At 51.9% G+C, this 492,751-nt stretch overlaps 16 protein-coding genes, 5 long non-coding RNA genes, 1 other non-coding gene and 2 pseudogenes across 40 annotated transcripts; 14 read left to right on the top strand and 10 right to left on the bottom strand.

The window, feature by feature from the left end:
• The first annotated feature begins 6,295 nt into the window (after nt 1-6,295).
• Nucleotides 6,296-12,110, top strand: LOC113594521 (mucin-3B). The gene is given in 7 exon segments (XM_053213604.1): nt 6,296-6,532; nt 7,753-7,868; nt 8,670-8,794; nt 9,404-9,469; nt 9,818-9,989; nt 10,404-10,482; nt 10,810-12,110. Coding segments are annotated over 7 exon segments (771 nt in total). The 5' UTR covers nt 6,296-6,370; the 3' UTR covers nt 10,861-12,110.
• A 1,081-nt stretch (nt 12,111-13,191) lies between these two features.
• On the top strand, nt 13,192-39,204 carry LOC106974602 (mucin-12). Of its 2 annotated transcripts, XM_053213601.1 has the most exons (11): nt 13,235-13,371; nt 30,791-30,892; nt 31,362-31,489; nt 31,826-31,890; nt 34,630-34,781; nt 35,091-35,165; nt 35,280-35,442; nt 36,151-36,312; nt 36,902-36,969; nt 38,614-38,702; nt 38,863-39,204. In XM_053213601.1, the coding sequence occupies exons 1-11, from the start codon at nt 13,308-13,310 to the stop codon at nt 38,902-38,904; spliced, it is 1,110 nt and encodes a 369-aa protein (XP_053069576.1). In that variant the 5' UTR covers nt 13,235-13,307; the 3' UTR covers nt 38,905-39,204. The 2 variants fall into 2 exon arrangements, with proteins under 2 accessions (XP_053069575.1, XP_053069576.1); XM_053213600.1 differs by lacking the exons at nt 36,902-36,969; nt 38,614-38,702; nt 38,863-39,204 and adding an exon at nt 23,862-30,224 and having other exon boundaries at nt 13,192-13,371; nt 36,151-36,600.
• A 133-nt stretch (nt 39,205-39,337) lies between these two features.
• On the top strand, nt 39,338-49,319 carry LOC128313705 (uncharacterized). The gene is made up of 4 exons (XM_053213833.1): nt 39,338-40,231; nt 48,183-48,284; nt 48,665-49,220; nt 49,292-49,319. The coding sequence occupies exons 1-4, from the start codon at nt 40,150-40,152 to the stop codon at nt 49,317-49,319; spliced, it is 768 nt and encodes a 255-aa protein (XP_053069808.1). The 5' UTR covers nt 39,338-40,149.
• Nucleotides 44,620-48,286, bottom strand: LOC113594518 (dynein light chain Tctex-type 3-like; annotated as a pseudogene).
• A 7,468-nt stretch (nt 49,320-56,787) lies between the features above and the next one.
• LOC128313704 (spore coat protein SP96-like) lies at nt 56,788-58,998 on the top strand (the record flags this gene model as incomplete). Its single annotated transcript, XM_053213832.1, has 2 exons — nt 56,788-56,956; nt 58,922-58,998. Coding segments are annotated over exons 1-2 (246 nt in total), but the record flags the coding sequence as incomplete, so codon positions are not given.
• A 9,956-nt stretch (nt 58,999-68,954) lies between these two features.
• Nucleotides 68,955-85,726, top strand: MUC17 (mucin 17, cell surface associated). The gene is made up of 11 exons (XM_053213602.1): nt 68,955-71,691; nt 73,967-74,155; nt 74,650-74,780; nt 75,156-75,214; nt 78,105-78,256; nt 78,662-78,730; nt 78,820-78,982; nt 79,915-80,076; nt 80,263-80,360; nt 83,529-83,608; nt 85,171-85,726. The coding sequence occupies exons 1-11, from the start codon at nt 70,524-70,526 to the stop codon at nt 85,210-85,212; spliced, it is 2,313 nt and encodes a 770-aa protein (XP_053069577.1). The 5' UTR covers nt 68,955-70,523; the 3' UTR covers nt 85,213-85,726.
• Nucleotides 85,727-108,140: 22,414 nt separating this feature from the next.
• On the bottom strand, nt 108,141-108,213 carry TRNAR-CCU (transfer RNA arginine (anticodon CCU)). Its single transcript has one exon. It is a non-coding gene; the product is annotated as a tRNA-Arg (tRNA).
• A 9,772-nt stretch (nt 108,214-117,985) lies between these two features.
• On the top strand, nt 117,986-126,547 carry TRIM56 (tripartite motif containing 56). Of its 3 annotated transcripts, none has more exons than XM_027042045.2 (4): nt 117,986-118,198; nt 118,312-118,386; nt 119,205-119,346; nt 119,457-126,547. In XM_027042045.2, exon 4 carries the CDS (start codon nt 119,458-119,460, stop codon nt 121,768-121,770), a length of 2,313 nt encoding a protein of 770 aa, XP_026897846.1. In that variant the 5' UTR covers nt 117,986-118,198; nt 118,312-118,386; nt 119,205-119,346; nt 119,457; the 3' UTR covers nt 121,771-126,547. The 3 variants fall into 3 exon arrangements, with proteins under 3 accessions (XP_026897846.1, XP_053069578.1, XP_026897845.1); XM_053213603.1 differs by having other exon boundaries at nt 117,986-118,210; nt 118,312-118,371; XM_027042044.2 differs by having other exon boundaries at nt 117,986-118,210.
• A 17,658-nt stretch (nt 126,548-144,205) lies between these two features.
• SERPINE1 (serpin family E member 1) lies at nt 144,206-151,959 on the top strand. Its single transcript, XM_015086513.3, has 9 exons — nt 144,206-144,366; nt 145,154-145,425; nt 146,033-146,266; nt 146,774-146,968; nt 147,757-147,955; nt 148,960-149,060; nt 149,181-149,267; nt 149,827-149,910; nt 150,223-151,959. The coding sequence occupies exons 2-9, from the start codon at nt 145,155-145,157 to the stop codon at nt 150,258-150,260; spliced, it is 1,209 nt and encodes a 402-aa protein (XP_014941999.1). The 5' UTR covers nt 144,206-144,366; nt 145,154; the 3' UTR covers nt 150,261-151,959.
• A 6,628-nt stretch (nt 151,960-158,587) lies between these two features.
• Nucleotides 158,588-164,853, top strand: AP1S1 (adaptor related protein complex 1 subunit sigma 1). The gene is made up of 5 exons (XM_015086510.3): nt 158,588-158,715; nt 160,549-160,727; nt 161,361-161,469; nt 162,630-162,767; nt 164,081-164,853. Exons 1-5 carry the CDS (start codon nt 158,713-158,715, stop codon nt 164,126-164,128), a joined length of 477 nt encoding a protein of 158 aa, XP_014941996.1. The 5' UTR covers nt 158,588-158,712; the 3' UTR covers nt 164,129-164,853.
• Nucleotides 164,854-165,948: 1,095 nt separating this feature from the next.
• VGF (VGF nerve growth factor inducible) lies at nt 165,949-173,759 on the bottom strand. 2 transcript variants are annotated; one of them, XM_027042035.2, is made up of 3 exons: nt 173,621-173,759; nt 168,846-169,065; nt 165,949-168,337 (listed from the first exon to the last, which is right to left on the bottom strand). In XM_027042035.2, the coding sequence occupies exon 3, from the start codon at nt 168,315-168,317 to the stop codon at nt 166,461-166,463; it is 1,857 nt and encodes a 618-aa protein (XP_026897836.1). In that variant the 5' UTR covers nt 168,318-168,337; nt 168,846-169,065; nt 173,621-173,759; the 3' UTR covers nt 165,949-166,460. The 2 variants fall into 2 exon arrangements, with proteins under 2 accessions (XP_026897836.1, XP_026897837.1); XM_027042036.2 differs by lacking the exons at nt 168,846-169,065; nt 173,621-173,759 and adding an exon at nt 168,466-168,621.
• A 12,060-nt stretch (nt 173,760-185,819) lies between these two features.
• Nucleotides 185,820-190,478, top strand: LOC113594515 (uncharacterized). The gene is made up of 4 exons (XR_008294748.1): nt 185,820-186,916; nt 187,032-187,141; nt 189,312-189,423; nt 190,207-190,478. It is a non-coding gene; the product is annotated as an uncharacterized LOC113594515 (long non-coding RNA).
• A 3,586-nt stretch (nt 190,479-194,064) lies between these two features.
• On the bottom strand, nt 194,065-197,943 carry MOGAT3 (monoacylglycerol O-acyltransferase 3). Its single transcript, XM_027042037.2, has 7 exons — nt 197,449-197,943; nt 197,138-197,245; nt 196,982-197,052; nt 196,497-196,701; nt 195,935-196,109; nt 194,396-194,598; nt 194,065-194,309 (listed from the first exon to the last, which is right to left on the bottom strand). The coding sequence occupies exons 1-7, from the start codon at nt 197,519-197,521 to the stop codon at nt 194,155-194,157; spliced, it is 990 nt and encodes a 329-aa protein (XP_026897838.1). The 5' UTR covers nt 197,522-197,943; the 3' UTR covers nt 194,065-194,154.
• A 3,508-nt stretch (nt 197,944-201,451) lies between these two features.
• PLOD3 (procollagen-lysine,2-oxoglutarate 5-dioxygenase 3) lies at nt 201,452-208,367 on the bottom strand. Its single transcript, XM_027042034.2, has 19 exons — nt 208,232-208,367; nt 207,711-207,802; nt 207,417-207,553; nt 207,144-207,307; nt 206,888-207,000; nt 206,677-206,740; nt 206,173-206,270; nt 205,839-205,940; nt 205,550-205,675; nt 205,263-205,384; nt 204,930-205,034; nt 204,708-204,833; nt 204,322-204,463; nt 204,123-204,236; nt 203,840-203,908; nt 203,274-203,378; nt 202,585-202,731; nt 202,184-202,309; nt 201,452-201,902 (listed from the first exon to the last, which is right to left on the bottom strand). The coding sequence occupies exons 1-19, from the start codon at nt 208,344-208,346 to the stop codon at nt 201,747-201,749; spliced, it is 2,223 nt and encodes a 740-aa protein (XP_026897835.1). The 5' UTR covers nt 208,347-208,367; the 3' UTR covers nt 201,452-201,746.
• Nucleotides 208,368-208,597: 230 nt separating this feature from the next.
• Nucleotides 208,598-215,060, top strand: ZNHIT1 (zinc finger HIT-type containing 1). 3 transcript variants are annotated; one of them, XM_053213771.1, is made up of 6 exons: nt 208,598-208,737; nt 208,976-209,087; nt 213,098-213,268; nt 214,330-214,409; nt 214,544-214,713; nt 214,809-215,060. In XM_053213771.1, the coding sequence occupies exons 2-6, from the start codon at nt 209,030-209,032 to the stop codon at nt 214,828-214,830; spliced, it is 501 nt and encodes a 166-aa protein (XP_053069746.1). In that variant the 5' UTR covers nt 208,598-208,737; nt 208,976-209,029; the 3' UTR covers nt 214,831-215,060. The 3 variants fall into 3 exon arrangements, with proteins under 3 accessions (XP_053069746.1, XP_014941994.1, XP_014941995.1); XM_015086508.3 differs by lacking the exon at nt 208,598-208,737 and having other exon boundaries at nt 208,946-209,087; XM_015086509.3 differs by lacking the exons at nt 208,598-208,737; nt 208,976-209,087 and adding an exon at nt 209,299-209,380.
• A 3,584-nt stretch (nt 215,061-218,644) lies between these two features.
• LOC128313695 (uncharacterized) lies at nt 218,645-227,687 on the top strand. Of its 3 annotated transcripts, none has more exons than XR_008294746.1 (2): nt 218,645-218,990; nt 220,562-227,687. It is a non-coding gene; the product is annotated as an uncharacterized LOC128313695 (long non-coding RNA). The 3 variants fall into 3 exon arrangements; XR_008294747.1 differs by lacking the exon at nt 218,645-218,990 and adding an exon at nt 219,986-220,105 and having other exon boundaries at nt 220,673-227,687; XR_008294745.1 differs by lacking the exon at nt 218,645-218,990 and adding an exon at nt 219,986-220,105.
• Nucleotides 218,869-223,578, bottom strand: CLDN15 (claudin 15). 2 transcript variants are annotated; one of them, XM_027042038.2, is made up of 5 exons: nt 223,362-223,578; nt 220,593-220,757; nt 219,542-219,623; nt 219,358-219,474; nt 218,869-219,275 (listed from the first exon to the last, which is right to left on the bottom strand). In XM_027042038.2, the coding sequence occupies exons 1-5, from the start codon at nt 223,576-223,578 to the stop codon at nt 219,155-219,157; spliced, it is 702 nt and encodes a 233-aa protein (XP_026897839.1). In that variant the 3' UTR covers nt 218,869-219,154. The 2 variants fall into 2 exon arrangements, with proteins under 2 accessions (XP_026897839.1, XP_053069745.1); XM_053213770.1 differs by having other exon boundaries at nt 220,593-220,688.
• Nucleotides 225,660-229,668, bottom strand: FIS1 (fission, mitochondrial 1). 2 transcript variants are annotated; one of them, XM_053213772.1, is made up of 5 exons: nt 229,509-229,668; nt 228,493-228,625; nt 227,113-227,189; nt 226,569-226,632; nt 225,660-225,974 (listed from the first exon to the last, which is right to left on the bottom strand). In XM_053213772.1, the coding sequence occupies exons 1-5, from the start codon at nt 229,551-229,553 to the stop codon at nt 225,877-225,879; spliced, it is 417 nt and encodes a 138-aa protein (XP_053069747.1). In that variant the 5' UTR covers nt 229,554-229,668; the 3' UTR covers nt 225,660-225,876. The 2 variants fall into 2 exon arrangements, with proteins under 2 accessions (XP_053069747.1, XP_026897841.1); XM_027042040.2 differs by having other exon boundaries at nt 226,569-226,674; nt 229,509-229,665.
• A 14,170-nt stretch (nt 229,669-243,838) lies between these two features.
• On the top strand, nt 243,839-249,961 carry LOC113594482 (transmembrane 9 superfamily member 1-like; annotated as a pseudogene).
• Nucleotides 249,962-256,648: 6,687 nt separating this feature from the next.
• LOC106988110 (uncharacterized) lies at nt 256,649-271,563 on the bottom strand. Its single transcript, XR_001432294.3, has 4 exons — nt 271,043-271,563; nt 270,095-270,311; nt 266,714-266,971; nt 256,649-262,350 (listed from the first exon to the last, which is right to left on the bottom strand). It is a non-coding gene; the product is annotated as an uncharacterized LOC106988110 (long non-coding RNA).
• On the top strand, nt 262,269-266,314 carry LOC128313618 (uncharacterized). Its single transcript, XR_008294568.1, has 2 exons — nt 262,269-262,398; nt 265,255-266,314. It is a non-coding gene; the product is annotated as an uncharacterized LOC128313618 (long non-coding RNA).
• Nucleotides 271,564-272,675: 1,112 nt separating the features above from the next.
• IFT22 (intraflagellar transport 22) lies at nt 272,676-281,742 on the bottom strand. 7 transcript variants are annotated; one of them, XR_008294471.1, is made up of 7 exons: nt 281,589-281,742; nt 277,858-277,934; nt 277,653-277,742; nt 276,942-277,204; nt 276,003-276,283; nt 273,207-273,379; nt 272,676-273,111 (listed from the first exon to the last, which is right to left on the bottom strand). XR_008294471.1 is itself a non-coding variant. In XM_053212898.1 (6 exons), exons 5-6 carry the CDS (start codon nt 277,117-277,119, stop codon nt 276,135-276,137), a joined length of 327 nt encoding a protein of 108 aa, XP_053068873.1. In that variant the 5' UTR covers nt 277,120-277,196; nt 277,653-277,742; nt 277,858-277,934; nt 280,760-280,959; nt 281,589-281,735; the 3' UTR covers nt 275,805-276,134. The 7 variants fall into 7 exon arrangements, 5 of the variants coding, with proteins under 5 accessions (XP_053068873.1, XP_026897832.1, XP_026897830.1 ...); XR_008294470.1 differs by having other exon boundaries at nt 272,676-273,379; XM_053212898.1 differs by lacking the exons at nt 272,676-273,111; nt 273,207-273,379 and adding an exon at nt 280,760-280,959 and having other exon boundaries at nt 275,805-276,283; nt 276,942-277,196; nt 281,589-281,735.
• On the top strand, nt 281,740-482,124 carry COL26A1 (collagen type XXVI alpha 1 chain). 3 transcript variants are annotated; one of them, XM_027042028.2, is made up of 14 exons: nt 281,740-282,293; nt 313,454-313,608; nt 363,736-363,858; nt 389,970-390,073; nt 459,345-459,406; nt 466,045-466,201; nt 468,271-468,369; nt 468,986-469,138; nt 471,094-471,177; nt 472,361-472,413; nt 475,822-475,857; nt 477,144-477,191; nt 478,804-478,888; nt 479,628-482,124. In XM_027042028.2, the coding sequence occupies exons 2-14, from the start codon at nt 313,556-313,558 to the stop codon at nt 479,789-479,791; spliced, it is 1,221 nt and encodes a 406-aa protein (XP_026897829.1). In that variant the 5' UTR covers nt 281,740-282,293; nt 313,454-313,555; the 3' UTR covers nt 479,792-482,124. The 3 variants fall into 3 exon arrangements, with proteins under 3 accessions (XP_026897829.1, XP_026897827.1, XP_026897828.1); XM_027042026.2 differs by lacking the exons at nt 281,740-282,293; nt 313,454-313,608 and adding an exon at nt 315,798-316,272; XM_027042027.2 differs by lacking the exons at nt 281,740-282,293; nt 313,454-313,608 and adding an exon at nt 315,798-316,272 and having other exon boundaries at nt 389,976-390,073; nt 479,628-482,123.
• LOC128313574 (uncharacterized) lies at nt 301,684-303,524 on the bottom strand. The gene is made up of 3 exons (XR_008294472.1): nt 303,368-303,524; nt 302,988-303,098; nt 301,684-302,816 (listed from the first exon to the last, which is right to left on the bottom strand). It is a non-coding gene; the product is annotated as an uncharacterized LOC128313574 (long non-coding RNA).
• Nucleotides 482,125-492,751: the final 10,627 nt, after the last annotated feature.

Raw genomic sequence — 492,751 nt, 5'->3', positions numbered from 1 at the left:
TTGGATCGCGAGTCTCTTGTAGACACAGTTGGAGCGTGAGTTTTTACCCATTCTGCTCATTTCTGTCTCTTGACTTTAATTTCACCTTGGAGGACTCCTTGAAACATTTCTTGAAGGACAAGTCAGTGGTCATGAACTCTCTCAGCTTTTGTTTATCTGGAAATGTCTCTTTTTTTAAATGTTTGTTTGTTTTTGAGACAGAGAGGGAGAGAGGGAGAGAGGAGGGAATGGGCAGAGAAAGAGGGAGACACAGAATCCAAAGCAGGCTCCAGGCTCTGAGCTGTCATCACAGAGCCTGATGTGGGGCTCGAACTCAAGAGCTTTGGTTGTAGGCTTTCAGTCCAAGTCGTGGTAAGGGCAGGATGGAGACAGGGAAGAGAAAGGGGCAGAGGGAGTGAGGGGAACAAGTTTTCACCTCTCTCTCCTGCAGCTGGGACTGAAAATAAGGAAAGGCTGTGAGAGTCAGCCCCAGACTCCAGAGTCCAAGGTCTTGACCAAGTGTATTCCCCATCCAGTTTTGCTGCTTCTTCGGAGGGGGGTGGTGCTGGGGAGGGGAAAGGTAGGGTCCAAGGAACTGCTCTGAGGGGCCCAGGTAGGCTGGGGGTTGGGCTCCCAGCAGCTCTCCCCATCTGACACCTCCTGGGCTAGTCTTGTCTCCTTGATGTCTTCCCTTCCCACAGCAGTGAGGTCAGATACCTGGAGGAGGGGGAGAGAGGAGTGAGGTGGGCGGTGCAGAGGTGAACCTGTGCTTGGCCCCCACGTCCAGCAGGGTAGCTAACCGTGCCTTTCAGTTCCTGCTGGGTGCTGCTCTGTGCGAAGGGCTGCTTCCCGTAGCCGCCCCCGGTTCTGGCTCCTGCTCCGCCACTGCACCAGACCCATAAAGCTGCTCAGGCTCCTTGACTTCCTCAGGGTGCTCAGGGCCTCCACGGGGGCCAGAGGTGAGGGGGGCGGGTGAGAAAAGGGCTGCAGCGACCCTCTGGATATTCCAGGGCAGAGGCGTGTGTGGGGGAAAGTGACTCTGAAGCCTAAGGGGAGGCTCAGGAGGGATTCCTCAGAGCTTTGTGTGCAGGGGGCACTGAGAGGGGGGAGGAGGAAGGAAGCCGGGTCCAGCTGGTGCCGCTCTCCATCCAGGACCAGGCAGGTGGCAGGTGCATGCATCTGGAGGGTGGGCATAACCTCTTTCCGGAAGAGTGCTCTTCCCACTTTGATTTGGTTTCCTGAGCCCCACATCTCTTCTGTCCTTCCCCCCACCAGCCCCAGGGCTCCCTCCTCTCTGGACTCTTCCTTTACTTCTGGTGGTGCTTTCTCCATGATAGCCTTGACTCTGCCCCTGGAGACGTCTCCTCTTTCTGGAGACGTCTCTGCCTTTGATCTGTGTCCCCTCCTCCAGCTCTGTCCCTATCTCTCCCATCCCCCACCCAGCCCATGTTTCTGGGCACAGCTGTCATTGGCAGGGCTGGGTTGGGGAGGGATACTGATTGCTTCCAAAAGGTTGGGTGTGTACCATCCAGTGTGAGGTCCAGGGCCTTCTCTCTTCTATTCCTTAGGAACCCCACAATTCCTCTGTATTTCCCTTTCCTCTGTCTCTTGGGGTCTGCTCCTGAACCCCAATCCTAGACCTTCCTAACCTAGGAGCCCACAGGCCATCCTCTCACTTACCTCTAAGGCTACCTTCTGGCTCTAGAAGCTCCAACCCAGGGATCTTCATAATCCTCACCCCCATCTCCCTGACACACCCAGCTAGGCTGAGAAATGAAACCCCAGCTCTCAGAACAAAGATGTATTGAGTCCAAGGTGAAGAGGAGGCTGATGCTGAGGAGGTCTGGGCACTTCCTGCTTGCAACCACTGTGGCTGCAGGAGTCACCCCGCCACTCAGCCCCAGCATTATGAGATCTCTGACCCTCACTCTTACCCCCTGTAAAATGGGGTTGATGATTATCTATGGAGTGAGGAGTTTATGTTTGTAAACTAATTAACCCAGTGGTCAAAATAAAGTGGGTGATAGAAAATATGTCTGTTTTCGTTAACACTTACTGCAAAACCTTCAGATTTTTGGGACCCATGCCTATCTGTTCAGTCATCATTTTCTGGAAGCTTCATTCTCTGTCCAGTCTCTTGGCCTACTAGTGTGGTCCTCTCTCCCTGTCCTTCAATCTCAATAAAGTCTGAGCCTCAGTCTCTGGTTTTCCCTTTGCAGCTCTCCGTGCAGATTTCCCCTCTCTGACCCAATGGCCCCTGTGTCTATGATGTGTTCCCACCCCCAGCCTGGGCTTGGCTGGGCTCCCTTGGAAGAGGAAAGTTAGCCCAGACAGCAGTGTGTCATAGGGAGAAGGACAGCGGAGAGCCAAAGGGTGGGACTATGGGCAGCAGGTGGTGGAAGAGGAAGGAACAGAGTAAGGGAAACATGCATGTGTGGAGAAAGGGGTGGGGTGGAAGGACCCTCAGCTGAGCCTGCATGTTCAGCACAGCCATCCCAGGGCTAGAAAGTTCCCACTCAGAAGAGGAGGGCAAGGGGCCGAGGGCACCCTCTTCAGAACCTCAAAGGCCCTAGCCCCAAGCTGCCTCTGATGGAGGGACAAGCAATGGTACTTCCTACCTTCTGCGAAACATATCTGGAAAATGGCATGGTAGTAAAAAGCTTACATGGTGTTTAGAGTAATGAAACAACCTGCAAATGAATCCCTCTGTTCTCTCGTCAATACAGGCACTTTCCCCACGGCCGCATCCACTTCCGCTGAGCTTCTCCCCGGAGCAGGAGTGGCTCACACCGCTCTCAGCAACTCCCCACGCTCCAAAGGCACAGCAAGGTGGCCACTCACCGTCCCCAGCAGGGCCTCTCCAGCTGCCAACAGTAGGGAACGCACACTTAAAATTTCCACCACTTCCCCTACTTTAAACCTATTTCTGAAGCAGTGCTCAAAACTACAGTCAAGACCAACACCTCAACCATCCCGATGTCCAAGTTTGTCATCAAGGCTGAAACCACTCCACCCACCCTCATTGTCTACACGAGCACCATAAAGTGTATCAATCCCACGAGCCTTATAATCACTGCCGCTTACCCTGCCACCACCTGCATGACCCCAACTACCACCAAGAGACTCACCTCTGCCGTGATCTCTCCTCCCATGACCATTACCACTCTGGGGAAGACTCTCACAGCCATGGCCCTACTCTCTTCCTCTGTCCCAACCACGCACACAACCTTCCATATGCCCACATCCTCTACAACGGGTAACACAAACAGGATTAGCCTGACCACAGCAAGCATTCATACAACCAGGTCTCTTACCCCAATAATCGCTTCTACCTCCATTGCCCCTTCTCTAACTGCCACGAACATCTTGGCAACAGTAACTGATCACAACTCTTCACCCATCGCCAGTACCGTCTTGATTATGACCACCACTTCACTTCCTAACACCACCGTTACATTTAAAACAGCGACTGCCACCACTCATGATCCCACATCAACAAGTGTATCAACAACACCTACAACACAAAGTGTATCTGCTTCCACTGAAGTGACTGCCACGCTAAGTACACCAACAACAATCGCTTTGAAAACAATGAGCTCCATGGAAATGAAGCTTACATGACAGAAACTCCTTCAACTTCTCCAGGCATGTCATCAATCACCCCAACAAATACAACTGTTTCTGCCACATCTACCACCTCTGAAACCGCCCTGGAACCCACTACACCCACATGACATTCACAACCACAGAACCACACTTCTCCACTGCAGCCACTACACACATGGGGAAGACAACCATCACACCTCATGCCACACCCCCTGGAAAACCACACTTATTCCTACACAGGACATTTCCACAGTGTCTTTCATGACAGAAATTACTTCTGCTCCCACAACTGCATCATTAATTACTCCCAGGAATACAGTCAATTCTCTGACATCAACCTCTTCTACCCCAGTGACCGCCAATCCCTTGACATCAGCCACGAGTATGTGTCTGTCTTCTCCACCTGCCCCATCCACAAAACCAGTCTCCAGTTGGATCATAAACATTACCCCTATATCTACCTTGATTATTACTCCCTATAACCCACACCATGTCCACCCCTACATCTCCCACTAGTACTGCCACCATAGCTGCAACTGAAATCACCACTCCTATCAACACTTCCACCATTGCCACCTTGAACACAGCCTCTTTGCCCACTTCCTCCACTCTAGAAACTGCTTCCGCTGCTACTACAATCTTGGTAACAACAACCACCCCTAAAATACCACACAGTCCTCCAGGAGTCACTTCTTCAAATATCTACTCTACAGGAAGCACGACCACATCAGCAATAACCCCATCTCCCACCACTGGTACCCTGAGGTTAGCCGTCACCATAAACTCATCCTCTGTTAGTACAGGCATGCCTGCCTCAACACTGACAACCATCACCCCCACATCCAGGGGTACCAATGGTTCATTCATTACCATTCCTGACCTCACCTCTACAAGCACTATTTTCAAAATGTCCACAATCCCCACATGTATCATCCCATCTCCCCCAGCCGCCCAAAATACAGACACAACATGCAGTGTCATCACAACCTCTTCCACAAGGCTTACTATGGCGCCCATGCTCACAAGTACCCACAGCACTCCCCCTCCCACCCTTGCTACACACACTCCAGTTACATATGCAGGCTCATCTTCCACGTCTACCAGCAGCAATGGGACCATTCGGACAGAGAGTGCTACCTCAACTGCAACGAGCACAAATACATCACACACAAATGCTAAATCCACCCTGGCACCCACTACCACTGACACACACACAGCATCCCCGACCACAGGACGACCCTCTTCTACTAGATTTACTACATACACAGGCAAGGTGACTGTCACACCCTCTCATGCCACATCCACCTGGAAAACCACACTTACTCATACTGGGGATGTTTGGACACAGTCTCTCACCATGGAGATTACTTCTCCTCTTGCAACTGCATCATCAATCACTCCCATAAATATGGTCAATTCTCTGACATTTATCACCTCTACTCCAGTCACCACCAATACTGTGACATCAGCCATGAGTATGAGTCTATCTTCTCCACCTGCCCCAACCGCAGTCAGTCTCCTCTTTGACAACAAACACTACCCCTTTATCCACCTTGATTACTACCTTCCCTAGTACCCATGCTGCATTCACCCCTACAGTCACCATGGCCACAACTGAAATCACCACTCCCACAAACACTTCTATCTCTGCTACCTCGAGCACAGCCACTTCACCCACTTTCTCTGCTCCAGAAACAGCCATGACTGTTACTAGAATGTTGGTAACACCCACCCCCACAATATCACACAGTACATCTTGTGTTTCTCCTACACTTTCTTTCCCTACTCTGAGTACATCTACAAATGCGCTAAATACTTCTTTCGGTACTATTATTTCCTTTTCAATATCCACAACAATAATGTCCTCTTCCTTATCCTCCGCCAGTGTAAATTCAATGCTCACGACCACCCCTAACTCTTTTCCTACATTCTCACCTCTCTCTGGTATGGAAAATACAGGGACTTCTGTCACTGCTTTCACTACTCTTTTTTCATCCAAAACTACAAGAACTTCTCCAACCATGTCTTCTCTAAAAGACCTTTGCGACTGAAACAACCACCACTTGTTTTATTTCTTCTACTACCCCATGTCCAGAATCTATATCAGTTACGATAGTGCCTGCCTCTCTCACTACTTCATGTATGGAAATGGGTCCAAGTAGTGAAGTTACTTCGATGCCTAACATCCCAATGTCAGTGTTCGCCTCTACTACTAAGATGGCTACCTCCCCTAGTTCCACCAGTATGACAACTGTGTTTCCTAGGCATACGGACACTTCTGCTTCCGTTCTGGAAACTCATCCTACCAACAGCAAAATGGATGTTCCTAGTTCTATCAGCACTGGGACTGTCCCCAGTTACACGGTTTTGATAAGCACTCAAAGACCCACCAGTGGAAGCTGGATGAGCACCAATTCTGTAACCGTCCCACATATGCCTGGCTTCATGAGCCTCCCACTGACCATGAAACCAAGCAGCAGGTTTCCAACTGCCATGGTGACTTCAATCAAGTTGACTCACTCCACCCCACCCACCATCAAGATTCCAGAAACACCGGTAGTCATCTCTCAGACTACCACCACCCTTATGTCACCCAGGGCAACTTCAACCACTACTCAGATGACCACACAGTCTAGACTGACTACACCTCAGGTTGGACCTACTGCTTCCCTGTTCCGTCTTCTCTCTCCCCTAATAAATTTCTGTGTCACCAAGGGCAAACCCTATCCTGAACTTCCCTTTCTTACTGTGTTGCCCAGGCACCTGTGACCATGGTGGCACCTGGATGCTAGGCCTATGCCACTGCCCTTTGGGGTTCTCTGGGGACCACTGTGAGCTCCAGGAGATCAGGTGCCAGAATGGAGGTAAATGGGATGGCCTCAAGTGCCACTTCCCTAGCATCTTCCATGGCTACTGTTGGAGTTTGTGGTGGAAGAGGTGGATCTGGGTGAGTTGTCAGAGCCCTGCCTTTTGCACTTTCTCCTGGGAGGTGCCACTGGCTCTCTCTGGGCCCAGCCCTGCGGTTACCTGTTAGTATTCATGCCATTTTGCCTAATTCTGCCATTCTTGCCTTCTCTCTCATGCTTTCCTCTACCTCATCTCATGCCTCTTTTTCACCCTCACCTCCAGGAGGTGGTTGGACCACACTCCTTCCTGTGGTCTCCTCCCAGTCTGGGCTGCTCGGAGCTGTATTAACTTCTAATTGCCACTGTAACAAATTATTACAAACTTAGCGGCTGAGATAATGCAAATTTATTATCTTACAATTCTGTAGAGTAGGAGTCTAACGTGAGTCTTACTGGGCTAACATCAAGGTGTCGGCAGGGCTGTGTTCTTCTCTGAAGGCTTTAGGGGAGAATCCATTTCTTTGCCCGTTTCAGGTTCTGAAGCCTCTCACATTCCTGGTCTCAAGGCTCCCTCTCTCCATCTTCAAAGCCAGCAACATTTCATCTCTGTGTCTTTCTTTTTTTTTTTTCAAAAATTTTTTTAAAGTTTATTTATTTTTGACAGAGAGAGAGGCAGAGAATGAGCAGGGGAGAGGCAGAGAGAGATGGAGACACAGACTCGGAAGCAGGCTCCAGGCTCTGAGTTGTCAGCACAGAGCCTGACGCGGGGCTCGAACTCACAAACTGCGAGATCGTGACCTGAGCTGAAGTCAGATGTTCAACCAACTGAGCCACCCAGGCGCCCCATCTGTGTCTTTCTTCTGTAGTCACATTTTCTTGTGACTGATTCTGACCTCCTGTCTTTCTCTTCCACTGTTAAGGACTCTTGTGATTATGTTGAGCCCACCCAATAATCCATGTTAATTTTCCCATTTTAGTCAGATGATTAGCAATTTTAATCTACATACAATCTTGATTCCTCCTTGCCATGCAGCATAACATATCCAGAGGTTCTGGGGACTAAGACATAGGCATCTTTGGGAGCCATCATTCTGTCTCCCACTGAGGCAGACAAGGGAGAGACCACGGGTCTGACTGCTGTGCCTCCTTACCTCTAACCTTTCCCTCACCTTGGCACAACTTATCCTAGAAGTCCTATCTCCTTTCCTCCTACCATTCATTCAGTCTTCAGGGAACATGGAGAGGAGTGATGGGATGAACCTCTGGATTGTGGTGGTGGCAATGGTGGTGAAGTGACCAGAACAGGGCATATTGTGCGCAGACACTGTGGGTGCTGAAGGGGATATGGAGGTGTCTGTTGACCAGGAGATCTCCCCTGACCTCAATGACAACACTTCCAAGGCCTACGAGGATTTCAGCGACACCTTCTGGGATCAGGTGACGGGGAAGGGGAGGGAACTCAAGGGTCTTTCCTTGAAGTTGAGCTTGGGCATCTGGGTGCACTCAGGTCACGAGGTTCAGGTGCAAGTGGAAGTGCAAGGATCCTGGCATTTCGGATGCAGAAGATTTACCAAAATGTGCAAGGATTCAAGGATGTGGAGATCCTGTCCCTGAGGCAGGAGACCCTTTTGGGGCTATGGAGGTAGTGTTGGGTGGGGGAAGGAGAATGAAGGGTGGGGGAATGGAGAAGCCATCCTTTCCTTTTGGAATCAATCAGATTTCAAAAAGAGAGAGGTGGAGGTAAGACATAGGGGAACTAATAACTCCATGGGGAATTTTTTGGATCATTTTCTGTAGTCATTTCTCTGTAGGAGAGATGCCACCTTCCTTTTGAAGCATGGTTGGAAAGAGAGAGATTACATGGGACATGCAGGGAGGTGGCGCATAAAGGCTTATGGGAAGCCTGGTGTCTGGACAGTAGCTGGTTTCTCTCTGGCTGGCACCTGGCCTGCTGAGTGGTCAGCCCGAGTGAGGCAAAGTGCCCAGGAGGGCCTGGTTTGATAATGGCTTGATGCAAGGCAGGAGAATGTCAATCATTCCTTGTCCTGCCTTCCAGGCTGACCAAGTCAGGGATGCTGGTGGGTCCTGAAAATAATGTGTCTGGAATCCCAACTCATTGCCTCTGCCTTCCTCTCACACCAGCGCACTTGTGGTTGGTCCTGGAGGTGACCTTCTAAAGACCTATGTGCCCCAGGCTTGGGCACCCTGTAAGACACCCAACCTTCTCGATCCCCTCAGGAATGGCAGCATTGTGGTGCCCTTTAGCCTCCAGCTGGAGAGCGAGTATGAGAAGGTGAAGACAGTCTTGAAGGAGGAGCTCCAGAATGTCAGCCACAATGGGGACAGCTGCCAGAGTGACTAGAGTAAGCCAAGACCGGAGGGAGGGGTTGGGGCAGAGCCACCAGCTTGGAGAGGAGCCTCTGGGCTCCGGTGCCAGCCCTGGGGTAGGCCTACAGCCAACTGGGCCAAGGATGGGGTTAAGGAGGGGCTAGTCTGAACCTGGGTGCTGGGGAAGACTCCTTGAAAGTTCTGCTCCAAATTTTCAGGATGGCTGAGGATGCTTGCTTATTCGGGGGAGATGAGAGAGGCAAGAGTCACCTTCCCTTGCAGCCCCTCCACATGTCCCCCACAGTGGCAGAGCCCTCTCTGCCCCTCCCCAGGCTTCCCTGCTCTGCTTCCCTGTCCCTGACCCTCTATTTATTTTTTAAAGGTGTGTGTGTGTGTGTGTGTGTGTGTGTGTGTGAGAGAGAGAGAGAGAGAGAGAATGAGCAAGCAGGGGAGGCGCAGAAAGAGGGAGACCGGGAATCCCAAGCAGGCTCTGCACTGACAGTGCAGCTCAATGTCATGAACTATGAGATCATGACCTGAGCCCAGTTCAAGAGTCCAAGGCTTAACTGACTGAGCCACCCAGTCGCCCCTGTCCCTGACCCTTTAACCTCCCTCAGTTCCACCTGTGCCTGTGTCCTCCCCAGCCCTGTGTTTTAGGCCTGACTCCATCAAGGTGACCAACGACACCAGGAAGGAGCTGACCCTGGAAGGTAAGGGTGGGCAAAGGGCTGAGTGGCCCCCGGAGGTCGTGACTTTCCCACCGTGGACATCTGCCCATGGACATTCTTGGGGAGGAGGGAAGACCTTTCAGGAGGCAAGTGGTGTGGCCCCGGCAGGGCTGTCCTTCCTGGAGCTTATTAGCTTCTCACCTGAGGACCAGCAGGGAAGGTGAGGGTCTTAGGGGCCGACCCTCCCCTCATCTAATCTCAGGGTCCACTCCACGACGCCCCACCCTCGGAAACGTAGTTTCTCCCATCTGTTTTCAGCGTGATTATAACCAGGCCCCTGAATAGAGCGGATGAGGTCCTTGTCTCTCTGCACCCCCCTCCCACCTCCAGCCATCTGTCGCCGCGCCACTGCCAAAGGCTATGAGGATTTCTTCTTCCCCTCGGTGGGGGAGAAGGGGGAGAACCGGCTCCACTGCGTCACCAAATGCACGTCGGGCGTGGATGGCGCCATCGACTGTCACGAAGGCCAGTGCCTTGTGGAGAGGAGCGGTCCCGCTCGCCGGTGAGACCCTGAGCACCCGCTGGAGCCCCGCCCCCTCGCCTCCCACCCCGGCCCCCCCCCCACCCCCCGCCCCGGTCCACCTGCCGGCGCCCGCGGAGTCCAAGTATGTTAGCCGACCCACCCAGATGGTGGTGAGGGTCTGTGACATGTGACCCCCTGCTCCAGCTGCTTCTCCACGGACACGCGCTGGTTTTCGGGCCCGCGCTGCGAGGTGGCTGTCGCCTGGAGGGCACTGGTCGGGGGCCTGACGGAGGTCGTGGCTCTGCGGCTGCTGGCGCTGAGCATCTTCGTTGCCCGCTACAGCACAGCCGGGCCGAGGCGGAGGCAGGGGAGCGCGTTGGGGGTGGGCGTGAGGGCGGCAAAGGGGTCCCTGCTGGGGCGGTCCTGCTCTGCCAGCGCGTCGCCCCAACTCAGGTCCTGGGGCGGCGACGGATGTGCGATGAGGACACTGTGGGGACGTTTTCGGACTTGGGCTTGGAGGACGAGCGAACAGGTGAGTCCTGCCTCACGGGGAGGGGGGCAGAGGCTTCCCTGGGCGCCACTGCAGGCCTGGGGAGGACCCAACTACCTCCCTTGCCCGAGGCAGACACGGACCTCCTGCCGGGAAGCTTGAGTAGCCACTTCCCTGGGCACCCCCCGAAGGAGGCGCGGGTCCTGCACGCGCCATCCCTACAGGGCAGGCACTGGGCACAGGAGCCCCCCTCCCAGGCCTTGCTTTCCCCACCCTTCCTTCCCTTCTCTTTTCCTGCCCCTTTCTCCTCTCTTTCCTCCTGTTCTCCCCCCCCCCCCACCCCCCGCCCGCCCTTTTCTCTCTCTCTAGTCAAGGATGAAAACTTCCAGGTGGCCTTGGAGGACGTGGACATCAATGTGAGCGTGAGGGTGCCAAGGGGGGATGGTGAGGAGCTCTCCCAGATCCAGGTCCAGAAGCCCTCCCGCCAGCCACCAGGGCAGGGGCCAGGCTAGGACCAGGAGGCAGTGGCTTTCCAGCCAGTCTGAGCAGGGTGGCTCCCTGTTCCCACTCCCTCTTTCACACATATTCTGTGGCGGGTGCGCATCCAGAGACCTGAGGTGGCCTCGTCCTTGCTGTGGGCCCTGCGCCTCCCCCTCCCCCCCTGCCCCCTGCCCCCAACGGTAGGAAGGAACCATACGCACCGCATCCGTTTTGAGAGATGGCCCGAGGACTCATGCAGCGCCGTCTCCCGGTTACCTTGGGCAAAATCCGACCAGCCCCCCGATCCTCATCCTTCTCCCAGCTTGGGTGAAACCCACCTGGAGACCCAGTTCAAACCCAGGCTCCTCCACTGTGGGACCTCGGGCAAGTCAGTAACTTCTCAGAACCTGTAAAATGAGTATAGCATACTCGTGCTGATACCTTGAACGATTGTTGTGAAAACTAGATGTGCTCCGGCAGATCTCTGTCCCAGTGCACCTTCCTGTGTCCCCACATGCTTCAGGGGTCTCGGACCTCAGTCTCTATTCTCCTATGCGCCTCCCTATGCCTGTTCCCCACCCGCAGCTGGAACCACCCTCCCTCCTGCTCCCTATGGAACTCCTTGCCACGTCCCTTGCCCCCACCCTTAAATCTCCCCCTCTGTGAACCCACTGCTTGACTCACTCCATGCCCCAGGCCCCAGCCCCAAGTCTCCCCCAGTTTGTCCCTTCCGCTGTCTTTATGACTTCAGCCCTAAATTCTTACCCCTATCCCAGTGCCCCCATCCTAAATCCTCCCTCCTCCCCTGACACCCGGTTTCCAGTTATGTACAGATGTCCCTTGCCTCTCAGGTCCCCCGCTGCTGCTTCCCAGGCCCTGGTCTCCTGTTCTGAGGCTCCATTCCTTCTCCCTCCCAAGGACACTGGATCCGGGGCCTCAAGAATGAGCAGAAGTGGAGCCCTGAGATGGAGAAGCCCTCTCAGCTCCTTGGCCTCATTCCTCTGTCTCCCCTGTCCCCTCCCACCCTTCCTCACCGCTCCCCTCTCCCTAGCCTCGCCCCCATCCCTGCAGTAACCTCAGGGGCCAGAAGTCCCCAGCCTTCTCTGCAGGAACATCTCATGTGCAGACAGGAAGCCTGCCAGCCTCCAGTTCTCCCGTGTGAACACAATATGGCATTTCTTGTAAAAGAAGTTGCTCTGTGTCTTTCTGCTTCTTATCTCATGGCACCTCCACTTGGAGAACAGGGACTTCCAGAGGATATGTGGGAGGGCCTGGGAACACCAGTTTCTCCCAGCAAGCAAGGAAGGCATCTGTGGGCTGTCCTCAGGGCCATGACTTTCCTCCTAGAGCTCGGGACCTGTTTTCTTAGAGAGTAGGTGGCTGGGGGAGCCACCAGTTCAGCAGCAGGTGGGGGCCTGTTGGGTTTATCCTCTGTGCCCTTCCTCCCTTGACATAGGAAGGTCAGGGCTGGGTCGGGGGGGGGGTGGGGGGTGGGAGGCCCAGGCTACGTCAGCTGCCATTTGCACTGGTGGGTAAATCTGGTCTCCCCAAAGATCTTGGGCCTCCCCAAGCTTGGGTGGCACATACACTCACGCCAGAGTCTGCCATGCTTTGGCGTGGGCCCTCCCATTCCCACGACTGTGGGTAGGTGGACTGGAGCTGAGGGTGCTTGGGGCTGACAGAATGAGGTTCTTTGGGTAGGGGTTTGGAAAAAGCCCCTGAGATCTTTGCCCTGGACAGGAGAGGGACTGGCGTGGCTGGGGGTGGAGACCAGGACCATAAAGCCTCAGGTGTGAATGGGAGCCCCACCCAGGAGAAGGGTTGGTGGTTGCGAGCCTGGGGGGGGGGGGAGGCACTGGAAGTTTGGAAGGGGCCAGCTTGAGGTGGATGTTGGAGAAGGAAGGCTGGAAGAAAGAGGGGTTTCTCAGGGGTGGGGTGCAGGGTCCTTCACTCAGCCTGGCCTGTGGCTGGCCGATCCTGGAAGGGCCGTCACTCCTCCCTCCATAGTTACCCTCTCCCTGCCATTTCTTCGCCCCCGCCCCTTGGTAACCGTCAGACACTCTTTGCGCCTCTGGTCTCCGGTCCCTCCCTCTCACTCTGCCCCACCCATGACTCTGGCTTCCACTGGAGAGACCCTGGCTGTGGGCGGTCAGCTTTCCTGGAGTTAGACGGGAAGGTTGATAGGCTGCCCTTTGGCCAACTCCCTGTGGTCACCACACACCATCCACCCAGCCCCATCACCGCGCCCCTACTCTGGGCCAGGCGCTGACCTTCCCCAAGGCAAAGATCTCCGGGGTCCTTTAAATAGGTGGATCCCTCCCTGGGAGCTCTCATTTCTTGGTCCCTCCTCATGAGGGAAGACCTTGCGTCCAGGGCCCCATCGGGAGATGCTGGTGATCTGGATCCTGACACTGGGTCTCTGGCTCTGGGCACCTGCCCCAGTGACACGGGGTGAGTGAGACCGGGGCTGGCATTCCCTGGGGGGCCAATGCATGCTGGCCTCAGGCAGGGTTCAGGTGGCTGGCTTCCTCTTTTTCCCTCACTCCCTTTGCAGGGGACAGGGCTGCCAAAGAGCTGGACCTGGGCTGTGACCTCATCTTACCTTTGGGGGTGCTAAAGGGGTCACTCTGGAGACGTGTGGGTCCAGAGCAAGGGGCATGGCCTGTGTTGTGCAGTTGATGACCTATGCCAAGCCGTGACCCAGGGGCTGAAAGGGGGCTGGCCTCCCCCCGTCTCCCCTCTCCAGCCTTCCCCCTGCGGGGAACGGGGACTTTTTCTTCACTTGGATGGTGGCCTCTGCCTGCCTTCGTCCTGTGGCCTGCATCTGCCCAGGAGGCCGGGTCTTTCCAAAGAGGCACCGAACGGGCTGCCAGCCCTGGGGGAAGGAAGGATCCAGCATTTAGCAGCTTCTCCCTTGCATGGGGAGAGCTCAGGAGACCCTGGGAAAGCCCCTCTAGTTACAAATGGTTGGAGGGCTGGGGGGGAGACACAGGCTCTGGGTCCTTGTTGAGCCTGTCATGGCCATTTCTCTGGGAAGCAACTGGTTTCAAGCTGATTTCCCGTGGGGTCCCTCACCAGAGCAGACTTTCTGAGCCCCCACCCCAGAGACCAGGAAGAACCGGAGGGAAGGGGTGGGCAGGACAGATGCTGGGGTGAGGAGTGTTAGGGGGAGTGAGCCCAAGGCCCCAGGTAGAAGAGGGGGCTTTTGAGTTGAAGGTCCTGTAGGGTTGTGGGAAGGGGTGGCGAGTGGGCAGGGGGAGATGGGGAAGGGAGTCTTTGGTGCCCTGCAGGGCAATAGTGAGATAACCCACGCAGGGAGTCCTGAGACGTCCCCCACACGAACACGGGCCCTTAGGCACCACCATACCCTCAAGTACCTGCTTCTCCCCTGCCCGGACACCTTTGAGGCCCAGAAGCGCAGCCCTTGGGAGTTGCTAATGGGCAAGGATGAGAGGCTGGGAGTGTGAACTTTGTGAATTTCAGGACACCAAGAAAGTACATTAATGATAGCTATATTAGCTTTTAAAAAAATGTTTAGTTTTGAGAGACACAGAGAGAAAGATAGAGTGTGAGCAGAGCTGGGGCAGAGAGGGGGACACAGAATCCGAAGCAGGCTCCAGGCTCGGAGGTGTCAGCACAGAGCCCTATGCGGGGCTCAAACCCATGAACTGTGAGATCATGACAGGAGCTGAAGTCAGATGCCTAACTGACTGAGCCACCCAGGTGCCCCAATATTAGCTTTTTAAAAAGAAAGTTTATTTATTTATTTTGAGAGACAGCGTGTGCATGCGTGTGCACACGCGTGCACACACACACACACACACACACACACACAAAGAGCAGGGCACAGAGAGAGGGAGAGAGAGAATCCCAAAGCAGGCTCCGTGTTGTCAGTGTGGAGGCTGATGCCGGGCTTAATCCCATGAGCCATGAGATCATGACCTGAGCTGAAATCAAGAGTCAGATGCTCAACCGATCGAGCCACCCAGGCGCCCCATAGAGATATTAGCTTTAAGGCAAAATCCAGAGAATAGGAAGCTATGAGTGGGGTCACCGTCAGGAGGGGTCCTCCCTGTCCCTGCTCCCCAGGCAGCCCCCAGGTCTCTCTCTGGTCAGGCTTTTGGGGGAGAGGGGTGGCGGTGGTGATGATGACAGTGATGTTTAAGGGTCCAACAATCAGCAGGTGCATTGCCTCTGTGTACCTTACGGTGAGTTAGAGATAATCCGCACCAGCGGAGACCCCCTGTTCCTAAGGCGCTCAGTGTTGTGTCGACTCGAGTGAGCCCATTGGCATGCAAGAGTCAGAAAGCATCTCTCTCTAAGTGCAGAGAGCTGTCAGGAGTGGAGAGGTCAGGCAAGTAGAGCCATTCCAGAAGACTCCAGAAGGTCTGATGATACCCAGAGCACCCCCCCTTGCCTCCCACCCACAGAGGGCTGTTCACAATGTCATTTCACAGCATATAGCACATATGACTCTCACAAGGAAGATTGTGTAAGGAAGTGGAGGCACACAGGTGACTGAGGCTCAGAGAGTGATCTATCTGGGGCCGCACAGCAAATAATTAACAAGGTGCCACCCATTTGACAGAAGGTTTGTACTGCCCCATCCCTGAACTGGAGGACCTCAGCCCTCTGCGCCCCCCACCCCCACCCCACCCCCTGCTTGTATTCTGGGAGGGGTTCAGATGTCAGGTCAGAGACTCTGGCTGGCACCTATAGTTTTCTTTCTTTTTCCTTTTATTTATTTTGGGGAGAGCGCAAGCTGGGGAGGGGCAGACAGAGGGGGACAGATGATTGGAAGAGGGTTCTGCACCGACAGGCTGACAGCAGCAAGCTTGATGTGAGGCTTGAACTCACGAATCGCAAGATCGTGACCTGAGCTGAAGTCAAACGCTCAACCGACTGAGCCACTCAGGGGCCCCTATAGTTTTCTTTCTAATTTGTGCCCTCCTCTGGGTACTCCAGTTCACTGTGAGAACTGATGAGGTTTTGGACAAGCAAACAGTAGGGAGAAGGAATGCCAACCTGAGAAGGTAGGAAAAACACCGGGACAGGGCTGTGCAGGGGACATGTGCGTAGGAATGCCCCAAAAATAGGGGCGCCTGTGCGGGATGGCGCGTTGGGAAAGTGAGGGAGCGCCCCTGGGCGACCAAGGCATTAAAGCCTGATGGAGGCTTTTGGACACCAGAAGACCTCTGTGGCCTGAGCAGGGGTGGATTGCCCTGCCAGGGAACACTCTTGTCTTGCCCTGAGAGCCCCCCTTCGCCGGATGATGGGCTGTGGGGGCCCCGGGAGAGGCTGCCCTAGAGCCTGTGTGAGTGAGAGGGCAGGAGCCTCTTTCTGGTGCTTGACGGAGGTGACCATGGAGATTCTGGGGGTAGCTGTCCTCCAGACCCGGGGCTCGGGGGCGGATGTGAATAGGGCACAGTCTAGAATTCTCCATTCTCTATGAGCTACAGGGACCACAAAGACCACACAATGCTGTGGATCGACATGAGGATTGGAAGCCCGTGTCCTGTTTCGTGTACACGAAGTTCTAAAGTGTTCACGGGAAGGGTATGGGAGGGAAGCTCCTCGGGCTGGCTGGGGACAGGGTAGAAGTGTGTGTCGTGGAGGGGCTGGGGCCGGGCCCGAGGGGTCAGAGCTCTGTGGCCTAGAAAGATGAAGGCGGAAGTAGAAACGCCCAAGCACAAAATCGAGAAGAGTGTGGTGAAGCTGACAACAGATTTGTCCACAATAGACAAAGGGACAACCTTTGAAACTTGCCTGAAATAAATTTCGAGCAATTAAAAGGAAGTGTTTTACAGGGACGGTAATAAACTTACTGAGCAAACACAAGAGGCTTGCTCTGCCTGGGCAGGTGCTCGGTGCTCGGGATGAGGGAGGATGAATAAGCCAGTTTATAGTCAGGTTTATTAGATGGCACCATGGAAACAGTACAGAAAGGACCGCCACCCAAGCCCGGTGGTGCTGGAGCTCAGAGAGGGGCTCGCCTCCAGGGAGGGATCCTGTCTTGCCTCCTCCAGCTTCTGGTGGCCCCGGCGTTCCTTGGCCGTGGTGGCATAACTCTGATCTCTGCTCTCATCTTTGAGCGACCTCCTTCCCTGTGTGTACAATCTTCTTCTCCCTTCTCTCCTAAGGATATGAGTATTTGGATTTAGGGTCAGCCTTAAGTTCAGGAGGATCCAATCCTGAGATGCTTAACTTGATCACATCTGCCAAGACCTTCTTTCTTTTTATTTTTTATTATTTTTTAAGGTTTACTTATTTTTGAGAGAGAAAGACAGTGCAAGTGGGGGAGGGGCAGAGAGAGAGGGAGCCCCTCCAAAGACCTTCTTTGCAAATTAGGTCACATTCCCAGGGGGCTCTGGGGTTAGGACTGCCACATATCTTTTGGGGGCAGCGGGGGATACAATTCAATCTGTTCCACCAACCTTCCATGGCAACCAGAGCAGCTGTCCTGTTTTCAGGGAGGCTGTGGGCAGGGGGAGGGGAGAGAGCTGGGGCGGCTTGGCCTGGCCTCAGCCCTACTGCCACTCTGCCAGGTGGGATCGGCCTTAGAGAAAAGGAGACAGGCCCAAGCCACTGAGCTCATGCATGGCAGGGCTGAAAGTGCTCCCGGGGCTGGGTGACCAAAGCACATCCCAGTGGCTCCACACTCTTTCTCTTGTAGAATCTTCTAGAGGGAGCAGTGTGGTCAGGGCAGGCATCATTCATCTCCCTTTTCCAGGGGGAAATGGACGTTTGGAGAGGGTAACTGCACGAGCTCCTACAGCTGTGTAGTGGCTGATCCTGGAGGCACTCATGGGCCCCGCTCGCACCCCAGCCTTCGGGGCTGCTCCTGTGGGCCCCATTGACTGAGTCCACCTCAGGCACCAATGTATTTTGGAGGTGGCAGGAGGAAACAGTCTCACGTCTTGGTGGCGGTCTTCAGACTTGCTTTCTAGGGCTTTTCCCCAAGAAGGCCACCAAGTGAAAGACTTGGCCAGCTACCTGGCTGCCTTATTCCACTGCTTAGCTTTTTAAGAAAATCTAAACACCCGTAATGCAAAGAAGTAAAAACTATCAATAGGGCAGGAAAGCAGCAAATTTTGCTTGTTTGGTAGGAGAGCTAGTGTCTTTGATGGTGAGTTAATGCAACTGCAACATGGGCAAATACGGTTGACCCCTGAACGACACAGGGGTTGGGGCGCTGACCGCTGTGTAGTCGAAAATCCCCATGTTACTCTTGACTCCCTCAAAACGTAACTACTCACAGCCTTACTGTTGACCAGAAGCCTAACCGATAACATAAACAGTCAGTTGACACATATTTTGGGTGTTCTGTGTATTATATACCGCATTTCTACGATAAAGTGAGCTAGAGAAAAGAAAGTATTAGATTACAAAAATCATAAAGAAGAGAAAATACATTTACAGTGCTGTCCTGGAAAAGATCTGTGGGCAAGTGGACCCGCGCAGTTCAAAGCCGTGCTATTCAAGGGTCAGCTGTAGACCATTTTTGTTAAGCATTTTGATCACGAGAGTGTGAGGAATCCCAGCTTGGGAATCATTAACCATGAGTGATTTTCCTGCATTTTCCAAGGTGTTGGATACATCTAACCTTTTATTTTTATGGCACATAGGTTTTAAACATGATACCATGAGTGCATATTTGTTGTATAACATAGGGAAAATATAGGCAAACAAAAGGAAGAAAATTTTGCTTAACCTTACCACTCAGAGAAACATTGTGAACATTTTCGTATATTTCTGAGTATGTGTTTAGATTTATTCTATTGGCAGTATGTGTTTTTTTTTTAATGTTTATTTATTTTTGAGACAGAGAGAGACAGAGCATGAACGGGGGAGGGGCAGAGAGAGAGGGAGACACAGAACCGGAAGCAGGCTCCAGGATCTGAGCCATCAGCCCAGAGCCTGACGCGGGGCTCGAACTCACGGACCTTGAGATAGTGACCTGAGCTGAAGTCGGACGCTTAATCGACTGAGCCACCCAGGCTCCCCGGCAGTACATGTTTTAATGGCCATCAATATTCCATTCTTTTTTTACACATATAAATTTTTTAATGTTTATTTATTTTTGAAAGAGAGAGCCGTCAGCACAGAGCCTGACGCGGGGCTCGAACTCATGAACCGTGAGATCATGACCTGAGCTGAAGTCAGATGCTTAACTGACTGAACCACCCAGGGGCCCCTCAATATTCCATTCTATGGAAGATTATAGTTCTCCAACCAGTCTCTTCTTCCTCTATTCCTGGACACTTTTAGCCTATTCATCATTATAATAAATAATGATGTAATAAACATTCTTGTAAGAAAAAATTTAAAAATCTGCATCAAGTTACTTTGTTTATTTTTTAAGGAAGTTATCCTCTTTTTTTAAAAAATTATTTATTTATTTTGAGAGAGAAAGCTTTGGTGGGGAGGGGCAGATGGGGGGGGGATATCAAGCAGGCTCTGCACTGTCAGCACAGAGTCTGATGTGGGGATGGGGAGCTCGAACTCATGAACTGTGAGATCATGACCTGAGCCGAAGTCAGATGCTTAACGTACTGAGCCACCCAGACATCCCAGGTGACTTTATTTTAGAATCAACGTCTAAAAGTGGGGTCACTAAGAATGGTACAAGTCTGCCGATGGTCCCTGGTGCATATTTTCAAATTATTCTTTGGGGACACCTGGTTGGCTCAGTCAGTTTAGTGTCCAACTCTTGATTTCAGCTCAGGTCATGATCCCATGGTTGTGGGATTAAGCCCCTGTCAGGCTCCGTGCTGAGCACGGAGCCTGCTTGGGATCCTTTCTCTCTCTCTCTCTCTCTCTCTCTCTCTCTCTCATTTCTTCTGCTCCTCCCCACTCTCTAAAATAAAAAAAAAATTCTCCTTTGGAAGTATAATACCAAGTGAAGTCCATGGACACCCAACACCTGCTGTCATTATCATTTAATATCACAATTAAATGGGGGTGCAATTTGATAGGTAAAAATAAGTAGCATCTTGCTTTGTTTTGAATTTCTTTGCTCACTGGTGAAGTTTATTTACTTTTTTCTTCTTGTAGGCTGGTTGACCATTTGAAATTCTTTCCTTGGAGAATGGCTGTGCTTCTCCTTTGTCCAGCTTCCTAGGGGAGCATCCCTGACCCTGGAGGTTGCCTTTGGGAAGGACAACTTCACCTGCTCTGCCGCATCCTTTGGGGGCACCATTGCCACCAGAATCCTGGGCTGGGAGGGATCTGATGCTCTTCAGCCAGGGCACCGTGTCCTTGTCCCTCCCAGGAGTGAGTGAAAGCCTTGAGCACTGAAGGAGTTGCCCGCCAGGAGGTGGGAGGTGCAGCAGAGCCTATACCTTGGGGGTCCGTCTTAGTGAACAGGAAGAGGAGGAGCGAGGAGAAGGATAATAAGGGTGTGGTGGTGTCTCAGAACCTGAAGGATATGAGAGATTCCAGAAGGTGGGAGGGCAGCTAGGTGAGATGGACAGGGATTCAGGCACTCAGAGCTCATCAGTGTGCCCTGAGAGGCAGCTGTAGTAGAGATGTGGCTATTTTAAGGACAGATTGAATGGCAACTAGAGTAAACGGTATGAATCCAGGAATAAGAATGAAAGACAGCAGGATGTCCGAAGTCCATTTCGATGAGTGTCCTGGCCATAGTTGGGGTCCCTGGTGGCCCTCCATGTCCCTGCCATGGCCTCACCAATCTCTGTGCCTCTACCCTTGTTGCCCCTTCACTCCAGGGCTCTCTTCTTCTAAGGTACAGTTGGGACCATGGCCTTTTCGCGGGGCGTTCTTCACTCACTGTTGCTCCGCCAAGTCCAGAGCTGGCCTCACCCCTGCTTTACTAGCCTTTGCCCTGCCCCACTTCTCTCTCTTGGATGCTATCCTGCCAGCTGGGTGAGCTTGGAGAGAATTTAACCTTTGGAACTCTAGTTAATATTTGAGATCGAAATAGTAATGCCTGCCTCACAGAATAGTATTATGTAACATTAAAACATTAGGAAGAAGGGTCCAGTGGACTTTCCAGTAATCATTTACTCATTTACTTCAGAAATGCTCATTGAACACCCGCTGTGGGTCAGGCTGAACAGGACAGAAGTGCTCTCTGTGACTGGGGAGATTCTGCTCTGGGGAGGGATGAGGGTCAGTGGAGTGTGCAGGCAGTTCCCTACACAACCACTGAGTTCCAGTTGTGATAAGGCTAGTATGGGACTCTGATAGGCGGCCAATATATGCCAGCCCTCCCCACCTCTATTCATTCTTTGTGATTCAGTTAGAGACACCACCATAAACTGCCTTTATGTGCCTTTTCATTGTTTGACTTGTCACAACAAACACAGTCTACTTTTATAACTTAAAGAGTCCAATAAAATTTATAATGCCTAAATCCATGAAACTCTTTTAAAGAATGGGAAAATAGCAGCCCAGATATTACTTTCTTTTTGAAGTCTTTCTTGATAAGAAAGGCATAGGGGCTGTTCTCTCCCTCCTCACGCCCCCCGCCATGGTCGCTCCCACCTCCCTTACATGTGGACCTCCACTACCCCCACATTGCCCTGGGGGGCCAGGAGCCCCAGCGAGGACTGGTTTGGGGGGGCTGAGTGGCTGGCTATCCCCAGCATCCAGCATGGTTCTGGCAGTCACAAGGAACTTCTCTTTGGATGAGAGCCTGGACAAGGGTGGGGCAGAGCTGAGAAGTGGCTTTCCCAGGGGCACACAAGGTAGAGAGATTGAGGACTGCAGTAGCCTCTAGGTCAGATACAAAGAGGGCTTCAGAGGGGCAAGTGGATGAGGTGCCCTCAGAGGCAGGAGGACAGAGTGGCCAAGGCTCAAGGGAAGGGTGAGAGGAAAGAGAAAGCGGCTCTGAGGTCCTATAGCCATGCCTGGGTTTACTCTGAGCCTTGCCACACTCTGCTGTGTGTTGACCAGAGCCCCTGTGTGCTGCCTCTCTCTCTGATCCTCCTTATACCCATGACTCAAGGATGACCCCCCACCTTGGCAGCTTCCCCAGCTCAGGCCCTCTGCTCCCATCATGCTGAATTAGGCAAAGTCTAACTTGGAGGCAAGAGGATTGGGCAAAACAAACATATCTATTGTCTTAAAAATAGCCAAGCAATCTTTTCAATCTTTCTCATTAATGTCAAATTCTAAAAGTCTTAGCCATTATTACACCTTTGACCTGAACTCATCCACCAGTGATTTGGTAGTGCTCTTCCCGAGATGATGGTCTGCAAAACCAAGGATCCAGAACTGTTGATGTGAATGACCCAACCTGACTAATTGTCCACTCCCCACTTACCCTGGATTCCAGTCCTTGTTCAGTTCCTGGCCCCTCCCTATAACAGGGAGTGAAAATGTGGTATCTGGAATGGCAGAGGGTGGCCCTGCCCTGAAGGTTTCCATGGTCATTTCTGCCAGTGGCAAAGGTCCATCCTCACGAGAGGTGAGAAAGGCACAGTTCCCAGGCATCTTTGGGGAGGGAGGAGGTACTGACAGGAGGGACAAGAGGCTGCTTCTCCTGCCCTTTTGAGGAAGTCCCCTTATACCATCTTGTAGAATTCCTAAGACTCCCTAGCTTTATGGCACTATTGTCACAAAGATTCCTTCCATATTTGATCCTACTCATTTCATAGGCAGGACAAAGAGGAGACAGGATTATAGTCCCCCTTTATGTAGGAGAATAGAGTCTTACACGTGTAATCACATGTTCTAAGTGGCGAAGAGATGTCAGAATGAGACCTCCAGTCCCAGGAGGCATTCCCAGCACTCTTACTATTAGACAACTATAGTTTATTGCATGGGCTGTGGGGCCAGGGAGGAGGAATAGCTCACCTGGGCTACAGGGTGGCCAGGTAAAAGTGATAGAGTGGCTAGCCCTTGAGTAAGTGTGTCTGGAGAGAAAGGACAGGCAGTGGGTGAATTATCCATGGCAATGTGCTTTAGCTCTCCTATTCTTCTTGGGTCTGTGAGAATTGTTAGGATAGAGTAGGGGGAGTCTCACATGTAAGAGATGGGGAAGAGATTTGTCAGACTAAGTATCAGCCAGATGACTTAAGGTGACTATGTGGTTTGCAAATCACAGAATGCGAGGAGCAAAAGAATGTGCATGGGGCATTTGTGTGCATACAACTGTCCTTTCAAATTGATGCCAGAGTGCCCAACTAAATAAACATGTCCCAGAGTGCTTAGGGGAGAATATGTAGGCAATTTTGGGCAGAATATACATATTTTTGGAGGGCAAACAGATTTGTCAAAATCCACACCCATACAACTACTAATCCAAGTCATAAATCACAATCAACATCCAGATCCTTATCTAGTGATACCTTTCCCTCTAGACAAACTAGTATATTTCAGAAAAGACAAAAGTTCTAGATCACCTTTGGTAAGGTGTCCAAATATATAGGCTCCCTGATACTTCTTATAAGTTGTCCTTCAGTATCGTAGGTTGACCAGCTATCTGGAACAGATTGTCACTAAGATCGATTAGTGACAATTGTGAACAGATTGTCACACTCCTGCTGCCTCAGCATAGACAGATTTAGGCCTCACAGAAGGATCTACTCTGCACACAGGTACCCCTGATTTGTCCAAGAGTGCAGTTATCTCAGACAGAACAGTTACTAAAGAGGATGGACTTTCTGCTTCCACATCAAGGACCACTGAACCCTTTACTACAAAGGATGATCATGTACAAACAACCACATCCTTTGCGGAGGGGTCCACTTCCTACACCTCCCCATCAGAGCTATCCACGTCAACATTTTTCACTAACACCTCCTACAGCACAGATAATGCAAGTCCTGCCTCTGAATCCCGCATCAGTGAGCTCTCTACCCTCACTGTGGTCACTGAACGAACAGACCCAACTCTCACAGGTGACACAACCGTCCACACCTCTGTGTCAGATTCATCTGAGACCACAGTATCACCTGAGGTTTCTCATGCCACAGGCGCTGCGAGTTCTGTAGCTCCATGGAGTCCTGGAGAGGCATCCATCAGCCCAGCTGTCTCGGGACCAACCGCCACTGGTGTCACCCAGATATCCACAGACCACAGCACCATCTCTGATTCCTCTAAACCCACGGACTCATCTGTAACCACCTTTACCAGAGAATATGGAAGTCCTGAGCCCACCTCAAGTCCCAGTGATGCCTTTTCTACTTCCAGTAGTTTTGGCCAAACCACCATGTTCTTTCCAGTGGCTTCCACAGTCTCCTCGACCCTCTCTGATTCATCAAATCCTACATTTTCACCAGACACCCCCCATACCACTGACAAGGAAAGTCCTTCATCCTCTCTGGGTCCAGGTCCATCACCCACCAGCACTCAGGTCTCTGGACAAACAGCCACGCCTTTCACTAAAGAGACAACTGCCTACACACACATTTCAGATTTGTCAACAACACCGACTTCTGGTGAAACGTCCTACACCCAGGATGATGAAGGGACCACGTCCCCTTCGAGTCCTGGCCTGCTGTCTTCCAACCCTGGGATTTCAGGACAGACAAACACAGGCCTGACCGAGGGGCCTTCTGTCTATACAGACACACCTAATGGGTCCAAACCTACCAGTACCTCGGACAGCACAGTTACCAAGGAGGATGGAAGTTCTGCTTCCACATCTGGGCCTGCTGAATCATTTACCACTTCTGGTGTTGATCCACACACAGGCACAACTTTACCTCCAAGATCCCCTCCTTACACCACCACCTCAGAGGTGTCTGCACCCACAGTTTCAACTCACTCTTCCTACAGCACGGACGAGGCAAGTGCTACTTCTCAGTCAAGTCCTAGTGATTTATTTACCACCAGTGTGCTCTCTGAACAATCAGCCAGGACTCTCACAGAGAAGCCAACTGTCCACACCATTTCTGATTCATCTGAATCAACAGCTTCTTCCTACAGCCTCAGAACCCCAGGCCTTGGCAGTTCTGCAGCACCCTCGAGTCCTGGAGAATTCTCTTCCAGCCCAGTTGGCTCACGACTGACTGCATCTACAGTCACCCAGCCATCCACAGAGCACAGCACCGTGTCTGATTCTTCTCAACCTCCAGACTCATCAGCAACCACTTATACCAAGGATGATGAAAGTCGTGTGCCTACATCAGGTCCCACTGAATCTTTAACCACCTCTCCTGGTTCTGGACCACCAGCCTCACCCACAGCTATGGAGTCTACTTTCTCCACAAGCATCTCAGAGTCGTCAGAATACACAGTGTCTTCCTATAGTACAGATTCTTCAACTCCATCAGACCATGAAGGATTTCCCACCGCTTCCCTGACCACTGGACACAGCGCTATAACTTTTACTGGATTGCTCTCTGTCTTTACAACTATGCCTGATTTGTCCAAAACAACCATTTCTTCTGAAACCTTCTATACCAGTGGCGATGGAAGTGCTGTGTCCCCTTCCAGTCCTGCCCAGCCTTCTAGCACCCTCTCTGCCTCAGCACACACAACCACAGGCCTCGTGAAAGGATCCAGCATGGTTACAGGTACCACTCATTCATCAGAACCTACAGTTATCTCAGAAAGCACTGTTACCAAAGAGGATGGGCTTTCTGCTTCCACATCAAAAACCACTGAATCCTTTACTACAAAGGATGATCACCAACAAACAACCACATCCATTGCTGGGGGGTCTACTTTCTACCCCCCCTCAGAGCTGTCCACACCAACATTTTCAACAACTCACACCTCCTACAGCACAGATAATGCAAGTCCTGCCTCCGAATCTAGCATCAGTGAGCTCTCTACCCTCACTGTGGTCACTGAACGAACAGACCCAACTCTCACAGGTGACACAACCGTCCACACCTCTGTGTCAGATTCATCTGAGACCACAGTATCACCTGAGGTTTCTCATGCCACAGGCGCTGCGAGTTCTGTAGCTCCATGGAGTCCTGGAGAGGCATCCATCAGCCCAGCTGTCTCGGGACCAACCGCCACTGGTGTCACCCAGATATCCACAGACCACAGCACCATCTCTGATTCCTCTAAACCCACGGACTCATCTGTAACCACCTTTACCAGAGAATATGGAAGTCCTGAGCCCACCTCAAGTCCCAGTGATGCCTTTTCTACTTCCAGTAGTTTTGGCCAAACCACCATGTTCTTTCCAGTGGCTTCCACAGTCTCCTCGACCCTCTCTGATTCATCAAATCCTACATTTTCACCAGACACCCCCCATACCACTGACAAGGAAAGTCCTTCATCCTCTCTGGGTCCAGGTCCATCACCCACCAGCACTCAGGTCTCTGGACAAACAGCCACGCCTTTCACTAAAGAGACAACTGCCTACACACACATTTCAGATTTGTCAACAACACCGACTTCTGGTGAAACGTCCTACACCCAGGATGATGAAGGGACCACGTCCCCTTCGAGTCCTGGCCTGCTGTCTTCCAACCCTGGGATTTCAGGACAGACAAACACAGGCCTGACCGAGGGGCCTTCTGTCTATACAGACACACCTAATGGGTCCAAACCTACCAGTACCTCGGACAGCACAGTTACCAAGGAGGATGGAAGTTCTGCTTCCACATCTGGGCCTGCTGAATCATTTACCACTTCTGGTGTTGATCCACACACAGGCACAACTTTACCTCCAAGATCCCCTCCTTACACCACCACCTCAGAGGTGTCTGCACCCACAGTTTCAACTCACTCTTCCTACAGCACGGACGAGGCAAGTGCTACTTCTCAGTCAAGTCCTAGTGATTTATTTACCACCAGTGTGCTCTCTGAACAATCAGCCAGGACTCTCACAGAGAAGCCAACTGTCCACACCATTTCTGATTCATCTGAATCAACAGCTTCTTCCTACAGCCTCAGAACCCCAGGCCTTGGCAGTTCTGCAGCACCCTCGAGTCCTGGAGAATTCTCTTCCAGCCCAGTTGGCTCACGACTGACTGCATCTACAGTCACCCAGCCATCCACAGAGCACAGCACCGTGTCTGATTCTTCTCAACCTCCAGACTCATCAGCAACCACTTATACCAAGGATGATGAAAGTCGTGTGCCTACATCAGGTCCCACTGAATCTTTAACCACCTCTCCTGGTTCTGGACCACCAGCCTCACCCACAGCTATGGAGTCTACTTTCTCCACAAGCATCTCAGAGTCGTCAGAATACACAGTGTCTTCCTATAGTACAGATTCTTCAACTCCATCAGACCATGAAGGATTTCCCACCGCTTCCCTGACCACTGGACACAGCGCTATAACTTTTACTGGATTGCCCTCTGTCTTTACAACTATGCCTGATTTGTCCAAAACAACCATTTCTTCTGAAACCTTCTATACCAGTGGTGATGGAAGTGCTGTGTCCCCTTCCAGTCCTGCCCAGCCTTCTAGCACCCTCTCTGCCTCAGCACACACAACCACAGGCCTCATGGAGGGATCCAGCATGTATACAGGCACCCCTCATTCATCAAAATCTACAGTTATCTCAGACAGCACTGTTAGCAAGGAGGAAGGACTTTCTGCTTCCACATCAAGAACTGCTGAATCCTTTACTACAAATGCTGATCACGGACAAATAACAACATCCTTTGTTATGGGGTCCACTTTCTCCACCTCCCCCTCAGAGCTATCCACAACAATAGTTTCCACCCACTCTTCCTATCTCACAGATTCCGTTATACCCACAGATCCATTAACAACCATATTTACCAAGGATGATGGAAGTACTAGATCAACACTGAGCTCTAGTGAATCGTTTACCAGTTCTCAAAGTGATGTACAAACAACAGAGTCTTTTACTATGGAATCTGCCGTCTCCACAACTGTCTCCAATATGTCACACCCTACCGTTTCCCTCAGTACCTTCTTGACTACTGGAAAGGGAAGTTCTTCATCTCCTTCTGGTCCTAGTGTATCCTCTACATCTAGTCAGTCATCTGGACCAACAGCCACAACAGTCTCCTTTACAGAAGAGAGAACTCTCTACACAAACATTTCTGATATGTCCACATCAACCATTTCCTCTGAGACTACCTCTGTCCACGATGAAGGAAGTTCTACATCCTCCTCAAGTTCTAACATATCGTCTACCACCCCCACTGTCTCAGCAGAGACAACCACAGGCATCAAAGTGAAATCCACTCTCTCTACAGGCACCCCCAATTTATCCAAATCTACAGATACTTTGGCGACTGTTGTTACCAAAGACAATGGTATTTCTTTTTCCTCATTAAATGTCATTGAATCCTCTACGACTTCTGGTGGTGATGCACACTCAAGCACATCTTTTCCTCAAGGATCCACCTTGTATACAATCACCTCAGAGCTGCCCACACCATTATTTTCTACCCATTATTCTTACAGCACAGACAATGCAAGTCCTGCTTCTCCATCAATCCCCAGTGAACTCTCTACTCCCACTTGGATCTCTGAACAAACTACTACAACTCTCACAGAGGAGCCAACAATCCATGCCACCATTTCAGAATCATCTGAATCAACGGTTTCTTTCTACAGCCCCCATCCCACAGGCACTAGGAGTTCTGCTACCCCATGGAACCTTGGAGAGGCATCTACTAATCTAGCTGTCTCAGGAACAACTGCCAGTATGGTCCCCTTGAAATCCACAGGGCATAGCACAATCTTTGATTTTTCTCAACCCACAGACTCATCTGCAACCACTTTCACCAAAGAGGATAGAAGTTCTATGTCCACATCTATCCCCGGCAAATCTTTTACCACCTCTGGTGGTGATGGACAAACAACTTTTCCTCCAGGATCCACATTCTATACAATAACCTCAAAGGTGTTGACACCAACATTTTCTTCCCACTCTTCCTATAGCACAGACAAAGCAAGTTCTGCTTCCCCATCAAGCCCCAGTGACCTCTCTAACCAGACTGTACTCTCTGAACAAACCACCATGACTCTTACAGAGGAGTCAACTGTCTACACCAGTGCTTCTGATTTGTCCCAATCTACTGTTTCCTCTGAAACCTCTTTTACCAGATTTGAAGGAAGTTCCTCTTCAGGTCCTGGCCAGCTCTCTACCACCTCTGGTGTCTCACAAGAGACATCCTCAAGCCTAAGTGATGGGTCTACTGTCTATACAGACACCCCTGATTTGTCCAAAACTACAGTAACCTCAGACACCACCCTTTCTAACGAGAACATAAGTTCTGCTGCTACTTCAAATTCAGGCGAAACTTTTCTCACTACAGGTGGATATCAAGAAACACCCACATCCTTTACTATGGAATCAACTGTCTCCACAATCCTCTCAGATTTATCAAATCCAACAGTTCCACATGGTACCGTCTATACTACTGAGAATGCAAGTTCTTCTTCCCCATCTGGTCCTGGTGAATTAATTTCCAGTACTCTAGTCTCTGGGCAAACACCCACATCCCTTCCTGAAGCACCCACTGTCCACACAACCATAACTGATTTGTCTTACTCCGCTGGTTCAGTGGTTGCCTCCTCCACCAATGTCAATGGAAGTTTTACTTCCACACCAAGCCCCGGTGAATTATCCACTACCACCTTGGTCTCTGGACAAACAACCACACTTTTCACAGAAAAGCCAACCATCTACACCATTTCTGATTTGTTCAGTTCTACAGTTTCTGTTGACACCTCCTCTACCACTCCTAGTGGGGGTCCTGCACCCTCATCAGGTTCTGGCTTGTTGTCCTCCACTACCATCACAACCATCACTGAGGAATCGAGTGTCTTCACCACTACCACTTATTCCTCTAATACAATGGATTCATCTGATGCCCCCAATACCACTGAAGATCTTAGTGCATTATCTTCATCAAGGCCCATCCATTCCTTTTCACCCCCAGTCTCTGGACAAATGCCCACCACCTTGGGTGAGAATTTCACTCTTTTCATCACCAGCAGTGATTCTGCCAAACCAACGATTTCTACTTCAATCCCCTCTTCCACAGACAGCTCTAGTCCTGCATCCCCATCAGCTCTCACTTTCTCTTCTACAACTAGAGACATCTCCAGACCAACAGCCACCACCCTCAGAGGAGGATCTACTATTTTCCAAAGCAGCGCAGGGTCACCAAACACAACAATATCATCTGACAGCTCCCAAACCACTACCTCTCATACTTCTTCTTTAGCCTCAGCTCTTCCTAGCTTGTCCTCAAGGCCAGTCTCTGACTCTTCCTCAGCCGTTACAGATTCCTCTGGTTTTTCTCCTCCTCTGTCCTCCACTTCACATGGCTCTACCCATGCTCCAGTCCTTGGGTTCAGTACGTCTTCAACTCTCCATCCTCTGTTCACTAGCACCCATACAACTGTGATGACGACCCAGTCTTCAGCTATGACACCAAGTAAGTCTTTTTGTACGTCACTCTGTGAACCTCTCCTGTCCACCTTCTCTCATCAACTAATCAGTTTTGACCTCGTTGTGGTCTTGTTTCATCTTTCCTGGACCTTCTTGTTGTCAAAGCATGTCATCCACATGGGTGGATGTTGTCTTTTCTTTTTTCTTTTCTTTTCTTTTCTTTTCTTTTCTTTTCTTTTCTTTTCTTTTCTTTTCTTTTCTTTTCTTTTCTTTCCTTTCCTTTCCTTTCCTTTCCTTTCCTTTCCTTTCTTTTCCTTTTCTTTTCTTTTCTTTTCTTTTCTTTTCTTTTCTTTTCTTTTCTTTTCTTTTCTTTTCCTTGTAGGGCTCTTGCTTTCTTTGCTCATCTTTTTTCATTTCTTGTTTCCATCTTCCCCATTGTCCCTCCTCATTTCCCTCCCCCCCCCCCACCTCCCCCGGAGCTTAAGATGGTGGCAGTGGTTCTCATCCTCCTCTTTCAGTACAATGCCTAAATGATGGGACCTGGAATGGGAGATAGTATTTTTTGTCCCTTGGGCTTCCATGGTGACCGCTGTGAATTCTACCCCTTCACAGGCCAGTGCCAGAATGGGACCATCTGGAATGGAAAAGAGTGTGTCTGTGCCCAAGGCTTCTTCGGTTACCAATGCAAGTCCCTTGTGGACTCCTTCTTCCTAGGTAATAAACTTTTCTGAGACCTTCAGATTGTCCCCATATTCCTTAACCACTTAAATAGGAGGGTAACATTGAAAGGACTATCTGCTACCACTGCCTCATTGTGCAGATAGAGGAGAAAAATTAACCTTTGCTTGGGTCTAAATGCAGGTAGAGCATGGGCCTTCTGACTCCTCCTCCCGGGCTCTTTTCACTGGCCCATCTGCCCCTCTCATCGGGATGTTTCTATTCCAACCCTTTCTGGAGACTTCCACTTAGCTCTCTCTCTCTGGGTCATGATCCTGGCCACTAGTTCCTTGTAGTGTTCAGAGATAAGGGGCAAAAGTTTCAGTGACTCCTACTTGTCTCTTGAATTTCCATCCACCTGCCTACCCACTTTCTTTGCCTCCATGAGACCAGCAGGAGGAGATTAATCCCAGAAGACATTACTGAGAGGTTGCTGTCTCATGTATAATCTGATCTGTTCCCACAGAAATCCCAGAAATAATCAATGCCACTTTAGGTGTGACAGTAAAAGTGACTAACAAGAATTTCACAAAAGATCTGAATAACATATCCTCCCCAGAATACTGGAATTTCACTCAACTATTCAAGAGTCAGGTAAGAGTAGGGAAATCTCAGATCCCCTAAAGTGGATGTCCAATGTTATTGGGGATACAGGGGCTCATTCTGACTGACTTTGGAGTTTCTCAGCTCATAGATCCCTTCAGTCTTCCCAAGTCCTGAGAGGGGGGCCTCTGAGAGCCCCTTTCTTGAACACCACCTCACCCATATCCCGGAGGAGGTAGCATCCTTATGCCTTCCTTTCCTTCTTTCTTATGGGTTAATCCATGGGTTCCCTGTGGGAAGGGGGCCCTGGAGCTGCCTCTGAGACAGGGAACAGGGGCTGCTGCATCCCCCATTCGTGTATGAACTTGGCTGCCTCATTTCTTTCAGATGGATAAAGCTTACATGGGCAAAGACTTTCCCCAGTACAGAGGCGTGATCATTAGGAGACTGTTGTGAGTATGTGAGGGGTGCAGGAAGCCCCTTCTCTCTGCTCTCTTGTCTTCTCCTGTCTTGAATGAGTATCAGTACCTGGCTGGACCAGAGGGGCCCCCAGACCACGGGCAACACCAGAAGGCTCTGAGCCATTCATTTATACATTCATTCAGCCTTCATCAATTCTGCAAACTTGTATTGAAAGCCTACGCTGTGTTAGGTGCAGGGAATACACCTGCACCAGTGGTCCTGGTCTTCATGGAGTAAAGAGTGGCAGAACACAGCAAAATGGCTGTGCGATCTGGTTAGAGTTAATGGTAAGAGACACACAGGGTGCAATGGGAGAGGTCTCAAATGCAAGCTGGGTGAGGTGGAGGGAAATCTTTCTGGAAGAAGTGACAGCTTTAAGCTGAGGCTTAAAGCATGAAGAGGAATGAGCCAGGGAAAGGCAACTGATGAAGGATGGCTCAGTCTCACCCAGAAGTGAGAAAGAGGAGGGCAGATTCCAGGAACATAAAGAATAGTTACTGCTTGAGGGCAAAAGGGTCATGGTGGGAGAGGAGGTGGAAAGATGACCCATACCAAGTTAGTCTTTAAGTATCAGCAGTTTGGGCCCACGTGGGAAAATATCTGATCGGCACTGCAGACAGCTCAGTTTGACTGCAGGACTGAGAATGGGTGGACAGGGGATGGAGATTAGAGTGGCCTGGATCAGAGAGGTGACAGTGCAGAAGAAAAATTGTCTAGTGTGATAGATCTTTAAGAAGCAGGACCAGCAGATCATGAGGATTTGATGGGTGTTTGGAGAGGAGGAATGACACCAGATTTCTTGGCTGCTGGCAATGTAGAGTGCCCTTTGATGAGATGAGGAAGGTAAGGAGGAGGAGGATGGGGAAGAAGATGAAGAGTGGGCTATGTGGAGTCTCAAGTGCCTGGGACCCAGCCACATTGAGTGGTTGAGTAATGGAACAGTGTGTGGTGGATAGAAAGTGTCTGCAGCGGAGACACTGGTGTTGGTTTTCCTGGATAGAAGTTGCTGGAAGCCCTGGGAGTAGACCAGATGGTCTGGGAATCATTAGAGCATAGGAGTGAACATTTCCCTGGAAAGAATCTTGAGAAGCACCAGCATCTAAGGGATAGACAGGAGAAGCAGAGCCCCCAAAGGAAAGTGGAAAGAAGGAGACAGAAGGGAAGGTGGGAAGGGAGCCTGGAAGGTGTCTTCTCCCAGCAAGGAAAGAGGGAAATCTATACTGTCAAATGCCCATGGGGTTCCATGCCTCAGCATCCTCTACTCCATCTTGACCTCCTGCCCAGTACCAGTGTTTGTTTCAGTCTCCATTTTGGCACAAGTTTTTGTTGTTTTAAGTACTCCTGGCTCCTGCTCCTGACTTCTCTGTCACAATGTCTGTGACTGGTGACAGACCTTGTCTCAAGATCTCTCAGTGCCCCGTTGGCCTTCTAATGAGGAGCTTCTGGGTTGGAATCTTATATTTCTAAAGTGACCTCATGTTTCTTCATTTTAAAAGCATGCTTGTTTGGTTTTCAAAATAAAATCCAACAGCCTCCATTTAAAAATTTTTTAATTTTAAGTATTTTTTACTGTGGTGAAATGCGCATAACAAAAGGTGGCCATTAATCATTAAATTAATCATTTTAAGTGTATGGTGTCATTAAGTACATTCACATTGTTGTGCAACCAGCATCATGGTCCATCTCCAGAACTTTTCCGTCTTTCCAAACTGAAACTCTGTACCCTTTATTTTATTTTTCTTAAGTTTGTTTGTTTGTTTGTTTTGAAGGGGGGTAGAGAGAGAGAGAGAGAGAGAGAGAGAGAATCCCAAGCTGGCTCCACGCTATCAGCGCAGAGCCTGACTTGGGGCTGCATCCCACAAACCAAACCATGAGATCATGACCTGAGCCAAAATCAAGAGCCAGATGTCCAACTGACTGAGCCACACAAACACCCAGCTCTGTACCTTTTAAACAATAACTCTCAATTCTCCCTCATCCCACCTCGGGCAATCCCCATTCTACTTTCTGTCTCTATGAATTGGATTACTCTAGGGACTTCATATTAGTACTCATGTAAATACTCATACACTATTTGTCCTTTTGTGACTGGCTATTTCACTTAGCACAATGTACTCAAGGTTCATCCATGTTGCAGCAGGTGTCAAAAATTTCTTCTTTTGTAAGATTGAAAAACATTTCATAGTACTGTGTGCCACATCTTGTTTATCCATTCACCCATCAATGGACACTTCTTAGTTTGCTTCTTTTTAGCTATTGTGAATAATGCTGCTACAAACATGGGTGTATGAATATATCTTCAAATCCCTGCTTTCAATTTTTTGGGATAAATACCCAGAAGTGGAATTGCTGGGTCATATGGTAATTCCATTTTTAATTTTTTGAGGAGCTGCCATACTATTTTCCACAATGGCTGCACCATTTGATCCTCCCTCCAACAGTCACAATGGTTCAATTCCACCATGTCTTCACCCAAGAGCTTCCAGTTTTAAGAATGGATTTCACCCAATGGCATTTATTGTGATCACTGATATTTTGGCATCTTAGGTCATTTTACTCTGCAGCTTCCCTCTGGAATGCTAACTGTTGGAGGGAACAGTCTCTAGTCTGTCCTGCCTCTAGGTCACATAGTTAATTGTGTTTCATCACCCTTCTGGCTTTGTGGGCCCCACTTTCTGGGAGGGTGGGCGACATAGGGTGACTGATGAATCACCAATTCCTGGTTTTAGTAATGGCAGTGTTGTGGTGGAACATGACGTCATCATGGAGGCAAACTACACTTCAGAGTTTGACGAACTATTTGCAAACCTCTCTAAACTCATAAAGGTCAAGATTATGAATGAGACCAAAAGGCTATCTGGTGATTCTGAAGAGTGCAGAGGTAGGCTCTCCTAAAACCCCTTGACGTTGGTGGGGAAAGGGTAGGAATGCCTCAGCCTCCCCTCACCCCATATCTCTCCTCCTTTCTGGAACTCCAGAGACCTCCCTATAGGGATCCAGAAGCCAGGCCCCATTTCCCCAGACTCCAAAGTGCCCCCAACATCTCCCTGTCGCGGGCTCAGATTGTCATCAGCCCTAATGTTCCCATCTGAGCCTGCTTACAGGCCCAGCTGCATCTAGGGATGGGCCATGACCCTAGTAGGGCAGAGGGAAGTGTTTTTGTTTTGTTCTTTCCCACCATGCTTGGCAGCCTCCTCACATCTGTGCTTCAGTGAGGAAGCCACCATCGTGAGCGAGAACGTGATGCTGGGGTTTGACTTGAAGGGTAAGCATCTCTGCAGAGTGGTAGGTGTTGGGGGGACAGGGTGTGGGCAGTAAACATGAGGGCTGGTGGCGCTTTAACCAGGCTGTCTACCCTTCCCCACCCCCCACCCCCCAGAGCAATGCACTCAGAAGGCTGCGAAGGACTATGCCCAGTTCTACTTTGTGGATGAGCTGGATGGGAAGCTGGCCTGTGTGACCAAATGCACCTCAGGGACAAAGTTGCAACTGAACTGTAATGAGGGAGAATGCCAGCTGCAACGCAGTGGCCCCCACTGCCTGTGAGTGTCCAGCCCCTCTAAGGCCAGTGCCCACTCTCTCTAGTGGTAGGACCACACCCTCCACCATAGTTATGGGGCAGGGGTCAGGGTAGGGGGGGACGCAGAAGGAGTTGGGCACAGCTGACAAGACATGTCCTTCCCCACCCATCCCTCTTTCTTCTACCCAGGTGTCCCTTCACCCCCCCCACCCCCACCAGAGGTGGGGGAGGTGCAGGTTATAGATGTGGGCATTCTAGGAGTGAGCAAGCCCCCTCCTGAGAAAGTTTTAGTCACCAATTCCCAAATCTATATCCATAGATCTCTATCTTTCACTTTCCTTTCAATATCCCAGCTACAGTGCCATTATATCACTCCTAGCTATATATAGCTGGGGCATTAAGCTCAGGAGAGCATACATTAAAGCATAAAATATAAAAATGGTAACAGGTCAGTCAAGGTGCCAGCTAGAGATTAGATGAGTGGGCACGATGTGTCTGGGACAAGGCATCTGACACTCAGATTCTGAATCCTGTTCTGCAATACTGAATCCCCACCTCCTCTCTGCCCCTTAGTCTTGGGGAGCCTCCTAACCTGGGTCCCTCCTAACCAGTGCCTGCCCTTCCTTGGAGGGAGAGCCGGCTTCCTGTGCTTTGGCATTGATTTTTTTCTTTTGCAAGATTGGGTGTGAGGGATGTTGGTGGACTGGCCTGAGCTTGTGTGTGTCTCCAGATGCCCAACCTCGGACACACACTGGTACTGGGGAGAGACGTGTGCATTGAGCACCAGCAAGAGCCTGGTGTATGGGAGTGTGGGGGCCGTGGGAGCACTGCTGGTGGTCATGGTGGTGATCCTGACTGTCTTCCTTGGCCGATCCCAGAGAAAACTGCACAGGTGAGCTTATGGATTCGGGCCCAGGGAAAGGGGGCCACAAGACCCCAAGGCTCTCCTCCTTGCCCTCAGCGTTTGGAAGTCTGCTGGGGACCCAGCCCCACTCAGTTCTGGTTAACAGCACAGGGCAGCCCGCTGATCTGATCTGTTTGGCAGAGAGATGCGACCAAACACTTGTGTCCTGAAATTGGATTATGTGATGACATTACCTGGTGTTATCACTTTGGCTGCCACAGGGCACCCCTGGGGATGAGCTCTCCAGCATTGCTTTCCCAGCAGTAAAATGGGGGGGGGGGGAATCAACCCTGAGATGGTTGAGAAGCACAGGGCAGAGCACCTCCAGCAGCCAGAGGGGGGTTCCTCTGATTCTGGTCCATTGCTCCCATCTCACCGATAATGGAACTCCTGTGGAAGGGAGGAGGGGGAAGGGCAGTCCTTGGAGATGTTTTGTTTTCTGCCACCACCCTGGGGGCAGGCCCCTCCCTGACCCAGGGCTTGGCAGTGACAGCCCTTTCCAGAAGCCAAAGGTCAGGGCCCTCTAAGCTCCCTCCACCTCCCTGCTGCCAGCTGGTCAGGGTGTTTCTGTTGGCAGGCAAGAATACAATTTGTGGCAAGGAGAAGATCTTCCTGGCGGCTTCCAGAACACAGGCATCTGGGAAGGTACTTCTCACCAGAGGCAAGGGTGGGGGCAAAGCTGGTGGGTGGAGATAGGCCGAGAAGGCATCACAGCCAGACACGATGTGGCTATGGGGGCTGCGTGGGTCCTGCCAGCTGGTTTTACAGGTCCTGCCAGCTGCGCCCCTGGGCTAGGCCAGTTTCTCTGCAGCCTCCTGACCCGAGCCCCCACGTGGTCCTTGCCGACCCTCGTCTTTTCTCTGCTCCTCCCCATGCCCACCCTTTCCCTCCCCCATGCCTTTGCAAGTACTGCACCTCTGTCTGGAAGGTTCCCCTTGCTGGGGGCTCTGCAAGTCCCAATCCCACTCTGTCTCCCACTCTGGTTCAAACACTGCCTCTCCAAGGAGCATCCCGTGTGTTCGGGCTCTTCTGATTCCCAGTTGCCGTGGAAAGCCACCATGTCCCACAAGCCACCATGTCCCGTGGTGCAGGGAGATGAAGAATCTCTAGCCACCACCATCCCTGCCCCTGGGCAAGTCCTGCCCTCCCAGTTCCTCCAGACAAACAATGGGGAGGGGCTACAGGTGGCGGAGAGCAGCCGGATCCTGCCCCCAGAGACCACCCCCTGTGAGAGTCTCAGATGTACTCACAGTTGGTGGGAGGACAGGGCCATGCCGAGGGCTCCATGGGCACAGAAATCTGCCCGGTCCAGCCAGGGCAGGGCGGGATCAGAAGACTGCAGAAGCACCCTCACCTGAGCCAGTCTGCAGGCCAGGCAGTGCTGTGGGCTGGTGCATAAGCCGTGTGCTTCCTGCTTCCAGGAACACAGATACCAGTGAGGTCATGGAGATCTCTGTGGGCCGTGATGGAGGGACCCACTGGAGGGGCTTTAAGGGCAGGGAGCCAGACATGCATTTCGAGCAGCTCACTCAGGGTGAATTGAGGGGGGCAGCCCTAAAGTGGGGAGACCAAGGGGATGGCTCTGCTGTAATGTAGGTGAAGGATGATGAGGCTGGGTGGGGACAGGGGGATGGGAGGAGTGGATAGCAGAAGTAATTTAGATGCCAGTGAGCTGGGCCAGGCTTGTTGTTCACAGGCTGGGGAAGGGAGAAGGCCTGGATGGGGGGAGGGACACTGCCTGGTCGGGGCAGAGGCAGCAGGTGGGGGCGCACTGAGTACGGGGGCTGGTGAATAGGGGTACAGAGGCATCACCAGCTCTGGCCTATCTGAAGCCTGGGGAGAAGTCTTGGCCAGTGGGCGGCTGGGAGGCGGCAGGAAGAATACAGGTGCGGAAAAGAGCAGAGTGAAGGGCAGGGTCCCTGGGATGACCTTGAAGGAGGCAGAAAGAAGAAATGGTCGTGGAGAGCCTGGAGCCTGCGGCTTGGAGGCCGAGGAGTGGGGGATGTGCAGGACTGGGAAAATGGCGGCTGAAAGCCCACTCCAAGAGAAGATTCTGGGCACTGCTGGTTTCTGCTTGCTGTGGTTCCCGTGGCCGTGAGGCAGTGTGTGCCGGTGACCCTCGAGCAGGGCCTTCCTCCTGTTCCACCCTCGCCCAGGTCACCCCTGAGCCTGCCCGTGGCCATGACTTTTGACCCTAGGCGTGTCAGGGGGCTGTGTTTCTCTCTTGTCTTCCTGTCACATGGGGCCAGCCCCCCAGGCTCACTCTCAGCCCGGCCCCTTTTTCTGCAGATGAGAATCTGAAGGAAGACAGATTCGCCCTTGAAAACATCTACAGCCATTTCCAGCCCTCTCTGGAGAACGTTGACCCTACTACAGAGGTGACTCAGGGGTCTGTCCCCAGCTAGTAGCTGTTCCATTCCCCCCAGCCCTGCCATCCACCACCCTGGGCTGCCTGGGGGGTGGTGGGCACCCTTGGTCTAGAGGCAGGTAACTTCCATTGGAGCCTCCTGGGCCTCACCTCCTCTCTCCCGCCCCCAGCTCCACATCCAGAGGCCCAGGGTCCTGACAACTGCTCAGTGAGTGAGACAAGAGGCTCCCACCGCTCATCCAGATTTGGACAAGACAGCAGATAGAGCCCACGACAGCGCTACTCCCCACCTCCCCTGGTGGTCCAAAGGAAACTGACATCGGGGCCTGAGGTGGCCCGACTCAGAGCTGGTGGGCTTGGTCTGGGCCCTGCTGTGAGCCCCCCTCTGCTTTCTCACACTCTGTCCAGGAGCCCAAGGGCTGCCCAGACATCCTGACATCATTGTTTGCTCCAGAGACGCCCCACTCTGGAATTCCCCCTCCCCCCAATAAAAGAGCTAGGCTTAAAGTAGAGAGCTGTGAGTGGTTTCTTTCCCTCCCCTGCAGGGGCCTGGAGCTCAGGAAGCCCTTCTTGGGGACAGCACTCCTCCCAAGATTAGATGCCAAATCTGGACATGGGACACCCAGCACTCTCAGCCCCTTCTTGTGACCACATGTAGAACATGGAGCACAGAGCTCCTCGCCTGTCTAGGCCAGGGCAGAATCGGGCCCACCTCTGCCTGAGGTCACTGTGGCAGACGAGCCTGGGGTCAGACCTTGGGGGCCTCAGGCCCAGGGAGTGATGGGTGGGAGCCCACAAAAGGCAAGGAAAGGAGTGAGGACTTGGCTCTGTTGACCTTGGGGTAGGGCAAGGTCACTCTGCACGGCCGTGGAAACTTGTGCTCACCTGGGAGCTCACAGATAGATCTCAGGGCCCACAGATCCAAGAATGCAGCCATCCTGGAGCTGGGCACTGGCCTAGGTGTGGCCATGACTTACACCCCATGTCCTGGTGGGGTCATCAGGGTCAGTAATGAGAGCTCGAGAAGAAGAGAGGGGGAGTCACCTTACCAGGGGGCTGGAGGGGAATGACGGGCACCCTTCTCCTTTCAGGTTCAGGCCCAGCCTCTTCTCCAAGGGTGGGAACCTCCCTCCAAGGGTCTTCTCAGTTCTCCCAGGCTGCTTCAGGGCCCTGTGCCTGCCCCTCTACCTGGGTGACAAACCTGGTGGCCTGTGTACCTGCGTACTGCCTGGCAAGGGAGGGGCTCCCCTCCCTCTGCCCTTTGGCCTGAAATAAAATCCGCACCCCCAGTCAGGATAGAAGCTCACACACTGACTCAGGTGGGCTGGCCTCAGCTTTCCAGTGTCTCAGGGATCAAAGGGCTCTGGGGCCCATTTATTACTGGGGTTCTTTGGCTGACACTCATTTTGCACATTCCTGAGAGGGTGAATGGCAGGTGCGCTGCCCTCCGAGCTCCAATGTCAAGACTGGTGACCATGATGCTCTGCCTGCTGCCCCTTGTCCTTCAGCTCCTGTCTTGCCATGCTGCTGCTGGGCAGGGTGAGTGAACCCCCACCTCGCCTCTTCTCCCCGGTCTGCCCAGGCTCGAGGGAGGGCTGCTTCCGGGGGCGGGCACAGGTTGGGGTATCCTCTGCCTGGAGCTCAGCTCATGTCCCTCACCCTCTCTTCTCCCCAGCTACATTCAGGAGAAGAGCCAGGGCTTTGGGGTGCGTCCAAGTTAGCTTTTCTGAGCTTGCTTCCTTTCCAGAAAGAGAATAAGAACTCGGACTTGTCAGGGCTGGAGGGTTAGACTGAAACCGCCCCCCCTGCCCTGCGGTCCCTGGCATATAGCAGATGCTCAACACCCCCTCCCCCCCGCCACAGTCCCTGACATATAGCAGATGCTCAACCGATATTAGGGTCTGTCCTTACCCTGTGGATGTGCCCCTCCACCCCCCTGGCCACCTCCCCCCAAACATCCAGGCCTTCCTTTCATAAGAGACAAAAGCCTGAAGTCTCTGCTCTGACTCTTGTTCTGGCCATTTCTGTATCACCCCACCCCTGCCTTGTGCCCCGAGCATGTCCCAGGGCTGTCGGGCATCCCAGAACCAGGAAAGGGGCCACTGCTCTAGCCAAATGGGCACAAGCTGGGGTTTTGGGAGCCCCAGATTCTAAAAATGCAGTGAAACAGCTGTGTGCTGTGGGACAGCTCAGTTCATCTCTGGCTTCAGTGTCTTCCCTTAAAGGACAAGGGTTGGGCCCACTAAGGATTCCATGGCCATGGGGACTGGGCTCAGGTTGGCAGAGAATGACAGGGGTTCCTGGTCACACTTTTCAGGGGTTCCCTCTGCCACTCGCCTGTCCCCAGAGAAAGAGGGAGGGGAAAAGCCAGAAACGAAACTGCAGGCCTCAGATTTGCACTCCCTTGAGACGTGCAAATCAGGAATGGCCTGGGTGGGGTGGGAAGGGGTCTTAGACGCAAAAGTGGGGGCTCATGCTGGGCCCTGTGGATGTCATTCAGACTGCCATGTCCTGGACTGTGTTTTGCCCTGAGCTCAAAACACCAGGAGGAGCGGGGGCTCCTGGTTCCCTGGACCCAGACCTTGGGCAACTCTTCTCCAAAGAGGAAATGGAGTGGGGGCTGGGAAGAAAGTACCTGTAAATGTAATCCTGGGGCTGGGGCCTCCTTGGCCCAAACCCACCCAAAGGAGACAGGGTCTTCTCTGGAGGCCTACCTGAGGGCTGACTGGCAAATGAAGAGAATGGAGGGAGGCAGGGGGGCCGAAGTCTGGGACAGGGTGGGGCAGTGGCTTGGCATGGTCTAAAGGGCTGGTTCACTGACCTGAACCCTGCCATCACTTGGCATGGACTCCCAATGTGATGACACCCAGAGCTTCCACCTTATTAGTACTGAGAATGACACCCTCTTCCCAGGCACTGTGTGTGCTGTTCAGATTCTTAGTGACTTATCTCTAATAGTGGCATTTTAGGCACTAAAATGGGCCTTAGTTGGGGAAGATGTTTCCAGCTCCTTCTCATTCCTCCACTCCCCTGCTCTCCCCTTTCTGCTCTCTGTTCCTTCTTTCTGGCCCCTCCCTCCACTCCCTCTCCCTCTCTCCCCCTTCTTCTTTTTCTCCTCCTCCCACCCCTTGGTCTCTCCCACATTCTGCACGCTGTGGCTCATCGCATCTCCACTCCCAGTCTTCCCCCCTCAGCGAAATGGAGCCTTGAAGACTCTCTGGGATTCTGTGGTCCCCTCTCTGGGCCTGGCATCAGCTGGTCTGTAGAGCCCTGGCCAGCCTTGAATGGCACCTGACTCTCCCATGTGTCCTTTTGGGGACCCAGAGCCACATCCCTTCTCAGGCTACTGGGCTGGGGATGCCTGAGTGGGGCGTGGGCCTTGAGGAAGAATCTGGTGGCCTTCACCTGGCTCTTCCCAGCAGGCACACCCTCTTCTGGCCGTCTGGCCCCTCCTTCCAGCACACCCTGGTTATATTGCTTGTCAACGAAACACAACATTCTGGGCCCAGTCGAGCCCTGTCCAGCCCTGGCAAGTGCCTCTTACCTCCCATATCCAGCACAGATGTGTCCAAGGCCTGGGTGCTCAGTCATCTCCTTCTGCTCACTTCCCCCCCTTCCCTTCCCCAACCTGAGTGCTTTTGCCCACCCATGTCCTCACCACCCTCCTACTGTCATCCTCCTCTTCAGGGAGTCACTCCAGTGGCTATCCCCCCAACCTCACCTCCATCAACAAGGTCCTTCTCCTCTGAGGAGCCTTCCTAGGGGTCACCACTGACCTCTCTCTCCTTGAATCCACTGCTGCAACCACAGGTGACCAGAAAGAATTTCCCTTCCAGGGCCACCATAACAAATTAGCACAACCTGAGTGGCTTAGAACAACGGAATTTCTTGTCTCACAATTCTGGAGGTCAGAAGTCCAAGACTAAAGTGTCAGCAGGCCATGCTCTCTCTGAAGGCAGTAGGGAAGGAAAGATCTATGCCAGGCCTCTCCCCTGGCATCTGGTAGCTGCTGGCAATAGACATTCCTTGGCTTGCAGGCACGTCACCCCGATCTCTGCCTTCATCTTTCCCTGAGGGGTTCTCCCTATGTGCACGTCTCCGTGTCCAAACTTCTCTTCTTTTTTTTTTAGTTAAGTTTATTTTTTTATTTTGAGAGAGAGAGAGAGAGCAGGGGACAGGTAGAAAGAGAGGGAGAGAGAGATTCCTAAACAGGCTCTGCGCGGTCAGTGTAGAGCCTGATGTGGGACTCGAACCTATGAACTGTGAGATCATGACCTGAAACCAAGAGTGTGGCATTTAACCGACTGAGCCACCCAGGGGCTCCCAAACTTCCCTTCTTGTGTTTTTGATTTTGGCTATTCTGACAGTGTGAGGTGATACCTCATTGTAGTTTTGATTTGCATTTCCCTTTTGATGAGTGATGTTGAGCATCTTTTCATATGTCTGTTGACCATCTGGATGTATTCTTTGGAGAAATGTCTGTTCACATCTGTCCATTTTTAAATTGGATTATTTGATTTTTGAGTGTTGAGTTGTATAAGTTCTTTTTTTTAAATGTTTATTTATTCGGAGAGATAGAGCTCGCAGGGGAGGGGCAGAGAGAGAGAGGGAGAAAGAGAATCCCAATCCTAGTCTGACAGTGCAGAGCCCAACACAGGGCTTGATTTCATGAACCATGAGATCATGACCTGAGCCAAAATCAAGATGTTTAACCCACCTAGACACCCAGGCACCCCTGTATAAGTTCTTTATATATTTAAGATACTAACCCCTTATAGGATATGTTGTTGCAAATATCTTCTCCCATTTAGCAGGTTGTCTTCTAGGTTTGTTGATTTTTTCCTTTGCTGTGCAGAAGCATTTTATTTTGATATACTCTCTGAATTTCCCTTCTTTTAAAAAATGTATTTAAATTCATGTCAGAATTTCCCCTTTTTATAAGGACACCAGTCATAATGGTCATAAGCCCACCCTAGTGGCCTCATTTTCACTTGATTTCCTCTGTAAAGACCTATATCCCAATAAAGACATGTTCTGAGGTCCTGAGGGTTAGGAATTCAGTATAATTTTTTGAGGGATGGATAAATTCAACCCATGAAAATTGCCAAGAATCAAAAAAGCTAGATAGCATACTGGTTGTTGAGAATGTGGGAAAGAGACACTGCCAGCCACAGAAAGGGAGTGTGATTGGTACAGTTCTATAGAAGGTCTTTTTTTTTTTTTTTTTTTTTAGAAGGTCTTTGAGAAAAAAGGAACACAATATCCAGGGCACATGCTCTTTTGCCTGGCAATTTCCATGTGTAGGAATTTGCCCAATGGATACACTCATATACCAATGCAAAGTCGCAAATACAGGGATATCCATATTCACCTTAGCAAATGACGTGGCGTCTCTCTGTTGCTCTTCTCTGAGTTCTCTTCTGTTCTTTTCCCTGCTTTTAAGGGCTCATGTGATAACATCGGTCCTGCCTTGAAAATCCAGGATAATCTACCTATTTGACCTGATCAGTCAATTGATTAGCAATGTCATACTTGCCAAGTTCCTTCTGCCACGTAACATAACATACTCTTGGAATTAACACCAGGGGGCAGAGACCATGAGGACCAAAATTCTGCCTACCACACAGCCCAAACACCCATCTCTAAGAGGTAAATTAAATAAATCTATACATCTATATCATGGAGCACTATGTAGTCATTACAAAGAAGGAGGTAGCTTAATATGCTTGAGACAATGAAAAAAAGCGAGACACAGAACCATGTATACAGTATGCAACCATACCTCTTTTAAGCGCTTGTTGATGTATATAATATCTGAAAGGTCTCACAAGAAACCAGTAATAGTTGAGTCTGAAAAGGACAATTTGGATATAAGGTGGGAGAAAGGCTTATTTTGTAAGTTTTGTATCATATGTATACATTAATTATTCCAAAATCAAACCCTGTTTCCTTTTTCTTCCTCCTTTTCTTCTTCCGCCTCCTCTTGCTTTTTTTTTTTTTCTTTTACAGCACAGGAAGATAATCTTTACTATATTTTAAATAAAAACAGAGCAGATATCAAGTCCCTAGGTATTTTGATTATTATTCTTTTAAAATAAGGTTTCAGTAACAATAATCAGGAGCAAGACTTAACTGCACAGATATTTTGGTCATTATAATCATCCAGGACACAAAAGCCAGCAACACGAAGTAAAATAAAGGTCATGGCTGTGAGAATTTTTGACTTGCCAAAAATATAGACCGCTATATGAAACTCTATCTTTGTATTATCTCAATATTCTTCTTTTTCTAAAAAAAATTTTTTAAACATTTATTCATTTTTTAAGAGACATAAAGAGACAGTGCCAGTAGGGGAGGGACAGAGAGAGGGAGACACAGAATCCAAAGCAGGCTACAGGCTCTGAGTTGTCAGCGCAGAGCCTGATGTGGGGCTCGAACTCACAAACTGTGAGATCATGACCTGACCTAAGCCAAAGTTCAGTGCTTAACCAACTGAGCCAGCCAGGCACCCCTTTTTTAATTTTTTAAATGCTTATTTATTTATTTTTGAGAGAGAGAGAGAAAGAGAGCGGGAAAGGGGCAGAGAGGGAGATAGAGAATCCCAAGCAGGCTCCAGGCTATCAACACAGAGCCTGATGCGGGGCTCTAACTCACAAACTGTGAGATCATGACCTGAGCTGAAACCAAGAGTTGGACACTTAACCGACTGAGCCACCAGGTGCCCCTAAAATCTTTTCCTACATAAATGATGCTGCACACAATAAGAGATAATCTGCCAGTTTACCATGAGATTGTTGATAGCTTTGAAGAGTCTTTCACATTTGTCATCCAGCACATTAATAAGTAACAATTACTTTTTTAAGGAAGGACACACTGGAAGGGCGCCTGGGTGGCTCAGTCGGCTGAGCATCAGACTTCGGCTCAGATCATGATCTCATGGTTCGTGGGTTCGAGCCTCGCGTCCAGCTCCGTGCCAACAGCTCAGAGCCTGGAGCCTGCTGAGGATTCTGTGTCTCCCTCTCTCCATGCTCCTCCCCTGCTCACACCCTGTCTCTCTCTCAAGAACAAATAAAGATAAAAATTTTTTTTTTTTAATAAAAAGAAAGGACACACTGGCAAATTGTTAAGTTAACGGCTTTGGCTGAACACTTTTAGTCTGTCACAGGTCAATAGCAATGGTAGAAACATTGACTACACAGTTCATGGTTTGGTCCTCCCATCTTACACTACAGGTTCCATCAGAGGTGGCAACCCCTCAAAACAGCAACTGGCTGTGTGAAAGCCATATACGCTCCTCTGGACCACTGCACAGGTCACAACATATTTATAAGCATTTCCCAACATAACCAAATGTGTTAAGGTTTGCTCTACTATGCTTGCAGTCCGTTGGTTGATGTTCTTCTGGTTATAATCTTCACCACTGAAGGTCCTATTCATATGCTCTTTAAGGATATTGTTGGCTTCATCAGCATTGAAGCCAGCCTTGTGGCAGTGGCAGTGGTACTCCTCCATGGTGGCACTAACCCCCACAAGATGGAGTCTTCTCTTGTTTTTTGTTTTAAGTATAATTCCTTACATGAATCCTGAGAATCTCAGTGTAGGGCTGTATTTCCTAGGACTGACGCAAGATCTTCCTGAGTTCTCTCTCTGCCCAACGCCCTGTGAATTATAGGCTTTTCCAGTTTGGCTGGTGGAAAGAGCATTGTTCCCATGCCTACATGAGAGCCAGGTCTCTTTCCTTCTAATCTTTTCCAGTGGCATTTCCTGGATCTTGGGTAGTTTCTTGAGAAGCATGCTCTGATCAGCCTAGGGCTGATCAGGGACCCCTCTGTGCTAGTCTGCCTCCCAGTAATTCTGTCCTGTGAACTCTAGCTGCCTCATTCTTTCAAGACACTGGTCTACATCTCCTCAACCCAAGAGATCTTGCTGGAAACCCTCTCAAGTCAATCAGCTAGGGTGATCACAGGCACATCCAGTGTATTGAAAATCATTGCTTCCTGTCTTTGCTATGGTTATCAGGTTATTTGGGGGTGGGTGTTGTTTCCGGTAGGAGGTCGAATCCAGTCTCTGATGCTCCATCTTGGCCAGAAGCAGAGCATAATGTTTTTATAAGGGCCTTTGATGAGTGTTTAATCTATTTTACATACTTGGCCAATTAAATTACTTTAAACATTTTAAGTTACATTTATAAAATTAATACATTACATTTCCTATTTAAAGACTTCAATTGTTTGATTCATAAACAACATCTTTTCAAGTACTCAAGAAACTCCATAAACCTAATACATTAAAATGTTTACTTTTAAAACTTCCTTCAAACCTTCAAGCCTAATACATTATATATATGGTGGATCTTAAGTACTCTTAAATGTTCTAATACTGTTTATAATCTTGGCAAGATTTTGATGTAAAATGACAAGTCTAAATTGATCACTCAATTATATACTTTATTTTTTTAATGTTTATTTATTTATTTTTAGAGAGAGAGGGAGAGAGTGAGGGAGGAGCAGAGAGAGAGAGAGACAGAGAATCCCAAGCAGGCTCCACACTGTCAGTGCAGAACCCAACACGGGGCTCGAACTCACAAACTGTGAGATCATGACCTAAGCAGAAACCAAGAGTTGGACACTTAACCAACAGAGACACCCAGGCATCCCTCAATTACGTATTTTAAATTGAAACTACAAGGTTGCCACATTAAGCCAAATTCTCTTGAATATTACAAATATATTAAATCTCAAGTGGGAAAAGGTTATTTGATACAGAAGGTTTGAGTTTCTTGAAGATGATTAGAGTAAGTGTATCTGTTCCTAGGGTTAAATGAAGCTCTTTACTGTATTAGGATATTTTTGTATATGCTATAACAAATATGCCCCAAATGTGTCATCGCTCAACCGCGGTAGAAGGTTTTTTCCCTGCTCATGTAACGATAGGAGAGCAGATGTTCCCGGTCGGCAGGTAGGTTTTCTTCATGTCGTGATCCAGGGACCTGACCTCCTTCTTCCTAGGCTTCACTATCTTCTTGGGCCTCCGTGCTATCTGACTCCAACTGGCAGAGAGATCAGGACCACCAATCAGGACCACCGGGGAAGTTTCTGGGCTGGCCTGGAAATGGCATGCTCAGTTGTGCTCACATTCCATTGGAAAGAACTTAGTCGCATGTAAATGCTTCCTCGAAATCTGACTCCCGAACTGAGCAAGAGCTCCCTTTCCCACAGCTGCAAAACCTGAGGTTTGCCCCAATCTCTCAAGATCTTCAAGACCTTATCCCTCAAACCCTGGTCTTCTCGCTTCACCTCTGTGTGAATGAGGTCCTGATGCTTGATTTCTAGACCGTGAAACAAACACTGTGGCCCTTTCCAGGGGAGGCAAGGGGTGGGGGTGGGGAGATGAGGTTGGGCAATCACAGAGACTTGGGGAGAATAAAGGACTCGCAAAAGAGAAGAAATGTTATAGCGCCAGGAGACTAACCTCCCTTTCTCTTTTTCAGACATCCCAGAGGACAGGGCTGTATGGGATGGAGGAGGGTGTGTGTCTCAGGGGAACCCCCGGGACCCTCAGTGCAAGGAGATGAAAGAGATCCATGATACAGGTGAGGCCTCTGAGCAAAAGGACTGGAAAACTCATAAACCCCAATCCCCGCAACATTTTACAGTCCATGACTACATGGTTTTTAGGGCCTTGAAGATTATTAAAAGTGGAGGGAACCAGCCAGGATATATGGAAAGGGGTTCAGGCTCTGCTCAACTCAAATAGCCTAGAGGAGGGAAAGAGAGACACGGATGTACCTGCAATAAATATTTCTGGTTCATTCAGACAATGGATTTTGAAACCAGATTTTTTTTTCTAAAAAAGGTACAATAAACACCCCACTTAGTAACCATTACTCACACAGACCTCTGTGGACGCTAGAGGGCTTAAAATATTTTCAAAAGCACTGAAAAAAGTGACACAATCTGACAACTTTTACAGGAACTGCAAAGGAAGAATCATATCTGACTGACAGTAACAAAATGCTGATAAATTTTAAAAGGAGTAGAAAATCTGGAAGAAATCCCACCATAAGCACCTCCAAGTTGTCTGAAGAGGAAACTGTGGTTCTAGCTACCAAAATCAATACCAGCAAATTGACTTCTTATAAAGACGCCATTTCCAATCCAACATCCAATGAAGGTGCCATCACAAAGTCTTCTTCTTCAGAGGCCAGTTCGTCTCCATCTTCCGCTGACAGCTCGACCACAGTGATCTCTTCTACAACAGCCACTTCCCCTCCAACCCCCAATGAGAGTGCCACCACAGTGCCTACATCTACAGATCTCAGTTCCTCTCCTACTCCCACTGACAAGGACACACCAGTGCCTTCTTCAACAGAGGCCACTTCCTCTCCAACATCCACTGAAGGTGCCACCACAACGTCTTCCTCTACAGAGGCCAGTTCGTCTGCAACTTCCAATGAGAGCACGACCACAGTGATTTCTTCTTCAACAGCCACTTCCTCTCCAACGCCCACTGAGAGTCCCACCAAAGTGCCTACATCTACAGATCTCAGTTCCTCTCCTACTCCCACTGACAATGCCACTAGAGTGCCTTCTTCTACAGAGGCCACTTCCTCTCCGACATCCACTGAAGGTGCCACCACAACGTCTTCTTCTGCAGAGGCCAGTACATCTCAACATTCCGCTGACAGCACGACTACAGTAATCTCTTCTACAACAGCCACTTCCCCTCCAACCCCCAATGAGAGTGCCAACACAGGGCCTACATCTACAGATCTCAGTTCGTCTCCTACTACCACTGACAATGACACAACAGGGCCCTCTTCTACAGAGGCCACTTCCTCTCCAACATTCACAGAAGGTGCCACCACAACGTCTTCCTCTACAGAAGCCAGTTCATCTCCAACACCCACTGACAGAACGACCACAGTGATTTCTTCTACAGCAGTCACTTCCTCTCCAACCCCCACTGAGAGTGCCACCACAGGGCCTACATCTACAGATCTCAGTTCCTCTCCTACTCCCACTGACAAGGACACAACAGTGCCCTCTTCTACAGAGCCCATTTCCTCTCCAACATCCAATGAGGGTGCCACCACACCGTCTTCTTCTTCAGAGGCCAGTACGTCTGCATCTTCCACTGACAGCACTACCACAGTGATTTCTTCCACAGCAGCCACCTCCTCTCCAACCCCCACTGAGAGTGCCACCAAAGTGCCTACATCTACAGATCTCAGTTCCTCTCCTACTCCCACTGACATTGCCACAACAGTGCCTTCTTCTACAGAGCCCATTTCCTCTCCAACATCCACTGAGGGTGCCACCACAACGTCTTCTTCTTCAGAGGCCAGTACGTCTCCATCTTCCACTGACAGCACTACCACAGTGATTTCTTCCACAGCAGCCACGTCCTCTCCAACCCCCACTGAGAGTGTCACCAAAGTGCCTACATCTACAGATCTCAGTACCTCTCCTACTCCCACTGACAATGCCACCACAGTGCCTACTTCTACACAGGCCACTTCCTCTCCAACATCCATTGAGAGTGCCACCACAAAGTCTTCTTCTTCAGAGGCCAGTTCGTCTCCATCTTCCACTGACAGCACTACCACAGTGTCTTCCTCTACAGAAGCCAGTTCATCTCCAACACCCACTGACAGCACGAACACAGTGATTTCTTCTACAGCAGCCACTTCCTCTCCAACTCCCACTGAGAGTGCCACCAAAGTGCCTACATCTACAGATCTCAGTTCCTCTCCTACTCCCACTGACAAGGACACAACAGGGCCCTCTTCTACAGAGGCCACTTCCTCTCCAACATCCACAGAAGGTGCCACCACAAAGTCTTCCTCTACGGAAGCCAGTTCATCTCCAACACGCACTGACAGCACGACCACAGTGATTTCTTCTACAGCAGCCACTTCCTCTCCAACCCCCACTGAGAGTGCCACCACAGCGCCTATATCTACAGATCTCAGTTCCTCTCCTACTCCCACTGACAATGCCACAACAGTATCTTCTGCTACAGAGGCCACATCCTCTCCAAAATCCACTGAGAGTGCCACCACAACATCTTCTTCTTCAGAGGCCAGTTCGTCTCCACCTTCCACCGACAGCACTACCACAGTGTCTTCCTCTACAGAAGCCAGTTCATCTCCAACACCCACTGACAGCACCACCACAGTGATTTCTTCTACAGCAGCCATTTCCTCTCCAACCGCCACTGAGAGTCCCAGCACAGTGCCTACATCTACAGATCTCAGTTCCTATCCTACTCCGACTGACAAGGGCACAGCAGTGCCATCTTCTACAGAGGCAACTTCATCTCGAACATCCACCGAAGGTGCCACCACAACGTCTTCCTCTTCAGAGGCCAGTTCGTCTTCACCTTCCACTGACAGCACTACCAGAGCGATTTCCTCTACAGTAGCCACGTCCTCTCCAACACCCAATGAGAGTGCCACCACAGTGCCTACATCTACAGATCTCAGTACCTCTCCTACTCCCACTGACAATGCCACCACAGTGCCTTCTTCTACACAGGCCACATCCTCTCCAACATCCACTGAGAGTGCCACCACAACGTCTTCTTCTTCAGAGGCCAGTTCGTCTCCACCTTCCACCGACAGCACTACCACATTCTCTTCCTCTACAGAAGCCAGTTCATCTCCAACACCCATTGACAGCACGACCACAGTGATTTCTTCTACAGCAGCCACTTCCTCTCTAACCCCCACTGAGAATGCCACCACAGTGCCTACATCTACAGATCTCAGTTCCTCTCATACTCCCGCTGACAATGCCACAAGAGTGCCTTCTTCTACAGAGGCCACTTCCTCTCCGACATCCACTGAAGGTGCCACCACAACGTCTTCTTCTGCAGAGGCCAGTACATCTCAACATTCCGCTGACAGCACGACTACAGTAATCTCTTCTACAACAGCCACTTCCCCTCCAACCCCCAATGAGAGTGCCAACACAGAGCCTACATCTACAGATCTCAGTTCGTCTCCTACTAACACTGACAAGGACACAACAGGGCCCTCTTCTACAGAGGCCACTTCCTCTCCAACATTCACAGAAGGTGCCACCACAACGTCTTCCTCTACAGAAGCCAGTTCATCTCCAACACCCACTGAGAGTGCCACCACAGTGCCTATATCTACAGATCTCAGTTCCTCTCCTACTCCCACTGACATTGCCACAACGGTGCCTTCTTCTACAGAGCCCATTTCCTCTCCAACATCCAATGAGGTTGCCACCACAAAGCCTTCTTCTTCAGAGGCCAGTACATCTGCATCTTCCACTGACAGCACTACCACAGTGATTTCTTCTACAGCAGCCACGTCCTCTCCAACCCACACTGAGAGTGCCACCACAGTGCCTATATCTACAGATCTCAGTTCCTGTCCTACTCCCACTGACATTGCCACAACAGTGCCTTCTTCTACAGAGCCCATTTCCTCTCCAACATCCAATGAGGGTGCCACCACAACGTCTTCTTCTTCAGAGGCCAGTTCGTCTCCATCTTCCAGTGACAGCACTACCACAGTGTCTTCCTCTACAGAAGCCAGTTCATCTCCAACTCCCACTGAGAGTGCCACCACAGGGCCTACATCTACAGATCTCAGTTCCTCTCCTACTCCCACTGACAAGGACACAACAGGGCCCTCTTCTACAGAGGCCACTTCCTCTCCAACATCCACTGAAGGTGCCACCACAACGTCATCTTCTTCAGAGGCCAGTACGTCTCCACATTCCGCTGACAGCACGACTGCAGTGATCTCTTCTACAGCAGCCACTTCCCCTCCAACCCCCAATGAGACTGCCACCACAGTGCCTACATCTACAGATCTCAGTTCCTCTCTTACTCCCACTGACAAGGACACAACAGGGCCCTCTTCTACAGTGGCCAATTCCTCTCCAACATCCACAGAAGGTGCCACCACAAAGTCATCCTCTACGGAATCCAGTGCATCTCCAACCCGCACTGACAGCACGACCACAGTGATTTTTTCTACAGCAGCCACTTCCACTCCAACCCCCACTGAGAGTGCCACCACACTGCTTACATCTACAGATCTCAGTTCCTCTCCTACTCCCACTGACATTGCCACAACAGTGCCTTCTTCTACAGAACCCACTTCCTCTCCAACATCTACTGAGGGTGCCACCACGTCTTCTTCTTCAGAGGCCAGTATGTCTCCATCTTCCACTGACAGCACTACCACAGTGATTACTTTCACAGCAGCCACGTCCTCTCCAACCACCACTGAGAGTGCCACCATAGTGCCTACATCTACAGATCTCATTTCCTCTCCTACTCCCACTGACAAAGCCACAACAGTGCCATCGTATACAGAGCCCACTTCCTCTGCAACATCCACTGAAGGTGCCACCACAACGTCTTCTTCTTCAGAGGCCAGTTCGTCTCCACCTTCCACCGACAGCACTACCACATTGTCGTCCTCTACAGAAGCAAGTTCATCTCCAACACCCATTGACAGCACGACCACAGCGATTTCCTCCACAGCAGCGACTTCCTCTCCAACCCCCAGTGAGAGTGCCACCAGGGTGCCTATATCTACAGATCTAAGTTCCTCTCCTACTCCCACTGACAGTGCCACAACAGTACCTTATTCTACAGAGCGCACTTCCTCTCCAACATCCCCTGAAGGTGCCACCACAACGTCTTCTTCTTCAGAGGCCAGTTCGTCTCCACCTTCCGCTGACAGCACTACCACAGTGATTTCTTCTACAGGAACCACTTCCTCTCCAACCCCCACTGAGAGTGCCACCACAGTGCCTACATCTACAGATCTCAGTTCCTCTCCCACACCTACTGACATTGCCACAACAGTGTCTTCTTCTACAGAGCCCACTTCCTCTCCAACATCCACTGAAGGTGCGACCACAACGTCTTCTTCTTCAGAGGCCAGTTCGTCTCCACATTCCACCGACAGCACTACCAGAGTGTCTTCCTCTACAGAAGCCAGTTCATCTCCAACACCCACTGACAGCACGACCACAGCGATTTCTTCTACAGCAGCCACTTCATCTCCAACACCCACTGAGAGTGCCACCACAGTGCCTACATCTACAGATCTCAGTACCTCTCCTACTGCCACTGACAATGCCACCACCGTGCCTCCTACTACAGAGGCCACTCCCTCTCCAACATCCCCAGAAGGTGCCACCACAACGTCTTCTTCTTCAGAGGCCAGTTCATCTCCACCTTCCGCTGACAGCATGACCACAGTGATTTCTTCTACAGCAGCCACTTCCTCTCCAACCCCCACTGAGAGTGCCACCACAGTGCTTACATCTACAGATCTCAGTTCCTCTACTACTCCCACTGTCATTGCCACAACAATGCCTGCTTCTACAGAGCCCTCTTCCTCTCCAACATCCCCTGAAGGTGCCACCACAACGTCTTCTTCTTCAGAAGCCAGTACGTCTGCACCTGACACTGACAGCACTACCAAAGTGATATCTTCTACAGCAGCCACTTCCTCTCCAACCCACACTGAGAGTGCCACCACAGTGCTTACATCTACAGATCTCAGTTCCTCTACTACTCCCACTGTCATTGCCACAACAATGCCTGCTTCTACAGAGCCCTTTTCCTCTCCAACATCCCCTGAAGGTGCCACCACAACGTCCTCTTCTTCAGAGGCCAGTTCGTCTCCACCTTCCACTGACAGCATGACCACAGCGATTTCTTCTATAGCAGCCACTTCCTCTCCAACCCACACTGAGAGTGCCACCACAGTGCCTACATCTACAGATCTCAGTTCCTCTCCCACTCCTACTGACATTGCCACAACAGTGTCTTCTTCTACAGAGCCCACTTCCTCTCCAACATCCACTGAGAGTGCCACCACAACTTATTCTACTTCAGAGGCCAGTTCGTCTCCACCTTCCACCGACAGCACTACCACAGTGTCTTCCTCTACAGAAGCCAGTTCATCTCCAACACCTACTGACAACACGACCACAGCGATTTCTTCTACAGCAGCCACTTCATCTCCAACACCCACTGAGAGTGCCACCACAGTTCCTACATCTACAGATCTCAGTAACTCTCCTACTGCCACTGACAATGCCAGAACAGTGCCTCCTTCTACAGAGGCCACTCCCTCTCCAACATCCCCTGAAGGTGCCACCACAATGTCGTCTTCTTCAGAGGCCAGTTCGTCTCCACCTTCCACTGACAGCATGACCACAGTGATTTCTTCTACAGCAGCCACGTCCTCTCCAACCCCCACTGAGAGTGCCACCACAGTGCTTACATCTACAGATCTCAGTTCCTCTCCTATTCCCACTGACATTGCCACAACAATGCCTGCTTCTACAGAGCCCTCTTCCTCTCCAACATCCACTGAAGGTGCCATCACAACGTCTTCTTCTTCAGAAGCCAGTAGGTCTCCACCTGCCACGGACAGCACTACCAAAGTGATATCTTCTACAGCAGCCCCTTCCTCTCCAACCCCCACTGAGAGTGCCACCACAGGGCCTACATCTACAGATCTCAGTTCCTCCCCCACTCCCGCTGACATTGCCACAACAGTGCCTTCTTCTACAGAGCCCACTTCCTCTCCAACATCCCCTGAAGGTGCCACCACAACGTCCTCTTCTTCAGAGGCCAGTTCGTCTCCACCTTCCACTGACAGCATAACCACAGTGATTTCTTCTATAGCAGCCACTTCCTCTCCAACCCACACTGAGAGTGCCACCACAGTGCTTACATCTACAGATCTCAGTTCGTCTCCTACTCCCACTGTCATTGCCACCACAATGCCTGCTTCTACAGAGCCCTCTTCCTCTCCAACGTCCACTGAAGGTGCCACCACAACGTCTTCTTCTTCAGAAGCCAGTACGTCTGCACCTGCCTCTGACAGCACGACCACAGCGATTTCTTCTACAGCAGCCACTTCACCTCCAACCCCCACTGAGAGTGCCACCACAGTGCCTACATCTACAGATCTCAGTTCCTCTCCTACTCCCACTGACAATACCACAACAGTGCCTCCTTCTACAGAGGCCACTTCCTCTCCAACATCCCCAGAAGGTGCCACCACAACGTCTTCTTCTTCAGAGGACAGTTCGTCTCCACCTTCCAGTGACAGCACTACCACAGTGATTTCTTCTACAGCAGCCACTTCCCCTCCAACCCTCAGTGAGAGTGCCACCACAGTGCCTACATCTACAGATCTCAGTTCCTCTCCCACTCCCACTGACATTGCCACAACAGTGTCTTCTTCTGCAGAGACCACTTCCTCTCCAACATCCACTGAGAGTGCCACCACAACGTCTTCTTCTTCAGAGGGCAGTTCGTCTCCACCTTCCACCGACAGCACTACCACAGTGTCTTCCTCTACAGAAGCCAGTTCATCTCCAACACCCACTGACAGCACGACCACAGCGATTTCTTCTACAGCAGCCACTTCATCTCCAACACCCAGTGAGAGTGCCACCACAGTGCCTACATCTACAGATCTCAGTACCTCTCCTACTGCCACTGACAATGCCACCACCGTGCCTCCTACTACAGAGGCCACTCCCTCTCCAACATCCCCAGAAGGTGCCACCACAACGTCTTCTTCTTCAGAGGCCAGTTCATCTCCACCTTCCGCTGACAGCATGACCACAGTGATTTCTTCTACAGCAGCCACTTCCTCTCCAACCCCCACTGAGAGTGCCACCACAGTGCTTACATCTACAGATCTCAGTTCCTCTACTACTCCCACTGTCATTGCCACAACAATGCCTGCTTCTACAGAGCCCTCTTCCTCTCCAACATCCCCTGAAGGTGCCACCACAACGTCTTCTTCTTCAGAAGCCAGTACGTCTGCACCTGACACTGACAGCACTACCAAAGTCATATCTTCTACAGCAGCCACTTCCTCTCCAACCCACACTGAGAGTGCCACCACAGTGCTTACATCTACAGATCTCAGTTCCTCTACTACTCCCACTGTCATTGCCACAACAATGCCTGCTTCTACAGAGCCCTTTTCCTCTCCAACATCCCCTGAAGGTGCCACCACAACGTCCTCTTCTTCAGAGGCCAGTTCGTCTCCACCTTCCACTGACAGCATGACCACAGCGATTTCTTCTATAGCAGCCACTTCCTCTCCAACCCACACTGAGAGTGCCACCACAGTGCCTACATCTACAGATCTCAGTTCCTCTCCCACTCCTACTGACATTGCCACAACAGTGTCTTCTTCTACAGAGCCCACTTCCTCTCCAACATCCACTGAGAGTGCCACCACAACTTATTCTACTTCAGAGGCCAGTTCGTCTCCACCTTCCACCGACAGCACTACCACAGTGTCTTCCTCTACAGAAGCCAGTTCATCTCCAACACCTACTGACAACACGACCACAGCGATTTCTTCTACAGCAGCCACTTCACCTCCAACACCCACTGAGAGTGCCACGACAGTTCCTACATCTACAGATCTCAGTAACTCTCCTACTGCCACTGACAATGCCAGAACAGTGCCTCCTTCTACAGAGGCCACTCCCTCTCCAACATCCCCAGAAGGTGCCACCACAATGTCGTCTTCTTCAGAGGCCAGTTCGTCTCCACCTTCCACTGACAGCATGACCACAGTGATTTCTTCTACAGCAGCCACGTCCTCTCCAACCCCCACTGAGAGTGCCACCACAGTGCTTACATCTACAGATCTCAGTTCCTCTACTACTCCCACTGTCATTGCCACAACAATGCCTGCTTCTACAGAGCCCTCTTCCTCTCCAACATCCCCTGAAGGTGCCACCACAACGTCTTCTTCTTCAGAGGCCAGTTCATCTCCACCTTCCGCTGACAGCATGACCACAGTGATTTCTTCTACAGCAGCCACTTCCTCTCCAACCCCCACTGAGAGTGCCACCACAGTGCTTACATCTACAGATCTCAGTTCCTCTACTACTCCCACTGTCATTGCCACAACAATGCCTGCTTCTACAGAGCCCTCTTCCTCTCCAACATCCCCTGAAGGTGCCACCACAACGTCTTCTTCTTCAGAAGCCAGTACGTCTGCACCTGACACTGACAGCACTACCAAAGTGATATCTTCTACAGCAGCCACTTCCTCTCCAACCCACACTGAGAGTGCCACCACAGTGCTTACATCTACAGATCTCAGTTCCTCTACTACTCCCACTGTCATTGCCACAACAATGCCTGCTTCTACAGAGCCCTTTTCCTCTCCAACATCCCCTGAAGGTGCCACCACAACGTCCTCTTCTTCAGAGGCCAGTTCGTCTCCACCTTCCACTGACAGCATGACCACAGCGATTTCTTCTATAGCAGCCACTTCCTCTCCAACCCACACTGAGAGTGCCACCACAGTGCCTACATCTACAGATCTCAATTCCTCTCCTACTCCCACTGACATTGCCACAACAGTGCCTTCTTCTACAGAGGCCACTTCCTCTCCAACATCCCTGAAGGTGCCACCACAACGTCTTCTTCTTCAGAGGACAGTTCGTCTCCACCTTCCACTGACAGCACTACCACAGTGATTTCTTCTACAGCAGCCACTTCCCCTCCAACCCTCACTGAGAGTGCCACCACAGTGCCTACATCTACAGATCTCAGTTCCTCTCCCACTCCCACTGACATTGCCACAACAGTGTCTTCTTCTGCAGAGACCACTTCCTCTCCAACATCCACTGAGAGTGCCACCACAACGTCTTCTTCTTCAGAGGCCAGTTCGTCTCCACCTTCCACCGACAGCACTACCACAGTGTCTTCTTCTACAGAAGCCAGTACATCTCCAACACCCACTGACAGCACGACCACAGCGATTTCTTCTACAGCAGCCACTTCATCTCCAACACCCACTGAGAGTGCCACCACAGTGCCTACATCTACAGATCTCAGTACCTCTCCTACTGCCACTGACAATGCCACCACCGTGCCTCCTACTACAGAGGCCACTCCCTCTCCAACATCCCCAGAAGGTGCCACCACAACGTCTTCTTCTTCAGAGGCCAGTTCATCTCCACCTTCCGCTGACAGCATGACCACAGTGATTTCTTCTACAGCAGCCACTTCCTCTCCAACCCCCACTGAGAGTGCCACCACAGTGCTTACATCTACAGATCTCAGTTCCTCTACTACTCCCACTGTCATTGCCACAACAATGCCTGCTTCTACAGAGCCCTCTTCCTCTCCAACATCCCCTGAAGGTGCCACCACAACGTCCTTCTTCTTCAGAAGCCAGTTCGTCTCCACCTTCCACTGACAGCACTACCACAGTGATTTCTTCTATAGCAGCCACTTCCTCTCCAACCCACACTGAGAGTGCCACCACAGTGCCTACATCTACAGATCTCAGTTCCTCTCCCACTCCTACTGACATTGCCACAACAGTGTCTTCTTCTACAGAGCCCACTTCCTCTCCAACATCCACTGAGAGTGCCACCACAACTTATTCTACTTCAGAGGCCAGTTCGTCTCCACCTTCCACCGACAGCACTACCACAGTGTCTTCCTCTAGAGAAGCCAGTTCATCTCCAACACCTACTGACAGCATGACCACAGTGATTTCTTCTACAGCAGCCACGTCCTCTCCAACCCCCACTGAGAGTGCCACCACAGTGCTTACATCTACAGATCTCAGTTCCTCTCCTACTCCCACTGACATTGCCACAACAATGCCTGCTTCTACAGAGCCCTCTTCCTCTCCAACATCCACTGAAGGTGCCATCACAACGTCTTCTTCTTCAGAAGCCAGTAGGTCTCCACCTGCCACTGACAGCACTACCAAAGTGATATCTTCTACAGCAGCCCTTCCTCTCCAACCCCCACTGAGAGTGCCACCACAGTGCCTACATCTACAGATCTCAGTTCCTCCCCCACTCCCGCTGACATTGCCACAACAGTGCCTTCTTCTACAGAGCCCACTTCCTCTCCAACATCCCCTGAAGGTGCCACCACAACGTCCTCTTCTTCAGAGGCCAGTTCGTCTCCACCTTCCACTGACAGCATAACCACAGTGATTTCTTCTATAGCAGCCACTTCCTCTCCAACCCCCACTGAGAGTGCCACCACAGTGCTTACATCTACAGATCTCAGTTCGTCTCCTACTCCCACTGACATTGCCACAACAATGCCTTCTTCTACAGACGCCACTTCTTCTCCAACATCCACTGAGAGTGCCACCACAACGTCTTCTTCTTCAGAGGTCAGTACAACTCCACCTTCCACTGACAGCAGTACCACCTTGATTTCTTCTACAGCAGCCACTTCCTCTCCAACCTCCACTGAGAGTGCCACCACAGTGCCTACATCTACAGATCTCAGTTCGTCTCCTACTCCCACTGTCATTGCCACAACAGTGCCTGCTTCTACAGAGCCCTCTTCCTCTCCAACGTCCACTGAAGGTGCCACCACAACGTCTTCTTCTTCAGAGGGCAGTTCGTCTCCACCTTCCACCGACAGCACTACCACAGTGTCTTCCTCTACAGAAGCCAGTTCATCTCCAACACCCACTGACAGCACGACCACAGCGATTTCTTCTACAGCAGCCACTTCATCTCCAACACCCACTGAGAGTGCCACCACAGTGCCTACATCTACAGATCTCAGTACCTCTCCTACTGCCACTGACAATGCCAGCACCGTGCCTCCTACTACAGAGGCCACTCCCTCTCCAACATCCCCAGAAGGTGCCACCACAACGTCTTCTTCTTCAGAGGCCAGTTCATCTCCACCTTCCGCTGACAGCATGACCACAGTGATTTCTTCTACAGCAGCCACTTCCTCTCCAACCCCCACTGAGAGTGCCACCACAGTGCTTACATCTACAGATCTCAGTTCCTCTACTACTCCCACTGTCATTGCCACAACAATGCCTGCTTCTACAGAGCCCTCTTCCTCTCCAACATCCACTGAAGGTGCCACCACAACGTCTTCTTCTTCAGAAGCCAGTTCGTCTCCACCTTCCACTGACAGCACTACCACAGTGATTTCTTCTACAGCAGCCCACTTCCTCTCCAACCCCCACTGAGAGTGCCACCACAGTGCCTACATCTACAGATCTCAGTTCCTCTCCCACTCCCACTGACAATACCACAACAGTGCCTCCTTCTACAGAGGCCACTTCCTCTCCAACATCCCCTGAAGGTGCCACCACAACGTCTTCTTCTTCAGAGGACAGTTCGTCTCCACCTTCCACTGACAGCACTACCACAGTGATTTCTTCTACAGCAGCCACTTCCCCTCCAACCCTCAGTGAGAGTGCCACCACAGTGCCTACATCTACAGATCTCAGTTCCTCTCCCACTCCCACTGACATTGCCACAACAGTGTCTTCTTCTGCAGAGACCACTTCCTCTCCAACATCCACTGAAGGTGCCACCACAACGTCTTCTTCTTCAGAGGGCAGTTCGTCTCCACCTTCCACCGACAGCACTACCACAGTGTCTTCCTCTACAGAAGCCAGTTCATCTCCAACACCCACTGACAGCACGACCACAGCGATTTCTTCTACAGCAGCCACTTCATCTCCAACACCCACTGAGAGTGCCACCACAGTGCCTACATCTACAGATCTCAGTACCTCTCCTACTGCCACTGACAATGCCACCACCGTGCCTCCTACTACAGAGGCCACTCCCTCTCCAACATCCCCAGAAGGTGCCACCACAACGTCTTCTTCTTCAGAGGCCAGTTCATCTCCACCTTCCGCTGACAGCATGACCACAGTGATTTCTTCTACAGCAGCCACTTCCTCTCCAACACCCACTGAGAGTGCCACCACAGTGCCTACATCTACAGATCTCAGTACCTCTCCTACTGCCACTGACAATGCCACCACCGTGCCTCCTACTACAGAGGCCACTCCCTCTCCAACATCCCCTGAAGGTGCCACCACAACGTCTTCTTCTTCAGAAGCCAGTACGTCTGCACCTGACACTGACAGCACTACCAAAGTGATATCTTCTACAGCAGCCACTTCCTCTCCAACCCACACTGAGAGTGCCACCACAGTGCTTACATCTACAGATCTCAGTTCCTCTACTACTCCCACTGTCATTGCCACAACAATGCCTGCTTCTACAGAGCCCTTTTCCTCTCCAACATCCCCTGAAGGTGCCACCACAACGTCCTCTTCTTCAGAGGCCAGTTCGTCTCCACCTTCCACTGACAGCATGACCACAGTGATTTCTTCTATAGCAGCCACTTCCTCTCCAACCCACACTGAGAGTGCCACCACAGTGCCTACATCTACAGATCTCAGTTCCTCTCCCACTCCTACTGACATTGCCACAACAGTGTCTTCTTCTACAGAGCCCACTTCCTCTCCAACATCCACTGAGAGTGCCACCACAACTTATTCTACTTCAGAGGCCAGTTCGTCTCCACCTTCCACCGACAGCACTACCACAGTGTCTTCCTCTACAGAAGCCAGTTCATCTCCAACACCTACTGACAACACGACCACAGCGATTTCTTCTACAGCAGCCACGTCCTCTCCAACCCCCACTGAGAGTGCCACCACAGTGCTTACATCTACAGATCTCAGTTCCTCTCCTACTCCCACTGACAATGCCACAACAGTGCCTGCTTCTACAGAGGCCACTTCCTCTCCAACATCCATGAAGGTGCCACCACAACGTCTTCCTCTTCAGAGGCCAGTTCGTCTCCACCTTCCACGACAGCACTCCCACAGTGTCTTCTCTACAGAAGCCAGTACATCTCCACCCCTGACAGCACGACCACAGCGATTTCTTCTACAGCAGCCACTTCCCTCCAACCCCCACTGAGAGTGCCACCACAGTGCCTACATCTACAGATCTCAGTTCCTCTCCTACTCCCACTGACATTGCCACAACAGTGCCTCCTTCTACAGAGGCCACTTCCTCTCCAACATCCACTGAAGGTGCCACCACAACGTCTTCTTCTTCAGAGGACAGTTCGTCTCCACCTTCCACTGACAGCACTACCACAGTGATTTCTTCTACAGCAGCCACTTCCCCTCCAACCCTCAGTGAGAGTGCCACCACAGTGCCTACATCTACAGATCTCAGTTCCTCCCCCACTCCCGCTGACATTGCCACAACAGTGCCTTCTTCTACAGAGCCCACTTCCTCTCCAACATCCCCTGAAGGTGCCACCACAACGTCCTCTTCTTCAGAGGCCAGTTCGTCTCCACCTTCCACTGACAGCATAACCACAGTGATTTCTTCTATAGCAGCCACTTTCCTCTCCAACCCCCACTGAGAGTGCCACCACAGTGCCTACATCTACAGATCTCAGTTCCTCTCCTACTCCCATTGACAATGCCACAACAGTGCCTTCTTCTACAGAGGCCACTTCCTCTCCAACATCCATTGAAGGTGCCACCACAACGTCTTCCTCTTCAGAGGCCAGTTCATCTCCACCATCCACCGACAGCACTACCACAGTGTCTTCTTCTACAGAAGCCAGTACATCTCCAACACCCACTGACAGCACGACCACAGCGATTTCTTCCACAGCAGCCACTTCCCCTCCAACCCCCACTGAGAGTGCCACCACAGTGCCTACATCTACAGATCTCAGTACCTCTCGTACTCCCACTGACAATGCCACAATAGTACCTCCTTCTACAGAGGCCACTTCCTCTCCAACATCTAATGAAGGTGCGACCACAACTTCTTCTTCAGAGGCCAGTTCGTTTCCACCTTCAACCGACAGCACTACCACAGTGTCTTCCTCTACAGAAGCCAGTTCATCTCCAACACCCATTGACAGCAAGACCACAGTGATTTCTTCTACAGCAGCCACTTCCTCTCTAACCCCCACTGAGAGTGCCACCACAGTGCCTACATCTACAGGTCTCAGTTCCTCTCCCACTCCCATTGACAATGCCACAACAGTGCCTCCTTCTACAGAGGCCACTTCCTCTCCAACATCCACAGAAAGTGCCACCACAACGTCTTCCTCCTCAGAGGCCAGTTCGTCTCCAACTTCAACAGACAGCACTACCACAGCGATTTCTTCTACAGCAGCCACGTCCTCTCCAACCCCCACTGAGAGTGCCACCACAGTGCCTAAATCTACAGATCTCAGTACCTCTCCTACTCCCACTGACAATGCCACAACAGTGCCTTCTTCTACAGAGGCCACTTCCTCTCCAACATCCACTGAGAGTGCCACCACAACGTCTTCTTCTTCAGAGGCCAGTTCGTCTCCCCCTTCCACTGACAGCACGACCACAGTGATTTCTTCTACAGCAGCCACATCCTCTCCAACCCCCACTGAGAGTGCCACCATAGTGCCTACATCTACAGATCTCAGTTCGTCTCCTTCTCCCACTGACAATACCACAACAGCGCCTTCTTCTGCAGAGGCCACTTCCTCTCCAACCTCCACTGAAGGTGCCACCACAACATCCTCTTCTTCAGAGGCTAGTTCGTCTCCACCTTCCACCGACAGCACTACTACAGTGTCTTCCTCTACAGAAGCCAGTTCATCTCCAACACCCACTGAGAGCACGACCATAGCGATTTCTTCTACAGCAGCCACTTCACCTCCAGCCCCCGCTGAGAGTGCCACCACAGTGCCTACATCTACTGATCTCAGTACCTCTCCTACTGCCACTGGCAATGCCACAACAGTGCCTACTTCTACAGAGGCCACTTCCTCTCCAACATCCCCAGAAGGTGCCACCACAACGTCTTCTTCTTCAGAGGCCAGTTCGTCTCCACCTTCCACTGACAGCATGACCACACTGATTTCTTCTACTGCAGCCACTTCCTCTCAAACCCCCACTGAGAGTGCCACCACAGTGCTTACATCTACAGATCTCAGTTCGTCTCCTACTCCCACTGACATTGCCACAACAATGCCTACTTCTGCAGAGCCCTCTTCCTCTCCAACATCCACTGAAGGTGCCACCACAACGTCTTCTTCTTCAGAAGCCAGTTCGTCTCCACCTTCCGCTGACAGCACTACCACAGTGATTTCTTCTACAGGACCCACTTCCTCTCCAACCCCGACTGAGAGTGCCACCACAGTGCCAACATCTACAGATCTCAGTTCCTCTCCTACTCCTACTGACATTGCCACAACAATGCCTTCTTGTACAGAGCCCACTTCCTCTCCAACATCTACTGAAGGTGCGACCACAACCCCTTCTTCTTCGGAGGGTAGTTCCACCGACAGCAGTACCACAGATTCTTCCTCTACAGAAGCCAGTTCATTACCAACCCCCAATGAGAGTGCCACCACAGTGATTTCTTCTACAGCAACCACTTCGTCTCCAACCCCCACTGAGAGTGTCACCACAGGGCCTACATCTACAGATCTCATTTCCTCTCCTACTCCCCCTGACATTGCCACAACAGTGCCTTCTTCTACAGAGCCCACTTCCTCTCCAACATCCCCTGAAGGTGCGACCACAACCTCTTCTTTTTCAGAGGGTAGTTCCACCGACAGCAGTACCACAGATTCTTCCTCTACAGAAGCCAGTTCATTACCAACCCCCAATGAGAGTGCCACCACAGTGATTTCTTCTACAGCAGCCACTTCCTCTCCAACCCCCACTTTGAGTGCCACCACAGGGCCTACATCTACAGATCTCAGTTCCTCTCCTACTCCTACTGACAAGACCACAACAGTGCCTTCTTCTACAGAGGCCACTTCCTCTCCATCATCCATTGAAGGTGCCACCACAACGTCTTCCTCTTCAGAGGCCAGTTCGTCTCCACCTTCCACCGACAGTAGTACCACAGAGTCTTCCTCTACAGAAGCCAGTTCGTCTCCAACACCTACTGACAGCACGACCACAGCGATTTCTTCTACAGCAGCCACTTCACCTCCAACCCCCATTGAGAGTGCCACCACAGTGCCTACATCTACAGATCTCAGTACCTCTCGTACTCCCACTGACAATGTCACAACAGTGCCTCCTTCTACAGAGGCCACTTCCTCTCCAACGTCCCCAGAAGGTGACAGCACAACGTCTTCTTCAGAGGCCAGTTCGTCTCCACCTTCCACTGACAGCATGACCACAGTGATTTCTTCTACAGCAGCCACTTCCTCTCCAACCCCCACTGAGAGTGCCACCACAGTGCCACCATCTACAGATCTCAGTTCCTCTCCTACTACTACTGACATTGCCACAACAATGCCTTCTTCTACAGAGCCCACTTCCTCTCCAACATCTACTGAAGGTGCGACCACAACGTCTTCTTCTTCAGAGGCCAGTTCGTTTCCACCTTCCACCGACAGCACTACCACAGTGTCTTCCTCTACAGAAGCCAGTTCATCTCCAACACCCATTGACAGCACGACCACAGTGATTTCTTCTACAGCAGCCACTTCCTCTCTAACCCCCACTGAGAGTGCCACCACAGTGCCTACATCTACAGATCTCAGTTCCTCTCCTACTCCCACTGACAATGCCACAGCAGTGCCTCCTTCTACAGAGGCCACTTCCTCTCCAACATCCACAGAAAGTGCCACCACAACGTCTTCCTCCTCAGAGGCCAGTTCGTCTCCAACTTCAACAGACAGCACTACCACAGCGATTTCTTCTACTGCAGCCACATCCTCTCCAACCCCCACTGAGAGTGCCACCACAGTGCCTACATCTACAGATCTCAGTACCTCTCCTACTCCCACTGACAATGCCACAACAGTGCCTTCTTCTATAGAGGCCACTTCCTCTCCAACATCCACTGAGTGTGCCACCACAACGTCTTCTTCTTCAGAGGCCAGTTCGTCTCCCCCTTCCACTGACAGCACGACCAAAGTGATTTCTTCTACAGCAGCCACATCCTCTCCAACCCCCACTGAGAGTGCCACCATAGTGCCTACATCTACAGATCTCATTTCCTCTCCTTCTCCCACTGACAATACCACAACAGCGCCTTCTTCTGCAGAGGCCACTTCCTCTCCAACATCCACTGAAGGTGCCACCACAACGTCCTCTTCTTCAGAGGCCACTTCGTCTCCACCTTTCACCGACAGCACTACCACAGTGTCTTCCTCTACAGAAGCCAGTTCATCTCCAACACCCACTGAGAGCACGACCACAGCGATTTCTTCTACAGCAGCCACTTCACCTCCAGCCCCCACTGAGAGTGCCACCACAGTGCCTACATCTACTGATCTCAGTACCTCTCCTACTCCCACTGAAAATGCCACAACAATGTCTTCTTCTACAGAGCCCACTTCCTCTCCAACATCTACTGAAGGTGCGACCACAACCTCTTCTTCTTCAGAGGCTAGGTCGTCTCCACCTTCCACCGACAGCAGTACCACAGAGTCTTCCTCTACAGAAGCCAGTTCATTACCAACCCCCACTGAGAGTGCCACCACAGTGATTTATTCTACAGCAACCACTTTGTCTCCAACCCCCACTGAGAGTGTCACCACAGTGCCTACATCTACAGATATCAGTTCCTCTGCTACTCCCACTGATAATGCCACAGCAGTGCCTTCTTCTACAGAGGCCAGTTCCTCTCCAACATCCCCAGAAGGTGCCACCACAACGTCTTCTTCTTCAGAGGCCATCTCGTCTCCACCTTCCAGCGACAGCACTACCACACAGTCTTCCTCTATAGAAGCCAGTTCATCACCAACACCCACTGAGAGTGCCACCACAGTGATTTCTTCTACAGCAGCCACTTCCTCCCCAATCCCCCATGAGAGTGCCACCACAGTGCCTACATCTACAGATCTCAGTTCCTCTCGTACTCCCACTGACATTCCCACAATAGGGCCTTTTTCTACAGAGGCCACTTCCTCTCCAACATCCACTAAAGGTACCACCACAACGTCTTCTTCTTCAGAGGTCAGTTCGTCACCACCTTCCCCTGACAGCACTACCACAGTGATTTCTTCTATGGCACCTACTTCCTCCCCAACCCCCACTGAGAGTGCCACCACTGTGCCTACATCTACAGATCTCAGTTCCTCTCCTACTCCCACTGACATTCCCACAAGAGTGCCTTATTCTACAGAGGCCACTTCCTCTCCAAAATCCACAGAAGGTGCCACCACTACGTCTTCTTCAGAGGCCAGTTCGTCTCCACCTTCCACTGACAGCAGTACCACAGCGATTTCTTCTATAGCAGCCAGGTCCTCTCCAACCCCCACTGAGAGTGCCACCACAGTGCCTACATTTACAGATGTCAGTTCCTCTCCTACTCCCACTGACAATGCCACAACAGTGCCTTCTTCCACAGCGTTCACTTCCTCTGCAACATCCCCTGACAGTGCCACTACAGTGATTTATTCCACAGAAGACAGTTCCTCTCCCACCCCCACTGAGAGTGTCACGACCGTGCCTATATCTCCACAGGCCAGTTCCTCTCCAACTCCCACTTCCAATGCCACCACTGTGAGTTCTTCGACAGGAACCAGTTCCTCTCCATCCTCTTCTGACACTGCCACAACAGTGCCTTCTTCTACAGATGCCACTTCGTCTCCAACATTCACTGAGAGTGCCACCACAGTGATTTCTTCTACAGTAGCCACTTCCTCTCCAACCCCCACTGAGAGTGCCACCACAGTGCCTATATCTACAGAGCTCAGTTCCTCTCCTGCTCTCACTGGCAGTGCCACCACTCTGCCGGTATTTACAGAGGCCAGTTGCTCTCCAACTTCCACTGAAGTTGCCGCCACAACGTCTTCTTCTTCAGAGGCCAGTTCGTCTCCACCTTCCACTGACAGCACGACCACAGTGCCTTCGTCTACAGAAGCCAGTTCGTCTCCAACACCCACTGAGAGTGCGACCACAGTGCCTTCGTCTACAGAAGCCAGTTCGTCTCCAACACCCACTGAGAGTGCGACCACAGTGACTTCTTCTACAGAGTCCAATTCTTCTCCAACCCTCACTGATAGTGCCACCACCGTGCCTGTATCTACAGGTCCCAGTTCCTCTCCTACTTCTACTGACATTGCCACAACAGTGCCTTCTTCTACAGAGGCCACTTCCTCTCCAACATCCACTGATGGTGCCACCACAATGTCTTCTTCGTCAGAAGCCAGTTCATCTCCACCTTCCACTGACAGTGCTACCACCATGCCTTCCTCTATAGAAGTCAGTTCATCTCCATCATCCACTGAGAGTGCCACCACAGTTGTTTCTTCTACAGAGATCAGTTCCTCTCCAACTCCCACTGACAGTGCCAGCACAGTGACTTCTTCAACAGAGTCCAGTTCTTCTCCAACCCCCACTGAGCCTGCCACCCTTGTGCCGACATCTACAGAGCCCAGTTCCTCTTCAACTTCGACTGATAGTGCCACAACAGTGTCTTCTTCTACAGAGGCCACTTTCTCTCCAACATCCACTGACGGTGCCACCACAACGTCTTCTTCTTCAGAGGCCAGTTCGTCTCCATCTTCCACCGACAGCGCTACCACAGTGCCTTCCTCTACATTAGCCAGTTTGTCTCCAACATCCACTGAGAGTTCGACCACAGTGATATCTTCTATAGAGGCCACTTACTCTCCAACCCCCACTGGCAGTGCTACCACAGCGACTTCTTTGACAGAGTCCAGTTCTTCTCCAACCCTTACTGAGAGTGCCACCACTGTGCCTACATCTACAGAGCCCAATTCCTCCTCAACTCCCACTGACAGTGCCACCACAAGGTCTTCATTCACAGGAACGAGTCCCTCTCCATCTTCTCCTGAGCCTAGTTCCTCTCCTACTCCTACTCCTACCCCAGTTCCTGAGCCCAGCTCTTCTCCAGAGCCCAGTTCCTCTCCTACTCCCACTGACAGTGCCATCACAGGATCTTCATCAACAGGGGCCAGTTCCTCTCCAACTTCCACCAACGGTGCCACCACAGTTCCTACATTTTCACAGCCCATTTCCTTTCCCACTTCCACTGACAGTGTCACCGCAGTGCCTTCCTCTACAGAAGCCAGTTCATCTCCAACATCCACTGAGAGAACCACCACAGTGATTTCTTCTACAGAAGATACTTCCTCCGCAATCCCCACTGGCAGTGCCACCACAGTGACTTCTTTGACAGAGTCCAGTTCTTCTCCAACTTCCACTGAGAGTGCCACCATAGTGCCTACATCTACAGAGCCCAGTTCCTCTCTTACTCCCAGTGACAGTGCCACTACTGTCCTGATTTCTACAGAGGCCAATTCCTCTCCAGCTTCCACTGATGGTGCCACCACAACGTCTTCCTCTTCAGAGGCCAGTTCGTCTCCACCTTCCACTGACAGCGCTACCTTAGTGCCTTCCTCTACAGAAGCCAGTTCGTCTCCAACATCCACTGATAGTGCCACCACAGTCATTTCTTCTACAGCAGCCACTTCCTCTCCAACCCACATTGAGAGTGCCACCACAGTGCCTACATCTACAGAGCCCAGTTCCTCTCCAACTACCACTGGCAGTGCCACCACAGTGATTTCTTTGACAGAGTCCAGTTCTTCTCCAACCCCCACTGAGAGTGCTACACCAGTGCCTACTTCTACAGATCCCAGTTCCTCTCCAACTCCCACTGAAACTGCCACTGCAACAGCTCCTTCACCAGAGGCCAGTTCCTCTCCAACATCTAGTGACAGAACCCCCACAGTGTCCTCTTCAACAGAGGCCACTTCCTCTCCAACATCCACTGACAGTGTCACCACATTGCCTTCCTCAACGGAGGCCAGTTTCTCTCCAACTGCCACTGACAGTGACACCAGTGTGCCTATATCTACAGCAGCCACTTCATCTCCAACTTCCACCGACAGTGCCACCACAGTGACTTCTGCAACAGAGTCCAGTTCCTCTCCAACTCCAACAGAGAGTGCCACCACACTGCCTTCCTCAACACAGCTAAGTTCCTCTCTAACTCCCACTCACACTGCCACCACAATGCCTACATCTACAGAGGCCACTTCATCTCCAGCTTCCCCTGATAGTGCCACCACAGTGTCTTCTTCGACAGAGAGTAGTTCCTCTCCAACTTCCACTATCAATGACACCCCAGTGCCTCCTTCTACACAGGCCACTTCCTCTCCAACTCCCACTCACAGTGCCACCCCAGTGCCTTCTTCTACAGAGGTCACTTCCTCTCCAGCTCCCACTGAGAATGCCACCACACTGCCTTCCTCAACAGAGCGAAGTTCTTCTCCAACTCCCACTGACGGTGCCACCACAGTGCCTACATCTACAGAGGTCACTTCATCTCCAGCTTCCACTGATAGCGCCACCACAGTATCTTCTTCGACAGACGCCACTTCCTCTCCAACTTTCCCTGTCAGTGCCACCACAGAGTCTTCTTCTGCAGAGGCCAGTTCCTCTCCATCTCCCACTGACAGTGCCATGACTGTGCCTTCTTCTACTGAGGCCACTTCATATCCAACTTCCACTGACAGTGCCACCACAATGCCTTATTCTACAGAGGCCACTTCTTCTACAACTTCCAGTGAAATTGCCACCACAGTGCCTTCCTCTACAGAAGTCAGTTCCTCTCCAACTTCTGCTGACAGTGCCACCACAGTGCCTTCTTCTCCAGAAGCCAGCATGTCACCAACTTCTGTTGACAGTGCTATCACATTACCTTCTTCTACAGAAGCCAGTGTGTCACCAACTTTTGCTGAAAGTGCCACCACTCCTCCCTCTTCCACAGTGGCTACACCGTCTCCAACTCCTCCTGACAGTGCCTCCACAGTGCCAGCTTCCACAGGGGCTCATACATCCCCAACACCCTCCCCTGGCAATATCACTATATCAGCAACTTCCATAGGGGGCCACACTTCCCCAACATCTTCTGTAGGCAGCACACTTTCAACAAGTGCTTCTCACACCACCTTACCTGTATCCATTCCTGGTCACTCCAGTTCTGCAACAACTTCTGCCTCCTTTACATCTGTGACTCCTGAGGTTGTTACTACCACTGCTCTGTCCACCTCAATCTCTGGGACAACACCCAGCACACAGAGGAGTACCTACACTACAGTCACGGTTGTCTCCACTAGCTCGACCACTGTTACAAGCAGCACCCCTACCCCAACATCTACTGCTCCAGAAACCACACCAAGTAAGCAATTTCTTGAGTTTCCCTTTTGAAGTTTACATTTCTTTTCAATCTGCCCGCATGGGTGGTTTTCTTCTTAAAGTTTTACCCCTCATACTCTTCTTTTGCTCTTACTGGTTTCCCATGAGATCAAACATCCTCAGTGTTGTCACCCTGTCTCTGACCTCTCTGTCCTGCCCGCTGTTTCTTGAGCTAGGTCTGCTCTTTCGTACAACACACTTTACCTCTCTGCCTGGACACCTTCAATCCCCAACAAAGTGTCTGTACACCCCATTCCTTCCTTTTGTACTCTGCAAGCCTCTGTCCCCCTGCATTTTATATTCTATAATCTCGTGAACTTCATATTTTTCATTTGGATTTCATATCTTTTTAGTGGTTTTTTTTCCCATTGATTTTGCTTATGCTTAAGTGCAAAGGTTTTTTGTTTCTGTGTTGGAGGAAGGTGTTGCCAAAAGTATTCACATAAGCCTTTGGCAACTATCTCTCTGCTACCATTCACTTATTTGGTTTTCTCTTATTCTCTGAGCATCCACCATAGAAGCCAAAGAGGGTTCGCTTTTATCAGCTCTGAACTCTGCCTCTATCCCCTCAAATGTTTTCATATCCTTATGCCTCCCTGTCTGTTCTCTGTCTCTAGCTTCCACTCAGTTCTCTTCATTCTGGGTAGTATGATACCTGCCCCACTCCACACCTACTGTTATAATAAGCTGTCATTATATGATACGTAACATATAATATATATTATACAATATACTGTTATACTTGTGAGATTTATTATCACAGTGAGAGAGGATATTTGGCATACATTAAGAAAAATATACAAGTTAAAATACTTGAAGACATTTCATGGTTTAGATGAACTATAGATAAGCCCAGAGACATATGGTCTGTGTCTGCCTGGAGCACTGCCCAATCCTGTCCTGAATTCAGGAAAATGAAGGGCAGCTGTTCAGCGTTTGGCTACTGCATTTTCTCAGTGCTTTGTGAATTCTTCCTCTGGTGAGTTCTTTGCCTGGCTTTGATTTTATGTGGCTTTGTTCTTTGGTTTCTCTCCAATGTGGCATTGTCTTGTTGAGCTCTCTGGTTCTCCAAGAGAGGTGCTGAGCATCTTCAGAGACAAGGTCTGGACCTTGCATCTCCAGGAAGTCCCACAGGTGTCTCACGGTGAATGCACAACCAACAGGCCCATAGCTGGTGCTGATCACCTTTCTGAAGGCAGATGGTCTCCCTTCCTCTTCCTCCTATTCCCTGGAGGTTGGCTTCCCTGTTGACTCTTGGGCAACAGGTGACAGACCCCAGTAACTGTTTTCGCTGCTACACACAAGCTTGTGCTCAGCACTTGGATTAGGTCTAGACATCTTCAGTAACACACAAGAGAGACAGACAGACAGACAGACTTAGGATTTATGGATCTTTATTGTGCCCAGGACACCACTCTTGACTCAACTCTTCCATTCTTCCTGAATTTCTTGGACCAAACACCTGTAACCAGAAGCTGTGTGCTATCATGGCCATGGTGTGGCCCATGCACTCTGAGTCTAGTGGGGGAGGTGAGGAGTAGACCAGGAGGTAGAGGTGGGGCAGGTCTTCATAAAGTATGTGCATACCTTATGTGCCTTCCTTCACATAACACACCTGGAATACTAGTCTATGCAGGTACAGCTTTTTTCAAGAAAAGCCAAAGAGAACAGAGCTGTCACCTTTCCAGGTTGGTAGATATTGAGAGTTGTCTGTAACAACCTCTTTTCTATTTAAATGAAGTCTACACTCCTCCCTCAAACTATACATCCCAGAAAAATAAAAAGGAACCATGAATAGTCATAATGGTCACAATTTCCACTATGAGCTCTTTTGAAGCAGGTATTGAAGAGACAATGACATACTCGTTCCCAGGCTTGCTGGAATCCTAGATGGGTCAAGTTCCTCTGGGTTCTCTCAGTTTCTAGTTCCTCTTTTCTTTTCCTCAGCCTTGACTGTCCTGTCCCTCATTCCATGACAACACCAGGTTTCCTGTTCCTTGCTTTTTGGTGCTAAAGTAATTCATACTGAAATGCTCCAAGACCAGGTCAAGTCTGGCCTCCACATGGACCCTTGAGCAGGTCTCTTATTCTCTCTCCAGCTCACTTGCCCCATCTGTAAAGTGGGCATGACACTAACTGTTCTGCCCACCTCAGGGTCTCATAAGAATATCAAATTAGATGCTGTCTGTGAAAATGTGCTGCAAGCTGTAAAATGTTCTGCAAGTATGTGTGGGTAAACAGGGTCTTGTCCCTTTCAGTGATCTGCTTAAATGGAGGGACATGGGATGGGAAGACCTGTATTTGCCCCATCGGTTTCCAAGGAGACCAGTGCCAGCAAGAGATCATGCTCTGCCAGAATGGAGGCTACTGGGATGGAATCAAGTGCGTGTGCCCTGGCCTCTTCCAGGGGCCAAAGTGCGAGGACGTAGTCCCGAGCATTGAGATGGGTGAGTAAGACAGCAGGGCCCTGTTGTCCCCAACCCTGGGCCCAGCCTCCACACTGGGCCCCCATTCCTGCCCCTCTGCATGCCCAGGAATGTGGTCTCTTTGGGGGCAACCATTTTACTCAGTAGTAAGAAAGTTGAAACATTAAAAAATGAATAAAGCAAGAAGGTACAGTTTGGAACAAAACACAAATTTGGTGCGGAATTTTACCCTAAAGTACACTTCAAATAAGTGAGTGTGTGATTAAGCAGAATAGAAAAAAAAAATGTGTGGAATTCTCTAAAAGAATCTAAGACTTGAGAGCCCCTCAGCTCCATCCCAAAGCCATGAGAAGTGCAGTGTACTCCCCACCCTACAGGGGCACTCTAGTGAGACCTGAGTGGGGGTCAGGGTGATGGTCCAGGGAGGAATTGCTGGAGGTGTGGGTCTCTTTGGGAAGGAGACCCTCAGGGGGGCTCTGTCCTCAGTAAATGGTGCTACTGTCTGACTCTTTCAGAGCCTCCGCCGGAGACCGTCTCTGCCCAGGTAGACATGACCGTGACAGTGACCAGTATGGAGTTTACCAAAGACCTAGAAGACCGGACTTCTGAAGCATTCAAAAACTTCAGTGACATATTCGAAGAAGAGGTGAGTCTGGGAGAGCAAGTCCCTGTGCGCCACTCAGCTCTCCCCAGGGAGGAGTTTTTAGAGATGAAGAAAGCAGTTGAGGGCTTTTCTCATGTTAGGGGTCTGTGTTTCTCTGCTCACCCTTTTCCTCAGGGCTTGCCAGAGAGAGGGGAAAGACAAAGCAAGATTCCATGTAAGGGCTACCAGGGGCCCCAGGGGTGGGGATGGTGTCTGAGAAAGGACTGCTCCATCTGGACAGTGTGCTACTGCCAGCTTCTGGTGGGGGATGCGGGATGCAGCCAGTCCATCCTCTGCCCTCCTGAGATTCTATGGAAAGGCCTGGCAGGCTCCAAGTTGGGGCCTCTGGGATGACACAGTGACCTCCTTGCCTTTCAGATGAAAACTGTTTATAAAGGAATCCCTGAGTATGACGGAGTCAACATCACAAAGCTGTCGTGAGTATCTGTGACTCCTGGGAAAAAGTCTTGGGGTGGAAACAATAGTCATAATTATTACAAAGACGATTGTAACTGTGCCTCCTGTATTAGTTTGCTAGGGCTGTCATAACAAAATACCCTGGAAATTTATTTCTCACAGTTCTGGAGGCTGGAAGTCCAAGATCAAGTGTCCAGTAGGTTTGGTTTCTTCTGAGTCTCTCTTTGGCTTGCAGACAACCATCTTCTTGCTGGGCCCTCACACAATTTTCCTCTGTTCATGCATATCCCTGTTATGTTTTTGTGTGACCAGACTTCCTCTTCTTTTTGTTTTCTTTTTAAGTTTTTATTTACTTATTTATTTAGCAATCTCTACACTCAACATGAGGCTCAAACTCATGACCCCGAGAACAAGAGTCACACCCTCTTTCCAACTGAGCCAGCTAGGCACCCCCCCAAATTTCCTCTTCTTTTTTTAAAATATATTTTTATTTTATTTTATTTTTTATGTTTTTATTTTATTTTTGAGACAGAGAGAGACAGAGGATGAGCAGGGGAGGGGCAGAGAGAGAGGGAGACACAGAATCCAAAGCAGGTTCCAGGCTCTGAGCTGTCAGCACAGAGCCTGATGCGGGTCTTGAACTCACAGACTGTGAGATCATGACCTGAGCTGAAGTCAGATGCTCAACTGACTGAGCCACGCAGGCACCCCTTTAAAATATATTTTTTAATGTTTATTTATTTATTTTGAGAGAGAGAGAGGGAGAGTAAGAATTCCAAGCAGGCTCTGCACTGTCAGTGTAAAGTCTGATGTGGGGCTCAAACTCATGAACTGCGAGATCATGACCTGAGCTGAAGTCAAGAGTTGACCTCATTTTAACTTAATCATATCTGTAAAGGCCCTGTTCTCAAATACAGATATGTTCTGAGGTGCTGGGGGTTAGGGCTTCAACACATGAATTTTGGGGGAACACAATTCAGCCCATAACATCCTCCAACAGTTATAGTTTCACACATATTTTCCAATTTGGAAGGTCATAACCATCCTGTGAGTGAAGCCAGCAGGACTCTTCCCATTGCACAGATGAAGACTGAGGCCTAGAGAGAGGCAGTGAGTTGCCTGAGGGATCGTTTTTGGAGTGGTAGAGCCAAGACTCAAACAGAAGTCCTCTTATGCTGGAGATACTGACACACAAGAACACCTGGAGGTTACTCGTGGGATGGACACCCCATTTGCCTTCAGGGATGAGGCCAAATAACTTAGCTTGAGAGGGAACCACAGGGACATGGTATCCATGTCCACAGTTGTCCAGTATTCACTTCCACTCACCTTGCACAGGATTCCAGCCCTGTTATTGACCTCAACTCCTTGAAACCCTGCAGGTATCTTGGGTTTTCTACTCTACTTCCTTGGGCCAGATATGAGGAGACAGCTGGGCTCTGAAGGCTCCAGAGAGGTCTGGGAGTGGGTGTTATAAGTGAGAAAAATTCACCTCAGAATCTTGGAAAGAAGAATCTCTCTTTCCATCTCTGGTGGGGGAACCATCTCTCTGGTGTGACCCTCATGTTACAGATGAGGGAACAAAGGTCCCATGGTGCCAACTAGCTGGTCAAAGATTACCCTGATACTCAGGGCCAGTGCCAGGATTTCATCCTGCACCTCCTCACTCCACTACACCTGCAAGGCCTTGATAAAGCCATGTTTCTCCACGGGAACTTCCAGAACAGGGACTGAGGACAGTGATGGAGCCTGGGAGATGCCTGAGGCCATCACCACATCATGTCCTTATTGAGAAAGATGCCATTGAGCTAGAAGATCCCCTGCTCCCCTCTAACTTGTTATTCTATGGGTTATTCTAATTCTACTATTCTATATAAGTTTAATTATTATATCATATAACTCTATTATTTTATATTATATTATATTATTCTTTATGTTGTTCAGGAGTATCACCACTCCTCATCTTTTTTGTGTGTTTAAGTCTCTAAATATAGCGGTAAGGAAAAAACAATGGAAAAAGAGTGCTTTTGGCTTCTAGTATTTAAGAATCCTGAATTGTGAGCATGGGAAGGCTGGACTTGTTGCTGTATTTTTAAACCCAGAAAGCACTCAGTCCTGGAGTGCAAATAATCCCTAATCTATGTGAGACAGAAGTAATGCATGTTCTAGAATAAGAGCTTGTTGACCTCCAAGCATTTCTGATTCTGTTTTGCACACACACAAGATGGAAAGCTTTGGGGATTCGGAATTAGGGAAGAGGAATGGACTCAAATGGAAGCTGTGAGTGTGTCTGAAACCAGTCTCTTGGTGGCTTTGCCCCTGGTTTCTCCTAGCTCCTAAGCAAAGAGTAGGGAGAGATTTTTGGCTAGAATTTTAAGCTTTTAGGTGTCAGAGATTCACTTTAGAATTGACAGAAGTGTATGTGAGTAGAAAATATGTACATATGCACTTTCAAATCTTTGCATTCTCTTAAGAGACTCACAGACCTGCAGCCTGCCACCCAGCAACTCATGAATCCCTTAAGAGTCCCTGTGTGACCTCTTACCTCTTAAGGACACCTTGCCAGCAGCTGCCCAGTCTCTTGCTAGAATGTATCTAATGATACCTTGATCTTCCACAGTCCCATCTCTCTATCCATCTTTGCCCTCAAGCTTTCCCACAGGGCTGCCCAGAACCTAACCTTTGAGACAGTCCTCTTAGGTACAGGTTGTGGTATGAGCCCTAGGGGGAGGTGCTTAGCACAATGCCTGGAATGAGCCTTCACCCAGTGAACACTGTGTCATCATTTCAACCATCCTCCTCCAGCTCTGCCTTCCCATGGGGGCAAAGAGGGCATGGGAAAGGGGGTGGAGAAGTAAGCACCTATTATGACCTAGGAGGATGCTCATAGACATCTTTTTCTCTCCTCAGTGCTGGCAGTGTGGTGGTGGAACATGAAGTCCGCCTGAAGGCCAAGTTCACCCCAGAATACAAGGAAGTTTTGGATAAGGTCACCCAGGAGGTGACAGAAAAAATCCAGAATGTAACCAAAGAACAAATAAGCATAAATAATATCTGCAAAAGTAAATTCCTAGGCTTCTGGGAGGGGCATGAAGGGGTCCTCAAGGAATCCTTAAGCTTTGTCATCCCTGGGGTGGTGGAGGGGGAAAAGGCAGGTGTACATGCAGGCTAAATTCTGTGGGCACCAGCTTGTGGGAAAATGAGAACAAGCATGGCTTGTTATGTACAGCAGATTTTTCTGAATGTAATGAGTCATGTGGGAATCTTAGCAAAGGTGTGTGTGGGAGAAGAAGGACATGGGGAAGGCACGGGGCACTTGGAGGGTCATTGTTCTGGAGAGCTGGGAGTGAGGCTGGCATTCCCAATCGTCAGGGATGGGTTTCCCACCGCTCCCTATCGCACCCCCACTCCCCCACCCCCTACTAAGCAAGTTTGTTGTAAGGGGCTCTATGTGTCTCCTTTCACAGGCAAACTGTGTTTCAACACGACTGCCACTAAGGTGCAAAACATCACAGTTACCCAATACGACCCTGAAAGTAAGCGACTGGGGGGGCTCCAGGGAGGGCGGGGGAGGTGGGCAGTGTGCCTGGCTTCCTGGTCACGGCAACTCCTCCGTGCCCCACAGAGGAATGCCAGAAGAAGGCTGGGGAAGAATATGCTGCCTACTTCTTCGTGGAGTACAAGAATCAGAAACCAAACTGCATCAACCGCTGCATGCCAGGCTTCAACAACTCCATGGACTGCCACTCTGGGAAGTGCCTGCTAGAGACGAATGGTCCTCGGTGTTAGTGAGTGTCCCACCACCCCACTCTAGCTTGGTTTTCCTCCTTCCCCCCTGGGGACCCCACCCTTCAAGACTCTGCCTAAAGGCCAAGGTCATGTAGTGGGTCCTGGCCTCTCTTGAATGCAGCCAGCCACAAAGGACATGCATAGGCAGAGCCCCAAGGCCAGGTCTCAGTAATCTCAGTAGCACCCCTCCCCTTGGGTTTATGCAAGGATTGTGTCAAGCTCTGAAGAAGCAGAAGGAAAGCTCCAGCCTTGGGAAATTCCCAGTCAGTTGGGGAAGACAGGGTCTGGCTTCCAGGGGGAGACCAGCATACCCTGCTGATGAAATAAGGGGACGCACCCACATGGGGAAGGCGGAAAGCCCATAAACGCTGAGTCACAGGAGTATGCGAGCAAAGAAAGGCATTGCCTACTGAAACTAAAGCAAAAAGAGACCAGGGGGAAGGAGTCACAAATATGCAAAGGCCTGAGAATATGTCCTGGGAAGGTTTCCTGAAAGAAGATTTTGCAAGCTGGTGTGGGGAGGAGAGGAAAAAGTGTATCTCCAGGGAAGAGAGGGAGCTACAGAGGCAGAGTGCATGCTGGGGATCCAGGAGGGGGAGTTGCTTTTCCTGATGGAAAGAGTGGCTGATAACATGATGGTTAGTGTGTGGATAAAAGGGTTGATGTTGGGGTCTCAAGTTCCTGGGTACAGCCCAGGGCAGTGCCAGAGTCAGGCCAACTGTTCTAGATCCTGGGCTGCAAAACCTGAAAGTATTGGACTGAGTATCGGGCTTCCATGGTGTGGGAAGCTGGACTTTGCTTCTGTCCATCCCCTCGGGGCTCCTTGTTCACCCGTGGGGTTGGCCAGCTCTGAGGCAGGGAGGCTGCAGGTGTTAGCTGACCCTGACTCAGGATGCTCCCTCTCCCTACTTTCCCCCTCTGTCCATCTCAGCTGCCTGAACACAGACACTCACTGGTACAGTGGAGAAACCTGTGAGTTCAGCACCAAGAAGAACCTGGTGTTTGGGTTGGTGGGGGCAGCTTTCGCCGTGGTGTTAGTCGCCCTTGCTGTTCTCTTGCTGTTCATGTTCCGTTCCAAGAAAGAGGTGAACAGGTGAGTCACTGCTGCCACCTTTTCCACTTGCCTCCAACTCTTCCTTTTTTAGTCCCTCTGCCTTCAATCGTTCATCCTCAGGGTGGACAGTGGGGGAGCTGAAAGCAGGAACATAGCCAGTCCCCAAATCTGCATGCTTGTCCTCTGCTCATAATGGAATCTCTCTGGGGCTATTTCTATCAATAGGCAAAAGTATAAAGTGACTCAGTTGTACAAGTGGCATGAAGAAGATGGAGGACCGGAACCTGGGACCTTCCAAAACATTGGCTTTGACATCTATGAAGGTATCGGAGATCCTCAGTGGACTCAAAATGTCTCCATGTGTGGACACACACATGAGAGGCACGTGGGAGGACTTAAAAGAGCAAAGGGAAGAGTATTTCCATCTCTAAAACATTTGGTTACACATCTGTACCCCTATTTCCACCACTGGCTCCTGCAAGGCCCTGAATGAGGTGTAAGCATTTGCACAGCATAACTAGACCATTGGGGGAAGCACAGGTTACTTGATGATTATAGATTTCTCCAGAACCTAAAACTGCCTATATGGACACCAATAGACACCTAGGAGTAGGTGAGCTCACCGATAGGTGAGTTCTAGCTCAGCCACGTGAATAATTGTGGATTTTGTCAGGTTAAATGTACTTGTTCAAATTTTGAGAAATCAAGTCTTTACATTCTAGAGAAGAGAAAAATAGAGTGGGGAAAGCATTTTTGCCAAGCCACAAATAGATAAGAAAAGAGGAACAGATGATAAGGAAAGGGATGACAAATAGGAACACAAAACAAGATGGCAGGAAATAATCTACCATATCAACAACAACAAATATAAGTGGATTAAACACTCCAGCTAAAAGAGGGAATTTTTTTTAAATCTAGCTATTTCCAGTGAATGAAAGGCAAAGAAAGGACAAAGGCAAAAGTATGGAAAAGGACAAAAAGGAGAAATACTAATACTATACTAATATTAATATTATAGCTATATTTGCTGCAGGCAAATAAACTCTAAAACAAAAAGAATTATTAGGGATCAAAATGATCAATATCTACTAGGAAATAGTCTTACTCTGTTAAGAAGATATAACAAGTCCAACTCATGTGCCCTATAAAGGTCAAAAATTGACAAAACTATAAGGAAAAGTTGATGAATCTAACAACATAATGGGAGGGTTTTTATTTTATTTTTTTAATGTTTATTTATTTTTGAGAGAAAGAGGGAGAAAGAGGATGAATGGGGGAGGGGCAGAGAGAGAAATAGAGGAGATACAGAATCTGAAGCAGGCTCCAGGCTCTGAGCTGTCAGCACAGAGCCCAGTGAGAGGTTCAAACTCTGGAACCATGACAGCACGACCTGCCAAAGTCGGAAGCTTTACCAACTGAGCCACCCAGCTGCTCCACATGATGGAGGATTTTTAAAACATCTCTGTTAGCAGTTAATTAATCAAACAGATGAAAAATCATCACGGATATAGGACTTTCATACAAAATAATGAATAGCCTTAACATAATTACCATAGATTGAATTCAATGACTGGAACGTATGTATTCATTACAAGAACATACAGAAAATTTGTAAGACTCACCGTACACAAAGCCATAAAAAGTCTCAAGAAATTTCAAAAAAAGCTATTTAAATCAGACTATATTATCCAACCAGAATGCATATAATTAGAAATTAATAACAAATATTTCTGGAAAACAAAACTAAAAATCCTGTACCTTTGGAAATTAAATTATTTTTTCATTTTATTTATTTTAGCGAGAGAGAGAGCACAATCAGGGCAAAGGGACAGTGGGGAGAAAGAAAGAGAGAGAGGAGAGGGGGTGAAAGAGAGACAATCTTTAAAAAATTTTTTTTTAACATTTATTCAGTTTTTGAGAGACAGAAAGAGAGCATGAATGGGGAAGGGGCAGAGAGAGAGGGAGACACAGAATCAGAAGCAGGCTCCAGGCTCTGAGCTGTCAGCACAGAGCCCGACGTGGGGCTTGAACTCATGAACCATGAGATCATGACCTGAGCTGAAGTCGGATGCTTAACCAACTGAGCCACCCAAGTGCCCCAAGATAGAGAGAGAATCTTCAGCAGGCTCCACAATCGGTGCAGAGCCTGACACAGGGCTCGATCTTATGACCTTGGGATCATGACCCGAGCCAAAATAAAGAGTCTGGATGTTCAACCAACTGAGCCTCTGCTCATCATAAAACAATTTCCATTTCCTGGTAAAGGTATCCAGGCAAACACACGGAAATCATTTTCAATGATAAAACATTAGAAGTCATTCCATTTGAGGAACCTGGCTGGCTCAGTGGGTGTAACATGTGACTCTTGATTCCAGGGTAGTAAGTTCGAGCCCCACGTTGGGTGTAGAGATTACTTAAAAAAGTAAAATCTTTATAAATAAATAAATAAATAAATAAATAAATAAATAAATAAATATCATTCCATTTAACCAGGGGTTCGTAAACTTTTTCTACAAAGGGCCAGATAGCATATTTTGGGCTTTGTGGACAATATGATCTCCATCACAACTATTCAAACATGCTGATATAGCATGAAAACAGCCATAGACAATATATAAATGAATGATAAGTGTGATTGTACCCAATAAAACTTTTTGACCCTTCAAAACTGTAAAAAAAAAAAAAGTTCTTAGTTTGTGAGTCATATAAAAATAGGTGTCAGACTCACAGGCCATAGTTTGCCGACATCTGCATTGAACCAGAAGCAAGTCACAGATGCCCTCTATTACCAGTTCTATTAATTATTGTCTTGAGTGTCCTAATCAGTATAATAAAAAAGAAAAAGAGATAAAGGTTTAAAGATTGGAAAGAAAAATGTCTGTCATTTGCTGACATATTTCTATGTCGTCTAACATAAAAATCCAAGAGAGTGTTATCTCACTAGAAGTAATAGAATTTATCAATTTGCAAGACATAAGATCAATTGCATGTCTATGCATCAGCAACAGATCATTTAATTTAAAAAATACTCCTTATACAGCAACAAATATATATAATACCTAGGAATATATCCAACAAAAGATATTGAAGACTTTCCAGTGGAAACTGATAAAACTTTATTTAAAAACATTGTAGAAATCCTAAACAAAGGATGTCCATGAACTGGGGTATCAATATTCTAAAGCTATCAAATGGCGCCCCCAATCCAAAGCCAAAACTTAATGGGCTTTTCACAAACTTAAGAAGCTGTTTGCCAAGTGCTTGTGGTTTTTCTTTGTTGAATTTTTAATGTGATTTTCCACATCTTCCGAGAACCAATCAACCCATTTGCTGAGGTCTGGTAATTTAGGTAGGCTGTCATGTTTGCAATGGTTTTCGGTTTCCTGGGAAGAGGGGATACACCTCTCACCCTGCAGTGGGTGGGATTAGAGGTAAAGACAGGAGCTTGTCTTCCTAACTATCTGCTTCTGTGGGGCTTTCCTCCTGTCCAGATCAAGAGGACTCCATCCACTTGGACACCATTTATAATAACTTCCAACCCTCCTTGGACCACATAGACTCTGAAACAAAGGTAAGAAAGGCATGGGTAAAGTGCTAACCTCCCCTACCCTGAGTCCCTAGATCCTCTCCTACCATGGGGAGATCTTTAGGAAAGCAAAGTCATGTTTATGACTTGTTAGCCCAGGTGACCATCTAGGTCTACATTTCTGGGAAATAAACATAACTCAGAGTGCCAACAGGTGGGAGAAGGAGCTAAGCAGCAGGGTGGAATCTAGCTTCTCTAGATCCCTGAGGCTCCAGACTCAGAGATTTCTTTTCACTTTAAGTATGTCCTTGATGGCCAGCTTATTTAGTTTATTTAGTTGTTTTAATTTTGAAACCCACCTAAAAGTAAAAATAGTAATGCACTAAATACCTCACCTAGACCAACAATGTTTGACATGTGGCCACATTTTCATTGCATGGCATTGTGTGTGTGTGTATGTGTGTGTGTGTGTGTGTGTGTGTGTATAACATACATTATCACCAAGTTTTGCTGAACCATTTGAAAGTCAGTTGCAAACATGAAGACATTTGATCCCTAAAAACTTCAGTACACACCCCCAAATACCATTAGCATTCCCAGTAAGTTGATGATAATTTCACATATAATCCAATATCCATTTTCCCAATGAACCCAAGAGCATCTCATATTACTAGTTTTTTGAATGTGAAAAAATTTCACTCCCTGACTTTTGTTGAGTCTCCTTGGTCTCTTAAAACCAGAATTGGGGCGTCTGGGCGGCTCAATCAGTTGAGCATCTGACCTTGGCTCAGGTCATGATTTCACGGTCTGTGAGTTCGAGCCCCGCATCGGGCTCTGTGCTGACAGCTCAGAGCCTGGAGCCTGCTTCAGATTCTGTGTCTCCCTCTCTCTCTGACTCTCCCCCATTCATGCTCTGTCTCTCTCTGTCTCAAAAATAAATAAACACTAAAAAAAAAAAAACCAGAATTGATTCCTACCTTTAAAATATATTGACTTTTTTTTTTTTAACAGTCTAGGATGATTGTCTTAAGGAATGTCCCACATTTTGGATGTATCTAATTATTTCCTTGTGGTGCCATTTAACTTGCCCCTCAATCCTCTCTATTTCCTATAAACTGACACTTAAGCCTAGAGGCTTGATTAGACCCAGCTTAGACATTTTTGTTAAGCAGATATCATGGATAATGCTACTGCATCACCTCATGAGGTACCTAATGTCAGGATGTCCTACTATGATTGAGGCCAAGATTGGTCACTTGGCAAGGGGTACCACTCATTGATTGCCATCTTAATTTTATTTCAACTGGATGGATGTTAAAGGGCAGACAAAATGCCCTCTAAGTATTCATACTTCAGAAGAAGTGTGATTAGCTTCAGGCACTGTACTCCTTAAAGAAAGCCTTGGGGCGAAGATAAACTTCCTAGCCAGGATACCTTTAAAACTACATAAGTCGGGGGTGAGTGGGGGAGACAATTGGTTTGTACTAGAATCTAGGTTATAGGGTAAGTTCTAAGCTGAGCACTTCCCCAATCCCAAGACTCTTATGTTTCCAAATCTCAGGTTCCTTATAAACCTAACCTTCACCCGGTTCTATCTCTATTTCCAGATCAAAATTCAGAGGCCCCATGTGATGATGACATCGATTTAAGGCAAAGGCAGTTTCACGTGGAGCTGGGAGTGAGGAAATCTCACTTTGGCTAAGCCTGGTGGAACATTTCCCCATTGAGAGCATTCCATGGAACCTGATGAAAACAAAACCCGCACCAAGGAGGAACAGGAGAGAGACCACAATGCTGGCAAACTCTCAAAACACCATGGAGAAACTCCTGTGGGCTTGTCATGATCTCAGGCGAGGCCCTCCTGTTCACACAGGGAAGTTCTTCCTCCCGCCTGCCTTGCTTCAGCACCAAGGACAGCACCCAAAACCAACAGCTTGTAGCAGTGCTCACTTAAACACGGAACTGAACTTTACGTTATACAAAACGCTCTTGCAAGATTTATTGCCCCTCATCTTCATGAAAAACATTGAGAATTTTCTTTGAATATGTAGGATTATTAGTATTTCTAAAGTTCTAATATTTATCTATAGGTTCTGATTTTTGTTAGTATAATAATATATATTTCTAATAACTAAAAATAACAAATGAAGCAAATTTGTTACATTTTTCATGGTTCCAAGTTCTTTATCCAGCTGATACCCTATACTAGTTCCTGTTTCTCACCTGCCAGGCTCTCTCTCCTCCCTTCCTCCAGGATGTGGGGTCTGATGAGTTTGGCCTTAAGCCGAAAAGAAGAAAATCTGCAGCCAGGAAGAGTGCCATTCTTGACCTTCCCCAGCATCATTTGCTGGCCACTGAGGATGCCATGAGGCAGGACTCACACACATTCACATGATACAGGGACTTCCATCTGGGAGAGAACTGAGTTCCCCTTCTGGAGACAGGCTTATGTTTCTTTCCATAGATCTGCAGAGATAGTCTTGGGTTGTTTTTTTTTTTTTTTTTTTTTCCTGATTTCTACTCAAGTCCCTATGTTAAATTTGGGAAAAGTCATATTTGACAATTTGGACTCAGTCTTGCCTTCTGGTGAGGACTAGGTTGTTTCTTTCTTTTCTTTTTAAAATATATATTTATTTATTTTGAGGGAGAGTGTGAGCAGGGGGGAGCAGAGAAAGAGAGAGAGAGAGAGAGAGAATCCCAAGCAGACTCTGTGCTGTCAGTGCAGAGCCCAACACAGCTCGATCTTACAACCTTGAGATCATGACCTGAGCTGAAATCAGGAGTCTGATGCCCAACTGACGGAGCCACTCAGGTGCCCCAAATAGATTGTTTCTTTTTTCTTTTTTTAAATTTTTAATGTTTATTTATTTTTTGAGAGACAGAGAGAGAGACAGAGTGTGAGCCAGGGAGGGGCAGAGAGGGAGACAGAATCCAAAGTAGGCTCCAGGCTCCAAGCTGGAGAGCTCCAAGCGCTCCAGCAAAGAGTCTGACGCAGGGCCCAAACTCACAAACGGTAGTATCGTGGCCTGAACCAAAGCCAGAGGCTTAACCAACTGAGCCACCCAGGCACCCCTTAAAAAGTTTTTTTAATGTTTATTTTTGAGCCAACTAGGTTGTTTCTAAAGTCCCCCTTATTGCCGTCATTCAAAAAAAAATTTTTTTAATGTTTTTATTTATTTTTGAGACAGAGAGAAGACAGAGCATGAACATGGGATGGGCAGAGAGAGAGGGAGACACAGAATCTGAAGCAGGCTCCAGGCTCTGAGCTGTCAGCACAGAGCGCCACGCGGGGCTTGAACTCACAGACTGTGAGATTGTGACCTGAGCTGAAGTCGGACGCTCAACCGACGGAGCCACCCAGACGCCCCTATTGCTGTCATTTTAAACATTTTTAAGATGCTTTATTACTATTCCTGCCATGCAGCTCAGGATTCATTTTGTTCTGGAAGATGTCTCCTCCCACAGGCTACCCCATTTAAACCTTAACCTAAAACAGAGCCTAGGCTCTCTGCTGCCCCCTCATGATCACTTGGAGCATCTCCAGGCACTGGTCAGGTCACCGCCATCCCCTCCTGGCTTCCGTCATGGGAAAGCCATCAAAATCCCCAGCTCTTAAAACTGAACTTAGCCCATTCAGGCTGCTGTAACAGAATATCATAGGCTAGGTGGCTTATAAACAACACACACTTATTTCTTACAGTTGTGGAGACCAGGAAGACCAATACAAGATGCTGACAGATTTGGTGTTTGATAAGGGCTCACTTTCTGATTCACAGACAGCCATCTCTTTGTGTCCTCACATGGCAGAAAGGGTGAGGGAGCTCTCTGGGTTCTCTTTTATAAGGGCACTAATCCCATTCAGGAGGGCTCCACCCTCATGACCTACTCGCCTCCTAAGAGGCCCTACCAACTAACACCATCACATTGGAGATTAAGTTTCAACATATGAACTTGGCGGGGGGGGAGACAAACATCGAGTTTATAGCCCACGCTGAATCCAAATGTCTGCCTTTTCAAAGCTGGCTCCTACTTCACACAGGCCCAGACATCAGTGGTCATGGGAGGGGCCATTTAAAAGAACTGCAGACCCCACGTCCAGTTCAGAACTACATCATCCACCTCAACTTCTTCCTGCTCTCTCTTCATATCTGTTCAGTGGAAATGCAGGATTCATTAACTAGACATATAGTTGGTTTGGGTCCAAAACTTGGCCATCCATTTACTACCTGGATGAACTTGGGAAAGTAAATTCTCTGTGGACTTCAGTTCTCTTATATTAAAATACTGACTGACCACTCCCTTTGTGCCAATCACCATTGTATATTTTAATTCATTTATTCCTTACAAGCCTATGAAGTGGGAACCATCACCATCCTCATCATATAGATGAAGGAGTCAAGGCAAAGACACATTCAGTCACTTGCCCAAGATCATGCAGCCAGTGGATGTGAAGCTGGAGTTACAAACCAGGGAGTCTGGCAGTCAAGCCTGTGTTCTTGACCAGCAGTTATGTGCCCTCCCTGTGGGGCCACTGTTGGGATTAACTGGGTTAATTCATGTAAAGTGCTTGGAACAAAGCCTGGCACATAGAAATTTCTCAGAAGGAAGGAAAAAAGGAAGGGAGGGAGGAAAGAAGGAAACATTAGTTATTAGTGCATCAGCTTCTTCCCTCACAATTCTCTCCCTGGTATCCCTTCTCTCTTAAGGCCCTTTTTCCTCTCCTCCTCCAACCATAGAAGAGCCATGGGCGGACTGGGGGCAAGATGAAAGGAAAGCCCTGTTATTTTGCAGAAACATGGAAATCCAAAGATGCAGAGATGCGCAAAAGAAGATTGGAAACAGAAACACAAAGCTTGAAGAGGAGGGTCTGGTGGGAGCTCAAAGAAAGGCAAAGAGGAATTTGGGAACCACCCCTCCAGTCTCACCTTTGGCCACCTGCATCATCCCCACAGTTAGGTGGTTCCACATACTACCCTTGGGTGCTGCTCTTGCCCTGACCTATGGGACCTTATGGGCATCACCTCTGGCCCCGCCCATTGCCTTGTCAGCGTCATGGCTTCTCTCCTTGTAGCCTGCCCTCCTGCCAATCACTGCTTCCCATGCAGCCACTGGCTCCTTTCCAATAGTGCTGTTCACCTGTTCAAAAACACTGATGCCCCTACCCTCTTATTAAAGCAAGATCCATGCTCCTTAGTGTCTTCAAGGTTCCTAGACTTGGGGCCTGCCTTCCCTCTTAGCTCCATCTCTCCCTTACCTCTCCACCTCAGGCTCTAAGAGCTCTATGACCCCACTGCATAGACTGCTGCAATACCACCCTCTGCCTTTGGCTGCTTCTTCAGCCTGCAATGCCCTTTTCACACCTTCCTCTTTAGAACCTGACTCATCCTGCAACCCCAATTTCATCTCCTCCAGGAAGCCCTCTGTGATAGAACCCTTTACAGTCTCTCTCATCTATGTTTCCATGTCTTAGTCAGCTTAGGCTGCCATAACAAAATACCAACACTGGGTGGCTTAAACAACAGAAGTTTACTTTCTCACAGTTCTAGAGACTGGAAGTCCAAGGCCAGGGTGCCAGCAAGATCACATTCCTGCGAGGGCTCTCTTCTTGGCTTGTAGACCAGCCTATTCTTGCTGTGTGCTCACGACTGCTTTTGTATGCACACACACACAGGGCACAGGGAAGAGGGGGGGTGGGTCACAAAAAAGCTCTCTGTTGTCTCTTCTTATAAGGGCACACATCTCATCAGATCAGGGCCCCATCATTATGACTCCTGCCTCCAAATGCCATCACACTGGGGGGGGGGGGTGGGTCTTCAACATATGAATTTTAGGGGGACACAGACACAGTCCATAGCACTCCTTAACACTGTGGTGTATACTTCTTATGCCACATTACAATTTTCCCTACATATCTGTCCCCACGATTTGAGGATGTGGCTTTGTTTCCCCCCCCCCCATACTCCCACAGTGCCTAACACAGTGCCTTGTGCATCAAAGATGCTATTAATGTTTGTTTAATTTAATTGAATCAAGACTCATTTTCACAAAGCCATCCTTCTCTGGTCTCTTTGTGGGCTTGTGTCAACATGACATAATTGAATTCTTACTTGTTCTCTGATTGCTTCATGTATGCTTATGTCTGTTAAAAAAGAAAGAAAGAAAGACAGAAACCACAGGCCCCAAATGGAGTCACTCATGCTAACCCCATGTCAGCAAATTAACCTCCTTGTAGTGTTAGCCTCTCCCAAGACTGTGACCTTTAACCAGCCATTCTGGAATTACCTGGTCAGCACTAGTGACATGATCTACTGGATAGACCCCTGCTCTTCCCTCAAGTGGGGTTGACCTTGTCTGAAACAATCCACTCATTGTTAGAAACTTCCTTTTTCTGCCCCTTTCTACCTATAAAAGCTTCCATTTTATAGGAGCACCTTTCTATTTGCTAGATGGAATGCCACCCCATTTATGAATCATTGAATAAAATCAATTGGATCTTCAAATTTACTCAATTGATTTTTTTTTTTTTAATTTCTGGTCCTATGGAAAGTACCGTCATCATCTTCTTCTTCCTCTTCCTCTTCTTTTTCTTCTTCTCTTCTTCTTCTTCTTCTTCTTCTTCTTCTTCTTCTTCTTCTTCTTCTTCTCCTCCTCCTCCTCCTCCTCCTCCTCCTCCTCCTTCTTCTTCCTTCTCCTTCTTCTTTTCTTTTTTTAATTTTTTTTAATGTTTATTTATTTTTGAGACAGAGACAGAGCATGAGCAGGGAAGGGGCAGAGAGAGAGGGAGACACAGGATGTGAAGCAGGCTCCAGGCTCTGAGCTGTCAGCACAGAGCCCGACGTGGGGCTTGAACTCACGGACTGTGAGATCATGACCTGAGCCGAGGTCGGACGCTTAACCGACTGAGCCACCCAGGCGCCCCTCCTTCTTCTTTTTAAAGAGAATTTGATTTTTTGAAATTCTATTCCCAACATGGGGCTCAAACTCACAACCCCGAGATCAAGAGTTGCATACCCTATGGACTGAGCCAGACAGGCGAACCAGAAAAGCACCATGTTTTGGAGCCAAAGAAATTAGCTCAGATCGTGCATTCCAGGGCCTCTCATACATCCTTGATTTCTCCTTTCCTCCCATAGCTAAGCCTTTCCTTCTCTGGGAGAGATCAAGACAGAAGGAATGGCACAAACTTCTTTGTTCATCTTGGGAGCCCTGGGTTTGGGAATAAACACAGCATCCCAGTCTCCCTCCTTGTCCTTCTCTGGGTCTTTCCAGTTCACTTCCAGTCACTCAAAGACACTGGGGGTTGGGCAAGTGTGAAATGAGGCTGAAAGTTGGACGCCCATTCCCTGATGATAAATTAAGACTAATGCTACTATCTTGCCCTCAAAATGTGTGGCAATAATTTTCCAAGGCACCCTCTAAAACTCAGCTCTCTTACAGGCAGATTATAGTATAGCTTTTGGAAAAGAGTAAGGGTCTTGGCATTTAGAACCCCAGCGATTTTACTGGATTGGGAGGACGTGACAGTTGTGTTTTGTTGCTCAGGGTGGTGTGACTCTGTAGATAGAGTTTAGATTACACCCCCAGGTTGGGCAGGCCTGATTCATCTGTGATGATACAGCTGGTGGGGGAGCTGGCGCTTTCCTAAGTCAGGCTGCCTGACAAGAGGCAGGGCTCACAAGGGAGCCAGGCAGCTAAGGAAATTTACTGCGTGTTGTAGCCAGGGAAAGTGGAATTGGACCTGGGTGATAATCAGCCTGATTAGCTTGGTTGCCTCCTGGAGAGAGCCAGGGGCAGGAGGTGGTACAGGGCAGGGGGGGTGGGAGGGCAGGACAGGTCAGCCAGCTTTAAGGTGGAAGCCCAGAGGCTGGGGTTTGTTCAGGTCAAGAACAATAATCGGGGCCCAGAGAAGTCTATAGAGCAGCAAACCCAGAGAAAATGAGCCCAATCATCAGTATTAAATGAAAAAGGCGACAACAGACCCAAAATGGAGTCACTTGTGCTAATTTCACATCAGCAAACTGAGACTTAATATCTAACCTAATTGCAGTTTCAGCTTCTTCCAGGAATACAACCTTTAACCAGTCAATCTGGAAGAGCCTGGTCGGCACCAGTGAGGTCATCTGCCTGATAGACCCCAGCCCTTCCCCCAACAGAGGGTGACCTTGCTGAAACAATACACTCTTTGTTAGAAACTTCCTTTTTTCTGCCCCCTTCTGCCTAGAATAGCCTTCCATTTTGTACAGCTCCTCAGAGCTTCTTTCTGCTTGCTAGATGGGATGATGCCTGGTTCATGAGTTGTTGGATAAAGCCAGTTAGATCTTTAAATCTATTCAGTTGAATTTTGTTATTTATCAGATTTAGTGGGAGAAATGGGATCTGCAGTGAACTTCTGATGGCTCGGGCACGATGAGAAACACAGGCATGGTACCCACGAACCCTCTGAGTTCTTTGTTTTGGTCGTCATTTCTGAGGGCTGGGCTAAGTTCCTCTCAGCTCTGAGCCCCACTCTCTTTGCATTGGGCTCCTGAACTGACCGGCTCTCCAGTAAGCTCCTTGTTGGGAGCTGCTGGTAATTTAGTTGCAATTCCCTACTTTGAGTGGAAAACAGCCCTTTGTTCTGTCCCCAGTTTCCACACTGGGAACTGCTGGTAGCAGCTGCAGTATTGCCTATTTGTTTGGAATCAGTCCTTAGTCCCCATTCTTTGGGGTCTCTTGGTTCAGTCCTTTCCCCAGCTCCAAGTTCCACACTGGGAATTGCTGGTGGTACACACAGGACCTTCTCTTGGCCAGGATGCAGTAGCATGTCTTGGTTACTGGACATACTAAGGTGTACATGTTTGATTATCTTGTTTTGTATAGATAAAGTATTGATAATGGGAATCTTAGAAGCAGCAGCAAAATTGGTGGGCACTGGGCGGCACATGGGTGGCTTGGTTGGTTGAGCAACTGACTGGCTCTTGACCTCGGCTAGGGTCATGATCTCACGTGGGTTCGGGCCACGTGTCAGGATCTGTGCTGGCAGTGTGAAGCTTGCTTGGGATTCTCCCTCTCTCTCTGGCCCTCCTCTGCTCTTATGCTCTGTCTCTCTCTCCAAATAAATAAATAAATAAATAAATAAATACAATAAAAATTAAAAACCTAAAAAAAATTGGTGGGCACTGGTAGAGCATTTAACAGCTGTTTGCGTGCTCACCACCTAACCCAAAGACTCTGTTAGGATAAGTTGGTCATGGAACAGGTCATAGAACTCAACCAACCTCAAAAAAATTTCTGTGTAATGAGGTACACTGTAAAACACCACACAATCCCCAACCCAGTGACACATCCCTTTTAGGTATTAGTTTGGCTCCAAGAGACCCAAAGGCTTAACCTAAATAAGTAAATAGGGGCACCTGGGTGGCTCAGTCAGTTAAGCATCTGACTTTGGCTCAGGTCATGATCTCACAGCTCATGAGTCTGAGCCCTGCAATGGGCTCTGTGCTGACAGCTCAGAGTCTGGAGCCTGCTTCCGATTCTGTGTCTCCCTCTCTCCCCTACTTGTGCTCTGTCTCTCAAAAATAAATAAATTTAAAAAAATTATAAGTAAATAATTAAGTAAGTAAATAATCCCAAAATTCCAAAGATGAGCACACTACCTTTGGCACATCTGCTTTTTTTTTTTGTCTAAGAACTGTGTTCTGGAAGCTATAAATATCTACATAACTGTCAAAATCTAACAAAAGTTAACCTAGAATTATAACGGCCATTATGGGGAACGTTCCAGTTGGACAAGATCATTCATTTAAGAAGTGCACTTGAAAGCAAGGATTCCCAAGTTCAACAAACAGAATGGGATACCTGTTATTATTTTTTATTTTATTATTTAAAAAAATTTTTAATGTTTATTTATTTTTGAGAGAGACACAGAGCACGAGTTGGAGAGGGGCAGACAGAGAGGGAGACAGAATCTGAATCAGGCTTCAGGCTCTGAGCTGTCAGCAGAGCCGAACGCAAGGCTCAAACCCATCAACCTTGATATCATGACCTGAGCCAAAGTCAGACGCTTAACCAACTGAGCCACCCAGGTGCCCCAAGATACCTATTTTAATTGGCACACAGAAACTTCCAAAAGCTTTCAAGATTCCAAAAATGCTTTATTTAAACAATCCATTGCAAAGGCTAATGAAAAATTAAAGACACAAGGATACCTAAAACAATAGATGATAAAACTAATGTGACTCCTTTATCCTTATTTACCCGGGTACTCACAAATATACTAATCCTCTATTTTGAACCACCTTCCCACTCTGAAAAGACTATTCACCAGTTACCTTATAAAATAAAACCACTGAAGTTGCAGAAGGCCCTCCTTAGATATCTTTCTCTTCCTGGTCAAAGACCAAATTAATGGCCACAGTTAAAGAACTTCCTAAACCCAGAGAAGATGCCCAAAAGTTTTCTGAAAAATGTAGTCTTTATCGGGGCCTATGACCCTGGGCTGCCAGATCTTTACCAGCTTGTGCACCTGCTGGTGGGACCTAGCGAGGAATGCAAGGAAGCAGCATGGTATAACCCTGAGGATGGATGGTATCCAAGATCATCAACCTTCACCACAGTCAACCCATGAATCGAAACCTGCCTGCATTGATTGGTGTATTATTCAAACATGCAAACAAAAGAAAGATGAATCTGTGGCAAAAGTGAAAGCCCATGTGGAAACTCTCTTCCTATGGCATCCCAGGTTCCGTGCAATAAATGAGGTCACCCAACCTGCTTTAGTTGCTCTTTTTGTACACTGATTATCTTCTGAGATTAGTGGATTGATAAAATGGCAGAAAATAGAACGGAAAATCACCAGTATGACTAAACCTGTGACCCTAGAGGAGCAATTTGAAAGGACTTTGGAACAAGATTGCAAGCAAATATCTGCCAAGCTATTGGCCTTAGAGCTACAACAGCTCCAAGTCCAAGCACCTAAAATACCTCCTGAGTACTCCATATCACACCCTCCTCAGGGTCCACCATCAAAACAGTGGCCCAGGGGTCAATATTTCATTTGTAACCAACTGGGACACTGGGAAAAAAAATGTGTCCTCAAAGACCTTATGCAAATTTTTCAACGATGACTTGACTCTCCTATCTCTGTGGTCAGAAGCTGATAATGAGAACCTGATAGGAAGTTATTTTTAGACCTTCTCACCTAAGCTAAAATAAAACTGTGTACCCAGAAGGAAAGAAAAACCTTCTGAAGACCTTGTAAAAAGATTTATGGGTGGATCAACCCAATTTCTTGAAGAATTAAAATCCATTGTCCTTAACTTACAAATCTTTATAAAACCAAAAGTGGCTCCAGAAAGAATTCAAAGTCCACTTACTCTTTCTCCAATTCCCAAACCTCCTCCATTTACCTCAAAAGAAAAAGCTTTAGCTATTTGAGAAGCTAACCTTAAATTATTCCATCAGCCAGGAACATAATTTAGATCCAACCCCTTTTATAACTACCCTCATTCGTGGCTACAATTTTAAATAAAAGCTGTAACTCCTCTGTATCTGCCTGCGTGTTTATGTGTGACTATATACGTACTATGTGTGGCATTTGTTACCTCTGGATAGTATTACTAAAATTAACTTATAAAAGAGCTTTATTTAATTGTCCTGAAGAGAACTGATCACTTGTATAGATTAAGAATTCCTGTATCTCTCAGAAATATAATAGAAATTAATCCAAATGCTCAAGTTTATGTGATCTGAAATAATCTTTGGTAAATAAAAGGTAGTTCAAGTTTGTTGGATTAATTAAAATAGGTATGTCTTCAGAATTACCAACATTAAACATAATACAGATGTACAACTTTATTCTTCTTGGGTTTTTCAGTCAAGTAAGTTCACATTATCTCATTTACAAAATTTGTCAGGTAGAAAAATAGCTTGGGATGATGGCTGGCTTTCTCTCATGTCTTGTGAACTTTTTGTGGGTAATCTAAATGTAATTATTGAGAACAAGTGAATTAAATAGATGTAAGTGAGATAAAAGGTTTTAGGCAAACATTTTTTTTAATTAAAAATTTTTTCTTTAATTTTTAGAGAGAGAGTGCCAGCGGGGTAGAGGGGGAGAGGGAGAGAGAGACGGAGAGAGGGAATCTCAAGCAGGCTCCACACTCGGTGCAGAGCCTGACTCGAGGCTCCATCTCATGATCTGAACAGATATCAAGAGGTTGGATGCTCAACCGACTGAGACACCCAGGCTCCTCTAGGTGAATTTTATTTTTTAATTAATTAATGTGTTTTTTGAGAAAGAGAGCAAACAAGCTGGGGAGGGGCAGAGAGAGAAGGAGAGAGAGAGAGAATGCCAAGCAGGCTCTGTGATGTCAGCACATGTGGGACTCAATCTCACCAACTGTGAGATCATGACCTGAGCTGAAATCAAGAGCTGGTCACTTAACTGACTGAGCCACCCAGGTGCCTCCCCACCCCCCCACCCGGATGAATTTTTTAAATAGTTTCCCCAAATCTTTTTGGTAACCTAAAACTTTAAAGTTTTGCTAAGTTAAATTAAATGTTAGATAGTCATTAAATATCTAGATCATTTCTAAATAAGATAAAATACTGAAACATTAATTACTGGTTTATCTACTTTGGGCTTCTTTTTATAGAAAACTAAAGGTTATTTGTGTTTATTAGCAAACATGTTTTGTGACACACTGGAAACTTTTACTATGAGAAAGCATTGCACTTTTGGAAATTATAAAAAGTATTTATAAGTCTACCAATCCACAGAATGCTAGTGTAAGAGACAGTCCACATTTGTTTACTTCTTAATTTTCACTAGAAATTAAGGTTTTTAAGTGTTAAGAATTCTCATATATGTAATTGTAGCTACTAGAAATAATAAGGGAAAAAATCTCCATGTGCAAGGAAAGTAGGCTGTGTGTTTTCAGTAAGAAAAGATATGAGGGATGGAGATGGATTTTTGTTGAGGGAAAAGGAAGTAATCTTGTCCTACAGTGAGGCTCATTGTTTCAGAAGGAGAAAGAGGAAAAACAGGACAAAATCTGAATGTGAAAGAAAACAATCACAGAAAGTTTCTGGAACACAAATCTTGGAAGAGGAATTTTATGCATGGTCAAGATGACTAAGATTGGGATAAATATATTTCAGTAAAAAAATGATGAGTTTTAATATCAAAAGTACACTGGTACAGAATAAGAATTGGCTTCTTGTTGTTAAAAAAACAACAACAAAGTTTTCTTGGACTTTTGGTCTGTTTTTGGCAACAGGTTACGAAGTTTCTTTACCTTTTAAGTAATCTGCACAGAAAGCAAAAATTTTGTGTCTTGCCAAAACAATTTACTGTGCTTCATGGCATCCTTTATCATGGCATCTTTGATTACTTAAGAAAACAGTCTTCTCTATTAAAAGAGCTAAGTTTTTTTTTTTTTTTAAAAACAACTATTTAACTGTATTTGACTATAAGGTCTTCAACGGCCACTATGGTTAAAATAGGTAAGTACTGGTTCACAGTGACCTGTGAACCTATTTGACCAAGTGTTTTTAAATATTTTTGTATTTTTGACAAACTTCTCAAAATCAAATTCTAAATGAAGTATTTTTGACCTCGTGAACTTTGGGATTTTTTTATTTGAGAGAGAGCAAGACTGCAAGTGGGTGAGGGGGCAGAAGGGAGAGAGAAAGGGAGAGAGAGGGAGGGAGAGAGAGAATCTCAAGCAGGCTCCACATTCAGCATGGAGCCAAACACTCAGGGCTTGATCCCATGATCCTGGGATCATGACCTGAGCAGAAATCAAGAGTCAGATACTCAAATAACTGAGCCACCCAGGCACCCCAACTTTGGGATTTTTAAGAGGCATCCTGGAACATCTCTAAATATTTGTTTTCTCTCCTTATAGAAAGAGATGTTAAACTAGTAAGATATATGTGGTATGCTAAATTGTATGGGAAGCATTGTCAAATAAGAAGTAAAACTAAGCCTTCCTTATGTTGAAGATATGTACATGAAATTCCTAAAGTCTGATATGTCCTGGTATAATGTTATCACCATAATTCCAGTTATCATTTAAAAATGTTGGGTGCCACAAAAATGATCAAGTTTCCTTGTCAGTTCCACTATAAAGAACTCTCAACAGATCTTTAATAGCGGGCATTTTTTGTCTGTTGTCATTTACACATAGTTATTGCTTTACTCAGGTGCTTTTGCAATAATGTTCCTCCCAAAGTGCGTCATGAATCAAGGAGATTCATAGCGAGGACTTTGGCAAGTACAGGTTTTGATAACTTTAAGATCATAAAAATGAACTGGATAAGAATTTCTTTAACTACTAGAAAAACTGGATTCAAGCAGAACAGGGATTAATCACATGGAAGTGGATGAACCAAGGAGGATGATTGCAATTCTTTATGACTTTTTGTATGAAACATTGCTGGTTCTTTAATGTTTTATTTTCCAAGATTTAAGAAACCTTTTCTTAAGCTATGTATGACCTACAGCAATCTGGTAAAGTATACCTTTATGACAAAGATGAAACATTTACTTTCTCTCCCTGCCCAATTCCTTCAGAATTTAGAAACTTTTGCATATTCTTTTCACAGCAATATAACTGGTTATTTGCAGAAGTTCAATAAGAATTTGCTCTTCTTGAAACTGGACAAAATTGGAAACAATGGCTATATTACCTAGGCTTTGATTGGAATGTGTTATTGGAGAGAGATGTGTATAGACTCAGATATGACCAGACAGCTTTCAGGAACTGCTTGGAAAGTTAGCCTAGTACCTTGCTTATAGCGTTCCCAGCAGCCTTACCAGGTGGATAAGGAAGGTCACTCCTTGGCAGGCCCACAAATATCTCAGGATATTTAGGGGGACCTCAAGAAGGGAGGAATTCACCCAAATCAAAGTACTGCAGGTAAAATCTAATGGTCCTTGACTTAGCCTCCTGACCTCAGGGCTTTTAAGAGTTCAATCTGAGATATCTTATGAAAATTTCCAGTGAAGCAGACTTAAAAAGGGGTTTATATGGTCAATCACTATTCTTACTACACTTATGTAAATAAATAATCAGGCCAAGTTTAATGTGAACAAACTAGCTTTAATGTGATTATCTATGGTTAAAAATAAGAGTGGGGCTAATTGTAGAAAGAAATATTATGCTTGCAGCTTTATAGAGTTTAGATTTTAATCTTGTTAATTGTCTTTGAAGTTTTGTGATATACCTGTAAAGCAGACTTGATCCTGAATTCTTCTAGTTCTCAAACATCTATCTAGCTATGACTCTCCAAACTAATGTTTACAATTTTCTCCCACCCTTCTGATTTGAGATCAGTTAAAACAAAGACTTTCTTTGAATCTTCTTGCAAGAGCCTATACCAGGTCCTCCCCACTGCCCAGATGGCAGCCAGACTTCAGGGACTCAAATGCTGGGTACACATCTTACAGCCGAAGAAGGTTCCACCTGAGTCCTGGTCCTATGCGGACGCTGGCGACTCTCTGCATCAAATGACTAGGAAGAGAAGCAGCTGACATTGATTGGATTCTTTCCATCAAAGATGCCAGATCAAGACTTCTTACTTTAAACATAAAACCCTTTCTTCTTTTCTTTCTTTCCTTTACCCTTCATTGGCCTAGAAAGATAACACTACTATGCAGTAATTATGAAATTATATCTCAGACAAATAAGATTTGTTTGTTAGCCTTTTGCTGTTGATTTTAAAGTTATTCACTATAATCAGAGACCACAGTTTCTAGGGTGCAGAACTGTTGGAATTTATCACGTTTCCTTTGTAATGTAGTGCATGGCTAATGTCTGTGAATGCCCCATGTGTGCTCTCAAAGTATGGCTAGTTTCTGTTTCCTGGGAATAAAGATACTCTCAAATACATTAATATACATAATGAATTGTTATTAGATCATGTTTAGAAATGTTTATTCAAATATTCCGTTTCAGAGTTAGGCTGAAGATAGATATTTCCTTAGGAGAAAGATATGAAAGGGTGTTGAGATCTTGAAAGCCAAAAAGACTTTAAGGCAGGAAACATTATAATATAAAGGCTTGGTTGATGTTAGCATATGATATTAGCATAATGGTAAAAATGGTCAGTTAACTGCAAAAATATAACAATTCTAAATGTGTATAGATTTAATATACCTTAAAATACATAAGTCACAAACTGGCAGAATTATGAAAAGGAATGGACAAATTCCTAGCCTTGTGAGATATTTACAAAAGCATGTGTTGGTGATTAAGATCTCAGACAGAAAAAAAATCACATTAAAAATATAGAGGAGTTGAATAAGACAGTTATAAGCTTGTTGTGGTGGACATAAAAGAAAATTTTGGTCCCAGAAATTTAAAGAACATACATACATACATTTTTCTCAAACACACATGAGGCATTTATAAAAACCTATGACACACTAATCCATAAAGCACATCTCTGTAAATATCAAAGGGAGGCAAGAATGAAAACCAGAGGCCAGTAAGGAGGTATTTCAGTCGTTCAGGAAAAAAGTAAGGAGAAGAGATTGGATTCAGGGTACATTTTGAAGGTAAAGCTGACAAAAGTTTGCTGATGGACCGGATACACAATGCAACAGAAAAAGAGGAACCAAGATGGTGACTATAGTTAACAATACTGTGCCGTATATTTGAAAGTGGCTAAGGGAGTATATCTGAAAAGTTCTCATCACAGGAAAAAAATTACAGCTATGTAAGTTGATGGACATTAACTAAACTTATTGTGATAATCATTTCATAACATATGCATGTATCAAATCATTATCTTGTGCATTGTCAGAAATAAGACATGGGCCCAAAATGGAGTCACTTATGCTTAGCCCCATGGCACCAAACCAAGACTTAATTATGGTTTTGGCTCTCCCAGAAATAGGATCTTAAACCAGTCAATGAGGAATCACCTGATCAACACCAGTGAGGTCACCTGCATGACAGACCCCAACCATTCCCTAAAGGAAAGTAACCTTGAAATAGCCAACCTACTTTCTTGCCCTAGCATAACTTCCTTGTTCCTCTCTATAAAAATCCTTCATTTTGTACAATTCCTAGGCGCTCCCTTCTAGATTGGATGCTGCCAAATTCATAAATCATTGAACAAAGCCCATAAGATTTTGAAAGTTATTCACTTGAATTTTATTTTTTAACAACACCTAAAACCAGTACAATGTTATATGTCAATTGTATCTCAATTCAAAAGAAAAGGAAAGCAAAGCAAAGCAAAGCAAAGCAAAGAAAAGCAAAGAAAAGAAAAGAAAAGAAAAAAGAAAGGAATAGGAATCAAGGATGATTGCAAGGTGTGTGTGGCCTCAGCAACTGTAAGATAGAGTTCTATTACAGAGATGGAGATGCCTGGGGTGGAGGGGGCAGGCTAGGATCGGGGGCTCATGTCAGGAGTGGAAGTCTGGGGGCACCTGGGTGGCTCAGGTCATGATCTCACAGTTTGTGAGTTCAAGCCCCAGGTTGGGCTCTGTGCTGTCAATGAAGAGCCTGCTTCAGATCCTCTGTCTCCCTCTCTCTGCCCTTCCCCTGCTTGCACTCTCCCTCTCTCTCAAAATTAAATAAACATTAAAAAAAAAAAAAGAATGGACATCTGTTTGACTTACACGTGGAAATGTCCAGTGGGGCAGTCAGGCACGAGTCTGGAAGTGAGGGGAAAATTCTGGTCTGGGGATGAGGTTTGGAAATAGCCTTCCTACCACGGATATAACATCAGTTGGCGCTGTAAAAGTGGGAGAGATCACCTCTGGAAGGAGTGTGGACAGATAGGAGGTCTCAATGCACTCTGATGTTTAGGGTCAGAAAGATAGAGAATCCCGAGAAGGTGGGGACAGAAAGCAGGAAGAGAAACAGGAGGGCTGGGAGACTAAGTCTCCAACAGGAAAGAGATCTGGGGAATGGGGGATCTCCTTTGTCAAATGCTCAGCCAAGAGGAGCACCAATAAGGTGCAGGTCATTGGTGACCTTGGCCAGAACAGCCTGGGGTGGGGAGGGAGGGGGTTGAGAACAAAAGCCTGATTGTAGTGGGTTCAAGAGGAAAAGAAAAACAAAGCAGAGAATGAAGGGCATGTGAAGTCAAGCAGGGGACTGTTTTTCTTTTGTTTTAAGACAGGAAATATATTAAAGAAGAATCCAGGGGAGAGAGGAACAGGTGATGTTGCAGGACAGAGGCAAATACAGAAGAGAAGTCCTTGAGTAGGTAAGGGGTGAATCCTAGCCGTGCAGGGCTGAACCATATTGAAGTTAGAAGCCAAACGAAAAATCAGTAATACTGATTCAGCCCTTACTTAAAATTTTGATATCTTGCTCACTGTGGATTTTTTGCACTGATTTTGCTTTTAAAATGTTGCATTAAAATATTATTTACGTTGATTAATGTTTTGGTTTTTATTTTGGTAGTCTTTCATATTTTGCACCTGAAGCCCTGTGGAGGGGAATCTTTGCAGGAGATTTCCTAGTATAAGAGGGCGGTGGAATGGAGGCGAGTGTATCAGAATAGAGGGTACGGGGCTTCTTAAGATTGGCAGGACCCGCCGCGCGGGCGGACTGGCATCCCCCAAAGCCCAGAAACCAGGATAGGTAGTTTGTGTGGGCTCCTCCGTAACGCACCAAGACCAGGATTAGAGAGTCAGCTTCAGCGGAGAGAGAGCTCCCTCTGGTGGGTCTGGGTGGCAAAGACAGCTCAGAGCCGAAGGTGCTGCGGGGTGTGGGGTGTGCAGGGGCGCGGGTGACCAGGGTGCCGGCAGAGGAAGAGAAACCCTGGAACACCCCCTAGTGATCAGGGAAGGGGGAGGTCAGGCAGCTGATAGAGGAGAGCATTTTGAGAAGGGAGTGATCAAAGGTTTCAAATGTCCGAGAGTCCTCATTTAATTTTGGCCTGATTATTTGTACAGGTGCAGCAAAGGGTGTACATCAACACATGTAAACCTCTTCAAGTATACAATATTTTTCAAACTAAGATGAAAAACTTATCTTCCGGGGCGCCTGGGTGGCTCAGTTGGTTAAGCACCCGACTTCCGCTCAGGTCATCAATTTGCACAACTGGCGGTTTGTGGGTTAGAGCCCTGTGTTGGGTTCTGTGCTAATGGGTCAGAGCCTGGAGCCTGCTGCGGATTCTGTGTCTCCCTCTCTCTCTGCCCCTCCCCCGCTCGTGCTCTGTCTCTGACTCTCTCAAAAATAAATAAACATTAAAAAAATTTTTTTTCATTATCTTCCATGTGGAAATTTTCTAAAGGAATTAAAGCTTGGAATTTTAAAAGCCTCTAGTATTTGTTTTTCTATGCTTGACCAGGCCAAGAAATTCCCTTCATGAAATTTCACCTGCAGTGCCCATAAGTCCAATGAAATCTTATCTCAGGGCTATTCCTAACATTTTTAAGGTTCTGATTCTCAAGAAGTGACCTTCCTTACCACTGTGAGGCTGGAAACTTAGAAAAATAATGAACAAAGTGTTAGAGAGGTTGGGGGATGTAAAAGGTAAAAAGAAGCTACTGTCAACCTGGGCTATTGGTGTAGATTTCCTCTCACTTGGTGTCGGATCATGGGGTCTTTGGCACTGGGCCACGTGAGCTGGCTGGCCAGTGACAGGATGGATTTTTGAGTGATTCAGAGCAACTTTGGTTCCTATAAGACCGACTGAATTCCAGCTCCACACCAACCAAAATATCAGGATTGAGTTCACCAGCTCTGGTATCCGGAAGGTGAGCAGGGAAGTTGGGCACCACCACCCATCTCACCTGGATAGCTGGAGGTAGAAACTATTTCTTTGGAGCAGGAGTTATGTATTCAGTCATGCTTCTCAGCGGAAACTAACACATCCAGTCTGATGGGTTTAGGGTGCACATCAAACCCACATTGTCTGCTCTGCTGGATACCAGAAGCACCATAACCAGGACCGCAGGCTGGGTTTAGCACTATAATTTTGCTTTTAAGTGAATGCTACACAATAATTTCATTTTAAACTATTTTGCCACATAGCTACCTTCAGAATCTAATGGTTCTTTTTAATGATAAAGGTCTGGGATGTAAATATTGCTAAGGATCCCATGATGCCTGCATGTTGGTTTCCTCCTGGAAACTGAGGCAGCCCAGCAAAAAATAAAACCTAAGGGAGACTTAAGTACAGCTGAATTCCAGGTGTGCTCCCCAGCCTACACTCTGGTGATCTGGCAGAAGGTGGAAGCCTTTAAGGGGCCCAGCAACTTGAGCACATGCAGACGACAGGAGATCCCAAAGGCAGACTAAAATAAATAAGAACAGAAGAACCAAACAGAGATATCAATGACCACACACAACTGGAGAAACAAGTCCAGTTTAGGTCTAGTTAAGTTGCTAAGCAACAGCAGCATCAGCAACAACCCTCAGCATCGAATGCTCCAAGATGCACAAAGAAATAGGAAAGTGTGGCCCATACTCAGGAGAAAAGAGTAGTCAACAGAAACTGATTTTGAGTGGGCCAGATAAGGTATTTAGCAGACAGATACTTCAAAACAGCTATTATGAATATTTGCAAAGAATTAAAGGGATTGCACTGATGAGAGTGACTCAAAAAATAGAAAATCTCAGCAGGGAAACAGAATTTATTTATTTATTTTTTTAAAGAACTAGATGGAAACTCTATGTCTGTAAAGTAAAATAACTGGAATGAAAATTTCATTAGAAGGGTTCAACAGCAGGGGCACCTGGGTGGCTCAGTTGGTTAAGCATCCAACTCTTGATCTCAGCTCAGGTCTTGGTTTCAGGATTGTGAGTTCAAGACCCTTGTTTGGCTCCACTATGAGCATGAAGCCTACTTAAAAAAAGGGGGGGGGGTACAACTGGTGTATTCGTATAGTGACCAGGAAGTATTTACTAACATGGAAACTTGCCCGAATTGTTTCCACAGGCCAAGAACACGTTCTCAACTAAAAATCTGCAATTAGGCTACACTACATCTTGAATGGTTTCCCTATTCCTTCATTTGCTCTTTCTCCGTTCCTTTATTGTGTATGAAGTGACTGGGGTATATGCACAAGCATCTTGCTTTTTTTTCTTTAAATAAATGGCAATGATGAATATTGCTCTTTCTCCGTTCCTTTATTGTGTATGAAGTGACTGGGGTATATGCACAAGCATCTTGCTTTTTTTTCTTTAAATAAATGGCAATGATGAATATTCATCAACATTACATAGAGATGAATTGGGGAAAAATATTGTTTCTGTGAGAATACCCCCTTTTTCCATTAGGAACATGCTCTTTTAACTCCCATTTTTATATTCCAGTAAGTTATTAGCTCTTACTGTCTAACAAAAACAATAACAAAAATATTCCTGCATTTTTGGGGGCACCTGGCTCAGTCAGGAGAGCATGTGACTCTTGATCTTGGGGTTGTGAGTTCAAGCCCAGCATTGGGTGTAGAGATTACTTAAAAATAAGATATTAAAAAATATTCCTGCATATCTTGTTAGGAGAATTTCAATTGTCTTCATTTGTCATTGTAAAACAAAGACAAATTTATAACTTTTTTCTATGTATGGCAATGTCTTTAAGTAGTGATAAATTGTTTTTCTTTAAATTTTTTCAGTAAATATATATCTATATATGTTTACTTTTGTATTTTTAAAATTCCAGTATAATTAACATATAGTGTTACATTAGTTTCAGGTGTACAATATAGTGATTCATCAATTCTATAGATTACTCACTACTCATCAGGATAAATGTGTTCTTAATCTCCTTCTCCTATTTCACTCATCCCCCAACCCACCCCACCACCAGTTTTTTCTCTCTAGTTAAGAGTCTGGTTTTTTGTTTATCTCTTTGTTCATTTGTTTTGTTTCTTAAATTCCACATATGACTGAAATCCTATGGTATTTCTCTATGGTAAATCCTATGGTAATCTCTGACTGACTTATTTCACTTAGAATTATACCCTCTAGATCCATTTATGTTGTTGCAAATGGCAAGGTTTCATTCCTTTTTTATAGTTCAGTAATATTCCTGTGTGTGTGTGCGCATGTGCGTGTTTGTACACCACAGTAATAAATTACTTTTAAAGGATTCGAGGTAGTTTTCTCTTCAAGTCAAGCATATTGTTGTTTAAATCAATTTCTTATTAAAAATTTTTAATTAAAGCAAAAATAAAGACAGAAAAGAACATTTCATAATGGGAAGAAGATATAAAAATTCTAAATATATAGGCATCTAATAACAGAGCCCCAAAATTCATAAAGCAAAACTGGCAAAACTGAATAAAGAACTAGACAATTTAACCACTAAAGGTGGAGATTTCAATATTCTCTCAGTAATTAATAAAACAACTAGGCAGAAAATAAATAAGAATATAGAACACTAGGGGTGCCTGGGTGGTTTAGTGGGTTAAGCGTCCACTTTGGCTCAAGTCACAATCTCGCAGTTTGTGGGCCCCTTGTCAGGCTCTGTGCTGATAGCTCAGAGCATGAAGCCTGCTTTGGATTCTGTGTGTGTCTCTCTCTCTCTGCTCCTCCCCTGCTCATGCTCTGTCTCTCTCTATCTCAAAAGTAAATAAACATTAAAAATTTTTTTAAAAAGGAGCGCCTGGGTGGCTTGGTCAGTTAAGCATCTGAATTCAGCTCAGGTCATGATCTCACAGTTCATGAGTTTGAGCCCTGTGTCGGGATCTGTGCTGACAACTTGGAGCCTGGACCTTGCTTCAGATTCTGTGTGTGTCTCTCTCTCTGCCTCTTCCCCACTTGCGCTCTGTCTCTCTGTCTGTCTCTCAAAACTAAATAAACATTAAAAAAATTTTTTTTAATTAAAAAAAAGAACATAGAACACTTGAACTGTATTATCAACTAATTTGATCTAACATATATACACAACACTCCACCCAACAATGGCAGAGCATCCATTCTTTTCAAGCACACATGAAACAATTGTCCAAAATAAGCCATATACCAGGCCATAAATCAAGTCAGTAATTTTAAAAGGATTAGAATCATACAAAGCATTTTCTCCAACAACAGAATTTAATTAGTAATCCACAAAAGGAAGAAATCTGGGAATCCCCAAATATTTGGAAATTAAATAACGCATTTCTAAATAACCCACAGGTCAAAGAAGATATCATAAGGGACCTGGAAAATATCTAGAACTGAATGAAAAGGCAAACACAAGTAGCAAAATTGGTAAGAAACAGCAAGCAGTATAATAGAGCGAGCTGGTACTGGCTCATGAGACCCAACTGCGCATGTCCCTCCCCAACTTTGTGTTCAGTGGCCTCACACTGATAGCTTTAAATCAATCATGGTGGGAGTATTTACACCACACAAATTGGCAAATGTTGTAAAGTCCCCAGACCTAGTCATTAAACATTTACTAGAACACCACTTAACAGCAGCTAAAGCAATGTGTAGAGGAAAACGTATAGCTTTAAATGCTGATGTTAAAAAAGAAGACAGATATAAGAGCAATAATGTAAGTTTCCATCTCAAGAAGCTAAAAAAAGAAGAGCATATCAAACCCAAACTAAGTAGAAGCAAATAAATAATAAAAATCAGAGTGGAATAAATGGAATAGAAAACAGAAAAGCAATAGAATTGGTTCTTTGAAAAGATCAACAAAATTGATAAATCTTTAGCAAGACCGACCAAGAAAAAAAGACAGAAGACACAGAGTACCAAAATCAGTAATGTCAGATGAGAAATTACTACAGATCCTAAATAATCAAAAGGAGTATAGGGATTATTATAAAGAGTTTTATGTCAACAAATTAAGCAACTTAGATGAAATGGACAAATTCCTATTAACACCACCTAATTGACTCTATTAAGAAAATCTGGGCGGGGGGGTGCCTGAGTGGCTCAGTTGGATAAGCGTCCAACTCTATTTCGGCTCAGGTCATGATCTCACAGTTCGCAGGATCGAGCCCTGAGTCTGACTCTGTGCTGACAGCACAGATCCTGCTTGGGATTCTCTCTCTCCCTCTCTCTCTGCCCCTCCCCTGCTCATACTCTCTCACAAAATAAATAAGTAAACTTTAAAAAAAAAAGGGGGGGGGGAATAAAATCTGAATTGACCAATACTGTAAAAAAAATGAATAATTTAAAAACTTTTCCACAGAGAAAAGTTCAGGCCTAGATGGCTTCACCAATGAATTTATCAAACTTTTAGGGAAGAAATAATGTTAATTCTTTAAAAAAATTTTTTTAATGTTTATTTATTTTTGAAAGAAAGAGAGAAAGACAGAGCATGAGTGGGGGAGGGGCAGAGAGAGGGGGAAACACAGAATCCAAAGCAGGCTCCAGGATCTGAGCTGTCAGCACAGAGCCCAACATGGGGCTTGAACTCACGAACCATGAGTTCATGACCTGAGCAGAAGTCGGATGCCCAACTGACAGCCACCCAGGTGCTCCAATATTAATTGTATACAAACTCTTTCAGGAAACAGAGGAGAAGGGAACACTTGCCAATTTATTTTATAAGTTTCATATTATCCCAATATCAAAGCCAAACAAAGACATGACAAGACAATAAAATAACAGGCCAATATGACCCATGAACATACACATAATTTTTTTTTTAGTTTTTATTTATTTGTTTTTAGTAATCCCGACACCCAGTGTGGGACTTGAACTCACAACCCCGAGATCAGGAGTCCCATGCTCTTCCAACTGAGCCAGCCAGGTGCCCCTAGACACAAAAATTTTAAACAAAACATTTTCAAACTGTATCCAGTAACATAGAAACAGGATTATACACTATGACTAAATGGAGTTCATTCTAGGAATGTAACATTGCTTTAAGTCTAAAAATAAAATAATGTAATGTATCACACTAATAGAACAAAGGAAAAATGCATGATTATCTCAACTGATGTAAAAAAAGAATTTGAAAAATCCAATTCTCATTTATGATTTTAAAAAAACCTTCAAAAATTCTCAATAAACTAGGAACGAAAAATACACAGCTAATGTCACACCTAATGATGAAAGACTGACTGCTCACCCACATAGCCAAGAGCAAGACAAGAATGTCTGCTTTTACCACTCTTATTCAACATTTTCTGTAGATTCTATCCAGTTCAAAAAGGAAAGAAAAAAATTAAAGGCATACATACCACGCTCAGCACAGAGACTGCTTGGTACACTCTCCCTCTCTTCTCTCTGCCCCTCCCCCATTCACATATGCTTTCTCTCTCTCTCTCAGAATAAATAAATAAACCTAAAAAAAAAAGTAATCTAGGGGCAACTGAGCAGCTCAGTCAGTTGAGCATTTGACTTCGGCTCAGGTCATGGTCTCACAGTTCATGAGTTGGAGCCCCGTGTGGGGCTTTGTGCTGACAGCTCAGAGCCTGGAGCCTGCTTCAGATTCTGTGTCTCTCTCTCTCTCTGCCCTTCCCCTGCTTGTGCTCTGTCTCTCTCTGTCTCTCTAAAATAAATAAATAAATGCTTAAACAATTTTTTTAAAGTAATCTGTATGCCTTAATTTTTTTTTAAGAGAGAGAGGGGCAGTGGGAGAGAGAATCTCAAGGAGGCTCCATGCCTGAAGTATACATATTACTTCTGAAGAAATGGATCCAGGGGTGCCTGTATGGTTCAGGCTCCATGCCTGAAGTATACATATTACTTCTGAAGAAATGGATCCAGGGGTGCCTGTATGGTTCAATCAGTCTGACTCTTGGTTTTGGCTCAGGTCATGATCTCATGATTCATGGGTTCAAGCCCCACACTGCTATCACTGTGGAGCCTGCTTGGGATTCTTTCTCTCCCTCTCTCTTTGTCCCTTCCCTGTTTGCACTCTCTCTCTAAAAAAAAAAAGAAAGAAAGAAAAGAGAGAGAGAGAGAGAGAGAAAGAAAAGAAAAGAAAAAATAAACAGAAATGGATCTAAGGAAGAAATAAAATTGTCTTTATTCATAAATGACATGGCTTTTTATGTAGAAAATCCTAAGAAACTTATAAAAAGAAAAAAACTATCATAACTAATAAGTGAGTTTAGCAAGGTCATATGATCCTAGATCAAAATATAAAAGCCAGTAATATTTCCATAAACTAGCAATAAACAATCAAAAATAAGATTTAAAAAAACAATTCCACTCCCAAAAGCATCAGAAAGAATAAAATACTTAAGAACAAATTTAGCAAGAGAAGTGCAAGACCTGCACAGTGAAAACTGGAAAAGCTACTGAACAATTTAAAGGACAAACAAGTGGAGAGATATATACCATGTTCATGGATTAGGAGACTCAAAAGTATTAAGATGGTAATTATTTCCAAATTTATCTATAGACTCAATGGAATCCCTATCAAAAGCCCAGAAAGCTTTTTTTTTTTTTTTAGTAATTGGCAAGCTGATCCTAAAATTTATATGGAAATGCAAAAGACCCAGAATTGCCAAAATAGTTCTGGAAAAGCAGAACAAAGTTTGGGAACTCACTCTACCTGATTTCATAGCCTCCTATGAAGCTGTGGTAATCAGGATAGCATGGCATTGACATAAGGATAAACATGTGGAACATGGAATAGAATGGAAAGTCCAGAATAAATACTTATATTTATAGTCAATTGATTTTTGACAAAAGCTCCAAGAAAATTAAAAGGGGAAAGAATGGCTTTTCAACAAAGAGTGGTGGAACAGTGAGAAAACCATACAAACAAACAAGGAATGCTTATCTCATAACATATACAAAAATTAATTAGGGGCACCTGGGTGGCTCGGTTAGTTAAGTGTCTGATTCTAGGTTTCAGCTCAGGTCATAATCTCACGGTTCCCTGCATCAGGCTCTGTGCTGATAGTGCAGAGTCTGCTTGGGATTCTCTCTCTCTCTCTCTCTCTCTCTCTCTCTCTCTCTGCCCCTCCCCTGCTTGCTCTCTCTCTCTCTCTCTCTCTCTCTCTCTCTCTCTCTCTCAAAATAAATAAACTTTTAAAAAATAAAAAATAATTAAAAACAGATTAAAGACTGAAATGTAAATGTTTTAGCTATAAAACTTTGAGAAGAAAACATAAGAGAAAATCATGCCAAAGCATGACCCATTGGTAAAGTGGACTCATCAAAATTAAATACTTTCTCCTGCAAAAAGTATTGTGAATAGGATGAAAATATAAGCTACTACAGACCGGGCAAAAATATTTGTAAATCACAAATCTGACCGATGACTTGTGCCTAGAATATATAAAGAACCCTTGAAACTCAACAATAATTTAAAAAATTCACTTAAAAAAATGGCAAAAGAACAGACATTTCACCACAGAAGATATACAGATCAGCATGAGAAAAGATGGTCAACATCATTAGCCATGAGGCTATCATTAGCCATGAGCCATCATTTAGCAAGCAAAGATGATGATGATGATGATGATGATGATGCTATCACACCTACTAGAAATAAAATAAAGAAATCGGACAATACTAAATGCTGGCGATGATGTGGAGAAACTGAATCTTGTGTACTTTCCTGATGGGAAGGTAAAATGGTACAACCACTCTTGTAAAATAGTTTGGCACTTCTTGTAAAATTAAACATACACCTATCATAAAACTGAGAAATCATACTTCTTTTTTTTAATGTTTATTTATTTTTAAGTCGGGGTGGGGGGAGAGGCTGAGAGAGGGACAGAGAGAATCCCAAGCAGGCTCCATGCTGTCAATACAGAGCCTGACATGGGGCTTGATCTCACAAACCATGAGATTATGACCTAAGCTGAAATCAAGAGTCAGATACTTAACGGACTGAGCCACCCAGGTGCCCCTGAGAAATGATACCTCTAAGCATTTATCCCAGAAACATGAAAACTTAGATTCACACCAAAACCAGTATAGAAATGGTTTTAGTAGCTGTATTTGTAATAACCCAAACTGGAAACCATCTGAATGTCTTCCAACATCAGAATGGATAAACTGTGGAACACCCAAACAATGAACCATTACCCTGCAATAAAAGGAATGAACTACCAACATGTACATAATAACTTGGGTGGATTGTCCCAATCCAGAGGTTTCATACTTTGTGATTTCATTTATGTAACGTTCTTGAAATGGCAAAATTACAGAGAAGGGGGACAATAGCTCACCAGCTGCGGGAGTTAGGGATGGGGGGAGTTTCTTTGTGTTGATGGGACAGTTCTGCATGTTGATTCTGCACAGAATTATATACAACACACACACGGTGAGAAGTGAATAAGGTCTATAGTTAATAGTATTGTCCCCGATGTCAACTTCCTTATTGTTATATTGTACTATATGATTGCATTGGTAATTATTAATGATATACATTTGTCGAAACTCACTGAACCATACACTTAAATAGGTGATTTTTACTGTGTGTAAATTATACCTCAGAGTGCTAACTTTAAAATGTAAAATAATAAGTAGTACAGTCACTGAAAAAAAGAGGAAGGAAGGGAGGGAGGGAGAGGTGGCACAGGGAGAGGGAGGAAGGGAAGGTGTAGGAGGAAAGGAAAGAAGAAACAATAACTTGGCGGTGGGGGGGACGGGTAAACAGAAACCACGCAAAGTAAGAACACACACACACACACACACACGCACACGCACACCCCAACACATTCCTGTCCTCAGAAAGATAGGAGAAGATACCAGATGGATATGTGCAGTAAAAACAGGATACAAAAAAATTAGGATGTTCACAAATTAAAACAGTGACAGCAGATTTGAAAAACACAATAGTTAGAAGGCTTAGGTTGAAGAAATTTCCCCAAAAGAGAGAGAAATGGAAAATGGGAGAAAAGATACAATTGGAGGACCCATCCGGGAGATCCAGCATCTGAATGATGGAAATTCCAGAGGGGGAAATCTTAGAGGAGAGAATCATCAACAACACAGGAGAATTTCCCAGACCTGAAGGAAAACGTGCCTTGAGATTTAAAGAGCCCACTAAATGCTCAGCACGAAACACTCACTGTGAAATTCAGAACACTAGGGACAAAGAGAAGATTCTAAAAGCTTCCCAGGAGGACTGGCTCCTGAAAGCTCATTGTTAAATTTTAGGAATTTTGCAGCCAGTTGTTAAATTATTGGTAGCATGAAATCAGCCATGATGGGAATATTTACATTATTATTTACATCACGGAAACTGGTAAGGGGGGGAAGCTGGCTTATCAGCATATTACTAAATAGTTAAGTAAATTACGGCATACAACTTATGCAGCCATTAACAATCATAGGCATGAAGAATGTGTAGAAACACACAGAATGGCGCCTGGGTAGCTCAGTCAGTTGACCATCTAACTTCAGCTCAGGTCATGATCTCACATTCATGGGTTCGAGCCCTGCGTGGGGCTTTGTGCTGACAGCTCAGAGCCTGGAGCCTGCTTCAGATTCTGTGTCTCCCTCTCTCTCTGACCCTCCCCCGCTTGTACTCTGTCTCTGTCTCTCTCTCAAAAATAAATAAACATTAAAAAAAAAAAAAGAAACGGGGCGCCTGGGTGGCTCAGTCGGTTAGGCGGCCGACTTCGGCTCAGGTCATGATCTCATCGTCTGTGAGTTCGAGCCCTGCGTCGGGCTCTGTGCTGACAGCTCAGAGCCTGGAGCCTGTTTCGGATTCTGTGTCTCCCTCTCTCTGACCCTCCCCCATTCATGCTCTGTCTCCCTCTGTCTCAAAAATAAATAAACGTTAAAAAAAAAATAAAAAAGAAAAGAAACACATAAAATACCTAGGAATAAATCTAACCAAAGATGTAAAAGATCAATATGCTGAAAACTATAGAAAGCTTATGAAGGAAATTGAAGAAGATAGAAAGAAATGAAAAAATAGTCCATGCTCATGGACTGGAAGAACAAATATTGTTAAAATGTCAATACTACCCAAAGCAATCTACACATTCAATGCAATCCCAATCAAAATTGCACCAGCATTCTTCTTGAAGCTAGAACAAGCAATCCTAAAATTTGTGTGGAACCGCAAAAGACCCCAAATAGCCAAAGTAATATTGAAGAAGAAAACCAAAGCAGGAGGTATCACGATCCCAGACTTTAGCCTCTACTACAAAGCTGTAATCATCAAGACAGCATGGTATTGGCACAAAAACACATAGATCAATGGAATAGAATAGAGACTCCAGAATTGGACCCAACTAATTAGTATGGCCAACTAATCTTTGACAAAGCAGGAAAGAATATCCAATGGAAAAAAAGACAGTCTCTTTAACAAATAGTGCTGGGAGAACTGGACAGCAACATGCAGAAGGATGAATCTAGACCCCTTTCTTACACCATTGACAAAAATAAACTCAAAATGGATGAAGGACCAGAATGTGAGACAGGAAACCATCAAAACCCTAGAGGAGAAAGCAGGAAAAGACCTCTCTGACCTCAGCCTCAGCAATTTCTTACTTGACACATCTCCAAAGGCAAGGGAATTAAAAGCAAAAATGAACTATTGGGACTTCATCAAGATAAAAAGCTTCTGCGCTGCAAAGGAAACAATCAACAAAACTAAAAGGCAACCAATAGAATGGGAAAAGATATTTGCAAATGACATATTGGACAAAGGGCTAGTATCCCAAATATATAAAGAACTCACCAAACTCCACACCCGAAAAACAAATAATCCAGTGAAGAAATGGGCAGAAGACATGAATAGACACTTTTCTAAAGAAGACACCCAGATGGCCAACAGGCACATGAAAAGATGTTCAACGTCACTGCTCATCAGGGAAATACAAATCAAAACCACACTGAGATACCACCTCACACCAGTCAGAGTGGCTAAAATGAACAAATCAGGAGACTACAGATGCTGGAGAGGATGTGGAGAAACGAGAACCCTCTTGCACTGTTGGTGGAAATGCAAACTGGTGCAACCGCTCTGGAAAACAGTGTGGAGGTTCCTCAAAAAATTAAAAATAGACCTACCCTATGACCCAGTTGTAGCACTGCTAGGAATTTACCCAAGGGATACAGGAGTGCTGATGCACAGGGGCACTTGTACCCCAATGTTTATAGCAGCACTTTCAACAATAGCCAAATTATGGAAAGAGCCTAAATGTCCATCAATTGATGAATGGATAAAGAAGTTGTGGTTTATATATACAATGGAATACTACTTGGCAATGAGAAAGAATGAAATATGGCCTTTTGTAGCAACGTGGATGGAACTGGAGTGTTTTGCTAAGTGAAGTAAGTCATACAGAGAAAGACAGATACCATATGTTTTCACTCTTATGTGGATCCTGAGAAACTTAACAGAAGACCATGGGTGAGGTGAAGGAAAAAAAAAAAAGTTAGAGAGGGAGAGAGCCAAACCATAAGAGACTCTTAAAAACTGGGAATAAACTGAGGGTTGATGGGGGGTGGGAGGGAGGGGAAAGTGGGTGATGGGCATTGAGGAGGGCACCTGTTGGGATGAGCACTGGGTGTTGTATGGAAACCAATGTGACAATAAATTTCATATTAAAAAAAATAAATAAAAATTTAAAAAATAAAAAAAGAAACACAGAAAATGCTAATACAATATTAAGTTAGGTAAGTAAACAAAAATATAAGCACACTATAAATACAACTATGTAACATATATTCCTAAAACAGAGACCAAAAGAAATAAACACAGGAAAAGGTTATTTTGTTACAATGATAGGAATGTTTTATTTTGTTACAATGATGATAGGAATGTTTTAAACTTTATTTTTTTTTAAATTTTCATGTTTATTTATTTTGAGACAAAGCAAAAAGGGGAGGGGTTGAGAGAGAAGGGGAGACAGAGAATCTCAAGCAGGCTCTGTGCTATCAGTACAGAGCCTGATGTGGGGCTCGATCTTACTGTAAGATCATGACCTGAGCCAAAATCAAGAGTTGGACGCTTAACCCACCAAGCCACCCAGGTGCCCCTAAATTTTACTTTAAATGATTGGGGTGCCTCGGTGGCTCAGTCGGTTAAGTGTCCAACTACAGCTCAAGTTCTGATTTCACAGTTGGTGGGTTCAAGCCCTGGATCAGGCTCTGTGCTAACAGCTCAGTTCTGTCTCCCTCTCTCTCTCTGCCCCCTCCCCCACCCACTTGCACTCTGTCTCTCCCTCTCTCTCTCAAAAATAAATAAACATTAAAAATAAATAATCCTTATTATTTGTATAAATTAAGATTAAAACCTGTGCTCAGCTCACACTCCCCAAATACCTACAGAACAAAGTTCAAACCTGCTTAATGAAAATCCCATAAATGGCTCCCCGTTACTTTGAGGCCTGGCAGGTAATTTTTAAGTTTGTTCTGCCTGCCCACCCCCATCTCCTGCTACTTCCCTCCAGCCACCTGTGCTTCAGTCCTATAAGAACAACCACCCGTGAGAGGCCTTCCTTGCCTAGGGTTATCTTAAGGGACCCCCAGCATCTGGTAAGAATCCACATGCACTGCCCCCATACGTGTCTTTGTGGTAACCCTTATCACTTGGCTGTAGGTGAGTTATCCCTTAGCTTAGGAGTCTTCTCGGGGAAAGAAACCGTCTTCCTGGACCCCATAGATATTTTAAGTAATTGTTCAATGTTTGGGAAGACAGTGTAGGACAGCCACTGAAGGCCGCCTCCTGCATGAAGCCTTCCTGATTCCCACACCACCTCCACCATTCCGGGAGAAATGTTGTGTTGGCATAGCACTTTATGTGCTCCCTCTCTTGTGTTGGCATAGCACTTTATGTGACCTTGGGTGACAGAGTTATGCTCTCTTAACTCAGAGTCCTCATCTGTAAAATGGAGCAGTAACAGTACCTATGTCACCAGGTTATAGTGAACATTAAACCAGGTTATGTTTTCGATGCCCCATGCCACGCTCAGGGTAAATACCCAATAAAAGAAGCCACTGTGATGATTATTTTGACATTTGCCTTGCTGTCTCATATTGCAGCATGTACACTCTCACCTCCCCTGTTAAATCGAAAACTCATCTTGGGCGGGGAATATATCCTGTCTATCTCTGTATCTTCCATAATGCGTGGCAGGCTCTCTTGCCGCAGTAGACATTGACCAATCATTCCTGAGTGTGCACAAAGAAGCACACACGAAGGCCATACACGTGTGCAGGTGTGTGCCTATACATTTGTGGACACACATGCATCAGTCTGTCCTTCTGTCCTCACTTGGCTGGACTGTCTGGTCTGCAGCATTCAACAGCACTGATCACCCCCACCTTCTGGAAGTGAAGCATTCCCTAGCGTGGCTCCTAGGATCTTTCCTCCCTTGGATTTCCACTCTTAGCTCTCTGGCGACTACTTCTCACCTCCTGCACGCCCAGCCCCTCCCCCACTTGCCCTGAAATGTCTGGTCCCCATAGTGCCATCACAGCCCTCTTCTTAAAGTAATTTTTTTAATTAAACTTTTTTAACTTTTTTAATGTTTATTTATTTTTGAGAGAGACAGAGAGACAGAGCATAAGTGGGGGAGAGGCAGAGAGAGAGGGAGACACAGAATCCAAAGTGGGCTCCAGGCTCTGAGCTGTCAGCACAGAGCCCGACACGGGGCTTGAACTCACAAACCGTGAGATCACGACCTGAGCTGAAGTCGGACACTCAACCGACTGAGTCACCCAGGAGCCCCTCAGCCCTGCTCTTCTTGCTTTGGACACTGTTGAGTGACTTCACCAAAAGCACAGATACACCGGAAGAGTGTGGAACGGTCACAAGCCTGGATGTCGCCAGCCTCACTTTTCCCTTCTCACCTCCAGACTCGCAAAGCCTGCCCTCCTTCCTTCACCTCCCTCCCCAGGGTGAGTCATCAGTGCTGTGGTGTCAACAATAGCTCCTTGAAGGATTCCATCCTCCTCCACCCTCCGCTAGGTCCTACGGCCACTGGGTCTGCTCCAGCCTCTCCACTTTTTACCTGGACCCTGCAGCCAGAGTGAGCACTCCTTGGTTCAGCATCCTGCTGAAAGCCCATCACTGTGGACCAAGGGATGCATACAGGAATAGATACGCAAGAAATCAACTTTCATATCTCAACTGTAGAATCTAAGTGGTAGGTATATGAGTATTTGTGGCAATTCCCTCAACTTTTTTGTGCTTCAAATTTTTCATAAGATATTGGGGAAAATATCCTTCAATGGTTTCTTTTGACTTCTTGGATAAAACTCAGACTCCTTCATGTACACCATAAGGCCCTCTATGATATGGCCTCTGCGTCACTCTATAACATCATCTGCCGCCACACACGTCCCTTCCCATAAACCATCCAAATACTTGGAGCTACTGGGGAGAGTTGGGGTATTTCATTCCTCTGTGCCCACCGATTTGCTGTTCCCAATTCCCAAAATGTTCTTCCCTGCGTTCTTCCTCCCAACCTCCTCTGTGCCCTTCAAACTCATCTCAAGTGATGCCTCCTCCAGGAAGCCTTCGCGGACTCATCTGGTTCCTCTGCCTCTCCCCTGGCTCGCAAAGGTTTAAGGCGTGCAGGGCCCCACCTAGGACTAGATTGGCAGCTATGCCGCCTCATGGAGGCCTGGCCCGAGGGCTGGGCTCTAGTTACATGGCTCTGAACCGAGGAGGAGCTCTCATTTCTCCCCTCAGAGGACGCGTCCTCGGGCAGGTCCTCTGCGTGTGCCACAAACACACTTAGCTGGCTGAGCGGATCCTGATGCTGGATCTCACAGGGCCACCTGGGGAGCCCCGCCGAGCCCCGCGGCCTGCAGCAGGGGCCGCGCCGGCCAGGGGTGGAGGCCCCCCCCTCCCGAGGAAGAGGTCCGGCCTGGGGTAGGGAAGAAGGCGGGGCCTGAGGCCGGGCGAGCCGGTGTCCCGGGCTGGGGACGGAAGTTGCAGAAGTACCATTACTTTCAGTTTTGTTTCTCTTTCAGGCACCCAGCCCCAGCGGCTTCCAGGCCCCGGGCCCCCCACGCCCCGTCCCGGAGCCCAAGGTCAGCTCAGACCCGGTAAGCAGGGCGGATGACGGAAGAGCTGGAAGGCGTTGGGGGAAGGGAGCGGGAGGAAGAGGAAGGGGGAGGGGAGGGACCCGGAAGGCGGGAGGAGAGGAGAGGGTGGGAGGGAGCACCCTACCTCGCCCCACTCCGGGGCCAGAGGCCTGAGGCTTACTTGGGAAAGGCCTCCTCCCACTCTCTGGCCTGTCCTCCCGGACCCCACGCTCCAGAAGTTTGGGGGAACACCCCCCTCCCGCAGTCTCTTCCTGGAGGATTTTGTCCACTGTGCTGGGATCTCGGGGGGGGGGGGGGGGGGGGGGGGAGTTACAGACGGGTCCACACAACTCCCCTTCAGAGGCTTCTAGGAAAGCTGAGGCCTCTTTCAGCAGGACAGGTAGAAAGAAAGGCCTCTAGGAGATGAGGCACAGGTTGCGGTGACCCCCAAGGTCTAAGAGCTAGAAGGAGAGCAAGGCCGCCCGCTCCCCACAGCCTTACTTCCACCTGCTCCAGAACCCTCCCAGGGGTAATTGGGCAGGAAGTGGGGCCCCTTGACCCCTGATGCGGTTCCCAGGGTCTAGAAGACAGGTGTGAGGGACTACAGGAGTTGGGGCCCCTTACCCTGCCCCAGTTGCCACAAGTAGAGGTGACTGCGCAGCCGGACCCTCTGCTATGTCCTCTCTCCCTGCACCCCACCCCTGCACCGGTCCCCAGCAGGGCCTCAGGACTACTCACACAGGGCTAGCGCCACACTTGCCAACAGGCCTGTCAACCCTGGGGTGCTGATCATCACACAGCTCCCTAAGGCTGGGCTTCTTGGTCTGGTTCTTTCTCAGGGCACTAGGCACAAGGTACAAGGCAGGAAGCATTTACTTTTTTGCATTTGCTGAATGTATGCCCGGAGAGGGGCGGCTCCCTAGCTCAACAGCAAGCGGCCACAGGCCCTGGAAGACCAGAAGGACGTTCCTGGCCATTCAGGTGAGACCTCAGCCCTGGTGGGGCTTGGGGATGGGGGGAGAGGCAGGCTGGCAGGCTGGAGGCAACGTGGAGGTACCCTCTGCCCTCTGACCCCAACCTCTCCCTTGCAGCATGGTTTCCCAGGGATCCTCACCCTCCCTACTGGAAGCCCTGAGCAGCGACTTCCTGGCCTGTAAAATATGCCTGGAGCAGCTTCGGGCACCCAAAACGTTGCCCTGCCTGCACACCTACTGCCAGGACTGCCTGGCCCAGCTGGCTGAGGGAGGCCACCTCCGATGCCCTGAGTGCCGAGAGACCGTGCCTGTGCCACCGGCGGGCGTGGCCGCCTTCAAGACCAACTTCTTTGTCAACGGGCTCCTGGATTTGGTGAGGGCCCGGGCTGGCGGAGACCTGCGCGCGGGGAAGCCAGCCTGCGCGCTGTGTCCCCTGATGGGGGGGGCCGGCACGGGGGGGCCGGCCACTGCCCGGTGCCTGGACTGCGCGGACGACCTGTGCCAGGCCTGCGCTGACGGGCACCGCTGCACTCGGCAGACCCACACCCACCGGGTGGTGGACCTGGTGGGCTACCGGGCAGGCTGGTACGACGAGGAGGCCCGGGAGCGCCAGGCGGCCCAGTGCCCTCAGCACCCGGGAGAGGCCCTGCGCTTCCTGTGCCAGCCCTGCTCCCAGCTGCTGTGCCGCGAGTGCCGCCTGGACCCCCACCTGGACCATCCCTGCCTGCCACTGGCCGAGGCTGTGCGCGCCCGCAGGCCAGGCCTGGAGGAGCTGTTGGCAGGCGTGGACAGCAACCTGGCGGAGCTTGAGGCTGCCCGGATGACGGAAAAGGAAGCTTTGGCCCGGCTGCGGGAACAGGCAGCTAGGGTGGGAATGCAGGTGGAGGAAGTGGCCGAGGGGGTCCTCCGGGCCCTACTAGCCCAGAAGCAGGAGGTGCTGGGGCAGCTACGGGCCCACGTAGAGGCTGCTGAGGAGGCTGCTCGGGAGAGACTGGAGGAGCTGGAGGGCCGGGAGCAGGTGGCCAGGGCGGCGGCCGCCTTTGCCCGTCGGGTGCTCAGCTTGGGTCGCGAGGCCGAGATACTTTCTCTGGAAGGGGCGATTGCCCAAAGGCTCCGGCAGCTGCAGGGCTGTCCCTGGATGCCAGGGCCATCCCCCCGCCTGCTGCCCCAGCTGGAGTTCCATCCTGGGCTCCTGGACAAGAACTGCCGCCTGCTAGGGCTCTCCTTTGAGGAACAGCCCCAGAAGGACGGTGGGCAAGAAGGAGCTGGAAGCCAGGGAGGGGATGAAACTTCGAGCCAGAGAGAGGACGGAGCCAAATCAGAGAGACACGGTGGAATCCAGCCCCAGAGTAGGGCTGGAGCCTGCACCCCAAAGGAGAACAGAGCCCAGACACCCCAGGAGGATGGAGCCCAGACCCCAAAGGAGGACAGAGCCAAGACACCCCAGGAAGACGGAGCCCAGACTCCAAAAGAGGGCAGAGCCCAGACACCCCTAGAAGATGAAGGAGCCCAGACCCCAAGGGGTGGCAGATCCAACAAGAAGAGGAAGTTCAAAGGCAGGCTCAAGTCAGTTTCCCGGGAGCCCAGCCCAGTGCCTGGGCTGAACCTGGAGGGCTCTGGCCTCCTCCCCAGGCCCATTTTCTCCTGCAGCTTCCCCACGCGGATGCCAGGAGACAAGCGGTCTCCCCGCATCACAGGGCTCTGTCCCTTTGGCCCCCGGGAGATCCTGGTGGCGGATGAGCAGAATAGGGCGCTGAAGCGCTTCTCCCTCAATGGCGACTACAAGGGCGCGGTGCCCGTCCCCGAGGGCTGCTCCCCATGTAGCGTGGCTGCCCTGCAGGGAGCAGTGGCCTTCTCGGCCGGCGCGAGGCTCTACCTCATCAGCCCTGATGGTGAGGTGCAGTGGCGCCGGGCCCTGAGCCTCTCCCAGGCCAGCCACGCTGTGGCTGCCATGCCGAGTGGGGACCGCGTGGCCGTCAGTGTGTCAGGCCACGTGGAAGTGTACAACATGGAAGGCAGCCTGGCCACCCGGTTCATCCCTGGGGGCAAGGCCAACAGGGGCCTGCGGGCACTGGTGTTCCTGACAGCCAGCCCCCAGGGCAATTTTGTGGGGTCCGACTGGCAGCAGAACAGCGTGGTGGTCTGTGATGGTCTGGGTCAGGTGATTGGTGAATACCGGGGGCCAGGCCTGCATGGCTGCCAGCCAGGCTCTGTGTCCGTGGATAAGAAAGGCTACATCTTCCTGACCCTTCGCGAGGTCAACAAGGTGGTGATCCTGGATCCAAAGGGGTCACTGCTCGGCGACTTCCTGACGGCCTATCATGGCCTGGAAAAGCCTAGGGTGACCACCATGGTGGACGGCAGGCACCTGGTTGTGTCTCTCAGTAACGGGACCATTCATGTCTTTCGGGTCCGCTCTCCTGATAGTTAAAGGGCTAGGACAGGAGAGGGGCTGGGGAGGGACGGGGGGGGGGGTGGTGCTGGGGCTATAGGGGGGACGAGGGAGGCAAGGCCGCCATGGGATGTGGTGGCTGAGGGTGTTTTCTGGAAGGCAGGGGCTGGCAACCTTTCAATGTGAAGTGCCAAACTGCTAACCCCTCTTCAGGGTGTTGTGGGGATGGGACCAAGGGCAGCAGTGTGACCACAGCTCTCAGAAGCAGGGGAGGAAGGGAGGAGTGCGCCGAGAGCTAACTGTGTCTCCTGCTTTTGGGGGGTGACTGCTGCTTCCGTCGCCACCCTTGTAGGTCAAGTTTCTGAAATTCGTAAGCTTGTGCTGATTGGCGTTCTTCAAAACTACTCCCGATGGGATGACCCAGGAGAGTCTTGGCGAGGCTGGCAGAAGGAATGCTCCGAGTCGAGAAGGGCTTGGGGTATGTCAGGCATGTGCCTTCTAGAAGAGAGCTGAGAACCCAGCTCCCCTCAGACTGGAAGCAGGGACACACCAGGTCAGAAGAGGTCTGGGACTTTGAACCAGCCACAGTCCTGACGTAGAGATCCCTCCGAGGGTGGGCTTTGTGGGGGACCAAGTACAGACACCAGCTGAGGCCAAGAGGTGTGTACCTCAAAGTCCGTGAGGTGAATGTGCCAACAGAAGGGTTGGAGTCTAAAACACAGGATTCTGAGTATGAGAGGGGAGACCCCAGGGTCTCCCCTCCCACCACCAGGCTAATCCAAGGCAAGACCTACATAGGATGTATAATCTCTGCTTTGATGTCTTTATACTTCCTAGAGTCTTATTTTTAGTTCCCCTTAGTTTTCTGGTGTGATTCCTTTCGAGAAAATTTGGGTTTGGCAGAACTAAAGGGTGAAGGAGTTTGCCTTCAGGTGGGCCATTACTGTGGGAAAAACAGCCTACCCTAACCCTGGAGGCCAGGTGCTGGACTGTGGGGCCAAACCAGCTGGAAAACTTGAGAAGTCAGTTGTGGGGCTGGGCTGGGTGGAGGGATGAAACCCACAGGGAATTCTGCCAGAGGTGAGCCGCGACCACTGTACTCTTGCATGGGCCATGGCAGCACCAGAACCGAGGTGGACGTGTTGAGCCTGGGGCTGTCGTGAGATGACCAAAGGGAATCTTAATCTAGGGATCATGGACAATGGAATGTTCATGGGGACCAGAGGGATTTTGGACAAGTCCAGAGGGAAAGTGCAAGGGAAAAGAAAACCCTTTTCTGGAGAGGTCGTTGCTTATTCTGTTGAAGTAATGGGGGAAATCATCAAGGTCAAGTGTACAAATTCAATTATATAGAAACTGGAAATGTATACACAGCAAAAAAATAATGAAAAGGAAAGGGAAGCCAGTAAGATGAGGAAATTATGTAGAATTGGTCCAAGTAAGGGCTGAGCCTCCAGTACAAGCAGTGACCAAGAGATCTACTTGGTTAAAAGACCAATCAGGCGACGTACGCAGGAGGAAATGCACACAGGCCAGGACTAGGAAACTATAAAGTAAAGTCAACCACTTGGCATTCACCAAAAATATATTAAAATACGTCATGGGGAGGTAGACTGCTGGCATTATAAAGTGTGATGCTTTCTGGAGAACAATTTGGCAATAGTTGACAAAGGTAAAAAGAAATGACCATAGGACTAAGTTATCTCACTTTGGGGAATACGTTCTGGGAAAATAATTCAAGAGGAAGAAAGGAGTTGCACAGAGATATTTGTGGCCGTCTTATATGTCACAGTCATCGACTGGAAACTGCTTGGCTGTGAGGGACAGCCAAGCAGCTTGTGGTCTGTTCGGACCATGAGCTATTGCCTTCACGTATGACAACTATGAAAACTATTTAGAAGAATATGTTATGTGATGCAATCGTAGCAAAAAGAGAGAGAGAGAGAGAGAGAAAGAATTTGGGATTATGACCACTTAATGATAGCAACAAGGTAAAAGTATGTCTGAATAGTTACCGAGTGGAAATATGTTCAACATTTGTAAATAGTGATTTGGGAGACTGAGTTCTGAGTTCTTTCGTGTACATATATATGCACATTCCTACTTCAGTTCTTATTGACCATTAGGTAACATATATGCTTAATATTTACTTCAAAAACATACACCTCTAGAAATGATGTTTGAGCATAGCTATTGGATTTGCAAATGAATGTGTCAGTTGGTATAAACGAGACTGTCCAGTTGAAGAAGAGGCAGGAGTCTGGAGGAGAATCCCAGCTGGCCAGGGCCTGGCAGGGAGGAAGGGCAGAGCAGAGGAGCAGAGGCTTGTCTGCAGAGGTTGGAGAGTCCTCTCGGGTGATCAGATCATTGTGGAGTGTCCACAAAACAGGGGAAGGTCATATTGAATTCACCAACTAATTCAGAACAACTGGAAACCAAGTGGTATTTCTACAGAACCAACTAGTATAGAGTAAGTTGTACGGGGGTGGGGGTGGGGCAGTGTCTCATCTGCTTTGCAAGCTCTATTTCCAGAGTGAGCACAGGGATGGCTCGTGGTAGGTGCTCAATAAATGTCTGTGAAATGAACAGACAGTGGTAAGACTCTTGTAGAGGTTTCCCACCTCAGATGTCTAAGCCCCAGCCAACCAAGCTGTCCAAAAGCTTGGCTTGTGAGAAATTTCTGGTAGGGGGCACTATGGACACAGTCCACCATATGCCTCTTGGGGGGTGGCCCTCCTCTGAGTCACAAAAGAGGTGAGATTGGGGTGACTTGATTGTGTGTGAAGGGGGACCTGGGAGGTCATAGGCTCTAGGGGGTCATACACCTTCAGGTTAGCAGAGCCGTTCTGAGGGTTGCATTGGAACCACAGGAACGCCATCTGGCTGCAAGAAGAGAATCCCACAGATGCTTCAGAGCTGCGGGAACCACTTGGCTTTCCAGAAAGCTGTAGGAATCCTGGGAAGCCAGGCATTGGAAGATTGACGGAAGCACTAACTTTTCCTCGTTGAGGGGTAGGGGTGGGAAGGCACAGAACACTGGCAAAACGTGAAATGCAAGAGAAGTACAGTATTGAGAGTGCTATGGAGGTAAAATCTCCATCACCTTACCCGTGACCTAGGAATCCCACTCGGCACCAAAAGAAAATTCTTGGTTAAACTAAAGATGTGAAGAAATCAGGAACATCATGAAAGATGCAACACCCCTCCCCTACACACACACACACACACACACACACACACCACATTGGGCTTGTAACAATTTTCATTCCATTTCGTGTTTGGAACTTTCCAGGTTGTGCATATACTGGTGAAAGGAGCATGCCGTCCCGGTAGGGAGAGGGTGGGTAGAAAACCTCTTTCGTAGTCTTTGTGTCTAAAGGGAAGTGAATGAGGTAGCAGAGACCTAGGTTGAGTGCTGGCTCCTCCACAAGACAGCTGTGTGATCTTGGCTAACCTCCTAACCTCTCTGAACCTCCATTTCTATGTCAGTAAAATACACAACATACCCACTTCACAGGGTTGTCATGAGTGCTGGGTGAGAAGCACAGAGAAGTGTTTTGCATACCATGAAGTTCAGATCCGAAGTGTGGGTTAGGAAAAAGCTCAGCCAACTTGTACTGACTTCATATGGACTGTTCTGCCAGTGCAAGCCTGAATGGGGATGTTATAGGAACATGTTGACGAGGTCAAAGCTCAAGAAGGTCTGGGTAGAGTTGTTACCTGTTTCTCTTTTGGAGGAGACGTTTTGCCTTGCCGCATTTATTTGAAGAAGCCATATGTAAGACACAACAGTAATTGTAGGAGCAGAAGGGACCAATGGCCAGCTTGCTAAGACTCAGTGCTGTTCCTAAAAGCCAGCTGAGAACCAGACTGTGCTAAATTAAGGACCGATAACCATAGACATTTAGGAAAAATTCAAAATGGCAAGCGTGGCCTGATCTTTTGATAATTTAGAGAAAATATAACTCGGGAGGGACTAACTTCCCCTTCCACTGTAATCTTATAATTACTATATCTATAAAGCCATGTTACCTAATACATGCTTAAGAGGGAGAATTCCAAAGGGGCAGAGGTCTGAGAGAGAAGTCAGAAATCTTCCAAGGAAATCGGTAAAGTCGGTGATCTGAGCTGGGCAGGATTCAATAGGTGGTTGCCAAGGCCAAGGTGTTTGACCATCTCTCCGTGGCAGGTCAGCTGACACTATAGCTATCCTGTAAATTGAGTGGGAGATTGGACACAGGGCATAGAGGTCTGTTTCAGCAGAGGGGAAGGCGATTTTGGACTAGCTGGGGCAGAGAACTGCCAGAGCGGGCACTCAGGAAGATGTTCCTGGCAGGAGAAAGATCAAGTTCAGATGCAAGCTTAGGAAAATAGGTAGTTTGACTGAAGACCACAGAACCAGCCTACCCAACTGGTTCATGAATATAGCTTAATTAAACGGATCAGGACAGAAGGAAAAACAGGTTTTCTGGGGACCATAGACACCTTTGACAGGAGAGTGGAGTAGTACAGTGGGATCAGGCAAGACCTCACCTGAAGCCCCAGGTGAGGAATCTTTGGGACCATATAAAGAGGCGATTAGGAAGGAGGTTTGGAAGGACAACTTGACTTGTCTCTGGAGAAACTTTGAACCGGTTAGCTCAGCAGCCAAGAGACAGGGTTGGAGACAGAACCGAGACCTCAGTACCCATGGGGTCAGCCCAGCAAAGTTTTAGTTGCCATGGGCTGAAGAATCTGTGTTGTAAACTCTTTCATTCCTTCGTGTACTTTGTATTTTTCTTCCGTTTCATAATAAATTCTTCTGAAAAAATGTGAACCTTTTCTTACATGGATTCATGGCTGTGGGGAACTGTCAACACCAAAGCCCAGAGAGCAAAGGTATCATGGCCACCCCTGCTGTAGCTCCAAAGATGCCAACATCTCGTCCTTGGGGACACTGCAGGAGGTCCCACCTAGTCCCGGCCACTGCCACCTATAGACAGAGGGCCCTCTGGGTAGAGGTGTCTTACAGGCTAGGCCTCGGTGGGAGCCAGCCAGTGACCTGGCTCAGCAGGACTGAATGTGGGCACACTCAGGTGGGGAATGACTGCGTGGAAGTGGGGTGGGGGGCAGGCAAGGGGCCCAGGTCAGGGTGGCTGTGCCCACCACTGGTCTCTGCTTGTTTTCTGGTTTGGAGGAACCAAACAAGCAGCTGTGGGCACCGTCCAGCATGCACGGTGGGCCCTGCAGGGCTGGGCGGAACATGTGCCTGCTCGCCAAACCTACCCGCTCTGACCTAGTCTCCAAAGCTCCTGAGGGAGCTCCTGCCCCCAGCTGTGCTGAACCAGAAGGGGAAAGACCTCAGATGTTCTCTCTCTCTCTTTTTTTAATGTTTGCTTATTTTTGAGAGAGGGAGAGAGAGACAGCGGGCGCGGGGCAGAGGGAGAGGGAGCCAGAGGATCTGTGCTGACAGCAGCAAGCCCGACGCTGGGCTCAAACTCACCAACCGTGAGATCACGACCAGAGCCAAAGTCAGACGCTTAACAGGTTGAGCCACCCGGGCGCCCCAGTTGTTATTTCTAACTCACACAACCTCTGACTTCCCCATCAAATACACTAGATGGAATAGCAGTTACTGAGTGCCCGCCCACCTGTGCTTCATACCCATCGGCTTCCAGAAGCTTCAACTCCTACAGAGTAGGAATCGTTAGCATTATTTGACAGACAAGGAAACCAAAGGTGGCGAGGCTTGCTCTTGGATCCTGACTCCGAAGCTGCCCTTCCAACCAGCTCTGAATCCTAAGCCTATGTTCCTCTTCTCTCCTTCGTCAATGACGGCCGAATGAAATGAGATCTGAGGTTCCTTCCTGAGCTAACAGACCAGGCCCTTGTCCCTATAATAGGACTGGAATCTAACACAGGAAGGGAAACTCAGAGATACTTCTGAGCATCCCAGCGGCTAGTGCTCACTGCAGGGGGGTGGGGCGGGGGGTGGGGGGAGCAAGACGGAGAAGAGAAGACAGCGGAGGAGACAATGTTTTGAGTGGCCTGGTGGGGAAGCAGGGGGTGGGAGTCAGGGCCCACCACTGCTGCGGTGACAGCCTGAAAAAGAATTCTGCAATTCATCATCGAATGACTCAGCCTGGCTTTGGACCGGAGCCTCTGTGAACCCCGGGGAGCATGACTCAGCAGCTGAGGGGGCCGGGCCGCAGGAGAGGCTGCCACGGTCCATGTGAGCGGTAACTGTGGGGAGAACGGCCTGTTCCAGGCCCCAAACCCCAAGGCGGAGCGTCTGCCTCTGTGGTCAGACACACACGGTCTGGGGTTCCTAGCCATGTGGCCAAGCCTCCTCCCTCAGACCTGGGTCTCCTCTTCTGCAGGCCTGGCTGCCTCCTTTCCCCACGGCCTTGGGGTCTGCTGCAGGATACTGTGGCCACAGACTCTGGGGGCCTCTTTCCCCTTCACTGCTCTGCCAGGGTCAGGCCGCCCTCTCTAGAAGGGCAGCAGGGGCCCCACTGTAGGGGCGGAGGAAGGCGGGCACATGTCACAGGCGGGGCACGCGACTAGGCAGATGGTCACAGCATCCCTCCTCCTGCTGAGGGCCAGGGAATGGGGCGCTCTGCTCTTGATTTTGCTCAAGGGTTAACTCAGAAAACGTCTCTTCCCCCTCAGAAATTTTCTCTCCCCTTAACACTCAGGTCAGGACAGTCCATCAACTTACCAGCTGAAAACAGCCAAAGCAACGGGGAGACAGAATGGCCCCCGAGTCCTATGGGGGAGGCCGGGACACAGAGGTTGTAGGTCAGCAGGAGGGCACACAGACCCGCTCCTCCCCGCCAGTGCCTGGGCACTCTTGTCTGGTGACCCCAGTTACTTTCTCACCTCGATTATTCATACAGTTCTTTCCTCCCCTGCCAAACCCTCAGGACAAGAACTTCTGATTCACATGGAGCATTCCATGATCAGGTGTTCTGTAAATATTTGTTGGTTGAAAGAACAAATGAGTGAATCTGTGCTAAAACCCTAGTCACCGTCCCTAAGGTCGGAGGAAGCCCTGGGAGGAGAGGACAGGCCCTGGGGCAAGAGACGACTATCCCTCCTCCTTAGAAGGGAGGCATGAATAGAAGTTATCCAAATTCTGGGGGGAAAAGATAGTAATCCCGCTGTGCTGTCCTTTTTCTTTTTCCCACCACTCCTTTAACCTTCTAAGGTGCTATTTCACTTAATTGTTTATCCTGTTTATTGATTATTGTTTGTGTTGCTACCCTGGAAGGATGCAAGCCCCAGTTGCTACCCTGGAAGGATGCAAGCCCAGAAGGCATTTTGTCTATTTCATGCACTGATCTAACCTACGTGCCTGGGGTATAGTAGATACTGAATGAATGAATGAATCAATCAATCAATCAATCAGTCAATGGTATCTATTGAGCATTTACTCTGAACCAGGCCCCATTTTACATGTATTATCTCATTTTGTGCCCTTGACAGTTCTAGGAAGTAGTATTACTGTCTTCCCTGGTTTAAAGATGAGGAAGGTGAGGGGCGCCTGGGTGGCTCAGTCGACTAAGTTCCCGACTTCAGCTCTGATCATGATCTCATGGCTCATGGGTTTGGGCCCCACGTCGGGCTCTGTGCTGACAGCACAGAGCCTGGAGCCTGCTTCGGATTCTGTGTCTCCCTCTCTCTCTGCCCCTCCCCTGTTCACACTCAGGCACTCTCAAAAATAAATAAACGTTAAAAAAAAGAGAGAGAGAGAGATTAAAAATGAGGAAGGTGAGGTTAGAGATTATGTAACACGAACAAGATCACCAGGAGCTGGGCAAGGGGCTGGGCAGAGGCCAACGCCAGCTGTGGTCTGCCTAGGGACAGCTTTCTATCACTCCCCGGGGAAGCACTGCACACACCAGGCCTTCCAGGAAAGCCACACCCGCTTCATCCCTTCTGGTTGGTGTTTTTCTTTATCCTTCTTCCTACCGACTTCCCACATGATCCCGTCCCACCCCCAGAAGATATCTCTGCCCTGAAACACAGCACCCCAGCTTCCAGACTTTTCCTGGCAGAACCGCAGAGGCCTGAGAGCAGAGAAGGGGACTGGGGAACCTAGGCCTGGCTCTCCCCACCCAGGCCCTGCAGAGTTGAGGCAGGAATGTTCCTGTAGCCCACTCCCTAACACCTCCCTTCCTGCTGTCCCTCAGACTGTGTGGGAGGGTCCCCAGCCCCAAGTTCAAGGAAGGCAGAAACCCCCAGATCACTTTTCTGTGGGCTTCCTACCGCTGGGAAGTAGGCTAGAACACAAGAAGGCCTCTGCCTACGCCAGGGGGCCAGTGCTCCCAGACAGGTCTCCTAGCAAGGACAGCTTTGCAGGCCCCTCACCTCCTACCTCACTCTCCTGGCCCCTTCCCTGCATCCCCTTAAGCTTCTGTGATTCTCCTGCCAGGAAGAGTCTGGAAGTTGAAGAGATGCTGTGCTTCAGGGCAGAGGTATCTTTTGGGGGTGGGATGGGGTCATGTGGGAAATCAGTAGGAAGAGAGATAAAGAAAAATATCACCAGAAGGCATGAAGCGGGTGTGGCTTCCCCAGAAGGCCTCCTGCAGGGCACCTCCCCAGGGAGTGATGGAGAGCTGGCCTCGGGCAGCCCAGCCCCTTGCTCCTAGTGATCTCTGGGGAAAAGAACGGAGACCCAGGAACAGCAGGAGCAGCAAGAAGCCTACAGACACCTGAGGGCACCCATGTCCATGCTCAGGGAGACACAGCACCTCCACCTCCCTCCAAGGGCTCAGGAGGGCAGTGAGAGAGCGAGGGTAAGGAGGCTGGGATGTCTAAGCAACATCTGGAAACGGGCGGTCGGGGGAGTCAGAAGCTAGACTGGGGGTTGTCAGGGAGAAACTGAGTCCAGATGTTGGGGAAACAGTACCACGCCTCACACCTGGGATCCTGCCTGTGGCTGGAGCCAAGCATCCTCGCTGGTGTTGATATGAGAGAGGGGGTGTATCTCTGTGGTCTTATAAACACATGGCAGTAGGCATGCCATTAGGATGTTCCCAGGCAGGCATGCGCCCCATCAAAGAAGCAAGACTGGAATTTCCCTAAGGCTATCATTTCCTACCATTTAATCCTCAGTCGAGGACCACAGGGCCTCCCAAGGGCAGGTGCTGGGGGAGTGAGCAAGGTGCAGAGCTCTCCAGGAATGCCCCCATGCCCCGTCCACCTCTCCACCCACAAGCCCCTCTCCTAACACAGAAGGTGATATGCTCTCCCTCTGGGGTCTTTCCCTCCAAGAAAGGGATTCAGGGTGAGGACAGCCTCATTTTATCCCAGCTCTGTCACTCACTAACAGGGGACACCCGCATGGGTTTCTTAACCTCTCTGGACCTCGGTTCCTTGCCTGTGTAATGGAGGCAGTGAGATATCCCATGGGGCTCCCAAATGAATAAATGAGATAAAGAATATGAACACACTCAGCCAGCATCTGGCACATAGGGGATGTCTAGTCAGAGTTCATGGTTCCTTCCTGCCTTCACCTCTTGGGACCACGTGCCTTCTCCCCACACCTTTTGGGCACAAAACACCTGGGCTGAGCTCTTTTCCTTCCACCCCCATGCACCACCACTCAACCAGCCCACCATACAGAAAGCATTTACTGGGCCCTGCCTCTAAGTTACCAATGCAAACAGCAAGAACAAAGATGTGGAGGGAAGACGTGGCCAGCTGGGGTAAGTAGCTGGTCACCCAAATGAAGTGACTTCTCTGTGGAGTTTCATCACATCACAGCCCAGCACTTGATTCTCCAACTAACATGTGCACACCATGGACAAACCGATCTCGGGGCGTACTGACGTCAAGGGTGCGTACAAGACGCACAAAGGGTAGCGTTAGGAACCAAAAGCCAGCTCGTTAGTTTACCGACAGAGCCACTATCCCCAGGCACCGGGGCACCTCTCTCCTGGGGGCTTCAGAATGGAACTGCTGAGGATGGAGTTAGAACAAGGCCAGGCCATTGGATGATTTTAATGGCTGGATGATAGCCTGAGGTGTCCACACCACCTCAGGATAAGCCAGTCCCAGGGCCCGGCCCCCTGAGGTTTTAGGACAGAGCACCAACTGTCCTGCACAGCCTAGAGACCCGGCCCCAAGCTGGATCTCCTTGGATCCCCCATTTATAATGAGAAGGAACTCTCTCCTCTGTTGGCATTTTCCCTCAGGCAGAAGACAATGCAGTTAGGTCCCTAAAATCAATTGCAATCTTATCTGCTCTTCTGAGGTTTCACCCAGGTCTCCTTAATTGGATTTCGGATATTTACAGACAGACAGTCTCCTAGGTAATTTCTACAGAGGGCTAATATCCTCTCCTAAACCGGGTTTCTTCCTAATTGGATTCTCCAAAGGCAATGTTAACTTCAAGGTACTTGGCTGTCAGGCCCAAGTCCTGCCCACGTGGGGCAGTATTAAGGGGCAGAGGAGGAAAGCACAGACCCAAACATTTCCTACCTCTAAATGGCACACGACCCAGTAGGGAGAACAAAATGAACACATGTGGTATAGATGAAGAACCCTCCAATGCTGAATGGTGTGTCTGATCATAAGAGTGTTCAAGTTCAAAGGAGAAACAACTTAGGGTGGCCTGGAGGATGCTGGAATGGCTTTGGGGAAAAGGTAGGATCCAAGCCCCCTTGGGAGGCTCCGTGAAGAGCTGATTTGCATATGAACAGCAGGGGGTGTGTGGAACATTCCAGAGGCCAGAGATGGGTGGGAAAACCAGAAATCAGGCAGTGTAGATGGAGGGGATAGATATGGCAGATGGAGATCCTGTCCCCGCCGTTATGAATGCCTTCCCACTTTCCCTCTTTCATCCACACTGTTCTTGCTCATCTTCCCCACACATGAACTGGGTTTGTTGAGAAACCCGGGAGGCGTCAGGAGGCCCGGCAATTAACACAGACCTGGCACATATACTAGGACCCCCACACACATAAACACACACTCCTGTCCAGCTGCTGAGTTAATGGTCCACTGGCAGGAAAGCCCTGTCAGAGCAGAAGGGTGGGGAACCTCGGCCCCAGACCAGGAGTGACAGACCCGCGCCTTCCACCTGCTGCGCTGACGATGTGCCTGATTCAGCCCGGAAACCAGGCCGGTGCCAGACACAACAAGACGTCCTTCCCCTTACCTACAGTCCCTTGGGGTTCACAGAAATGATAACAGGGAGTTCCCGAGTCAGGGGCTTTCCGTCTGGGCTCAGCTCCCACCTTAGCCCCATTTCCCCGGGTAAGCCGCTACCACAAGCAGACAAGAACAAAACAGAGGGGGACCCGCCATTTCCTGAAAGGATAAGCACTTGAGGACACAGGTCCCCTGAGCCCATCCTAGGGGTTTAGGTCTACTTGATACACTCAGAGCAGAACGGGGTCTGTTGGCGCTAGTCTAAAACAGGAGCCCAGGGGGCGCCTGGGTGGCTCAGTTGGTTTAGCGTCCAACTTCAGCTCAGGTCATGATCTCACGGTTCGTGAGTTTGAGGCCCGCATCAGGCTCTGCGCTGAAAGTGGAGAGCCCACTTCGGATCCTCTGTCTCTCTTTCCTTCAAAAATAAATAAACATTTAAAAAAATAAATAAATTCTCAGTATGGGGCGCCTGAGTGGCTTAGTCGGTTGAGTGTCCTACTTCGTGATCTCTCGATCCCACATTGGGCTCTGTGCTGTCAGTGTAGAGCCTGCTTGGGATTCTGTCTCCCCGTCTAGAGAGGGACTTGCTCCCTGCTTGCACTTGCTATTGTGTGCGCGCGCGCTTGCTCTCTCTCTCTCTCAAAAATAAATAAAATATTTTTAAAAAATTAAAACAGGAACTCAGAATAAGAAGGTTCCCCGCCCCCCCCCCCAGCTTTCCTGGACCCTAAAGCTCTCCTGTTGGCCCCACTGTCATTCCACTGGGAGGGTCTAGACCTTGGAAAAGAGAAGACTGCCCTTCTGCTTCCTCAGACCGCCATATCCTTTGACAGAGCTGGCCGGTGCAGGGCTGAAGGCTCAGGAGGAAGGAGGGAGGGGTGTCCACCCGCATGGCCCTGAGCTCCTGACGACCGTGGCAAGACCGACAGGGGCCGTCTGGGTCTGGGCCAGCCCTATAGGGAGGTGAGCTGGCAGGCTGGGGCTGCACCCTGGGAAAGAGGGAGTGTGCCTGAGGGAGCCAGCTGTCGGTCTGGGCCATGAATAACGGGGGCCTCATCACCACCCCAGAGCTGCAGGGGCAGGAGCACCCAGCACGGGGACTGACTAAGAGAGCAGGTCTGGGCGAGTGGGTGACGAGCAAGGAGCAGAGTGCCGGGCTCCTACACACAGGGCAAATCCCTTGGCTGCTCTTTGGGCTCCTTCCTTCTCGGGCCCTTCTCCCCACATGATTCTGCTTCTCCAGCCTGACATGTCGTCCGCATCCTCTCCACCAAGCCTCTCTGCCTTATCCCAAAGGTCGGGTCCCTGGACTCTTCCTGCCTGCCCCCAGGCCTCAGACATCCCTTGGCTGGATGCCTGATCTCCTGTGTTACTCAAGAGGCATTTGGCACACCCCTCCTTGGAACTCCTTGTCTTTACAGCTGTCTGTCTTTCTACCGGAACAGGGCCCTAAGGCCCTCCAGGGCCAGACCCTTATCCTCGGCCCCAGCACCTTTACACGCCCCGCGGACAGAAAAAGCAATAAAAGCGGTTCTCTGCAAATGCTTGCAGATCATTCTTTCAGGTCTAGCTCACAGGCCCGCTCCCACAGGGGCCTCCCGAGCATTTCACGGGTACCTCTCCTGAGGCATTCAAGGCCAGTTCTGGCTTCTCTGGCTCTGAAGGTGAGGACAGCGCCTCCATGCCCTGACCAGCTTCTCATGTCCTCTCTGCCTTCTCCACCCATCTCAAAGTCGAGCCTGCAGTCCAAGGTCCACAGATAACCAGCCCACAAACGTGAACAGGGCACAGAAACTGCTAACCAAGCCTATGGGTCAAAGGGCAGTGTGCTCTGTCACCAGGCAACCCGGGCTCAGGGCCTCCGATAGATTCTTTCTGGGGCGATGAGATCCCTGTCTCCAAAAGCCACCTGGGGGGTGGGGGTGGGGGAAAGCACACGGGTCTGAAATTCCCCACCCTTGGCTGGGGTGGTCTAAGGCTGCAATCTCAATCCCAAAGTGGAGCCAGTAAAGACCAAACCAAATCAGCATCCTGGGATTCTGATTCAAGATTCAAATCTTGAATCTTGGGCCCGGCTCTCACGGCTTTTTGAAAGCTCCTGGGTAAGCCTAATGTGAAGCTGGGGCCGAGAGCCACTGGACGAAGCACAGGATGTCACAACTCCCAAGCGAGCGTGGCCTTCGAGGGTATGAAACGGTCAATCATTACGGCTTGAGCCAGAATCAGTTCCTTGCTCAGAGGACAGGAAGGTTCTGAAGGAAGGAGTCAGGGATGGGAAGGGGAGCCGTGGGATATAGTGAGGGCGGAGCCGGGCCCTATCCTGGGTCGGGGGGTTAGGGGCACAGGCCCACAGGGGACACCACGGGGACAGCTGTGGCGCCGAAAAACAGAACGGAGGCAGGGCGTGCTGGAGCCAGCTCCTCTCATTAGCTGAGGGACCCGGAGCAAGAGATCCAACCCATCTCTGTGGCGGTTTCCTCACCTGTAGAATGGGACAGCGCCATCCCCAATCTCTGAGCCAGATGAGAACGAACACAGGTAATGAGAGGACAGCAGGGCCTGGCAGACAGCAACTTCTCTGCACACTTTAGCCACTGGGACCGCGGCAGTTCGGGGAAAGGGGACTTTTCCCTGCAACTCTGAAGAAAAGGCATGCAGACCCAGCACTTTAGGAATGAAGAGATGTGCAGATCGGCAGCTGCCTAAATAGGGGCACCTGCGGGGCTTGGTTGGTTGAACGGATGACTTGGGCTCAGGCTGTGACCTCACGGTTTGTGGGTTCTAACCCTGCATCGGGCTCACTGCTCTCAGTGCAGAGCCTGCTTCAGATCCTGTCTCCGTCTCTCGCTCTGTCCCTCCCTGACTCGCGCTCTCTTTCCCCCTATCAAAAATAAACAAAACATTTAAAAAAGAAAAGAAACTGCCTACAGAAATAGACAGGGGCAACCACAAATGCAGACAGCCTGGCACGAGTTTTCGAAGTCTCAGCATCCCCGGCCTTCCCAGCGTGGGAGGCTGGGATGCATCCTGGGGGCATTGCAGCCCCGGTTGGGTGTTTCTTTCTGTCACTTCCAATGTTAGCTTCTTCTGAGCTCCGAAAGAGGAAGGAACCTCTCACCTCTAGCCCTGCACACAGTGGGGAGCCCTAGGCTGGCCTCCACACTGGGCTGGCCTGACCGCCTTCATCCCAAATGGAGTGCTCAGAGGCTCCAACCTCCGCAAATCCTATCCTAGAACCTAGACTTGCCTTTGACTTGGTTTCTGGCAGCTGACTGGCCATTTGGGGCCGGGGTGATCCCAGCCCCAGCATGACTGGCCTTCTTCGCCAGATGCTCCTTCAGTTCTGCCTTTGGCCTCCCTACGATCCTCCTGACCTTGGCAGGAGACCCTGTTTTTCCCCTGTAGGAGCTCATCTGCCTTAGAAGGCCAGAGAGGGTGCAGAGGACCATATCTCCCCGTTGTCCCGAAGCAGGACCCAGGCCTCCAGCCTTCCACGCCAGCATTCATATCTGGAAGACAGTTCATGACAGGGCTTCCCTAGGCTGGGGGTTGTTTACCTGCTTGGGGCCGGAAGGCCCCGTCCCTTTCCTTGCCCCCATGCTCCCCAGAGGGTGACTGTCTTCAGCGCATTGTTTTCTTTCCGGTGGAATTTCTGCTCTTGAGGACTCAGTGTTCTGTGTTACTCCCGCCGCCACCACCATCGCCAGACCTCACATCCTGGTTTCCTCCTGTCCAGACAGTGCTGGCCACTGGCCAGGACCTCGACCATTCATAGAGAGGACAGGGGCCGAAGACAGCAAAGTGGGAAGCAGGAAGTGGGAAGCTGACACTCCTCCTTGGTCAGGGCCTCAGGCCTCTTCCGTGAAGCCTGCAGAGCGTCCGTGGTGGGCGGTGTGTCCACTGTGGGTGGGCAAGCCCTACCCCGCTTGATGGTGGGCAGTGTGAGCTCAGTGAGCAAGCCTGGGGCAGACACATGAGGAGGTTTCCCACAGATGGGGACAAACCTTACAAGCTGGAACTTCATGATCCCTGATCAGTTTCTCCTTAGATCTGGTGCAGGACCCGCTCTGGCTCTAAGGAAGCCAAGGAGCCCAGATAGGCCAAGACTGAGGCCAGTCTCCACTGTGGTCACGGGTGGATAGTGGACGTGACAGGCAAGACTGCCCCACTTGTGCCAACCGCCCTGCCCATGGCACTTCCCATGCAGCTGCACAAGGTCGGGAGAAGGGGCAGGTGCGGGTGGGGGTGGCTCATGCCTCCCCTTTCCTGCCCTAGACCCCAGCTCGCATGGCAGCTCCAGGAAAGAGCCTAAGTCTGATTCCTGGGGTGTTAAATATCCCCCAGGTTAGCCTGCCCTGCCCCCCACCCCGGAGCCCTTCTCAGGCCTGAACTGCCTCACGTTGCCATCTGGGCTCCCCTCACCCAACAGGCCCGGCTCCCTCCCCCAGCACCCCCACACTGCCATGTGAATAAGTTATTTGCTCTGCCTGCATCAGCCTTTACTCACAGTCCTAATACTTCTTGACACATTTGTGGGGGCACAGCAAGGCCCCCCAGGCAAGGGACTCAAGAGAAGGGCATGTTATAATTCTGGGTCCCAGAACAGGATGGACAGCAGGCACCGCTGGCCTGGAGCACCTGCTTCAGATCCAAGTTCTTTCTTTTTTTTTTTTTTTTTCTTTTTAACTGTATTTATGTGGAGAAAGAGAGCGAGCACGGGGAGGGGCAGGAGAGAGGGAGAGAGAGAATCCCAAGCAGGATATGCACAGGCAGTGCAGAGCCCAATGTGGGGCTCAATCCCCTGAACGGAAATCAAGAGTTCAACGCCCAACCAACTGAACCACCCAGGTGTCCCCAAGTTCTTAACATGGTGACAATACTTTTGTCCGGCATCCACAGGAAGCCTGGTCCTCTCCTGCCAGTGACATATGTGGGCCAGAACCCTTGGTGGCTTTCCTTGTCCTGGTGGAGGCCCTGTCCAGCCCCACCATTGAGCTTCTGGGATCCCTTACCCGAGGACCTGATTAGCTACCCCCTCTGGCACAGGAACCCAGTCTACCCTCAGGAAACCAAGGGGCTCTTGAGAGGAAGCACAGGGGGAAAAAAAAGAAAAGAAAAGAAGAAGAATACAAGTTTTAAAGTCAACTGAGACAGGGGCACCTGGGTGGCCCAGTCGGTTGAGCATCCGACTTCGGCTCAGGTCATGATCTCACAGTTTGTGAGTTCGAGCCCCACATCGGGCTTGCTGCTGTCAACCTGTCAGCACAGAGTCTGCTTCAGATACTCTGTCCCCCTCCATCTGCCCCTCTCCCGCTTGTGCTCTCCCCCAAAAACTAAATTAAAAAAAAATAATAATAAAGTCAACTGAAACCTACAGGTCGCTTTCTCTGTAGAGATAGATGCACTCGGTCATTTCATCCATGCTGTCCTTTGAAATCCTAACTACACTATCATGAAAATGGCAACATTTTCTCTCCAGAGAAAACAGGCTCAGGGGAACAAAGGAAGCTGCCCAGAGGTTCCCGCTGGTCCTCGGGCCGCATCTGCCTCTTTCTGTGCAAAGCGTCTTGTTCCAAGCCATGGTGTCGGTCTTAGGGAAGCTCTGGGAAGGAAGAATGATAACCAGACCCGGGACTGCGCGGGCGCACTGATGACCCTCAGAGTCCTGTGTTGAGAGCAGACACGCCATACCCGCCCTCCCCGGCCCTTACAGCTTGGAATCCTGGGAAAGGTTATGGTATATAACCTGGCATATCTGGGCCCTGGCAAATCCAAGAAGCACACCAGCAGCCTGAATGCATTAGCGTTCATCAGGCCAGCTGCTCACCAAGTAGCCCAGGCTGACTCAGATGGAAAGACACAGAGTAGAGCCTGCTTCCATATGGCAAGGAAGTGAGGGAGAAGGAATGGTCAGTGACTCGAGGGGCCCCTGACTCTCCAGTGGCAAATTCCATCTGTACTACATCACTCAGGCTGCTTCATCCCTGGGACCTCCGCCACCCACAGGTCCCCCACTGACCCGGGGTCACTGTCTTTCTGGGCATTCGCTCAGTAAAACAGCGGTGCCCAGGGCCAGGATCCAGACTAGAGCAAGAACATCTCTTTTGAGGAGATGGAAAAGCAGAGGCCTGCAACACAAAAGCCGACAAGAAAACAAGGCAGAGATGGGAAGCCTCAGCCAGAAGAGAAGTTGTTCCCTGGAGATGAAGATGCAGAGAGATGATGGGCACGTTTTCCTCCCTTCCCCCACACGGCTCTGTACCTCCCAGGCCCACCCCATCCCCATTTCTCTGCCAAGGCCACGCTGCCTCTCCCTCATAACCCAGCACCGTCCCTCTGCTTCTGGGAAGCCTTCCTTCCACCCTCAAGCCCAAGTCTCACAACTTAACATGCGGGCAGTTTTAAGTTTTAATCTAATTGTCGCATGTCCGTTGATCTTCTGCTCCTGTCCCTGTGTCTGTTCTCTCGGGGAGAGAGAAGCGTATATGTCTCTAGGTCACACCATTGAGCATTCATTGTCAACAAATATTTGGCCGTTTTGGGGAAGCCAAGATTCATGCAACAGCCAGGGTAAAAAAAGACAGGATGTGTTCCAGAGAAAGTTACAAAGGGAGATTCAGGAATTCAGAGAATGAGGAACAAGTTCTGGTAAAGATAAAAGAAGTGAATCAGAGTTGGACAATCCACATTTGTGAGTAAAGAGAAATGGAAGGTGGCCCTGGGGTGTCCCTGGGGCGCCCCACAGGCGCCTCGTTCTGGCTGACACCATCAGACTCTGTGGTCACAGCTACCCGAAAAATTGCACACCCCACCCTTCCCGGCCCGTTAAACTTCCCCTTGTGGCCACAGTGGGTCCCATTTACTCTCCCTGCTTCTTTCCCCCAAGACAGAAGGCTCATTCTTGCCTTGGGGGTAGGGGGGGGTCTCCAATGCTTACTGAACTCCGACATTATGAGAGAGCCTCCAAGGGGCACCCCAGGACGTAAAAATAAATGAGGCGTGGCGACAGCACAGTGAGTTTAGTAAGTACACACAGGACCGTTGAGATTGGGAAAGTATGTGCAATGGGTAAAGAGTTATGGAGACTCAACAAGAGATAGTGGACGAGGGTGGCAGAGAGTGGGTCCAGTGGGCCGGGACCAAGAAAACAGGTCAAACTCAGTTTGGTTTTTACCAAACAAGCCCCCCTCCGTCCTGGTATGCTCGAGGGATTGGGACACAAGTGTCAGATGTCAGTGAAGTCCACATGCAAACAGAGCCCACAAAGGAAGATTTCCCTAAGATCGAAATCTGCCCATCAGCCAGTGGAGCATACCAGGCGGGGGGTAGAAAAGAGAAGATCCGGCCTGAAGTGGACAAGAGGGGCTGGTAGCCATTCCCTCCTGTCACCGGCCACCCGGGGCCCGAGGCATCTGATGTCAACACTCAGTACAGGCCAAGGGAAGTGAAAAGAACACCCACATCAAGGAACTCACATTGTATTGAAATTAACAGCTCAAGCCATCTGGGTTCCTGTTCTGGCTCCTTCCCGACCAAGAGTGGCCACCACTTAGTGAGAGCCTAGAACATGTCAGACACTTGGGGACAATATTTCATGTAACCCCAACAACCTTGAGGGATGGGGATCATTCTCAACCTACCTATAAATTGTCATCTGCACCTAGCTGCAAAACGGAAAACCAAAGCACCCGAAAGTTAAGTTTTACCTAAAGACACATGACCAGCAAGGTGTCAGATCTGGGACCAGGCAGGTCCATCCACTGCAGTGACCACCGTTCCCCCTCACTGGATGGCACCGTGTGGACTCAAACACATCATGCAGCCTCTGTGGACCTCAGGGCCCATGCCTGCAAATTCGAAGGGCTGCATTAAATGGTTCTTCAGACCCTCCTGCTCTGAAACGCAGGGATATAATTGCAGAAAAAAAGCAACTGTGGACAAGCGGGGCTGAGACTGAGGGAAGGAGACGGGTTGGGGGCTGCCCTCTGCCCTCCTCAAGCTGTCATGTTACAGGCATTTAAGGAGAGAAGGCTGGCGGTGGCTGGGAAAGGGAGATGGAGTGGTTATGCAGGCAGAGGAAGGGGAGACGCGCTGGGCGTGGTACCAGTGTGAGGAGAGACCCTGGACGGGCCAAGGTGGCCCGTGTCTGTCGGGGTTCCAGGGTCAAGATCTTAAGCAAGGATAGGCAGGGAGGGACACAGGGCACTCACCCCAGCTCACTCCTACGAGAAGGGCAGAGCCAGCCCAGCCTAAACACAGGCTATTTTTGGTGTTGTGTTGTTTGGAGAGCAACCAGGCCAGAAATAGTGCTGTGAGTTAGTAGGACCCTGTTCTGCTCCCACCCCCAGCTCTCCCAGTGAAATCACCAAGAATCAGGAGGCCAGCTCCAACATTCCAGGGAGCCTGTGTAACTGATAGGGGACAGCACTCTCCGCCCTGCAGGAAGACTTGGAGCAGAGCATTTGACTGTAAAAGGGATTCTTCAAGAGGGGAAGCCAGGGAAGGGGGACTGAGTCAGAGAGAGCGGAAGAGAGAGAGGGAAAGTGGGAGAGACCTCCCCTGGCTGGCTGAGGCTAGTGGAGTAGACCAGTTGACCATGGGTTGAACAGAGAGGTCAAGAAAAGGGAGTCTCGGAGAGAGAAAGGGAAAGTGAAAAAGAAAGCAGGTAGTGGTGCTGGGAGAGCAAAGAGGAAGAGAAGGGAGTAGGCAAAGAGGGCAGCTGAAGGACAGGAGGTGAAAGATTGAAGGGAAGATAGGCCCACAGAGAACCAGGGCTGCCAGGGCCCACGGGCATGGGGTGGGGGGACAGTCACGGAAAGCGTGAGTGTGGTCTAGTCATGAACCACCTGCTAGCGGACAGATGGAAACATCTTTCCCAATTAGCTGGAACTGAAACTTCCTCAGAAATCCACAGTCTTGTAACTCATGCTCTTATCTCTGACCCTCTGGGAATCAGAGATCCAGCAATTTCAAAAGCAGGGACTTTTCTCTTTCTGCTGTTTGACCCCTTACAAAAGAGCCACGGCTTGAGCAAGGTGATTGGGTCAAGGCTTTGTTTGGGGTTCGGGGGAAGGAGGGATAGTGATGTGGCCCCTTGAATCAGGCTGGATTCTGAGAAGGGCGTCGCAGGGAAGTCTGTCTGGGGGTGGCGGGGCGATCCGGCTACACTGTGATGTGTGGAAGGTCTCCAGAGGGCAGACAGGGTGGAAGCAAGGCCTTAACACACAGAGGAGCAACAGGCACCATGGTCACGGTCACGTCTGGGCTTAGATCATCCAGCGGCCCTAGCTCATGAGAAAGTCAAAGGAAGAGTCAGAAACCCCAGCATGGGACCCAGTTACACCGGGCCTTGCCTCAGTTTCTAATCTACACCCACCAGATACCTACACGTTCCCTCCAGTTTTGGAAAAAACCCTGATTAAGTCAGCCCTTTGTGTTTTCAACATAAGTCATGTCCCCTTTCTCCCCAACAGGACATAGAGCTGCTCCCTTCCATGCCTGGGAACAGAGTGTCTTTTCTGGAATGGCATCAGGATCATCCATCAGGTCCAGGACAATGGTTCTTGGATGGCCAACAAAAGAAGGGAAGGAGGGTCAGCTGAAGTGGCTGGAGAGGATGGGCAGTGGGCCACCTCAAGGGAGCCCCTTTCAACCAGGTCTCGACCCACTGCCCTTCTAACTTGGGGCTTGGCACTCCCAACCTGGATGCCCACGTCCCCATCCCCCTTGAGCCCCAGAGGTGGAGGGCAGGGCACTGGGGGCATTTCTGGGGGGTAGGAGATGGGTTGGGGGCTTCACTTCTGTCTTCTCCACTTGAAAGAGATCAGAAGTAACCACCTTCTCATGCTTAACCACTCTCTCAGAGACTCCAAACGAGACCAAGAAAAGAAAAGGACATAAACAAGAAGCAGTTACATGGGAACAGTCCTGTACTTGAAAAGAGTGGGTGATCCTAACTTTCCGACCGAGGTTTCCCCTTTTTTCCCTGCCACCCCCTCCCCACCTGACTCCTAGGGGCAACAGAGAAAACACAGGCAGAGGCAGAGTAAAAAGTGGGAAAGCCGTCCAGCTGTGGTTGCCCTTGGTATCTGCTTACTGAAAAAATCCAAAACAAATATCCCGAAGCTTCCACCCACTTAAACTTCCTGTGATTCTGCTATCCGCTGTCTCCATGGATACTCTCACTTGAACCCCACCACCTACACAAAGCGAGACAGCGTGTGGAGCCCAGGGTCAAGTGCATCATCTCCCCACCCAGCCACCCCTCTGTCCACAACATCCTGGGCACGTGACCTGACCCTGCCAAGCCCCCAGGTGCAGTCCCACACACCAGTCTCTGGCCAATTCCCACCCTCTGCAGAATTGTTTAGTTAGTCTTCCATCCCCAAGCCCGGTGTCCTGGAAGCACACCCCACAAACCCGCCACGAACTGACTCTCACTGGCCGCCCCAGCACCACCCCCCAGGTGTCTGTGTCTTGAGGAAAGGATAAGGTATAATTCTCCCCAGGCACAGAAGGCAGCTTAAAGAAATGAAACTTACACATTGGGCTCCTACTTCCTTGCCAAGTCTTTACCCTGTCAACCCCTGGTTTCTTCCAGCCTCCATCACCATCACCCCATCCAGCACACCCAAACCCCCTCCAGACACGGCTGTTGGCACAAAAGAGAGCCTCGAGGGCATCTTAAGAGTCTGGACACGTGGGAGAGTCAGCTGTGTATCATCGACCAGCGGGCGGGCGCGCACCTGGCAGGGAAGAGGGAAAAACGGAAGGGAGTCCTCCGCATGCTCATGTCCTAGACAGTCAAAACCCAGACAATCACATGGCACGCTCCGTGCCCTCTGGCCACTGGAATGAGGCCAAGAGGAGGGAGGGGTGTTCTCCCCAGGCTGGCCAGCACGTACAGACTGGACAGCACTGGCAGACAAAAGTTCACAACTTCTTTGGTAACTACGCGGTGACCCGTTTCTCCAAAAGGAGAAAACGTAAACTGTTTTTCCCCAGCTGAGTATCGGGGAAGGTAATCCCAAACACGGGGTAGTTTGGGGCCGCCTGGCACTGCCAGGGGTCGAGCTGGAAGATCATCCAAAAAGAGGGGGACACAGGCAGAGGGTAGCAAGTCCAGGGAGGCCCTCGAGCCAAGGCGACCGGGGTTTGCCCAATTGCTCCTGACCCCTCTGACACACGTACACACAGAACAGCACGCGCACACGCCTCTGCAAGTTGGGCAGAGGGAGGTGCCGAGGGGGCCTGGCCAGCTGTTCAGAGGGACTTGCAGAGCGAGAAAGTGGGTGGGGCTGAACCATGAGTTCATCTATTTCCTGCCCACATCTGCTATAAAGGGAGGCGGCAGCCTCTGGAGGAACACAGCTGCGTCTGGCTGCGGGGCCAAGAGCACTGTCAGGAGAGCCACACGCCCTCTCCAGCTGCAGAATCACCACGATTCAGCAACAGCAGGACAGACCACCAATCACAAGGGGCCTGTGAGAACTTCAGGTAAGAGAAAAAAAACTCCATCTCCTCCTGAGGTTAAAGCGAAGAACACCCCTCCCATAAAATGTTCTCTGTCCACGATCCTCACTTTTCCTCTTCTTCCCCCCGGAGAATTGCAGACCTGAGTTGACGGAAGGTGGCCAGGCCACACCGTCAACGCCACCACACAGAAACAGGGGCTTCGACTCTCCGTCCCTCTCCATCAGGACACCCAGCCTACTTCTGGAAAGGGGCTTTTCATGCCTGCTCGCTCGAAAAAATTCACGGTTGAGAAAGCTTTAGAAGAGAATTAAGAGCACTATGCAAATCAAAGGCGTCATTACAATTTAGTCTTTCGGCCTCCTGAAGGGAAGGGAGATACGCCACAGGGTGCTGCCAGGGGTTCCCCAAAGTCCCACTGGTGGAAATGCACTTATGGCTCCCTGGGGCTGATCATGATCTCACGGTTCGTGGGTTCTGGCCCCACGTCGGGCTCTGTGCTGACAGCTCGGAGCCTGGAGCCTGCTTCGGATCCTGTGTCTCCCTCTCTCTCTCTGCCCCTCCCCAGCACGGGCTCCGTGTCTCTCTTTCTCAAAAATAAACAAACTTTAAAAAAATTAAAGAAAAAAAAAAGACTCCCTGGGGCTGAGACGAGGGGAAAGGCTCAGAATTGGAGCCCATCAGGGTTTCTTAAGGACTCCTGTCCTTGTGTTTAGGTATCACCTGCCAGCGGTGAACCCGAGGAGCCTGGCCTGTGATTGGGGTGCCGCTTTCCAGAAGATCTCACCAGACCCTTTTCCGCTTGCTCTAGGATGCGGATGTCTCCAGTCTTCGCCTGCCTAGCCCTGGGCCTGGCCCTCGTCTTTGGTGAAGGGTCGGCCTCCTACCACCGCCAGACTCAGGCGGCCCGACTGACCACAGACTTTGGAGTGAAGGTGTTTCAGCAGGTGGCATGGGCCTCCAAGGACCGCAACATGGTTTTCTCACCTTACGGGGTGGCCTCGGTCCTGGCCATGTTGCAGCTGACGACAGGAGGAGAGACTCGGCAGCAGATCCAAGCAGCCATGCAGTTCCAGATTGATGGTGAGAGACAGGGCAGAGCAGGGGGCGGGCACTCACACTGTCTTCACGGGACAGGGGTGTAAGCAACCAGAAGCAGAAGGCGGGCAGACGCCAGCTGAGCCGAGCCAGCTCCTATGCGGCCATGTCACGGGGCATCTTTACTGGGCTCTGGGTCAGTCACAAGGGGCACAGGCCAGGGGATGTGGTGTAAAACAGGTGTGCCTCACCACTTACTACCTTAACACCTCCGGACCTCAGCGTCCACATCTGCAAAATGGGGACAATAAAACCATCTACCACATAGAGCTGCTGTGAGGATTAAATAGGATTATACATGTGAATGCTTAGCACAGCTAGTCTTACGATAAGAAAAAACTTAGGGTTCGTCAAAAGCAGAGAAAAGTATTCTAACCCAAAAAGGTGTTAGGGCCTGAGATTTTTGAGGAGAAGAGAGAGATGCCGAAGAGATTAAGGTCTGGAAGGGAATCTCCCTCCAGAGACCTCTGGGGGAACAGAAGAGCCCCATCCACATGCGCAAGGTTGGGCCTCTCCTGGGGGAAGTTGGCCCGACTGGGGGCCCTTGGCTCAACATAAGCTAATGTGTCCTCTCGGCCCTGCCTCGGCACAGAGAAGGGCATGGCCCCTGCCCTCCGCCAGCTGTACAAGGAGCTCATGGGGCCGTGGAACAAGGATGAGATCAGCACGGCCGATGCCATCTTCGTCCAGCGGGATCTGAAGCTGGTCAAGGGCTTCATGCCTCACTTCTTCAGGCTCTTCCGGACCACGGTCAAGCAAGTGGACTTCTCAGAGGTGGATAGAGCCAGGTTCATCGTCAACGACTGGGTGAAGACACACACGAAAGGTGAGCGGGCAGGGAGCGGAGGCCAGTCCCAAGGGCCTGCAGAGGAAGGGGATCTAGAAACAAGTCCCCAGAATCCCAACCTCTCCCCATCAGCATGCTGTTCTCTGTAGACAGGGCAGGTGCTGTAAGAATCAGAGCATCTTAGTTTTCAAAGTAGGCCCTCTCACGAACCAACTCTAAGGGCCTCCCTAAAGTGCTGTGAGATGTCATGACAACAGTAATAACCACAAGAAACACACACAGCTCCTCCACACTGCTGCTTGGGGAGCAAAGTAAGGCAAGACTTAAGTGTCCGGGTCTGATCCTGGACAGGATCCCAGGGCCAGAGCATGCGATGAGCGGGAAGCTTTCCTGAGACTCTTAGGAAGATGAACAGGTTGAACACAGCTAGACTGGCTCACTTACACCCCCGTCTGCCTCCTGACCGGATCCCCTCAAAGGACTGAAGGGAACCATCTAAAAGGGTCAAAACATATTTAGCCTCCTGCTCACCTGGCTTTCCCGTAGGCATGATTGGCGACTTACTGGGCGAAGGGGCCGTGAACCAGCTGACGCGCCTGATGCTGGTGAATGCCCTCTACTTCAATGGCCAGTGGAAGACGCCCTTCCCAGAGTCAGGCACCCACCACCGCCTCTTCCACAAATCTGATGGCAGCACCGTTTCTGTGCCCATGATGGCTCAGACCAATAAGTTCAACTACAGTGAGTACAAAACCCTTTCCCCAAGTCCCACAGCTACCACATCTCTTCCCCGGGGTGCTCCCCTCTCAGGGAGGAGAACCCCTCGAATATAGCCCATCTTTGACAAGAATCCCCAAGTAGGAGCTACTGGGATAACTGGAGCAGCAGAAAGTAGCTTTATATCACGCAAGATCAAAGTGCAGGGCGCCTGGGTGGCTCAGTCAGTTAAGTGTCCAACTTTGGCTCAGGTCATGATCTCCCAGTTGGCGAGTTCGAGCTCTGCATCAGGCTCTTTGCTGTCAGCTCGGAGCCTGGAGTCTGCTTCGGATTCTCTCTCCTCTCTCTCCCCCTCCCCCGCTTGAGCTCTGTCTCTCTCTGTCTCTCAAAATTAAATAAAAACATCAAAAAAAAAAAAAAAAAAGGAAGTCCAGAAAGTCCCTCCAGCCCAAATATGACCACATGACCCACGTGTTTCTAGGTGATCACCAGGGGCTCACAGATCCTGCTGGGGGAAGGCCTATGTGGAAGTTGAGATGAAGGAGACGCTGGGATAAATCAGTGGCTGGGTGTGGGGGAGAGGGGGGTAAAGGCAAAGAAGGCCAAAAGGAGACAGTATCAGAAGATGCTGAATTGGCAGAAGAGGAGGGAAATGGGGATAAAAAACACCGACTAGGGAGCCTCAAAAGTCAGGGTGGAGAGGTGGCTTCCAGAAAGAATGGATGAGACAGAACTAGTTGAAAAGCCAGTGCCGGGTCAGAAGCAACGAGAGCTGAAGCCATTTTCAGTGCGCCGTCTTGGTGTCTTCACAGCTGAATTTTCCACCCCCGACGGCCATTACTATGACATTCTGGAATTGCCCTACCACGGGGACACTCTCAGCATGTTCATTGCTGCTCCCTATGAAAAAGAGGTGCCTCTCTCTGCCCTCACCAACATCCTGGATGCCCAGCTCATCAGCCAGTGGAAAGGGAATATGACCAGACAGCTCCGCCTCCTGGTTCTGCCCAAGTAAGTCACCCCTTGCTCGCACCACACTTGCCAATGCTCTAATCCTCTCTATCTACCCCTCCCCTCCCCCAAGGCTCCCTGAAGGGACCACCCCCATGTTTCCCAAGTATGGCATTTGCAGGGCAGGGACATGTGTGGGAAGCTGATGGGAAACACTCTGGTCTGGGTTTGATTAAGATTCCTCCTCTCATCTCTGCTCCTGTTTCTGCTGGAGGGCAGAGGGCAGCGGGGAATTTTCCTAGACCTTGCCCCCACACTCCCCACCCTCAGAATATCCAGCAAAAGCCAACCAAAAGCAGAGCCAGAGAAATGAGCGGGGAGGGGAGAGGGATGGATAAGCCTTTGAGATGACCCTCTCCCACCCCCATCTGCTCAAATCAACATCCACACAAGAGACAAAAGGAGACAAAGCAGCCAGAACTACAGCTTCTAGCTGGCTTCCAACAAAGCACATTAAAAAAATCCTTCTGCAGGAGTACAGAGGGTGGAGAAGGCTGAGACTGGGTAATTCCAGAATGGCAAGGAAGCCTCCCACCACACCTGCCCCAAATTTCCAGCTGTTATAATGCCATGCTTGGGGAAAGAGGAAGGTTCAGTTGTTTAGGGTGCCCTTGTGTTCTCTACCCCCACCCACCCCCACGTCTAGAAAACGAGAACCGAGGCGACTCAGGCCCTGATGGGAAGCAGAGGTGCCCCAAAACCTCTCTGCTGGAGTCCTCTTCAGAATTGGCTCCCAGAAACACAATCTACAGACCAGATTTTTGTTCAAATATCTTGCAGGAGGATGTGCCCTTTGCCACCGCCCCCCTCAAAATTCCAGGGGGTGAGGGTAGGGGTTGTTCATTTACATTACACCTGACGCACAGCTGTGAAAAAACCAAGCCTCCCTCCTCCACTTTCACACCTATCCCCATCCCGTCAGCTGAGGGGGATACGTGGACAGGGCCTGGCAGAGGCAACAAGGGGCGGCCTGAGCTTGAGCTATTTCCCCCTCCTGTTTACAGGTTCTCCCTGGAAAGTGAAGTCAACCTCCGGAGACCCCTGGAGAACTTGGGGATGACTGACATGTTTAAGCCAAACCAGGCGGACTTCTCGAGTCTCTCAGGTAAGAGATTTTCCTTCCACCTCCTCCTTATGCTGGTGGACTGGGGGGCCCCCCCGAGAGGACAAAGGAGTGTATCTCTGAGAACCCCAGCTGATCCACACTCGGATCCGCTTATTTCAGATGAAGAGGCACTGTACGTGTCACAGGCGCTGCAAAAAGTCAAGATCGAGGTGAATGAGAGCGGCACGGTGGCGTCCTCCTCCACAGGTGAGTCAGGCTCAGGTGAGGCCTGCTGAGTGTCCCCCCAGGACTTCCAAGGAGGGGCCCACGTCTGGGAGGAACCCCACGGCCCTGCTTCACCAGCCTCTCCTCAAAGAGGGGCACCCCCCACACCAGGTGCTCAGGGCATCACCCTTATCCCCCCAGAGTTTCTTAGCCTGCTGTAGGCCCACTTTTCCTGGGATCCCGGTCCCCCACCCAATGGCTCCTGAGGCCCCGTGAAGGTGAAAAGGCCCCTCAAAGGAAGCCTTGGCTTTGTGCTCATGGTGGCCAGTCGGCTTAAGGAACTTGCTTATCAACATTCTAAAAAGGGTTACACAAATAGCTGTTGGTGAGTAGCTGGTAAATCTCTCTGAAATGCCTGGAGGCAGCCAGTCCTCAGAGAACTTCCCTAAACTGTTAAAGTTTGTGATGGGAAGAACAACTAAGCCTCCTAGTCGCCCTCCAATGCTGCCATCAGAAGGCTGGTGTCAATGGATCACTTATGATCAATCCAGGCACCAGTGCCCAGTCCCTCTGTTCTAACATTGTTTCCTCTCTCTCTCAGCCATTATTGTATCAGCCCGAATGGCCCCCGAGGAGATCATCATGGACAGACCCTTCCTCTTCGTGGTTCGGCACAACCCCACAGGTGAGCTGGGGCGGGGAGGCTCCACTGCCCCCTGCCCCCGCGTCTCTTCGCCTCAGACACCAGTCCAGACAGGTGTAGATGCTCCCTCCTGCCCCAGTCCATAACTCTGCCCCTCCTCCTCCCTTCAGGGATGACGCTCTGTCACAAATTGAGCACCGTGCCAGGACCCCAGCCCTAGCTTAGTCACTCCAAAAGCTGGGACTCCAGACAGCTCACTCGCGTTCTCACATCTCAGCTCATCCATAAACATGGGGCTGGGCAAGCCATGCCATTTCTCCCCGTTCTCATCTCCTACGATTCTTCCATTCTCAGGAACAGTCCTCTTCATGGGCCAAGTGATGGAACCCTGACCACGAGGGTGAAGCAGTCCTCATCTGTGACAGAACTGGAGATGTAGCCAAGAAGAAAGAACTCCAAAGGAAGAAAACTTTTATTTTAATTAATTTTTCTGGAGAAAGAGAAGGCCTTTGCCTTCCAAAAAAAAAAAAAATGGTAAATCTTTCAAATCTGCCTCTTAGACCTCAGCCTCTCCCAGGAATGGAGAAGAGGACATTTCAGGAAAACTCCCTCGTGGAGCCCCCTGGGGAGACCGCCAACGCTCAGCTGAGTCTCCAAAGCAGACTGTAAAACATGCACAGGCACACGCACAGCTGCTTCTGCCCATCGCTCTGCCCATCCGGGTCTTCAGACCTGGACCCCACCGAGACCCTGGCAGGATGGCACCAGAAGGCTTTACGGGGGCTTTTGTGCGCTTGGTAGACACTATTTGCGTTCCAGTCACGTTGCTGTCACTCTTGCACTGTCTGCCACTGCTGAGGAGGCTGGCGGCGGGCCAAAGAAGGCCAGTGGAAGAGACACCCTTTCATCTCGTGGCCTGTGCTCCCTGGCTCGGCGGTCCTGCACATGGACAGAGCACCTGCCCGCCTCCCTGCGGAGACCCCCTCCGACCTGGCCGGCTCCCTCCCAGAAACAGTGTGCATGTATTATTTTGGAGTGTAGGTGACTTGTTTACTCATAGAAGCAGGTTTCTGCTTCCCACAAACTTTATTTTGCAGGAATGGGCGGGGGGGTGGGGGTGGGCAGAGAGTGGGATGTGTGCCTGGCTCTCGGCCCTCATCTGGTGGGGAGGGTGGGATGCCGGGGTGTGCCTAGTATTTATCACAGCCTTGTCCACATGTGCTTGTTAAAGAGAAAGAGGACTCTCAAGAGAAACGTATAATCTGAACTAGCTAGTAGTGTTCCTCGGTGGTCTTGGTCATTGCATCTCAGGAGTCTGGCCACTTGACTGGCCACCCTGCTGGGTGGCCAGCATGGTGGGGCCCACACTGCCACCTTGTGGCTGCCCGAGCCTTCTTTTCCTCGCCCTTCTCCACTCGAGGGCTGAGACACCCCCCCCACAAGATGATCTAACTCCAGCCCACTTTAGGGACCAAAAGGATGTGGCGGGTAAGAGAGATCGGAGTGAGGACAGAGTGGTTTCAAAATTTTCCAATATATTTAGGAACACGAGAGCAAGGGGCTGCACGACCTAGAAGGACAGAACTTTCCCCAATTACAGGGTGATTCATAGCCGCATTGGTGACTCACTTCAACGTGTCATTTCCGGCTGCTGTGTGTGAGCAGTGGACACGTGAGAGAGGGAGAGAGAGAGAGACTGAGAAAGAGGAGGAAGAGGAGAGAGAATGAGAGAGACCATGAGCCTGGACTCAACTACCCCAGCGAGGTAATCTTTCTGAAAACCAACGAGCTAGGGGGCATGACATCAAGACCGATTCATCGAAGAATTGCACATAGATGTCGAACGAATGAATGTGAGCCAGTAGGACCCTAATCATCCCACCGTGCTCCTCAGTGAAAAATCTTTGTTCTTTGTGTGTCTGTTTGTTTGTTTCTCATCATGCACTGGAGAGTGACAGCCGCACACAGTACCCGTAAGGATACCCCAATGCGGGGTCCGACATTCTTGAAACTGTTGAATTATATGCTTTTTCACTTTTGATATATAAACAAGTAAAATATTTTTTAAAAATAATAAATAAGTAAAAATAGTCCGAAAGAGTCCCTGCCTTTATTTCCAACATTTTGCACAGTACAAAGTCAAAAGCTCATCAGTTCAAAGCCCTTCTCCAGTAAAGGGGAGCTTTACGAAACACACACCCACAAGCCCAAGGCACGAAGACCTGCCACAGGGAAGTCCACAGGGTGGACCACCGAGGCTGCACAAGACCCAAGGGACATGGTGTGCAGGGCATAATTCCACACCCCCCCCCACACTGGGTGCCACCGTCAAAAGGGAAAGAGGGGTCCCCCGAACACCTGTCACCTCATACCTTCCCTGACAGGCCTGCTCATGCCCACTGTCCCTGGGAGTTCCCATCTCTGTTCATGCCATCTCCTTCCCCGCCAAATGCCCCACCCTGCACCTGCCCCGCTCCCCACTTCTCAAAACCCAGACCGAGTCTGTTTCCTTCGCCTGGCACTCCCCATGGGTCGGGTAATACGAACATCTTCAAATGGCACAAAAACAGCCAAAAGTGATCATTCTGCCTGGTTAGAATCTTACCTGTTCTCAAGCTTAAATAAGCCCACTGCCATGGATAAAGATAGATTTCAGGCCTTGAACTAAAGGAACCTTCACGTTATAACTTTCTCTAAATTGTGTTAGACTTCCTTGGAGCAGTTTTAGATCATGACATAAATTCAGGAGGGGCATCTGTTCACTGCTCACCCTCACTCACTCGACCTGTGCGAAAGGCCTTCCCACTCACTGCCCCCGCCATTCCTGTGTCCCTCTCGAGGGACAGTCAGGGACCTTCTTGGAAGCCTCCAACATGGTGCACTAATGTGTTCCAGGTGGGTGCCGATGTCTGGCATCTTCTCTTTATGGATTCATCTCTTTGGATTCATCTTTTTTCAGGCCTTCTCTTCCCTCATGAGGGTCTATATAGTAAGATGGGTCCTAAAGCCCAATCCAACCTGGAAGGAAAGTCTTCCTCTCTCCTTAGAAAGCCAAAGGATTAACTTTACTGGAATTAAAATTTTAAACTTAATGGAAAGAAGGAAGGAAGGAAGGAAGGAAGGAAGGAAGGAAGGAAGGAAGGAAGGAAGGAAGGAAATGGGAACCAGAGCAAGACCCAGAAGAAAGGAGTAGAACGCATAGCCCACTAAAGCCCACTCTCAGCTTTAGAGAGATGCTCTCAATCTCAGTGAGTGCTTCCTCTTCCCTTTCCAAATCTCTGGCAACCCCTGTAGGACCAAGATATGGTCACAGAACTAGAGAAAAGGGGCCATAGAGGCAACTTTGGCCTGCTTCTAGCTGGCTCAGACCAGAGCTACCCAAACTAGACATGGCCTAATCCAGTTCACGAGATCACTGAGATTTGTAGCCAAAACTTCAGCTGGTACTAAAGTATTCCTCTTCCTGCAAGAATACTCCCTTCCGCTCACACCGGTCTCCCTTTCAGCTTGTAGTAGGTAGCTGGGGTCATGAAGGCAACGGTCCAAGAATTCAGGGATACAGGGACTCAGATAGATCTTGTGTCCTCCTTACACCCAGAAAATATGACCAGTTCCAGGCACTGGGCTAGTTGTTGAGGATTTACCTATCTGTAACAGATTTGCTTAGAAACCACAAGAGCCTCAAAAACCAGAACAAGTTAGCCTGATTTGACAGTGGACAGTTCAGAAACCATCCATACATGCTGAGAGGTCTCAGAAGAAAAGGGTTCATCAGAAGGCCTCACCCCCGCAGAGAGAGTTTGCTCCAGGAAGTGCCCCATTTAGCGGTACCCTCTGCTTTTCTTGGATATTTTGAGCACAGAGATGACGATGTAGCCTCACAGTGGAAAGCCTGCCTGGTCCTGCTTGGCTCCGCCCGGGCCCCCTCCTTACCCTTCCAAATCTCTCTTCCTCTATTTCTTTAGAAATGAAAAACCAACCAGATCTGCTTCCAGCCATCATTACATTTCTCATAAGCCTCACGCAGTGGGATTATTTATCTGCCCACGTGTGGGCAAAGGGTATGACTCATTCTGTAAATCCCTCAATGGTAAAAAAATATTCCATCAGAATGAAACTTGTCAAGGAGACACCATCTGTTTTCCAAGCCGCTTTCCTTGAGGTGGTTCCTCAAGTAAATTTTGGGGTGAGAGTAGCAAAACTACTTAGGCTGTGGCATTTGTGAACACGGGTCTCACGTGCCAGTCACCAGAGGGTCCTGCGCTCACACCTCTGCCTTTCAGCCAGCACACCGGCGTCCTACCACCACATGGCCTTTTATCCCCTAGCCACCAGGTGTCGCTTTGACTCCAGTGGAAAGCTCTTCTTGAAGCAAAGCAGCTGTGGCTTCTGCCAAAATCTTCCCGAGTTTGAACCCCATTCAATCAAACAACTATTTATTTAAAAGCTTAACTTGATAGGGGTGTTGTGAAGCACGTTTTGCAAAGTGTAAGTGGTCTTTCTAACTATCCAGTACCTAAGGAGAATAGACACTAAAAAGTTGAAATGCTACGTGAGTCACTTCAAAAAGGGCTGAAGGGAACACTGTCGAAATGATCACTGGAGTCTACACCAGACTGTGAGGCTTACTTGGAGTGGGGCGTTTGCTGGAAACTTACAAGATGGAGAAGACGGATTTGGGTCTGTGGGGCAGAACTGTAGGGCATTTGAGAAAACACTGTGAACAAAATGACAAAGGAAAAATAATAGCAAGGCACGTTCAAGGGACACACCTGAGGAGGAAGTCCCAAGTCACCTTGAGACTGCTCCTCCCTCCTCTGATAACCCAGCCAGTCAAGTCTCCCCCTCTCCTGATCTAGTCAGGCAAGTCTGGACTATGTCCCTTGAATCAGCCATGCTTTCTTGTTATCCTTCATGTCCCAGGCTCATAGTCTGCAAGTCTAGGAAAAGGCAGTGACATTGACCATGGCGGGAAACCAAAAGATGGGATGGTTTCAGGGGAAGGCGAAGGTTTTATCAAGTGAATTTTGAGACGACATTGGGATTTCCAAATGGGGGATCCAGGATACGGTTATTCTACTAATGTTGGGTATCTGCTGCCGTATGTCAGGCATTATGCCAGGCACAGTAGAAACACCAAAAGACAGTTCATCCTTTAGCAGAAATAATACATGTTGAATATGCTACCCACCATACACAAAACTAGAGTTTAGAATAGTTTGGATTAGAAGATTTAAATATCTAGATTTGATAACCATGAATACCAATCATAATTGAAGCCAGTCAACAAGCACTATGTTTGACGCTGTGAAGAAACAGAAGATGAATAAGATGCCATCCCTGAAGGGAGCGCCTGGGTGGCTCAGTCAGTTAAGCATCTGACTCTCAATTCTGCCTCAAGTCATGATCTCACAGTTGTGGGTCTGAACCCTGGATCGGGCTCTGTGCTGACAGCATGGAACCTGCTTAGGATTCTCTGTCTCTCCCTCTCTCTCTCTCTCTCCCTCCCTCTCTCTCTCTCTGCCCCTCCTCTGCTCATGCTCTCTCTCTCTAAGTAAATAAATAAACATAAAAAATAAAGATACCATCTCTGAAGGAGACAATCCAGCTGAAGAGACAAGGCCAACTCACACGTGCAGCCAAGGGACAACACGGCATGCTTACCGAGAGTACCAGGCAAGGTTCTTAGCTACCAGGGACAGAAACCAACTCTAGCTAAGGGAAGCACCAGAGGAAACTGGGGAGCTCAGGGAATTTCCAGGAGGGCCAGAGAACCAGAGGAAGGTCTCACACTAGAGGTAGCACCCCAAATCACACTGGTGACTCTGCCCTATAACCTTCACTGGGCCCCGGACACTGCCATTGGTGCCGCTGTACTGGCACCCTAGGTTTTGACCCTCTGCCCTTCTACCAGAGTCTTATATCCCTTCCATCACCTCATTCCTTCCTGGACCAAAGTCCGGACAGATGCACAGATTGGTCGAGTCCAGCAGACATGCCAATGCTATGGGCACGAAGAAGGCTGCAAAAGTGAAAGTCAGGAAATTTCTCTCTTTTTAAAAATGTTTATTTATTTATTTTGAGAGACAGAGTGCAAGCAGGGGAGGGGCAGAGAGAGGCAGGGAGATACAGAATCTGAAACAGGCTCCAGGCTCTGAGCTGTCAACATAGAACCCAACTTGGGGCTCAAACTCACAAACCACGAGATCATGACCTGAGCTGAAGTTGGACACTTGACTGACTGAACCACCCAGACACCCCAGGAAACTTCTAATGTTTCACTGGGAGGTTGTTCTGTCTCACCCTAGACTCATAAGGTGGGATTCCCAAACCCTACGACATGGGGTTGGAGCCTGGGAAGTGAAAAGAAGGGCAAACATCCACCACAGAAGATATTCTAATTGTCCAAACTGTTAGGAACAGCATATAGTAAGGTCCCGATTGCTCAGTTAAAAAGAAGAAGAAGAAAGAAGAAAGAAGAAAGAAGAAAGAAGAAGAAGAAGAAGAAGAAGAAGAAGAAGAAGAAGAAGAAGAAGAAGTTGTTGTTGAAAAAACAATGATGACTACAAATAACATCATCTGGGAACTATGGACTACTTAAAAAATGTGCAAAAAGTGGGTGCACAGGTTATCACAAGACGGAGAAACACAGAGCATAAACTCATAGAGATGAAAAGGCTTCAGGCCACCCCCCTGCCAACCACCGCAGGAACCACCGCTACAACCAGGTGAGGGAAGGCTCAGGGAGGTGTCAGCATGGTTTGTAGGGTGACAATACAAATTAGTCATCAACGCGAGTTGATTGGCCCATTTCAGGCACCTCTCCAATTTGTAACTCTCCATTTCATCTTTGTGCCTGGATTCCCAAAGATGATCTTCCAGCCTTCCATTTATCCTTTCATATTGTCCCCCAGATTACTGTAAGATTAACCTTCTTAAAAGTGTTCTCGCCAAGTTATTCATCAGCTCAGGCAACCATAGTGACTCCCAACTGCCCACGGCCTCGAATCCGAACTCCTCTGCAGACACAAGCCACACTGGATCCACTAACTCACAGATTCGCTACATTCACCGTTTGCGAACAGTGAAGAAATCCAGCCCACTGTCTTCAAAATGATGTAAACCACTTGAAGTCTAGGACTCTACATGAGCAAAACCCATATTTCTAACAATTCTCTCACAAATCTTCTCTTTTCTGCAGCGAGGCAATGCCACGCTGAGACAAGGAATTCTAGAAAGTATCAGCTTTCCAAGGAGTGTAGGAGTTCACATCTCTAGAGCTTCCAAATTTCCACAGGCTGTTGCTCAGCTCTCTGCTTTACGTCTTTGCCTCACAGCTCATTACTTCCTTATCTACAACCTTCTCCTCTTTCCACCAGGAGCACATTTCTTTCATTCCTTTTGCCTTCTGCCCTTCTTACACATTTCCTTTCCTTTTTTTCACTCCCTAATGATTTACCCTTCCTAACTCCAACAGCTTGCTTTATTGATCTTATACTTGACCTAAAAAAAAAAACAACAACAACAACTATCAAGATACTTCCGCCAACATGTATGCCATTGGCAAGCTGAAGGCAGAGGAGAAAGGGGAATGAAAAAGAGGAAGAAGACAAAGGAGTAGACCAAAAAAAGTTGAGAATGGGAGAAAATGACCAGCGCCACCGTCAACAGGCGTTGACAGTATGCCGGATACTCTGCACATCCTCAAAACCATCTTGCAAGGCAGGTACGGCCATCCTCAGTTTTCAAATGAGGAAACTCGGCTGAAATGACTCACTGAGGCCACACATCCGGTAAGGGTCAGAGACCACACTATATGCCAGATGCATTAGGCCCCCTGTCTTGCCACAATAGCATATGACTTCCATATCCAAGAGGAAGAAAAAAAGAACATAAAATGGTGACAGGCGAGGCCTTCCCAACAATTGTTTCAAGTGGTACCCGAAAATTAAAAAACGTCATTTTCCACATGACAAAATTTAAGATTTTCTCTTAGGTGCGAACTGCTTTACTTGACCGCAAGGAAAGATACACGCACATGGGCAGCCAAAGAGCCCGTAGCCCAATCCACAGCCTCCTCATTTTTAAACTTGTGTCTAGGCTACATGTGTCCCTTTTCAGTTTCGACCCATGCTCACCTTGTAAGATGCTCTACATTCCTCTGGCCTTCGTTCATGCCCCTCTCCCTTTTCTTCGCATCGCTTAAATATCAGCCCCTCCTTTTCTCCCTTATTTCCCGTCTCCCTCATTACCTGTGCATTTCTTACTTGAGGAGAGTGCTGCATCTAGCAGGTTCTCAGTACATGTCTATTTTGGGCTCCATCCTTATCTTATGTCAGCCCCACCACCGCGCTTTGTCTAGCCTTCCCCAAGTCATCGCCCCTACCCCAAATCCAGTTCCCACCCTGCTCCGTCTCCATCGCCCCAGGCCCTCCATTAGTCCTCCCCGCTTCCTCACAAACTCCAATGGTCGTCCCTTCCGCCTCTCACCCCTTTTCCCGCCTTTTTCCCCCTCAAGGTGCAGAAGCGCGAGGACCGCATTGTCCACCTCCCCCATCCCCCAACCAGCCTACCAGAAAGCCTTGTTACCATGACGATAGAGCTACTCAAAGCCGAAGTCGAGGACCTGGTTGCCATGGCTTCCGCTTCTCCGCCTCCAGCCCCGCCCGCGCGCCCCGCGCTGCTGGCGCCTGCGCAGTACGCCACTCGAAGGGCCTCCGAGCCGGGGCGGGACGGGGCGGGGCTTCAGGCTAGAGGGAGGGAAGGAAGAGAAAGGATAAGAAAGGGAGTGGAGCTGGCGCGTACGGTGGCCGAAGAGGGACGCGCCGAGCCGGAGGCTGCAGGATGGTAGGCTGTGCGGAGAGGGAGGGGAGGGGGAACCGAGGGGCGTGGGTTGCACCTGCGGGGGTCCTTGGGGGCCGCCCTCTGTGCGGGCCGCCCTCTCTTCCTCCTGTCCTCACAGGCCCCACTTACCTGAGCGGGTGGGCGAGCCGGCCTCGGAAGGAAGAGCAGCTGGAAATGGCTTTAGGGAGAAGGGGCGGGGAGGGGCGCATTTGTGGGGCAAGAGGGGGGTGACTAGGGGCGGCGGGACCGTCCCGAGTCGTGGGGACGTCGCGGGTGGCGGTCCAAGGGGACCTCCCGACCACTGCCGCAGGGAAGTCGCAGGAGGAAGAGGGGCGCGGGGGCCTGCCGGCGGAGGGAGGCGGCGGGGTTGGCGGGTCACCAAGACCCTCTGTTCCCGAGCAGCCCAGAGGAGCGGCGGCCCGCGGGGAGAGCCGTGTGTGGGAGGGGACAGTTTCCGGGTCCGAGGAGTGGACGTCCTGCCTCGCTTTATCTCCCAGCTCGCCTACAGGCTGGGGTGAGGTGGGAAAGCCAAGTGGGCTCGAGGTCTTGCTCTCCCGGACCCAGGCTTCGGATCCCCGGCTCCCGTGTTCTTGGCTCTCCGTCCCCCATCCCATTCTCTTTCCGGAGCCCAGGCCTTCCGTCTTCCTGCTGGCTTCCCGCTTCCCCGCCCCCCAATCTCAGACGCGCAGGGCTCCCTTGCGCCCCTCTGCTGCCCTCCCACCACGCTAGCAGTGTTTTCCCTTCCCCACCGCCCAAAACCCTAAAGTAGTATTGTTTCAAACACCCACGGATTCCAGCCCTGGTAATGCCCAGGGAGAGGAGCACTGGAGGGACAAGGCGGTAACTCCAGGATATATAGACTGGACCCCCTGGAACTGGGAAACTGAGGGTGCACAGGGTAGTGAGGGCTCTGCCCTCCTCCCCGCTCAACTCAGCCTGCACTGTGTTGCACAAAGCTTCAGGAACCACCCTGAATGGCAGTGTCCTAACTGAGGAACTGAAAGGGAAATTGTCACCTGGTGTCTGGAGAGGTGTCGGTGCCTAACAGGAGTCACCTTAAAAGGAAAAAAAAGAGAGGACTGTCAGTGGCCAGATGCCTGGATGGCTGAGGAGAGAGGAGGGTGGAATTTGGGGGTCCCAATGTCCCTGGGCATATGACTGACAATTGAAGGCAGTGCACTGGGGACATCAGCAAGAATGTATGTCCAGGATGGGGTGGAGAATTGAGGTAGCTTTTCTAGAGACAAAATACCCCATTTCAGCGTGGTGGTGGACAGAAGAACCATGGAAGAAAGCAGACCTCTCTTTGACTTCAGCTATGGGCTGTTTGTCACTCTATTAGGCATTTTAACGACCTGTGGAAGACAAAAGTATGAAACAGAAGGTGAAGGGATAATAATACTGACTCTTAATGTGTTACAGTGCTTACCACGTGACAGGCACAGTTGCATATATCAACTCATTTAATCCCTCCAAACAGGAAGGTACTTTTATTACATCCATCTTACAGACCAGGAAACTGAGGGCCAGAGACATGAAATAATTGCCCAAGGCAAATGACTCAACTAGTAGAGCCAGGGTTTGAGCCCAAATGACAGACTCAGAAGCTCTGACATGTTCCAGAAGGAAGGGCACCTGCTGGCGGGAATACCCAGAGTTGACGGCAAGGGCTGATTTTCGAAGCAACCGGGGCCATGAATAGAGAAGAGTTAGATGTGTGTGGATGTGATGGATGCATTTGCGGCTGTGTTTCTGGAGTAAACAAACTCAGAGAACCAAATCTCTGACCCTCTCTGGGGTCTCTGGCCCTCTCTGGGCTCTGCCCCCTCTCCCTAGATGCGATTCATGCTGCTGTTCAGCCGGCAGGGGAAGCTGCGGCTACAAAAATGGTACCTGGCCACATCGGACAAGGAGCGAAAGAAAATGGTTCGGGAGCTTATGCAGGTGGTTCTGGCTCGCAAGCCCAAGATGTGCAGCTTCCTGGAGTGGAGGGATCTCAAAGTCGTCTATAAGAGGTGACTCACCACCGGCTTTCAGACTGGTCTGGACCCTGCTTGATTGGGGCCTGGCAGTGGGTTCAGATGGCCGAGAAATAAGGCATCCCTTCGGGTCAGGGAGGATTGGAAACTAAGGGCATCCGGAGGGCAGTGATGAATTCCAGCTTCTTCCTTTACTCTCCGAACTTCCCTTGAAGACCTTCTTGTTCCCCACTTGTATTGCTCAACCTGACACCTACTTCACCTCTGTCGCAAAGGCCCTATTCTTGTCCATTGCACATGTCCCTCGCAGCCTCATTCAACAGTCCTAGGTCCTGCACCACCTTTCCCAACACACACACACACCCTGTCCAGTTCCTTCTTTGAGCAGGTGGATTAGTTCACTCAGGATTTTGCTGAGTCAAACTGAACAGGTCAGAGGGCGAGAGGGAAAGAGTGTGCGAGCCTGTCTTTGCCTGTGCTTGTGAGAGCCACCTCGAGGCAGAGTGAGTTACTATTTGCATACCCTGGGGTCACCCTGCCTGTGTCCAGTAGGGACATAGACCCTGAGCTGGAAATGAGGGCAAATGGGAGGTTTGAGTGCAGAAAGCCTGGATCCGGAAGCAGGCCCAGCAGCCCCCCTAGCTACCCCGCATGTGCCCCTGTCCACAGATATGCCAGCCTCTACTTCTGCTGCGCCATCGAGGGCCAAGACAATGAGCTCATCACGCTGGAGCTGATCCACCGATATGTGGAGCTCCTGGACAAATACTTCGGCAGCGTAAGTGTCCCCACCCACCTTTTCGTACCCAGCAGTCCCCTCTTCTACCAAACCCTGGGACCCTTCCAGGCTCTGCCTAGAAGATTTGGGCGAGGTGAAATTGGAGCAGTGAGAACAGTAATTAATTTCCCATTTTAAGCCTTAAGCCTATTAGCCATATCCCTTAATCGGCCCCTGGGCCCAGGGGGGGCAGATCAGAATCTGCCACTTAATCAAGTGGAGCTCAGCTCGGACCTCTCCCATAAGGACAGAAACCAAGTTCAGATTTTATCAGTGGCTCCTGACCTTGACTTTGCATTGGAATTTCCTGGAGAGGTTTGTTGTTGTTGTTGTTGTTGTTGTTGATTAGTGATGCCTGGGTCCCACCCTCAGCAGTTCTGAATTAACTGATCTGGGGTATAGCCTGGACACTGACAGCTCAGATCTTAGATGGAGAATAGTAATGACTCCATAATTTGTATTCCACTTAATGGTTTACAAAGGGCTTTCAGGCTCTCGTGTCTGCTCCTTATTCTATCCTGCGAGTAGGTGTTGTTATCTGCATTTTCAGATGAGAAAATTGAGGCTCAGAGAAATGAAGTGACATGTGCATCTAGCTGCCTAGGGGCAGAGCCTTGCTTAGAACTCAAGTCTTTCTACCTGTGATTCAGAGTCTCCTCCTCTGCTCCATAGTGTCTAGGAAGGGAGACTAGCCAGCCTCTGGTGGGAACAATGTCACAGATTTGGAGGGGAAGGCAGCAGGAACTACAGTCAAGAAGGAAAAGTGAAACTGAACGCTAAGGCCTATGGGTTGGGGAGGTCATCGACCTGCGTGGCAAGAGCCCGGGGTGGGAGAAGTGGTCCCAAAGAGAAGACCGTGGAGCCATGATGAGAAAAGAAGTGGGCAGGATGCCTGTGTGGCTCAGTGGGTTAAGCGCCTGACTGTTGATTTCAGCTCAGGTCATGATCTCTTGGTTGTGAGATCAAGCCCCACGTGGGGCTCCACACCGAGTGTGGAGCCTGCTTGAGATTCTCTCCCTCTCTCTCTGCCTCTCCCCCACTCAAATAAACATTTAAAAAAGAAAAGGAAAAAAAAGAAAAGAAGTGGGCGCCTGGGGTGCAGGTGGGGTGGGAACGCACCTTGACACTCAACCCTGCCTTCTCCCTCCCCCTCCTCCCAGGTGTGCGAGCTGGACATCATCTTCAACTTTGAGAAGGCCTACTTCATCTTGGACGAGTTTCTGATGGGGGGAGACGTCCAGGACACCTCCAAGAAGAGTGTGCTGAAGGCCATCGAGCAGGCAGACCTGCTGCAGGAGGTACGGGCCTGGGACAGTGAGGAGGAAGATGAGTACCGTGGTGGAGGGTGCCCTCCCTGCCCTGGACACCTTGCCTGCCAGCCACGGCTGCCCCTTCCCACCACCAAGGGGGCCCCCCTCCCTGTGGCGTCTGGCCCCCACAGCACCCAGTTGGCCAGCTTGCCCTCAAGCGCTGACTGCTCAGGGTGGGAGGTATGGGTGGCAGGCAGCCCGCTGGGCCCGCTCCCCCTCTTTCTCCCAAGACCCAAGGTGTCCCATCCTAGCTGAATCTCCCATGTCCCATCCTTCTCTAGGCATTTAGGGTTGCTCAGGGAATTGGAGAAGGGGCACATGATTCTTCACTCCCCTGGTGTCTTCTCCTTCCCCATTTTTTCTTAACGCGCGCGCGCGCACGCACACACACACACACACCCACACACACACACACACACACACAAAAGCCTCTGCTCCTCAGAAGCGAAGGGTGACTTGGGGGTTGGGGTAGAGGGTGCCTGGCTGGGGGTTCTCCTGCTCTCTGATGCCCCCGCCCTCACCCCATTACTGCCTGCCCCCTCTCTGCTGTGCCACCGCTGAGACTTGGTGCAGGGAGATGAGTCACCGGAATCTGCAATGACAAGCAAGCTGGCCCGAGCTGGCTCTGAGGAGGGGGAAAGATGGGGGCTCATCTCTGCAGTAAGAGAAGGAGCAGAATTGAACTTGCCACCTCACTGGTCTGACTTCCCCTTTATACACACACACACACACACACACACACACACACACACATACACACACACACACGTGCCCTGGCACACACCCACCCCTGTTACTAGTGCTCTGCTCAGACCCTAATGACTCATTTCTCTGCAGTCTGGTTCACCTTCCCTCAGGGACCTGATGCCAACTGATTACTCCCTGCCCCCACTCTGAATAAAAGAACCCAGCCAGCTGGCACCCCCAGCCTTCAGAAAGCAGGTTCCCTCCCCTGCCCGCCCCCATCCCAGCTTCACACCCTTCCCCCTCAGATACTGAGACTGCGCCCCTGCTCACCAAGCTCCTGGTTTGGGATTTTCTGGGTGGTGGTGGACTCAACTTGGACCTCCTTCCTCGCCACAGTTGGCCTCTGGGGGGTGGTCCCTGGAGACTGGGGAGCTCCCCGGAAGGGTCCCCAGCTGTTCCAGCCTTGAGCTCATGTTGGCTTCTCTCTCCCCTCCCCGTGTCTCTCTGTGCTTCCTCGACTCGTGATGTTGTTGTCTTGCCCACCCTCCTCTGCCTCATTCCCTGTCCGCCTCTCCTGGTGTCTCTGCGTCACCCTCTGTCTGTCTCTGCCTCAGGAGGATGAGTCGCCTCGCAGTGTGCTGGAGGAGATGGGTCTGGCGTAGCCCCCGCCTGGGCCGCGTGGAGATGTGGGGAGCTGGTGGAGAGGCAGGGCATGAGTGCCCCCTTTTCTCGATGGGACCCAGCTGTCCCTCCTCTGCTGCCTCACCTTCTTTCAGAGTGAGCTGTGGGCTCAGGACCCTCAAACATTCCCTCCCTCCACCTCTATCTCCTGTTTCCCCTTTCCCCAATCAAGGTTTTAGGAGGTAGGCAAATGTGACCAAAATGGGGGTGCTATTTGGCTTTCATTCCCTGCCTTTGAAGAACTAATGTTACCCCAAACTCACTCCCCTCCCTTATAACTGTAAATATATAAATATGTCAGGTTAAAGGGAAAAGGTTTTCAGGGTTCTTCTCTGCTCCCTGCCCCAAAACCTACCTCCACCCTGCCCCATAGTCAGCCAGGGCATCTTCTCTGCCTGGGGCAGGGGCGGGGAGGGGGGTCCTGTGTATTTGAGAGGGAAGTCCTTTCCCCTCATCTGCCCTCCTCCTCCCTCCTCCTTGGCTGCAGTGGGGACTCTGTCCAGTGCCAGGGGAGGGACAGCGTGGTTAATTTTTTTCTAACCTTGCCACTTTGAGGGAAGTGAGCTTTGGGGGAAGGGCAGGTTTTATGGGAGACTGTCCCTCCCTCACTCCGTGTTCTGGGTGAGGCAGGAGCTAAGAGGTGGGGTGTGGGAAGTGGCTGACTTTATTTCCTTTCCTCTGAAATAAAAGGAAAAGCATTTCTGGACTCTGCCTGCTTAGGCTCTGTGAAGGAAGGAAAAGCTTCTGGGATCAGTCAGGAGGGGATGGGAACACTGCCTCTTCACTTCCCTGGAACTAGGTTTGCCAGAGTTAGAGAGAGAAAGGAAGAAAATAATACAGGACACCCAGTTCAATTTGAGTGATAATATTTTTAGTTTATGTGTCCTATGCAAACACATCCGCTGTTTATTCAAAATGAAATTTTAACCGGGTGTCCTGTACTTTATCTCGTACCCCTATTCCAAATGGGTTTGTGAGCTCAGTGCCTTTCTGAACACGGTGTCTCCGGCTCTGGAGCTGCCTTTGGCCAGGTAGGAGCCATTCCTGGGGACATAGTTTCACACCTCTGAGGTTTCTTTGTGGAACATTTCATTCGGCTGTTTTTTGTTTTTGTTTTTATTTCTTTTGAGAGAGAGAATGCTGGAGCGAGGGGCAGAGAGAGGGGGGTCAGAGAGAATCCCAAACAGGCTAAGTGCTGTCAGCGCAGAGCTCGATTCAGGGCTCCATCTCACCGTCCATGAGATCGTGACCTGAGTCCAAGTCCAGAGTTGGACACTTAACTGAGCCACCCAGGCGCCCCTCAGCTGGTTTAGTTCTATTTGGAGAGAGGAGTCAGGAGTTCAACAGTATATCCAACCCTGTGTGCTTTGCAAAGGGTTGAGAAATGTCTAAAAGCAAGGTGTTTCTATAGCTGGAGGCCCTTCCTCCCTGTTTGTTACGAAGTATGTAGGACCAGGGAATTTAGGGGGCAGTTAAGGGAGGCGAGTAGGTGGAACAGGGACTGTGGGGAGCCACCAGTACTGCCTAAGAGGCCAGAGGACATGGACAGAAGAGCCTTCAAAGTGGCCTGGAGCTGCCCCACCCTGGGGACCAATGACTTTACCCCCCGCCACCACCCCTAAGCTGGAAGTGGAATTTAGGCTTTCTTAGTAGATGTGGGCCATATTCTACTCTTGAATATGGTTGAAAGTGGTTCCACTACCCTCACTTTGAACAGGGTGTTGTGGCTGGCGCTTCCCTCACCGCCCCTTGGGGAGGACCACGGAGGCCCAAGGGGACGGGTGAATAAGGGAGAACAAAGTCCTAATAAAATAGTCACTTTTATTTCTTAGCAAAACTATTTCCTCCGTGAGGGGTATTTACAACAGAGAAGGGAAAGAATAGGTAAGTTCACACCGAACTGGAGAGGGTGGAGAGGCTCCTGGGAGGCCCAAAGGGCAGGAGACAGACACTTCTTCACACAATTAACTGGAATAGCTTTTTCCGGTTTTGGACGGGGACGTCCCGAGAGGGACTAGTGGGGACCAGAGGCCGTGGTAGGAGAGGGAATTCGCACAAACCACCCGCCCGCCTGGGATGGCCCCGGGAGCCCCCTTGAATGAATTTGGGGAGTTCGGGCTTCGAATCCGGGAAGCTGTCTGACAGGTCCCGGCGCAGCCCTGGGGCGGGGCGACCCGGGGGTAGGGGCGGGGCCAGGCGGCGGCCAGGGATGGGGCTGGGGTGCATGCAAACACCTAGAAGGGGAGAGGAGCAACACGGAGGGGGGGTGGCAGCGCGCGCGTCTCCGGCGCGCGGGGGCGGGACCGGGGCAGGTCACGGGCGCCGGAGCAGCACGTGCTCGATGTAATTCTCCAGCTCCTCCTGCTCCTGCATCCGGCGCTCCTCCGCCTCCGCCTCCTCCTGCGCGCGTCGCGCCTGGGCCTCCCGGCCGGGATAGTGATGCGAAGGCGGCAGGGCGTGGTGGTAGTGGCGGCGGCGCGAGGCAGCGGGTGGCTGCAGTGTCCGCGGCCGGATGTAGTTGGGAAAAGGGTGGTAGGGCCCCGGGGGAAACAACTCGTCCTCCTCGCGATCCCAAGGCGGGAGCACCTCGTTCCAGTCGGGCAGCTCCTCTCGGGCGGGGGCGGGGGCGGGAGGCGGGGGCTGCGGGGAACGGACGTGGGTGGGGGCGGGGGCGACCCGGGGGTGCGGCACGGGCTCGGGAGGGGCGTTCTTCTTCCGCTTCCGCTTCTCCTCCACCTCTTCGATGATGCTGACCACGTCGTCTGCTGGCAGATGGAGTTTGGTGGACAGCTCAATAAGGCTGTCGATCGTCTGAGGGTCCATCTCTTCGTCGTCGTCCTCCTCCTCCCCGCCCTCCTCTACCCCCTCAGCCTCCTTCCGACGGTGGCCGGGCATCTCCTCCTGGGAGCGCTTGTCCTCGGCTCCGGCTTCTCCGTCTTCCTCCTCCTCTGCGAACAGCAGCGCGTTCTGCCGCGCCCTCTCCGCCTCCTCCGCCTCTGCCTCCGCCTCCGCCGCCTCCTCATCCTCTTCCCCCACCCTCTCCGCCCCGCCGCGTCTCTCCTGCTCCGCCTCCGCATCCTCCCTCACGCTCTCTCGCTCCTCCTCCTTCTCCTGCAGCCCCCGACCCCCAAGGCCGCGCTGCCGGGCCCCGCCCTGCAGCAAATATTGGAGCAGCAGGTCCGAGGCGAGGTCTGCCAGCCGCTCTTCCTGCGCCGCGGCCTGCCGTGTGGCCTCCGCCTGTCGCCGCCCGGCTTCTACCTGCGCCAGCCCTTGCTGTAGAAGGCGCTCCCCAGCCTCAGAGCCGCCCAGGAGTGAGCTCTCCGGACGGCGCGCCTTGGGGAAAGGGGCGCCCAGGCTTTGGTACGCCTTGGATAGGGGTGCCAATGCCTCACCTAGATGTGTTTTGGGGGAGGATACCCCTTCCCCGAACTGGTGGGCTTCAGGAAGGGACCCGCTCTCGGGCATACGCGCCTGGAATTGCGGGGGAGCGGGGGGTGGTAGGGGCGCGCGCTCCGGAACGCGCGCCTGGAACTCTCCCCAGGAAGCGCGCCACACGCGCTCCGGCCCGGGGCTCTCCAGGTTGACTCGGGTCAGAGTGTGCGTGCGAGTTTCCGTTTCTGCTGCCGCTGTCTCTTGCTGGCGCTTGGCGCTGCTCGGACTGAAATCTCGCAGTTCCTGGAGCAGAGAAGCTAGCGCCTCGAGCTCCTCGGAGGGGTCTCCAGCCTCGGGACCATTCTCCTGAGTCTGAGGGCGAGGCGGGGCCGCAGGTGCCTGGGTCTCCGGCGCCGGCAGGCTGTGGGTCTGGCTGCGCACGGTCTCGGTCAGCAGAGCTTCTGCTGCTTCTTCCTTTGGCCCCTGCTGGGAGCCGCCGGGAGCCGGGGGCGAGGCCGGGCGGTCAAGTGCCTGAAGCAGCACCGCGGCCAGCGCCCGGGGATCCACGCCCTGGAAAAGCTCTCCCTCGTCCTGCGGCTCAGAATTTCGAGCGGCTCGGACCTCTGGGGCGCTAACATCGTTCGGCCCGGGTGCTGCGTCCCCAGCTACCGGCTCTTTATGTTCAGAGCTGAGGGGAGGTGGCTGCGCCTCAGGGTGCCCCGGGGGCGCTGCTCCCAACCCCTTGATCAGTAGAAGGAAGCAGACGAGGGTGGAAGCCTGCAACCTGAGCGATTTCATGACCAAAGGACTGCCGGAGACTGTGAAAAATAGAAGGGACCAAAGAAAGAGAGGGTTTCTGTAAGAATTTTCCGCTCTCTGATTCTATATCCCCTTCCCCCACCTTTAATCAGGAAAGCCAGGGCTTCCCTCATCCCCCTAACCTTACCCAGAGGAGGGACGTTTAGAAGCAAAGGAGGAAGATGTTGTGCCGATCTCTGGAGTCGTGTAAATGGGAAAACGCCCGCAACCCTCGCTCCCCCAATGCCTCTTCGCCCCCTTGCCTAAGCCATCTCACTGCCAGCGCCCACGTACTAAGCAGCTAAGATAAGGTGGAAAAAAAATCTCTGCTCCCTCCCCACAGGACTCCCCGGATGGTGCGTGGGCGACTTCAGCAGCAAGAGAAAAGCGGCAACTCCCCCACTTATCAGGGACCCTTACCGGGGTCTCCCCGCTGTGTTTTTAACACCCCCATCCGGGAGGAGAGAGAAACCCTCCCTCACGCCCACGGCTGCTGAGGGTTTGAGGGATGGACAGCGGAGTATTTACCAGCTGGTGTCACGATGCGGGAGGTGGAGAGGAGGGTCGGGGCGGGGTGGGGACAGGGAAAGATCGGGACGCGTCCGCCTCGGCTCCGAGCAGTGGCTGGGATAGGAGCGACGGTCGAGTTCTGGCGTCCAGTGGGTTGGGCTCAGCTGGGTCCGCGCGGCTCTGGGCGACTCGCTCGCTCCGGCTTCAGCACGCTGGACAGCGCCCGCGCCGCTGCCGCCTTATAAAGGGGAGAGCGCAGGGTCACGTGGGCTGGCCCCGCCCCATTGACGTCAATGTTCATTCATGGGGAAGCGGGCGGGTGCCTTGAAGCGGGGGGCTGCCCAGTGATTGGAGGATGTGGTCTTCTCCCGGCCTGCGCCTGCGCACTGGTAGCCTCGGCTAGAGGGGCGTGCGTTAGCCTAGCACCAGGGAAATGAATGAATGAATGAATGAATGAAATCGCCGAGGCGGGCGGGGCAGGGGGCTATGAATGAATGAAGGAGGGACGAGGAGAAAAGGATGAATGAATGAATGGGAGAATGAATGGAAGGGTGGATGCGGAGACGCTGCAAAGCGGGAGGGTGGGTTACAGAGCAACTTGCAGCTGCGGCAGCCCGCGTCGCTGAGCCGAATAGGATGGGGGCACTCCCGGAGTCTGACTGGGTATCAGTAGGAGATCCATACTGGGGAGGGGGAGGATAAAGATTCCAAAGCCGAGGAAGGGGCTGGACTCCCCATCCCCCGACCGCACGCACGGTCCATAGGGAACACACCCAAGGACGGCGTGAACCCGAGAGAGGAGGGACGGATCTGCGCGCCTGCGGGCGCTGTTCGCGGATCTACGGTGCGGGGTGCCCGTCCTGGGCCGGGGCAGATGGGTGGATCTTGCGGTTTTGGTAATCCCGTTGGAAAGGGTCCGAGTCAGAAGAAAGGGGAAAGATTGAGGATGTGTGTGCCTCTGTCTTGTCTGTTCACAGTCGGTGCGTGTTTGGAGAAAAAGGTGTGTCTGTCCTTCTGTCCATCTCACTCTGTAGCGTATGTTGGCGCCCCCGCTTGCCCCTTGTCAGCCCACTTCTCCCCACCCTCCTCCTGCTTCTTTCCCTCCCTCTGCTTCCCCCCCAAAGGACATTTGGAGGGCGAGAGCAGACCAGGTGGGGAGGGGGTTGCGCAGGTTGGGGGGGTGACTCAACTCCAGCTCTCTCCACCGCTTAAAGGGAAGGTTTGAACGCGGTGGGGTGGGGGTGGGTGTGCAACGTCAGAGACAGCCCCTCTCTACCACCAGACCCCTCGTCCGTATCTCCTGCCAGAAGGGTTGGGGTTGGGGGCTTGGACAACTAGAGGTTGTGGGGGGGGGGGCGATGACGCACAGATTGCGCAAAGAGAATCCATCAGCGAGCCGGGTCCAGTGAAGGGAGACCAGCCGTGGGCGGGGGTGGGGGGGGGGAGGACGGAAATGGGGAGGGGGTAGGGGAGAAGAGAGGAAGGCAAGGGGAGCAGCCACTGCAGGAATGAAGGGGAGGAGGGAGGTTGAAGGGGGCTGCGGTGCAGGCAGAAAGCTGTGCGGGGGCGTGGGCAGGGAAAGGGGGGAGTGACAATGACACATGCCAGACACACAAGAACTGCGGACACAGGGGTGCCTGTGGGCACACGCAGGACACCCGCGCCCTAAGACTCTGGAAACCGAGATCAGGGCAGTCTGTCAGGGCTCAGAGACTCTTTCTGAGCCAGTCCTCAACCCCCTCCTCATCTCTTCCTAGCACTGACCCTCCTTCTCTCTCTCTCTCTCTCTCTCTCTCTCTCTCTCTCTCTCTCTCTCTCTCACACACACACACACACACACACACACACACACACACACACTCACGTGCTTTCCCTCTATAGCCAGCAGTGGCTTCTCGGTTCCATCAGTGGCTCGACTTTCCCAGAAGAAAGCCCATCAGCTCTGCAGGGAAAGAGGTGGGGAGGAGCAGAGAGAGAGGCAAGAGAGAGGAGATGGGAGCAGGAGAGGGAGGGAGGGAGGAAGGAATCTGGAACAGGTAGAAGGAACAGGCTAAAGGAGGGGGGGGGGGAAAGCCCTGAGAACCAAGGTGACTGTAGAGATGCCAAAGAAAGCAGAGAGAGGAGGGGGCAGCAGACCCCAAGGCTGTGATTAACCCCCATCCCCCAACACACACAACTGTCTAGGACCACTCCCTAACCCTGTGAGCTCCCCTCATTCCTTTCTCCTCCTCTTCTCCCCTTTATCTTCCCAGCCTGGTTACTGAGAGCAGTGGAATGGGGAGGGGGTCACGTTACCTTCCCGAGGAGGATGAATCAGTGAAATGGCTCTGACATCTGGAGGGGGGAGGGGAAACCATCCAAGAGAGAAGGGGGGAGGGAAGGAGCCAAGGGGGGGGCAGACTGAGAGCTGATGGGGCTAACAACTAAGTGTGAGATGAAGGGAGACAGGCACCTAGAGAAACAGTTTGTGTTCCTGGGGGCTTGTGTACGTCCCCATGCACCTCTGTGTGCATGTACATATATGTGCATGTGTGTTTGTGTGTGTGTAGAGATTGATGAAACATAAACGGGTGGGGAGAAAGGGAATTGGAAGACCAGTTGTGTATTTAATCAGATAGAGTGGATGGGCATGGTAGTGTTCCAATTTAAATATGAAATCTCTCCCAATCTGTGTGGCCATGTGTTTTGCCTGTGTCCAGATGTCTTTGTAGAAGTATGAGTGTGCAGGGGTTCTGATCCTTCTGAGTGTCCATATACTTGCGTGGTTGGGGGACTTTGAGTGCATCCAGTCTGGGCATCTGCTGGTGTCTGAAAAGTGAGCCTGGCTTGATGTGTCAATAGTGTGTGTGTGTGTGTGTGTGTGTGTGTGTGTGTGTGTGTGTACGCATGTGTCTGTGCATTTCCCTGGGTCCTTCCATACCTTCTGATATATGTTAGAAGTTATGTGGATGTTTCTGTCTTTGATCTTGCTCGCCCCTCCCCCACATCCACCATGTCTAGATTTCTGTAAAGTAAAGCCACCCAAGTTTGGGTCCTTGCCCCCCATTTTCAGATCATTCCTCCATTCTTCCCCAACTCTTCACCCCTTCCTTCCTTCACTCAGCCCAGAAGCTCAGGAGAGCTTCTCAGACACTGACATCCCAAGAATTTCAGTCAGCATGGGGTGGAGTAGGGGACAGCAAGGTGGAAGCCAGGCACCCAGGGTGATAGGCTTGGTCATTCCACAACCTGGATCATGCCTGCACGGACTCTGAATCTCTGGGTCTGTTTCCGCCCCTCTTCGTCTCAGTTCCCTACCTGGGTCTGCGCATTCACACACACCCCACCTCTCAGAGATGTGATGCGCCCTTCATATCCTGCTGCCTCTAGGGGCTTCTGGAAAAAAGCTGGACTGGGGACAGAATCCTGGAATCGGTAGAGGAGGGAGGTGGCAGGAAAGAAAGAAAATGGAGAGACAGAGCTGGAAAAGGCATTGCTGAGATGGGAACCTGGAGGGTATGCCTGGTGCTTGCTCTGAGTTATTTGTATAAATCTATCTCTGTCTTTGTTTCTGAATCTCTCATACTCTCCAAGAGGGTAGCAGGAGAAGCTGGGGTCCGGTGGAGTAGTGATCCAAGCTGAAGATTTGGAAAGCCAGGAGAGGGGGGACAGAGCACTCTGTCTTTTCCCTGAGAAGCTTTGGAAGAGAAAAACAGGCCAGGGGCTTGGGGACCCTGCAGCTCACCGTCCCCCCATCTTTCCCTTCCCCCCAACTGGTGACTCACCTCTGCAGCCTTTCATTGCGTCAGCGATGGGGGGACAAGCAGGGAGGGGGCACTTTATGAGAGGGGAAGGGGTCTCCACTTAGAACTGAAAGAAGGCACAGGAAGTCCCCCTGAAAATGGCCCCATTAGAAAACATCATTGCCCTATCCCCTGCCCACCCCAGTTCAGTAGGGTGTAGGGTGGGGAGTCCTGGGGAGGGGACTGAGAGGGGGCTGAGGGCCACTGGTGGGACTGGGGATGATGAGTGATAGGAAGGGGGTGCTCACCCTGATTTTCAGTTCCGGGGTCCCATTCCCTCATACCCCCACCCACTCCTGAGTGGGGGATGGGAGACCCAGCAAGCCGGGGGAGGGCAAAGCCGCAGAGATGAGTCACCAAGAGAATGAGAGAGAGAGAGAGAAAGAGACAGAGATGAGGGGAGACACAAAGAGAGACAGCTTCTGGAGAGACTGAGAAGGGAAAACACACACACCATAAAGATGATATCCACAAACTAATCAGAGAAAGCACATTACTTTCATAATCCTGAACCAGCCTCCTCCAACACCCACCGGTCACATACAAACATACTATTATTCAGAGTGACACTGATATTCTGAGACACACCCACTTACACAAACACAGTATCACACCTAGCCTCGGCAGTGTCACTCAGACACATGCTAAGATGTGACCAGGGTAATGGAGATTTGCGTTGAGAGCCCTCGTTTCTTTTACATGGGATGGTGGGAGGGGGCAAAAACCCTGAGGGAATGTGACTTCACAAATCCAAGATGCGGCTTCAGGGACTCGCAGGCTATGCCTTGCACACACCACGATACACAGTTGCCTACCTCCCCATCCACACATACATAGTAACATATCAAGCATCCTCCTCATCAAAAAGCCACTTGGAGTACCTGATTCTGGGGTACACCAGGCACGTTGTCCCGAATACATCCCACCCGGACACCCTCTGACTTGTACACACATGTACAGAAACGCAGACACACAAAGACTCCCGGACACACTCACACGGACGGAAACCACCTTGCGCTGCCTCGCCTGCGTCCACACGTCCTGGCGCCCCCTCGCGTTACTTTTCGGAGTCGCAGTCTCTGGCGCTCTGGAGCTCGGCTCCCGGGGGGGCGGTGCCCAAGCTCCCTCCACCTCCTCCCCCTTCTGCGGGTTGCCCACCCAGGAATCCGGAAAGCCAGCGCGCTGGCCCAGAGAGCTGGGAGTTAGACGCCTGGATGGTGGGGCTGAGGGAGGCCGGTCCTGGATGCCAAGGGGAACTTGGGAGAAAAGCCCATAGAATTTGGATAGCAGCGGACTCCCAGGCCCAGGGGAAAGCGAGACCCAGGCTTGTCAGGGCGCCGCGCAGCTGCCCGCCTCGCTTCTGAGCAACCGCTTCTTTCTGTCGCTTGGCTGGGGTGGGGGTGGGGGCGCGCAACGGCCAGCAGCCCTCTCCAGCTCCAGGAAGTCATTAGCCCCATTGCCACAGGGCTTAGAGATCCTCTCTAATACAGGCTGCTGGGGATGGGGGAAGGATAATGCGCCTCATCCCTCCCCCGCTGAGAAGTGAAACAGACACAGAGGGTGGGCTAAGGGTCCTTTTTATTGTAATACAGCCACGGCTGAAGTGACAGGGAGGGTGGCAGCATGGCCAGGCGCTGAAGGCAGACAAGCAAGGCAGTGTAGCACAACAGCAAAACCGGAACTGGGGGAAGTGATGGAGCAGCGGCTGTCCTCTGTGCCCACCTTCTTCCACCTCCTGGCGCCCTCCTCTGCCCACGTCTCTGATTCCATCCCCAGCGACCCCTGTGCTTACTGTCAACAAATCCCTAGCAACTGTCCATCGTCCAACAAGAAGTTCAAACAGTCACCGCCACAACGAGTGAGGTTCTGAGGCATGCTCTGGCTTGGGACAGACCTGAACTCCAGTCCCTGCCAGGCTCCCAGCTACTCTGAATGACTTGGAAGTCACTTTGATCTTTCTGAGCCTGTTTCCTCCCTCGGTGGTAGATGTGAGGATCCAGTGTAGAAGACAGCGCTGTGCAATTGCAGCTGTTACTACTTGCATTGAAATAGAAAACTGCCAAAGTCCAAAAAAAAAAAACCCATAAAGGAACCAGAGGAAGGGAGGGATGTCCAGAAATATCTGGAGGCAGGGGTTCCAGTTGCACTAGAAGGAAGCCTGGTTAGAGCCAGAAGACAGCCCCATACTGGGCTGAGGAAACTGCCCTTCCCAGCTCAAGCCCCCTGTTTCATGTCCTGGTTCAGGCACTGGTTGGGGATATAGGAAGGGGGCCTGGGAAATAGCAACATCGTGCAAAGTTGGACGAACCCCATCAGGGGGGGCAGGCTTGTAAAGATGTGTCACCAGAGGGTCAACAGGGCATTATGATTGTTTCATTTACAGGCTCTCTCTCCGTATTGCACACAGGGCGGGTGATGAAGAGTTCATGGGGAAGAGGAAGGGAGGAGCAGACAAATGGGCAATGAGGAGCTAAGTGTCTGGGGGGGGGGGGTCCGGGGAATAGGAGGATGTGAGCTCAGAGAGAAGGAGAGAGGGGACACTGATGTAGAGGCGCAAGAGACTGAGAGGGAGGCAGGAGGGGAGCGCGGGGCAAGCTCTGAGAGCTTGAGAAAGGGCGGGAGGAAGAAAAGTAATACGTGTTGGGCAGCTGGACCTTGCACATCCCTCTACCCGCTTCCGCCCACGAGGAGGCAGAAGGGAGAAGCCAGGAAGGACGGAGTTCCCCGCCAGCCCAGGGCGACGGACAAGAAAAGGCTCTGAAGCCTGTGAAGGAACCCATTCTTTGGCCCGTGAGGGGAACGGGCGGACCATAGCAGAGCAAGGGCCTCCCCCAAACCCGGCGATCGGATCCAGTTGTGGGCCATAGAGTGGGCGCGCTAGAGGCGAGATGGCAGAGAGGCAAGGCTAAAAGGTTGGGGGGGGGGGCGCTCCGGTAAGGGTAAGCAGGCTTCCCAGCAGACCACGGAGAGTAGGGGGAGGGGGCGGAGCTTGCAAACACTGGGGGGCGGGGCTTTCTGGAGAGCAGCGAAAATGGACGGATCTAAATGCTCCTCTCGCCTCCGAGAGGAGAGGCCCTAGATGTCGGCCTCCAGCGGGTACTGTTCTGTGTAACCCTTGACCAGCTCGAGCCCCAAGCCGGCCTGGCAGAGGTCAACCAGCTGCGACCATAACTGGGACGCCAGGAAAAGCTGGCGCATGGCGTTGAGACCGGCGAGGCGCGGGGCCTGGCCCTGCAGGTGCCGCAGAAGCCGGCTCTGCGCCTGCGCACCAGCGCTGCGCACGGCGTCGACGTTGAGGTAGCGCCACGTGCCGTCCCCGCCGTGCGGGAGGGGGAAGGGGCGCGTGCACAGCGTGGGTAAGCGCGGGCGCGCGGAGCTGTCTACGTGCCACTCCAGGCCCTTGGCCACCAGCAGGCGCAGGTTGCTCTCACGTGGCCGGTAGGGCTGCCAGTCCTGGGTGAACGTCGCGCTGCACGGAAGGCAACAGTAGGAGGCGGGCCACGTCGCCGCCAGTCTCCGACACGGTCTCGGTGGGCAGCGGCGAGGTGACGGAGGCCCGCAGCGCCGCCAGCTGCACACGCCCAGCCGCGCCAGTAGCACGGAGGCATTGACTCAGACCCAAAGGATGCTCCTGTGGGGGGCAAGAGTGAGCGCGGAGTGGGCAGCGGAAGGGCTGGAGAGCCCAGCGCCTCAGCATCTTCACACCCACGGGCTCCCAGCAGGACCCCTTGGAAGGACCGACTGTGCCGGGCCAAGTGGAGTGGGGTATGTGAAAGCCTGCCCCACCCCCGAGGGTAGCATGGAGGACCCAGGGGCAAGTCCTCAGGATAGGTTCCTGGAGCCCCAAGGAGGGGCGGGTTAGTGTGCCGTGACCAGGGGACTGGGGGTGTGGGCCCCTGGGTCTCGGAGGGGAGTGGAAGGGAGGAAAACAGATCAGTCGGTAGGATAGGGGAGCCGGACGGAAAGGACAAAGATTCACATTGGGATGTTTGGATCCCTGGAGGGAGGCCGGATCAACAGAGAGGAGTCCCGGTCACGGAACTCCGGACGCTTAGGCTCCTCAGCCATCTGGAGTAAGGACTGAGGGTTTGACGGCTGGGAGTCGGGAACTTTTTGACTTCCCCTGGGCAAAAGGGCCTGGGTAAGGACTGGGAGTCCGGGGGCGGGGCTCACGGGCGCCCCCACTCGGTACAGCCAGCAGAGAAGGAAAGCCGGTGACTGGGCTCGCGGGGAGGACGCCCGGCTACCCGAGCTCCCTTGTCCTTCTCACCTGCTTGGTGATTAGGCCGTGTTTCTTGAGCTCCCGGGGGCCCACTTGGTCGTCCCGGGTGAGCCGTGCCACCTTGACCCCCGGGTTCTGTGTCTTGACCAGCTGCGGGCAGAAGCGCCGCAGCAGCCCGGCCACGCCCTTGCCGCGCTCCCGGGGAGCCACGCACAGCCCCTCCACCAGCGCTGTCTCCCCGGAGTCGATCACGTGCGCCGACTCCAGCGCGATCGGCGGACCCAGGCCGTTAGGGGGCCCTCCGCCCCTGCCGGGACTCTCGGCTCGCAGGGCTCGCCTCTTCCCACACGCTGAGCACTCCGTCGTCACCACCCCGGGCGCCAGGCCAGGCCCGGGCCTGCCCCAGATCTCCTCAGCACTTGGGTCTCGAATTCCAGAGCCGGCAGAGAGGGAGCTCATTCGCCGGGCTCTCGTCCACCTCTCGAGATGCTCCAGCTCCGCGTGCACCCCTTGCCTGAGCACTGGCCACGCCCCCTTCCCTTGGATCCACCCCAGGAGCTGGCTACGCCCTCCCGCCCCGGGCCTTGCCACGCCCCGCTTCTTCTTAGCTCCGCCCCGGACCCCGTCTAGGGGCTGGTCCTGCTAACCGCGTCCAGGTGCTTTTTCGTACGCGAGTTCGGTCTATCGGGGGTCCTGACCCCACTCTTGCTCTCACCCCCGGTCTACCCTCTCTTGCCTGCTCTCTTCTTTTTGTGCTCCTGCTCCCAGGAACTCCAAATGAATGCTCAAACACCGAAGCTATCACCAGCCCCTCCCTCGGGTTCCTCTGCTACCCGTGTTGTCTCCATCCCACCCTCATTGGCTGGGCCCCTGGATCCGCACATCCTACTCTTTGGTTCCAAGGCCGACTGGCTCCTCAGCATCCGGACGGGGGCTGGGGGAGAGGCTCGCCTCCTCTCTTTCTTAAGGTCCACTCACCCAAACGTAGCTTCACCCCCTTTTCACCTGGGCCCCGGCTCTCCTCACTCCTGTTTCGCTTGGCCAGCACACGGTGCCGTCCTGTTCTGTTGCCACCACGAAGTCCAATGGCTGGGCCGTGGCCTCAGGTCCCGATCCAGACCTGGGGTTGGCCCCCAAGGACTTGGCCTTGGCCTCAGGCCCTGATTCAGCCCCCAGGGGCTCAGTCTCAGCCTCAAGCCCCCATCCGGATCTGAACTTGGCCTCCGCCTCCTGTAGCGGGGTGTTTGAGTGTGGCTCGACATCTGGCTGGGCCTCTTTTTCAGGCTTAGGGAGCTCTGAGCTGGCTGAATCACAAGTGGATTGTTTCATCACCCTGCAGAAAATAGACAACCCAGTATCATGGTCAGAGCCCCTGTTTCCACATATAGCACCTGACACGCGCATGCGCGCGCGCGCACACACACACACACACACACACACACACACACTCCCCACAGTACTTTGCTACACAAATACCCCTTCTCTTTCTCTCTCCACACCAACCCTGGGAATTCAGGGCCTCCAACTCTGACCAAATCCCAATCCTACCCTGCCCCACCCTACCAGGGTGCTCCTCAACAGTGACAAACTCAGGAATGCCATGAGCTCCTCACGGACTGGCCCCAAATCTCCTTCAACCCCAGTCACCCCCAGGGACTCAGGCAAGGGACAGAAGGTCCTTGGAGGGGTAAAAAAAAAATGGAAAGACATCCCTCTAGGGTCCCACCATCTCTCTCAGGCCTCTGCAAGAACATGGGAAAGCCCCATCATCCCCACTCCTCCTACAAGAGGGTTCCCTGGGAAAAGCAGAGGGTTCAACCTCCTCCCCTTCCTACCACTGCCACTCTCAATCCCCAGGGCAAAGGGAGGAGGATGTAGACGCCAGATCTTCCCCCTATGTCCACTCCAGTGCCCTCCACTCCCCTCCAACACATACATTCAAACATAAGCCAGAGGAGTGGACAGGTGGACAGCTCCCTTAAAAAATTTCAAGTCATTTCTCCCAGGCTAATCAAACCTGCCTTTCCCTTCCTTCTGCTGAAGTTTGTCCTCTCCTTCTCCATAGGAAGACCTGGTTCCACTCTAGGGCTAGATGATTATTTGGAAAAGGGCTCTGTTGGAGCTCCTGCAAACAAGATGTGCACAGGGATCACCGATGCCCCCTTCCCCCATTTACCTTCCCTACAGAGAGTCTCTGTGTTCTCTCTCTCCCTCTGTTCTGCTTTTAGTTTCTTCCTATAATTCTTGCTCTGTCTCTTGCTCAATACTTTCTGTCCCCTTCCCCTTCTCATTTTTGGGTCAACTCCTATGGATCTGGTACCCTTTGGCCTCCAGCTCTTCTGTTTTCCCTGCCAGAGACAGGGCCAAAGAGAAAGGCCCCTCCCCAAGTCCTGAAGACTCCTCATTTCCAGACCTCTCTCCTTCAAACCAACCAAATCAACTAATCGTTATTAATTTTTATTTGACTGGGGGAGGGGCAAAGGGAGGGAGAGAGAAAGAGAAACAGAATTCAGGCTCCATGCTCAGCACTGAGCCCAACGCAGGGCTTGATCCCAGGACCCTGGGATCCTGACCTGAGCCAAAATCAAGAGTTGGAAGTTCAACCAACTGAGTCACACAAGTGCCCACCCAAATCCTCCAATTAAATCCTCCTCCTCTCTTTCAGCCAATTATAACTGTCCCTTCATATAACCTACATTAAGCCTCATTAACCAACATCCCAGGGGACACACATACCAGCTACTTTGTGAGAGATAATATGGTGTTGGTTGGCTATTTATTTATTGTTAACAGGAACATGACCTAGGCTTGGGATAGGGGACAAACAATGACACCAAGGAGTTTAGGGATGATCTTAGCCTCTATGCCATAAACATAGCTTACATGAACACAGCGTGCCTGCTGTACAGACAAAGCTTTGAAACAAGAGCCCCATCTCCCTCTTTCTTTTCAGTCTGATGCTGATGTCTAAGGCTCTCCCAGGTAAGCCTGGATGAAGTAAGACAGCATCAGGCCAATGTCATCAGAGGTGGGGGCAGCACAGGCTCAGAGGATCCTAGAGCCCCTGCTAGAGTTGGGGACCATCAGGTTCAACCCACTTCTTTCACAATGAGGAAACAGACCCCCAAGGAGGCTAAGGTCTTGCCTAAAGTGACTCAGCTTGGGCAGAGCCAGGCTAACAGTTAAGTTTTCCTAGCCCCCAGGCTAGTGGTGGGGAGACCCCTTTTTGGTGTATATTTGGATCTCCAAACCCAGCCTGAAGAGCAAGGAATTACTGGGTCCTTGGCAGGAGTCAAAGGTCCCAAGGGCTGAGGGCTAAGAACCAGAGATGGGACCATGGGAGGAATCCCCACTACCCTCTGCCCATGTCAGCAGTTCCTATGCCAACAACAAGCCGGGGACCAGCTCAAGCATCAGATTCCTTGTGACAGGCAGGAATGATGAGGCTCAGAAGAGATACAAGCAAGTTAGCTTGTGGCTCCCATCTATGTCTCCAGGCAACCTCACCAGCTGTTCCTGAGTCCCTGGAAAATAACAAGCTGGTAGTTCTGTGCTGACTCCAGCGATTCCCCACTGCCCCAAAAAGGGACAGAAAGTGAGCAACTTGTAGACTGGGACACATCCAACGAATAATTCAAGACATGAGGTTTTGGTTACCCCTCCTGTGCTTTCAAGATGGGGGAGAGTATTTCCAAAGGGTGTGTCTATGCCTTGGATAAAGTGGTTTGTAAGGGGGTCACAGGGAAGAAGGAAGCGCCTGCAAATTCATCTCTTCCATCTTTCCCCCAGTCACTCTTCCACACCTGCTCCCTTTGGTGGGGAGGCGGGGGACAAAACAGTTCCAAATTCCTTAAGCCCTGGGGGAGGTGGGGACTGGGAAAAAAGCAGGTCGGGGGTTCCAGGCTAAGCCAAAGCTGCTGGCTGGCCCCACAACCCTGGCTCCACACTCTGATCCCTTCCCATCCCTCAGAATAGCGCCCTCCAACCGGGCTCCTGAACTATCGCTCCCATAGGTGTCTAGGCAGAGGAAGGGGCAGCCCTTTGCGTCCAGGGCACTGTGGGAGATGTAGTTCTGGCATCTCCTGGACCAAGCTCCAGGAAGAGGGGCGGCACATCCCCTCCATATCCTCCACATCCTTGGATCTATTCTTTCAATCTTATAAATATAAATGATCGCTCTGGGAGGGGATGATTCTAGTCCTCGCTGGGCATGCTGGGAGCCCCCCTACCCCACCTCCACCGCACCCCACACACCTGAAATATTGATGCCCTTGAGGTCGACAGCTTCTCGGAGCTGGAAGAGGGAGCAGAGGGAGCAGAGAGCGGAGAGGCGGAGACAAAGAGACGGCAGTTACACAAAGCGCCCAAAGAACAGAGCGGGAAGGACAGGAAGGGAGGCAGGAAGGAGACAAAGGCGGACAGGGGGATGCGAGGCAGAAGAGGATGGGAGAGGGGAGTGGCAGCAGGCATGGATATCAGACACAGACATGACACCTCGTGACTCAGGGCCCAGCAGATGCCAAAAAAAAGTCCTAGCGCTGCACCCCCTCCCCAGAGAGACCATAAATAGAAAACAGCGACACACCCCCTTCTCCCCACGGTGTGCGATGGGGGAAGGGGTCAAGGGGAAGAGAAAGCCAGAAAAGGGTCTGGAAGAGAACAGAGACCTGGGGACAGAGGCAGGGAGACAAGATAACATGGGGCAAAGGCAGGGGGTGAGGAAGATAGACCAACGAGCAGTGTGTGCGTGGGGGTGGGGGGAGGGTGCTCCAGGGCCACAGTCATGGACTGGGTGGGGACTGTACTCAGGGGTCTTCCCCAGTTTTCCCTCTGCCCCGTTCCAAGAGTGGGGGGTGGGGGCGGCAGGCGCGCGAGATTCCGAAGGAAGCTGTCTACTTGACAGGGGTCCCTCTGGGCACCAGGCTCTGGGGACAGGTGGGAGAGCAATGGCGACGGGGTGGGGGAGGGATGACGGCCAGGAAAGTGTCTCCGAACACCTAGGCGAAGTCCAGGTCCCAGTTATCTAGGTCACCGGACAGGGAGAGGTTGGGCTGTAGGGGGCGCAGCGGCTGACTTCCCCGGGCGGGGGTGGGGGTGGGGGGTGGGGGGCGGTGGCCTTCTGCTGCCCCCATTCCGCGGTGGAGGAGCACGCCAGCCCCGAGGCCCGCGGCCCCCTACCTCGCCGGAGCCGGAACCGGGGCGGGGAAGCCCAGACACGGAGCGGGGCCGGCCACGCGGACAGCGAACGGTGCCGGTAGAGGGGTCCCTTCGGAGCCCCGAGGGTCGAGCTCGGGTGACGCGCGGGGACCGGAGCAGTCCCAACTCGGAGTGAGAATGTAGGGTCTGCGCTGCGGCTCAGTTCGGCACGCGGGCGCGAGCGGGGACATTCGGGGTTCGGGCGCTGCGGGCACCTCCCGCGGCGACGCTCAGCCGGGCCGGGCGGCGCCTCCGAGGGGCGGAGACCCCAGCGACGTGGAGGAAACCCGGCCCGGATCTGGAGTGGACTCGGGGTGGCCTTGGGGAGGTGCGGGCGGAGAGCAGGTGCCCTGGCGGGGCGGGGGGGGGGGGGGTCGTGTGGACCTGGGTGGCGGGCGCAACAGGATAGCCTCAAGTCTGGCGGACGAGACTCCGCCCCTTGTCCTGGCTAGGGAGCCGGACCTTAGGTGGAGGTGCCTTGGGTTTTGGTGGGGGGGGGGGGGGGAAGGGGGTACTGCTGGCTTAGTTATTGCCCCCACGTCCCTAGCACCTCTATGCTCTGTCCTGAAGCACCCCCCTCCCCCAATCTCGCAGTCCTCCCTCCGACCTCCCGCCGCCAGATAAGTCAGAGCGACTGGAAGGGGCACGCAGAGCCCTGGGGACCAGGTCAGAGAAACTGATCAAAGAAATTGGAAAGTCGTGAAGATGGGGATGTGACGGGACACCAGGAGACAGAAGCAGAGAGGCGGAAGGGAGCAGAGCGAGGCCAAGACCGGTCAGAGTGTCCACCCCTCCCCGGGGGGCGCAGGGTAGCCTCGTCCCGCAGGTGCATCAGAGGCCTCAGCTCACGCTCAGCGGCTGGCCGGCAAGCAACCAGGCCCCCACAGGGAAGCACGCAGAAAGAAAAACTCCAGGTACACCCACGAACCCACTCCCTCACCCCCAGCACACGAACACAGACCTCTGCGCGCATGCACACGTCCTGGGGATCTCCGCACAGGCTCTGCACCTCGTGCTAAACCGTGTGGGGGGGGGGGGAGGGTGGGAAGAACAGAAATGTGGACTTGGAGCACTGTCCCCAATGAGCTGGTGGCCCTGGCACTTAACTCCTGAGGGGCTCCTTCCCACCCTCCCCCCCAAAATGAGGTAAAAAACATCTGCAGTTCTACCCTGTAAGGAACCAGGTAAGTGATGGATGGGGAAAGCCCTTCAGTGACTGTAAAATGCTGCAGGGATTATTAAGGTCTGTTAGGGGTGAGAGCCCCTCTCCCTCGCCCTCCCTCCAGGGTCTACCCAGCTCTCGTGCTCCTCCTGCCCCCAGAGTTAATTTCTCACCTATCTCATTCCACTTTTTTTTTTAATGTTTATTTATTTATTTTGAGAGACAGAGACAGAGCATGAGCAGGGGAGGAGCAGAGAGAGAGACACAGAATCCGAAACAGGCTCCAGGCTCCGAGCCATCAGCCCAGAGCCCGATGCGGGGCTCGAACTCACAAACCGTGAGATCATGACCTGAGCCGAAGCCGGGCGCTCAGCCGACTGAGCCACCCAGGCGCCCCTCATTCCACTTTTTTTACACTTTCCAATGGGCTGTGATCAGATGAAGGTTCATGTCGTGTTCCTCGGCTCCCACACACATGGCCACACAATAAGTAACTTGACAAGTTACTCAACCTCCCCCCCCCTCCTTCTTTTCTTAATAGGACTTCTCCCCATTTCTATATTTTTTTTTCTATTTCTGGGTTTTAAAACTGCTAACACACTGCACATCTCAAAGCCGCAGTTCAGGTGGAACTTGATCAATTGTGGGATAGCACGTCAAAACGTTAGAGGAATTGGAGGAAAAAAATCACTAGTGGCAGGCGGTAGCTGCAACCAGGCTCTAATCCTCCCCCTTTTCACCAGAAGCCCCGCCTTCTGCTACCAGAAACTCTGGGATTGGTCCAACGTCCTCCACTTCCAGTTCCGTCAACCAATCAGAATAGAAAGTCCCCCTTCGCCCCGCCCCGCAAACCCTTCAAGTCCAAACCACTCTGAAGGAAGAAGTCAGCGCCCATTGGGCCGATCAAACACCGTCAGGGTCCCAAATAACCAAGCTCAGACTTCTGAAGTCTCAGCTCCCCAGAGGGGCTAGCGGGTGGTAGTGGTTGGAAGATGACTAATCTCCTGGCTGCCCCTCCCAGCGAGGGAGAACAGGAGGCTGTCAGCATCCTTAAGTGCTCTGAGGATGTTGGCAAGTGGGACATCACCCTGTGCCACTGTGCTTTAAAAGAGGCCGAGGTTAAGACCGGTGGGGATGGAAGAGTGCTCTGCTGGTAGAGGTCTGGGTTCCAGAGCCACCCTGTACCCCCTCCTGATGGTGAGCCACAGCACCACCCAGAATGTTTACAGAGCACTTTGACTTAATTCTCACAGCACTGTAGGATGGGTGAGGCTGTATAGTGGGGGTTCCGACAGGTCGCATGATGTGGGCCAGGGACGCTGGGGGGTTTTCTGACTGCAAACTCAGACCCCACTGCCCACTCACCTCTCGGAGGTGCTTTGCAAGCTGTAAAGCAAGCAAATGCCAGTGCTGTTAATGCTGGAGATTTCCCTTAGTTGCTCTGAATTTTGTAAACACCTATACCTTGGGGTCCCTATTGGCTTTGGCCCTCACGCTGGGCTTGCTTATTTGGGCCTTTTATTTGGGAGAGCCTGATGTTTTGTTTGCCTTCTCTCAGGGCAGGTGCGCCCTACTGTCAGCCGGGCAGTGCTGTCGCTCTCTGTCATTTCTTTTGGGCCCATCCTCTGCCGCAGGGGCCTCCCCATCCTTGCCTTTCTCTCCCACCCCTCGTCCCCAACAGACCACCTTGGGTCTTCCTCCCTACCTTCTGAACACCTCCGCACCCCAGGATTCTTGTGTCCAGGACTTCCTCCTCCAGAGTTTGTGGGTTTTGACTGTTCTCCTCTCTGACCCCTCTTCACCCTCTGACTCTCCAAGCTGTGAGATCGAGGCTGAGACCCCTGCCCTCTCCCTGATCCAGTGACCCCTCTATCTGGGCAGTTCCCTAATCCACAAGTCAGGTCTTGACTTCCCAGGTCGTCTCCAGCTATCTGTGGGATGACATCAATTGGCTGATAGCAGAGAAATAAAATAGGCTTAACAGGAACTGAACTGGGCACCTCGTATGCTTTTTGTCGTACAACTTTCGTGACCAGCTCATCTGCAGATAAGGAAGGAGACCAAAGATCAGAGGGTTAAGTAATTGGCCCCAAGTCACAGAACCAGAGAATCCATAAAAGTCTTGCTTAGGATTATAACACCGAAAGGAATCATCCAGATCATCTCAGAAGGCAAAGTATCACAGATGCCACATACTCCTGGTGACTCACGGTTTCCTCATCTGTAAAGAGAGCATAGCACCTAACTTCCAGTAAAGGTTGAATAAGATAATGAATGGAAAGTGCCTGACATTGCATAGAAATTCAATTAAAGGTAGGTGTTACTATCTAGCTAACTGGAACAGCAGTTGTCACATGTAGGGCACTGTAGCTTATACACTGGAATTCACACATAACCAGAAGCCCGTCTCATTTATTCTTCCTTTGGGGCTGTCAGATGTTAGGAACTTCGTGAACCAGGTGATAGAAAGCTGGGAGACCATTGAGCTTGATGGTGAACTCTTTTTAGAACAAGGCTGATGTTACAGTTAACTTTATGCCTTTGGCACTTTGTTCAGGTCTTGGGCACATAGTAAGTCCTTAATAAGTATGTTACGAATGAATGAATGAATGAATGAATGAATGAATGAATGAATGACTTCAACCTGTTTCTAGAGTGGGGTAAGGCAAGACCACCTTTGACCACTTATCAAAGGTCACCCACTGGGTAGAGGTAAGACCAGATTCCCGGTATCTTAACTCCAAGCCAATGCACAACCCAGCCTCACGCTACATTCCTAAAGGGTCAGCGTGATGGCTCTGCTTAGAAGTCCCTGAAGTTCCGCCTCGTCTCTCCCCACTCATCACCAGGTTCCTCTCTCCAGTCCACATCATGCAACACCAGTAACATCTGTCATTCATTCATTCGGCAAACATTAATGTCATCTTCTATGGGCCTGGTTGACCCACTGCTGCTCTCAAAGACTCAGTCGAGTTAGCCATCCACTTTTATTCTGGACAATACCTAATACAAACAAAAACAGAACAGGGGCACCTGGGTGGCTCAATAGGTTAAGCGTCCAACTCTTGATTTCGGCTCAGGTCACGATCTCATGGTCGAGGGATGGAGTGCCACATTGGGCTCCTCACTGAGTGTGGAGCCTGCTTGGGGTTTTCTCTCTCCCTCCCTCTTTGCTTCTTCTCTACTCACATGCACACCCTCCCTCAAAATAAATAAATAAACATTAGAAAAAGAAATAGGACAGTACAGTGAAGCCCCACTAGCCTATCATTAGCTTCAACAATTATCAACTCATAGCTGATATCGCTCTACACGGCAAGCATCCCAATATTTTGAAACCAATTTCAGACATCGTATTGTTTCACTGGTATTGCAAGAAATCATTTTAATGGCATTATCACAGTGATATGGATGGAATTGTGCCTTCCCCCCAATTCGTATGTTGAAGCCCTAACCCCTAATGTGACTGTATCTGGAGACAGAGCCTGTAAGGAGGTAATTAAGGCTAAATGAGGTCATAAGGGTGGGGCCCAAATCCCACAGAAATATAAGAGGAAGAGACACCAGAGATTTCTCTCTACCCATTATGCATTTGCAGAAAGAAAGGCGGAGGAGGCAGAGAGAAGTTGGCTGTCTACAGTTCAGGAAGAAAGCTCTCGCCAGAAGACGAATCTGCCAGCACCTGGATCATCACGGACTTCTAGCCTCAGAACCATGAGAAATGAATGTCTGTTGCTTACACCCTGTGTGTGGTGTCTTGTTATGATGATGCCTGAGCCGGCTAAACACACACCTAAAACACTTCCTCCCTCCCTCTCTCTCCCTTTCCTCACTCACTCTAGGGGAAGTCAGCTTCCTTGTCTTGAGAGACTCAGCCCTGTGGAGAAGCCCATTCAACAAAGACCTGAGGCCTCAGTCGAACCACTGGGAACTGAGTCCTGTCACCAACCATGTGAGTGAACTTGGAAGCAGATCCTTCACCCCCAGTTGAGCCTTGAGATACTACAGTCCTGGTCAGCAGCTTTAACGCAGCCTGAGAATTCTAGACCAGAATCTCCCAGCTAAGCCCGAAACTATGCTACAATAAATGTTTGTTCTTTTAAGCTGGTAGGTTTAGGGGTTATTTCCTCTGCAGGAACAGGGAACTGATGAAGTTGATACATATTTTAGACTTATTTTAATCTACATAGTTCCCTTCCACCTCTCCCTTTTTGCAACTATTTGTTGAAGAAACAAGATTGGTTGTTCCCTATAAATGTCCTCACCATCTGGATTATGCTGATTACACCTCCATGGTGTTGTTTACCATATTTTTCTCTCCTCTGCTTTTCCTGTAGGCTGGGAATTAAATCAACATGCCCTGTCCAGTATGGTAGCCATTAGTCACTCGTGGCTATTGGGCATCTGAAAGGTGGCAGGCACAACTGAGGAACAGAGCTTTTTATTTCATTTCATTTGAATTAAAATTTAAAATAGATAACTGATCTAGTTATTGGAAAACTTGAAAAAAAAATGTATTTTTAAGTCATGTCTGCACCCAACGTGGGGCTTGAACTTACAACCCCAAGATCAAGAGTAGCTCACTCTTCTGACTGAGCCTCCAGGCAACCCTGGAAAACTTTTATGTTCAGAGTATGTTCAGAGTAACTTTTTCACTTGTGAATTTTACAAACTTTAAATATGGACCAAACATTTCCAGTGGTTGTTTAGCGTCTAAACTGAAATATGTTCTTTTTTTAAAATTTTTACTTTTATTTTAGAGAGAGACAGAGAGTGAGAGAGAGCAGAGAAGGGGCAGAAGGGGGGAGGGAGAGAGAATCTCAAGCAGGCTCCACACTTAGTGTGGAGCCTGACGTGGAGTTTGATCTCACGACCCCAGGATTTCGACCTGAGTCGAAATCAAGTCAGACGCTCAACCGACTTAGCCACCAAGATGCCCCTAAATGGAAATATGTTCTAAGTGTACAATACAAACCAGATTTCAAGGACTTAGCCCCAAAGGAAAGTATGTAAAATATCTCATTACTGTTTTTTTATTACACATTGAAAGAATATGTTGGACATATTGGGCTAAATAAAAAATATTATTAAAATTAATTCCACCAATTTTCTCTTTATCATTTTATTGTATTATTTTATTTTAATGTATTTATTTAAGTAGGCTCCACACCCAACATGGGGCTTGGACTCATGATCCTGAGATCAAGAATCACAGGTGTGGGGCACCTGGGTGGCTCACTGGGTTAAACAACCAACTTCGGCTTAGGTCATGATCTCTTGGTTGGTGGGTCCGAGCCCCTTGTCAGGCTCTGTGCTGACAGTTTGGAGGCTGGAGCCTGCTTCGGATTCTGTGTCTCCCTCTCTTTCTCTGCCCCTTCCCCGCTCATTCTCTCTCTCTCTCTCAAAAATAAATAAACTTAAAAAAAAAAAGAATCACACGCTCTACCAACTGAGTCAGCCAGGCACTCCTCTTTCTCTTTTTAAAGTAGTTACTAAGAAAAGCTTAAATCATACATGCACTTTTTTAGGAAGGACTGTATTCTTCCATCAAAGGCTCAAATGTAGTTTATCTTGTTGGAATCTTACCAGATGCTGTCGCTCAAGACTTCAATCCAATCGGTTATTAGGGCCTGCAAAATGATGATACTCTTATTCTGTCATTCTAGGTGTTTCTGTGTTTGTTTTAACTAGTTGGAAAACACCTATAAAAGAAAACTTGTTCTTCTGTGCTCTGATTACCCTGAGGCATAGTTTGTGAAGGACAGCCAGGATGAATGCTTAAAATGTTTCCTTTTATTTGTTAATTTTCAAAATAACAAGTTGATGCCTTAGCAATTTTCAGTGGTGATCAACTCTTCTTTTTAGAACCACTATGAACTCATGGACTTTTAAACACGTTTAATGTGATACAGTTACTGTCCCTTCCTGATGTCTCAAGGTATCCAACTGTTCGGATAAACTGGTGCTTTACAGTGACACAGAAGGGTCATGAGCGATCCTTACAGAGAGAGTTACCGGGATGCAGAGGTGGGATGGGCTGAGCCTGCCTGGCAGGCTGGTAGGTTAAGGGAGGTGTCCTGGAAGTGGGACCTGAACTGAGCAGTAAACATTCCCCCCCCCAGAGGATGAAGGACAAGGTCCCGCCAGCAGGAGGGGAAAGCGAGAGCAAAGCCCGAGGCAAGCAACAGCCGGCTTCACAAGAACAAGCAGTTCTGGGTTGCACGCATCCATCCGGTAGGTAGGGGCTGGCCAGCAGGGGGCGTGTGGTGGAGGGCGGGGGGAGGCAGTGGGCAGGGGAGGGAGGGAGAAGGGAGGAGAGGGAAGGAGAGGGGAAGGGTTTTAAGCAGGAGTGACACATTTGCCTTGCGAGTAGAGACAGCCCTCTGGTGGCCACATGGAGGATAGCAGGGAAGGAAAAAGCCGAGAGCAGGCAGAGAGCCGAACTCGTGAAGTTTCTTGGGTTCATGTATTTATAAGTTACACTCTTCCAGATCAGGAGGAGAAATTACAGTGTTGGGGCTTATTATCCAGCTACACCGGAGGAGGAATGGCACAGGGAAGTTCAGTAACGGTTGAAAACAGAACAGACCCTCAGGACAGGCTAGTGATCCATGTTCTTTCTGTGCACCTGCCCGGCACACGTCCCCAAGGAAAGATCTCATGGCAAATGCTGACCACTTGCACCGAACATAATTTCTACAAGAGACCACCTCTGGATGGGTGCAGTCCCAGGCACAAGCAGAGAGGACTTTTATGTGATTTTTTTTTTTTAAGTATGCTCCACGCCCAGCGCAGAGCCCAGTGCAGGCCTTGAACTCACGACCCTGAGATCAAGACGCGAGTGGAGATTGAGAGTCGGGTGCTCAACCGCCTGAGCCACCCAGGCACCCCTGTGTGAATTTTTAAAAAACACCTGTTGTGGGTTGAATTGTGGCCCCCTGCCTCAAAGAGATATATGGAAGTCCTAACCCCTCCTACCCATGAAAGAGACCTTATTTGAAAATAGGTTCTTTGCAGACATAATCCTATCAAGCTGAAGTCACCCTAATCAAGTATGACCGGTGTTCTATAAGGAGAGGGAACTTTGGACACGACACAGAGGGGAAGGCCGTGTGACAATAGAGGCAGAGACTGGGTGATGTCGCAGCAGCTGAGGTTGATGACACCACCAGGGGCTGGAAGACGGGAAGGAGGGTTTCTCCTCTACTGGTTTCAGAGGGAGCAGACCCTGCTGACACCTTGATTTTGGCCTCTGAACAGTGAGACAATAAACTTGTTGTTTTAAATCACCAGATGAGTGGCACTTTGTTACAGCTTCCTAGAAAACCAGTATAGCTCCCTTCCTTCCCATGATGGGTACGCTGCCCCCCTCTCTGGCTCTGTGAAGGGACCCCCAAGCCCTCCCGGCCCTCTGCTGGGCTTCCCGGTGCTGGGCACAACCTGAAAACCGGGCGGCTGGTTCCCTCCACAGCAGGTCTCTTGGACCGGCTCCCTTCATCTGTTCGGCACTCGTCATGCACTAGGCGTGGCGATCGCCATAACGTGGTCAAAACGCAAAAACGAGCAAGACATACTTCCTGCCCTCAACGTTAGCATTTAGGAACATGAGATAAAAGATTATGAGCAAGCCTGATGTTGGGGTAGCAGAACACCTAATGTGATGGTGCCCGTAATGTGATCACGTAATGCAATGCAATGTAATTTCACGCAATGTAATTCTTGTGAGGTGGCTGTGGTCAGGAAAAGATCTTGTGTCGAGATAATAGTGACACCAGCTGATGTTTGTTGAACACCCTGCCAGGTGCCACGCTAAGCCCTTTGCATGTGTACCTCATTTAGAGCTCAGTGTGGACACTGTGGTGTAGATGACAGGATCAGAGCCTGCCACTATCCGCACGTGGTAAGTGCTGAACACCGGGGTGGGGGCTTGGGGGGGGGGGTTGGGCTGTGACTTGATGGTAGGGGTTCCATCTAGTCTCCAGGCAGGAAGGAGAGGCGAGTCAGGCCCGGTTGGGAAGCTGGACTGGGCTCTACCTGAGGGGAACCTCGAATGCTCTGCTGAGGATTTTTACACCTTTTAACAACAAAGATCCAAAGACAGTGGGGATCCAAAAGGGAGAATTAGATGATGAAAACAGCATTTTAGGAGGAGCGTCTTGACAGCAAGAGAGGGTGTTGGATGGGAGACAAGAGACAAGACCCCTGATCGCTCAGGAGTGGTCCCAGAGGGAGTCCATGAAGGGATGGGGTCATGGAGGAGAAGGAGACGCTAAAAACCACTTAGCAGGAAGACACAAGAGGCCAGGAATTTTGAGTGCGGTTCTGGAAGGTGGGGAGAGAGGAAGGAGGTGAAGCCAAGACAGATGCATGAAAAACAATGGTTGGAAAGCAGGATGACAGAATAAAAATGGGGACCAGAGGACATCTAACCGTCAGTGCAGCTAGGATCAGAGCATGGCTGCAGAGGTTACTTGGGGAGGCTCCGGAGAGGGTAGGAGGTGTGCCAAGGCCTCCTGAAGCCTATGGCCTCCACCCAATCTGGGCTGGCTTCCAGGAGAGGAAGGATGCTGGTGGAGGTGCCTCCAGGGCCAACCCAGTTGTAACTGGATGTCTAGGCTTCTCCTGTTTCTCTCCAGCCTCGAGCCAATCCCTCCCACCTCCTGACTTTATTGGTCTTGGATTTCAGACAGGGGCAACAAATGATGGGGAATGAAGTCCCCTCCTCCCTCTCTCCCTGAGTCCTCAAAGGTCCCCTTCCTCACCTGTCACCCAGCCCAACCTCCCCTCCCTAGAGATAGGCACCTACCGCTCACAGGGGAGAATGGCAGGGGGCTTCTTGGAGGAAGGCCCGTGGCAATCTAATCCCCATACTCCCAGCTCTTGGTGGCCAGTTCTCACTAGAAGTTGGTGCTTTTGTCCCTCGGGGGAAGAACCCAGAGAAAAACACATGTGATGCTACCCTTAAAGTTTGGGATGAGGCACAAAGGTCCTGCATTCCAAAAGGGGCCAGAGCAGATCACATGCAACGAGCAAGAATGCATTGCCCAAGCAAATAGTTGAGAAGTGACCCTTGAGTCCCTGACCCATGACAAGGATTGGACACAAAGGAGAGAAGTGGGCGGGGGGAGGGGGGCTTTCAGAGCTCGAGGGCAAGGCTTACTTCCACAAGATCGGTGACATAGGTTGCAAGGCTCAAAGAGCTCGGTACGCCCCTGTGTTTGTTGGATGTGCCCACAGAGAAGTCTAATGGCCAGACTGTAGCTGACTGGAGGTTCCCTCCAGGAAAGAAGGAAAGACAGTGGTTGCATTGAGGTCAGCCTGTACTATAGTCGCATCTGGGCTAAGGGTGTTCAAACCTGGGGCGCCTGGGCGACTGGTTGTCAAGCATCTGACTTCGGCTAGGTCATGATCTCATGGTTTGTGAGTTCGAGCCCTACATCAGGTGAGCTCAAGTCCCGCTTCGGATGTCAGACGTTCAACTGACTGAGCCACCCAGGTGCCCCTCTATAGTACAACTTGAGGTGGATGAAGAAGTTATTACCTGAGAATGACCCAGATAAGTCACAGGAGTGCCCAGATTTTCATGCAGGAACAAGAAAAACTTCTTCCACTGAATATATTGTATAGGACAATATAGGACAGTGGGAGATAGGTATGGTTACGTCCCAATTACATTTCAACAAGGTATTCTTACGTCCTGGACACAGACGCACAGCCAGTCCGTAAATGGGACTGACATAGTCAGAGGACGCTATGACCACACGAGGTCCCCCTAGACTGTTCGGTCTTACCCTCTGGTTGGACCGATGCCATGCCCATCATGGGGATGACAATATTTTGCCAATCTCTGTTCTAAGCCCTTAACTTTTTTTTTTTAAGTTTATTTATTTCGAGAGAGACAGAGACAGAGATAGCACAAGCAGGGGACGGGCTAATAGAGAGTGAGGGAAAATCCCAAGCAGGGGCTTGGGGCTCAAACTCACGAAACTGTGAGATCATGAACCTGATCTCAAGAGTTGGACACTCAGCCGATGGAGCCCCCCAGGCGCCCCAGCCCTTCAATATTCATTCTTTGATCTTCACCGGAGTTCTGTGCTTGTTGGGTAACTGGGTTCCTGTTGACCTAATGCTGGGCTTGCAGTAGGGCTCAATGCCGGTCAGGTAGGTCCTCGTTTCCCCTCAGCTCCCAGCTACGAGGAGACCCAAAGGACAGAGAGAGGGCATGGAAGCGAGCAGCGTACCTTTCTCGTACAACTGGAGATCATTTCCCTCCCCATGAGGCCAGATGCCCTTGACCAAGCTCAGCATTTGCTCACGCTCTTGCGCCAGGCATCCTGTCTTCTGCAGCCCACCCTGCAACGCCTAGCGCCCCCCCCCCCGCAAGAGCCACCCTCCTCAACTCAATCCTGAGACCCTGCAGCTCTCTGCGAAGCAGATGCCTTCATTCACAGAGAGAAAAGGGCTCAGCAAAGGAAAGAAACCTATGCACGATCCTGCAGCAGGATTAAGTCTTGCTGGGAGGAGAATTCAGGATTCTGACACCCAATCTAAGGCAGCAGCTCCAGGGGCGTCTGGGTGGCTCAGCCTGTTAAGCGTCCGACTTTGACTCAGGTCATGATCTCGTGGTTCGTGGGTTCGAGCCCCGTGTTGGGCTCTGTGCTGACAGCTCGAAGCTTGAAGCCTGCTTCGGATTCTGTGTCTCTCTCTCTCTCTCTGCCCCTCCCCCGCTCACATGTTTTCTCTGTCTCTCAAAAATGGATAAATGTTAAAAAAAAAAAAAAGATACTAAAGCAGCTCCGTGGCACGTGAGAGTGGGGGCGGGTTACCCACGGAGGCACAGCGTGAGCCCTGCAGGCAGCCGATTCCACAAAGCAGTGGTGGGAGAGAAAGAGCGTTTATTGGAGTGGTACAGCTGGCCATAGGTGGAGGTCCCAGGGGGCTGGGGGCTGGGGGGCGGGGAAGAGGCTAGATAAAGGTGAGGTGAGTTGAGGCAGGGACGCCACAGCTTTCCTTGTGCTCCTCAAACAGTGTCTCCAGGGCCTGCATGTAGAGCCTGTGGTAGTGGTTGACCTCCTCCTCGGTGGGGCAGAGGATCTGGGGCACCGGAATGGGGCGGCCCACTGCAGGGAGAGGGCAGACAGGGGTGAGGTGCGGGATTGCCCGTACAGCTGACGGCCGCTCTCCTCCCCCAGAGACGGGCACTCACCCACGGTGGTGATGGGCCTGGCAAAGGGCAGCAGGCCCCAGGAGCTGGCTGAGAAGAGTCCGCGACCCCAGAAGATGCAAGGTGAGTATCCCGTGAGCTTCTTGAAGGCAACCTGGCACAGGTATTGCCAGGAGCCGGGGGCAAAAGCCTTCAGATGGAAGATATCATTCTCTCCAAAGGAGTACACGGGCACCAGGGAGGCGCTGAGCAGGGACAGCAAGAGAGAGGAGGCGTGTTCGGGTCAGTGGCTCTCGGGGAGCCCCCAGACGGGGCTGCAAATCCCTCCCACACCTAGCTCCCCTTCCCGAGGCTTTTTCGAGCAAATGACCAAGAAAGATCTGGAAGAAAGGACTCACAATTCTTGAGAAATGATTGCGTACTGGGTCTTCCTCCCCAGCTGAGCCTCGAACCACATGGCGCTTAGGGGGCCCTGACCCCCACCCTGGTACAGACAAAACTCCTCATACAGCTCCCCCAAAACTCAAGTCCTAATGGCATGACCAGTGACACGAACAGTCGATTAACACATACTTGTAGCTGTTCTTTCTACTGGATTTTTACCATAAAGTGAGCTAGAGGAAAGAAAGTGCTATTAAGGGGCGCCTGGGGGGCTCAGCCGGTTGAGCGTCCAACTTTGGCTCAGGTCATGATCTCACTGTTTGTGAGTTCAAGCCCCGCACTGGGTTCTCAGCTGTCAGCACGGAGCCTGCTTCGGATCTTCTGTCCCCCTCCATTGCTGCACCTCCCCTGCTCTCACTCTCTCAAAATAAATAAATAAACTTAAAAAAATGTTTTAAACATATCCATGCAGAGGGGACCCAGGCAGCTCAAACCTGTGTTGTTCAAGAGTCGACTGTATACGTTTTCTCATCTAATCTTTGCAACCACAATATCGTTGTAAAATTAGGGATTAGTCCTATTTCGCAAGTAAAGAAACATGTCCGAGGTCTCACCTTTGAGGTAGAGTCAGAAAGGGATTTGAACCCGGGGCTTCTGAGCACAAGGTCCTGCTACTCGAGCTATGATCCTGCCTCTTTCAGAGAGGGAAGACTGGCCGAAAGTGGGTATGGTGTTGAAACAGAGAAAACCCTCAAGTGTTGACATGAGAGGGGGTGCCGGCAGGGCGAATGGTGGGGGGTGCTCAGTCTGTTGAGCGCCCGACTTCAGCTCAGGTCACAATCTGGAGGCTTGTGAGTTCAAACCCCGCGTAGGGCTCTATGCAGACAGCTCAGAGCCTGGAGCCTGCTTCGGATTCTGTGTCTCTGTCTCTCTCTGCCCCTTCCTCACTCACACTGTCTCCGTGTGTGTGTGTGTGTGTGTGTCTGTGTGTGTGTACGTCTCTCTCTCTCAAAAATAAATAAACATTAAAAAAAAAAGTGCTGACATGAGAGGCCGATAGGCGCAGGGCACAGTGTGGGCTCTGGGGACACAGAGGCCCAGCTACAGGGACCTGGATATGTAGGGACAGAGAGCGTGGGCCCCCAGATGCAATGCAAAATTCACCAGCACCCCGGGGCTGGGCACTTGCGCCCCACTCACCCGTGTCTCAGTGCCAGGCGCACGAAGCCTTTGCGATTCCGCAGAACGAGGTGGTGCGTCCCTGGGATTGCATACAGGGCCTCCTGGGCGCCCCCAATTATGATGACCACAGCCTGCCCTGGCTGGGGCTGAGAGAGAATAAAGTCCAGGCTCCTCCGATTCACAGAACAAATTCCTGCACGCATGTCGAGGTGGGGAGCAATCACCACGGGCTCCCGGGCTGCCTGGCCCCTCGCTCACCCTTTTGGCGCGTGAGCCCCACACCCCCATTCCTTCCAAGTCTGCTGTCCCGTGCCCGTGTCAGTGTGACCTATTATAGTGCCTCTCCCCGCAAGGAGGCAGGACACTTGCCCCAAAGCTACTCCTTGCCACCTACTGTGAGCCCGGCCAACATTACCGCTGGGTGCCAGGCCTGGCTTCATCTTCCACTTCCCAATCGGTCAGAGGCCATACCGCGTCCTACGGTCAGGCGCTCCTCCCCCACCCTCGCCAGACTGCCCCCCACCCGCCCAGCTGGCCGAGTGGGAGGCAGTCTGGCCCGGGTGGGGGAGGGCCGCCTCACCGTAGGACGAGATATAGTCTCGGTAGATCGGTAAGTAGAAGATGAAGCTCAGTCCCGCCAACGTGAGCCGAATCCCGGGGAAGTGCTTGGAGGAGTCGTTCATCTCCGTGTTGAAATTAGTGAAATTTCCCACGCTCATGATCCCGTGTGGGTGACCACCGATCACATAGTTCCGGTCCCGGGGCAGCTCTGCTGTTTTCACCAGCTTGGGGGCGTCGGGCAGGAGGAGGAGGGAGAGGCGTGGACGGCAAGACAGCAGATGAAAAGAGTCTCCCTCCACCCCAAGCAGGCTTCAGAGTTCAAGGTCCTCCCTGGGCCAACAGCAGGGGCGGGGGCTAGTCTGGAACACCATTCGGCCTCCCTTCCGCGTGCCCCATTGTCTGAGTTTAGAAAGCCCAGGGGTGCATAGGCAGGGGTGAGCGGGTGCGGGGGGGGGGGGGGGAGAGGGAGGAGGCAGAGAGTCTCTGTGGATGGTGACCTCTCACCTTGACCGGAAAATAATCCCTTAGCTCTTTCCACATACTCCAGGTTTTCACGAACGCAAAGCGCCTTCCACCTTGGGGCAGAGAGGTGGGTGGAAGAACGCCTGGGGCGCTCAGCCACCTTTCTTCCTCCCCCAGTGCAAGTCCGGCCATGCTCACCTCGGTTGGGAGTGTCCCAGTCCAGGAAGAACCACACCAAGTAGAGAACAGAGAAAGACCAGAGTGGAGTGAAGAGGAGGAAGAGGAGGAGAAGGGAGAAGAAAGGACCTGGGTGAAAGATGAGAAAGAAAAGTCACTTCGCTTTTGAAGCCGGGTCATCGCACCCAGCGCCTGCTCTCCTCCCCGCTCAGATCGCCCTGGTGCAGCCAGCCACCTCTGGCTCTCTCCTGCTCCCTTTGCAAGGGGGGCTCTAGCTTTCCTGCCCCCACTCCCTGCTCTCCTTGGGGACCCCAGGCCAGCAGGCCTCTCACCCATGAAGAGGAAAGACAGCACGAGCTGGTAGGCGCTTATTGCTTCCAGCCACTGCTTCCGCACGGTTTTCATGGCGAGGCGCAGCGGGGGCGTCGGAGACTACTCTGCCAGTAGCTCCCCTCTGCCAGCGGGGCTCCAGGGGCCCGAGCACAAACCAGGAAGGTTTGGGCACCGACGGGATGGCTTTCTCCCGAGAAGGCCAAGCCCTCGGGGCCCCCTCGGAACCGCGGGTGTGTTGTGCGCGTTTGTGGAGTGGACGGGGAGATCTTGGATCCGAAGCGCCAGTCTCCAGCATGATCTTTGAACTTGCAAGGAGGTCCTCGGGGTGGAGGTGGGAGGCGACAGGAAGTGTGCGAGGGAGGTGGGGCGTCGGTTGTGGGAAGGAGTCTCAGGAGAAGCTGGGGAGCCCGCCGACTGAGCCCCCGCCGCCGGCCCGCCGTGGCCAGAAGCCCCCGCCGAGGCCGTGCGCTCTCCAAGCGCGCGTCCCGGAGAGCAGGTCTCCGGGGTGTCAGGGTCATCCGGAGGCACGGCCGCGCAGGAACACGCACGAACACGCACACGTTGCAGCTCTGTTCCCACGTTTCATTTCCCTCCCCTCCCCAAGTCGCCGCGGGGACCTGCGTGCCCTGGGGAAGGCGAGGTGCGGGTGGGCGGGGAAGGCGCAGCGCGCCTTGTGCTCCTGGAACAGCTGCGTGAGCCTCTCCACCTAGAGCGCGGGCAGCGCGTCCACCTGCGCCCCGCTGAGCCGCGAGCAACGGACGGCAGGATTGGGGGGTGGGGCTGTGGGGGGGCACTGCGGGCAGAACGGGAGGTGAGAGGGGCGGTCGCTGGCACCCTCATCCCGTCCCCTTCCCGCCCACCCGCCCGACCGTGAGGGAAGGAGTTCAGGCCCCGAGCAGTCGCCTAAGGCCAGCCTGGGTTGGGGGGGGGGTTGTGGAGCGGGCGCGGCCGAGGTGCGGCCCGCAGCCGGGGACCTTCACCTCCCGGAGCTGGGAGCGCGCGGGGCCCGAGCTCCGGGGGGAGCCGGTGCGCGGGCGGGGGGAGGAGTGGGCCGAGGCCGGGGCTCCCCGCCGGTGCCGGGGGGCGTGCGAAAGGGCGGGAGGAGACGCAGGCCCCCGTGGAACAGCCGCAGGGCGACCCTCAGCAGCGGCCTCGGCGCCTCCTGCGCTCTCCGCGCCAAGAGCCGGGAGGGCTCGGAAACTGCGGGAAGAGCTCGTTCTCCCCGAGAGAGAAGACAGGCCCCAGGAGAGCGAGGGGGCATGCCTGACTCTGAGTCCCTCACCCTCCCACCCCCCACCCCCATCCCTGACCGGGGCCGGCCCTCTGCGCTCCTCCCAGACAGGGCAGCCCACGGGTGTCCCGCCCGGCCACTGGCCGCTTCCTCAGTGCCAACTTGACAAACCCCTTCTGTTTCCGGATCCGCAAGGTTAGCGCACTCGCTTTTGGGTCCAGCGCTTCCAGGGGCCCTCCCACGGCCAGGACTGCCACCTGGCCGCCCTCAGGCCGGGACAGCAGATAGGCGGCGCTGGCCTTGTCAGAGGACAGCAAACCTGGGGTGAGGGCAGAGGCAGGGGGCCTGATGCCTGGGTCCTTGAGAAAAGGGGTAGGAGGACACCAGGCAGGTAGAGCTGGGACCTGGAGGGTCCCCCCCCCCCCCGCGCCCCAGGGCAGGAGGTTGAAGTAGGAGTCGCCAGCTAGGACTGGGGGGTGCTGAGGCTGACCTGCCCCCTCCTCACCACTACACATGGTGTAGTCCCGGAAGCGAGGGAGGTGGAACCAACCTGACAGCCTGAGCAGGTGCGGCCAGAGGCCTGGAAAGAGGCCCAAGAAGCCCGTGGTCTCTGTGCAGAAGTTGCTGGCTTCTGCAGGGAACATACCCCCATCCTGGCAGTGAGATCAGACTTTCAGGGGTGACCAGAGAAGAGTCGGTTCCAAAGCCTTGCCCCCACGCGGCACACTGTTCCTGGGTGCCCCTCACCAAGACAGGAAAGCCATCTTGGAAATGTCTCCAGATGGCCCAGTTGCCCACCCAGGCAGAGCAGTGGCCTCCTGCGTGTGGCCAGTCCCTGTCCCCAGAGAGCCAGACCAGGTAGAGGAGGGCTAGGATCCAGGCTCTGCCTAGGATCGCGGGGATGGGCGCGGCCAGGCACACCTGGGCCGTAGAATGGAGCGGCGGGCGTGATACTCAGGACCCCCTCTTGCCTGTTGCATGGGTTCAGGCCCTTCTGTCCCGGCTCATTCCTTCTATGCCCTCGAGGGCCCCCAGAGATCCCTGCCCTGCCTCCCTCCTGGAAAGGGGAAAGTGGGTGCCAGATGCTGGGACTCACTCACCGAGCCCCAAAAGAAGATCCACTGAAGGACGGCCACCGCTTGGAGACCCTGCAGGAGGCCGGCACGCTGTGGAGGGGTGATCCCACAGGGGCTGCCATGGGCTCTTAAGTACTCTCCTCATGGTCCAGCCCACCAGCCCTGGCCCTTGGTCCTGGTTCGGCCCCCGTTTCCACCCTCTTTGCTGCACACTGTACCCTTGTGAGCCCCAGGATGAAGAGTTAACCACTCTGTGAACCCACGGGCCCGTGACCAATAGGACCAAACAGAAATGCCTAGGGGTGTGGCCAGGAGCCTGGGGGTGAGAAAGGTGTTTGGGCCTTGGGCCTTTGTGAATAGCCAGGCTGACAGAGGTCTGGGAAAGCGGGTGTGTACCACCAATGGCAGAGCTCCCCACACGAGTGAGAACAGTTAGAAAACTCTTTAGTCGCCCTGGCCGGCCCCTAAGGAGTAGCTCAGGCCTCCGTGGGGGAGACATCCCAGAGGGAAGGGTTTTTTGGCGAAGGCCAATGATTGGTGAGCCCCGAAGAGCACACCCTCCAAGGGTGCCTCACATTGCCATGGTCCTGCCCCCAACACTGGCCAGAGCTGTGGACTGCTAGCTTCTCCAGGTCAGGGAATGACACTTCTTAAATTAAGAAAAAAAATTTTTTTAGTGTTTATTTATTTTTGAGAGAGAGAGACAGAGACACAGAATCTGAAGCAGGCTCCAGGCCCTGAGCTGTCAGCACAGAGCCCGACACGGGGCTCGAAGTCACAAACTGTGAGATCATGACCTGAGCCGAAGTCGGACACTCAACCGACTGAGCCACCCAGGCGTCCCAGGAATATCACTTCTTTAGAAGAGTCTGACACAGGCCCCATTCGGTGCCTCTATCACTCGCTCTCCTAGCATAAAAGACGTTCCCACTTTTCATCCTTCATGGTGATTTTCTGACTGAGGTCTCCCCCAGGCTGTAAGCAACCAGAAGACAGGTCTGGTTCCCATCAGCACAGCTGACAAGTGCCCAGCAGATAGGGGGTGCTCAGTGCATGAGATAGGATGAACCAGCGTCTTCCAGTGCCACAGACTGACACATCGTTTTTGTCCCTGTCCCCTGATTCACTCTCGTGCAGGTTTCCCCCTCCAGGGACCTCACCAGGAGGTATTTTCTCCCGTCCCTACTCAGCCGTCTTCCGTCTGCAGGGAGACCAGGGGGGGATGTGCTGAGAAGTATGGCCAGAGAGATGCTCAGTCCACATGGAGGGGTGACCAGCCCCACCCATCAAGAAGGCAGGCTTGGGGCGCCGGGGTAGTTCAGTCGGTTAAGCGTTCGACTTCGGCTCAGGTCATGATCTCGCGTTGGTGGGTTCGAACCCGGCATCGGGTTCTGTGCTGACAGCTCGGAGCCTGGAGCCTGCTTCGGATTCTGTGTCTCCCTCTCTCTCTGCCCTTCCCCCCACTTGTGCTCTGTCTCTCAAAATAAAGAAAATAAAACATTAAAAAAAAAAAAGAGGCGGGGGGAGAGAGATACGGGATCCACGGAAGTTTCCAGGTTCCCACACTGCTCTACCATCTGCTTCTGCCTTTTCCTCTTCTCTGGTGTTTGTCTTTGGAGTAACTGCAGGTGTCCCCTCTACTCTGGTGGCAGGAGGGATCTGGGGTCAGTAGGGAGGCGAGAGACTTACAGGGACTCAAGGCTTACAAATCCTCCTTTATTGAGAGGGTGAGAAACAATAATTTATCACACGGGGAGCCCTCAAAGCCTTCTCCCCAGGGGTCCTTGGGGACTGTGGGGAGGGGCAAGGGGGGGGCTCCAGGAGCTTCCTGAGAGGGCCGCGTGTTGGGGAGGGGGGGAGGCGACACATTCAGTCCCAGGCACACCGAACATCCACTCAGGAAGCGAGGCACCAGACAGACCCCCTTCCACGGAGGGGGCCCCCCGGGGAAGGCACAGCGGCAGGGCAGGTCTGGCAGAGTGGTTGAGTGTCAGGGGTCGACAAAGGACACCATGATGTAGCGAGTGCCCCGAGTGGTGGGCAGCCCCTCGTGGTAGTGGGTGAGGCGGCCAGGATGCAGGAGCCCCCAGCCCTTCCGTGGGGACGAGACTATGCAGTCGTAGCGCAAGAAGCGGCAGCCACCTCCCTGGAAGAGGACGGGGGACAGAAGTGGAGCGTGAGCACACGGGGGAGGAGGGGGAGGGGGCGGGGCCTGGGGGGCAGACAGCCACAAGGGGGTGAGAGGCAGACAAGGGAGGCCCAGGAGGGCGGGGCGGGCAGCCCGGTGGAGCCAGGAGAGGACATGGGGGGGGGGGCAGGGTGGCTGACTGAACGCTGTCAGGAGCCAGGGGCGGGACGGCAAGGTCCAGGGGCAGAGTGTGTGCGCGCGCACGCGTGTGCGGAGGGCCCCCGGCGGTGCGGGCTCACCTCATAATCCAGGCCCTTGTGGTTGAGGGCGACGTTGAGAGTGAAGGTGGAGGAGTCGTGATGGGGCCGCAGAGACGGCTGCTCATCTGGCCGGTAGCGGACCACAAAGTTCATCACCGCCCGGGTCTGCGGGGGGGCGCGAGAGAACAGGCTGGAAGCGCGGCTGTGAGGTTGGGGGGGGGGGTTGTGATGCTTCTGAGGGGGTGAAGGCCCTGTCCGAGGGAGGGGGCGGGGCTGCAGGGGTGTTGCTGCTAACTGCCCTCTGCCCCTGGCTGCCCTCCTGTGGTATCCCTTTCCGCGGGCCTCCAGACGCTACCAAGGCCCAAAGGGCGCTGCGTGGAGACTTCCAGCCAGGACTGGGGTGTGGGAAGGTGGAGGCGGGGCAGGGGGCAGCGGCCCACCTTGGTGTGGTAGCCTGGGAACAGGCTCTCTGTCATGGGCCCCACGTACGTCCTCAGCAGCTGCAGCCACTGGTCCTCATAGCCCACCTGCTTCATGTGGATGTCTACAGTGGGCACGTTCTCGTAGCCTCCAGCCAGCCTTGAGTCCTGTGGGCGGCCGGCACTGAGCCCCAACGGGGCCGTGCCAGCCTCCCCCTTCCTCTTGCTCTCGGACCTTAAAGCTCGTGGAACCTGGGTCTGGAAGCCTCGCCCACTCAGCCTGACTCGCTCCTGCAGGCCCTCTGTGTCTCAGTGAAGACGTCATCTCTTCTGCGAAGCCCCTCGGATCCCCCGTGTCTGGGCCGAGGGCCCCCCCCCCGTGACTCCCACAGCATCTGGGTTGCCGGGCGCAGCCTTCAGAAGTAGCTCCTGCCACTGACTATAGCGGGTGAGGTGCAGGGGGGCTCGGCCAGCACCGCCCAGTGCACCACACCGCCTAGGTCAGTGGCGGCACCTGGGACTTGCCTGCCCGGTTAGTGTTTCTTGAATGAATGAATGAATGAATGAATGAACACAGTTGTGCCCTCTGTGGGTCCTCTCCCCCTTGGGGACCCCTCTTTGGTGCCACTCTCTTGATTCCATGTCCCTGGCTCCCGGCCACACCTCCCTCCTTGGGGAGCCCTCCCTCCTCACTACCCAGCCCCCCTCACCTCATGCCGGCCTCCTGACCACTGGCCGTAATGCTCCATTTCCTCCACTAGCTCGTCGCACATCTGGTCTGACAGCAGCGGGAACCAGTACACATCTGGACACGGCTGAGAAGACAGGAGAGGAGCAACAGGGCCAGCGGGATGCTCGGTGACCTCTCGGGGAGAAGCCAACAGAGCGGAGAAAAGGCCAGGAGCAGAAAGGGAAGCCGGGGGACGAGAGAAGCCGGGGACCTGGGGACCTGAGCGTGGGGACAGTCCATGGCCAGCGCTGGGCCAGAGAAGGTGGCAGTGGCTCAGAGAACACGGCACAGGTGGCAGGGGGGGTCCTGGAGCCCCGGGTTTGGAGCTTCCTTATGCTAACGGTCCCAGGAGAGAAGAGAGGACCGCTCTGATTGGTGGCAGGGTGGGAAGCTGAAGGCCCGTCTGCTCAGCCTGTGCCTTTATCTGCCCGGGCAGAGCATTCTGCCCAGGAGGGGGGTCTGTTTGGAGACCGCTAATCCAGGCGGCAGACTCAGGGCGCAACGGCCACCAGGACAGTCAGGGGTCCCGTGGGGGGGGGGGTTCACCTGCTCCACGAGTCCCTGCCCTTCCAGGGCCCGGCTGTAGTTCTCGTGAATGTACTGCTCCCGCCAGTCCTGCGGCAGGGGAGGGGTGCGCGCTTTGACCCGTGCCCTCTTCGCGCCATCTGGTCCCCCCAAGGAAGCCCCGGCCCCACTACCACGACCGCCCGTCCTCAGGCAGTAGCAGACCTCGGGGGTGAGCACTGTGCGTGTGTGCGCGTGCACGTGTGCCTGCGTCCTCCTTTAGAGAAGGGCGCGCCGGTTCTCTGAGCGAGAGCCCATCACTCACCAGGGGGTTGTCAAAGATTTGCCAGAGGTCAGGGTGCAGATGGTCTGTGTCATACCGAGAGGTGGCCAGGAGGCGACCAAATTCCTGCTGATTGCTGAGGTGGAGGAAGATGCCCTGGGGCCGGGTCGGGGGTCAGAGTGAGAAGACGCAGGCGGCTGCTTCCCAGCACCCCAGCATGGGGCCCCCAGGCCCCACTCACCTTGTCGCGCAGGCTCTTACAGAAGGCCATGTCCGGGTCGGTGTCGCTGCCCGAGAACACCTCCCTCTGGGGCAGCTCTGTCCTCAGGGTCTCGCCGCGGATCACGTACGCCTGGGATATATAGGGCACATTCCACACGCCCCTGGAGGCACCCGCACTGGGGTCAGGTGGGCACGATTCAACCCGGGAGCCCCTTCCCCCAGGGCGCCCGCTCGCCAAGCCGCGTCCCCGGTGAAGCGCCGCCGGTCACGCCACCCCGGTCTCGCTCCGGTCCCCCCACCCCACAGCTGTGGCACTGCGACTGGAGGCCGCGCCGGAGCCCTGGGAGCGGGGCCTCGGGAGGGCACGCGGGTGGCCGCAGGCCGGAGGGCAGGGGCAGGACTCACACTCGCTTCCGCTGCACTAGTTCCACGTAGTCCTCGGACCGAGCGTAGTACTCGTCGGGGCTCAGGGCTCCCCAGAAGTTGGACCACAGCTTCCCGTGGCGGGACAGCATGGGCGCTATCACCTTCCTGTGGATGGGCAGAGGTGAGCCCTGTCCCCGGGGAACAAGTCGGGGGCTCCCCGGAGACTACCTGGGCTCCCTCCGGCTGAACTGGGCAAGCGACCTGTTCTCTTCAATGAGGATGCGCAGGGTCTGCTCGTTGGTGATGACGGCATCAGCATCCAGGCTGAAGTAGAATTCACACTCGGGGTCCTGCCGACAGCTGTCCCTGGAGGTGACAGATCAATGAACAGATGAGCTAAGACGGGAGCAGGCGGGGGGAGGAGGGGGCCGTGGGGGCGGGGGCGGTGCACTTGCCTCCCCAGGACCCCGAGGGTCTCCTGGCTGGGAGGGCGCCCCTGGGAGGCCGAGCAGAGACCACGTGGTGAACGGAGAGGAACGACCGAGGCAACGTCCCTTCCCCCTCCCCCGTCCGCCCCTCCCAGTGCTCACTCACATGGCCATGTCCCTGGCCTCGCCCGGGGTCAGGGCCTCCTCCGGCCCCACAAGCTTCACAGCTGAGAAGTGGCCCTGGAGCTGGGGCCAGGAGTCTGCAATGTGGGGCTCATGGTACACCTCCTGGAGATGGGGGGAGAGATGGGAGGAGGGGAGAGAGAGGGCAGAAAAGATGGTGCCTGAGGAACAGGAAGGGGAAGGTGGTGAGCAGAAGGGGTGTAGGAAGGAGTCTGGGCCGATCCGGTGGGGGCAGGGCCCTTTGGGAGGCTGCGCAGGGGGGCGTCTCACGTTGTTATGCAGGAACAGGGTGACCCTGTCAGGGGGGTAGTCCAGGAGCAGGAGCCGCTGCAGGAAGCGGGGCAGGAACGGGGTAGGCTGTTCCACGAACACGGCCAGAAGCACCCGGGGGGGAGGCTGCAAGATACGACACCTTGGGGCTCAGAGGAGAGCCCAGGCCTCCCCCTGGTGTGTCCTGGGGGTCCCCAGAGCTTTGCCCCGTGCACTGCTGTCCCGCATGCTCTCCCCGCACCCCCTGCCTCAGTGCCTTGTCCTGCCCGACCCTGGCACCCCTCCTCACCTGCCCCCCCGGGAGTATCCTCCGGTCCCGGCCGCAGAACCCACAGCCTCCCTGAGGAGTCCAGCCATTAGGGACATAGTTTCCCAGGTAATTCAGCTGGAGCTGTTGGAAGAGGCAGTGAGAGGCTGAAGCAAAGGAGTCCAGCAGGAGAGGGACGGAAAGTCAGGAGGACAGGCAGGGGACAGGGCAGGAGGGGAAGGGATGGACACTTAGACCCTCTCCCATCACCTCTGCCTCGGGGGCTGGGGAGGAATGGCTGTCCAGAAGGGATGGAGGTACCCAGGGGCAGGGGGCAGGTCTGACTGGGGCAGGGGCAGGGTCTGTGGGTATAAACCTTAGTCGGACCATTCCCATGGACCACGACGGGAAGTGTGTCATAGGCCACATTCCGGATACGCACGCGATTCCGATCAAACTTTAAAACTATCTCATCTGGGGAAGAAAGGGCCAGCTTTACACTCCCTTCCTCTCAAGGCTGTCAAGCAACAGATGCTTCTAAATATGGTGGGCGGGGGACCCCGGCTTCTCTAGAGGGTGAAGGACTGTGGCTCCAGGGGGGGGCGAGGATTGGCTACCTTCTCTCTCCGAGGGTACTGACCAGGCTACTGCCACCCTGGGGTGCTCCACCACACTACCTGGGTGACCGGGACGAGTCCCCAGTCCCTCGGAAAGGCAGCGTCCTCACCTGTGACAGGTGGTAACCACAGACCCTCCCTTTGTAGGATTGTTGGGTTAAACGAAATTACAGAAGTAGAGCCCCAACCCAGAGCCTTGGCACAAAGTATGTGTCCAACAGATGCTAGGCACAGCGACCCCCTCCGGCTGCCTTTCTCCTCACCCAAAGCCCCATTGAGGTTCTGAAAGATCCGGGATTTATGATCCAGATTGAGGCTGAGTTTCTCCTGCATGGGATGAGATGGGGCAGTTAACCGAGGAGCGGGCGGGCCATAACTCCCCACTCTTTCTACTTCCTCCCTGAAGCTCTACAGCCCGCAAGGCGCCTGCAGCCCTGCGGAGCTGCGAGGGGCCACCCTCCCCGCCATCCCCACCCTCAGCCCTGGGTCCAGGTAGAGCCGTGTGTAGAACAGCTGGTCGTCATCATCATCCTCGTACTTCCACTGGCGGACCACTCGGTGGATGGTGGGGGCAAAGCCGATGAACCCTGCGGGGGGTGGGGAGGTGCTGACTCCGAGACTCTTAGGGTCCCAGACACCCGTCCCCACCCCCTCTCTAGCCCGAAGGCGCCTGGAACATCCCAAGCCCCACCACTCTTGGCCCCTCAGCCTTGGGCACTCTGCCACTCACCACCAGAGTTGAGGAAGCGCTTCCCCGTGCCCACCTCAGGGTACTGCTCCGCCAGCCCCCACTCGGGCCAGCAGAAGCCCTCGGCAGAGAAGAGCAGGCGGCTCCCACTCTGGACGAACTTCTTCAGCAGCTCGGAGGGGCTGCCAGCCAGAATCACGTCGTAGCTGGGCGAGGAAGAGGGGCCTGAGCAGGACAGCCACTAGGAACCTCGGTATCCTTACCCACCCCTCCAGCTTGCCCCTCCCCCCTGTTCCCCAGTCCCAGCCCCTTTACCTGTCCACGAACATGATGACCATATCCTCCCGGTCAGCATATTTCTCCATTTCCTTCTTTAGCCACCTGACCTTCTGTCCTCCACCAACCGTTCGGGCCACATCACCCCCTCGCCACTCCTGTCCCAGGCCCAGGGTCTGTGGGGGGGGAGACCCGCGGTGCCGGGGCAGGGCTCAGCCGCCCGGTGGGCCCTCCTGACCAGGCTCACCGTGAGGCCCCAGGCATCCAGCCCTCAGCCCGCTCCAGGGGCAGCAAATCCCCTCCTAGAGGCCACGAGGGCATTCCTCTCCTCACCCGCACTGTGTAGTTGAAGAACTCCGCTGACCGCAGGAAACGCCGGTATCCTTCCGTCTTGGCTGTGGCCACCGTGATCACCAGCAGCTTCTCTGTCACCAGCCGGGAATTGGCGCTCGGGACCCGCTCACCCAGCTCACTGCCCCACGAGTTCCACTCACCGCAGGCCCCCTTGCCCTCCCTCCGACTCTGCCCCTGTCCTTCTATTATTTTTATTTTTATTTTTCCGATTCCCTCTTAAACTCTTCTCAACCAAAACTTCGGCTCCAATTGAGAGCTGGGTGGGAGAGACACCCAGGAATCCGGGATGAGTTCACATGGAGAGGCTGGAAATCCCAGCTCGGGGTGGAGGTGTGGGGGGGTAGGGTAGGTGGACGAGGGGCCGCGCGATTCGTCCCACGGAGGGCCCAAGGGCTTGGGAGAGGCCGGCCACCCCCTCCAGGCCTCCACCCCCCCCCCTCCCGGACCCTGCGGGCAGACACGCAAAACCCGCATCCACTCGGCGCTCCCGGGGCTCTCACCTGGGTTGACCGGGTCTCTGCCCCGGGGACGGTCGGAAGCAGGGGTCGCAGGAGGCGGGAGCAGCAGCAGCAGGATTCCCAGCAGGAGCCGGAGTCCCGGGCCCCAGGAGGCCATGGCGAGGAGCCGGCAGAGAAGGCACAGAGGCCCGCAGGGCGCCTGGGCTGTGCGCCTGGATCCCAACTCCGGGGAGGGGCTGTGGGCAGAGGGACCGGGGCTGCCTTGCGGCCCGCTGTGAGGAGGTACAGGGCTCGGGCTCCGCCCTGGAAAAAAGGCGTAGCCCGAGGCTACTGAAAACTCGAGAAGCCGGCGCCGTAGACAAGGCTAGGATTGTCCCCGGGCGTGAGCGCGCGGGCTGCACGGAGCCAGCAGAGGGGGCGCCCGGCCGGGAGGCGGGGGCTCGGGCCGGCGGTCGCGAGCCGAGGACTTCGGTCTGAGCCAGCCCGGCCCAGCGCCGCCTGACACACGAGGAAACTGAAACCCGGAGAGGGGAAGTGACCCCCAGCAGGTCCGGCGGGATGCGGAGGCGGGTCTTTGCCACAGCTCTGCCGGGAGCGGCTGGGCGGAAGGCCGGGCGAGCACGGCGTGGGGGCGCTCGGAGCGGGGACGAGCGGAGCAGCGGGCGGCAAGGAGGGAGAAGGCCGAGGAGTCTGCGGCGCCAGGGGCGCAGGGGGTTGAGGTTTCGGCAGAGGGTCACCAAGGGCCTCTCGGATTGCCCACTCAAGCCTACGCACTCTCTTTGGTAGTCCAGCCCATCATCTCTGCCGCCCCGGGAAGAATCTCCAGGGACTGCCTTTGTGATGGTGGCATCTTCAGAAGGACGACGAAAGGGAAATAACATTTCTCAAAAGACCACTGGTACCACCTCTTTAAAATGATCCACGTAGGGGACCCCACAAAATACACAGCCACCCTGAAGCCGGAAGTGGTTTTGCCCCTATAAAATATGGCGGAAAGCTTTCTGGTCTCCTAGGGAACATCACGTAATGGGTGGAAGCTTTGGGAATTCTAGTGGGATAATTCTGCGCACGCGCAAAAGCACGCGCTGCCGGAAGTGATGACACGCCTTCCACAGCGGGTGCTTTAGCACGCGTGCGCAGGAGGCTCTTCCGTCAGCTGTGTTGTGGAAATGGTGGAGAAGAAAACTTCGGGTATGTGAGCCCCGGGCGGTTGGCCCCTTACCGCCTCCCAAATCCGAACCTGGCCTAGGATGTTCTCAACCAGTTATTAGTCTCAAATCCCTTCCCCGGCGCTCGGGCCCTGGCGTCGGGGTCGCTCCTCAGACCATCCATTCATGTTTAATTGATGCCTGCCTGCTCCACGTCGGGCGCCTGGGTTGGAGAGAGGAAAAAGATCCCTATCATCCCCAAACTGGCTTTCTGGGAGGGGAACAGACACGCAGGCCTGCCACTGCACTTCAGAGTGATACGTGCGATGGCAGAGGGGAGCACAGCTCCTGGCCGCGGGAAGGAGTGGCACCTAACCTAGCTTCTGGGATGGAGGGCACCGGGAAGGGGGCGGGGGAAAACGCTTGGATGGAGGCTTGAAAGTCGGGTTAAGGTTTCACTCGGTGCAGGTGCGCCGAGGCTCATTCCCGGCAGCGTGAACCGCGCGTGCAAAGGCAGGAAAGCAAGAGAAAGCAAGTCGCTTGGGGAGCCAAGTTCACAGTTCGGGGCTTGCGGAGGAATAGCAAGAATAGTCTGGAGGGTTGGGGAAAGGTACACCTGAAAGGCATCCCATATAGTGCCAGAGAGTTTGAATTCTCTGGAGAGGGCAGTGGGGAATCATTACAGGCTCTCTTAAGGCAGGGGAGTGACCGAAAGAGATTTATCTTTTAGGGAGGCAGTTCTGGCTTCAGTGCGGAGCAGCGCTGTACGGCGGAACTTTGTGGAATGATGGGAATGGTCTTAGCACCGTGTAGGATGGCAGCCTTTAGCCACATGTGGCGGTTGAGCATGTGAAATGTGGCTAGTGCCACGGAGGAACTGAATTTTAAATTTTAAACTTACTTAAGCTACAGCATTTAAACAACCACAGGTGAGTAGTGGCTACCCCCTTGTACAGCGCAGGTCTAGAGACTGGAAGGCAATTAAGGAGCCATTGAATAGTCCCCACAAGACATGTGGGTGGAGCAGTCCGCCAGATTGACTTTTTAATGAATCCAATCGTGTCAGCATTTCTTAAACTCTTTGCTGGATCTCCATTATTCTCAGTATAAATCCCCAAATCCAAAGTTCTTTAGACACTTACAGGTCAGACTGTTAACAGCGGGCCTGACTTTATAACCACACAGCACCCCCTCCCTACGTGCTTTATATTACCAGCCATACTGAACTTTTTATAATTTATTGAAGGCACCACAGTCTGCCATCCAAGCCTTCTTCCATGCTGGTATGAAAGCCTGAAACACCCTTTTCTCTCCCCCAACCAAGGTAACTTCTATTCATTAGTCAGATCTCAACCTAGACTTCTTATTTTCCTCTGGAAAATCTTTTGACTACCCCAGGGCCAGTTGGGTGTTTCTGGCATGTGCCCCCGTAGCACCATGTACTTCCTTGTGCTAACATATTCTGTGCTCTGCTCATTTGTTTGATCATTTGTATTCCCCACTAGACTATAAGCTCATGTATTCCCAGAACCAAGGGCACCGCCTGGTACTTGGGAGGGAGGCAGTATACAGTGATCCAGAGCTGGGAAGCTCTGCGTTCTTCCCAAGCCACATACCAGCTACATGAGCTTTGGACATGTTTCTTAACCTCTGAACTTTAGTAAACTGGGGATGATAATGATATCTCTCACGTTGGGTTGATAAAGAGTTAAAGCTCTTACACAAAGAGCTTAGCATAGCGTCTGGCTCATAGTGCGTGCCCAGTGTTAGCCCCTGGTGCCGATGCTATTTATTTTGGTTACAGGCACTCGATAAACATCTGTTCAATGAATAAAGAGATAATTTTGTGTAGAGTTGTGAGACCCTGATAAAGAGAGAAGTTTAAAATAACTCCTAGGTTTCTTGTTTAGGATGCCTGTGCAGATGGTTCTGTTTACTTAGAGAGTTCAGGAAGGAAGAGAAGCAGACTTGGAGGGGAAGATTTAAAATTTTGGGCTGCAGTGCCGAAGGGGTCATCTCTGATTACTGCTCGAAGCCTGTCATGTGGCCTGCCCTCTCGCCTCTAAGGAGAGGGCTGTCCCCATCTCCTTCTGAGTCTGATCTCTCTTCCTGGGATTGCAAACCCAAACATAGGGCTGTCTCTCCCAAAAGCAAATGACTCCAAAAAGTGGTTCTCTCAATCCTGAACCTTCTCCTGAGCTCCACAACTGGCTGTTCAACTGGTTGCAGGAAGTCAGCCGCTGACCTCACCATTTAATTTTTAAGTTTATTTATTTTGAGAGAGAGACAGAGAGAGAGAGAGGAGTGGGGGCAGAGAGAGAGGGAGAGAGAGCATTCCAAGCAGGCTCTGCACTGTCATTACAGAGCCCAACGCGGGGCTTGAACCCACAAACCGTGAGATCATGACCTGAGCTGAGATCAAGAGTTGGATGCTTAACTGACTGAACCACCCAGGCGCCCCATTGACCTCACCATTTTATTTTTTTTCAACGTTTTTTTTTTTTTTATTTTTTATTTATTTTGGGGACAGAGAGAGACAGAGCATGAACAGGGGAGGGGCAGAGAGAGAGGGAGACACAGAATCAGAAACAGGCTCCAGGCTCCGAGCCATCAGCCCAGAGCCTGACGCGGGGCTGGAACTCACGGACCGTGAGATCGTGACCTGGCTGAAGTCAGACGCTTAACCGACTGCGCCACCCAGGCGCCCCCCCTTTTTTTTTTCAACGTTTTTTTTTAAATTTTTTATGACCTCACCATTTTAAACCTCTCTCTTCTTACCTACCGGCTGTTCACTGGGATCAGATAATTCTACACAACATGTCTCCTTCTTCATTAAACACATTTGCTGAGTGCTTTTCACCATCAGAAAAACCTGAAGTCACATCAGGGATGCAAATGAAGGGATTCTTTCCACCAGAGGGAAATAGTCAGTAAAGTCTCAGGGTGTAGTAAAAGGAAGATTTTAGAAATACACACTGGATTTGGCCCTAGGGCATCGCCAGGGTCCTGAGTGTGAGTAGTTCCCACTGAATGGGAGTCATTTTGCTGGGGGTTGAAGAGTGGATGGGAGGTGAGGAAATGAAGCTTCCCATGGGCGATTCTCTCAAAGATGAGTCTTTGTGAATTTGGGTCAACACGTGAGGGTTTGGCAGGTTTTTCCAGTGAAGGGAAGGTCCCTGTTGGGGAAGAGGGTTTGAAGATGCAGGTGGGACAGAAGGACCCGAGCTGGAGATGGAGGGTTGGGTTTAGCAGTGGGACTCAGTGGAGGGGTAGAGGGTGCATCCTCTTGGAATGGAGGGAAGGCGAGTGCCAGGCAGTTATATTTGAGAGCGGGCTGGAGGATGAACATCTCTACGTGTGTCCTTTGAAGTAGGAAATGAGATTGCTAAGCATGACGGCTGAGTGCATGAAGGTCCCAGTGGAGGCTGCAAGCCCTGCGTGTACAGTGGTCCCCATCTGCACGGTTGTATGATTTCTGCCAGCAGTGAGAGGTCTCCAGGAGGCATCTCGTTGGCTGGGTCTGGGGATTGGGAGGAAAGGCCAGGGCCAAAGGCATGAGTGACTGAAATGACAGCCTTGTTAGCCAGGAGGGAGGCAAGCCAGGGGGCTAATATATTGGGAGAAGGTACAGGCGCCAAGGGCTTGGTGACTCAGATGACATCAGAGAGCTTTGGTTCCGTCCGCACGCTTCCCGGAACCAAGGCCAGCTCAGCTTCTCTCTTCCCGTGCCCTCATGACTCCCTGGCTTTGCCCCACCCAGTTCGCTCCCAGGACCCTGGACAGCGGCGGGTGCTCGACCGGGCTGCCAGACAGCGCCGCATCAACAGGCAGCTCGAGGCCTTGGAGAATGACAACTTCCAGGACGACCCCCATGCAGGACTCCCCCAGCTCGGCAAAAGGCTGCCTCAGTTTGATGATGATGCAGACACCGGTGAGGCAGGGGTAGAAGGAGGCGGGTGGAGGGAGGGAGGACCGGGCTGGGGAGGCAAGGCCAAAGCAAGGGGAAGGGGTCTGCCTGGAGACAGATTGTAGAGGGACATCGGGTTGGGGCAGGGGGTGGGGGGGCAGATGACACAGGAGCCCCTCTGGCTTTGTCAGGGACTGGCTTCTGTGACTTCTGTGACTGTGAGCCAGCTGCTCTCCCCCTCTGCGTCACCTTCCTCTAGCACATGTAGAGTAAATAACATGGAGAGCTGAGCTCCGGGAGCACTTCCAGCTCTGACTTAGAGCCTTGGACTTAGGGGAGCGTGGAGATGAATGTAGGAGCAGGTTAGATAAGTGAGGGGAGGGATACACGGTAGTGAGAGGCTGACTCAGAACCCAGGTGAGCGTGTGCGCAGGGAGTGGACACATGAGTGTCGGGAACGATGGCACAGAGAAAGATGGTGTCTTTCTTGGCACGTGCCAAGTAACTATAGTTGACCTTTGAGCAACGGGTTTGAGCTGCAGGGGTCCACTTGTATGTGGGATTTGTTCAGTCGGTGCTGTAAATATATTTGCTCTCATGATTTTCTTTCTTTTTTCTTAAGTTTTTTTTTTTTTAGTGTTTGTTTATTTTTGAGAGAGGTGGAGACAGCATGAGCGGAGGAGGGGCAGAGAAAGGGAGAGAGAGAATCCCAAGCAGGTTCCGTGCTGCCAGCACAGAGCCTAATGCAGGGCTGGAACCCCATGAAACTGAGATCATGACCTGAGCCGAAAGCAAAAGTTGGACATTTAACTGACTAAGCGCCCCCCCCCTTATGTTTTACTTAATATTTTGTTTTCCCCAGTGTTGTTTTAAGAATACAGTATATAATACATATAACATACAAAACATACGTTAACCGACTGTTTATATTGTCAGTAAGGCTTCTGGTCACCAGTAGGCTATTTGATGTTGTTTTTTGGGGAGTCCAGAGTTATACACAGGTCTTGGACTACGTGGAGGAGGCCAGCACCCCAACCCCTGTGTTGTTCAAGAGTCAACTGTAATTAATTGTTCTTCCTCTGTAGGAAAGAAAAAGAAGAAAACTCGAGGCGATCATTTTAAACTTCGCTTCCGAAAGAACTTTCAGGCCTTGCTAGAGGAGCAGGTGAGAGGGCGTGACCCCGGGGACTTGGGGGGCCCCACGGGGAAGGAAGGAGCCTGCAGAGGTCCTTGTCCCAGGTCGGTGTTTGCCACGTGGGTGGGCAGAGGAGGTGTGGAGCCTTCCCCTTGTCTCTACAGAACCTGAGCGTGGCCGAGGGCCCCAACTATCTGACAGCCTGTGCGGGTCCCCCCTCCCGGCCTCAGCGGCCCTTCTGTGCCGTCTGCGGCTTCCCCTCCCCGTACACCTGCGTCAGCTGTGGCGCCCGGTACTGCACGGTGCGCTGTCTGGGCACCCACCAGGAGACCAGGTGAGCTCAGAACCTCCCCCTGCGCCCACATCCTCTCCTTCCTATCCCCCAGCCTCCCGGGACCTCTCCTCCTCCTGGGCCTCCACTGCCTGCAGGTGCCTGAAGTGGACTGTGTGAGCCTGGGCGTCCCCAGAGGGGAAGGCCCTCTGCACCCCACCTCAGCCTCGGAGAAGGCTTGGCCAAGGAGAGAGGTGCTCTTCTGGACCGAGAGAGGAGCCGTTCACTCGCCCAGCAAAGCTGTGTCCTACCTGCCAGGGAAGACAGGCCTAGTCCCGGGGGCTGTTTGGGGGGAAGTGGGCTGGGCCCTCAGCGTGCTGTTGTAATAAAAGGTGTCATCCGAGGAGGAACCTGCCTCTTTGGTCACGTGGTGGTTTGGGCATGAGGGTCACGGGTCTCTGTGCTGTTCACTGCTCCGTGGGTTTTCCTTCTATGCTTCAGTCACCCCTCCCACTGTCTGTCTCCCTGGGTTCCCTGACGGAGGAAGATTTTGTCCCATTCTGCTGCCACGCCCACATCTCAGCCTTCTTTGGTTGTCGCTTTATGTCATTTTTTGATGATGGATTCGGTGCATTTGCTTTTGCTTTTTGTTTCTGTAGTTCTCCCGAGTATCATTTGAGCACAGTTAGGACTGGGTGACAGGGAAGTGGAGTGAGGGCTGGGGGTGGGGCACAGGAGGAGACTGAGGGAGGAGCCAGTCCCCTGTCTTCATCCTCTTGATACTTAACCAGGTAGAGAGATCAGCCCTCACCCTTGGTGCTGCCTCCAGAGGAGGCTGCTGTTACCAGGGGCCGCAGTGTGCAAAATTATTAGTATCCGAGAAAACCCAGACATTTCTGGAGGCATGGGGGAATTCACGATATAGAGGCCTCTGTTCTTGGTGGCCCTGGGTGCTGTAATTCTTGTGTGCTGTGAAAGCTTCTTACACTCAGGCCTCCTCTAAGTGGATTGTGTGCTATGAGCTTATAAGCTCCTTGGAGTTGTTGTCTTAAGGCTCTGTATCCTGTTGGAACTTAGCAAAGCACATGCTTAGGAAGCATTTGTTGAACAAGTAACCTCAATGAGATATTAATGAGATCCAGTAAATTCGGTGTTAGGCATCTTTATAGGCTCTCCTCCCCCCTTTTGGGACTTTCCTACAGCTGGCTCAGGTGTCCCAGGGCCTGCCTGAGAAACTGCCTGCCCTTTCTCTGGAGACTTGAGGTGGGGTCAGTGGTGTCGGTGGCCGCCCCAAGTTGAATGGTGGTGAGGATGCGGTTTGAGGACAATCCCAAGTGGTTTTAAAAGATGGCTGTACATTTTTTTGACAACCCTTTGATTGAAAGGTAGGGTCTTTGTCCCCTTTCCCTGGGATCTAGGCAGAATTCTGACTGCTTCAACGAGTACAGGGTGGCAGAGGTGAGACCATGTGACATTCAAGGATAGGTGATAAAAGGCAGGGAAGCTTCTGCCTTGTCAACTAGGACACTTGAGTTTTAGATCCCTCAGCCACCATGTAAGAAATCCAGCCATCCTCCAGGCGCCTGGGTGGCTCAGTAGGTTAGGAGTCCAACTCTTTAAAAAAAAAAAAATTTTTTTTTAATGTTTACTTATTTTTGAAGGAGAAAGAGACAGAGCATGAGCAGGGGAGGGGAGAGAGAGAGGGAGACATAGAATCTGAAGCAGGCTCCAGGCTCTGAGCTGTCAGCACAGAGCCCGATGCAGGGCTCGAACTCAAGCTGTGAGATCATGACCTAATCCGAAGTCAGATGCTCAACTGACTGAGCCACCCAGGTGCCCCAGGAGTCCAACTCTTGATCTCAGCTCGGGTCTTGATCTCAGAGTTATGAGTTTGAGCCCCGTGTGCTCCACGCTGGGTGTGAAGTCTACTAAAGAGAAAGGAGGAAAGGAAAGAAAAGGAAGGGAAAGGAGAAAGGGAGAGGCAGAGAAAGAAAGAAAAATCAAGAAATCCAACTATCCTAAAGCCGCCTTGCTATGAGGAAGCCTAGGCCACACAGAGAGGCCACACGCAGGTGGCTGAGTCAAGCCTTCAAGCCATTCTAGCCTAGGCTTCCATTGTGACAGTGAAGACACATCCAGGCAATTCTGGCACCCAGGCATCGAATCACCCTCAGCTGTTTGAGTCTTCATGACTGTGTCCTCACTGTCATGGAGCAGACACAAGCCATCCCTGCCACACTCCAAATTCTGACCTACAGAATCCATGTGTATAACCAAATGGTTTATGCCACTGAGTCTTGGGATGGTTAGAAAGCAATAGTAACTGGGACATCAGGAACCCAGTTTGCTGGCATCTAACTTCTGGCCTCAATTTGTGTCTCCCTCCCACGAAAGGAAACTTTTCTAGGCCCTAACCTTTTTATTTCCCTCTCTATCAAGAAGTACATGCAAGGGGGAACATTGCTGGCTCAGTCAGTAGAGCATGCGACTCTTGATCTCAAGGTTGTGAGTTCAAGCTCCACACTGGGCGTGGAGCCTACTTAAAAAAACAAAACAAGTACATGCAGGAAAGAAAATAGAAGGGCACCTGGGTGGCTCAGTCAGTTAAGCAGCCGACTCTTGATTTTGGCTCAGGTCATGATCTTGTGGTTTGTGAGTTCGAGCCCCGTATTGGGGCTGACAGCGCAGAGCCTGCTTGGGATTCTCTCCCTCTCCTTGTGCCCCTCTCCAGCTCGCATGTGTGTGCTCTCTCTCTCTCTCTCTAAATAAACTTTAAAAAAAAAAGAGGAAGGAAGGAAATAGAAGAAAAGACTATTTCTTGGTGGAGAAATACATCAGTGCTTCACTGTGATCACCTCCATTGGAACTCCTGTCAGATTTGCACTGAGTTAGTAGTCTCTTTGGTTTCTTTCCTAAATTCACTGGCTTTGTTTCATATTTTGCTGATATAAAAAGAATCACTTAGATTCTGCCTGGTGTAAGATGTGTCTACTCAGGGACATACCCAACTGACCTTCATAGGACAGAGCTGGACCCAATGGCTTCCCATTGCTCTGAGCTAAGTGGCTCCAGGAGTCATCTGTTGACATCCTCTAGGAAGGGATCACTGGACCCCTCCACTTAAAAGCACACATCCCTTAGGGAAAGCCTTGAACAATTTTTGCCCGCTCCCTGTGTGCTAGGGAGATGGGTTTTCACCCGGGTCTTTGGGAAATCTACACTGTGCCAAAAGCTGGACCCAGTGTCATGTGATGGAGCAGCACAGCCTCCTCCTGGGTACACAGGGGAAGGAGAGGCTAAGCCTCTGGACTGGAAGGCTAGAGCCTGGGGGCTTACTCCCAAAGCCCTCAATGACAGGTGAATTCAGTTGATGGGAATGAGTTTGGAAAGCCAAAAATTCCAGGAAGCAGGCCAGTTGTATCTTTGGTCTTGAACAGATCGTGGTCGTACTGCTTACTAACTGTAGCTTGGACAGGTCACTTCACCTCTCTGAACCTCTTCCAACCACTGGCCAGATAGAGGGAAGAATAAATGGGATGGTGCACCAGCCCAGTGCAGGGGCTAGGCGCGGGGCGGGGAGGGGGGGGTGGTGTCCCTCTCCTTCCATTGGATGCCAGGCCCCTCTCTTGTGGCCTCGTTTTCCTGTCTCCCAAGCCAGCCCAGGGCCCAGTGCCATGTCTGAGCTGGACACCATCAAGTCAGACACGCACCAGCAATATGCAGGCCTCTGTGAAGAGACGTTCAAAGACTTTGCTGGAAGTTCTTGAACCTTTCCCTAGAAAAATCTGCCTGTACCAGACGTGGTTGATTTGACGCAAAGTTTCAAAGGGCTCTTTGGTTTGTGGTGTCCACTCGTAGGCACAGCCGAAGCAAGTGTTCAAGACCAGCTGTCTCCTTGTACTGCTGTGGGAAAAGCTGAGAGTAAAGAGAGTGAGTTGTCGTCTCGGGCCAGCCAGGGGGCATCTCTGCCATTTCCAGTTTCCTTGAGGTGGGTCTTACCACGTCTGCTGCTCGATGACTCTTGGCCATAATCATGGGTGCCCCACTCTTGAAATCACTTGCAACCCCTCCTCTCTTTTTCGGATGAGACAGTCCAAAGGGGATAGAGAGAGGGACAGGTGGCAGCCTGAGGTCCAAGAAGACGACCCTGGGGGCACCCCAGCCAACCCTTGCTTGGCCAGCCACTTCATGACACGAGCATGACACCCCCAAACCCTGAACAGTTCACAGTACAAATTTATTTCTGCATAGATCATACAGAATACAAACAGTCGGGGTCGCCTCTGCTCCCTTAACCAACCAGAGCCCAGCCCCAGAAGGTCCTGCCTCAGGAGTCCGAGGTGAGTTCTCAGGAGGCAGGTTCTCGGTCAGACGAAGGAGGCGCGGTCAGAGCCGGGCGTGGCTCGGGGGCACGGGGCGGAGTCGGGGCGTGGCCTGCAGCCCGGGGTTGGCGGGACCTCCGGCCGCTGGGGGCAGAGGCAGGGGCACGGGGTCCACGGGCCTCCTACACGTACGCGTTCTTCCCGTATTTGCCAAAGCTGCTGTCGCCTTCTTTGTCCGAGACCGCGGGGTGCAGGGGGGCGGCGAGGCCGGGGGACCGCACCGCGGAGGCCTCGTAGGGGAGCCTGGGTCGGAGGGGCCTGGGTCAGCGGTGGGGCGACCCCGCTCCCGCCCCTCCCCCTCGCCGCCACGCGCGCCGGTCCCTACCTGGGGGCCGGGGCCGTGTCGGGAGTGCGGCAGCAGGTGGAGCCGAGGCAGACACCGCCCAGGATGGCGAGCAGGGAAGCGCTCCAGCCCAGGTAGAGGGCGGGGCCCAGCTCGTACCTGGGGACAGGGACGGTGAGGGCCGAGTCCCACCCACTGCCCCCCAGGCCGGGGCTCCCACACTTACTTGGTCCCGGGATACAAGGGGTCGAAGAATTCCCGGGTGATGTTGAAGGCGTACCAGGAGATGGCCACCATCCCGCAGAAACCTGGGAAGGGAGAGGAGGGCGGCGCTCGCGCCCCAGGCCCAGCGGAGGAAGGGAGCTGGGGGAGGGCCACACGGGGGCGGCCCCGAGATCTGGACGCCCAAGAGCAAGTTGCACTCCCTCTCTTTCTTTTGCGCTCCCTAGCTCATGACTTTCCCCTCGGGTCCCAACCGCAGCCCCCCTTTCTTGCCTAGTCTCCCACGCTCTGTCCTTCCTGCCCAGCATCTTGATCACATCGTTGCCTCGTTTGGAATCTGCCCCATCCAAATCCTACCCACCCTGGAAAGTCCGGCTGTGCGGGCAATCCTCCCGCAGAGTCTGCCCCGACACCCCTTTCCTTCGGCCTCCCCGACTCCCCCCCCCCCCCCCCCCGCCCCGCCCCGGAGCCTGTGACCTGCCTCTGTCACCCAGCGCAGTGAAGGCCTGAGGCCAGTGAGACCCCTGGGCTACAGGACCAGCCTTGCCGCTCTCTGGGGGCGCCTCCAGTAAGTCACCTGAGCTTTCTGAGCCCGTTCCCACATCTGGAGAACAGGGCAAGACCCACCCTACCTCGCAGGCTGGCTGTGAGGCGATAAAGTGCGCGTGCTTTACAGACTGACAAAGGTGCTATTGCTGTGCGCAGTGTGCTTGCACCCCGTGCACCCCAGACTCTGGTATCCCCGGCCAGGCTGTAACCTCTGGGGGACAGTCGCTCACTCACCTTTGCTCATGCCTGGCTCCTAGTGGGGGCTCAAGAAACATTGCTGATGGATTGATTTGGGGAGTATGAGTGAGGCTGGGGTGAACGGGGAGGCAGGGAAGAGCTGAGCAGAGAGGCCGGGTGTCCATTCAATGGGGAGGGTGAGACGCCCGCCGGAATGGGGAGTTGGAGGCGACAGGGGACCCCGGGTCTGCTGGCGCCACTCTCAACAACCCCCCCCCCCCCCCCCACGACAACGCAGGGCACACCCACCACCACCTTCCCCCAGTTACCAGCCAGTATGTGCAGGGCCCCTGCGACGGCGGCCAGCCTGGCCTTCCTGGAGAGCTCCATGCTCCCGATGTTTATGCAGCGCAGCCCGGCCATGCCTAGGAAGAGGCCCAGGAAGCCCAGGAAGATGGCGGTGATCATGAGCGCCCGGCAGGCCTGGAGGTACCCTGGGGAGGCGGGGCGCAGCCATGGGTCCCTAAGCTGGCCCCTTCCCCCTCCGGGGCTGAGCCAGCCCCTTACAGCCAGCCCCTGCTCGGGTCTCAGTCCATAAAGGCCCTCAAGTCCCCTCCTTCCCCCTCTGGGCCCTATTCCGCTGGAGCCCTGACGCCCCTCCTTCCTAGGGGCTCAATTCAGGCCCCGCCCCCCGGCCCCCGGTTCGGCGCACCTGCTTACTGGCTGTCTCCTTGGCACTACTGACACTTTGGCCAGCTACTGCTTTGGTCTGGGGGCCGTTCTGGGCCCTGTGGGATGTTCAGCAGCATCCTTGGCCTCTACCCACTAGATGTCAGCAGGAGTCCGCTCCAAGAGGGACCATCAAAATGTCTAGACGTTGTCAATGACCCCTGGGGGACAAAGTCGCCCCCAATCACAGCCGAGAACCACTGCTCCGAATGACAGAAATTGCACTTGAGTACTCAGCCCCTGCCCCACATCTGCTTCTCTCTAGGTCCCACGTGGCACAGCCCCTAGACATCATGAAGTGAGCTTTCTCCTGCAGTGACCTGTAGGGGGCAGCAGTTGCCCGTGGGTTACTGGGTGGGGGCTGGTTCTGATCTGGAAAGTGGGGTATCTAGGCGCAGGACAATCCAAGCCCACCTAGCTCATATACATTGGATGCCTCAGTTTCCCCTTTCTCAAAGCTGAAGGAAACGGCCAGTTTCCTTCCCGGCCCCTCTTCCCCCTTCTCTTTGATACTTGCCAACCACCCCAAGGACCTTGTTCCCCTTTCCTGGGTGGGGCCGTGCCACTGGTGCTGAAGACGCTGGGTCCCTGCCAGGAGGATGTGAAGTGGCCCGGAGTTGGCGGGTAGAGAGGAGGGACAAAGTTCTCTGGGAGCACTTTCTCACTCCCAGCCACTCCCTCTGGGGTTCCCCCCTCCCCCGTATCCTCTCTATCCAGGGCTGACCAGCCCTGGGTCCCTAGGCCGCTGTGGTAGACAAAGGAGAGATTACTGATGGGCCACGAGGGAGCGTGGGCTGGGCGGCTGTGGGGGGTTAAATAATAGTCAGGACCCCCCCTCGGGACCAGAGTATCCGCCAGCCTGGGTTCCGGCACCCCTACCACCTGTGGGGCTGTGGGCCGGTTAACGCTTGTGCTTGTAGTTTTCCAGCTTGGGTGAAACGGGGTTGCCCGCGCCCCACGCAGCCAGGCCAGCGGAGACGGCACTGTGATGGCCTGCGTGAAGAACCATCACAACGTGGGGTGCCCTGACGACCCCCGATGCCGAGCAGCTGCCCTCTGCCCTTCCCCCTGGAGCAGGCTCTTGCCCCTCCATCAGCAGTTCCAAGTGGGGCCCTTCTCGGGCCGACAGGCTCACGGCAAACGCCCCTCTTCAAACCGCGGTGTGGCTGAGGGATGGGTGAGGCGGGAAGGGCCAGTGCTGCTAAGCCGGCTGCCTGCAATGTCCCTTCTGGCCACCCGGCATTCGGGGCTTCTGGTCCAGATGGTACCCAGCTTTTATCGGGAGCTTGGGGAGGGCACGTGCCCTGCACATGGCAAATCCTGGAGAGGGGGATGAAGGCACGAAATCCCTGCTGGCTCAGGAGATTCTGGGAATCGCAGGGGCACGAGAGACCCACGCAGACCCCTTAACTGCGCAGAGCATCTCTGGCATTCCCGCAGCCCTGTTCCAAACCCAGTGTTGGCTTTAGTTCCATCCACTTCCCGGCACCTACAGTGGCGAACCGGAAGAGCACGACGGCTCCAAGGGGGGTGCGGGAGTGGCACCAAAAAGAGGACCTGTCCTCCCCTCCTGGTCTCCGGCACGGGCCTACCGAAAAGACTCCCCCGAGGGATGCTGGGGACTACTCGGTGAACAGGAAGCAGGAAGACGCTATACCACCAAGGAGAACCTTTCTGGAACAAAAGACCTGTACCTTCCGGCCCTCCGAGAACTTCAAAAAATCCACCGCCTGAGAACGCTGAACACACATGCACACACACCCCTAGCTGCTTCCACCAGACACAGCGCCGCGGGAAGTCTCGCTTGAAGAGGGCCCTTGAGAATTCGCCATGGCAGTGGCACCGATGCCTTTTAAGGGTCTCAACGCCAAGAACCCAAGATGGGCCTCCTCTGCACCCCCACGACCCCCAGCACTCTCACCACAAAGCTGAGATGCTGAAGTCGGTCTTGTGCGCACACGGGCCAACGAGAATCACGCTAACGTCCCGGGCTGTAGCTCAACACTCACAACCATGCCACGCGCCTGTGCACGTTCCCCCGGTTTTACAGTTGGGGTGAACGAAGCTCGTTTCATCACCGGCGGGGGGCACCGAGCTGGTCAGCTGAGCCCGGCAGTCTGGCCCTGGTGCCTGCACTTGGAACCACTAGGGGTGTCACATTAGGGCAGGGGGACACGTGGGACGAGGTCTCCAGTGCGGCTCCAGATGGGGGCCGCCGGGCACTCCCAGCTCCCCAAGCTCGATCCAGGCCTCCCTTATCGGCTCGGTGCCCAAGGCCCGACCGTGGGCAGCAGTCACCCTCCCCGGGGGTCTCTCCCCGCCTCCCGCCGCCCCCTGGAGCGGGCCACCCCGCTCTCTCCACCCCATACCGGAGAGGGCCAGCAAGGACGGGAACTCCCGGCAGCTGTAGACTCCCAGGGAGTCGGTGGCACAGCTAAACCAGAGGTTCTCGAAGATGGTGTTGGTGGTGATGACGCTCCCGTGCACGGTGGACACTCGCCAGTAGCTGTGTGGCAGGGTCACCCCCAGCATCAGCAGCCCCAGGGCCGCCATGAAGAAGCCGAAGATCTCCACGGCCACCGACATGGTGAGATGCAGGGCCCTGAGGGGCGCCTGGGGCCCCAGAGGAGGGGAGGGGCTGAGCCCCAAGGGAACTTGAGGGGCTTTGGCTAAGGAGGGGTGTTAAGGCAGGCTGGAGAGAAAGGTGGAGAGAGCAGGGGGGGCCAGCAGCAACCTGGGGTGCAGATCTGCCCCCACCCCCCCGGCTTCTGCCCCCTGCCCTCCCTCTGGGTTCCTGCTTCCCCGAAGGTCCGGGCAGAGGAATGAGCCCAGAGCGCCGGGCAGCTGTTGACGCGGAGATGGAGGGAAGCAACGGAACACGGGCCAAAAGTCCACCCCCTCCCCCAGCCTCTGGGCTCCCCGCCCCACAAGGGGGGCGGAGAGGACTAATGGGAGTGACCAACGAACGGATGGGGCTGAGGGGGGCCCCCACGGGAGGCACTGGGAGCAGAGGGGAAGCAGGGAAGTCGCTCTGACTCAGCTCTCATCGGGGGGCCGGAGAATGGAGCCAGGACAAGGAAAGAGAAGGTGACTGAGAGACCGGGGCCACAGACAGACCTTTCGCGGGGCAGGATCCGGGAAGCGGAGCCCCCCTCCTGGATGTTGGTGAGAACAATTTAAGAAACTCCAAAGACTTAGGGTTCGGGCTACTGAGTCACCGAAGAAGATTAAGGTTGAGTAAGGCATCAGGGCGTCTGGGCGGAACCCGCAGCTCTGGAGTCCAGTCAACCTGGATTCAAACCAGACCCACCATCTACCAGAGCCACAAGGGCCTGGAGTCTGAGCCCCTCGGGCTTGTTCCTGCTTCTGTGAACTAGAACTGGCTCCCTCACCACTGTGACCCCAGATCAAAAGCTCCCTGCACGTGGGAACTGCGCCATCCTCGGGGACCACTCTGGCTCCGGGTGCCGCGGGCACAGGGTGAGGCCACCAGTGGGTTGCTTCCCTCCAAACTTCAACTTCTTGAACTTGAATTTCCCCCCTCATCGGGTTGATCTTTGACTCTCGGCAACAAGCTTGATCTCGCTGCCAAGGGCCACCAAGGGGGATAAATCACAGGCCCAGAACGTGATCCTGTGGCTAATCTAAGCAGCTCAGTTATCAGAACTGTCACCAGCTCTATTAATTACGATGGGTTAGAAACGGCCGGGCCCCAACCCCAAGCCGAGGCTGAGCACCTGTCCTGGTGCAGACAGTATCATTTCCTGCCTCAAGGCCACAGCCAGGGCAGCTCTGGTTCTCCTCTGGCAAGCGCAGCAGGGGCTTGGTCTCCAGGGGTAGGGGGGCACCGATGCTACCCCCCAGGCAGTCACAGGGGACATCAAGGAGCCGAAGGGTACCCCATCACCCCCCTCCCCATGTCGGGCTCCTCTGCGCTCCCCTCAGGTGCCTCCGCCCCAACCCCCCCCCCCCCCCCCCCCCCCCCCCGCCCCAAGCCAGGCTGGCTTGGCTGTGGAACGAGAGGTATGCGGTGAAGCAAGACAGGCCCACGCTGAGCCTGGCACCGGGCGGGTGTGGGGCAAAGCAGGCTGGGTGGGGACTGGGTCCTGACCTTCCATCTCGGAGCCTATGACTGGGATGTCCTGGGTTTGCAACCTTTCTCAAGAACCTGAGGAGTCCTCTCGAAGGCCCAGCCCTGCCCCTGGGCGGCAGCCCCTCCCCAGGAGAGGACGGGGAGGAGGGGGCCGCAGGAAGACAAAGGGAGAGAAGGGTGGAGGTTTGGGAGGAAACCGAGTGGGGGCCCCCCCTGGTGTGGAAAACTCCACGTGCTAAGAGGCAGCTGTGTGGGTCAAAGGAGACAGGAGACATAAATCCTGGCCTGTCCCCTCAGCTCTTCCCTTCCCGCCTCCCGTCACTGCCTTCTCCCAGGATTCCAGCACCGTGCAAAGGCCACGTCCCGTGTCCCTGTGTCCCCATGCTGCCTACCACTGCTTTGGGGGAGGGGAAGGAAGGAAGGGTGTGGGCTCTGGGCAGCTTGGCGGACAAAGGCGAACCCCACACCAGCCTGGGGGCGGGTAGGAGTAGGAAGGCGAGCAGGAAAGGACCACGGGTGACCCCCACCTTTGGGCCCAGTGGAGCCCGCCCCTTCTTCCACACAGACACAGCGGTTCCGAGCCAAAGCCCAGTTTTATTTACACTCGTCCCGGAGCACGTGGTTTGGGGCTATTGGACAGGTCTCTGGGGACAGGAGGCCGAAGGCAGAGGGCAGTGATGGGGTACAGGGGAAGGGACGGAAAGGATGGACGGCCACCCCCCCACCCCCCCTTCGAACGTCCTCCACAGGCTCCCAGGCATCCCTGGGCAGAGGCGGAGGCGCGGTCTCCTTTAGGATTTGGACTTGGATACAGCAAGTCCGATGAGTCCAGCCAGTCCCGCCACGCCCAGGGCCATCCCTCCAACAATGGCCATGCCCACTAGTCCGTCTGGGGAAGGGAAAAGGGAGACTGTCAGGAGCCCAGCCCCCACAGGGACCCTGCCCGGTGCGCCTCTTCCCCTGGAGTCATGAGGCAAGGGACTCCAAGGCGTACAGAAAGAAGGGACTGAGGGACTGAGGAGGATGTGCCTGGAGCGGGGGAAGGGGTCCTTTAAAGGGAGACCAGAGAGGGGGGTGCCTGGGTGGCTCAGTCGGTTGCGCGTCCGACTTCAGCTCAGGTCGTGGTCTCGAGGTTTGTGGGTTCGAGCCCCGCATCGGGCTCTGTGCTGACAGCTTAGAGCCTGGAGCCTGCTTTGGATTCTGGGTCTCCCTCTCTGTGCCCCTCACCTGTTCACACTCTGTCTCTCCCTCTCACAAAAATAAATAAATAAACATTAAAAAAAAGTATCTTCTGAAGGGCAAATTTAAAAAAATTAAATAAATACAAAATAAAGGGAGACCAGAGAGCCCAGGCGTGGGGGAAGGAAGACGACTTGGTGAAGAGCAGAGAGGTGCCCTGGGAGGACAGGACGACGGGGCCAGGGAGACAGGCAAGCAGGGGGAGCGGGGAGCAGGGGGGTGGGGGGCCGAGGGGAAGGTTCACCTTTCTTCATGGCCTTGTCAATAAGCTGCTCCAGTTCCTTGGCCTGGTTGTTCTGGGGCTCTGTCTGCAGCAGCCCCCGCACATACTTTAGTGCCTTCTCATATTCCTGCGCTCAGGGAAAACACAGACACACACACCCCCAGTATTCCAGCCTCTTCCAGCCCCTCAGAGGGACCTGCACTTGCCCCGGAGGCTCCTCCCTCTACCCCCACCTCCTCCCTCCCTCCGACCCCACCCAACAGAGTAGAGTCCACAAACAACCCCAACTGTGTGGGGGTGATAAGCCTGGGGAGATAACCATCCAAGGCTCGGGGCTGCACCCCAATCCTGAGGTCACCCACACCCTTGGCACCTGGATCTTCTGTCCCTCACCTTCCCTCGGCGTCAGGACCCGTCGCCTTGCACCTCTGTACCCGACACCCCCCCTGCCCACTTGCCCTGTCCGGCCTCCCTGACGGCCAGGGCTCTACCCTGGAGGGGAAATGACGGGTGGGGTGGCCCACCCGGAGAGGGAGGGGGGGGAAGAAGGGGGCTGCCGCCTTACCTTGAGCCGGTAGTTCCCCACAGCCAGGTAGAAAACATAATCCCGCTGCTCCTCTTTGCTCCCGTTGGGCAGCAGCTCTGGGGAGGGTGGTGGCAAGAGGGTGAAACCCGCTCCTCTCCTCTCCTAGTGCCTGTGTCCCAGAGACCCCCCCCACTCTCCGAATCCCTGTACGACCCCGGGACAAAGTCACCGTGCTGAGCTTCCATTTCAGCTCTGGCCCTTCTTGGCTTCCCAGTCAGGGCTCCGGGGAAGCACAAACCCAGGCTGCCAAATACCCCGCTGATGAACACCCTGGTTTCAACACTATATAGTCAGCTCTAGTTCATCTAAGTGAACTGGAAGGAAACTGAGGCACTGGAGAAGCCAAAGGTACCCGCTGTGTTCTCACTGTAGCTGTTTGCTGCCCAGATTGGGGTTAAAATAAATTTGCACTCCCCCCCTTTAAAAAATCAGCTCAAAACCCCCCTTCAGTTAGCATTCTCTGAATGACCCCTGCCTGACTCTATCTTAATTCAGTGACTTCGCAGAGGCTTCTGTACAATTTGGGGCTAAGTAGCTTTGCAGGTGTTCATAAATCTTCCCCAGTGCCTGTACTTTCTCCTCAGCTAGAAATGGCAACGCTCAGCGACATCTTCTACAGGTATGCCCTGCAGTAAAGGAAGCCTGAGAAATCCGAATTAGCAACTTAGGCAGATGCAGGTGAGGTTATTTGCATTTAAAAAGATTCTTATTTTTATAGATTCACAATAGCCATCCTTCGCTAGTGTACTGTTTGCTTCCACGTGAATACTTGGCCAAGAGAAAGCGGGTACAGGGTACAGAGAAATCTGAAGGTCAAGTATGGCCTGTGACAAAACAGTGACCTATCGAAAACCAACGGGAGACAGGATTCCAATCAAAAAAGCATCATCTGCTCGCAGGTTTGCACTAATCCCATGCCACCCTCACGAAAGGTTTTCAACTGCTGCTGAGTAAGCAACATGGTGGGGCCAAAGAGCAAGGGCCTGGGACACACAAGACAGGAGCTTCTAGTCCTAATTCAGCCATTAATTCATCAGCTGTGTCACCTCAGGCAAGTCACCCTCCTTCTGTCAGACTGCCAGATCACTGAGTCCTGGGGGGAGTGACACGCCATGGTTCTGTCTGGCTAAACAGTGATGACGCCACAAGCAAACTGGGCGAAGCCAGGCCAGGGTGCAGCCCTCTGTTGCAGTGCGTTTACTGGCAAATAACTGTGAGGTGACAGCTACAGGGTCCCATGTCGACACAGGATCCCAGCACTTGAGATGGAGGGAGGGAAGGAGGCCACGGTGGTTGGGAAGGGCAGGACGGACCCAAAGGCCACTAGGAAGGGGAGGGTCGGGTAGCCTAGCACCTCACCCTCCAGTAGTGCGATGCCTTTGCGGATGTCATCATTGTACTTGCTTCGCACCAGGCACCAGGCGTACTCAAACTGCGTGCTCTTGGACACGGAGCCTCCTGCCTTCTCAGACTGAAATTTCTTTTCAAACTTCTGCCACAAGAGAGGAGAGGAGTCATTTAGAAAGGAAGGGACGAACCATTCTCTACCAGGACCTGGGTGTCCATTTCCCAGCTACACTCCATCTTCCCCAGTCTCTGTCACGTCTCCCTCGCGGGCCTTGGCATCTGGCATCCCGGCTTCCACCATCTCCATCCCTGGGATCCAGGTACTCTGCTTCTTGGCAGCAGGGTGTCTCCCCCGACACTACCCCTGTCCACTTCCCTCCCCCTAGTGGTACCGAGCGGAGATGCCACCTGGTGGCGGCTCCAGGCACCGCCGGCGAAGCAGCTGACCCCGAGCGGCTGGCCGAACAGTAAACACGCTGTCCGAACAGCTCAACAACAGCCCACGCCGTCCCTCGTCGGTGGCTGCTTCCCCCAGCCAGCCCCACCCGGCTGGGTCTGGGCCTTTTCTTATCTGCTAAGTGGGAATAAGAGTAGTGCCCACTTCCTAGAGCTACAAGGATTGAGATATCGCCGGCAATGCACTTAGCACCGTGCCGGTTTCGGTGAGTAACATATGAAACTTCATGCTAGTCGCTATATTCCCCTGTCACCGAAGGAACACTCAAACACAGGTGTCCGCACCCTGACCTCCTAACTCCTGCACGCACTCAGAACTGGTCAGTCTTCCACGCCAGACTCCAGGCCCCGAGTCTGGGGCGTGGTGGTGCAGGAAACTACAAGTCCCATTGGCCTCCGGGACAAAGAAGAGCCTCTGGGCAGGAGCCGGACGCTGCAGAGGGTGCCGGGAGCCGTAGTTCGGCCTCCCTAGGAGAGCCTGGTGCTGGGTAGAGGGTCTGGCCCCACTCGGACTCTCCTCAGGACCCGCCCGTCCGAATGTTCCCTCTCCCTCCCTCGGGGCCAGGCCTCACCAACAGGTCGTCCACAGACACCAGCTCGTTCAGTACGGCCTCCATGGCCGCCGCCCCTGCAATCCTTACACCTAGGTCGCTACTGTGCCACCGTCTCCATGGCCCACTGGTAGGGCCGGAGGGCCGCTTCCGTCGTCCGGCGGAAGCGAGCCTCGTCCCCACGCAGAGCCAATCGCCTCATGTTGCTGATGCCGAGCCCGCCCCGCCGCCGGGGGACGCCCCGCCCCTTCCTTCCGGCGCCCTCGGCGCACGGGTTGGGGCACTAATGCGCAAGCTCCGCCCGACCCCCTTCCCTCTCCACCTGCGGACGGCTCACGCTGCGACTCCGAGTCCCCCGCTCGTCCTCCCGAGTTCCCTGTATGTGCCTTCCTTCACCGAGGCTGCCTTAATAAAGTTTGGAACTGTGTCTTCTAGCTGGCCCTTGGGCTCAGAAACAGCAGAAAGAAGAAGTTGGAGGACCCGGCTTGATCTAAACCTTCCTCCCCTCCGGCCCCACCCCCTCTAGGCCTAGGAAGCCGGAGGCTATGTGACATTTCGGTGCCTGTAACAAAATCATAACTGGTCCCAAGGTTTTTAGGGCCTCTGCTGACCCTTACAAGAGGACTGACAATTGGACCTGTTAACATACACCCAGAAACCGCAGTGCATACGCATAGGGGATAATACGGAAATCTTTAAATGGGAATTCAAAGTTGTTACCCCATTACTTGCAGACAGGGTCCAATCTTTTAATACTTAGATAAAGCATCCTCCGGGTGTGCCTGAGAGGGAGCATCGGCCGTGGGTCACGCGGGCAGCGAGGAACAATCAAAACATGGGAAAGGTAAATGTGCACTCCTCTGGTTCCTGTGCTGTGCAGTGATGGGACTGGGTAGGTAGTGACTTTCGAATTCTTTTCACCTTGACCCACAGTGCTCCAGTGCACATTACAATGTAAGTTCCATGAGGGCACAGATAGGCTCTTGTTCATTTGTGCGTCTCCAGCACCTGACACAAGATCAATGTCCAATGAATATGTGTTAAATATACATGAAATAAAGCGAACAAAAGGAAATAGGGCAGTGCAGATGCAGGAGATTATCATCCAAACATCTTTCGTGTTTGCAAAGCTCTTTTAATTTTTTTTTTTTTTTTAATTCTCATAGTAGCCTTGTGAGTTAGGTAGGCAAGAATTACTCTTCTCTATTGAGCTCAGACAGTTGAAATGACTGATATGAGGAGTCCCATTAAAAGATAAAGGAGAGGGTAGAACAAGTTCATAAGTACACTCTAGCTATTTATCTTTAAAAACCTCAGGCCTAAATTTGTAATTTTTTGGTTTACAATAGAGGACTCCCCTTAAGCAGCAGGGTGAACTAGAGAGAAACAATTGGCTTGAACTTAAAATCTAAAAGGCAAGGCAATCCTGAGAAACCATTTGTTAGATAGTACAGTAGGAAAATTAAAAATAAAACCCCGCAAACTACCACCAGTGCTGCTGAAATTATAATACTGGTTTCACTGTCTTGGCTAGCGGCCAGTATTTTTAATTCACACTATTTGTCTGTTTGCAATCACACACTTGTGTGATAACCTGATGAATGCCACCCTCCCATTAGAGGCTGGAAGCTACACGACAGCAGGGTCTGTGTCTATATTGCCCATATTATACCCCTAGAGCTCAGCTCAGTGCCTACCACTAGTAGATACTCAATTTGTAATTGTTGTGTAAATAAATACTGCAGTCGCCATCATTAACTTTTTGGAAAGCAACGAGGGAGTATGTAGTAAAAGCTACAAGATGTAATATTACTTAACTGGTAATCTGTGAAATGGTCAACAAAAGCAAAAAAAAAAAACCAAAAAAACAAAAACAAAAAACAAAAAAAAAAAAAAGGAAAAAGGAAAAGGAAGCCATGAAGATATTCATTCCTGCATTATCTTTGGAGGTAAACAGACAACAAGAGCTCCAGGGAATTGTTTTATTAAATGATGACACATCGATATAACAAAATAACACACAGCTTGAAAGTCAGAGTCATCTGGACTCTTTGGATGTGGATGGTAATATTCAAAACAAAACGAAAAAGCATGCACTTCTCTAATTTGGTCCTGTAAGTGGTCAGAAAGGAAGCTGACATTTTTTGTTGTTGTTGTTAGTGGGACTAAAACCTAGAGTTGGTACTTGTTAGCACACTCTGGGCCCTGGGCCCCTCCCTTCACTACAGTATTAGTTGCAAGCCTGCTCTGGTCTTTTGCCCTACAGCTTCTTGTTAGTGGGCAGCCCAAGAAAAGAGCTCAGCAAACACCCACTAAACAGGATTCCACTATTTGTGTTCCTCGCGTCTCCTGTGATCGCTCACCTACACTTCCCACTTTCCTCTGCTATCCAATCAGAAAGTCCTATCCACCGCAAGCTCCTCCATCCATCCATCCATCCATCCATCCATCCAACAAACAGTAGTTTGAGGCCTACGTGTGCCAGGCACTCTTCTGAGTGCTGGGCAAGAGAAATGAACTAAACAGACACAGTCCTTCTCTCACACGAGTTCCATCTCCATGGAAGAGACAAGACTGCTAACGAATAAATGAATTATCAGCCCACCTCCGCCTCCATTCTCACACCATACTTCATACATACTTCAGATTTTTCCCTCCTCCAACCCAGCCTGGCTGCCAGTAGTACTTTAAAGTGCAAATCAGGGCTGAGTAAAACGCCGTCTGGGCTACGCAGAACATTGTGCAAATGTCTTATCACGCACGTGAAGCCCGTCAGGGTCGCCCCTGCTTACCTTTCCAGCTTTATCTCCTGGCACCCACCCGTCCTGCACGCCGAGACGTTTTCCTGGCAGCCACCTTTCTTCCACCCGGAATGCTCTCCGTTCACTAAACACCGGAGTGCCAACAGGGCAGGCGACTGCCAGCCCCAGGGCTGTCACGCCTCCCGGACAGCTTTCTTCTATCCGGTCCCCGCGCCTCCAGCTCCTCGGAGGTATAGCGTTTACCACCCAGCCCTTCAGTCCTTGATGTGGACAGGGACTGGGTCTCGTTCATTTCTCTGTCAAAGGCCAGGCACCCAAGCATCGTTCGTGGGGTGAATGAAAGAGTAACCAACCACTGGCGCTGAGAACTACGGAGACATTTGCACTTCCGGGTGGCGGTTAAATTGGCTCCCGAGGAAGGGAGGAGAGGATGCCTTCTCCGGGGCTACTCTAGGAAGAGGGCTCGGTGGTCCCGGAGGACCCGCGGAGCCGCAGGGAGAACTTCTGCGCAGTCGCCGCCTCCTCGGGGAGGCGGGGCCGAGCCGAGCCCGGCGGGGGGGCGGGGCGGGACGCCGATGGCCAATTAACGGGCTCGGCTCCGAGAGAGAGGCGGAGCGTGGCGCGATTTGCAGGCGGGGTGGTGGGCGCCAAGGCCTGGGACTTTGGAAGCTCTTCCCCTGGCTCTGTGACCCCGGGGTGACCGAAGTGCTCCCTGTTAACTGTTGCCCCAGAGATTTTTCTCTGTAAACTAAAATTTACGTGTTGTCTCCTTTAGAGTCTGTCTCGGTTCAAAAGGGTGTGATGGATACACACGACGTGCACACACAAACACGACGTGCACACACAAACCCGACGTGCACACGAATCGCCTGGAATCTTGTTAAAAATGCAGTCTGATTCAGTAGGGCTAGGATGAAGCCCAAGGTGTTGCATTTCTAAGAAGCTCCCACAGGAGGCTGATGCTGTAGATTTTCTAAGACGCTTTCAGGAGCAAAAGTGTGAAACTTTGTCAAAGTGCAGTCTCTGGACCATCGGCATGGGCATCACCTGGGAATTCTTTAGAAATGCAGATAATTGGGGCGCCTGGGGGCGCTCAATGGCTTAAACCTCCTGCTTCAGCAGTGAGGTCGTGCTCTCACAGTTAGTGGTTTCAAGCTCTGCTTCCGGCTTTCTGCTCTCAGCACAGAGCCCGCTTTAGATCCTCTCTCTCTCTGCCCGCTTCCATTTGTTTGCTTTCTCTCTCAAAAATAAACGCTAAAAAAAAAAAAAAAAAAAAAAAAAAGTGCAGAGAGGGGCGCCTGGGTGGCTGAGTTGGTTAGGCGACCGACTTTCGCTCAGGTCATGATCTCACAGTTTGTGAGTTCGAGCCCCGCTTCGGGCTCTGTGCTGACAGCTCAGAGCCTGGAGCCTATTTCAGATTCTGTGTCTCCCCCTCTCTCTACCCCCTCCCCTGCTCACGCTCTGTGTCTCTCTGTCTCTCAATAATAAATAAACTTTAAAAAAATTTTTTTTAAATGCAGGCTATTGGATTTCACATGCACTGAATCACAAGTCTGCTGGGGGCTGGGGGGGGCAGCAGTTGGTGTTTCTAGGAGCCCTATGGGTAAAAAAAAATTTTTTTTCTTTTAGAGAGAGTGTGGGCAAGCCAGGGAGAGGGGCAGAGGGAGAGAGAATCTCAAGCAGGCTCCATGCTCAGCGCAAGCCCAAAGCAGCCCTCCATCCCACGACCCTGGGATCATGACCTGAGCCAAAATCAAGAGCTGGATGTTCAACCGTTCAACCGACTGGGCCTCCCAGGTGCCCATCCTATGGGTAATTTTGATGCACACTGGACTTCGAGAACCAGTGGGCAGCGGAAGAGGCCACCTGAGGCTCAACTGTCTATAGACTTGTGACTGTAGTCAATTCGCTGTAATCTAGCTAAGCTTCAGTTTCTTCAGCTGAAAAATCAGGATAAAAATCTTAATGCCTTCCTAGGGAATCTGTAATGAGAAGGAAATGTGAGATGATGAAAATAAAGAACTCGGCACACAGAACAAGCAATTTATAAAGGTTAAGCTATCATTACCATTCAAATGGATGATAACCCACCTGGCCTGTGGTAGTAGGAAAGTCTTCAGGGAAGAAATGTGAGTTGACATTTGAACCAGGGTCTTGAAGGATAGGAATGCCAGGTGGAGAAGGTGAGAAAAGGTATTCTAGGAACAGGGAGCACTCGAGGTAGTCTCGAGGAGAAGGCCAGGTGTGGGAGGGAAAGTGTTGTGGGAGGCCTACCGGAGAGGCGGCTGCAGAATAAATCACAGAGAACTTGTGTGCCGTGCGGTGATAGTTACACTTCATTTTTTTAGGCAGAGAAAATGGCTTTCCAAGAAGAACAGGATCTGCCGTATTTATGAGAAATGGCAAATCTCACAACTGTAGTGGGGAGGCTGTCCTGAGGGGCAGGGAGACCGGTTTGAAAGAGATAGTGTTAGGTCAGGCTAGAATCAATGAAGACAGGCTAAGGCCCTGGCAATGAAAGTAACAGGAAAATAGTAGGAGGAAATGTTTCTCTGAGAAAATGAACAGAACTTGGTGACCAAATGGATGTGGAAGACGAGGGAGTGCTTCTAGATTTCTAGCTTGGTGTGAGCTTGAACCATTCTTTAAATATGTAGAAGGAAAAACAGGTAAATAGAGATTGTACAAATAGAAGCCAGAACTCCAGGGGCTGGAGAACCTTCCCAAGTAGTCAGAAGAGAAGAGAGGCAAGGAGATAAGAAGTAGACATAGGAGCTGCCAAAAAAAAGTCCAGGAAAGTTGGTGTCTTGAGAGCCAAGAGAGATTTCAGTAGATGCCAGTGGACAATTATTTTAAAGGTTGCAGAGACACGGGGCGCCTGGGTGGCTCAGTCGGTTAAGCGTCCGACATTGACTCAGGTCATGAGCTCTCAGTTCATGGGTTCGAGCCCTGTGTCGGGCCCTGTGCTGACAGCTCAGAGCCTGGAGCCTGCTTTGGATTCTGTATCTCCCTCTCTCTCTCCCTCCCTGCTTGCGCTCGCTCTCTCTCTCTCTCTCTCTCTCTCAAAAAAATAAACATTAAAAACATTTTTTTTTAAGTGCACAGACATTAAGTAGGATGAGGACCAAAACTAGGCCATTAGATTTGACCATAGTTGGTCATTTGTGGTGAACTGATGGGGAGTAATTTCACTAGTGTGATAAGGACAGGAAAAGATTTTTTGCAGGAGGAGGCATGGGCAGGGAGAGGCAGAGTAAGCATATGGAAAAATAACCTTTTTTAAATGTTTATTTCTGAGAGGGAGAGACAGAATGGGAGTGGGGGAGGAGCAGAGAGCGAGGGAGACACAGAATCCAAAGCAGGCTCAGGCTCTGAGCTGTCCACACAGACCTGACTGGAACTCACGAACTTCGAGACCATGACCTGAGCCGAAATCAGACACTCAACCGACTGAGCCACCCAGGCACCCCAAGAGGCATTTTTTTCAGACAACAGATGTACCTTAAATTAAACTATTTAGGTATGATGTTCCTGCTTGTCTATTCTGGAAATAACATCACCTTTGCCATTTACCCCTTTGGTTTTAGGTTTTGGGAAAGAGAAGAAGAAGGAAAATTCAGAAGGAGGCAAGAGAATTTTCTGGGTCAGTGAATTTTCATTCATTTTGTTCAGCAATGAATTCAAGCTGCCGAAAAAGGATCGAGAGCATCTTTTACCCCAACCTCGTACGCCGTCCTTGTCCGACCCTGAGCGACTGGGCTACAGACTCTAGGAATTCTTTCAGGACCCCACTGACCTTCCAGAATGTGGCTATATATGTCACCAACGATGAGTGGAGTTGCTTGGACCGGGGCCAGGGGCCCTTTTCCCAGAATGTCATGGGTTTACTGGGTAAAGATTCTGCCATATAGGGAGGAAGGTTTTGCATTTTTGTTGTAATTCACATTCACTGCTGAGGCATCCGGTGGCTCATCAGGTAAGCATCGGACACTTGTTTTTGGCCCAGGCCATGATCTCACAGTTCGTGAGTTCAAGCCCCAAGTTGGAGTCAAGCTCTGTGCTGCTGGTGCAGAGCCTGCTTGGGATTCTTTCTGTCTGCCTCTCTCTCTGCCCCTCCCCTGCTAGCTCTCTCTTTCTCTCTCTCAAAATAAATAAATAAACTTAAAAAAAAATGTTGGTAGATTTTTAAAAATGTTTTATTTATTTTTAAGACAGAGACAGAACGTGAGTGGGGGAGGGGCAGAGAGAGAGAGGGAGACACAGAATCGGAAGCAGGCTCCAGGCTCTGAGCTGTCAGCACAGAGCCCAACACGGGGCTCGAACTCATGAACTGTGAGATCATGACCTGAGCCAAACTCGGACGCTTAACCGACTGAGCCACCCAGGCGCCCCAAAAGTTGGTAGATTAAGATAGATTAAATCATTGACCATTTAATTCTGTAAATTGATCAGAAGTCACAAACACCAACTCTCTTTAGAGTCTATTGGTAATAAGATTGTGTTGAAACAACTTTCTAGGCCCAAGATGGAGCCCTTCCTGCCCAAGGTGCTGCATCAGCAAACCGAAATTTACATAGCTTTGATGTCCCCATGAATGTTCTGCTTGCCCAAAACAGTCTAGGCCATCAGCCAATCCCCTAATGCCAGGCCAACTCTGGGCCTTCTCAACCCAAGCCAGGCTGACTACATGGGCCCAGCCAATCAGATATTTTCTTTCTCTTCCTTGTTCTTTAGTCTTTATCTTATCAAAGCTTCCTGCCTGCAGCTCCATTTTGCAGCTTTCTGAAAGGAGAGTGTCCACTTCTTCAAGTGTTAAATAAAGTTTGTCTTCTTTAATTACTTTTTAATAATTGTTCATCCAGGGGCACCTGGGTGGCTCAGTGGGTTAAACGTCCGACTTTAGCTCAGGTCATGATCTCACAGTCCGTGAGTTCGAGCCCCGCGTCGGGCTCTGTGCTGACAGCCCAGAGCCTGGAGCCTGCTTGGGATTCTGGGTCTCCCTCTCTCTCTGCCTCTCCCTGACTCACGCTCTATCTCTCTCTTTCTCAAAAATAAATAAACATTTTTTAAAAACCCATCAAACATGGATGAAAGAAATTGAAGAGACACAAACAAATGGGAAGATATTCCACGGTCATGGATTGGAAGAACCAACATTGTTAAAATGTCCGTATTATCCAAAGCAATCTACAGATGTAATGCAATCCCTATCAAAATACAAACAGCATTGGGACCCCTGGGTGGCGCAGTCGGTTAAACGTCCGACTTCGGCTCAGGTCATGAACTCCTGGTTCGTGAGTTGGAGCCCAGTGTCGGACTCTGTGCTGACAGCTCAGAGCCTGGAGCCTGCTTCAAAGTCTGTGTCTCCCTGTCTCTCTCTCCCTCTCTCTCTCCCCCACTCACGCTCTGTGTGTGTCTCTCTCTCCCAAAAATAAACATTAAAAAAAATTTTTTTTTAAATACAAACAGCATTTTCCCACAGAGCTAGAACCAATAATACTGGCATTTGGATGGAACCACGAAAGACCCCGAATAGTCAAGACAATCTTGAGAAAGAACAAAGCTGGAGGTATCACAATCCCAGATTTCAAGACATACTACAAAGCTGCAGTAACCAAAACAGTATGGTACTGGCACATAAATAGACACATAGATCAATGGAACAGAATAAAGAGCCTGGAAATAAAACCCACACTTATTTGGCCAATTAATTTTTGATACAGGAAGCAAGAAAATCCAGTGGGAAAAAGCCTCTTCAACAAATAGTGTTGGGAAAACTGGACAGCTACATCCAAAAGATGAAACTAGGCCACTTTCTTACACTATACAAAAAACAAATTCAAAATGGATTAAAGACCTAAGTGTGAGACCTGAAACCATAAAATTCCCAGAAGAAAACATACGCAGTAATTTCCTTGACATCAGTGTAGAAACATTTTTCTAGAAATGTCTCCTCAGGCAAGGGAAACAAAAGCAAAAGTAAACTATTGAGGCCACGCCAAAACAAAGATCTGTTACACAGCAAAGGAAATCATCAACAGAAGGGCAAGGTAACCTGCTAAGTGGGAAAAGATATTTGCAAATGATGTGTCCAATAAGGGGTTAATATCCCAAATGTGCAAAGAACTCCTACAACTCAACATCAATAAAGTAACCCAATGAAAATGGGCAGAGGACCTAAATAGACATTTCTCTAAAGACGACGTGCAGATGGTCAATAGACACACGAAAAGATGCTCAACATGACTAATTGTCAGGGAAAAGCAAATCAAAACCATGAAATCACGCTTTACGCCTGTCAGAATGGCTGGGATAGGAAAATACAAGAATCGCAAGTGTTGGTGACGATGTGGGAAAAGGAACCTTCGTGCACTGTTGGTGGCAATGTAAATTGGCACAGCCACTGTGGAAAACAGTACGGGGGGTCCTAAAAAAATGAAACATAGAAACACCATATGATCCAATAACTCCACTACTGAGTATTTACCCAAAGACAATGAAAACGCTAGTTCGCAAAGACAGCTGTATCCCTATATTTATTGCAGCGGTATTTACAATAGCCAAGATATGGAAGCAGCCCAAGTGTCCATCGATAGATGAATGGATAAAGAAGAAGTGGTATTTGGGGCGCCTGGGTGGCTCAGTCGGTTAAACGTCCGACTTCGGCTCAGGCCATGGTCTCACGGTCCGTGAGTTCGAGCCCCGCGTCGGGCTCTGTGCTGACAGCTCAGAGCCTGGAGCCTGCTTCGGATTCTGTGTCTCCCTCTCTCTGACCCTCCCCCGTTCATGCTCTGTCTCTCTCTGTCTCAAAAATAAATAAACATTAAAAAAATATTCTTTAAAAAAGAAGTGGTATTTATATACAATGGAAAATTAATAAAAAAAAAAAGAACGAGATCTTGCCATTTGCAACAACATGGATGGACCTAGAGGGTATTATGCTAAGTGAAATAAGTCAGACAGAAAAAGACAAATACTGTATGATTTCACACCTATGTGGAATTTAAGAAACAAAACAAACCAAAAAAGAGGCAAACAAATAAGCAAACAAAAAGACTCTTAAATACTAAGAACAATCTGGCAGCTGCCAGAGGGAAGGTGGGAGGGAGGATGGGATGAAATAAAGGAGATTAAGAAGCACAAGTCTCTAGTTACAAAATAAATAAGTCACGAGATGAAAAGTACAGCCTAGGGAATGTGGCCAATAAGATGATAATAATGTTGGGGGCGCCTGGGCGGCTCAGTCGGTTGGGCGTCCGACTTCAGCTCAGGTCATGATCTTGCGGTTCGTGGGTTCGAGCCCCGTGTCGGGCTGTGTGCTGACAGCTCAGAGCCTGGAGCCTGTTTCGGATTCTGTGTTTCCCTCTCTCTCTCTCTGTCCCTCCCCTGCTCACACTCTGTCTCTCTCTCAAAAATAAATAAACATTAAAAAAATAAAAAATTAAGATGGTAATAACATTGTGTGGTGACAGATGGTGACCACTCTTACCGTGATCACTGAATAATGTATAGAATTGTTGAATCCCTATATTGTAAACCTGAAACTAATGTAACCTTGTATGTCAATTATACTTCAATTACAAAAATTCACTGAGCTGTAAAGTTATGGTTTGTGCACATTTAAGGGTGTACGATTTACTTCGATATAATGTTAAAAAAAGAAAAAAAAAAAAGCTGATTGACTTCCTGGCCAACAACAGCTCTGGAATTGGGGGACGTCCCCAGGGGACAGGCAGCCCCCCAGGCCAGGCTCACATTACAGAGTCTTTGTCCTTTCCCGGATTTGGGTTGGTAATTCTTCACTCTTTTGTTAGCTCTCTGATGCCTTCAAGTGGATGTTCTTTATATTCTAACTGGCTTTTGGTCTCCTCAGCAGGAGAGATGGGCTAAATCACCTAGCCTACTATTGCCAGAAGTTACCAGAAGGTAAAAACTACCCCCGTAGTTTTCTCCCGTCTGGAGAGTGGGGGGTGGGACTGAGAATTCTAAGCTTCTACTCATGGCTTGGTCTTTCTGGTGACCAGCCCCCAACCAGGAGCCCACCAGGCATTGTCTCATTAGAACAAAAGATACTCCCAACACCCAGAATGTTCCCAGGGATTTAGGAGCTCTGCCTCAGGAACCAGGGTCAATAATACCTAACATTAGAACAAAAGATGTTCCTAGGGCTTTTTTTTTTTTTTTTAACGTTTATTTATTTTTGAGAGACAGACCCACACACACACAGAGTGTGAGCAGGAGAGGGGCAGAGAGAGAAGGAGATACAGAATCCGAAGCAGGCTCCAGGCTCTGAGCTGTCAGCACAGAGCCCGATGCGGGTCTCGACCTCACAAATTGTGAGATCATGACCTGAGCTGAAGTCGCATCAGACACTCAACCAACTGAGCCATCCAGTTGCCCCGAAAGTACAAGGCATCTTTAAAAACACAAGTATTATTGTTTAAAAACGAAAAATTTTTCCAAATCCCATAAATTGTTTGACAGAAAATAGCCATGCTTCTACCGGTTAAAATAGGTTTTTAACTGAGCTCTATTTTCCTAAGAGTAGAACAGTTAGTCACTGAACACACCATCCACTTCACTTCCTGCCAGTCTAGCAGACGTCAGGGTCCTAGACCTGGGGGGTGGGGGTGGTAGCGTGACAGTGTCTATGGCTGGGCTTGAAAAAGTTCTTGACCTCCATAACACTGTAAAATATACACACATACACATTTACGTTTGGGGGAAGAAGGGGTTCACGGCTTTCATTAGATCCTTGAAATTATAAATACAGGAAAGCAAGGACCTTTCTAACTCATGGGGTGGGACGCCATGAGACATGGAGGGAACATGAGGGCCAATCAGAAGAATCTGTTTGAATGAGATAGGGGTTCAGGTAGCAGAACTGTGGCCGCCGGTTAATATCACTACAGCCACGTTCACGGCTGAGCCCTCCAGACCGCTCACCCCCCCGCGGCTCCACATTTGCGCTGCTATGGAATAACAAGGGGCTAATGATGCGTCAGGTCTAGGTTTAATGGAATAAACTGTTGTTTTAAGCATAAATTAGGGGGACAGCAGTGTGATGAAAGTTGCATGTTTGTTTCATGTCGAACTTTTAGAATTTTATAGCAGGAAGGATGAGAGGGTGTCTAAGTCACTCCCTCATGTTTCATGTGGAAAAAAAAAAAACAGGATTAAGGAGGTGAAGTGATTTTCTCAAAATCCGTGTGTCTCCTGGCTCTCAGTCTGCAGTAGTTTTTCAACGCACTAACTACTCTCTCTTCTGATATACATGGGGGGGGGGCAACTTTTTAAAGAAAGGAATTCTGGGGCAAAATCATCTGTTTCTGGTAAAAAGGCAGGTAGCTCAGTCATTCAAGAGGAAGAACATTTGCGTGACTTGGGTTCCTTAAAATGTTCCAGTTTAAAAAACATCCCCTCCCACCACTTGGACGCGTTCAGATGCGAGGAAGGATGTTCCAGAAGGCCAGCTGTGACCCAGCGCTGAATAGAGGCTGCTTCCTCTGAAACACGAGGTCGTATCAAGCTGGGCAAATCTAAGAGCCAGGGCAGGCACCGAACCTTCCTGAATGTCAAAATCGTTCAGCTATTTTTAAAACGTTCGGACTTTTATTGATTTAACAGCCGAGAGGGGATGAAAGTGGTAGAAAAAGGCTGAAGAAATTTGTAACTTAGATAAATGTTTTATGTACCCAGAGGGTTTTTGTTCAGTGCTATAGTGTCTGAAACTTACATGTGTCATGGGGCTGAATGCTGCCCCTGTCCCACTTTGTGTGTTGAAATCCTAATCTCCAGTTTGTCATAATGGCTGTGTTTGGAGATAGGGTCTTTAAAGAGATAACTGAGTTAAAATGAGGTCATTAAGGTAGCCCATAATCCAGTATGACCAGTGCCCTTATAAGAAGAAATTGGGACACAGATTCACAGAGGAAAGTGCCGGTGAGGACACAGGGAGAAGATGTCCAGGAGCCAACCGTGTTGACTTGACCTTGGACTTCCAGCCTCCAGAACTGTGAAAAAATAAATTTCTGGTTTTTAAGCTACCCAGCCTGTGGTATTTTGTTACGGCAGACAACATGCAAACCTCATTTTGCACGAGAAGGCCAACTCCTTTATATAGTTCTACGGAAACCTTCTTTGCAAGGTATTGGTGAGGCACAACACACTTCTCCCTTGGTTCGGTTCCTCCATTCCAGAGTTTTCTGGATCTGATTCCCACGCCAGCCATGTGTGTTCCTGGCCTCTCTGCTTCTGCCATTCACTCTGAGTGTGGAATGCCGACAGCTTTTCAGATACTGGCGCTGAACTCCAAGAGGCACTAAGGCAAAGGTCTCTGTCTGTCTCCTGTGATCGCTGAGGCTCCGAGCAGCGCTCTGCTGGCCCCTTACCATCCCCAAACCCTACTCAGGTTCTGCTGCGGGGATTTGTGGGGCCTCCCTCTCTTGGTGAGGCTGGAGGGGCCGGAGAGAGGGGCACAGACCTGGGCTTCAGAAGTGTGTGCGATGGTAGTTCTCGGGCTCAGGGAGGAGCAGGACTGGAGACCTGTGAGCCCCTGACACACTTTCCTCCCTGCTCCACCCAGCTGGGGGTCACCTCACTTCCCCTCAGCTTTCGACATCCAGAGAAGCCTCTCCAGGTGGCCGTACCAGCCCTGCCAACCCCCGTGGGGAGACCGTCTCCCATAGTGCAGTTTCCGCACTACGTTAGGTGCGGAAACTAGAGCAGTAAAGAAAAGCCCAGACCCATCTCGACGAAAACCCGCCGGCTGAGAGAAAATGGTTCAGAAAAGCAATTATGACAATATGATGGGCAGAGTGTTCCCATTCAGTGATGCCCGTGACGGGGGCACAGAGGGGAGGGGTCTTGAACACGAGACTGAAGTTAAGGAAAAGTTTTGAAGGGGTGATCGCAGAGCTGAGCTTTGAAAGCTGAACATAGCTGGCCAGGCGTGGAGAAGGAGCAAAGCACAGGTTACTGCAAAGGCTAAGAATGGGGCCTTGGGGGAGCCTGGATGGCTCAGTCGGTTAAGCGTCCTAGTCTTTTTTTTTTTTTTTAAGTTTATTTCCTTATTTTTGAGAGAGAGCGAGAGAGCACACGTACAAGCAGGGGAGGGGCAGAGAGAGAGAGAGAGAGAGAGAGAGAGAGAGACACAGAATCCAAGGCAGCCTCCAGGCTCTGAACGATTTCGGCTCAGGTCATGATCTCACAGTTTGTGAGTTCGAGCCCCGCATCAGGCTCTGCACTGATAGTGAAGAGCCTGCTTGGGATCCTCTCTCCCTCTCTCTCTCTCTCAAAATAAATACATAAAACTTAAAAAAAAAAATAAAAAATGGGACCTGGGAGCCGTACTCCTGGATCCAGATCCCGTACTTAAGAACTAAATGACCTCGAGCAAGTTTCTCAACATCTCTTAGCCTCAGTTTTATCATCTATAAAATGGGAAATAATAACCACCTCATATTATTTTGAGAATCAAATGAAATAATGCATATTGCCTGGGAAAAAACATAGGTGCTCAAGAAATCATAAAGGGTTTCTAAAGAAATGAAACCAAGGACTCGTTACATAAATAGGTGAATGGCAGGGATGAGGCTAAAGAGGCAGCAGGGTCCGGATGATGCGGGGTTTGTGTGGTAAGTTAAAGAAGCTAGGACTTCACCCCGTAGGCCGTGGGGAGCCACTGGAAGCTGTGGGCAGGAGAAGAGCACGATCAGATTGACATCTTAGCAACATCACTCTGGCCGCACCAGGGAGGATGGCGGCAGGGAACAAGGAGACTTGCATCGGTCCTGGGAAGGGTTGACTTAGGGACAGTTGGGGGCAGACGGGCTTCAGAGTCGGGAGCCTGCCCTGTGCGGACGTGAGCATCTGAGAGGCATCAGCGTCAAGAGGGGCAAGAAAGCAGTTGCCCCTTTGGACTGCAGGGGGAGAAGGAGGCGAGCCTAGGGTTCCTTTCCCCCCACCCTCACTGATGCTTGTTATCTCTTGTCTTGTTTGATAATAACCATCCAAACAGGTGTGAGGCGATGTCTCACATGGTTGGCGTTTGCATTTCCCTAATGATTAGTAATGTTGAGTGCCGTTTTAAAATTTTTTTAATTTTTTAACGCTTATTTTTGAGAGACAGAGTGTGAGCGGGGGAGGGACAGAGAGCAGGAGACACAGAATCAGAAGCAGGCTCCAGCCTCTGAGCCGTCAGCACAGAGCCCGATGCGGTGCTTGAACTTGAGAACCGTGAGGTCATGACCTGAGCCGAAGTCGGACGCTTAACCGACTGAGGTGCCCTGAGTGCCTTTTCAATGTCTGTCCTGTTGGAAAAAGGGCCATTCGGGTCCCTTTGCCTTTTAAAAATTTAATTAACTAATCAATTAACTAATTAATTAATTTTTTAATTTACATCTAAGTAAGTTAGCATATAGTGCAACAATGATTTCAGGAGTAGCTTCCAAGTGGTTCATCCCCTGTGCACCCAGGGGCTCATCCCAACGAGCATCTTCCTTAGTGCCCTTTCCCCATTTAGTCCATCCCTCCTCTCACACCCCATCCAGCAACCCTCGGTTTGTTCTCCAAATTTATGAGTCTCTTACGTTTTGTCCCCTCCCTGTTTTTATATTCTTTTGGTCTCCTTTCCCTTTGCTTCCCTTCATCTGTTTTGTCTCTTAAATTCCACATACATGAGTGAAGTCATATGGTAGTTGTCTCTGACTGGCTCATTTCACATAATGCCTGCCAGTTCCATCCACGTGGCTGCAAATGATCGTTTTGCCACTTTTCACTGGGTTGTTTCTTTGCTGTTGATTTTTAGGAGTTCCCTACATATTTTGGAGGTTAACCCCTTACCAGAAATATGATTTCCAATCTCTCTCCCTCCATACATTGCCTTTTCATCTTGTTGATGGTTTCCTCGGTTGTGCGGAAGCTGTTTAGTTGAAGCTGCCTTTGTTTTTGGCATATGAATAAACTCTCAGAACTGCTTTTGCCCTGAAGGCACTGGCCGACTCCACAGGGAGCTGCTGCAAAATGGAGCCATAGATCTGCTCACGGTCCTCAAGCTTGAGAAGATCAGAAAAGAGTAAGTCCAAGGGACCCAACACTCATGCTCAGGGTAAGGTGACACCAGACTTAAACCTACGTTCTTTTGGCACAGGGGAAAGGTTCCTGGAAGGCAGTAAACCAAGCCCAGGCTTCCTGAGGAAGAGAACACTGAATTCACACTTCAGGGGTGGTGCGCAGGTAGGAATTTGGCTGCAAGCGGTGTTGGTTTTGATGGCGCCCCAGGCATCTGGCAAGAGCGAACATCCCTTTGGAAACACAGAAGAGATCTGATTTCTCTGCATTCTCGCCAGTACTTGCTATTACCAGTATTTTTCGTGTTAGCTGGGCCATAAATGGTTAAGCGCATTGTTTGCATTTCCCTAATGGCTAAGGATGTTGAACATTTGATAACCTCTGGTGCAACACCTGTTCATGTATTTTGCCCATTTTTGAACGGGATTATCTGGGGCGCTTTATTTGCTTGTTTGTTTATTGCTGAATTCTTAGTATTTTCTAGATACAAGTCCTTGGCCAGATATGCGCCTTACAAATGTTTTGTCCCAGTCTGCAACTAGTCTTTTCAACATCTTAAGAGGGTCTTTTGTGGAGCAAAAATTTTAATTTTGATACAATTTAAAGCTATTTTCTTTGGTGGATCCTGCTTTCGGTGTCAGGTCTAAGAACTTTTTGTCTAGACCAAGGTTCCTCAAAACTTCTCAATTTTGAGAATGTGAGGTAAAAGTGAACACAGCAGCTCTGTGTCACTCATTTCTCACTTATCTGTGTAACCATGGTGATGACCCTTGGGCAGACTCAGAACAAAACTCCTGGAACATTCGCACAGCTGCCGGTGAGATGTTATTCCATATGCCCAAAGCACAGGGTGAAGAGAAAGGCTGTCAGCATGTTTAAAATAAATGTAAGGGGGCGCTTGGGTGGCGCAGTCGGTTAAGCGTCCGACTTCAGCCAGGTCACGATCTCGCGGTCCGTGAGTTCGAGCCCCGCGTCGGGCTCTGGGCTGATGGCTCAGAGCCTGGAGCCTGTTTCTGATTCTGTTGTCTCCCTCTCTCTCTGCCCCTCCCCCATTCATGCTCTGTCTCTCTCTGTCCCAAAAATAAATAAACGTTGGAAAAAAAAATTTAAAAAATAAATAAATAAAATAAAATAAATGTAAGGATTGGGGCGCCTGGGTGGCTCAGTCGGTTAAGTGTCTGACTTTGGCCCAAGTCATGATCTCACAGTTCGTGAGTTCGAGCCCCATGTCGGGTTCTGTGCTGACAGCTCGGAGCCTGGAGCCTGTTTTGGATTCTGTGTCTCCCTCTCTCTCTGCCCCTCCCCTGCTTGTCCTCTGTCTCTGTCTCTCTCTCAAAAATAAATAAACGTTAAAAAAAAGTTTATTAAAAAGAACTTTGGACCCCAAGACTCGGGTTGTATTCCCTGGGCCAGGACATCTCACATATGTTCCTGCTGTTTGCACATGGAGAAGGTGTGCCTGTGCTACTGTCCCCACAGAGAGATAAGAAAGCACGCATTTGACCTCTCTAGGCTTTGCTTATAAATATCTTTTTCCTGCTGTTCCTGCATTGTATCCTTTGCTGTAATAAATCTTAACCTGAAGTATAACTTTATGTGGGGTCCCATGGGTTCTGCCAGTGCATCATGGACTAGCTGTGAGACCACTGAGACAGGGGGTTGTTTTTCTTAAAACTAAGAATTAAGTTTGTTTGCTTTTTAAATTAAAAAAGCATTTTTTAATGTTTATTTTTTGAGACACAGAGAGAGAGAGAGAGACCGAGTGGGAGTGGGAGAGGGACAGAGAGAGAGGGAGACACAGAATCCGAAGCAGGCTCCAGGCTCCGAGCTGTCAGCACACAGCCCGATGTGGGGCTCGAACTCATGAAGCTGAGATCATGACCTGAGCAGAAGCCAGACCCTTAACCTACTGGAACACCCAGCCACCCCATTTTTTAAATGTTATTTATTTTGAGACAGAGAGAGAGAGAGAGAGAGAGAGAAAGAGAGAGAGAGAGAGAGTGTGTACATGCACACATGTAAGTGGGAGAGGGGCAGAGAGCCAGGGAGAGAGAGAATCCCAAGCAGGATCCATGCTGTCAGCATGGAGCCCGATTCGGGGCTCGATCCCACAACAGTGAAATCATGATCTGAGCTGAAATCAGGAGTTGGACACTTAGCCAACTGAGCCATGCAGGCACCCCAAGAATTCAGTTTTTTAAATTGTTATAAGACTTCTAAAATCATCTATTTCATAACTGAGCAATTTTGGTAGTTTGTAGCTTTCAAGGAATTGGTCCATTTCATCCAAGTTGTTGAATTTATACAGGTAGAGTTGTTTACACGTTCCCTTATTATCCTATTACTCCTATTATTATTCTTTGGAGTCCGTGGGAATGGCCAATATTTTATTCTTTTTGGTTTTGTTTTCAGAGCATCTTCATGGAAATTATTTGACGTGATTTCTAACTACGACCCTGTGTGGCAGGCAGGGCAGGCGTTATTATTGGCGTTGACAAAGAAACATAGCTGCTCAGAAGTGCCTGTTTCAGGACCACGTGGACAGAAAATTGCAAAGCTGGTATTAGAGCCCAGGGCTCCTGGCTCCAAGCTTCTCTTTTGGCAATAAGGTCCCAACCATCACACCCACGTAATTTTGTTGCCTTCCATCCCTACCTCTCGGCTCTTTCTTAACTGGCTTTTTACTCTCTGCCTAACCTTCCCTTGTCATGCTTTTTCTTGATTGAATCCTATCTCTTAAAAGAATTTTTTTTATGTTGATTTATTTTTGAGAGAGAGAGAGAAAAAAACAGAGTGTGAGCAGGGGAGGGGCAGAGAGAGAGGGAGACACAGAATCTGAAACAGGCTCTGGGCTCTGAGCCATCAGTACAGAATCCGACGCAGGGCTTGAACTCATGAATGGAGAGATCATGACCTGAGCCAAAGTTGGATGCTTAACCGACTGAGCCACCCAGGTGTCCCTAGAGACTTTTTTTGATGGTCACAACTGGAGGAGTGCTACTGGCATCTAGTGGGAAGAGGCCAGGGACGCTGCTAAATATCCCACCAATGTCAAGACAGCCCCGTCCAGAACAAAGAATGATCTGGTCCAAATGTCAGTAGTGCCAAGGTTGAGAAACTCTGCTCTCATCCTATGCCCAGGGAGGCTTTGTCTGACTCCTAGCTGGCTCTTTGTACGTGACGCAGTTATGCCAGGCCACCAAGGCTGCAATGCTTTGAATTTGTGGTGGATGACTTGTCAATTGGTGGCTTTGTGGGCTACAAGGAGGACAGCGGCTTCCTGCCACATGGCCCTAAGATAGGACTCTAGATCCCTTTGGATTTTCACATTGAATCCATGGAGATGGAATTATTTTGCCAATGTCTCAGGGTTGGGTTTCAGGTCCCACACCCTGGCTGGGTGATGGCCTCATCTGCACTTACAGAGTGTGCTGGTCTGAGACTTCAGTGGAAGGTTGGGGGTGGCAGGGTCGTGGTGCTGATGGTGGTGGCTTCTTCCCCCAAGCACTGGAAATCTACTGCCTGTCCGTCATCGACTCCAGGGTGCCCATGTTCTCACAGGTGGCACTTGTGGCTGTCATTCTCACGTGTGCTTTGGAATGACCTCACTGGGTACAACTTAGATGAGGAGGTAACCTCTGGAGGTTCTGGTGATGGTTTTGACCAGGGTGACAATGGCTGGAAGCTCGTCCACGCGGATGCCCTCCTCTCCCATCCATACCGTGGTCTGCTCTGTGCTATGCTGGTCACGGGTGCCCAGTTCCTGACCTCTGGGCACTGGTGAGGTGATAAGAATTAATTGGGAATTTCTCAAGGGGTAGAACTAAGTAGGTCATCTACTTAGTAGAAGGTTTGCAGATCTTCTCTTCTTTCGAAGATGAAGGGCAGACCTAAGGGGTGGGTGGCTCTGGAGAGGATGAGTATATTCTATGTTAGGGTTTCTGGACAACAGAATTGGGGGAAGATTGCTTTGCTGCAGGCGTTGGGTCTGGAAGAAAGGGGACTGATTCCTCTACGATGTACCGGAAGAGGGACAGGCGAAACCTGACACAGGCTTTTCGCTGCTCCCCTACCAGCACTGTTACCATGGTGCTGCTGGGCCTCCTTAGTGTGTATCGTCATGAGGCCATTGACTTGGTGCCATCTTGTTGTATGTCCTGACCTGCTGTATCTCTGGTTATGTGTCTAGCCACTTCTACTGGCAGACTGGGGTTGAATGTTGGGTGTGGGACATCACCCTCACCACTGGTCTCTTCTCTGGAAGAGAAGTCCCTCTCCGACTGCCTTGGCCATGTCCCATAAATCTTGATACGTTCCATTTTCAGTGCAATGTGATTTATTCCTTTGAGAGTTCCTCTTTGACACGTGGATTATTGTGTGTGTCCATGTGTTGGAGAATTTCCTGCTATCTTTCTGTTACTGATTTCTAGTTTGATTCTATTGCGATCAAAGGTCACACTCTGTATGATTTCAATTCTTTTGAATTTGCTGAAATTTGTTTTATGACCCAGGACATAGTCTATCTTGGTGAATGCCCCAGGTGCACTTGAAAAGAATGAGTATTCCGCTGTTCTTGGGTGGAGTGGTTCTATAAATATCAATTAGGTCCTTCTGAATGACAGTGTTGTTCTATATCCTTGCCGGTTTTCTCACTAGTAATTCTGTCTACTGTTGAGACAGTGGTGTTAAAAATCCTCAACTATAATTCCGGATTGGCCTATTTCTCTTTTCAGTTCTATCAACTTTGCTTCATGTATATTGGAATTCTGTTGTTTGGTCCACACTCATTTAGGACCGCTATGCCTTCTTGGTGAATAGATCCTTTTACCTGTATGTGATGTCCTTCTCTATCCTTCACAATTTTCATTGCTCTGAAGTTTACTTCATCTGTTATTAACATAGCCACTACTGCTTTCTACTGACTGATGTTTGCATAGTGTATCTTTATCCTTTTACTTTCAATCTACATATATCTTTATATTTGAAGTGAGTTTCTTATCTACAGTACATAGTTGGATTGTGTTGTTTTTAAGTGACCAAAAGGCCACCTGGAGCTCCACCCCTTTAAAAAAAATTTTATATGTTTATTTATTTTTGAGGGAGAGAGAGACATAGAGCATGAGTGGGGGAGAGACAGAGAGAGATGGAGACACAGAATCTGAAACAGGCTCCAGACTCCGAGCTGTCAGCACAGAGCCTGATGCGGGGCTCAAACTCACAGACGGTGAGATCTTGACCTAAGCAGAAGTCAGACGCTTAACTGACTGAGCCACCCAGGTGCCCTGGAGCTTGACCCTTTGATTCTCCTGGTTTAGCAATTCCAGAGCACAGAACGTGCCTCTCTCCTGGTAGCTCCAGCAGCCTTCCCAAGGAGGCCTCTCACTGGCCTTGGCCCCACTTGGTTTTTATTTTAATTTTTTTAAGTTTATTTATTTTGAGAGAGAGAGAGAGAGAGAATGAGAGAGAGAGAGATCACATGCAGGTGAAGGGCAGAGAGGAGAAACAGAATCCCAAGCAGGCTCCCAGCCCTCAGCTCAGAGCCCGATGTGGGGCTCAAACCCATTAACCATGAGATCATGACCTAAGCAGAAGCCAAGAGTCAGACCCTTAACTGACTGAGCCACCCAGGTGCCCATCACTCTGTTTTTAACTAGTGCATCCATACCATTTACATTTAATGTAATTTTGGTATGTTAGGGTTTAAGTTTGCCATTTTATTATTTCTTTTCTGGTTTTCATTCCTCTGTTTCCCTTTTCATGCTTTTCTCTGGGTTTCCTGAACATTTCTTAGAATTCCTTTCTGATTTATCTATACTGATTTGGAGTGTATTTCTGTAGTGTAAGTGCTTGACATTAAACTTCCGATTGCCGGGGCACCCATTGCAAAGACATCCAGCTCAAATTAACATACTGCCAGGTGGATTGCACAGTTACCAGCAAAACAACCAGGAAGGGACGAGGCCACCCCACCCATGAAGTTTCCCTTTTAGAAAGCGCTGAGTAACATAGATAACCGGCCACTTGAGTGATCTCATTTCTCCTTTTCTGTGCCCCAATTCCTGCTCTTATGCCATAAATTTGCCAATAAAGAGCCTACCTGTGAAACCCTAGGTACCCCACCCTCAGACCCTAATGAAGGCAGAGCCCCAGGTCCTCTCTCTCCCTCCCTCTCAACCCATGACCTTATGTGTGGCCCTTGGCTGTGCCAGGTTCCCTCTAGGACTTGTAATAAACCTTGTTCTTCAGAGTTCCCTAATGGTTTTGCTGAAGTACATCCCCAAATCACAGTAAGAACAACAGGGCTGGTCCAGCCACAACACCGGCTCTGGTGGTGGTGGAAAGGGGATGTCTACGGGGCTCTGGCATTCCTAACCAAGAACATTACTATCAACAGGCTGGGACTGAAGCAACAATCTCTTTCTGTGGTAGTTTTTGCAGTGGTTTCCCTGGGTGTTATACATACATAACTTACTACAACAGCCTACTGGTATGAAAACACTTAACCATATTATCTCCATTTAGGTCTCTTTACCCCCCACCCCCATTTATAATTGCCTTACATATTTCTTTCGCATACAATGAGAACCATATCAGGTGATGATGTTATTATGCTTGTTGCCTTGTCTATTAAGCAGAATTTCAAAAAGTCAAAAGAAGGATAATCTATTATGTTTGCCCATCATTTTACCATTATCATTGTTCTTTCTTAATTCCTGATGTTCCACATTTCTTCTTCTATCATGTCCTTTCAGTTTGAAGAACTTCTTCTATTCATTCTTCTAGGGTAGGTTTCTTAGTTCTCCTTCACCTGCAAGTGTAAGTGTCTTTTCTCTTCATTCCTAAAGGATATTTTTGCTGGATATTGAATCCTGGGTTGACAGGTCTTTTTTGTTTGGACTTGAAAATGTTGTGTTACTTCTTTCTGGCTTCCGCGGCTTTTGGGGGGAATCTGCTGTCATTTGAGTCATACCGTTAGGTAACAGACTGTTTCTTTCAAGAAACATCATAGCTGCTTTCAAGATTTTTTGTCTTGAGTTTTCAAAAGTTTGATTGTGTCCTCTTTTCATTTCTTGAATTTGTAGGCTTCTCTCTTTTGCCAAATTTGGGGAAATAACAACCATTATTTCTTTTAATATTTTTTCTGCCCCCCTCTCTCTTCTTCTGGGACTCCAATGACATGAATGGTAGATCTTTTCTTATTGTCCCACAGGTCCCAAAGAGTCTGTGGTTTTTTGTTTGTTTTCTTCAGTCCATTTTCTCTATTGTTCAGTTTGGGTGCTTTCTATCAATCAATCTTCATTTACTGATTCTTGTGTCCCTCAATCCTGTTATTGAGACTGTTTAGTGAGTTTTTAATTTTGGTTATTGTACTTTTCAGTTCCAAAACATCCATTCGATTCCTCTTAATATCTTTTACTTCTTTGCTAAGATCCCACCCAGGATACAACATTACATTTCATTGTTATTTCTCAGGTTTCTCTTGGATGTGACAGCTTTTCTGACTTACCTTGGTGTTGATGACCTTGGCAGTTTTGAGGAATCAGGTATTTGGTACAGTGTCCTCACTGGGATTTTTCTGGTGTTGTCTCTTGATTAGATTGGAGTTATGGGTTTGGGGGACAAAGACCGTGATGGAGGTAAAGGGCCATTGTCATCACGTCTGGAGGGTACATACTATCAGCAAGCCTGATCACTTGATGTTGACCTTCATTGCCTGGCTGGGGCGGGGTCTGTCGGGCTCCTCCTGTGCAAAGCCATCTGCAGTTCACCCCCCATCGCAAACTGTACTCTTCGGAAGGAAGTCACTGTGTACAGCTAATATAATTTGTTTCCTTTGTTTTTGTTTTGTTTGGTTTTTTGTTTCCTTTTTTTTTTTTACACTTACATCATATCATGTTTTCCTCTTCCAAATTCTGGCTTATTAGAGGAATTAATCTTTTCTGGGCCCATATTTTTCCAAACATTTCATTTTGTTCACTACCCCAATAGAAAGCATTTATGCAGCAAAGATGAAAGGCATGATTCGAGAGACTATTTCTCTTAATAATTCCATGGACTCAAAACCACTGTCGTACCTCAGCCTTTAAATATTAGACTAGCCATTTTTAGGAAAAGCCAAAAAATCCTATGCAGCTGTAAGAACAATGGAATTCTTCTGAATGCTTCTGTTTGTTTCTGGGAAAGTTACCAGAAGAAATGGAATCATTTTCATTTTCTCTGGAAAGTTTTTTTTTTTTTTTAACGTTTATTTTTTGAGAGAGAGTGTGTGAGCAGGAGAGGGGCAGAGAGAGAGGGGCACAGAGGATCTAAGCAGGCTCCGCGGCTAACGTGGGGCTTCAACTCATGAACCACGAGACCATGACCTGAGCCAAAGTTGGACGCTCAACTCAATGGACTGAGCCACCCAGGTGCCCCTGGAAAGTTTATTTTAAAAGAAACTTGGATCTTACACATGACTTCCTCACGAATCTCCTAAATTCCAAAAAGGGAAGCACACCTGTTCATGTTGTATTTGTCCTCTTGACACGGAGAGGGCTATTTTCGGATGGCACAGGATGGCAGAACGGTCTGGGCTTTGTGTTGACTTCACAGCATGCGGAGACCTGTGACATTATCATCTTGAGTCCCCATATGTCCACGCCATAGGACCTGAAGCATAATGTTGCCCTTTTATATTCCTAAAGACCACCCTAAGTTTTGGCTCTGCTTTTATGACATATTTATCAGAACTGTAACTTGATGTTGAGTTTCTGGACATGAGTAATTATTAAGAGGAAATTCGACTTTGGCTACCAAATGGTTCCAGGAATACATCGCAGAGGAAAAGGGGGGCTGTCTAAAATGAGGTTATTGTTAGAATATGATCTGTATTCAGGAGGCCCTGCACAGTCCCTGGCATCATGGTAATCTGAGTGACTGTCACCGACTCCCACTTATCCACCTTAGTGGTTATATGAGAGTTTTGAAAAAGAGCGATGAGGCAGTAGCTTTAGCAGATAGGAAAACAACTTATAAAGAAAAATTGCTGGGGCGCCTGAGTGGCTCAGTTGGTTAAACGTCTGAACAGTTTGTGAGTTCGAGCTCCGAGTCAGGCAGGCTCTGCAGCCCGGAGCCTGGAAGCTTCCTCGGACTCTTTCTGCTCTTCCTCTACTCATGATGCGCTGTCTCTCTCTCTCAAGAATAAACATTAAAATTTTTTTTAATTAAAAAGATGGGGCGCCTGGGTGGCGCAGTCAGTTAAGCGTCCGACTTCAGCCAGGTCACGATCTCGCGGTCCGGGAGTTCGAGCCCCGCGTCAGGCTCTGGGCTGATGGCTCGGAGCCTGGAGCCTGTTTCCGATTCTGTGTCTCCCTCTCTCTCTGCCCCTCCCCCGTTCATGCTCTGTCTCTCTCTGTCCCAAAAATAAATAAAAAACGTTGAAAAAAAAAAAGAAAAAAGAAAAATAGCTAAAATAATTACGTACCGGAGAAGGTGCACACATGAAATAGAGATTCAAGAAAAAGACCCACATTCAAACGGGAATTGAACCCTTAACAAAAGTAGCATTTCAAAATAGCTGAGACAAGGTAGTTTTGTGCTGAGAGGTGATGGGGGAGGGGAGAGCCAGACCTTTATCTCGATAGGTCCTTACTTCACAGGAAATTTCACATGGAACCAAGATTTTATCATAAAACAATAAAACTCTGAAAGCACTGGCAAGAAGGATTAACATTTTAAGAACTCTGGAGTGGGGTGGGTGTTTTAATGTGCAAAATTCAGAAGCTATAAAGTCAAAATGTAGTAATCTTCACGGGGTATTAACACAAACTCAAGACACAAATGACCAGTCTGGAAGGATGCTACAACACGACTGACACGCAAAGGGAGAATGCCTTCAATGAATGCAGAACTTCTGCAAAGGGACAAAGACAAAGATGAACAGAATCAAATGCAAGAGGCAGTGAACACAGGGAAAGATGCCTAACCTAAATGTCAATCACTTCTCACCCACTAGACTGAAATAAGTGAGAATTCCAGGGGTGAGAAGTTCAAGGCCACAGGGACCGGGCACCTTCCTGAGGCTGGGGTGCCATCTTCAGTATGTGACCCTCCTCCCTGCTCCCAGGATGGCTCCTGCGCCTGAAGGTGGCACCTCCAGGACCCTCGAGAAGAAGGGGGGGCGAGGCAGGCAGGGAAAAGGCAAAAGGTTTCTGCTCCAGCCCACCTGCCCCAATCCTTTAATGAGTTTTCATGGAAGCCTAGTTCTGCCTACAGCTCATTTGCTGGCTGCACAGGGGTACAGTAAAGTTACTTTCAACTTTCCTCATAGAAAATGCGTGAATCCTAAGCTTACTCCTTGTGGATCTTCACACAGTGAACACATCCATTTGAACAGCATCCGGAACAGAGTACAAACAGCCTCCTTACATGTCCCCATGTGCTCCCTCTGAGTCACTAGAGGTTTTTTTTTCTTAAGTTTAATCTGAGAGAGAGAGCACGCACACGTGGGTGTGGGGAGGGGCTGAGAGAGAGAGAGAGAGAGAGAGAGAGAGAATTCCAAGTAGGCTCCAGCTGTCAGCAACAGAGCCCAACTCAGGCTCAAACTGACAAACCGTGAGATCATGACTTGAGCCAAAACCAAGAGTTGGATGCTTAACCAGCTGAGTCACCCAAGCACCCCTAGCAGGTATTTTTAATGGGTACATTCTCAAGTGTGACCAAAATAGGGTTCATTAAAAAAGAGAAGGGGAATATAAGTAACCAGCTGCCTGTCACACGCATCATTTTATAAATTCACCCAAAGGCCACTTTTACCCTTCGATTTTCTCCCCAAATCTTTCATTCTCAGTCTAAGACATGTTCTGGTTCTTTAAGAGAGAAAGGTTGGTATTTACATTTGCTGTGACCACGAGCAAGCTTGGCCCTGGAGCAGGAACTTTCTGCAGCAGTAGACTCGCAAGTGAATGCAGCGAGAAGGTGCCCGTGGGAGGACGACCTGGTCCCTGAGCATGGAGAGGTCTGTGAATATGGAGACTTTCCAGAAAACCATCAGGGACCCCATCCCACGACTGAGATGAATATGGGGATAATTTGCAATTCCACCTGTATCTTTAAAAAAAATTTTTTTTTAATGTTAATTTATTTTTGAGAGAGAGAGGGAGACACAGAATCCGAAGCAGCCTCCAGGCTCTGAGCTGTCAGCACAGAGCCCAATGCGGGGCTTGAACTCACGGACCGTGAGATCATGACCTGAGCTGAAGTTGCACACTTAACCGACTGAGCCACCCAGGTGCCCCCCACCTGTATCTTTTAGAAGTGAGAAAACCCCAAAATAAATGTGACCAGATCTTAGATCAGAGGTCAGAATTTATTCAGTATTATGGTATCCGTATTGGAGAGAACACCTCATTATGAATACAGGCAACTTTCACGACGGGGGGCGGGGGGGGGGGCTCCCATCCTACTGAATGCTGGAACATTTCTCTTGCAGAGAATCCTGATCTGGGGAGGCGTCTGCCAGTATTCTAGTACCACACGGAATCAGCTCGTTCACAAACAACAGGAACTCTACAGACGCAATAAATGTGAGGGCTTTCAGGGAAGCAGAGCTCGTTCAACGTCAGAGAATTCACACTGGAGAAAAACCACATGTGCGTAATGGCTGTGAAAATGCTTTGAGAAGCTCAGAGCTAATTAGACATCTGGGATCTCAGAGCAGGGAGGTGCTCTGCGAGCATAATGGGTGAGGGAGAGCCTTCAACCCGAGCTCCGTCCTTAGACGACGTCAGCTAGCTTAGTGGGGACATGAGTTGGTCACGTGTGATGAATATGGAGAACTATCTAGGGGAAGCGCGGAGCGTATTGAACACGAGATCATTCATCCTTGGGAGAAAAGCCTGTGAGTATAATCAATGTGGAAAGTCATTTAGGGATCATGCAGCCTTTTCTTGTCACTGGAGAATTCACGGGAAAGACACTCTTGTGCTGTACAGACTGTGGGAGGGTGATTAATCCGTAATCAGGCTAATTCATACTGGAGAAAAAACCTTGATTACCAAGAGGGAAGAAAAGCCTTCAGTTCTTTTCCTTACTGGATTTCAGAGAAACCCTTGCAATGTATGGGGCAACTGGGGGTGGGGCGGGGAAGTCAGCATTTACTAAGTATATCACATTGAAGCATCAATCACATCAAAGGAGGGGGTTAAACTTTTTGTTTCATCCACCCCTGAGCTTCCATTCTTTTCTCTGATTATGTCAGGAATTGTTTTTGTCTTTAGTAACGTATTTTCCTAATAGTACCATTGCTTTTATATGCTTGGCTTATAATTCTACTAGGCATTCAGTACACTTCTGCTAAATGAATGAAGTAACACAGCAGACAAACACCAGGGTTGGCCTGGTTTTGGCCCCCGGTGGGGAGGATCCCCGCGGTACACAGGCTTAGTGGCACAACGAGGCTTAGCGGCACAATCTGCCGGTCACAAATCCGAATGTCATCGCGACACATCCGTGTTTGGGCCCTATTTATTTGATGACCTTCCATAGGCCACACCTCTACTACTGATGATCTGGAGATGCCAAATGCATGACTTCTTCAAGTTCTGAACGTCTGAGGAGGACGCCCCTTTATCTTTCTTGTGTATCTGAAACTGGAAATCGAAAGAGGAAGGCCTAGAGTTCTTGAGTTCAACTTCTTCTTGAATTCAGCTTCCCTTTCATAAGGGAAGGAAGGACCATACATTTTCTTGTGGTGTGTTGAAGAAGCACACCCTGGCCCCAGCCCCACGGCTCGATCAGAGTTGGGGCAGAAGAAAGTTTCATCTAGTTCTTAGCAGCCCACTGCTTCCCTCCTCTCAAGCTAACTCACATGATCCCCAGATGAAGCTCCAATGTTTCCTAAAGACATCCTTGCCTCTCACTATCTTTACTCTGCAACTGAGCAGAAGAGATTCAGGCCTTGTGCATTTCTGGCTCCTAGCTTTGCCGAGAAGACAGGAAGAAATGGTGGAGAAAAAGGGACAGGTGAAGAGACAGAGTGAAGAGCGTGGGGGGCAGGGGGGCAGCGCCCGCACACAGGGAAGGGCCACAATTCAAGCCACCTTGTTCCTCAGAGGATCTAAAATGCCAGTAGGGCTGGCAGGAGGGTTCGCTAAAATGCCTAGTTTCCCCCCAGTTTAGTTCCAGTTGCGATAAGCCCCTCCCAGCTAGTACTTGGCACTTAGAAAATCCTGCTGTGCACCCTGGCCTCCTGCAGAAGTGATCTGACCCACTGCCATTTGCCCGTTCAAGCTCGCTGCTCCCTCCATGTGCTTTCCATGGCTTTCTGGCCCATGCTTAGGCTCTCCCTCTCTCCCTCCACTGAACTTGTTCATCCCCAAATTCATCACTGAGCCCCATTTTAGAAGAAGACTCATCGCCATGTATCTAGATCTTTCCTGAGTCTATCTTTCCTCATTTGTGTCCAACAGGCCCTGGGATTTGGGACTAAGTGCTAGAATTGCTCTGTAGGCTGTGAGAAATCTTGACCTGTATTTCCTACCATGTAAGTACGTTTTCCACTGGCTAAGTTTGGGGTGGGTTTCCATTTGGATCTAAACCAAGAACCATGGTGCTCAAAGGAGTTGATGACGGGTGGGTTCAGAAGACTGCTATACTGGTTAAGAATGCCTTAGTTCCAAATAGCAGAAATCTTCTTAGAAAATAAGGACACTTAATTAATCAATAAGACTGGAAGTTGGTGGTTCCAGGATAGGTATAGTGGCTCAACGATATCATCAAGGACCCAGGCTCTTTTTGTCTGTCTGTTAGGCCAACCTTGGTATGTTGGCTTTTTCCTTTGGTCTGGTTGCCTCGGGGTCTCAAGATGGCGGCTACAGTCCTAAGTATCATGTCCTCCGACATCCATGTTCAAGGCAGGAAGGAGGGACAGGCCTCTTCACCATCCTCCTTTTAATCAAAAGGCAAATTTCTTCCCAGAAGGTCCTCAAGCCATTTCCTCATAAATTTTTATTCGCAGAACTAAGTCACATGCCCACCTCAAAGCCACCTGACAGCCAAGGGAGTAAGTAATGGGCTTGCTGCCATAACACACACGGCCAGGCAGGGCCTGGGGACCAGAAGGCACTGGGGTGCCCTGGGGCTGGCTTCCTCCTCGGCCTCTCACAGGTCTCGGCTCTGCTCTGGCGAGTCCCTCCTTTCTCCCCTCACCAGTAACAGGCTCGTGGTTCCCTCCACGCTCAGTACATTCTCTTGTGTCACAGCCTGTTTCTCTTCCATGTCCTGAGTTTCTTCTTCATTTTAATCCTGGCCAGCACATTGGTCCATCCAGGCCCTACTGGTCCTCACGACATCCTGTCACGCACTGTGATGATACTGTCTGATTTTTTGGTGCCAATGTCCCCAAAGGGGAATCTGATTGATCTAACTGGCATTCCTCTAATTTTTGAGCCAGCCAGGGGACTTGGAATGTCATTGGCCAGCCTCTACTGGGTCCTGGTCCGATGACCTGTGGGGGGGAGGGGCGAGGAGGCAGGGTCATGTGATACAACACAGCCCCGAGGCAGCAGCGCCCCTGCAGAAGGGACGCGGGGCAAGGCCGGTTCGGTGGCACCAAAGAGCATGGATCGCGGGTTTGTGGAGCCCGGAGCAACGCTGTGCGAAGATTCAGTCACTCTGTGAAGAGAGAGGCCACAAGGGAGAACACGGAAGCCCCGGACACAAGAGTGAAAAGGCCATTTTGGACATTTTGGCCCCACTCCGGTGGATGCCACACGAAGAGGAGGAATCCAGCTGGCAGACAGAACCAAGGTCCCCGAACTCGGGCCACAGTCCGGCCACCTTAGCCAAATGCAGCCACCTGGGCCGCTCCAGCTGAGGCCCAGACACGGCTGCGCAGACCTAACTCGTTCCTTCTCTAGAGGCTCGGCCTGCTTCCCTGACTCGCAGCATCGAGAGCAGAATCATAGATTCTTGTGTCTGCGTGACTTGAGTGTCTCCCCAAATCCCCAAAGCAGAAATTCCAGTGACTGCCGGCAGGAAGTGGGAGGTCTCTCGCGAACGTGGCGGTCACCGGCATCGGGAGGTTCAGTACCTACTAGACTTGGTCTCTTAGAGGCCATTTTCTGGCTCTGACAGGCTGCAGAAGGGATTGTGGACGGAGGGCCACTTCGATGCGGCCACACAACAAGGGGAGAAAGCGGGCTGGTGATTCCAGTGACGCAAGGAACAATCCCACAACGGGCCACATAGAACCTTCAGGCACTGAGGGGCAGACCCGGATTTGAGCCTCTGCCCCTCCACTTAGCAGCTGCGTGCTGTTGGGTGAATTATTTAACCTAAGTTCCTTTCTTCATTCTAGCGCCAGGACAGGAACATCCTATTTCCCAGGGCTGTTGGGGGGTCACGAGAGACATTGTGCCTGAAGCCCTTGGCAGTGCGGGCACTAGATGCAGGGTGGCCGCTGTTACCCTGAGAGCCTCACGCTCGCGCCCAGTGTCTCCGAGGCCCAGTGAGGAGAACCGGCTGCTGAGCAAGCCACCAAGAGCCTGGCTTGGCCTTTCTGGAAGCGGGGCTCCATTGGTGTCCTCCACGGGGTGGGGGGCAGCAGGGAAACGGGGGGCCTTTACGTATCATGAAGCCCTTTATGGCTTTCTTTCTAGACCTGGTTTCTCGAGCGTTTTCCAGAAGCCTCTGGAGCAGCTTCGCCAGTTCCCCGGGGGCACTGACCTTAGAGTCACCTGCCCCTCCAGCGCCCTGCACCCCCAATGCCTTCACTTGATTAGCCATTTCCATCCCTTCTACCTGCTTGCATGAATTTCTATCCGGTCGAGCGCTGGGATGGTCATCAGGGGAGTAATTTGAGAGAGTACTCCAGAGACCCACTGGAAATCTGGAAATGACATTCCAGCTCCAAGCTTCCAAGCCTGGAGACCCCTGGCGGCGGCTGCGCTCCCGCCCCGGGACAATCGCGTGAGCGCAAAGGCTCCTGGCAACAGATAGAGGGGTGGCCGGCAAGGGCCCTCCCTTTCTTTTTCTTTCTCTCCTTAACCCTCAGTGGCGTGCTCACATCTTCACCGACTTCGGGGTCCAGCAGTTTAGAAGCAGCCCGGGCTCCCAGGAGATGCGGGTTCCATGAGCACGGCCAGCATCTGGGACTAGCTCTTACGATCTGGCCAACAACATTTCTAACTTACTAGCTTTAAACGAAAGCAGAAGAGAGCTCCGAGGCTATACAAAACCCTGCATGTGCACACAGGGTTTGTCCCTTGTCCACGGGGGAGGCAGGGACTCTGCAGCTAACGAAAGAAAAGGGGCACTGGGTGCGTTCTGTGCTTGGGACCCAGGCCTTCACCATATGCCAAGGGGAGGAGGCACTCGTTGGGGGTTGGGGGGCTCGGAGGAGGGGGTACTTCAGGACGGTCACTAACATCTGTTCTGTTACCTTCACGAACTCCCTGGCTGCCGGTAACTACGGGAGCACCTGCCTGCTCCACGCCAGGTGAATCCTTACTATGTGCCAGGTGCTAAGCCAGGCACTGTGAACACAGAGCTGCTTCAGACATAGGCCTTGCCCTCAAAGAGCTACAAGTTCATATTGAGAGCTGGTCCCTACGCCTACCGTACTTAACCAGGACACTGCGCGGGCGGCTTCACGACCATACCCGTTTCTTGCTTGTTCCCTGCCTCCCCCTCCCAACGGCACGCCCAGGCAGCGGCAGAGGCAACGGGGATGAAGCAACGGCCAGCTTCTGGGTATCGGGGAGAATGTGGCAAGGCTGCCTGGGGTTGGGGGGGCGGGGGGAAGGGGTGGCAGCAAGGACGAGGTCACCTTCCTCCTGCATGAGCCGGCCACCGTCCCAGAGAAGGCAGGCCACGTCTTCAGTCACAGGTGTGCCTCCACCCACGACCTCGCTGAGCGGCGAGCCCGTCCTCTTGGACCGTAGCGTCCACAGCCACAGCCAGTCTCCACCCCAAGTCCTGCGGTGCTCAGAGGAGCCACGGAGAATACCAATGACGAGACGCGGTTCTTCCTCACAGAGCTTCCTTTAAGTCTGTTTGAGAAGAAGGCCTAGAAAGGTCACGAAGGCCTAGAACACTGCGTGAGTGCTGGCTAGGGCGTTTTGTGGGCCGTGAATTCTTATGGAAGCACGGAGCGGGGAGTCTAACTGCAGGCCTGCAGAGTCCCAGGAGGGCTTCAGGGAAGAGGTGGGCTTTGGGCCAGGACAGGAGGGTGGGCGAATTCAGAGCACTGGGCAGGCCTGCACTCTGGGGGGACCCGTGACATGGGCCGTGACCACGGGCGCTCAGAATGCAGCTGGCCCATCACCCCCTCGCGAAAGAAAGGCTTCAAGCCGCAGCGCCTTCTCTCACTCAGCCATCACCAGAGGAGACAGCCAGAGGCCGGGAGGTTGGTGCAGTCACAGAGCTTTGTTTCTTGGAAATGGGGACTTAGGTGTTTTGTTGTTTTTTTTGTTTAAGTTTATTTATTTTGAGAGAGAGAGAGAGAGAGAGAGAGAGCGAGCACAAGCAGGGGAGGAGCAGAGAGAGACGGGGAGAGAAGCCCAAGCAGCTCCCTGCTGTCAGCACGGACTCAACACGGGGCTCTCACACAACCGTGAGCTCATGACCTGAGCTGAAACCAAGAGTCAGACGCTTAACCGACTGAGCCACCTGGGTGCCCGCCCCATGGAAATGGGGACTTGTGACAGTTTCATTTCCTATGGTGTCATCACAGTATGAGGCCAGGACTGAGGACATCCTGTCGACTCCAACACTCAGCCTTCCTGCTGCTTCTTCCACAGCAGAACCACGGGGCCACCCTCGAAGGGGGTGCTGCCGCTCCCGAGAGGCTTTACGCTGATAAAGGCATTGCTTTGGGAAACCACGAAGCCCAAACCTCGCTCTGCTGGGAGGATACGCGTGGCCGCGCATCTGGACAGGATTCTGGCAGGATGTCAAAGAATTCGTACAGAGGAAATCTCTGACTATTATTATGAATAAGAAAATTTCCATTCATTTCCTAATCCATCCCACAGAGAGTCTCTGTGAATGGCAGCCACGGAGGAAAACCCTCAGGAGGAGGCGAGCAGCTCTCAGAGACGAGAAAGTCACAGGGGAGGGGCGCGCGGGACACATAAGAGCCCAAGCCACATCAGGCCAACCTCCCGAGTGTCACGCAGGAGAAACTGGCTTCTGCGAGCAGAGGAGCGATGCTCTGAGAAAGCACAGACCTCGCCCTACAGCAGATGAGCCCTTCAGGAGCTAAATCTTTCAAATGCAGTGAATCGAGGGCCATGATCATCTGAGGAGAAGTCAGCCTTTCTTCATCCCCCTAAGATCCTGGCTGGCGCTCCTCGGAATGAGGGAGCTCATGGGGGCCCACAGGGGGCTGCAGCACAGAAAGTGTTCATATCAGAGAAAAGCACCATGAAAGGAATCTAGAGGGGCGCCTGGGGGGGTTCAGTTGGTTAAGCGTCCAACTTCGGCTCATGTCATGATCTCGAGGTCCGTGAGTTTGAGCCCCAAGTCGGGCTCTGTGCTGGCAGCTCAGAGCCTGGAGCCTGCGTCAGACTCTGTGTCTCCCTCCCTCTCTCTCTGCCTCTTCCCCGCTTGTGCTTTCTCCAAAAGAAATAAATAAACATTAGAAAGAAAGACAAGAAGGAAAGAAAGAAAGAAAGAAAGAAAGAAAGAAAGAAAGAAAGGAAGAAAGAAAGGAAGGAAGAAAGGAAGGAAGGAAGGAAGGAAGGAAGGAAGGAAGGAAGGAAGAAAGAAAGAAAGAAAGAAAGAAACCTAGAGAAGGATTTGGCTGGAACTTGAACTTTTAGCCCCAGCGGTGGGACCACAGACCATCTATCTGTAAGGAATGCAGACACCTGTAGGACTGTTTGCTCAGGGTCAGTCGCGCATGTGTCGTCCTTGGGGTCCACAACGCTGAGCAGAAGAGAAGAACCAGGGCTCTGGGGCTCCGTGTTTCTGGGCCTTTCCACATGGCTGCGATGTTTCCTCATCGCCCCTCCTCCTTCCTGGCCATTCAGTCAAGGGTGGTGTCACTTTTTCTGTTCTTGCCCTGGCCTCATGAGGGTGTGGCTGGCAGCCTGCCTTCACATAAGCCCCACCTGTCCCTGGTGTCATCCGGCAGGCAGGAGGCCACTTGTCCACTGGTGACTATCATCACACGTACCACCACCGGTGAATGCATCCCAGAGGCGCTGCTGTGACTGGTTCACTCGTCCCTCCATCCGTCCAGCCATGCCACGGGCACCCTTTCTGCATCCCGTCCGTGCTGCGCCTGGTGCTATTACCCGTGCTGGGGATAAAGGACACGGGACGGGGAGGTGTCAGTGACAAGCGGTGTGGGTGACCGTGGGGAAAGGAGAAGGGAATCAGGGAAACGGTAGTGCCTCGGAGATAGCGCGGGGGGGGGGGGTGCCTCGGGAGAGTGCGCAGGGGAGACGGAGGCACAGGTCTGACTTCGTGACTGCCGGCCGCTGGCCAGGCTAGCATTCGACTTCTCAGAGCAGCCCTGCAAGCCCGGTACCGTCAGCACCACCTTGTAAATAAGGAAAATGAGGCACGGGCACAGCCGGGAAGTGGCAGAGCCGGGGTCTGACACCAGGGGTGTCCCGCTCCTCGCGCCTCTGTCTCCCCGCCGCCACAGGCAGTCAGCTGCCCTTCAGCACTGCATCTTCCTCGGTCTGCGTTTCCACAGACACAGGGGACCGGAGGTGACCTGGTGACCCTGGTGACCTGGGGGGAGGGGGACGGAAGGAGGGACGAGGACTGGCGTCTGCAGACTCTACTTCAGGGAACAGGGAAAGGCACACTCGCTCACTCCTTCATCCATCCAGCGAACTCGTACGGAGCCCCACGGAGCCCCACGGAGCCCCAGGCGCCAGGGATGCCAGTGAGCAAGACGGACGTGGCCCCGGCCCTCACGTTGCTTCCGTTCGTTCTAGGGGGCGGTGGACGATCCAGCACGCTATGGGTTTTGGAAGGGAAGCACGCGGAAGCACAGAGGAGAATCGCGTAGCTCAGACTCGCAGGGCCGAGAGCGACTTCTGGGAAGAAGCAACGGGCCGGCCAAGACCCGAAAGAGGAAGCATCAGCCTGGGGTGCAAGAGAGGAACACGCGGGAAGGTGTGCCGTGCGATGGAGCAGAGGCAGAGGGGCGCGAAGGCCGCCAGCGTAGTGTGTGCGAGCCAACAGCGCGGGAGGACCGAGGACGATGGGAAACTGTGAAGGAGGGTAAGCGTGGAGATGACCCCAGGAGGCTGGTGGTTCACCCCTTTCCTGGGCAGCCCCAGGCTGCGACAGCGAGGAGAGAGCTGTCCGAGGATTCCGAGGATTCAGGCAGATGTGGCGAAACAGTGACTTCTGTCCTTCTGCCCCTCATGGACCAAGAAGGTTTCCAAGAGATGCAGTGAGCAGTAGGAGCCATAAATCGAGGACTGACTGCGGTGCCTTCGACGGGAGCCGGCAGCTGCCAGCTCTGGACCCGAGCAGAAAGCACAGGACGTGCATGAGCAAACACCCCCCTCCTGTGGCCGAGAGAGGTATTGCCATCGTCCTGTCTTGGTTCCCACCCTGAAAGGCAGGTAAGGTGAAGTCCCGGAGGCAGGTAGCTGTGGCCCCCAGGAGGTTCCCCACCTGTTTTTTGCCCTTTTTTTTTAGAGAAATCTGAATACTGGACAAAATGTGTATGGAGGCTTAGAAACAAATGCTGCAAGGACAGTCAATGTTACAGATGACTTTCTTCTTTTTTTCATTTTGTTCAGATGTATTTAACATTTTCTGTCACAGGGGCGCCTGGGTGGCTGTCGGTTAAGTGTCCAACTTCAGCTCAGGTCATGATCTCACGGCTCAAGCCCCGCGTCAGGCTCTGTGCTGACAGCTCAGAGCCTGAAGCCTGTTTCAGATTCTGTGTCTCCCTCTCTCTCTGCCCCTCCCCTGCGCTTGCTCTCTCTCTCTCAAAAATAAATAAAGATTAAAAAAATAAAAATAAAAATTTCTGTTACAGACATGTATTACTTTTGTTGAGAAGAGAGTAAGTGTATTATCACTTTTTTGAAAAGGCAGAAGGACAGAAAAGAGAAAAGTGGCCCAAGAGGGGGCTGAAGTGGAGACTGGGTGGCCGAGGTGACAGCGGAGCGGCTGGGTGACAAGCCGCTGCCCAGGCCAGCTCCCTGTGCCCTTCCATGCCCGGGGAGCACTAACCCAGCCAGCTGCAGGGCCACACCGAAGCCCATGTTTGGGGACGGGGCCTCCTGAAGGAGTGGCCGACTTGGAGTGGTCCAGGGTCCTCTCCCGTGCGGGCTGATGCCGAATGAGGGCTGGGTCTGCCCAGAAACTGTGGCCACGCATGTTCCATGTATGGGGTCTCTGCACAACATTTCTGACTCGGAACAAGGCACTCACCTGGCCTGCAGTGTGGGTCACTTTTGTCACTGTCATGGTTGCTGCTTCTCTCTCCTGCTTGAAATTCTTTTTTTGGGCGGGGCAGCTGCTTGGCCTCCCATCTGGAGGTTCCCTAATGCTGGTCTAAGGTACTGGAACATTCCGAGGTGTCTCCCAGCTCTGGTACCTGTGAAGTCACCTGTGGGTTCTGCTTTCAGCAAGTTCCCGATATGAGCTGAATGCCTCGTCCTTACTCCTCGGGCCACCGTCTGTAATTATCTGTGGAAAATCCAAATATTACCTGTTTGCTCTGCAGAGAAAGGCCATGGAAGTAAAACGCACACCTGCCATGGGGGATGGATTGAATAAACGATGACATATGATACAACAATGATAAAGAAAGTTATAGAAAATTACTGATCATCCATTTTTTTCTTCCAAAATTTTATTTAAATTCCAGTTAGTTAATGATCATATATTTTTTTATATTTTAATTAAAAAAAATTTTTTAACGTTTATTTATTTTTGACATTGAGAGAGAGCATGAGTGGGGGAGGGGCAGAGAAAGAGAGAGGGAGACACAGAATCCAAAGCAGGCTGCAGGCTCTTAGCTGTCAGCACAGAGCCCGATGCGGGGCTCGAACCCATAAACCGTGAGATCATGACTTGAGCCAAAGTTGGATGCTCAACCGATGGAGCCACCCTGGGGCCCCAATCGTGTATTTTTTAAAAAGGTTATGAGGGGACCCTGGGGGGCTCAGTCAGTTAAGTGTCTTGACTTCGGCTCAGGTCATGATCTCATCTGGAGACCCAGGGGCCTCTTGTACCACCAAGTGATGACCATTAGATGCCTGACCCTAGAAAGGTCCCGAGGGTCAGGGAGGAGTCGCTGGGGTGCCAAGGAGGCCGGGAGGTCACTTGGGGACACAGACCAGTAGCTGCTTACCAGCCAGTCCACAAGCATTTCAATACCTGAACACCCCCCATCCATCCATTCTGGTGGGCACCAGAGGAACGTCATGCGGGAGTCTGGCCTCCTCTAATACCGTGTCCCACGGATCCCAATGGTGACAGGAGACTCTAGAAGCTGTCCAGTGTGTCACTTATTTCAGTGTGGGAGTTTTTCAATCAAACCACACTTCCACAGGACGGGGCGTGATGTTCTCCTGACGTGGGTGTCCACGGACGTGTCCAAATCTGTGAAGTCCCCTCTCCGTCCCTCCTGCTCAGGCAAAGATCAGGACGCGCGGCTGATTGAAAGCAGCAGCCCCCTAGTGGTGGTATTTGGCTTTGCAATGAGCACTTAACAGTCCCGGTACAAAGCAACGTGCTGAGTTCTGAGAATTCGGGGCAAATGAACGGTGATGTCATGACTCTTCTCTGAAGTAAGGGACAGGAGTGCGTCCAGCCCCTCCACCCTGCCTGCTTCTCCTTCTGGCTGGGATGGATGCTTTGTTGGGTCGTTCTCTTTGATTCCCAACTGCCTGCCTTTCCCCAGAGCAGGCATCCCTTCCATACACCCAGGGTGGCTGGATCTGCTGGGTTCCCTTCAAATGTTGAGTAGAGGCTACATGATGGAAAGAAGAAAGGTGCTATTACCGTCAATAAAGGTCTCCATGAGCCATACCATGGAGTGCCGTGTAGCTAAAATGCTACCACACCAGAATTCAAAACAGCCCGATAGCGTGTCCGTCGTAACTCTTCAGGAAATGGAAGGCCACGCCGCTGTGGTTGGGGCACTGGGGGATGACCTGACATTCTCTGCTGTGCTCCAATGACCTCAGGACCTCGCTGAGTCCTGGACTTGAGGTCTCATGCCAGGGGATGATCACACTCAACTCCCAGCACAGGTCTGGACGCTGTGTGTTTTGTCCTGCTTTTCAACACAGGAGTGCCCAGGAAAAACATCAAAGACTCTGACCTGCTCCCCAGGGGATGCCGCCTCCTACCACTGGCGCGGAGCTCCCAAGATCCACGTTCGAACTGGGGCTCAAGTGTGCTGATTCCCCTGCTGGGCAGGGGGAGCCGTCTCCCCCTGGCAAACCTCCTGTCCTGGAGACCAGTAAGAACAGTGGGAGCGCTAAAGGAAATAAAGGTAGTTACTTGCTTTTCTTTTTTTTTAAGAGAATGTTTTGTTAGACCTTTTCCTCCAGTGTATTTTTTAAAAAAGATTTTATTTAAGTAATCTCCACGCCCAACACGGGGCTTGAACTTACAACGCTGAGATCAAGAGTCACACGTTTTCCAACTGAGCCAGCCAGGCACCCCTCTTTTTAATTTTTTTAATGTTTATTTTTGAGAGAGAGACACACACATACAGAGCATGAGTGGGGTAGGGGGAGAGAGAGGGAGACACAGAATCTGAAGCAGGCTCCAGGCTCCATGCTGGCAGCACAGAGCCTGACATGGGGCTCAAACTCATGAACTGCAAGATCATGACCTGAGCCAAAGTCGGACTGCAAGATCATGACTGAGCCACCCAGGCGCCCCCCAGAAGTTCCAGTTTTTCTGAATCCAACCTAACTTCTCCCCAGTGGCTTCTAGTTGAGCTGAGCAGTTCTCACTCAGGGTTTCTTACGAGGGTGGAGCCAAGGCGTCTGCTGAGCTGGAGAATTTTCCAAACTTTGCATTTAGTTGTCTCCAGAGATAACAAGTTTTCTAAAAACAGTCTTTGCTGGCCTTTCAGCAAGAAGGTATACAGAAGGGATACGGTGAAGTCCTTCCTTTGAAGTTTCAAGAACACAGCGGCTAAGGAGCTCCGGGATTGGGCAGCTCAGCCAGAAATGTGAAACATGCACGTGACTGTGTATTGTGATTGAAGAATATGTCTTTTAGTTTCCATAGAGAATGATTCGAATTTCAGTGGTTTAAATAATGACTTAAACGATGCACATCTTGGTAAGAATGAGAATCAGACTGTCAGGAAAAACAAACAAACCTAGGAAATGATCCTATGTTTCATTCCATCAAGTGATTGAACTTGATCCTCAAAGGTACCAGGAAGAGAGAAGAGGAACACAGAGACACGGTGTAGGGTCAAAACAGATGTGGCCTTCATTTTCTTTGGAAGACCTACCCCTCCCTATCTTCAGAAGTTAGTTCTCTCTTCTACCTGCTGGCCTGGGTCATTTTCTCACTGGAGCCCTCCACACGACTCCCACCTCCTCTTGGTCGCCCAGGGGTGCCCTCCCCGCCCCAGCCCTACTGCCTCTGGGCAGAATGGCCAAGAACTGCTCAAGCACCAGCAGCTCCAGGATGGGCAACTTGCAGACTGTCCCTGTGTCCTCAGCCACCGGCGGGGGCTCCTAGAGCCATCGCAGAATTGGGTGGGGTCCCAAGCCTCCCGGGTCTAGAACTCTCTGAAGTGCGGACAGGCCAGCTCCTGGCTGGGAGGCTGATTACCTGGCAGCATAGTCTTTCCCCTACGAGTGGTCCTCTGCTTCCACCTTCATGGTCAGAATTCTGTCCTGCTTCTGAAGGATCCCGAGGCACTGGGACACAGCCCCCCGTCACTGCTGTGGTCATTCTTGACTGGAGAAGTCCCCACGGAGGCTCACTTGTGCCGTGGGAGGGTTCGTTTCAGACAAACTCTCCCTGAGCATCTTATTTAAGAAACTTTCTGAAACACAGTAGAATTAAATAAAACCCCTTGATTATGGTCCTTTTCAATATCACTACAGAGAATAAAACAGTACGACACCCTCTCTAGTATCCCTCACCCAGTTTTCATAGCTCTTTATTTTCTGCCATTCTTGTCTCCCCTCGCTGGCCACACTGGGTATCTTTCAAGCGAATCTCAGACATCATTTAACTCGTAAAATCTGCAGTATGTATCTCTAAGACACTTTTCCTTTTTAAAGCATAACCCTAATAGCTGAACTTTTTAAACAGTAACTCATATCGCCCATCAATGTTCACATTTCCCGGGTTTTAAAAAATTGAACAATTGGTTGTTAGACCCATGATCCGAATAAAGTTTAGAGGTTGCATTTGGCTGAGGAGTCTCATCTATAGGTCCACTTCCCTCTTTTTTTAAAAAAAATATTTTTTAATCTTGTAATTTGTTAAAAGAGTTTCAGCTGCCTGTTCTTACAACGAAATGCCACTTAACAGACGTTTGGGCGCCAGTTCTGTGCCAGGTACGGCGCTCCGTGCTCGAAAGGGAAGCGTGAGCACACAGACAAGGGCCTGACCCTCGTTCTGGGGCAAATCGTGGACTCTCTCTGGGCTTCGGTCCCTCCTTCTCTAGCAGAAGAGACTGGACTAACTGCTCCCCCGAGGCCACGCTCTCATGCCGCTCTCATCGCTACCACCCACTGCGCGACCCTCCGCACCACGTCTGACAGCTACCTTCCCCTGAGCCAGGGCCGACACCCCGCCTTGCGGCCGCCCTCCTGCCTGGGCTCCCGACAGCCAAGGCAAAGCCTTCTCTGTCGGAAGGGCGGGTGTGGCTGCGACCCCCGAGCTCTCTCCGACCGCGGAGGCGAGTAACGGTCGCAGCTCGGACCTCGCGCACTGGCCCGGCTCCCCCACCCTCCCCCAACTACAATTCCCAGAGGCCTCTTCGGCGAGCCGTTCACCGCGGAGACGGGCCGGGCTCGTGGGCTCTACAACCGTCGGCGGTCTGGGCCTGAGGAACAGTCCCCACAGCTTCCAAACAGACAGGTCACGTGTCCCTGCCACCCAGGCCTTGGTCTTGGGTCCGAGGAGACGGAGCCCTTGCGCCGGAGAGAGGCCATGGAAAGACAGAACTACAGTTCCCAGAGGGCCCCGGGTGCACTCCGCTTCCGGTCGCGCGGCACCGAACCGGTAGCACCGAACTGTTGCTAAAGGAGACAAACCCCGAGTATTTGAGCTCCTGAAGCCCGTGAACAGAGGAGCGAGAGACAGAGAAGAGGGATAGAGGAGGAAAGGAGAATGGGAAACTTGGTTATGAAGCAACGGCAGGGAGCACATCCCCGCCTGTTTACCTTTTCCACGGACGCTCAGGGCCGGAGCGAGCCTCGCACAGCCGTCCGGGAAATGCAGGCGACGCCGCACTAAGGCCTATGGGAACCGTAGTCATTGATTAACTGTCACTACGTTGAGCACCTGCGAAAAACCCGGCAAGCTGAACGTAGTGGCAGAGGGAGGCTTGAGTCGCCTGCTTCCTTCTTGTCCACCCAAGCACAAAATTTACCTCCTACACAGTTACAGAACCTATCCCGTTTTCAATGCCGTATTTCAGACATTCCGCATTTCCTAGTCGACCTGCCCCCAGTCATGTTCCCCTAAGTCTAGTCTCTACGGCCACCAAAATAATTGTCCCTGTTCTGCTTAGGGCTCTTCAGCAGCTAATAGAATCAAGTCCGGGTCCATGCTCCTTGACCGACATATATATTTGACCTAACTTACTGTCTTACGCTAGCTTCCTCATACGTAAGAACCATTCTTTTTAGGGGGCGCCTGGTGGCTCAGTCTGTTGAGCCTCCAATTCTTGATTTCAGTTCAGGTCATGATCCCAGGATCATAGGATCGAGTCCCCTGTGGGGGCCTGCTTAAGATTCTCTCTCTCCTTCTGCCCCTCTCCCCTGCTCGCGCGCTCTCTCTCTCTCTCTCTCTCAAAAAAAGGACCACTCTATTTAGATTGTTCATCTCATTTGTGATTGATACCTTAAAACCATTGTCACTGCTTTTTTTTTTTTTTTTAAGTTTGTATATTTATTTTGAGAGAGGGAGAGAGGAATCCCAAGCAGGCTCTGAGCTGTTAGCCTGGAGCTGGATGCAGGGTTCTAACCCATGAACCCTTAGGTCATTACCTGAGCTGAAACCGAGAGTTGGAGGTTTAACAGACTGAGCCACCCAGGCGCCCTGTCACTATTAATGCTTTTAACCGTTGCACCCCCCCAAAAAGGGTGCTAAATTCCAAGTGTAGTTGGATTTGCAAAATATTCTTGAAATGTACTTGAAATAGGTTTCTATAAGTAGAAACCAAGTCACTAAATACTTTGATAAAATCAGAATTTTATTCCTCTGGACAAAATATTTCATTACATGATATGGGTAACACACACGTGGGTGTTTTCCAGGCCTCGTAAGGTCACACAAAAGAGGGAAAAAAGGATAGTTCTGTATAAACTCCACAAAACTCCAGTTAGACAAAATGCAACATAGGTGAGTTATTTTTATTTTACATAGCACTTTGAACGTCCGAAAACTAAAATTATGCTCCCATCCAAAGACCTGCTTAAGCGTGAAGTAAATCTGCACTGAGGCTTTAGAGGAAGGAGGCATACTTTTTAAAGCTATCAGGAGGCCTAGATACGAATGAACCCTAGAGTGCAGGAAGACAGATGAGGTGTTGCTCACATCAAAGCACTGAGAACTTTCCTTTTGAAGTGGGAATACTTGGCAGACACAACATTTCCATTGGCTTTTAACTTTGGTAGGAAGAATGGCCAGTATCATAAATGTAGAGAATTATTTAACTGATAAAGCAGTTTCGAAGTCACATCAAAAACATGTAATCTGTTACCGTTTCAAAAGCAGAGGAGCTTCCTCCCTCCTCGCTAATTTAATTCCTTTGGATTTGGTTTTTAAAACGGGATCCTTCATTTGTTGCTTGAGGAAAGAATACATCTGTTGACAAAGTATCAGCCAAGGCCAAGATATTCCCAACCATCAGGTGGGGAAGGCTAAAGTCAAGACCTAGAAGACATAGTTCAGCATAATTTTCTTAAGTGGTACAAACAGATACTTTTTTAATGGGTATCTTTTTTTTTTTTTTTTAAACTCTTGTACGTCTTCGGTTACCAGCAAATCTCTACTCTTTGTTCTAACAATTTCGCCTACGCTTTGGATACAAGGGTCTTCTGCTGTTCCAGAAAAAGTATACTGATCTCCAGCAGCTTCCCTGAGCAATTTCCAGATGTGGACACTCAGGGTGTGATAGGAGTGACTCACGCATAGCCTTCTTTGCAAGCTACAGCTTCAGTACTATCCCATCGTTGACTGGTGTCAGGAAACCGAAGGCTAAGTTCTCTCTGCAACAGACTTGCAAGCCACTTTCTGGGTGCCTGGGCTTCAAGAATGGTTATTTGCCCTGGAGTGCTGTGCTTGTGGCTTCACTAGGTTGTCTCGGGGGTGACATTCTCTCCCTTGTTCACTGGTGGACTCATCTGTCCCGTTACCACGGGACAGGGGAGAGAGCAGGGGCGTGGGTGGGGTCCAGCTCTGTCCCTATCCCTAACTTGCTGGGTCACCTCGGACTGGTCATTTGTCATCTCCCCTTACTCCCCACAAGCCTGCTCCTCTTCCGTTAATGCCGCAGCGAGCAGCACCTGGGGCGGGCTGAATTATGGCCCCCGAAGATCTCGGGTCCCAGTCCCTGGGACACATGCTGTTTCGTGACATCTTCGCAGATGTGATTAAGTGAGGGATCTTTAGGTGGGCACTTCATGCAATTATAAGTGTCCTTATAATGAAGCGGCAGAGGGAGGCTTGAGTCAGATACAGAGAGGTAGGTTCCGTGGGCCATGCCAGTCGTGCACTTGACAGGAGACGGCCAGTAGGGTGGCCAGTGACACGCTGACAGAGGTCAGGAAGGCAACCAGAGGACGCGCCCCAATAGTAGCACAAACACTGTCCGGACACCCTGACACTGCAAGGAAATGGACTAGAACCTTGAATTGATTAAATATTTATCCCAGAGACTGAACTAACCTGGAAACTTAGAATCAACTGTTTTTCTATGTCTTGTGATCTAAAAAAACAGTTGATTCTCATTCTCCACAGCCCTTACATTCTGTAAACTCGCCATGCACACTGGATTAGGGAATACCGAACCATCGCTTCTGGGTAAATACAGGGTTGTGTTCCTGTGCACCTCTGACCACACTTTCATCAGCCATCAACACGTAACCTTGTTTTATGGATGCTTCTGTTTACATTTCTTTTTATTTTTTATTCAAAATATTTTTTGATGTTATTTTTTGAAACAGAAAAGCACAAGCTGTGGAGAGGTAGAGAGGGAGACAGGAACCGAGGCGGGCTCCCCGCTGACGGCAGACAGCCCGATGCGGGGCTCGAACTCACGAGCGATGAGATCACGACCTCAGCTGATGTCAGCCGCTTAGCTGACTGAGCCACCCAGGCGCCCCTATTATTTTTTATTTCAGAGAGAAAGAGAGTGTGAGAGCATGTGAGCAGGGGAGGGGGCGGAGGGACAGAGAGAATCTCAACCAGGCTCTGTGCTCAGCGTGGAGCCCGATGTGGGGCTTGATCCCACCACTCCGCAATCGTGACCTGAATGGAAATCAAGAGGCGGGCGCTCAACTGACTGCGCCGCCCAGGCGCCCCTGGACGCTTCAGTTTAAAGACACCTTATTTAATGTGTGTTGTTGATTCACTGAACTTACAGCCGACAGCGCTATAACTGGATGAGCTGGAATGAGGCTCATCTAAAGTACTTGTTTCATCTGTAAGGCACATCGCAGCCTTTCTGCGCTTAGGAACACCAGCCAGTGCTTCAGCTGGTGTTCGGGGGTCATTTTAAACAGCGAAACCACTCACGAAAAGCACACACATGTGAAAATGTGGTGCTAAGCAGGCTGTGACAGGGACACCCGTTTACAGTAGGACAGCTGAAACAAAAAGGCAGAGCGTGGCCTTGATCAGCCTCCACTGGAAATGCGCATGTCTGGGGTTCAGATTTTTTTGCCACTCTGAATAATGGTGAAAGTTGAGTTGTTGGTCTGGGGGTTACAACTACATTGCAGCCAGTAGGCAATCTGCAAATGCAGAACCCATGAATGAGGATCAACTGTGCCTTTCTCTGGCCTCAAGTGTGGTCCAGGTCTCCCCATTATCTAGGAGGATGGGAGCGTGGGCTTTAGACCAATCACAGAAAATCCAGAATCCGTAACTTTTCCCCATATCTAAGGTGCAGTACTTAAATTCTGAACTCAACCTCGCCACTGTCTAGAGGAACAGAATGGCAGTTCCACGAGGGTGGAGATTTTTATGTTTTGTTCATGCTGTACGTGGTCGGCAGCTCGAACAGTGTAACATGAGAAGTCGGTATTTGTTGAGTGAATTAAGGAATGAAAATCCCATTCAAACCAACACACACGAATGAAACTACTATTGTATCGTTTGGCTCGGACAGTTATAATTCCTCTTGATGTCTAGGAAGAGGAAAGAAAAACACCTCAGCTTTCCAGCTCTTGGAGAGATCCGGGGCAAAGGAATCAGAATTCGACAATAGGATTTTCTCAACTGAACGAAGGATAGAGAACGAACGGTAGGAGTCAACTCCCTGGTAGACTGGTACCTTAGAGCAGACAAGGAAAAGCTCTTCTACGGCCACGGGGAGGACACATCAATAGCTGGACGAGATTCTAGATGTGCACTGGGAAATGAGCTGACCCCATCTGCAACGCGGAAGAGTCCGGATGAAGGCTGGTCACGTGATAATCGACATCTCCTCCCGGTCTCTGCTTTCAGACACTGAATTGACTATGCTCTTTAAATACTTTATGAACTCCACCCTGATCTCTTCAGGGTCATCCTCCAGGTTCGAGTGCACCAGCTTCAGCTTGTTCAAGGGGGGTGCTTAAGGAAGAAACAATGTAATTAGGCATGAGCTTTGAACCAGGGGCCATTTCTAGCTCCCGCTGACCCGAGTCTTAACAGAAGCCAATTTGTTTAACTTTCTAGGGTCCAAAAATAAAGGTGGGTCTTGCCTGCCATGATTTAACAGACGAAGGTTCTACCGATGCACTCACCATAGTGCTTGGCATATGACAAATGCTCAATAAATAATGCCACCACACTGCCACCTGGCGTCCACTTCCAGGTCCTCTTTGTTCTTACACCAGAAAGGAAGAGATTTCTGAATATTGCGAGTCGTTTTCCATGAACACTTTGTCACCTCTGTAATGGTGTGTGTTACATGCTAATGGGAGTTTTTCTGGAGAAAAGACCAGTCAGGAAAGAATGTCCCTAATAGTACTGATGAGTGGCTAAAACCAGGTTTCCCCCCTCTTGGTGTCTGCCTGCTTTTAAAGAGTCTCTTTCCTGGCCTGGATGCTATGACGGACAGATCTTCTAAGCTGGGGATGCCAATTTACATGGTAGGAAAAACAAATGCCTAGGACACATTAGGTGCTCAATAATTGCACATAGCAGCTGGTTTCAAAGACCCAGAACAATATACAAGTGACCAGAACATTCAAGACAAGAGCGGGAAAGAGAATTCCAGCCTCCTTACACAAAGACAGGTTTCCTTTATCACTTCCAGAGCCTGGTTTGTGGTGTGCGATCAACAGACACTGAGTGTCCTGTAGGAGCTGCTGCTGGACGAAGCAGGAATACCACATGTCGATTTCCTTCAGGTGGCTTGGGGTGTCGGCATTGAAGACGATCACCACCCCGTGGGAATCCTTCATCAGGGCTGGCCAGCAAGACTCGAACCTGCAAGGCAGCACTGGATTCAGAGCGGATGTTAGGTGCTTCTGGTTTCTACCTGTGGGACTTTAGAAATAATGTCTTGGGGCACCTGGGTGGCTCAGTCGGTTAAGCGCCCCACTTTGGATCAGGTCACGATCTCGCGGTTCATGAGTCTGAGCCCCACGTGGGGCTCTGTGCTGACAGCTCAGAGCCTGGAGCCTGCTTCAGATTCCGTGTCTCCCTCTCTCTCTGCCCCTCCCCTGCTCACGCGCGCTCTCTCTCTCTCTCAAAAATAAGTAAACATCAAAACAATTTATAAAAATAACGTCTTCGTGTTAATTGACAGATGACTTCTCATTGTGTCATAACCCGATCCTTAAAGTTCTCAAGAGCAGTGCCCATCACCAAATAATCGATCAAGCCCCTAATACATGCTAGGGAGTGTGCTGGGCCCGGGTCCAGGGTGCTTGGCGGGCAGCTGGGTTGTGAGCCATTTGATGAAGCAAACCCTCTTTAAAGGAAACGTACGTACTTGGGGTCACCGCCACAATCCCACAGCTCAAATTCACATGCCGTGCCTTTGTCGCCGCTGGTGACGTGCGGGTTCTCAAATTCCAGGATCCTAAGAAATAAAAACAGAGGCAGCATCTCTACTTCGGGCACGTTATACTCGTGGGATGCCACCGTCACCCAGAGAAGCGGGGGGCCCTCGGGGAGACAGATTTGTCGGGGCTCACCTTACTCCCTGGGTCGGATTGTATTCGGTGATGTCAGAAGATTCTGTCAGGAAGTTGGCCAAAACGGTTTTTCCACTCTGTGGAAGTGAAAATGATAAAAGGGCTGTGCTGAAGGGCAGGAAAGTAACCACAAGCGAGCCTCCAGTAGCCGGCTTGGAACCGGGCGTGGTGGCCACCACGGGATTGCCACGGCGGAGGGCTCTCTCCGCTTGGGAGGAGCTCGCTGCCTTACCGTATGTGGTGGGCACGGCCTGCCCTGGGACCCGGGGTGCATGGGGTTCTAATGCTGTCTCTGCCGCTGGGTGACCTTACCCACACTGACGTCCCTGGCTGGCTCTCCATTAACTTGTCTGAGAACAGAAGGGAATTGTTAGCGTGAGTCTGTCTGCTGCCATGTTCCTCTCCGCATCAAGAAACCTCCCCTGAGGCCCAGAAAGGGGAAGGGAGTTCCTCAAGGTCACAGAGAAGTTCAAAGGCAGAGCTGGGTCCCTCAGTGGCTGGCCATGCCACACCGTCACACAGGGCCATTCCTCTGTTCCTCCTTCTAGATAATACAAGTCCCACACGTCGCTAGTAACAAAACAGCCATCCGGGGCCCTCTGCCCCAAACACCCATCCGTCTGTCCGCTCCACTCCCTCCCCAAAGGTAATGACTATGATCCGTCTTCAGGTATTTTCTGTACATTTGTGCCATTCGTTTCACAAATATTGTATATGCTCGGATAGAAGACAAGGGGCTTTTCTTCCCCCCAAATTATTCCTCAGAAGGGAATCTCTTACACTTGAGTCCTTGTAGAAATCTCTGAAATTAGGCCCTGCTCTCTCGGTTGTTTTATTTTGAACAATTGCTTGGCTAGAACAATTTCAATCAATGCCAGTTTGGGGGGCTTGTAGAAGTCACTTGAAAGAATCAGAAAAAGAGGGGGGGGGATGAAGGCTTAATACGGTGCTAGTAATTTTTCCCGAGCATGCGGCCTCACAAATTAAATGTCACTTAAAAATAACACAGTTGAGTGGTTATGTTTGGGGAGATCACGAATGTTTATTTATAGGATGAACACATAAAGCAAATGGCCTGATGTTGTAGGAGTGGCTCTTCGGGCTGGAGTACATTCCAGGAACAGTGTCATATACAGATTCAAAAAGTCCTTATATCCTAAACTACTCAGATGATGGGCTTTGTGATGTGTTTTAAAAGTGGCTCTACTCATAAAATTAACTTGGGTGTCCAAGGTGTAGGAGAAGGGCTTGAATTTTAAAACTGTGTCGTGAGGCACGAGGGGCACCTGGGTGTCTCAGTTGGTTAAGCATCCAACTCTTGGTTTCGGCTCAGCTCTATCTCATGGTTCATGAGTTCGAGCCCCAAGTGGGGCTCTGTGCTTGGGATTCTTTCTCTCTCTCTGCCCCTTCCCTGCTCATGTGAATGCTCTCTCTCTCTCTCTCTCTCTCTCTCTCTCAAAATGAATAAACTTAAAAAAAAGCTATCATGAAATGCAAGTATGGAATAAAACAGCATATCCAAATTAATATATATCTTAATGTTCCTTTAAATGTATACATAAAACATTATAAAGGTGTATTGATATATTTCGTCTATGTCCTTAAAGTGTATATACACATGTTAGCCAAAACCAACTGATTGAGGGGAAGGATTCTTCTGGGAAAATGAAGAAGCTGCCTGTTTGGTACGTAAGGTATTTTTAAGTGTCTATCCTGCCAGGTGCTGTTGTTAACACATACGATAAAATAGTCCTAAGTACTAGAATAAAAATCAAACAGGATGGTGCACCTGAGTGGCTCAATTAGGTGTCCGACTCTTGGTTTCAGTTCAGGGCATGATCTTGAGGTTCGTGGGTTTGAGCCCTGCATCAGGCTCCATGCCGGCAGCATGGAACCTGCCTAGGATTCTCTCTCACTCCCTCTCTCTCTCTGCCTCTCCCTGCTTGCTCTCTCGATTTGAAAAAAAATTAAAAAATCGGGGCATCTGGGTGGCTCAGTCCGGTTGAGCGTCCGACTTCAGCTCAGGTCATGATCTCACTGTTTCCAAGTTTGAGCCCCGCATTGGGCTCTGTGATGACAGCTCAGAGCCTGGAACCTGTTTCGGATTCTCTCTCTCTCTCTCTCTCTCTCTCTCTCTTTGCCCCTCCTCTGCTCAGCTTGTCTCTCTCTCTCTCAAAAATAAATAAACACTAAAAAAAAAAATTAAAAAAATCAAACAGGATAACGTCATCGGGACTTTGGGTGGTCAGGGAAGGCTGAATGGGTATTTTCTGAGAGAGAGAGAGAGAGAGAGAGAGAGAGAGCGCGCGAGCAGGGCAGGAGCAGAATGAGAGGGAGACACAGAATCTGAAGCAGGCTCCAGGCTCTGAGCTGTCAGCACAGAGCCCGACGCGGGGCTCGAACTCACGGACCATGAGATCATGACCTGAGCTTAAGTTGGACGCTTAACCAACTGAGCCACCCAGGTGCCTCAAGCTATGCACATTAAAAAAATTTTTTTTTGGTTTATTTTTGAGAGGAAGAGAGAGTGCAAGTAGGGGAGAGGCAGAGAGAGAGGGAGACAGAATCTGAAGCAGGCTCCAGGCTCCAGCTGATAGCTCAGAGCCTGACGAGACCCGGAGATCATGACCTGAGCAGAAGTCCAATGCTTACCCGATTGATCCACCCAGGTGCCCTGCAAGCTATTGCACATTTTAAAGTTAATCATTGGACTGCCAAAGAAGCTGTTATCAATGCCCCATCAACGAATCCTAAAGTACTCATTTCCTTACAAGCATCCTCATGCTTCATGTTCCCAGTGTTCTAACCTTTTTGCATCCACTCTGGTGGGCAAATTAGGGTCACCTTCTTGTTTTAATTTGTGTTCTTGTTAACTGTAGGCTGAATAGCTTCTTATACTTACTGGCCAGTTGTACTCATGTGCACAGATTCTGCTCGGTTTTCTGTTGAGTTCTCTTTACTGATTTGGAGACTTCCCTCGTGCTTGCTACCTATTCTTTCTCTGTAATGTATTTTGCAGATGCTTTCCCCAGGCTTAACTTCGCTGTCATCTCTTTTAAGGCCTCCTCAGTTTTGTGTTGTGCTTGAGGCGACTTTCCCTGTCTCAAGATGAATAACACATCTCTCCGTATATGCACATACTACAGTGATTCTCAACGCGGGGTCCCTGGACGAACAGCGTCAGTAAAAGGCAGATTCTGAGACCCCTCCCACACCCACTGAATCAAAACCCTAGGGCAGGACTGGCACGTCGTGTTTTTCACAAGCCCTCCGGGCCAATCGCGATGCGTGCAGGAGATGGAGACTATTCACTGGCTATTTCCACGTTGTTGTTTTCCACACTTAGCTTTAGTCCAAGGGGCTCTATTCCTGTGTATGACGTCCACACGTAGATTTAATTCCCACTACCACCACCATATACACACTGAGAGCGAACACAGTCTGCTTTTCTTGTCCCACAGGCATGTTCATTAGGGCCAACCTCACGGGCAAAGGAGAGTCGTGGAACCTAGACCCGGCTTCCAAAACGCCACTCACGACGTTCAGGCCTCACGAAAACCGGGTCAAGATCTGGGGGCGCCAACTTCCCGCTGAGGCCAGCGGCGCACACCGGGTGGGCGCGGGGGTACGAGGTTCCCGCCTCCTGAGGGGCTCCTGGCGCCAGGCACAGCCCCGGGTCGCCCCCGCGCCCGCCCGGGCCCCGCCCGCCGCCCCCGCCGGCCGGGCCTCACCTCGCAGGGCCCCACGAACAGGATCTTGGCCTTCAGCATCGCGGTCGGCCGGAGCCCTCCCCGACGCAGAGGAGCGGAAGCCGCCGCGCCGCTTGGCTGCCTTCGTTTCCACGGCGACGGGAGCGGCCCGCGGGGGCCGACGGGAGTGGGCGGGGCCGCGGCGCTTGGGGCGGGCCGCGCGAAGGGCTAGTTGATGGGCTCCCGCCTCCGGCCTGGCGGCTGCGTCTTCGGGCCACAGGTGGGCGTGCAAGGCTACCAGGAGGGTGGAAGGGAAGCGAAAGACTCGCATCCAGATTCGCTTCTGAGCCGAGAGGACTGCAGAGCTCGCACGTCCCGCCTCTCTCTTTATAGGGAGGGAACTGACTGCACGTCCTGATGTGTGTTCCTCCCTGGGACCCCACGAACTCAGGCTGGCCATGTAGCTGGTGAGCTGGGGTTGGGACCAGGCCTTCCGACGCCTTTATCACTCTGGCATGATACTGCCCACATTGTGATCACGGCCCTGGCCCAATCTAGAAAAGGTCCGAGAAAAAACGAGTCTCTGGTCTCTGAACGGATTCACCAACTCACCGGCCTTTGGGTGATCTGGGAGAAAGCAGGACTATGGCGGGCGTTGTTCAGTGTCAGTGCAGATGTCTGGACGCCCTGCTGCAAAGTTCAGTCATTAGATGAGCCTTAAATTGCGGAGCCGGTCCAGAATTTCAGGTGAGGCCATGAAATTAAGTGTCTATGTGTCCAGAGTGCCGATTCCAAATTTGGTAGCCCGAAAAAGGGCTGGCATGACAAAAATACCAAAAATAAACCCAACACCGCCTCTTTAACTTATAGTAGGATAGTATACAGTGTTTTTATTACAAAGAACTGCTGAGTGGTGTAAGGTCGACTGCATCTCAGTTGCAGGATGCCGTGAATTGATTGTTTCGTTGATTAAAGAAATAACTTTTGAATGCCTACTTCATACCAGGCACTCTTCCAGGTACTGGGGATGTGCCTGTACCCCTTGAAGCTTTCATTCCAGTGGAATAGACGGACATTAAAGAAGCGAGAAAATAAATTACATACTCTCAGGCAGAGACAATTTTAGTTAGTGATAACTGAATAAAAATAAATCACTAAAGAGTTAAAGACTGTGAAGGAACCAATTTTGGATGGAGTAGTCGAGGCAAGATCTTGGTCCAGAGCTGACATTAAAGCACAAAGCTGAGTGAAGGGGGGGGGGGGGACTCAAGCCAACCATGCGAAAGGTCTCAGGGAAGAGCATGCCAGCACAACAGCAAAGGCAAAGACGCTGAGGCAGAAATGAACTTGGCATGTACCAAGAACAGCCCAGAGGGTCTATGAGGCTGGTGCAGGAAGAATAATACAGAATGGTAGGGTATGCGTTGGAGAGATCATGTAAGGCCTTGGGAATTTCTTTTAAAAACAAGTGATGTGGGGCGCCTGGGTGGCGCAGTCGGTTAAGCGTCCGACTTCAGCCAGGTCACGATCTCGCGGTCTGGGAGTTCGAACCCTGCGTCAGGCTCTGGGCTGACGGCTCAGAGCCCGGAGCCTGCTTCCGATTCTGTGTCTCCCTCTCTCTCTGCCCCTCCCCCGTTCATGCTCTGTATCTCTCTGTCCCAAAAATAAATAAACGTTGAAAACAACAACAACAACAACAAAAAAAACACAAGTGATGAGAAGCTTGTGCCAGAAACTGTATCTGACTACATGCAATAGAAACTCTATCACAGCAATTTGATCAAGTCATGGATTTATGTATTTTTTCTCATGTAACAAGAAGTCTAGGGATGGCCATTCAAAGGCTGATGCCGCGGTTCAAGGAGCAAGATCCCTTTTCCCTTCCTGTCCTGACATCTTTGACGTGGCTGCTCTATCTTTGGGTACTCGCTTTTCAGGCAGAAACAAAGGAAAACAGGGTCAAAAGATGTATGGCATTACACTCTCCCTTTTTCTCAGGAAAACAGTGGCTTTCTTAGAATCCTTATCAAGTCTCATTGGTTAGAACTGAATCACATGGCCTCCCTAACTGCAAGGGAATCTGGGAAATGTAGATTTCTAGCCTTGCCCATTACTTTCTCCAAGAAGCAGGGGTAGAGGAAGGGAAGGTTGACAGTGGCTAGGAAACGGGCTAGTTGAAAAGTCAGTATGGAGGGTTTTGAGCAGGGGATTGGCCTGATCTGATTTATGATTTTAAAAGTGATCAGCCGCTGCTGAGCAGCTGGAACAAAGGGGACAAAAGTGGACCTACAGATGCCAGCTTGGAGGGTATTGTGCAGCTTGAGAGAGGGATGCTGGTGGCAGCAGTTGAAGCTAGATCAGAGACTCATTGTGAAGGTGGAGCCCGTAGGAGTTGCTGATGAATCATGTGCCCCGCGTGAGGGAAAGAGGAGGTAAGGACGACTCCCAGGACGTTGACTTATATGGTTTTGTGAACGTTTTGCCATTTCCAGACTTGAGAAGGCTGGGGGAGGAGCAGGGTTAGGGGTGGAAGATAAAGAATCCTGTTTTGCTTATGTTAGCGATGAGATGCCTGTCTGACGTTAAGGGTGAAATGGGATAAGATTCTGTACCTGATGGGGGAGGTCAGGACTATAAACTGGAGAAGATATCAGTCAGCTGTATGAGGTGGCATTGCAGGCACGGACTAGATGGGAACAAGTAAGGATAACTATAGGCAGAGAAGATAAGGGCAGACAGAGAGTGTCTTGGGACACTGCTATTTAGAGGAGAATCTGGCGAAGAAGGCTGCCAACAGCCAGAGAAGTATGAGGAAAACTAGCAGAGTATGGGATCATGCAAGCCGACCGAGGACAGTGTTGCAAGAGAGCAGGTGACCGTTTGGGTCATACACTTCTACGAGATCCAGTGAGGTCAAGTAAGGAGAAGACAGGATCGACCATCAGATATTTTAGGTAAAGTGGAGGTCATTGATCACTTTCAAAAAAAAAATACTTACAACTTACTATCTTTGGATAGGATTTTTAAAAATTATTTATTTATTTTGAGAGAGAGAGGAGAGGAGGGGCAGAGAGAGAGAGAGAATCCAAGGCAAGCTCCATGCTGTCAGCACAGAGCCCGATGTAGGGCTCGAACTCATGAAGCATGAGATCGTGACCTGAGCTGAAATCAAGAGTCAGACACGTAACTGACTGAGCCACCCAGGTGCCCCTGATTTATTTATTTTTTAATGTTTCTTTATTTTGAGAGAGAGAGCGCGAGCAGGGGAGAGGCAGAGAGAGAGGGAGACACAGAATCCCCAGCAGGCTCTGCACTGTCGGCACGGAGCCCATCGTGGGGCTGGGTCTCATAAACTGCGAGATCATGACCTGAGCCGAGATCAAGAGTTGGACGATTAGTCAGCTGAGCCACCCAGGCACCCCTTCACTTAAAATCTTTAAACATATGTCCACACGTATATGTACTTTTGTAAAAATGGCTAAATATGATCATGCACTTGCTCTCTTTTGGTGCAATCTCTCTCTCTTTTTTTCCTTTGGCTTGGCGCCCTCACCTCACCCTTGACCTCTCCTCTTCCCTCTTTATCACTTGTAGTCTTTGTTCCAGTGCAGAGATAATGAGTAAACTCCCAGCAAGGAGTTTACTCCTTGATAACAACCTGGAGTGCATCCTTCGATATTTTTCTTCACGCATTTTTAAAATCCCATTCAGCATAGCTCTATCTGCCTATTGGTCTATAACAGGTTGCTAAAACATGGCTATCCCAATTTTGGCCGAGGCTGTAAAGGCTGACAATAGATGTTAAGCGTGCTCCGGATTTTCATCCATTTCTATAGAACCTAGCACATCACCTGGAGATTATCGAAGAGCTGAGAAAGAGAGAGAGAGAGAGAGAGAAAGAGAGACGGAGGGAGGGAAAATTTCTTTGGAGAGCATGCCGTTTGTTCACCTTGGTCAAGTGACAGATGGGACTTCACAGAACCTGTGTCCCCTGGAATCAGGGTGTGAGGAGCCATGGAAAGATCTGGTCCAAGGCAAGAGGGTAGGGAAAGAAAGAGGATGCATCGGGACTTGCAAAGGAGACAGGAGACTTTCCTAGGGACCTGAGGTGGGAAAGAGTTGACCTTGAGTCATTTTGGATCTTGCCTGTGAGAACCACCTGGGAGGTGGACTACTGGATGCCTGGAGAGAAGACACAGTCAGACTGGTCATGTCCCAGGAACCCCCCAAAACTCTCCAGTGGGACACACATTAGCATGAGGCACCTGCTACTTCCAGAGGGCACCCACGCTGGATTATATCTTACTGTTGTTACCTGGGATTGACCGAAAAGTTCTGGGAAGTGCCTGAGATTTCATCTAAGGGGATGGGAAGAATTAACTAGTCTAAGGAGAGGGTTTGAAGGAAACAACTGTGAAAAAGAATAAAGTTGTTTGAATAAATAAGCATATCAATTTCAGTTCATTTGATGAACACACACACGCGCACACACACACACAGTATTTGGGAAGTCATTGTTTTACAAAAATGGGATCACATCCTCAGTAGTATTCTGTATTTTATTTTCTTCATTCAACAATACTGTGCAGAAATTGCTCAAAGTCATTTGTTGTAGTTCTATTTTTAAAGGTTGTAGGCTGTTTCATGGCCTGAATTTATCAGTTATTCAGATGTTTTCTTAATGATGGACATTCAACATGGTTCCAGTTTAAGGACACTAAAAACATTGCTCCAATAATGATTTTGAATGTATGGCCTTACAGACTGGTACTCTCACTTCTATGGAATCTATGGAACAGAAAGGATTGCAGGGTTAAAGGATATGTGTATTTGTTTATTTATTTATTTATTGAGAGAGAGAGGGAGAGAGAGAGACAGAGACAGAGAGACGACCCTGGGATTGTGAGCTGAGCTGAAATCAAAGTTGGATGATCAGCCAACTGAGCCACCCAGGCACCCCAGATATGTGTACTTTATTTTTTAATTTAATTTAATTTATTTCTTTTAAACGTTTATTTACTTATATTGTGGGGGAGGGGCAGAGAGTGAGAATCCCAAGCAGGCTCCACTGGTTGGATTGGAGAAGCCAGACATGGAACTCAAACCTATGAACCATGAGGTCATGGCCTGAGCTGAAATCAAGAGTTGGATGCTTAACTGACTGAGCCACCTAGGCTCCCCAGGATATGTGTATTTTAAATAGTAATAGCTCTTGCCAGATTACCTGGCCACTTGGTTGGTTTAGTGCTTAACGTTCCACCAGCACTCATTTTTGTCAATAATATGTATTGTCATGAGAGTTGGTAATCTTGACAAATGGTCCCAGTGGAGTGATGAGGAAGAAAATAGGACTGGAGTAGGTTGGAAAGAGAATTGGATGTCCAGTACATCATCATGATGTAACAATTTACTCCAAAACGTAGTGGCTTAAAATAATAAACATTTATATCTCACAATTTCTGTGGGTCCAAATCTGGGCCTGACCCAGTAGTGCCTCTGTCTTGGGATTTCTCACTGGGCTTCATTCAAGATGGTGGCCAGGGCCGCAGCCTCCTCAAGGCTTGATGGGGGTGTGGGTAGAGATTTACTTCCAAGATCAACTATTTGGCTATTGGCAGGATCCAGTGCCTGTGGACTGTTGGTCTGAGAGCCTCAATTCCTTGTTGGCTATTGGCCAGAGACCTCCCTCCCTTACCTGTTATGTGGGCCTCTCCACAGGGTGGCCTATAATACGGCAGCTGGCTTCTCTGAGAGTGAGCAAGTGAGAGAACAAGAGAGGGTGAGCAAGGGGGAAGCCAGTCTCTTTGTAACCTAAGCCTATAACTGATAGCCCATCACCTTTGCTATATTCTGTTCTTTAGAAGCAAATCACTAGGTCCAGCCCACACTCGAATGGAAGGAATTATGTAAGGACATGAATACCAAGATGTGTGTATCATCTGGGGCCATCTTAGAGGCTGCCTGTGGCAAGAGGTGACTATGAGGTGCTGATTCTAAAACACCATCCACTTAATGATAGCTTTCCTAAAGAAATCCCTACCATCTTAAATGTATTGATTGATTACAAGGTACTTTGTGCCTTCCTGTAAAGGCAGTCTAGATGCTTTGGATACTGTTTCTTTCACTGTGGAATAAATTAAAAAGCTCAAAAAATAGAAAATCATTTGCCTGAAGATACCAGGGAAAGAACAGACTAGTGAAGAATTCCCAGGATCAGAAGAGGATGAAGGCCCATGGAGATGAGCCCCATGTTTGGGGCTGGACTTCCCCTCACTGTGTTTACATATTTCAGAGGGGACAGCCAAGCAGCTGAAAGGCTGAACAATAGAACTTCCTGGGACTTGCGGCCATGGAATGAAGGCTAAGTTCTACCAGGTGAAACGGGGCACTGATGAACCTCCCCCCACTTGGGGGTCAACCCCAGGATCAAGACAAAGTGGGAGTAGGTGGGTCCAGACAGGGATGTTGGCTTGGCTTCAGATCGTCACAATACTTGTGTTTATGTGAAGGCGACCCAGAAGTGCTAGTGTCCCAGGTACCTGGGAGAAGGAAACAGAGATCCTTTCTGGAGGAAGATACATCATTCTGGGCCATGAATTATTTATACAGTTTTGGGCTTACCATGTCCAGCACGTAATAAAGATACTCAGACACATGAAAGACAAAGTGACACGGAAAGAAAACCATAAGCAACAAATAATAGAGACATACCAAGAAGGAGCTCAGATTATTGAATTATCAGATTCAGATTTTCTATGTTTAGACTAGGAAATAAAACATTAGAGTTTTTAAGTAAAAAATAGGATTTAAGTAAAATTGGGATGCCTGGGTGGCTCAGTTCGTTAAGCGTCCAGCTTCGGCTCAGGTCGTGATCTTGGTGTTCATGGATTCAAGCCCCTCATTGGGCTCTGTGCTGACGGCTCGGAGCCTGGAGCCTGCTTCAGATTCTGTGTCTCCCTCTCTCTCTGCCTCTTGCCCACTCGCACTCTGTCTCTCTCTCTGTCTTTCAAAAATAAATAAATATTTAAAAAAATCGGAAGATTAAATGAGATCAAAGTAAGAGTGAACAGTTTAGCAGAAAACCCAAAACTATACAATTATATCTTTGTATTTATGTATACTCATGGATAAAGAAAACACGTAGACATTATAGAACTGAAACAAATAGAAAAACAAAGGTTAAAAATGAGTTTAACAGTAAATTGGAAAGGCTAAAGAGAGAATTAGTGACAAAGGAGATGGGTCAGAGAAAAGTATCCAGACTGAAGCACAGAGAGAAAAAAACTATGGAGAAACCAGAAGAGAGGATAAAAATATGGAGGATTCAGTGAAAGGCTGTGACATCCTTTTAGTTGGAGCCTCAGAAGGAGAGGAGAGAAAGAATGGGCAGAGGTATATTTGAAGAGCTCATCTCTGAGATTTTTCTAAAACTGATGGCAGACATGAAGCCACAGATTAAAGAAGCCCGCCTAACATCCAAGCAGGATAAATCAAAAAGAAAACTGTAGGTTGGCATGAACCAAGTACAACCTCTGAAAACCAAATTCAAGGAGAAGATTTCACAAGTAGCCAGAGACGGGCACCTGGATGGCTCAGTCGGTTAAGCGACCAGCTTCGGCTCAGGTCATGATTTCACGGTTCATGTGTTCAAGCTGACAGCCTGGAGCCTGCTTTGTGTTCTGTGTCTCCCTGTCTCTCTCTTGGCCCCTCCCCCACTCATGCTCTGTCTCTCTCTGTCTTTCAAAAATAAATACATGTTAAAATAATAATAAATAAATAAATAAATAAATAAATAAATAAATAAATAAAAGTAGCTGGAGAAAAGAGACACATTGTCTTCAAAAATGCAGTCCTCAGGGGCGCCTGGGTGGCTCAGTCGGTTGAGCGTCCGACTTCAGCTCAGGTCATGATCTCACAGTTCGTGAGTTCGAGCCCCGCGTCAGGCTCTGGGCTGATGGCTCAGAGCCTGGAGCCTGCTTCCGATTCTGTGTCTCCCTCTCTCTCTGCCCCTCCCCCATTCATGCTCTGTCTCTCTCTGTCTCAAAAATAAATAAACATTAAAAAAAAATTAAAAAAAAATGCAGTCCTCAGACTCTTAGCTTTCTCAGCAGAAACATTGGAAGCCAGACGACTAAAGAATGATTAATCTTTCAAGCACTGCAGGGAAATAACAGCCAGATTAGAGATCTACATGTAGCAAAAATATCCTTTAAGAATGAAGTGAAATAGGGGCGCCTGGATGGCTCAGTCGGTTGAGCGTCTGACTTCGGCTCAAGTCATGATCTCGGGGTCCGTGAGTTCGAGCCCCGCGTTGGGCTCTGTGCTGACCGCTCAGAGCCTGGAGCCTGCTTCGGATTCTGTGTCTCCCTCTCTCTCTGCCCCTCCCTCACTTGCACTCTCTCTATCTCAAAAATAAATAAGCAAAAAACAAACAAACAAAAAGAATGAAGTGAAATAAATACAGTTTCAAATAAACAAAATAAGAGCGTTGGTCATTATCCCTGCTCTACGGGAAATAATAAAGAATGTCTTTTAGGCAGGAAGAAGATGACCCAGGTAGAAGTTTGGACATAAACAAACATCAGGGAGAATGGTAAATAGCTAGATAAACTTTACTGACTATATTGGGGTGCCTGGGTGGCTCAGTCAGTTGAGCGTCCGACCTTGGCTCTGGTTGTGATCTCACAGTTCATGGGTTCAAGCCCCACATCGGGGCTCAGTCCATCAGCACGGAGCCTGCTTTGGATCCTCTGCCCTCTCTCTCTCAAAAAAGAAATAAAACATTTAAAAAAAAAAGTCCTGTCATTTACAATAAGTAAATAAATAAATAAATACTGACTGTATAATATAAAAATAATAATGTCTTATTGGAAAAAAATGTCTTATTGGGTCTAAAAATACATATTATATTTCATATTCAGATTTATATGCTATATAAACAAATGTGTTATATCATGTATAAGTGTATACATGATATATATTATTTATATTGAGGGAGAGCAAGAGAGCAGGGGAGGGCAGAGAGAATCTCAAGCAGGGGGAGGAGCCCAATGCAGGTCTTGAACTCACCCAGGAGCCCCGGGGTTGAAGTGTTCTAAATGCCTTGCAATATTTAGGAAAAGAGTAAGGATCCCAGCTAACTTTAGACTTTGGTTAAGTCAAGAATGCATGCTTTCATATACAGGGTAACTATTAAAAGGATTATGAAAGAGTGTATAGTTTACAAGCTAAGAGAAGTGAAAACATAGCATATCAAAAAATAGTTGTTAACTCCAATGTGACATGGCTTCTTGAAATGTTAATGTCCACTGATCAGTGATGCTGCCTAAAATGCCAGGTGCAGGGCTTCTTAGCCTGTGACACTGGACAAGCCTTGCTTGAAAGCCTCGCATCAATCGGTTTCCGCCTGCCCATCCAGTCTCATTCCCATCCGCGTCTCTTGTGGCATCTTCCCTCCCTCTTCTCCTGTCTCTTAAGACTTCTGTGCTGTTTCTCGGCCTGTTGTCCAACTCCTTTTGGCCCCTTTGAATGCCCCAGGATGCCTCTGGCCATAATTAACTTTGTGTATCTGCCATTTTCAAAATGTACAGATTACGTGCTTGAATTCTTGCTTTGGCGTTCTGAAGGAGGAGGAGGAGGGATGCATTCTCAATTGCTAAAAAATGAAGGCAGAGTGGAAAGAATTTGGATGGAGGGACTTCGTATTTTGGTTGGGAATTAATTTGAAATAACAAAACTCTTACAGTGACAAGAAGGTCTGGAGGTTGACAGTCTAGGGGGGGCTTGGCAGCTCAAAAATGGCCTCAGGCACCACCTTCTTTCCCCCTTTTTTCTCTGGTGTCTGTAAGTTTAATTTACCTCATAGTCACAAGGTAGCTGCTGTGCCTCCAGGCATCACGCCTGCAATTAAGGAAGGACTAAGGAACAACAAATACTTTACCTTAAAATCTGTCCTTTTTTTTTTTTAAATAGCCTCCACACCAATGTGGGGCTTGAACTCACAACCCTGAGATCAAGAGTTGCATGCTCTAAGGTCTGAGCCAGCCAGGCACTCCCTTCTAGAGTCCTTTAAAAAACAAAACAAAACAAAACAGTATTATTTAGTTGATTACTAAATTTAAGTGTAAATTTAAACAAAACATATATTAAAGTGTACCTATTTTAAGTATCTTCTAATTTTGAAAAACGTGTAGACCTAAGACACAGAGTATTCCCATCCCCCACGAAGTTCCCTCACGTTCCTTTGTGGTCAACTGCCTCCCGCCCCCGGCCCCGGGACACCTCTGTTGTACTTTCTGTCACTAGGTATTAGTGTTGCCTGTGGTAGAATTTCATATAAATAGAATCACACAATATTTACTCTTTTGTGTCTGGCTTCCTTCACTCGGTAATATTGTTGGTATTTAGACATGTTGTGTGTATCAGTATTTTATTCCTTTTTTATTGCTGAGTCATAGTCCACATGTGAATATACGACCATTTATCTGTCCACCTGTTGATGGTCACGCGGGTTGGGCTGTCTATAGCTTTGGGGCTATGATAAACACAACTGCTAGAAATAAAGCTTTGTGTGGACATATTTTCATTTCTCTTGGGTAAATACCTAGGTGTGGAATTGCTGGGTCATGTGATTATCTATCTACATCTGTATGTATCGGTGCAAATCCCTGCATCTATATCTCTATGTCGCACACACGCACGCACACACACATGCACACACTCACAGACTCCTGGTTCCTGATTTCCTATTTTATTCACTTGGTTATAATCTATCACCATCATTGTTTATTTGATGCTTAAATAGTCCTTGATTTGGCCATTGGGAGGCCCCTCAGGCTGGTTTCTGTGTCCTTTTGAAATCTTTCTTTCTAGGAGCTCTTTACTTTGTGACATTGTTACATGTTCCCAGGTGTTTCTTTTTTTTTTTTTTTTTGAAGTTTATTTATTTATTTTGAGAGAGAGTGCAAACAGGGGAGGGGCAGAGAGAGCGGGAGACAGAGGATGTGAAGCGGGCTCCGTGCTGACAGCAGAGAGCCCGATGCTGGACTCGAACTCACAAACCATGAGATCAAGACCTGAACCAAAGCCAGACGCTTAACGGAGTGAGTCACCCAGGCGCCACCCAGGTGGTAATTTTATTAGCATCACTTCGTAACCATCAAATAGTATACACATTCTTTTGTATTTATTTTAAAAATTAAAAGTTTCAAAAGTCCAAGGAACCTCAAAAAGCATTGTTCCTTTCACACCTGGAAAAATTGGTAGGGGGGGGGCACCTCGGCAGCCTCAGCACAGAGCCTGATGCGGGGCTCGAATTCATGAACTGCAAGACTGCAACCCGGTCTGAAGTTGGATGTTCAACTGACTAAGCTACCCGGGTGCCCCGACCCCTGCTTTTTTGAGCATGAAACATATACTTAGATCTCTGGCTGGGGCTTTGAAAGATTGGTGCCAGATACTTGCCTTCTAGAAATCAATCTGCCTAGTCCCTGTCCACAGGCAGTTCCTAGTCTAGACAGGGAGACCAAACCTTTATAGTGCTTCTCGCCTTGTCAAGTGCTTTCTCATCTATAATCTCATTATGTTATGTTATGTTTGTTATGTTACGTTACGTTACGTTATGTTAACTTATTTTTCTGAGAGAGAGAGTGTATGCAGGAGAAAGGGGCGGGGGGGGGGGGAGAGAGAGAGAGAGAGAGAGAGAATCTTAAGCAGGTTCTGTGCCCAGCATGGAGCCCAACATGGGGCTCGATCCCATGGCCGTGAGATCACGACCCCAGCCAAAATCAAGAGTCAGATGCTCAACCAACGGAGCCACCCAGGCGCCCTTACTCTATAAATATTTAAGTTAATGAATGTTCCCTTACACTTGCCTTGGGGCTTTCGTTTTTGTTTCCAGGTGAGAGAAATAAAAAATGTGACTGCTTTACGTTTCTTGGATATACGCACTGTATAAATTTGGGATTATTATTACTGTGGATTATTGAAATACTTTGCTTTATGACTTTCCTTTTAATTAGAAGAGGTTGACCTCAGATGGCTTAATACCCAGCCTTCGGTTCTGAAGGGAGCAATATGCCACTAGCAGGGCCAGGACTGGATGATCTAAGAGTAATTTCTCTCCCGACTCTGTGACTTGATGCAATAAAATCTCTCCCTTGAAAAAACGTAAAGAAACACGTTTGACATATTTCAAATCCTTTCTATAAATTGTTGAAAAGATTTAATATAGCCACTAGTCATAAAATCTTTAATTTGAGTTGACCTTCCCTGGTCACAATTCTTACACATGCAGTTTTTATTACTGGAGAATGAGCGGTAGATTTCCTGTTATTCAAGGGAATAAAAATGCCCTTCAATCACCCGCTCATGCAACACAGAGACCTGGACGTACTGAGTTCAACTCTCAGAGATAGGAGCGATCACGGATCAGAGAGAGGATTACCACGGTGTGTAACCTGGAAATTTTCTGTTCTCTGTTATTGTAGGCCTCTCTTATTATTATGGTTATTTTAAAGCTCTAGCCAGGGATGAAGTTCAGCAAGTTTGGTTTAGGGCAGAATCAATAAGGTAAAACTTATTTTTCATCGATTCCCATTAGAAAGCCTGAGCTATGCTCTAACATAAAAAAATTTTTTTCCCCCCCAGTGAATCGAAGATAAAACTTTTGGCAAAAACAACGAAACAGGGATGTGGCTTTACCCAGGATCCTCTGTCTTCATTCGGTGACGTGCTGCACGCAGGCTTTGGAGAGGTGGTCGTGTGGTAGAGAAAGTGCTGATTCTGGAGTAAGGTAGAATTTGAAATTAGCTCAGCGATCTTAAGAAAATCACGTATAGAGAGGGTGCCTGGGTGGCTCTGTCGGTTAAGCGTCGGACCTCGGCTCAGGTCGTGATCTCGCAGTTCATGAGTTCGAGCCCTGCGTCCAGCTCTGTGCTGACAGCTCAGAGTCTGGAACCTGCTTCGGATTTGGGTCTCCCTCTCTCTGCCCGTCTCCCACTGTCTCTGTGTCTCCCTCTCAAAAATAAATACACATGTAAAAAAAAGAAGAAGAAAGGAAAAGAAAATCACTTATACTCTTGGGTCCGGTGGAAGCCCGTATCCAAAATGGCGCCTGTGCTCCTCACCTCCTGGTACATAAGCTCTTGTGTGGTCCCCTCTTGCCCTGAATAGGGCTGACCTGTGTAACCACTTATGGAGGGATGTGTGACTTCTGAGGCTGGGTCATACAAAGACATTGTAGCTGCTGCCTTCGACCCTCTTTGGTCAATCACTCTGGGGTGAACCCACTGCCATGTCTTGAGGACATGGACGGTCCTGTAGAGCCCCATGCGGGGAAGAACTGCCTCCTGCCTACACACTGGCATCCGCTGACAGCCATGTGAGTGAGCCATCTTGGAAGCGGGTCCACCAAGCCTAGTCAAGCCTTCAGATGTGCAGCCCCGGGGCCAACATCTTGACTACCATCTCAGGAGAGATCCTGAGCCAGAACCGCCCAGCTTTGCCCACGTTCCTGACCCATAGAAGCTGTATGGGAGAGCAATCGTTCACTGTCTCTGTAAGTTGCTAAGTTTGGGGGGAATCTGTTATGGGTAGCGATAGGTGACTAACACAGAGCCTTAGTCTCCCCCTCACTGAAATGGGGCGCACACCAATCCTGTACGGTTGTTAACAGGATGGAACGAGATGAGACGTACAAACAATCAGTGTAATTCTTGGCACACAGTAGGCGGGTGACTTTCAGTGGCTACCACCAGTGTAGACTCTCAGGTCTTTGTGACACTTTTCTGATGCTTTGGACTGGCCCTCTTCATGCCCCTGATCACAGGGGTTTGCCCAGTATGCCGAGTGTACCTTTGGAGCACTAAAACTTTGTGGTTTTCCTTTTTTTTCTTTTTTTTTTTTGGTAAGGAAGGATCACTGAGATGTTTACGCTATCACAGATGCATGGATGCCTCTAACACACCGTGTATTCCCGCCCTAACTTCTTTATAGATAGCTATTTCACTCCTGCTAAATTTAGCTCCTTTCCTGCTTTTTCGACTTAGTTTGCTCCGAATTCTGTACAGTATGTTATAGTTTCTTAAAATGAAGGCTGCTGGATGTGCATACAGCAGCTGCAAATGCCAATGGCATTTACCACTTAACGAGGCCTTCCTTTCTACCCCTTCCACACTGTGTTTACGTTCAAGAGCAAATCAGATCATGGAGGCATGTGACACTGTAGGGGACGATGACTGGGGATGACAGTGACTCACCGGTGGACCCCTGAAAACATTAAAAAAAAACTTTTTTTTAATTTTTCAACATTTATTCATTTTTGAGAGACCGAGTGCAAACAGAGGAGGGGCAGAGAGAGAGGGAGACGCGGAATCCGAAGCAGGCCCCAGGCTCTGAGCTGTCAGCCCAGAGCCTGACGCGGGGCTCCGACTCACGAGTAGTGAGATGATCGAGTAGTGAGATCATGAGCTGAGCCAAAGTCGGATGCTCAACCGACTGAGTCACCCAGGTGTTCCACACCCGTGGGCCCTTTAGAAGGTCTGCTTGTGGCCTGTGCAAACGTTATACACTCATGGAAAGACTTACTTTCCTAACGCAGTTTCAAATTGGGTTCATTCTCTCTTCTTGGGCCAGGCTCTACTCTGAAATTTAACCAAGATGATTCTGAATAAATGCTACCTGCATAAAGTAGGCTTTATTATTACTTATGTATACTTCCAACAGATCAGGAGAGGACTGTCATTGAAAAGATGGTTCGTGGGGCACCGGGGTGGCTCAGTGGTTTGAGCATCTGACTCTTGATTTCTGCTCCGGTCATGATCCCAAGGTCGTGAGATCGAGCCCCACGTCAGGGTCCATGTTGAGTGTGGAGCCTGATTGAAATTTTCTCTCTCTCTCTCTCAAAATCTAAAAAAAAAAAAAAAAAAAAAAGCAAAGATGGTTTGTTATAGTGCATATCTATCCCCCATGGTGGGTGGGCCATAGGGAAGCACCAGGATATAAGCACCAGGTATGAAACAGAGGGAGTGATGAAGAAGTGTGGACAAGAATCCTTATTGTGGCTTCTGCAGGAACGAATGAGTATGGCAAGATAAAAGGGATTCGGCTCACTAGTCTGAATAACTTCAGCAGGCTTGGGGGCGTAGGGGCTGTCCCTAGTGGTCTGGCACTTAACCTTGGGGTGATTGGGGTGGAGGGGGGGTAGAGTGGTCCAGCGTGTGAGTCTTCAGTAAAGGGGGTGGCTGGGATATGGGCTCTGGATTCGTTGGCTTGTGTATGAAAGGCACGACTAATGGTTTCCTGTTTATGGGAATTAGCCAGCACTGACAGGGGCAGTCTCTTCAGGGTCAACAAGGCCTTAGATGTCAAAACATCAGACACACATGGTTAGGGGCACCGGGGTGGCTCAGTAGATTAAGCATCCGACTTTGCCTCAGGTCGTGATCTCGCGGTTCAGGGGTTCGAGCCCCGCGTCGGGCTCTGTGCTGACAGCTCGGAGCCTGGAGCCTGCTTCGGATTCTGTGTCTCCCTCTCTCTCTGCCCCTCCCCAGCTTGTGCTCTGTCTCTCTCTCTCTCTCTTTCAAAAGTAAATAAACATTAAAATTTTTTTAAATTAAATAAATAAGAGAGAGACCTTTTTGACTCAACTGAAGGCTCTCAAAACAATGACGGGGATTCATCACGTTGTTTCTGGCAAAGGCCATGAAAACAAGAGAATTTAATTTGAAATTAGGGAAGTGTGAAAACTGGCCAAGCCACCGGAGGGGATTCTTAGCATCCATATGGGATATGTCACGCAGCCGAGGAGAAGTTGAGGAGCAACAGACAGGAGCACTTTGGCCACCAAGTTGTGGTGGATGGGAGGGTGAGGCTGCCCGGGGGAAGAACACCGTCTGTATCAATGCTGGTGAGATCAGCTAACATCTGTTGAGTTGAGTCCTTGGTGCCATACCCAATTTAAAGCATTTCACACCTACTGACTCATTTAAAATTATCAACAACTGGGCGCCTGGATGGCGAAGGCAGTTGAGGGTCCAGTCTTGATTTCGGCTCAGGTCATGATCCCAGGGTCGTGGGATTGAGCCCCGCGTAAGCGTGGAGGCTGCTTGAGATTCTCTCTCTCCCTCTGCCCCTTCCCTGCCTGTGTGCATGCGCATGAGGGCGCACTCTGTCTCTCAAATATATATATGTGTACGAATACATACATATGTATATTATCAAGTATATGTATTTATAAATAAATCTAATTGGTAGGTACCCTTAACACCTTCATTTCTCCTTTATGGAAGATAGAGCCAAGGCACAGAGATTAACCTGTTTGAGGCCCTCCAGGATTTGAACAGAGGCTGTGTGATGCCAGGACTCAACTCTGAACCCCTGCCTTGGTGGGACAATCCTGAAGGTGAACATTATGTCACTTGGGGGCTTGCCAGTGAATCTTGATCAGGGAAACAAAGCAAGCTGGGGACCAGGCTATTCCATCTCAGAGGGAAGCTTCTAAACCCTTTAACGGGGAAGGAAGCACACAGACCTCCTCCTCCTCCCTCCTCCTCCATCCTCCCTCCTCCTCCTCCCTCCTCCTCCTCCCTCCTCCTCTCCACTCCTCCTCCTCCTTCCTCCTCTCCACTCCTCCTCCCTCCTCCTCCTCCCTCCTCCTCCTCCCTCCTCCTCCTTCCTCCTCCTCCTTCCTCCTCCCTCCTCCTCCTTCCTCCTCCTCCTTCCTCCTCCTCCTTCCTCCTTCCTCCTCCTCCTCCTTCCTCCTTCCTCTTCCTCCCTCCTCCTCCCTCCTCCTCCCTCCTCCTCCCTCCTCCTTCCTCTTCCTCCCTCCTCCTCCCTCCTCCTTCCTCTTCCTCCTTCCTCCTCCTCCCTCTTCCTCCTCCCTCTTCCTCCTCCTTCCTCCTCCTCCTTCCTCCTCCTCCTTCCTCCTCCCCCTCCTTCCTCCTCCCTCCTCCCTCATCCTCCTTCCTCCTCCCTCCTCCTCCTTCCTCCTCCTTCCTCCTCCCTCCTCCTCTTCCCTCCTCCTCTTCCCTCCTCCTCTTCCCTCCTCCTCCTCCTTCCTCCTCCTCCTTCCTCCTCCCTCCTCCTCCTCCCTCCTCCTCCTCCCTCCTCCTCCTCCCTCCTCCTCCTCCCTCCTCTTTCCTCCTCCTCTTTCCTCCTCCTCCTTCCTCCTCCTCCCTCCTCCTCCCTCCTCCTCCTCCCTCCTCCCTCATCCTCCTTCCTCCTCCCTCCTCCTCCTTCCTCCTCCTTCCTCCTCCCTCCTCCTCTTCCCTCCTCCTCTTCCCTCCTCCTCTTCCCTCCTCCTCCTCCCTCCTCCTCCCTCCTCCTCCCTCCTCCTCCCTCCTCCTCCCTCTTCCTCCCTCCTCCTCCTCCCTCCTCCTCCTCCCTCCTCCTCCTTCCTCCTCTTTCCTCCTCCTCCTTCCTCTTTCTCCCTCCTCCTTCTTCCTCCTCCAGCTTTTTCTTTCCCTCCCTCCTCTCCTCTCCTCTTCTTAACTTGTTAATATGGACAGTTTAAAATATATACCCACAATCTGCTTCAACAATTATCAGCCATTTTCAATCTCATTTTATCTACCATCATTTTCTTCTTCTGGAGTATTTTAAAGCAAACGCCAGACATCATGTCACCTCACTGGTACATACATATGTTTAACAGATCAGGGATTTAAAAAAAACCACATAACTGCCATGTCATTATCATACCTAATAAAATGAACAATGGTTCCTTAATATCATCCACTATCCAGCCCATATTCAAATTTCCCTGATGGGCTTAAAAATGTTTTTACAATGGGTTTGTTCAAACCAAGGTCCAAACAAGGGCCACTCATTGTGTTTGGCTATATTTTTTTAAGTCTCTGTCTTTAAAAAACAAAATAAAACCACCCTTCTATTTTAGAGCAACATCGGATTCAAAGAAAAGTTACAAAGTCACTATGCAGTTCCCCTGTACCCTTCATTCAGTTTTCCCTAATTTAATATCTTATACAGCCATGATACATTTCAAAAGTAAGGAAATTAACATCGATACATTACTATTTTTTAAAAAATTTTTAATGCTTTTTATTTATTTTCAAGAGAGAGAAAGAGACAGAGCACAAGCGGGGAGGGGCAGAGAGAGGGGGAGATAGAATCTGAAGTAGGCTCTAGGCTCTGAGCCGTCAGCACGGAGCCTGACGCAGAGCTCGAACCCATGAACCGTGAGATCATGACTTGAGCTGAAGTTGGATGCTTAACCAACTGAGCCACCCAAGAGCCCCAACATCGATACATTACCATTAACTAACCTTCAGTTTATTGGGATTTCATCAGTTTCCCACCAATGTTCTTTCTCTGTTCCAGGATCCAGTCCAGGATCCCACAGTGTCTCTTGTAATCTGTAATGGCCTGCCTTCTCTTTTCCCTTCATGCCATTGGGGTTTGGAGAAGCCAGGTCAACTGGCCCATAGAATGCCCTGCGTTTGGACTTGGCCGATTGCTTCCTTCTGGTGTTTTAACTTGTTCCTCTGTCTCCTGTATTTACTATAAATTCATGGTTACGTGTAAAGGTTTGATGAGACTGAGGCTCCATTTCTTTTCAAGGGAGGAATTCTTTGTGGATGGTGCTTTGTACTTCCTGCCGGCACATAATGTCTGGAGGTTCCAGTTTCAGTGAGTTCCGAAGGATCTTTTATTTTTTTCTTTTCTTTTTTATTTTAGAGAGGGAGAGAGTAGGGGAGGAGCAGAGAGCAAGGGGGACACAGAATCCCAAGCAGGCTCCAGGCTCCGCTCTGTCAGCACAGAGCCCGACGCAGGGCTCAAACCCATGAGCCGTGAGGTCATGACCTGAGTCAAAGTCTGACCCTTAACCGCCTGAGCCATCTAGGTGCCCCGAGAGTGAGAGAATCGTAAGTAGGCTCCACGATCAGTGCGGAGCCCAAAATGTCACGGCCCTGGGATCATGACGTGAGTTGAAATCAAGAGTCAGACGCTCAACCAGCTGACCCACCCAGGCGCCCTGGAGGATCTTTTTAAACCCACATGACATGTTTGTCCTATCACCGGTGCACTTTTGAGACAACAACAACGACAACGACAAGTTTTTTCCTCTTTGGATGATTAGCATTTTTGGGTATTAGACAGGTGTCCTTTTTGAGAGGTCTGGTTTTTCCAATCAACTCTTTCCAGGCCAACGTACTAGTCATTCTACCCTTAAAATGAACCCACTCAAAGATTCTCATCATCATCAACAGTAAGAAGTTTGCAGAACAGGAAGCAAGACGACCATTGTCCTATTCTTCAGAGAGGCTCTGCAAATCCGGAAGTGCCAGGGGGTGAGCTGTCCCCAGAATGCCAGAGGTGGAATGGAATTTGTAGCCTCACGTAGCTCATCTCACAGGAGGTATGGCAGAGTGGAGAGCCACCTTGAGGGGTATTAACAGCCATAGGACACAGATCAGGACCCTGCTGCGAGTGCCAGGAGCTGGTTGACCTTGGGCAAATTAGGGCCATCGGGTTCAGCTCTGCAGAATGTGTGCTGCATAAATCTGGGGCAAATCATTCCCATGGATTGCGAAGTGAATGGCGGCCCCTGCAGTTGTGCAGTCTACAGCATACACAAATGTACATGGCCACCCTGAAGAGCTACACAGCGCTCTATGGGTCCCAGTTTTATCTTCTACCAACTGGCTGCACCAGGGTCAAGGCAGGAAGCAGAATGGATCCTGGATGGTTCAAATGAAGAGGCTTCAATGAAGGACCCCTTATAGACACATGGGATGGGGAAGCATGTTGTGACAGATGCTGTTGGGGCCTACTGGGAGCTGGAGCACGGAAGGGGCCTCTGGTCGCAGCTGGAGCCCTGGAAGGACAGGTTATTGTCACAAACTTGGACACTGAAGCCGGGAAGGAGCCGGAAAGATGTATGCCCGCTCTCACTCTCCCCCTGGCTTCCTCTCTTGCTGATTCCTCCCACTGGCTGGACTGAAGGAGCCAGGCGATGCAGCCTGCCAGGCTCAGAACACGGCAGAGAGGGGTGGCAAACAGAGGAAAGTACGTCAGGCCACCTGGGATCCGATAATAGATCTGAGACCCCTTACGCCTCACATTCCTTCATTCCGGGCACAACATTTAAAAAAATATTGGGCTCCGTTTTCCCCCTAAACCATGTTGGACCCTGATGGGGAAGTAAATAGCGAAGGGTCAGTGTATGAAAGGCATGGAGGTAGCCAACAGTGGCAGGACGCGGGTCAGGACTCTGGGTTCCCAGGCACCTACTCAGAACGGAACACCTGTCTTGGCCCTGGGGACCCAGAGAGGCACACTTCAGTCCGAGCCCACAGCCCCAGCTTCCCTCTGCCATCCTATGACAGTGCTGTCCCCACCTCCCGCACTGTTTCCAGCCTCTACTCTTGACCCTCTTCTGGCTTCCCCTGGTATGTGTGGAATGATCTGGACCCGACCCTCCCCCACCTTACTCTATTCCAGCCACACCAGCCTCTTTGATCCTCCTAGAACTTGTTACATTCTAGCGTCTCATGCTCCTCCTTCCCATCGTTAAAGTCTTCAGGGGCGCCTGGGTGGCTCAGTCCGTTGAGCGTCCAACTTTAGCTCAGGTCATGATGTCACGGTTTGTGAGTTCCAGCCCCGCATTGGGCTCTGCTGACAGCTCAGAACCTGGAGCCTGCTTCGGATTTGGTGTCTCCCTCTCTCTCTGACCCTCCTCTGCTTGCGCTCTGTCTCCCTCTCTCTCAAAAATAAGTAAACTTTAGGGAAAAAAAAGCCTCTGCTTCAATAGCACCTCCTCCTAGAGGCCACACCCACCTCTCCATCTAAAGCAGTGTCCCCCACCCCTCGTTACACCTAATATTTAAAAGTGCAATCTCCTGGGGGCGCCTGGGTGGCTCAGTCGGTTAAGCGTCCCAACTCTTGGCTTCCGCTCAGGTCCTGATCTCACAGATCGTGGGTTGGAGGCTCGCATCGGGCTCTGTGCTCATGGCGTGGAGCCTGCTTGGGATTCTCTCTCTGCCCCTTCCCTGCTCCCGAGCGCTTGTTCTCTCTCTCTCTCACAATAATTAAATAAACTTAAAAAAAGTAGACTGCCTTGTTGTTTTCTTGTTCATTGCTGGTAACGTTGAGCAGAGTTTAAGCATCTTGATGTCAGGGCCTTGGTTTACCTTACTCACCAGATATGAGGATGGATTCCTTTCCAATGGTTTTGTAGGACACAGACAACTCTTTCTTCCTCCCTTTATTTTGTTCCTTTCGTTAGGGGTATTCTTTGAAACGATTCCCCTAATGCAAAGAAAAAAAAATCTTACAGTTAAGTGCCTGGCATGTCATAGGCACTCAATAAATATTTGTTGAATGAAGCAATGAATCGGTGATCCCATATATGTCGGGGGTGCCTCCGAGGGTGGAAGTGGGGGTGTAAGGCAGGCTGAGTGGAGATCGGTCCTGACTCACTTCTCTCCTGGGCTCCTCACGCTCTGTCCCATGACTTCACTGCCTCTGCCTCCATGGATTAGCCTCCAGTTCTAGGTCTGTCCCTCCAGTGAAATATCCTCATTGGATAACCTAGAAGCACATCTGCATTCAATACATCCCCAAAGGGACTCTCTTCTGTCACCCCCGGCAGGCCCGCTCTCCCCTTCCCAGGCTCAGTTCATGGCCCTCCTAGAAGGGGGCAGTATACACAGTGACTAGGAGTCCCAGACTGCCTGGGTCTGAATCACCGCTCTTCGTGCCTTAGTTTTGCCATCTATAAAATGGGGATAATAACGGTACCTTGTTCACTTGTTGGAACGAATCAAAGAGTATAGAATTTCAGGTGCTTGGGACAGTACCTGCATCCAGGAAGCTGGAGCTGTGTTCCATTCTCACCATTATCACGGGCTGTCTCCTGGGCGGGGACCCAGAATCATTTCAGATACCCGCTTCACCCTTCGTGCTTCCGATAGAAATATAACAGAAGTTTTGCATGTGGTTTTGAATTTTCTAATAGCCACCTTCAAAACATGTAGGCGAAAAAAGGAAAATTAATTTTAACAATTTTATTTAGCCCAGTGTATACAAAAATGATCATTTCAACATAGAATAATGTAAAAGTTAGTGGTGAGATATTTTACATTCTCTTTATATGTATTTATCTATTTATTTTTTTTTAAATTTTTTAACGTTTTTATTTATTTTTGAGACAGAGGGAGACAGGGCATGAATGGGGGAGGGTCAGAGAGAGAGGGAGACACAGAATCTGAAACAGGCTCCAGGCTCCGAGCTGTCAGCACAGAGCCCGACGCGGGGCTCGAACTCACGGACCGCGAGATCATGACCTGAGCCGAAGTCGGATGCTTAACCAACTGAGCCACCCAGGCGCCCCTCTATTTATTTATTAAGGATTTAAAAATTATTTTTAACTAAATCTCTACACCCAACGTGGGGCTCATACCCACAACCCTGAGATCAAGAGTCACATGCTCCACTGACTGAGCCATCCAGGCACCCCTTTTACATTCTTTTTAAAATTTGGAGTCAGTTCTTCAAAACCTGGTGTATACGCTATAGTTGTAACACATCTAGCTGTGGACCAGCCACGTCTCAAGAGCTCAACAGCCACAGGCAGGGGCTGGTGGCCACAGGGTTGGATGGTATAGACCTAAGCGGTCAGCAGGTTTTCGGGGGATTCTCTCTAATTCTGTCTAACCTGCTCCCTCATCACCATCTCCACTCATCTTCCAGCTATGCTTTTTAAAAAATTATTATTACCATTATTATTAAAAAATTTTTTTAATGTTTATTTAGTTTTTGAGAGAGACAGACGGAGCACGAGTGGTGGAGGGGCAGAGAGGGGGGAGACACAGAATCGGAAGCAGGCTCCAGGCTCTGAGCTGCCAGCACCGAGCCTGATGCGGGGCTTGAACTCATGAACCGTGAGATCATGACCTGAGCCCAAGTCGGATGCTCAACTGACTGAGTCACCCAGGCGCCCCTAAAAATTATTTTTATTATTGATTTATTGATATTTTAGAGAGAGAGTGAGTGTGAGCAGGGGAGGGGCGGGGGGGAGAGAGAGAGAGAGAGAGAGAGAGAGAGAGAGAGAGAGAGAGAATGAATCTTAAGCAGGCTCCTTGCTCAGCACAGAGCCCAATACTGGGCTTGATCCCTTGACCCTGAGCCTAAATCAAGAGTTGGACACTCAACCAACCAAGCCACCCAGGTAGTGCCCCTACCTGTTCTCTAAATGCTTTTCTGCCAAAGCCTCTGTGTTGGTCTTCCCGGCCTCCAACCTTCCCTGTTCCTATTTGTTCTAGCTTCTGCAGCCAGAGAAAGCTTCCTAAATGCAAACCGAATCACTTCCGGCCTCTGTTTAAACCCCTGCAGGGATGCTCCACCCCCTGCGAGTGGGGCAACTTTGGCCCCCTGTGATGTGTCCCTGCTGGTGCAGTGGAACTGGCCTCTTGTCTGGCTGTTGCTCACGTCTTCTCTGCTCAGCTGCCTCGGGTGCCATTTCCTGTTATAATCTTACCTTAGCTGCTACAATTTCCCAACCCTGTGTATGTGACTTGCTCTGGGATTTATGTATGTAAAAGAAAGCGGTGATAGATGACTCTAGAAAGGTAGTTTGGGGCCAGGTGGTGAAGGACTTTGAACGCCAGATCAAGGAGTGTTCAGACTTTATTGTGTAGGTAATGGGGAGCCACTGTGAGTGTTTGAGGGAGAGCAGCTAGGGCAAGGGATGAGTCCAAGAGGGACTTTTGGCATCAGGCTTAAAGGGAGATCAAATCCAAATCCTTGGCACCCTCTGCAAAGGCCTTGAGGGGAATGACATGATCTGCATTCCGGAACCATCTTTTCTGAAGGCCACTTAGGGGTGGGTTGGAGGAGGAAGTGAGGCAGAGAACAGTGCTTGTTCGAGCTTTTGTAGGTGAGTCCCTTTCTACTATTATACAGAAGAATGTATGTGAGCAGCAACTCCCCTAGTGACCCTAGGTGAGAATCCTCTTTCTGTCTTACAGACAGACAAAGAAACTGGAGTTCAAGGCTAAGAAAGTGGTCCACAGCACCCCGCGGCAAGTGCCTGCGTCCGGGTCCTGTTGGGCCTGATGCCGGAAGGCCTGCAGGCGGCAGGACAGCCGCTGTGTGGCACCAGGTGCACCCAGACTACGAGGCTGCTTCCCATGGCAAAGGTCTCCCTGGGCGGCTCTGTGAGGGCGCGCAGGCCAGATGGAAGTCAGACGGCAGCACAGGGCTTTGAAAGAAAATGGTTCCTTACTTTGACTCCCTTGCTCCCCTGTAAGATTTAATTTTTTCTTTTTTAACTTGGAGTTAAGTTAATACACAATATCACACCGATTTCAGGCGTACCACAGTGATCCGACAATTATATGTATTACGAAATAGTTACCCTCTGTCACCATGCAAAGTGATTACAATATTGTGGACTGTATTCCCTATGCTGTACTTTTTCATCCACCGTGACTTATTTGTTTTATATCTGGAAGTCTGTGGCTCTTAATCCCCTTCCCCTATTTCGCCCATCCCCTACCCATTCCCCTCTGGCAACCAACCACCAGTTGCCCCCTCTCTCTCTCCCCATAAGAGTCTGATTAAACTGACATGGTCTTCTGGTTACAAGCAACGCCCTAGCTTTAATAATGCCTTAATTTTAAAATCCCAGAATTAATTTTTGGCTCTCTTCGGCATGCAAAGATTTCCCCCAAAGCCTTTAATTCTGTAATCAACTATTTCTCCAATCAAAGAAGACTCCACGGGACTTTCATGGTCTTAATTAATGACTGTCTAATCAGAATTCCACTCTGACTGCTTTAATCTCCCCTTCCCCTTTTTTTCTGGTCTCTCAATGAAGGGCTTATCTAGAACTTGTTTTGACTTCAAACGGACACTTTGGTAATAGTAAATTGCAATACGGGTTTTATCAAGTGGAACCAACTTTTCATTCTCTTTCTTCTGGGTCTTAGTATCAAAGCCACCCTTAGGGAATATGGCCTTCCTTCCTGTCTGGTTTTCAGCAAAACATGCCTTCAGAGAAACCCGGGGAAGGTGTTTTAGATTATGTGCAACAAAGACCTCCAGGGTAAAGCCTTTTTTTTTTTTTTTTTTAAATTTTGTGTGTTCATTTTTGAGAGAGACAAAGACAGCAGGAGTGGGGGAGAGGCAGAGAGAGGGGGAGGAAGAGAGAATCCCAAGTAGGCTCCACACTGTCAGCACAGAGCCCAGCTCATGAAACCATGAGATCATGACCGGAGCCGAAACCAAGAGTCTGATGCCTAACCAGCTGAGCCACCCAGGCTCCCCTGGGGTAAATCTTTCTAAAGTGATGGTGGGCTGATCTTCACCAAGGCTATGTGGAGGTTTTTGGTTTGATGATCTTACCTGGCAATTCTTGCTTAAGTAGTAAACATAGTAATTTTTTTTTTATTAAAAAAATTTTTTTTTAATGTTTATTTATTTTTGAGAGAGACACAAAGTGTGGGTGGGGGAAGGATAGAGATAGAGAAAGGGAGACACAGAATCCAAAGCAGGCTTCAGGCTCCGAGCTGTCAGCACAGAGCCCGACGCAGGGCCCGAACTCACAAACTGCGAGATCATGACCCGAGTCGAAGTCAGACGCCCAATCGACTGAGCCACCCAGGTGCCCCAGTAAATGTAGTAATTTTAGATAGAGATATGAGTGGGTCAGGTGCTAGGTCTCTCTTGCAATGAATGGCAAATTCCTTCTTTTGGTCCTGTCGTCTATAGAACCCACCTGCCATTTCCATTTGTGGCTCTCTCTTTTTCTTTGTCACATACAAAGAAATAAAGAACACACAGTAAACAGTTGCGGTCCAGGGCCCAAAACCTGCACGAATGTCCCTTAGATGCCACCCCCCCGGGGACAGCAGCTTGGCCCCCAGCTCTCTTCTTCCTGGGGGCTTGGGGGAATTAACCAAATGATTCACTGATTCACTCAGATAACCGGCTAATACTGACTAAGCTTTGACTGGGTGCGAGCCTCTCAGGCCCACGGACACAGAGACGAGTGGGAAACGACCGTTGGTTTCGGAGTGTGAAGTGTGTTGTAGGGGAGACGGCAGACGTGTGAAGAAGTAAGCATGGCAAGGGAACATGGGTGTGGGCATAGGATGTTGTGGAAAGATCTCTGGAGGCACCAGATGGGCATCGTCCCAGTTGGAGAGATTAGTGAGGCGCTGGATTCTGGAGGAGACTCACGGGGGACGTGCGGGGTGGGGACACAGACAGAGGGTGGAAGAGAGTCTTAGTCCATTCGGGCTGCTGAAAGAGAACACCGCAGGCCGGGGGTGCTTCTAAACAACAGGCATTTGTTTTTCACTCTTCTGGAGGCCGCCAAGACCACGGTGCTGGCAGATTCTGTGTCTGGTGACAGCCTGCTTCCCAGTTCACAGACATCTGTCTTCTGACACGGCAAAGGAGCAAGGGAACTCTCTGAAGTCTCTTTTAGAAGCGTGCTCATGGGACGCCTGGGCGGCTCAGCCGGTTAAGTGTCTGACTTTGGCTTAGGTCATGATCTCACGGTCCATGGGTTCGAGCCCCACGTCAGGCTCTGTGCTGACAGCTTGGAACCTGGAGCCTGCTTCGGATTCTGTGTCTCCCTCTCTCTCTGCCCCTCCCTCACGCATACTCTGTGTCGCTCTTTCTCTCAAATATAAATATTTAATAAACATTAAAACAAACAAAAAAGCAAGGCACTCATCCCCATTCAGGAGGCTCCACCTTAATGACCTAATCACCTCCCAAAGGCCCCACCTTCTAAGGCCATTGCCTTGGGGGTGGGCTTTCAACATGTAAGTCTGGGCGGGCCAGAAGCATTCAGTCTGCAGCACAGCACAGACAGAGGGGAGCCGGCTGTGCAGTCTCAACAATGGAAAAGATCCTGGCCCGTTGAGGGAACAAAGGTGTCCCTCTGGAGCTGGAGCATGCAGAGGTGGTGTGGAGGTGGGGGAGGACAAGCGTCATCTAGAATAGACCAGATTTAGAGACCCCATCGGATACGGGGCAGGGGGACCGGATTTCAGTCCGGGTGGTGTGTGCGCAGAGGAGCCCCTGGGGGTGGGGGTTGCCCCACAGGGCTGCGGAGGGGCAAGGGGGTGCTGATGCCCATCCTGGGATCTGCGGGCCGAGCCTGAGTGGGGGTGTGCCCACCCCGAAAACAGGGGCCGCCTTTCCCTAATTCACACAAGCGTGGACAGGCAGTGACCCTAAGGGTGGAGCTCAGCTTTTACCCCGCTGAGTCTGAGGGCCCCTGGGAAACAATACAGATGTGGGAGGGAGGGGTGGTCCATGGCAGCCAGGGGACTGGGCATGCAGAGTGAGCCGACCGAGTGGTGGCAGCACCACCCCGCCGATGGTCACCCGTGTCCAGGGCTTGCCTTCTGTCATGCCAGGCACACACCTTCGTTTTGCTCCCCAACCTGCAACCCCCACCCCTCCTCAGCCCTCTGACTTTGGACCTGCTTGAAGAAGAACTTGGCTCCCTACTGTCCCCCTTCTGTCCGAGCCTGTCCCCCTCCTCACTGGTTTCCAAGGTGGTCTGGAGGGGAGGATGGAACCTGGAGTTGGGGTGGGGGAGTAGGGGAGAAGCGTGTTGGGGGACAGACCACAGAGCAGCGTAGAGCGCCCATTCACCCGGACAGCTGCCTTTGGTGGGGGGTGGCTTCTCTCCAGCTCTCAAGGGGTTTGGGTGCACATACACCATGGTACCTGCTGGATGCACAGGTGGGAGCTAAGCAGGCACCTTCCGCTCCACCCCAGGCCCTCTTCCACCCCCCGCCCCTGCTCCTGCTCCCTGTGCCCTCCCTGCCTCTCAGCTCTGTTCAAATCTCTCCTCTTGCTTCAAGGCCTCTCCGGAGTTCAAACGGATTTCCCTGCCCGGAATCCCCAGCCTCCTCTGAGCTGTTAATTCTGGATCACATGGCGTCAGGGACAACATTTCCTTATTTGCGTCCTTCCTAAGGGTCCTCCTGTAAGTCCAGCTGTGGGTGAAACTGATGTCTGATTCGGCTGGGCACCTCCAGGGCCTAGCACAGAGCCTCACCTGTGCCCTTTGGTTCGCCACATGTTAGGATTTGCTTAGTGAGAGCGACAGACACATCTGGGAAAGTGAAAGAGAGGGACGTGACCCAGATCTTGCATAGACGCAGATGGACAGGCACCAAAAGGTTCAATCTTGTCCGTAGGAGATCACTTTCTGACCGCTTCTGCGGGGCAAAGGGCCCCTTTGCACCAAGCCACCAAAGCACACATACGTCCTTTAATGTATTAGAAAAGGCCAGGCAATGCTACAGTAGTAAGATGTCCCTGACATCTCCGTGGCTGACCACTGAAGGCTCTCCAGCGCTAGTTAGAGGGCGGGCTGGGTGGGGGAAAGCCTTCTGCACACAGGGGACCAGGCTGACCCAGGCCCAGCCCAGGGAACATCTGGGGGACAGACAGGGCTTGGAGAAGTCATACCCCCTCACCTCTCTTTGCCCAGAAGTGGGCGTGGTCCCTTCCGCTCCTACCCAGCGGCCAGAGCTAGCTACATGGCCCTGCCCAGCTGCAAGGGGAGGGGGGGGGCTGGGGGAGGGAGCCCTTCTCTGGAGAAGGCAGCTGATCCACACGTTGGTGAACACCAGTTTCCTCTCCCAGACTTGCTCAGGCCCGTTTGGGGGAAAGTCTTCCATGGATGAGGTGCCTTTCTTGCCCCGAGGGCCTGGAACCACGGTCTCAGGGCCTTGGCTCCTGCTTTCCACTTACCTGACTCACAAAGTTCTCCTTGCGTTCAGCGGCCATCATCATGCATTGGCCTCCAAGTCGTCCTTGGGACTCAAAGAACAAGTTTCATTCCTTTTCCCCGCACGACCGGGGAGGTCTGGATCACTCCCGGCCGGTCTTCCCTAAGTCCAGCGTCCCTCCGTGGCCACTCCTACCTCCCCAGTCACTCACCGTCGCTCTGTTTTACGGTCTTCTCGTGGCAGGAGCCCCAAGTGCTGAACTGCAGCCACTGGGCAGGGCGGGGAGTGAGGAGCCCTGGGAAGAACTAGCCATCACAGACCCTCAGCTCGGGCACTGGTGGGAGGGCCATCATGATGTGGGGTTACCGTGTCTAAACACCCCACCGTCTTCATACCTGTGCCAGGGTAAAACCGGTAAGGCCAACACTCTCCTGGGCATCGCCTCTTCTTTATTTTGGAATTTCAGTCCCTTGCGAGGGACTGAATGTTTGTGTCCCCCCCACTCCCCATCCATCCCTCGAGATCCTAACCCCCTAGTACGATGGTATTTGGAGGCGGGGCCTTTGGGAGGTGCTTAGCTCAGGAGGCTGGAGCCCTCCCGGACGGACGGGACTGATGCCCTCATAAAAGAGACCCCAGCGGGCTCCCTTGCCCCTTCTGACATGTGAGGACACAGCGAGAAGATGGCCTCCCATGAACCAGGAAGTGGGCCCTCACCTTGATCTTGGACTTCCAGCTCCCAGAACTGTCAGAAATAAATTCCTATGGTTTATAAGCCCCCTAGTCTATGGTGTTCTTTATAGCAGCGGAAGAAACGCACAAAGACACGGCCTTCCTTTGTTTATCATCGAACCGTCTCCTTAAGCTCTTTGGGAAGCATTTGCTGGGCTGTGGCCACATTAGGGAGCAAACTTATCACCATACAAGTTGGGCTTTTAGCGTGGGTGATTGGGCACACTCCCTACTTTTTTTTTAGTGTTTTTTAGGTTTTGTTTTTGACACTCCCCCTCCCCCCCCACCCCTTCAAACTTCTGTTTAAGGTCATGGGCTGTTGTGGCAGCCGTCAAATTCGCCGTCTCCTGAACATTTATCTCACTGCCGGTGTCTGGAGGAAACAGGTAGGCTTACACTTGCAGGTGTGCTGGGCAAAGCAGCGTTCCTGTTTATAGGGCCCGGGTGGACACCTGTGGGGGTGTGCGGGGGAAAGGAGAAAAATTCAGGGTTCGCATCTTGCAGAGTGTCCATGTTTGGCTCCCACTCTGCCCCGGCCCAAGGACAAAAAGCTTGGAGCAGAACGAAGAAGCCCTTCTGCTGTGACCGTCCTGCGACCTGGAGTCAACCCTGCCCATTTCTGTGCCGTCTTGGGATCTGGAACAGCTGGGATTACGGGCTGCTGGAGAAATCAATGTGAAAACCTCTCTGTTCCTATGCGGCCTCCCTGAACTTCTGGGGGGAACCGGAGAATCCATGTGCAATAGGGCACTGGGCGGGGGGAGGGGAAGATTTCTGTTTTAGATTAACAGGAGGATTTATCATGCCAGAAGGTCAATATTTACCTTGGCTTCAGCTTGATGAGTATTACTTCTCTGTTCAGTGGCTCTCTCTGCTGACTTCAGCAGAACAGAAGATCTGCTTTTTGTCTGCGATAGAGGATGCTGACTGATACTTTCTTTATCAGAAAGGCCTGCTAACAGAGTTGGGGAGGGGCCCACTCTTCTAGTGTGTGTGTGTGTGTGTGTGTGTGTGTGTGTGTGTGTGTGGAGGGGGGGCTGTCTCCTTCCACCAAGAAATCTGATCCGTCTTTGTACAAACAACCCGTTTTCAAGGCACTTTTGAACTTGCAAAAGGAGGAGAGAGCACAGGGCCCTGGACAAATCACTTGTCTCCACTCCTTGTCTGAAAAGTAATTCCGAGGACCCCTGCCTGTTCATGTCAGGCTTGTGGCAAACAGTGGAGGAGCTCAGGAAAGCCTCCCAGCCTCATTTGGCCGGTTTTCGTTACATTGAGGTTGGGAGGGAAGAGGTTCTGTGATCGCCCAAGGTCACCAAGGAAGAGAGGAGGAAGGAGTCAGCCCTGTAGTCAGGGTCCCAGCTCCAAGCCCTTATGGCTCAATGTCTTAGGCTCCTGGGAACAGTGGCTTCCGCCTCTCCCGAAGTGCTAACGGGTATTTGTGGGATGCCGAAGGCACCGGTGTGGAATATAGACACAAGCAGGTGGGTGGAGCACCGATTAGGCCAGCCAATCAGTGCCCGTGATTGAAGACCCCTAGACTCTCTGAGGTACCGCCTGACCCTTTACTTCAGGGCCCTCAAACATCCCGTTTGCCACTCACCACAAGTAAGTTTTATCTTAAAGAGAAAACACGCAAACTGTACATCCTTCACAATAATAGTCTCATATTTGTTTTAAAATAAAGTTTTGTTTCAGGGCACCTGGGTGGCTCAGTCGGTTAAGGGTCCGACTTCGGCTCAGGTCATGATCTCGCGGTTTGTGAGTTCCAGCCCCGCGTCGGGCTCTGTGCCGACAGCTCCGAGCCTGGAGCCTGCTTCGGATTCTGTGTCTCCCTTCTCTCTGCCCCTCCCCTGCTCATGCTCTGTCTCTTTCTCAAAAGTGAAATAAACATTTAAAAAAATTTTTTTTTAAATAAAACAAAGTGTGGTTTTAAATTGTTGACCATGGAATACTGGGTTTGTCCCGGGGCCTCTCAGAGTCTCGTCTGAGAAAGCTCTGCACCCTGGGATATGAGCCTTCTGGTCAGCCCCACTTGGGGGTGGGGGTTGAGAAGGGGGGTGCTCTTCAATTTTATCCCTCACCAAAGCCTTGCAAATTACCATAATGAACATTTATTGTCATAAGGTGCCAGCACCATTCAAGCACTGCAGGTGAAGAATTCATTGAATTCTTTTAGCAAACCCATGCACTAGGTGTCGTGATTATTACTCTGGTTTTACAGATGAGGGTGCTCAGAGAGGTTAGGTAACACGTCCAAAGTCACAGGGCTGGTACCTGTTGAAGTGGGATTCTACTCACTGGTGTTCTCTGGGGGGAGTTTAGAGTGTATTGCTATTGAACCCTTCTCCGTTCTTCTTGGCTCCCGCGGCCCCATCTTGGGTGGGGGGGTGGCAGCTGAAAATCTTACGTACAAGAGTGACAGCTCAGTAAGGCTGGGTATATCCACAGGTGCCTTGGAGAGGGGAGTGGAGGACGAAGAGAAGAGTGAATTACTGAAGGCCGGACCTGGAAAGATCTTCAGAGACAACCAATACACTTTTCACTTTACAAATGAAGACACTGGGAAGGACCAGAGAGGGGAGTTTTCTGCAGGTCATCAGCAAGTGAGTGGGGGAGCCCGGAACAGACCTGGGGCTTCTGGGTCTGGGTGGTGTGGGCAGTATCATATTTCTTTTCCTGATTTTATGCATCTGTCTTTTTATCCCTTACCGTCTAAATGGAACCTCCTCTTGTTTGCAGAACTTTTGTCCGAACTGCTGGTTGCCCTTTGCTATTTTTTTTTTTTTTTACTTTATTTTGAGAGAGAGAGAGAGAGAGAGAGAGAGAGGGAGAAGGGGAGGGGCAGAGAGAGAGGGAGAGAGAGAATCCCAAGCAGGCTCCGCACTGTCAGTGCAGAGCTCTATGCAAGGCTCGAACTCACAAACCACGAGATCACGACCTGAGCTGAAATCTAGAGTTGGACGCTTAACCGACTGAGCCACCCCAGTGCCCCTGCCTTTTGCCATTTTAATGCCTCCCTGAAGAGTAGTGCAGGCACCGTGAGGGTGACAACCATATTATTTGCTTCTCTACCAGCCCTCACTGTGCACAGCATGGTGCTGAACACACAGAAGCTTCCTGGTCACGTTCGTGGGGCCAGAATGAACTTACTGTCCTACATATGAAACGGAGGACCAAACTCAGACAACTGTCTCAGTCCTGAAGTTGCCGGGATGAATTAATTCTTTTCCTAAAGCTTTCCATCCTGAACGAATCCTGAGGTGTACAGAATAGTGTTATCCCCTCTTTTCTCTCTGCACCTCTCTTGTCTGGGTGCAGCCTGTAGCACTGGACAAATGACTTTAAGATAAAAACGAAATCCTTAAAAAAAAAAAATCTTGTTCCCTTCATGTCACGCCTGCAGCATAAAGCTAATTTATAGCTACATGGAATTTCTCTGGTCTTTAAGGTCTCATTATACAAGTAAAGGAGAGGAAGGAAGAAGACAGAATGCTTACAAATTCCTGGGGGGCGGGGAATGACCTCACCACTTACTGGGTGTTAGCCAACTGCCCAGGGACCACAGTTCAGATTCCTTCTGGGGAGGCCCTGAAAATCCCCTGATAACCCAAACTCTCAAATCTTTTAGGTCTTGAGAGAGGGATGGAGGGCGAGTTGAAGGAAGTAGTTCTAGGTCCAAGTGACATTTCCCATTATGCACTGCCCACTCTGAGATGGACTGTATCCAACCTGAGTCCTGGTCAGAGACTCGGGACTTGGGAAGTCCACTGACGAGGCCTCAGCAGGATGTGAGAGAGCCGAGTGGAGAAAGATGGGTAGGTAGTTTGGGGAGAAGGTGAAGCAGGTTGGATATGTTTGGGGATAGGTACTCAAGAGGGTACATATGGGATATGTAAACAAGAGGACAGAAGCCGCGGGAGTGGGCCTTTCTATTCACATCCCCAACGGCATCTTCCTGTATTCCCCTAAAAACAATTCCAGAATTCTCTTACAAAATGTACTGCAGCCCATTAAGCACTTCCATATTGGATGGCTTCTCTCCAGACCTCGGGGCATTTTACAGACTAGGAGCTGTTAGTTAGGTGGGGGGGGGGGGGCCAAGAGGCAGCTTTGGGGCCTCTGTCAGCCCCTAGGATGCTTCAGGGAGAATTAGAAAGACTCAATCTGGGGAGAGGGGGCACAGCCTAGATTTTGGGCCCCACCTGTCCCCTGCTTGAGGTACAGCGCTCTGGAGATCTTGCAGCCCAGAAAAGATCAACTTGGGGCCAGGCGGCCCATGGGCTCAGTGTGGGATCTGGGACTCGCCATGCCCATCTGTAAAAGGTGGGATTGTAATCCGATCTCCCCTCCCCTGAAGCTACTTTCCAGATCTGATGCCTCATGAATCGGTGATTCCAAGGACAACTTCTCACCCCCAAGTCCAGGGCTTTCCTCATTCCTGGCTACAGCTCACCTTGGAGAGAGAGAGAGTTGGCAAGGTAGAGGGTGGAGGTGAAAAAGGAGAAGATTCTAAGGAAGCCTGGGTGTGAAGTAGTTTTGTCCAAAGGGCCCTAGACCAAGAGCGTGCTCTTTTTCCGGCTTAACTCTTTTGGGCCTCTGTTTCCGCCTCTAAAAAATGGGAATGGTGGCATCTAATACCGAGGGCAACGTTGTGGGGATTAAAATCGCCCAGGTGAAATTGCCAGGCATGCAGCGGGGATCCCACGAGCGTTTGCGGACCCGAAGAGGGCTTGGTTGGGAAGGTTCTAGAGTGCGTGCGCGAGGACGCAGGCGCGACGTCTGGCTTTCCGGGCACGCGGCTCCCTCACCGCCCCCCCGGACCCCCAGCTCTGCAGCCACTGCCGCCTCCTCGGCCCCGGACCGCCGAGGGTTAATGAAAAAGCCCCACGCCCCCTTTGACGGCGCTGAGCCCACCTCGCCGAATTTGAAAAGGCGGCCCTGGAGAGGCGTGGGCGCCCCCCAGAAACTTCCAACTCGCACCCGGGCTCCGCTCGCTCGCCGGCTCGCTCGCTCTGCTCCCGGCGGGGGCCGCGGGTTCGGTCCGGCCGCGGGTGCGCTCCCGCCTGTCCTGCCGCCCGGGCTCCGGGTCCCCGCGGGCGGCCGCGCAAGATGAAGCTGGCTCTCCTCCTGCCCTGGGCGTGCTGCTGCCTCTGCGGGTCGGCGCTGGCCACCGGCTTCCTGTACCCCTTCCCGGCCGCAGCCCTGCAGCAGCACGGCTACCCCGAGCCGGGCGCCGGCTCCCCCGGCAGCGGCTACGGGAGCCGCCGGTGAGTAGCGCGGCGACGGCGGGGCCTGGGGGGCGAGCGCTGGGGACGCGGGGCGGTCGGGGGCTCGGGGCTGGAGACGAGAGGCTGGCGGGCGGAGGGCGCCGGGCGGTGGGGGGGTGGGGATGGAGCGCTGGGCGGTGGGGCTGGGGACGCGGGGCGCTCGGAGGCTGGGGGCTTGGGCGGCCTGGGCCGGGGCGGGGGTGGGGGGCGCGGGGTCGGGACTGCGGTGGTCTCTGGCCGCGCCCACCTTCTCTCTTCCTTTCTTTGCTCCCCCAACCTTCGTCCCTTCGGCTCCCGGCTCCGAGTGGAGGTGGCCGAAACCTGCGGGGGTGGGGAGGCGCGCGGAGGGAGCGACCGTGGCCCGCTGGGGCTGCGTGGCTCAGTCCCTGGATGTTTACCGGATCACGTGGCTCCGCCGCGCTCACCTGCGCGGTCGCGGCTTTGTGTTGGGGAGCAGGTTCCCGGGTTGCCAAGGCCGAGCGTCCGGTCTCCCGCCTCTCTTGCTTGCTGCCCAGGGATACCGGGGGGAGGCGGCGGGAGGGGGGGGACGATTCCGTCCCGTCCTGGGGGCTGGGACCGCGAAGGAGCCTCTGCTGAGCACCCCCCAGTCACCTGGGGACGTGGAACCGGGCTCCGATTGGACGGATCCGCTGCGGGGCCGGAGAAGGAGCCAGGTCACCGAACCCGAGGCGCCGGGACGCACCGGTGGCTTCCTCCTCTGCCGGCAGGTGGCGCCCTGGCCACCCCCGAGATGGTTAGGGCAGCGTCTGCTCACCGCGAGGTTGAATTCCCCCAGAAAACGCGTGAGCACGCAAGTAAAAGTTGCCAAATGCCCGTTTGCGCAGCTCAGTCGAATTCAGCATTTCCTCATTTAATAATTACAACTCACAGAGTTGTGATGGCTCTCTAGAGCACACAACGTGCATTCGTCCCTTCCGTGTCTTTGGATCCTAAACCCCCTCCAGGGGTACCTATTACAGCGTTATCTTTCCTTCGGGTGAGGAAATGGAGCCCCAAGGGGAGGTCCCCAAGTTAGTGGCAACTCAGGACTGACCTTCTGTCTGCTTTCTCCCAATCCTGTCCTTTCTACCGAACCACTCTGCTTATTGTTATGGAGGAAGGCAAGAGACAGGTCCCAGCGACTTCTCCTTTGTGATATTTATTTACCAAACCCCGGAGAACTATTAAGATGAATCCTGGAAATGAATGTCTTATATAGCACCGGGGAAGCAGGGATGTTTTGTGCCGGGCAGGCTCTATGCTTAATGGCTGGGTAAGGCGAGACTCAGGAAAGCGCGCGCGCACGCGCACACACACACACACACACACACACACACACACACACAAAGTGCTTCTGGAAAACTTTGCATACAATTTTATTTCCCTCATTTTGTTTGGAAATACTTACCCATGGCTTCTATTAGTATTATTCTCCAGACACCCACAGTAGTGTGGGCTCTGCACTCATCCCCCGCATATGAGGATAGTCTGAAAAAAACAAGCTTTTCAAGTTGTAGAGTGATCTGTATAACATGATCTCATTTATGAAAAAACATTCTGGTTTATGGGGATGTATGCCCAGAAAAAAATGCATAGGCAAACATTTCCTACAGTTACCTATTGGGAGAGTCCAGAGGTCGGAGGGCAGGGGTGGAAGGTGGGTGGGCTTCCATTTTCTCCCTTGGTGTCCCGGTGTCCTGTTTGCATCTCTTACAAGAAGCATACATTCCTGTGTTATTTTTGCAATTAAAAAGTGTGGGAAGGAAAAGAAAAAGAAAAGAAAAGCTTCCGCATGGTGAAACATGCATGCTGAGAAGAGCCAGAGGTGAGGTCCCTGAAGGAAGTGAGTGGATGGGGACGGATGCTCTGGCGTTTGGTGGGGTGCGACTTGGGGACCGCCACAGAAACTTGGAAGGGACTGTTTTAGCGTAAATAAAAAGAGGCCCAAACAATTGTGGTAATCTTCCAGAACTCTTTCTACCAGGATGGGAGCCGGGAGAAGGTATAATTAGGTTCAGGAAGGATCTGGATGAAGCTGTGGAAAATGGATTCCTAAATAGGATACTAGGAGGTGTTAAGGAGGCTCGGGGCAGGTTCCAGATGCTGGAGATTGATGTCCAGAGCGCCACTGAGCTCCACTATGCAAAGTCCCGCGTGGGCATGGCAGGCTTGAGCTGGATGGTGTCGTACGTTCCTGGGTCTCGTGAGCGATCAGTCACAGGTGGCCTGCGTCCTTGAAATTCAAGAGCCCCAGAAGCAGAGGGCTTGGAGACGACGTTTGGCACGGCGCCCTTCGCAGCCTTGGCCTCCGCTTTGCCTCCGTATGTGTGTTGACAGTGGCTTGGTCTCAGCCTACGGGCCAAGTGACAGAGCTGTTTCTGACAAATAGTCTCCCTTCAGTTCATGGTATTGCTCCTGTTGGCATCCGAGTTTTGGATGTGGTCTGTGTTTTCCTTGTTGGGCGTGCGTGCGCAGCAGATTGCTGCGCCCACCCTTCTGGGCCTGGGCCTGGGCCTGTCTGGGTCTGACATGTGCTGGGGGCATCTTGCCCAAACCGGGGTGCTCTGCTCTGGTCGCCTCTGTCAGAAGCCCAGGGTGGACCCCTCTGTGGAAGCAACTTTGGCAAAAACGAAGAAGACCCCACTTCCTCAGAGGGCTGTTTCCAGAAGAATCTAGCAACCCTGCATATGGGCCACCAATGGTTTTTGCTGGCCAGAGAGCCGTTCAGTTGCCAAATGAAAGCTGAAGGGAACTGCGGCACCCGTGGACGTGCAGGGCCGCACTAAGAACTGAGCCCCCGGGGCGCCTGGATGGCTCAGGGCGTCAAGGGTCTGAGCGGCTCGGGTCCTGATCTCACAGCTCATGAGTTCGAGCCCCGCGTCGGGCTCTCCGCTCTCAGTACAGAGCCTGCTTGGGATTCTTTCTCTTTGTCTCTTTCTGGCTCATGCTCTCTCTCTCTTTCTCTCTCTCCCTCTCAAAATAAATAAATAAACTTAAAAAAAAAACTTAATAAAACTTAAACATAAAAGAACTGAGCCCCCAATGCCCCCCCCCCCACCGTTTTTGATTCTACCCTCGTAAGTAGAATACATTTGTGAAACTCTTTAAAGCATGCAAGTTTCGCTCACTCCCCTTTCTCTTTCCCTCCTTCCCTCCCTCCCTCCTCTACCACAGATGTTTACTGGGGGGTCTTGTCCCTTGTCTCCTCCTCCCTTCTATATCTGACCCTAAAGGGGCCAGAGCAGCTGCGAGTGATCAGGGCACAAGGATGAGACCAGAGAAGGGCCCCACGGCCTATCTGTATTGTGCATCTAGTGGAGGGAGACGTTTGAATTTGGTTAAAGGTAAAAAGCTTTAATATTGATTCTTGGTGTGGATGTGTTCTTCTGACTAGGAGAAACCAGAGGAGATGTGGGATGTGCCTAGATTTCAGCAGAGGAAGGAATGAATGCGTCCAGAGAGTGGGTTCGTGGGGCAGGGGACAAAAGACAAAGTTGTTTTTGGCTTCTCCCCTGAAGAAGAACGCGCATTCCAGAAACCACTTCCCCCTGTGTAGGGCCCAAGGCGTGAGAGCAAATGGAGCCCAGGTGCCGTAAGGCCACATGTCTACATGCTATGACTCAGGCTAACGGATGCTCTGTAAGTGGTTTCTGTCCGCCACCCTTGGTGAGTGTACCTTCTCAATGACCTGGAAAGCCAGGTCAATGAGGAATTCATAGATGCCATAGAATTCTGTTCCAGAAATGGAGTGAGGGGCCTTATGGGCCCTTCGAGCTGCGTGTCCTTCAAGTTCACTCCACACCCGTGGCCTAGAAGTGGGCATACAGGCTGCGGGGTCTGTCCCAGAGGATGGCCCGGATGGGCACACCCTCTTGGTCCCACAGCCTTGTCATCCGGCAGGAGGGCCACGGCCAGAGGAGGCCAGAGCGGGGTCCTGTCAAGTGCAAGGCCCAGGGCAGGTCCAAGTCCAGGGCCACGACCCGTCCCCTAGGGGCTCTGCCCCTAATTCACGATATGGACTTGTGCGTGTTACTGAACCTGCCCGAGCCCGTGTCCCGGTCTGCACGATGAGGACGGCATGGAGACAGGACTCAGGGCATGAGGCTCGCCGGGAGGCCGTGTGTGCGAGGCGCCGAGAGCAGGAAGGGTGCTCAGAGGCTGGGTTTGCAGAACAGAACTGACCGCACTTGGCCGTCCCCACCGCGGTCAGGAAGAGAGTCGGAGCTGCTCAGCCATGCGTGCAGGCCTTTGTCCTCTGGCCCCCTGGCCCCTGTGCCGTGGGCCGCCCCTCACCCTCCAGCCCTGCCGAGCGGCTGCTCCTGTGGGTCATCCAGCGTTTGGGGTGCTGTCGTTCCAGGTCACACCTTTTATAAAAAAAAAATTATTTTTAAATCTTTATTTATTTTTGAGAGAGAGAGAGAGAGGGAGACGCAGAATCCGAAGCAGGCTCCAGGCTCCGAGCTGTCGGCACAGAGCCCGACGCGGGGCCCGAACCCACAAACCGCGAGATCATGACCTGAGCCGAAGTCGGACGCTTGACCGACGGAGCCACCCAGGCACCCCTCCTGGTTGCGCCTTTAATGACGCGGATACTGGCTGACGGCCTGTTTCATCCTTGTGGCTTTACCTGTGTGAGGCCGTCCTTCTCCCCACACCCCTCGAGGCTGCCCCACTCCCCTCCTCTCCCCCATTCTGCCACAATTCTGGGCACCCGGATGTCCAGGTGTGACTCACCAATGCCCCGTGTTACTCTAAGCCTCTCCCTCCCCTCCCCTTCACCTTAGCCGCTATCCTTGGCCTTGCCGGTGTCTGAGTTCCCCGCAGGAACCTCACACCTCGGTGTCTCGGTATCATAAATTCTGGACTCAGGTTCTTCCACCCCACCCCTCACTCACGCAGCTGAGCCCTCCTTTGCTCACTCCGTCTTCTCTTAGCCTGATCACTTGTCCCATCTTTGTGGCCTTCCAACCTCCAATTTCCTGTCCCCTTGACCCTCCCTCCCAGCTGCCTAGAAAGGCGCGCCCCTCCCCGCCCAGAGGATCCTCCAGCCTTCTTCTGGAGGGTCAGGAGGGCTGTCCATCCACGTTAGCGACGTTATTGCGCCTCGGTAGTGGTGATGGGGTCTGGCATCGGGGCTTCCTGTCTCTCTGCCCAGGAACTGGCTGTGTGTGGCCAGCCCTGTGATGGCGAGGCTGTGTGGCATCGTCCGTGACCAACTTAGCGACTGCCTGGTGGGGCCCGTTTTAGTTCTACAAGGATCTGTCTTCCTCTTCCGTGCCGCTGCCCAATGGACCTTTCTCTTGCTCTCCTCTGTAAAGCCCTTTGGTCGCCCACCATCTCCTGCCTCAGCTTGACAGACAAGTTTCAGTTCTTAGGTCAACTCTTAGTGACTGGTAGGAGCTGCCCCGGCCAGTGGGTTAAGGAGGATTCCGAGGTGGAGTCTGGGCTCTGTGAAGAGGACCATGACAACTGAGTGATGTCACCGTGGCTGTGGGGCAGGAAAGTGGAGGCAGGTGTGATGTATTGGGCAGCCTTGGCCTTTATGATAGAACCCACCGTCTCCGATGTCACGTATAAAGGCTGCCTTCAAATCAATGTTTTTAAGTTTATTTATTTGAGAGAGAGAGAGAGAACAAGCAGGGGAGGGGCAGAGAGAGAGGGAGAGAGAATCGCAAGCAGGCTCTGCACTGTCGGCAGAGAGCCCGATGTGGGGCTCGAACCCACAAACTGTGAGGTCGTGATCTGAGCTGGAACTGAGGGGGACACTTACTTAACCGACTGTGCCACCCAGATGCTCCTAAAGTCTGACTTTTTAAAGCCCATCTTTTGTCCTCTATGCCAGCTACATCGTATTAGTTATTTCTGTTTCCTTGCATCTGCTGTTTGATTTGCTTGTGGTGCCCTCCCATGAGCACTTATAATATTCTGCATATGTCTGTCTCAAGGTCTCTCAACCTTGGTACCCTTGACACTGTGGACCGGGTAACCTTGTCGTGCAGCCGTCCTGTGTGTCGCAGGATGTCCTGGCCTCTCCCCACTGAACACCAGGAGCATAGCCTTGCCCCCAACTCGAACAACCGAAAAACGTCTCCTGACCCGGCCAGATGTCCCCTAGGGGACAAAATCACACCCAGCTGGAACCGCTGTTCTCTCTGAACTTGAACATTTTGAATTGGGGGACATTTAAAAATATGGTATTTAGGGGCGCCTGGGTGGCTCAGTCTGTTGAGCTCCCGACTCTTGATTTTGGCTCAAGCCGTGATCCTAGGGTTGTGGGATCAAGCCCTGCATAGGGCTTTGCGTTGACAGCATGGAGCCTGCTTGGGATTCTCTCGCTCTCCCTCTGCCCCCTCCCCTACTCTTTCTCTCTCTCTCTCAAAAAAGAGAAAACAATACATGAAAATAAAAATATGATATCTAAAATTTTTTTCTGTGGAAGCTGTCGAACCTATACACAAGTAGGCAGCAAAATAAGTCCCTGTCTACCCTCACTGGGCTTTGTTAACTGTTGCATTTTGCCACACTTACCCGGTTCCCTTCTTCCCGCCCAACACACACACACACACACACACACACACACACACACACACACATTCTGTTTGTGTGTGTGAAGCATTTTACAGTTTTACACCCTCAGATCAAATGCCCTTGGGGCATTTGAAAGCAAATCCCAGGCTCACGTCCATTTTACTTGTAATATTCTGTATACACTACCATGCCAACGTTTAACAGACTTACAGTCATTCCTTATTCATATTACTGTTCCTTCTTCTTATTGGATCCCAAATCCAATCCACATTCAAATTTTCTCCAATTGTCCAGAAAGTGTTTCTTTATTGTTAGTTTGTTCAGATCCGGATCTACTCATGGTCTGCTGTGGTTCTTGTGCCTTTTTAGTCTCTCCTACTCTCTGTAGGAAAGTCCTCTCTCCTTGACAAGAATGCTTTTCCCCCTCAAGCCATTGACTTGTCAGAAGGCCGGTTGTCCAGATTTGGCTGATTGCTTCCAAGTGGTGTCATTGATTTGATCTTCTACTGCCTGTGTTTGTTCTATATTGGAGATTAGATGTAAAGGTTTGATTATATTTAGGATCTCTTTTTGGGGGGGAGGCAAGAGTGCTTCATAGTTGGTCCAGTATGTCATGTCATGTCATATGATATCATATGTTATGATATCATATCATATCATATCATATCATGTCATGTCATATCAGTCAGGGGGTGTTACGAACTGAGTATTTTTGTCCCCTCAAAATTCCTATGGTGAAGCCCTGTCCTCAATATGATGGCATTTGGAGGTAGGCCTTCTGGAAGCAATTAGGTTTAGATGAAGTCATGAGGTTGGGGTCCCCATGATGGCACTCCTGTCCTTATAAGAAAGGGAAGGGAGTGGCGCCTGGGTGGTTCAGTCGGTTGAGCGTCTGACTTGGGCTCTGGTCATGATCTCGCGGTTCATGGGTTTGAGCCCCGTCGGGCTCTGTGCTGACAGCTCAGAGCCTGGAGCCTGCTTCGGATTCCGTGTCTCCCTCTCTCTCTGACCCTCCACTGCTCACGCTCTGTCTCTCTGTCTCTCTGAAATAAATAAACATTAAAATTTTTTTTTTAAAAAAGAAAGAAAGGGAAGAGAGAGAGCAGAGTACGTGCACACACACACACTCTCTCTCTTTCTCTCTGCCACGTGAAGACACGGTGAACGGGCAGCCTTCCTGCCAGCCTGGAAGAGGCTCTTCCCAGGAACGGAACCTGCTGGCACTTTCGTCCTGGACTTGCCAGCCTCCATATCTGTGAGAAAGAAACATTTAAGCCACTCAGCCTAGGATGTATTTTGCGATGGTGCCCCAGGCTAATACAGGAGGACATGACTTTTTTTTCCCTGGAAATCCGGGTGTTTGACATTCACCAAAATAACCACTGTCTGCAGGTTTCTTCTTCTCTTCTCTCTGCAATTTATTTCTTGAAGAAACCGGGCCTGGTCGAGGTTTCCTTGTTCAGGATTTTGTTGAGAGAGAGAGTGAGAGAGCGCATGCTTGTGCACGCATATGTGAGCAAGGGCACGTGTATGGGGGAGGGACAGAGAGAGAGAGAGAGAGAGAGAGAGAGGGAGAAAATCTCAAGACGGCTCCCAACACCCAGCGCGGAGCCCGGTGTGGGGCTCGGTCCTATGTCCCTGGGATCATAACCTGAGCCAGAATCCAGAGTCGGATGCTCAACAGACTGAGCCACCCAGGTGCCTCTTCTTGTTCGGGATTTTGTCGATTATATCCTCATGGTGCCTGTTACCACGTTCCTCTGTCCTTGGTATTTCCAGAATATTGGAAATTAAACAGAAGCTTGAGTAGATTTTGGTTCTGTCTCCTTCTCTTCCTTATTGTTATTGTTTGGGCAAAATTACCTCTTTGGTTGTGTAGTATTCTTCCGTCAACAATTGTATTAAGAATCACACACCATCTGGTAGTTTCTTTTTCTCTTGTGATGTTAGCAGGTTTTGATAACCGTTGTCTTCATCACTGTTCGTTAAGGGCTGCATTATTTTTGAGAGAGAGATTGTGTGTGCACCCCAGTGGGGGAGGTGCACAGAGAGAGAGGGGGACAGAGGATCTAAAGCAGGCTCTGCGCTGAGAGTGGAGAGGCTGACGTGGGGCTCGAACTCACGAACTGTGAGATCAGGACCTGAGCTGAAGTCAGACGCTCAACTGACTGAGCCACCCAGGCGCCCCCCAGATGTATCCTATTTTAATGCTGACGTGGCTTTTTCATTTAATTACTGGAATACTTGTGTGATTTCCCCCTTCTCTACTATATGTAGATAGTCATATTTTGAAATTTTTTTTTTGTAAATTCGTTTTTAATGTTTATTTATTCTTGAGACAGAGACAGCGTGAACAGGGGAGGGGCAGAGAGAGACGGAGACACAGAATCTGAAGCAGCCTCCAGGCTCGGAGCTGTCAGCACAGAGCCCGACATGGGGCCCAAACTCGTGAACTGCGAGATCCTGACCTGAGCCGAGGTCAGACACTCAACCGACTGAGCCACCCAGGCTGCCCTCCTGCATTCATGTTTACAGCTCCATAGTTCTGCGTTGTGTGGATCACTTTGCTTATTCACTTTGCCCTTTACTGGTAGACATTGTGTTGTTCTGATCCTTTGTGTCGCATGTAACGCCCTGTTACATGTCATTGTGCGTCATTCATTTTGTATTTTTGCAAATGGATCTTTTTTAAAAAGCTGATTTATTTTGAGAGAGAGAGAGAGTAAGTGGGTTAGCAGAGAGAGAGAGAGAGAGAGAGAGAGAGAGGAAAGAGAGAATCCCAAGCAGGCTCCACACTGTCAGCATAGAGCCCCATGCGGGGCTCAAGCTCATGAACCGTGAGATCATGACCTGAGCCGAAATCAAGAGCCGGATGCTTAACCAACTGAGCCCCCCTGGACGCCTGCAAATGCATCTTTAGGATGTGTTTTTACAAGTGGGTTTTCTGGGTTAAAGGGTGAATGTGTGCATACTTCTGATAGTGTCAAACTTCCTGCCAAAGGAATTATACCATTTTGCCTCCTAATGAACAGTTTTTTCCTTGGGATACATTTTGTTTGTTTGTTTTAATTTTTTTTAATGTTTATTTTTTTGACAGAGAGAGACAGAGCATGAGCGGGGGAGGGGCAGAGAGAGAGGGAGACACAGAATCCGAAGCGGGCTCCAGGCTCTGAACTGTCAGCACAGAGCCCGACTCGGGGCTTGAACCCACAGACTGCGAGATCATGACCTGAGTTGAAGTCAGATGCTCAACCGACTGAGCCACCCAGGCGCCTCTGTTTTAATTTTTTCAATGTTTATTTATTTTGGAGAGAAAGAGCACGAGCAGGGGAGGGACAGAGAGAGAGGGAGACGCAGAATCCGAAGCGGGCTCCAGGTTCCAAGCCGTCAGCACAGAGCCCAACATGGGGCTTGAACCCACGAACCGCGTGATCATGACCTGAGCTGAAGTCAGACGTTTAACTGACTGAGCCACCCAGGCGCCCCCTTTGGGGTACATTTTGAAGAGCTAATTTAGTGATTCTGGGACAAAGTGGCCCTGTGGGGATGTGAGGGGACTTCCCTGGCCTACGCCACCCGCAAGCCTGGCCCACCCCTCGCGTTTGCGGGGTGCTGATGAAAGCCCTCACACCATATGTCTAAGTATTTATAAGTCGTAAATCAAGCTTACTAACTGTTAAATAAAATCTGTTGTGTTATCGACCTTGACAGACCTACCCTCCCAATGACCTGGGGATGGGGGTGAGGCTCATATTTAGAACTCTTAGCCTCCTTGAGTTTTATGCTGGAATTCAGCGGTTCGGGGAGATCCACCTTTCACTTCTCTCCTTGTTCCGCCCGACACCTTGCCCCTGGTGCGGCCTCACGCACCCACTGTGGGCACTTGAGTCTAGCCCAGGACCTCTCACCCTGCCCTACCAACCGCCACTTGGCCACACTTCATGCCCGAGTGTGTCTAGCTGTGGGGGAGGGAATCCCAGGCCCCAGGTACCTGCACTTGGTCTGCGAGGGTGCCTGTGGTTTTGGGGACGATGTCCCTTTGGGCCCACAGCCTCCTTGCCCTATGGGGAGGGGTGTGGCCGGAGGCAGGCCAGATGCAGGCCCCGGAAAGCACAGTGCCCAGGGTGGGTCTCCCGTTGTTTAGGTTTAAGACAGGTCCGTGTCAACGTTACCTCTGGCAAGATACAGAGTGACTTTCCACAGGTACGTCCCGGTTCTTCAGAATTAGATGGCCTTTCCCCGCATGTCCCCATTCCAGAAGGCTCCATCACAATGACAGAGTTAAGCTGTCTGTGTCCACGCGTTCCCTTCTAGTATCTTCCCTGCTGGACCTCTTCATCCCCCGTTAGACTGTAGGGGCCGAGGGGGACGTCACCCACCTGTGAGAGAGGCCCGAGAAGAAAGAGAAAAAGCTTTGTAATGTCGTACCTTGCCCGGCATGTGTTCCCCATCTTTTGGAGTGAGGGGCCCCGCATTTTCCTCTTGCCTGTGCTCCAAAGTTGTTTAGACGGTCTTGCTCCCATGTTTCAGGTGTCGCGTCCCCTAAACCACAGGGCAGTGGCCTGCCGATCATGATGCACTGAGGAGGTAAAAGGATCGGCCATCCAGACCTATCCATGACTCGGACAATCTGGGGCCTGGAGATCGGGATTTCAGTGGCCTCCCCCGGGGTCTTTCGTGCAGCCAGGTTTAGGAAGCCCTGCATGGAGAATAGCGTTTTTTAAGATTCTTTCATCACGACCGATAACAAGAAATACCCTTCCTGTGGTGACCGAGCCCCTTGCTTGTGTGCGCACTCGCCTGAAACGTACGTCTGAAACAAGTTTCACGGAATAATGCTTACCGTTACCATATGTGGTATTCTCTTTTTTATTGTATTCTATCGAGTTCATAAAAAAAAGTGCTTGCCAAGACTCAGAAAATTGATTCCACAGCCCCTCTGTGTTAAGACCTGCCTGGGAGACCCACTGCCCTGGGGGAGTGTGGGAATCTCTTTGCTTTCCCCGCTCCCCCCCATTCCCATGCCTGGCCCTCCCGCCTCTGACTCTGAAGTCCCTTTTCGGTTTCAGCCTAGGTGGAGTGCTTGGTGTGTCCCCTCTTTAACCCAAAAGCCTCCCCCAAACCTTACTCCATTCTATTATGGGGCAGCCACAAAGGCCTTCCCTTCGGGAAGCTTTCCCGGACTGACCTCCCCGCTCTGTGGGCAGCTCTCTGTGCCTCTTGGATCTGTGATTGTGGTTTTCACCCTGAGAACTCACTTCCCGCTTTCCTTCCCTGTGGATGGAATCATTTTTCCTCCCTGTTTCCTCCCTAGCGGGGCCCTGGCCAGTCCACCTGGGACCTGGATGCACAAGCCGGCCCTGCCCACCCACCCCCACCTCCTTGGGAGTGTGAACTTACCTAACCGGGCATTCAGCCACCTGACCATCACTGAGCCCTGTAGGTGGGCTGGAGCTGGGGACTGAAATGTGGGGGCAGGGGCACACTGCCGGGGGGGGGGTGCTGGCACTCTGGGGAGTGAACGATCACATCTGGGAGGCCTTGAATCTGTGACTGGATCACAAGGACCCCGGTACTTTACCTTCAGGAAGTTACTGTTTTGCGTGCTTGGTGCTGGAGGCTGCGGGGTGATCGGTGATCGGCCGGGCCTCTGCCCTTGATGAGCTCAGAAACTGGTGGCGCTCAGACCCCAGAGCAAGGGTGGTATTTGCTACCTCGTGGGTGTGTGCGGAATGTGACGGGCAGGCAAGGGGCATAGGAGCGATCACTTGTCTAGGGGAGTTTGGGCATGTGTAAGTGTGGGCATCTTTGTGCCTCAGTTTTGTCCTCTGTAAAATGGGGATGATTATGGTGTTTACTTCATAAAGCTTGTTTTGAGAGAGAGAGAGAGAGAGAGACGTGGTAGGGGCAGAGAGAGAGGGAGAGGGAGAGGGAGAATCCCAAGCAGGCTCCCCACTGGCAGCACAGAGCCTGACGTGGGGCTTGAACTCATGAACCACGAGACCATGACCTGAGCTGAAACCAAGAGTCAGGTGCTTAACTCACTGAGCCACCCAGGTGCCCCGAAGTGGGTCTTGTAGGATGAATAGGAGTCTTCTTGGCAATGACAGGGGAGGGCATTTTGGGCGGGCATTTTGGGAGGACGAAAGAGCCGTGTGAAGGCTGGGAGGCGGGACTGTGGTTTTATATGGTGAGTACAGGTGAGTTCAGAAGGGCTGGACGGGCCAGGCCTTTGGAGCCTGAGTGCAAAGCCTCCTTCCTGCCACCCTGAGGAGCTTGGGTTTTATGTCTAAACATGGTTACGGTGGCCCTTGTGCTAGCTTTGCTGGTGGGAGGGGAGCCAGCTAACAGACCCGTGTCGGCAGCTCCTGGCCGCTTTGTGGGCTGCTGATAGGCCGGGGCAGGTTGACGACCAGGGCTCCCGGCCCTGCCCGGGGCCCGGGGATGTTGCGGGCCGGCTGCTTTGCTCCTTAGAACGTTGCAAGGATCACAGTCTTTTCTCAGCTTTGAAAAGGCAGCAAAGCATGCCGTTCACGCACCTTTCGTTTTAATAAAATACTTGCGTGTTTTTCCTCCATGGGGTTTTCGTGACGCTTGCACGCGTCAGGATTCAGTGGCTGCCTGTTGAGCGAATGAAAGAACAAAGGCCTTGACCTCTCTCCTCTGGGAAACTGAGGCCGTGACCTCTGCCCTCCTGCAGGTCTGTCGTGCTGAGGGGTCCAGGAAGGAGGTCTGCCCTTTGTGCCCAGAGCAGGTCAGCTCTGGAAGCCACATTGAAAGGAGCCACGGAGGCCATCAGCTTGAGGGGGTCCTGCTTCTTCCTTTGAAGTGGAAATGGATGCAGAAGGGGGACTTTTCCTGAAAATCACACGGAATGGCCTCTACGTAAATATCTGGTGAAGATTTTTCCTGAGGCCCCAGGGTTTTCTGAGTCTCGCTCTCCTCTCCTCTCCCCACCCCCAGCTTGTCTGTTATTTTAACATCCATTCCCAGAGAAACAATTCCTATGGCAATCAGAACCTACTCCAGGCTTCTCTTGGCTTGAACCGGCCAACACTTCATTGCCGCTTCGAGAGTGTATGAGCTGGAGCCTGACCAGCTCCGCCTGGGGCAGGGAAGAGAGGAACAATAACTAAGTTAGAGGATTTTTGGGAATCCTGCAGCCAATCCTAAGGAAGTAGACACAAGGCACACTGTTCTCACTGAGGAGTCCAGGGTCCCCAGCCTCTCCTGCCCGGTCTTCCTTTTTCTTGCCTCCCAGAAACCAGGGCGTGGATGGATGTTTCTTCGGGGGCCTGTACGAGACCACCTTGAAAGGAGCTGGACCCAGTCCAGGTTAATTCTGTAACGCTCGGGATGGGGTGGGGTGTAGAGAGGCAGGACCCCACCTCCTCCGCCTCTCCATCCGCCTCACCCCTCGGCTGCCTCCAGAGTGCTGTGTGGACTGTGGAAAGCTGACCTTTGCCAGCTGACCTTTGCCGGCTCCCCGGTGCCCCGTAGTGACATTTCCGGAGCTCATTCTGTCGGATGTTAATGGGAGTCACAAGAAACAGTTTGGGAAGTGCTTGCGAACCAAGCTGGAGAGTTTCCCTAATAAAGAAGGAGGGTGTGAATCCTGGCGCTGGGTGGCCCTGATCGAGTCACCTGACCTCTCTCCTCATCTGCAAAAGGGGGCTGATCTTTGTCTTTATTTCATCCTGTCGTTCGGGGCTTACACGAGCTAACGTTAATAAAGCGCTTAGGACAATATCTAGTAAACACTCTTTGCGACCTCGAGCGATGATAAAGGCTTTCGCAGACTGAGCAGGGTGCCAGTGAGCCTTGCAAAGCTTGGAAAATGCGGTTTCACAGACACCGAGGCTACCGACTCCTTTTCTGGGGAGAGTTTTGGTTGGATGGTGTTCCAGACAACATGCTCTGGAAACGCTGGCCTAGTGGGTCAAGGTTAATGCCTCAGCGGTTTACAGTGCCTTTTGCCCTTTGGGAGCTGGTCTTAAGCAATATCACCAGGGGCATTTCTGACCTCACCCTGCAGTGGCCTGCCCTGGTGCTGCTGGGGAGCCAGGGCAGTACAGGAGCAAGGGTCCTGTCGTTTCCCATATCCCTGAGGACGCTGCTTGGGTTTTCAAGGCCTTGAGTGAGGGGTGGGGGCTGGTCCACACTCGCAGCTGAACCCACCAGCCACTTGGGGGCTGAGCATACAGGGTTGCCCCCAGGACATGATGGGGGAGCACGTTGGAGGGTCTGGGGGCCCTGAGATGCCCGTAAGGGCCCGGAGATTCTGATGAGTTTCCTGTCCTGGAGATTGAGACCCTGTTAGGCCCCCAGATTGGGGGACAGGGCTTCTTTGGACCTGTCATGATTGGCTGGGGGACACACAGCCGGGCCGGCCCTTCCTTTCATTGACTCGGTGCCTCCAGAGTAACATGAAACTAATAGGATTGGGTGAGATCAAACAAGGAAGTGTGTTTGTTAAAGATGCAGACTAGTTGTAATGCAGCGCGCTCCTGCCCCCCGGAACGAGGGCCCCACCAGACGACTTCGACCTCTCTGAGCAAGAATGGGGGTTCGCCAGCACTTGCGGGAAGTTGGGTGTTTGCTCTGTGTGCGTGTGTGTATGTGCGTGTGCGTGTTACTTGTACCCGTGACTGGCTGCAGCTTGCAGCCCAAACATTTTATGTTTCTGTTTGCACATATCTGGTCCCCTGCCCCCTTCCTTGTTATGGAAGAGCAGGGACTGTGTGGCATTTGCCGAGGCCCCCCCCCCCCCCCAGTTCCTGCCACTCAGGAGGCCCAGCAGCGGGTCTGCCCTGCTTGGAGCCACCGTCAAAGGCTTAGAGTTCCATCTCTCCCTGGGGAGCAGCTCTGGAGCCAGGCCCATGCAGGCTGGCCGCTGACCTTGCCCGCCCTGCGGGGCCCCGGAGGCGCCAGAGCCTGCGTGCACCCGGCTAGCTCGGGAAGCCTGTGCGCAGAAAGTGACAGTTTCCTTCTGATTTGGCTCCGGCTGTCTGCGCCCAGGCCCGTTGCCTCTGGCATCTGACATTTTTGTCATTCCTGCTGCCCTGGAAGGGCTTATTTGGGGAATCAGCATTTTTCCTCTTCCTGCGCCTGCCTCTGTGATTGATTCGGCCACACGGGCTGACTCCGGTTCCGAGAAGGCTCGGCCTGCCTGGGCACCCGCCGTTTCTGCAGTGTTGGAATCCCGGGCCTCTCCGGGGTTTTCCAGGCTCTTTCTCTCTTGTGTCCCATGGCTGACGATGACAGTAAGCTCGGACCCTGAATCTCTTCATTCCGGAGCTTGGAACACATACGTGTGCCTTCCTGGAGACACAGCTGAGCTTAGGGGAGAGACCCCTTCACCTGCTCCTTGTCTCTCTGAGTCCTCTGCTCCCCGCCAGCTGCCTTTGACCTCAGACTGCTTCCTGCTCTCAGCATCTCTGCATCTCTTGGCCTAACTAACAATCGCCCAAAGCTCGGAGCTGCGCTTAAACATCACATCTTCAGGAAACCTTTTGCTGTCCCCAGAAGAAAGGCCAGGCCTTTCTGTTAAATGCCCTTGGGGCTTGCCCTCATACTTAGGAGCTCATGATAACTCTCAGTCCATCCTCTACTTAATTGGTTGGTAATTAGTTAATAGTTGTCTACACTGAGACTGTGAGTTTTTGGAGGGCGGAGGATGCGTCTGTCTTGTTTGGGGCCGTATCTCTAGGTTCTTGCAGAGAGTATCCCGCAAAAGGACTAATGCTTTGCAAGCTGTATTAGCTTTCTGTTGCTGCTGTTAACAAATGACCGCAAACACTGTGGCTTGAAACAATACACAGATTTATTATCTTATATTTCTCGAGTCAGAAGTCCGAAATGGGTCTCACTGGGCTGAAAGAGCTTCGAAGGACTGGTCCTCCTGGAGGCTCCAGGGGAGCATCCATTTCCTTGCTTTCTCCAGCTTCTGGGGGTTGCCTGCGTTACGTGACGGGTAGGTCCTTCCTCTGTCTTCAAAGGGCACCCTCCACCCTCTTTTTCCAACATTTCCTGCCTCCCTGACTCTGATTTTCATTTTATAAGGACCCTTGTGGTTAGGTTGGGCACAGTGGATTATCCAAGATCATCTCCCCACCTCAAGAACCTGCCAAGTCCCTTTAACCGTGTAAGATAACATATTCGCAGGGCTTAGGATGAGGACATCTTTGGGAGGGTCATTATTTAGCCCACTACACAAGCAGAAATGAAGAGGGAAAGGCACACCAGATAGATATTTGGGTCCTTGGAGAGTTCGGTTAATCCTGGATTTCAAACAGTGTTAATACTGAAAGTGGTTTCGGGCATCAAAAGCCTGTTAAGACTCAACCTTGCATGAAGAGTCATCATAAGGGCACGGCCTTCCCCACCCCAAGGTTTTATGTAGGCTGTGAGTTCGGGATTTGATTTTAGTTTCTCTTCCAAACCTCCCCTTATGCTTCTGTTGAATAATCCACCCTTTCTTAACAATTCAAAATACCACTTTTATCATATACTAAATTTCCCGGTATAGGCAGCTCTTTTTCTGAACCCTTAATCTGATCTGGTGCCCAAACCACACCATTTTAATCACTGTATCCTTATTGTGTGTCTTGTTAGCTGATAGAGCACTTCCTCCTTCACTGTTCATCTGTATCAAAAATATTCTTCACTGTTCTTGGGCTTTTTTTTTTTTTCCTTTGGGGTGAATTTTATAACCATTTTTTCTAGTTCTGTACAACATGCTGCTGGGATTTTGATCTAGGTTGTGTTGGCGGATTCATAGAATTCGACGTTTATGATATTGTGCGTTTTTTCAGGAACGAGGTCTACGGCTCCATTTATCTAGATCTTCTTATGTTTATTCTTAGGCGTCTTACAGTTTTCATTGCGATCGTGAATGAGTTCTTTTTGTTCCTTGACATTTATAAATGTTTATGTCTGGCAAATAGGAAAGCTGTTGATTTGGGGCATGTTGGTTTTATATCCAGTTACCTTCATGCATGAAAAAACTATATATATTTTAATGGTTTTTCAGGTGGTTCTCTGAGGTTTTGAGGTAGAGAGTCCTAGGGTCTCCCAGTGTGTGTGTGTGTGTGTGTGTGTGTGTGTGTGTGTCCTTCCACACAAATGTCCCAGGTAGATGGTGTTCCCTCAGAACCTCAGGTGACGCAAAGCATCCCTGAGGGAGAGAAGGCAGTGTTTGAGACAAGCATGACTCTCTTAGAGACAGATGCAAGCTGCACCCACCGTAGACGGGAGTTAGATGTCCAGTTTGCCTCGTATGGCCTGGGGCTGGCTGTGTAGGCTGATTCTGATTCTGGTCCTTCTGTGCCTGTTGATGTGCTTGTGGGGGGAATCACAGGCACAGCTAGGGCTGAGTCACAGCTGTGTCCCAGAGAATACAGAGGGTCAAAATTGTGAGTGCTTGGGGTCTTGAGACACCCTAGCAGGGACACTCCTGGGGGAGGGGAGGTCTGGGATTATGTGCCTTGGTTCTCACTGTGTCCCTGGCATCTGCTGACATAGAGCTGGAAGTAGGTGATAAAGCCAAGTAAGTTCATGCTGGGCGGGCGTAGGAGGGCAGGTCACTTCGTAAAGACTCAGCCAAGTTGGACCGTGCTGGGTGGGCCCTAACACTCAGGACTTTGGAGTCAGGCAAATTAGTCAGCACCTTGGCTCCCCCTCTGGCCATGGGCAAGTTGCTGTTGACCTGCATCAGTTTGCACATCTGTGAGATGGGACCTATCACAGCCAGTTCCACGGGAAGCGTTAAACAAGCCATTGGAGTCGGCCGTGTCACCCTTGGAATCCGGCGTGGAGTGGCCCCTGGAGCGGGTGGTGCGGCGTTCTGGACTGTGTGTCTGCCACGAGCAGCTTTTCCCCTCGTCTCGTCCTGGCTTGCTTTCTTCTTGTTTCACATACTTGTTCTGCAGCTGGGCTCAGGGTCAAGAGCCCCATCCTAGAGGGCTTTGTCTTCCATGGCGAGTAAGCCAGGATCCAGCATAGAACGTGAGCTAAAACAATCCCTTATTGATCCGACGGCAGCAGGACCACTGGGGACACCAGCGTGTTGACTTCTCGGGCTAAGGAGTCCAAGTCACTTGAGCTCGGGAGCAGAGGACTGCGTTCTAACCCGGGATGAACCAAAGAGCGAACAGGGAACTCAGCGGACCCCGATGCGGCGTGAGGGTCCAGGCAGTTGCACGAGCAAGGGGTTTGGCAGGAAAAACCCAATTTTCAGCCTTGGCCGTTGGCAGGGAGGCAGCAGTGCTGGAAATTGTCTGCCTGCTGGCCTGGGGCAGCTGCACGTGGGGACAGCTGTCTCAGCTTTCGATATAGGATCTGCCCTGAGATTAATAGCAGAGCCTGGCCGTGCCCATGGGGAGCGGAGAGGGGCTTGGGTTACAGTGCGCCAGGAAATTCACCTGCCCTGCTGACAGTGGGTGGGTAGTCTGCAGGATGGATGGGCTCTGGGGGCTGGGGGGTGTCTGGGCAAGACAGCTTGCCACTGGCCGAGCCAAATCCACCCCCACCAGATGCAAGCTGACCCTCCCAAGAGCCGCTTTCTTTCCGCTGGACCTGAAACCAGCGGGAGCTGATCTCCAAGAATGATGTGAAGAGCCGGGAATGGAAACCAAATGTTGGTGTCAGGTAGAGAAAGCTGATGGAAAGCCCTCGGCCCAGCAGGCCTGGCAGCGGTGGGGCTCAGACTCGGGTGGCCGGCACAGATGTTTAGGTGAAAGGGGCCTGACACGTTTCCTTTCAAACAAAAGTTTATTTTTTTCCCGATTGTATTTATTTGCAGCTCGTTGGGAAACTATGGAAAAGTGGAAAGAAAGAAATCATTCATAATTCCGTTTTTGTAAGTTCTCAATTTTTTAATTCTTTTCATTGTGGTGAAATACACATAACATAAAACTGACTGACCACCTTAACCACTTTTTTTTCAAGATAATGTGGTTTTTTTTTTTTAAACGTTTATTTTTGAGAGAAAGTGCACACACGTGAGCAAGTGGGGGAGGGGATGAGAGGGGGGAAACACAGAATCCGAAGCAGGCTCCAGGCTCTGAGCTGTCAGCACAGAGCCCGATGTGGGGCTCGAACCCACGACCCATGAGATCATGACCTGAGCTCAAGTCGGACGCTTAACCGATTGAGCCACCCACGTGCTCCAGTTGTCTGACTCTTAATCTCAGGTCTTTTTTTTTTTTTTTTTTTTTTGGAGAGGAGAGAGAGAGAGCGAGCGAGAGAGAGATGGAGAGGAGAGAGAGAATCCCAAACAGGCTCTGCACAGTCAGCATAGAGTCTGAGGCGAGGCTTGAACCCATGAACCATGAGATCATGACCTGGGCTGAAGTCCGACGCTTAACCGACTGAGCCACCCAGGCGCCCCACCATCCATCTGCAAAACAGAAACTCTATACCCATTGGTCACTAAGCCCCTGTTCCCGCCTTCCCCCAGCCCTGGGCAACCACCTTTGTACTTCTTGTCTCTAGGAGTTTGACTGCTCTAAGTATCTCATCTAAGTGGAATCATACAGTGTTTGCTCTTTGGTGAGACTGGCTTATTTCATTAGCATAACATCCTCAAGGTTCATCCATGTTGAAGCAGATGTCAGCATTTCCTCCATGTTTCAGGCTGAATAATATTCTATCGTATGTACAGACCACATTTTGTTTATCCTTCTTTCTGTTGACAGGTAGGTATTTCGATTTCTTCAGCCTTCTGGCTATTATAGACAATGCTGCTAAGAACATGGCCATGGAGAGAGTCCCTGCTCTCGGTTCTTTTGGGTAGATACCCAGAAGTGGAATGCCAGGGTCGTATGGCAATTCTGTTTTAATATTTTGAGGAACCACCATACTGTGTTCCACAGCAGATGCTCTATTTTACATTTCTACCAACAGTGTAAAAAGGGTTCCGATTTCTCCACATTCTCGCCAACACTTATGTTCTGACCTTTCTTTCTTTCTTTCCTTCTTTGTTTCAGGGTGATAGTAGCCACCCTGATGGTGTAAGGTAGCATCCTTATCCCATCGTGGTTTGGATTTCCATTTCTCCAATGATTAGTGATGTTGAACATCTTTTCATGTGTTTCTTGGTCATTTGTGTTCATCTCTGGAACAATACCTATTCAGGGTTTTTGCCCATTTTAAAAATTGGGTTGTTTGGGGCACCTGGGTGGCTCAGTCGGTTGAGCATCCGACTTCAGCTCAGGTCATGATCTCACGGTTCGTGGGTTCAAGCCCCACGTTGGGCTCTGTACTGACAGCTCGGAGCCTGAAGCCTGCTTCGGATTCTGTGTCTCCCCTCTCTCTGCCCCTCCCCAGCTCGTGCTCTGTCACTGTCTCTCAAAACTGAATAAACGTTTAAAAAGATTATAAAAAATAATAAAAAATCAGGTTTTTTTTGTTGTTGCTGTGACTGTTGAGTTTTAAGTGTTCTTTATGTATTCTGGATATTAACCACTCATCAGATCTATGATTTACAGACATTTTCCCCCACTGGATGGGTTGCCTTTCACTCTTGATTGTGTTACTTTGGTGCACCAAGGTTTTACATGTTGATGCAGTCTAGTATATCTCGATTTGCTTTTGTTGCCTGTGGTTTTGGTGTCATATCCAAGAAATCATTGCTAAATCCAGCGTCATGAAACTTCTGCCCTATATTTTCTTCTGTGTTTTGCCCTAAGAGTTTTACTCTTAAAAACATTTTTTTAAATGTTTATTTACTTTTGAGAGACAGAGTGTGAGAAGGGGAGGGGCGGAGAGAGAGGGAGACACAGAATCTGAAGCAGGCTCCAGGCTCCAAGCTGTCAGCACAGAGCCTGACGTGGGGCTCAAACCCACGAACTGCAAGATCATGACCTCAGCCAGAGTCAGATGCTTAAGTGACTGAGCCACCCAGGCGCCCCCCTTGCTGTTAATTTTTGGATACGGCATAAAGTAATGGTTGAACTTTGTGTGGGTATCCAGTTTTCCCAACACCATTTGTTGAAAAGACTATCCTTTCCTGCATTATATATTTTTAAGAGTTTATCTTGAGAGAGAGAGGGGGGGCACAAGTAGGGGAGGGACAGAGAGAGAGGGAGAGAGAGTATCCCAAGCAGACTCTGTACTGTCAGCGCCTAGCCCAACTCAGGACTCAAACCCATGAACCATGAGATCATGACCTCAGCTGAAATCAAGAGTCGGACACTTAACTGAGTCACCCAGGCACCCCGCCCTGCATTACATTTTTGAGAGGCATCTTTCTTTCTTTCTTCTTTAAATTTTTTAAAATACTTATTTATGTTTTGAGAGACAGAGCACAAGCGGTGGAGGGACAGAGAGAGAGAGATGGAGACACAGAATCCAAAGCAGGCTCCAGGCTCTGAGCTGTCAGCACAGAGCCCCCCGCGGGCTTGAACCCATGAGCTGTGAGATCATGACCTGAGCTGAAGGCAGACGCTTAACCGACTGAGCCACCTAGGCACCCCGTGTCCCACCTTTTAACACATTTGCCCAGAAGCCTCAGTGAAGCAGGGGCTCTTCATTCATTCTGTAGATACGCCAGATGCCCCCGGTTTACTAGGGACCGTGTCAATTGCTGAACATGCAGAAATGATTCAGAAGGGATCACTGCCTTCGAAGTCCAACAGAGGAGAACAAACAGTTACCATAGGAGGTCTGGATTCACCGAGGTCTGAACAAAGTTATGATATAAGGAAACGGAGGCATGAGCAATGTGGTACCCAGGAGAGCTGGGAAGGCTCCCCAAAGCAGGTGATATTTGAGGTGGTTCTGGAGCAAGAAGAGGCCGAGCGGGGGAAGGTTGAGAACGGGGAGTGAGCAAGGCCCGGCGAGGGGGAAGGAAGGGGGCCGGCATGGCGGGGCCCAGGGTTCTGAGAACAAGAGGCAGGAAGCAAGGATGGAGGTGAGTGTGGGCCTCCGATGGAGGGCCTGACCTGCCAGGCAGGGGAGCTGTGGTTTATTCTGGGGGCCACAAGGAGCCCCCGGAGGCCTGGAAGGAGCGGGGTAAGGCGGGCCACCAGGTGCAATGCCCATCAGAGCCTCGCAGCTACGTAATCAGGAGGCTGGTGTTCTGTTACCAGCCTGCAGAGAAATGAGGACGGCTTGGCCAATGGCAAAATGGCAAATAGTCACAGCTACCCGGGAATGGCTTTGTGATCGCTATTCACCATCATCTTCTGTGTTGGTCTGTGATGGCTGAACCGTAATTTACTTTAATGTTTATTTATTTGAGAGAGAGAGAGAGAGAGAGAGAGAGAGAGAGAGAGAGAGAGCACCAGCAGGGGAGGGGCAGAGAGAGAGGATCCGAAGCGGGCTCCCAGCTGTCAGCACAGAGCCCGGTGCGGGGCTAGATCTCACGATCTGCGATATCATGAGCTGAAGTTGGACGCTTAACTGACTGAGCCACCCACGCGCCCCAGGCTGAACCATAATTTAGCACATGGGAGGAGACCTGCCTTGGGCTTTGTTTCTGAAGGTAGTGTAGCGTGATGACCAAGAGTCTGACCATAATTTCGGTCCTGCCCCCGCCACCTGCTGGCTGTGTGACCTGGGAAAAGCCATTTCTTCTCCAGGAGCCTTGATTTCCTCATCTGTAAAGTGGAGACGGTCATCATCTCTACCTCGAAACTGGGGGTGACAATTACACAAGAAAAGTCTTTACAGCACCTGACTTTATCCCCATTGGATCATATTCTTTAATTTTTAATTTCATTTTTGAATTTTTACGGAAGTCCCACATGTACACAGCTTAAAGAACCAAAGAGGCCTGCAAGGCTTAAAATGAAACAACAGCCCTTAATCGTATACCTATATCATATACAAAAGCGAGGGACAATCAAGTGACTGCGTGAGCGCGTGGCTGACTCATTCAGGAGACTGGGGCACCCGCCCCGCCCCTCTCCAGAGCAGGTTTGTAACTTCTCGGGGGTCCCAGAGTGAGGCCCTTGTCTTTGCTTTGTTCCTGCCACACCAGCTTTCTAGAAGCCACTTTAAAGAAGCCACAGAGGCCACCAGCTTTAGGGGTCTTGCTTCTTCCTTTGAAGTGGGAGTGGGTGGAGAAGGGGGAGTGTTCCAGAAAATTCCTTGAGACAGCCTCCATGGAAATATCTGGTGGGGTCTCAGGGATTGGGAACCCCTTCTCTGAAGTTGGGAAGCCGGGGGTCCAGTGCAGGGGCTGTGCTTCGGGCCAGGCTTTGTGCGGAGGGCCTCTCACAGACCCCCCAGGGCCCTGTGCCCCCCTCTTATCCCGTGTGGCTTCAGGGCTTCTTCAGGAGAGTGTTCCCCCTCCTCGGGTCTCCTCTGTGGCCTGTGCCCTTTGCCCCCGCCCCTCGCCTCTCTGGCCTGACCCCCTAACGAAAGCCTTCTGCGCAGAGGTCGGTCGTGCCCGGCTGGGGTCACAGAAGCCTCATGGGGGACAGGGCGGCAGAAGGAGAGGGGGCTGGGGGAGGGGCCTGGCGCACAGGGCTGCAGCAGATGGCGAAGAAAAACACGGGCTTGTTTGCCTCTCTGGGGGTTCGAGCACCAGATGGGAGTTTCTCTGGTCTGAGAAGCTTGCTCACACGCAGGCGCGTGTGGTAGTGTGTGTGTGTGGGGGGGGGTGGGAGTCACCCCATTTGTGCTGCCAGTGCTGGGGCCTGGTGGGGGTTCTGGTTGCTGTTTACCTTCCTGAGAGACTGGCTTCGTCCCGGGCAGGGCCCGTGACCCACCCCGCCCCGGCCATGAGCATTTTGGGAGTGCGTCGGTGCGGGTCACGTTGAGTGACAGCGGGACTCGGGAGGCGTCCAGAGGAAAGGCGAGGAGAGTCCTCATCTTCCTGGATGGTCTTCCCCTTGACGCTCTCGGGAAGGAGGGAGCGATCTCCCCGTTTAGACGCAGTTTTGGAGGCCTTTCAAATTCTGCAGGTTTCAGTGTGGAGCTAAGTTCAGTTGGACATGAGCTTCTGTAGTGTTAGGCTGCCCAGGCCTGCCTGTGTTTGTTTCTCATTGCGGGGACAGGCCTTGTTCCCCCCCTCCCCCCCATTGGCATCCCCAGGGGAAAACAGCGGAGCCGGGAGTTGAAGAGGGACTTGTCCGAGGTCACACAGCTGCGGAGTGGCTCAGCAGGGTGGAAGCTGGGCTTCTTGGCTTCACCCCTGTGCCGTCTGCATCACCAAGCTGAGGGTCTGTATTTAGATTGACGGAGTGGCAGGATATTCTAAAACGGCTGACGGCACAGAGGCCGACGCGGGGCTCGAGCTCACGAATTGTGAGGTCGTGACCCGAGCTGAAGTCGGACGCTTAACCGACTGAGCCACCCAGGTGCCCCTAAAACGTACCATTTCAGTAGAAAACTGTGAGGCATCGATAATTTATTACTTACAATTTCTAGGACTAGTGGGCATGACAAACCACATGGGGCCACCTGAGGAAGCACCAGGGTTTTCCAGGGGTGGGTGGGGATGGAACGAGACACTTTGTTGTGGCTTTTGCTGGAAGGAACAGGTGGGGGAAGGTTGGCAGGCTTAGGCTGGCTAGTTTGGACAGTTGCAGGGGCTGTCCCTGGTGGTGTGGTGCCTGCCCCTGGGATGAATAGGGCTGGTGGATCGTGGCCCTGAGTGTGAGTCCCTAAAAGGTCAGGTGAAGCCTCTGGATGGGTTGGTTTGTATTGGAGAGCCATGCCCCAGGGGTGGGACTTTTGGGGGGTGGCTGTGAGGGAGCGGGAGGCAAAGGCAGGGGGACTCAGGCATACCCTTGGGTTATCCAGAACAAGATATGTATGGAATGTGCCCGTAGGGCAGATGTTAAAGCATCAAGTTAAGGGGCGCCCGGGTGGCTCAGTCGGTTAAGCATCTGACTTCGGCTCGGGTCATGATCTCTCAGTTCGTGAGTTCGAGCCCCATGTCGGGCTCCGTGCTGACAGCTTGGAGCCTAGAGCCTGCTTCGGATTCTGTGTCTCCCTCTCTCTCTAACCTTCCCCTGCTTGCGCTCACTCTCTCGATAATAAATAATAAACATTAAAGAAAAAAGCATCAAGTCGATAGCAGCTAGAAACACGACTGATACACAGGGTCCTGTGTGAGCCCATATTTGAGTGTTGCTAACTCAGAAACAGGTGACGACATGGCAGTCGGGCTCTGCAGCAGCCAGTGTGCTCCTTTCCAGCCGATGTGGACCCAGACAGGCAGGGACACGTGTTACCCCTTACATCATTTAACTCCGTAATTAATTAGTTTGTTATCTGTTTAATATCTGTGTTCTCAGACTGTAAGCCTCCTGAGCCCAGAGACCAGGTCTGTCCCGGGCACTGCAGTGCCTAGGACATCCTAGATGCCTCATTACATTGGCAAACACTAAATTAGAGCGTATTACGTGTCGGGTGGTATTCTAAGCATGTTGGGTACATTCATTCTTGGTAAGGGCAGAGCCAGGACTTGAACCCTGGCTGTCCTAGTTCGTGCCCATCACCACGGAGCTACCTGACCGTTTGGGGTTTGAGTGTGTGGAGGATGAGCGACGAAGGAAGCACAGGTAGGTGGCGTGAGTGGCCTGGTGCAGGAAGGGCCGCGTTTGCGTGTGTCTGCACTGTAGTGGGTGCATTCGAGGAGCACAGCAGAGTGGTGAGGGAGCACGGAGGCGGGGGCGGGGGAGCCTGAGAGCAGGGGGGTGTAAGTGACTAGGGGGTCTTTCTGGGCAGAAGAGGGAGAGGTTGCTGTGAGTTTCCCGGCAGAACTGGACTCCGGAGGCGGGAGGGGCTCCCCAGGTCTGGAACCGGTGGGGCAGAGGTGCCCCGAGGGCGGTGGGTCTGGCATTCTTGAGCCACGTGCACCCACCTCCGGCGTCCCGTCTGTAGGGCTTCTGCACTATTCCTTTGACCCACGCACCCTCTGTATTAACAAAGAACCAAGTGTCCGAAAGCCAGATGTCTGCTGACGTCTGGGGACCCTGAAAGCGTGCTGAAGGTTTGTGACCCTGTCCCCACTTGTCTGAACACACCTCCCTCCAGAGGCCCAGCTTGGCCACCTCCTGGCTATGTGGCCTGGGGCCAGCTGTGGGGAGACAGAATAACGGCCACCGAAGATGTCCACGTCCTAATCCCCAGAGCCTGTGAATAAGTGACCTTACATGATAAAAGGGACTTCGCAGATGTGATTAAGTACAGCTGTTGGGATGGGAGAGGGTCGCAGGTTATCCTGGTGCGCCCGACCCAATCCCAAGGATCCCATTAAGAGGGAGGCAGAAGGGACCGAGGAACGCAGAGCCTCCAGAGGGAACCAGCCCAACGTCACCTTGACTCCAGCCCAGTGAAACTCATTTCAGACTTGCAACCTCCAGAAGTGTAAGATGGTAAATATGTGCTGTTTTATGCCAGCGAGTTGGAGGTAATTTGTTACAGTGGCGACAGCAAGGTGATACACCACGTCCCTGCTCTGAACCTCAGTCTTACCATCTGTAGAATGGTCACGACGCCCATGTCCTGACGCTTCAGTTTCGGAGGGTCAGAAAGCAGGAGACCTTCTGGGCTGTGGCTGGAACTTTCTGTCACCATAAAGTAGGTTCCCGTGCATTGATGGGTGAATGGATGAAGAAAATGTGGTATTTACTTACAGTGGAATATTATTCAGCCTTAACAAAAAAGGAAATCCCACCCTTGGCGACAACATGGATGAACCCGGAGGACAGAGTGCTAAGTGAGAGAAACTAGACACAGAAGGACAGATCGTATACGATTCTGTTTATACGAGTGACTTACAATAGTCAAACTTAAGAAAATAATATACAATGGTCACATTTGTAGAAGCAGGGAGTGAAAAGGTGCTTGCCAGGGGCTGGGGGTGGCAGGAAATTGGGGAGGCAAGAGGAGTGTCTGAGAGATCCGGACGGCACGGTGCCTGTGGTTAACAGCGTATGGTACACTTAAACATTCGCCAAGAGGGTAGATCTGACGTTGAGGGTTCTTTTGTTTTTTTAATTTTTTTTTTAGCATTTATTTATTGTTGAGAGACAGAGAGAGAGCAAGTGCAGGGGAGGGTCAGAGAGAGGGAAACACAGAATCCGAAGCAGGCTCCAGGCTCCGAGCTGTCAGCACAGAGCCTGACGCGGGGCTCGAACCCACAAACCAAGAGATCATGACCCGAGCCGAAGTTAGATGCTTAACCGACTGAGCCACCCAGGCGCCCCTGCGGGGTTTTTTTTTTTTTTTTTTTTTTAAGTCTGTTTATTTATTTTAGAGAGACAGAGTGTGAGCAGGGGAGGGGCAGAGAGAGAGGGAGACACAGAATCCGAAGCAGGCTCCAGGCTCCGAGCTGTCAGCACAGAGCCCGATGCAGGGCTCGAACCCACGAACTGTGAGATCATGACCTGAGCCGAAGTCGGATGCTTAACCGACTGAGCCACCCAGGCGCCCCTTTTAATAAATTTTTATTTATTTATTTTGAGAATGAGAGAGAGAGAGAGAGAGAGTCCCAAGCAAGCTCCGTGCTGTCAGCGTAGAGCCCGACACAGGGCTCTAACTCACTAACCTTGAGATCATAACCTGAGCTGAGATCAAGAGTTGGACGCCGACCTGACCGAGCCACTCAGGCGCCCCCCGCCTTTGAGGGTTCTTATCACAAAATAACAATACTAATAAATAAAGAGGGTGAGAGGAAAGTTACGGAGGTGCTGGGTGTGTTTACGGTTAGATTGTGGTGCTGGTTTGCGGAGTGTATATTTATCTCTGAATTCATCAAGTTGTATCCATTGATTACATATGGCTTTTAGTTTGTCAGTGTCTCAGTAAAGTGGTTTAGAGAGAGAGAGAGAGAGAGAGAAAGCAGGTTTGCAGGCCTCACTGTCATGTTTCCAAATGTCCTGCTGTGAGGTCTCTCCTGGAGGGGAGAAAACCTTATCCCCAGGAATGCTAACCAAACGCTCAGTGATCCCACCGATCCCGCCGCAGGACTGATTAAAAGAAGCCTTCCTAGCAGCAAAACTGCAAGTCATTAGCTGGCAGCTTTTTCATGTGTGACCGTTGGGTGGCCCGGTTCAGAGCACTCTGCAGCATGGCGGTGGATTTGGTTTTGTTTTGATCCCACGGTGAAAGCCACCAACAAATCCAAGTGCGTTAGCCGGGCCCCGCTGCGGTGGCCAAGCTCCTGGGAGCAGGAGAGGTGCGGAGCCCCCACCCCCACTCGCTCCCTGTGGCCCCTCGGGACCCTCCTGGCAGTGGGCTGGGGGTGGGGGGGGGGGCGGGTGTTCCTGGGAGGAAAGCCCTTTAATCAGCGGGGCTGCAGGGGAAATGGCTCTTCGGAAACAAACCAAGAACTTGATGTTAAGACAGAGTTGTGATGCCCGTCTGGTGATTTTGCGCCTTTCTTGTGGCCAGACGGCGGGGCCTGGAGGCCCTGGGGGAAGCAGCCGGATGAGAGCAGCAGAAAGGTGAGGGGGAAGGTGGGGGAGAAGGTCTGACCAGAGGGACATTTGCCTTCGATCAATGGCAGTTGAGAACAAAGCCGGGCGAGGAATTGCATTCTACCCACCGACCTCCGGGGGCAGCTCTTGCTTCTCTGGCCGCTGCAGTCTTTGGCCAGTGCACATCGGGGCTGCTGGAGAAAACCTTCTGGAACTTAGCTGTGTTCACATCGTGTCTTGCTTTAAAAACTGCTCTGATGGCGCCCCTGGCTGCAGGCCAAGGCTGAACTGCCCCCCACCCCCACCCCAGGGCCACTCCAGCCCCACAGAACTGCTCTGCCAGCTTGTAGGTCTCTGCAGACACCAGAGAACGTTCCAGAAGACGTTCCAGATGAACATTCATTCCTCAGCCCTGACTGGAGTCACACTGATGCTGGATGCTGGGGGTACGCAGAGTCGAGCGTGATCTGGTCTTTTCTATCCCTGTCCTCCGCCGGCATTGGGGGTCTGGAGGAAGTCAGATTTCGTGTGTCCTGGGAGGGACCCGCGAGGCCTGGACCGACGGCGCACAGGAGCGAGAAGGGAGGCGGTGCCAGGATAGCGCTAGGGGACGGCGTGAAGCCACGTGGCAGGCCAGGGCGTCGAAGGTGCCGTCCGGGGAAGAGCCTCAGGAAGAAAGACGTTTTGGTGTGTGGATGCTGAGCCTGCATTTTGAGCCTGGGGACTGAGTGGTGCTGGGACGTCGTGGTGAAGACGGACGACCGGGGCCTTCTGCGTGGAAGCCTGGAGCGGACGAGCTCCCTCAGGGCGGGCACAGAGCCTCTAGGGACCTGGGGACCTCAACATCTAGATGAGGCTCAGAGAGGGAGGAGGCCGGAGCTCAGCGTACAAGAGCCAGGGGTTGGGATGTGTTCTGTCACCAAAAGCCGGGGACGAGGAGGGCAGAGAAGAGGCCCTGGGCCAGCCAGTGGAGATGTAGCTGGTAGTGCGGAGGGGACAGGAGGCCAGCAGGCTGAGGGACAAGTCTGGGCGAAGGATGCTGAGCCTGGGAGTGTGGCCTCCTCTTTTGAGTACTGTGGCCCCAAAGACGAGGAGAGACCAGGTCTGTAATATCCCCGGGCACGGGGATCAGGATTTGACACAAGAGCCTGGAACGTGCGGATCTTGGGAGAAAGATCCAGCGCAGAATAGACACAAAAGCATGGGAAACATGGGGGTTGGGAGGTGGGCCTCCTGATCCCAGGTGAGTTGAGGGGTGGAGAGGGCCCCTGCTTTCCCGAGCCGGGGAGTGGGAAGCTTGGGGGGCCGGGGAGGAAGTGGGTACGCTCCCCCACCTGTGGGCTCAGGGCTCCGGCGGATCTGATCAGGAGGTGGTGCAGGGGAGGCGGGCGGGTGTTCCAGGCTGTGTGGATGGCGGATGGCCCCTCGGCAGCCCCAGCCTGGGCTGTTGCTGGGCAGACAGGCTGCAAGGCCAGGAGGCAGGGGAGCCCGGGTGAAGACGGACGGGAGCCCGTGGATGGGAGGGGATGGCGGGGGCTGGGGTGAGGCACTGGGGGTCCGAGTTCTGTGTGGTGGGCGGGATTGGCTCTCCCAGCAGAGCCAGGCACCTCGTCCTCAGGTGAGCACCCAGGCCCTTGCCCGGTCTGGTCATCTGCCTCCTATCTCTGTGCTTCAGTTTTTAAAATTTATTTATTTTTGAGAGAGAAAGAGAGAGAGGGAGTGTGTGTGAGCAGGAGGGGGCGGGGCAGAGAGAGGATCCAAAGCAGGCTCTGCACTGAGGGCAGAGAGCCCGATGAGGAGCTCGGCTTCCCTTCCATTGACCACGTCAGGTCTGGTGCTGAACAAATGTCAGTTGGCCAGATGGCTTAGAATTGCCCTGTTCTGTTTCGTTTCGTTTTGTTTTTTAACTCTTTTTTTTCAAAGCGTAACTTAAATCCAATAAAGTGCGGTTGGTAGGGCTGTAGGGCAAAATACAATCTCCAAGCCTACGGCTGGATGCGTTTCTACACGTGTCCACACTCAGGTGACCCGATCACGTGTCCGATCCAGAGAGAGAGCCTTCCCAGCACCTCGAGGCTTCTGTGTGCCCCTGCCCACAGCACCCCCAGGTGTGACCACTGTTCTGATTTCTTTAAAAATTTCAAAAAATTATTCATTTATTTTGAGAGAGACAGAGTGCAAGCAGGGGAGGGGCAGAGAGAGAGAGAGAGAGAGAGAGAGAGAGAGAGAGAGAGAATCCAAAGTAGGCTCCTGGCAGTGTACAGAGCCTGACTTAGGGCTCGAACTCATGAAACCACAGGATCATGACCTGAGCCTAAGTCAGATGCTCGAACTGAGCCACCCAGGCTCCCCAAAGGCTGCCATTTTCAAACAAAGAGGTTGAGGCCCAGAGATTGGGGGCCGCCCAAGGTCACCCAGGGAGTCACAGGCTGAGCCAGCATGAGACCCCCCGTTTCCTGACTCACGGGATGGTGATTTGTCCCAGAGAGGGCAGAAATACAGACTCCAGAGCTTCCTCAACACTGGTGCCCCTTAGTGGGTTCAGGGCGGCCAGTTCCACACGTCGCTTGGTGCTTGACTGTCCACGGCCCTGTGGCCGGCGGGTCTCAGACGCCTGAGCGGTCCGAGCTCTCGCTTCCTGACCCCCAACACAGAGACGTTGGCGGAAGCAGCAGCCTTTTTTTGGTGCACCAACTGTGAGCCAGAGCCGGCTTGAGGGCTTCTGGGCTTCCCGACTCTCCCGTCCCTGGCCTCCCGGTCAGTGCCTTGGGAGTGGATTTCCACTTCTCTCCCGAACGTTTGTCACTCTGTAGAGTACTCTGAGGGACTCCTCAGGGGAGGGGTGTGGGCGCTGCTGAGCACGGGCCTTCGTCGTGAGACCATAGCTGGTTGGCACACTGGTTAAATCGATGGCCTGGCTGGAGCAGATGTGGGAGGCCGGGCCGATTCAGCTCCCGGGGAAGGCGGGCCAGGGCTGCTCACCCAGGGGGGTGTGGGAAGGGCTCTAAAGGAGCATCGGGGATTGGCATCTTCTAGATTAGAGACGCCAGTATGTGTGTGAGGCTAACAGAATACAGTGGACATCCAGATGCGTCATCCATCCGGTGTCTAATTACGATCCTGGGAGGTGTATCAATGAGTGTGAATAAAACTAGCTGCCAGTCCCTGAGAGCTGGTCCAGTGTCCTCCCGCCCCGTTCCAGGGCCCCTACAGAGGACTTCATCATCTGACGTCCACAATTCTTCGTAGTGCTGTTATTATCTTGATTTTGCATACCGGGAACTTGGTATCAGACGCCTCGGTTTATATCACTGTTACAGGTAAGGGGAGTGGACAGAGAAGGGAGAGGAGGGTCCCCTGGTACCCATCTGATCCCTGATCGCTGCACCCTGGCTGCTGAGGGTGTCCTCCCGGTGACGGCCCGGTCACGGGACCGCCAGGAAAAGGGTGGGCCCCTCCCGGTGCATCTGGCCAGAGCCCAGATTCTTCCTCAAACACATCTGCTTGTTGCAATTTGCAGCTTCTCTCCCCTCGTGCGTATTCGATACAGTCTCTAAATGTGGGCGAAGCAACTGTTTGTATTAAGGAATCCTGTTTTTAATGGGCCTTCATTCTGATTTCAAACAAAGATGCTTTCCCACGGGAAATGATCCACTGGTAAGGTATGTTAGAATTCGAGGGGCTCCTGGGTGGCTCAGTCAGTGGAGCGTTTGACTTCGGCTCGGGTCATGATTTCGTGGTTCTTGAGTTCGAGCCCCGCGTTGGGCTCTTTGCTGACGGCTCAGAGCCTGGAGCCTGCTTGGGAGTCTGTGTCTCCCTCTGTCTCTGCCCCTCCCCCACGTGCACTCTCTCTATTTCTCTCAAAGTAAATGAACATTAAACAACAAATTAAAAAAAAAAGAATTGGAACGTGAGGATCCTAAACTTGTTTCTTCCAGTATACAAGTCATGTGCGTTTAATCCTCCCACCGAACTCATTCATTCACAATCATTTTCCTTTGTCACCCACCTGATGCCAGAGGCTGCCACGGAGACACAAGTTGAATGGATTTCTGCCGTCAGGGACAGCAGAAAGAGACAGGAAGAGATGGTGTACCCCCTAGGGGACACAGTAGCTGGGAGCAGGTGGGCAGAGTTGGGGGCACCAAGAGGAGGGGGTCCAGCCTGTCCAAAGGGACAGCGAAGGTTTGGGAGAGGAGGGGTCAGGTGGGGAGGAGGGGGCTTTCCTAAAAGACGCTGCTGTGGGCTGAGGGCCCAGGCACAGCTCAGCCTGGGGAGGGGGAGGCAGTGGGCCAGAGAGCGGCCACCGGAGGGCCAGACAAGGCTCAGTGATGGAGAGTGGCAGGAGTGGGACCTCAGTCCACACCACCGCTGCCCCTTCTTTCTTCATTTTCACGTGCGGTCAACACGTGGTCACTGATGGGCGCCCCATGCTACACTCGGCCAGGGGCGGGGGTGACAAGAGCTCGGGGTACCCGCCCTCTGGAGGCGGGCAAGGTAGACCGGGCTGGTAGACCGCAGCCCGCACCTGTCCACGACGCGCCCCACCCCGGTGGCTTTGTTTCGCCGGAAATTCTCGGGAAGCCCCTGGCTTGGGGACGATTTTGCAGGTGTCTGCAGAGCTCCCCTCCTGGAGAGCGCGTGGGCACCTCCAGCCCCCCCGAGGAGCCCCCCTAGCTGGCTGGTGGACACCAGGAAGCCACTCACTCTGCCAGTCTGGTTTTCCAACTGTTTGACTCCCAGGCGAGAGGCAGCGTCACTCTCTCTGGGCCTTCTGCCAAGGTGAGCGCGATGGCCTCTACCAGCCCCCCAGCTTCACTCCGCGCCCCCCGCCGGCCCCAGCTCCAGGAGCGGGTGGAGGCCCAGAGAGGGATGGGGCCAGTCCGCGGTCACACGGTGAACCCAGGGCTCCGGAAGCTCTTGTGGAGAAGGCCCCTGCAACCCACTGGCTCATCTCAGATGGAGAGTGTAGGGTCCTGTGGTGTCTAACCCGTGTTAGTTTCCCTGGTACCTGCTGGGGGTGGTTCACTGAGCCGCCAGCCGCGTGTGCTTGTAGCAAGACGCCTCCAAGAGGTCGGGAGGAAAGGGAGGCTTGAGAAGCCCGAAGAAGAGGCAAACTCCATAAACAGCAGGATTTAATTCGGAATGCCGTGTTCATTCCCCGCTGGCATCTGAGTTGCTTCAAGCCCTTTGCAGGGGGATTGAGGGGTTCCTTGGAGACTCAAAGTCAGCCGCGGGCTGCGGAGGGTGGGGGGCACCCAGCTGGGCCCGGCGTTCGGACTCGGAGCCCCGCTCTTTTGGAAACGGACGCAGGCCTAGAAGGTGTTCTCGCAAGAGACTTGCGGGGTCGTAGTTGTGTGTGATCTTCGGGATATCAAATGCCAAATTCCATCCTCATTCCCTCTCGGCACTCACATTCTTCAGATTCTTATCAGTTTTTCTTTTCCCCCCTCAAGTGAACACTGGGAACCAGTCTCCCTGCTGATTGTGGGAGGGTGGGAGAAAATTAAAAGCAGGAGTCCTGGCGTCCGTCCCGACCCTGCCACCAGCTTGCTGCCCGCCCCCGCCTTGGGTCCTTCGCTTCTCGGGGCCTCGTTGGCTCACCTGTAAAGAGGGGGCTGGAACAAGGTCGTCTTCGCGGGACCCCTCGCAGTGCAAAGCTTTCGTAATTCCCTTTCCAAGTCCACCGCGAGATGCTTTGGAGAAGATATTCCTGAACGAATGCTGTCCGCTTCCCAGAGCGGGAGCCCCTTGTAGCGCACCAGCAGCCATGGGAGCTCAGGAGCGGTGGCCTTTCCGTGGGCGCGTCCCTCCCCCGGACAGCGCTGCAGTGACACTCTCAGAGACGGGGCCGGGGGATGTTCCAGTGAGTCTGCACCTCCGTGCCGGCCGTCCCCTTGATGGCCTTTGGCTGTGCATAACCGTAGTCACAAACCCCGAGAGTAAACCACTCATGTTCCTTTACAAGTGACAAAATGCTTCGCACTCATATTTATTTTCCTTGCTCTCGGGCTGCATGTCTTTTCCCCCATTTTATAGATGAGCCAGCTGAGGCTCAGGCATGGTAAAGCCCGTTCAGCCAGGCAGAGCAGGACTGGCCCTGGCGGCTGGCTCTCTTGACCCACCCACGTCCCGGGCACTTTTCACCATCCCGGGTTGGCGAGGGCCCACGGCGGTCACGCAGCTGGTCTCGGGCCTCGCGTGAGGCAGGGGCTCTGTGAACCTTTACGGGAACCGTGAGCGAAGCCACCTTGGCCCACGCCGTCCAGGGCCGGCACCGCGGCTGGCAGTCAGCAGTGGGGGTCACGAGGCACGTGCTACGCTGAAGTTTACAGAAACAAAACGTTTACGCCCGGAGAAGCCTAAAACCCTGAACCAAGGCGCTGGCCGTCTGAACAGTATACTGCCTGGAGAAGCACAGTCCATGTGTCTGTAGTCGTTCCTACAGGTGTTACTCCTCTTGAGACGTCCTGGCAGCCCTTGGAAAGTGGGCTCCCGTTTTACAGATGAGGAAACTGAGGCTCTGAGGTTGAGACTTGCCCAGAGCCGTGAGGTCAGGAAATGGTGCAAGTAGGACACAAGTTAGGCCTCCCGGCTTCACATATTTATGCCTTGATGGCAGGTTGTTTTGTCTGGGATGCTTTTAAAAAATGCGCGTCATAGAGGGGCGCCTGGGTGGCTGAGTCGGTTGAGCGTCCGACTTCGGCTCAGGTCGTGATCTCGCGGTTTGTGAGTTCGAGCCCAGCATCAGGCTCTGTGCTGACGGCTCGGAGACCAGAGCCTGCTTCGGATTCTGTGTCTCCCTCTCCCTCTGCCCCTCGCCCGCTCGTGCTCCGTCTCTCTCTCTCTCAAAACTAAATAAACATAAAAAAAAATTGTGAGCCATAAAACCCTACTGATGTGGGCTTAACAAAGTCGTTTAAGGTTTCACATATTAAGAAATGGGTGGCTCAAGGGTTGGTTAATTCGGCTGCATCAAATGCTCAAGGACCCTGCTTTTTGCTCTGCTTTCCTTAGGCTCTCTTCCCTTGTGGCTCTAAAATGGCTGCCACAGCTCCAGGCATCACATCCTCATGCAACTGTATACAGAAATAGGGAGGAGCTTCTCTTCCTGAGTCCTCCCTCCCCCATAGACGATGATATTTTCCAGAAGCCCCTCAGCTGACTTCCTCTTACTTGTCACTGACCAGAAATGAATGAACATGTCCACACCTCAACAAGTGAGAGTATGGTTTTACTCACCTTTCTTGAACTTACTGATGCCCAGAGTCTGAAGAGAACCGGGGTCTGTTAGCAAAGAAGGAGGAGATGATTGTTGGGGACACATGTGTCATATAGGAGAGGTCAGTTAGGCACCTGTCTCCATCACTGTCTATTGTAAAGGACAGTGTCCCCCAGAGTGCCGGCTGCAGGGGGCCCTAGGCTCCCTGTTCTGTGCCCTGTGGGTCCCCCACACCTGACTGGACTGGGGTGGGTATCCGACCAAGGCAGGTGGGCCCCAGCACGCGTGGCCAGAGGAGCTTGGCCAACCAGAGTCTCTGTCTCAGGAAATGGAACTGGGAGAGAATGAGGCTGTTCCTTCAGTGCTGCTCAAAATGTGGTCTGCGAGGAAAGAAGTGCCCATCGGCACGTTAACCGGGTCCATCGCTAGGTGTGTATTTTTCTTTCGGGGGAAGCTATTCAGCCTGCCTGGTTTCTGTAACACAGGCATGGTGAGAGCTCTTACCTAGTGTTTTTTTTTTTTGTTTATTTTTAATGTTTATTTATTTTTGAAAGAAAGAGAACGTGAGCAGGGGAGGGGCAGAGAGAGAGGGAGACACAGAATCTGAAGCAGGCTCCAGGCTCCGAGCTGTCAGCACAGAGCCTGATGCAGGGCTTGAACCCACGAACTGTGAGATCATGACCTGAGCTGAAGTCGGACGCTTAACCGACTGAGCCATCCAGGAGCCCCCTCCTATTTTCGTTTCCAACCTCTGTCGAGTGGATAGGGTCACTTTCCTTACGCAGCGTCACCGGAAAGCCTGTTACAAGGGCATGTTCCTGGGCTCGTCTCCACGGGACCCGAGTCAGCAGACTGTTTTGAGAAATGGTCCATTTGAGAAGGACCACCAAGGAGGACACACTGCTGGGTCCTGTCCTGATCTTGGACACACAGAAAGCTCTGGCTTCTGTAGAGGTCATTCTTGGGCCAAATGCCTCACGGTCCCAGGTGGACGCTGAAGACGGTCGGTCGGTCCAGAACAATGTGTGGCGCCTGACTGCACAAAAGTCCTAGTGAGTTCCATTTCTGGTGGTGGGATCTGTGTCGCCAGAGCGTTTCTCAGCAGGTGGCCTCCCGAACTGTGTGTGGGAATGCCGATCCCATGGAAGACATTTAGCACCAAACTCTGGCAGCTTGTTGCCTCTGGCACTCCTGTTGATGGGAGTCATCGTGGGCCACTATCGCGATGCTCCAAACCATGCCGTCTGTTTGGCCAAATCGTATACTCCCTCCGCTGCCCGCGTGCGAATGGGAAATTCGATCCGTAAGTGGCTGATGCACCATGTGGGGTTCGTTCCAGCCTTGTCTCAGGTGGGGGAGGCCTCAGGAATTCCTCACCGTGGAATGTGCTAGAGAATGAATACAGACGGTGATGAGGCGGCACAGCTGTGCTCCCTGTCGCCCACGGACCCGAATTTGAACCCACACGCCTCGTTCTCCCGTCCGGCCTCAGTGCTGGACCCCAGACTCCATGTCATTGCTCTCCTGGTTTACAGAAAGACTAGGTCCGTGGGGCTTGCGGGTCAGTATCCTTTCCTTCCGAAGGTTGGTGACCTTAAAATGACTTAAATTCTCCCCTGGTATTGCCTCAAAACGGACAGCTCCAATAAAAACTATCGGGGGACACGGGCAGACCTGTCTGCTTATGCAGATGCTCCTGAGTTCCTACTGGCACTCAGTTCTCCGGGGCGCCTGGGTGGCTCAGTCAGTTAAGCGTCTGACTTCGGCTCAGGTCATGATCTTGAGGTTCGTGGGTTCGAGCCCCGAGTCAGGCTCTGCACTGACAGCGTGGAGTCTGTTTGGGATTCTCTCTCTGTGCCCCTCCCCAACTCATGCTGTCTCTGTCTGTCTCAAAATGCATAAACAAGACCGTCACCCCGGACAGTGGTGCACGTGGTTGAGAGAGGGAGAGAAGCATTAGCCACAGAGACACTCACCTTATTGGGAGAGACTTGGCCGCGGTCTACGGTTGGCAGGTTTGGACCCAGTTTGTCCGAAGGGAGGACCGAAAATGGAGAGACCGTCTCAAGGGGAGAGGCATGGGCTTCAGCTGTGAGCACCTTCACAGACTCTGTCCATTTCTCTGGATTGGCCCAGCCTCTGGCCTCTGTCCCTTTCTACTGCCATCCGAGGTTTCTCCTTGAATCCCACCAAGTGGGTTCCCCTCTGGTTAAAAAACCTTCGGTGTTGGGGCACCTGGGTGGTTCTGTCGGTTAAGCATCTGACTTTGGCTCAGGTCATGACCTCACGGTTCGTGAGTTCGAGTCCCACATCGTGTGAGCCCCGCTTCTCTCTCTTTCTCTCCCTCTCTCTCTGCCCCTGGTGGGCTTCTCTCTCTCTCTCACTCAGTTGCACCCTCTCTCTTTCTCAAAAAAACCCAAAAAACAAAAAACCCTGTGGTTTCGCCTCCTCTTTTCCAATAGGGTGAGTCTCATGTATCTTTACCCTCTCCCCACCGAGTGGGTGTCCTGCCTCTGCCCGCCCCTCCCGGGCACCCTCTATCACCATCGTGGAGACTCTCCCAGGAGCAGAGAGAGAGAGAGAGAGAGAGCAGGGGAGGGGCAGAGAGAGAGAGGGAGACACAGAATCCAAAGCAGGCTCCAGGCTCTGAGCTGTCAGCACAGAGCCCAATGCAGGGCTTGAACCCATGAACCTCGAGATCATGAAGTCGCTCGCTCAACCGACTGAGCCACCCAGGTGCCCCTGAGCCTTTCAACTCATGAACGAACCAGGCCCTGGCTGGGGGCCGTCCCAGGGGGAGCCGGATCTCGGGCGAGGGCAGGCTTGGGAGGGTCCGACTGCTGATAGCCCTTGGCTGAGGGGGATCTGGTGGCTCAGCCCCGGGTCCACCGCACATGGGCTGGTGCACGGGGGGGGGCAGGGCGTTCTCGACGTTCTTCTGCATTAAGTCAGCCTGGGATTGCCCTTGCCTTTCGGAGGCTGTAGCACACCGCTGACTCATGCTGAACTTACTGTTGGCGAGACCCTCCGTGCCCCATCTGGGACTCGTCCGCTGGGTTTTGGGGCCTCAGTGCCGGACTCCACGTTCGCCCGGTCATGTTTCATCTTGTTAGATTTGGCTCCTTGCTCCAGGCTGGGGAGATCGAGCTTGGATCTCTCTTCCCTCCCAGGCCCCAGGCCCCTGTGTCGGCCAGCTCCCGGTCTTTTGCAGTTTCCTTCAGCAGCCCGCCGCCTCGAGCCCCGTCTGTTTGCACAGCCTGCTCCAGGCAGCGTGGCCCCGAGGGGAGAGGCCGATGTCGGCCAGGACCCAGGTGCTCTCTGAGTCGGTCTGGCAGGCTGGGCTTGAATCTTGGTTGCCTGTTGGCTTGTTGGGTGGCCTCGGATGCAAACCCACTCCCCCTGCCCCGTTTCCTTATCTGTAAAAGTGGAGTCTCTAGCTGTCCGTCCTGCCCAGGGCTGAGTGAGAAAGAATGGGAGGTCTGACCCGCATCGGGGGCTGCAGTGAGGAGGGGGCCCACCCTACGAGCCCTGCTGTGGCCTGAACTGCCCGCAGGCATTGTCCCGGTGGTCTCACACGTGCCCCTCCACCTTCCCAGTTTGGGTGTGGGCTCCTGGAGGGACTTGGCTAATAAGCCCCTGCCGGGGGCTACTGAGTCCGCTCCCCAGCCGTCTGCTGATCTCAAGGGCAAGGTGGATGCAGCACGGAGTTGGGATTGAAGACCGAGCGCCAAGGCCTAAACTGACCACTTACGCAGCGTGTGACCTTGTGTCCGCTGGAGGCTCAGCCTCCTCCTCTGGTAAAGCTCCGACCTGACACTGGATGCAAAGGCTGTGTGTTAGTTTCCGAGGACCGGGAGGTCAGTGCCCCCACGCGGGCAGCTTGAGCAACAGACATGAATTTCCTCCCGGGGCTGGACGCCGGAAGTCCAAGATGGAGGTGTTGACAAGGGTGGTTTCCCCGGAGGCCCCTCTGCTTGGCTTGCAGATGACTGCCGTCTCCCCGGATCTTTGCACCGTCTTCCCTCTGTTTGTGTTTGCATTCATATTGGCACATTTCCTCTTTTTAAAAGGACAACACTCGTGCTGGGTTGGAACCCACCCAAATGACCCTAATGACTTCATCTAAGTCCCTCTTTAAAGACTCTATCTTGGGACACCTGAGTGGCTCCGTCGGTCAAGCATCTGATTCTTGATTTCAGCTCGGGTCATGATCTCACGGTTCAGGAGTTCGAGCCCTGCATCAGGATCACCGACAGCATGGAGCCTGCTTGGGATTCTCTCTCTTCCCCTTTCTTTCTGCCTCTCCTGCGCACAAGCTTTCCTCAAATAAATAAGCTTAAAAAAAAAAAAAGACCCTACCTTCATATATCTTCAAACGCAGTCCCATCTTGAGTTACTGGGGGTTAGGATTTCGACATATGAATTTGCGGGGAGCCCATAACAGTACCTGGAACTGCTTTGCCAACCGCAGAACAGGTCTTGGGGTCCCAGGCTGGACTCTGGCCACAGGAGAGGGTCTCTGCGTGGTCAGGAGCCAGATGGGCTGTCTGTGCCAGAGTTACTCTTTCTCTCCTGGAAGGGGGTGAGGACCTGGCTCCTCTGCCTGTATCTCTCTGGGGACCGGCCAGGGCCCCATGGGCTCTGCTTCAAGGGCGTGGCCAGAGTCATCCAGACTGCCCGTCCATCGGGCCGTTGCCTTCAGGCTGCCAACCTCCACTCTCATAGAGCTCCTTGTACCCAACTGGCAGGCAGAGCCCCTGGAACTGGCCTCTGGAGGTTGGGCAGGGTATGGCCAGGTGATTCGAATGATCAGGGCCAAGTGGAGGGGGGCCTGGAACTCAATACCCTTAACCTTGAGATGGGCGGTCGCAGGCATGGGGGCAGACCTTGCGGGGCTCAGGGCCTAGAGCCTGAGAAGCGGTTTTTGGTAAGTGAGTGAATGTGGATGAGAGAAGGTCCTGCTGGGACATAGGGCCTGGGGTCAGATCGGCACACCTTTACGAGGCCTGCCCTGAGCCCACTGTCCTTGGGAGCCTATAGTTTTCTAATACGATTAGGGCTGAGACAGAGGCGTGCCTGGGACCCTGCGGAGTGTGAAGAGAGTTCTTTCCTGGCCAGGGCGTCCAGGAGGGGGCAGAGCCTGAATAAAGACTGGTCGAGTGGCAGTTGGCCAAATAGAAGAAGAGGAGATGGTGTGCCGGGGGGACAGCGTGCCAGTGTGGGTGGCAACATGGAGCGTGCTGGGAGGTGGGACCAGGAAGATGGGTGGGAGCTTTGGGGGATGAGGAGCTGAGAGAGGGTTTGGAGAGGGGAGGTGACTACGGGGACAGGACAGATTTGTGGTTTAGGGAGTGCCCTCTGGTGGCATGTAGAGGAGACTGCAGGGGACAGGGCTGGAGGCTGGGGGACCAGCAGGTACCCAGGCTGTCCAGGTGCAAGATCCAGACGGAGCAGGAGAGGGGTGTAGGAGGTGGGCTTGCCTGGCGTGCGGGCTAGTTAGCCATGGGAAGTGGGGGACGGAGAGGGTGGAGTCTGGGGCCACTGGCTGCTGGGGCTTCTGGGTAGAGGGGACAGGAGTTTGGTGGTGTTCGTTTCCAAGATGCACTAAGTTGGGTCTGGATGGCGATGTGCTCAGTGCTGGACCATTGAAACGGTATGTCTTGAAGTGTCCCACGGGCTGTGATGATGCGTGACCACTGTCTAGACAAGTAGGGCCTATGTCAGGGTTCAAGGGGAATCACTGAGGTGACTCAACATGAGGGCGGAGCAGAGCACGGGACGAGGGAAAGGGGGCAGACTGGGTGATCCTCCCGGGAGGGGAGGACATGGTCAAAGCCCTGGGGCTTGGTTCAGGCTCAGAGCTTGGGGTCCTGCGGATGGAGGGAAAGTGTGGGTGAGATCAAGTCCCAAAGCAAAGCTCAGATGGGAGAACTGGGGGGCTCGGGGTTCAGTGCTTGGGGTGGGACCAGGGCTGTGGGGAGGAGGGGCTGCTGTGTTGCCACCTCCCTGGGTGGCAGGCAGCGTCGGAGACCAGTTGGTTAGTTGTATTCAGAGGTGGGCATGGCTGGGGGCGTCCTGAAGGCCCTCCGTTCCATTGTGCCCTGATTTCCTGAAGCCACTTAGCACTTGCTGTCCCAAAGGGCCCTAAATTAAGAGTTTTGGAGCTTGGCCAAGCCATGGAGCCAAACACTTAGCTCGGTGAAAACTGCCGTAGGAGCGGCCTCGGGGTCTCCTGGAGCAGGGCTAAGTCACTTGTTCCACCCTATCGGGGACTGAGCCTGTCTCGTAAGGAAAAGGAACCTGGAGGGGAGCCCTTCTGTCCCCAGGGCTGAGAATGAGTTTCCCCTCCTGGACCCTGCATGAGAACCCAGCTGGAGAGGGAGAGATGAGACGTCGAAGAGACATTTGCTGCCCAAAGATAATGCCAGTCCCTCCTGTCCTGGTGAGGGCCGCTAAGGGCACCCTCGCTGCCCAGGCAGTTCAAGGACCAGCCCCACTGCTCCCCAATTCTGTGCTCTCAGGCCAGTCCTTCCAGGAGAGTCGTAAAAGGGACATAGATGTCTCCTGCCAAGCCGGTCTCTGGGTGGAGTTAATTCTGTAGTACATACAGCTCTATTCACCCACCACCGTGCACCCTGTGCTCAGAGGGTGCCACCCAGACGTAGACGTAATGTTCAGGACATGGGGATCCTAAGACGGACCCCACACGGGAGCAGAGTGCCTGACACCAAGATTTCCTGCGATCGTAGTGCCTGGAGATGAACGGGGTTTTGAATTCCATCCGAAAAGGCCTGGATCCCTCTCTCCTTGTCTCTGCCTCCTTCGTTGTTTTTGGCCACGTTTTGATTTTGGGAAGCCATTTACAGCCCATTAAAAGATCAAATGTCTGGAGATGATGAATCGAGGCATTTGAAAATGTTTTGCAATTCACAGCTCATTTCCCTATAGAAAACCCCGACCCGGTGTGATTCAGAGATGGCTGGACGGCCTGTCTGTTCCAGGCGCCGGGGACGGATCTCGGGATGGAGCACTGTCCTTGGGTTGGTTCATCCCGAAGAGAATCATGCTGGGTGCCTGGGTGGCACTGATGCTCCTTGGTAGAGCTGGAGGAAGAGCCCAGACCGCTGACATCTCGCACGATTTCTAGAGCGAGCTGGCAGAAGGAGGAGTGGAGATTCGTACGGGGGAGGTGGGACCCTGCTGGTCTCCGGGGCTGGAAGGCTGGGTTCCCTTCCCAGCTCAGCATTAGGTTTGAGCTGTGGGCTGTGAGGTTTAACTGGCCACTACTTCTCCCATCTGCAAATTAGGAAGGTCAGTCCCCTGGGCTCTCATGAACCCTTGGGGTTTCAGGAGCCAGCCAGTCAGCGAGACCCTGGGTTAGGTAGGACCACATGATCTTCCCATCACTAACCTCAGTCTGCTCGTGTGGCCCTCACCATAACCTTGAAAAGTGGAATTTTTTTTTTAACTGAGGTTCAGAGAGGGGACGTCACTTGGCTCAAGTCACACAGCAAGTTGATGGCGGAACCATGTTTTGAACTAGGTCTCCAGGTGCCTTTGGGGAGAGGGATGGACTTTTGATTATTTCTGTGGTCTTTTTGACTGTGCAAATATTGGAATTTTCCTAGAAAATTGTCAAGATTTTGACTTTTTTCGATGCAAGGTCACACATAATATTTATGTATAATTTTAAATCTGTGGAATTCTTTTCTTGGTTTTGGGGTACCCAGGTACCCCCAAACCACTTTGTTTCTTCATGAATCTGGTGCTGCTGCTAAGATCTAATTTCAGCTTATTGTAGACAATTGGTGTTACTTTCCTTTCTCTAGCGTTTGGTATTTTGTCTGCATCCTGAGATTTCTGATGTTTCATCACAATATGTCTGTCTGTGTTTATCTTGCTTAGCACCCAGTGGGCTCTTTCTGTCAAGAACTCATGTCTTTGTTGAACTCTCTTTTCTCTTTCTTCATGTGTGTATTCCCTTTGCTCTCTCCAGTCTCCCATTCCAGAGCTACTAATCGACATAGGTTGGCACATAGTCTGTATTCTGGGTCTTTCCCCTTTTCTCCAGCATTTTCCATCTCCTTTTCCCCCTGCAGTATATCCTTGGAAAGTTCATGGCTTGGATTTCCGGCTCATCTGCTCTCTCTCTGGCTGTTTCCATGCTGGTTTTTCAGCCCATCTGTTGAGCTTTTGGTTTTTACCATCGTATATTTCATTTCCAAGCGATCTCATTTTTTTCCCATTTCGTAATATCTTTTACAAGTGCACATTCCTCTTATCTCTTTGTGGACATTAATTATGTTTTAAAAAATTGTCTTCATCTGTTTGCTTTATGAGTTGTCTTTTCCTGAAGTGCAATTTATTGTCTGTTGAGCTGATGCCTTTCACGGTGCTGGCCTTTTTTTCTGGAATAATTTGAGAATCATGGTATTTGGGGGTTCCCACTGGTTTGTCTCTTTTACTGTTTATTGCTTTGTTGCCTCTTGGAGGGCTGGTAGTAGGTGCAGGGTAGAGAAGGAATGTGCAAGAATGCAGTTGTATAAACTCAAGAGGGTCGCGGTTTCTCCGGGGGGTCATCAGCTTTTGAGGGACCCACTTACAACCACACCTGTGTCCTAGCAGGTGAACCCAATGCCTGATTCTCGACATCAGCAGGGGTAGGGATCAGGTCCTACCCATCTGACTCCTTGTACTGTGGTCCTCTGATAGTCACCTCTGGGTCCCTCCTCTATTGGACTAGCCGCATCTGCTGCTCCTGAGTCCCTTTCCCTGTGTGTTTCTGGTTCCTCTTTCACCTTTGTTCTGCTGACTTTTAGTTCCTCAAAATTTCTGGCTGAGTTTTATTTTTATTTATTTATATTTTCTGCTTTATTGAGTTATGATCAACAAATTTAAAAAAGCATATATTCCCCCCCCATGCTTTAACCCCCCAAAGGTATACAACATGATGACTTAATATACATATACATTGTAAAATGATTACTACAGATGATTAACATTCATCACCTCACATAGTTACCATCGTTTGTTTTGGTTTGTGGTGCGAACACTTAAGATCTACTCTCCTAGCAAATTTCAAGTACCCTATTCAGTATAATTAACTATAATCACCATGTGCAGATTTAATCTGTATATTAGGTCCCGGAACTTACTCATCTTATAACTGCCAGTTTGTGTTCTTTGATAACATCTCCCCATCTCCCCTCTCCTCCCCCCCTCCCCCAACTCCTGGCAACCCCTGTACTACTCTGGTTTTTCTAGTCTCTGGTGCATGTGGTTTTGGATTCCACATGCAAATGAGATCACACAGCATTTGTCTTTCTGTGTCTGGCTTCTTAGCATAACATCCTCCAGGTTCATCCACGTTATCACAAATGGTAGGATTTCCTTCCTTTTTTTTTCAATTTTTTTTTTTAAAGCTTATTTATTTATTTTGAGAGAAAGAGAGAGCAAGCAGGGGAGGGGTAGAGAGAGAGGGGAAGAGAGAATCACGGGTAGGCTCTGCACTGTCAGCACAGAGCCCAATGGGGGGCTCGAACCCACGAACTGTGAGATCATGACCTGAGCGGAAACCAAGAGTCGGATGCTTCACCGACTGAGCCACCCAGGGACCCCTTTTTTTATGGCTGAATAACATTCTGTCGTGTGTGTGTGTGTGTGTGTGTGTGTGTGTGTGTGTTCTAAATTTTCTTTGTCCATTCATTCATGGATGGACACTTCGGTTTCCATCTTGGCTGTTGTGAATAATGCTGCAGTGAGCATGGAGTGCAGAGATCTCTTCCAGATACTGATATTGTTTCCTTTGGATATGTACCCAGAAGTGAAATTCCTGGATCCTATGGTAGTTCCATTTTTAATTTCTTTCAAGAGCCTAGCAAAGTGGCTGCACCAATGTACATCACCATCAACAGCACACCAGGGTTGCCTTTTCTCCGAACCTTCACCAGCACTTGTTACCTTACTTCCCTTCGATAATAGCCATCCTAACGAGTGTGAGGTGACATCTCGTTTCGATTTGCGTCTTCTTGATGTTGAGTGATGTCGAGCGCCTTCTCATATACTTGGTGGCCGTCGGTATGTCTTTGGAAAAATTTCTCTTCAGGTCCTTCTGGCCATTAAACTCAGACTATTTGTTTTTTTGCTATTGAGTTTTTTGAGTTCCTTGTATGTTTTGGATATTGACCCCTTATAAGAGATATGGTCTACAAAAATCCCAAAGCTCCCGCAAAGGCGTTTTTGTCCATGGCTGGCTGCCAAATTATTGTTACTGAGTGGCGGGGGACGGTGGCGGGTTGTGTGTGTGTGAATGGGGGATCTCCTATCCACCATCTTGCTGATGTCCCAACAGGGGCTTGTTTTTAGATTTCCAGTTTCTAGGATCTGGGGATGGAAGGGGGAGACGGGAGTATGTGCTTTTCTGCCATCTGGATCCAATCTCCATATTGTTTGCGTACGTCCCTTCCTCCCACTGCCACGCCCCACCTCAGGCCTCTGTACCTCTTACACAGTGCACCAGAGGAAGTGCTCTAAACTCAGACCCGTGGGGCATCCCTCTGGCGAGTCCTTCAGTGGCTCCCCGCTGACTTCATGATAAGACCCACATCTAGCCTGGCAGGCACCGTGCCTTTCTCCTGGCTCCTCCCCTTCCTCCAACCTTTGGTCCACCTGTAATTGCATTTGCTGTGGGCTGACGGTTACCTTTCGGTACTCAGGTGGTTGGCCTTTCTTAAGACCGGGGTCCGGTGCCCGACTGTGTTCCCATAGCTCCCTGTGCGTGTCCTTTCATTGCACTTATGGCCCCGGGTTCCTGTGGATTTTAATCACTTCCTTTTCTTAAAGTTTTTAATGTTTATTTGAGAGAGAGAGAGAGAGAGAGGGAGAGAGAGAGAGAGACAGAACGTGAGCAGGGGAGGGGTAGCGAGAGAGGGAGACACAGAATCTGAAGCAGGCTCCAGGCTCCGAGCTGTCAGCACAGAGCCTGATGTGGGGCTCAAACCCAAGAACCGTGAGATCATGACCTGAGCCCAAGTCGGATGCTTAACGACTGAGCCACGCAGGCGCCTCTTAATCACTTCCTTCTTATTCTTCCTCACCAGAGTGGGATTTCTCTGTGGGCAGGGGTTGATTCTGAGCACTTGATGACAGGTATGATGCCAGGACTTGGTGGCCAAAGGGTATGGCTAGTCTCCCTTCCCCTTGGACCTGGTCCCAGGGTCTCAGTGGGCCCCTTATCCCCCAGCCTCGTGGAGGGGCCCCTCCTCGGCCATCACGGCCTTTTGACCCGCAGTCAGCCCCTCAGTAATAACGTCACGACTGTTGCTTTCCCCACAGGCACTGGTGCCATCACACGGTGACGCGGACGGTGTCCTGCCAGGTGCAGAATGGCTCCGAGACCGTGGTCCAGCGCGTGTACCAGAGCTGCCGGTGGCCCGGGCCCTGTGCCAACCTTGTGAGGTAAAGGCTGTGGGGCTGACCACCTCTGCTCTTCCTTTCTGCTCCTTTGGATGAATCCGACCCCAGTACAAGCTGTTGGGGAGGGGGGGTTGACGCTTGGAAACAAGAACTGAGCAGCACCTTTTGTGGACAGACCATGGGGGGAGGGTATGTGCGGGCCAGATGAAAGAGACACGCTTCCTACCCTGAAAGACCTTCATAATCCAGGGGGCATTTGATGAGCAGAAGAGCACCATAGACAGTGAGTGGGCGGAGGGGACAGGGGGATGGAGAAGGGCCCGTGAGACCCCTCTCAGCCCCGCCCCTGACTGCCCCCACTCTTCTCAGCTGTGCCCCTCATGGCCCCGCCCCTCACGGCCCCACCTCTCTTACAGCCCCCACCCACAGCCCTCAGGCAGCTCTCAGATTCATAGGAAGAGATCTGAATTCCTGGGGCCACATTCGAGGTCTCTGAGACCCCCCTCATCTGCCTCCTAGTCCTCTCCCCCTCCAGTCCCTTTTCTGGCTCCAGCTTCCTTTTCTCTCCACTCCACACCTGTCCGGCTGTGGGTTTCTGCCTCCAAGACCCTTTGCCCCTCTCTGCCTGGGACCACCCTTCTCAAATTCCAAATCCCTGCCCAAACGAACAAAAAACCAGAAACAGACTCATACATACAGAGGACAAACTAGTGGTTGCTAGAGTGGTTTGGGAAAAGTAAGTGCATGAGATTAAGAGTCACGGGGTGAAAAGCACAGCATCGGCGATATAGTCAGTAATATGGGAATAACTTGGTATGGTGACAGACGGTGAAGACACTTATCATAGCATTTTGTGATGTATATAATTGTCCATCCACGATGTTGTGCACCTGAAACTAGCTATATGTCAACTACACTTCAATTAAAAAAAAAACACTTTTGGGGCGCCTGGGTGACTCAGTCAGTTAGGCGTCCACCTTCGGCTCAGGTCATGATCTAAGGTTTGTGGGTTCGAACCCCACATCTGCCACACACCGCAGACCCTGCTTGGGATTCTCTCCCTCTCTCTCTCTGCCCCTCCGCCCTCGTTTGAAAATAAATAAACTTAAAAAAAAAAAAACTTTCACGGCAACCCCCATTCGTGTCTGACCAAATATCTGGGTATTCTGGTCTAGCCAGAGTGACACAGATTAACCATCCCAGGGTCATCATAAATTGGGTGTGTTTTCATCACCAAGGATGGATGAGCCCAGGGGTCGGGGCCCTTGCCTGCACAGTGGTGCCCCCTACAGGGCTCAGCGTGCAGCCAATGCCCAGAATCAGCTTTGCAGCTGCTCTGCTGGGACCCGCGAACGTGGCAGCGATTCTGGTCCTGGGCCACAGGCTGCAGAGCCTGCCGGGGAGAGGGTGGCTTGTTTCTTTTCTAGATTTTTCATTCTACCTTTCATTGTTATTGCTGTCATTGTTATTAGGAAGAACGTGATATATACTCACTGTCCAAAAAAAAAAAAAATAAATCCCAAATATTACAGAAATTGAGCATTGTTCCTCTCGAATTACACCTACATGATCCCATTATTAGTATTAACGGTATGTCTCCTCTGTGCCTCCTCTATAATGGACTCTGCTCCTCTTACACACATATATGCATTTTCTTAAACAAAGACCAGATGATATTCTTTTGTCCTGCAACTTGCTTCCCCCCAGAACAATATTTTGCAGTCACTTCCCGTACAGCCACCTCCTTTTTAACGGCTGTTCGAAGCCCCTTCATTGCAGTGAAGCATCATCATTGATGCCCCTTGTCCTCAACTAATGGATATTTAAATTGGTTTCCTCGTTTTAACTACTACTGACTGTACTTCAGTCAGCATCATGATATATATTTAACACTTCTACATGTTTAAAAGATTTTTTTAAGTTTATTTATTTATTTTGAGAGAGAAAGAGCATGAGTGGGGGAGGGGCAGAGAGAGAGAGAGAGAGAGAGAGAGAGAGAGAGAATCCCAAGCAGGCTCCTCACTCTGGGCTCAGCACAGAGCCCAACTTGGGGCTCGAGTTCACGAAACTGTGAGATTATGACCTGAGCCAAAATCGAGAGTCGGACACTTTTACACGTTTTTTTTTTTTAATTTTTTTAATGTTTATTTATTTTTGAGAGAGAGAGAGAGAGACAGAGTGTGAGCAAGGGAGGGGCAGAGAGAGGGGGAGACACAGAATCCGAAGCAGGTTCCAGGGTCTGAGCTGTCAGCACAGAGCCCGACACGGGGCTTGAACTCACAAACCGTAAGATCATGACCTGAGCTGAAGTCGGACGCTTAACCGACTGAGCCACTCAGGCGACCCCACTTTTACACGTTTTTAAAAAACATGCTTATTTTATTTATTTACTTTTTAATTTTTTAAAATATTTATTTTATTTGTGAGAGAGAGAGACAGAGTGTGAGCAGGGGGAGGGCAGAGAGAGAGGAGACACAGAATCTGAAGCAGGCTCCAGGCTCTGAGCTGTCAGCATAGGACCCAACGCTGGACATGAACCCACGAACCATGAGATGATGACCTGAGCTGAAGTTGGACCCTAAACCAACTGAGCCACCCAGGCGCCCCTATTTTCATAATTTAAAAATTTTTTCATAATGTTTTAACAGTAGAGGTTCTTAGCTTGGGGTCCACATTATACACGAGTATGTTTGCAATTATTCCTTCTATAAAGGGAATGGCTAACTAAATGGAGACATCCATTTTATTTTATTTTTATTTTTTATTTTGTGGGGGCAGAAGGGAGGAGGGAGGGGGAGAATCCTAAGCAGGCTCCACATTCAGCGTGGAGCTGGACGTGGGGCTCGATCCCATGATCCTGGGATCATGATCTGAGTCAAAATCAAGAGTCGGACGCTCAACCAGCTGAGCCACCCAGGCACCCAGATATGTCCATTTTAAATTTTAAGAGAAAGGTCTGCTTTTAACTGCTGTGCTGGAGGGATGGCCAGTGGATCCGTAAATGAAGAAAAAGATGCCTTTTCAGCAGAAGGCACAGAGGCCCCCCCCCACCCTTTCCTTAACTCCCCTGGGCCCCCAGGAGCTGAATTCCTGGGTCTTCCCTGCCTTTGTCATCAGCAGGAAGCCTCAGATGACCAGGTCACCACCTCTGGATCTTAGGAGCATCTTCTGAGAGAAGGGTCTTTGGAGTCTGGTCTGTAAGTGACCCCAACAGGGTGGACTTCGGCTCTCAGCTCAGTGTGAGGAATGGGTGCCCCGCTCTTCCAATAGGGAGGCCGGCCCCTGAGAAGCAAGGCTACACCCACCTCAGTTCGAACACCTGCATCTTGCTTTTTGTAGAGGGGAGCCAAGCTTGGGAACAGCTCTCTCCAAGAGATGGAATTTGGGACACTTGGGTGGTTCAGTCGGTGAAGCATCCAACTCGGGCCCAGGTCATGATCTCATGGTTCATGGGTTTGAGCCCCACATCGGGCTCTGTGCCGACAGCTCAGAGCCTGGAGCCTGTTTCAAATTCTGTGTCTCCCTCTCTCTCTACCCCTCCCCTGCTTGTGCTCTGTCTCTGTCTCCTAAAAATAAATAAACATTAAAAAGAATTAAAAAAGTGAGCCATCAGTATTCCTTAACTCAAAACCCTTGGAAGGACAGCTTTCTTCATGTCAAAATGATAAGTTGAGGCTTTTATACTTTGTAAAAAATACAATAAGGCATCTTTAAGAAAAGCCACATAAGCTAACTACTGAATCTCTGACCTCAACCGGACAAATTTCCCAAATGATCACTAATTTTCACAACTGCCCTTTGCTTTAGGACTTCAGCAATTATCTGGACACTTTTCAGAAGCATCAGGGTCTGGTCCTCAGTGTGGGTGTTTAACAGGCCTTCAGAGAGTTCTCTCCCTCTCCTTGGCGTTAGGAGCTGAGAACAGAATGTTCGGTCACATCAGACACACATTTGTCCTGCGCCTTCCCTTTGTTGAGTAAGACTTAATTCTCTTTCTTTAGAGGAATTCCGTATTTCTGCTCTCAATTATCACTGCCACTGAAATTACTATTACTTGCTCAGGAATGAGGTGTTCCTCTCTCTCCAGTAACTCCTATCTGAGTTAGGATTGGGGTGCATCCCCTCAGTCTTTGGCCTTGGGCTGCCGGCTGGGCAGGGGGAGGAAGGACGGCCGGGTGTGGCGCTGTCACCAGCTCCCTGGCCACCTGGGGCACCGTGTGTGCTCCCATCCCGGTCCCGGGTTTGCTGGCTTCATATATAAGAGGCATTGTATTTATAGTAGCTGCTCGCTGGTCTCTCCAGTGCCTCTGTCAGATCAAGGTACTGCCCTGCCCCAAACCTTCCAGAAGCTTCCGTCTCTGTTATGGTAAAGTCTGTACCCCTCTCCACAGCTGATCAGCGTCTCGTGTGACATGGACCCTGTTCCCCTCCTGACCCCAGAGCCCTCCATGGGCTGCCCTGTTCCTTGGGCTCTGTCCACATGGATCACCCCGTCCTTCCTCAGGGCCTTCACATCGGCTCATTTTTCTGCCCAGCCCGGTTTCAGCCCTGGAACAGCTGAATCTCCTGACCTGATTCAGTGGCTTTCCTCCCTGACACCTGTCACTTTCCAGCCCCTTATCCCGCTTTATCTTAGCGCTGGTCACCGTGTGCTCAGAACAGAGCACAGCGTCTGTTCTGTGCTCAAGATCAAAGGTGTCAGAACACTTTGAATTCCTGCACAGGGTGTGCGTGATGGTGAGAACTGTGAATAAGACAGTTTGTTGCGAAGGCAAGTCCTTGTCTTATAAACTGATCCCCAAACTCGCCACTGGGAGATTGAAGCTCAGAGAGCAGAGTGACTTGCCCAAGGTCCAAAGGATAGTCACAAAGGGACACCTGGGTGGCTCAGTCGGTTAAGCGTCTGACTTGGGCTCGGGTCGTGATCTCGCAGTTTGTGGGTTCGAGCCCCGTGTTGGGAGCTCGGACGGAGCCTGGAACCTGCTTTGGATTCTGTGTCTCCCTCTCTCTCTCTGCTCCTCCCCCAATCATTTGCTCTGTTTCTCTCTCTCCCAAAAATAAGTAAACAACAACAAATCAAAAAAAAAAAAAAAAGAATAGTCACAAGGATCGAATTGGGTTTACAGGCCCCAGAAGGATGCTCCTAAGATTTTATGACCCAGCCCCTTTCCTCCACCAAATAAGTACTTGTTGACCTCCTCCTGCGTACAGGCCTTGGGGAGGCCTCAGGAGACCGTGATGTGAGAACCCAGACCAGGCCCTGACTTGGGGAGCCCATGACCGAGTAGCAGTGGTGGTGGTGGTGGGGGGGCATTCGTCAAACCACAGCAGAAACAGGCACGCAGTTGCATCTGTCATCTCTGCTGTGCGGGAGCAAGGTGCCCTGAGAGTGGAGCCAGAGACGGGGTGGGGACCCCCAACCCTGGGCTTCCCTGAGCTGGGGTTTTCTGTGAGGGGATTTATCCAGGTGTGAAACAGCCCAGGATTGTGTAGCTCTGTCCCAGTGCAGTTATTAAGCCAATAGTCTTCTCGAGATCTTGGGCCCTGTGGACTTCACTCTCTGCCAGCTCCTGTGTGTTTGCCGTGTCGCTCTGTACGGTCACAGAAGGGCGGCCGCAGCTCCGGGCATCAACAACAGTCTCCCAAATAAAGGAGCCCGGGGATGTGGTGCACGGTTGCCTCCTATCAGAGGGCACTGTCTTTTCCAGGGTCCCCAGAAGGTTCCCCTGAGGTCTCACCGGTCAGGATTTGTCCTCTGAGCCTGGGCGTCCCTGACTCTAAAGTAGGGGCAGTAGAAGGCTTCCCCAGGGGGCTGTCGGGGGATGATGTGAGGCGGGCTTGTGAGAAGTGCCGTGGGCATGCAAGCCGGGGCTGGGCCATGGCTGAGCTCTGAAGCAGATCCCAGGCGTATCGCCCCGGGAGCAGCCCTTAGTGGACGGCCAACCTCATCACGCTCTGAAGCTGCGTTTTTCCCCCCTGAGGTTAGGATGGCAAACCCCGGCCGAGCCCCCCCAGAGCTGCCTTGTGTCGTGTCGTGTTGCTTATAGTCCTGGCTGCCCAGTGTGCCTTGACACGTTTCAACCTCAGCGTTTACGTAGAAGTTTCTAGGTTTCCGTATTTCTTGCCTCTGCCACCTCCGGAGCTGTGGGCGGTGTGGCAGCACCAGGCATGACCGGGACCCTGCCTGGCCCCACCCCCTGGGCCACAGAGCAGGGCTCCTGGGGCAAATGGACTTCCCACCTAGGCAAGAAGAACCCGTGTCCTGGCCCCTCCTCCAGCTGTTCCAGCCATGTTCCTCCTTGCGGGCAAGCAGTCCGTGGGGCCAGGGGGAGCCTAAGCCCCTCTTCTGGACCATTCTCGGGCCACCTGGGTAAATAGCTCTGAGGGCTCCCGGCTCGGCTCTGGCCTCTTCCCCGAATCTGGGGGACTGTGCGTGGCGGGCACACCCCGAAGCCCACTGGGCTGGCGAGGGTGGCTGTTTACAGGAGGGGCTGGCCTGGCTGGAGCTGGATGACGTGGGCTGGGTCCGCACACAGAGTGGGCGGTGGAGCCGGGGGTAGGAAGAGAAGGGGTGGGGCTTGGGGTTTCACTTGGTTCGTTTGTAAAAATGACGATAGGACCTGCCTCGTGGGAGGGCTTTGGGGATTCAGTGCTGAGGCGTGTCTAGGCCAGTGTTGGCCGTTACAAACCCCAGGACCTTGGTAGGACTCTGAAAGGAGGTACAAATGTCAGGTGAATGACGAGTGGCTGGTAAGAGAGCGCAGGAGCACATTTCCTGCCCGAGAGCGGGGGGGCACCTGCACTGGCGCCCCCCCTGCTGCCCGCGGCTGCTCCGTGCCGGGTCTGTGCGGGGCCGTGGCGGGGAGAAGGGGTTTCTGCATTTCTGTGTAGTTGGATTTAGGGATCGGCATGGCTGTAATCCTTGGTGGGGCCTCTCTTGGCAGAAGGCTTGGAAGTCAGCACGTTATGTCATTACATCCTGATGACATTTTTATGACAAAAGTATGCAGGTGGGGGAAGGGAGGGTGTGGTAGTGTTCAGAATGCACTTGGGGACTGGCATGTGCCCCCAGTGCCTCCCCGGCCCCTACCCTCTCTCCCAGGAGCCCCACGCAGACCTCTTTGCTTGCATTTTGGTTTTTTTTTTCCCCCGCTCAGCCCTTCCTGCAAATATTCATGGAGGGCCCTACTGTGTGCCAGAGGGGAACGTGATGGAGAGTAAAACCAAGTCGTTTTCCCCATGGACTTTATATTCAGCTAAATATGAAAACGAGAAAAAATATTGCCTCGTAATGAATGCGTCACCTTCAGATAGGGTGATGTGGCCGGGCACGGATTGGGGCTACTTCAGAGCAGGTAGGGGAGACACCCTGGGGGGATGATGTTGATGCTGAGCAAAGAGTGAGGAGAAACAGCTTCCATGTGATGATCGGGAAGGGTGGTCGGTGCAAAGGCCCTGAGAAAGGGAGGTCCCAGACGAAGGAACAGAGAGGAGGTCCGTGTCCAGGAGCAGAGCAACTGAGGAGGAGGGTATAGGCAGAGGCTGATCTCTGTGGGCTTAAGTTTGGCTTTGAGTCAGTGTATCGGGAAGCCATGGAGAGTTTTAAGTAGAGATGAGAAATGATCTGATTGAGGTTTCTTTCTGATCAGCTTTTTATTTTGAGAGCAACGTCAATTCACGTGAAGTTGTAAGAAATAATACAGAGAGATTCCGTATGTTCCGTCTCTTTTTTGGATCCCGTGTACCGTTCATTCTATTCCTCTCAATGATGACATCTTGCAGAATGAGAGAATGTGTCACAACCAGCGCATCGAGATACTGACATTAATGCAGTCAAGACACAGAATATTCTCTGCACCGCAGGACCCCGCATATTGCCCTTCTGAAGCCACACCCACTCTCCTCCTGCTCCCCAATGCCTCTCAAATCCCTGGTAACCACCAATCTGTTCTCTACCTTTAAAACTTTGCCATTTCAGGGCGCCTGGGTGGCTCAGTTGGTTAAGCATCTGACTTCGACTCAAGTCATGATCTCACGGTTCGTGGGTTCGAGCCGCGCTTCGGGCTTTGTGCTGACAGCTCAGAGCCCGGAGCCTGCTTCGGATCCTGTGTCTCCCTCTCTCTCTGCCCCTCCCCCCGCTCATGCTCTGTCTGTCTCTCTCTCTCTCTCTCAAAAATAAATAAACATTTAAAAAAATTTAAAAAACCTTTGCCATTTCAAGAACGGAACGAAAAGTAGGTAAACTTTGGGCAGTGGGTTTTTTCTCTCATCGTCATTTTCCGGAGAGTGATCTGGGCTGTTGAGTGTATGAGCAGTTCGTTCCTTTTTTATTGCCGAATAGTATTCCACGGCGTGCGTGTACCAGGTGGTTTAGCCATTTATCTGTTGAGAGACCTCTGGGTTGTTTCCAGTTTGGGGCTATTCGGAATAAAACTGCGTAAACATTCCGGTTCCTTCAGATATTTGCGTGAACACAGGTTTTCATTTCTCTGGGCAAGTGCCCACAAGTGCAATTGTTGGGTCTTTTGGTGGTTGTGTGTTTAGTTTTTCTAAGAACCTGCCAAACCGGTTTCAGAGTGGCTGTACCATTTTACATTTCCACCAGCGAGGTCTCACTGACCCAGATTCTCTGTTTCCCTGCCGGCATTTGGTGTTATCACTCTATTCCATTTTAGCCATTCTGTGTAGTGTCTTTTTTTTTTTTTTTCAACGTTTTATTTTATTTTTGGGACAGAGAGAGACCGAGCATGAACGGGGGAGGGGCAGAGAGAGAGGGAGACACAGAATCGGAAACAGGCTCCAGGCTCCGAGCCATCAGCCCAGAGCCTGACGCGGGGCTCGAACTCATGGACCGCGAGACCGTGACCTGGCTGAAGTTGGACGCTTAACCGACTGCGCCACCCAGGCGCCCCTCATTGTGGTTTTCTATGAACTCTTTGCCTTGCCTTCGATCTTGGAGATCTTCTCCTGTGTTTTCCTCTAAAAGGTTTTCAGTTTTGTGTTTGACATTTAAGTCCACGATCCATTTTGAGTTAATTTTTGCACAAGGGGTGATGTTTAGGGCAAGGCTAATTTTTTTTTTTTTTTTTTTTTCCGTGGATATCTGATCGCTCCAGTACCATTGCTGAGATGGCAGCCTTCCTTTCTTGGACTGCTTTTGCATGTTTGTTAAAAATCATTTCGGGGGCACCCGGGTGGCTCAGTCGGTTAAGTGTTCGACTCCTGATTTCGGCTCACGTCGTGATCTCACCGTTTATTGAGCTCTGCACTGACAGCACAGAGCCCCCTTGGGACTCTCTGTCTCCCCCTCTCTCTCTGCCCCTCCCCTGCTGGCACTCTGTCTCTCAAAGTAAATAATAAAGTAAAATGTAAAAGTATCATTTGGGTATATTTGTGTTGGTCTAAGTTCTCTGTTCTGTTCCGTTGATAATACGTGTCTACGGGTCCGTCTCATTACCTGTTGGTCTTGCTGTTGGTATGTAATGAGTCTTGAAATCGGAGAGGCTGATTTTGTTCCCACTTCCTTCTTCCTCTTCACAATTGGCTTAGCAACCTTAGTTCCTTTGTCTTTTCATATAAATTTTATGATAATCCAGTCTACAGCTACCAAAAATCTTGATGCGATTTGTGCAGGAATTACATGAAACCTTTACATCCACTTGGAGAGAATTATTATCTTACTATGTTCAGTCTTCCAGTCCAGGAATAGCGTATGTCTCTCCATTTATTTGGATTTTTTTTTTTTTTTTTACTTATTTCATCTTTCATTGCTTTCTTACAGTTTTTGGCCTACGTGCTCTGTTCTTTCTTTTTAAAAAAAAAATTTTTTTTGGAGTGATTGTAAGTCGTGCCTTTTGGTAGAACTGGTAAACTTGACTTTTCAGTTTCAATATCCTTGTGTTCGTTGCCAGTATATATAAATGCAATAGATTTTTGTGTGTGTTTATTTTTTTTAATTTTTTATTTAAAAAAAATTTTTTTTTCAACCTTTATTTATTTTTGGGACAGAGAGAGACAGAGCATGAATGGGGGAGGGGCAGAGAGAGAGGGAGACACAGAATCGGAAACAGCCTCCAGGCTCTGAGCCATCAGCCCAGAGCCCGACGCGGGGCTCGAACTCACGGACCGCGAGATCGTGACCTGGCTGAAGTCGGACGCTTAACCGACTGCGCCACCCAGGCGCCCCTTTGTGTGTGTTTATATTGTATCCTCTGACCTTGTTGAGTTCATATGTTAGTTTTGGGCATTTTTCTGTAGATTCCGTGACACTTCTTTTCTTCAGACAATCATGTCATCTGTAAGTAGCGACTGCCTTGTTTCCTCATTTCAGATCTGTGTGTCTGTCATTTTCTCTCTTTGCCTTTTCTCTGGCCAGAACTGCCGGCACTCACTGGGTAAGAGTGGAGAGAGCAGAGAGAATGCTTTGTTCCCAGCCACGGGGGGGGGGGGGGGGGGGGGAAGTCTTTCACCAGTAAGTATAATGTTAACTGCAAGGATTTCGTGGATGTTCTCTATCAAGCTGAGGAAATTCCCTGTATTACCATTTTTTTTCTGAGGGTTTTCATCATGGGCACTGATTTTTGTCAATATGTTTTTTTGCACTGATTGACATGATTACGTGATTTTTTTAAAATTAATTTTTATTTATTTTTGGCAGAGAGAGAGAGAGCGTGCATGAGCTGGGAAGGGGCAGAGAGAGAGGGAGACAGAGGACCTGAAGCAGGCTCTGTACTGAGAGCAGAGAGCCCAACATGGGCCTTGAACTCATGAACTGTGAGATCATGACCTGAGCCGAAGTCGGATGCTTTAACAGACCAAGCCACCCAGGCGCCCCTATGTGATTTTTAATATGGTGATTACGTTGACTCATTTTGGGATATTAAACCTACATGGCATCCTTGGAATAAACCCCACTTGGCCATGGTGTATAATTTTAAAAAATATATAGCTGAATTCTACTTGCTCATATTTTGTTTGAGGATGTTTATGTCTGTATCCATGATGGATATTGGTCTGTGGTTTTCTTGTTTTCTACTGTCTTTGTCTGACTTCGGTATCAACGTCTCATAAAATGAGTTAGGATGTGCTCCTTCCTCTTGCATTTTCTGGAAGAGGATGTGTAGAATTGGTATTAGTTCTTAAACGTTTGGTAAAATTCTCTGATGAAAACATCTGGGTCTGGTGATTTCTTTTGAAGGAGTGTTTAAGCTACAAATGCAATTTCCTTAATAGTTATGGCGCTATTTAAATGACCTATTTCATCTTGAATGGGGGTAATTTGCATTTTTCAGTGGGGTAATTTGTGTTTTTCAATGGCTTGGTCCGTTTCCTCTACACTGTTAATATTTACATGTGTAGTGATATTACCTGTTTCATTCCTGAGATTGATAATTTGTGTCGTCTCTTGTTTTTCCTTTGTCAGTCTTGCTAGAGTTTGGCCATCTCATTGGTCTTTCTGGAGAACCAGCTTTGGGTCTCACTGATTTTTCTCTGTTGTTTTTCTGTTTTCAATTCCATTGCTTTCTGCTCTTATCTCTACGATGTCCTTTTTTCCACTTGCTTTGAATGATTTTTCTCAACTTTCTGGAGGTTCCTGAGATGGACTGGTTTAGGTTTGGAGAAGATCGCTGGCTGTCGTGGGGAGAATGGGCACAGGCAACTGCGAGGTGATGGGGGCTCACGCTAGGACAATAGCTGGGGAAGTGGAGAGAAGTGGCTGGATTCAGGAGGTGTCTTGAAGCAGAGATAACAAGAATCTGATCACGGAGCGGCAGGGAGCAATCGGGAACAACCCTAAATGTTTGGTGTGTGAGCGGCTGGTTGGCTGTGCGTGCCGTTCATTATGCTGAGGACACTCAGGGGTGTCAGCCCTAAGAGGTGGAAGCCGGCAGCTCTGTTTTGGCCAACTGAAGCTTGAGATGCCCATGGGGCATCCATGGAGGGCGGGGGGCAAGTAAGAGGTTGAGTGAAAAGCCCAGGGCACCAGGAAGATTCTGGGACTCGGGCCATAGTGCATTTCATGGATTCTAAGACGCCATTGGTAGGAAGAACTGTGTTATCTTACCATCCCTGAGACTTAAACCCATTAAATGATAGCACACCATCAACTGTGTCCGCCATGTTGAACTGTAACAGTGCGTGCATGTTGGAACCTAGGAGATGTGGCGTGATTGAGGATCGAGAGCATGTAGACCGTGTTTGAAGCTGCAGGATTGGAGGTGGACTTGGGGATGACCAGATGGAGAAGGGGTGCTGCTTCCCGAACATTCCGGGCACCCCCACCTCAGAGGCGAGACTAAGGAAGACGGGCTGGCTAACGAGGTGAGAGGGAGCAGCCAGGGCAGAGGGAGGATCAGAGAAACCAGGTGCCCCAGGAGGTGAGTTTCAGGAGGGAGGAGAAGAGGGGGAGAGCCCAAGTCTCCCAAATGCTCTGGGAAACCTGTTAGGATGAGGCTTGAGAACGCATTAGAATTGGCAATGTGGGGTGGCTGGGACCCCGGCAAGTGCAGTTTTGAGGACTGGTGGGGGACGGAGGCCATGATGGTTCCGGCAGAGGAGCAAAATGAAAGGCGAGAAGTTTCAAGAAGTTCTTGCCGGGAAGGGAGCATAGATGGGGCTGGGAAGCTGGGGGCAGCACGGGATCAAGGGAGGGATTTTGCTTGTTTCTTTTGTTTTTCTTTCTTTTTTTTTTTTTTTAAGTTTATTTATTTATTTTGAAAGAGAGAGCAGGGGAGGGGCAGAGAGAGAGGAGCATAAGAGAGAATCCCAAGCAGGTTCCATGCTATCAGCGTGGAGCCCAACGTGGGGCTTGAACTTACAGACTGTGAGATCATGACCCGAGCCTAAATTGAGTCGGAGGCTTAACCAACTGAGCCACCCAGGCACTCTGTTTCTTTCTAAGACGGGAGGTACAGGAGCATAGTTGTAAACTGTGAGCTGCCAGGAACGGCCGCACAGGAGGGCAGAGGGCCGCCAAGAAGCCCAGAGCCAGCGAACCTGCAGCAGGAGGGGAAGGGGGGCCTTGTCAGAGCGGCACAGCAGGAGAGGCCGTCACCCCTGTGGGTTCACCCATGTGGAGCTGAGATGGTCTGAACTGGGGGCAACTCTACCAACTCACGAGGGCCTTGATGGCAGGCCCACCATGTTCCGCCCCCGTATCCCCAGGGCTCACCGCGAGGTCCTGCGCACTGAGACGCTCCGCAGTGTCCATTAAAGGAACGCATCCACCTTCTTGTTGGAGGAAAACAAAATTTAATACAGCTGTGTCCCGTGGGGATTTTCCCATTCTGTGATTTTTCATACGTTGGATTTCTGTGGCATGTGTGTGTGTGCGCACGTGTGTGATGGAGGTACCTGTCTGTAATGTTCACAGACAAACACGAGGCCCAGAGGACCATGCCAGGCGCCCAGTGAGTCGGCAGCTGGTGTGCAGAGAGCGCCAGGGGGATTCCTCCGCCAGGCCGCCAGGCCTGGTCTCACTTGGAGGAACCCCCTGCTTCAGGGTTCTAAGATCTTGTGTTTCATCGTTCAGTTGTTTGTGTGGAACTGATGGAGAACCTGAGAGCAGGCGCTAGGGTGCAAAAAACCATGGCCCCTCTCTCACAGAAGTTGCGTGTGTGTATGTGGGGGGGGGCACCCCTCGATGAGGGATCATCAAAGACTCACAGCAGTGGTGTCCCTGATATGAGACCTGGTCCTGGGGTTTCCCTGGGGGAATGACATCGGAGCAGAGATCTCTGGGATGAGGGGATTTCACTAGGGACTCGTGGGGGGGAGGGGAGAGGGGGGAGGAAATAACCTCGGGGGGGGGGGGTGCGCCTTCTCTAGCTAGCTCCACAGCGAGGGGTTGAGTGCCAAGACTTCCCTGTGAGAGGAAGGCAGAGGGGACAAGCCAGGCCTCTCCTCTCTGTGCCTCAGCTTCTCTTCCTGGGAAATGAGGATATAACCCCTGTCTTGCTTTGGGGTGGAAACCAGACCCCTGGCTGTGCGTCCCCGGGGCAGCTGCTGGAGGGGGCGGGCCAGGCCCGGGGCCTGCCGGACAGATTTGGAACACCTAGCCCCAGGGACTCCGGGTAGGGGGCTGGGGGTTCAGTTTTCCGCGGCCTGGCTTCTCCCTGGCCCCTCGGAGCTCTTTGATGGCCTTAGAGCCAACCTTTTCCAGATGTGCTGAGCGGAGGGGTTTGCCGGAACTCTCCGGGGCTTCATCGGCCTCCTTCGTTCCCCTCCACCAGACAGACGGCCCCCTGCCAGCCGGCCTCCCCACTCTGGCTGGGTTGCCTGCTGCCTGCTAGGCCTTGTGAAGTCCCGGACTTAGTACTCTCTTAAAACACGGCCTTTCTTCCCCGCCTGTCCTCCTCAGCCAGCCTGTGTGGATGGAGAAGCTCAGGGAGGCTGAACCCCTGCAGCGTGGGGCTCGTCTGGGCTGCGTCCCCCTCCCCCGCCACGACTCCCCAGTGGACCGTGGGCCTGGGCTGTCGTGGGAGGGGAGGCCTGGGCGGAAGCCACTGCCCGCTGGGCCCGCTGTCCCTTGCGTCTGGCACTTAAGAATGACTAGCTTGGATGTGGAGGAGGCCAGAGGCTGGAAACCCCCTCCTCCCGCCTCGGAACTGCGGTGGGACAGCCCCTTCCCTCCCACTGGCCCCGCTGCTATTAATCAAGAGATTAATAATCTCCTGCCTCCCTTTCTGAAACCCCCACTCCCATTTCCTGTTGAGTCTCCAGCCTGTCTCGGTACCTCCCAGTCTGGTCCTCCCCGTGGTGGTCCCTGGTAAGGAAGTGGGGCCAGGAGCCTGCAGCCGAAGTGCCCAGTTGGGGGGGGGGGGCAGCGGCGCCCCCACGTGAGGTCTCCGGGCTGGCGATGCCCAGATGATAGCCCTGTGCTGGCACACACTGAGGGACCTCCTGATGCTTTGGGGACCCCACCCACCTTTGGAGGCCAAAGAGCCATGGCCTCCACTTACACACCTCCAGTGACGGGCACCTCACCCCTCCTGGGATCCTGTTCTTCAAATGCCCTTTCACATGACCTTGTGCACCCAGGGCCACCTTTGGGGAAACACGGGATACATCTGCCCCCTTTGCGGAGGGTAGTCATTGAGGAGCTCATGACTTCAGCCCTCTGTACTTGCTGAGAGGCTCTTGGGGGACCCTTCTCCATCTGCTTACAGTGGGGACAGCTTCCTGCCTGGCTGCCCACATAAGAACATGCGGCCACAGGTGGGGTGTCTCTAGGCAGATCTGACCACCACACTCCTCGGTGCCACGGTCCCTGGGTGGCCTCCCCATAGCTGGGAGGGGTGGTCTCCTAGCCGGTGCACAAGGCTGTCTGTTGAGGGCCAGGAAAACCACATCAAGTCTTCTGATTATTTTTTAATCTATAAAATAGGAGTGAAATTCAGCTCTACTGATTTTTAATATATGCCAAGACAGCATGTAATACACATGTACAGACATGTATGAATTAACATGGATAGATATATTAAATTTTTTTTTAATGTTTATTTTTGAGAGAGGGAGAGAGAGAGAGAGAGTGAGCAGGGGAGGGACAGAGAGAGAGAGAGAGAGAGAGAGAGAGACAGACTCAAGCAGGCTCCAGGCTCTGAGCTGTCAGCACAGAGGCCGATGCGGGGCTTGAACCCACAAACTGGGAGGTCATGACCTGAGCCGAAGTCGGACACTTAACGGACCGAGTTGCCTGGGTGCCCCAGTTAATATGTGTACATGGTGGGCTCGAACATATTTTGCTGGTCAGGAGATGCTCTGGAAGGCCTAGCCAACATCAGCCACTGCGGTCTCCACGCGCCCAGGCCAGACTCCTTGCCGGCTTTGGGGGCTTCCACAGCCGCCCTGCCTGCTCCCCAAATGCACCAGATCTCATCCCAAACCACCTCCTGGCTCTCCTGGTGCTGGCTGCCTCCTCGCCTTCTCAGCTCAGCGGAACTTCCTCAAGCGTTCTACAACGTAGGGAGACTTTTCGGGCCCCTCCCAGTGGAAGTGGCCCTGCCCTGCCCGCCCCATCCCTGCTGGCCGTCAGTGTCCAGCGATGTCCCCCACCCGACACCCTGAGCAACTCTGCAGAGCTGTGGTGTCGTGGCTGGCATTGCAGTTGCCATCTGGTACGCCATCCGTTGTTTCTTTCATTCTACCCATTTTTATTGAGCGCACAGGATGTGCCCTACCCTGAGCTAGGCCTGGGGCACAGCCAGCGGCTTTAGTAGAGGGGACAGGCATCAGATGAATGCACGGGTGGTGGTAAGTGTTTGGAAGACAAGTCAGAGTTCTATGACAGTATAAACCGAGGGGACCTAGCCTGCGGTGGGGTGGTTGTGACTGAGAGCAGGCTGGTCAAGGAGGCCCTCCCAGAGGAGGCGTCACGTTTTCCCAGCCTGGGGGGCCGTGCCGGACTTTGTGGGTGTCTCGGGCAGAGGGAACAGTAGGTGACAAGCTCTGACATGGCGAGGAGCTTTGGGGGTTCATCAGCTCAGAGGCCGATGCTGCTGGGGGTCCCCAGAGGGGTCAGAGATCGGTGAGCGGGGAGACAGCCAAGGTGGATAGCGGCCAGATCTGGGAAGTCCACGTGGTCATCCGAAGGATTTGGGTTGTGTCCTAAGATTAAAGAGAAGCCGGGCAGGTTTATGGAGGAAGTTTGTGCTCAAAGCACAAACTGGAGCTTGTACGGAGGCTGGAGGAGGGGGGGTGGGTGTGGGAGCTGGGTGCCCATTAGGGGTCATGGCCGCCTGCTGGGAGGGTGGTGATGGAGGCTGGACTGGGGTGGGTGGGGGGCAAGCGGTGGGGAGGTAGGATCTACCTGGTGGAGGTTGAGCTCTCAGGGCTCTGTCATGGGAGGCGCACAGAGGGGGAGAGTCAAAGTCCTCGTGGATATTTGAGTAACGACCCCCAGGGGAGTGTGTATTCTGGAGTTTGCTGGTGAGGGAAGCCCCAGGATCCGCCCATCAGACGGAGCAAATCCGAAGAGGTCAGAAGTCCCTAAATTTGGGTCATCTTGGAAAAAACAACAACCCAGAACTGGTGAGGTGGGAGAAACCCCATGGAGACTCTAAATTGCGTTTGGAGAATTTCAAGGTAAGAAGGGACCTTTGAATCTGTGGCATCCCAGCCCAGACTTCACAGAGGGCTCAGAGAGGCGGGGGCTCACTCAAAGCTCCCGGAGGGGCAGAGATGCATTGGAGTGAACTAGAAACAAAGCAGCCAGAAAGCCCCATGTTTATCTTGCCTGACCACATGTTTGATCCCCTCGGGCCAAGGCAGCCTGGGCTGTCCTTGCGGGGGCCACCCTGTGCACACCTGCAGCGTCTCCTTCCCTGTATCCGGATCTCGGCTGGGCCATCTGACCTCTTGGATGCATTGGGGTGGGAGGTGGGGGGGGCAGCCAATGAAAACACGGGCCCTGGAGGGTATACAGTCTAGCGTGGGGAGCGGGCTCGTCCGCATCCTGATGGCGCAGGCCGACTGGGGGCTCCACACAAGCTCGGGCGGGGACTGTGTCCTCATCCACAAAACGGGACAGTGATACAGGACCAGTGGGCCAAGCATCCGGTGTTCAGCAGATACAACTCCCTTCCATCCCTCTTTCTTTTCTGAGCCAGTTTTGACACCAGTAAAGTGGGCATGTATGGAGAGCACTTTCTGTGGACCAGTGAGCGACTTCTCCTCCCTCAGCCCGTGCCGATAGCTGTGTGGCCTTGGATGCCTGTTGGCCAGCAGGCTCCAGGAGGACCGTCACGTCACGGGAGCCAGACCCCCAGGCAGTCGGTGGGTCCAAAGTGTTGCCCACTTACTACGTGCCAGGCACAGACAAGGGCCTTGCCCTCCTGGAGCACGTGGTGTGGCAGAGACACAGGCATCAGTTATGAGTCAGGAATGCAGTTTGTAACCTGGGGGAAATGCTATGAAGGCAGGGCACAGGGACACAGGGCACAGGCGGGAACGTTGATGCGGTCAGAGGCCTCAGGAGGGCTTCCTGGAGGAGAGGGCCTTTGAGATGGGGGTGGAGGGGACTGGGCCTTAACTAGGTAACACAGAGAGAAAGAGAGAGAGAGAGCACGCACGAGCGAGCATCCCTTAAGCGATTTGGAAGGCCAGTATGGCTGGAAAGCAGGAATGAGGGACTTAAGGGTCAGGGGCCTGGTGGATGCCAGGCCAGAGCACGCAGGGCTCGTGGACCATGGTGTGGACTTCGTTCTCCCCTCCAGTGGACACCGCGGCACTACAGAGTCAACAGGCTGGAGGGCCATCTCCACCTGGGGGAGAATCAGGCCCCAGAGGCCAATCTGGTTTCTCTTCCTCCCGCATCCATCCGGGAGTCGTTAAAGCCCTGGCGGTGGGGGTCGCTCCCGGGTCCACGTGGCCCCCGCCCAGGACCTCATCCTTGGGTCGTCACATCGCCTCGAAGGAACAGGCCTGCCACCACCACCTGGATGGTGGGGTGAGCCCTGTGCGGGGGTGCAGCCTCTTCTGGGGAGCCCTAGGCTAGCCGGGTTCTCTCCAGGAGCGCAGTGTCCCCGAGTGAGACCGACCTCAAGAGGTTCAGCGAAGTCTGTAAACGCTGGGATTATTGCTGTTTGTCTGATTGTGGGGGCGGCCTGGGGGCTGATCTGATTTGAAAGGGATTGCTCCCTGGGGTGAGGGATGGGAGCAGGGCGGGAGGTGTCTCTGCCCCTTGGGAACAGTCTTCAAACAGCTGCAGAAGGTATAGTTGCCCCCTTACCTCACAGAGGCACTCAACACGGTGTGAGTTTGTGTCTGTGTGTACTTCTGTTGATGGACCGGTTTTTGACAAAGAGCCACTATGTCTGTTTTAAGGTGTGACAGGTGATGTTCTGATGCACGTGCACATTGTGAAATGATTACCGCAGTTAAACTAAAGAGCACATGCACCACGGCCCCCAGTTACCATTTGTGTGTGTGTGGTGAGAACGTTGGGTGTCTACTCTCTTAGTGAACTTCCGCTCTATGATACGTCATGATTATTTAGCTTATTTCTTTTTAAGGCTTATTTATTTTTGAGAGAGAGAAGGAGCGCACACAAGGGGCAGAGAGAGTGAGAGAAAGAGAGAATCCCAAGCAGGCTCCGAGCTGTCAGCACAGAGCCCGATGTGGGGCTCGAACGCACGAACCGGGAGATCATGACCTGAGCCGAAATCAAGAGTCGGGCGCTTAACTGACTGAGCCATCCAGGCGCCCCTTATGGTACATTATGACAGTTGTCACATTGTTTATTAGGTTTCTAAGACTTATTTGTCTTATAACTAAAAGTTTGCACCCTTTTATCAATCTCTTCCTCTTTCCCCCACCTCCTAGCCTCTGCTAACCACCATTCTATTCTGTGTTACTATGAGTTCCACCTTTTTTAAAAAAATTTTTTTTAACTTTTATTAAAACACTTTTTGTCATGCTTATTTATTTTTGAGAGACAGTGAGAGGGACAGAGTGTGAGCGGGGGAGGGGCAGAGAGAGACACAGAATCCGAAGCAGGCTCCTGGCTCTGAGCTGTCAGCATAGAACCTGACACGGGGCTCCAACCCATGAGCCGTGGGATCGTGCCCTGAGCTGAAGCCCCATGCTTAACAACTGAGCCCCCCAGCCGCCCCTGAATTCCACTCTTTTGATGATGTTCCATATACGAGATCATTCATTTTTGTCTTTCTGTGTCTGGCTTTTTTCACTTAGCATAATGTCCTCCAGGCTCATCCAAGTTGTCACATATGGCATTTCCTCCTTTTTTGTGGCTGAATAATATTCTATCGTGCGTGCGTGTGTGTGTGTGTGTGTGTGTGTGTGTCTAATTTCTTTATCCATTCATCTGTTGATGGACACTCCAGTTGTTTCTACATCCTGGTTATTGTGAACAATGCTGCAGTGGACAATGGGGATGCAGATGTCTCTTTGAGATACTGATCCGATTTCCTTTGGATAAATACCCAGAAGGGGAATTGCTGGATCACATGATAATTCTATTTTTAATAATCTGAGGGACCTCCAAATGCTTTTCCACAGTGGCTGCACCAATTTACATTCCCGCCAACAGTGCACGGGAGGTCCCTCTTCCCCACATCCTTATCAACACTTAGTATCTTGTCTTTTTCTTTTTCTTTTTTTTTTTAGGAGAGAGAAAGAGGGAGAGAGCGAGAGGGGGAGAGGGACAGAGGGAGAGATAGATAATCTTTTTTTTAAAGTTTATTTATTTTGAGAGAGGGAGAGAGCGAGAGAGCGTGCAAGTTGGGACATTTATTTAATAGACAGTCCTTGAGTTTGGGAAGTCCAAGATCAAGGTTATGGAGCAGAGAAGATCAGCATTGGACTGGTAGGCTGAGTAAAAAAAATCTGCCCTCACCCATGGGGGTGAGCGTCATCCAATCCGTTGAAGGCCTGGACAGAACACAAAGACAGAAGAAGGGCCCATTTACTCTCTTCTGGAGACATCCATCCACTCACACCCTTGGACATCAGCACTCCTGGTCCTTGGGTCTCGGGACTCGAACTAGGACTTACACCCTCGGCCCCCTGGGCCTCCCTGGGAGCCACGCCACAGGCTTTGCTGGGCCTCCAGCTTGCAGATGGCAGATTGTGGGACTGCTCAGCCTCCATCGTTGCGTGAGCCAACTCCTATAAATAAATCTCTTTCTGTATGTCTCCATGTAGGCCAGTGGTTCAGCTGCTCTGGAGAGCCTAATACAGCTACTGTTTTCAATTATACTCATGGTCGTGAAGCTATTCCTGGGTATCAGTTGCCCCTCCCGTCTATGAAGCCCTCCCAAATACAGCCTCATCTGCTTCATCTTCTATAGTCACATCAATAAGTAACTGATAGGGGCGCCTGGGTAGCTCAGTCGGTTGGGCGTCCGACTTCAGATCAGGTCGTGATCTCATGGTTGATGAGTTCGAGCCCCGCATCGGGCTCTGGGCTGACAGCTCAGAGCCTGGAGCCTGCTTCGGATTCTGCGTCTCCCTCTCTCTCTGCCCCTTCCTCCCCCCCTCAAAAATAGATAAACAAAAAAAAAAAAAAAAAAAAAAGAAAAAAAGAAAAATAAAATAAATAACTGATAAGAGGAAATGCAAATCAAAGCCACAATGAGATTATCACCTCACACCTGTTAAGATGGCTACTATCAGTAAGACAAAAGATATAGGGGGGCGCCTGGGTGACTCAGTCGGTTAAGCGTCTGACTCTTGATTCCGCTCAGGTCGTGATCCCAGGGTCATGGGATCGAGCTCCGCGTTGGGCTCCCCACGGGGCATGGAGTCTGCTTAAGATTCTCTCTCTCCCTCTGCCCCCTCCCCTGCTTGCTCTCTCTCTCTCTCTCTCAAATACATAAATAGTATTAAGCTAAACACTAGATTTATGTATTTTACTGCATGTAAATTGTACTTTAATAAAAACATTCCATTCCAATGTGAGGCATGAACTCCATGCTTCGCTTCAAAGCACTTATACGTGCTTATACGTTATATAACGTATAACGTCATCGCGTGTGTGCTGATGTGGCAGAGAGGACCCGTGCTTGCATTCCCATTGTCTGGCACATGGCAGGCTCTTGGCATGTACCTGCTGAGTTCACGGATGAGTGTCGGGTTCAAACCAGTCTCTGTGCAAGTTGCCGTGGGGGGGCTCAGGTGGGAGCCTGTGGACGCTGGCCAGGAGCGGGGGTGCTTCACAGAGGAGGACAGGACATTTGAGTCATACCCTGAAGGCTCTTGGGAATTTATCTCAGGCAGAATAAAGGAGGAAGGGCAGGTAGACAGAGGGGCCTGCATGTGCAAAGGCCCAGAGGCAGGAAGAGTGGGTTGTGCAGCGGTGGTAGGAGCCCTGGCTGATGGTGGCAGGCAGGAGGAAGGGAGCATAGAAGGTAGGAGCGTCTTCTTTACTGACCTAAAGAGCTTAGTCTGTGGGAGCCATGGGAGGTTTTGAGAGAGGGCAGTCACGAAATTGGATCTGCGTTTTAGAAAGATCACTGGGTTTGCAGAGTGGACCTCAGTGGAAGGGCTGGGGGGGGCTAGCCCAGCCTGTGCCCAGTCTGCGAACACTGCCTGCTGCCTAGGGCGGTCAGGTGAGACCTGAGGGCTGGTGAAGCAGCGCCACCTACTGGTGCTCCTGGACTTCACAGGCCGTCTGGTTCCTTCTGGTCCCGGAGTGGGACAGGCCAGCCCATGGCCCACGGAACGGAGGGCAGAAAGACACCCTCTCTGGAGCGTGAGCGTTCCCTCTAGTTCAGAGCCCGAGATCAGGATCTTGTGCAGGGAGGAAAAATGTTCCCTCAAACGAACACAAATTGTAGTTTCTGCCACCTTGTAGCAGCGTGACCTTGAGAAAGTTACTTAACTTCTCTGTGCCTCAGTTTCCTGATCTGTAAATTAGGATTAGTAACAGTATCCACCCGTTGAGACTGTTATGAGCTGGCGAATGTAAAACACTCGGAACAGTGACTGGAGCGTGGCGAACACTCAAAGCTCTTACGAGATTTATTCTTGTGTTATCATCGTGGTCATTCGAGGCGTGGACTGAGGGATGCTTGGTGCATTTGGATGGCTCACAGGCTGGAGGGTGGAATGATATTCCATTGTGTGTATACACACCACAGGGCAAGGGCCAGCACTCGTGGCTAAGCAGGCCGACCCCCTGACCGCAGTGGGGACGGCCGAAGGGCGTGGGCCAGGAGGAACGAGGTCAGATCTGCATTTTGCAAAGCCAGCATCTATGCACCCCTCCTGCTCTGGGCACCTTGCATACGCGCCCTCCCAGAAAGCCTCACGCCCCTCATCCTGGTCTCCATGGAGTCCTCATGAGTAACGTGGGCAACTCCATACCCAGAGTTGGGGCAGAGCCCGAAGCCCGGGTCTTGTGTCCCCGCCGCCCAGGGCTCCATCTACCCCATGGCGCCGAGGTTCTAGGAGGCACCCCGTTCGTGGCATCCGCTGCTCTTGGCTGGATGCGAGCAGCAAGTAACTCGACCCTTTTCCTGCCTTGCACGTCTGCCCCGGGGAGTGCGGGGGTGGGGGGGTGGGTTCCACAGCTTTGCTGGTCCCCCTCAGCAGGAGCACCAGTCTCGTTCCAGGAATTGATTTAAAAACTGTCATCTTTTATCTAAATTAAAGCTTCCTCCCTCTCCTGGCTGGGCCTCGCTTCAAGCTGGGAGATTTGCAGCGGGAAGGCGGTGTGAGTGTTGAGCGTGTGAAAGCACGGGAGCGCGCGTGCATGTGAGCATGTGTGAGTGCGAAAGCACGTGAAAGGGTGTGTGCACGTAAGTGTGTGTGTTTATTACAACCTACAGAACCTACAGACCCCCTGCCCCCCCCCCCCCCAACCCGCACCGCCCTGTGGCAGTGTTTCCGGGAGGCAGTTGTGGGTCCAAAGGTCTGGGTCTGCTGTCCTGGTCCCAGCACGCAGACTCCTGGCCCCTCATTCGAAGTTTCCTGCCCCTGGCTGCACACAGCCTCACCGCCCCCCTTCCACCTCCAGGGGGGAAGCTCGTTTGCCAGAACGTTCATGAAACATGAGCGAGAAGAATTTTTTTTTTTTTAAGAGAAATTAGTGTAACAGGGTTGTTCAGATTTAGTGCAGGATTTCTGAAATTTGAGACGCGACTCATGTGTTTTCCTGTCAACAGGGCATCTCGAAACGTCACGCCTGCTGCTACCAATTAATTCATAATTTTCCCATTCACCGATTAAGTTGCTTGGTGTCAGCAGATCCGGATTTTGTGAACTCACGAAGCTCTGTTTTCAAGAGGAAGTTGTGCGAATGAGATCGAGCAGCAAAGTTATAATGATGCATGGAAATCGAATAGTAAAGCCAAATTTATCCCCTTGTGAAATTGGGTCCGATGTTGTGTGTGTGTCTGTGTGTGTGGTAACATTATGTTAGTTTCAGACGTATAGTGTTTGACTTGATATTTGAATATGTTGCCAAATGATCACCACGATAATTCTAGCTAACATCTGTCACCACACACAGTTACCAGAATTATTTTTCTAGTCCTTTTTTTTAAGCTTGTTCATTCGTTTTGAGAGAGAGAGAGTGGACACACCGCAGAGAGGCAGGGCAGGGCGGAGAGCGAGAAGGAGAGAGAATCCCAAGCGGGCTCCACACCGTCAGTGCAGAGCCCGACGTGGGGCTCGATGCCACAAACTGGGAGATCGTGACCTGAGCTGAAATCAAGAGTCAGATGCTTAACTGACCGAACCACCCACGTGCCCCCCCCACCCCAAGATGGATGGGAACTTGAAGATCTACTCTCTTGGCGACTTTCCCATATTCTACTCAGTGTTATTAACTACAGTCACCCTGCTGTACATTACATCCCAAGACTTGTTAACTTTATGACTGGAAGTTTCTACCTTTTGACCCCCTCCATCCATTTCGCTCCCCCTTCCTCTGCCCCAACTCGGGCAATCGTGTCTGTACTCTGTACGTATGACCTCGTTTTTTTCCTTTTCTTATATTCCACATGTAAGTGAAATCATACAGTATTTGTCTTTCTCTGATGTATTTCACTTAGCATAACGCCCACAAGGTTCATCCCTGTTGCCGCAAATGGCAAGATTTCCTTCCTTTTTATGGCTGATATTTCATTCGTACATGTATGCACCACATTTTATTAGCTGTTCCTCTATCGATGGACACTTAGGCTGTTGCCCTGTGTTGGCTGTTGTACCTCATGCTGCAGTGGACATGTGGGTACAGGTAGCGTCTCGAATTCATTTTTTTTGTTTTCCTTGCAGTAAATCCCCAGAAGTGGAATTGCTGGATCACATGGGAGTTGTGTTTTTAATTTTTAGAGGAGCTGTCAGCTGCCACACCAATTTCCACGGTGGCTGCACCAATTTACATCCCCACATGAGGGGATGCATGAGGGCTCCCCCTTCTCCACATCCTCGCCAACACTTGTTGTTTCTTGTCTTTTTTTTTTTTTATTATTATTATTTAAGTTTATTTATTTATTTTGAGAGGGAGAGAGGGAGAGGGCGTGAACAGGGGAGCGGCAGGGAGAGGGAGAGAGAAAGAATCCCAAGCAGGCTTTGCACTGTCAGCGCAGAGCCTGACGCGGGGCTCGAGCCCACAAACCGTGAGATCATGACCTGAGCCGAAACCAAGAGTCGGCCGCCTAAGCGACTGAGCCACCCAGGCTCCCGTTTCTTGTCTTTTTGAAGACAGCCATTCTCACCTCTGCGCACGCGCTAGAGGTGATAGCTCGTTGTGGTTTGGTGGTCTCTTATGTCTCAGAGTTTTGCAAAATAGTATCAAGCTTACTTGCAAGAAAAAGTTCACGACTGCAGGAGTGTGAAATTTTACTGTGGGACCCACCGCTCTTTGTGGGAGTTTTCTAGGGCTGTGAGGGTCCCACAATCGGGATTGCGAGTTTTCGTTGACGTGTCTCTATCATCCGCTAGGCTGTGATTTTCTCGAGGATGGGACTCTGTTTTACCAGTCGGTGACCGCAGGATTCCGCAGGCGCTCATATGTATTCATACGTATTCATTGGATGAGTCAACCGAAGAAATGATTGGGAAAGAGTGTTGGAATTCAGTAACTTCGGGGTGGTTAGAAGTCATGCACGTTCTGATATTTTTCTTTCCCTTATTCATGATCTTGGTCCGTGTCTTAGCTCGGGCTGCCGCAGCAAAATATCACAGGCTGGGTGGTTTCAACAACAGAAATGTGTTTTCTCAGATGGCCACCTTCTCGCTGTGTCCTCACACGGCCTTTCCTGAGTGTGTGCGTGAGCACAGAGATCTCTCTCTCTCTGTCTTCCTCTTCTCATAAGGCCACCAGTTCTAAGGAATTAGGGCCGCATCCTAACGACCTCATTTAACTAATTACCTCCTAAAGACCTTATATGCAAATACAGTCATATGGCAGGGTGGGCAGGGCTTCAACATATGAGTTGTGGGAACGCAGCTCAGTCCATGGCTGACATTTTCCCACCCTAGGTGGCCACGTTTGGAGACTTGCAGGAAGGCAGAGCTGGGGAGGGACTTTATAATGCACCCAGCACAGAGAGGGGTGACACAGCCAGTGGGCACAGAGCTGGGATGATGGACCCCACTACCCAGGTGGCTCCCAGAGCCCTGGGGCTGGGGCTGGGGGGCGGGGGTGGACGGGCGCTCACACTCTCCTGATGCTGCCCTTGTGTTAGTTACAGGACTCTGATCAGACCCACATACAAAGTGTCCTACCGCACGGTGACGGTGCTGGAGTGGAGATGCTGTCCTGGCTTCACCGGGAGCAACTGTGATGAGGGTGAGTCTGCCAGGGTGCGTGTGTGTGTGTGTGTGTTGGGGGGGAGTCCAGGCCAAACGGCTGGGGGCGGGGCACTGGGTGCAGGGGGACTGGGCACTGGCTGGAGTTCTGCCGGTGGGCACCGAGGCGGGGTCCCTGTGTGCCCCGGTCGGGTGCAGGATGGAGGCGAATTACGAGCCCTATAGCCTGGGGGAGGGGATTCGATTTGCCGCCTCTTTCTTCTGCTCTGGTGGATGGGGGGCGGGCAGGGCTGGCCACCGGGTTTCTGAGCAGGTGCAGCTGAGAGTTCACCAGCCTTGGAGCCACATCTGTTGTAGAATGAGGCAAACTGACCTGGTGGCCGGTGAACTGATTGTCCTGCCCTTCTGTCCCCGCTCCCGAGGGGGGGGTGGGAGGAGAGGGCCCGAGCTGGGGCCTTCCTTCCGAGCCCCTGGACCGGGCCCCAGCCTGCCTCTGCAACCCGAGGGGGCCAGATGGCAGCACTCAGGTGGGTCAGGGAGGGATGACAGTAAATCCCCCACCCCGCTCATGGCCAAGGAAGGTGGGTTCTGCCCAACCAACAGGTTTGCAGCCCACCTTGTTCCCATGCTAGCTGGTCAGTCTCGAGGCTCAGGGGCCAGTTTTGCATTTGGGAACGGTGGCTTTCTACGACATTGACTTTCTGATAAAATTATTTTCTGTCATTTTTTTTTTATCATCCAACTTACTGATTTTTTGTTTTACATATATGCTTTTATAAGGTAGGTGATAATGAAGTTACGATAAGTTATAATATGTTAGGAACATGCTCTCACTGTAAACTGCCTAAAATTCTTTGGGTTGTAAATAATAACGTAACAGAAGTAGCAGGAGTAATAATGATGACGATGCTTCAGGGGGCCCGTGGCCCAAAGCGGAGCTGCGGGAGGGGGCCGGGAGGCAAAAAGGGTCCAGTGGTACCGCCCTTCCTGACTTACAAGGCACCTGATCCTGGGAGGGGAGCTGGCCCACACTTGGGAGTGGGGCATAGAGCTGCGGTGGGTCTTTCCTTGGAGAGGAGCAGGAGGGGGCCGAGGGGTGGGGGGAGGCCAGGCTCCCCGAGGTGAAATTGGGGGTGGCTGGACCACACATACTTGATGTGAAAGACCACGGTTCACATCAGGTGCCTGGTTGAGTCGGAGGCCCTCAGAGCCAGGATCTGGATTTACTTATCCTGTCAATGCCACGGCCATGGGGAGAGACACCTGGTCCCTCCCACTGAACAGAGCAGTCATGCTGCCTGGATTCTGCAAGGAGCTGGGCGGGCAGGGGTTTCTAGGGACGTGATTGATTTACCCTGAAGTAACTAACTGAGTTTTCAGTGACTAATAAAACGAGCAACGTTGGACTCATACAGAGAAGGGCCCCTCTCTCTGCTCATCTTTAGAGGCCTTTGCTCAGCATTGGGAATGCTTCGGGCCCTTCTCTGAACTCCCAGAGGCCCCGATGCCCCCTGGCCCCCATCGTTGCCTTAGCTGACTGTAACCGTGTGTTTTCATGTCTGCCTCCCCCAACTGCCTCTCGCCACCTTGCAGACTGTGTGTTTCTTCTAAGGGTAACTGAGCCCGAATAGGGCTCCTTCCTCCCTCTCCTGGAAACCACCGCACTGCCTAAGCATGTACGTTTTTCATCTCTTTTTGTGTTCTCCTTATTAAAGGGATGAACTAGTAAACGAAGCGTAAGCCTCAGAATGTCTGAGTTTGCAATCTCACACAGATAGAACACGAGCGTGTGTGTGACAGAACTCATTAAGGTAACCAGCAGAACAGCAAAAGGGATTCAAAACGGGATTCGAGAAACTGATATAGATGCGACGGGGGAGGGGGCCCAGACCACCCTTAGGTCTGATAATCCACTGGGAGAACTCACAGAGCCAAAGAGCTCTTGCCTTCACAGCTTGTGGTTTATTACAGCGAAAGGTACAGATTCAGATCCTCAAACGGAGGACACCCATGGGACAGGGACCAGGAGGGGTCACACCCAGAGCTGCCGGGTGAGGTGCAGACAGCCGTTAAGTTCTCCCAGCACATGTAAAACAAGTTGACCAAAGTGTGGTGACCAGACGCTGGGAGAGACCTAACCCCGTATTTGCCCTATAGGAGCAATGGTTCAACATTTGCTAATTCAGGACCATGGTGACTGTAGAGAACACAGCTAAGGAGAATTAGGCATGTCTAAGTGTCTGTAACTATAATAGGTATATATCTAGAAATGTTTTTTCCTTATTACAAAAGCAAGCGCACGTTCAGTGTAGACAAGATAAAAATACCCAGAATCACGCCTCTCAAGGTAACCTTGAACCTCATTTTGGTGAAAAGCCTTCAGACCTTTTTTCCTGTGCTTTCATGTCAGTTGGGCGCTTTCGATAACTTTCTTTTTCACATAAGTTACCATGAATGCTTATCCGTGTCGATAGGTAGCTTTCTGCAGCAATATTATTAGTGGCTGTAAAATTTGGGTATATACTTTATTAACTGAACCCCTACTACAAGATATTGAAGTTGCTCCCAAGTTTTAAATTATTGCTAACATTACTGTAAACATCCTTTTTTTTTTCTGAGATAAAATTTACATACTCTGAAAAGCACCACTCTTTTTTTTTTTTTTAAGTTTTATTTTTATTTATTTTGAGTGAGAAAGAGAGAGAATGAGCGTGAGCGGGTGGGGGACAGAGAGAGGGGAGAGAGGATCCCAAGCAGGCTCCACGCTGTCAGTGCAGAGCCCGACGTGGGCCTCGATCTCACAAACCGTGAGATCATGACCTGAGCCAAAGTTGGATTCGTAACCAACTGAGCCACCTAGGCGCCCCTGAAATGCACCACTCTTTAAGTGTATGCTTTGATGAGTTTGATATATGCACACATTTCCATCACCTCCTGGAAAGTTCCCACCCCTTAGCAGCCACTGTGCTGATTTCTGTCACCGTAGATCAGTTATTCAAGTACGTATTCTTGAACTTCATATACATGGAAGCATATAATATATTCTCTTGTGTGTGGTTTCTTTCAATTATTATAATGTTTTTTGAGATTTATTCATATTGTGATATGTGTATCAGTTAATTCATTTTTATTGCTGGGTATTATCCTACTGTATAAATAACCACAATTTTATTTATGTATTGTCCCGTGGATAGATCTTTGGGTTGTTTCTAGTTTTTGGCTTTAAGAATAACACTTCTGTGAACATTCTTGTAATATCTTTCTGTGGATACATGTCTTTATTTCCCTTGGGTAAATCCCTGCAAGTGGAATTGCAAAGTGATGTTGTACATTTAGCTTTATAGGAAAGAGCCAAACTGTTTCCCACCAGTTCCGGTTGCTCCACATTGTTGCCAACATTTGGTGCTGTCAGCCTTTTTAATTTTAGCCATTCTAATGTGTCTGAAATGGTCTCTTGTTGTGATTGTAGTTTGCACTTCTCTGTTGACTAATGATGTTGAGCATCTTTTTGTATGTCTATCTGACGTACTTACCAGCCATTCTTATAGTTTCTTCTGTGAACTGTCTGTTCAGGACTTTTGCTCATTTTTAATTAGGTTGTTTAACTTCCTAAGAAATAGCCAAATGGTTTTCCAAAGAGGTTTTAATATTTTACAGTCCCATAAGCAAAGCATGTTCCAGTTGCTCCACATTCTTGCCAATATTTGATGTGTTAGTCTTTTTTAATTGTAGCTGTTGTAGTGGGAATGAAATGGAACATAGTTGTAATTTCTTCTTTTTAAAGACTGCTTTGACCACTCTAGTTCCTTTGCATCTCCATAAAAACTTCACACAACTTACCAATATCTACAAAAAAAAGTGTTTGTTGTGATGGGGAGTAGGATTGTGATGAATTTATAGACCAATTCGGGGAGAAGGGGTACCTTAATAATGAGTCTCCTCATTCATGAACATGGTATAGCTTTTCATTTATTTAGGTCTTTAATTTTCAGCTTGTAGAGTAGAGGTATTGCTTGTTGCTTATTAAGTTTATCTCTAAGTATTTTGTATTTTTTGTGCTTTTTTAAAAAAAATGGGATTGCTTTAGGGACACCTGAGTGGCTCACTTGGTGTGATGTCCAACTCTTTTTGGCTCAGGTCATGCATTGGGCTCCACACTGAGCATGGGGCCTGCTTAAGATTCTCTCTCTTTTTCCTGTGCCCCTCTGCCTTGCTCACACTGTCTTTCTTCTAAAGAAAAATGGGATTGCTGTTTAAATTTTCATTTCGTAATTGTTTTCCTGCTAATATATAGAAATATATTTGATTTTTAATATTGACTTGGTATCTAAAAACCAGGCTAAATTCATTTATTAGTTCTATAGCTTATTTATGGATTTCTTTGGGTTTTCTGTGTAATCTATTATGTCCTTTGTGGATAAAGATATGTTTGCTTCTTCCTTTCAAATATTAATGCATTTTGTTTTATTTTTCTTGCTTTATTGGACTGGCTAGAACTTCCGGTAAGATGTTAAACAGAAGTGGTGAGAACAGATATAGTTGCCTTGTTTCTGATCACGGTGGGGTAAGTTCTCCATTTCAGTATGAAGTATGCTGTCCACAGTAGATTTTTTCATATATGCCATGTATCCGATGAGAATAGTCACTTTTAGTCTTACTTTGTTGAGACTATTCATCAGGAAGAGGTGCTGAATCTTGTCAAATGCTTTTTCTTCGTCTACACTGGGGTGATCATTTTTTAAATTCCTTTATTTTGTTAATGTGGCAAATTACATTGAGTTGGAATACTAAATCAACCCTTTGTTCTTGGGAATAATGTTATTATTACTGGGATCAACCATATTTGGATGCACTATTTATTTTTATATTCCTGTATTTGATATTTCTCTGTAATTTTCTTTCCTTATAATGTCTGTCAGTGTTTTGGTTATGAGGATTATGCTGTTCTCGTAAAAAGAATTGGGACATTTCCCCTCCTCCTGTATTTTCTAAAAGCATTTTCTTGTGAAGCTGATACTACTTTTTCCTTAAATGGTGAATAGAATTCAACATTTTCATTACATGTGGACCTGTAAGTTTCTTTGTAGGGAAGGTTTTGATAACAAATTTGTTTTCTTTAATAATAGACATAGAGCTATCCAGGTGTTCTGTTTGGTTTTTTTTAATGTTTATTTATTTAGGGGAGAGGGGGGATGGAGGAGCAGAGAGAGAGGGAGACACAGAATCTGAAGCAGGCTCCAGGCTCTGAGCTGTCAGCACAGAGCCTGACGCGGGACTCGAACTCACGAACCGTGAGATCGTGACGTGAGCTGAAGTCAGACGCTTAACCGACTGAGCCCCCCAGACGCCCCAAACAGGTTATCTTTTTAACAGGTGAAGGGAGGAAAAAAATCTTCTGTTTATCCTAAGTTATCATTTCTAGTGATCTTTGTTTCTCCTAGAGCTCTGAGGTTCCATCTGGTATCCCTTTTCCTCAGCCCCAGGAAGTTCTTTCAGTATTTCTTGTATTGCAGGTCTGCTTGTCGTGAATTCTCTCTACTTAAATATATTTTTTTGATACCTATTTTGCCTTAATTTATTTTTAATAATCAATGACTTAATTGACTGGCAAAATACACATAGCATAAAATTTACCATTTTAGCCATTTTAAAGAATATAATTAATTCAGTGATTTTAAGTATGTTCACAGGGTTTTACAACCATCACCACTATCTAGTTCCAGAACTTTTTTATCCCTCCAAAGGGAAACCCTATACCTCTTAAGCAGTCATTCGTCATTCCCCTCTTCCTTTAGCCCTTGGCAACCACAAATCTGCCTTCTGTCTCTATTGATTTCCCTGTTCTGGATATTTCATATAAATAAAATCATGCAATATGTGGCCTTTTGAGTCTGACTTCTTTTACTTAGCATAATGCTTTGAAGCTTCATCCAAATTGTGGGCTATATCCAAATAATGAATAATATTCCATTATATGGATAGACCACATTTTGTTTATTCATTCATCAGTTGATGGACATTTGGGCTGTTTCCACCTTTTGGCTGTTGTGAATAAGGCTGCTGTGAACATTCATGTACAAGTTCTGTTTGAACACCTGTTTTCGATTCTTTTTGATATATACTTAGGATTGGTATTTCTGAGTCATATGGTAATTCTGTGTTAAACTTGCTAGGAGTGGCAAAACTTTTCTCATAGTGGCTATCCCATTTTATGTTCCCATTCCTTTGTACAAGGGTTACAATTTCTTCACGTCATCTCCAATACTTCAGTGGTTGAATAATATTTTCATTGAGTTCATAATTCTGGGTCGATGATTTTTTTCTTTCAGTGCTTTAAACAGACTGGTTATTCCATTGTCTTTTGGCATCCATTGTTTCTGGTGAGACGTCTGTTGTATTCATCTTGTTGTTTCTTTTCTGGAATGTGTCTTTTTCCCCCCCTCTGGTTGTTTTTAAGATTTTTCTTTATCCTTGTCTTTTAGCAGTCTGACTATGATGTTATCAGGTAAGATTTTCTTAATTCTGTTTGGGCTTCTTTGAGCATCTTGGATCTATAAGCCAATGAGTTGTGTGTGTGTGTGTGTGTGTGTGTGTGTGTGTGTTGTTTTAACCAAATCAGGAAAACTTTGTTCATTATTTTTTGAAGTATTTTTCCCCCATTTTCTCTTCTCCTCTGGGGATTTCTCAGATGTTAGATTTCTTGATATTGTCACTGAGACTTTGTTTTTTCCCTCTTTTTCAGTCTAGATAATTTCTTTTTTCTTTTTCTTATTTTATTTATTTATTTATTTATTTATTTGAGAGAAACAGAGAACACGTACAAACATCGGAGGCGCAGAGGGAGAGGGAGAGGGAGAGGGAGAGAGAGAATCCTAAGAGAATCTTAATCCAGGGCAGGGCTCAGTTCCACAAACGTGAGATCATGACCTGAGCCAAAATCAAGGGTTGGGTGCTCAACAGACTGAGCCACCCAGGCACCCCCAGTCTAGATAGTTTCTATTGATCTGTTCTCACGTTCATTGACTCTTCTGATGTCCACAATCTTCTGTTCAGTCCATTTCAGACACTGTCTTTTTCAGTTCTAGAATGTCCATTTCTGTGTCTGTGTGGTTTATAGTCCCCTGATAAGATTTCTCCATCTGTTCACTTATTATGATCATAATTTATTTTATAAAATAGAATTTCTATATAATAACTACTTTTGAAGTCATTTGTCTTCTATTTCCAAATCTGGGTCATTTTAGGATTTGTTTATATTGACCCTTTCCCTTGTACTTGGGTCACAACTTTCCCTGTCATTCTTTCCGTGTTAATAACTTTTGCTTATATATTGGACAGTTTGAATGATATGTGGTAGTGATTCCAGCTTCCTTGAAGAATGTTGATTTTTGTTCCAGCAAGCAGTGAAATTACTTTAAATTTGCGAGGCCTCGGTTTTTACACTTCATTGGGTGGGTGTGTAAATCCCTTAGACCTGGAATATAGTTTTTACTCCTCAGGTTTGGCCTTTCTGTGGTTTCAAAGGCAAGCCCTAGGTGGAGATACTCAAGCTCCAAATGTGGAGAGACACAAGCGCTAAATCATCGCCCTTCTCTTGGGCAGAGGCTGATATCTCTGCTCAGCTTTTGTAACCTTCCCACTGTTGCTTTCTGCTCGGCTCCTTGGAATCTCCCCTACACACACATGCACAATTCAGGGGTCAGCCAAGGACTTCAGGGGAGTTCGTACACAGACTGTGGGGCTCTCTACTCTATTAGGTTGTTTCTTATTAGATTTCTTCCTTCACTTTCCAGGTCCCCTGGCAGCCTTAAGCCTAAACAACTGCAGGTTTTGACTTAGGTTCCGGCCGCCCTACACCGCCTGAACTGAATCTTTCCCTCGGGGGGAAAAGCCATGTAACGCAGCAAGTTCTGTTTTCTTTTTTGCAACGCTTGACTTCCTTCAGTTTCTGCTGGACTTTTTTGCTCTCTAGGGTTTTCAAATAATTGTTTAAAAAATTATCTAGACTTTATGATCTTTTTTTAAATGTTGATTTATTTTTGAGAGAGACAGAGCGTGAGCAGAGGAGGGGCAGAGAGAGAGAGGGAGACACAGGATCTGAAGCAGGCTCCAGGCTCTGAGCCATCAGCACAGAGCCCGACTCAGGTCTCGAACCCACGGACCGTGAAATCATGACCTGAGCCGAGTCAGACGCTCAACCGACTGAGCCCCCCAGGCACCCCGAGACCCTGTAATCTTTACCTGTAGTTAGTCTGATACAAGCTCCTCCATCAGAAACAGAACAGACACTTTGTGACCATCTTTGCAGTTAAATCTGCGTCAACACCTTTAATAATTTCTTTAGGATCAATCCCTGTGCAGAACTGTTGGGTATACATGAGGGGCATAGGTCAAGGCTTTGAATCATACTGCCAAATTAGCCCCTGGAAAGGTTGCTGATTACACTGTTGCGGACAGACTTGAGAGATTCTGGGGGTGGGGGCAGAAAGTATTTTCACCATCTGTGTCTCCTTGTGGTGGCCGGCATAGTGCCTGCCCTTTAGTTGGGATTCTGGCAGGGCTGTTGACTGATTCTGCACCTGGACATGATCTGGGACATGATCAAAGGAGTCAGCATTAAGCACGGGATACAGTACCATTGCTTTATCCCTAGATTTAATTTAAAAAGTAGTTCCTTAACCTACATTCCACCAGGAGATATCCCTCCACTTAGCTCAATTGGCTGGAAGCAGAGGTGACTTCATCACCTTTATCAACATCATATCATCACATCATTATTTCTCACCTTTGAAATGGTACTTCACACTTTTTGTTTTTAATGTTTATTTATTGTTGAGACAGAGAGAGACAAAGCACGAGCAGGGGAGGTTCAGAGACGGAGGGAGACACAGAATCCGAAGCAGGCTCCAGGCTCCGAGCTGTCAGCACAGAGCCCGATGTGGGGCTCCAACTCACGAGCTGTGAGATCATGACCTGAGCCAAAGTTGGACACTTAACTGACTGAGCCACCCAGGCACCCCTACACTTGATTTTTTTATTTTTTATTAATTTTGATTTATGTAGTTTTTTAATGTTTATTTATTTTTGAGACAGAGAGAGACAGAGCGTGAGTGGAGGAGGGGCAGACAGAGAGGGAGACACAGAATCCGAAGCAGGTTCCAAGCTCTGAGCTGTCAGCACGGAGCCCGATGTGGGGCTCAAACCCATGAACCATGAGATCATGACCTGAGCTGAAACCAAGAGTCGGACACTTAACCAACTGAGCCACCCAGGTGCCCTGGTACTTCATACTTTAGAAAGGGCTTTCAGTCGTGCTGTTCTATTTTTCTATGGTATAGATGCTGATATAGACAATGTAGGTGTCTCCCCTCCCAAATTTGTATGTTGAAACCTATTCCCCGATGTGATAGTGTTAAGAGGAGGCCTTTGGGGGTGATTAGGTCATAAAAGAGGCCGCAGAGAATATTCTTCCCCCTTCTACCACGTGAGGAGGCACCTCACTAAACCCCAGATCTGCCGACACCTTGATACTGGACTTCCCAGCCTCCGGAACAGCGAGAGGCAAATGCTTGTCTTTTATGAGCCCGCTGGTATATGGTACTTGGTTGTAGCGGCCCACACAGACTGCGACAGATGCAGAAGCTGAGGCTCAGAGATGTGAAGAGTCTTGGCCAAGGTCATCCAGCTGAGGAGTGGCTGACGCAGAACTGGAACCTGAGTCTTCTGTTCCTGCAGAAGTGCTCTTCACTGTAAGCCACCGGGACCTTTGAGGTCTTGGGAAATCCTACTCAGAGTTTTCCCAGCGCCAAGGAACAGGTCAAGGTCAGCAGGACTCTTGGGCGGCTTCTTTCCGAAATACCTAAGCGGCCCGGTTCCCGGCGTTTTCGGGCCCAGATCTTACGCGGTGTCGTGGAGGAGGTTTGCCACAAAGTTGATAGACTCGACCATCAGGGGATACGTTTAACGCAAGCAGGGGGAGTTTTCCCTTTTGTTTTGCTTTGTTTGTTTCAGCTGGAATCCTAGCCAGGACAGGAAATGAAGTCCCTGCGCTTCCATACGGGCAAGGGCAGGCCCGGGACGAGGTGGCTTAGCAAGTGCATGCGAGCGTCAAGCTGACTGATTTGAGTCCAAGGTGGTGCTGACATTTCACCCCCGGCTTGAGCTCTGTGTGTGAGCGTGTTTGTGTTTTGAATGGCTGAGCGTTCAAAGCCGGGAGGCGTTCTCTTGGGATGAGGCTGCTGCCTCCTGGCCCGTCTGCAGAGCTCAGCATTTTAGGGAAACGATTCTCAGTGCATCTGATGGTGTTTCCGAGACTTGCCTGCCATGGCTGTCATTGAAGGGAGGGACAAGCAGGTAGGGCCGTGTATTCAAATTAGCTGAGGACCTGGAAGGTTCCAGGCACCGCATGCTAGATGCTTGGGTCACACTGCTGGAAAGGGGACTTGGGGAGCTCCCAGGTGTGTGTGTGTGTGTGTGTGTGCAGGGGCCAGAGGAGTAGGCAAATAACCCCAGTGCTGTGAAATGAGGGCTTTGCTAAGGTGTGTTTGATTTGCGGTGGGACTCATGGAAGGTAAGCATTAGGGAGGGGTCTTCCTCAAGCTCAAGGCCTGGCCCTCTGGATCCAACTTGGCTGACTCTCTCAGGACTCCACTCTGCTGGGAGCCTCTCTCTCTCTCTCTCTCCCTCTCTCGGATGGTCCGTCTCTCTCACCCACGGGTTCCTTCCCCATCAGCACATGAACACATCAGGCGTGTCTCATCTTTAAGAAAACAATCTCGTTGAATCTGCATCATCCTTCAGTCACCACCCGGTCTTGAGCTTCCTTTCTTGGCCAAGCTTTTTGGAAGATCATGTGTGTGAGATGTAAGGTTCAGCTGGTGGATGTACCATTGTCCCCGTGGTATAGGTGAGTGAATAACTGAGGCTTAGGGAAATGTTGATTTTTATGCCAGGCCCTGCTGGAGCCCACGGGAGAGATGGAAGCCGAGTGACAGGAAAAGGAAGGTGCCATGGCCGTTGCTGGCTGAGCTGGAGAGAACATTCCACGGGGCCTGACCCCTCAGTCGCTTCTAACACCTGCCTCGTCCCGGCATCTTTGGTAAACTTCAGCCTGGTTGGGAGGACGAGCTGAGGGCCTGTTCCGTTCAACATCCGCGCTTGTTCTCAGCTTCAGCAGACAGCGCGGCCTCTCCGGTGAGATTCTGGGCTCTCTGACACGCCGTCCCAGCCTGGAGTGGTTCCAGCCGTCGGGATGGGTTTTTGTTGCCAGACAAGCGTCTTTCCGCACCTCCCATCATGCGGTGTGGGGCTGTAAATATCCACAGATGTCACCTGCCTCTTCTTTTTCTGGAAGGCGCTTGCACGGGGACTGGCCCAGGTCACAGGCGCATCATTCGGCTGCCGGGCTGTCTGCACATCCAGAGGGCTCTCAGCACTTACCTTGGCGGCTTCTTCTTCGCCCGTGGGCATTTCACAGGGGGCGGCAGGAGCCAGAGTGGTGCCTCAGGAGATGATTGCAAAGCTCGTGAGTTTTCTGAGATTCTTCTGAGACCCACGACCTTAATGGAGTCCTTTTCCGAAAAGAGGGGTCCAAGCCTCTCAGAGGTCAAGGACAGCCCACAACCAACAGGCCAGAAGTGGGCTCATTGGACCAGGCGTTTCTGGGCGAACGCCTGCTCCTATTCTGATCCTAAGCGCAGTGTTTTCTAGAAAGGGAGCTTGTGGGGAAAAGCTCCCACTCCCACCCATCGTGGCCTGAGGAGATCAAGTCAGGCCACGTGGCCAAAATCATGTGCATAGAGAAACCGGGGAGGCCAGAGAGCTGTCAAGGTTCGGGTTCCCCAGGACGCAGGCTCTGGAAGGCAGACGTGTGGGAGGAGGTCTCCTAGGGGTACGTGGAGGGTCAAGACCTGTTATGGGAAAGGGAACAGGGTGGATGGAACAGCATGAGATTTGGGGCTGCAGTGAAGGCCCCAGCCCACCCCATGGGAGCTCTGAGGTGGGATGACCCTTGTTCCAGAGGAAGAGTCGAGGGCCAAGTGGTTGGGCCTTCATAGCCTTGAGTAGGCTGACGAGTGGATGTGGCTGCCCAGAAAGGGTCATGACCTTGGGTGAGGACACTGTCTTCACTGAGGCAGTTCCCCCCGGAGGGGCTGACAGAGGCGAGCTGCCAGCCCAAAGCTTCCCGGAAGCAGCTAAGGGTGAACCCTGAGTCTTGACCCCTGAGGCTGCCTGGCCGGCATAGCCTCCACAGTGAGGGTCTTAGCTGCTACTTGACTGTACCTTGTGTTGTCCTCCATATGACAGGTCGCAGAATTCGTGATCCAGTAGATGGGCAGAACTGAGTTCAAATCCCGATTCCTTTGCTTCCTTTCGGCTTCAGGTGACCCTTGGAAAGTTGCTTGAACATTGAGCGTTAGCTCTCATGCCTACAAAACAGGCCAAAGCCTGCTACCTCGCAGGGGTGTGGTGGAGACAGGCACAACGCGCCCTCCCTGCTCAGGAAGTGGTAGCTATTGCCAGTGTCCACGGGGGAGAAGTAGATCGGGACAGGAGAACGCAAGTTCCAGCCGAACAGCAGACAGTTCGTTCTCACCATCCAAAGTGGGGTAGCACAAAGTCGGGGCGGGCCTCTGGGAGGAACTTGAGGGCTGTGGGGGAGATTCTGTCCCCGTCAGTTTTGAGACATCATGCTTTCTGCAGCGCCTCCCTGTGGTCTGTATCTGCACCCCCCCCCCCCCCCCAACTTGGAAACAACGAGGCTGGTCTGGCGGCTCCTGGGATGGCAGGGCAGGGCCTGATGACCCCAAGGGCGGCTTGGATTGGGACGGCAAAGGGGACTCAGGGGATGCCATGGAACATTCTAGATCCCCTGCATTTCTGGTCCCCTCCCCTTGCATCGGGAGCTTCGCTGGGACCAGACACACACAGAGGCGCGTTTCTACCTGCCGAGCTGATACAGTGGTGGCTCTGAGGGTGCTGGTGGTCTCGAGGGGGTTCAGTCCCAGGAGACCCTCATTCTGTAGCTTCTGGTGCTTTTCCAGTCCTAGCCTCCCTGGCAGGTGGCAGAGGGTTTGCTGAGTCTTTGCCTCCAGCCCTCGACCACCGAGGTGACATCTCAAGGCTGACAGTGGAATGTGGGCAGGGGCTGGATGGCCTGGTGGGTCTCCCCAGATCCCCCTGCCTCCAGAGAGGCTGTGGTCGCAGCCCCCACCCAGAGGTACCTGGGTCCTTATGTCCGGGGTGAGTGCTTCCGGTTTTTCAGACAGCTGCTCCTGTGTCTCATCGGAGCCTCACCCCGAGCCTCGTGCCTGCGTGTAGGTCTGCTGAGTGCCCTCCCCCGTCGTACAGTGTCTCTGCTCTCTCTTGCTCAAGGGACTCAGTTTCCCCAGTCCTTTTCCAGACCAGACAGGCCCCCGTGGCCTCCAACCTTGCCATCCCTTCCCAGTTCTCCTGGCCCGGAGCGCTGGTGCGTGAACCATACCCGGCCCGGCGCGGGGCTTCGGTCTGTACCCGATTTGCCGTCGGGGCTCCGTTCAGACATTTTCCTTCCAATGCCACATGACTGACTAAAGCCAGCCTGGGGGCCACTGGCAGCCCAGAATGTTCTCTCTTCCCTCCCCCGCCACCGCCCCGCCTTTAACAGAGTCGCAGCCCCTCGGCCCTGGGCTGGTGGAAGGGGAGGGGAGAGCTCCAGCTTTGCCGGCCAGCCGGCACACCGGCCCCTCGACGTCCCGTGCAGAGTATGGAGAAGTGTGTGGTGGTAACATGACGCCTGAGGCCCCGTCCCATGTAACCGGAAACCCGTGGACAGAGTGTGGTGGATTTACACGCAGGACACGCAGAACGGAGACCGGAATCTCACCTCCCCGAGGGCTCCCACGTGGCCTCCCGGAGTGCGAGCATGAGCCAGGCCAGCTGGCTCAGGGCAGGGGCACCGTGCGGCACCACACAGGGGCGGTGGCTCTCCGCCCAGCTGACCACCCTCCTCCTTCCCGTTGTCATGTTTTGCCGGCGACGGCTCCATTTTCCAGCTAGAGCTCCCAGCCCCGGGATCCGGGCGTGGCTGGTGAATCCTTCTCTGTACCCCTTGCCTGCCAGGATGGCGGAAAGACCACGGACTTCAACCCGGGCGAAGGGACCTCAGTGTCCTCCTCTGTGAAGTGGGCACAGTGTATACTGTCTCGTGTTGTATAGCAAATGAAGTGAATAACAAGTACCTGGTGTGACGACAGTCCGTGGCACACAGTAGGTCCTTAACGCGCGGTTCTCGTGACTGTTAATTTGCTCCTTACTTGCCCAGTGCTAAGCACAATGGTATTGGAAACACACATTGACTGATTTTGGTGTCTTCCTTTCTAGAATATGGATGCTTAGGACCAAAATGAATTGTAAAACTGAGGTTATGTCCTGGCGTGTGTGTGTGTGTGTGTGTGTGAGTGAGAGAGAGAGAGAGAGAGACAGAGAGACAGAGAGACAGAAGATATAGTTTATCTCTACTTTTTTTTTTTTTCTTTTGATCATGACTAGGGTGTGAGTACCACATAGGACTTAGGCCCATAGGTTCAGGGGGCACGAGGGGCCACAAAAGTGGGCTGTCCCTGGCTTCTGGTGAGCCTGAGCAGCCCTGACTGGCAGAGGGCATCAGGAGCCCCGGGCCCGAGGGCCAAGGTGAGTGACCTTGCCTGCGAAGGTTCTCTCGGGGATTTGAAGCTGGGGTCAGACTCCCCTTTGAGGCGGCCGATCAGCACCAGAGATGCTGTGAGTGGAATCTCGGGGGCGGCAGGTGGTAGGGACAGAGCCTGGGGTGGGTGTGAGGCCAAAAGTCACGGCTGTTTCCGCCCACGTAAGTCCCTTACCTGTTGGCTTCTCCTCTGGAAATGGGGTTCTAGTAACGGCTCTGCTGGAGAGGGGTGCCTTTGTGGTGTGCAAGCCCACGGCTCGCGCTCCCCTCAGCGGGGCTCCCGGCTGCCTCAGAGCAAGGCCGTGTAACGACCCTGAGCTCTGGTTATTGTAAACTTGCCGCAGAAGGAGGCACACCTTCCCATGATGTCATGTCTAGACGCCCGGGTCAGGTATAAATTATGGAGACAAAGTAGCATGTTCAGTGGTTAACTGTAAAACTTTAACGAGAGGTTTCTGTGGCTCGAACATGTGTGGGGAAGGCTGTTCTGGGAGGAGGAGGAGAGGTGGCTCACTTCGTGTTTCACTTCCTCTCCGGCCGTCTGCAGGCCGTGAGGCAAGGCCCTTAAGCCTCAGCAGAGACCCTGGTCTCGGGTGGCCGCTTCCTCCAGAGCGGGAGCTCCGCCCTGCTGAGCCGGGTGGACCTTGGGCAGGTCACAGCCTCACAGGGCCTCAGTCTCTTTATCTGTAAAATGGGGGCAGGGGATAGAATCTTCCAGCACAAATATTTCCACGTCCCGATCCTCTACGACCTGGCAGAGGAGATCAGTAGACACGCACGTCGAGCAGAAGGAATGCCTTTCTGGGTTTCAGACCTACCTCCTGGGGCTGTGGGGGCTGTGGAATGTGGCAAGACAGAGGACGGCTTCATGGGCTGTGAGGAGCCGTGCCGACGGTGAGGGGCCTGTCCTGGAAATCCTGGAGTCACCTCTGGAAAGGGCCAGCAGCTAAGCCAGCCCCAGTGGAGGGGACATCTTTGGGGAAAAGGAGGTGGACACTGTCCTGGTTTGTCTTTCTGACACCAGAGACGCTGTTCCCACACTGATTCTCCGATTCTCTGACACCAGCTGGTGAGTCCAGCCCTTTGGTTCGGTTCTGGCACTGATTACCTGGTACCAGCACAGACCCCTCAAGGGAAAGGGCCACAGGACTGCCCCCTACTTCGGATGCCGGCTACGAACAGGTTCCCCAGGCTTCCCCACACTTCTGCCACCCTGCTGACTACAAGTTCGTAGGTTCCCACGAAACCCCCCTCAAGGTTTATGATTCACTAGACTGACTCCTTCAACTCAAGAGAGTAATTATGCCCGTGGTTTTATCAGAAGGGATGCACTCAGGAACAGCTAAATGGAATGGGGCCAAGGATGGGGGAAGGGGCGCAGAACTCCCGGGCCCTCTCTGGGCGCACCACCCTCCCAGCACACCGTTGCGTCCGGCGGCCCGGAAGCCCCGAGCCCCGTTGTTATGGAGTTCCATCACCCAGGCACGATGGATGACATCGTTGGCCAGGAGTGATTGAATCAATCTCTGAATGGAAAGTGCCAACCCCCTCATCACGTGGCTGGTTCCTCTGGGGACTGGCCCCCATCCTGAAACCACCTAGGGCCCCACCAACAGTCACCTCGTGAGCTTGAACCCAGGTGCGGGCTCGTTCTGAGTAACAAAAGATGCTCAGTCTCTCAGGAAATTCCGAGAGTTTGAGGGGCTCTGTGCTAGGAACTGGGGATCCGATATAGATATTTTGTTATACCACAGACACGAAGGCCCTCCGAGCTGGGGTTGGATGCCGTGGAGTATGCTGAAGATGCCCACCTTGGGGCCTTAGGCTTGAGCCACGAGGAGCTCTGTGATCCCAGTATCTGTGGGTCGGGCTGTGCTCCTGACGCCACAGGAAGATGACCCCCGGGAGACCACAGAGCAGCTGGGATGAAGACGTCCCTTCCCTCGGCCAACCGTTCCACCACCACATCGCATTTACGGGGTGCCCACGTGCTCGAAGGAGCCCAGAAACACTGCAGCCTGTGGTGCAAAGCCTCGCTGTCCCAATTGGAGTGTCTGGGCCCCGCTGGTCTCTCAGGTTGTGGAGATAGCGCATTTGGCCCCGGGTCCCCTGTTCCCACAAGAACCTCCTAAATGTTCTTCACGACCAAGCCATTGCCTGGGGCTTTCCTCAAGAGGGGCTGCATTTCCTGACGTGGAGGTAGAATGTTCCAGAATCCCCGGTGCCTTGCTCTGCTTAGTTATTTATTGCCTGGGCCTCTCACTCAATGCTTCTCTCACCGGCTTGGGATTTTCTTCTTTTTTTTCTTAATTGCCTACGTGCATATCTTCTCAACTAGTCCATCAGCTGGAACTTTCTCTGTCACGTTTTGGTCTGCAAGGACCACCCCCCCACCAGAGGAGGGGGAAAAATGGGGGTTCGGAGCCTCCAGACCTATAGGCAAATCTGACCTCTCCATCAGCTATGCAATTTTGGACAAGCAAATGATTTCCGTGAGCCTCAATTTCCCCCATCAATGAAATGGGAATATTAACGCTTACTCTGCATGGGGTGTTGGGAAGTCTGGGGGCTTCTGGAAAGTGCCCGACTCAGTGTCTAGCACCTGGTGAGCACCCAGGGCATTACATGATTAGATGAAGATCGATGGCATAGTCGGTGACCAGACTGGGTCCTGGACCAGAAACCAGGTATAGCCTTTCTGGATCGCCTTGTATCGCCTTCTCTCACTCACTAGGGGAGGATATGGGTGAATAATTGATTAGAATGTGGGGTTGCTGCGGCCGACACTGGGATTGGGCCCAGGCGTGATGAGAAGCAGGTGGAAGCTGGTTGGTTTTGCAGCAGGATAGTCTCCATCCAGAGACCAAGGGCAAAGGGTGGATTTGGGGGCCATTTGGTCACAGGGTGGGTCAGGGAGCAGGGGCATGTCTGTGTGTGTATCTTCTGCGTTGTGAGTATCTGTGTTGTGTCTGTGATGTGTGTGCATACAGCACCGAGTGGGGGTTGTGTATATCATTCATGTATTTTGTTTTTCAGATTTTTTATTAAAATATTTTTTTTAACATTTATTCATTTTTGAGAGACAGAGAGAGACAGAGCATGAGTGGGCAGGGGCAGAGAGAGAGGGAGACACAGAATCCGAAGCAGGCTCCAGGCTCCGAGCTGTCAGCACGGAGTCCAACATGGGGCTCGAGCTCACGAGCCGCGAGATCATGACCTGAGCTGAAGTCGGACGCTTAACTGACTAAGCCACCCGGGTGCCCCTAAGATTTTTTAAAATGTTTATTAATTTTTGAGAGAGAGAGAACGCAAGTGGGGTAAGGGCAGGGGGCGTGGACAGAGGATCTGAAGCGGGCTTTGTGCTGACAGCAGAGATCCTGATGCGGGGCTCGAACCCACAAATCACAAGATCATGACCTGAGCTGAAGTCGGACGCTTCGTCACTGGGGCCACCCAGGCACTGCCGTTGTTCGTGTATTTGTAATATGAGTTCGTGTGCACGTGCGTGTGTGCGGATGTATCATCTGTGTGACGGGTGTGCATGATGGAGGGGGTGTATGTTGGCATGTGGATCGTATGGTATTGTGTGTCAGTGTGATATATATGAATTATGTGTGCAGTGTTTGTGCCTGTGTGTTTGTCTGTGCGGTTTATATACACGTGTGGTACGTGTAGATGAGTGTGTAGTGAGCCCTCGGTGACGTTCTCTTGGGCTGGTGAGATTCTCCTGAGATAGCATGTCCGTGGAAGTTCGTATGTGGAAGTTGGACATCTGGCCACCTGCCTTCTGGAAGCCGAGTGGGAGAGGGGGCACTGAGTGGGGAGCGTCGTGACCGCATTTAACCTGTCCAAGCGTACGAACTTGCACTTAACTTGTTGTTTTTCGCTGTGGTTCTCTCACTCTGTGGTCCCTGCTGTCCTTCCATCATGACATCCCTCATTTTCCCTCCCTGGAGGGTAAGTCTCCGATTTTCTGCCTGAGCGGGCGGGCGGACCCAGACACCCTCCTCCTTACAGACTTTGAACTTGTCCCGTTTTTAGCTCCCTTCTTGAATCTTCCCTGCTACCGTTGAGGGGAGGGGCGTTCTGCAGCCACGAAAGAGCTTCCCGCTGCCGTCCCTGCCGCTGACGTGGGACTCTTGGGTCAGCAGAGTCAGCTCCCATTCATCCATTTGTTTTCGCAGTTTCTGTATTTCCGCCTCCTGGTGACTCCCTTCTGTTTTCTTTATCCTTGTCGGTGTATGGCTTTAAAAACCCCAACTCACTTTGTCACTTCAGTGGGGAGGTTTCAGGAGAGTGTGGTGGCAAACGTGCACCTGTCTGTGCCAGAAACAGGTGAGCTGGGGGACGTGTCATGTCCCTCTGCGGAGGTAGGTCACAGCACAGGGCACTTTGGCTTCACAAAACTTAGTACTTCTTACCATCATACTGGTCAAGTTAATTTCCCCTTTTAAAGTTTATTTATTTATTTAGAGAAACAGAGAGAGAGAGAGAGAGAGAGAGAGAGTGCACACGTGTGTGCATTCGAGCGGGGTGGGGGCAGAGAGAGAGAGGGAGAAAGAAAATCCCAAGCAGGCTCCCTGCTGTTAGCGCAGAGCCCTGCATGGGGCTCGAACTCATGACCTGAGCCAAAATCAAGAGTCATATGCTTAACCAACTAAGCCACCCAGGCGCCCCTCAAATTAAACTCCTAATTTAAAAAATTTATATAGGGAGTATTTCAAACTTAATGGAAAGTACATTAAATACCCCATAAGATACTTATGTACCCATCACTGAGATTAAACAACATTATGCCATATGTGCTTCGGGACAGTTTTTTTTTCTTTAACTTTTTATTTTAAAATAGTTCAGGACAATGTATTTTTTTGTTTTTTTAAAATGTTTATTTCTTTATTTATTTACTTATTTATTTTGAAAGAGAGAGAGAGAGTGGGTTAGGGGCAGAGGTGGGGGCGGGGACAGGGGATCTGAAGCAGGCTCTGTGCTGACAGCAGTGAGCCCGACCTGGGGCTCCCGCTCACGAACCGTGAGATCATGACCTGAGCCAAAGTTGGATGCTTAACTGACTGAGCCACCCAGGTGTCCCAGAACAGTGTATTTTAAAGACATAAAATGTCACAGGTATGGCTAAAGTCAGGGACAGCAAAGCTGTAATATATTGTATAAGTTATTAAGTGTATTCATTTATGTCTATAAATAATATATACAACTATGTGTTTGAAATTTTGTAGACAGCATATTCTGCTGAATTCATCCTTTTACAGTTTGCTTTTTGACTTAAAGTATTTGTGAGATCTATTCCTATTGACTCTTTAACCTCTAGCTCATCTATTTTAACTGCTTTACAGTGTTCACCAGCATGAATATACTACAGTTTTATTTATCGCACCCGTTCCGAAAGACATATTGTTTCTACTTTTTCACAGTTATGAGCAGAACTGTAGGGAATACCCTAAGACCGTTGTGCACATGAGCAAATACTTGCCCAGACGGAGAAGGTTTATCTTTAACTTTTCTAGAATTTGTCAAAATGCTCTCCAAACTCATTGTTCCAAAGTTGGCTCTACCCGTAGTGCACACAAGTTCCCCATTGCTCTCTATCCTAGCCAATATGTAGTGTTACCAGCCATGACTTTTTGTACCTAATGGATGAAAAATTGTATATCATTTTGAGGATTTGCAGTCCCCTAATATGTCTGAGTTTCAGCTCCTTTCAGTTGTCGTTTGTTCAAAAATCACTGTATCCAGCAGTGATACTTGCACAATAGTTCAGTTGGGTATAAAATTCTAGGTTGACAGTTGTTTTCCTTCTGTACTTTGGAGACATTATTGCATTATCTTCTGCCCTCTATTGTTGCTGTTGAGAGATCCACTGAAGATGTTTTGGAGATAATTCAACTTTTTTCTTTGGTTGGTTGTGTGATTTTGTCTGCCTTTCATGTTCTACAGATTATTGTGGCTTGTCTAGATATGAATAGATTTACTTCTCTGGCTGGGACTCACTGTGATGCTTGACTCTTTGAATTGATATATGAAGATCTATGTTTTCAAATCAATTCCAGAAAACCCCAAGCCATTATCTCTTCAAATGTTGCCTTTTTACCATTTTGTTTATTCTTTGTAGACAGAATCTGCATCCTTTTTTTTTTAAATTATTTTTTTTATGTTTTTTATCTTTTATATTTGAGAGACAGAAAGAGAGAGCATGAGCAGGGGAGGGGCATACAGAGGGAGACACAGAATCTGAAGCAGGCTCCAGGCTCCTAGCTGTCAGCACAGAGCCCGATGTGGGGCTCGAACTCATGAGCAGTGAGATCATGACCTGAGCCGAAGTCAGACACTTAAATGACTGAGCCACCCAGGCGCCCCTGCATCCTTCTTAAAAAATGTTTATTTATTTTGAGAGAGGTAGCATGCTAGTGAGTGGGGGAGGGGCAGAGGGAGAGGGAAAGAGAGAATCCTAAGCAGGCTCCATGCTGTCAGCACAGAACCGGACGTGGAGCTCAAACTCACAAACCATGAAATCATGACCTGAGCCTAAATCAAGAGTCAGATGCCTAACTGACCGAGCCACCCAGGCACCCTGAAAGAATCCACGTTCTGTTCTCCATGTCTCTAAACCACTCTTTCTATTTGTGTGTGTGTGTGTGTGTGTGTGTGTGTGTGTGTGTGTGTGTCCCACTTTTGCATTTGGGGTAATCTGGCTTTGTTTTTATTAATCTTATCCTCAGCAGTGTCCAATATGCCTCTTGACCTGTCCGTTTAACTTTTATATTTTTAATTTCTATAAGTTATATTTACTTATTTTTCATTTCTGTCCTATTTTCAACTCCTCCTCTTAACTCTTTAATGTTTTAAAGCAAACTTACTTTATGTACATTTCCTATTTCCTCTCATATTGGAATTCTGTATTTTCAGGTTGTTGGGGTTCAGTCTTCCTCTGTCTTATTTGCTCTCTCACTCATGGCAGCTTATTTCCCTGTTTGTTTTGCAAGGTTTTTTTTAAGTTTATGTATTTATTTTGAGAAAGAGATAGAGCATGATCAGGGGAAAGGCAGAAAGAGGAGGGAGAGAGAGAGAATCCCAAGCAGGCTCTGAGCTCTCAGTGCCGAGCCAGACACAGGGCTCGAACTCACGAGTCGTGAGATCATGACCTGAGCTGAAATCCAGAGTTGGACACTTATCTGACTGAGCCACCCAGGTGCCCCTGTTTTACAGGGTGTTTTGGTGCACTATCTTTGGTACAGCTTGTTTTCCTGAGAATCTCTTGTAGCCTGGATTGTGGAAGTGTTTTTCCACAAAGTTTTACGAGGCACTCCAGCAAATCATGAGGCAGGAATAGATTTTTATGTTAATTACTTGGTTTGTGGGTTTCTTTTTCCTTTTTTTTTTTATTATTTATTTATTTTGAGAGAGAGAGAGAGCAGGGGAGGAGCAGAGAGAGAGAGAGAGAGAGAGAGAGAGAGAGAGGAGGGAGAGAATCCCAAGCAGGCCCTGCACTGCCAGCACAGAGCCTGATGCAGGGCTTGATCTCATGAACGGTGAGATCGTGAGCAGAGCCCAAACCAAGAGTCGGAAACTTGACTCACTGAGCCGCCCAGGTGCCCTGGTTTGTGAGTTTCTAAAGTTAATTCAGACCCCAGAACCACACAAGGCACGGGTCTGAGGTTTGGGTGTATCGGGAGAGATTTTCTCCATTGCCGAAGTGGGAATAATGTCGCCTTCCACAAAGGGTTATCAGGCCTAGGTAAGGAATTACATAAATAATCTAGCCCCATGGTACATACTCAGTAAATGCTAGCTGCAATGATTACATCGATCACTTATGTGTTTTTTCTATTCATTGATATTTTTGTGTGGCCTAGCTGGAGCCCTTTGAAAATAAAGTAGCTAATTTTTTTCATGCAAGCCATGATCTTTAATTGTGCCAAATGTATCCTGAGAAGGAGATTGGGGGTGGGGGGGAAGCAATAAAACTAAAAGTGAGTGTTCACAGGTTATACTAGTCATGCTAATACAGATTATCTTATGTCTTCACTATCGTTAACCCCATGACCCGGGATGTTATAACAGTCAGGACGGACAAGGTTACACTTTGGTAACAAAGAGCCCCAGCCCCAACAAAAGTTTCTTTCTTCCTCAAGCCACCTGTCCAGCGCGGGTCAGCAGAGGGTCCAGCCCCAGGTGGACCGAAGTTCGGCCATCTTGCAGCTGCATTATCTGTCACAGATAGGGGACTAGAAAGTTGTACTCAGACTTTTCACCACCTCAACCTCTCATAACTTACTGGCCAAACTAATCGTGTGGCCAACTGGTCACCTCTAAAGGGTCAGGGAAATGTAGGGAAGAAAATGGGACATTGGGTGACTATGTCTGCCTTCTAATTAGCGACAAAGTCAAAATTTCAGTTCTACCTTCTGACTCTATCTATATTGAGTGTTTCTGAGAGCCAGAGACATACAGGGAGGTGAGAGGAGCCTAGAGGTCAGCTCTGGGCACCTCGGTGTCAGGAGGCAATGCTGTCTGTCCACATGAGCCCCCAGGAGCAGGGCAGGCTGATCAGCCTTCCAGCTCACCTGTGTGAGCTGTTCGCCCTTGGGCTTCAGAGGCTGGTCACGCCGTGCCAACCACGTGCATAGTTGGCCACACCTTCCAAAGTCAGGCATAGATCTGTGTGATAAGTGTGAGTTTGGATCCTTTGTGCCTTAACTGCAGGAGACACCAGGGCTCCCTTGGGACATACACTTGGGAGCTAATGGACCAGAAAGAACATGGTTCTCTTGGTTAACTTCCTTCTCTGTGCTGCTCTATAGCCTGTCCCGGCCTCTGTCCCCCGACCCGTGGCTGCCTTCAATGGCATGGCTGCTTTGGCCAGGATGCTGGCGTCTTCAGGTTCATTTCTGTGTCCCCAGTGTCCAGGATGGGGCTTTGCCCCAAAGAGGCCTCAGGAAAGGCTCCTCGGTGGGACAGAACGGCCTGTTCCGGCAGCCCCGAGAGCAGGTCACTACAAACCCAGGCTGTGGGGGGAGTGGACGGAGGAGGCTTGGAGTGAGCCCAGGCCTGGCCGCTGCATTCGTGTGACTTTGGGAGGCTCCGTCCTTTTTCCCAGCCTCCGACTCCCATCCCAGATGGTGGTGTATGGGGCCAAGTGATCTCAGCAGGTCTGAGATTTCTCTGGGAGTCTGGGATCCGTCTTTACCCTCCAGGCACGGCTGAACCTTGGGGAAGGGATGGGCAGGGATTGCTGGTCCCCTGGAGGAACCGGCTGAATTCTCGGTGCCACAAGCCCTGTGGAGCCCGAGGCTGTCTGTGTCCTGCCCCATGAGGCCGGGTCTTGGGGTTCGCAGGCCAGACTCAACAGAGACCTTGAGGAGGAAGGGGACGCGGGGGTGGTGACTGAGCTGGGACTCCCCCTTCCCCCCAGACGGCTCTGCAGGGGGCAGGGGCTGGAGCCTGTCCCCACCAGCCAGTCCCCGCCCCTGCCACCGGCAGCTGTGGGGAAGGAAGGGACCCAGGCTGCATTTATAGAATTCCTGTCTGCAAAGGCCATGTAGTTTTTTAGATTAGCATACAAATCGACATTAGCGTAGAACATCTGTTGTTAATCCACGTCCCGGTGGAAGGGAGATGCCAACACGCCGTTTATTAGGCACGTCGATCCCATAATGTCCTTTTTTGCTGCCTTTGTCTTCTATCAGAGTCCATAATGGGTTCCAGGATGTCTTTTATTTTGCTACAGACCACGTTTCCTCCTGCCTAACAGATCAGAACGTAATGGATTCCAGGATGTAATTTATGCTGTTTTGGAATCAGACTCTGTACTATTAATTCTGAAGCCTTCGGGCAATCTCCAGGGAGGCCGGAGCCCTGCGTTTGCCCCCGTGGTCCTCAGACAGGCACCGGGACCCCGAGCACAGTCCTGGGGCCAGAACGGGGAGGGGAGCCCAGGCCAGCAGCTCCCAGTTAAGGGAGTTCCAGGCGGGCATAGGAGAAGAGCCCAGGGGTGCTGGAGGAGACAGGACACTTGAGGGGTGCAGGGTTGAGAGGCGGGGCACAGATGTTCTAAAAACCCAGAGAGAGGCAGAACCTCCCGGGGCTGCTTGTGGCTTCTGGACCATAGATGATGAGCCCCTGGAGAAGAGCATCTGGGGGGACGAAGCCCCAGGGAGGTGCCTCGCGGAGGAGGCCAAGGCCACGTGAGCGAGGTCATTGCCGCTGGAGCCACCAGGCGCCGACTCAAGGTCGAGCGTGGTGACCTGAGTTCTCACGCATGGCTGACCCTGGGACGGCCACTCCCCTTCTCTGAGGCTGGCATTCTCCGCCCAGAGTCGTCCCTGAGCCCCGGAGAGACACTAAGTGTTGCAGATCTCTATAAAGTCTGGAGAAGCCTGCAGACTTTGTCCCTGAGGGAGAGCACTGTCTGATGCCCTGCCCAGCAGGCCCCTTGCTGGGGTGGGGCCCCCTCCTCCTGTTCGGGGAGCAGGTGAGCAGGGCTGCAGCCGGTGCATACACAGGGAGCCTTCGTGTGACTTAGAGAGAAAGGTGCCCAGGCCTGTGGGTCCCTGGGAGTTCTCTCCGATCGGGCCCTGCGGCGGGGCAGACACAGGGGTCTCTTCTGTGCCCTGTGCCTCGGGCCACAGTCCTCAGGCTCGGAGCCCACTGGGGCGCCGTGCAGGCGGATCTCAGCTAGTTGATATCTGGGAAGCTGAGGAAGAAGTGTGAGCTGCTGGGTGGCCTCTACCCTGCTTATGTCCCATCTGGCTGTGGTCACTTAGTGCTGTCCTGCCGGGAGTCCCCTCCCTCCCCGGTGAGGCAGCTCCTTCCTCACCAGACAGCCTGGGTTGTGGTCCGAGCCCCCTCACCCCGTGTCGGCCCCGTGAGCTCCCCAGCTGCCCTCCTGCAGCCACCACTCTGTCCTTAGGGCCTCCAGCCTGACTGCCCACCTTCCTCTGTGTGAGGGAAGCCCACACTTTGAAGCTGGGTCTGGAGGGCTTCTGGGCAGAAGAGAGCACCTCCAGGGGCGGTCAGAGCCCTCCACCACCCTGGCCTTGGAGACCATGAAGCAAACCCACAGCGTCACTGCTGGGACTGTTGCAAGACCTTCTATGCTGCAGACTTAAAAAAAAATCGGGGTAAAATACACAAAAGATAAAATTTACCATTGGAACCAGTTTTACACACACGATGCGGTGATATTAAGCACGTTCACGTTGTCAGGCAGCCTTCACCGCCGTCCACGTCCAGAACTTTCTTCGTCCTTCCGGTTCAACTGCAGACTTTTTAAACGGGGAAAGAAGTTTAACTGCGTGTCCTGTCTGGCGCACCCTTCTGGGTTATTTCCACCTTTTTCATTGTCTTTGAGCTGTGGGGGACAGCTCTGTAAAGTTGCACCCAACAAGGAACAGTGCGAACAATTCTGGGCAGTATTCACATAAATTAACTGAGTCCCAGGGGATGGTAGTTGTGGCCCTGGGGATGGGCCGGTTTGCATTTATTTGTAATTCCATCGCAGCCTTCCTCTGTTTGCCTGCATCTTGAGGATCCTTGAGTTTTCTCTGAACTGCCTGTACCATCTCACTGGTTTCCTCCCCCTTCACTGAATGCGCTGCATGAAACCCGTGACACATGTTCACTTCATACTGGTGCAAGAGAGCCACGGTTTTCCTTTTGTTGGGATCTGCCCTGGAACGACAGAATTGCTGTCTGCAGAGTCCAGGAGCTTGGTTTAGCCCCTGAGATTCTCCAGCCGAAGTCACATTCCCACGTGGGGCTGGGAGATGGGGACGCTCAGCAGGGCTGGGGATGCCGGCTGCCTCGCCCTCGCTGGCTGACGTCTGACAGATGAGAAAGTCACACAGGACACCCCTCGGGGAGCCTGGGCCGGGCAGGCCAGGAGCCAGGGCCGGGCCTGGGGCCTCCTCGGCTCTTAAAGGCCAACTGGGAAAAGAGGTGCCAGATATATTCCACGCTCTGTCCCCCTGGCAGCAGACGACAGCCATTACCCAGCCGTCTAGTCAGCGCTGGAAGGGGCTCCGAGACCATCTGGCCAGCTCACTGCCAGTGCTGCTGAGGCCCCCCGGCCGGGTTTGGTCCAGGAAAGCCCTGGGGACTTGCTGTGTGCCTGCGCCCACACTGAGCTGGTCACGTCCTCCCGACGATCCTTGGGACATCCCCGTGAGATGTGGGTACGGGCACAGCCGCCCATCAGGGGTGAACCTCCGAAGCCCGAGGAAGGTCAGGTGACCAGCCCGAGGTCACAGTGCAGCCAGATGGGCCGCAGCTAAGGGTCCCAGGCCTCCAGCCCTGTCCTTCCACCGACATTGGTGGGTCCAGAGGCAGAGACACCCTAGCGGTCCCTGTGGAACAAACTGTGCTCCCGGGGCTCCTGGCACCCGCCCAGACAAGGGGCTTTTGTTTGGTTCAGAAGAAAGGGAGCCCTTAATGAAAAAACCAAAACAGTAAAAAGCACTTGCAGGGGAACTATAAATACCACCTGCCGGGTGGCTGTTAGCTCGCTCGGAAAAATGCATCTGTCACTGGGGGTCTTGTGGGCTGTCCTGTGTTCTTCCGCAGCTGTCTCCCGGCAGAGTGGGCAGGTCACCTTGGGCCCAGGCCTGGGCCCCTTCGGGGGGCTGTGGATGGCCGAGCTCCCCCTGCAGCTGGCTCCCATCCCGCACGGTCTCCAGCCATCTGTCTTTATGACCTTGATGCTCCTCAAGGCCATACAAGCACGCTGGCGTGCAGTCACCGTGGTAAAGGAGAGACGGATTCGGAGTCTCTAGGTATGCGAACTTAAGCCCTCGGAGCCTCATTTTCCTCACCTGGAGAATGGGGACAGTCACGCTTTTTCCCTGCGGGATGTCCTCAGCTGTGTGCTGGAGCCACCTCCCACTGGCCCACAAGAGCCGATTTCGTGCGTCCCCTCCCCTCTCCGGGATGTCCTGTTGGTCGCGGGAAGTGAGCCGTGGTGGGGGGTGGGGGGTATTCACACCCTGGAAATCTGCACACTCTCCAGATGAAGCCTCGTCCCCACGGAGCCCGTTGTCAACCGTTTGCCAGCACGTGGCTGGCGGTTGTGCGAACGCGTGGCAGGCGTTATGTGCCAGGCACTTGGGAGGCTTGTCCCCGTGGGGCGTGAGGACTTCGGTGTAATGGGATGCGAGACCGCTGGGTCTGGATGGGCCGCCAAGGCTGGGGTCCCCGCCTGGAGGCTGAGACACTGGATGCCTGAGCGCCCCCTGTGCCTCTGCCCCCGGGTCAGTGCACATGTTGAATCTAAGAGGGTAAGATTTGAACTCTGTGGAAGCAACATCTCCTGCGCATTCCTTTTGCCAGAGACAGAGGGATCTTTGGGGAAAAGGCTTCTTGGTTTTGTTTAAAAAAAATTTTTTTTTAACGTTCATTCGTTTTTGAGAGAGAGAGAGAGAGAGAGAGAGAGCGAGCACGAGTGGGGGAAGGGGCAGAGATAGAAAGGGAGACACAGAATCCGAAGCAGGCTCCAGGCTCGGAGCTGTCAGCACAGAGCCCGACTCGGGGCTCAAACCTGGGAACGGTGGGATCATGACCTGAGCCGAAGTCCGACGCTCAACCGACCGAGCCACCCAGGCGCCTCGATTTGTTTTTTCTTGTGGAAAAGACCAGCCAGTAGAAGTAGTGGTAAAAATAATGATGGTGACGCCCCGTCACCATTTCTTGGACAGCCGCTGGGTACCAGGTGTTTAGGAAACCACGGGCCTCGTTGCGTTTGCCCTCTGACAAGGCAGGCCTTGTCATCATCCCCCTTTTACGGGGGAGAAAATTAAGACACGGGGGGAGCAGTCATTCTGCTCAGAGGCGTCCAGCGGGTCCATGGCAGGGCTGGGGTCGGACGGGATCTGTCTGAGCCCTGACCTCATCCTTCTTCCTCCTCACCGCAATAGGGAGTGAGAACACCTGGACAGACCAAGCGGTCCCTCACCCTATCCTGGCTGCCCGCAAAGTAGCCTGCTTCCCCTCCCCTGCCCTCCCCTCCCCTCCCGTCTCCTCCCCTCCCCACCAAACCGTCTGCTCCTCTTCCCTCCTTTATCCAAATTTAGGCTGAACTGCTCCTGCCCCATCGTCCCCTCCATGTTGGCCCAGCAGGCCCTAGTTGTCTGCAGAGGCCCAGCTCAGAAGTCACCTCCTCTGTGAAGCACCCCCCAACTCCCTGGGGGGGCCTGCGATGGTGGCTTTGCCCCATCAGTCAGAGTCCTCTCCACATCAGTCAGAGTCCTCAGGACATGAAAACCACCGTGGGTCCCTGCCACTCGTCCCCCCCTTTTAGTGCCATGCCCCCCTTTGGCTGTCTGCTGGAGCCTGTGAGTCTTTTCTCAGAATACTGTTTTATTATGCTTTATTATTTATAATGTTTATAATGTTCTATTATTTCTCAGAACCGTGCATAAAAGAATCTATTAGGATTACGCATCACTGCAGAATACAGCTATCGAGAAAACTTTCTGAAGGGGCGCCTGGGTGGCTCAGTAGGTTGAGCGTCTGACTCTTGATTTCGACTCAGGTCATGATCTCACAGTTCGTGGGATCAGGCCCTGCATGAGGCTGTGATGAAGACAGTGTGGAGCCTGCCTAAGATTCTCTCTTTCCCTCTCTCTCTGCCCCTCCCTAGCTGTTCTCTCTCTCTCTCTCTCTCTCTCTCTCTCTCTCTCTCTCAAAAATAAATGGACACTAAAAAAAAAATTAAAAAAGAAACAAACTCTTTTTGAAAATACAGATGGTAGACGGAATAACACATCACCCAAGTAACAAGATCCACCCACTGGTGGGCTTGATGACTCCCGGAATTTCAAAGCAGTGATGAGGGAAAATGGTTTTTCTAGCTGGCTGCAACAATTGTAAAGTCTGCGAGTTCCGTAGGGAGCAAATAGGGAACAAGGTACCGGCACAGCTTCTGCATCATTGCTGTTGTTGGGACCGGGCTCCTACTGCAAAGAAATGCTGCGTTTCAATTAGAGGTTGGTGCAAATAAATAATTCTCTTTCCCGGCACTGTTCACAAACTCCTGATTTCCATCCTTGCGTCAGGGACAGAAGGGGCTCCTCGCGGGCCAGGACTGGGTTTTGTCCTCATTTCCAGTACTTTGGGGCATGCCTGGTTTGGACCATGCAGACAAGTCGAATACAGGAACCAGCGGGTTTGTTGAATGAGTGAGTGAGTGAATTAAGGAAAGGAAGGTGAGGCGGGGGGCGGGGGGGGGGGCAGACCGAGCTCCCCCTCCAGGCTTGGGTCCTCCCGCTGCACTCGTTTTAATAGCATGAACGTGACTTGGCTGGGCCTGGCACCGTGCATGAGGCGGGGGGCACGTTCCTATCTGCTGAGAGCGAGACCCTCGGTCTGAATCAGTGCCTGTCAAGTGCGGCCCCGCACTGGCTGTGATTCATCCCCTCGTGCGGGGAGAGGGGCTGCGCTCATCTCGCTTCACCTCCCCTCTGCTTCCGAACCTTCCTCCTGGCAAATGCAGCCTGAAGGAGCTGGTGTGGTTTTAGAAATTAATTCACCGGATACTCTTCTGGTCTGGAGAGAAAAAGATATGCAGTGTTGTCTTAAAGAGGCATTACAGGATCCGCTGAGAATGTGAGGCTATCAGGGAGCCACCCCGGGAGAGGAGGCACCAATCCCAGCTGTCACTCCCAGTGTTTGGAGCCATGGCCTGCGGCTCAGGGAGCAGTGGGTCCATCCTATTTCGTCTTTATCTTATTTTCGCTGACCTGTGCCAAGAGCCTCGTGTACCAGGCACTGGGCTGAGCCCTTTATAAGCATTTAATCTTCCCTGAATCCCTGAAACAATCCTGAGAGACTGGGATCATTCTGTAGAGGAGACAAGTCATCTCTCGAAGTGGAGAGAAGTTGCCCTTAGCTCACCCAGCTAGTGAGTGCCTGGGTTGGGAATTGAACCCATAACCTGTGCCCTGAACCACTAAGCTGTGCAGCTCAAATCTCGTCGGCGGCCCCTGTGAATGCTGAATGCTTGAAGATTAAAAGGGGAGTAAGACCCACTACTTGTAGCCAGCAAGGGGCCGGACGCAGAGGCAGATAAACCGGACGCGGCCCGATCTGTGCTGTAATGGAGGAGGGCCAGGAGCTGGGGCTGGGGAGGGCTCCTCCGAGCACCGGGCACGGGGTGGGAAATTGGTGAGCGTTGGGCAAGCACCCTGTGCCTGTCAGCCCAGTTCCCTCATCTGCAGCACACCCCTGAGTTGTTCCTGATGCTGGTTTGTGTTCAGAGAGAAAGAACTCTCCCAGACAAGCCTACAGAAGTGTGTTCTTGACGTGTGCATCACTGGCTTTGGGGAAATCCCAGCGGACGTGTTCCCACGACAAAGGCTGTTGTGTTTTGGAGACACGGGCTGGAGACGGAATTTGGGGGGTTTGCAAACTCAAGGGAGGCAGAGGGGCCAGGCTGGCTCCCCGGGCAGGGCACCCCCCAAGAATCTGGTCTCTATGGAGCTCTGTCAGGCACGGGTGTAAACCGATCCCCGCACAGCAACTGCGCATTAATGAAAGTTTTGACAGAGAGATTTCATTTTGGAACTCACATTCCCTGAAGGGTTTGTAATAATTGCACTTGAAATGGAGCCATTTGGCCTCAATGCTTTCCAGATTGGGGGCGCAGAGGTATGCTCCTTCCTGGGAAGGCCAGGCTGGGGAGCAGGAGGCCGCGGGACGTGCCGCCCCAGGGGGAGTCCCCAGCCCCTCTCTGTGTGGATGCAGGGCCCGTGGCTGGCCCGGGACCTTGTCTCCAGAGCTGTGATCTCCATGTCCTTACAGCCATGCTGGTGATGGGCTAGCTGGGGTCTGCGTCACAGACTGAGTGGGGACAGATGGGGGGCTCCTGACCTGGGTTTCTTCTTCCTGGCCCCAGAAATGCATGGGGGAAGGTCTGCCTCCCAGCACCGTGTCCTTATGTGATCTGTCCTCAGGTATGTGGGGCCTTTCCCCAAGTTGGTTTCTGCCTACCTTGGGGGACAGCCACTGCACAGGGCAACTTCTGGCCTCCCCCCGCCTCTCTGGCTGACTCTGCCACAGCCCCCTTCTCCCTCTACCTCAGGGCCTTTGCACTTACTGTCTTCTCCAGCTGAGACACTCGTATTGGGCTTTCTAACGGGGTGGCCACTGCCCCTGCCTCCCACTTTGCCTGTTCTTTTCTTCTGCTTTATTTCTCCCCATGGCACTTAGAACCCCCAACATACTAGTACTGTGTAATCGGCTTAACTATTATGCTAATTATCTCCTGTCTGCTGGAATGTAGATCCCTCTAGAGCTTTGTCTCCTGTGTTCCCTGTTGTGTCCCGTTACTCCAAAAATACCTGGAGAATGAATGAGTGAATGAATGCACGAACAAAATGGGACCAGACGTCGTGAAAGGTGACCTTGTGCCACACATGTGGGAGAGGTTAGTGGAGCGGCCACCAAGGTGGCCAGATCCCGCCAGATTCAAGGAAGCTTGTTTTAACACATCAGTCTGGGTCTGTTTTGCTTGAAGTCTGCTCTTCATTGGAACCAATACACATGGCTACGTCCTCCTACCCCTGGAGTCACAGGGAGTGAGGCAGGGCTCCACAGCTCCTCGTAGGCCCGTGTGTGTTCCCCTCAGCCTGGGAGGAGGCAAGGCTGGATGATCACTCCACTTCACAGATGGGGAAACTGAGGTTCAGAGGTTAAGGAAGATCTGGTCCATCAGAGTTGGCGCTTGGGGACCATACAGATCACTAAGTCTAGGGCCTTCCTTAGAGCCCTTGACCTGACCACGGGGCTGGAGAAGGGGTACCCAGTGAGGCAGCTTTGGGGGAGGAGAAAGCCAAGGGTGCAGGCAGATGTGGGTTCAAGTCCCGAATGATGACAGTTCCCAGCAGTAAGACAGGGTGAGTCACTTCACCTTCTCAGTTAGAATGGAGATAATTATGCTTTGCTCACAGGGTTGTAGGAAGGACAAAATGACATCACATTTATGAAACGCCTGTGTAAGCTGATGAGCCTTATGCCAAACGGAATTTTTTGTAAGTTTATTTATTTATTTTGAGAGAGAGAGAGAGAGAGAGTGCATGCAGGAAGAGCAGAGAGAACTCAGAGAGAAAGAGAGAGAGAGAGAGAGAGAGAGAGAGAGAGAGAGAGGGAGAGAGAGAATCCCAAGCAGGCTCCGCATGGTCAGTGAGGAGCCGGATTCAGGGCTCAAACCCACGAACCATGAGATAATGACCGGAGCTGAAATCAAGAGTCGGATGGCCAACCGACTGAGCCACCAGATGCCTCGCCAAACGGAATTCCGGCGAGGGTTCTCAGCACTGGTGTGGTTTCATGCTGGGAAGCTGACCTTGGCTCCCACCAGCAGGGAAGGTTCTACTGACAGCCAGGTCCCTGTAGGAGGGGGGCCACCTCCTTGCTTTCCTGGATTCATCCGTAGGCCTTCAGCAATAAGAGATAGGAGCCGAACGCACACCAGGGGAGTCCTACAACCAAACTGCAAAAAGGTTGCTTGGCGCTGGCCTCAGGATGAACGGGAACCAGCAAGCCCCTCCACCGTCCTCCCAGATCTCTCTCTGTCCCTCATCTTGGGGTCTTTCCCTGGAGTGTGCCCCATTCAGTACCTTGGAGGAGCCTCTCCCCCAGCACAGAGCACAGCATAAGTGATGCAAACTCATGGCCTTACTGCTCGGGGCCCAAGAGGAGAAGGGGTTCTTCCCCATGCTGGAAAAGGAAAAACTCACAGGGAAGGATTCTGATTGGCTCAGCTGGGTCACGTGCCCACCTGGCTCCTCCCTTGAGCCAGGGGGCAGGGCTGTGTAAGGGGATGGCCCCTCCCATTTCCAGAGTCGGGAGGATGAAGGCCTGTCACTGGATTAAAGGGGTGCTATTGCCTGAAGATGGGGAGGGGGTGCTGGAAAGCAAGCAATGAACGTGCCCCCTGGTGCAGATGCCTAAAAACTGTTATGTGAGAAGTGGACCCTGCAGATGTGGTCGGGAAGCACCTTTATTACAGTTTCCTCTGTTCCGTTTAAAATGTACTCAAGCAGGGAGGTTTTTTTGTTTTTTGTTTTTAATTTTTTTAATGTTTTAATTTATTTTTTGTTTATTTTTTTTTCAACGTTTTTAATTTATTTTTGGGACAGAGAGAGACAGAGCATGAACGGGGGAGGGGCAGAGAGAGAGGGAGACACAGAATCGGAAACAGACTCCAGGCTCTGAGCCATCAGCCCAGAGCCCGACGCGGGGCTCGAACCCACGGACCGCGAGATCGTGACCTGGCTGAAGTCGGACGCTTAACCGACTGCGCCACCCAGGCGCCCCAGTTTTAATTTATTTTTGAGAGAGAGAGAGAGAGAGAGAGAGAACAGGGCAGGAGCAGAGAGATAGGGAGACACAGAATCAGAAGCAGGCTCCAAGCTGTCAGCGCAGAGCCTGACGCGGGGCTCGAACCCACAAACCGCGAGATCATGACCTGAGCTGAAGTCGGATGCTTAACCAACTGAGCCACCCAGGCGCCCCAAGAAGGGAGTTTTATCCCTGCTCTCCAGCAGAAACTGGGCATCCCCATGACTTCTCTGGCCCTTCAGTAGGTAATAGAAAGCTTGACAGTCCCTTAAAGTCCCAAACTCAGTCTCAGTTCCTTAACCAGAAATGTCTGCTTCCGTGCCACAATTAAAACTCCAAACTTGCTTTAAAGGGACATCCGCCCCCTTCCCCAGTTGGGGCCCGCTGCCGGCTGGCTGCTCAGAGGGGGTGGGCACTCGTGCCTTCTCTGCCTCATTGCCACTCCAGCCCCCCACATCTGCAGGGTTGAGACGGGGGCCCAGGGTGGAGGCGAGGCTGGAAGAGCAGGAGGGTGTCTCCCGCACTCGGGAAGCCTCTCAACCCTTTTATTATCTTCGATGGGGCAAGTTGCCCACTAGGTTCTGGTCACCTGCTTGACCTTTCTGCAAGACGGCTTGTTTCTGAATTCACTTTGGTATTGGACCGCTTAGGGCTCCGGTGGGAATTCCCGGCTGACGGCTGATTCGCCACGGAAGCGATACCTCGGTGCATGAACGCTTTCTCTCTGCTGGACACCGTGTGGACACTGTGCAAGTTCTCTGGCCGGGTCCTTCCAGCAATATCATGAAGCGTGCCTTACCATGTTACATGACATGACATTCTGTTAAAGTTCAGGTGCACTATGTAATTATATAACATACAGCAGCGTAATGATACGTATAGTATTATGATCGTTACCCCTGTTTGCAGATAACATAGCGGAAAGTCAGAGAGGTTGAGTAGCTTACCAAAGCCTACACAGCGGGGCACTTGAGTGGCTCAGTGGACTTCAGCTCAGGTCATGATCTCGCGGTGTGTGGGTTCAAGCCCCGCGATGTGCTCTGTGCTGACAGCTCGGAGCCTGGAGCCTGCTTCGGATCCTGTGTCTCCCTCTCTCTCTGACCCTCCCCTGCTCATGCTCTGTCTCTCTCTCTCTCTCTCTCTCTCTCTCTGTCAAAAATAAATAAACATTAAAAAAAATTAAAAACAAAAAAACAACCCCCCCCCAAAACCCCAAAGGCTACACAGCTAATAAGTGGCCAGCAGAAATCAGGCCTTTGACTCGCCTGGCAAACTTTTCTGCCTTGATCCTAGTAATGGCAGGGTGAGCGCAAGATCTGCCTGTCTCCAAAGTTCATCTGGTAGGAAGTGTTCCTGCCTGTGGGGGCAGAGGTGGCCTGGAGGCTCCGGCACAGTCTGAGTGGCTGAGCTGCACCTTGCTGGACGGAGCAAACCACCCCCCTCCCTCTCGAGTCTCAGAGGATCTCAGGGCTCCCCTGGGAGTTGATGTGCTGTGGAGAGGTGTGTAAAGATGCCCAGTGGGGACCTCCCTGTCACTGGCTGACAGACGTGCCCAGGGCTTGGGCATCGGGGACCCAGCACCACACAGAACGGTGGCCCAGTGGGCATGGAACCGGGCCTGGTGGGCTGGTGGCATCTTCTCCAGGTCACAGCGAGGCCCAAGGAGCCCGGCCTTATGCAGAGACCCCTGATCTGTCTTCCGGCAGCAAACCCCATGATCACAGACTTGCGGGGGGCTCCTTTTGGGTGTTCGGTCTCCCTCGGAGCCACGGGTGTCTTTAATGTCCCTGGTGTGAGCTGGCCACCTGCAGATGCTGGTCCAGCAGCATCGGACCTCTGGGGTGGGGCCCTCTTCCTCGTTAGAAGCAGATTCGTCCTACGGGGCCCAGGAGCGGGGCCTCATATCCGGAGGCGTTTTATTTTTATTCTTATTAAAAAGAAAATTGCCCTGGTCATCTACACGAGGCAGTTAAAGATTGCTTAGGAATCTGCCAACTGAAATAAGCCTGCAGGATTAGGGACGAGATGGGTCGGTGGCCGTGAGGGCTATTGACCCGGAGACCGGCACACATCCCCATGGCTGGCCTGTCCCAGCTCCCACTGCCACCCTGCTGGGTCTGGGAGCTCAGAGGTGACGCCCCCTGGAGGTGGCCCCTTTGTCCTAGATTCGCCAGGCCCCTTCTCCAGGACACCTACCCTGGTCTGTCCAGACGGAAGCCAGGCTGTCGGTAGGAGCTGCCCCTCTTCTTGGCCCTGCCACTCTGCCTGCCGTTTCTGCCCCAGGCCCAGATGCCCAGCTCGGCCGCATGTTCCGTTTTGTCAGGCCGGTTACTGGCTTCATCCCCACAGGCCTTACCGCAGAGCCTTGTCCCAGTGCTGCTCAGACTCTCGTGGGTGTGAGAGCGTGTGCGCACATAGGCCGTGTATATGCGGGTTGTGCGTGCACACAGTGGGTGAGTGTGCATGGGCCGTGTGTGCATGGTTCTGTTTAGTTCAGAGCAGAAAACAAAGCAGCATTTTCTCTCTAGAAAAATAAGTACGCATGGGATATATCACCCTTGCCAAAGCCTTCGGGGTCGTTTGGCCCAATCACCCTTTTTCAGATGGGGAAACTGAGGCTCAGAGGATGGGGCATTCCATATCAGCTGGCTCCTGACTCAGAAACTCCTTCAAAGCTGGAGACTGAGCCTGCTAAGGGACCAGTGACTGCCGGGGAAGAGGTAGGGCTTGGGCAGGACTGGGGCTGGAGCCCTGCCATCCCTGGGAACCCATGAACGGGGCCTTGTAGCTGCAGCCTAGGAGGGCTGCTTGACTGGGAGCCCCCTTCTTGGGCCCAGTGTGGGTGGGCGGTTCAGCCCACGAGTTCTTGGGGAACGAGCCCTCCCCTTGGCATGCCCACCAAGTGGCTGTCTACCCTCCCCCTGGGCGGCCTTCCCCAGAAGGGCCAACCTGCTTGCTCTGCCCCAGGGCAGACACTGCCTGTGCTTCCTCCTCCCCGCCCAGGGTGAACTGCCTGGGGCCTTCTGTGGCTCCCCAGGGCCCCGCCTGCCTGCTTCCCCCAGAACTGCCTTCGTTTGGCCACCCCGCCTAAGGACAAGGCCGGGACCATGCGGTCCCTCCCGTTCCATGCCTTTTTTGTTATTTCCTCAGGCATCTATGATGGGGCCTCATCCGGGCTCCCCCCGGTTGCAGTGGCAGAAACAGAGCCTCAAGTAGGGAGCTTCAAAGCCAGCAATGGGAACTCTCGTCCTTCAGCCCAAAATCGGGGGCTGAGAGCAGTGAGATGGCTACCGTTCAGGGAGCTGGGCTGGAGGCTGCGATGTGTCTCTTCCGAGAGAGGCGGGTGCAGAAGCCCTCCTTCGGGCTGTTGAACATAGCACCGGGGCCGTTGAGGAAACCGGTTTGGGCCACAATGGCTCTGCTGTTTCCTGCGTCCCAGGACATTTGCAGCACTTTGTGGGAAAGGGACCGTGTGCGAGGTGCCAGCTGACACTTTCTCTCCGCAGCCAGCCCAGGAGGCGGGGAGGCAGCTCTGAGCAGATCCAGGCGTCTGTCTCCTGCGGACCCCACCTTCCCAGTGCCCCCGGGCTCACCCTCCGTGAGAGCCGATGCCTCCCCCTTTGCCACAGGCTGACTCCTCACACTGAGATTTAGCAATCAGGGCCCTGTACCCTCCCCATCTCTGCTATTCCTGATTCGGGGGGCTTTCAGCCACGTTCTCTCCACTCCAGAGGCTCCAGCATTTCTGTCGGTCGGGGTGACGCCCATGTAGCTGCTGAGAAGCCACATGCGTGCTGGTGCTGGGGTCTGGGATTCACCAGACGTCTCCCCCTCGGCTGCTTCTCTGGTCCTTCTCCAGGGCTCTGAGCGGTTGGCAGGGCACAGAGGATTTTATGATTTTTTTTTTTTTTTTTTTTTTTTTTTTTTTTTTTTTACTTATTTCACACGTGAGGCCCCTAAGCTCAGAGGAATTCAGTGACTTGCCCACAGTCCCCAGCCACCAAGTGCGGGAGCCCGGGTTCTTGACTGTTGTCCAGATTCTCTGGCTGCAGCTGGGGCTTGGACCTACTGTCGTCCCTGCCTGCAGTGTGTGTGTGTGTGCGCACGCACGTGCGTGTGGCCTGTGTGTGCCTGTGTGTCCCTGTGTGTCCATCCGTATGTGTGGATGGGCCCGAGTGGGTCTGGATGTGCCTGTGTGTGAGCACCGTGTGTGCGTGATGGCCCTTCCACTGCTGTTCAGGAACCGCCCGGCCCTGGGGAGCCACAGCCTGTGATCTGTGTCCCGCCCTGAAGCTTTTCTGGCATTTCTGCAAGTGGGACTCCCTTGGGCGGCTCTGGGAAGTCGGGGCAGGACATCCCGTAGAACAAAGGAGGGTGAACAGCAGTCTGTTCTGGGGACTCCCGTCCCAGGTCCGAGCCTCTCAGGCCGGGTGTGTGGGGTGGGGCAGCAGGTCGGACACCACAGGCTGAGGAGTCCTCTGGGTTTTGTCATCTCTCTTTTTTTAATTTTTAAGTCTTTATTTATTTTTGAGAGAGAGAGAGAGAGAGACCAAGACGGAGTGCAAGCGGGGAGGGGCCGAGAGAGGGGGAGACACAAAATCCAAAGCAGGCTCCAGGCGCGGGGCTTGAACTCACGAACCATGAGATTATGACCTGAGCCGAAGTCGGATGCTTAACCGACTGAGCCAGCCAGGCGCCCTGGGGTTTTGTCACCTCTTAAAAAAGCATGTGCAACCTTCAGCCTCCGTCCTGAGAGGTGTCTTTTGTGAGGTGGCCGCTGGTCCCTCAGCATTCTGGTGGAGGTCCATGTGCCCAGCCCTGCACCGTGACGCTGCGTCCCGTGCTGTGCCTTGGGCCAGGTGAGCTAGATGCGCCCACAGCCCCAGAAAGCAGCCCTATTATCATCCCCGTTTTTGCGTGTGAGGAAAGGAAGGCTGGGGAAAAGGAAGTGGCCTGCCAGTCGTGTGACTTCGGGCAAGTCACACGATCCTAGAAGGGGGGGCCGCAAGGAGGGAATGGGACGTCTGTGACAACGTCCGGCACATCACAGGTGCTCAAAAGTGGCGTTCCCTCCTCGGGGCGTCTCTGTCAGGGGCCGGTTGGCAGAATGGGGTCTTGTCCACACGAGCCTGCCAGAGATGGCCCGGCAGGTGGAGGCCACGGAGCGGGGGTATTGGGCCGAGAACTTGGACTCAAGGGAGACTTGGCCACACTCCCCAGATATCTAAAGGGCTGTCACGGGTGGGGAAGGAGCCAGGGTCTCCTGGGGGCGACTAGCAAGCACATCTGGGCCCGAGGGATGAAGAAGGAGAGGTGACCCCGAGGCAATTCCAGGAGAGGCAGTGGACTTCTCATTGGTGGGGATGTTGAGGCAGAGTCGAACGGCACATTGGGGTGACCTGATGACACTTTTTAAAGGTGACTTTTCAATGTTTATTTTTGAGAGAGAGAGCGCGAGCAGGAGTTGGGGAGAGGGGCAGACAGAGAGGGAGACACAGACTCCAAAGCAGGCTCCAGGCTCTGAGCCGTCAGCACAGAGCCCGACGTGGGGCTCGAACCCATGAACCACAAGATGGTGACCTGAGCCGAAGTGGGACACCTAACCGACGGAGCCACCCAGGCGCCACTGATGACATTTAAAGCATAATCTGACTCCACTTAATTGGGCCCCCTGCTCCGCTGTCCCCACCCAGAGAAAGCAGAGAGTGTGAGAGTTGGAAGTCGTCTTTCGACATCTAGGCCAAACGCCATCTGTTATGGATGGGGAAATTGAGGCCCGGCCGCCCAGAGCTGGAACGCGACACTTGCTGAAGATAACGCGGTTTAGTTACAGGCTAGACGCTTGGCCTCATGCTTGTCTCCCTTCGGAAAATCCTGAGACATGAGGAGCCTTATCCTGGTCTGTCTCCCCACCCCCACCTCCCACAGCCCTTGAATTCTCCAGCCCTTCCCCCTCCCCTCTGCCTTGGTTCTGCAGAGGGAACAACAAGGGGTAAAGGCAGACCCATTCAGAGCCTTTAGGACAAATGTTTGAGAGTCACCAATCACCTGATCCTCAAAGCCCTGCCTTTGACTTCCTTCCTGTGGGTCTTGATGGTTGGGGCCCGGCCACGACTGTGGAATCCCGTCCCGACTGTGACAGGCATATTGCAAGCACATGTTTGCTGTCCGCAGGCTGCTCGCAATAAACCCATGCTGAAAACCACATTAAAATGAGCTGGAGGAGAGGGAATCACTTTGTAACATGCTTTATTTTATTTTATTTTTGACTTGGAAAGAAGCATGTCTTGGCCGCGAATCAAAGAGTTGGTGGGGGCCTCTTAGCAGAAACCAAACCGGTCCTGGGCCAGACGCGCCCCCCCCCCTCCCGCCCCAGGCCCCCTCGGATGGCAGCTCCGGCTCGAGAGAGCTGAGAAGGCGCCCCCGGACCATGGGTGGGCCGCGTGGCTGGTCCAGAAGCTGGAGGTGGGTCCTTGGTGCCAGCCCTGTGTCCACTGCATCCAGGCTGTGGGATCCTGTAGCTCTTCCTTCCTTTTGCCCGGCTGCAGCGCTCCTGGGGCGTCAGGACTCCATTTGTTCCCAGAAACACGAAGTCCTTTGCGTCAGGAATCGGGCTCTTGTGGCCCTCGTGGAGAGGATATTTAAGGATCGTTTTGGCATAAGAGGAGGAGGGGGACTCAGTCCCCCAGTGGTGGGGTGGAAGACCATCCTGTCTTCGCCTGACTCGCTCCAAGACCACAGGATGGTCTGGACCATGGTAAGATCCCCAGTGAGACGTGCTGGCATCTCAGGCTGACGGGTCGTGTTCTGGGATTCATCCCTGCGCAGCCAGCCACCCTCTGGCCATCTGTCTTAGATCCACACGGCGCCCTCACCCCCTGCAAGTCCAAGGCAACCCATCGCTATGCCCTAGAACCTTCCAACCGTCCTTGCTCGAATCCATCGCCTCCTCCCTGGCTGTCTGTTTCTTAGTTCAGACCTCGCCCCCCCATCAGCTGGACCACCCCAGCCGCCTCCGGTCCAAAAAGGCAACTAAACATCCCCTTCCCTGCTTCAGACCCTTCTGGATATAAGCCAGACAGCGCGGCCACTGCCGAGCGTGGTCTTTGTGCAGATTAGGAGGCGGTGGCTCTTGACTGCCATCTGCTGGAAGACAGGTGTAATAAGTCTGTGGATCTGTGTGGAGTGATGGTGCCCCCTAGGGTTGTGCACGCACAGCGTCCTGCATCCAAACATCTCGCGGCCTTCGAGATCCTGGGGACCCTCATGCCTCCTGCCCCTTTTGCCCATTCAGATCTTACCCTCCGATGACATTGAGCTGTTTGGGGCTCCATGGTTAAGAAAGCGGACTCGGGGAAATGCATCCAATCAGCTTCCTCATCTGTAATATTAACGGGCATAATAGTGTGATGCTCTTCAGGGGGTTGTCGTGAGGACCTTCCTGAGTTAATACTCGTCAAATGTTTAACATAGGGCTCGACACACAGAAATACTATATTGGTATTTTTTCTCTTATTGTTTTCTTTCACTTCTGTCTTTTGGCGTGCGTTCCTTCGGCTGGGAAATGTCTCTCTCCCACCCCGTTGTGCCTCTTTGATTGCTCAGTGTCTCATCATACCTCCAGGCTCCCCAGTCCCTGGGTGACCCTCAGACACGGCTCTGACAAAAGCTTTCCTAGTCCCTTAGATGTTCCTGGGCTCCCTGCCAGCAGGAATGAGGTTGGATTTGGGTCTGAATCTTCAGGCCCCCAAACTTCCCAACGCTTGTCCTGAAAATCACCTCGACTCATTTTTGAGCATTTTGCTATTCAATACTGATTTTAAGCCAAGCCTCCGTTATATGGGATCTCAGTTCAAAATGGTAAAATAAATTAAATATTACTTAGTGAATGTCATTTATTTAGTAGGGTCAGCCCTTTTACAAACGGAGCTAATGGGGGGAAAGGGGATATTAACAACTAACAAGAATTGACCGCGACAGTGAGCTCCTCCTGTGACTCACTTGTGGAACCCTCACAAGAACGTCAACTTTATTCACAGTCCCATTTGACAGAAGAGGACACGGAGGACTTGGGGTTAAGAAACTTGCTCAGGGTCCCTAGGCCAGTAAGCTGGACCCGGGATTCCAGCTTGGTCTGACTGATCTCAGCAAGAGGTGGGGAAGCATGCCGGTCTGAGGGCTGCGGGCTCCTTCCTGCCTTGAAGTCTTAGGCCGGGAGATGTGATGGGGGGGCGGGGGGATGGCAGGGCCAGAAGCCCCAGAGCCACAGGAAGGGAAAGGGGAAGCCAGGCGCAGCGGGAAGGGTTTTGCCCTCTGACTCTTTGCTTGGTGTCCTGGCCCTTCCCGTAGGAGCTGTGGGATTGTACCCTGGGAAGAAAGAAGTGAAATGGGCTTCGGGCATCCGAGGATCAGAAGCTCTATAGCCTGCTGTGTGGCCCTGGGGGAGTCACTAACCTCTCTGAGCCTCAGCTTCATCGTGCTAACAGCACATCTGCCTCCGGCTTGAGTGCAGACAACTGGGGAGACATGCTGTATAAATCAGCCCAAAGAGAAGCAGTGCCTGCGGGGCAGGACTTCTCTAGTGAGGGTGGCAGTTACCCTTTTGAAAGGAGTCGGAAGCCTGGGACTGAGGGATTTGCAGATCAAACCGGAAGTGGCGCCATTGCAGACCAAGGTGCTTTCCTACTGGGGCATGACTTTGTCCCTCATTCCTGGGGCGGGGCTTACGCAGCAGAACAAAACCCGGGAGATCAGGGTGGGCACGTCCTTTTGGGGCTTAGCCTGGGGAAAGCTCTGTGACCTCAGTTGGAGAGAACTTCTTGGCTGAGGGGCCTGAGAGGGATGGGGCGGGGGCATCGGGGCACCCGGACTAAGGAAACATATCCTGTGGTTTGTCATAGATTTTCTGGTTTGTTATTTTCTTTTCAAAAACAATGTGTTGAGGTCAAACTCACATAACATGAAATTAACCATTTTAAGGTGGCATTCAGCGCACTCACCCACTGTGTTGTGCCACTACTACCTCTCTGTGATTCCAAAATATTTCCATCGCTCTAACGTAGAACCCCATAACCCATTATGCAGATCCTCCCGTTCTCCTCCACCCCACCCTCAGCCTCTGGCAACCATCCCTCTACAATTCTGTGTCTGGAGATTTGGCTATTCTGATAGGTCACATGGAGAGAATCACAACATAGGACTCTGCATCTGGCGTCTTTCACTTAGCATAATGTTTTGGAGGTTCATCGACATCGTATCGTGTATCCGTACTTCTTTATCACGGCTGGATAATATTCCGCCGTGTGCTGATCCACTCATCCGGTGGTGGGCATTTGGGCTGTTTCCACCTCTTGGCTCTTGTGCAAAGTACTGCTGTGAACAGTGAGCCTGGGTGTACCTTGCTGTTTGAGTACCGTCTTCACTTCTTACGGGTGAATATCCAAGAGTAGAGTTGGTAGGTCACGTGCTGATTCTATGCTTAACCTTCTGAATAACCACCAAACCGTTGTCCTTAGCAACAGAACCATTTTTTTTCATCAGCAATGTGTAGAGATTCCAGTTTCTCCACACCTTTGCCAATACTGGTTATTTTCTGTATTTCTTCAGTTACCTTTTCATTAGTGTCAGCATATTGTATCTTCCTCCACTCTTACATTTAACCTGTCTGTGTCTTTAAGTGGGTTTCTTGTCAACAACATAAATTTGGTTCTTCAGCATTTTTTTCCATTAAAATTAGTATTCATATTCTTGAAATATCTATTATATATGTTACTGTTTTCTGTTACTTGCCCTTGTTCTTTCTTCTTTTTTTAAAATGACTATTTATTTTTTAAAGAGAAAGAGAGGGAGACAGAGTGCAAATGGGGGCGGGGCGGAGAGAGAGCGGGAGACACAAAATCCCAAGCAGGCTCCAGGTTCTGAGCTGTCAGCACAGAGCCTGACACGGGGCTCGAACTCACAAACGGTGAGATCATGACCTGAGGTGAAGTTGGACTCTTAACCGACTGAGCCATCCAGGCGCCCCGTGTGTCTTCTTAGGAGAATTATATTCAGGTCCTTTGGTCTTTTTAAAATTAGGTTGTTTGTCTTTTTATGTTGAGTTGTAAGATACATTCTGGATAATATGAATTGCAAATATTTTTCTCATTCTGTAGGTTGTCTTTTCACATTGTTGACAGTGTTCTTTTTGATGGACAAATGTTTTTAATTTTTACGGAGTTCGATAATTTTATCAATTTTTTCTTTTGTTACTTGTGCCATTGGTGTCATATCTAAGAATCCATTGCCAAATCCAAGGTCATGAAGACTTATCCTGTGGTTTCTTCTAAGAGTTTTATGATTTTTAGCATTTGAATTTAGTTTGTTGGTCCATTTTTTTTAAGTTAAAAATTTTTTTTGAATTTTTTTTTTTTTTTTTTTTGAGAGAGAGTGAGCACGAGCCGGGAAGGGGCAGAGAGAGAGGTTGAGAGAGAGAATCCCAAGCAGGCCCCTTGCTGTCAGCGCAGAGCCCAACATGGGGCTTGATCCCACCAACCACAAGGTCATGAGCTGAGCCGAAATCAACGCATAACCAACTGAACCACACAGAGTCCCCTAATCCATTTTGAGTTAACTTTTGTGTATGGTGTGAGGTAGGGGGTCTAACTTCATTCTTTGCATGTGGATATCCAGTGTTCTCAGCACCATTTGTGCAAGAGCTGTTCTTTCCCCACTGAATGATCCAGGCACCCTTCTTGAAAATCAGTTGGCTCAAACATATGCTTTTTGTTTGTTTGTTTGTTTGTTTTGTTTTTTAAAGTTGGGTGTTTTCCCCGGCTCTGCCACTTTCTAGTGTGTGCTGTGGGGAGAACCTTATTCTCTCTAGGCCTCCATTTCTGTGTTTGTGAAATGAAAACCTTGGCTTTCCTCCCCACTGAGGCTGTGTGGCAGTCTCCAAGGGGCCCCATGTTTTGAGTTGGCTTTGCCAGTACAGGGTGGGGACCGTCCCTTCCTTGCTGCCACTTCCTGCTGATCCTTCTCTGGCTTCTGCAGGGGGAGCGTTTCCCTTTTTCTTCGGTTTAGCTACTGAAAACCTGGAGGGTCTGCCAGCCTCTCGCAGCTCATTCTCCCCACTGCCCATCTGGGGGAGGGATGCTAGTCTTTCCCATATACCTTGTTGCTGCTTTATTCTGCAACTCTAAAAGAACTTGCCCAGTAAGTTGGAAGTGAAATCCCCAAGTCAGGCCCAAGTCTCCGCTGTGTTGCCAGGATTACACTTCTGTTGGGGGTGGGAGGCGCGGCGTGATACTGGGATTACCACAGTCCTGAAGAGGACTAACAGATGGGGGGTTCAAGCCCTAACAGATGCCCACCCCACACCTCCCTTCCTCTCAACAGTGCCTGGTGCTAACCTGTGCTTTTCCTTTCTTCTCAAGGAAGAAAATTCACATCTGTGTAGGGCGCTTGCTAACTCCAGGTCAGGCTGGGTGTGGGTATGGTGGGGATTCCTGCTGCCTTGCTCCTTGTAATTCTTACCATAGCCATGTGAGGGCAGTAGAGCGGCCCACAGGACAGGTAAGGACACAGGCTTCCTGGGAGGCCCTGGGAGAGGTTCCTCAAGTGCTGATGTAGATCTCTGTTGGGAAGGGTTGGGGGCGGGTATCACTACCTCCCTGCTCACCCTCCTTTTGGGGAGACCCTGAAGGAACTCCTCAGACTTTTGCCAAAACTTGCAAGTTCAGTGTTCTCCAGCAGTTGGTGGTTTCTGTCCTAGAGATGTGACTCTTTGCTTCATCTTCTAGAAGACCTCAAGCCCCATGTGTATCTGATGGTTGACGATTGTGGTGGTGGTTTGTCCGGTTCCGTTGTTTCTTTTTACAAATTTTTAAAGTTTATTTTATTTATTTATTTTGAGAGAGAGAGAGTACACATGAGCCAGGTAGGGGCAGAGAGAAAGGAGAGAGAGAATCCCAAACAGGCTCCGCACTGTCAGTGGAGAGCCCGATGTGGGGCTCGGACTCACAAACCATGAGATCGTGACTTGAGCCGAAATCGAGAGTCAGACGCCCGACCGACTGAGCCACCCAGGTGCCCCTCTTTTTTAAATACAAAAAAAAAAGTTTATTTATTTATATTGTTTTATTAAATTTTTGGGGGGGGGGCGCCTGGGTGGCTCGGTCAGTTGAGCAACTGACTTCGGCTCAGGTCATGATCCCACCGTTTGTGAGTTCAAGTCCTGCATCAGGCTCTGTGCTGACGGCTCCGAGCCTGGAGCCTGCTTCTGATTCTGTGTCTCCCTCTCTCTGCCCCTCCCCAACTCATGCTCTGTCTCTCTCTGTCTCAGAAATAAATTTTTTTAACCTTTTTTTTTTAACATTTATTTATTTTTGGGAGACCAAGAAAGACAGAGGGCAAGAGGGGGAGGGGCAGAGAGAGAAGACACAGGATCCGAAGCAGGCTCCAGGCTCTGAGCTGTCAGCACAGAACCCGATGCAGGGCTTGAACCCATGAACTGTGAGATCATGACCTGAGCCGAAGTTGGGCACTTAACCCACTGAGCCACCCAGGGGCCCCATTTTTGTTTATTTATTTATTTATTTATTTATTGTGTATTTATTTATTTTAGAGAGAGAGAGCGTGAGCAGGGGAGGGGCAGAGAGAGAGAGGGAGAGAGAGAATCCAAGCAGGCTCCATGCTGTCAGCGCAGAGCCTGATGCGGGGCTCGAACTCACAAACCGTGAGATTATGACCTGAGCCAAAATCAAGAGTCAGACGCTTGACTGACTGAGCCACCCAGGCGCCCCGCCCCCAATTCCGCTTTTTATACCTTCGTTCACTCCTGGTTTCACTTGCCTTTTCTGCCCTGCTGTTTCCTCCCCTTCGTCCTTCCACCTGCTCCCGACCTGTTGGCCTGGCATGAGTGTTAGCATCTCCAGACCATCCTCCCCCACTTCCTCGTCTGTAAAAGGAGGGACCGAACTGGACTTCAGGCAGTGGTTTTAACATTTAGGGAGTCTTGCATTTCCTACTCTTGAGAATCGGACAAAGCTTTAGACAGTTTTTCCTAGAACATGCCCAGGCAGGGACACTCGTGCTCGCAGCTTCCAAGCGTTCAGAGACTGTGAAAACCTCTCCGGGATTGTCCTGAGCTCTCCTGAAGGAGCCTGGATCCAAGGTCTTTTGCACGAGGTGATAGAGCGAGGAGGGATCACCCTCAATCCTTGCCCGGCCCCATTTCCCATGACGTAAGGGTGGCTTTTCAAATTCTCATTGCCTGCCTGCCTGAGTGGCCCAGAGCTTTCTCAGCAGGTCCTTGCCGACAAATACATTTCATTCTGACAGAGCGGTAGACCCGTTTGGCTCCCCCTCAGACCTCATAAGTGGGGAAGAAACCAAATGCTGTTGGGGAGCAGAGCGGCGTGCCCAGGAGACGGGCTCAAAGTGGAAGTCACCGAGCTTCCAGCTGACCTTGGACAAAGCCTGGCCGGCAGGAAATGGGGCTAAACCGGGAACCCCCCAGTGGGAGCAGGGAACGTGGGTCCCTCTTTACAGGGAAGGAATAAAGATTCCTCTGCCTCTTCCCATAAGTGGGGCTCATGTTTGCTTCCCCGAGCTGGGACTGAGTCACAAAAATTCTTTTATGATCTGTTTTCTGGCCCTCGCCCCTGTTGTTTTTGGAAATCTGTAAGCAACATCCTAAATTTCCTCTGCCTAATTTTAGTCTCTGGGAACCGCAGCCAGATGATGTCAGACTGAATATTAGATGCCATGGGTCTCCCGAGGCCCCAGCTCTGTCACCGGCCTCCTGCTGCCACCCCCGACCCACGGGCTCAGGTGGGAGATGTCACGGTCATCAGCCACAGCAGGAACCTTACTTCTCTATAGGAAATGCCCTCGGCATTTGGTACCCTAAACGCAGGGCTGGGAAAGGTTTTCCCAAAGGGAAGGGGCAGTCCTCTCTTCATCAGAAAGCTTCTCAGGACACCCAGTGCACGCCAAGAGCCTACTGTGTAGCCAAGAGAAATGGGCAACCAAGTCTGACCTCATTATCTGGGGGCATTTCCAGGTTCCCAGGCTCTGAGGCTTATACAACTTGAAGGACTTTTAAAGAAAAAAGAGTACGTAGAAAACTTTATGTTTATGGAAACCCCTGAGCACGTGAATGCATGGCCCAGGTTTCTGTCGCGGCCTCGAAGGAGCCCTTGGGAAGGAAGGTTCTAGAATCGTAAGCTTTGCGGTGAAGCCACTTTTGCTTCTCATTCCCTTTGTGAAATTGTTCACCAGCTTCTGCCCTTCTGAGAATAAATAGCAGGCCCCTTAGCAGGCTCTCAGGAGGGCCTCCCCTCCTCTCCTCTTTCCCGCCGGCCTCAGATGCCCCACGTTCATGGCAACGGAGGCCGAGCTGATGCTGGCCTGCCAGCAGGCCTTGTGCACTGCCCAGGACGGGTCAGACTGACGCCCCCTCCCTTGACGGGCCCCCAGGGCCCCAGCCACAGAGGGTCTGCCTCTCTCGGAGCCGCCTGAGCCCCAGCCGGGCTCTGGATGCCGGGCCTCCAAGAGCTCAGGGACGCAGCCCTTCCAGGGTGGACGTTAGGGACGGAAGCCTCTCCCTGGGAGGCACGGGAGTCTGTTTCCTTATCTTCAATCGAGGTAAACAGCTTTGCCTGCCTTTTCACATAGAAAGCGAAGATACTTTGGTCGCTCCCTGAGTCTGCACTTGGCCCGGGTTCGGCAGCCTCTGATCAAGCCCACAGCCCCCGTGTCGTGTCCCGGGCTGGGGGCTGCAGTTCCCTTATAAACAAGTGGTGCTAAGCACCCTCGTGTTCCGCTGGGACCCCGAACTGCCGGCCTGGGCCCCTGGCCCTTCCGTGTTCATTGCTCGACCCTGATGGAGGTGGGGGGCGGGGGGGGGGGGCACACACAGCAGCCTCTTCCCTTCCCCTCACGCACAGGCCCACGTGACACAACCCACGCTCCTGCACACAAGACCCACGTGAGCAAAACGCACACGAAAACGCGCACACGCACGGGCCCGCGAGACTGCGCCGCATCGACACGCGCACGCGTGAGAACGCACGCTCGCACGTGGGCACACATGCCATGGGCTTCTGAACCCGCCCTCTGGAGGCTTCTGGGGGCTTCTTTTGCTCCTGTAGGAGGCCGGCCTGGAGCAGAAAGAGCCCCGGAACTGGAGGGGGAGCGCACTGGTCCTGCCTCACTGCAGGGTCGGCTGACCGTCTCCATGTGCCGTGTCCCTGCCTGTGAAATGAGGATTCGGGGAGCACCGTCCTGGCCGTCCTGGGCCAGAGGGACTAACGCTCCGTATGCTGTCACTGCCCCCTGGGGGGGGGGTGTTTTTGGTGAACAAGCTGGACCCTACTGGGTTCCCGGGAGCCTGGCCGCCGGCCCCCAAATGTGCAGTTGTCCACCCACACTGAGAGCAGAGACGCCTCGCTGAGGCTGGTGAACTTGGCAGTAAGGCTGCTGGCCTGGCCCCGGGGGCAGAGGGCTTGCCGAGGGGCGGGCCCGGACCCTTCCCCGGACACTCCAGGCGGGACCCAGATGCGGGCAGGATGGAACCGGGAGCATGTGTGTGGCCGTCCCGTCTCCGCAGCACAGGGGCTCTCCTGAGCTGGCCACATGAGGCGATTCAGAAGCACGGAGCGTCCCCTTCCTTTCACGAGGGTCCCGTCTGAGCCCGGGGAACAACCGGTGGCTCCCCGTGAGCGGGGACCTCTCTGGGCCCCGGAAGCATTCGGCAGCCTGCAACTTGGAAAACTGAAGCCCGCTTAGGTCAATAGGGGGCCTCCAGGGGGGCGGGCAGTAGGGCTGGACCCCGTTTCAGGGCCGGATTCCTGGGGGCTCAGTGTGAGGGCCGCAAACTGAACTCCCAGGGCCAATTGCCAGTTACTGACCTGGCTTTCTGGGGATGATCGTGTCCTGAACCTGCTCCATCTGGATTCGGGTCTGGGCTGATCAGGCACTTTGGGTCGTAGCCATCTTACTGGCTCTGTGACAAGCCCCATCTTATTTGTTCTCCGTTTCCCTACCTGGAAAATGGGTCTCAACTTCATAGCATTGTTGTGGGGATGAAATGAATTAATATACGCAGTGTGCCTAGCCCCCTGTGTCAGTTGTAATTAGTATTACCGTCCCAGCAGAGAGAAATCCTAAAACGGTGGAACTGACCAATGGGCTGACCCCTCTTCTGCAAGGTCAGTCCTGTGGGGCCTGCATCCCGGGCAGCGGCAGGAGCCAGCTGAGTCCTCCTGGGCTCGCACGCAGTGCTACCACTCACCCTGGCCAGGAGGGGGCCTTGGGGGCCTCAGTTTCCCCATCCGTCAATGGAGACGAGAGGGCCCACATCACAGGGATGGTGTGTGAAGGGGCAGGGGGCAGGGAAGAACGACAGCTGCTTCAGGAACCACAGGCCGCTGAGTGCGGTGCAGAGGGAGGACGTGGGAAGGGTGGGGGTCGGGGAGGCAGACTGGGGATGCAGCGGCTATACTCCGAGGGCCTCGAAGGACGAGTCTAGGAGTTTGGATTTCACACCACAAGGGACGGGGGGGGGCCTGTTGTCCCGTGGATGGGAGACTTGCTGTCAGGGAGCTGGCAATGCCCCGAGGAACCCTGGCCAGGCTGACACGGCTGTGCGGTGGAGAACTTTCTAGGACTCATGTCACCCCGGTCTCTGGGGTAGCTTTGTCCCTGACTGGCTGTGTATTCTTGGGCAGATCCCTACCCTCTCTGGGCCACTGGCTATATCCGGATAAGCTGGGGCTTGGCTTCAGTGTTCGCCGAGGGACGGCCCGCGGGCACAGCTCTCACAGGCCTCCCGGGAGTACAGACCAGCACCAGTTGCGGGGAAAGGGATATTGTGGCCGGGGATGGGTCGCTGGGCCACTGGCAGAGCCCAAACAGACCTGAGCTGGAGCCCGGGCTCCCAGCATCATCTTGGGAATGTTTAAAACTTGGGAAGGTTTGAAAATTGCCCAAGTGCCACTTTTCCATGCCAGTAATTCTGCCTTGTTTATATACTGGTCCCACCACCCTCGGGAAGCCCTCCTTGAATCACTTGCCCCAGCCCTTGGCTCCTTTGGCTTGCTGTTGTAATGGTCTTGCGGGCTGTCTCGCCCGGGGCGTGGAGCTATGAAGAGCTGTGTGTTCTCACTCCCTGAATCTCCAGTTCCTGGGACAGCGCTTGCTGGCCAGGGAGCTCAGCCGTGTTTGTCGAATGTCTGTGAGGTCATTTACTATCTACTGGTCCAAATATTCGGCGGTGGTAAGAGCTTTACTTTCCTTAGAAAGGATCCTGTGTCCCAGAATCTTCCAGGGTCATTTTCACCTGGGAATTTCCATCAGGAGCTGATGCCGAAAGCCTGTCTTCCCCCCTTCACATCCAGTCTCAAGCCTGGCTCCCAGAGCTGGTAGCTGTTTGTTCCTGCCCACCTGGTCCAGACTCTCACAGGCCATCGGGCCCTGGGGCCCGAGGGGGAGCATTCCGCCTCTTGGCTTTTTGAGTCAGGTATCAGCCTAGAATGTGCTATAGAGAAGGCTAAGCGACTACCATGATGGGGGTGTGTGTGTGTGTGTGTGAGTGTGTGTGTGTGTGTGCGCGCGTGCGCACGCGCGCACATGTGAGTTTGTGATCCCAGCATCAGATTCATCGTGCAGAGCTTGGACGTCAGAGCTGGCAAGAGCCTTAGGGATACTCACACACCGTATTTTGTGAATATATGTATATATGTAAATATTGTCTATACATATGCTATGTAAAGAACTTTGGGCCCAAGGGATTTGGCCATGGCCAAGGATCAGGAGCGCTTGGGTGTGAACCCACGATGAGACATCACACGCCGGGAATCTCTTCATAATCTAGGCACAGATGACCTCTCAAGGCTAGATCACTACGAAAGTATCAGCACGTTAAGTACTGGGTATCCTACCCAGTACCTGGATCAGCCGGCGATCTAGCAGGAAGAGAGCAAGGGGTGAGGGAGGGACCAAGAGTTGGATCCCGCAGGACCCGTCCAGGCACTGCCCCCTCCCCAAGCTCCGGGAGCTCAGGTCACCTAAGGAAGCAGACAGTTCTGCGATTAATGCTGGGTCACCGTGGCAGGTGTGGTGGGGTGGGACATGGGTTTCGGGAACCTGGGACCAAGGTTTACATCTGAGCCAGTACGGGGGTGAGGCTGGGGGTTCCCGTGTTGTAGACACTTTAGATCTGAGACTTAGTAAAAGGGGAGACAAGAAAAGCTCACCCCTTGCTCCCGGAGGCTGCAAGGAAGCTTGTCTGTCTAGACTCTGGGTGGGGAGAAATGAGCCCGAGAAATCAGTCTTGGGCCTCTGCCTCCCACAGGCTCAGGACTGAAACTTACCCTACCTCTGTGGCCACAAAGCTGGTTCCAAGTTGGAGCTAAAAATGGCTCAAGTAAAACATCCAACATGAAAAGATTAACTATTCAAATCCAGCAGTGCGGGATGGTGGGGCGGAAGTAATCGATCACGGCCAAGCAGAGTTTAGAAAACCTACTCCTGTAATTCAGCTCGTCAACAGTTGAGAAGCTCCAGTTTGACACCCGTCGGTGCTGAGAAGTCTTGGCAAGCCGGGCAGGAAAGGGAGCTCCGGTCACACAGATCCCAGCTGCGAGTTACACGGCCAACATCACACTAGCCTGAGTCATTAGAAGTGTCCCTTTAAACTCGTGAATGGGCTCATACGTGGAACTTGAGAAACATAACTGAAGACCATGGGGGAAGGGACTGGGGAAAAAATAGATACAAACAGAGAGGGAGGGAGGCAAAGCATAAGAGACTCTTAAATACAGAGAACCAACTGAGGGTGGATGGGGGGTGGGGGAGAGGGGAGAATGGGGGATGGGCATTGAGGAGGGCACCTGTTGGGATGAGCACTGGGTGTTGTATGGAAGCGATGAATCACGGGAATCTACCCCCCAAACCAAGAGCACACTGTATATGCTGCATGTTAGCCAACTTGACAATAAATTATTGCCTGGAGGCAGCCACCAGGCTTCACCCCAATACCTTGAATTAAAGGAATAAAAGGCAAATAGAGGAATGACCTTCTGTGTGACAGAAGGCAGCATCACCAGAGCAAAACCACAGGCCACAGACAGGGAGGAGGTATAAACCGTGTAAAACTGACGACAGATTGGTATCGGAACTATGGAAAGAGCTTCCGTGGATCCGTATGGAAAAGAATAATCCGATAGAGAAATGGGCCGAGAACATGAACAGGCATTTCAGACTCTGAGGCCTGCCTCTGACTGTCTCCTGCATCCCCTGTAATGGCTTTGTTTCTGGTCTGAGGCTTCTCCCATCTACCACTTGGTGTGTCCAGCTGGCCTCCTAGAAGCCTGGGGTAGGACCAGTGTGGACGCCAGCCCTGTTGATGGAGCAGAAGCTTCCCCGGCTGCTGCAGACTGGCGTCTGGGTGCTGGAAAACGTGGCCAACAGGAGCCCTGATCCAGTAGCTGCAGTCTGTGCCTGAGCTGAGGGCTTCTTGTCTCCTTCCTTGAACCTGTACCCACATGGAGCTGCTGAGTGAGGAAGATTGCATTTCTGAGTCCCAGGCCACCTTCCATCTTTCTGGGTTGGACAATCTCTTGCCCCTTCTTAATTGTGGGGACAGTATTATTTTCTTTTTAGGCTCTCCTGGCAGGAGAGGGGAATGGGAGCGTGCTTCGTAAAGTGTTGTGCTTCCAGTGGTAATGTACCGACTCATTCTTGCTATGGTGTAAATGACTGAGGATTAATGAAATACCCATCCCGAGAGAGTGATGCATACTCAGAACTGGGTTTTAGCTCAGGGGTTGGCCACTACCTTGACTGTGTGACCGTGGTCATGAGCCGCTTAACCACCCCAGACCTGTATTCTAATTGGCTTAAAGAAAGGTCTAAGATCCTTTGGTCTTTGCAGTTGTATGGGAGATTTGCTTTGTAGCAGGAGCACAAGTAACACTGCCCTTTCTCAGACCTGCACTCTGTGCTAATTCTGTTTTCTCTCTAACCGGTTCAGGGCTCTTGGAGGTGGCTTTGATTATCCTCCTCTTCTGGGCAAGGTAACTGGAGTTCAGAGGGTTCAGTAACTTCCCCAAGGTCACACAGCTTCTTGGGTGGCAGGGTCCAGAGAGATGAGGAAGCCTTAAGCTCTTAGGCAACCCCTGTAAATCCCGTACAAATGCCTGCGTATTCTTCAAGTGTGTTTTAAACTACTGGGCTGGTGGTGGGGAAGGAAAGTGTCTCTAAGAAAGAACCAGATGGTATCTGAGTGATCCTCCAGGCTGGAAGAGAGAGGCAATTGAACCATCCTCAGCGAAGGGGAGGGGCCTTATCCAGGTTGCCATGGCAACCCCCTCCGGCTGGGACAGGTGATCGGTTTGACCCTGAGAGCCAGGAGTCTGGTCATCTACTGACTCCTTCTCCATCCTCCCTGGGTCTCGACCGGAGGCCAGCTGAGCCAGGGGTCCAGCCAGACCTACTCCTGGCCAGCTGACCAGTGGGTGGTGGCCCCTGAGGGATAGGCATGCAGGGAGGGGGCGGGCCAAGCCCAGAAGTATGTCTGCCTCAGATGCTGCCGGCTTCTGTGTGGGTGCCACACCCCAGCTCAACGGGGGACGGGCCGCATCCCCTGCAGCTTCCCGAGCATCTGAGAACTGGGAGCAGGAACTCCAAGACCTGTCCAGCTCTTGCCCACCCTGAGCCCAGGGGCAGGAGGTAGCTGATTCTGTACCCCCAACCCCTGCAGGCAGAGTGGCTTCTCTTTGATTTGTTATCTCTCAGCGTCCCAGAAGACGTTGGGTGTATAGGAAAGAGACTTCTCCCTGTTAAAAAGCAGTTGAAAACTGCTCAGAGCCCTTCTCCAACACGACGTCAGGCCTGTGGTCCCTCCAGCCTGGGATTTGGCCACAGGAAACGCCCCGTGCTCACCTCCCGGCTCCCCTGAACAACCGTCGTGAGGCAGGTGGCCCCATGAGGAGGCCCAGGCCTTTCCTGGAGGCCAACCGAACCCTGAATTAAAGCTGAGCCACCTCGGGCCTTCCCCTTGCCTTTGGAGGAGGAGGGACCCCGAGAGGGGAGGGGCCTGTTCAGGTGTTGCCCCCACCCCCGTGTGTCCTCCCTTTTTGCTGGGGGCTCTTCCCCTGTTCACTGCCCCCTCCAGTCCCACCACCTGGGGACGGACCAAGGACTCTGCCATCAGTTCTTAAAACTCTGCTCTCGTTTCCCTCCAGAAGCCCTGATGACCAAAGAGACTCCACGCCTCCTTGCTGTCTTGCGGACCCCTTGTCTGTGTCCTCCTGAGCCTTGGCCACTGCGGAAGGAGGGGGAAGCCCCACCCGGGCTCCAGGTTGAGGGTGCTCCTTACCGCCCCCTGGGGTTCGGAAGCCCCTGGGCAGAGTCAGGTGACATCTCCCGTGGTCTGGAGGCCCCCTCCCACTCCACTCCCCCCTCAGCCAGCTTTGTGGCCAGTTTTGCTTTGTGGCCCTTGAACCTTGCCCTTCGGCATGGAGCCCTGTTAAAAGGGACTTTCCCGGTGACACACAGCCATGGCAGTACCAACCCCACGTGCCCAAATGGGCCCGCAATCACAGAGCTCGTCTCCCTCGCCTGTGCTTGGTATCATCTTTCAGGCCCGGGCAATGCCGCCCGCCAGCTGCATGAGACCCTGGAGATATTTACGATCTGTTTCTGGACGAGGAAGAAGGAGTAAGACGCTTCAAACGGTAACCTCGGATTAACAACACGAGCCTCAGAATCCACCCAAGAGAGGCAGTTGAATCACTGATTCTGAAAGATAGAACGTACCCCGGGGATGACCCCACCCCACTTTCTTGCTCCCCCCAAAGGCTGCAGAGACTGGCTCCCCCCCCCCCCCGGCCTCAGGGACCCCACCTGAGGGCCATCAAGTACCTTATCCTGCAGGATTCTGGCCCCTCCACACCCACCCACGCCATCGATTTCTGGGGATGGACGTCCCCCAGCCATGCGAGGCTGAAGAGATTCACTCCTCAGCCCGTATGGAATAGTGCTGATGAATCCAGCAAATCTGCCACCAACTACTACCACTCACCTGTCCGGACAGGTGCTTATCCTCTCCTCCGGGAACCTGTCTGGCAGGTGACACAGCCATGACAGGGCTGTAGCAGCCTCGGGGAGCCTCAGAGTCCAGGCACCAAAGCCCGTGCCCCTTGCTTGGGTGCTGTCACTGATGTTACAGTTGTGACTCCTTTGCGTGTGAGGTTTCCAAGGTGACCAAAGGGATCAGAAGGTGGACATGTTTATTTTTATTTAATTTTTATCTTTTTTAATGCTTGTTGTCGAGAGAGAGAGCGAGCAAGAGAGAGAGCAGGGGAGGAGCAGAGAGAGAGGGAGACACAGACTCCAAAGCAGGCTCCAGGCTCTGAGCTGTCAGCACAGAGCCCAGCGAGGGGCTCGAACTCGGGAACAGCGAGATCATGACTTGAGCTGAAGTCGGACTCTTAACCGACTGAGACCCCCAGGTGCCCTGGAAGCGGGACGTCTTTAAAGAAAAAGTACACAGGCTTTGGAGCCCCTGCGATCCGGTTCCCGCCCTGCCTTTAGGGCTTCGGGCAGCTTTGTCACCTCTCACACCTCTGGAGACCACTCTCCACAGGCCAGGGACAAAGGTCTGGACCGGCCACACAGGGCAGGGACTATTGTCTAGGCTTATCGTGGAGGGAAGCTGAGGGCCCCTGACAGGGAGCGGATGAAGCGAGATGGCCCAGGACCCCTGCTCCTCGCCCGGAGTCCGGGATGCCCGAATCCCACCCTGCGGTCAGGCGACCTCTCCAGAGCACAGGAGGCTTCACAGGGGATCACATTTCACCACAGCAGCCTGAGACGAGCCCCCATGACAGGGTCCATCTGCTGGCAGGAAGCAAGCCTGGTTCCTTGGCCCGAGAGGAGGGGAAAGGTGACACCCAGCCCCTGTGCCTTCTGGCTCCAGTTACACTTAACTGCCTCAGGGAATGACCCAGGGGAAGCGGAGGCCCAGAGAGGGCTGTGCCCTGCCTGAGGACACACAGAGCAGACCCCACTTCCGGTCCATCAGAGGCCAGGGACAGACCCCTGGCCTCCGTAGCTGGCGGGCTGCTGACGGGGGCCTGCACCCCTCCTCCTGCAGCCTCTTGTGCTCACTGGGTTTCTTTTGCTAGGGGGAGGTCCCTGGCCTTCCCCTGGGGACACTGGGGTTTTTGTCGCAGCTCTGTGTGACCTGGGGAAGCCTCCTCCCCTCTCTGAGCTGCGCTTTGTACAGGTCGGGACCGTGGATTGTGGTTCCTCACAGGCCCCACAGGTCCCAGGTGAGGCCAAAGGTGTAAGAGAGCTTTGTAAACCACAGGGCTCTGTGTAAATGGAGAATGCTTCCAGGCTTCCACCCATGCGTCAGCACAGGACCAGACAGACAGACAGACACACAGACAGTGTGCATGCGAATGTGCATGCACAGAGACGCTCCCTGTAGACTGCCCTGCCCTTGGACCTGACCGTGTACACACGCATACTGTACCCACATGCGTGTTCTCACGTGTCTGCGTTTGGGTGGGGGACACGTGGCTTGGTCCCCACCTTTGCCCCTCCCTGCACCCCCTACCCAGTGGCAAGAGCCCACACGGGTGGGGTTTGTCCCCAGGGCAGGGAGAAGCATCGGAGGGTGACGTGCCAGATGGGTGGTTTAGGATGAGCAGAACAGCTTGGCAGGTCTTTCGAAAACTGACCGCTCCTGTGCCCCAGCACCCACATCCAGAAAGAGGACATTTTCATCACCTTAGAGGCCCTCACTGCCTCTTCCCATCACTGTCCTCCCCAAAGTAACCGCTGACCTGAATGCCACGCTCAGAGCTCTCCGCCCGTGTTGGAACTCTAGATAAAAGGGATCACACAACGTGCTCTTAGGGGTCGTCGTTTTTCACCCAGCATGATCTTGGTGAGGTCCGCCCTCACGGCCGCATGTGGTTTGTGCTCACTTAGTACTGTTAGCGTCCCGTTTGGTGAACATTCAATTGACCCAGACGTCCACTGGTGGAATTGGGGCTATTTATAACTTGGGGTTATATGAGCGACGCCACGGGGAATGTTCTTACACGTGCCGTTTGGTGAAAGTATTTATTCATTTTGTTGGATACGTATCTAGGGATGGAATCACTTCTACTCAGCCTTGTTAGAAATTGCCAGGTGTTTTTTTTTTTCCAAGTGGGGATACCATGGACACTCCAGTGGCACTAAGCATTCCAGTGGCTCCCATGCTCTGTATTACTAGGCATCATTAGTCTTTCTTGATTTTAGCCATTCTGGTGGGCGTGTGGGAGTGCTCCAGTGTGGTTGAATCTGCATTTCCTCGTGTGGCTAATGAGTTGAGCCCCTGTGCATATGATTTTTGGCCATTTGGATACCTTACTTTGCGTATATGTGTTTTCCTAGAATCCTCTTCCACTCAGTGATAGGCCTGTTCATTCCCTTCTGATGCAAATAGATTTTTAAGGTTTTTTTTTTTTTTAGTGTTCACTTATTTTTGAGAGAGAACCTACTGAGCCACCCAGGTGCCCCAATAAGTTCTTAATTTTAAGGCAGTGCACTTTGTCAAGGTCTTCTTTAATGCTGGTGGTTTTTGTGTCCGGTTGAAGAATTCTGTGTCTGTTCCGGGGTCACAAAGGTAGTAGCCTTTAAGAGTTGTGTTTTACCTTTTGCATTTAGACCTACGCTACATCTGTAATCGGCTTTCACGTGTGGTGTGGGCTAGGGGTCTGATTCTTTTATTTTTCTTTTCCACTTGACCCAGCACTCTTTATTGAAAACTCTAGCCTTTCTCTGTGGTACTGTACTTGGGATTCTCTCTCTCTCTCCCTCTCTTTCTGCCCATCCCCCCCCCCCTCACATGTACTCTGTCTCTCTCTCAAAATAAATAAACTTACAAAAAGAAATAAAGGTCTCAATTTAAAGAAGTTTAAGTCTTCCCCTTTTGTTCTATTTCTTCCAGATTGCCCTGGCTTTTCTTGGACCTTTGTGTTTTCATATGCATGTCAGAATTCACCTGCCAGTTTCCTAACATACACACACACAGCCTTCTGATATTTTGAATGGGATTGCATTGACTCTATAGCTCAACTGGGGAGAATGAACATCTTCACAATATTAGGTCTTCCGATCCATGAACATAGTATATCTTTCCATTTCTTTAGTTCTTCTTTAATTTCTCAGTGATGTTCTGGAGTTTTCAGTAGATTTATTTCTAGATAATTTGATAACTGCATGATATTTTGGTGAACATTATCATTTTAAAGTTTCACTTTCTGTGTGTTTATTGCCAGTAGATAGAAATAGGGTTGATTTTTGTAAACTGTCTTTTTATTCCAGTGACCTTGCTAAAATAACTTAATAATTCTAATCATTCCTCCTCAGATTTTGTTGGGGGGAAGATGCTCTAGGGTGTGGTCAGCCATGGTCCACATGGTTCAAGGTCAAGACCCACTGTCCTTGAATTCTGGGCTGGATGTGGAGGTAGAGAGAATGGAAGACAGATTTGCCCAGCCTGGTCAGCAAAGTCTCTAGGGCCATGGTGAGGTACAGAAGTCACAGACTTTGTCCATGCTTAGCCATGGTCCAGGCACTGTCTGCACATCCATTGAGAGTTGCTGCCCCAGCCGGGGCACATAGCCCAGCCCACCATGGCCTCAAGAGAAGGGAAGCCCTGGGTTCTAATTTTGGTTTTTAACTGACAAGCTGTGTGACCTTGAGCACATTGCTGAACCTCTCTGAATCTCATCCTTTTCACTCGCAAATGGAGGGCACTATGCCCGGGCATTTCTTTCTCTCAGCCAGTAGGTGCCTGGTAAACACTGGTGAATCAGTTTCACTTACCAGCATTGTCCCTTTTGCCCATGGGGTGATTCTGAACATTGCCAGAAAGTTCTGCGGTCCAGGGGCTGCTAACGTGGGTGCCCACGGGGAGGAGGTGACTGGCTACCATTGTGCTTTGAGAAGCTTCGGTGCAGTTGGCCCTTTGGGGATTTGTGTTTCTACCATGAAGACACCCATGTGAGGCTGCCCGTCTCCAAAAAGGAACTCAATTACTCTTCAATAAAAGTCTTGGCAGAAGTTCCTGAAAAATGTTGCCTTCTGTGTGATCCCTCATATACAAAAGGACGGAATTTAATTATTCTGTCCTGTCCGTGAGCCCCAGGGCTGGGTCTGGCATGCAGCCACAGCCCTGGCCGACCAGCAGGCTTCCTGGCCCCTGATGGGGCTCATTATTCTGGCATGTGTTGGGAAGGAATAGAGGAAGCACAGGGCGGGTCTCCCCTTCCGCCTGGCCTCGCCCTCTCCGCCCTTCCTTTTGGGGTGTGTGGCTTAGAGAAATCCAATGTGTCTGTGATTACCTGGATAAGTGGCTCTCCAGAAGTTAACTTGGAAAGGTGATTTCCTAGGCTCAGGTCCTACCGGGGCCTCTCTGTTCCCCCCGGGGCTGACCTCAGAGCACCCTGGGAACCCTTGGTAGACTCAGGAGCTCCAGCCTGCAGCTGGCTTGTTCCCTCCACTCCTGACCCCCATCTCCTACCCTCGTGGCAAATTAGATTCCTACCTGTTACAGGAGCCAAAGCTAGGGATCTGTAGGAGGTCGGTTTTGGCTGGCGGAAGGCCAGGCGGGACCTTGGAAAGGTGAGGAGTTGGGGGCTGAGAGCTCCCCAACACCCAGCCCAGCTCAAATTTGTCTCACTTTTCCCATCTGCAAAATGGGGATAGCAATCTAGTGTCTGCCTCAGGGTTGGTGAGAGGCTCCCACAGAAAGAAAATGGGTTTAAAAGGCTTAGACCAGGGCCAGACCCAGAGCAAGTCCTGCTTGTCTCACCAGTAGTAGTCAGGGCTCAGGGCCACCTCCTTAGGAAGCCCTCTTGATGTCCCCTGGCTGGGGTTGGCCCTGCCTCACATAGGAGAGGCACACAGATGGACAGTGGTTGCTTATGTGTCCAGAGAGCTTTGGAGGAGAGGCCACTTGTCCCTGGGTCCTTATCACAGAGACCTAGGTGTGTCTGTAGAAAGACAAAATACTAAGTAAGGTTGCCAGATACATTATTGTGTTTCTATTCGCTGAATCTGACAACAATGTCTGTAAGGCAGCTGGAGCTGAATCATGGAACACTCTTAAAAGTCCAGAAGATTCTTTCCTGGTTGATGAGTCTGTTTGGGACTTGTCTGCAGGTTGCACCTTGAATCAGTTGCGTTCTCCAGAGAAACAATCAGTAGGACGTGTGTGTGTGTGTGTGTGTGTGTGTGTGTGTATCTATATAACTATATGTATCTCTTTAGATCTATAATCTATCATCTATATTAAGGGGTTGGCTTATGCAATTATAGGGGTTGGCAAGTGTGAAATTTTTAGGACAGGCCAACACGCTGTGAAAACTCAGACAAGGGTTTGCTGCTGCAGTCTTGAGGCAAAATTCCTTCTTTTCTGGGAAACCTCACTTTTTGCTTTTAAGGCCTTCAACTGATTGGATGAGGCCCACCCATGTTATCCAAGGTAACCTCTTTTACTTAAAGTCACCTGATCGTAGATGTTAAACACATCTGCCAAACACCTCACAGCAACATCTACACTAGTGTTTGGCCAAGAACGGCACAAGACTCTTGCCAGGTTGACACATAAAATGCACCACCCCAGGCCTCCATCCGCCCTCAGCCAGTAAGTTTCAAGCCGCTAATCCTAAGGGGCCATGGTGTGGGGGGGGATCTACTCATGCCCAGATATATGAGTTTCCGGGCCATTCCCCTACCAGACTTTGTAGTGTGTGTTCAAGGCCATCTCTTCTGAGGCCCATGGCGATTCTCAGGGGTGGGTCAGTGGGTCAGGGAGAGATGATCTTGCCCGTTTTACTGAGGAGGAAACAGGTGCCGAGGTCCAATGACTTTGCAAAGGTGTTGGCTTAGCGGTGGAGCCAGGTCTCCAACTTCTTCACAGTCAAGACACGTGCAAATGGCTTCTCCTAATGCGGGAACCTTCCCCAGGGAACCGAGGGAGGAGCCCTGGGGGCCAAGAGTGTCTCCTGTGCCATGAAGCCACGATCTAGGCCTTGGTCTCTCTGCCTGTAAATGATTCTCAGCATCTGCTCCCGCTCCGTTCAGAACACTAAGAGCTACAAACAAATGGCCCCCAAGGGCTATCTGTGTCATTTATTCCACGGGTGTTTATTAAAAGCCTACTATGTGCTTGCTAACATGTGGGATGAGAGCTGGCCTCATGCAGAGCAGACCCAGAGGTCACTGGCCCCACCTGGTAGCGGCCCCAGAGGGAGAGGTCGCCAAGCCAGGGGCTCAGAGCTGGTGAAGGTGGAAAAGCCAGCGACCCAGATGCCAATCAGTCCCTGGGAGCCACTGTTGGAAGCTGGCTGTGCATCTCCGGACCTAGGACAGAGGGCCCGGGGCAGGGCGGGCACCGCTCACCCGGCTCAGTTCTCTTACCCTACACAGGAGCCCTCATGAGGTCGGGATGATTGATCTCGCTGTTAGATCAGGAAACTGAGCCCAAACCATAGAACATCAATGGGAAAATTTCCAAAAACATGGGCAAAACTCACCCATAATCCTGCCACTACAACTGTTTTTATTTTTCCAGGTTCCGTTTCTTGGCTGTCCATCTTTTATGTGATTATAAGCAGAAAACAGATCCAAGGTTGTCATTTTTTACATAGCATCCTGACCATGTGTCATGTTCTTACCCAGTTAACATTTGAATTATAACATGTGTATTAAGTATGTATATTGTTTTAAAAAGGCAGGTGTCCTTCAAGGCTTACAGTTAAAAAAGAGCAGTCCCGGGGCACCTGGGTAGCTCAGATGGTTAAGTGTCTGACTTCAGCCCAGGTCATGATCTCACAGTTCGTGAGTTTGAGCCCCGCGTCAGGCTCTGTGCTGACAGCTCAGAGCCTGAAGCCTGCTTTGGATCCTGTCTCCCTCTCTCTCTGCCCCTCCCCTGCTTGTGCTCTCTCTCTCTCTCTCTCTCTCTCTCTCAAAATAAATAAAACGTTAAAAAAAAAGAGCAGTCCCCTGTACCCCTCCTCACCTCCCATTTTTTTCCCCTATAGTCCAGCTTTTTGGGGGTAGGAGGCCTTACCTCCATAGGCTACCTGACATTTATATGTTGTTACTTCTGTTGGTTTTTAAACTTAGAGGTTCTCTGTTGATTCTGTCCTGTGGGAGATTCTGGTGCTTTTTTTCATCTCTGACCCATCCTCTGTGTCTTTTCCTCCTCCTCCCAAGTAATTGTACCACACTTTGGGTTAGATCAGTAGACAATGAATGACTAGCATTGTATAACAAAGGAAGTAATATTCACAGCTGATCTCAGGTAATATACCAAGCTGCATCTCCTTCCTTTAGACTTCTTTTCCTGGAGTTAGTGATTCATTTTTTTGTTTGTTTGCCTAGTTTTCTAAGCCATGCCATACATGTATCCCTTGGCATGTCACTAATTCACCCCAAATTTTCCAAAAGAAGTTTAATTCTCCCTCACACTCACATACATCAGGGGCTCTTCCCTTTCTATAAGCCCTCTGTCTCCTGGTCTAATGTGGTCAGGTTGTGCTATTTGCTGTCACCAGGTGACATGCCTTTGTTTCCCATCTCATGTCCCTTTGTTGTTGAACTCCTTGCCTTTGGTGTCCCCGTTTTGTGACTTCTTTTCTCTAGCTTACTCTGTTTTGGTGCAGTACATCCTTCAGCACCTTTCTGAGAAGAGGTACATAGAGCGTCAATGTTTTGAGGCCATGCATGTCTACACATGCTTCATTTTACTCTCATAACCTGAGGGATAGTTGAGCTGGGTATAGAATCTTAGCCAGAAACTGTACTCTCTCAAAAGAATACCCCTATCTCCCAGCTTCTGCTGTTACTGTCCAGAAGTCCAATGCCATATTGATTCTGGACATTTCCTGGAGGCCTCATTTTATCTTGGAAGCTTTTAAAATTTTCTTTCTGGGATTCTGAGCTTTTGTGGCAATGTGCTTTTTGGTAAGAGTTGGGTTTTCGTTTTCTTTTTTTTTTTTTAATCTGGCATTTCACATGTTCTTTCAATTTGAAAGTTTATATCAGTCAGTTTTAGGTGTCTTTTGGGATCATTTCTTTTACTTTTTTCTCCATTTTCTTTCTCTAGAACCTCCAGTTAGTTATTAGACCTTCTGGATTGATCCTCTAATTTTCTTATCTCTTCTCTCCCATCTTTCATAGCCCTCATTTTGCAACTTTCTAGAAAATCTCCTTATCTCCTAATCCTTTCACTGAGTATTTTACATCAGCTATTTTTTTTTCCATTTCTACAGATGCATTTTTGTGTTTTGAAGGTTCTTTGTAAATAACTTCCTGTTGTTTCGGGGATGTGGTATCTTCTCATATCTCTCTAAGGATATTGGAATTTTGCTGTTTTTTGAAGTTTTTTTCTGTCCACTCATTGTCTCTGTTTTCTGAGTTTTCTTTTTTCTTGTTTATTGTTTTGGTCTTTGTCTTTTGCATTAGAGGCTCTCTGTGCATATTTAATAGTCACACACCAGGAGCTGAACCCCACAGGTGGACAAATCCATCTTCTCATGGGCTTTACTGCAGGAGTTTGCACAGGGCCCAAAGCCACTGCACATCCACCTCTTCTCTCTGGTTGGAGGGGCCTAGCTGGAGGGGTGTGGCCTAGCCAGAGAGGGCGTGGCCTGATGGGTGCATGGCCTGGCTGGGGGTGTGGTAGTGAATTAAAAGACAAAAGAAACCAGGACCTAGTCAAGACAAGATTTCTCCCCCCACCCCCCCATAGCAGTTTCCAGCAGAGAGTGAGGTGACCAAAGTCTCACCAGTAGAAGAAGGTCCTTCACACCTTTCAAGGCTCCAATGGGGAGGAGGGAGGCACTAAAAGAATGTGTGACCCAAGGCTGAACTCTTGGGTAGATCAGGGCTGACCAGATATGTAGTAAGATAGAAAGGTGCCAGTCCTTTCTGTGCTGGGCCCAGCCCAGCTCTTGTCACATTGGGGAAACTGAGGCCACTTAGGACCTCTGTGTTCCTGTGGTTCCCTGTGAACACACCTGGCCAGCTCCACCCTCTGTCCCCACAGCATCTGACCCCATTGACCTCCTGGGAGCTTTCTTCTCCTAACTGGGCTTAGGAGTTTTGGCTGGAGTCCAAGGTCTCCAGGGGGATTTTAGGAATCTCTTCCAGCTGGGCCTGCTTGGGTTGGCCTTCTGGTGACATCCACCCTGCACATGTCCGCTGCTTGTGGATCCATCTCACAGAGGGAGCTGGGTGTCTGCGGACAGGACCACCCGTGTGCCCTGGCTCCCCCTGTCAAGGTCTTATGGCCCAAGCCTCACAGTGGTCTCACTCGGCCTCTAGACTTTTCTGCGGTCGGCGAGGGTCCTCTTGGCCTGGGGAGTCAGCTTCTCTCAGGAACTGGGTCCTGAATTCTGGATACAGAGCCATCACCAGCCGTGCTGACTGAAGGCAAGTGGCAGGTAGATTGGCAGTGGGTGGGCAGAGCCCGGCAGTGACAGCCCAAGGGCAAGGGCACGGGTGGCAGCAGCAAAGAGTCCAGGATCCTGAAGTCCTTAGAGCTGATCCAATACAAACCCCTTTTACAGATGAGAAAACTGAGGTGCGGAGAGGTCACATAAGGGCTTCTCCAGCCTCACAGTGAGTTTCCACAGTCTTTCCACTGACCACACCAAGGAGTGAGTCCCTCTCATTCTCTCTCTCTCTCTCTCACACACACACACACACACACACACACACACACACGGAGACTGGTTTGTTTGGCACATCTACACTTCTGATGCCCACATATTGGCATCAGAGTTCCTGACACACTTTCCTGCATCCTAGCCACCAGACATATGCGGTGGCCCCAGGCACTCGTGGGCCTGTGTGTGCTAGGAAGCGGGCTGGGATCGTGGGAACTCTCGGAATCTCAGGAAGTCAAAGTTTTCATCTGAGTGTGGGGCAACCGAGGCCCAGGGCCAGTGGACAGGGCCTGGTCCCCTCACCGAGGCGCTCAGCACCCTCAGTGCCATCTCCACGTTCCCACTGCTCCCGTGAATAGTTAGAAAAGTTGAAACAAACATAATGTAATTGCTTGTCGATGACAGAATGCCAGGGGAACCATAAAACCCACCAGGCCTCAGCGCCTGCCCAGGCAGGTGGCACCGGGAGGCCGAGCTGGCAGCCTCACCCCTGCCCCGCTGGCTGGGCCTCCTGGGCCTCTCTGCGGCTGGGGAACCGGACCCCCTGTGCCCGCTGACGGCCAAGCCGCACCTCACCTGCCAAGCAGGGTGCCCAGTGCCAGAGCAAACTGGGCCCGGGCCCAGCACACTTTCCAGAAATAAGTTCCTGTGAGAGCCTGAGGCTCGCCCCTCCCTCCACAGCCCTTACCCCCTGCAGAGAATCCCCTGTGTTGCCTCAGACCCTGGAAATGTGTTCACGGCCCCTAAACCCCTAACGGCCTCAGGAATGTTCACTGGGCCAGGCTGGGGCTCCCCGGCTTCCGTCAGGCCTCCTGCCCTTCCCACCGGCCCCCAGGGTGGGGTGGGGCCCTCCTGGCCATGGAGGAGTCCGGGCTCAGGCAGAAAAGTCACTTCTTCACACTCCCCAGAGTCAGTGCCTGCTGCCCGGGAAGACACGACTGCTGGGGAGGGTTCTCGGGCCTTTGCCCCGAGGGCAGGCCTCCTCCTTCTTACCCCCCAGCCACCCACCTCATCAGTATTAACAGGGGCCCCAGGGGGAGGAGGCGATGGTTAGGGAGGTGCGGGGGCGGGTGGGGGGTAAGGCAGGTGGGTGGGGGGTGGGTAGATAGGTGGAATTAGCTTAGCGGGTGGACGGATGAGACCCTCTTTGTTTTGGTCTCTGTCTTTCCATTAAAGCCTTCTTTTTTTTTTTTTTTTTTCAACGTTTTTATTTATTTTTGGGACAGAGAGAGACAGAGCATGAACGGGGGAGGGGCAGAGAGAGAGGGAGACACAGAATCGGAAGCAGGCTCCAGGCTCCGAGCCATCAGCCCCGAGACTGATGCGGGGCTCGAACTCACGGACCGTGAGATTGTGACCTGGCTGAAGTCGGACGCTTGACCGACTGCGCCACCCAGGTGCCCCTAAAGCCTTCTTTTAAGGCCCAGGAACCCTGCCTGTTTTCAGGAGGGAGGCGTTGAAAACCCCCAGGGCTTTCACACACTCTCTGTGTGTGCAGTTTGGCCCTGCGGACTGGGGGCTTCTGGGGACCCTGCCATTTCACCCGGGGCATCTGTGGCTTTTCCTCTGAGACCCGTCCCTGTCCCCAGAGAGGACCTCTCACCTCCCCTGCCTGGCGCCGACCCCAGCCAGGACAGCCTTCCAGCCTCCTGGAGGCTCTGACGCCCTCTTCCCACGTGGGCCTGGGCTCCTGGCTGCATTTCATTTACTGGCATCATCCGCCGAGCATTCTCCCCTGCCCTTCTCTTAGCTTTGTGGTTTATACCTTTTCCTTGCTTTCTTTCTTTTTAAAATGTACTTATTTATTTTGAGAGAGAGACAGCGAGAGAGAGAGAGAGAGAGAGAGAGAGAGAGTATGAGCAGGGGAGGGGCAGGGAGAGAGGGAGAGAGAGAATCCCAAGCAGGCTCCATGCTGTGAGCGCAGAGCCTGACTCCGGGCTCGATCTCAGGCACCATGAGATCATGACCTGAGCCGAAATCAAGAGTCGGTCGCTTAACCGACTGAGCCACCCAGGCCCCCCTGTACCCTTTTGTTTCTTCACCACCCTTTCCTGGGAGAAACTAAGGGGAAGCATTGGGGGGGGGGGGTCCAGCAGAAAACTCCCATGTTTCAGCAGAAAACCTCTCCGTCCCTCACCGGTCCTTCGTGAAGTCCTCCCCCCTCCCAGCCACGGAACTGTACATTCTTCTAGTTGTTTGAAAGTTTCAGTGTTTATACCTCAGTCTCTAATCTGTTTTAGGTATCAGGGTTACCGACACGGTTTTATTGAGGGGGGAAAAAAAGAGTTCTGTTCCTAAAAAATGCTTATAAACCACTGACTGAGCCCAGCCCAGGGGAGCCGGGGAGGGGAAGGAGGGTGAGCAGGGCCTCTCCGAGCCCACATAATTCATCTTGTAAACCGAGCCAGGGCTGGTGAGCACACCGCCAGTGTCAACCCCCCTTGCCCTGAGGCCAGGCACCCCTGGGAAGGACACAGCCCGTACCATGGTCCTGAGACCCCTGGCCGTCCCCCACATGCCTCGCTGAGCAATCACCACTGAAGGAGGAACATTAGTGAGGTGATCTGCTTCCAGAGATGACGTTGGGGGCCTCTCCAAGGACAGGGGAGACCAGTGGGGGGCAGGTACAGACGCTGCCAGTGAGCTTCAGGCCTCACCGTGGCCACGGGGCCTCTGACAGCCCCAGCACACCAAGTGGGACCTAATGAGTTACCCTCAAACCTCTTGTGCGTCTGTTCATCCTGAATGAGGTTCCAGGAAGGTCAGGCTTTGAACCGAGTGAGAGATTTAGGCATCCCTTGATTTCTGGGGCCATAAAAGCTCTTGAGAACAGCTTTGAACCATCTATTTCCTCTTTAAAGAGCTCGGTTCCTGGGGCAGACAGACATAAATAGGTAATTATAGCCCAGGGAGATGTGTGCCTGGGGGGTTAGCCGTTAGTGGTCTCCTAATTGGCCTTCCGGCTTCCAGCCCCTCCCACGCCCACCCATTGTACACTCTGTTGCCAGAATGAGTTTTTCAAAAATGCAAATCTGACCTTGACTTTGACCCCCTCCCACAGCTGCCCCTGGCCTCAGGACGCTGCCCAGAGCTCCTTCTGCCAGGCCTCCTCCGCTCGGGCCCAGCCTACTGCTCCAGACTGGGGGGGAAGAGTTGGGGTGGGGGGGAGAGGGTCGGCCAGGTTGCTGCCAGACCCTTCTCTTTTCTTGCCTGTCTGCAGACCTCAGCCCTCTTCCCTCACCTGGCCAGTCATTGTGCAACCCTTAGGCCTCGCCTTAGATGCTGCTGCTTCCAGGAGGTCCTCCCTGACCACCACCGCCCCCACCCCAGATTGGCATCACTGTCCCCCATGACGCCCTTTTGCACATTCTATTCTTAGAGCCAGATCAGACAGGCTGCATGGAGGAGGGGGCGCTGAGGATAAGGCCCTGAAGGACGAGTAAGAGTTTGCCAGGCAAACCGATCGGCGAGCTCCCCACCTGCCCAGAGGCTATCCTGGTGGCTGGCTGCTCTCAGCCCAGGGTCTACACTCCATTCTCACCCTTCTCTTTCAGAATGCATGAACTGTACCCGGCTCAGCGACATGAGTGAGAGGCTAACCACGCTGGAGGCCAAGGTCAGACGGCCTGGGGAGCTGGCGGGTGTGCGTGCGAGGGTTGTGGATCAGGTTCCTGCAGGGTGTGACTGGGGAAAGCCCGGCCCTGAGCAGCCTGGTCCCAGGGGTCGGGTGCTGCTGGGGCCTCAGCGGTTCTGGGTGGTCTACTCTGGGCTGCCTCCTGGTGTGGGGGAAGGGAGCAGGGAAAGCAAGAGATCTGGTCCCGGACAGCAGGCTGGTCTGGGTGTGGGCCTCAGTGGCTGAGGGGGCTGGATATCCAGAAGCCGACCCCTCAGTGGAAAAAGGAGGGAGCCCTGTCCCTCCAGAGGCTGCTGCCCCCCATTCTGGCTCCTCCTCTCCCTGTCTGGCACATGTCTGGGCACAGACAAGCCGATGGGGGAGGAGCTGCCTGGCACCAGCCAGCTCTCGCCCCGCCTACGTCGGGGTGGAGCGGGTCACCCCAGAGGCAGAAGCACTGAATAAAGAATGAGTTAATTTAGGGGCGCCTGGGTGGCTCATTCAGTTAAGTGTCTGACTCTCGATTTCGGCTCAGGTCACGGTCTCCCGGTTCGTGGGATCGAGCCCCACGTCGGGCTCTGCGCTCAGTGTGGAGCCTGCTTGAGATTCTCTCTCTGCCTCTTTCTCTCTGCCTCTCCCCTGCTTGTGCTCTCTGTCTCTCTGTCTCTCTCTCAAAGTAAATAAATACACTTTTAAAAAGAAAAAAAGAAAGAAAAGAAGAGGAAAAGGTAATTTATTTGGAAGTAGCCCCAGGCAGCTCTGGGGAAGGGAGGACGTGTGAGGCACAGGTGTGGCAACAGGCGGGTTCCCCGGGTGGACACCGGGGGACCCTGTCCATCTGGCCCCTCTGAGAGACAGTGCCTGGGACAGAGTCTGCCAGGGGACGAGGCAGCTGGCGGTGTCTACCATTCCTCCGTGGGAGACGCTTCTGCCGGGCTGTCTCCACCGTCGCCTCATGTCCCCTGCCTCACCGGCCTGCTGGCATTGTTCCTGTGGCCCGAGAAAGCCCCAGCGGCGAGTCTCGGGTCTCCCGCGCCTGCAGGAAGGGGCCATAGCTGGGGACCGCGGGCCGAGTCCCGACTGGGGACGAGCCCCATTCTCCTTTTTGTCCCAGGGTGGCTGCTTGGGACGAGGCTGCTGTACCTTCACATATCTGAGGAGCCTCCTGGGGCCTGGGGCTGCCGGGGCGGCCCGGCCAGGAAGGAGGGTCCCAGTGTAGGAGGCGGGTGTGAGGATGGCCAGGGTAGGGACAGAGCACTGGGGCAGGCCGAGTGTGGCAGGGCCACAGAGCGGGCCCAAAGGTCGGGCCCCTCCCGGAAGAGCCTGCCTGGCAGGTCTTCCCAGCAGACGCACAAACACACTCGAACACACACAGACACACACACAGCCCTCGCATCACCCTCTGGCCCTGCCTCTTGCCCTGAAAGCCTGGCCGTGGGGGCACCTGCCCGGCGAGACGGGGCTGCGGATGACCGTCACCCAGAGTCAGACATGAGTGGGACTGTCACCGGCAGCTGGGTGACTCTCCCCGGGCTCCCAGCGCCTCATCTGTGCGGTGGATTGAAGTACCAGCCTTTAAAGGGCCGACGAGATGGTGGGTCCCAGCCTTGGAACCAGTCGGGTGCTGGACAGATGTGAGGGTCTGTGCTGGCCACACCGTCTTGCTGTCCCCATCTTACAGATGCAGCCACGGGTGTGAGGGAGACACCCGTGCGGAGCACATGGCATGAGAGGCCCAGGCCACGAGTGCCCCCCGCCTTGTACCCAAGCCCTGGGTCCCCCGGAAGCCCCCTGGACATGGGGGACTAGGGGACCTTGTACCCTCCTTGGGGTCAGTGGCTCCGTGGGGGTGGGGTGGAGGCCATCAGGGAACAGATGTTGTCACGTGGGCCAGGCCGGGGCTGGGGAAGCCCCGGGAGGGTGGGGGTGCTGGGGAAAACCCCGGGGGGAACGTCTGGCCCCCGAGATTTTAAAAAGAAGAGGGGTCCCCAAGCCAGCGGGCCTGACGGACATTTTCCAGCACCTGAAGCCTCTGAGTGGTTTGGCAGAGTATTGGCCAACAGCCCGCCCTGGCCCCAGCCCGGCACCTCGGGGTGTTACAAGTCACAGCCCTGGGGGCAGAATGGCACAGGGCTAGCCGTCCTCCGCCCAGCTGGCCCTGGCCCTCCCGCCGAGAGCAATTGCTCCCTGTCCTCCCGCCGTGACACATCACTCGGCCACAGCAGCAGGCCGTGAGGGGGCTCCAAGGTGAGGGTCGTGACCCCTCTGCAGACCCTGGTGTTGGGGGGGTCGGGCGCCTGCCCAGGAATGGCTCTGCCTCACCGGGTCCCTGCCCAGCTCCAGGCCTCCGTCCGCTGTCCTGTGAAACGGAAATCGGAGTCGCTGGCCCCCCCCACCCCCCACCCTCCCTGGGTTGTTCTGGGGGAGGGTGTACAGGGGTGAGCTTTGGAGACGAGAGGGGGACGTGGTGGGCATCTGGGGAGTGCGAAGAGGCGGCTGCCTTCTGGATTCCCAGCTCAGGGATGGGCGATTCGGGTCTCAGTGTCTGTGCGTTATCTGGGTCACCTTCTAGCTGTTTATTTGCCTGCTACATGCCTGAGTGTCCCCTGGGGAAACAGAACCCCTGAGTGGGCTCAGGTCTGAGGGCCCTGAGAGGTGGCGGCCTGGAGAGGGAGGGGGATGGAAGCTGGCTGCACTGCCGGGACAGCCCTGCTGAGGCCAGGTGAGCCTGCTGGGCTCAGAGACGACATGGGGCAGGATCGGTGGCTGTGGTCGGGCCGGTGAGAGCCAGGCAGGCGAAGCCCAGATGGGGAGCCAGAAGCCAGACGGCTGGCATAAGAGAGCGGCAACCCAGAGGCCTGGAAACTGTGGCTGCTGCCCCTTCAGACAGGTAGCCTGCTTTGGTGTGTCAGAAGGATGTGCTCAGCTGTAAGTAACGGAAACCCAGCCAGTGGCACGTTATTCTTTAAAGACATTTATTGTTTGTTCAACAAGAAGTCCAGCAGTAGGTGGTCTTGGGATTGGTTTGGTGGCTTAAGAACTCAAGCTCTTCACAACCTTCCCCTCCACCTCCTTAGCGGATTGGCTTTTGTCCTCATGGTTAGTGCCTCATGGTTACAAAGTGGCTGCTGCAGCTCAAGGCATCGCATCTTCATACCATGTTCAGAGGCAGGATGTAGAGGATAAGGCAAAGCACCCTAACAGGCTCTTCTGTCTCGTCGGCCAGCACCAGGCTGTATGCCTACCTCCTAGTTGCAAGAGAGTTGGGGAAATAAGTACCTGGCCGATCATGATTCCTCCTCTGGAGCACACCCACAGGTACACAATAGGGGGCTCTCATGTCCGGCAGCCATCAGGTCTGCTCCCTCTTCACTCCCTGCAGGTGCCTGAGGTCCCAGAAGGTCCAGACCTAGGAGCTGATCTGGGACTCCTGCCACCCTCTTTTCCTGGTGGGGTGGAAGGCCAGGAGGAAGAAGTCTCCTGACTTCCTTCTTCTCCTCCCCCTCAGTTTAGTCTCCACGGGCCGCATGGTGTGGGAGGGAGCCCGAGAGGATTCCCCTGTGTGAGGGTCAGAAGCCTCGGAGTTAGCCAGTCCCCGGTGCAGGAGGGCAGCCTCCCGGCCGATCAACCAGGCCACAGTGATGTCATCGGAGCCGCTGCCCTCCAAGTCTGGCTGCACTCTGGTTTTCTCGGGTCAGGTCTCCATGCCCACTGCTGCCTGCCCTGGTGAGGTTGTCCGCCCGGGTGGGATCGGTTTCTCCAGGAGGCCGGCCACGGCCAGGCGTGGGAGGTGCCCAACGAAGAAGTGAGGGGGGCCTTTTGGGAGGGGGCGAGGCTGCAGGTGGCAGGTCCCCTGGGGGTGGGTCCAGAGCCCTGCTGGCGAAGGGGAACACGTAGGCCTGATCCCAGGAGCCCAGGGAAGGTGCCCTCCCAGGAACCCTGGCTGCCCCAGCCCCCTGTTGCTCCTGAGGACTCCCTGGAAGTATGTCCACCTTGAGGTCCCCCAGAGACACTGCAGTTCAGCCCAGCCCCCTGTGTCGTCACCTGCACCCCCCAAACCCACCTTCTCCCGGGTCTCTGTCTGACTGGTGGCGATCCCACGGTCCCGGGGGCCAGGCTGGAATCAGGGGACCCACTCCTGCCTTCACCCGTGCTCCTGCCCCTGGGCTCCCCATCACGTGTCACTGACCCCCAACTCTTCCGCTGCCCCAGAGCCCCCAGCCTCGGCCGTGGCTGGTCAGCTTCCAGCGACACTCAGTGGCTGGGCAGAAACCATCCCACTTCCCTCCCAGGGCGTTGGTGGGGGGGGGGGAGGGATGGACTTTCACCCCACCCCCGGCCGCTGTGTGATAGTAGCCAGCTGCTCCCCTCGTGGGTGCTTCCATGAGGTTCCGCCAAGGCCCAGGCCGTGGCCAAGCTGTGGACAGGTGGACAGGGCACTGCGTGGGACCCTGGGCCCAGCCTACTTGCCGGGTGACCTTGGGCGAGTCACTTGCAGTCTCTGAGCCTTTATTTCCACCTCTCCTGTGATGGGCCGTGGTGACCCTTCCTGCCTCCTGGGGCCTTGGAAGGGCCAGAGGGGGAGGGGCCCGGAGATGTAGCCCTGGGGGTTGCCCACTGGCCCAACACAGGTGGAGACCCTGAGACCTGGTGCGGGGTGCCACTCTGTTCCCTGGTTCCTCAGAGGCTGTCACCCAGGCCCAGGGACACTGCGGGACTGGTGGGAGGGAGTGCTCAGGGACCCTTTTGTCACCCCCCCTCCCACCGCACACACACCCCAGAACCTCAGCCCAGCCCAGGCCTGGGTGCCGTGAAGGCCGCTCTTTGTCCCCGGGACCCACCAGCAGCAGCAGGAGGAGCTGGGGCCCAGTGTGCTTGACACGGTCAGTGTCCGCTTTGCTGACGGGAAAACTGAGGGCTGCCGAGGTCGCAACACTTGCACAAGCTCACACAGTGGCCGCCTAGTGGGAGAACCAGATTCAAACCAGCTCGTAAGGCAGCAGGGCCTGAGCCCCACCCCCATCGGGAGGCACTTAACCCGTGCAGGGCTCTGGGGACCAGGATCCAGGCTGTGGCTGTTGATACAAAGCGATCGTGCAGGGGTGAAGGGAAGGGCTGGCGGGGGTGGCCAGCCACTGGTGGCCCTCTGAGGGCATGGAGGTGGGGGGGCTCGGGGCAGGAGGGACCCTGGGGTGGAGCCGGGCAGCTGGAGCAAAGCTGGTGAGGCCCAGGAGGAGCAGGGCAGGTCGAGAAAGGCGCCTCCCTGCGTGGGAAGCGTGGGGCCGCTGGTGGTCTGGTTTGGAGGGGGGGCTCCCCAGAGTTCGCTTTGCCCAAAGTCCTCGTCTCCTACCATGTAGGGAGGCCCCAGGAGGGGATGGGGGCAGGTGGAGAGCCTGGGACCATAGACCCAGGGCTGGGCAGGCCAAGGGGCACGGGGCGGGAGGTGGGGTGGGGTGGGGTGGGGCGGGGTGGGGCGGGGTGGCGGGTTGGGGAGGCCAGGTGCCCCGGCCCTGGCCCTGCCCGATGTGGGGAGCAGCAGTCGGGGAATCCGTCAGGATGCGGGGTTTCGCTCCCAAGGCTGGAGGCAACAAGAGACACCAGGCTTCCTCTCCTGCAGGCAGATCCGGGAGCAGAGACTCGGGGGCCCGCGGTGGGTGGAGCAGGAAGCCGACTCTGTGGGACAGGCCTGGGACCCCTTCTCTGGGGGTGGGCCTACTCTGGGTCTCCGCACCTGCCTTGCTGCTCGCTCAGATCCCTGGTGCACAGCGCCCCCTGCTGAGCCTTTTGGAGACAGCAGGGACTCGCTGGGGCCTCTGAGGCCTGGCTACCAGTTCACTTGAATTAGGGAGACAGTGTCGCTGCCCAGGCCCTGGTCTTCGCAGTGTTTGACCCCCACCTCCCTCAAGGGGAGAGAACCGGGCAGCTTTCCACGCTGCCTTTTGATCTAGAACCCCTACTAAAAATCGTGCCCCAAGCCAGGACCATTTATATTCTTTTTTTTTTTTTCTTGTTATGTTTATTTATTTTTGAGAGAGAGAGAGAGAGAGACAGAGCATGAGCAGGGGAGGGGCAGAGAGAGAGGGAGACACAGAATACGAAGCGGGCTCCAGGCTCTGAGCTGTCAGCACAGAGCCCGACGCGGGGCTCGAACTCACGGACCATGAGATCATGACCTGAGCCGAAGTCGGATGCTTAACCAGCTGAGCCGCCCAGGCACCCCTATATCCTTTTCTTTCTCATTCTCTTTTTCTTTTTTTCTTCTCTAGTTTCCTCCCTCCTTCCTTCCCTCCCTCCCTCCACAACAGACCTCCATCCGTTGTCTGTGCCCTAAGCCAGGCCTTGTGAGGGACCAGTGCCCTGGGAGGAGCCAGGGAAGGGGGGGGTGGTGACCACTGGTCTCTCACCACGGTGACGGCCGCTCCAGAAGCAAGGCGCAGGGAGTCTGAAGGTGTCCCAGTGGCAACCTGCTTGAGCCCCGGGTCCAGGCTCTGGAAATGGGAAGAGGAGGAGGGCAGGGGTGGGAGAATATTCCAGAAGGGGAGCAGCAGTCCCACGAGGGGCATGAAGTCTCCGGGGACACATATCTCGTACACGCATGTCTCGGGCCTGGCGGGGGTCCTGACCTCTGCCCTTGTCCCCAGGTTCTCCTGCTGCAGGCGGCAGAGCAGCCCGCAGGCCCGGGCAATGACCTGCCGGCCCCCCAGAGCACCCCACCACCCTGGAACGAGGACTTCCTCCCTGACGCCATCCCCCTCGCCCACCCAGGGCCCCGAAGGAGAAGGCCCACGGGCCCCGCCGGTGAGTGAGGCCTGCGGCCAAAGCAGCCTGAGCACGGCCTCCCAGGGCCTCTACCACGAGGTCACACAGTAGGCCCTTTGGATCCAGCACGCTCCCTTGCTCTTTCGACACAGCGAGCGAACTTTTCAAAAGCCGGTGGGGGTTGGGGGGGAGGGGTTCACACGAAAAACAGGATTTCCGGCTTCTCTTAGAAAAATGGAAGATCTGGCCGTGGGGGTTTCAGTCCCTCCTGGAAACAGTTGGCTGCAGCCCAGTCACGGCTGCCTCCGCAGACCCCATGCGAACCGCTGAAGTCCCCATCCTTCCTTGTCGCCGTCGTTCAGTTTGGTACATGTCCTCATGACCTGCCCGCTGCCTCTTTGCACCTGTGCTCAGCCCCGCAGCCCAGCCCCGGCCTTCTGGAGTTTACCGCCTCCCCCCACCTTCTGGGGCGGGGAGGGGCTCCCGGAACTCTCTGGCCGGGGTGTCGGGGGACATCTGCCACCGTGTTGTTTGCTCCTTCCCTCCTGTGTTTAAAAATTATTTTTAACATTTATGTTTGAGAGACAGCACAAGTGGGGGAGGGGCAGAGAGCGAGGGAGACGCAGAAACCCAAGCAGGCTCCGGGCTGTCAGCACAGAGCCCGACACGGGGCTCGAACCCACAGACCGAGATCATGGCCTGAGCCGAGGTCTGACACTGAACCGACTGAGCCACCCAGGCGCCCCTCCTGCGGTGTTTTAAAGTCAGGAGTAACTGTTTTTTCTCTCTGCAGCTTGTATCCACTGGGCTCGGCCCTGGGGGTTGTAGAATAGGGACAGTAAGCGTAATAGCGGGCGGTGAGCACTGCTGAATGCCTGTCCCGTGCCACGCACTGTGCTGGGGCTTTACCCCGGGCACGTGGGTGGCTGGCATCTGTCGATGTGGCTGAACTCGGGGGTTTAAGGCCGGTGTCCCTTCTGACTGGTCACTATCTGTGCCGTGCCAGTTATTAAATATTGTTATATCACCCTAGGCTGCACAGATATCACTTCTCATCATTCCGGTAAGTTGGTGATGCTTGAGGTTACAGAGGAGAAAACCGAAGCTCAGGGAAACGACCCTTGGGGTCACCCCCGTGATCCGGGGCCATTTTGTCTCGATCATTGTTGGCCCGGCTATAGCCCTTTGCAGGTGATGCTCTCTCTCCATTCCCTCTCTCCCAGCTGAGGCCCCAGCTTCTTAGCACTGCTGTCCACACTCAGCTCTGAGCTCACACCCTGTCCCCCTCCCCACCTCCTCTGCCCTGTTTTCTGCGTGTGCCTGTCTAGTTGGGACAGAGAGCAGAGCAGGAAGGGCACAGCCCCCAGCAGTGGGAGTGGCCGGTGGCCGGTGCCGGGGAGGCTGTGGGAGGAGGGCTGACGGGTCCCCTGGCTCACCTCTCTGTCATCCCTTAGGTTTCACACCCAGGCAGCCACCCATGCCCACCTTCTTGCAGTCCTTCTTCTGGAACTGGGGAGGAGGGGGATTTCCCAGCCCTCAGGGCACCCAGGCCCCACACCCCCTGGGAGGAGCTTGGCAGGTGCTCTGGGTCTCCTGGGCCACACTTTCTCTTCACCAGGCAAAGTGCAGTTCTGAGAAATGGCCGCCAGGTGGGGCACAACCCCTACAAATGGTGACACCTGGGGGAGCCCAGGCATTCTTGAGAGCAGGTGAGGGGGGCGCTTGTGTGCTTTAGGGCTTCCTGGGGCCCCTGTGGAGGCCTCGTTGGGGAGCTTTTTGCCAGGAGCCCAGTTCCCGACCCTGAGCAGGGAGACAGCAGGACCCTTGAGAGAGGGGCAGCCTGGCTCTGGGCCCTTGAGCAAGGGACCACACCTTCCTGAGCCTCAGTTTCCCCACCTGTCAAGTGGGAACAAAAGTAGCTCTTGAGATCACAGGAATGAATAGGTACAAAAATGGTCTGTAAACTGTAATGATGGAGAAGGTGTCTGCTCCGGGGGCAGGGCTGACCAGATGGCCCAGATGGTCAGGCCTGAAGTCCCCCGCTCCCCCCCCCCCTCATGGCGGCTCGGCCCACAGTGTCCTCAGGGCTTACCTCATTCTCTCCTCAGGGCCCCCGGGGCAGACGGGACCGCCAGGGCCTGCAGGTCCCCCAGGCTCCAAAGGTGACCGGGGCCAGGCAGGAGAGAAGGGCCCAGCAGGGCCTCCCGGTAAGGACACCCCGCACCCCAGATCTGACTTTGTCTGCTGGAAAGGGTCTGGGGTTTCTCCCCTATCTGAGCAGGCGAGGCCTCCCACAACCCCCGATCTTGCTGGGGTTAATGAGTGCCGTCTTGGGGGGCTCCAGGCTCACTTCCTCCCACCAGCACCCCCACTGCCACCCTATCCCAAAGACTTTAGGTCTGGTCTGACCCTGGGTTGCAGGAAGGACGGAAGGCTCCAGGCGCTGGGGGTGCAGGTGTGTGGGTGGGGCAGCTGGGGCCTGGGGACTGTGCTCAGTCATTTAAACAACACCTCCAGAGAGCCTCCCAGCTCCTCCTGGGTCCTGCAGGGAAGGCACAGGTCCTGTGCTAGCCCAGGCTGGCTGCCACCCTCAGTGCCCCGACCCCAGAGCTGAGGTCCCAGGAGGGGGCGACCCTGCCTCCCTTGCCTCCCTCCCTCCCCTGGTGTTCCCTGTGCACTAGGCCTGAAGGGAAAGCCGGTTCACTCACATCCCAGGACAGCCTTCCGGGGACGCTGGTCTGGAGGCCACCACCGGCCTGGGTCCCGTCTGCAGTGTCAGCTGCCAGGCCCAGCCCTCGCGTGACTCCTCTTCTCCCGCTGCAGGCCTCTTGGGGCCGCCAGGACCCCGCGGGCTTCCTGGAGAGATGGGACGCCCGGGCCCCCCTGGCCCCCCCGGCCCAGCAGGCAGCCCAGGCTTCCCTCCGAACGGCCCCCAGGGTGTCCTCTACTCCCTGCAGTCGCCGACAGACAAGGACGGTGAGTGCCACTGAGGGGCAGGCCCCGGGGACGCAGACCCTCAGTGAGCAGGGCCCCAGCTCTGGAGCCAGGCTCTGCCGGGTGGGGCAGAAGGGCCTCTGGGGGTGGCCGATGCAGGTCCCCCAACCCAGCTCTTGGCCCCAGCCTGGCCTATCCCTGCTCTGGTGCTCAGCTGCTGCCCCTGGGGTCCTGACGCCCACTGAGTCTCTGTTGTCTGCCCTGGCCTCAGTTTCCCCATTTGGTGAGAGCAGCGCCCCCGAGGTCACCGCTGCTGCGTCTCCTGGAAAATCGTCTCACCGTATGCAGGCCATGTGACAAGTATTGGTTGAGCACCTACTATGTGTCCTGCACACTCACTGGGGATGCAGCAGTGAACAAAACAGTCTCCTGCCCCCGGGGGGCACAGTCTGCTGTTTCTGAACCCGGAAACCTCCGCCTACCTATGGGAAGGGTGGGGTCAGGGAGGCCCGGAGAGTGGGGTGAGGGCGTCACAGGGGTATCTTTCGGTTAAATGCCCTGGGAAACCTGGGGAGGGTTTTAAGAAGCTAGTGACAGTGTTAAGTGACATCCTGGGCACGATGGGGGATGGGGACCTCTTGTCTTGGTCAGAGAAACCCAAGCCCCCTCCGGCTGGTGCTCCTGTCCCCCCTCAGGCAGCGCAGCCCTTAACCTGAGCTTTATTATTATTTTTTTAGATTTTTTAAAATGTTTATTCATTTTTGAGAGGGGGGGAGTGAGAGAGAGAGAGAGAGAGAGAACGAGCGGTGAAAGGGGAGAGAGAGAGGGTGACAGAATCTGAAGCAGGCTCTCGGCTATGAGCTGTCAGCCCAGAGTCTGATGTGGGGCTCGAACCTATGAACCGCGAGATCAAGACCTGAGCCGAAGTTGGACGCTTAACCGAATGAACCACCCAGGTGCCCCTAACCTGAGCGTTAAAACCTAGGCCTGAATCCCATTGTCCCCGTCGGAGCCTCACTTTCCCCACCTGTAGAGTAGGGGGTGGGTATTAGTCCCCGTTGGAATTGCTCTGGTGGGAGGAAGCGACTCAGCCTTGCAGAATGGGGGTCCTGGGCTGCACTCAGTGGGTGCAGGGGGCCAGCCAGGCGAGAACAGAACCTTCTGGAGCAAGTGGGAACTCACTGAAGACTCAGGGAGGGGGCCGGTGCCACCAGTGCGGTGCTCTGGGGGGCTCAAGGCTCAGCGCCCACCCCTGAGCCACATGGAGCCATCCCAAGGCTCCCGCCTGCCCTGGTCTGGGCCAGACGCCTCGGGCACTGCCTTCCTGACACCTCCAGTGATCAGAGCCCTTCTCAGATGGGACCTTCTTTACCCGCGGCCCTGGGGCCCCTGAGTATGAATTTGGGGAAGACTGGGGATGCCCCAGCGGGCCCCGCCCATCGCCTTGAACCAGTGGGAGGGTGGTCCAGGCTTCTGGGTGTGGAGGGAAGGGCAGAGGTGGGGCAGGGCAAAGGCACATGGGGCTTGACCTGTTTGTCAGAACTGGGCCGTGAACAGACCTCACCGCTGCCCCAGGCTGAGTGATGGGCCCTGTAGAGGCAGCCCAGGCTCTTGCAGCTCAGGGGGCTGAGCCCGGAGGGCTTCTTGGAGGAGGCCCCACAGGAGTGAGCCAGTCAGGTGCATCAGAACGGGCCTGTGGAATGGAGTGGGGAGGAGAGGGCTGGCCTGGAGCCTGGGGAGGTGAGTAGGGCAGGGCCAGACTCTGAAGGGCCTGGAATGCTCGGGAAGGAGTTTGTGCATTATATGAAGCCCCCCAGGCTTTCCCTGCCCTTTGACCTGGCCCCCGTGGGAGTCCGAGCGTCTGCTCACCAGGGCTGCTGTGAGGCCCGGTGGGGTGGGGGCGCCTGTCCTCCTGGCCCCGGGGGAGCTCAGGCCTGGCACCCCAGCCTTGCCGGTCCTGCCCCACCGTGTCACGGGCCCCTCTGCTCTGCCCACAGATGGACACTCACAGCTGGCCTCTGCTGCCGTGGACACCGTGCTGGCCGGCGTCCCAGGGCCCCGGGGCCCCCCTGGCCCTCCAGGTAAACGCAGAGGGCAGCTGCACAGCCTGGCCGGGATTGCCCCCCGCCGCCCCTGCCTCTGGGCCTGGCCTGGGCCAGGGGCTCTCGTAGGGCCGGTCAGGGGCCCGTGGCCTTGGCAGGGTGCTGGGGATATGGGTGTGTCCACAACTCACCGTGTGGCCTGAGGTGAGTCCCCTTGCTCACCCCTTGGGGCCCCAAATGTTTCTGCCAGGTGCCCAAGTGAAGCAGCTCAGGGCTGCCCCCATGTGGGCCTGAGTGGGGGTTGCACCGGGGTTCATGGAGGCCCAGGCCCAGGGGGAGGCAGGGGGTGAGCTCAGGGGTGGTCCAGGAGCTGGCAGGGCAGGTGCCCGGAGAGGCAGGAAGCCTGGGGCCTGGTGGCAGAGACCAGGGGCCGGGGGAGGGGGGGCAGGGGACAGCCCTGGGGCTCTAAGGGCTGGATCCCCTCCTTCCAGGGACCCTCACTGGTGGGGAGGGAAGGGGCGTGTGGGGCAGGGGCCAGCCCTGCTTGTCCAGCTGTGTGGGTGCCTCATTCCCCACCAGTCATTTACACTTTCATGTACTGACCGAGGACTCCCTGCACGTGGCACAGACATGCGTATCGACCGTGGCCGTGGGTGGCGGCTGGTTCCCTTTCAGGGACTGGTCTGGAGGAGGGGTGGGCGTGGGTAGTGCCGGAAGGCTTCCTGGAGGAGGTGATGCTCATCCTGAGACAAGAGGAAAGAATTTGCCAGGCTGTGGAGGGGATGGAGAAGCTCCAGAAGGAAGGAACAGCATCTGCAAAGGCGCAGAAGCAGAGGAGCTTTTCAGGAGAGGATTTGGGCCGGAAGGGGGGAGGGGGCCGGCCTGAGGACCTCAGGAGCCCCGAGAGGGACCTACCTGGAAGTTGGCTCTGGGTGGCCACATGGAGAGTGGATGGTCGGGATGCTGTTGCAGTAACTCAGGCAAGAAGGATGGCCTCGGAGGGGTAGGGTCCGAAGCCCGGAGGAGGGGCGGACCTGGGAGACATTCGCCAGGAGACTGGCTGGCTGGGGAAGGGCCGGGGGGGTGACCCGTGGATGAGGCCCTGAGGGAAGAGCCGGTTGCAACGTAGGCGCTGCAGGGAGAGGGCGGTGGAGGTGGGCTTTCCGCGCTAAGGGTGGGCAGGGGACTGGCCCCAGGTGACCGTGTGTGACTCTGCCCACAGGTCCTCCTGGCCCACACGGTCCCCCAGGACCGCCAGGTGTACCTGGATCCCAGGTAAGGACTTCCCTCATTTCTGGCAGGGGCTGGGGCAGGGTGGGGGGGGGGGGGTGCTCCCCAGGAAAGAGGAGCCAGGCCCCTCCGCAGCAGGGCCCAGCAGGATCCAGGGGAAGGTGGGTGTGACCCTGGTCATCTCAGCCGCTGCTGTCCTTTGCTGTCTGCTCCCCCATGCCGGGGAGATGTTGGCGTCCTTCCCGTCTCTCTGACTGAGACCCAGAGAGACCAGGTGCCTCCTGAGGCCATATGGGATCACAGAACGTCCACCCCAGCTTGTCGCCCTCCTCCCCGAGAGCCCCCTGTGTGTGAGAGGGCGCCCCGAAGCCTGGCGAGGTGGCCCCAAACCCCAGCTTGCTCTGCCTCTCCAGCTGTGTGACCTCGGGTGGAGAGGCGGCCTCTCTGAGCTCCGGCTGCCTTGGCTGCTAAGACAGGGGTACAGGGCTTCCCTTGTGGGTTGTTAGAGGGAGCAAGGAGAAACAGAATGCTGGGATGGGGTGTGTTTTGCGCCTCAGAGGCCTAGGGCCTGGGAAGAAATCACACCAGGGAGGGGAAGCCCGGAGGCAGAAAGAGGTGGAGCTTCCAGCGCCCCACCCCTCTCCCTGCCCAGAGCCTGTCCAGACCCAGGGCCCTGCTGACTCCTGCTCCAGGAGCTCAGGCTGTGCTTAGCAGGTGGCTGGAGGTGGCCCCTCTACTGCCAGGGCCGGGAGTCTGGGCCTTGGCCCTGTGAGTGCTGGGACCTTGGGAGTCCACCCCTTTAGATGCTAGAAGAACATTCCTGAAACACTCGGGGCGTCAGCCCCCCAAGCTGAGGATACAGCCGCTGAGGGGCCACAGGGCAGCCCCGTAGAGCTTACATTCTAGACATCAAAGAACCAGTGTCCCATGACTGCTAATCTGCTCCCTGTTGTCCCCACTGTGTGTTTTTACGCCGGGAGACACAGCATCGGGGAGGGGCAGGTGGCACAATGTCTGCAGGGAGAGGGGGACAGGGGCACCCTCAGAGAGGAAGGGTGGGGTGGGCCACAGAGCCCGACAGTGACGGGGGCAGGAGTGTGGTGAGGGACTGAGATGCCCAGGGAAGTGTGGGAGGCGGCAGGGGTAGAATTCTGTGCGGTCACACGCCTCCTGCTGCCCCAGCCTGCGGCGACAGAGGAAGTCAGGGGCCCCTTCCCAGCTACCTGTGCCACCTGCGTTCAGATTCGCCATCGTTCCGTCCCAGAGGGGGTGGAGAAGTGGAGGCTCAGAGAGGTTCAGTCGCTTGCCCAGAGTCACACAGCAGGGGAACGGCAGGGGTGGGGCCCCTCTCAGGCTTTCCCCGGCTGCCTCCAGCCCTCACCGAGAATGTGCTGGGTGCTTTGGGATAGCCTTAATCCTGCGAGGCGGTCTGTTTTCAGGGTCTTCAGGCCCTTACGGTAGTACCACTTGGGGGACTGTGCAGACCTTGTCCTTGTGGGGACCCGGGCTCCCAAGATTCCAAGGAGATTTAGAGGGGCCTAGTCAAAGCTGTTCCTCCTACCGACCCCCCCCCCGCCCCGCCCAAGAGGGTGTGTGACCTGGCATCGACGTGGAGGGTGCAGTGTCTTGACCCCTTCCCTCTTTGCTGTGGTCCTTCCGTAAGGCTGGGGGTCCCGTGGCCAGGACTGGGATGCCCAAGGGCACCAGACAGTGCCCAGCCTGTCCCTGGTTCCCCAGGGGCCCCTTGGACAGGCCCTGAAGAGCCCCTTCCATGACCTTCTGCCAGGGCCCACCCAGGCCCCCACACTGCAGGGGTGGAGCTAGGTTCCAAGGTTAGCCCAGATACGGACAGTGTCCGAATAACCACCAGCCCCCTCTGCTCACCATGGAAGGACCAGACAGGGTCTTCCCCGTGGACGGCAGGACCAGCCTGGTGACCTGGCCACTGTCTGTCTCCATCCCTTGCCAAAGAGTCGAGGCCTCTGAGGCTGGGGTGAGGGGATGTCCCCTAGACATGGGTCAGAGAGGAGTGGGAAGGGACCACAGCAGAGGATGAGGTGGCCCCTACTTTTCTCCTCTGAGCAGGACAGAGAGACCTGGGTTTGAAGCCCCGCTCTCCCAGTTTCCAGCCGGGTGACCCTGAGCAAGTCACTGGCCCCCACCTCCCCCACCCTGTGAAATGAGGAATCCCTCTTGGGTGGGCTGGTTGTGAGACATAAAGGGGACAATGGAGGAAAAGCCCCAGGCTCTCAGGAGACCCTTAATAAATGTTCTTCGTTAACCAAATATCTCTTGGGGTCTCTGCTGCGTCAGATACTGTGCTGGGCACGAGAGCAGGGACATCGGGAGCCCTGCGGTAGCTGATGGTACAGCAGGGGAGGCAGACAAGGACAAGTAAGGACATAAGTGTCAAGAAAGGAGGAAATGAGGCGATGTGACAGAGTGAAAGGGCCCAGGCAAGCGAGGCATGACAGACCTGCAGAGGTGACACTTCAGCTGAGACCTAAGGAACCAGAACTAGCAGCCGTACAAAGATGCCAAGAAAGGGCCCTCCAATTAGCCAGAAGAGCAAGTGCAAAGGCCCTGGGGCAGGGAAGAGCCCAGTGCTGACTGAGGAGAGTGAAGTGTGAGGTGAGGTGGGTCAGGGAGTGTGGGTTTGGGTCACAGGGCAAGGGGCTCTGAGTCTCAGGGAGGGAGAGCCTGTGACCTGATTTACACCTTTAAGAGGCCCCTGCAGCTGTGACTGTGGTGGGGGAATGGAGGACGGGGACACAGTGGAGCAGGGCGACCCGGGAGGAGACCCCGGAAGCCCTCGGGGGAGACGAGAAGGTGACGTGTGTTAAGTGGTGGCCCCTGAAGCGGCAAACGGAATGGACGTGTTCAGAAAGTGATGTGACAGGTCTGGCTGGTGGAACAGATTTGGCAGGAGAGGGAAAGGAAGGTTACCTCCCAGGCGTGTCGGGGAGCAGCTGGGAGGACCGGGGAGCCACCTTCCAAGGAGGTGTCCGCAGGGCGGGGTAGGTTTGGGGGGAGCCAGGGTTCTGCCTGGGGGAGGTGGATGGGTACCCCGTGGGTCTGGGCTCCGGGGAGCCTTCGGGCTGGACATCGGCATGGACGGGAGGCCCCCGGTGGGACCCTCGTGATTGGTGTTGCTGGCACTCACCTCTGGGGACCCCTCTCTCTTCATGCGGGGGACTGGGGGCTTGGCCATCCATGCCAGCTCCGTGTGGATAACTATACATGCGTGGCCCACTTCTCAGCAGAGAAGACCAAGCCTCAGGGAGGAGTCCGGGGAGGGTGGCCCAGGTGGGGCCTTCCTGTCCCCTCTGTGACATCCTCCTTCCGTCCTTCCAGATCCTGAGCCTGGTGCAGGGAGGATAAGGAGAGGACAGAGGTGTTGGGGGGCGGGGGCGGGCAGGCAAGGCCTAATCTGCTTTGTCTGACTTTCTGCAGGGCCTGGCCGGAGAGCGGAGCATGATGGGACCGGCTGTAAGTGAGGGGCTGAGCCGATGGGTCGTGCCCAGGGCGGTGGGCCCCAGGGTGGCCCCCGGGGTGCCGGGTGGGCAGAGGTCTGTCCCAGGAGCCTCGCCTGAGCTCAGCCCCGCAGCCACCCCAGACATGGCCCGATCGTACCCCGCCCAGAGAAGGGGCAGCCTACGTGTGGTCCCCACTGCCCGAGTTGGGAAGGGGTGCCCTTAGGAGGTGGGGAGCCCCTCACTGGGATGAGGGTCCTCAGATCTCTCCCGAGGCTCCCAGACCCCTGAGTTAACAATGCTGTGTGACCTGCAAAGTCCCCTCCCTCCTCTGAACTTGCCAAGAGTGGAGGCTCAGACAGCTGGCCTCTAATTTTCCTCCTTGGAAACAAGAATTTCTGAGTCTCAACTCCTGCCTGCAGGGCCAAGGAGGCGGGCACCTCCTTTGCCCCCAAATCTAAAGTTAGGGGCGTGCGGCCAGGGAGGAGGGACGGATCTGTGCTGAGCACCTACAATGTGCTGGCCGCAAGGGAGGCGCTCTTCAGACATAGTGAGTTTAAGCTGCATTGCAGCCCAGCGAGGCGGGACTTTATTTGCCTCATTTTTGAGAACTGGCAGCTAAGACTCAGAGAGGTTAAGTAATTTGCCCAAAGTCACACAGCGAAGCAATGATGGAGCCAAGATTGAGACCCAGGAGCGTTAGCCTCGGAGCCATGCCTCCTCCTGGCTTCTGTCTGGTAGACGCTGCTGAGCCCCGTCACGGGGCTTCTGGTGGCAGGCGCCAGTCAGAGCTCATTACCGCTTTGGTTTATTGAATCCTCCTAATACTCCTGGGAGGTAGGCAGTATTATTACCCCATTTCAGAGATGAGAATGCTGAGGCACAGAGAAGCAAAGTAACGTGTTCCAGGTCACATAGGACAACACGTGGGTGTTCATGTGCGGCTGGTGTCACTGGCCTGGATTCAGAGGCGGAAGCAGAGAGAGGCGGGGACTCGCTCCCCGGAAGAGCTGAGAGGTGGGCTCATGGGGTTTCAGACCTGGCTCCTCGGTGGCCCAGAAGCACAGTGAAGCCGCTAAAGCCAAGCTGTGCCGGGTTGTGCAGAGACGCGTGGGGCCTCAGCGCTCCTGCTCTGCCCCCGCCAGGGCAGGAGTTCCCATGGGTGAGGCTGTCAGGCTCCGCCCCGGCACCCTGTCCCCAGGCCCTGCCACTGACTCCCCGTGGTCTGCCCAAGAAGCCGGGGAGGGGAGGGAGGCGCCCCGGTGCCCCTCACCGGCTTTGGACAACTTGACTTTCTCCTAGGGCGAGCCCGGCGGGAAGGGACAAGAAGAGGAGAAGGCGGCTGCAGAGGTAACAGTCCTGTCGGCCGCGTTCCCCGCCTGCCCCCTCGGCCGTGTCGCAGCGGGACGGCCGGTGCCCAGCAGATCTGCACCGACACCCGTGAGCCCACAGGGTGCTGGGCCATGGGGTGAACAGGGTCCCGGCCCCGCGGAGGAGACAGATGAGGGAAGTGATGATTGCAGCATAGTGTGCCGATTCTGCAGTGGGGGTCGCACGGATGGGGTGACTGGCCTGCAGCCGGAGGACGGGGGGGGGGGACCCTGCAGAAGAGAGCCCCCCGTTAAAGGAGGCTGCAGGCTGTGGAGTCCCTGTCCAGGGACGGAAGTCCCCACATGCCGCGCCTGGTGCACAGAGGTGCCCACAGGGTCACGGCGCTGGGGGACTGAGGATGGCACCCGGCAGGGCCCAGGGGGAGATGGCGGGAGGGGACAGAGATGGAGCCCAGGCACGGCCGGGGGGACCCACTACCTTCTGGGAGCAGGAGGGATGCCGGAGACTGGCGTGACGGATAAAGGGGGTGAGGGCAGTGGGGCCAGCAGGGGAGACCTCGCACGGGGAGAGTCCAAACGCCCCGTGAGTGTCAGAGCTCAGCAGGGAGGTGGGGGGAGGCTGGGGACCTTTGGGAGGCCCTTGCAGGACTGGAGAAGCGGGTAGAGGCTGCAGGCAGAGCAGCTGCGGAGGGCACAGGAGGCGGTGGGAGGAAGAGGTGGGCACCAAGGCACGGGCACCGATTCACGGGTCACTTGTGTCGGGGATGGAGACGATACTTAGGCCTCCACCCCTTTGCATTTCACAGGCCTGCATCCCGTGGCCCAGGGACACGGGGCTTAGCAGGAGCCCTGGACCCTCTGCTCCTCACCGGGGGCCCCCGGTCCCAGACACTGCCCACTCTGTGGCTTCCCCTGGCCTTTGGTCCCCTGGAGGGAAGGCCTCTCTCCTGTAGGATACTTTTTGGTCCCTTTTGTTTTGTTCTAAGCGAGGCTGCTGTGCATGTCATGACAGCTGTCACGTTAGGCCACCGAAAGGCACCCGTTCTGGGGGCCGACTTCAGGGTGGGGCCCGACCTCCTCACCATCACTTTCCGTTTCAAAGCGGCTTTGACGCCTGTCTTCTCCATAAATCAGTTCACTCGCGCGTCTCGGCGCACAAGGCCCTCTGCCCACGTGTAGGCCGGGCCTCACGCACTCCTGCCAACGCTCCAGAAGCCTTCGCCTTTTCTTGCCGGGGGGTCACCCCTGGAGAGCTCTCGGGTGGACGGTGCCAGCAAGGGGACCGGCAAAACACCCCCACCTGTGCTGGGTGCTCTGTCCCCGGCAGGGTATTTTCTGGGAGGAAGGGCACGCCGGGGAAGCGGCCGGGCAGCCACGGGAGCCGGAAGAACCGAGGCTCGAGGGGCCAGGTCCGGTGTTAAGCCCCAGGCTGTGTGGCCACAGGACGCCTGTTACTCTCTTTGTGCCTCGGATTCCTTGTGCGCAAAACATCCACCCTGTGATGGCTGTCGTACTAGGATGGCGAGAAGGAGACGGGAGCAGGGAGGACGGGGAGGACATGTACGCGGAAGCCGCGTGGCCCCGGCTGCGTCCCTGTGGCCAGCCCTGACCCCGTGCTTCCTCCCCGCCAGAGTGAGGGGGTGCAGCAGCTGCGGGAGGCCCTGAAGATCCTGGCAGAGAGGGTCCTCATCCTGGAGCACATGATCGGGATCCATGGTGAGTTGTGACCAGGGCCTGGGGCCGGCCGGCCCCACAGCTGGCCCCGGAGTTGGGAGTCCCCTCCGCTCCCGCCTCCCCGCTCCCTGCCGCCCTTGTGGCAACTGCGACCGTCTCTGGTCTCCGATGACACCTCCGCCTGGCTGCCAGATGGTCTTCCCCCAACCCCAGTCAGACACTGCGCCTCTCCTTGCTCAAGGACCCTCCGTGGCTCCCTGTGGCCCATGATCGGTGTCCAGGCACGTCAAGCCCAAGCCCCTCCCCAGCACGGCCTGGTGCCCAGTGGCACGGAGCCACCACCTAGTCGTCCCCAGAACCCCCGCCCCAACCTCTGTTTTTGCTCAGGCCGGTCCCTCTGCCGGCTGACTGCCAGCTCCCATGGGGGACCTGCTCTAGGGTCCCTTCCTCTGTGAAGGCACCCTCCTCTTGCCTCACGGTGCTCCATAGGGCCTGCTACTCCCTCACGGCGTGGGGTTTCCACGTCTCTGCCTGGCACGCTGGGAGGCCCTTGCGACAGGAGGGTGGTGACAGGGAGGGGCCTGGAGCCCAGCCCTGCTCAGCACTTGTTACCGAGTGAGCGGGCGACTGAATGGGGAGGGGGGCGCACGTGAGGGGACACCCTGCTGCTGCTGCGTTGCCCTGTCCTCGCCGGGCACGTGGCTTCCCTGGTGCCAGCAGCAAAGTGCCTCCGAGTGCTCCCAAGACCCTGTGTGAGCCCGTGCACCTGCCGTCCTTCCAGATCCCCTCGCCTCCCCCGAGGGGGGCTCCGGCCAAGATGCTGCCCTGAGAGCCAGCCTCAAGATGAAGCGTGGGGGCTCCCCGCCGGCCGACGGTCCCCTCGCCGCCCTGCTCGGCCCCGACCCTGGGCAGAGGAGCGCTGGCCAGGCCAGCGGCGGGAAGTAAGAGGCCAGCTCTCCAGGACAAGCCCTGCCGGAGACCCAGGTCCGAGCCCTGCGTGGCCACCGGCTTCTGAAGACACCACGTGGTGGGACTGGGCTCCAGGCACCGAGGATCCTGAGGGACGCTGGCTCCCGGGGCCTGGGGGCCTTGGGGACAGATGGCAACTGCAGAGGCAGGGTCCAGAGGGCCCCGGCACCCTTGGCGGGGCCCTTTCCTGGTCCCTGCCCTCCCCCGCCCTCACTTTCTGCAGGAGACGGGCTCTGGGTGGGCTGGGCGGGGCACGAGAATAATCATAATACTCATCATTCACTGAGTCTGGGCCTGCCTGAGGGGCTTTCCCTACATTGTCTCATTTAACCCTTAGGAGGCAGGCTTGCTACCCCACTTTCCACGGGAGGACGGAGGCTCGGCCAGTGTAAATAACGTGCCAAGGCCACGGGACCAGGGACAGCGAGGGCAGGATTTGAACCCAGGCCTCTCGGTTCCTTAACTCGGGACCCCGCCAGCTTCCTGTCTTCACAGAGAAACTCAGGGCAGGCGTGGGGCTGTGGGGAGGCTGGCCCGGCCCGCAGGGAAGGCAGGCAGGGTCCCGGGCCTCCTTCCTCAGCCTCCCCGTCCCTGGGCTTGGGGTCTGCTCCAGGGTCTGGCGGCGGCTGCTCTCAGAGGCCAGGGAGACCCTGAATAAGCCCGTGACGCTCACACGGACTTGGGGACAGTGAGAGAGGGGCACTGGGGGTGCAGGGGCCTTCAAACCAAACTGGCAGTCGCCCACCGCTGCCTCCCAGTCTCTCTGAGCCCACCCAGTCCAGCCCAGCAGGCCCTCCTGCCCCCGAGCCGAGAGGAGGCAGTATTTCCCGGGAACGTGCACCTGAGGAGGCCGTCACTTGCAGCCCTGCCCTCTCTGGGAACCTGTAGGGTTGGCCATTTCCAGATCGCACAGCAAGTCTAACGAGCCTTTGACAATCTAGAGGAAGGACAGCTGAGTCCCAGGCCCCATCAGGAGAGACACTGCCCGCTGAGGGCTGTGGGCCCGGGGAAGGGAACTCAGTAGGTGGCCGGGGCCCGGGACCCCAGAGCAGCTCAGACCGCAGCCCTTAAGGCCTCTCGGGCCCTGGGTCCCCTGTGACCTGGACCAGCCCTGCTTCTCCTCTCTTGCCGGGCCGAGACCCAAAGATCGTGGTGCCACCCCAGGGCCTGTGTCCCCTCAGGGCAGGAGCCATCTGTCCCCAGCGTCCTTGGTGCTCCCGGGAGGTTGTGGCCTGGTCCCGCAGGCCCCGGTAACCTCTTCTTGCCCTCAAGGTCCCGATGGCCCCTTGTGAGGCAGAACTGGCCTGGGGGCCCAAGTGTGGCAGTCAGAGGCAGCGGGCAGTCTGGAACGCTGTGACAATAAAGGTGCTCTCCCCACTGGGGGTCTGGTGTCCTGTGGTGGCAGCTGGGCGAGGCCTGGTGAGCCGGGCCACGGTGGCGCAGGCCGTCCCCGGAAGATGCGTATGTCGTGACCCTGTGGCTGGATGTGGGGACAGGCGACTCCTGGCCCGTGCCACACACACGCGGCTGTGGGGCCGCAGCGGCACAACGGGGGGTCTTCGGGGGCCAACGGGAGGGGGCTACACAGGAAAGGGACCTGGCAGGCAGGCGCACGGCACCCGCAGAGACCAGGAGGGGCGAAGGAGGGCGGCTCGTCGCTGACCGCTTGTGCACCCACATCTTGTGCACAGAGCATATGCGCGGGTGCAGGAAGCCTGGCCGGGCAGAGGCGTGAGCGCTTCCCCTGCAGGGCTGAGCCCCTTTTCTTCCTCCAGGCCACCCTCCCAGCTCACTGAAGCCCCCCACCTTGCCCTGAGCAACCCCCGTTGCTGGGTGAAGCCTCATCTGGGGACCAGTGTGCCCCCTGGGGTGACCACGGGACTGAGTGCCATCTACCCCCTGGTGAGACAGACCAGAGGGCAGCTCCCTCTCCCAGACCAGGGGTGGAGATGGGGCTCGGAGGGAGACTATCCACCTGGCCCAGGACACCAACATGTGCAGCCCCACGGCCCTCAGCTCAGGGTCTCTGTGGGCCTCTCCCTCTGAGTGTCTCAAGGACAGACCACTTCCCCGCTGACCCCGGCATTCTTAGACCAGGGGGCTGCCACATTTGAGGGTGTGGACTGAGCACGGGCCCGCAGGGTGGATCTCCACACGTGCACAGGTGGGGGTTCAGAGGGCTGGGGACCTCCCTGGGCCCTCACGTTCTAGTCAGAGCCCCGAGTGACCTTCCCTTCCCAGTCTTTGTAAAGGAGGAGACTTAACATATAAGTTTTAAATAATTAGATTCATGGGATGCCTTCATGGGTACCCTGGCCCTGGGTGGTGCAACTAGGCCTTGGGGGGACTAGCAGAGTCTGGAGTGAGCCCCCAACATAGAGCAAGTTTGGAGGCATGGTACTTCCAGGCCGCAGGGAGTAGAAGGGAGTGTGGGAGGGAACCCGCTTCCGGTGGGGGGTCCCCACCAGCAGGGCGGACAGGCCAAGGCTGTGTGTCAGACGGGGCGAAGGCGGCGAGTGCGGACCCCAGAGGAGGTCCCAGTCCCCGAGGGCCAGGGCTGTGAGACAGGGTCTCCCCGGCGAGGTGCTCATGAGCTGGTCCTTCGTAAGGATGCAGCCAGGCACCGCGCTTAACATGTGGCTTATATCCCCTCCCTGCGCTTCGCGGCCGCCTTCCCTGCTTTGTGGAGGGTCCGTGCAGCCCCAGAGAAGTTGAGCGGCTCGCCCAAGGTCACACAGCCAGCTGGTGGTGAGGCTGGGTTTCCACACAGATCTGAGACTCGGGGAAGCCGTGCTCTTGGCTGCTGTGGTTCTGGAAGGAAGAGCCAAGGGCACGAGAACCAGGAGACCGTCAGGGGCGAGCAAAGGCTGACGAGCGGCACAGATTCGGTGGTGGACAGAAGGAATGCCCACAGCGGACTGCAGCGGCTGCAAGGTGCCAGATCTTGGAGAACGTCGAATGTTCGAGGGGTAGGAAGCGGACCCACGGGGGGGACTGGCTGCCACGGCGGGTTCTCACGGTCAGTCTGGCCTCTTCCCTCCATCTGGCCCGTAGAATCATCTCCCTGAAAGGCAAGTCCGCCTGCGCTGCCCCCCGTGAATCTGCAGGGGCTGCCCCGTTCCTGGCCCTGAGCCGTGGCTCTGCAGCCTGGCCCTGTCCTTGGTGACCCGTCCTCGGTGTCCCATCCTCCTGGCTGTGGGCTTCCCCAGGAACTAGCGTCTCTCGTTGGCCTGTGGGTGCTGGCTCCCCAGCCACAGGGGAGAGCAATCGGGTCTGGTACTTACAGCCCCGGGGAAGCACAGTTCTCTTGGCTTTGGGCAAAATCTTCAGACGCATCACCTCCTCTGACTCCTGCAGGCCCTCTGGTCCTTGCTTCTGTCTCATGTCGTAAGTGTCTCCGTGCTCACGGAGGGAAACTCAAACCTGCGTGACAGGTTAATGGGTCCCAGTGGTGACTCAGAATGGCAAAGCCAGCCATCCAGAGCCATTACTGAGCCTCCAGGACCCATGACGGCCCCTCTCCGTCCCCGCTGTCCCCAGCCCCTGGGGGAGGAGCTCATGAGCCCAGCGCAGGAGGGGAGCGAGGGGAGGAAGCTCCCACCCCTGCACCGGCCTGCATGGGCCACCCAAGGAGTCGATCAGGGAGAATTTGCACAGCCCCCCTCCCCCTCATCTCAGTCCCACCCCCGGGGGCTCCCAAAGTCTGCTCGGCTCTCGACCGTGCACACACACTTCTCTCCTGTGCCCCACGGTCTAGATCCTGTGCCCCACCTTTCTGCTCAAACAGGTTCCAGCCCCTGCTTTGTGAGCGTATGCATGAGTGTGTGCATGTACCCAGTATACAGGTGCATGTGGGGAAACCCAGGGTACAGGAACACCTTACTAACACTTCCCTTCTCTGCCAGGCCCCCTCTCCTTGGGTCCTGAGCAGCCCTAGTCCCAGGGCCCTGGCCTGTGACTGCCCTGTCTGGCTCGTGGGGCCCTCTCTTCCTCACGTGCCCGCCCAGCTGAGTGGGAGCAAGGCACTGAAAGAGTGTGGACGGAGGCAGAACCCTGACTCGGGCCTCCCCTCTCGGGGCGGGGGTGGCTCCTGAACAAGGCAGGTGTAGGGCCCACAGCCAAGGACCCCGGCTTGCTCCACCCAAGTTGGCCACTGGCCAGAGACGAAATTGAAGGTCAGAGGCTACCCAAGGGCCCCAGCATGGCGGCCACTGTGTGGAGGGGACTCAGGCTGGGCTGATCCGCCAGACCTGCTGTTAAACACGCCAGGACCGCCCACTTGCCCCCCACCGTCCCGGCCCCTCGCGGAGACCTCCCGGAATCCAGGACCCAGTCCCAGTACCAAGACCGGGATCTGCCCGTCGGGTGCCCGTGCTGTGCGGTTGTAAAGTACTTGTAATGTCGCTCTTGCCCCAAGGAATAGAGGTTGATGGCACAGCGGGGGGCGAGGGGGTGCGCTCTGCCTCTGACACATGAGGGTCGCGGGCAGGAGTTTGCAGCTGACCTGCCGCTGCTGTAGGAGAGGGGAGCTCCCGCTGGAGGGGCCGGATGGCCTTGGTCAAAAATCAGAGGGGCGCCTGGGTGGCTCGGTCGGTCGAGGATCTGACTTCAGCTCAGGTCGTGATCTCACAGTTCGTGAGTCCGAGCCCCACGCTGGGCTCGCTGCTGTCAGCACCGAGCCCACTTTGGATCCTCTGTCCCTCTCTCTCTGACCCTCCTCTGCTTGCACTCTCTCAAAAATAAATAAACATTAAAAAAAAAAAAACCTCAGAAGCGGGTCGTCCAGGCTGGGGTTCCTTCTGGGGCATTCCAATAGGACCCCACATTTCCTGCCCTACCCCCTGGGCTGATCCCTCTAGAGAACACAGTACAACCTGTTTCCCGGGACCAGGAGGGAATCAGAGTGTGGATGGAAGTTAATCAGACACTCATTTGACCCCCTGGGGCTTTGCGGCCCTGAGTACACACGTTGTTAATCAGACACTTGACCCCCACGCTCAGGGACCATGTCTGAGCGTCTCCCTTCCCAGAATGCACTGCCCTCACTGCTCTGTCTGCACCGTTAGGCTCTGATCTTTTTTTTATTTGATTAGAAAACACTTTTTTTAATGTTTATTCATTTTTGAGAGACAGAGACAGAGCACGAGTGGGGGAGGGGAAGAGAGAGAGGGAGACACAGAATCCGAACCGGCTCCAGGCTCTGAGAGCTGCCGGCACAGAGCCCGACGTGGGGCTCGAACTCACGAATCGTGAGATCATGACCTGAGCCAAAGTCAGATGCTCAACCGACTGAGCCACCCGAGCACCCCAGGCTCTGATTTTCTTGCAGGCAGGGTCACATCTGTGTCCCCAGCACCCAGCTCTGATCACCGCAGTGAGTCACAGGACATTCCCAAGAGGAGAATGACTCCTTCCCAGAACCTAGGAGGCAGTGACCGAGGTGGTGAGCAGGGGTCAGGTGGGCATCCAAGATGGGCTTAGGTCAGAACAGAAGTCCCCTCCCACCCAGTTCTCCCACACCTGCAATCCCAACCACCCCTGAGGTTTCTGGAACACCTCTCTTCCAGACCTGTTTCATGGACGATAAAAAAAAAAAAAAATTTCACGAGATTTTCAATTACTTGAATTCCAGGGAGATTTATTTCCAATGTTATTAATAAATTCTAATGTCACCTATAACTTTCAATTGCCAGTTAATTAACTTGCAATTGGTGCATTGTAAAAGGCAAATTAAATACTTTTCCAGGCGGGGGCTGCTAAATCTAATGAGCTGGTATGCCCCGGAGGAGACAGCCAGGCTCCTGTGTCCCAGTGAGGAGGCAACTCCCTCCTGTTGATGGGTGTGTAGAACGGGCGGGTGACACTGAGGCCTCAGCGTCCTCATCTGTGAAACAGGATCCCAGAACCTGCCTCCAGAACCCTCGTGGTATCTGGGGTTGAAGCTGTTTTATATTCATAGATAAATGCAATGAAGGGGTCCCAAGCGGTAAGTGGGGTCAAGAGTCCTTGCTCTGACACTGTGGGCTGGGTCGCTGGACAGCCCCCTGAGGCTGCCGTAACAAATTGCCAGAAACGTCTTTCTCACAGTTCTGGAGGCTCGAGTCCAAAGTCAAGGTGATGGCGGGGCTGTGCTCCCTCGGCAGGCTCTGAGGGAAAAATCCCTTCCCTTTTCCAGCTTCTAGTGGCTCCGGGCGTCCCTCTGGCTTGTGGCTGCCCCCGTCTTCACCTGGCTTCCCCCGCTATGTCTGTCTTGTCCTCTGTGTCTCTTACAAGGACTTGTCATTGTTTTTCGGGCCCATCTGGGGAGTCCAGGAATCTCTTCATCTCGACATCCTTAACTTAATCATATCCTCAAAGACCTTTATTTCAAAATAAGTTTGTATCCAGGGATTACATCTGAGACATAGAGGTGGGGGGCCATCACTCAGCCTACGACCGTGACCTTGGGCAAGTCACTTTAACCTCTCAGATATTCCAGCTTCCACCACATGGGACACAGGGCTGAACTGGTGAGAGAAGGTGCCTGCCGTGTGTCAGGCACTGCCCCAGCCGTCACATGTATTGACCCCTGCCAACCTGACAAAACAGGTGCTTTATCACCTTAATTTTGCCGGTGAGCAAACTCAGGCCGGAGGTCAAGTGACTTGCCCAACATTGCCCAGGTAGTAAGTGGTGGGGCCAGGATTTGAACCCAGGCCATCTGACCTTGAAGCCTACACTCCCTTTCTTGGAATTGAGCTTTATTATTAATTATTATTATTATTATTATTATTGAATCATAATTCACATAGCATTCAACTCACCCATTGCAAATGTATAACTCAGTGGTTTTGGGTATATTCAGAGTTGTGCAATCAATTTTAAGACCTTTTCACCACCCCCAAAAGAAACCCTATGCCCTGGACTAACACCCCAGTCACCCCATTTCCCCCCACCCCTTGGCCACCACTAACCTACTATCTGTCCATGATTTTGCCTATTGGACATTTCACATACTGGAATCATCCACTACGTGACCTCCTGCGTCTGGCTCCTTTGAACCTAATTTCAAGGTTCGCCCGTGTTACTTTGTGTATCGTTGCTTCATTTTTCTTTATGGCTGAACAGGAGCCTACACTCTTTTAACCACTATGATGACCTGGCAGCTGGGAAAACCTTTCTGTGGGATTGGCACATTCCAGAAGGCTCCACCAAACCCTGAGGCTTGATCCTTGAGGATTCTGTGGGAGGTGGGGGACAGAGCCTCTCCCCCTCTCCCCACAGCGCCGTCCCCTCTCTTTATGAGATTCCTGACACAGCAAGACCCCAGTGACACCAGGCAGGAGCTGGCTTGGCTGCACCTCCAAGATTTCTCCATCCGAGGGGTCAGCTGCAGCCCATCCATTACACCCGCATTTACTAACTTGTGATTGTGAACATTGCCGGTCTCTGCTGGGGCCTGGCCCCTCATGGGGTGCTGGGGATGCGGCAGCCCCTAGTCTGGGTGTGGACAGCCCATCTTGACCCGCCCCTGGGGGATAGACTTGGCTTCCTCAAGGGCCAGGTAACCAGGGAAAGCCCTGGATCGTTGCCCCCCCCCCCCCGACTGCTCAGCAGCAGCTCTTGGTGAGTATGGAGGACGCCCCCAAGCCTGCCCCATCCTGCCCTCCCAGGCTCAGGCCCAGGCCACAGGATGGGGTAGGCCAGTCCTTGCCTCTCAGAGAGTGGAGAGCAAGGACAGTGGTGAGGGCAGCAAGGGACCCCAGGGAGGAGCACCCAGCCCACCCGGAGGGAGGAGCATCCTCTCAATGAGGGACATAGCTGAGGCACCTGAAAGACTGGGTAAGAGTTAACCAGGTGGAGGAGGGGGTGGGGCAAGCCCAGCAGGTGCAAAGGCCCATCAGTGCGAGAAGGAGAAAGGAAGTGTTAGAAGCACAGGGAAGTTTCCAGAAAGGGGCTGGGGGCAGATGGGGGAGGAGAGAGGGACAAGGTCAGATTAGGAAAGGTGAAGATTGGTCCTGGATGGCAGTGGTGGCCACGGAAGCTTCTAGCAGGGGAGAGACACAGCTGGACACTTGTATGGAAGGAGCCCTGCAACCAGAGGGTGTGAGGCCTGAATGGTGGCAGCGGGGAGGAGGGGACGGTTGTGAGGAGTTGGGGGATGGGTGGGCAGAGCTGGCTCTTCACTGGTCAACCCCCCACCCCCACCCCCCCCAGCCCCCACCCCCCCGCCCAGCCTGCTCTGTCTCTGGTTGAGGTGGGCCAGGAGGACAAGCAGGAAAGACACCTGTACCGGGGCTCTCGCAGACCTCGTAACTGGGTCATCAGGGAGAAGGAGGGGGTGGTGGGTGCTTAAGGCTGGAGACCCAGGGCCAGCAGACGGGCCGAGTAGGAGGCCGGGGTGCGTCGTGCTGACCGGAACACAGGCGGCTCTGTAAGCAACAGAAACCCAGCCCAAGTGCCTCAATATGAGGGGCTGATTGCAAGGCTGCAGGGATCTCAGGGGACACGAAGCACGGGGGCCAGGGTCGGGGCAGGCACCGGGGAGCCTATCAGATCTGAGCTGGGATCTCCGGCAGGAAGAGGTTGCTGACTCCCACGCTCTGTCGTGTGCCCGGCTCTCCTCTCCCTGAGACCCCTTGTTCTGTCCATGCTCGTGACTTCCGCGTCTTCCTACCGTAGTCTGCCATGGCGACTTGTCTCCCCGTGCACCTGGTGGCTTTGCGGTCATCCAGAGCTCAAGGGGTGGTTGTCAGGCCCCTCTTTTGCCCCTCCCTCACCCCCCTCCCAGTGCACAGGCTCCCGGGGGCCTCCCCAAAGATAGGACTCCTCCTCCTTCTTGACAAAGGAGCCCAAGCTGTGGTCTCATTCCCCCAGGCGGGACACGGATGTCTGATAAAGAAGGACCCTGGGGACCTAAAGCTGGAAGCCCCACAGAGCACAGAGTCAGTGGAAGAAACTCCCGCTCTGCCAACGGTATGGCCCCTGCTTTGTGTTACACTAGAGCCACGTTCTCGAACATGACCATCCCATCCCCACCCTCCAGCTATTCGAGGACCTTGATGATGTCCCTCCAGGCTCTCAGGACATAACGGGACCAAATCACTGTCCACTTTCTCACCTCACTGCCTATCTCCTCCTATGCCACAACCATCTTGGCAGGCCCAGCTCTTAACAGATGGGGCACGGAGGGCCTTGGCCTTAATTTTCCTTCTATACGGGCGTTCATAAAGGGAGAATTTTTTGAAAGAGTCAAAACCAAAAGGTGCATCTTAATTAGGGAAGACGTGCAGGGAGGCCAGACTGAGCCCTGCTGGGCACCAGCCCTCCACTTTGTGAGAACAAATGCTTTTAACGCAGCCCCGTTGCCATGGTGATCACCGCATCTCAGCTTACTGAGGTGGCATTGCAAATCTGTGGGGAAAGAACAGATTATTCAATAAATGATGCCGGGACATTTGCTCAGCTATTCAGAAAGAAATAAAATTAGCTCCTTCCTTCACACCATACTCCAAGATGAATTCCAGAGGATTCAAAGAATTAAATGCAAAAGAGGAAATCATTAAAAACTAGAAGAAATTATAGACCAATATTTGATCTCTGGGTGAGGAAAGACCTTCTAAACATAAAAGCAGCGGGGGAAAAAATAACAAAGAATAAGATAAAATTTAATGCGTGAAAACTTAAGTATCTTAATGTTTTTAAAAAGCCGTTTAATTAAAACTGTTGGGGAACTATAAATAAGGATAACAGTTGCAACAGATGTGACAAAGGGTTAACACGTCTAATATATAAAAAGCAATTACAAATCAATAAAATGAACATTCCCATAGAAAAACAGTCAACACGAAATGTACAACAGAAAATAAAAACATGTAACAGAAGACATATTTTATTTTATTTTATTTTTATTTTTTTCAACGTTTATTTATTTTTGGGACAGAGAGAGACAGAGCATGAACGGGGGAGGGGCAGAGAGAGAGGGAGACACAGAATCGGAAACAGGCTCCAGGCTCCGAGCCATCAGCCCAGAGCCTGACGTGGGGCTCGAACTCCCAGACCGCGAGATCGTGACCTGGCTGAAGTCGGACGCTTAACCGACTGCGTCACCCAGGCGCCCCCAGAAGACATATTTTAAAAATATTAAGCTTCACTAGTAATCAAAGAAATGACCATTAAAACCACTGATGAGATTTTCCCCTATCAGGTTATCAAAAAGTGTTTTAAATCTTAACACCCAATCTTCTTGAGTAGAGTGAAATGGAGCATTTGAAATCATGAGGGTACAAATGTGAGAATAGACATTGGTGTAAAATTTCTAGGGAAAAACCGGCTTTATGCCGCCAAGTTTTAAAAAGTTCTTACCGTTAACTTGGTACCCCCACTTCTAACACATTTTAAAAGGGTCAAGATTGAAGCTAAAATGTGAACATACAATATTTATTGTAAGTGATTAACATAAATTTGTAATTCACTTAAACTCTAGGGCATGGCTAAATAAATTACAGTACATAAATATGAAATATTGGGCAGCTATTAAACTAATATTTTGAAACATATTTAATGGCATGAAAATATGTCTAAGATATAAGACTCAGTGGAACATAGCATATCATGCAGCACCTCGCTGGCTCAGTCAGTAGAGTGTGCAATTCTTGATCTTGGGGTCAGGAGTCTGAGCCCCACGTTGGGTGTAGAGGTAACTTTAAAATAAAATCTTTTTTGAAAAAAAAAAGAAAGAAAAGAGTGTATCAGTTGGAATTCTTAACCGCTGGCGTTCGGAACCCACTCCATCTGGCTAGGTAAGGCAGAGAAGGAGGGAAATCATTGGGAGAATCTGGAATCGCTCAGAATCAGCAGGTACGTGGGAGTGGGGGCTGGACTGAGAAAATAACCAGGCAGCAAGACAGCCACAAACACAGCTCGAATCAGGAAGCTTCTGGTGAGGAAACTGCTCAGAGACCGCCTTGCACAGAATACCGCTTCCTGTGGCTGCCATGACAGTCCCTGCCGGTCTGATTGGTCAAGCCTCACCAGCAATGTGCCCAGGATATTGTTGTGTGTTCTATCGATGTCTGTTTGCTTACTAGTGTTCCTTTAATTCTTTAGACATAGTCCCCTTCAGGTTTTTTGCACATATTTATAATAGTGTATTTAAAAATTAAAAAAATATTTTTTTAACGTTTATTTATTTTTGAGACAGAGAGAGAGAGAGAGACAGAGCATGAACGGGGGAGGGGCAGAGAGAGAGGGAGACACAGAATCGGAAGCAGGCTCCAGGCTCTGAGCCATCAGCCCAGAGCCCGACGCAGGGCTCGAACTCACGGACCACGAGATCGCGAGATCTTGACCTGAGCTGAAGTTGGACGCTCAACCGACTGAGCCACCCAGGCGCCCCAATAGTGTATTTAAAATTTTTTTAATGTTTATTTATTTTTGAGAGAGAGAAAGAGTGTGAGCAGGGGAGGGCAGAGAAGGACACACAGAATCTGAAGCAGATTCCAGGCTCCGAGCTGTCTGCAGAGAGCCTGACGTGGGGCTCAAAACCACGAACCGTGAGATCGTGACCAGACCTGAAGTCGGACGCTCAACCAACGGAGCCACCCAGGTGCCCCTTTAGTGGTGCATTTGAGGTCTTTGCCTAGGAAGTCCAGTGTTTGGGCTCCGTTGGGGACAGGTTTGTGTCATTAGGCCACACTTTCTTGTTTCTTTGCGTAGGTCATAAACTTTTGTTGAAAGTTGCGTATTAAAATAATATAATGTCACAAATTTGGAATTGGTTCTCCACTCCCCAAGGGTTTGTTGTTACTGTGATTTGTTCTTGCTGCTGCTGTTGGTTTTGTTAGTAATTTTCCCGGACTAATTCTGTAAAGTCTCTGTGCTCTGCTGTGTTTACCCCCTGAAATTTCTACTCAGCTAGCTTAGTGGTCAGCTACTGATTGGCTAGAGAGTCCCTTAAATCCCTTAAGCCAGTAAGTCTCTCAGCCCTTGTTGAGGGGCCCTGTGTGGTGTTGGGGCAAGTTTTCAATGCTCTGGTGAGAAATTGACAACTGTGTCCTAACCTTCACTTCCTGCCTGCGCAGAGCCTCAAGGTCAGCCAGAGGTGAGACATTCAAGTTTTCACAGATCTTTCTCAGGTGTGTGCACAGCCATGCACATGTACATGGCCTTCTAGAGTCCCAGAAACATATTGGAACCTTTTAAAGCCCCCTATGCGCATCTCATTCTCTAGGTTTTATTTGACTTCTCTTTAACCCCAACGATATCGCCACTTCAGGTGGCTACAGTGTGAAACAGTTGCAGCTGATTGTTTTTGACAAATGCTCTGGAGCTATTCCTGTTCACGCAGACCAATCTCTAAGGCAGGTCAAATAAAGACAATCCCAAGAATGGAGTTTTTCAGGGAGTTGCCAGACAGGTCAAATGGTGACAACTCCCTGAGTATGGACTTTTTTGGAGGCTCCAAACCTGTTCATTATCTTCTAGTGGTGTAGGGCTGCTAATTGTCCTGGCCACCACTGTTGTGAAGCTGTCATTTTTCAAGCTTACAGTGGAGCTGGGGAGAAGGACATGGAAACAGGACAAGTTACAACTTCTCAAAGCTTGGGGCGCCTGGGTGGCTCAGTCGGCTAAGCCTCCAACTTCAGCTCAGGTCATGATCTCATGGTTCATGAGTTCAAGCCCCGCGTGGGGCTCTGAGCTGACAGCTCAGAGCCTGGAGCCTGCTTCAGATTCTATCTCCCTCTGTCTGCCCCTGCCCTGCTTGCGTTCTGTCTCTCTCTCTCTCTCTCTTTCTCTCAAAAAGAAACAAACATTAAACATTTTTTAAAAATAAGAATGAGCTGACCTTATTTAAAAAAGAATTCACAAAACTTGCTGTGCTCACTATGACTCAGCCATATTTTTAAAAAAATAAACACTCCCCACATTGTGGCAAGCCTTTGGTTAATTTCCAAA

The sequence above is a fragment of the Acinonyx jubatus genome, chromosome E3 (assembly GCF_027475565.1).
Source record: "Acinonyx jubatus isolate Ajub_Pintada_27869175 chromosome E3, VMU_Ajub_asm_v1.0, whole genome shotgun sequence".
Classification (NCBI taxonomy): domain Eukaryota; kingdom Metazoa; phylum Chordata; class Mammalia; order Carnivora; family Felidae; genus Acinonyx; species Acinonyx jubatus.
This window is presented reverse-complemented; position numbering and strand designations above follow the sequence as displayed.

What these genes read in the sequence shown, in the direction of transcription:
- LOC106974602 (XM_053213600.1), top strand. Translation starts at nt 13,308, where the DNA reads ATGCTGGTGATCTGGATCCTGACACTGGGTCTCTGGCTCTGGGCACCT. An exon ending in GTCTTCAGCTATGACACCAA is followed by an intron (nt 30,225 to 30,790) that starts GTAAGTCTTTTT and finishes ACCCCTTCACAG; the next exon opens with GCCAGTGCCAGAATGGGACC. An exon ending in CGCAGTGGCCCCCACTGCCT is followed by an intron (nt 35,443 to 36,150) that starts GTGAGTGTCCAG and finishes GTGTGTCTCCAG; the next exon opens with ATGCCCAACCTCGGACACAC.
- LOC128313705 (XM_053213833.1), top strand. Translation starts at nt 40,150, where the DNA reads ATGTCAAGACTGGTGACCATGATGCTCTGCCTGCTGCCCCTTGTCCTT. An exon ending in GAAAGAGATCCATGATACAG is followed by an intron (nt 48,285 to 48,664) that starts GTGAGGCCTCTG and finishes CAACTTTTACAG; the next exon opens with GAACTGCAAAGGAAGAATCA. An exon ending in ACTGAGAGTCCCACCAAAGT is followed by an intron (nt 49,221 to 49,291) that starts GCCTACATCTAC and finishes CTTCTTCTACAG; the next exon opens with AGGCCACTTCCTCTCCGACA.
- MUC17 (XM_053213602.1), top strand. Translation starts at nt 70,524, where the DNA reads ATGCCTACATCTACAGAGGCCACTTCATCTCCAGCTTCCCCTGATAGT. An exon ending in ACGAATGGTCCTCGGTGTTA is followed by an intron (nt 78,983 to 79,914) that starts GTGAGTGTCCCA and finishes TGTCCATCTCAG; the next exon opens with CTGCCTGAACACAGACACTC. An exon ending in ACATAGACTCTGAAACAAAG is followed by an intron (nt 83,609 to 85,170) that starts GTAAGAAAGGCA and finishes CTCTATTTCCAG; the next exon opens with ATCAAAATTCAGAGGCCCCA.
- TRIM56 (XM_027042045.2), top strand. Translation starts at nt 119,458, where the DNA reads ATGGTTTCCCAGGGATCCTCACCCTCCCTACTGGAAGCCCTGAGCAGC.
- SERPINE1 (XM_015086513.3), top strand. Translation starts at nt 145,155, where the DNA reads ATGCGGATGTCTCCAGTCTTCGCCTGCCTAGCCCTGGGCCTGGCCCTC. An exon ending in GACCAATAAGTTCAACTACA is followed by an intron (nt 146,969 to 147,756) that starts GTGAGTACAAAA and finishes GTGTCTTCACAG; the next exon opens with CTGAATTTTCCACCCCCGAC. An exon ending in GGTGGCGTCCTCCTCCACAG is followed by an intron (nt 149,268 to 149,826) that starts GTGAGTCAGGCT and finishes TCTCTCTCTCAG; the next exon opens with CCATTATTGTATCAGCCCGA.
- AP1S1 (XM_015086510.3), top strand. An exon ending in CTCAAAGTCGTCTATAAGAG is followed by an intron (nt 160,728 to 161,360) that starts GTGACTCACCAC and finishes CCCTGTCCACAG; the next exon opens with ATATGCCAGCCTCTACTTCT. An exon ending in AGGCAGACCTGCTGCAGGAG is followed by an intron (nt 162,768 to 164,080) that starts GTACGGGCCTGG and finishes TCTCTGCCTCAG; the next exon opens with GAGGATGAGTCGCCTCGCAG.
- VGF (XM_027042035.2), bottom strand. Translation starts at nt 168,317, where the DNA reads ATGAAATCGCTCAGGTTGCAGGCTTCCACCCTCGTCTGCTTCCTTCTA.
- MOGAT3 (XM_027042037.2), bottom strand. Translation starts at nt 197,521, where the DNA reads ATGAAAACCGTGCGGAAGCAGTGGCTGGAAGCAATAAGCGCCTACCAG. An exon ending in GCTGTCTTTCCTCTTCATGG is followed by an intron (nt 197,246 to 197,448) that starts GTGAGAGGCCTG and finishes TCTTTCACCCAG; the next exon opens with GTCCTTTCTTCTCCCTTCTC. An exon ending in GGGATTATTTTCCGGTCAAG is followed by an intron (nt 196,702 to 196,981) that starts GTGAGAGGTCAC and finishes GACGCCCCCAAG; the next exon opens with CTGGTGAAAACAGCAGAGCT.
- PLOD3 (XM_027042034.2), bottom strand. Translation starts at nt 208,346, where the DNA reads ATGGCCTCCTGGGGCCCGGGACTCCGGCTCCTGCTGGGAATCCTGCTG. An exon ending in ACCTGGACCCAGGGCTGAGG is followed by an intron (nt 206,741 to 206,887) that starts GTGGGGATGGCG and finishes CATCCCATGCAG; the next exon opens with GAGAAACTCAGCCTCAATCT. An exon ending in TCCCAGGCTACCACACCAAG is followed by an intron (nt 202,310 to 202,584) that starts GTGGGCCGCTGC and finishes GCCCCCCCGCAG; the next exon opens with ACCCGGGCGGTGATGAACTT.
- ZNHIT1 (XM_053213771.1), top strand. Translation starts at nt 209,030, where the DNA reads ATGGTGGCATCTTCAGAAGGACGACGAAAGGGAAATAACATTTCTCAA. An exon ending in TGATGATGATGCAGACACCG is followed by an intron (nt 213,269 to 214,329) that starts GTGAGGCAGGGG and finishes CTTCCTCTGTAG; the next exon opens with GAAAGAAAAAGAAGAAAACT. An exon ending in AGGCCTTGCTAGAGGAGCAG is followed by an intron (nt 214,410 to 214,543) that starts GTGAGAGGGCGT and finishes TTGTCTCTACAG; the next exon opens with AACCTGAGCGTGGCCGAGGG.
- CLDN15 (XM_027042038.2), bottom strand. Translation starts at nt 223,578, where the DNA reads ATGTCGGTGGCCGTGGAGATCTTCGGCTTCTTCATGGCGGCCCTGGGG. An exon ending in GTCCTTGCTGGCCCTCTCCG is followed by an intron (nt 220,758 to 223,361) that starts GTATGGGGTGGA and finishes CCGCCTCCCCAG; the next exon opens with GGTACCTCCAGGCCTGCCGG. An exon ending in CCCTTGTATCCCGGGACCAA is followed by an intron (nt 219,475 to 219,541) that starts GTAAGTGTGGGA and finishes CCCTGTCCCCAG; the next exon opens with GTACGAGCTGGGCCCCGCCC.
- FIS1 (XM_027042040.2), bottom strand. Translation starts at nt 229,553, where the DNA reads ATGGAGGCCGTACTGAACGAGCTGGTGTCTGTGGACGACCTGTTG. An exon ending in AGGCATCGCACTACTGGAGG is followed by an intron (nt 227,190 to 228,492) that starts GTGAGGTGCTAG and finishes CACCCTCCCCAG; the next exon opens with AGCTGCTGCCCAACGGGAGC. An exon ending in TGACAAGGCCATGAAGAAAG is followed by an intron (nt 225,975 to 226,568) that starts GTGAACCTTCCC and finishes TCCCTTCCCCAG; the next exon opens with ACGGACTAGTGGGCATGGCC.
- IFT22 (XM_027042029.2), bottom strand. Translation starts at nt 281,627, where the DNA reads ATGCTGAAGGCCAAGATCCTGTTCGTGGGGCCCTGCGAG. An exon ending in GATTGTGGCGGTGACCCCAA is followed by an intron (nt 277,205 to 277,652) that starts GTACGTACGTTT and finishes TTATTTCTAAAG; the next exon opens with TCCCACAGGTAGAAACCAGA. An exon ending in TAAAGGAAACCTGTCTTTGT is followed by an intron (nt 276,284 to 276,941) that starts GTAAGGAGGCTG and finishes TTCTTCCTTAAG; the next exon opens with CACCCCCCTTGAACAAGCTG.
- COL26A1 (XM_027042026.2), top strand. Translation starts at nt 316,115, where the DNA reads ATGAAGCTGGCTCTCCTCCTGCCCTGGGCGTGCTGCTGCCTCTGCGGG. An exon ending in CGGGAGCAACTGTGATGAGG is followed by an intron (nt 390,074 to 459,344) that starts GTGAGTCTGCCA and finishes CTTCTCTTTCAG; the next exon opens with AATGCATGAACTGTACCCGG. An exon ending in GGGCCCCCCTGGCCCTCCAG is followed by an intron (nt 471,178 to 472,360) that starts GTAAACGCAGAG and finishes CTCTGCCCACAG; the next exon opens with GTCCTCCTGGCCCACACGGT.